General features: G+C 58.6%; 46 protein-coding genes and 1 long non-coding RNA gene across 80 annotated transcripts; 25 read left to right on the top strand and 22 right to left on the bottom strand.

Moving 5' to 3' along the window:
- Positions 1–3,540: 3,540 nt before the first annotated feature.
- On the top strand, positions 3,541–13,450 carry LOC113424341 (sodium/potassium-transporting ATPase subunit alpha-2). The gene is made up of 23 exons (XM_026686002.2): positions 3,541–3,741; positions 5,478–5,582; positions 5,765–5,824; positions 6,308–6,511; positions 7,514–7,627; positions 7,779–7,913; positions 8,099–8,216; positions 8,329–8,597; positions 8,892–9,090; positions 9,204–9,313; positions 9,611–9,745; positions 9,944–10,133; positions 10,271–10,446; positions 10,591–10,727; positions 10,815–10,965; positions 11,230–11,398; positions 11,482–11,636; positions 11,794–11,917; positions 12,006–12,151; positions 12,323–12,453; positions 12,710–12,811; positions 12,905–12,996; positions 13,319–13,450. The coding sequence occupies exons 1-23, from the start codon at positions 3,730–3,732 to the stop codon at positions 13,345–13,347; spliced, it is 3,063 nt and encodes a 1,020-aa protein (XP_026541787.1). The 5' UTR covers positions 3,541–3,729; the 3' UTR covers positions 13,348–13,450.
- Positions 13,451–16,468: 3,018 nt separating this feature from the next.
- CASQ1 (calsequestrin 1) lies at positions 16,469–25,479 on the top strand. The gene is made up of 11 exons (XM_026686004.2): positions 16,469–17,221; positions 18,748–18,832; positions 19,301–19,401; positions 19,990–20,101; positions 20,308–20,381; positions 20,631–20,761; positions 21,660–21,705; positions 23,029–23,083; positions 23,390–23,490; positions 23,849–23,923; positions 24,175–25,479. The coding sequence occupies exons 1-11, from the start codon at positions 16,481–16,483 to the stop codon at positions 24,325–24,327; spliced, it is 1,674 nt and encodes a 557-aa protein (XP_026541789.2). The 5' UTR covers positions 16,469–16,480; the 3' UTR covers positions 24,328–25,479.
- Positions 25,480–27,610: 2,131 nt separating this feature from the next.
- On the top strand, positions 27,611–46,075 carry PEA15 (proliferation and apoptosis adaptor protein 15). 2 transcript variants are annotated; one of them, XM_026685928.2, is made up of 4 exons: positions 27,611–28,270; positions 41,027–41,200; positions 41,953–42,108; positions 42,193–46,075. In XM_026685928.2, exons 2-4 carry the CDS (start codon positions 41,029–41,031, stop codon positions 42,255–42,257), a joined length of 393 nt encoding a protein of 130 aa, XP_026541713.1. In that variant the 5' UTR covers positions 27,611–28,270; positions 41,027–41,028; the 3' UTR covers positions 42,258–46,075. The 2 variants fall into 2 exon arrangements, with proteins under 2 accessions (XP_026541713.1, XP_087799721.1); XM_087943595.1 differs by having other exon boundaries at positions 27,725–28,274.
- On the bottom strand, positions 45,703–52,724 carry DCAF8 (DDB1 and CUL4 associated factor 8). Its single transcript, XM_026685923.2, is given in 15 exon segments — positions 45,703–46,685; positions 46,893–47,009; positions 47,103–47,222; positions 47,410–47,540; positions 47,910–48,017; positions 48,149–48,193; positions 48,196–48,205; positions 48,487–48,559; positions 48,800–48,910; positions 48,991–49,085; positions 49,449–49,589; positions 49,735–50,435; positions 50,721–50,793; positions 52,241–52,314; positions 52,566–52,724. Coding segments are annotated over 13 exon segments (1,821 nt in total). The 5' UTR covers positions 50,770–50,793; positions 52,241–52,314; positions 52,566–52,724; the 3' UTR covers positions 45,703–46,565.
- An 850-nt stretch (positions 52,725–53,574) lies between these two features.
- On the bottom strand, positions 53,575–56,161 carry PEX19 (peroxisomal biogenesis factor 19). The gene is given in 9 exon segments (XM_026685927.2): positions 53,575–54,382; positions 54,632–54,676; positions 54,749–54,925; positions 55,122–55,220; positions 55,223–55,285; positions 55,395–55,480; positions 55,577–55,742; positions 55,829–55,935; positions 56,030–56,161. Coding segments are annotated over 9 exon segments (879 nt in total). The 5' UTR covers positions 56,082–56,161; the 3' UTR covers positions 53,575–54,298.
- Positions 56,162–56,255: 94 nt separating this feature from the next.
- On the top strand, positions 56,256–59,369 carry LRRC71 (leucine rich repeat containing 71). Of its 4 annotated transcripts, none has more exons than XM_087943593.1 (12): positions 56,256–56,368; positions 56,443–56,715; positions 56,791–56,866; positions 56,956–57,030; positions 57,120–57,188; positions 57,335–57,494; positions 57,674–57,757; positions 57,840–57,929; positions 58,044–58,359; positions 58,653–58,763; positions 58,851–58,966; positions 59,069–59,369. In XM_087943593.1, exons 1-12 carry the CDS (start codon positions 56,275–56,277, stop codon positions 59,186–59,188), a joined length of 1,584 nt encoding a protein of 527 aa, XP_087799719.1. In that variant the 5' UTR covers positions 56,256–56,274; the 3' UTR covers positions 59,189–59,369. The 4 variants fall into 4 exon arrangements, 3 of the variants coding, with proteins under 3 accessions (XP_087799719.1, XP_087799720.1, XP_087799718.1); XM_087943594.1 differs by having other exon boundaries at positions 58,038–58,359; positions 58,851–58,906; XM_087943592.1 differs by having other exon boundaries at positions 58,038–58,359.
- Positions 59,370–59,701: 332 nt separating this feature from the next.
- ARHGEF11 (Rho guanine nucleotide exchange factor 11) lies at positions 59,702–76,543 on the bottom strand. The gene is made up of 41 exons (XM_087943591.1): positions 76,387–76,543; positions 72,323–72,413; positions 71,977–72,075; positions 71,676–71,725; positions 71,479–71,536; positions 71,154–71,385; positions 70,991–71,062; positions 70,680–70,799; positions 70,502–70,556; positions 70,248–70,324; positions 70,022–70,159; positions 69,684–69,758; positions 69,360–69,461; positions 69,124–69,222; positions 68,911–68,953; positions 68,706–68,802; positions 68,415–68,537; positions 68,028–68,048; positions 67,479–67,614; positions 67,277–67,376; positions 67,064–67,093; positions 66,448–66,574; positions 66,129–66,308; positions 65,893–65,940; positions 65,497–65,684; positions 65,235–65,381; positions 64,836–64,915; positions 64,599–64,724; positions 64,288–64,405; positions 64,014–64,192; positions 63,862–63,937; positions 63,572–63,739; positions 63,359–63,446; positions 63,095–63,202; positions 62,876–62,991; positions 62,565–62,734; positions 62,132–62,430; positions 61,703–61,792; positions 60,869–61,122; positions 60,583–60,754; positions 59,702–60,506 (listed from the first exon to the last, which is right to left on the bottom strand). The coding sequence occupies exons 1-37, from the start codon at positions 76,412–76,414 to the stop codon at positions 62,359–62,361; spliced, it is 3,837 nt and encodes a 1,278-aa protein (XP_087799717.1). The 5' UTR covers positions 76,415–76,543; the 3' UTR covers positions 59,702–60,506; positions 60,583–60,754; positions 60,869–61,122; positions 61,703–61,792; positions 62,132–62,358.
- Positions 76,544–86,330: 9,787 nt separating this feature from the next.
- LOC113424288 (ETS variant transcription factor 3) lies at positions 86,331–90,803 on the bottom strand. Its single transcript, XM_087943395.1, is given in 8 exon segments — positions 86,331–86,431; positions 86,434–86,538; positions 86,541–86,897; positions 86,900–87,517; positions 89,035–89,150; positions 89,957–90,194; positions 90,457–90,515; positions 90,641–90,803. Coding segments are annotated over 7 exon segments (1,560 nt in total). The 5' UTR covers positions 90,503–90,515; positions 90,641–90,803; the 3' UTR covers positions 86,331–86,351.
- Positions 90,804–92,480: 1,677 nt separating this feature from the next.
- On the top strand, positions 92,481–94,153 carry LOC113424337 (uncharacterized). Of its 2 annotated transcripts, none has more exons than XM_087943397.1 (6): positions 92,481–92,605; positions 92,855–92,878; positions 93,066–93,130; positions 93,281–93,328; positions 93,413–93,583; positions 93,703–94,153. In XM_087943397.1, the coding sequence occupies exons 1-6, from the start codon at positions 92,568–92,570 to the stop codon at positions 93,933–93,935; spliced, it is 579 nt and encodes a 192-aa protein (XP_087799523.1). In that variant the 5' UTR covers positions 92,481–92,567; the 3' UTR covers positions 93,936–94,153. The 2 variants fall into 2 exon arrangements, with proteins under 2 accessions (XP_087799523.1, XP_087799522.1); XM_087943396.1 differs by having other exon boundaries at positions 93,410–93,583.
- Positions 94,154–94,605: 452 nt separating this feature from the next.
- Positions 94,606–96,299, top strand: MRPL24 (mitochondrial ribosomal protein L24). The gene is made up of 6 exons (XM_026685935.2): positions 94,606–94,680; positions 94,793–94,947; positions 95,039–95,134; positions 95,261–95,358; positions 95,756–95,886; positions 96,044–96,299. Exons 2-6 carry the CDS (start codon positions 94,798–94,800, stop codon positions 96,178–96,180), a joined length of 612 nt encoding a protein of 203 aa, XP_026541720.1. The 5' UTR covers positions 94,606–94,680; positions 94,793–94,797; the 3' UTR covers positions 96,181–96,299.
- On the bottom strand, positions 96,240–98,726 carry METTL25B (methyltransferase like 25B). Its single transcript, XM_087943394.1, is given in 8 exon segments — positions 96,240–96,557; positions 96,772–96,944; positions 97,065–97,458; positions 97,461–97,698; positions 97,790–97,930; positions 98,021–98,083; positions 98,166–98,444; positions 98,521–98,726. Coding segments are annotated over 8 exon segments (1,503 nt in total). The 5' UTR covers positions 98,617–98,726; the 3' UTR covers positions 96,240–96,438.
- A 70-nt stretch (positions 98,727–98,796) lies between these two features.
- Positions 98,797–101,463, top strand: ISG20L2 (interferon stimulated exonuclease gene 20 like 2). 4 transcript variants are annotated; one of them, XM_026685932.2, is made up of 4 exons: positions 98,797–98,885; positions 99,239–99,988; positions 100,129–100,329; positions 100,499–101,463. In XM_026685932.2, exons 2-4 carry the CDS (start codon positions 99,278–99,280, stop codon positions 100,631–100,633), a joined length of 1,047 nt encoding a protein of 348 aa, XP_026541717.2. In that variant the 5' UTR covers positions 98,797–98,885; positions 99,239–99,277; the 3' UTR covers positions 100,634–101,463. The 4 variants fall into 4 exon arrangements, with proteins under 4 accessions (XP_026541717.2, XP_026541714.2, XP_026541718.2 ...); XM_026685929.2 differs by having other exon boundaries at positions 98,825–98,885; positions 99,204–99,988; XM_026685933.2 differs by having other exon boundaries at positions 98,872–99,060.
- A 7,977-nt stretch (positions 101,464–109,440) lies between these two features.
- On the top strand, positions 109,441–114,223 carry CRABP2 (cellular retinoic acid binding protein 2). The gene is made up of 4 exons (XM_026685960.2): positions 109,441–109,608; positions 112,438–112,616; positions 113,178–113,294; positions 113,699–114,223. The coding sequence occupies exons 1-4, from the start codon at positions 109,539–109,541 to the stop codon at positions 113,747–113,749; spliced, it is 417 nt and encodes a 138-aa protein (XP_026541745.1). The 5' UTR covers positions 109,441–109,538; the 3' UTR covers positions 113,750–114,223.
- A 2,372-nt stretch (positions 114,224–116,595) lies between these two features.
- Positions 116,596–121,400, bottom strand: LOC113424320 (dnaJ homolog subfamily A member 1-like). Its single transcript, XM_026685980.2, is given in 11 exon segments — positions 116,596–117,712; positions 117,715–117,746; positions 117,748–117,776; positions 118,068–118,168; positions 118,316–118,546; positions 118,804–119,031; positions 119,598–119,702; positions 120,045–120,116; positions 120,119–120,236; positions 120,316–120,457; positions 121,331–121,400. Coding segments are annotated over 10 exon segments (1,209 nt in total). The 5' UTR covers positions 120,448–120,457; positions 121,331–121,400; the 3' UTR covers positions 116,596–117,551.
- A 7,832-nt stretch (positions 121,401–129,232) lies between these two features.
- On the bottom strand, positions 129,233–137,215 carry NES (nestin). Of its 2 annotated transcripts, XM_087943392.1 has the most exons (5): positions 136,329–137,215; positions 135,098–135,222; positions 134,479–134,552; positions 131,479–134,030; positions 129,233–131,445 (listed from the first exon to the last, which is right to left on the bottom strand). In XM_087943392.1, exons 1-5 carry the CDS (start codon positions 137,133–137,135, stop codon positions 130,429–130,431), a joined length of 4,575 nt encoding a protein of 1,524 aa, XP_087799518.1. In that variant the 5' UTR covers positions 137,136–137,215; the 3' UTR covers positions 129,233–130,428. The 2 variants fall into 2 exon arrangements, with proteins under 2 accessions (XP_087799518.1, XP_026541750.2); XM_026685965.2 differs by having other exon boundaries at positions 129,233–134,030; positions 136,329–137,212.
- A 1,025-nt stretch (positions 137,216–138,240) lies between these two features.
- Positions 138,241–139,514, bottom strand: LOC148129563 (uncharacterized; the record flags this gene model as incomplete). The annotated part of the gene is given in 4 exon segments (XM_087943393.1): positions 138,241–138,567; positions 138,754–139,161; positions 139,164–139,184; positions 139,271–139,514. Coding segments are annotated over 4 exon segments (987 nt in total), but the record flags the coding sequence as incomplete, so codon positions are not given.
- Positions 139,515–140,995: 1,481 nt separating this feature from the next.
- On the bottom strand, positions 140,996–145,130 carry HDGF (heparin binding growth factor). The gene is made up of 6 exons (XM_026685984.2): positions 144,950–145,130; positions 142,535–142,611; positions 142,223–142,361; positions 141,779–141,966; positions 141,414–141,684; positions 140,996–141,259 (listed from the first exon to the last, which is right to left on the bottom strand). Exons 1-5 carry the CDS (start codon positions 144,977–144,979, stop codon positions 141,663–141,665), a joined length of 456 nt encoding a protein of 151 aa, XP_026541769.2. The 5' UTR covers positions 144,980–145,130; the 3' UTR covers positions 140,996–141,259; positions 141,414–141,662.
- A 600-nt stretch (positions 145,131–145,730) lies between these two features.
- Positions 145,731–148,416, top strand: PRCC (proline rich mitotic checkpoint control factor). Its single transcript, XM_026685983.2, is given in 11 exon segments — positions 145,731–146,017; positions 146,019–146,111; positions 146,190–146,238; positions 146,241–146,431; positions 146,434–146,587; positions 146,590–146,621; positions 146,696–146,750; positions 146,753–146,799; positions 146,969–147,112; positions 147,191–147,256; positions 147,346–148,416. Coding segments are annotated over 11 exon segments (1,017 nt in total). The 5' UTR covers positions 145,731–145,918; the 3' UTR covers positions 147,433–148,416.
- Positions 148,417–148,944: 528 nt separating this feature from the next.
- Positions 148,945–155,395, top strand: LOC113424319 (death-associated protein kinase 2-like). Of its 12 annotated transcripts, none has more exons than XM_026685976.2 (13): positions 148,945–149,253; positions 151,472–151,531; positions 151,942–152,072; positions 152,321–152,542; positions 152,651–152,789; positions 152,876–153,005; positions 153,270–153,318; positions 153,601–153,627; positions 153,937–154,089; positions 154,332–154,377; positions 154,457–154,546; positions 154,666–154,758; positions 154,861–155,395. In XM_026685976.2, the coding sequence occupies exons 2-13, from the start codon at positions 151,475–151,477 to the stop codon at positions 154,939–154,941; spliced, it is 1,218 nt and encodes a 405-aa protein (XP_026541761.1). In that variant the 5' UTR covers positions 148,945–149,253; positions 151,472–151,474; the 3' UTR covers positions 154,942–155,395. The 12 variants fall into 12 exon arrangements, with proteins under 12 accessions (XP_026541761.1, XP_087799514.1, XP_087799517.1 ...); XM_087943388.1 differs by having other exon boundaries at positions 149,143–149,253; positions 154,302–154,377; XM_087943391.1 differs by having other exon boundaries at positions 149,200–149,257.
- A 911-nt stretch (positions 155,396–156,306) lies between these two features.
- On the top strand, positions 156,307–170,859 carry INSRR (insulin receptor related receptor). The gene is given in 23 exon segments (XM_026685998.2): positions 156,307–156,654; positions 159,755–160,315; positions 161,905–162,220; positions 162,756–162,898; positions 163,053–163,197; positions 163,397–163,611; positions 163,948–164,074; positions 164,199–164,437; positions 164,980–165,147; positions 165,232–165,415; positions 165,512–165,556; positions 165,668–165,969; positions 166,206–166,342; positions 166,458–166,623; positions 167,610–167,721; positions 168,039–168,109; positions 168,208–168,437; positions 168,897–168,909; positions 168,912–169,006; positions 169,331–169,490; positions 169,666–169,795; positions 169,986–170,120; positions 170,286–170,859. Coding segments are annotated over 23 exon segments (4,059 nt in total). The 5' UTR covers positions 156,307–156,542; the 3' UTR covers positions 170,539–170,859.
- On the bottom strand, positions 170,854–182,983 carry PEAR1 (platelet endothelial aggregation receptor 1). Of its 3 annotated transcripts, none has more exons than XM_087943383.1 (22): positions 182,846–182,983; positions 180,884–180,985; positions 180,552–180,659; positions 180,363–180,463; positions 179,994–180,086; positions 179,468–179,714; positions 178,934–179,057; positions 178,526–178,662; positions 176,902–177,114; positions 176,585–176,759; positions 176,386–176,506; positions 175,848–176,011; positions 175,477–175,579; positions 175,169–175,315; positions 174,775–174,903; positions 174,454–174,582; positions 173,599–173,814; positions 173,360–173,451; positions 172,927–173,020; positions 172,501–172,563; positions 172,037–172,246; positions 170,854–171,586 (listed from the first exon to the last, which is right to left on the bottom strand). In XM_087943383.1, the coding sequence occupies exons 2-22, from the start codon at positions 180,982–180,984 to the stop codon at positions 171,438–171,440; spliced, it is 2,916 nt and encodes a 971-aa protein (XP_087799509.1). In that variant the 5' UTR covers position 180,985; positions 182,846–182,983; the 3' UTR covers positions 170,854–171,437. The 3 variants fall into 3 exon arrangements, with proteins under 3 accessions (XP_087799509.1, XP_087799508.1, XP_087799507.1); XM_087943382.1 differs by lacking the exon at positions 182,846–182,983 and adding an exon at positions 182,155–182,316; XM_087943381.1 differs by lacking the exon at positions 182,846–182,983 and having other exon boundaries at positions 171,438–171,577; positions 180,884–181,094.
- A 7,814-nt stretch (positions 182,984–190,797) lies between these two features.
- On the bottom strand, positions 190,798–203,992 carry NTRK1 (neurotrophic receptor tyrosine kinase 1). Its single transcript, XM_087943364.1, is given in 18 exon segments — positions 190,798–191,278; positions 191,708–191,862; positions 192,752–192,995; positions 193,844–194,016; positions 194,176–194,306; positions 194,471–194,555; positions 194,558–194,619; positions 196,193–196,295; positions 196,422–196,486; positions 196,746–196,763; positions 197,060–197,395; positions 197,849–197,975; positions 198,067–198,215; positions 198,415–198,575; positions 199,280–199,348; positions 200,193–200,264; positions 200,408–200,482; positions 203,676–203,992. Coding segments are annotated over 18 exon segments (2,322 nt in total). The 5' UTR covers positions 203,855–203,992; the 3' UTR covers positions 190,798–191,160.
- Positions 203,993–206,543: 2,551 nt separating this feature from the next.
- RPRD2 (regulation of nuclear pre-mRNA domain containing 2) lies at positions 206,544–217,892 on the top strand. Its single transcript, XM_087943733.1, has 10 exons — positions 206,544–206,637; positions 211,440–211,569; positions 212,965–213,065; positions 214,114–214,166; positions 214,363–214,490; positions 214,589–214,787; positions 215,188–215,506; positions 215,904–216,203; positions 216,552–216,755; positions 216,913–217,892. Exons 1-10 carry the CDS (start codon positions 206,544–206,546, stop codon positions 217,890–217,892), a joined length of 2,508 nt encoding a protein of 835 aa, XP_087799859.1.
- Positions 217,893–226,558: 8,666 nt separating this feature from the next.
- Positions 226,559–236,325, top strand: LOC113424306 (threonine--tRNA ligase 1, cytoplasmic-like). Its single transcript, XM_087943366.1, is given in 21 exon segments — positions 226,559–226,738; positions 227,128–227,318; positions 227,485–227,608; positions 227,926–228,050; positions 228,690–228,807; positions 230,281–230,345; positions 230,747–230,825; positions 231,422–231,568; positions 231,940–232,038; positions 232,196–232,362; positions 232,484–232,648; positions 232,770–232,873; positions 232,876–232,904; positions 233,200–233,277; positions 234,224–234,324; positions 235,068–235,078; positions 235,081–235,171; positions 235,408–235,480; positions 235,747–235,861; positions 236,157–236,223; positions 236,225–236,325. Coding segments are annotated over 21 exon segments (2,094 nt in total). The 5' UTR covers positions 226,559–226,672; the 3' UTR covers positions 236,304–236,325.
- A 4,830-nt stretch (positions 236,326–241,155) lies between these two features.
- ECM1 (extracellular matrix protein 1) lies at positions 241,156–246,133 on the top strand. Of its 2 annotated transcripts, none has more exons than XM_026685954.2 (6): positions 241,156–241,516; positions 243,094–243,216; positions 243,622–243,953; positions 244,634–244,854; positions 245,481–245,568; positions 245,806–246,133. In XM_026685954.2, the coding sequence occupies exons 1-6, from the start codon at positions 241,426–241,428 to the stop codon at positions 246,022–246,024; spliced, it is 1,074 nt and encodes a 357-aa protein (XP_026541739.2). In that variant the 5' UTR covers positions 241,156–241,425; the 3' UTR covers positions 246,025–246,133. The 2 variants fall into 2 exon arrangements, with proteins under 2 accessions (XP_026541739.2, XP_087799491.1); XM_087943365.1 differs by having other exon boundaries at positions 241,185–241,516; positions 245,406–245,568.
- Positions 246,134–253,556: 7,423 nt separating this feature from the next.
- On the top strand, positions 253,557–273,170 carry ADAMTSL4 (ADAMTS like 4). Its single transcript, XM_087943331.1, is given in 24 exon segments — positions 253,557–253,696; positions 262,428–262,587; positions 263,664–263,727; positions 265,639–265,896; positions 265,898–266,319; positions 266,543–267,300; positions 267,303–267,368; positions 267,371–267,435; positions 267,613–267,637; positions 267,640–267,714; positions 268,316–268,452; positions 268,669–268,873; positions 269,048–269,208; positions 269,311–269,326; positions 269,329–269,409; positions 269,686–269,988; positions 270,109–270,238; positions 270,720–270,924; positions 271,192–271,365; positions 271,552–271,725; positions 271,904–272,083; positions 272,303–272,315; positions 272,318–272,446; positions 272,679–273,170. Coding segments are annotated over 23 exon segments (3,825 nt in total). The 5' UTR covers positions 253,557–253,696; positions 262,428–262,531; the 3' UTR covers positions 272,807–273,170.
- Positions 273,171–276,778: 3,608 nt separating this feature from the next.
- PI4KB (phosphatidylinositol 4-kinase beta) lies at positions 276,779–289,297 on the top strand. The gene is given in 13 exon segments (XM_087943330.1): positions 276,779–276,890; positions 277,747–278,657; positions 281,889–281,933; positions 283,739–283,966; positions 284,338–284,565; positions 284,704–284,813; positions 285,313–285,374; positions 285,377–285,416; positions 285,758–285,881; positions 286,123–286,388; positions 286,522–286,654; positions 287,151–287,271; positions 287,825–289,297. Coding segments are annotated over 12 exon segments (2,418 nt in total). The 5' UTR covers positions 276,779–276,890; positions 277,747–277,778; the 3' UTR covers positions 288,007–289,297.
- A 1,303-nt stretch (positions 289,298–290,600) lies between these two features.
- LOC113429679 (unconventional myosin-Ie-like) lies at positions 290,601–305,498 on the top strand. 2 transcript variants are annotated; one of them, XM_087943356.1, is made up of 28 exons: positions 290,601–290,838; positions 294,711–294,848; positions 295,030–295,119; positions 295,307–295,401; positions 295,497–295,584; positions 295,930–296,019; positions 296,423–296,554; positions 296,783–296,917; positions 297,135–297,267; positions 297,487–297,683; positions 297,983–298,063; positions 298,548–298,634; positions 298,914–299,000; positions 299,406–299,573; positions 299,657–299,742; positions 299,988–300,069; positions 300,478–300,584; positions 300,782–300,880; positions 301,070–301,214; positions 301,348–301,462; positions 301,935–302,104; positions 302,278–302,423; positions 302,660–302,806; positions 303,195–303,352; positions 303,672–303,752; positions 304,043–304,226; positions 304,526–304,707; positions 304,866–305,498. In XM_087943356.1, the coding sequence occupies exons 1-28, from the start codon at positions 290,836–290,838 to the stop codon at positions 304,940–304,942; spliced, it is 3,303 nt and encodes a 1,100-aa protein (XP_087799482.1). In that variant the 5' UTR covers positions 290,601–290,835; the 3' UTR covers positions 304,943–305,498. The 2 variants fall into 2 exon arrangements, with proteins under 2 accessions (XP_087799482.1, XP_087799481.1); XM_087943355.1 differs by lacking the exon at positions 290,601–290,838 and adding an exon at positions 292,930–293,205.
- Positions 305,499–305,500: 2 nt separating this feature from the next.
- On the bottom strand, positions 305,501–312,708 carry ZNF687 (zinc finger protein 687). The gene is given in 21 exon segments (XM_087943357.1): positions 305,501–308,047; positions 308,229–308,359; positions 308,362–308,369; positions 308,462–308,574; positions 308,745–308,788; positions 308,791–308,829; positions 308,832–308,896; positions 308,898–309,005; positions 309,007–309,071; positions 309,161–309,323; positions 309,722–309,865; positions 309,867–309,896; positions 310,026–310,201; positions 310,458–311,712; positions 311,714–311,784; positions 311,787–312,065; positions 312,067–312,130; positions 312,132–312,204; positions 312,207–312,236; positions 312,239–312,361; positions 312,364–312,708. Coding segments are annotated over 21 exon segments (3,774 nt in total). The 5' UTR covers positions 312,692–312,708; the 3' UTR covers positions 305,501–307,582.
- Positions 312,709–318,208: 5,500 nt separating this feature from the next.
- Positions 318,209–322,485, top strand: LOC148129562 (uncharacterized). 3 transcript variants are annotated; one of them, XM_087943362.1, is made up of 7 exons: positions 318,209–318,398; positions 319,940–320,526; positions 320,624–320,773; positions 321,284–321,403; positions 321,650–321,760; positions 321,997–322,114; positions 322,279–322,485. In XM_087943362.1, the coding sequence occupies exons 2-7, from the start codon at positions 320,461–320,463 to the stop codon at positions 322,308–322,310; spliced, it is 597 nt and encodes a 198-aa protein (XP_087799488.1). In that variant the 5' UTR covers positions 318,209–318,398; positions 319,940–320,460; the 3' UTR covers positions 322,311–322,485. The 3 variants fall into 3 exon arrangements, with proteins under 3 accessions (XP_087799488.1, XP_087799486.1, XP_087799487.1); XM_087943361.1 differs by lacking the exon at positions 318,209–318,398 and adding an exon at positions 320,955–321,089 and having other exon boundaries at positions 320,331–320,526; XM_087943360.1 differs by lacking the exon at positions 318,209–318,398 and having other exon boundaries at positions 320,329–320,526; positions 321,997–322,118; positions 322,242–322,485.
- Positions 322,486–322,791: 306 nt separating this feature from the next.
- On the bottom strand, positions 322,792–326,951 carry PSMD4 (proteasome 26S subunit ubiquitin receptor, non-ATPase 4). Of its 2 annotated transcripts, none has more exons than XM_087943359.1 (11): positions 326,827–326,951; positions 326,450–326,590; positions 325,833–325,947; positions 325,510–325,596; positions 325,213–325,281; positions 324,899–325,114; positions 324,583–324,691; positions 323,974–324,105; positions 323,785–323,852; positions 323,271–323,440; positions 322,792–323,056 (listed from the first exon to the last, which is right to left on the bottom strand). In XM_087943359.1, the coding sequence occupies exons 1-10, from the start codon at positions 326,850–326,852 to the stop codon at positions 323,273–323,275; spliced, it is 1,131 nt and encodes a 376-aa protein (XP_087799485.1). In that variant the 5' UTR covers positions 326,853–326,951; the 3' UTR covers positions 322,792–323,056; positions 323,271–323,272. The 2 variants fall into 2 exon arrangements, with proteins under 2 accessions (XP_087799485.1, XP_087799484.1); XM_087943358.1 differs by having other exon boundaries at positions 322,792–323,053.
- Positions 326,952–328,629: 1,678 nt separating this feature from the next.
- Positions 328,630–341,574, bottom strand: PIP5K1A (phosphatidylinositol-4-phosphate 5-kinase type 1 alpha). Its single transcript, XM_087943353.1, is given in 19 exon segments — positions 328,630–329,824; positions 329,993–330,077; positions 330,700–330,765; positions 330,967–331,096; positions 331,479–331,610; positions 331,738–331,825; positions 331,959–332,007; positions 332,280–332,363; positions 332,497–332,539; positions 332,542–332,701; positions 333,135–333,202; positions 333,205–333,433; positions 333,620–333,772; positions 333,880–334,000; positions 334,107–334,234; positions 336,106–336,189; positions 336,539–336,576; positions 341,363–341,396; positions 341,399–341,574. Coding segments are annotated over 19 exon segments (1,719 nt in total). The 5' UTR covers positions 341,423–341,574; the 3' UTR covers positions 328,630–329,821.
- Positions 341,575–342,568: 994 nt separating this feature from the next.
- Positions 342,569–346,107, top strand: VPS72 (vacuolar protein sorting 72 homolog). The gene is given in 9 exon segments (XM_087943352.1): positions 342,569–342,767; positions 343,116–343,268; positions 343,823–343,931; positions 344,056–344,167; positions 344,169–344,236; positions 344,613–344,757; positions 345,020–345,043; positions 345,045–345,142; positions 345,145–346,107. Coding segments are annotated over 9 exon segments (1,131 nt in total). The 5' UTR covers positions 342,569–342,599; the 3' UTR covers positions 345,399–346,107.
- Positions 346,108–346,903: 796 nt separating this feature from the next.
- Positions 346,904–354,436, top strand: TMOD4 (tropomodulin 4). Its single transcript, XM_026685943.2, has 10 exons — positions 346,904–347,247; positions 349,043–349,207; positions 349,761–349,917; positions 351,206–351,328; positions 351,840–351,929; positions 352,430–352,560; positions 353,035–353,142; positions 353,259–353,402; positions 353,628–353,772; positions 354,227–354,436. Exons 2-10 carry the CDS (start codon positions 349,082–349,084, stop codon positions 354,247–354,249), a joined length of 1,047 nt encoding a protein of 348 aa, XP_026541728.1. The 5' UTR covers positions 346,904–347,247; positions 349,043–349,081; the 3' UTR covers positions 354,250–354,436.
- A 1,322-nt stretch (positions 354,437–355,758) lies between these two features.
- SCNM1 (sodium channel modifier 1) lies at positions 355,759–358,866 on the bottom strand. 2 transcript variants are annotated; one of them, XM_026685944.2, is made up of 8 exons: positions 358,244–358,866; positions 357,830–357,900; positions 357,620–357,708; positions 357,272–357,369; positions 356,837–356,937; positions 356,572–356,738; positions 356,070–356,238; positions 355,759–355,978 (listed from the first exon to the last, which is right to left on the bottom strand). In XM_026685944.2, the coding sequence occupies exons 1-8, from the start codon at positions 358,292–358,294 to the stop codon at positions 355,879–355,881; spliced, it is 846 nt and encodes a 281-aa protein (XP_026541729.2). In that variant the 5' UTR covers positions 358,295–358,866; the 3' UTR covers positions 355,759–355,878. The 2 variants fall into 2 exon arrangements, with proteins under 2 accessions (XP_026541729.2, XP_087799476.1); XM_087943350.1 differs by having other exon boundaries at positions 356,070–356,184.
- A 116-nt stretch (positions 358,867–358,982) lies between these two features.
- Positions 358,983–361,298, top strand: LYSMD1 (LysM domain containing 1). Its single transcript, XM_026685994.2, is given in 4 exon segments — positions 358,983–359,337; positions 359,777–359,992; positions 359,994–360,100; positions 360,984–361,298. Coding segments are annotated over 4 exon segments (669 nt in total). The 5' UTR covers positions 358,983–359,163; the 3' UTR covers positions 361,156–361,298.
- A 1,001-nt stretch (positions 361,299–362,299) lies between these two features.
- TIPE2 (TNF alpha induced protein 8 like 2) lies at positions 362,300–365,767 on the bottom strand. The gene is given in 3 exon segments (XM_087943351.1): positions 362,300–362,904; positions 362,906–363,006; positions 365,639–365,767. Coding segments are annotated over 2 exon segments (561 nt in total). The 5' UTR covers positions 363,002–363,006; positions 365,639–365,767; the 3' UTR covers positions 362,300–362,439.
- Positions 365,768–395,870: 30,103 nt separating this feature from the next.
- Positions 395,871–412,032, top strand: SEMA6C (semaphorin 6C). Its single transcript, XM_087943346.1, is given in 19 exon segments — positions 395,871–396,041; positions 396,347–396,464; positions 397,030–397,087; positions 397,808–397,864; positions 397,958–398,059; positions 398,241–398,331; positions 398,746–398,868; positions 399,020–399,108; positions 399,491–399,708; positions 399,837–399,968; positions 400,527–400,682; positions 400,774–400,947; positions 401,773–401,910; positions 402,266–402,343; positions 402,930–402,985; positions 403,300–403,350; positions 404,812–404,958; positions 408,908–409,827; positions 409,829–412,032. Coding segments are annotated over 19 exon segments (3,096 nt in total). The 5' UTR covers positions 395,871–395,938; the 3' UTR covers positions 410,114–412,032.
- Positions 412,033–418,044: 6,012 nt separating this feature from the next.
- On the bottom strand, positions 418,045–422,466 carry GABPB2 (GA binding protein transcription factor subunit beta 2). The gene is made up of 9 exons (XM_087943347.1): positions 422,248–422,466; positions 422,000–422,139; positions 421,617–421,784; positions 421,304–421,498; positions 420,928–421,078; positions 420,668–420,781; positions 420,023–420,193; positions 419,440–419,601; positions 418,045–418,996 (listed from the first exon to the last, which is right to left on the bottom strand). Exons 2-9 carry the CDS (start codon positions 422,105–422,107, stop codon positions 418,725–418,727), a joined length of 1,341 nt encoding a protein of 446 aa, XP_087799473.1. The 5' UTR covers positions 422,108–422,139; positions 422,248–422,466; the 3' UTR covers positions 418,045–418,724.
- Positions 422,467–424,528: 2,062 nt separating this feature from the next.
- MLLT11 (MLLT11 transcription factor 7 cofactor) lies at positions 424,529–428,243 on the bottom strand. Of its 3 annotated transcripts, XM_087943342.1 has the most exons (3): positions 426,974–427,123; positions 426,715–426,778; positions 424,539–425,129 (listed from the first exon to the last, which is right to left on the bottom strand). In XM_087943342.1, the coding sequence occupies exon 3, from the start codon at positions 425,121–425,123 to the stop codon at positions 424,845–424,847; it is 279 nt and encodes a 92-aa protein (XP_087799468.1). In that variant the 5' UTR covers positions 425,124–425,129; positions 426,715–426,778; positions 426,974–427,123; the 3' UTR covers positions 424,539–424,844. The 3 variants fall into 3 exon arrangements, with proteins under 3 accessions (XP_026548288.2, XP_087799468.1, XP_087799469.1); XM_026692503.2 differs by lacking the exon at positions 426,715–426,778 and having other exon boundaries at positions 424,529–425,129; positions 426,974–428,243; XM_087943343.1 differs by lacking the exon at positions 426,715–426,778 and having other exon boundaries at positions 426,837–426,974.
- Positions 428,244–428,252: 9 nt separating this feature from the next.
- Positions 428,253–442,014, top strand: CDC42SE1 (CDC42 small effector 1). Of its 3 annotated transcripts, none has more exons than XM_026685917.2 (5): positions 428,253–428,418; positions 437,791–438,040; positions 438,182–438,292; positions 438,989–439,087; positions 439,603–442,014. In XM_026685917.2, exons 2-4 carry the CDS (start codon positions 437,987–437,989, stop codon positions 439,058–439,060), a joined length of 237 nt encoding a protein of 78 aa, XP_026541702.1. In that variant the 5' UTR covers positions 428,253–428,418; positions 437,791–437,986; the 3' UTR covers positions 439,061–439,087; positions 439,603–442,014. The 3 variants fall into 3 exon arrangements, with proteins under 3 accessions (XP_026541702.1, XP_087799471.1, XP_087799470.1); XM_087943345.1 differs by having other exon boundaries at positions 428,261–428,410; positions 438,989–439,085; XM_087943344.1 differs by having other exon boundaries at positions 428,264–428,418; positions 438,179–438,292; positions 438,989–439,085.
- Positions 442,015–442,026: 12 nt separating this feature from the next.
- C14H1orf56 (chromosome 14 C1orf56 homolog) lies at positions 442,027–445,090 on the bottom strand. Its single transcript, XM_026685916.2, has 2 exons — positions 444,276–445,090; positions 442,027–442,809 (listed from the first exon to the last, which is right to left on the bottom strand). The coding sequence occupies exons 1-2, from the start codon at positions 444,930–444,932 to the stop codon at positions 442,777–442,779; spliced, it is 690 nt and encodes a 229-aa protein (XP_026541701.1). The 5' UTR covers positions 444,933–445,090; the 3' UTR covers positions 442,027–442,776.
- Positions 445,091–445,439: 349 nt separating this feature from the next.
- On the bottom strand, positions 445,440–452,245 carry BNIPL (BCL2 interacting protein like). Its single transcript, XM_026685949.2, has 10 exons — positions 452,091–452,245; positions 450,060–450,152; positions 449,347–449,408; positions 449,009–449,218; positions 448,682–448,861; positions 448,259–448,361; positions 447,053–447,184; positions 446,231–446,317; positions 445,991–446,089; positions 445,440–445,583 (listed from the first exon to the last, which is right to left on the bottom strand). The coding sequence occupies exons 1-10, from the start codon at positions 452,132–452,134 to the stop codon at positions 445,556–445,558; spliced, it is 1,038 nt and encodes a 345-aa protein (XP_026541734.2). The 5' UTR covers positions 452,135–452,245; the 3' UTR covers positions 445,440–445,555.
- A 1,329-nt stretch (positions 452,246–453,574) lies between these two features.
- Positions 453,575–462,682, bottom strand: PRUNE1 (prune exopolyphosphatase 1). 2 transcript variants are annotated; one of them, XM_026685948.2, is made up of 8 exons: positions 462,444–462,682; positions 460,546–460,650; positions 459,538–459,743; positions 458,910–459,094; positions 458,630–458,788; positions 458,135–458,229; positions 457,696–457,854; positions 453,575–454,772 (listed from the first exon to the last, which is right to left on the bottom strand). In XM_026685948.2, the coding sequence occupies exons 1-8, from the start codon at positions 462,480–462,482 to the stop codon at positions 454,305–454,307; spliced, it is 1,416 nt and encodes a 471-aa protein (XP_026541733.2). In that variant the 5' UTR covers positions 462,483–462,682; the 3' UTR covers positions 453,575–454,304. The 2 variants fall into 2 exon arrangements, with proteins under 2 accessions (XP_026541733.2, XP_087799449.1); XM_087943323.1 differs by having other exon boundaries at positions 460,546–460,693; positions 462,444–462,583.
- Positions 462,683–463,057: 375 nt separating this feature from the next.
- On the top strand, positions 463,058–465,572 carry LOC148129560 (uncharacterized). The gene is made up of 2 exons (XR_015745321.1): positions 463,058–463,183; positions 465,366–465,572. It is a non-coding gene; the product is annotated as an uncharacterized LOC148129560 (long non-coding RNA).
- Positions 465,573–465,979: 407 nt separating this feature from the next.
- Positions 465,980–472,164, top strand: MINDY1 (MINDY lysine 48 deubiquitinase 1). The gene is given in 12 exon segments (XM_087943324.1): positions 465,980–466,711; positions 466,714–466,907; positions 466,909–466,965; positions 467,055–467,112; positions 467,488–467,552; positions 467,684–467,842; positions 468,557–468,659; positions 468,979–469,121; positions 470,032–470,208; positions 470,865–470,901; positions 470,904–471,001; positions 471,096–472,164. Coding segments are annotated over 12 exon segments (1,398 nt in total). The 5' UTR covers positions 465,980–466,482; the 3' UTR covers positions 471,174–472,164.
- Positions 472,165–472,825: 661 nt separating this feature from the next.
- ANXA9 (annexin A9) lies at positions 472,826–478,944 on the bottom strand. Its single transcript, XM_026685990.2, has 12 exons — positions 478,728–478,944; positions 477,953–478,049; positions 477,484–477,686; positions 476,914–477,027; positions 476,339–476,423; positions 475,686–475,765; positions 475,215–475,274; positions 474,983–475,082; positions 474,656–474,751; positions 474,016–474,074; positions 473,378–473,500; positions 472,826–472,941 (listed from the first exon to the last, which is right to left on the bottom strand). The coding sequence occupies exons 1-12, from the start codon at positions 478,767–478,769 to the stop codon at positions 472,879–472,881; spliced, it is 1,122 nt and encodes a 373-aa protein (XP_026541775.1). The 5' UTR covers positions 478,770–478,944; the 3' UTR covers positions 472,826–472,878.
- Between the last annotated feature and the right edge of the window lie 650 nt (positions 478,945–479,594).

The following is a 479,594-nucleotide window of genomic DNA, read 5'->3' as shown; positions in this document are numbered from 1 at the left end:
TTGGGGGGCCCCCGGGGCAGCCCCAGCCTGGTGCCAGTCTGCAGCCGAGAGCTGGCCAGAGGCGGCTGCCCACCCACCCACCCACCCCCAAATCCCCTGCAGGAAGAGTCCTGGATCCTTCATGAAGAGGGGACAAAAGGGGCCCCCAAGGAGGTTCGGGGGCAATTTCTGGGTTTGGGGGCAACAGTCGCAGTGTGAAACCGAGTCTTCCTTGTCCTCATGCTTGCTTCTAACTCCCAGCCCTCTGCACATGCTCTCTCGCCACAAGCTGCCCTTGCCAAGGGAGGGCTGGAGCTGCCCCCATGCCTGGCAGGTGCAGCCGGGAGCCTTTGTGCTCCTTGCATTCTCGTTTGGCTCCTCGTTCGCTCAGCTGACCTCTTTTCATCCCGGCCGCTTGGGAACATTGGCAGGAGACGGACGGGCTCATTGCTTTCCTGGGCCTGCCAGGAACCAGGTCTGCCCCATTCCCCGCCTGGGTTTTTTCCACTTGGATTCCACAGCTTCCTACTCGGAATTACAATGGAGGCCCAGATCGGCTCCGGGTGAGCCCTTCCTCCCACCCCACACTGGACCCCTCATTGCTGGGAGGGTCAAGCGGGGGGGGGGGTGGGGGCAAAGTCCCTCTTCCCACAGAAGGAAGCCTCAAGAGAAATGCACGGAGCAAATACTTTGTCTTCCTTGACATAACATGGGAAGGTCTTTTGGGGGGGAACATCTCCTCTCTTTCCACATTTACAGGCGTGCAAAGGAGCCCCAATCTTCCAGTTGGGAATGTCCTTCAGGCCCAAGAGGGGCTCTGGACCCCTCCCTTTAGTCTCCCCAAGGGGATTTCTGCCCCACTCTGAGCCCCCCTTCCCGGGAGTCCTGCCTGGCGGGAGCCTCTTGGAGGGAAACGGATGCAGGACAGCTGATCCATCAAAGGGAAAAGCGCTTTCCCCTCTTTCGGTGCTGGATTGCTATGGACTTGAGGCAGGGAGACAGAAAGTCTGTGGCCCAACTACGGGGGGGGGCTTTCAAAACAGGCTCCCCTTTTCTGACCCCTTCAAAAAGGATTAGCTAAATGCAGAGAGGAATGAATCAGCGGCAGCTCCTGGGGCCTCCTGCTCTACCCCCACCCCCAACAGAGTTTTGCCTGAGGCTCCGATGGCTGTGGAAGTTCGTCGTCCAGGTTGTCCCAAAGGCACCTGGGCTTCCTTTGCCTTCCCTCCTCGGCCGAGAAGCTGCTTCAGTTCGGACCTGCTCTGGGTAGGCAAGTCCTGGCCAAAGGAAGGAGCGTCTCTGGCGGGTTTTTCCGCTGACTCCGCAGGCCTTTGCTGGTCCTGGTTGCACAAACAATGGCAAGGAAGAGAGCCAGGAGCCTGCAGGGCAAGGGAGCCGCTGGTGTCCATCCAGCATGACTGTCCGGAACAAAACAGCAGGTGCTTCCGTGGCCGGGATGCCCGGCCAAGTTTTGTGGGTCTCAGTGGGGAAGGATGAAGCAGCAAAACGAGCCACGGCGAGCTCCCCCCACCCCCACCAACAACTTTCCAGCCTCAGCTCTTGATTCTCCTGCCTGACCAGGACGTGAGCTGCTCCTTCCCTCCCCTAGTCCCCCCGACACCATGTTTTATAATGCAGGAAACCCAGTCCCGATTCAGGAGGGGGCTGCCTTCGGTGCCCTCCTAGGCAGGGGCCTGGTGCACAAAACCATCCCTACCACCACCCCCCACTGGATTTCAGGAAGCTTCCCCCCCACTTTGCATGTGATCATCCTGCTGGGGCCACTCTGCTTGGCACAGAGACACACAAAAGACAACAAAAACACTGGACACACAAATGATCCTCCACGCAGGAGCACAAGTTGCGTTTGTAAGAGAAGGAGGCTGTTTTTCTGCCCTTCAAACACCTGCTCACAGCTTCCTGGCTGAGACCCTCCCATGGTGCACAGCGAGGGAGCATCGCCTGACTGGGAAACTGGTCCCAAGGGGGCCCCACCAGCACATCTCCAGTTTCACAAGGGCCCCAAAGCCTTGTGCAGCGGGGGAGGGCTCTCAAAATGCAACCCAGGGGACTCCGGTTCCCCAACAGCTGTGTGGCCAAGGGGAGCCTGGGTGGGTGAGGCTAGAAGGGCTCCACCCTCCCACTGCATCTCTGCAGACCCTCCCTGCCAGGGAGAGCCCCTTTCCAAAGAGGTAAGGAAGAACGGAGGCTGGAAGGAAAGCGGGGGAAGCAGGGGGAGAAGTTGTCAAATTGCTTGCAAACTCTTTGGGTTCCTTTGTATCCAGTGGGATATTTGTTTGCTTGAGGTTTTATTTAAAAAAGAAATGGAGTTTCTCTTCGGCAATTAGTTACACAAAAACCTTAACTCTGTTCTGAAAGCAGCTACGCATCTGACTCCTCCCAAGTGCAGCTTAAAATCAAGGGGCTTTTGCAGAGGCCCCCACCCGTGACTGAGACCCACAAACACACCCGCAGCCCTCTCTGGGACGCCCAGGGCATCGGAGTAAGGCCCCAAAATGGAATGTCAAGGCTTTTCTTTTCTGCCCTCCAAAAGGCATATTAAAAAGAGATTTGGAAATAAATAACCTGGCCCCGCAGTCCCTGGAGCTAAATCCCTCTGGAGCAGCAGGAAAGGTCAGATTTTATTAAAGTCAGGAAAATGTTATTCCCCAAGAGCTGCCTGGAAGCCTCCCACCCTCTTCCTTCGGCCACGGCATTCTCCCACGGCTATTTGGCTTGCAGGGCAGCCCTTCCGGAAGAGCTCCCCGCTTTTAGGCCAAGGGGGGGGCCACCCACACTCCACGCAGAAGCAGCCTTGAGGCCTCAGAGGTGGCCGGCTCATGATCTCTCTAGGGGCTCTCTGCAGGTGCAGCCCCCTTCCAAGCTTTGCCAGGGTATCCTTTCCCTCCGGCAACCCCCGTTGTTGGGGCGAACGTTGCCCTTTCCTGGGCACTCAAGTTCTACTCCGGTTTTCCTGCCAGATTGCACCAATTGAGCATGTGGCTTATCAGCGCCCCCGACACTTGCAAACTGTGGTTTGAGGCTCAGCATCCTGTAGACCCTTCTCAGAGCTGTTGGCTCATGGAAGGGCCAGCCTTTGTGGGGGTTTGACCGAAGGAGGGGTGCCGAACACGTCACTCACAAAGGGGAGGACGCCCCCTGCAGAAGTCAGGGTTGGGCCTCTCACAGGCCAGTTCAGAAGTTCTCCCTCGACCAGGATCAGGTCCTGCAGAATCCCTGGACTGGGTTCCGCCAGCGTGGGGCTTCCGTGGAAGGTCAGCTTAGAAAGAGTCAGCCCAGAGTTGGCACACAGGGCAGTCAGTTTGTGATTTGTGACAGTGGGCAGTTCCCCCCTCTCTTTCCCTCCCTCCCTCCCCAGCCCCCTCTAATACAGCAAGGGGGGGGGCTTTTCTTTAGCCGGTAACAGGGTCCTGTGCCCAGGGAGGCCTCTGTGCCAGGAGAAGGGGAGGGAGCCAAGGGCCAGCCCCTCTTCCCTGCCCAGAGAGTGGGCAGAACCAACTCCCTGTTCTTGAAAACAGCCTGTGTGTGTGTGGGGGGGAGAGGTTGGGAAAGCCTGAGAAAAGGGGGAGGGTCCGTGGGGGGAGGAGCCTTCCTCCCTTCAAGATCCCCTTTCAGCCAGAGCCTCTGTCCAGAGAGGGAGAGCGGAGCAGAGGGGAACCGGAGCTATTTCAGGAAAGGGGGACTCCACCGACATCCAGCTGCCCGCTTGGCCCTCTTGCTCTGGGCACAATGGGCAAAGGGGTGAGTATCCTGGGGCAGGAAGGACAGGCAGCGGTGGAGTGGTTGGGCAGGCCAGGGGCACAGAGCTGGCACCCGCCTAAGAGGAAGAGCAGGGCTCCAGGCTGGGCCGGGGTGCAGCGGGGGCCCGGACCGAGTGGCCCCAAAGCTCCCTCCCCTTCTTTGAGAGCCTCCTGGGAATCATGCCGGCTGCTTCCAAACCTGCCTGCTGGGGCTCTCAGAGGTCACCAACGCCACTGGCAGGAAAGTCCGGCTGACCCTCTCCGACAGGGCCAGGCTGGCAGAGATGCCAGCTGGAAGCATGAGTGACACCGGCTGTTGGACTCCCCTGCCAGAGCCGGCCTTGGCCTCACGTGCCCACCGGGGTCTCTGCCGGGCTCAGCTGCTGAAGGTCTCCTGCCCCCTGAGCCAGAGCTTCAGCCGGTGGGACCGGGAGCATCTCCGAAAGCCCCCTCCCCTCTGCCTGCGGGGCAGCTCCCGGGGCAGAAAGTGCAAAGGGCCACCGGGGGAGGGGTGACTGTGGCATGAATGGGGTTGGATCGGAATCTCTCTCTGGATCGGGATCAGTGGGGGGCAGCCTTGCCTTTGTGGGAGGGGACCACAGGCCCTGCGCAACATTAAGGCGGAGAGGACTGGGTCAGGATCCTGGGGAGGCTCTGCATTTGAAGCTCTGTGATGGGAAGATTTTGGAAGTTTTGATCTTTTGAAAACTGGATGCAGATTTTTTTTCCCTCAAGCATTTTCCCTGGGGGCCCCTTAACTGGCAGTGCGCAAAGCCCCCCAAGATCCCCGCAGGTGAAGCTGGTCTTGGCCTAAGGTAGAGAAAGGATCTTGGATTCTAAAAGATCTCAAGGCCCACCGAGCAGAAGAGCCCCGAATCCCACATTCGGACTCATCTGGAAAAGAGGCCGGATGTGAAAGTTGCACGTAGTCCAAGATCTAGGGAGGACCCGCCACCCCCGATTGGTGCACAGTCCTGGCCCCCACCTGGGTAGCGGTGGAGCTGCAGCAGAGAAGGAGCAAAGCAGCTCCGGAGAAAGTTTGGGAGGTTTTTCCACCTAGGGGAGGGGGATGCGGGGGGGGAGGGCTCTGCTGGGACAGGAATGTCAAACTGGCTTTGCTCTGCCCCCACCCCGTGATGCTGGAATGCCCCCCCCAAGGGTGGACGGTTTGATCAGAGCGGGGTACAAGTTCACGGCACGTCCCACCGCCTAGAAGGCCCTCCGTGCGCAGAGGCAGCCGCTCCTCCCTGCCGGTGGGGCTGAGAGCAGGCTTGGCGGGTGGACCCTGGTACCACCGCATCAGGGCAGGGGAGGGAAGGGCGCATGCAGCTCCCGGGTCGTTTTCAGAAGTTTGGCAACTCTGCGGGGGGCATCGGGTTTCAGCCTCCGGATGCAGCTCCCTCCCTTCCGGTGGGTCCTTCGGGGGCAGAAATGCCAGGACGATAAGAGTCCCATCAGGAGTGGCCAAGCAGGGCAACTGGTTCTGTGGCAAACAGGGCGGAGAGGAGGAGCGCCCAAGTGGGCAGGGTGGGCAAAGGGGCATCCAGGCCTGACCCCTGGCACAGAGCCCGCTAGAGACCAGGGTACCAAAGTGGGGCTTCTGAGCCCCATGGATTCAACGCCCCAGAGGTGAGCTGCGTTGCCACTCCAAGGGAGACAGGCAGGAGCCCCCCCCCCCAAGGTTGTTGTCCCTTCCTGCTCCTGGCCCACCTTGTCAACGGCATCTCCCCCACCCAGACTGGGCGAGACTCGGTGCCCCCGGGCCCCACGGCCGAGAATGGCGGCGGGAAGAAGAAGCAGAAGGAGAAAGAGCTGGACGAGCTGAAGAAGGAAGTGAACCTGGTAAGGCCGGCCCTGGGCAGGGGGCAGCTGGCGGGGAGGGGGCCCCCTGGCTGCCTCCATCGCTCAGACCTCAGATGAGACTTCTGCGGGAGGCGGAGGGTTGGGGGCGCCCTCTGTTTGCAGGGAGAACCTGGGGGTGCCCTTCCTCTCTCAGATTCTCTGGGGCGCCTCTCTTCCACCAGGATGACCACAGGCTCTCTCTGGACGAGATCAGCCGGAAGTACCAGGTCGATCTCTCCAAGGTGGGTCCCACCAAGCTGCCTCTCGCCTCCCCACCCATTTTCATGCTCCAGGGGCTCCTTGGCAAGCCCCCCGGACATTTGCCGTGTGCGCCAGAGCACCCTGAAGCTCGGAGGGCCTGGGTCCCCCCATTAAATCCCAAGGAGGAGAACCGGAAACGCCGTTTGGCTGAATCTGGGCTGCAGCCCTGTGGAGGCCTTGCCCACCGAGCGGGGGGGTCATCCTTCCCCTGCAGCTGACTGGTTTATTAGAAACGTATCGGAATTAAATTGCACGAGTCCAATAGTTAGAGATTTTATTATTTCACTGGGAGGTTTTTCATTGTGCTTCACGCGAACTCTGTAAGTTTTGTCTTGTCCCCAATGAACTGACCTCCAACCCCCTCCCCGGGTGGGCTTTGCCTTTACCCCAACCTTTCTCTCTCTGTCCCCCCCCACCTCCCCGCTCCTTCCTCCGCTGCTCCTTCCTCCTCCTGGCCACGGCAGGGCTTGACCAACACCCGGGCAGCCGAGATCCTGGCCCAGGACGGCCCCAATGCCCTGACCCCCCCGCCCACCATCCCAGAGTGGGTCAAGTTCTGCCGGCAGCTCTTCGGGGGCTTCTCCATCCTCCTGTGGATCGGGGCCATCCTCTGCTTCCTCGCCTACAGCATCCAGGCGGCCATGGAGGAGGAGCCGGCCAATGACAACGTGAGTCCCGAGCAGCCAGCCAGCGAGCCGAGGAGGGAGGCTTTCCTGGGCCGGGCCTTAGGGGGCCGTGAGGGGGCTGCTTTAAAGCTATGGGGGGTGTTGGCTGCCCCAGCTGAACAATAGCCGAGCCGATCAAACAGGCTGAATTTCCACCCAGGACTGGGAAGGGCGAAGCAGTCCTTCTGCAGGCCCAGGGCCCTTTTTCACTGGACACACTGGGCGGGGGGCAAGCAGGGAATGGGGGGGCAGCAATGGACTCCAGGCTCTACTGACTGCATGGCCCCCAAAGGCTTCCGTACGTGGAAACCATTCAGCCTCTCTGCAAACAACACAGCAAGAGGGGGCGGTGAGACCTGGCTGTTCCTTCCCTCCCCTGCCTGGAAAGCATCTGCCAAAAGAGCCGGGAGCCCTTTTGGGGGCAGGTGGGGCTGTGGGAACAGGAGACCGTCCGGACCGAGAGGAAACCCAGGAGCAGCCGGAAACGCAGCAGCGGACCCCAGTTCATGGGGAGCAAAGCCCCCACCAGGACCCAGCTCAGGAGGGGGGGGGCAGACACTGCAGGCGCAGGACAGGCATTTGCCAGGGCCTCCCCCACCGCAGGGAAGGCTCCCTTTGGCCACCAGGCGGCCCTGTGCTTTTCATCTTCTTTTCCCTCTAAAAATGGCTTTTAACCGCGGCACTTTTGGGGGCAGGCGGCTAGGGTGGCAGCTCAACGAACAACACTCAGGCCGCCCCAGCAGGCCGGCCAATCCCTCCGCAGAGGCTGAGAAAGGGCAGCAGGGACCGGTTCTTCCTTGTGGGAGGGGATTTTTCTGACTGTCTCCTGGAGCCTGTGGTTGTGCTTAGACTACAACTCCCAGCAGCCTCAGCACCTGGGCTCAGCTGAGAGGCATGCTGGGACTTGTAGTTCAGGATGGTCTCGGGAGCACCAAGCATCAGGGAAGGAGGTTTGTCCAGGGGGTTGACCGATCCCCCTGCTGTTCCCCCAAATGTTTCTTCCAGCTGTACCTGGGCGTGGTGCTGGCGGCCGTGGTCATCGTGACTGGATGCTTCTCCTACTACCAGGAGGCCAAGAGCTCCAAAATTATGGACTCCTTCAAAAACATGGTGCCTCAGGTGAGCCGCCCTTCCTCCCAGCGCCCCGGTTTCAAGGAAGGTGTGTGCGAGAGCCAGCGCTGGAGGCTCGGGGACCCCCAAGTGCCCAGCAGCAGGTGGGCAGAGGAGCCACGGCCCCCCAGGATGCTCTCTCTCTCCCCCCCCCCCACAGCAAGCCCTGGTGATCCGGGAAGGTGAGAAGATCCAGATCAACGCGGAAAACGTGGTGGTGGGGGATCTGGTGGAGGTGCGCGGCGGGGACCGGATTCCTGCTGACCTGAGGGTGATTTCCTCTCATGGGTGCAAGGTGAGGCTGGCCAGGAGGGACCTCCTCTCTTCCGGGTGGAGAGGCCTCGCTTGGAGAGGGACCCCAGGCCTTAGCTGGGCACAGGGCCGCAGCTGGTGTGCTGCCACTCATGCGGGCGCCCGTGGCAGGAGGATGCTGGCCCTCGAGGCTTGGGCGGCCATTCTCTGCGCTTCTCTCCTCGGCAGGTGGACAACTCCTCCCTGACGGGCGAGTCGGAGCCTCAGACGCGCTCCCCAGAGTTCACGCACGAGAACCCCCTGGAGACACGCAACATCTGCTTCTTCTCCACCAACTGCGTGGAAGGTGAAAGGCCAGAGGAGGCGCCCGCCCTGCCCGCCCTCGGTCCAGGCGGGTTGGGGGGGGCAGATAGGCAGGGGCCAGTGGCAGCCCTCACCCTCCCCTCTCCCCCTGCCAGGCACCGCACATGGCATCGTCATCTCCACTGGGGACCGGACTGTGATGGGGCGCATCGCCTCCCTGGCATCCGGGCTGGAGGTGGGCCGCACCCCCATTGCCATGGAGATTGAGCACTTCATCCAGATCATCACCGGGGTGGCCGTCTTCCTGGGCATGTCCTTCTTCATCCTGTCCCTCATCCTGGGCTACACCTGGCTGGAGGCGGTCATCTTCCTGATTGGCATCATAGTGGCCAACGTGCCCGAGGGCCTCTTGGCCACCGTCACGGTAAGCGGCAGCAGCTGCCTGAGCCTGGGGCCTCAGGAGGAGGAGGGGCCATTCTCCAGAAAAGCCGTCAGGTAACGCAAAGAGGCCGGTCTGGCGGAAGCGGGGAGCCAGGCTGGAGGGACCGCCAGAGGGCCAGAGCCCTTCTGCCTCCCGTGCATCTCTGGCTCCCTCCTTGCAGCCTCGGCCTTGATATCCTTCTGAGGGCAGCGCTGGGCTCCTGGGGGATCCGAGACGCCAAGCACGGCGGCCCTGGACCCTCCCCAACTGACCCCCCTCCCCCTTCTCGGATGGCAGGTCTGCCTGACGCTGACCGCCAAGCGCATGGCGCGGAAGAACTGCCTGGTGAAGAACCTGGAGGCCGTGGAGACGCTGGGCTCCACCTCCACCATCTGCTCCGACAAGACCGGCACCCTCACCCAGAACCGCATGACGGTGGCCCACATGTGGTTCGACAACCAGATTCATGAGGCAGACACCACCGAGGACCAAAGTGGTGAGGGGGAGGCTCCATTCAGGATTGGACTGAGCGCAAGGATGGCAAAGAGTGTCTCTGAGCATCTGCAGAGGGTGTGCTTATTGTGACCAGGTTCAACCTCTTTTCCCCAGGGGCAACTTTTGACAAGCGCTCCCCCACCTGGACGGCTCTGGCCCGCATCGCAGGGCTGTGCAACAGGGCTGTGTTCAAGGCGGGACAGGACAAGATCCCCATTTCCAAGGTATGCCCGTCTTTTGCCACTAGAGGGCAGGCTAGTCAAAATCTCCCAATCTTGAGGAAGATCCTCTGGCCCAGACTTGGACGGAAGGCCACTGGGAGATCCCGAGAGGCCGGCAAAGTCCCAGAACAGGGCAGGGCAAAAGGCACCTCTTTCCTCACCAAGAAAGACCCCCTGAGTCTTCCCGGAGTCAGCAGCAGCCAAGCTTGAGTCGAGGGAGACTCCCCCCCCCCTTTGAAGGGGGCAGGGCTGGGTTGGGGGTGAGCTGGCCTGGGCAACTCTTCTTCCCTCTTTCGCCAGAAAGACACGGCCGGGGATGCCTCCGAGTCCGCCCTCCTCAAGTGCATCGAGCTCTCTTGCGGCTCCGTCCAGAAGATGCGGGACAGGAACCCCAAAGTGACCGAGATCCCCTTCAACTCCACCAACAAATACCAGGTGAGGAAATGAGCTGGGGGGGCAGCTGGGGGGTCTCAGCTGTCCCAAGGAGCCCCCAACAGCAGGGAGAACGTGAGGTGCTGCGTCCTTAAACTTCAGACCAAAGCCCAGGTCTCCCCCCCACCCTTGTGAGGCCACCGTTGGGGAGGGGGCCGGGTGCTCCAGGCCCGCCAGGCTCTCAGCAGCTTCTCCCCCCAGCTCTCCATCCACGAGCCAGAAGACAAGCCGAGCGGCTACGTGCTGGTGATGAAGGGTGCCCCCGAGCGCATCCTCGACCGCTGCTCTACCATCCTCCTGCAAGGACAGGAGGTGCCCCTGGATGACGAGATGCGCGACGCCTTCCAAAATGCCTACCTGGAGCTGGGCGGGCTGGGCGAGAGGGTGCTGGGTGAGGACTCTTCTCCCAGGGGAGGGGAGGGGGCCGCGCTCAGGAGGGGCCCCCGGGGGGGGCTTGAGCGCGGAGGGGTGGGGAAGCTGGGCCACATGTGTCCGGCCTCTCACGTGGCCTCGTCTCCCCCTCGCAAGGTTTCTGCCTGTTCTACCTGCCGGAAGACCAGTTTCCCCGCGGCTTCAAGTTTGACGCGGATGAGGTCAACTTCCCGGTCACCAACCTCTGCTTCGTGGGGCTCATGTCCATGATTGACCCCCCTCGAGCGGCCGTGCCGGATGCCGTGGGGAAGTGCCGAAGCGCTGGGATCAAGGTGAGCCGGCACAGCACGCTCCCTCGGTTGCACGCAGCCTCCACTTTCCCCATTGGGGGGGTGCTGGTGGGGCAGCCCCACGGCAGGGGAGGCGACCCTGGACCGGAGGCTCCCCTTGGAGATGCTTCAACTCTCTCCTGGCAGGTGATCATGGTGACGGGCGACCACCCCATCACAGCCAAGGCCATCGCCAAGGGCGTGGGCATCATCTCCGAGGGCAACGAGACTGTAGAAGACATTGCCATCCGGCTGAACATCCCCATCAACCAGGTCAACCCTCGGTAGGTCAGCCCCTCCGCCTACAGGCTGCCCCGTCCTTCGGGGTTCCTGCGCTGCCACCGCTCACACCGCCGGGCATCTCCACCTAGGGAGGCCAAGGCCTGCGTGGTCCATGGCTCCGATCTGAAGGACATGCCGCCTGAACACCTGGACGAGATCCTGAAGAACCACACGGAGATCGTCTTTGCCCGCACGTCTCCCCAGCAGAAGCTGATCATCGTGGAGGGGTGCCAGAGGCAGGTGGGGCCGCTCGGCTCTTTGGCGGGCAGGAGGGATCTGTCAGCCCAGGCAATGCCCGGTGGCTGTGCCCACATAGGGCACCGCTTCCTCAGGTCAATAAGGACCGAGAGGTGGCCGTAGTGCTGGATTTTGTTATCATTGGCCTGGTCTTCTTGCCTGAAGCCAGAAATAGGGGGTTCAATGCCTCTACGTTCAGCAAACGGGCAGGAGGGCGTGGGGCATCCTCCCCCTCCATCATTAACCCCCCCCTCCACGGCCCTGCAGGGGGCCATAGTGGCAGTGACGGGGGATGGGGTGAACGACTCCCCCGCCCTCAAGAAAGCAGACATTGGGATCGCTATGGGCATCTCTGGCTCGGACGTCTCCAAGCAGGCAGCGGATATGATCCTCCTGGACGACAACTTTGCCTCCATCGTGACGGGGGTGGAGGAAGGTGTGTGCCCCACAGGAGCCCAAGGGGGGGGGGCTGCCTGGGAATTTCCTGCGTGGGTCCTACTCCGTTGCGTCCCCCAACAGGCCGGCTGATCTTTGACAACCTGAAGAAATCCATCGCCTACACGCTCACCAGCAACATTCCCGAGATCACCCCATTCCTCCTGTTCATCATCGCCAACATCCCGCTGCCCTTGGGCACCGTCACCATCCTGTGCATTGACCTGGGCACCGACATGGTGAGTCTGGCCTGCTTCCTTCCAGGGTTCTCAAGCTGAACTTCCAGCCTGAAGGAGTCACCATCTCCTCCTCCTCCTCCTCCTCCTCCTCCTCCTCCTCCTCCTCCTCCTCCTCCTCCTCCTCCTCCTCCTCCTCCTCCTCCTCCTCCTCCTCCAGGTGCCCGCCATCTCCCTCGCCTACGAGGCAGCTGAAAGCGACATCATGAAAAGGCAACCGAGGAACCCGAAGACGGACAAGCTGGTGAACCAGCGCCTCATCAGCATGGCCTACGGGCAGATTGGTGAGCCAGGCCACTTGGGCCGGGGCACCCGTGGCCTCAAGGGGTGCTTCGCCAAGGAGCTAAGGGAACCCCCCGTGTGTCTTCCCAGGCATGATCCAGGCCCTGGGCGGCTTCTTCACCTACTTCGTCATCCTGGCTGAGAATGGCTTCCTGCCCACCACTTTGCTGGGCATCCGCCTGGAATGGGACGACCGTTCCAAAAACGACCTGGAGGACAGCTACGGCCAGGAGTGGGTGAGTCGGAAGGGCTCCGCGCTTGGCTGCTGCCTTGCTGTAGTGTAAGGGACCTCTGCCTGCCGGAACACTTTGGTGGGCCTCAGCTGGAGGCAGACAAGGGGACCTTTGTGGGGAGGGGTCTGCCTCTCCAGGCGTCCCCACTGGGAGGTGTGTATTCCCTCCCGGCAGACATACGAGCAGCGGAAGGTGGTGGAGTTCACCTGCCACACGGCCTTCTTCGCCAGCATCGTGGTGGTGCAGTGGGCCGACCTGATCATCTGCAAGACGCGCCGGAACTCCGTCTTCCAGCAGGGCATGAAGTGAGCTGGGCGCCTTCCACAGATGAGGCAGGCCAGATGGCCTTTGGGGAGCCCTCCTTCCTCCTTGGTTGGTGGGAGCCCCCGTCCGGGCCTCAAGGCCATCAGAACAGCCCTTTCCCAGAACCCGTGTCCAAAGGTAGACTGCCTCTGCCCACGGAGGCTCCGCCATCGTGCCCCATGAATGAGCGCCCAGAGAGGCCGCCTGCTGCCCGCAGCTCCTGCCACCTCTGAGCCTCCGTCTCTCGCTCTCTCCCAGGAACAAGATCCTGATCTTCGGCCTCCTGGAGGAAACCGCTCTGGCTGCCTTCCTGTCGTACTGCCCGGGGATGGGGGTGGCCCTCCGGATGTACCCCCTCAAGTGAGTGGGGCCGCTCCTCCTCCCCTCCTGTCTCCAGCCCCCTGCGCCCCACTGGCGGCCCCTCTGAGCCAGCTCTCTCTCTCTGTCTTGCAGGGTCACCTGGTGGTTCTGCGCCTTCCCCTACAGCCTCCTCATCTTCATCTACGACGAGGTCCGGAAGCTGCTCCTGCGGCGCTACCCCGGGGGTGAGTGTGCCCCCCACCTTCTCTATGCAGTGGGAGGACCGGATTGGCCCCTTTTGTGCTGGCTCACCTGTCCAGCCCCCTCCCCTCTCCCACGGCACCTGGCCTTCCAGGTGATGCTTCCACCCTCCTTGCTGAACCATGGGCTTTGGAGTCCTGCCTTGAGAGCAGCCTGCGGGGGGTGGGGGGTGGCAGACTGCCCGCTTGCAGCTCTCTCTCGCCCCACCCAATCTCTCTCCCTTTCCCTCTCTCTCTCTCTCTCACACACACACACACAGACACAACCTCCAGCTGTTGACCTCTGGCTGTTTTCCTTCCTTTCCAGGCTGGGTGGAGAAGGAGAGCTACTACTAAGCCCCAGAGAAGAGCCGGGCAGCCCCTTGGATCCAGCCCCTCACAGCCTGTAGCCCAATTAGTAGCTGAAAGATGCAATAAATGCAATCCCGCCATTCCCCTCCCCCCAAGGCTGCTTCATTCAGAAAGAACACTCGGGGTCTGGAAATGGGGGTCCAAGGAAAGAGGGCGCGGGGGGGGCAACTGAATGTTTGGACCAGGGAAGTGACTGTGGAGCTGGCCGCCCCTTGGACCACCCGTCTTCTTCAGCCCCCTCCTGGCCTGGGCGGGCAGGGGGCATCCGAGCCTTCTCTGCCTCCAGACGGAAGAGGTTTTCCTCGCTTCCTTTCAAGGATGTTGGCCTAAGACGTCAGAAAAGGAGGAGAGGCAGCTCGTCCATTATTTGGGGAGGGGAGGGGTGTTACTGCACCGACCGCCTGGGGCCGGAGGGGCCCAATTCCCTGGATGGGCTGCTGAGGGGCCCAGCTTGACCAAAGCAGAAGAGGCCCCTCCCCTTTGCTGACCCCCGCAGGAGGGGCTTCCCCCCAGAGTGGAGCTTATGGACAGATCCTCACCACCCCAGGTGTCCTGGGGCCCAGGTGCCTCTGGGAAAGAACAGCCAGGCAGCGGATTACAGGGAAGCTGGTGGGTCAGCAGAAAGGGCCAAAATAGCCCCAGCTGACTTCAGCCCCAGCAGCTCCTGGCACCAATTCAGGCACAGATTAAAATAACAGCAGCTGCTGGACGGCCGGACTGGGCTAAAAATAGCTGCCAGGACATAGCTTGCCTTAAAGACAGCCGAAAGCCCAGCCTTGCACCTGGCGGATCCCTCCTCCCCCAATCTTTAGAGGGGCAGTGCCCCAACTTGGGGGAGGGGAGTTGCTTGGGGAGGGTCCCAGACTTCCCGCAGCCTTGGGTGGTGTGATGGGAACTGGGAAGACTGGAAAGCATCGCCTCCCCATTGAAGGTCAACGTGCATTGAGGGATGAGCCCCCACCTTCCCCTTTAGCCAGAGGAAACGGCACGGGAGGGGTCTTGGGGCCTCTGGGGGTCCAGAGAGACGCCTGCCTTGTGCACCCAGGTGAAGGCTCCAAAAGGGAGGCCAGAGGAGGGCTGGCCTTGGGGGGCTTGGAGGGGGGGGCGGGACGGGGTCCAGGGCTGTCCAGCAAAGAGGCAGGGAATTTGGGCAGCCCCTCAACCGCAGGGTTGGACAGGGAGGGAGCAGGGGGTCTCCCAGCCCCCGAGTGCTGCGGAGAGACTGGCCCACTGTTGTTCTGCCTCTCCTGGGACAAAATGCCCCCCCCCCTTCATGGCACAAGGAGAAGGATGTGCCTGCATCCGGCTGGCAATGTGGAGCGGAGACTTTAGGTCACCTCGACGCTCCTGTCATCTTCCCGGGAACAGCGGGCGAAGGAGGCCCTAAATCACAGGGGACAGCCGCCTGTTTGTACACACAGCCAGGCCCAAGCGGAAGGGCTCACCTGCGAGGCAGGACACCTGGGACCAAGGCCAGCTGGGGCTGAGGCTCCACCCCACCTTAGGCCAAGGCGGACCAAGAGCCAGCAACCCCGTCGTCCTCGAAGAGACTCGCCCTTGGCCCAAGAAATGCCAGCTGGGGGGTCACCCCATCTGGGAGCCCAGCTGTGTTCCCCAAACCTCCAGAAGAAGGCCTGCTCCTGCCCCACAGCCCCCTCCCCTGCGGGAAGGGCCTCTCCTGGAAGAGCTGAACGTGTGTGCGTGTGTGTGTGTGTGTGTGTGTGCAGGACCGAAGCAGCAGCCGGATGGAGGGGGTTGGGTTTTCCTCCCTCACCCCGGGGGCGGGGTGTTTCAATGTCCACCCAGGGTTAAAAACAAGGAGGTCCGAACTGCAGGTCACTGGGAAACAGCTGCTCTTGGGGGCACGAAGGAGACATCAATTGGGGGGGCATGGAGGGGGAAAGGATGCTCTATTCCCCCCTCCCTTCCAAAGAAGCTGTTTTTGCTCTTGAACTGGGGAGGCGGCTACTCCACGTGGCCTCCTTTCCTCTCCCTTGAGTTCAGTGGGGCTGGAGAGCCTCAGGTGAGCTGCTGAGGCCTTTGCCACGCTGAGCCTGCCAGGGTACTCTGAGGCCAACCAGGATGCCACCCTCCAGCCTTAGCCAGGATAGCCAGGCTGGGTGGGGCACCCTGGGCCTCTGAGCCACCTGTCTGTGACAACCCCCCCAAAAAATTAAACCCAAGCACCGAATCTGAGATCCCCTCCCCCATCCAATGTGCGTTCTCCCTGCATCCCTCAGACAAGGAGGCGCCCGACGCCCAGCTGCGCTTTTCCCCTGGAAAGGGGCCGTTTCTTTGGCCTCGGCTGCTGCCCGCTTCTCCGACTTAGAGGAGGTGCCCTGGGCAGAGCCGTGGAGGGCGGAGGGAGGGACTTTCCTCCATGCTGGGCATGTCCTGGGGGCTCTGGTGGAGAGGCCCAGCGTTGCCAGAGACAAGCCCCTATGCCTGCACTTCAGGGCCTCGGTTTCTCTCTCCGTCCAGGAGGGAAAGGGGCTGCCCAGGGCCACCCACCCCAGTTCAAGAGGCGGCAGAGCAGGCCACAGGCAACCCCCCAAGCTCCCCACAAGAGGCCGGGGCTTGCCGGGGGAGGCTTTTACCCAGAAGGAGACCCTCCCCTGTGCTTAATGGGGGGAGTCCCACCAGCGGAGCCCTGGCAGGGGATGGGCAGAGGCTCTCCCTCCCTTCCCCACCTGGAGCTCTCCCGGGGTCAGCCTGCCTGTCAGAAGCCAAGTGGCTAGTCCTCTGGAAGGCCTGGCCCTCCCTCTGCCTGAGCTGCTCCCCGCCTCCATTGCCAGCCTCCCAGCACAGCGGCTGCTCCTTCCGGATGCCCTGCTTGGCCGGAGATGCCTGGGAGGGCCGAGGAGCAGAAGGAGCGGCTCCCTGACCCCCACCCCACCCCCCTCGCTCACACACACTTACCTAACTGCCCCCTGTAACTCAAGAGCTCCCAGGCATCTGGAGCCCCCGCCCCTCTCTAATTTCCCTGCCATCCGCACAAGCCGGTCTTGATTTACCTCCGAGTCATCTCCTCTTATTTTTAGCCAGGCCGTCTTGCCCTGCCCCGCATGCCTCCTTCACGGCCCCCTTCCTTAATATGGCGATAAGGAGATGCCCTCCAATGCAGGCCGGGTGGGGGGAGGGGAGAAAACTGGAGGGACCCATTGCAGGGGGGGCTGGGCCCTGGCAGCAAAGGGGCCAGTGGGCAAAGGGGATCTGTGGGGGTCTTTTGGGGGGGCTGGCACTCCCCATCGGGTACCCTGCTCCCTACCTTCTCCCCATTGACATATATAGACAGGAGCAAGAGGTGGCCGGCTGGGGACGGTGCCAAATATCTGTGGATAAGACGGCCCTCCAGCCCCAGAGCCCTCCCCCGCCCGAGGGTCTTTTATGCGCTGCCTGGAGCTTTGCTCCTCCGCCTTTGCAGCTCCTCATCCCTCCGTGTGGTGGTCACCCTCCTCCTCGGCCAGTCCCGGGCACCTGCCTGTGTCAGCAAAGAGCCGCCTGCCCAGCCAGGCCCCTGTACCTGACCGGGAGCCACGAAGGCAGAGAAGCCCAGGGCAGCCGCCTCTCCCTTGCTCGTCTTGGGGAAGGACCCCCGGAGCCCCTTCGCGGCAGGATGAAGTGGCTCGGCCTGAGCTTGGCCGCCCTGCTGCTGGCCTTGGCCGGCCCCGTGGCCCGTGGCGAGGAGGGGCTGGATTTCCCCGAGTACGATGGCATCGACCGGGTCATCGACGTCAACATGAAGAACTACAAGGGTGTCCTGAAGAAGTACGAGGTGCTGGCGCTGCTCTACCACGAGCCGGTGGGGGAGGACAAGGCTTCGCAGAGGCAGTTTGAGCTGGAGGAGCTGATTCTGGAGGTAGGGGCCGGGGGCCAGCAGGGGGTGGGATGGGCTCTGCCATGCTGGGGGCCCACATCAGACCGGCCAAGGAGGCAGAGCACAGGGGCTTTGGGCACTGGGGGCCGGGGGAGGGGCGAGGGATGGACTTGTCACCACTTACTGTAGCAGTCTAGCAGTCGGGACGTGGGACGGGGAAGGGGCCACTTTAGCTCCCTCCCTTAAACAGGGGTGTATAGAAGGAGGGGTCTCTAACTGGCCGGGTAGGAGGCGTCATATTGGCCCTTCTCGCGGCCAGGGCAAGGGGCATCAAGGGAGGCGGGGGTCTGCCCCACTCCTAGAGCTGTCCCCTCGCTCTTCCAAAGAGCGCTGGAGACGTGGGACGTCACCAGGCTAAATTTGCCACCTCCAAAACGGGAGCCCCTGGAGCGGGGAGGCAGCCAGGCCCACTTCCTTGGGAATGTTGCGGGGGGGCAGTGAAGCCAGAGCAGCCTGGGGGAGGGAAGGAGGTGCTGTGACTGCAAGCAGGAGGGAAGATTGAATGGAGCAGGCTGCATTCAGGGACGCAGTGGGGAGGGCCGAAAGAGGAAGGGAGAAAAAGGGGTGGGAGGAAGAAGGGGGCAGGTGCCCCCCACCTGACTGGGTCCTCCGGGCTGGGATTAACTGTGGCCCAAAGTAGGACAATGTGTGTGTCAAGATGAGCAAACAAAAGGCAGGACCCTGCTGGGTCAGCCCGGAGACCCTGGCCCAGGAATCCGTCCCATGGAGACGCTGGCTTTCTCCAGAGGCTCTGATGACCCGAACCCTGACTGGACCGGACCCTCGCTTTGTCTCCAGAAGCCCGGGCTTCTGTACCTGGCCGGAGGGTGGGTGGCACCTGCTTCCCCATCCAAGGCCTGACCCAGAGAGGCCTTAGACCCCCTTGGATGGGTGACGGGGCCGAAGCCATTCGGAGGGAAGGCCCGCCTGAGGCGGCCTCCAAGATGAAAAGTGGCTTCAGGGACCCTCCGAGCCTGGAGGAAGCGGACCTCTTCGCGCTCGGCCTCGCAAGGCAGCCCTGGGTCTCCAGCGCTCCGCGGGGAGTCTCTCGCCCCTCAACGCGGCTCAAGAAGAGCAGCCTGGCGGTTGGGTCGGGTGCCCCACCCCCGGAGCTGAATTCCCCCACTTGTATCCCTGGCCGGGTGGGCGCAGCTGTTCTTCCTTGCCAGGATTCAAGGTTAAAGCTCTCGGAGGGAAAGGAGGAGGGAGCCCACCTTCCTCAGCACTTTTGCAAAGTTTGGGAGGAACCAGGTGACCCGAAGCTGTTACTGAACAGTTGCATTTGGCTAAAAACTTCCAGACGTGCAGCACGCAGGAAGCCGGCAGTTGAGGTTGGGAGCCAGGGGGTGTAAAACGTTGAATAAATCAATACATCTGATCGTTACAATCTGGATCCTCTCCCCAGAAATCCTTCAAGAAGTTCCCGGCCATCTTTTCATTCCCCTTTCTCTCTCTCTCTCTCTCTGCGCCTGCCCCGCCTGCCTGCCGCCTGGGGCTCTTTCTCCTAGTTAGCAGCCCAAGTCCTGGAAGACAAAGGGGTCGGATTTGGCCTGGTGGACGCAGAGAAGGATGCCGCGGTGGCCAAAAAATTAGGTAAGCCTTGACATCCCTTGGCTGAGCAGAAGGCTCTTCTGGAGAGGCGGGAGGCCCGTTTCCCCCTCGCCCAGGCTGCAAGCGAGTTTCGATTCGGGGCTCCGGGGAAGAAGCAGAGTGGCGGTTGGAGGCCACCAGGGGGCCGTGAAAACTGCCAGGCTCTGGGCCCGTTCAACGCCTGCTTCTCTCTAAGGGACTTGGGGGCTCTCTAGACACGGAGATCGGTGCCCCCCCCCCAAAGCTTACAGTCTAACGACTTCTTGGCCTCAGGGCAGAATTTAGCCCTTCCGAGCCCCGCCTGCAACCAGTTGCCTGAGAAGGACCGGATGGAAAGCAAGTGGCCCTACCCTTGGTAGGCCGATCCATCCTGGCACGGGGGGGGCACTTTTACGGAACCAGGCTGCCTTTCTCCATGCTCAGAGGTCCAAACGCAACCTCTGGGTGACCTCCCTTTGGCCTCCCCCGCAGGGCTGGTTGAGGAAGACAGCATCTACGTGTACAAGGAGGACGAAGTCATCGAATATGATGGGGAATTTTCAGCCGACACCTTGGTGGAGTTTCTCCTTGACGTAAGTAGTGACCGTCTTCTCAGCCCCCCGCAGCCCCCTCCCCCCGGGGGAAAAGCCCCCCAATGCGGAGGATCCCAAGGGAAAGCTCTTTCCTTCCTTCCAAGTCCTGCAGCTGAGGCAGCTCAGATCTTTCCCCCTTCGGTTCTGCTTCGTTGCACTCCCCTCCTTCGCATGTTATCCAGGCGGGGGGAGCATGGCCAGGGTCAGGCTGAGGGGCGCCCTCCCATTTTGAGCTGTGTCACCCAAGGAAGGGTTCCTGCGGGGGAGGGGTGGCTGGGATTAACTCCTCCCCTCCCACAGTTTGCTTCTCAACTGCTTGGGGCTCATATAGGGGGCCAGAGTCACCCGCTTCCAGGCCCTGTCCAGGGTGCTGATGGCCACCCACTTCTAAAGCGGGGTTTCTCAGCCTCAACCTCCAAGAGGTGTGGACTTCAAGTCCCAGAATACCCCTGCCAGCCTGCCCTAAAGTCCCCCTCCGCTTAAAAAGGCCAAGGCCTCTGGGCAGAACCACACACCCCTCCCTGTGGGTCAGCCGGGCAGACGTGGCCAGAGAGCAAAGTCAAGGCTAACCTTCACCCTTTCCTGCAGGTCCTGGAAGACCCTGTGGAGTTTATCGATGGAGAAAACGAGCTTGAAGCCTTCGAGAGGATCGAGGATGAACCCAAACTCATCGGCTACTTCAAGAACGAGGACTCTGAGCGTGAGTGGAGGAGGGGAGGAGGGGGTCCCAGGAGAAACGGGGTTCAGGACACCCCGGTAGGTAGGAAAAAACCCAACGTGGAAAGGTGGGTGGGGAAGGGAAATCTCAGGCCACCAGGAAATAGGCTGCCAGGCCCAGCACACTGACCCAGGGAAGGAGCTGGCCTGCTGGGGCGACCAGGGGTGACCCTCTGCCTTCTCTTCCAGATTTCAAGGCCTTTGTAGATGCTGCTGAAGAATTCCACCCTTACATCCCTTTCTTTGCAACTTTTGACAGTAAGGTATGTGAGGGAGGGAGGGAGGGAGGGAGGGAGGGGCTATGGTTTGCTTTCCCCCAAATGGCAAAGAGGACGTCCAGCGAGCCTCAGCTATGGCAGCTGTAAGACTTCAACTCCCAATATTCCCCAGCCAACAGCCAGAATTCTGGAGCCAAAGTCCATGCATTTTCAGGGAGCGCGGGGGCAGCTGTGGACACCCCCCCGCCCCGCCCCAGGGAGGTCCGTCCAACTGGTCCCCCTCTGTCTTGGCAGGTGGCAAAGAAACTGTCCCTGAAGCTGAACGAGATTGACTACTACGAGCCTTTTATGGAGAAGCCGGTCACCATCCCGGACAAGCCGAATAGCGAGGAAGAAATAGTCCAGTTCATGGAAGAGCACAAGAGGTGAAGCCTCGCTGCCCCCCTGCCCTCGGGGGAGGGGCCCTCACTGTGCAGCTCACTGTGCCTGGCGGGTTGGGGAGACCTTCCTCGGTTGCCATGGCAGCCGTCTTCCCAGCATCAACAGCAGCATCCCTGCCTTGTTCTTCTGTTCTTCCTCCTCCGGCTGTCATGGAAACTGCACACATTTGGCCCCAACGGTCGGCCGGCCGTCTCCCCTCCCCATGCCTGGTGGTGTTGGACTGGGGCTGCCGGTGATCATCAGCCCAGAAAGGCCCTTCGCCAGTATGAGCCTGGCAAAGACCAAGGAAGATGGCATTTCTGAGCCTGTTGCTCGGTGCCCTCCCCCAATTGGGGAACACGCCTCAAATGGGTCCCCTCCTCCCCCCGTCCCAGAGCAGGGGGTCTCCCAGCACCCACCCAAGCTATTAAGTGGGCCTCTGCCTGTTGGCCCATACAGAAAGAGGGCACCCAGGATGGCAGGACCGCCTAGCCTGACTGGTCCAGCTGCTCAAAAAATTTGGAAGAAAAGGATTCAGGCAACCCTCCCCCTCCTCCCCCCGGAGAGGCTGCTGCCTTGGAAAGGCCTCCTTGGCGCTGACCCGGATGGCGCCTGCCAAGAAGTTCGGCTGCTAGAAGCCAGGAGTGCCAAGGGCCAACCTGTAATTAAGGGGTTTTGTCACGATCCCCTGGGTGCCCTCTGCGGCTAGTAAATAGGGTTGGGGCTGGTTAATATTCGGGTGGGGGAGCCCTAGGAGTCCTTGGGCTGGGAACTCAAAAAACCTCCCGCTGCCCCGTTGCCAAGGAAACAGCCTCTACCTGGGGGGTGGTCTTTACCTGCCTGGCCCGGCCTGGAAAGACCTTGCTGGCCTCGGTCGCCTCACCCTTTGCCCGTCTCTTGCAGGCCAACGCTGAGGAAGCTGCACCCAGACAGCATGTACGAGACTTGGGTACGTTCACAGATCTGAAAGGGGGGGGAGAGCCCCCTCCCCACTTCTAGGCAGCCCCCCCGGGGAAGCAGGAAGGCGCCAGCAGGCTCTCCCCTGGGACAAGGCCCTTCCGGAAAGGGGGCCAGTTGACGTGAGACCAAAGTAGCCAGAAAAGGGACGAAACAAAACATCCCCCAGGAAAACCTCCTGGGCTGCTCATGGAGCTGGGCCTCTCACCAGCGGCCTCTCACCAGGCCACCCACCTCCACGGGGACGGACGGCGGGTGGCTCGCTTGCTTAAAAGCCGCCTCCTTCCCATCCCAGGTGATCCCAGGCGAAAGGAGGGAGGGCGCAGCTCTCTGGGGATGTAAGGAGGGCCGGAAGCAGGCGCTGCAGCTGCAGCGGCTCTTCCCCGCAGCCGAGCTGAGCCGAGCTGGCAGTTTCTGCCTGCCCTGCTGACTTTTGCACGTGAACAGACAGGGAGAGGCAGGGGACGATGGGCTCCAGGCCCAGAGGCTTGGACCAGGAGTCGGGCACAGCGCAGAAGGGGTGGCCAGGAGGGAGGGGGCTCTTTCCCAACGCAAGCGCTGGAGGCAAAGGAGGAGGAGGTCTGGAGGGGGGGGGGGCAGTTTGCCCAAGCCCCCACCATAGCTTCACTGTACATAGCAGAAAGTGGAACCCCAAACTCAGAGCTCTCCCTCCCCTCCCTCCCCCATATATATCGGCCCCCCACGAATAATCAAGAAAGCACACAAAGCCAGCAACCTGTTGAAAACAGATCCTCTGTGCTGGCCAGGTCATCAATGATAAATACGTTTCCCCCAGTTTACCTTAGTAGGTCCAAAGGCATCACCACGTCCCCTTTGAGCCCCCCAAAGGCACGGCAGGTCTGCCCAGATCTCATGCAAGGGGGCAGCCGGCCGGCTTCTGTGGATGCCCAGCCAAAGCCCGACGCCAACCCCCATGGCGAATTTACAAGCCCTGGGAAGTTTTGGGGGCCCTCAGCCGAGTCCCTTCCTTTTGCCCCAGCCCAGGCCCTGCCCAGGGAAATTGCACTGTGGGGTGGAAGGGCTGCTCCTGGGGAGGGGTCACAGCTACTCCCCCGGACTCTTGGCCCTTCCAGGCTGAGCTTCTCCTGGGGAGGAAACCCTGCCCTGGAAACATGCTGGCTCCTTTGCAGGATTCAGGCTTGTTTTTCTCTTGAATGCTGGGGGTGGAGTGGGGAGGTCCTGGGTGGCCAGAGGCTGCTTGCTTCTCCTTCCTGAGTTGGGGACTCTGCCAGTCATAAATAGCCAAGAGAGCCGTAAAGTCGCCCAGCGTCAATCTTCCTTCCTGCCTGTTTAGGAAGATGACATGGATGGCATCCACATCGTGGCCTTCGCAGAGGAGGATGATCCTGGTAAGTCATTCTAGATTGGGCAGGGTGGGTGGGTGGGGGAAACCCTGCACTGAATCCCCAAGTCCTGCTTGTCCCCCATTTCTCCAGCTATAAACCAGGTTTGTGCAAGAGAAGCACCTCCTGCTTCTCGACACGCAGGTCAGATTTATCTTGCACACACAACCAAGAATCCCTGCGGCCTGCACGAGGAGCATCTGAAGACGTTCCTTGGCTGCTGGTTCTAGCCCCACCCTGGGCTGCCCTTGGCCAGAGAAAGGGGAACTGGGAGGAGGGGCTTAATGCCCCTGCCCCCTTCTCTCTCCTCAGATGGTTACGAGTTCCTGGAGATCCTGAAAGAAGTCGCCCAAGACAACACAGACAACCCAGATCTCAGCATCATCTGGATCGATCCCGAGGAATTCCCATTGGTGAAGAGTCTACTGTGTCCTTTAAAACAGAGGGGAGGGGGCTTTTAGGAGCCACTCTGGGAACCGCCTGGGCACCTCCCCCCCGCTGTCCTTCCCTCCTGAGCTGCAAGATCTCAGGGGGCCTCCTGGGAGCCACACCTGGGCAGGTGTGGAGGCGGGCGTGGGTGGGAGGGCAGGGGCACCGGGGGCCATGAGGGGAGGGGCGTGGGAGAAAAGGGGCCAGCAGGATCCCCGGGGGAGGGGCTCTCTACCCCATGGTCGGTCCAAAGAGTGCTCCACCCCATTCCAGCCCCCAACCCAACCCCAGAGGGCTCTCTCTCCTGGGGTGCTTACTCTCCCCACTTTCCTTCCTTCCCAGCTGATCCCTTACTGGGAGAAAACCTTCGACATCGACCTGTCCCGGCCTCAGATTGGTGTGGTCAACGTAACGGATGTGAGTACCGTCAAACACGTGGCTGCCCCTTGGGTGACAGAGGCTGGCCCCATGGGGCACAGCCTGGAGATGGGGGGCAGTTGTGGGCTTTCCCAACTGGGGAGTGACGGGGGGCCACCAGGCTGAGCCTCGAAAGGGGGCAGAGATGGTGGGCCAAGAGAGGAGAAGGCCTGGATGCTGGAGGCGGGGGGGCTTGGCCTGTCCAAGTGGACTCCCCCAGCAGCTTTCTCCTGCGATGTGCCCCCCCGCAGGCCGACAGTGTCTGGATGGACATGGATGATGAGGAAGACCTGCCCTCCGCAGAGGAGCTGGAAGACTGGATTGAGGATGTGCTGGAAGGAGAGATAAACACCGAAGATGACGATGACGACGACGACGACGACGATGACGATGACGACGACTAAGGGCTGGCCCTTCCCATTTTTCGTGCAAGGCGGGTCCTGTCTGGGGGGCTCCACCCACCTCATCCTCCGGCACCACCGCTGACCCCAAAGCAGCACATTCGGCCTGCACGAAAACGCCCTGGCCCTAGCAGGAAACATTTTTATATTGATCTTATTTACGTCCAAGGCCCTCACCGCAGCCTGACCAGGTTCCCTCCATGCACAGACCCCCCCCCCGCCAGGCGCCCCTGTCTGCCCTTGACGAGGGTGGGGGAGAACTGGCTCCTCCATCTGCCCTCCCCTTCCATTGGCCAGATGCCAGGGGAGAATGCCCCCTTTCCTGGGATGGTGCCACCACCAGCCAAGCCCTTTCCTGGTCCTAGAAAGGCTTGTTCTGTAGGTGGCGGCCATCAGCCGAGGCACTCTCAGCCTTGCTTGAGGGCCAGGGGAATTTCCCATCATGCACCTCAGCCTCCAGACTTGGTCCTTGCCTTCTGCTTCAGAGCTTTGGGGGCTCCTTAATGGTCAAGGCTGCCCTTATCAGTCGAGGCCTCCCTGGCTCTGGGGGCTATGGAAAGGGTGGAATCAAGTAGCCGCCATCTTTACAAATCCCCCCTGCCCTCCTCATCCAGGCCTTGGGACGTGATGGCAACATGTCCACTTCAGTCTCCTCTGGCAACAAGGTGCTCACCTTTTCAGGTAGATCAATCCGAATCACTAGAGGGCAGCACTTTAATTTACAAAGATGTTCAGCCATGCGCAAAGAACAGAAACAGAAAAAGGGATCGGCAAACTAGTTAACGTCCCTTCACAACTGTTCCCCAAGTGTCTCTTCTCCTTTTCCACACACACAGGCCCATGAAGGGGATTTCGCTGTCCTAGTTCTCGGGTATCAGGAACTGATCTTTCGCTGAACTCTTTTCCAGGAAGAGAAACTCTGAGTCATTTTGCTGAATTGGTTGAAGAAGCGAAAGATGTGCAAAATCAGATGCAAATTAGCTTCGGAGCTTGCAGGGGGGTGGGGGGAGATTCAGGCTCCGTTTTCCTGCTCTCTTTAGTGAAGGGGGGGAGCCAGCTCAGCAGGCAGTGAGGGGCGTAATGTACAATTTGTATATTTTTCAACACCTTTGTACAGATCAAACCAAAAGTGATTAAAAAAATGGAACAATAAAAGGGACTGGTGAGGTGTTTCCCTCTCCCTCTTGCCCCTCCTTTGGCAAGCAGGTTTTTGGATCAGAAAGTCTGGAATATTCTGCAATTGGGGGTGGGGGTGGATAGAGAAACAGCTCAGTTGCTCTGCCATGGAAACTGTACACCCCAAAAGGGCCAGTGCTCCATATCTCCCACCCTGCCAGGGAGCCACAAGGAGCGGCCAGAGGGGTGCCAACTCCAGGGGACACGGAAAGGCCACGCAGGCCCCATGGCTGGATGCTGATGGCTTCTGGGGCCACCTATTAAAGGCTACTACCCCCCGCACTGTTTGTGCTTCTTGATGATCTCTATAAATAATATATGCTAATCAAAGAGAATATGCAGCCTTCCGTCCAAGTTTGCATCTCTGGCAATGGGAAAAAATGCTCCGTCCATCCATCATCCCTGCAGCACTTAGGAAACAATTGCTGGCTCTGCCATTGTTCCAGGACTGGCCTCAGTTGCCCCTTGGAGGGATGGGGCTGCACTTGCTCCCATTTCACAGAAGGGAGAAACGAGGGAGAGAGAGAGAGAGAGAGAGAGAGAGAGAGAGAGAGAGAGAGAGAGGAAGGGAGGGATTTGCCCTAGGGAAACGGCAGAAGCTCAGGGAGGAGGACCAGCCCATCTGTGGTGCTTCTCGCGGCCTTTAATTAAACCTCCTTGGCCAGGGGCAGTTTACCTCCACACAGCTGCCAACAGTGGACAGACAATTCTGCTTTATATTGCTTAGTGGGAGCAGGGCTGAAAGGGTCTTCCAACAGGCCCAAGGAAAGGGGCCGCGTCTGTCCCTCTGGAGGAACCCTCCCTTGTCCCATGAAGGGGTCAGGGGGAGTGGCAGGCGGAGCTCCTCAGCAATTCCTTCAGCCAATTTGACATTCATATCAGTGCCACCAGCTTTTTCCTCCCCCTCCCCATCAAAAATGCATGAAGAAATGCATTGCCAGCCTATTAATATCAACTCTCGTAAAAGCTTTTTATGCATGCGCGCGTTGTGGGTGATGGAGAGACATGGGCAGCAGAGGAATCCATACGGGGTGGGGTGGGGGGCAAACAGGAAGGGAAGGTGATCGGAGGGGGGAGCGGTGTGGCAAAATTTGCCCTGTGGTGCCTTGAGGTGGGGAGAACCTTCGGGGTGGGAGGGGGTAGAGGTGTAAAGGCAGGGGGCAGAACTGGCAGTAGTTCCTCTGGACTTTGGGGCACAGTCACGTTGGAGGACACCCCCCCCCCAATTCTTCCCAAGGAAGTCACCAAAAGAGATGGCAGGACCTCCACCTCCATCACTGCATTTTAAGGATGGGCGAAGGCGGCACAGTGGTTAAGATGCAGGGCTGCCAGCTCCTTCTGCTGCCTGCCGGCTGCCTGCAGTTTGGCAGTTCGAGTCCCACCGGATCAAGGTTGACTCAGCCTTCCATCCTTCCAAGATGGGTAAAATGAGGACCCAAAACTGTTGGGGCTTAGAGGGCTGTCAGCCAGCCAAGCAATATCAATAACCACGAATTAATCTCCACAATTAAGTACTGAGTAACCCTCCTATTGTGACCCTGATTTGTCCCCGGTGGCTACCAAACTGAAGGGGCTGAACTCCGAGGCAAAGGGGGGGCTTCCTCGCGGTCTCTCCTTAATTGCCCCCTGGCCCTGCTGGGGGCAGCCGGGAGGGCCGGCACTTCCCGGCTTCTTCTGTCGGTCTCTCTCAGCGGACGCTTCCGGTTCCATTCCTGGCAGAGCAGAAAAGGGGCCGGAAGCGGCCGCAGGAGCTTCGGGAAGGGAGCAGCAGCCCCCTCCGGTGGTTTCCCCACAGAGAAAAGGGACTTGGCCCTCTGGTCACACTTCTGCCCCCCCCTCGCAGGGTCCCACCCGGAGTTTCCGGGACGGCCCATGACTCTCTGCCCCATATCGGCCGGAATTTGTCGCCGCTCGTTGGGCTGCCTTGGCCAGGTGAGAGAGAAGCCCTGGCCCCTCCGCACCGGGGAGGGTCCAGACTCCCTTGGCTGCCTCTTCTGCCAGAGGGGCTTCAGCTCAGGGCCAGCCAGGGGCCCACGGCTTTGGAGCCTCCGTCACGGCCCCGGGGGGGTCCTCCTGGCTACGCTGCTGCTCTGGACGCCCGGGAGCCCCGGGCAGAGCAGAGGGCAGGCAGGGCTTTCATCCAGGCGACTCCAGGGAGGAGGAGCCTCAGAAACGGGCCTTCGGACCCTGGGGCGGCCGAAGGTCTCTTCCCGGCCCGTCCCCGAGGATGAAAAGTCAAGCGGAGCGGCAGGCTGGGAAGCGGAGCATCGCGGGGGCACTCCCGATCTTTCGGGGGCCGCTTTTGGGCACTGCCACTCAAGAGGTACCCCCCTTCCTCAATCCGGACTAGAGAGCCGCCGGCTCTCCTTTCTTTTGCCGTCTCCTCCTCCTCCTCCTCCTCCTCGGGCGTCACGTGTGAACGCGCGCCCTCTTTCCCGCTCGCTCTCGGCTTCCTGCTCTCTCCGAGGCGATCCGGAGCCAGGCACTCGGCACAAAAAGCCACCCAGCCGCCAGCTTCTCCCCCAATAGCTCAGCCTCTCCCGCTGACATCACTCGGCGGGGAGGGGGAGGAGGAGGAGGAGGAGGAAGGGTGGGGTGAGCGGGAGAAGAGCCTGCGAAAGAGCCGAAGCCGCCTGGGCAGCCGCGACGCCCAGCTCGAGGGTCGCCCATCCCGTCCCAGCAGGCGAAGCCAGGACGCCCTTCGCTCGCTAGGCCGGCGGTGCCGGCGGTGCCTGTGTCCTTCTGCCTTTCCAACCTTTCCTTGCCGCGGGTAAGTCCCAGCCCCGGGCAGCGTGCGCCTCTTTCCGGGCTCCGGGAAGGGGGGGAAAGGGTGGGTGGCCTCCGGCTGGCGGCAACGGAACCGACCGCGGGCGCTCTGTACATGGGCAGAGGCGGTTGCGGCGCCACAAGGCAGAGCAGCTGAGCCGGAGACTGGCGCCGAGGCAGGAGCCCCCAGGCGCGGTCCGAGACCCCCGGCCGACCAGCCTCCTCCTCCTCGTGACCGTGACTCAAACGCGGAATCCGCGTGAATCACTGCCGCCGCCGCCGCTTCCTCTTTGGCCCCTCGCCCGCCCGCCCAGCCCTTGCTGGCGAGCTCCGCCGCCGCCGCCGCCCTCCTGGCCCGCGCTGGCTTCTCCCGGCCGGCGGGCCGGCTCGCCTGCTGCCTGTCGGAGTCAGCCGTTCCGGCTAGAGCCCGGCGGAGGAAAGGGGCGCGGCCACCTGCACGCTGCCCGGCGGCGTCCTTTGGCTCCGCGCCCCAGGGGGAGCCGCCGCCGCCGCTCGCCCGGCCGTCCCTCTGCCCGCCGCGCCTTTCCTGGACGGGTCCGCCTTCCGGGCAGCGCTCAGGCTGCGGGAGCGCCCAGGGCGCCTGGACTCCGGGAACCGGGACGGCGGAGAAGGGCCCGGCCCGGGGAAAAGCGAGAGAAGGCGAGCGCGGCCTTCTACCGGCGGGGTGCGGACCGAGAGCCCCACCGGCCACGGCCGAGTTTCTTTCACGCCGCCCCACTTACAGGGAAGCGACCACTCAGGGTGCGGAAGGGGAGGGGTGAGGGCGGCCGCCCGAGAAGCGCCTCCATTCCCGCCGAGAAGCAGCGGAGAGCGGGGAATCTGCGGGGAGGCTCCGAGGCGCCCCAGGGCAGCGCTCTTTCCCCAAGACGGGACAGCCCAGGCTGGACGAAGAGGTCCCGGGACCTTCCTTGGCTTCAGATGAAGCAGCAGGAGGGAAGCCCGCCTGCCCACCCGCACCTGACCCCAGGGAGCAGCACCAGGGCGCCCCAAACGGGCTGGGGGTCCAGGCTCTGGTTGGGGGTGGAGTCTTGGTAGTCCTTGCTCCTCCCTCCCACCCTGCAGGATTCTCTCCCCGCCCCAAGCAAGAGGCCTCCTAGAGTCCCTTCTGGCCCTGCCTGTAAAGGAGGACGCTGGACTGAGTGTCCGAGTGTGCGGATCTGGTCCTTGCCCCCTGGTTTGCCCGGGCTGGGCCAGGGCCAGGTACTCCATGGGTCCCGTCCCCCCCCATGAGGCTCCATCCCCTCCTGGAAACAAGTTGGGGAACAGGGCCCTCGACTTTGCCCCCCTTTTGTCCTTAGACTCTTTTACAGTTTGCTTCCCTCCCTGCGGTTCCCTTCCATGCCTCTCAGTGGGCAAGTGGTGTCCCCTGGCTCTTCCACCTGCTCTGGGGGGCTGGGGGTGTCTTCTGCTGACCCTGCCCTCTTCTCCCCTGCAATTCCCCTCCGTGGAATCTTCCACCGGCCCCTCCAGCCTTCGCAGGGCTGGCATTTCACGGATGGCACTGAACTCCCTAGAGAGTGACCAGGATTTGGTTTCTCCAGCTGGGCCCTCTGGACCGTGCTGCTGACTCTGACCCCCCCCCCCGCCCCGTGGGTCCTTTCTGGCTTCTGGTGGACTTGGGGGCTGCTCTCCTCCCTCCCTCCCCTCCTCTCTGGTCAGTGGGGCATTTCTGCTCAGCTCCAGCAGCTGAAGATGTCCTGGCCGGTCTGGCCTCCAGAGCATCTTCTGAGAAAAGCTAGAGGAGGAGGCAGAAAAAGAAGGAGAGTGGCCGGAGGTCACCCAACAGGCTTCCTGGCCCCTCATCATGGATTCGAACTCTAGTCTTCCTCAGGAGCTCCTCCTGGGCGACCTGTTTGCTAAGTGCTTCGCCAGGTCTCTGGAGGGCAGAGCTGCACCGTGGCAGATGGTGCTGCTTCTGCCCTCTCTCCCAGGACTGCTGAATGCCTGGCACGGACCTGGCACATCCGTCTCTATGCCGGACTTAAAAGGTCAACAGAGATTGTTTCACCCCGCATTCTGCAAGGGATGGAGCAGAGCTGGGGGGTGGTCAGTAGACTTCCCTGATGCTTCAGGCACTTCCTGCTGTCCAGCTGGAACTATTCTGAGAGGCCAGCAGGCAAACATGGCTTCCGCTTGCAACCCGCTTCCGCTCTGTGGTCTCGGCTCCGATGCCGTGCGGCGATTCTCTTCGGAGCTTCATGTCTTCCCACGAAACACCTGACTGGGTCCAATCGCTGAGGCTTGTTAGGAAGGAAGCCTTGGGGCTTTCAGGGTAGAACTGCAGATGGGGGCGCCATGCCCGTCCCCGCTGGCACAGCCGCCCTGGGCCAGGGAACCGAGGGCCGTGCCAAAGGGGAAAGGGAGGGAGCCAGAGGGCTGGAGGGCTGGCAGCTCCGGGGCAAAGGGGGTGAGTTGCATCTTCCATCCCAGGCCCTGCTTCCAAGGTGGGCCCTTCCTGGCCCCTCACAAACGGCTCCTGGGGAAGCAAGCAAGGCTGGGCCCAGGGAAACGGCTTCCCTGAGGCAGCCAGGCACAGTCGCCCTCCCCACCTGACAGGCCGAGGGTGGAAAACCAGTCAGCCGTTCTGCCCGCGCCCTGAATTGCGTCCCTCTCTGGGTGTCAGCCTGGAGCAGCCGGTCCCTTCTCATTGTCTCAGGATTTGGGCGCAGGGGAAGGGAACAAACAGGCCATTGTTCAGGCACGGCGTGGCTCCCTGTGCTTTGCCTCTTTGCCTTTGTTTCCTCCTCGGCCTTCGATATTCCTCCCCACCGGTGCCCCCTCCCCCCCACCGGACATTCCATTCCATTTCCGGGGAGGGGGAGGGGCTGCATCTTTTGGTGGGGCTCTTGTCGAACATGTGAGAAGCAGCTGCACTTTCTTTAAAACCAGGAACATAAAACAAAACAAGAGGAAAGGACCGGTGAGCAGGGGGGTTGGGGAAAGGAAAGGCGAGCCAAACCAGCTCTGAGGCTGGGGTGGGGGGTGGGGGGGCAAGCCTGATGCAATTCCCTCCCTGCAGAGGAAGCTGAACTGGCCAGTTGGGCCAGGAGGCTGGAGCTGCAGACTCTGGCATTCCACATCTGCATTTGCTGGGGGGAGGACGGTCTTTTCTGTTGGGGAAGCAGGGCATCCCTAAGACCCCACCCCCAGCTGGCCTCAGCAAGTGGGGGGTCCTCCTTTTGGTCGGTGGCTGGCTGGCATTTCCAGAACTTGGAGAACTAAAAAGTTGCTCTATTCCAAATGGGGTCAGAGCCCTTCGTGCTCCTAGCGGATGTTTTCTGTCTGTGGAAATGAGGAATCCCATCCAGGAGGGTCCGTCCCAGAGCCTGAGGAGCAGGGGGCCTTGCCCCCCCTATTTTGAAAGGAAGAACAGAAATGGGATGAAGAACATTCTGCCATCGTCTGCTGGAACTTCGCGTTTCCATGAGGCCTTCCAAACTTTCATCCTTCCCAGTTCGCATGTTCTTGCACTGGTCAGTCGGCTCTGGCATTGGACATTCTTGGTCAAGCCATCGGTTAATTTTTGAGGGCGTAGCAAAAGCTTCATTCTTTCCTCGCAACAGGGCTCCTGTCCGCAGCGATCCTTAGGAAACCTGCCCCTCGCTCAGCTGGCCTTTCTAGAAAAACAGTCAATATTTGGAAATATTTGGCCCTCCAACTGCAGACCTTGGCCAAAGTCCCTCCTCTCTGTCAAAGGGAGGCCACACTTTGAAGAAGCAGCCCGAAGGGAGATGGTTGGGGGTTAAAGGGCAGCTTGTTAAACAGCCATATTGTGTCACAAATTAAATTACTGCTTTGCAGGAAAGGACCAAGGGGGTCAGCCTGCCTATAAGCGAGAGAGGAATCTCTGCTCACAGCCCGATGGCCAAGCACGGAGGGCTTCGGGGAGAACATTTATGTTCAGCATGGCGGGTTGGTTCCACTTCTGCCAATACGCCTTTGGAAGTTTCTGTTGCAGTGAAATGTGAGTTCACAGGTGGCATGGCAACAGGGAGAGGGCAAAATGCTTGCCTGTCTGCGTATACCGTTCAATTAGTTTTCTTCCGGAAACTCACAGGCACGGTTCACCTTGGATATTAAAGGGATAACTCAAACTTGAAGGATACAGCAAGATTCTTCCCACCCCAAGTCCCCTCTCTGCCTTTCAAAGGGTTTTAGAAACACCGCATAGCTAGATATTCTTCTGGGAAGCCAACACTGACCCTTGGCCAATCGTCCCCAGAAGAGAGGAGTTGAGGTGGAGGGAAATGGCTCCTCTGCCACCGGGAAGGGGCCTTTTGGCGCTGAAGAGCCTTGGCTGTCTGCCACGGTGCCTCTGAAGGTGTTAACCAGCCCTGCTCATCAGGGAACCCAGTGGCAGAAATCTCTCCTGTGCAACAGGAATCGGGGCCACACCTGGACCAGGCTTGGATTGCACCTTCATCTGGAGAGCAAACCCTGGCTGGGCGAGGGCCTTGCCGCCCGTGGGGGTCTCCAGGGTTTTGCACTTAATGGGAAAGGGAATAGGTTTAAGGGAGAGAAAGGAAGGGAGGGGGTCAGGGAGAGTTGGAAAGGCACATCTTGCTTAGCAGTTGCCATGGCAATTTCTCTTGCTCCTGAAAACTCAAGCTGGATGGCTTTCATTCATGCCCCCCTCCCAACGCTCTGCTCCCCTCCCCGTTTGCTCCACCAAGTTACAGGCACTCCTAACTGCTGGGCACGCTCTGTCCCTTCTGCTCCTGGGGGTGCGGCTGACAGTTTCCATCCTTGGCTCAAAGCCGCTCTTCTGAGCTGCCAGAGAAGGGCCAGGAGGCCAAGAGGTGGGCGCAGTTGCCCCTGTGCCTGGGTGCAAGGCCTTGGCCCCAGAGCAGGGCGCTATCCTCTTCCCACCTTCCCCGTCCCTGGTCTCCACCTTAGAGCCACCCATATCTGACTCTCATTTCATCGCAGCCGCTTCTGTTCCCTTCTGCATTCACAAAGCCTTTGTTGCAGAGCTTGTCATCCTCCCCGCACCCAGCCGAGACTCCTTTTGCCACCGCCTGGCTGCATGGTTCACCACATCCTTGCTTTGCAACACGGGCTTTAATCTTCAGCTCCACAATGGCTCTTAGCTGCAACCCTCAACTTTTCCGAGGATCACACGGCCAGCAGCTGAGGAGCCAGAGGGCCATTTATGGGTGGAAAAATCTCCCTGCTCCACTTTTCCCCACGAACGGTTCAGAGTCCAGTGATGGAGACATCGTCAAGCTAAAAAGGGAGCAACCCATTAAGAGACGGCCTTCCGTTCTCCTAAAATTTGCCCTCCCCGCTTGGCTCTCCTACCCCGCCTGCAGCTTTGGCTCCCTCTGAGCCTGCAGAGATGACAGGCCTCCTGCAAGATGGCTCTGCCAGGTTTCCTGGGTTCCTCAGTCCGGGGTGGTTCGGCAGAGGCTCCCTGCCCCAGGAGAGGCCTGGCACAGAGGGTCCGTTTCTCATAGCAGCATCCCATACCAAATCTTCTGGCTTTGCTCACAGAGCCTTGGTTGGTGGTATCTGTGCCACTGTTAGCCCCATCAATATTGGGGAGCTTCAGTGCTGCACCCTCCCTCTCCTGGGACAGTTTGTCTTCCTGTGGCATCCACAGAAACCGAAATCCATGCTCCAGTTGAAAGTTTCCAAGTCACTGAGAGGCCATTTTCAACTCTCGGCCACTGTAGTGAGTTTGAGGCTGGCAGATTATCAGCGCAGGAGGGAGGACTTTCTATTCTCTCCCAACTGAGAAACAGGCCCCTCTCCCCAGCTCTTCCAGCCCAGCTTTATTTTTCCCTCCAGGTCTGTGAGAAAATATTCTTGGCAAGACCCAGGGAGGAATAATGGCTCTCATCACAGCTCTATTTTCTCCCCACAGTTCCTTCCTTCCTCCCTTTCCCTCCCCCTTTTTCAGGCCGCCACCCAGCTGCCTGCAGAAGGACGGATTTTTATGAATGAACCGCTTATGCATATGGATGAGCCACTTTGCATAAGAGCCATGGATGGAGACAAAGGAGATTGCTCGCAACCCCCTTCCGGTAGCTGGGCTTGTTGATTTTGTTTGGAGGGCTTGCCGTGTCCCTGGTCTGCATAAGGAAAAGTGCCCAGTTTGCTCGGCTCAGAACGGCCTTTCCACCTCTTCAGGACACCCTTTTCTTCCTTCAGTTCCCATAATGCACAGACAGGAAGGCCAGCAGCAGCAGCAGCAGCAGCAGCAGCAGCAGCTGCTGACTTAAATGGTGCTGCAACCATGCACAGCCCCGGGATCGGGGCATCCACCCTAGCACACCAGCCCTTTGCATGATCCCCGCAAGGCATAGGATACTGCAAGACGGGTGTGCCAGTGGCAACAGCCAAAGCCTGTGCACCAGAGAGCCACCACACCCCCTTGCACGGAGAGGCCTTCCCGGAGTCCAGTGCGGTGTGACTCTCTGCTGTGCAAAGGGCTGCCCTGCCCTCCCCTTCATGGCTGCATTGTCACCAAGACAACCCCATCTTTGTGTAAGTCCCAGTTTAGCTTTTATTATTGTTTTTCTAAGGATGTGGCTTAATCAGTTGCTTTATCTTGGCAGAAAGTTCTTCCCCCACCATTTCTGGTACAGCCTGTGCATCCCCCTGGGGGCTCTGCAGCCATCACAGGCTTCTCCCTGGCCACCAGCGAGAGAACAGCAAGGCAAGGAGGATCCTTTAATCCTGTCAGATCTTGCTCTGCTCTGCTCTGCATTACAATGGAGCTGTCTTGGGTCAGCAAGCTAAGAAGCTGGTTCCCACCCATTTTGTAAGGCAATGAGGTCCACTCCAGGGCCTGATGGAGAGGGAAATTAACTCCACATTTTTCGGAGTGCCCTGGAGCAATGCATCTTAATTAATATCTGCTGTGAGTCATCCTGGGAAGCCTTAACCAAGCGTCCCAATTCCAGCTTTCAGATTTGTTCTGAGTGCAAAAAGCATCTCTTCTATCTGAAATATATCTGTATTTCCAGTCGTCCCCCGCCCCGCTGCAAGCTTTCTGGCAAGGATGAAAGCCTTTTTGAACCAATTCCTTCAGGGGATCATTCCTGGAGTGAAGCCAGGACCAGTAAAAAGTCTTCCCTTTCGGTGTTTTCCTAATTTTCCTTAAGAGTCTGCGACTACTGAGAAACCCACCCCATTTTCCGATACAATTGAACAAAGGCTGTTTACGTTAAATTGTGTGGTTATATCATCGGAGCTCCTGTGTTTTCCTCTTCCACCAAGGTCTGGCTATGGGCCCACCCAACTCCACAGCTGTCAGCAGCTGGAAAGGAAGGATTTGCTGCAAATCCAGACCAGCGTTCAGCCTTTTGCAATTAGGAAAGGCTAACATGGCTGGATCCCAGCGCTCGGTTGCTCTTCCGATTTGCACTCCCAAGACGAATTGGAGACGTTGTTGTCTCTAACATGACTTGGTGTCTGGTCATGCTATGCACTGGGCTCTCTATTCCTTCAGATCCTTCCATTAATTCATGACTTCCCAATGACCAGGACTTGCTGTGGATTCAGCCAGGGGAAAAACAAGCTTGGAAGAAAGAAAAGCAGGGAGCAGAAAAATCCCTCCAAATAAAACCTCGTGGAAATGCAGAAGGTCCCTGTTTTTCTCCTTGGAGCCTCCTTAATTCTGGATTTCCTAGGCTGGCTTTGCGTGAAAGAGCAGAATAATGGAGTTGGAAGGGACCCCGGAGGGTCTTCTAGTCCAGTCCCTGCTCGAGAAGGAGACCCCATGCCATGTCACCCCTAGTGATGGCATGTCACGTTCGCAGGGGGCTTAGCCTTTGGGATGACTCAGCTCAAACTGTCTTGTTGCAATAACAGGGCTTAAGCCCACAAAGTGGGGCTCCCCACTGTTGAAAAGGAGTTTGCAGAACCTTTCCATGCCCACAGCATTGGTTTGGTTTTCGCAGCAGGGATTTATTTATTTCACTTATTAAACCAATTTATATCGCCCCCCATCCCACAAACAAGCGACTTTGTGTGGCATTCAAGAGAGTGAATAAAACTGTGAATAAACTTCCCCCTCTGTTTTCTCATAAAAGCCATCTCTCTAGAAATCACAAGTTAGGAAAGAAATGGATTAAGGAAGCATGGCTGGAAGGTTCCCTCTGAGTAAACTTGAGATTGTCTTGCAGATGCAGTTCTCTATTTTATGAGCCAGCAGCTGTCTGGGGCTTTGGCACATCCTGGATAGAGTTTGATTACTATTGGTTTTTTATTGCTTTTAATCATGTGTTGTACTTTTGTAGAGGTTGCAGTGCCGGGAGAAGACAGCCTAAAGTTAGATGTAATGAATTAACAAAGCAAAAGACAAAAGACCTTAGAGGCAGGATTGAAAGGACTATCTCATGCTTGAAGACTAAGAAGGAATAAAGTTGGTTTTTTTCCAGTTCTGTCAGATAAAGTCCCTGGCCTGCCTCTCTTGCCTTTCCAGCTGACTTCTTCCATAAATTAATCCATATTTAATAATTGAGCAAAGCTAAGTTGTTCCTGGCTAATGTAAGAAAGAGCCAAATGCCTGTGTGCCTTTTTCTGTTCTTAAGATATTTTTCCTCTTTCTGAGGCCTCCCGGAATTGAAGGACAGCCATGCTCTCAACAGCTGCTCTCTCTTTCTAGTCTGAGAAATGTCTTCTTTTTAATTTTAATTCCAGTTTTTCTCTGCACTGTGTGCCTGTTTGAGAGAGAAACTGGGGAGCAAAGCCGGATAAAGCTGTTGTGGCTAGAGATTAGCCTTCCCTCAGGATCCATCCATCTTGGAGCCATCTTTGAATAGAAGGCTGCTCTGAAAAAGAGTTTTCTTGCTCAAAGACTTTCCCACATAATTTTTATCCCGAGATGCCATCATCTGAGGGAAATTGCTCCAGAAATGTTTACTTCAATTCAGTGCAATGTGAGGGCACCAGCTGAAGAAAATCCATCAGCCCTGAGGAAAGTCTTGCTTGTCCTTCTCAAAATGGCTTCCCTCCTGGGGAAGTGGCTGGCAAGCGGTTGGTTGGGATAAAGAAGCCACCAAACAAAGCATTTTAATCTGACATCGTCAGCCTTTTGGGTGGTTCCTGAGGACCCTCTAGGTCTAGAATGATGTTTCCCTACAAATGAAGGGAAGGGAAAGACATGTCCTCTGAGGCAAGAGGATTTCGGAGGGAAACGGAAATTGTTACTACAGACGCCCCAGATTCCCAGCTCGGAGGCCTTGTCATCCACAAGCGCCATCTTGGACAAAAGAGTTTCCTGAGAAACTGACCTTTTGTATAAATAAACCCCTTTTTCTAACTAAATGCAGCTCAGCTTTGCAAAGAAACAGAGCACCAAACTTTAAGCTCCAGAACTGCCTTGAAAGAAAACCTTTCCTTTTGTGAAGCAGGAGGACAAATAAATCCTGTTTTTCCCCTGTCTAAGGAGAGTGGCAGGGTTCCTCAGTAAAGAAAGAAATCTGCTCCTGTCCTCTTTCAAAGGCTTTTCCAGCCCCATTCAGCCATATCTAGCCCTTCCTGCTCTTCCATTCAGCCTACATGGGACTAAAGGCCTGGCTGGTTTTGCTTTTCCTTTCTTTAAAGGCCCTCGGTCCACGTCCATGTGCTTTGCATAACTTAAAAGTTCGGGAACAAAGCGCAGAGCTACAAGAGATCAGTCCCAGCACAAAAGGAGAAGGGAGGGAGGAAGAAGGAAACAGAAGGCAAGCCAGGCTTGAGGGGGGAGGGTCTTAAAGGGACAGGCTGGGCTTTGCAAGGAGCAGGGAGGGAGGGCATCTTGAGGGCATCTCCCCTCGCTCCCTTCCCAACTGCAGCTTGCCCCTTGCACCCCTTGGCAGGACATGCCAAGAAGTCACAACTGGCCTAAGGCTGCTCGGTGCCCCTCCTTCAGAGTCGAGGGAGGATTTGCACCCAAGTCTTTCCAGAGGCAATGCATCTTAGTGGCTATAGGGACAATGGGAAGTGTGGCCCTGCACCTCTGGGGTTGCCCTAGACCTCCCTGTGTTGCGGGTGGGGTACAAAAGCAGCGACTGTCCCAGATGCAGCACTTCAAAAGTAGGCCCACCTGGCCCATCCCCTTCCAAGCAGATCGAGGCCACCCACCTCCGGCTGTCGTGCCTTGCAGTGGGTGGCGGGTGCCCACCACACCCAGGGCTCTGCCACTGGCCTCGAGCTGCCAAATGCCTGGCCCCAAGCACCCACCCCTCCCTCCACTGGGCCAGGCCGAGGCTCTCGTGGGCTCCGGGGGCCTGGGAAAGGCGCAGCAGGTCCCGTGCCAGCTCCTTGGCTCCCAGCCTCCTCTGCCAGGCCCTGGGTTTCTGCCACCTGGCAGGCCTGAGGAAGGGGAGGGGGAGGGAAGGCCGTTGTTTGGGGCCCTGAAAGGACAAGAAAAGAGGGCAAGCACCCAACAAGCCTCCCCCCCCCCATTAACAATTCATTCGGGGGGGGGAAGGAAGGCAAGGCGGCCATCTGGAAAGGGGGCTGCCTTTCCCCAGCAGAGCAGGAGTTCCTCTTCCTGGGGAAGTCAGGCTGGACCCCCTTTGTCCCTGCTGGCCGGCCCCACTACGCTTCCCTACTGCTGCCGCAACAGCTGGACTGGCCCAGCGAGAGGAAAGAGGGGAGGGAGATAGCAGAGACCAAGCCCTGGCTTGGCTCGCTTCTGGGAGGGCAGCCTTTGCTGGGGAAACCAGCCCCAATTGAGGCTGGATTTCTGGCCTCTTCCGGGGCCTCTGGGGGCTTCCCCCCTCCCTGGGCGTGACCTGGATGGGAGGGGGTACCTGAAGACATTTGGGTGCATCAGAATTACAGAGAAGGAACACGGCAATTTCACTTGTGTGTGTGTGTGGGGTGGGGGGAATAGCAATTTGCAAACGTGGCACAGATAATGTGAAGCCTTTTTGGGAGGGGGACCTTAGGAAACTTTAGGAGTAAGAGATGTTGCAGGGGCAGAAATGCGTGTTTTTGAGGGGGGGCTGTGAGATAATAAGCAGCTGTGACCAAGGCATGGGAGTAATTGCACAGGAACAGATTAATTAATGGGGGTTCTGGGTGGGTTGGAGATCAGAGTTTGTCGGCTGGCGGGCAGAGAAGTCTGGTTGAGGAGCTTGAAGGGGGTGGCCCTCGCAACCCCTGGCCATTGCACCTCATTTGAGGGGTTTCTGGCACCCTGGGGACCACTGGGTGGTCTGGGCCTGATTGTGGCCACTCCACCTGTCGGGAAGAAGAGCAGGACGATGGGTGCCCGGGTGCTCCTGCTGCAAAAGACACAGGAAAGCCATCCATGGCACGCCTGGCCATACTGCGGTGGCATTGACATTGGGCCCATGTGTCCTTTATTTCCTTCCTGGGCAGGAACAGGAGAGTGGTAAAGGGGAGGGGGTGCTCATGCAATCGCCCCGGTGCCTACAGGGTTTCTGGGCACGATGCCTTTGGGCGTCCCTACAGACCCAGCTTTCCACAACTTCACGGTTCTCTTCCCTCGCTGAGCCTCCCTAAGCAAGGCTTTCTTTCAGCAAGTGCATTTTTCAAATGAAGAGGTGGGCTGGGTGGAAGGAGAGCTCTTAAATGTTGTCTGGAAAGTCAACTTTTTTATTTGCTTTTTATCTCTGCAAAATAAATCCCTGGGTTTTGAGGCAGAATTAGCAGGAGCTGCAATGGCAGCGAACCAGCAGGCACGGAGTTGGACCCTGTTTGTCAGGGAAGTAAGGAGGGGAAGGGATGTGCTTGGCTCGCTTGGTTGTTTTTGAGGAAAACAAGCGCCTTTGTGCCTCCAGGACCTCTGCTCACATCTAAGGAATCTATGTGGGAAAGGAATGTGGGTGCCCCCTCCCCCCCCACAGGGAAAGGCCCCACCAGTCCTGCCTTTGCTGGTGTGGAGGGGAGTCGGTCTCAGGCTGCCTTTCTGCCAAGCCCCCAAAGGAAGAGAGAGGCTGCGCTCGGCAGGGAGGGGTGGAAGCCCCCTCCCACACCCATAAGCAAGCAGCGGGCTGGCCTTTGATCAGGCAGAGCAGTGGTGCAACTTGGGCGCCTCTGCCAAGCAAGTGGGTGAAGGATGTGGCCGCCCCCTTGCAGGATGGTGCCCACTGGCGATAGTGTCCGCTCTTCCTTGGGAGCTGGCAGAACCGAGCAGAGACGGTGCCCGGGGGCAGTTGTGAAAAATAGGCAAGTCCTCGTGACCCGCATCTGACCCAGCCCATCCCTCCCTCCCCATCCCAGCCAGATGGTCTGTGGTCAGGGATTCTGGAGCACCCTGGAAAGCTGGGGGCTGCCCCTGTCTGGACATGATTTCCTGTGGTCTTCCTCTCCAAATGAAAAATGCTCTAATCCCCATCGCTAAGCCGCTGGGCACAGCGCAGAGCGGAAATCAGGCTTCTGCTGGGATGCAGAAATCTGTTCTGGGGAGGGGAGCAGGGAGACCCACCCCAGCTGTCAGTCGGCACACTCTTCCAAAGCGCCACTTGCCACCTGCCTCGAGCGGCTCAGGCAGCCTGCTCAGTGCTCCAGCTGCAGTCAGGTAGGAAAGGAGCTGGAGGAGGAGACGGGGGACAGAAGCTCCCTTGGGCCGGCAAATGGGCTGTTAGTGGCCGTGTTCCGACCCCAAAGAGTCCAGCCAAGGCGTTGGGAGGTTGAAGCGGCTGCAGCCGATGCCCAGCCTGGCAAAGCAGCACCTGCTTCTCACGGAAAGACCTGTGCCCGGCGTGGGTTGTTGCAATCCCCCAGCCTGGTGGGAGTCCTCCCAGGGCCTAACCCGCCCCCATCTCCTCTGCAGAGATGGCGGAGTACAGCAGGCTGCTGGAGGAACTGGCCGAGAACATCACCAACGAAGACCTGGACCAGCTGAAGTCGGCCTGCAAGGAGGACATCCCCAGCGAGAGGCACGAGGAAATCGCCACTGGCAAGGACTGGTTCGGCTTTCTGGAGAAGCACAACAAACTGGACAAAGGTGGGAAGGAGCGGAGGGGGAGCAGGGAAGATTTGGGGGCTCCTGGGGGCCTGGGAGGGATGGAGGCCACCCGGAGGGGCTGCGGGTGGGAACTGAAGTGGAGAAACCGAGGGACACAGCATTCAGATGAGGAAAGCCTGCCACCCCAAAGTCTCTGCTGGTGCCCTAATAATGCCAGGCACCCCTTGGCTGACACCCCCACCACCCCGAGAGTGCCAGTGGGAGATTTAAATGCAGCTGGCTGGGTGAGGCGCTGGGGGAAATTGGGAGGGGAACCAGGATGCCCCGTGAGCCCCCAAAAGGAGTTAGGCTAGGGGCCCCGATGCTCCCGTCTTCCAAGCAAGCCAGCTGGGCGCTCTGCCCTCTCCCCAGCCCCTGCCTGCCTTTCGGGAGGGAAGAGGAAGGGGGCAGATGGTGTTCAGTGATGTCATTCGTTTTGGAAGAGAAGCCAGGGCTGTTTTCTCGGGCTGGCTCCCTCCTCCTGGATGCCTTCACAAGAGTTTGCACATCGCCCACCCGCTCTCTCCCTCTGCCTCTGCACCAGCGGCCTGGCCACCCACGCACCAGCGCCACAAGCAGCCTCGCACCACCACGCACCACCCACTCAACCCACCCAAGTCAGGCGCCCCCTGGAAGCTGCCAAGCCGCAGCAGCCACAGCCACGCAGGCAGCCTGTTGCTCCCTGTTGCCCAGGGCCACCCCCGGCCCTGCCCCCTCCCCCTGCCCTGATTGCGCCCGTCTCCTCCGCGCAGACAACCTCTCCTACATCGAGCACATCTTCGAGATCTCCCGCCGGCCGGACTTGCTGACCCGGGTGGTGGAGTACCGCACGCAAGTGCTGAAGATCTCGGAGGAGGACGAGGTGGACACCAAACTGACCCGCATCCCCAGTGCCAAAAAGTACAAAGGTCAGGAGACCCTGGCCTTGGTGGGGGCGGACTTCCTTCTCCCCAGCCCCCGGCTCTTCTGACTTTGCCTCCCTTTCTCCACAGACATCATTCGGCAGCCCTCGGAGGAAGAAATCATCAAACTGGCCCCCCCACCCAAAAAGGCCTGAAAACCTAGTGTGTGTGTGTGTGTGTGTGTGCGAGTGTGTGCGCGTGCATGGAGGGGCCCAGCTCCAAGGATCACTGCCACCCCCCCCCTCCACTGCCCTGGCTCAGACATTTTGTGGCTCCCCCTTCACTCCCCTCCGCTTACGTCCTTCTCTGCCTTCTCCCGGCTGGATGGGGAAAGGGAGACGGGGGTCCACACCCCCATTTCTCACCCGGGTCACTGGCTGATACATGTTTTAGGAGGCCGCTGAGGCCTGTTTGAGGGTGGGGGGGGGCACCCTACTGCTGCTGCTGTTCCCCCACCCACTGTGCTGGGCAAGAGACGATGGGGACCCGCAGGTGGATCTGGATGGACGGGGGGATTTTGCAAGGAATGAGGAAGTGAGAGAGAGAGAGAGGGAGGGAGGGAGGGAGGGAAGAGCAGATGGAGAGCAGGGGAGCCCCTAAGGAGCTTTGGGGCCACTGCCAGAGGAATGCCAGAGCCTGCAAGAAGAGGTGGGACACGGGGGGCAGTAGAAAGGGGCAGAGGATTTGCCACCCTCTCTTGCCAGGGACCCCGCATCTTCCGCAGCTGCCCTAGAGACTCCCTGCCCGCCCCCCCCCCCAGGAGTCAGGGATGGCTGCAGCTGCTTAGCAGGGTTGGACCTGGAAAGGTTGTGGAGCCCCCTCAGGCACATCCAGGCACAGGGCCCTCCTTTTCTGGGGGAGGGCAGGGGAGGGGTGTGGGCTCAGCCAGCTCTTCCGGGTCCACTGGGGCTGCCGCCGAAGGCTGGCGGGGAAGCGAAGGACCAAGGGATCAGGAGGCAGACTGGGAAGAGAGGTCCGATGGGGGCGCCTGCTCCTTCCCAGCCAGACCAGAGCCCCCCGAAGCAGAACAGAACCAGGGGCCCAGAGCACCTCCTGTCACAGACCCCGCCTTGCCCCCCTGTCCACGCGGTGCCTTCCCTGGGTCTCCCACCCCAGCGGCCTCCAGGCATTTCCACGGGTGCCTCCTTTTCTACTCCCTTCCTGTGCCTCTGGTGGGGGGCAGGAGGTGAGGGTCAGTTGCCCTTTTGGCCACACTTGCACCCTGCCCTCTATGGGACGCTGGGGGAAGGAGCAGCCCCCTCCTAGGCCCATCCTACCCAAGCGCCCCCCTCAAACCAGCCCTCGCCCACTGGGTGCTGGAGCCACCAATCCCACTCCCCACCGGGATGGAGAAGGAACCTGGCCAACTTCCTTCCTGCCCCAGACTGATGGGGGCCAAGACCCCAGGGTCCCACTGCCCTCCCCTCAAAACAGCCACTGTGTGGGGCTTGCAAATGTGGGTGCCCCCCAGTGGCTTTTGCAGCTGCCTCTGCTCAGAAAGGGACCAAGCGGTTCGGCCTCACCGGGGCATCCTGCCCACCTGCTGTCCTGGCACACAAGCAGGGGCAGGGGGGCACCCAGTGAGGAACACCTGGAAGCCATCGAGGGAGAAGCCAGAAGCAGGGTGGAGGCTGCGGGGTGCCGGGGCTCCTGGTTCGTCCGGCACAGAAGAGCTCCCGGCGCCTGGCCTGTGCAGAACGCCCCGGGCCTTCGGGAAACGGCCAAGTCGCTTCTCTGGCGCTGGAAGGCGAAGCGCTTCTGTTGACTATACTTGTGTTTAGCCCCGACATCCTGTGCTCCTCGAGCCCCTTCAAGTGGCGTGACCTTTCCTGACACTCGTGTTGTGCTCGTGGTGTGCATAGAAACAGCTGGGCTAGAACTGTGCTTTTAACGTCCCCTCAAAGCCGCCCCCCCCCCCCGTGTCTCCCGTTCCTGCTTCTGTCTGCCCCGTGCAGTCTGGGTGCTGGCCTTACGGGGACCGTGGCCACAGGGTCGGTGGGGCTGGGCCGTCTGGCTCCGTGGGATGCTTGGAAAGAGCTGGCAGGAAGGACAGGGGCCCTTCCGAGACGGGGGAAAGAGGACTGAATTCTCAGGTGAACGTCTGCAAGAGATGAGGGAGGCAGGAAGCCAGCAGACGGCCCCTGAACCCCCCACGGCTTGAACCCCCCACGGCTCCAGGCCCCTGAACCCCGCACGGCTCCAGGCTAAACCTCCCGCTGAGGCCTCTGCCCCACCCGGGACAGCCATGGTGCCCAGGAGCCCGGCTCTGCCCGCAGGGTCAGCGCTGCTCCCTGCCACCCAGGACCAACATGGAAGACTCCACATTGCCTGAACTGGCCTTAAATTAGTATGTTTCTCTTCCAGTGTTTACAGCTGAACAGATGGCGCTGATCTCACTGCAAATTAGCACCAAGTAAAAATAGTATCCGGTGGGGCGGGCATGAGGGGAGGTGTAGAATTCAGAGCGAGTGAATTTCTCGAAATGAAATGAAGCGCAAAGCAGCTTAAAGCAGCCCTGCTCTTCCTGGGGCGCCTCTGGGTCAGGGTAGCTTCATGATGGGCAGGGGGGAGGGTCTCACAGGACCCCCAAGCTCCGAGGAGCGACCGAAGGCACAAATCCTGTCCTCTGTGGCCAGCGCTCCCCCTTTCCTCCCACCGTCCCTGGCCTCGATGCTCAGACCGTGCTAACTGTGTGTACATATATATTATAAATATATGTATATTAAATATAATATGGAGTGCTCAGTGTTAACTTATTTTCTTTGTCAAGTGGACCAAAAAATAATAATAAAAAAGCAAAGAGGAATTGTAACAGAATAGTTGTTTCTAACTTCAAAAAATCCATCATTCGTCTCAGATGGCAGAATTATTTAAGAAAGAAATCAAATACGCTGCTCTGGTACATCACCGATGGAAAATTGCCTCACTACGATCCAACAAGCTTCGCAGAAGGGAACTGCAAGGGCCTACCTCGCAGGGCTGCGCATTAGAGCCCACGTTCGCCACGGGGCAGGGCGAGCACCCTGGTGGCACTCAGGCCGCCTTAAGCTGCTTTCCCAAATCCCAGCCAGAATTTCTTGCTGCTAAAATTAGCCAGAGACCCCGTTGGGCTACATCTGGCCGTGGTCGGACTGGCAGCCTTTAGGCCCAAGGATGCAGACTGACAAAATGGGCACTAGGACACCCTCCACCCCTTTCATGCGACAGCATCGAGCCCCCTCCCCAGCTGGAGCCCCAGAGGAGGCCCACTTAAAATAGCCCGCCCCCCCTCTCCAAAAAGCAAAGGAAGTCAACACACTAAGAATCAAGGCACTGTGCATAGAGCAACTGACAATTATATGTCTATTTCTTGGCTTGCCACACAAAGGGTGGAGAGTGTCCACCTTTCATGTCCTCGGCCCCATTAACACAGGTTTTCTGAACAGAGTTTTCCCAAAAAGCACCGGAGGGGATTTCACACCCCCATCGACTCGGGGGCAGGGAGGCCAATCCCCAGGGGAGGCGAGGGGCCGGGCAGACGAAACAGCTGAGACAAGACCAAGCCATCCTCAGAACTCGAGGCAGCCACAGAAGAGCAAGGAATAGCAAAGATGCTGGCGGTAGATGGCACCGGGTCTCTCTCTCAATTCGTTTATTGCATTTATATAATATATATTTATATATATATATTTAAACTTTTACAATAATTTTAACTTGATAACATCCAAGTTTAATTTGGTTCTTGTCGTTTAATACATATAAAATTAGACCTCTAAACAGCAATCGTGGGGGAAAAGTTGCTTTGAAAATCAAGAGATTCTCCTGAAGAGGAACGGGAAAAACAAGGCGGCCGTGTCGGCTGTCAAACCTTTCAAACTTTATGCTCCGAGTTGTTGTTCAGCGAGTGGCCGCCCTCCACAGCAGAGGCAGCTCTAGGCAGCCCAGGGAGGGAAGGGGGTCCTTTGTGCCTAGAGCTGCTGGAAAAAAAAAACACACCAAAAGAAAGAAAGAACGAGGGGGGGGGAGAGGAGGGGGGGAACCAAACCCAGAGGGAACAAACTCCCAAATCTTCACTGAAAAAGCAGAATCCAGGTTTTCTCGTCCTGGACTCAACATGCAGCAGCCGGGTGTCTTTGGGGGGTGGTGGTGTTGAGATGAAAGTACATCTCCAAGGTGCTTCTGGAGGAGCCCCCCACCCAGAAAGGAGGAACCAAGCCAACTCTCAGCCCCCACCCCAAAGAAGCTTCGCAGGGAACAGGCGGCAACCACAGCCAGGAAGAGGAATCCGGGGCCCCGGGACTCATCGGGGGCCGAAAGGGAGAGGGAGAGTCCAAGGGCGGGGGCTGAGCCAAGCCGCCCCCCCACCCCCCCCGCTAGCCAGGGCTGGCAGGCAGGGTGAGGCTGGGCCTCTCATCTAAAGCAGGAAGAGGGGGCCTAATTCCAGAGGGCAGGCTCTCCGCAGCCTATTCCGTGGCGCCGGGGACTCAGGAAGGCATGCACTGCACCCGGTCCGGGCCCTCCTCGTCTTCGTCCAGGGTGTCCGAGGAGCTGAGGGAGTCCTCAGAGTCGCTGTCGGCCACTCCGGTGCCCGGATCCCGTTGGCGCTGCAGAAAAGGAGCGGCCTCAGCCCCACAGGCTTTGGGGAGCCCTCCTCCTCCTCCTCCCCCTTCGATGCTGCAACACAAGCTGAGAGGCCGGGCCATGGGGCCCAGGGCGGAGCCTGTCCAGGGCTCCTGGAAACGATCCCCGGGGCGGCCCCACCGGAGCAGGAAGGGTCTCCATGCCCCGCCTCAGCAGGGAGGACTGCTCACCCTGTGGCGCCGCCGAGGCCGGAAGTGGTGCATGAGGAACCAGAGCAGGTGGCTCTCGTACATGTCTGCGTGGTTCAGACTGTCCTCATCCCGCTCCCGCTTGTTCTTCTTGATCACCTGGAGGGGGAGCAGCAGCAGAGGGAGGATGGAGAGCTGCAAGGGGGACCCCGGGGAAGGGGGAGGGGGGAGGACCTGGGATTCTCTCCCCACCTCCTTCAAGCCGGTCAGCTGGGTGGGCATCTCCGCAGTGGGGGCCCAGATCTTCACGTCGTAATCCAAGCCGCTGGTGGCCAGAACCGGGAGGTGGGGGTGAGGCTCCAAGCAGTTGACCTGCAAGGGCAACCAGACAGGAACAGGAAGGGGCTGCAAACGCTCGCAGAGGCCCCCGAGCTCAGGAGGAGCCACGTGAGGGCTAGGGATACGGGGGGGGCTGGGCCCCCCACCCCCACCCTGGCCTTTGGTTCGGCAGCCCCCAGCCAGGCCCCTCCAGGGGGTCAGCCCCCAAGGCCCCACTCACCACGCCCCCTTTGTCACCCTGCATGAACTGCACCACCTGGCAAGAGGCCTTTTCCCACAGGAAGATGTGGCCGCAGTCGCTGCCGCTCACCACAAACTCGCTCTGGGGGCCGTAGAAGTTGACCCCCTTCACTGAAAGCAGACGCAGAGACCCCTCAGGCCAGGCCGGGAGCCCCCTCAAGGGGTGCTGCATCCCCCACCTGGTCCGAGGACAAACCCTCTTGGGGGCTTTGATTCGGACGATTAAAGGGGGGCTCGGAAGGACACCACAGACCAAGCCAGTCTGTCCCTCTCCACCTGCATTCCGGGCCTCCATTCTACAGGGAGGTGCACTGAAGGGGGGGCGTATTTTAACCCTTGTCTCCTCCAGCCAGAAGGGGGCGGCAATGACAATGGCAGCCAGTTTTGCCCAGGAGGCCCCCACCTGCCTCTCTGCTGCCTGGGCCCCCCACCCCACCAAGCCACCCAGGGCCAGCTGGGGAGGGACGGGGGGTGTCTCACCTGTGGCGTTGTTGCGGTGGCCCTTGTATCTCTTGATGTATTCAGCTCCATCACTGTGGGAAGCATTGAAGAGATAGACGTCCTCGTCGTTGTAGCTGGCCAGAAGCTCTGCAAGAGACCCCCAAGTGGGCGCCTGGAGGTGGCCGCCCAGCCGCCATCCCCCCTCCCCCGCCAGAGGGTGCGCCCTGGCCTTCAGCCTCTCAACCCCTGCCGGGCCCAGGCTCCCCACGGCCCCATACCTGAGCCATTGTGGCTGTAGACCAGGCAGGTGATGTTGGCTTTCACTCGCTGTTCACCTGCAGGGGGAGGGAGGGAGGGGCAGAGCTCCTTGAAAAGGCCCTCTGTGCAGGCGCTCACGGCCCCAAACCGTTCGGGGCCCTGGCCCGGTTTCCCCAGCGCAGGGACTTTCCCTAGAGCCGCCTCCTGCCCTGTGGCAGAGGCAGAAAGGCCCCCACCCCAGCTTCCTGCCAAGACCCCAGGGGAGTGTCCGGCTCCAGGGGGCTGTCAACTCCCCCACAGCTTCTGCTTGCCCCCCGAGAGCCCCTGGGAATGGGGGTGGCAGAAGAGGAGGCCTCACCAGGTGGTGGGGGCAGAACTTCTTCAACACCCCATTGTTCTCATTTTCATTAATCTTCCGCTGGTCGTAGATCCTGGCAGAGACAGGCAGAAAGGAAAGCTGAGACCAGCGACCCACAGGGAAGGTTCCAGGGGACCCCAGCCTCATTCTCTCCAAGTCAAAAGCAAGCTTCTAGTCCTCAAGCTAGCAGGATTAAGGTGTGACGAAAGCCCAAGCAAGGGCCAGGCAGACTCCCTCCCCGAGTGTGGCAGCGCAGCTGAGCGTCAAGGGCCCAGCAGGGGGAGTGGGTGGGTGGGTGGGTGGCTCCGCTGACCTGACGTATTCATCTCGGCCTCCCACAGCAAAGTGGTGCGTGTTGCCTGGGTTCACGTAAATGGTGTAGAGGCCGACCTTCTTGTCCTTCTCCTTGGTCACAACCAGTTTCCTAGGGACACAAAGCGAGGCCTTCAGCGCCCTGAGCCGCCACCGCGATGGGAAGCACCAGCCGCTCGGATGGCCACTTACGAAGCCGGTCGGTCTTGTCTCAGGTCGATGGTGAAAACCACAGCGTCTTCTCCTGCCGAGAGGAAAGTGCACGGGGAATCCGGTTCCAGGGCAAGCTAGGGGAGAGGGAGGCTGAGCTGAGGGGCCTTTTAACAACGGTGGGGAGATGTGGTCCCGAATTCGGCAAGCGAAGAACTCCGGGAAGCCCCCGAGTGGCCCAGCTTGGCCCCCCCGGCTCAGCACTTCAGAGAATTGTGCAGGAAAGTCCCATAGTTCAGAACTGGCTCACGGTGGCCCTTCGAGAGAGAGCAACTGGGCCTCTGCAGAGGCGTCCCAGGGAAAGGAGCAGGCAGCCTCTCGCCTTGCCTAGCGCCAGCTCCTCCTCGGGTGCGCTACCATGGCCAGGTGTGGGCAGCCCATCGGGCCCAGGCCCTCCAATCCCGGGGGAGTGGGGGGGGCAGCCGAGGAGACCCTCTCACCTTGTGCGATGCACCCTTGTGCTGGGCCACCCGCTTCGTGGTCTTACAACACTGCGTGGCGGAGAGTTCAGCTACGCGGACCTGGCCATCCCGAGCACACATGGCCAGGGTCGAGTCTCCACTGTTGGGGAGGAACTTGGCCTGCAGGGGCAAAAGCACCGGGGCTGGCGAGGGGAGCCCCACCCGCCAGCAGAGCTCTTCCCAGGGCCAGAGCACCCCTCCCCCAGGGAAGCCAGGGAGGCTGGGCCTTCTGGAAGGCGCCGCTCCAATCTCCTCTGCGACCCACCTGGAAGACGTTGCTCTTGTGGCCGCTCTCAAACTCCAGCACGGGCCGCCTGCGCACCCAGTCCCACACCACCACCTTGAGGTCGTCGCTGCCGCTGGCCAGCCAGGCCCCACGCTGGTTGAAGTGCAGGGTGTTGACGCAGCCGCCGTGGCCCTCCAGGCCGTACTGCAGGCAGAAGCGCTGCACGAACAGCCGGGCCCCGCAGGCGTTGTAGATGAAGCGGGCGCTGGAACCGAGCTCCCTCTGCCGCAGTGCCTGGAGGGCTCGCCAGCGTGGCAGGGGCAGCGCCATCGTCTCCGAGGCCACCCAGTCCTCCAGGGCCCGCTCATCGTCCGAGGAGTCCCTGTCCTGGTTGGGGCGCTTGCGGTGTGTTCGCCAGCGGGAACGCTGGGCCTCCACTTCCGCCTCCTCCTGCTGCTGCTGCTCTTCCTCTTCTTCCTCTGCCTCCTCCTCCTCTTCCTCCTCCTCCGAGGGAGAGCGGTCGTAGGTCCGATTCAGCTCGTTGACAGAGTAGTGGCCTGTCTCCTCCATGCTGTCCGAGTCCTTCTCTTCCGTGGAGCTCTCTGTGTAAGTCTGGCTGGGGCCCATCTCGTCGCCTGTCAAACTGAGGCTCAGGTCAGAAGCCTCCACCTCCACCCCGGAAGACGTCTCGGGCCCCTCCGTGGTGCCGGAGGTCTCTTCCGGGCTGCTGGACAAGCTTCCTGTGTGTGGAGACCATATCCGGGTCAGAAGGCTGAGCTGGCCTCCCCTCTGCCCTTCTCGTTCGCAGGGCTGCTACGCCCAAATGCCCAGAGCTGCAGGGGAGTCGCTTCCCCGCATGGAGGCGGTCAGAGGTGGGCTTGTGTCGCAGGCAGGCAGGATCCAGCCCGTCTGCACTGCCCACTCTACCACCCAGACACAGCTCAGCGAGTTGGCACGGTGCCCTTCACAGCCCTGCAACAGGCAACAAACACCAGAAATGTTTCTGCTTCTCTCTCTGCCCTTACCGTTAGGGATATTCGTTTTCCCCTCTGTGCTGTTCCCTACGTCTGACATCTTGCTCCTTTATTCTAATTCGCCCTAAGAGAAAGAGAAGAGAGCAGCCGGTGAACCGAACCGTTTGTGGCAGGAAAGGAAGGACCGTAAAGCCTGGCCCATCTCCCAGCCCTCCAGTGTGGATTAGGGCCTCCACGAGTCCATTCTGCCCCATTTGCCCAAGAGCTGCCCTCAGACACAGCACCGAAGCACCCAGGCGGAGGAGGGCACAGCCCCCTCCACGCTCACACAGGGCACCAGAGCAGACGAGCCTGGCAAACTCTGGAGCACCAGCAGGGACGGCATCAGGGCCCTTCTGTTTGGAAAGCAGCTGCCCTGACACCTTCACCCAAGGAAGGTCCCAGCCGAGGCAGCAGGGAGGTACATTTTTCAAAGTTCTCATATTCAGAGCCCATTTCGCAAGATAAGAAGGGCCCAAAACGCCTTGAAGTCCGACCAGATCACGATGAGGAAGGTCTAACCATAAGGAAGGTTTCTAGAGCGGGATCAGCAGTATAAAACTCCACCGTTTATTTTTTTTTGTTTAGATCACACAGCTTATTTAAGATACTTCGCCTTCCCTACAGCCAGATGGTTCCCAAGATGGCTGATAATTAACAAAATTAACAACAAACATCCTTTTAAAGACACCCACGCCATTGAGCAACGGTCTCCAAGTAAACAGGGGGTCTCCAAATGCCAGCCCAGATCCGATGCCTCGGTGCTAATAAAAGAGACAACATGCATCTGGGCTGCATCCTTTCACAATAGAAGAAGCCCGGCCCACCCCCAAGCTCCCCTAAAGGTGGGCAGCAAGAACGAGGAGGGGACCACCCTCCTTAACCTCCTGGCCAGCGTATGCAGAGGCTGCCCAGGAAGGCGGCTCTCCCTCCTGGGCCCTTCAAAGGGGAGCCATCTCTTTGGGAAGGCGTGGAGCCTTCACCAGCATCTTCTGGGGTCCCAGCCCGCCTTCTGCTTCTTCCCAGGGAAACTCCTTTGGGCCCCTGACAGGGGTCAGTTCAGGGGATGCCTGCACCCCAAATCGGCACTCCGAAATTAGGACAAAAGGCCGGCGGTTTTCCTGTTTCCACTCCTCTTCCTACCTGAGGTCACAAAAGCCCGAAGGCCCCTCAGGGAATCCTGAACAGGCTCCGAAGTTCCCCCTCCCGCCCCCAGGACCACCGACCTCAGCTGGCCAGGAGAGGAGGGGAGGGGAGGAGGGGAGGGGCTTCTGCCCGGCCGGGCCCCTAAGCAGAAGTGGGGCGAGCAAGAGGGTGACTGAACCGGCCCCTTGCCCAAAGAGGGGAGGGAGGGAGCCTCAGCTGGGATCCCCAAGGAAGGGACGGATGCGGGGGGACGGGACGGATGCGGGGGATGTCCCAGCCCCTCCCCGCCTTCTTTGCTCTGCACCCGCGGGGGGCTCCTCCTCGCCTATCCTTCCCTTGAAGAAGCTCAAGCGGGACCCACCTCCCTTGAGAAGCCCCCGACCCACCTGTCCTGCCGCCTCTTACGTCGGGGGAGGGTCGGCAACACCCGGGAACCGGCGCAGAGAAACCGGCGATCAGACTAAGCGGGGGAGAGAAAAAGGCGCCTCAGAGAACCGGATTTCCCGGACGCCCCGTCCTGTTACGGGTCCCAAAGCTGGCCGCGCTTCGTGGAAGGGAAGGCGGAGAAACCGCCCCCGCCCGCGGGGGCTCCGAAAAGGCGGCCGGCCGAGACTCCGCTGCCCCGCGCGCAGGCCCGGCGCTGCCATCCCGGGGCCCTCGGAAGGGGACGCGGCTGCCAGAGGCTGGGCCTGTCGGGGGCCCCTCCGGTACCTCTGGCGGCGGCGGCGGTTCCTTCTCCTCCTCCCGCCGCCCCGTCGCCGGTGCTGCCCCCGGGACGCCCAGGCGCCGCCGCCATTTTATCGCCCAACCGGCGCCGCGCGTCTCCTTCCGGCTCCTCCGCGGCCGCCGCTCTCCGCGACAGTCGCGCTTTACGCCCGCCCCCCGCCGCCGCCGCGGCTTTACGGCAGAGAAACCCGGAGGTGCCATAGAGACACCTGCCCAGAGCGGCAAAAACCAGAGAGCGAGTCCTGCTTGATGGCCTAAGGGAGTCCGGAAGCCCCTTGTTGCTCAACCTCCCGGGGATCCTCTCCCGGCCGGCCGGGCTTTCCACGGGAGCGCCGGGTCCCTCCGAGACTGCACCAACCGAGAGCCGCCCTGGCACGATTCGGCCGCAAGGCAGCCGATTCCTCCTTCCGGGCACATTCACACCTCGACCTGCGAGTGGTGGGCGAGCCTCCCGCGGGGCATCTCGCCCTCCCCAAGGAAGCCTGTTGCGGGCAAAGCTCTTCCACCCTCGCTGAATAGAGCCAAAGAAGTTTTTGTGCCAGGGCCGGCCGGGCAAGTGGAGCAGTTCCGAGCGAATCGCCTCATTTCCAAGCAACCCTAGAGGATTGGGGGGTGCATCGGAGGCGGAGAGAGACCATAATCGCTCTCAGCCAGTTCACACAAAACGTCACTGCGAGTCTTTCAGGGTTTTCCATCCCCCTTTAGCATCTGCACCCCTTCCCCCAAAAAAGTTTCTCTGCTTCTTGCCGCTGAAGAACAAGCAGCGGCTATCGTGCCATGTACCCCCTCCCCCCTCCTTTGCTGTGTGCCTATTCAATGTGTCTACAACATGGAGACTCCCCGACTAGTCCTAGAAAATAGAAGTTATTACTAGACGGCTGATGGTCTGTTTTGCCCACACCGTACAGGTCTCCCATGTGCTCACGATTTGAAACGGGGGGGGGGCCTCCCTCAACTCACAACTCTTAACAGAAACAACCACAACTTCAAACCATCAACCTCCACCTTTATTTCAAGAATTGCCCTTCTGGTTCAGTTCTGCCAGACTCAAGCCAAGGAGGGTGGCTCTCCTCCTGCAGCATCAGCCGCTAGCAGAAAGGAAGCGGCCAGTGGGCAGAGGTGGCCTGCTTCCCAGCTATCTCCCCATACAGGTGGTTCTCACAAAGCAGTAGCACTAATGAGGGACCAGGGTGTGGGGGTGTTAATACTTGGGGCTACAGCAGAAAAAGAGGCTCACGCTGATGTGGGCAAGTCCAGGGAGCTGGTCAGCTTGCCTGGTATCATCAAAAGGGGACTTTGGCTCCTGATCCAGAGACTGAACCGGGGGGCCACTGCCGGAGAAGAGCAGCAGGGCTGGGCCATCGGAAGTAGGTGCAGGAGGTCTCCCTTCACTCTCATGAGCCACTGCCTCCTCCCTCAGCCTGATCATTTCATTGGCAGCAACCTCATCCGAGAGAGCCTGTCCATCAACTCAGGGCAGGAAGGAAGGGATGTCCTTGGGGCCTTCGTCTCTCCAGAAGCCAAGAGGCAAAGCTGACATCAGGGCATCAGTATTCTGGCTTGCAAAGTCCCTTGTGGGATCCCTGCAAAACCACATGCCGGGCTTAGCAAAGGCAGCCAGCCTCAGGTACCTGGTGATGACAGAAAACAGGCAAGAAAGACACAAACACCTCGACCCACCACAGGGCCCTCCCATCTCTCCCTGGCATGGGAGCAAGTCACATGATCTGGCACTGCTCGCCTCCGGTGCCTCCAGCATCAGGCAGATTCAGTCCTTCCAGGTCAAAGTTCAGGCCAGGAGGCTGGAAAAGGAGGGACGCTCGTTCACAAGAAAGAAATGCTCCTCTGCAGGGAGTGGGGTGTTGTGTCCCATAGGAAGGACTGGCTGTCGGAAACACCGGCGGGTTCAAGCCGCGCTAAACAGCGTCCTCCAGAATCAGGCACTTTGGGACTCGGAAATGTCCCCTTTTGCCCCTTTGATGCCAAAGCTGCTGGCAAGACCGTGGCTCCGAATCCAAGCCTGGGGAAGGGGCAGCCAAACAGACACTCACCGACTCTCCGGCCAGCTCCTTGGGAGGATGTCCCAGGTCCTGCAGCTGGAAGGCAAAGGGCACAGTTAGCCCCAAGCTCCATGCATCACCCTCCACCCGGCCCACCCGGCCCCTCACCTGCTGCATCAGGTCCAAGATCGTTTCAAAGCGGGCCCTGTGCTGTGGGTCGCCGTCTGTGGGCTGCTCAGCCTCGAACTGCTCGCAGATCCTTCCCATGACCCTGTGCTGCTCCTGGTACTTCTCGAACTGCTCCCTGGGCAAGGAGTCTCGGTGTCTCTGGAGCCACTCGGGGTACTGGGGGCGGGGGAGTCCACTGTGAGGTCACAGATGACCCACCTGCCGGACCTCCTGCCTCTCGGGGGTGGAACGATGTGGAGCCCCAAGCAACCCCTTTCCTGCCTTTCTGCAGGAGTTGGGAAGGAAGCTGCAGGGAGGGGTGGGCTTCCTGCAGTTGCTGGGAGGCACTAAGCCCAGCAGAGCCTGGCCTTACCTTCTCGGTGATCTCCTTGAGGGAGGGGTAGAGCACGTCCTTGGAGAGCAGGTTCTGCATGATGCTGTGCATGATGGGCCAGAGGCTGCCTTCCCCGCCATCCCCTCCTCCAGGCCGAGTCCCTCCATCGTCCTGCTCAGCTCCTCCTCCGACACCCCGGAGCTCTAGGGAAAGAGGCAGCTGGCAGGGAGGGCTCTGCCCGCCCGCCCGCAGGGGCGCAGGGAGGGAAGGGCGGTGGGGCCCGGTGTGGAGGGGGTCAACCGGGGAACACACCTGCAGGCCGTCGGCGTTCCTGGCCAGCCCGCTGAGCGTCTCCTTCAGGCAGGAGGTGAACTCCTGGCGCGAGGCGGCGTCGCTCCCTGCAACGAGGCGGAGGCGGCAGCGCTCGCCGGGCTCTCCCCCACAAGAGCCCCGCGACCCCGCCCGAGCCCGGAGGGTCTCCCCACGCCGCTCACCGACTCTGCCCGCGGCGGCCGAGAGTTTCTGGAACTGCTGCACGAGCAGCGGCTCCTCGGCCGCCAGCTCCTCCATGGCCCGCTCGAACTCGGCGCTCGCCTGCGACGCCAGCTCGCCCTCGAAGAGCTCCTGGAAGAAGGTCTCTTGCGCGGCCAGCAGGCGGCCCTGCGGGGGCGAAGCGCGAAGGCTGCAGGCGCTGCCCGGGAGGGGGAGACCCTCGACCGCCCCCGCCCGGCAGAGCCCCGGCCTACCTGCACCTCCCCGCCGGCTCCGCGCCCCCTCGCCGCCGCCGCCGCCGCCTCCTCCTCCTCCTCCGGCGGGCTCCCGGGCGCGGCCCTCTCAAAGTCCTCCAGAGCGCCTGCAGGGAGAGAGCGCAGCGGGGTCGGTCGGACGGGCAGCCGGAAGACCCCGCGGGCCTCGCCGCCCGCCCCCGCCCAGGCCCAGCCGCTCACTGGCCAGCAGCTCCTCCAGCTCGGCGTCGGACTCCTCTCCGGGCGCCGCCATCTCGCAGCGCAGACCGGCCAGGCCGCCCGGGGAACGCGCACGTCGGGGAGGGGCCGGAGGCTCCCGTCTACTCCCGCGCGACGCCCCGGCGGACTACGGCTCCCGTCAGGCCTCGCGCGGGGCGGGGCTGGACCGCTTGACCCCGCCCCTCCGCGGTTGCCCGGCGACCCGGACGCCCTCGGACGCCGCCGCGATGGGCAAGAAGGGCGAGCGGGGAGCGAAGGACAAGAGCGCCGCGCAGGAGGAGGAGGCGCGCATCGCGGCGCGCAGGGCTGAGCACGGAGAAGGTGACGGGCCCCCTCGCGCGACCCCCCCACGACCCCGCCCTCCGGCCCTGACGCCCCCCCTTCTCCCCCCGCAGAGGAGTACGTGTGCAGCGGCGCCCTGGAGGTGGACTTCCCGGAGCTTTGCGCGCGCGCCGGGCTGCAGGAGGCCCCCGCGTGGTCGCCCGCCCCCACCCGCCCGCCGGAGCCTCCCGGAGGAGGCGGAGGGCGCGGCGGGGCCGGCGGGGAGCAGCGGGAGGCGCTGTCGGCGCTGGCCCAGATCCAGGCCAAGTACGCCTACTTCCGGCCCTGCGTGCAGGTGGAGCTGGAGCACGAGGACCCCAAGAGCGCCCGCGAGGTCTTCATCCGCAGTGAGTGCCCCCCCGGCCCCCCGCCCGCCCCCTCCCCTCCCCACCCCGCTCTGCCCGCCTCTCTGCCGCCCGCAGGTTGGAAGATCGAGGAGAAGATGCTGGGGGTCCTGGCCAAGAGCCTGCCGGCCCTCGCCCACCTCCAGGCCCTGCAGTGAGTGAGCGGGCGGGCGGGCGGGGCGGGGCGGGGAGGCGCGGGGGCTCTCTTGCTCCGGACAGCCCGGCTCTCTTCCGCCCCTGCAGCCTCTGGAAGGTCGGCCTGAGCGACCTTGCCTTCGGCTCCCTGCTGCCCGTGCTGGCCGCCTGCGCCAACCTCAAGTAGGTGCCCCCACCCCGGGGCTGGGGAGGGAGGGAGGGAGGGGAGGGCGGCTGGGCATGGGGGCCCTGCTTCTCCTCTTGCCCTGCAGGACCTTCGTCTTGGAAGGGAACCCGCTGCCCGAGCGCTCCTTCTACAAGCTGCTTTCGGAGGAGAGCAGGTGAGGCCGCAGAGCACAAGGACCCCGGTTGCCTGGCGAAACCCCCCCTCCCCTGCCGGGCTTTCCCTGGTGAGCACCCAGGAGGAGCCCAGGCTGGGGGAGAAGGGGCGCCCCCTCCCCTGCCACGGCCCTGCCTCTCTCCCCAGCTTGGCCCACCTCTCCCTGCGCAACAACTGCATTGACGACCAGGCGGTGCTGCTGATCGGCCAGGGGCTCTCCTCGCTCCGCAGCTCCAACAAGAACCTGGTCTCCATCAACCTCAGCTACAACCACATCACAGATGCGGGCGCCACCCACCTCGCCAACGTGAGGCTGCTGGGAAAGGGCCCCTGGGCTCTGCTTGGCAGGCCCGCCGGTTTCCCCATTGAGGACCAGCTGTGGGGGGGGGGCATCCCTCTGCTGCTGGCCTATGGGGAGGCTGACCATCCAGGCCCCGGGGGGGACTGGCGATTGAGCCTGGCCTGAGGTGCCCCTCCTCTGTGCAGGGCCTGCGCCTCAACAGGTCCCTGCTGTCTTTGTCGTTGGCGCATAACCAGATTGGGGACGAGGGTGCCATGAAGCTGGCCGAGGTCAGTCCCTTGGAGGAGCCTGGGCCCAGGGAGACCAGAGGGCAGCCACAAGGGGTCTCTCAGCCAGCTGCTTGCCTTGCAGGTGCTTGGCCCCTTCGCCCTCACCCACACGGAGGTGGTGGAGAGGCGGCGGTTGCTGCTGGAGAAGGAGGCCCAGGAGAGAGGCCGCCTGGTGAGTGGCTGGTTCTGGGGCTCCGGCCTGTGGGGGAGGCTGAACTGGCAGAGGCACCCATGCAAACTGTGAATTGGGACCCCCCCTGCCCCCTTTGCCTTCCGCCAGCCCCAGAGACACTCAGAGCTGAAGAGCGACCGTCCCGCCAGCCACGTCAGCAGCACCACCATCGACAAGCTGCAGGCTGCCAAGGGCGCCAAGGGCGTCAAGAAGAAGGCGAGCCATCCCGAGGACAGGGGGCAGGTCTGGGGGAGGGGGCACCCAGAGAGGGTAGAGCACCTCCCTGGCAGGCAGAGACCAGCGTCTGACCTCTTCCAGGAACCCACCAAAAAGGAGGAGAAGGGCCCAGTGGGCGGAGCAGCTCCCGCACAGCCACCGGCGGCGCCAGCGGCCCAGGCCAAGAAGGAGGACGCCAAGCAGTCCAAGAAAGGTTCTGGCTGGGCTGCCAGGCCCCTCCCCCTCCCCAGGCCTTGGAGGCCTCCCCCAGACCCCTGAGCTCCGTTGTCTCCCGCAGCTGCCCCCCCATTGATCCCAAAGCGAAGTGGGCCAAGGGAGTGAAGCTGGGCTCGAAGGACAAGCGGTCCCAGGTCCTGGAAGTGGAGGTGAGCCCCGAGCCGCCCCTAGCCAGACGCTTAAGTGGTGGTGTGTGTATGTGTGTGTGTGGGGGGGATCCATAGCTCTCCTGTCCCAACTACTGTACCTGCCTGGCTTGCCCCCTCGCAGCAAATCCTGGAGCCCACCGAGATGATGAACCCCTGCTGGAACCAGCCGAGCACCACGAGGGGCAGGTCTTCCTTCAGGGGAACCGCGTTCTGATCTACCTGAACCTCATGCGTAGGTTGGGGGCGCAGGGCTTGGGGGCTCCAAGATGGAGGAAGGCGCTTCACCCAGAGGGTCGCCCTCCCCTCCTTGCCTCCCAAGGAAACCGCATCTCGGAGAACGGCTTGAAGGCCTTCCTGGCCACGGTGGAGTACCAGGTCAGCCGGATCCTTCCTGGGGGCAAGGGGCCAACCGGCCTGCTGCATCTCACCCTGGCGGTGAGTCCCTCCCTGCCAATCAAGGGGGGGGAACAGCCCTCTTCCCTGCCGGCTGGAGCCCTCAGCCTCACGGGGGCCCCCCCTTTCTGTTGACCCCCCCAGAAAAACCTCTTCCCGGCCGAGAGCAAGACCTACGCCAGGATCCAGGAGCTCATGGGGCCCCGAGACCCCCTACCCAGGGCCTCCAGGCCAGAGGAGGAGCTGCTCACCGCTGCCCAGTAAACCAAGCCAGCTTCTCCCCGAGGATCCTGCACCCAGAAGCTCTAGGCCCAACCTCCCGGGTGGAGCCCCCAGGACTGGCACCGGCGGGCAGACCAGCCCCTCACTCAAAGGCTCTTCCCCCCCAAGGCTGCAAGGACGGAGCCCGGCCTTCCGCCCATTAAAAGCCCCACGAGAGACCCTGGAGTTTTTCTTCTGTGTTAAGACCCTGCCAACGCTGGTGGGGCCAGAGGAGCTTCCACCTCAGCCACCGGCACCCCCCTCCTCTCCGGCTGGCTGGCCCAGATCTAGGGGTCTCCACAGCCCACCTCTCTGCTTTTCAACCCAAAGACTTTTGCTGGCCACGCACCAGGCTGGCGTGCCGATGCATGCTCCGAGCCCTGGGAGGAAAGGAAGCCCCTGCTTGCTCAGAGGCCCTGCCCAGGCCCCCCTCCCTTCTTCAGCCTTTAGCGCGGCTCTCTCTGGGCCTTCCACGACCTGCTGCTTTTAAATGGGAAAACAGGCCACTCTCACCTGCAAGAGGTTGAAGAATATTTTATTTTTCTGTTGAAAAATCTTTAGTGCTGAAAGCAATAAAACCTGCTTTCAGTGTGTAACTCTGGTGCGCCCGTGGCACAAACTCTGGGGGAGGGGCCCGTGTGAACCGGTTGGCAGCAGCCTGGGAAGAGCCAGGGGTCGCCTCTGCTTCCGCAAGCAGCCTTCCCAGCCCCAGAAGGGCCAGGCCCTTCACCGGAGCCTCGGAAGAAGGAATGGAGACAAGTTAAAAAGAAAAGAAGAAAAAAAGGGGTGGGTGGGGAACAACCATCTATGGTATTTACACAACCTCAATGCACATACATACATATTTATACCCGATGAGAAGGTGGGGGGGAGAGAAGACGTTAAGGAAAACAAAAGTGCAATTATACACAATATACTCCCACTGTCCTGTGCAGGCTGTGCGTTGGTCTACACATCTCTCACGCACACCATCAATTCATCTAGGGGACAAAACCAAGCTGAAAGTGCTTTTCCTCCCTCGCTCCCGTTGGGGAAGCCTCGGGATGTTTCCACACAAAGCCGGCGCCTGTCCTTCCCCACGAGGAGGCTTCCTCCCGCTCTTCTCCACTTCCTCCTTGGTTTGGCCATTTTTCACCCTGGCAGCTCCTGGTCCCATCCACGGCCTCCTCCTACCTCCAGCACAGGCCAGGAGGAGTGGGAGGGCGAAGGAGGCATCACTGGAGGTGCGTTTTCCTTCCTTCCTTGGCGGAGGCCGTCCCACCCTACAGGGTCACTTCCTGGGAGCTGTCTTCGGGCAGGGCAAGCGAGAGCCCGTTCACATCTGCAAAGACAGTGGCGTCAGTCCCCGGGTGGACAGCTGGCAGGGATGTGGCCCCAGGACCCTCAGGCCCTCCTACCAGGCTTGGCAGCCACTGGGGACTGTGGGGAGGGGTGGCTGACTCTGGACCCCCGGTGGGTGCTGGGTGACATCCGGCTGGGTTCTGGCAATGATGCGCTTCCCTGCCCAGGTGAGGATCCGGGGGTGAAGTGCCCCTGGAGCAGCAGCTGCTGGTATGCCCCTTCCACGTCCTGCAAGGGGAGAAGAGAGCTGCCAGGGGGGTGCAGCTAGAACCCCTCCCTGCCCCCCAACCTCTCTCTGGGCATGCCGCGTCGCCACCCATTTTGCCTCCCTCACAGGCTCACCTTGAGTTTGGTCAACTTGAGGGTGAGTTGCTCTATTGTCCGGAAGATGGCCTCCGTGTCCTGTGTGCCCTGGAACTCTGCCGGGCTGAGCCACCCTGCCGGGGTCTCCCTGGTGCTCTCCTGGCAGCTGGGCAACGGCGCCGCCGGAGGCAAAGGTGGCGCCCGGCTCAAAGCACCCCCAGTCTCCCCGACGCTCTCGGCAGCTGCTTGGGGCTCCCCAGGGTGGGCCAGCAGGCTTAAGTAGAAAGTGTTTCCTGGGAGGAGGAGGAGGAGGGCGACTCAGAGGGGCCTGTTTTGGGGAAGGGGCTCCTGGCCCTGAAAGGCCCCAGCTGGGATTCGGTTCCTTGGGAAAAACCTCTGCCTCCCCCTCCAACCGCCCCAGCTTGGCAAACTCCCCCGTTGTAAGTGCAGGCAATGGCAGCCGTGCCCAGCCTGGACCGCTTGAAAGCCCAGCCAGGCCAACGTTCCACCTGCAGCAGGTGCACAATGAGGTGCCAGGCTGAGAGGCAAGAAGCACCTGGGGAGGAAGGCGCTGCTGCTGCCGCTGAATGGCCTCCCTGCTTAAAACGCAACTCTCGGGGTTTGCAATCTCCGTTGCGGTGCTGGTTTGCCTTTGTGTGCGCCACCCAGAGCTCCGTGTGTGAGGTGGCGGTTGCACAGATTTAATTTAAGTAAAATAGCCCAGTGAGGCTGGAGGGAAACGGCCCCTCCTCCCCCCACCCCCCCACAAAGGCAGCCCCGGCACAGGGCCCTCCCTCCCTCGCCCACCCCCAGCCTCAGGGACCAGAGTGGCCCCGATTGGCATAATCTGGGGTGTCTAGTTTTTCTCTTTACCATCTGCATTAGGGGGGGCTCCGGCGTCAATTCCCGCCTGGCTGCCTTTGGCTATCAAGAGCTGAGCACTTTTATTCCCCTCCACCTCAGCTGAGCAAGAGACACCAGGAAAGAGAAAGTGGGGGGGAAGATAGTTGGTGGGGGAGAAACAAGAGTCGTCACCACGGGGAATCCCAGGAGGCTCCAGCACCCGCCACCCGCAGGAAAGCAGCCGAGAGGCAAGCAGAGGCAGGCGAGGAGGAGGAGGGGGACACAGCCGGGGGGGCCGGACTGGCCGAACCCTTTCCAGAGGCCTCGGGAGGGGGGGGGTGGAAGGGGAGCTGGAACTGCTGCAGATCAAGCCAAAGGGCCCAGCCCCTCCCCAAAGGCCACCAAGGGGAGGGTGCCAGGGCCCACCCCTCCTCCCTGGCGCCCCTCCCCTGCACTTACCTTTCCGCACCACCAGGTACCCGCTGGGAGTCTCCTGGGCCACAGGGGGGCCCACCTGCTCCAGACCCCCGCCAGGCCCCGGATTGCACGGGGGGCCCCAGGATGGGGAGCCAGTCATGGCCCCCTGCGTGTCCAGCTCCGGGGGGCCAGGGAGAGCAGAGGCGCTGGGGCCCTCCGAGGGGGCCACGCCCGGTGCTGGTTGTGGCTGACCCCCGAAGGGGTGGGGGTCAGGTCATCTTCTGGCTCCGAGTCCCAGCCGGGCAGGAAGCTGTGCAGGAGGAACCTCCGCAGGGTCTCCACTGAGGGGAGAGGAGGGGAAGGGCCGCCTTCAGTCTTGCCCGCCCGCCCGCCTCCACCAGCCCCCCAAGCACAGCAGGAGCCCCCCAGGGCCCGGCCTGGCCCTGCTGCGCGTCCTGGGCAAAGGGGCACCTACCATCCCCCAGGGCGGATTCAGCCATGCTCCCCAAGCAGGGGGCCTCTCAGGGGGTTTCTTCCAGAGGGGGCAAGGGAGGTGCCGGGGCGGGTGGCCTTCCTCCTCCTCTTCTTCCTCCTCCTCCTCTGGGTGCCCAACTTCCAGCCGCTCTGCTTCGGTCGGAGTGTCATCTGTGAAAGGGGGGCTTAGAAGCAGTTGTGGGGAGCTGCCCCCCTCCTCCTCCCAGCCAGTGGGGAAGAACCCTAACCAGCAAATGCCCCTCCCTGCCTTTTGCTGGCGCCAAAGCCCTCCCCTCTACAGCAGCTGCCTACCTGACGCCCCTTCCTCCTCCTCCTCCTCCTCCTCCTGCTCTTCCTCTGCTTCACGGCCGGGGGGGCTGCTCCCTTGGCCCAGCCGGGGGCCGATCTCAGCGTCCTGGAAGATGAAACTGTGGAGAAAGACGAGTGGGAAGAGAGGGCAGTGCCTAGGAGGAGGGGGGCCCAAGGCCCGGTCCTCCCCTCTCTGCCCCCTCCTGCGGGACTCTCGCCCACCTGCTTGGGGCCGGCCGGTGGGGACGCAGCTCCTGGGCCTGCTGCTGGGGGGGCCGTGTGGCCTTCTGCGTGGCCCTCTTGACCGCCTCTTCTAGGAGCTCCATCCACCTGCCGGGAAAGAGCAGGGGGCAGCTTTCTCAGGGGCCCCTTGGAATGGGGGGAGGGGCAGCCCCTGTGAACCCTCAGCCAGCCACGGGGGGTTGCACAGGCCAAAAAAGGAACCCCCTCCCCAAGAACGGCCCCGCCCTGCCCCCTTGCCCCTACGTGTTCTTCTCCAGGGAGGTCGAGGCGACCAGCTCGTAGATCTGGGGCCCCAGTTCAGAGGTGCAGATGATGAAGAGGGCGCGCTTGTCTGCGGAGGGAAGCAGAGGCCGGCGGGGGCCACACTCAGCACCTCCACCTTCCGCCCGAGACCCCCCCGGCCTTGGAAGCCCCTCCCAAAGCTCTGGAGCCCCCTGGGGAGGGGGCCGGGCTCACCGGTGGCCACGGAGCGGATGAGGACGGAGCCGAGGCGGAGGACGGGGCTGAAGCTCTGCTTGGGGTCCGAGGAGCCCAGCCCTGCCCGGCCGTGGCACTTCAGCACCAGCCTCTCGTCCTGCCGCTGGAGCAGCACCAGCAGGTCCCCCAGGAGCAGCACCTGCAGGTCTGGGGAGATGGAGGGTGGGGCCTCCTCAGCCAGACTCCCACCCCTGGCCCTCTGGGGGCCCCAGCCAAGGGACAGCTGGCCCCCTCCCCCGAGAGACCCCTCCCCTTCGGCCCCTACAGACCCACGGTCTTGTCCTTGCTGATGCGCCAGGTGAGGGGCCCTTCATGGATCATCCGGCGGCCTCGCAGGTCCAGGTTCTGGGCGGGGCAGGCAGGAAGTCAGCTGGGGCCACGCAGGGACGCCCCTTTCCCCCCCCGGCAGGCGTGGGCTTACTTTGAACTCCGCGGCGATGGGGTTGCTGGTCCGCTCCAGCGAGGAGGCGTCCAGGCGCTTCTGGTAGGACTCCAGGCGTTGCTGGTTCTCCGCCTGCTTGACCGCCTCGTTCACGTAGCGGAGGGCCTCCCGGCACTGGTCCCGGGCCCGGCAGAGCTTCTGGTGCTCCGCAGCCTGTCCTGGGGAGGGGCCGGAGAGGAGGGGTCAGCGAAGGGGAGGGGGCGGCCGTCTTGCGGAGGAGGGGGCGGCCGTCTTGCGGAGGAGGGGTGCCCACCTGAGGAGTGCTTGATGAGGCTGTCCAGCAGCAGCGGGTACTTGGTCAGGCGCTGCATCTCGGAGATGATGAGGTCCTTCAGCTGCAGCCGGCGGCACTGCGGGTGGCTCTCGGCGTCCTAGGGAGCGCAACACAAAGCGGGCTGGGCGGGTACCCCACCAAAGCCGCCCCCCAGGTGAGTCCCAGGCCATACGAGGGGCACCTCACGGCTGTTCTTCCGGCTGCCTCCTTCGGTTCCTCCCTTAAGCACAACCACCGCCCACTCCCGGGCTCTTCCCTGCTCCCCTCCCCCCGAGGGTCCCGCAGCCCACCTGCATGAAGAGCTGGAAGCGGGTCTCCTTCCGCTTCTTGGTTCTGATCAGTTCCAGTGCCATGGACTGGTAGGCGCAGAACTCGGCAGCCACTTGCTGGAATTCCTCAAGCGCAGCCCCATCGAACTAGGGGGGAGGAAGAGGAGGAGGAGGAGGAGGAGGGAGGAGGAGATGGGGTCCCCCTGGGAACCAGGTCCACTGCCACCCAGGCCCCACAGCCTCCCCTCAGTGGCTCACCCGTGAAAGCATCAGGTCTCCGACCTCCTTCACCACCGGCCCCTCTTCCCGCAGCTTCTTCATGGATTCCGACAGGGAATCTGGGCCGGAAGAGAAGGGGGGGCAGACTAAGAGGAGCCAACCCCCCCCCCCAACACAAACACACCTGTCTCCCCAACCTCAGCCTAACCCTAACCCGACTGTGAGCCCATCCTCTAATTTCAGTCCCCCTGAAGAGACCCAAAGTGGCGACTGTCCCCTTCTGGGACAGGGGACAGCAGCCCCCCCGCCAGTCCAGGGGAAACTGCTCCTAGGCCCCCCCGCCTCTTTCTTCCCACTGTTCGTTCCCTGTGTCCCCCGAGAGCTGCGTCCGGTGGGATCCCCAGGGCCCGAGGGAGGAGGACCGGGGGAGGGGCTTACTGTGGATCTCAATCAGCTCCGGAAGGTTGGGGAAGAGCAGAGCCAGCTCCTCCCGGGACAGCTGCCCCTCCCTCCTCAAGCGCTGGTAGAAAACCAGGTCCAGCACGCGCAGCGTCCGCAGGTGGGAAGCCTCGGTCACAAAGAGCTCTGGGGGCGGGCATCAGGATCCGGTCAGATCCAGCTGGGCTCAGGGCTCCTCCCCCAGGGAGAGCCCCCACCCCAGGGTCTCTCCGAGGACCCACCAGGTCCTCCCCCTCCTCACCATTGATGACCTCCTGGCGGTCGATCTCCCGCGGAGGCAGCTGGGTGGAGGCCTCCCGGCCCACCGTCTGCTGCCAGTTTTGGGAGTCCGGCTCTGCCTCCAGGTCCGAGAACTGTCCGAGCTCGTCCTCCAGCAAGTGGGGCAGGAAGGCCTCAGAGCTGGAGCCCAGGCTGGGTGACTCCACACTCCTGCCAGGACAGGAAGGAGTCAGGCTGGGCCCCAGGAGGAGAGGAGAAGGGGAGGAAAGCAAGCAAGGAGCTCCCCCCATGGAAAAAGGAGGGCGGGACTGGGCTGCTGGGGGAGGGGGTTCTATCAGCAGCTGCTGGGTGTAAAATGAGCCCCTGATCCCAGGTGGGGACCCCTCTCCCGCCCTCCCCCGGTCTTCTTTCCACTCACCTGCGCCCCATCTTGGGAGTGTAGGGCGGGGTGGGGTTTTCCAGGGACCTGGAGACCGGGAGACATGGCAGAGTCAGCCCAGGGCAAGGATCTCTCCCCCCCCCCTTGGGCTCAGCAGGACCCCCTTCCCTTCACCTCCACGCTCTGCCCTCCCTTCAGAGGGCAACACCCGGCCGGGCTCGGACGCCAGGGAGATGCCACGGCCGTGCCACTACGCAGCTGCTCCGGCCCCTTACCGGGTGGAGAGGCTGGAGGCAGAGGACGACGCTGACTGGTGGAGCCGAGCCGCTTCCGCAGCAGCATCCATGTCGACATCGCTGCGGGAACGGGGGACGTTCTCGGCCTTGCGCAGCCGCCTCAGCTCCTCCTGCCCCTTCAGGCTCTCCGACCGGCCCAGCCGGACCTCGGCCCTGGAACTGGAGGAAGGGGGAGCGGCTGAGGATTTGGGGTTCCCCAGCGCCTCCCCTCCCCCACAGGATCAGCAGCTGGGGGGCTCAGAGTTGGTGGTCATTAGGAAAAGAGGCCCCCCCAGGAGGAATGGCCGGAGCCCCTCACTTTTCAGAGTCCAGGAGGTCTTCGGGGAAGCTGCCCGTGGAAAGGCGCTGCTGGCCGGACTCCTGGCCGTCGTGGCTCTGGCTGTTCTCAAAATGCTGGATGATGGTCCGCACGTTGCCGGCCTTCACTGTTGAAGAGGAAGCCGCTAAGCACCCCCCCTGCGTGACCGGCGGTTGGCCACTGAGCCCGGCCCTCCAAGAGCCAGGAGGGGGAGGGGACAAGGAGCTCCTGCAGACCCCCAGAAAGGATCCGCGACTCCTGTGCCCTGAGGAAGAGCGGAGGGAGGCCACCGGGCTCTGCCGAGACTTCTTGTGAGGGGGGGTAGAGGGAGAAGCCCCTCCCTGGCCTTCCCCTTCCCCCAGACCCAGCTACCCCAGGGCCCCCAAGTGCCCCAAGGCCCAAAGGGGGAGCCAGGCAGCCCATGGCCCCCCTGGATTCCAGCATCCGCAGCCATTTCAGAAGCCCCAGTGGGGACGGCCGGAAGCCCCGGAACAAACTGCCCCACCCTGGCAGAATACGGGTCCTGGGAGCTACGCTCACCCTCCCCGTTGTGAAAGCACAGGGGGAAGGGGAGGAGGGGCAGCTGGGGGGGAGGGAGGGGAGGGATCGTGTTTACCTTCAACGGGGGACAGGGGGACATGAAATGCTGGAAAGGAAAACAGAAATGGGATGTCAAAACCAAGTTGATGGGGCTGATGAGAGGGGCCGAACAAAGAAGAGGGGGGTGGCGGCAGGACCCGCCCGGCCAGCCTGGGTGGTGGGAGTGGGGGGATCTGGAAAGGAAGGAGGGGAGCCGTTTGCAGGAAGCCCCCTCCCCCAAGGGACTCACTGCTCTGGGAGGAGCTCTTGGGCTTGGCGATGTACTTGAGGATGGGGTTCCGCTTCTTGTCCTCCACCGCGGCCTCCTTGTCCTTCTTGCCGCTGCTGCTCTGTGGCCCCAAAGAAGGAAGAGGCGGGTCAGGGTGCCTCAAGTCGGGCTGGGGAGGGGGGCGAGGACGACAGGGTCCCGCGCTTTCGGCTTCGCCACCCACCTTTTTGGTCTTGGGGAAGAAAGGCAGCCATTTGTCTTTCTCCTGGGACTTCTCCACCACGCTGGCCGGGCGAGCCTCCTGGGGGCAGATCCCCATGTGGATCATGTAGGTCTTCAGGGCAAAGCTCATGGGGGAGCTGCAAGGAGAGGGGAGGGCAGTCTGGCTGGAAAAAAAAAACCCAACGCAGCCCTCGGAAACCCTCCCTGTGTCTCCGGTGGGAGCAACGTCTGTGCCCTCACGGAGCTCTCCGTGGTCCTGAAGAGGCCTTGGCCGAGGTCGGCTCTCCTTCAAGGAATGAACAGTGCATTCTGGGAGAGAGCCCAGGATGCTCGCCAGGAGAAAGACCCGCTCCTTCTTTGAAGAGGTCCCAAACAGTTACTGCAAGTCAGCAAACTAGTAATTTACCAGGGATAATCTTAATCAACTTTTCAGCAATCAATTATTTAGGTTAATATTTTTGAGATGCTTTCCTGAAACTTACACAATATGAAGAACGGAACGCGTAGAAATTTTACATTTACAGGTGCTGAGTTCAGAAGAGACACTCACCTCCGATCTTCGTATTTGGATCTAAAGTAGGAGAGCAAACGTCACGTCAGATCCCTCTTAAGCTGCTCTGGCATCCCGTTTTCTTGCCCATTATGTCTAGGACAACGTTTCTTAAATTTGGCAACTTTAAGACGTGAAAACTTGAATCCCAGAATTCCCCAGCCAGCATGAATTCTGGCAGTTGGAGTTCACCATCTTAAAGCTGCGGAGTTTGCAAAGCATTGCTCTAGATGACCCCGGGTCTTGCCTGAGCCGGCCCCGGGAGAGCCCGTAACCAGGCATCGGAGCGTGGCCCTTTCAGAGGCAGGTCGAGGCAAACGCGCTGCCCGAGAGGCCAACCGCCACCTCGGCCCCAACAGACCCCCCTCGCCCACCAGTGGGACTCACAGGATGTCCCCCAGCTGCGCCAGCTGCTTCTCGGCCACCTGGCGTTCCTTCTGGAGCCCCCCGTCCAGCTCCAGCAGGTCATTCTCCCCATAGAGGCTCCCCAGACCCATCGTCCGCTTCGTCCTGCAAGCACAGAGAGGAGGGGGCCCACACGAAGGTTCGCCCTCCCTCTCGGAAACCAACCGAATCTCACTAGCTGCCCTGGGCAAAGTCCCGCTTGCAGGGCCATCCAAGCTGCTTTCCCCCTCGGCCCCTCTGGGTGGGCCCGCTGCTTCTCTCAGACCCGCTGACCTGTAATCTTGGATCTGCTCCTGGATCTCAGGCATGACGGCCTCCTGAACCTCCAAGAAAGCACTTTGGGCGTCCTCTCCGTTCCGCAGACGAGCGTCTGGAGGGCACCAGGAAGCAGAAGGTGGGTGGGCTGAAGCCCCCTTCCCCTGCTCCGGAATTCCTACAGAGGGGCACCTTGGCTGGCCTGGGCTCCCTGCAGACTCACCAATTTCCGCCAACAGCTGATCGGAGACCTTGACCCTCAGGGGCTGCAGGAGGGGCAGAAGACACAAGGTTGACCACTCACGGGGACCTCTGCGTGCGCCACTGCGCCCTGGGCGGCGTCTCCCTTTCCCCACTGGGGAACCGCACACAAGTCAGGGGTGAGCACCACGGGAGCACCGAGGCAGACGTGGTGAATGTGACCGGTCACACTCACGGCAGTTTTGTCCAAGAAAATGTGCCAAATGTCTTTGCCCAGCGCCCGGGCTTCCTTGGGGCTCAGCTGCTGGTAAACATCCACGCACAAATAGAGAAGCTGCGAGGAGAGAAGGACGGAAGCGTCACAGTAGAACCAGAAGCGGGGAGAAGATGGTGAGGATGGTCAGCGGGTGTGGAGGGGGAAAAAAATGGACAAACTGGGCAAGGAAAGGGAGCCTCCCCCGGGGACCCTACCAGGGGACTCGGATCCGCTTGAGAGAAGATGTAGCGCAGGAAGACCCCCAGGTGAGCCGGCCGCGTCTTCAGCTTCCCCAAATCTTGGAATAGAGAGTCGTTCTGCCATGCGGGGAAAGAGATGCTCAAACCAGCGCAAAGGAACCCCTCTCCACTAGGCCTCCCTGCACACCTCAAGGGCCCTCTGGGGAGCGCCCCACTTTCGGGGGCCTTTCCCAGCAAAAGCTGTAAAGAGCAGCGGATTCCCCCCTCCCCCCTTGGGGGCTGGAGGGTCCTTTGGGAATGGCGTGAAGGGGGCTCTGGGAGCACGAGAAAGCAGCCCACCTCCTTGTCCAGGTATCCTGGTTCGTAATCCTCTTCCGGGCCGATGATGGACGTTCGCAGCATCTGATCCAAACTCTGCAGAACAAAAGGGATTAAAATCTTCTCAGAAAAGAGACGGAGGTGCTGTAAAGGAGGAGGAGGAGGAGGAGGAGGAGGAGGAGGAGGAGGAGGAGGAGGAGGAGGAGGAGGAGGAGGAGGAGGAGGAGGAGGAGGAGGAGGAGGAGGAGGACAAAACAGCTGCGCCCTTGAACACCTCCATGTTCAGGCCCCAAAGAGGGGCAGGAAGTGGAAGGCACCGCCTGAGGCGGCTCCTGTGGACTGGCCCCGCCTGCCCTCACCTGCTCTGTGGAGGGCGAGAAGGGGGTGTCGGAGCCTTGGCGGCGATGGTGCATGAAGAGCCGCGAGGCGGCAACGGGTGAGGTGTGTGGGCTGTCTAGGCCAGGGTCGGAAAGGACGGAGTTCCGGTTGAGGGAGACCTGCGCCAAGAGAAACCGGCACTCTCAGATCAACTGACACGGGCTCGCTCCCTGGCACCGCGGGGAGGAGAAGCCCCTCCGCGCTCACTTCGCTCACGGAAGGGAAGCGCTCCGTGCCCGAGTCCAGGCCGCTGTCGCCATCCTGGGAGTCGACGGAGAGGCCCCCTGCAGGAGACAGAGAGAAGCCCTGGCTCAAGAAGGAACCCTGCGACAGGGGGCCGTGGAGAGGAGGGGAGGCTCCCTGAGAGCCAGCAGGCAGACGCTCTGAGCACCCCCCACCCCCCCGGGGCCCTTCCACTCAGCCAGTCTACGGTTCTCAAAGGGGGCAGCAGCAAAACTCACCCTCCATCACCCGGGAGCTGAAGGAGCCGGAATCGCTGGGCAGCCGGGGGGCGTCCTGGGAGGGAGAGAGCCCTGTGGGTGCTTCCATAGCCAGGAGGCCCAGCCAGGCCCAAGGACCCTCCCTCCCTCTTCCTGGCCCCTGCAGGCCTTCGGGGAGCCAGCCCCCTTCCCCGCTCACCCCCAGCTCTCCCATCTCCTGCCAAATCTTCAGCTGCAACTGGCTGACCCTCCGCCGAGCCCCCTCGATCTGCTCCTCAAGCAAAGCAGCCGGATTCTGGCTGTAGATCTCGTAGCACCGCTGGGGAGAAAGCCAGGGATGGGGGGCTGTCAGGGGCTTCCCTCCCAAAACGCTCCTTTCCTTGGGGAACGGGAAGCATTTCAGCAGCCTGACTACTCCCGCTTGCTGCTACTCGGCCAGGCCAGGAGGACCCAGGCCCGGCCCCTGCGGGGAACCTGACCCAGCCTTCCTCGGAGGAGCCCGGCCCACACCTGCAAGTCGGCCTCTTCCTGCCGCAGCATTTTCCTGAGGATCTGCGCCGCATGTTTCCGGACTTCCGGGTCCTACGGTTGGCAAGGCCAGAGAGAGGTGAGCCTGGGGCTCCAGTGCTGCCCCCCCAGAACCGACTCTGCCCCGCCTGCACCTCCGTGGTACCTGGGGTGGCTTTGGCCCAGCGGTGACCCGGTGGGGAGACGGCGGCAGTGGTGGCGGTGGCGGGGGGCACGTGCAGGTGGTCGGTGGGGGGCCTGCCTGTGGCCGGTCGGGCTGCAGTCCCAGGAGGCCCAGAGACGAAGGCGGGGAGCCCAGCAGGGTGAGAGCCACGTAAGCACCAGCTTGGGGAGCAGCGGGCGGGGCAGGAGGAGCAGAGAGAGCAGCACAGGGAGACCTTCAGCCGCGTCCAACGGGGTCTCCCCCGGGCCACGCAGCCGCTGTGGCTCCAGGCTCCAGCCTTCCCCAGCCCCGAGCCCGGCCCACTCACATCGGATGAGCTTGACCACTTCCAGGTGGGAGGTGTTGGTGACCACGGTCCCGTTCACCTGCGGAGAGAGTGAGGTCAGGCTCAGCAGCCGGCAGGGGAGCCACCCGGGAAGGGGGGGCAGAGTCGGCCCTCCCTGAGGAAGAGACGAAGGCGGCAGAAGCCCAGCAGCTGGGGCAGCCCTGGGAGACGCCGCTCACCTTGACGATCCGATCGCCTTCCTGCACCCCGGCCTTCATGGCGGCTCCGCCTGGAGAGGCGACCAGAGAGAGAAAGCCATGGGGGGGCTGGGGGGCAGGGGGAGTAAGAGGAAGGGGGCAGGGAAGCCATTGTGGACGGGAGGGGGGAGGCTGCCTGGGGGGCCTTCAACAGCCTTGGGAGCAGCCGCCAAAGCAGCCCCCTTGAGGGCTGCGGAGTGGCCAGCTCCCCTCCGAGCCCAGCTCTGCCGGGGCCCTGGGGGTGAGGCAGAGGAGACCCCCACCCCCAGAGGCCTCTGCTCACCTGGCCGGACGGACTGCACCAGCACAACACGGTCCCCGCTGACGGTGAAGCCGAAGCCCTGCTCGTCCTTCTGGATGATGACGCAGCGCTGGACAAGCCCTGCCCAGGCAAGAGAGGCCCCTTGGTCCACACCCCCGCAGGGAAAGGCCTCCCCCGTTCCCCCCACCCACCCACCCAGGAAAGACCAGGGCTGAGCAAGGGGGCCTCCCTGGCAGGATAGGCCTGAACCGGGCCTTGATGGAGCAGGGAACACGGTGCCAGCCTCCCCTCCCCAACGACCCCCCATCCCAGCTCAGCCCCAGGGCAAACTCTGCCTCCCCGCCCCCCAAAGGAGCAAAGGAGGCACCTGTGCTCTCGCCTGAGTCGGAGGTCTGGCGATGGTGGCTGGGCGAGCGCCGCCCAGAGCCGAGTCGCCCAAGGAAGACAGGGAGCCCAACCTGGACGGAGAGAGGAAGGGGCAGCGGGAAGGCAAGGCTGCAGCCCGTCACTCTGGCTGCACCTGGAGGGTCTCCCTGATGCCCCACTTCCTCCCCACAGGGCCCAGTGGAGGCCAAGAGGAAGCTGGAGAAGCACATCTGAAGACCTGGAGGCCCGCACTGACCCACTTCAGCAGGAGCTTCGGGCGGGGGTCCTGGGCCTTGACCTCTCCGCCCCGAGCCTGGGGGCAAAGGTCAAATGGACCTCCTCCTCCTCAGCCAATGGGGGGCAGCTTGGTCTTGTCCAAAATTACGAAGCTCTGGACCTCAAGAAGGCACCTTCTCCTTGGATGGACTTGCAAGGGTGGGGGGTGCAGGCGGGTCCCCCCATCCTTCTGTAGCCTTGCCCCCCCCCTTCTCCCACAGCATCTAATCTGGGGGGGTGGGGGGGATAGCCTGGGAAAGGGGTTCAGCTTGCCACCAGCGGGGCTAAGGAGCCAAGGGCGAGATGCTCGGGGGGGCAAAGCCAGGCCAGGAGGAGGGGCACTTGGAGGGCCAAGGCAGGCAGCGGGAGCAGCAGGTCTGATCTTACCAGGCAGCCGAGGAGGGCACACAAAGCGGCAACGTGCAGAAGGACAGACAAGAAGGGAGAGTTAATGCCCACCACTGAATGGGCAGGAGCTGCGGGAGCCCCCATCTCGGCCTCCTCCACTCCTTCAGAGGAGGGGTGTCCCACCCTGGCAACTGCCAGCTCTCCAGTGCCCTCAGCCAGCCATTCCAACCACGGCTTTCAAGGGTTTTTCAATCCACGCCTTTCAGGCCTCTGATCAGACTTGGCTTCGGCCTGCTGCATTTTTAGTAGACGTTATTAAGCCAAGTTTAGACTTGTTCCTACTCAGGCGTGGAGATGGGGGGGGGCTTCTGGAACCGGCCAGAGGCCTCCACCGTCCATTCTGCAGCTCCCACTGTGCTCCCACCAAAGGGCATTAAAAGAGGCCGCTGCTGGCCCCATCTTTCTAGCAGCAATTGACCCTCCTGGGGCTAGCTGGCTCACACCAACCCAGGGGCCAAGGAGCACCCCCAGGGTCCAGAGGGCCCTTGCAGCAGCCTTGGCACCGGTGGTCTCCACAAGCCCCCCAGAGATCTGTTGGTGGCCGCTTGGGGCCCCCACCTCAGTCCTCTGCAAGGGCTCTGGAATTGTATTATGCAAATGACCTGGTTTGGGGAGGGGGGAGAACCGGCATTTGGGCAAGGGGGCTGGAAACAGGCAGCAGCCAAAGGGGAGGGGCTGACCCATATCCTCGCAGCTGAGCCATCTTTTGGGGGACCCAGCGGGGAGGGGCTACTGTTTGGGGCAGCCCCCCGGTGACAAGAGGGGTCCTTACCTGGGCAAGCGAGGGTGCCTTTTACTGGCGCGTCTGGCGGAAAGAGGAGAGAAAGAGAAACCAAAGGGGACCAAGGCAGCATGGAAGGAGACAGGCGGGCGTGAAAAACAGGCGAAGCGGCCCTGGGCGGCCTTCTCTTGCCCCAGCCGCTCTCCTTCCACCCACCCAGCTGCCTTCCACAAAACCCACAGACCCCCCCCCCCATTTCTCTCCGCCTGCAAACAGGACTGGTGAGGCCAAAGGGTTTCTGCGCTCGTACAGAATGCTTCCTGCTCTTGGCCCCTTCAAAAACAAACCCAGAGCACGCAGACCCTAACCCACGGCCAGCCTTCCCCTCTCCTGCTGGAAATCCAAGCCGAACTAAAAATAACCCTTGGCCGCTGCGCAGCAAAGCATGTCTGGGGACAAAAAACAGGCCCTGCTCAAAGGAAGGGAAGGCCCGGTAGGTCCCTGCGCTGCTCCCCAGGCCCGGCTCAGCGGCAAGCGGGAGAGCAGCGCAAGGGGCACCCCAAAGAATGGCAGCCCAGCTCCCCAGGCCCAGGCCAGGACCCGGTCGTACCGTCCCGCTTCCATTGGCCCACCAAGTCCAAAGGGAGGAAAGAAAGAAAGCTGGAAAGAGAAGCAGGCTGGGAGGTGGCTTTAAACACCTGCAGTTCATGAGGACTAGAAGCATTTCTGCTTCAAGATAAAAAGAAGAACTGGGAGGAGGGGCCATGCTGAGAAAGTTTTTTTAAAAGAAGAGAATCCAACTGGCCCATGCTACAAATGTTCACACACCCAGCAACTAAGACCCCACTTCTGAACGGCAAAGAGGACTCTGGGGTTTCCCCACCTTGCATCGCCATAAAACAAAACACCTCTAAGCCTTCTGCCCCCACCCACCCACCCACCCACCCACCCTCAGAGGGAGAAAACCAGCCAGAGCCAAAGAGGGGACGACTTCAAGAGCATCTTCCAAACTGAACAGCAGAGGGGTTTGTGCAGAAAGGGGAGGGGAGCCTCGAAGCAGCCCCCCCCAATGCACACGGTCCCCTCACAAGAGGGGCAACACTGCCCTGTCCACAGAGGGCTGCGGGGAGGGGGGACACAGGGGCTGGTGCAGCTCAGGCCCAGCGCTCTGCTGCAGCAAGCAGATTCCTGCAAAGACGGAAAGTCGGCCAGCAACCACAATTACAGGCGGAGAGAGGTAATTACGTCTCCCTCCATGGGCTCAGCATCCTTTACCTCCCCCACTGCCCCCCACTCATGTTGGGTCTTGGGGCGGGCTGCATTTTCAAAAATCCTGTTTCTCTCCAGTGGGAAGTTGGACTCAGCAATCTCAAGCAATAGGGGTCTCCAGCAGTCCTGGGACGGACGGACGGACGGACACACACACACATCTGCGGGAGGGTCGAGGGTCGTAGGAGGGACTCAAGGACATTGTTGGGTCATCCCTGGTCTCAACACATCTTGGGATCTCTCTCTCTCTTTCTCTCACACACACACACACACACACACACACAGAGCCCCCATGATGGCTTGCTTAGGCTGGGTCTGTAGGGTCCCTCACCGTGGCTCAGCTCACACAACCTGCCAAGTGAAAGGCACTAACCGCACAATGGCCTCATTTGGGGGGGGAGGGGGCTGGGGGGGAAAGAGAGCCCGTCGGAAACTCGATCCGGGGACGTGTCCTCGATGCCTCCCCACCAACAGCTGCCTGGGAATTGTGGGGGCTGAAGTCCGGCACATCTGGAAGGAGGCTGGCTGGGGGAAGGAGGGCGAGGGCAGGCCTGGACAATCCCAGACACGCCGCCGTTCACATGGAAGGCCGTTCAGGCCCCGTCCAGAGGGGATTTCCTGGGCTGCAAACACCCAGCAGCCTCTCCAAATTCCGAAAGGGCAGAATGAAGCCCAGCCCGGCCTCTTGGGCCACAAAGCCTGTTTCAGCTGACCCTCCAGCAGTTGAAGACATGACAAAAACTCCAGATTGCCAAGACAGAGAGGCCAGAGCTCCAAATTCTGCCCTCCTGGTGACATGCAACATTTAGGGACCCATCCTGGGCCTGCTCCCCCGAGCAGCTTGCTAGCCGTGGTTGGTTTTGCAAAAGTTAAGCAGAGTCAGGAAGCCAAAAAGGTCTCGGATGGGAGACCACCAAGAGATCAAAATTCTGCAGAAGCTTTGCTTGCTGCCACAATTTGCGAGGATGGTGCTTTATAAGAAAAAATGGGACTCCCTTTTCACACAGACCAGAAGGGTGGAGGACCAATATTGAAATAAAAATCATCCATTAGGGCCTCCCTGAGGATCCAGCATGTTGAAGTGCTCACTGACATCAAGTCTGTTTTGTTTTTAAAATTACTCACAACCGACCACACGGCATTTGGCCTTTGCCTGACTGAAAACCTTCCTGCAGAGAAGGGATCCCCACGAAGAAGAGGACCCAGGCTACGGGGCAGCCTTCTGCAAAGGGGGCACCAACGGGTGCCAGGCTTGGCCCTCTTGGAGGAAGGCAAAGCCAAGCACGGGGCCCACCCCTCTGCCCATCCATGGCCGCCAGCCCAGGGAGGAGACAGGAGGAAGCCCACCCGAAGCCCCCCAATCCCCCCCCTCCGCACAGCACCCAGCATACCTGTCCAGGGCAGGGGGCGCATGTTCATGGTTTGCAGTCAAGTCCAGCCCCCGCAGGTGGAGGGAGGGCCCGGGTCCTTCGGCTGCAGGAGGAGTCACTTCCCCATCCTGGGTGGGGGCAGCCAGGCAGCCCCCCGCCGTGCCCAGGCCTCCTTTTCTTCCCGGCGCCCCTTGCAGGAGGGTCCTTGGCAGATCGAGTGGCCTACATTGGGTGGGCTGGAGGGGTCCTTCCCCCCGGCTCAGAAAGGCCGCCGGCGGGGCCAGCGGATCCCCATCGCGACCTTAAAGGCCGAACGGATCACAAGGGCGGAAGATCCACTTTTACCAGCCGGGCATCTGTCGGCCAAGGCAGGCGGGGCTTCCCTTCTTCCGCTCGGCCGCCCAACAGGAGAAAGTCCGGCCGGGGATCCGCCTCTTCTGCCCGGCCCTGCTGGGGGGGCGGGGGCTCCTCCTGCGGGGGAGGGGAGGGGGTCAGCGCGGCTTGCGGGGGGAGCGGGGCTCCTCCTGGGGGGGGAGGGGGTCAGGCGGCTTGCGGGGGAGAGGGAGGGGAGGGTCGGGTCGCCCACCCAGGGAGACCCCTCCCCCTTGCAGGGCCCGCTGCGCCCGCCCGCCCTGGGGGCTGCACGGCTCGCCCGCCCGGCCCCGGCGAGGCCTGCTGCGGCGCAAAGCCCCGGGCTCGCCCGCCCCGCCGCCCCGCCGCCTTGCCTGCCAACCACGCCGCCGCCGGCCCTGCGGAAGGGGCAGCCGGAGGGAGCCGCGCGTCTCTTCTCGCTCGACAACCGCCGCCTCCCTCCGCCCGCCCGGCCGCTCCTTCGCTCGGCGGCGGCGGCGGCGGCTGCTGCTGCGGCCGCCTTCCTCCTCCTCCTCCTCCTCCTCCGGCTAATCCCCGCCCTCCTTCCTGCGGGAGGCTTCCCTCTGCGGCAGGTGGGAGGGGGCTCCCCCGCCGCCCCCTCCCGGCGCTGCTGCAGAGGCGGAAGCCCCCACGCCACCCCCTCCGACGCACCGCCCTGGGCTTTCCTGGTGGTCTCCCATCCCCAGAGGGGCCGGCTGCCCCTCCCTTTCCTGGGCAAAGGGGCTGCTACTGAGCCACTCCGTTGGGAGCGGGGTGGGGGCGTTGCTCCTTCCAGAGGGGCCCCTCCAAGCGAGGGCCTCCCCCTCCCCCTGGCCCAAGCAACCTCATTCTGAACCTGGGGGGAGGCTGGATTACAACACCCAGCAGCCCCAGCCACCTGCCCCCTCTGCTCCCCAACAGGCTGACCTGGGGAATACCTGACTGCAGACCAGGCCAGGGAGGGGCTGGTGCCAGGAGAGGCCACACAGGCAGGAAGCGCTCCTCACGGTGGGCACCTTCGGGGGGGGGGAAAGGGAGTGTTTCCCCCCACCTTTCGAAGTGGAGGTAGGGGGGCGGCTGGGGGGGAAATATCTTCTCCGTTATAATTGCTATAATGAGAGCGGCAAGTCTCTAATAGGAGGCTGGCTGAGGAAGGGGCATTGCGTGTGTGTGTGTGTGTGTGAATGCTGAAGAAAAGGGGATCCAGGCAGCCCCCCCCCAATCTCCCTCCTCCCTGGATTTCATTTATTCATTCATTAATGTGATTTTTCAGTACCCGAACCTCATCACTCCTGCCAATGCTCTTTATTTATTAGCACAACTTTGAACAGGGCAGAAGTAGAATCTGAGCCCATCCAGGTCGTCTCCGCGTTGCTAATTATGTTCTAGATTATCCTGCCGTTTTGCAGAAAAAGGTCCTTAAAGCATTGCAATCCAAAGTATTCAGCAAGGAAAAGAAAGTTAAAAACATCATGAAGAAATGGGATTTTTCTGTCCCTCTGGCTTATATTGCAGGAAGTCCCATCCTTGGCAGGCCGCCTTTGCTGCCCCCCCTCCAATCATGGTTTCTGCTTTGGTGTCCCAGATAAAGAGGCGGATGCCCAACTGAGGAGTGAGATTTCCCGCCCTGCGTGGCCCGGAGGCAGCGGAAGCCTGGACGGAGGCTGCCGGGAGGTGAGGGCAGGGCTGCCCACAGCTGCCCACACGCCCTCTGGAGCAGGAGGTGCCTCCTTGCAATAGAGCCAACCGGGCACCAGGGGCTGCTGGTGCTTTTCCCTGGGCCGGGACTGCCAGGACCTGCGCAGAAAGAGCCACGGGGAGCCCTCTGTGCGCTGCGTCCAGCACTTCCGTTCCCCCAATGGAGGGCGGCTCCTCCACGACTAAGGAGCCCTCCTGCGCTTGGTTAAGGAAAGCCCGTTTTCATCCCGGAGGCTGTGAACTGGTTTTCGGCCAGTCTGGGTCTCCTCAGGGGGACCACCAACCCCTCCTGTAGAGCCTCTTTCTGGGGCAGTCGGGGCAGTCATGGGCCACCGGTGGGAGTCATGCCCAGCAGTTGGGGGTCCGTTTTGGGGGTCTTTGTCTGCCTCTGGAGCGGGGCTCTTCCTACCGGGGCCTCTGCAACCTGGCCTCGGTGGTGGAAGAAAGGGCCGGAAAGGGGATCGGGGCCCTACCCGCCTGAATGAGGGGTGAAGCGGGGAAGGGCCCCTGCAGGCAGAAGCTGGTCCTTGGCGCTCAAACCAAGAGGGGTTACTGAAGAGGCAGGAAGGTGGGGTGGTCCGGGGGCCTGAAGAGAAGAGAAAGGAGGGTGTACGGGGCACAAGGCCAGAGCCGGCCAGAAGCTCCTTTAATTCTTTAAACAACTAGAAAGGGACAGCAAAGCTCCCCCTCCCGCATGCCTGAGCAAGGGGCAGCCCGATCGCGAAGGATTGCTTCCTTGCTATCCCTCCGGAGGGAGCAGACGCAGCCAGAGAAACGGCAAAACTGTCCTTGCCTTAGAGCAATCCTTCTTACCTGGGTACAAAGTTAATTCATTAATAATAAACTGAGCCTGTTTACTCAGAGGTAAGCTTGGCTGGTGCCCACGCTGGAGCAGAGCCAAGGCTGCCCGAGAGGCCGAGATCCTTAAGCTGCTGAGCAGCCTCCGTGATCAACCTTTACGGAGAGCAACCCATTGCGAATAACAGCGACCATAACAGCGACTCCTCTTTACAGAACTGTAGGGAGGGGTGGTCGCTCTTGTGGGGATGCCATAGGTTGACCCCTGGGGCAGGAGATTCAGTCTCAACCTGGGGGGGGCTGGGACCCCCTCCTCCTTTGGCGAGGCCCAGGCAGTAGGGAGACGGCTTCAGAGGGCATTACCATGCTTATTCCCATTAATTGGCCGTGCCGAAATGCACAGAAATTACAATGGCCTCAAATGGCCTTGTTCCACCGCCCTCCTGAGATGCTTCACAATATTTAAATTAGGACTCATTCTGCCTAGAATTAACCAGCTGGCTGAGGATCCTCTCTACCTTTTACGAGCTCCTGGAAGGATGTGCCCACAGACACAGTGCCCACCTTGGCCATAGCTGGAACCGGCCGCTCTCTCCTCCCCCGGCTGGCCCTGGGAGAGATAAGGGCCAACGCAGGGTAGGCTGGCTGGGCTGGATTCGGCCTTGTACGTCCCGCCAGGAAGGGCTGGGCCTGCAAGACAGAGAGGAAGGTGAGGCAGTCCCCAGGTTGCTCTTCCTGAAGCCCCCTCCCTCACCCCCTTACCTGGCACCCAGCAGGAGCCTGGGGGAGATGCAGCTCCCTCCAGGACCTTCCATAATGCACCTTGCAAACCAGGATATATAGCCTGGCATGAGGGCAAATAGAAGGGACCCAAGTGCCACTTTGACCTGGGGAAGATGCAGCCTCAGGGAAGCGGCTTTGGTAAAGTAACCCCTTCCCCAAATTGCCTGGAGCCCTTCCTTCCAAGCTGGGCTTCCTGGGAGGCTGGCTGAGGCTGGCTAGCTGCTCCCAAAGGTTACTGCAGTTGCCTCTCCCCACCAAAGCTTTTAATCCAGCAATTCTTCCCATTTCTGTTTTCCCACTTCAGGTCTGTCCTACTGTTTTCCTTGACCCTCTAGTGCCTAGTCACTTTCCCTTCCCACTTTAAGGCACTTTGGGCCATTGAGAGTTGCAGTGCATACAAGAGAGAACGTGAGATAATTAAACCACATGTAGAAGATGAAAGGCGTGTGATAACAGCCCGAACCAGAATTGGTTGCTGAATTACAGATTGCTTTTCCAAACTAAGATGCAAAGATAAGGTTTAAACCTTTGAAATATAAACCACAAAATAACGAGAACAGAAGCATGGTAGAATGCAACCCTGTGTCAGCCGCCCCTCCATTCAAAATCCAAGAAAGAAGCCCTTAGAGAAGGAGGTGCGAGGAAAGGATTCGTTAAGGAGAAGGAACACGGAGTCCTACTAAAGGCCGGTTCGCAACGGTTTTGGAGGGCAAAGTGTTTGCGGAAGCATCGGTCATATCCCGAAGGTGCCCAACCTTATCAGCCTGGTCTGTATGTAACTCGGTTTGGGATCCGAGTGCAGCTGGTGCTCAAGGAAGACCATTCCCCATCGTGAGAGGGTTCCTGGGCCCAGGACAGCCACTTCTGGAAGGATTCTGTGTGAACTCAGCTGCTGCTGAGTCCTGCCCTCTTACCCGGCTGCTTAAGGGGTCAGGGAGCAAAGGAGGCATGGAGAAGAGCCCCCAGTTTGGGGGGCTCCAGTGCAGCCCATCTCCACATATAAAGGGAAATTAGGGTCAAAGAGGGTTTTAAAATCCAGATTGTGCACAAATTAATCAGAGGGGTAAATTCTATCTCCCTTCAGGAGAAAAAGTTTCCCCAGCCTTGCGTGTTTGTGGCCCGGCCATCTCCATCCAAGGATGCCCCAGCAGCAATGGAAGGTGTGCAGCCTGCGGTGGCCCCCTTTGTGATGGAAGGGATGAGCAAAGGCACCCGTGGGCCCTCCAAGCATTGGAGCAGGCTGGAGGCATGTCGGGCGTCAACCGTGGGCATAGCAAACTCGGAAAGGGCCGCTGGCACAAAGGAACCACATACACATACACCTTCCAGACGGATCCAGCTTCCTTCCTTCCCGCTTCACACTTTCCCTGGCCTCCGATTTGGGGCACCGGCAGGTTCCAACAGGTGGTTTCCGCATGCATAAGTACAGGTTTGCCTTGCCAGCAGAATTCCAGTTGAGCCGGCCTATCTGGCATGCAGGAAGAGCTGGGAATTGGCTGGCAGCCTCTTGCCGGCTCTCTCGCTCTCAGCCAAATCCCCCCCCCGCCCCCAATCTGCTTAGCCCCACTGAGCCGAGCGGGAAGGTCGGGGGCTGCATGTCCAAAACCTCTTACGTTGGTTTCATCAAGCTGACTGCAGGACACACAAGGCTGGCTCTGCAGCCAAGGGGGAGGGGAGGGGGGCTGGCAAAAGCTGGGAGGGACCCTCCCTCCTACCTACACCTTCTGTGTAGCTTATTAGCTTTCCAAGCTGTCCTGAGCTGAGCTGATTAAGAACAGGCTAATTAACTAACAGGGACGGCCAGCCAGGGGCAGAGGGATACCAGAAGGGCAGGTGCTTTGAGGAGGGGGCGTCTTCTCACTAAGGTGCCCATCTGTTGGCCAAGCTCCAAGAGAGGCTGTTGCCTCTGCCAGGGATGGAAGCCACCTTTGGGGAAATCTCCCGACGGAGGAGAGGCAGCTGGATCGGGCCCTTTCAAAGAAGGCCATTGGGACCTTGCTCCCCAATGGCCGAAGATGCTTGCGACCATCTGCCCAGGCCCCCCACTTCAGGCTCCGGTTCCACTGGGAAGCGGCATCTCAGGATCAGCAAACCAGACAAGGGAAATTTGCTCGGAGAAGCCGGCACCCGATCCAGGGAAGGGTGGAACCCCAGCACGCCTCTCTGGACACGGTCACTGCCCCAGACTGGCAGGCGGAGGAAATTGGGCTGATTGAAGATGTGGCAAGGAGTTTCCAGGAATTGCCACATCCTGCTTGGGAGAGAGGCAGCCCCAAACTCTTGCCGAAAGGCGGCTTGGAGGAAAGGGGGAGCTGGCACAAAATCTTGCTGGATTTTTTCCCCTGGGTTGGGTGTTTCCAGAGCGTGATACCTACACAGCTTTCAAGTAATAAGCCCAGCCCAGCACCATGCTTTCCGGAGGCGGAAGGAACAGCCGCTGGGCCAGGATCTGCAGTCCAATCCTATCTGGACGTTGCTCCCGGATCCAGTTGCCTTTCAAGGCCGGCGATGCTTGCTGGAGGGGAAGAAGGGGCCACTTTGCCCAGACCTCGGTGCTCCCGAGAGGCCAGCGAGGCAGCGCAGTAGGGAGACCTGGCCTTTCTTGGTTTCCCACCCACAGCACCCCAGGAAGCCTTTCGGCTGCCTCTTTTGAAAGACCTGCAGCCCGAGGCCGTTGGGAGGGACAGGCGGAACTGGCTGTGTTGGCGCATTTGAGGAGGAGCAGCTGAGCCAGAGGCGCTTTCCATGGCCCAAGACAGGAATCCTGCGAGTTCATGTTCTTGGCCCACTCGGCTGTAGCCTGCAGGGGAAGAGGCCGCTGCGCTCCTGGTGGGAGCCTCCACGGAGGGCATTTAGGAGATGGAGCAATGGAGCCAGGATGACCCTGGGAATTTGTTTATTGCAGGGTTTTTATTTTTTGCAAGTGTACAAAGTTTGTTAGCCTGCAATGGGAACGTGGCTCACGGCATGCGGCTGTGTTTGAAGCGTCCCACAGCACGGCTGCAAAAATGTGGGTATCGGGGTGGGAACCAGGAGACGGCTAGGAAAGGAACCAGGGTGCTGAAAAGAGGTGGGGAGCCCAGGAGAAATCTGAGCACCCAGTTCTTCCAAGCCGAAGTGGCGTTTCCCCAGCTGTCCTCTGTGCAACCCTGAAGCCGCCCTGGGTTTGTGTCCCTCTTCACCCGCCTTGAGGAACCTGCCTGGGAGCCTCCTGTGACTCCCTGGGCGACGGGCTCCCTGTGGGCAATTAGGCTGCAAGCCGTGCTGAAAGGAAGCCGTTCCCTGCCCTCCTCCCGCGAGAGGAAGCGCCAAAGGGCGCTCCAGGGAGGGAGAGTGCGTGAATCACAGCCATCCCAGGTGGAGGTTTCCTCCTCCGGAGGCCCACACACGTCACTTCAAGTGGCAAAGCGGTGGCACCCGTGCCCATCCTGCCACCACCCCACAGGCTCTATCCCACTGGCCCTGCCCCGCTGGCCTTTGCCATGCAGAGCTCTGGATGGAGCAAGGGCCGAAACTGGCCTGGACCGAGGGGCAGTGGGAGGTGTGGAAGGGAAGGTTCCTTGAGCTGCTGGGACGAGACCCAAGGTGATCAGGGCACAAGATTGAGCCATCTCCCAGGTCAACGGGGCCTCCTCACCGGAGCTGGCTTCCTGGCTGTCAAACCCTCACCAAGGAAGCCTCGAACAAGCACCCAGCTGCCTTGCCTTTCCCCTTACAGCGCCTGGAACTGGGCGGAAACATCCCGCAAGCATCAGGCCAGGAAAGACTGCTCGGCCTTGCAAGGACCTCCGGTGGGGTGGAGGGTCCACCTCTGTGGCAGAGCCCCCCGTCCCCCAGGCCTCATCCGTGGGGAGGCCTCCACGTGGCGTTAAGAGCCCCCCTAGCCCCAAGCAGAGGGGCCCGGCCCCCTGCGCTTCCGCCTGCCTCGCTGCCTCCTTGGAACGCAGGCGCCAATTCCAACACAGCCTCAAAAGCAAAAGACGGGAGGGACCCCAGCAAGCTTACTTAAAAGGTTTATTTAACTTTTTTTTTTTAAAATTTGAGGTAAAATATTTCATATCAACTTCCATAACAAAATACAGAGCTATCAGATACCCCTGGAAAAAATATGTATATTATACATATATTTCTATAACATTACATCATATATATAATATATATGCAAAGGTGGTTTTTTTTTTTGAAGACTTTATAGAAAGTGGAACGTCTAAAGGCACTGCACAAAAGCATGAGGACTACTTACATTGTTTTTAGACACATTTTTAATCCTGCTTTACATGGACAAATACCTCAAGCTATGAGCTGCTGCCCCGCTGTGTTTAGTTCTTCAGTCAGGGCCATCTCATGGAAAAATGTTTTCTTTTTTTAAAGGAGTGATCAGTAAATACTTTGCCACTTTTAACACTCTAAAGTTGAAAAAAAGTTTTCTAAGAAAATAACCTAACGGGATGCCCCTCAAACCCAAGACCGGATCTCCCCTCCTTAGCCCACCGCATCCCTAAGGCGCAAAAGGGAGACAGAGCAAAGCAGGGGTAGAAGAGCAGCCCCCTCCCCCCGAGGTAAATTCTTCCCATCCGAGGGGAACCCAGCACACTGCCTCCCCCCCCTCCCAATGGGGAGGCTAGGGGTCTGGATCTAAGGCCCCTGGCCCTCAACCCTGGCTTCCCTGCTACTTGAGACCCCCCAACTGAAAATACCCTTGCCCAGGGCATTTGCTCAGCCTTTAACAGCCAGCATCATCAGCAGCAGCCCCTCCCCTGTTCACCCCAAAGGCCTCCCTACAATGTGCTGGCAAGGGAGGGAGGCCCCCGGGAGGGCCCCCCTGGCAAAAACCCATCTAAGGTTTTCTATGGCTACAACACATCAACACCATTTCCCAAAAGTACAAACGCCTCTTTGATCAGCGGCAGACGGGACTGCCCCCTCGTGCCCCCGTACAGCGGCTTCAGTTTTTGGCACAAGGAGCTGTTTGGGCTGGCAGCCCCCAACCCGCTGGGGAAGGAGGCAATCCCGGGGTGCCAGTCCTCCTGGAGCCCCCAGCCCAGCCCTCGCATCCCTGAACAGGCACCGCAGCTCTCAGCGCAGGGGAGCCCCCCACCCCCAAGGCCCGGAGGCAGTGATCGCAAGGGGGCAAGGGGGCCGGCCTCCAACCCCCAGCCCTCCCTCTCCCCAAAGAACACCAGCCCCCACCCGTGACCCCCACCCCTTCTGGCACTTGGGTTCAATAGAAGGAAAGAGCAACCCCCCAGGCGAAGAAGGCCTTCCACGTTTCAGTTCCTGAGTTTCGGGGCCACGGCCAGCCCCCTCCCTCCGGGGGAAGAGGACCCCCCGAGGCTCTAAGGCTGGGGCATGCAAGGGGAGGAGCTTTCCACCAGACAGCAGACCCCCCCAGTGTCCCCCCCATGCAAAGCCTCCTCCAGCAAGTCCCCAATGGCTTTCTTGGCCCAATGCTACAAGTGAGCCCGACGGAAGCCTCAGCCGCCGGAAAGGCCGGGCTCCCAGCCTCATTGAGAGCCTTCAGCCCCGCCGGCTGAGGCCACCAGCCCCCCGCCTCCTGGCCTACTCCCCCACATGAAGAGCAGGAGGGCCAGGCAGCCTGAGCCCCCAGCCGGTGGAGAAGGCCCTCCCAGGGCCACAGTAAGGCAGGCCCCCAATCTCTCTGTCCCGGCCCCTCCCCAAAGACTGGAACTGAGGGGAGGAGGGAGGGCTGCTTTAAAGGCACCTGGGCCGCCGGTTCCCTTCCCATCAACATCCCTGAAGGTTCAAGAGCAGAACCTGCCATGGCTTCTTCTACAGTCAAAAAGGTTCCTTTAAAGGTGAACCCCCCATTACGCCGCCCCCTCCACCATTTCTGAAGGTCGCTCTGCAGGCCGCCATCCCAGCCCACGGCTTGTCTCCCAAAATGCCCACTTCCAAAACTGAAAGACAGTGCAATGTTCCAGCCCCGAATTCTCCCTCCCAACACATCTTCCTCCCCGGACGGGAGGCACCGTCTGGCTCTGACCAGGAGGAGAAACCCCCTCCACAAAGCAACAAGAGAGATTCAGACAAGCCGCCCCAGCTACCAACCCCCCAAGAGAACCGAGGGGGGCATCGGAGGCGCTGTGGCTGCGTTGGCCGAGCAGAAATGGCCCGGGGGCTTGCAAGCCAAGGAGTGCCCCACCCTCGGGACATGAAAACTGCATTTCACCTGCAATGCGCACGCGGGCACACGCAAATACACACACACACACACACACACAAAAGCAACCCCCCACCCCCGCACGTTTAGTGAAGCCCTCCTCGCCGCCCTCCTGCCCCCAGCCAGGAAAACCTTGCTACATTACACTCGGGTGGCTGCCCCACAACCCCCCGCCCTAAGTATCCACCGCAGCCTTGGGGGCCAGCAGGATGTGGGGCGTGTCCAGGCTGCCGGCCCAGGAGGGCTTCCTGCCGGGGTCTCCTCGGGGTCTCCCGCCAGCCGGTCCCGTTCCCAGCGACGCTCAGGCGCAGCTTGGGGGCATGAGGGCGTCCTCCCTCTTCTCTCCGGGGCCCCCGGCTCCCCCTGGGCTCCTGGGTGGGGGGCTTCTCAGCGGCCCCTTCCTCTTGCTTGAGCTTCTTGGCCAGGCCGGGCACCACGGAAATGCCCGGCCAAGCCGGGGCGGACGGGTGCAGGAAGAGCGTCTTTTCCCGCAGCAGCTCCGGGCATTGGGGTGCAGGGGCCGCGGCCTCGTTCTCCTCCCGCCCGGCCGGGACCCTCTCGGAGGAGTCGGTGTCGCCGGGCTCCTCCGCCAAAGGCCTCTCCAGCTTGATGCGGGGGCCCGGCAGAGACTGCCCGCTGGCCCCCTCGCTCTCGTGGCGCTCCCGGTGTTTGCGCCCGGCGGGCGGGGGCTGCAGCTTGATGGGGAAGGGCGGCTGCTCCTCGGGGGCGGCTGGCAGGGCAGGGGCGGGAGGAGGAGGCCCGGGTAGCGTGGGAAGGTCCGGGGGCTGAGGTGGTAGTTGAAGACGGAGCAGGCCTGGGAGTGCAGGTAGTGCTTCATCTCCTCGGGGCTGAAGGAGAAGCAGCTGCTGCCGCCAGGCGTGAAGGGGCTCATGGCCGAGGAGGGGCTGTAGGAGAAGAGGGTGGGGGTCAGCGACAGGGCAGGGGAGAGGGGCACGTTGAGCACCCTCCCGCGGGGAGGGAGGGGCGACCCGCCAAAGGGGCTGTGGGCGTCTGGGTAGAGGCCGGCCCGGCCGAAGATGGGCAGCACCAGGTCCGACTTGCGCTTCGGGTGGTCGGCGGTGCCCGGGGCGGCCACCGTGTTGCGGGAGGCCAGGATGTCGACCCTGCGGTGCCAATCCGGAGAGCCCCCGTCCAGCTCCAGCGCCGGAGACGCCTTCTCGTCCGCGCTGCCATTGCTGAGCGCCTCCTGGCCTGGGGGCCCCAGGGCTCTGCCCGAGAAGCAGCCCGGCTGGGAGTCCTCGCTGGGCGACTGGCCCTCCAGGGAGAAGTGGAAGCGGGACGAAGCCGTGGGCACCGGAGGGGCGCTCTGTGGCACGGCACCTGGCAGGGAAGAGAGGAGGAGGAGGCGGAGTCAGGGGAGGGTCCCCGGAATACAAACCCACCCAAGAAGTGGGGCTGGTCAGGGAGCCCCGGCAACTCAGCGACTGGGATCCAGGCCTGGGGACGCAGCCCGGAGGCCCAGGAGAGGGTCTGCCCAGCCCCTCCCTCCCTCCCTCTGCTGCTCCCAAGGGGAGGGGTCTTTCTCAAAGGCTCGGGTCTGGCCCCCTCCCCTCCCTTAAGAACGAAGCTGCAGCCAAGGCCTCTCTTTAGCCAGCCCCCCCGCACCCCCAAATGACGGAGCACCTCAGGGGCCAAGGACCCACTCCTGCCTGCCGCCCCCAACGCCGGCCCTCTCTGGCAGAGGAGGGCAGAGAAGATCCTCCTGGCCTTGCAGCTCTCTCCCTGCTGGCGGTGGAGACTCAGCCGTGGCCCCCTCCCCTCCTCCTTCCCGAGCAGGGCGGGGCCTCCACCTCCCCGGGCAAGAGGAAAGACAACAGGCTGTAATCCCAGGGCAGCCTCCAGCCGCTCTGCTCGCCGGGGAGCCTCGGGGAGCGCAGGGCGTGGCCGAGAGACATCAGGGTGAGCAACTGCCCGGACTTGTTCCTGCACTTGTCCAGGCCACGGGAGCGCAGCCCTGCTCTGCTCTCGAGGCCCGGCTTTCGGCTGAGGGCTGCCAGATCACGTGGACGGACCCCCTCCAGCAAGGAGCATTTGCACCCCCCAAAAGGCAGAGCTGCTAATCCAAAGAACCAGCAGGCAGGAAGAGAGGAAGGCAAGGACTCCATCGGGCCCCCTCCCCACAGAAAGGAGCTGCTCTTTGCCCCCCTCCACCGGAAGGCCGAGGGACGGAGGCGGAGGGGAACCCTAACCCGTGGCTGGGGCCCTTTCAGGCTCTGGGGGTCACTTGGGGCAGAGCCGCTGGACTCGCCCTCTTCCCAGCCACACCCAGCACTGCCCAAAGCGTCACTCCAGGAGACCGGAGCTCCTCTGCCCGGCCCAGTTCCCACACCGGGGAGGGCGTCTCTCGTGGCTGCTTTTTCCCCCCAAGCCCAGGAAAAGCGGCACTGTAGGGCTAGCGGCTGCTGGGTCCAACCTTCGCTCCGCCAGTGGCCGAGCCCCTAGTGTGTCCTTACAACCAGAGGGGGGAAGGACCTGCCGTGGAACCCGTTGCCGGAGAAGTGCTTGACAAGGAGAGCAGGCGGGTCTGGCAGCGCCAGGAATCAAGGGGCACTCGGCGAAAGGGGGAAAGCCAAAGGCGGCGAAGAGCCCCTCTTCAGCTGGGGGGAGGAGCCACGTGCCCAGCCAGAAATGTTTGGGGTCACGGAGAACAGCGTCCAGCTGCCCCCCACCCAATTTCCAGAGGCCAGGCATTTGCCCTCCTCAGCCAGCCTCTTCTGCAGGGAGCGCGTGGGACTGTTGCCAGCCAGGGTCACTCACAAACAGAGCAAATGAAGATATTCCTCTCACCAACCCATCAGGCCTCCCCTCCCCCAAACCGGGCCCTGCAGACTGCTCACCGGTGGGGCAGATGTTAAGGAAGGGGTAACTGGGCATCACCAGCTTGTTGAAGTTGAACTTGTAGGTGAACCTCTTGCCTTTCGTCTTGTGCAGGATCCGCTTGTTGTAGTAGTACCTGCCGAGGGAGGAAAGCCGTCCGTTGCTCTCCTTGGGAGGCAGCCAAGTAGCAGACCCAGCCCTTCTGTCCGGCCAATACGGCCTTTACACCCAGGGAAGTATTTGCCCCCCACGCACCCCCACAGAGAGGGAGGGAGATGGAGGGAGGGAAGAACCCTGCAAGGTACATTAGATTTCCCCTCCGTTACGCAAATGCAGGTGGCGCCTCCTTGCAAGGGGCAGAGGGCAGAAGGCTGGCAAGGGTGCTCAGCCAAGCCTCAGCTTCCTGGGAAGAAAAACCAAGGACGTACCACCCAGGCCACCAGCACTCACAGCTTGGCACCGAGTCAAGTCTGTTGCTCTGCCAACATAGAGGGTGGGGCACGGGGAAGATCCCAAGAAGGCAGCCAGGGGACGCCAGGAACTTTCCGGAGTGGAGTTCAGACCCCGGGAGTTTTTTTCACACAGGTGGCTCCTTGGCCACAAAGACCCGCCCAGGAAATCTATCCCCAATCAGGATCCAGAACTATGGGGAGCCTGCAGGGATGTTGGCGCCAGACTCGTGGTGCGCCAGGGAGCGTGCATCAATGAGCTTCAGTTCTGACAAAGGCAGGTGGGCTTTTCCAGCCAGCCTCAAGAACCCAGTGCCCAAAGACACCGGAGGACAAGTCTGCTCTCCCGTTGTCTCCCGCTAAAGATGGCTGGCATTCCCCTGGCCGGTCAGGGTCAGGGATCACGGAAAAACTTAGATCCATCTACGCCCGCAGGGCTGCCTTCCAGGGCCTCGGGTCAACCTCCCTCCTTCTCCACCAGCCCCACGCTCACCTGAGAGCCCGGCTCAGCTTGTCGTAGTTCATCTGGGGCTTGCATTTCCTCCGGCCCCACAGCCGGGCCACCTCGTCCGGGTCCTTGATGACAAACTCCCCATATTCGCCCTGCTGCCAGGCGATCACGTGCCGGAACTCCTCCTTCTGCAGCAGCTCCAGGATGAAGTGCCAGAGCTGGATCTGGCGGGAGCCTGGGCTGGATTCGGTCTTGTACGCCCAGTCAGGGAAATGGTAGCCTGGAGACCACAAAGCAAAGCCAGGGGTCAGAAAGAAGGGACCCAACAATCTCTGCCCCTCGCTGAGCGGTGGAGAGGAGGCCGCCTTGGCTGAAAAACCATGGGAGTAGAAGTCACCCGTGGTTCCAGAGGGCACAGCCGCTGCCACACTCTCCGGGGCCAGAGCAAAGAGGCTCCCATCTCCTGATCCCCCAGCCAAGGCCTTGCCATCTTTGCCGGGGACACCGGAGCCCCCAACCAGCCTGCCCAGAAGCCGCCTCACCTCCTCCTCCTTCTGGTTTCTCCACAATGGGACAGCCTGCCTTCATGTCTCTGCTCCTGCTGCAAAGGGGGCCGGAGGCAGGGGGGAAAAGGGAGGGGAAGCAGGGTTACCTCCCGGCACAGGCAGCGCACCCTCTCCTTTCCCACAAAGCCAACCCGGACTTTCCCTGCTGCTGCTGCTGCACCTTTTATCAGAGCGGCCATCGCACCCCACCCAGTTTGGCTGCCGACTGTAAACACGGCGCTGAAGATCAACACCCGAGCGGCTCCCGGGGCTGCTGACACGCCCGCGGGAGGGAGAGAGGATTTCCTCGCCGGCCGCTCCGAGCGGGGAGGAGGACGGGGAGGAGGGAGAAGCATCCGCTTCGCGGGGAGAAGGACGCCTCTCCTCCTTGCCCGGCCCCAGCCCGATTCCCGGTCCCAGCCTCGCAGGCTCCGCTTCTGCCCAGCGGCCTCGTCTGGGAGCCCGGAGGAGCAACTCCCCGCCGCCCACCAGGATGACAAGCGGGGGAGCCGGGCCGGACCCCGCCGCCGGGGGAGGCCGGGCGAGAGGCGACCTTCCCGCCGGCTTCCTTCCTCCGCCACGCCCGTGTTTGAACAGTGAAGTCAGCGGGGACAGCGCAGCGCCGGCGGCGGCGCCTCCTGCCCTCTGGCCGATCGGGGGCCTCGAAGGAACCGTCTCCCGCTCCGCCCGCGGGCCCCGACGGGGCGGCGGTCTCGGCCGGGGAGCCGCGGATCCGGCGGTCTGGGAGCCCCGGGACCCGCACCCGCCCGGACTGCCCGAAGAGCCCGCGCGGGGCGAAGCTCCCCCGCCCGCCGGCCGGCCGAGCAGAGGCGGCCCTCCCTCTCCCCGCCAACGCCGGCCCCCTCCCTGCCTCCCCGGGGCGCGGAGGACGGGGATGCCCCGAGCGCCCGGGAGGGGAGGATGGGGCCCGCAGCGCCCGCCGCCCCCGGCCGACCAGCGCCTGGCGGGGAAGGCCCGACCCTCCGCGGCGCCCGGCCCAGCCTCACCTGACCGCCGGCCGGCCGGCTGGGGCTCCGTCGGCGGGTCGGTGCGGCCTGCCCGGCTGCGCGGCCGCTTCTGCTTGCTGCCTCCCGTCGCTCCGCCGCCGCCGCCGATCCTCGCCCACCTCCAGCTCCAGCCACCGGAAACGGAAACGCCTCGTCGACGGGCCGCCCGCCCACACTCCCTGACTCACCGCGCGACACTTCCGGGGAGGCGACGGGCGGGCGAAGGCACACGTCACTTCCGATCCGTCAGGGCGGCCCGCTCTAACCCCCCTCCTCTCTATCGTCCTCAGGTTCTTCTACCCGTTTAATTCTTCGGCCGCTGCGTGGCCGGAGGGCAAAAGGCACTTTCAGCCCGGTCCTCGCACTTACGGCCGTTCCCCGCCTCCCCCGCCCCCGCCCCCATTGAGGCAGAAAACGAAAGTTCCTTCCAGCTGGGGAAACACAAGAAATAAAACAAAAGGGGCAGAAGCGCTAAAGTCCCCATCCTAAGCAGGGACCCCCATCCTAAGCATCGCCTGCGGTGCCCGAAATCCCGCCCTCCTGCCGACGCCTCGCTGGCACGGCCCCGGGGCCCCAGGAGGGCATCCCTGGACGGCGGCGGCGGCGGCGGGAGAATCCCTCCTCTTCTGAGGCAGCAGCACCGCACTGCGGAGAAGCGGCCGAACGGCAGCTGGGAAGGCGCTGCGCTTCCCGGAGGGGGCTCTCTGCTCGGGACCCCTGGCCTCCTGCAGCTGGGCATGGCGTCTCCGTGGCGCCTCTCCTGCGCCGGGCTCCGTCCCCGGTTCTCCTCTTCCCAAGACCAGGCAGGAATTCCATTGACCTCTGGTGGGTTCTTGAGGGGAAGCCCCAGAGAGCCAAGTCCATTTGGGAAGGATGATAGAAGTCCCCCCATGCACATGCACACACAGACACTTCCCCTCTTTATAAGAGCGTTTATAACTTCCCACGTGGGGGTTTGTATAAGTAATCACATTATTATCATCGCACCTGTGGTGCTTCTTCCCCGGGCATGACCTCACAACTAAGGTGGAACCCCACAGTCTTGGTTGCCTTGAGACAGGTGAGGATTCCAATGGCTGCGACATCTCAGCTGGCATCAGGATGCAGAACTGGTTCTCTCTTAATCGACATCTCCGCAGGTAAGGCCAAATTGGGCAGTTAAGGCCCAGAGATTGCCAGGGTGAGTTTTCCACAGCCATGGCTCTCTGGCCTTGGGAGCAGGGCAGCCCCAGAGGTCAGCCTGGCCGCCTTTGACCATCTCCTGAGGGGCCCCTTTAACTGGAAGGAGAGCTGGCTCACGTTGACAGTATTTGTGTCTGGGCACCAGAGAGCTCAATTTCCGGGCAGTTGACTTCTTCCTCTTTCCCTCCTCCTCCTCCTTCTCCTAGAGCCGTCTACGAGAAGAACAGACCGTAAGTAACTGGAACTCAAAGAAAACCTTGTCTTAGTAAGGCAGGGCAAATGAGGGGGATCTTGGTGCTGGAAGGAGAAACCTGGTTTGGGATACCCTGGATATTCCCGAGTTATTGGCTACCCATGGATCTATGGGTGTCCTTGTGGGGCACAGCATCACATACACGCTTTGCTGGGTACTTGCAGCCTTTCCGAGGATGATAAAAGGGAAAGCCAGAATGAAGCTGGAAGAGACCCCCTTGTAGGGGAAGGTGAGTGAAGACTCCGAGGAGAGGTTGATTTCTTTGAAGAGCCAGGTGGTCTTGGGCTCTCTGGAGAGATACACCTGTTTTGAACCAGAGGGGGGTGGGATGGACAGCCTCCCCTGACCAGTCCTGTGCCCTTCCTTTCCTGCTCCCCAGGTTGTCTTCTTCAGCTGCAACCCCAACCAAGTCCAGCTGCTGCAAATGGTAAGCCCCACAGTGGTGACCCCCCTGGGGCTCAGGTGCCCAGGCAGGTGCCGTTGCTAGCTCTACCTCCCCTCTCCTCAGCAGGGGATCCAGAAGGCAAGGCTCAGGCTGACCCTTTAGTTCCTGACCCGTCGGCCCCCAAGGATGTTTCCCTAGAGCCGGCCCTCCCGGCTCCTATGCCTCCAGAGGAGATCATGGCCCTGATTCAGGAGCTACAAGCTGCGCATGAGTTCCAGTCTTCTCACTTCCAAGAGCGTACGTTGGAAGGAGGCCTTCTCCTGCTCCTCCCTCGGGGCAAGGGGGTGGTAGTGTCTGAGCTGAAAAGGCCCAGATTTTACCCCCTCTGCAGGCATCAGCTAGCTCTCTCCTTCCAGGCCGGCAGGATCTTCGCAGCTGCCACGATTGTCTGAAGTCCATGAAGATCCTCAGGGAGCACCTCCAGGCTGTGAAGACCCGGCTGTGGCATGTTGAGACCATGCTGGGCATTCAAGTCCCACCTCAAGAGCTGGACCCGGAAGAGGAGCAGGAGGAGCCAAGCACCCGGGGAGGGGCCCCCTGCGACCCCAACCTCCCTCCTGCCCCCCCTTTGTCTAACGGGGGTGCCTGAGAGGCGAGGAAAGCAGGCGGAGGGTTGGTGGGCCTTCTGAAAGCAAGCAGGAGAGCAGCATAAACAGATCTGCAAACTCTAACCACACACGTCCTGGGTGTTTTCTTTTTTTGAGTGCTGCTCCTCAAAATTTCTGCTCTGCTACCCCCCCCTCCAGTGATGAGGGGGGAGGGGGTTGTGTTCCTTTAATAAAAGCCGGGCGAATAATACTGCAGAGACAGCCCCAAGTCTCAGTCAGGCACCTGTAGCTCAAGAGGACTCTTTATCCTGTTATCCTGTGGAGTGCCTTCCCTCCAGTGCTCTGTAATAAAGCAGAAAGGACGCAGAAATCAAAACATTTCAGAATATAAGGGGAGAATTCACAGGGAGGATTTTGACACCCTGCACACCCCAGCCTCAGCCAGCAGTAAAAAAGAGAGAGAGAGAGAGAGCAGGGTTTAGACCACAACGTTAATGCCAACCGGGGAATTCTGGGCATGGAAGTCCACCCACTGGTGCAGCCCAGCCGCTGCCATCCAAGCCCTCCTGCGCCCGCTTGGCAGCCAGGAGGCAGACCGGCTGGGCTCTGCAAATGGGATGCGGGCAGTTGGAGGCGGCGGGATCCTCCCGAGTAGCCCGCTCTGCACTTTCGTAGCTCTGGCCGGTGCCGCCGCCCGCTAGGACTGCAAATCCCAGGATGCAGCGCGGCCCGGCCGACGTGCCCGCCCCGCCCGCCGGGAAGGAGCTGCGAAGCGCGGCGGACCAGGTGAACGCCGGGCGGGCTCCTCGTGCAAAGCCGGGAGCGGCGGGCGCCGGTGGCAGCAGGCGGGGCGGCTCAGGGGCTCTGGGCCGCCTTCTCCAACCTGCACCCCTTGTAGGTACCATGAGGCTGACGCGGCTGCTGGCCATGGCGGAGAAGCTGACGCCCCCTTGGGCCCCCGAGCTCGGCCGGGCGGGGAAGGCGCCCCGGAGGAAGAAGCCCGCGCTGCCACCCATCCCGGAGGAGGACTGGCAGGTCTTCCGGGGAGACACGGTGAGCTGGCAGCCCGACGTCGGAAGGCAGGCGCACCCCGCCCGCCCGGATCCCCTGACCCACCCGCCGCCCTCCTCTCCCCTCCCCACAGGTGCAGATCCTGAGCGGCCGCGAGGCCGGCAAGCAAGGCCAGGTCATCAAGGTGGACAAGGAGGAGCAGTCGGTGCTGCTGGAGCGCCTCAACATGGTAAGGGGGGGCCTCTACGGGAACCCCTTCCTTGCGGGGCAAAAGAGGGGAGACCCCCGCCCTTGATACCCGGTGGGCTTTTCTGGGGCAGGGGGCTGCAGGCTCCACTGTGCTTCTCTGCCCCAGGGCTACTACTATGCGGACACCCAGGCAGGCAGGGCCATGATTGCCCGAGAGAAGCCGCTGTCCTTGAAGCAGGTGGGCCTGGTGGACCCCACCGACAGGTAAGGCTAGATTGGCTCCTCCCACTTCCCTCCTTGGGGACCCAAAGTCATTGGAGCTGCCCGTGGCCTCTGGGGGACCCAGTTGTGGGGCTGTCGCTCTCCAGGGAAGTGGTCCCCCCCCCAAAAAAAAGAACAAAGTCAGATCATTCCTGGTGGAAAATGGGCTGCAGCAAGAGGGCCCTTTGCCAAGATGGCTGCTTTTTAAAAACCCTCAAGATTTCTATTGTTTTTTTCAAACTCTCTTGGTGGGGGACTGAATGGGGGCCCTCTTGAGCGTCCGTAGGCTCTGGTTCGAAAGGCAGACTGGCAACTCCAATGATACTTTCAAAACCTTCTGCCTCCTCTCCACGCAACCGCCTCGGGCCTCCCCCGTTGTGTCCACTTTGTGTGACCTCAGGCTGCCCACCCAAGTGGCTTGGCGCTACACGGAACAGGGGGAACGCGTGCGGGTCTCCCTCCGGACAGGCCGGATCATCCCGAAACCCCTCGAGCAGAGGGAGGACGGCATCATCCCGGAGCTGTGGGTCGGTAAGCTGCTCCTCTGCTGAGCGAGGGAGGAGGAGGAGGAGGAGCAGGAGCCAGTGGCCTTCCTGGACGATCTCTGCTAGGCCCTGCCTCGGGGCCAGCTTGTTCTCAAACAGCATAAGGACTAGAGCCTTGAAACTTTCCTCTCCTGCCAATTCAGACGGCCCAAAGGACACCTCCACCAAGGACGCCCTGGAGAAGACATACACCCCGTCCTTGAAGACCTTCCAGGAGGAAATTATGGAGCGGATGGGAATCGTAGAGAGACGGCGGCACAGGAAGTCTTACTGGTATTGAGGTGCCCCTCCCCTTCCCAGAGAGGGAGACACCGCAGGAACCGGAGGAGCTCTGCATTCACACCAGTGTCTTTTATCAAAGGCTAAGAGACCACTGACAATAAACATCCCTTAACAAGAGAACAAGTGTACAGGTGTTTACAAATGCAGAGGGTGGGTCCATGGGCCTGTTCGGCTGGGGTGCAGCGGGACACGCTCCGGGGGACGAGAAGGCCAGATCCTTCCGCTTCTCCTGCACCAGACACAGGGAAGAGCCTCCTCAGTCTCCTGCAGCCAGGCCCCAGAGGTCAGAGGGCGGCACCTTCTTGGCAGCCACCAGCACCAGGTTCCTGGCGGAGAGCGCTGGGTTGAAGAGAGGGATGAGCTCGCAGGGGAAACCTGTGGGAAGCAAGAGGAAGGGAGGGGGCTTGGGGCAGCCTTGTCAAAGGGGCCAGGAACAAGGAGCCCTGGCACAGCTCCCCCCGACCCTCAATAAAAGCAGGGGGTGGACTCAGAGAAGAAACCCTGGGCTCCAAAGGGCTGCCTGCCCAGAGGCAGTAGGACGCCACTGGATGCCAGCTCCTCTCTGGCCGAGACCCCAGGTGCAGCTTACCTTGCTCCTGCAGGTAAATCATCCGATCAAGGAGGATGAGGGTCTCCACCAAGGGGGCCAGCAGGAGAGCAAGGCTGAAGAAGACCACCACCCGCCGCTGCTGAGCCGGAGAGGCAGGCTCCAGGGGCCCACTGGGGCTCATCCCCACACGCTCCAGTCCCTGGCGAGCATACCTGCCCGGAAAGGAAAGGCTGCGCTTGGCTGTTCCGGACAGAGGCCTTGGGGGCAGGGGGAATCGGGGGAGGGCCGTCCCAACCCCACCAGCTGGGGAGGCACCCCCGCAGCTCACTCACTGCTCAAAAGTCATCTCGTGGCTTTTGGGAATGGCCTGCACCCCGAGGCGTTTCTTGGTGGGGTCGATGGTCCGGATCATGGTCTCCAGCCTGGCCCGGAAGCAGTGCATCTTCAGCGAAGGACTGTCGTGCTCCAGCCGCAGGAGGTAGTCCTCCATGGCGTGGCAGGCCCCTTCCCGGGCCTTGTAGGAGAGCTGGTGGCCAGGCAGGGCCGCCACCCAGTCGCTCAGGGGGTAGCCGGGCTGGGCGCCCTCTCCGGTGCTCAGCTTCATGTAGCAGCAGGCCACCGAAGTGATGCCCACAACGTGGGGACAGGCCACAAAGAGCCGGAGGAGGGTGGCGCTGAGGTCCCCGCAGGCATGCAGGCCAGTGAGCAAAAGCGCCCCGGCGGGAGCTGGGCTTGCAGGCAGGCTGGAGGGTTCTGCTCTAGGGATCCTGGGCCACCGTCTGCACCTCCCTTTCCAGCCTCAGTTTCTCTTGGCTCACAAGGCTCGGTGGGTTGGCGGGCAGAGGCTGCTCCCCGTGATCCCCCATCTCCAGCAGCCTCCGCCGAGTGCAGCAGCCCCAGGAACTCTGGCCACCGAGTGTGGGGACTGACCCAGCCCACCACGTGGCTCGGCCCCTGGACAGGGGGCTGCCTGGCGCCTGCAAGATGGAGGGGCCCAGTCAGGAAAGGGGCAGCCGGAGGGAGCCCAGCCGTCGGCTCCCTCCGCCCCACTCTTCACCTGCCGCCTGGCCTGCTCCTTCTCCAGCTCCTTCTCCAGCGCCCGGTCATGCTTGGCGGCCTGGGCGACCAGCCGGGCGTCTCCCTCCACGGCAGTGACCGACAGCTGCAGCCCGAAGGCCAGGAAGCGGGCAAGGTGGCCCTGCGGAAGGAGAGGCAGATGTCGAGGAGGCGCCCAGGCCCAACCAGGGCAAGGGGACCCAGGGCTGCCCCCTCCGCCGCCGAGGCTCACCTGCCCGGCGCCCACATCCACCACCCGGCGGCAGCCGGTCAGCTCGCTCAGCCGCTTCACCACCTGCCGGGCAGAAGGCGGTCAGGCCGGGGCTGCTTTGGGCCAGCCGCCCCTCGCCCTCCAAGAACCGCCCGCCCGCCCGCACCTGCGCCAGCCGCCGGACCTCGTGCTGCTTCTTGGGCCGCAGGTGCCTGCGGAAGCGGGGCGGCAGCAGGGGCTCCCGGGAGGCGGCGGCGGCGGCGGGGCGGCGCGGGAAGGCCAGGGCGTGGGCGGCGGCGCGGAAGGCCAGCAGCGAGAGCGGCCAGGGCTCGGTCGGGCGGCCCCTCCGCAGCAGCAGCGCCGCCACCTCCGGCGGGGAGAGCTCGCCCAGTGCCGCCTGCCAGCCGCGGGGGAGGCGGCCCCAGAGGTCGTCGCTGAAGAACTCCTGCGGGGGAGAGAGGCGGGGGCGGCTCAGCGGGGGTCACCGGCCCGGGAGGGGGGGGGGCGGGGGTGGGGCTTACGATGACGTAGGCGTCGGTCAGCGGCCGGTACAACGCGAGGACGCGGACCAGGCTGGCGGCCAGGCGCTTCTGCTGCTCCAGGGCGAAGCCGCGCATGGCGGGCAACTTTGGCCTCGGCCGGCACCCGTCGCCTCGCCGCCCACCGCCCGTCGCGCTTCCGGGCTGGGACTGGGGGCCTCCGCCCGCAAAGCCCCCACCTCCCCCCCACCCGGTTTCCCTCCGGGGCGGGCGAGGCTGCAGCCGACCGGCGTCGGTTTCAAGCTTGGGGAAGGCCGGCGGAAGGACTTCCTTGTGGCCGGAAGTTCCCTGCAGGGCGGCGCTTCCGCATCCGGGTCGGCCGCGCGGTGCCGTGGTGGCGGAGCCAGGTGGGCGTGGGTTCCCGTGGCTGGGGGGTCCTGGAGGCGCCCATGACGCCGCCGGCGGGGTCGCTGTGATGCCGCCGGGGCTCCGCCGCGGTCACAAAGCCGGGCCTGCCGGGCGGGGAGGAGGAGGAAGCCTGGCCGGCCAGCCCGGCCTCGCCGCCTGGACGGAGCCGCTCAGGTGCCCGAGGGGGCGGCCGAGAGGATCGCGGGGCTGCGGGGCCCCCTTCCAGGGGGCGGGGGGCGCGGCCTCCGGGGAGGGGCGGCGGGGGCGAAAGGGGCTCCCGGGGTTCACTCCCGCTCCCTCCCCTCCGTCTCTTGCAGGGCAGCCATGCTGACCTGCCCGTCTCCTCCTGCAGCCGGAGCCCTTTAGAGAGCCGCCTCGCTGATCGGGCGCGATGTCGGACATCCTCCTCAACCTGGACACGGTCCTCCCCAGCCGGCCCAGAAGAGCTCCGGGGGCAACAAAGAAGCACCAGCGCTTCGTCAAGCGGCGGCAGTTCCTGGAGCGGAAGGGCTTCCTGAAGCAGAAGCAGCTGCCCGCCCAGCCGCCCCTGCCCAGGCGGGATGCCTCCCTCGGCTGCCGCGTGGGGCCCGGCCGGGCCAAGAAGAAGCAGAGGACGGAGGCGGAAGAGGGCAGCGAGGCCTCGCCAGAGGAAGGGCCCCCTTGCCGGCCCAAAACGCTGGCCAAGGAGAGCTCCGGTGCGGGAGCTGTGGACCCCGGACCCTGGACTTCCAGCTCCTCGGTGGCTGCGTCGGCCTCCAGGAAAACGGGGAGCGGTGCTGGGAAGCCCAACGGGACCCTCTGCAGCCGGGGGGATGTTCCCCGAGTCGGGCGGCTGGACGAAATCAAGAGTGGCCTCCCCGACGCACCGGTGGTAGCCAAGCCTAGCAAAATGGTGGCCATTGACTGTGAGATGGTGGGCACGGGGCCCGGAGGGCGCAATAGTGACCTGGCTCGATGCAGCGTGGTTGGCTACTATGGCGATGTGATGTACGATAAGTACATCCGTCCCCTGAGCCCCATCACCAACTACCGGACCCGGTGGAGTGGCATCAGGCAGCACCACATGAGAGACGCCGTCCCCTTCAAGCTGGCCCAGAAAGAGGTGAGGGGGAGGCACAACCTCCTGGCCTTCCTTTCAGTGCCCACGTAGGGGAGCCTTCTGGTCCAGGGCATTGTGGCCATCATCTTGGAGGCCAGGTGCTCGCAGGGTCCGAACGAGCTCCTTCCTCTGCTTCCTTCCAGATTCTTAAGCTTCTCTCGGGGAAGGTTGTCATTGGCCACGCGATCCACAACGACTTCAAGGCCCTCAAATATTTCCATCCCAAATCCTTGACCAGGGACACTTCAAAAATTCCCCTGCTCAATCGGAAGGCTGGCTTTCCCGAGAACGAGTCAGCTTCCCTGAAGCGACTCACCAAGCAGCTCCTGCACCGAGACATTCAGGTAACAGTGCTGGGCACACCTGCCCCGGTGCTGAGAGGCGGGGTCTCTTAAGGCCAGTGTTTGTCCTGCAGGGAGGGAGGGAGAATGGGCACCTCTGTGGCCGGGGAACAGGTCTATGGCAGGACTTCGAATGACCCTCCCCCTCAACACTCTCCTTCCCTCCCTCCAGATTGGTCACAACGGACACTCGTCGGTCGAAGATGCCCGGGCCACCATGGAGCTGTACAAGGTGATTGAGGTAGAGTGGGAGAGGCACTTGGCCACCTCCCCCCTCCAGGACGGACCGCCAGGCACCACCACGTGACGGCCCTGGGCCAAGAGCCAGCTGGCCTGGACTTGATGGAGCGCGAGCTGCAGATTCTGCAGAAGCTTTTGGAGGGAGGGGCAGAGGAGGGGGGAGAAGGCGTAGCTGATCTGTGGGGTGGGGTGGGTTGAGAAGGGCGAGTCCATTACATCGTCTCCAGCTGAGGCCCACTTTGGTGTGTTCCTTGCAGGCTTCTTGGGAGCCGGTCTTGCCCTGAGGTGGGGAGGAAGGCCTCTGCCTCCCAGAGCTCTAGGGGTGCTGGGGCCTCCCCAGAGGTGGGGTTGGGAGCAGGAGTGGGGCCACAACCACGGAGGGTTTCCTCAACTGGTGGGGTGGTTGGGCACAACCCTCCCAACGCCAACCTCCTCCGTGCTGAAGGCTGGCGCTGTCGTGGAGGCTCGGGACCTCCAGCCGGCTGAGCCTGCCTTACTGAAAGGCATGTGGAAAGCGACCCCGGAAGTTGCTCCCCTCTTCTGGAGGTTGGGGGCACCCCGGCTGCAGGGACCCCCGGGATTGCACCCTTCAGCAGCAGCAGCCTGGGAGCCGCCTCGGGCCCTATGAGGCAAGGAGGCCCTTCTGGTCTGCCACTTCAGCTCCAGCGGCGGCAGGATTGGGCCCTCCAAGACTTTCCATCGTCAGATGGACCTTCCGTCATCAGAGCAGCCTTCCGACCGCGGCGCATTGTATCGGAACAGGAGTGGGGCCTGGTTTTTATGGCTTGGATTGTCGGGGTGGGGCTGGGGGGTGCAGCAGTAGAAGTAGCGTAACTTGTGCGCTTGGTGTGGGGGATGTAAAGGGGTTTTACCCAATTAAAAATGCCTTCCCCCAAACCAAAGGCTTCACCCACCTGTATCCCTCAGGTGGATCCTGGGGAAAGCAGGGCTGTCTGGCCTGAGCTCCTTGGCGGAAACACCCCTGTCAGCTGAGCCGTGGGGGGAGAGGCAGCGTTTGTTCCTGATGATGATATTCAAGGTGACGGAAGCGGCTCTTCCTCTTGGCAACAGCCCCGGTGGTGGGAAGGGGGGGGGGGAGCGGGAGCTGCCTGCACCAGGGGGCCCGAGAGGTCTGTTTCTGGGCTTGGCTGGATGTGAGCCGCCTCTTTTGGGCAACCAAAGAGCCCCCCTTGTGCCTGCAAAAGACAAGAGTAGGGGGCTTCTTGATGAGGGGGGTCCCTTGGCCTGCTGGTACTCCAGAGTTTTCCCTTCTGCTTCATGCAGTTGGAGGCCTGGAGGGAGCCAGCTCTGTCCCAGAGACGCCCTCCGGCACCTGCTCACCATGGGGGGTGGGGGTGGGGGTGGGGGTCTGAAAATGGAGGCCCCAGAGAGTCTGCAGGGGGAGGGGAGGGGAGGAAAAGAGCCCAGCTTTCTTTGAGGCTGCCGAGGGGGGAGCGATATTGGGGGGCTTGCTTTGTAGACAGCTTTGAAGGTTCCCTGCAGAGCGCTGTGTGGGTGGCCTCCTCCTTTGCTAGAGAAGAGCACCATGGGCCTCCCCCTCCCGCCCCCAACAAAAACCTTCGTGTCAGCAGTTAGGGTGTGCTTAGACGCAGGAGGAGGAGGAGGAGGAGGGGGCGTCTCTGTTGGCCGGCGTTTAATGTTTATAACAGTCAGCACTTTATAAGGCTGTGATAATAGGAGGGCAGCCCTTTGTTAGCTTTAGCTCTGAAGGCCGCCTGTTCCCAACCCCCAGGCCCTGCAAGGCAGCCTCATCGGGAGAAGCCGGGCCTCTGGGCCCCGGGGCCAGAGCAGGCAGCCCACGCGCCCTGGCTGGGGTCAGGGGCTGAATTCACAGGCCTCTGCAAAGGGGCCTTCGTCCTGGATCACGGCTCTAATCAAGAGCAATTGAAAGGGGACCTGGGCTGTCTGGGCTCGGGGTCAGGCAGGGTCAAGACGGGCAAAGAGGCCCAGGAGAAGCCTTGGGAGCTCCCCCTTTCGGGCCTCATGGGGGATGATGGAACTGACCCCCCCTTTTTTTGCAGGGCAGCAGCCCCTCCCTCCTGCCAGGGCCAGCATGTCCCAACCCGTTGCACCCCCAGGCGACACCACACCCCCCCACACCCCTTTCCCTCCGGCTCCTGAAAGTAAAACAAAAGGAAAAACTTCCCAGGGATTCAGGGAGTAGTTGAGGAAGAGGGTCTGGGGGGCACAAGTTAGGACTGGCTGGAGGAGCAGACAAAGGCCAGAAGCCCCCCCCTCTCTCCTGGGGCTCATTGGGTTCGCAAGGGAGGGCATCTTTTTAGAGCACAGGTCCTGGGGAGAGGGGTGCAAGCCAATGCCCCAGAAGGGGCCACATCACTCAGCTCCTTTTCTGGATGCCTGGCCCTCTTGGATCAATCCCCTCGGTCTCTGCCTTGGACCCTCCTCCCCAGCCTGGCTCTTCTGGACTGGGCCTCCTCCAGGCGGCTCTGCCGTTCCTGGGATCTGCCGTTCCTGGCGGGCTGAGCCACCCACCCCTCCAACCGGGTCATTTCCCAGGAATTGTCCCCAAAGGCCGGCTTGACTGGCAGGAGCCCAGCTCAGCTTATTCCTTCCCGGGCTGGGCCGGGCCAGGGTCCGCTTATCAGCCAGGCCCAGGAGCCCATCGGAGGCCCCCGCCAGTCCTGCCCCTCTGAAGAGCCCAGCCGGGTGGAAGCCTCACCCCTCCAGGCCTGCTCTTTGGGGCGGAGGCTGGAGAGGGGGAGTCTAAAGCCCCCGCCCTCCTCGGGAGGGCTTCTTTGGAGGCTCTGACCCACCTCCCCTCCAGGGCCCTGCCGCCCCCCCATCCTCTGCTTCTCCAGCAGCTGCTTCTGCCACCGCTTGGGCGGACTCTGCCTGGACCATTAACCCTACGGAGGCCCTTCAGCTCTGGGGAGAGACCGAGGGGCTTCGAGCGGGTCCCAGGGCTGCCTGCCCTCGCCTCGGAGGGGGAAAGACCACCCAGCGACTCCCTGGCTGGGCTGCAGAGACCAACTCTGTAATTACCCAGAGAGGCTGAGTGTTTGTGGAGATAAGCTGAGAGATAGGAGGCTCAAAATTAATGCCAGCTGGAAATCTCACACTCCGGTTCCTTCTCTTCCCCCCTTTGCCCTTCCCCTGCCCCCGCCTTCCCAACCTTCTGTTTTTTAATTATTTATCCAGCCGACTTTTTCTTCAACCTCCCCTCTCGAAGAATGGAGCCAAGGACAAGGGGGGCGGGGGAGAAGAGATGTCAGCCCTGAACTTAGAAAGCTGGCAACCTGGCAAATTCTGGGTCAGCCCTTCCTCTCCCCAGCTGGCAAAGGGGCTCGGGTTTTGTGTTATCCCCCCACTCAAGTGGGGCTCAAGTGGGCTGAAGCAGCTTGAAGTGGCCAGGACTTTAGTGGCACAGCTGGGATGAAGGGGAAGGGCACACAGCATCAGCTTGGGTTCCTGGGCTCTGCCTGCCCTCTGTTTGGCCTGAGGGCTAGTGGGCACCGGTGGCCAAACACCTGGGGCTGGGCCAGGTGGGGGACAGCTGTCCTCCTTGATTCCGGAAAGAGGCAAGGAACAAAATGGAGATGGGAGCCAGCCTCTTTGTGTAACCAAACACTTCCCACACCATCTTAAAAGCTGCCCCTGGAATGCCTTGTGAGTGAGGGGGGGGCTTTGCAGGAGGGGGGCATTGGGGGGGGGGGAGGCAGTGAAAGGACTCACCAAGGGTGCCGCTGTGCACAGATTTTATGCCTGGCCTCAATTTGGAAACAATTAGACCAGAGGTTTCCCCTCCAGGTCATGTAGATGGGCAGTCATTAAAACCTGTTCTGTCTCTGTCAATCAGAGCCAGGAAGCCCCCCTCGGCCCCCCACCCCCCTTGCCTCCAGATGGCAGCCCAGCCCCCTCGCTGAGAGATGGAGACCCAGCGGTTGATGTTGCTCCTTCAGCCTTGGGGGAAGCTATCCGGAATTGTTTAGTCAGTAAACCTTGGTTAAGCCAAGGGTGGCTTAGCCACCTGACTAAGCACTGACTAATTTCCTGGACTTGTAGCTTTGGGGGCGGGGGAGTTTCATTGCCTTGGACTTTCCCTTTCTGCAACCTTTCTGGGACCCCAGGGAGCTCCTCAGGCTGCCTTAGTCCCCACACTGGGCAACCGGATCCCATTCGGGCAGCAAGGAAGACCCCCCCCCCCAAAAAAAACAGGCTGAGCTCAGAGGGCTCTGCAGGGGGGGGCACCAGGAGGGCAGGCAGCCACTGCGGGGAGGGGGAGGCCCTCCAGGGCAAGGAAGGGGCCCACATTCCTTCCCTCTCTCAGCGCTGCAGCCTCCTAATTGGAAGGGTCTGTGGCTGCTCCTCCTCCGAAAAGTTTCTTCCGCCATAATCACATTCAGATGAGAAAACTCACCCAGAGACTGGGAAGCAGGAGAGCTTTGAGCCTACAGCCTTTTCTTCTTCCCCAGGAGGCTTGATCGGGCCAGGGGCTCTCTTGATGGGGGTGGGGGCTGGTAAATTCACACTGGGGTTGCGTGCAGGGCCATCTCCAGGTGACTCGGGCTGGCCAGTCCCCAGATGGGCCCAGAGCCAAGAGGGGAAATTCAGGGGGGGGTTCCATCTGGCCCCAAGCTGAGGAACCTGAGGAATGTCCAGGAGGGATTCACACACACACACACACACACACACGGCTCCCCCCCCTTCCTCGGCTGCCATCCAGCCTTTGCCATGGGCATCCTGTGGGCACTCCACCTGCACCTGGGCTTGGCATGGGAAAAGGGGGGGCTGGGTTGGTTCCCACCTGCACCGCCTCTGCCAAAGGCTCATGAGGGCTTTGTCTCCCAGCATTGGAGCCTCCTGGCTGTGATTTCACTGCAATTAGTCCCCTTCCTGAAGAGCGGCCTGAGCGCCATCCAGACGTCCGCCAAATGGACAGCGGGCTCCCGCAGTGGGACAGGAGCGTGGCCAGTGGTGGGAGCGGGTGGAGACAGGATGTCGTGGCAGGGTCCTGGTGGTGGGAATTCTCCAGGCTCCCCAAGTAAGGGGCTTCTTGGGGGTTTCTCAGCAAACGGGAAGAAGCAAAGAGCGAGTGCCACATCTGGAGAAGCCCAAAAGCTTGAGAAGGGTGGTTTATTGTCAACAAGCCCTCCCTCCATTGGCCGGAATGTTTATTGCTTCTCCGTTTCATCCGCCAGAGGGCTAACAAGCCCAGCCTTGCTCTGGGCGTCCGCTTTCTGATGTGCTTGCAAAAACTCTGAGGCTCAGGGCTGACCACCGTCCTGGCCCAAGGTCTGGGAGGCAGTGGACGCCCTCTGGGGGCCGCCTGGCAGGAGTCCGAGTGCCCAGCGAGGTCCCATGCCAGGCAGGCTCAGTTCAGCCTCTTGCCACGGGTGCTGGAGAGACTGCCCCCCCCTTCGGCCACCCCCTCCCCGCAGCAGCTGTTCCAGGGGCGCAGCCTCCCTTGCCAGCCCACCTGGGGAGGAAGAGAAGGTGACGCCTCCTTCCTGGCCCTCTCGACCTGTGGCTAAGCCCTTGGCTGGCTGCCTCCCTCCCTCCCTCCCTCCCTGTCACACCCTGCAGCAGGATCCCTGCTCCTCCTCTCTGGCTTGGCTGGGCTTCCTGGGGGTTGGAAAGGGCAGGGAGGAGGCTGGGAACAGGAGAGGAAAGGAAGGGGAAAGTGCTGGGCGAAGCAGCTCTGGCTCTGCCCACAGCCTTCCCCCCCCCCCAACACTCAGGCACCAAGAGGCTGTTGGGGGGGCTGTCCCTTTAAAAGCATACCAAAAGGGGAAGGGGGCACAGCCAATCAGTCTTGCAAGAGTCACTCAGTATAGCTAATCAATAACATATAAATAATAATGTATTAACTTTATGTGCCACCTGATTCCCAGCAACCACTTTTAACTTCCCAGGCTGTCTCTAGGGCTGGCATGCCTGATGGTGCTGCCCCTCGGGCCCCCCTTCTTAGACTGGAGTGAATGGGGGGGGGGGTCTGAGTCTGCCTCAGCGGCTTCTAAAGGTCGTCATCCCCCCGTTTTTCAGTGCTCCCACCCTCCTTGCCTGCCCAGCGAAGGGCCAGCCACAATCTCTGCCAAGGTCATCTTCTCCATTCTCAACGGTGGCAGAATCTGGCCGAAAGAATTGTAAGTTGCGAGGGGGGGGGCAGCAATCGGGAGGCTGCTCAGAGTTACAACTGCAATCTGATTTGGCCTCTGTGTCCTTGTCCCCTTTTTGGCCTGTCCCAGGCCTCGTGCCCCATGGAAACCAAGGGCCCCGTGGCCCTCCTTGCCAGCGGGGGCCTCTTCACACCAGCCGGGTGTGACTTTCCCCGACTCAGGCGGTTGCTTGGCCTGGCCCAGATGGGGCTTTTCCATCAGCATGCAGAAGCAAACTGGGGGACCGGCCAGATTTCCCTCTTTGGATGCGTCTGGTGGGGAAGCTGGTTTTGAACCGAAGCCACTGTGCCCCCCCCCTCCCCGGCCCCCCTATCACCACCCAAGCCTCTCTCTGGTGTTTCACAGGCGGCCGGGTTTCTGCCTGGAGCCAATTAGGCCCAGATTCTGCTCTGCTAATCATCCCCACATTTCAGACCCTGGACGTTTTGCTGGGAAAAAGACAGCCTGCCTCCAACCCCCGCCCCCCAAGAGAGCCACAGAGGGGGGAAGCTGACCACTGGGCTGGCACAGGGGGCAAATGTCGTGCAAGCAAGTAGAGGGTCTTTTGAAGAATGGCACAGCCCCCCCAAGGTTCTGACTGAAAAATCACACAACTGGGCTGTGAAGTGGGCAAGAGCAATCGCATAATGCCTCTGTGTGCGTGTGTGTGTGTGTGTGTGTGTGCCAAGTTGCTCAATCATGCATGGCATGTTACTTGGGAGCGGAAGCGCTAAGCAAGCCGAGAGGGGAGATGTCTTCAGGCTCTTCCTTGCTTCCCTTGCCAAAGCGCGCGCGCACACACCCACACCCACACAGGAGGGGGAGAAACCCCACTGCCAGGACTAAGCAGGGGAGTGAGGCCAGGCAGGATTTGGGGCTGGGGTGGCCTCAGGAGGTCTGTGCTGGAAGACAAGGGGAGGGGCCCCATTTTGGCTTCATGCCGACACCTTTGGGGGGGCAGGATAAGCCCTGCAGGGCCCAGCGAGGGGCCCTCAGCAGCACCAGCCGCTCCTTCCTAACTGCACGAATATTAGCCAACCCAAAGAGAAGCGGAGTGCTTGACCGGCCCTGTCCAAGGCTGGCCCTCTACCTCCCCCCCCCCCTTTGCCTCTCTGCCTGCCCGCCCCTGGGAGCCCTGGGGGTTTGGGACTGCAATGCCTCCAGGGCGGAGGTTTATGACCCAGGAGCCTTTCCTGCAAAGCCAGCCAGCCAGCCCAAGGCTCTGCTCAATTGCCTCTGGCTTTCTGGAGTTGAACAGGGGGGCTTTCTGTGCCCTCTCCCTGGATGGTGGCCGGGCTGAGCCTCCCTAGAGGAAGCCTGAGGCGGCAGGGGCTTTCCTGGAACAATTGCACTGGGGGAGGAATCCCCCCCGCCCCAAGGCTGCTCCCTCCTTGGCCTGGTGCCTGCAGATGGTGGGCCTTGCCTGCAGCAGGAATGGGATGTGGGTGGGGGGCTTGAACCCCCATCTGCTCTGGAGCTGCCTTTTCTCTCCGGATCCTGGAAGGAGTCCAGGCACCCACAAGTGGGAGGGGCTGTCTGGAAAGCAGATGTTCTCCCCCTCCCTCCATTCCCAAAGGAATCCCTGACCAGAGGCTGAAGGGCGGCTTTCCCCAGAGCTCTGCCTGAAAGGGTGGGGTGACTTTTCCACCCACCCCCAGGAGCATCTTGGCACCGGGTGCTGCCCCACAAGGCCCATGCAGGAGGGACTGAGTTTCAGTGGGGAGGGGGGGACAGAGCAGGAGGTGACGGGCTCTTTTCCCCCTTTGGAAAATCCCTCCTGTAATCTGCCAACTTTCTGTGAACAAAAGCCAGGTTTCCAGGCTAGGAGTTTTGGACTGCCCTCCCTATGGAGGGGGGGGGGCTTTCCCCTACGCTTCACACACCCCCCCCTTGGCAGGGCAACCCATTGCCCTCCCCAGTGGATGGGCTCTTCCTGTAGTGGGGAACCTGCTAGAGGACCTTCCTCTCCAGCATGGCTCCCTCGGCCCCAGAATCCCACCTCTGGTGCAGGGAGCCAGCCGGCTGCCACAAGGAATAAGCTGAGTTAATGGAAGAAATAGGTAGGTGTGGTTGCCCGTCCTCTCTTTCTCTTCCTTTTTGAAAGGGGGGTGGTGCCAGAATGGAGGGGGGGCACTTTAATTCCCCTTGAAGGGCAGAGCTTGCTTGCTCTGCGGTTCACCCCAGACGGGCTGTTTTCCCAGACAAGGGAGGGGGACTGACTTGGACTCCCGGAATTATTGGTGGCTTCACGCGCGCGCGCGCACACACACACACACACACAGAGGGGGCACCAGGCAACCAGTCTCTCCAGACTAGCTTGTGTCCCCCAAACATTGCAAAACCAGCGAAGGGCCCCTGCAAGGAGCCAATTAAAATTTCCAGGGAACCTAAAACCTGCCCAAGGGGTGAACAAGGCAGGACTCTCCATCGGCCTGGGGTCTCTCTGTCCCAAACCAATCACCCACCCACCCCCGACTCTTGCTGAAGGCCAGATCCAGGAGGGCTCCGAGGCCCGACTCCCACCTTTGCTGCCCCCAATGAAGTGGGGCGCAGTCCAAGCCTTCCGGGGCGTCCCTTCAGCACCCGGGGCTGGAAAGCGGCTTTTCGGGGATGCGGGAAGGGATTCCGGGAGGCGGCGGGGCAAGCAGGTGAGCGGGGCCCCCTCCTCCTCCTCCTCAGGAGAGGAGGGGAGGGGAGGGGAGAGGAGGGGCGGGGCGGGCGGCTCTTAAGGCGAGGCGCGCCGGCGGAGCCACCAGCGGCGGCGAAGAAGCTTTGCTCGCGCTCCTCTCCCGCCGGACCAGGGACCAGCCCGGCCGTCCCCCCGCCGCCCCCGTCATGGCCAACTTCACCGGCAGCTGGAAGATGCGCAGCTCGGAGAACTTCGAGGAGCTGCTGAAGGCGCTGGGTGAGCGGCAGGGCCACCGGGGAGAGCGCGAGGCTGCGCTGCGGGGGCTGGCGGGCCGCTTCCCCAAGGTCCGGGACCACGCAGAGAAGGAAGGGACGGGGAAGCCTCCCCACTCCCGAAACCCCCAGCGCGAGCGAACCAGGAAAAGGCGGTGACCCGTCGGGGGACAGGCGGCTCCTCCGTGCGGGCTTCGGGAGGGAGACCCTCCGAAAAGGCTCCGATCACCCCGGAGATGATGATCCGCGCTCTGGGGGCGTTTCCCGCTCAGGACCGCTTCTCCGGCATCTGTCGCTCCCCGGGGCCCCAGAGGCGGGAACCCGAGAAGCGGGGGCGCTTGGCGTGGGAGGGGGCAGAGTCGAGCCCTTGCTCCCGTCTCAGTCTCTCCCCTTCAGCAGCGCCGTTTCCTCCCTGGGAGAGATCGGGGCGGGGGGACGGGACGACTCCAGGTGAGCCTTCAAGGCCGCGCCTGCCTCTCCCCCTTTTATTCCGAGGATTAGGGGCACAGAAAGCACGCGGGGCAGAACGGCGCCCTCTTTTCAGCAGCAGTTCTGGGGGATTTGCCCCTCTGGGGAGGCCGAAGCGGGAGGGAAGGCTCGCCCCCCCGGGCAACGACTCAGCCACCAGGGAAGCCGCCTCTGCCTTCCCTGACCCGGACATCCGTCGGTGGCCCTTGCGGAGAGCAGCCAGGAGGGAAAATCCACGCCCCCCCAACACCCTTCTCAGCCTCCTCTCCCGTCTCCCCTCCTCCCACCTTCAACCAGGAAAAAACCTGCACCTTTTTCCAGGCAAGCTGGAGCCCACCCACCCATTAACCTAAAGCCAGCAAAGCCAGGGGAGGGGCTGCTTTCAAGCCCGGCTCCTTTCTGGGGGAGGTCTGTGGCTCTCGGCTCCTCTAGCTCAGACCTGCCCTCTCCCCAGGAGGAGATGGGGGAGGGGGGGCTTTGCAAATTCCTTCCAGCTTGGGGAAAGGATAAATATCAAATCCTCGGGTTTCCTCTTCCCCGTAATTCTGCCTCCCAGATGGGGATAATTTGATGCCAGGAGGCTGGAGGAGAGACGGAGGTGGAATTCAGATGTGCATTTGTGAATCGGTGCGGAAGAGAGGGAGGGGAGGGCACACGGGGCTCACACTGGCATGAACCTGCGCCACTTAGGAGCCAGGACTGTGACCCAGTTCTTTGGGGAGGAGGTGGCCTGATCCTCTCCCAAGAGATTCCTGGAGGAAGGGGATAAAGGCATCAAGAGCCATCTTGCTCCTGTGGAGGCGGAAGCACCAAGGCAAGTCTGGGCTGGAGCCGCTTGGGGGAAGAGCGAAGCGAACCCTCCAGCCCTAGAGGCAGTCTATCTCCGTGGCCAATCTAGCATCTAGGCCTTTGGGGCCCTAATCCTGCTCTACCAGTGATACCACCGAGATATGAATGTTGTGAGGGCACCCCGGAATGGCAGGCTTCCCGAGCGGCCCCACCAGCCCTGCCATGCTGTCCTATCCTCCTTTCTTGAAAAAAAGAACAAACCCCACATATCTGGCTGAAGTCTTCCATCTCGTCCCCTTGGGCCCTGGCAAGGCGGCCATTTTTGCTCAGTCTTGGGGTGGCATCTGGTCCTCCCCAAGAGAAACGTGGCAGCTGGCTGCTTCCGGCCAGCCAAGGGCCACGCGACATGTTTTTCCACACGGGCTGAAACAGGGCTGGCCCCATCTCTGCTTGGAAAGGGTGAGGCTCCTTCGCTCCCTGCTGCTCTCCCCTTTCTGCTTCATGGGGGGCGGCTCTCATTCCAGTTATGGGGCGGGACAAGCACAACTGGAAAAAAGCAGATGGGGTGGGAAACGGTCTGTCCAGGACAGGCAGGGAAGCTTCAGGCAGGGTGTTGATTGGATCCAGACCCCGTGGAAAATCTGACCTAATAGCAAACAAAATAAAGTAGTGGGAGCCAATCCAGAGGAGAAAAATCTGCGTAGCTTAGGTGGCTGGGGAATTCTGGGAGTTGAAGTCCACAGGTCTAAAGTTGCCTCTTTTGGATCCCCCTGGTTTACCCCTTCCTGGGATTCAGCCAGGCTGCCTGGAAGTTAGTGCCTCTGTCCTTTTGCCTCTCCTGCCTGTTGCACAATTGTCAGCTCGTACAACCCCATTGGCGCAGCTTCCAGAGTGGGAGGGGGGAGGCTGTCCTGACTGACGGTTGTGCAAGTTCTTGATGACTGTTTTTTTGGAAACATGACAAAAAGCCTCCCCCCTCCCACTCTCCTTAAAGTCTGTCATTGCCTCATATTCCGCCCCTTCAACCTGGCTGGAGTCCCACCTCTGCAAGTGTGTGTGTGTGTGTGTGTGTTTTAAGAAAGATAACAAAAAGTCAAATGAATAATGCCAATGAAGTAAGAAGCGTCAGAAAGATGACCAGGTTCATTGTAGCATCAGCAAATGTTGTCGTGCAAAGACAAGCGGGAATGTCCATAGACTGGGGGGGGGCATTACAAAATGGGGGCCCCCACAGTTGGAGAGCTGGGCGCGTCTCTTGCAAATGGAGCCCAACTGTGAGCGCAGCCTGTTCAGGAGGAGTGAAGGATCCCCATTTGGACGGGTGTGACTGGCAAGCAGTTGAGAAAAGGGTGAATCAGCCACGGAGGGAAAAGCCGCCAGCAGGCAGGGGGTTCCTAACGGTTCCCCTTTGGGAGGAGTCCCCCGTCCCCCTGCCTGGCCAGCTGGACCCCGGGTGGGCAGGATCCATGGCGGAGGAGCAGCTCCAGGCTTCCCTGGGGATCCTCAATCGATCGATCACCAGGGTCCCTCGGGGACTGGCTCACCTCGGCTGCCCTGCGCCGCCCTCTTCTTCCAGGGGTCAACGTGATGCTCCGGAAGATCGCAGTGGCCGCGGCCTCCAAACCAGCGGTGGAGATCAAGCAGCAGGGACCCTCCTTCTACATCAAGACCTCCACCACTGTGCGCACCACGGAGATCCGCTTTGAGGTTGGGGAGGAGTTTGAGGAGCAGACGGTGGATGGGAGGCCTTGCAAGGTGAGGGGCAGGCGGGCGGGAGGGGGGCCCTGGCTGGGGGAGGCGCCCCCTCCCGGACAAAGCAGCCCCCTCTGCTGGGAAGGCGAAGGGCCTCCGGCTGCACAGAGGCTCTGGTGGGGAACAGAGGCTGCCTGGCTGTCTCCCTAGCTGGACCGGCTGCAGCAAAAGGCGGGGAGCTGCTGGCCCTGCCAATGGGGAGGCCAGAAGGTGGCCCACTGGCCCTCCCCACTTCTTCTCAACCCTTTCTGCATCGGGCATCAGAGGCCGCCTTGGGCCCCGGGCAGACCGTGACATCGGTGTGTGTGTCTGGGGGGGGGTGGGGTTCTGCGGCCTTTCAAAGCCTCTGCCCTCGGGCTGCCCCCTCCCTCTCGAGCAGTCCTCCCCTCCCCCGCGATGGAGGAGTTGCCCTGCAAAGTGGAACAAACCCCTGGCCCATCCATGCCACCTCGTCCTGCCAGGCGCCTGCTGGGTGATGGGCGGGAGCTACGTGCCTTCCTTGGCCTCAGCAGGCCCCTTTGCTCAGGGGGGGGGGGGCACTTCTTTTCTTTCCCGACCTTCCAGAGTTTGGCCAAGTGGGAAAACGACAACAAGATCGTGTGTGAGCAGAAGCTGCTGAAAGGAGAAGGGCCCCAAACTGGCTGGTCCCGGGAACTGACCAACGACGGGGAGCTCATCCTGGTGAGCCCCCTCACTTCTGGCGCTGCGGTTCTGCCTCGCCCTCCTGCCTTCTCAGCTGCTCTTTTTTCGTTGGCCTAAAGCACGGACTTACACCAGGATTGGGCTCTGGGGGGTGCAGGGCAACACCCAATCCTGGGGGGGGGGCACCTTCTCAAGCTCCCCCCCCCCAGATGGCACAGGAGCTGCAGCGAAAGACCCCCCCCCGAACCCTTTTCCCTCCTGCGGAAGGCAGGAACAGCAACAAGCCCAAACCATGTCCCAGGGTGCAGATTCGGGGGGGGGGCAGTCTGGGGGGATCCCCTCGCCCCTTCTCCCCCCTTTCCAGCCCCTTTGCTCCCCCGCCTGCCAGAGGACAAGGAGCCGCTCCTGCTTCCCTCTCAACTGCTCCTCCTTTGCTTTCTCAGACCATGAAGGCCGACCACGTCGTGTGCACGAGGATCTACGTCCGCGAGTGAGGGGCCTCCACCCGGCGCCAGGCACAAGTGGGGGAGCTGCACCCCTGCCCTGCAGCACAATGCCAACCTCCCCCACCGCCTGGTGCGCAGAGGCTCTGTCGGCCACGGGACTAAACAGAGCGGCCCTTCCACCCTGGCTGAAGGGAGGGGGGCTGAAGCAACCAGAGACCCTCTCCCTGACCCCCTCCCCCCTTTGGGGGAGGCATACAGAAGCCTGCCTCATTTGGGGGATTAATGGCAGAATCTGGGGTCAGGCTTGGGGGGTCAGGACGGGTCCCCTATGGAGGCTCTGCCCTCCTCTCCCATTTGGGGCGGGGGGCTTCCCTGCTGCCCCTTCCTTTGTTCCTGGCCGGCGTGGGCTGCTTTCCTGCAGGGACCCACCGAAGGGCTGCTCCTCCCGCCCCTCACCTCCTTTCCTTTCCTTCTAGCCCAAAGCCTGTGACCTTCCCCAGCCTCCATTAAAATCTTTCCCAGGTCTCCTGCCTCCTCCATCCTTTCTACGATGCGGGAGGCGTTCCTCGCCTCAGCCCCCCCTCCGTGCCCAGTTGGTGCCCCCGTCGCCTTGCCAGTCTCTCCTCTCCGTCTCACCACCTGGCACTTCGTCTCTCCTGGAACTGGGGAATTCTTGGGGGGTGTTCCACTTCCCGCCTCCTTTCTCTTTGGCTCCAGGGCCCCCAAGGGAGGCCAGATCTGATCCTTTGGGAGGCTCTGGTGGGCAGCAGGCCCTCCTCAAGCTGCCCTCCTGTGGGGCTCTCGGTGGGACGTTCTCTGCCTCCTTTGGGACCCCAGGTTCACCAAGGGAGGGAGGGGGGCAGAAAAGCCCTCCTGGGGAGAAGCATCCGCGGGCTTTGGAAACCACCTCTGAAGCCCTTTCGATTCATTCCCCCCCACCAGACCCCACCCCACCTTTTGAAACTCGGGGGAGGGGGGCGTCCCAAAAGGGTCTGCTCCTCCATTATGGGAGGAGAGGGTGAAATTGGGGCCCCTGGAGTCCAGGCTGGGGCCTTTGCACAGGTTGTGGACCCACATTGCTTCAGGATTGGGGGCGCCAGCCCTTGGAAATGCCTGGCAGCCTTAAATCAAGGTGGCCACCCCCCAACCCACCCACCCGAAGCACAGGGGCTTTGGGCCTAGGGGAGGCTGAGTTGCCCCCTTCCCTGCTCCGCCAGGGCAGCTGCAGCTCCTCCCAGCCAGGTGGGCCCAACTGTGGAGAGGCAAGCGCTCCCTCAAGCCCCCCTCCCCTTCGTTGCCATGGCAAAGCCGAGGACCCCTCTGCGTTCTGTGCCTGGGAGCCTCCAGCGGCGGCAGCGTTATCCCAGGCAACCTCCCTCCCTCGCAGTGACCTCCTCGCGCTCTGCTTTTCCTCTTGGGTTCCCAGGAAGGAGAACAAAGCGGGGGCCCCACCCCTCCCTCGCTCTGAAAGGGGCGACTTTCATCCTCAGACAAAGCCCATCACGGCCCCCTCCCTCTCGGCGCCCGGAAGGTCAGAGGCCACGGTGACTGGCGGCCCCTCCTCCAGCTCTGCACAGATTGGGGGGTGAGAGTTGGGGGCCCTGCCCCCTCCTTTCCAGGAGGCCGAGGGATGACCCGCAAGGCCAGCCCTGAGCTTTGGGCCCCCTGTGGCTCTCGGCACCTGAGATCCAGGTGGGCCAGTGCCTTCAAGCCCCGTCAGAGAGCAAAAGGGGCTCCCGGGCCATGTGGACCCGCTTGGGGGACCCCCACCCTCAGCTGGGAAATGGGCAGAGAACCAGGAGGAGGTCCCAGGACTAGCAGACCCTCCATTTCCAAGCAGGCTCCGTCCCGTCCCAAATGAGAAACAAGCAGCCAGGTTTTTTTCTCTCTCTAAAAAAAGGGGGGGGGTAGATTTGTCCCGTCATTTTTGTTCTGAATCCAGGGGGACGGCGAATTCCAGGGATCACTCCTTTGCAGTTCCATAACGAGTCCACCAGGGGCATCATTCGCTGCCTAGATTCCCCCAGTGGCCACCAGAGGGCAGGCTTCTCTGTCGCTCAGCTTTCCACCAGCTTTTCCAAGCCTTGGGATGAAGTTTTGTCCAAGGTTTGGGGAGGGGTCAAACTTCCCCCCACTTGCTTTGTTCTTGCAAGGAGCAAGGACCAGGAAAGGAGACACCCCCCCAGACCTCAAAAACACTGGGGAATACAGCCCCCTTTTGAGACGGAAAAAGGTGCCGGGGTCTCCCACGCTTTCCCCTCTCCTTGCACCCACCTGCCCAAACAGATCGGGGAGGAGGAACTGGGGACCCCATGCCACCCTCTGCAAGGACCCTAACAGTCCAGGAGGCGAAGCCACCATCGGAGGTCTGAGCATCTCCCCTCCCACTTTCCCCAAGGCCCCCAATCTGACAGCCGTTCCTGCCCTTCCAAAGGGCGAATTAAGTTCCGCTTGGAAATCGGAAACCGTGTGCAGAAAAAAGGCTTTTCCGCAGCAGGTACAAAATGGGCAAATCCACGCTTGGTCGGTGGGACGTCTCTGCCTGCAAATCCACTTCCACCCCAGCAACCGTCCGGCGGCTCCCCTTCCGCAGCCCCAGCCCAGCCGCTTCCCGGACTTCCTGGTCCCCGTTCAGAAGCAGAGCTGAGGTGTGGGGGTGGGGGGCAGCTGGGCCCTGCACCCATCCCGCCTTGTGGGGGATCTGCTTGCTATGACCACCAAGTGGGCCACCCAGCACAGGAGCTGCAACCGGCGTCCATGGCTGCATTCGCACACGGATCCAGAGGGAGCTGCGAGCGAGCGGTTGAGGGGATGCCGGGCCCCTTTGCACGGAGCCCCCGACCGAGCAGGGAGCAGGAGGGACGGGATCAATAACCAGGCAGACAAAGATCTGCAGAATCTCCTTGTTTCCCTTGAAGCAAAATTCAAGTCAAGTTCTGCAGAGCCCGGAGAGTCACGCTGGGGCCTCGTCCGGCTCCCACAGGCCCCCCAGTTCTTTCAGAAGGGGAAAAATAAAATAAAAATAAAAAAGAGGAAAAGCAAAAAGTGGGGAACGAACCCCTAAGTTTCCTCAGAGGAGACCAAGCTTTGCTGGGTTCGGAAGCCAAGGAGGGGGGGCTCTCACATGCCAGGCGGGGACCCAGGCCGCGAGGGCCCCCCACCGCTAACCCCTAACCCTGGCTAGGCTACCTGGAAAAGGCCCGCTGTGATTCTGAAGGCAACCGTCAGGAGGGGGGCAGCACCCAGGATGGGTGGCACAACCGGGAAGGCACTTAAGGGCAAAGGGGAGCCCACCCTCCTGCAGAGCGGCAGCTGAAGGAGGGGCCCCTGCTGGTGTCAGCAAGGGGGGGCTTCCCTTGCCGGGGCCGCCTGCCCGCCACTTGTCTGCTGGACCCCCATCCTGGCTGGACTTTGGGATGGCCTAGAAATCAGCTGGGGCCGGGAGATGGACGCGTCCCCACGGCCCCTGGAACTCCTTGCCCGCAGACGATGGCCAAGCCAAGGCCGGGACTAACCCTGGCTTGCAGCAGATGGGGCCCTGTTTGGCTTCTCTCTGGAGTCGGGGTCTCCTAGGGAGAAGCCGGCATTATCGTCCGAAGCTGGCAGTCGGGCACAAAGGGGAAATGTCCGGCGGAGGCTCTGAAATTGGTTTCTAGGCCAGGATCCTCGGGGGCAGCAGCTAAGACTCCCTAAGCTAAACGGGGGTTTCCAGAGGCAGCCGACCTCCGGACGGGTCGGGGGATTCCCCGGCCCTTGACCGCTCCAGCCGGACAGCCTCCGGCAGTTGTGCTTCTCAAGGCATCCGGGGCTTCACCCCCTGCGAGGCCCACGGGGGGCTCCGTCCGGCGGGCTAGGATGTCTGGCACTGGACGTTGTGGCGCAGAGGGTCTTCAAAGTCGCCTTCGTGGTAGATCTCGCTCTGGAAGCGACGGCCGGAGAAGTCCGGCTGGGGGAAATACTCCCGCAGCTCCACCTCCTCCATGTCCTCCGTGGCCATCACCTCTTCGTGGCGGGGAAGAAGGACTGGAACTGGCGCAGCTGGTGGGGGCAGCCAGCCGGGCTCCGGGAACTTCACCTGGGCAGGCAGAGGGGAGGGGCAGGAGCATGGGCAGCTGGAGCTGGGGAGGGCAGGAAGCCAGGCTCCTTCCCAGCAGGACAGTCAGCAGGAATTGGGGGAAGGGGAGGGGGGCAAAAGAAATGGGGGCTATGGGGGCGGCCAATGACTCTGGCTCTCCTCCTCCTCCCCCCCTTGCTCAGATCGGGGTCTGGAGCCAACCAGGTTTGGGGGTGGGGTCTGCGTAAGACTAGAGACTTAGAAGACCTCACCCCAAAGGAGCCGGCTGGGGGCAGCCGAGGGCCTCCGTACCTCGAAGTGGATGACCAGCCTGCCCTTCTGGCCGGGGCTGCGGTAGACGGGCATTCCCTCGTTCGGGATGCACCGGATGTCCCCGGGCTTGATCACGCAGCCTGTGGGGCAGAGCAGGCAGGGTGAAGGGCGGGCAGCAGCCCCCCCCCCAGGATCTCCCCCAGGAGAGGGGCCGGTGGGACCCACTTCGGCTTCCGAGAGGGCCCGGCCCCTCCCTCCCAAGCCCCAGAGGGCCCCCAGCAGCTCACCAGGCCGCGAAGAGACCAGGAGCCTCCGGTTGTCCAGGGTGCGGATGACCTGCTTGCAGCCACACAGGGCGTCCACCAGCGGCACCTCCCGCCGGACGATGAGGTCGCTGCCGCTGCGCTGGAAGACCGGGTGCGGCTTCTGATCCAGCACGATCACAATGTCCCCGGGCTCAAACCCAGGTGCCTGGTCCCCCTCCTGGTGGAAGGTGATCTTCTGCCGGTCGGCCATGCCTGGGGTGGGGGGGAGAGCTGTGGGCTAGAAGCAGCCAGCCTGGGGGGCAAACCCTCTCCCACCCACTTGCCAACAGGCTATGAACTCAATCATCCGGAAGGGATTAAAACGAACCACGGTTACAACTCAGCCAGGAATCTGAAACTAAACCGACATCCTTGCGGGTGCAAAGGGGCCCCAAGGAGGCGGAAAGGGGCATCAAGGACAGGGCAGCCAGCAAAGTTCAGCCCCCCCTCCTTTCCCCAGCAGGGCTCACCTTTGTCCAGGTGGACGGTAAGAATCTTCTTCTCGCGGATGACCTTCCGGCCGTTGCAGGCGAGGCAGCGGTCAAGGGGCCGCACCCACTCCCCTTGGCCCTGGCACTGCGAGCACATGGCCTGGATGTGGTGCACCATGTTGGGCCCCAGCTGATGGACAATGACCTCCATGCCGGACCCGTGGCACTTGGGACACCGGACGTCAAGGCCCTCCCTGCCCCCACGGCCTGCGGAGACAGAGTGGCCGCTCGGAGGAGGCAAGGACGGCCTCGTTGGGGGCTCCCCCACCTCTTTCAGCCACCCTTGATTCTGCAGCCCAGCAGGGGGAGCCCATCCTCCTGCCCCCTTCTCTGCTGGGGGCCCGTGGCCCCCAAGCCCTCCCCTTGCCTGCCTGAGGATGGCTCTTTCCCACCCGCTGACTGTTGTGCCTTCTGGAGATCCTGCAGACCCCCCACATGCTCCCTGGCCTCACCGTCAGCCAAGGCCGCTCAGAAAAGGGGCGCAGCAGACTGAAAGCCCCCCAATCCACTCTGCGCCCAGCCGCTGGGCCCAGAACCCGCCCAGCCAGTCCTGGCTCAGCCAGAGCTCCGATCGGCTAATTCCAGCTCCGGAGCATTTTTGCGGCTTGCGGAGCTTCTGAACACGCCCAAGTCGAGAGCGCTTGCTTGGCGCGTTGTGGCTCAGCTGGGTATCGGGTGAAGCTTTGGGCTCAGCAACAGGTCCGTCCTGCTCCCCAAGCCTCCCAGCGCAGCAGGCTGGTGGCGCCCCCCTCCCCCAAGAGCCCCCTGCCAACCTCCACAGCTCCTGCAGAGGACGTTCTTCTGCAGGGACAGCTTCCGGGTGGCCCCGTTGTACAGGTCCTCCAGGGTGACAGTCAGCAGGTGGACGGCCGTCTTGCCTGCGCAGGGAGGAGACCATCGGTCGTTTTTAAGGGGGGCAGGCAGTGGCTGCAGTGACGGAGGAGCCCCTGGGATTTGGGCAGGATGGGGCTTGTCTTCGGCAGGCTCCGTTCCCTCGGGCTGAGCGTGCGGGGGGCACAGCAGGCCTCCTCGCAGAGCCTGGGGCCCCAGGGGACACCAACAGGGCACCGGGAAACCAAGCCCCCTCCCTGCACCTTCCGGGCACCACCAGCACCGGGGGGAGAAGGCAGGGAATGGGGGTCCTCCCAGATCAAGCTCACCCCAGGCCCCCTGCCCCCACGCAGTCCCAGAGCAGCCGCTCCTCCGGCCAAGCCCCCTACCTCTCCTCTCCACCCGGGGGCCCTGCGCACGGCCCCCTCCTCCAAAGAACAGGTCAAAGATGTCCATCGGGGCCCAAAGCCGCCCCGCCCGGCTGTGCCGCCCTCCTTCATGGCCCGCTCCCCACCTCGGTCGTAGAGGGACCTCTTGCTGTGGTCCGAGAGGACCTCGTAGGCCTGTGAGATCTGCTTGAACTGGGCAAGAGGGAGAGGGAGGCTCAGGCCCAGCCCGGAGCTGGCAGAAACCCCCCCTTGCCCGGCTCTCCCCACCTACCCGCTCCCCCTCGCTGGGGTTCTTGTCCGGGTGGTATCTGAGTGCCAGGCGCCGGTATGCCCGCTTGATCTCCTCCATGGTGGCACAGGGCTTGACGCCCAGCAGGTCGTAGTAGCCCGTCTCCTTCACCATCTTCCCTCTTCTGCGGGGGAGGGAAGGCAGTTGGTGTGGGGCAGCCCCCCAGCGGATCCAGCCAAGGAGGCCATCCGCCAGAGACCCACAAGGCGCTTTGCCCCATCGCCACAGACCTGACTCCGGCGGCTAGCAGGTTTCGCACACAGGGCTAATCCAAGGGAGGGGAAAGAGGAAGCAGCCTAGGAAGGTCCCAGAAGCCAGGCAGCTCGGCAGGCCTTCCTCCAGCAGCCGGAGCAGCAGCAGCAGCAGCAGCCGCGTCTCTGCCGCTCAGGCCCTCCTCCTCCTCCTCCTCCTCCTCCTCCTCCTCCTCCTCCTCCGCTCTGCCTCCATGGCAGCCAGCTTAATAACCTGGCGAGGGAGCCAGCGCTGGGTGTGGGGCTGTGTCAGCATCTCAAGGTGCTCATTAGCTGGCCTGCCCCACAGGATGAGCGTGTGTGAGTTCCCAGCCTTGCAGGGCGTGGAGGGCAGACGGAGGAGGATGGTGCACACACCGGCCCAGCCGGCTCGGCCTGCCCTACTTTCCTCGGCTCCGTCTCTCGAAGCCCATCGCCCCAAAGGAAAGTTATGGTGGTGGAGCAGCAGGCAGCCTCCTTCCTTCCTCCCCACCAGGCTCAGCCCCCTCTCTCTCCAGCCCCACAGCCAGTTTCCTGGGTCCCTGATGGGCAGGCATGAGTGGGGTCCCCAAAGAGTTCCTGGGAGGGGTCAGAAGCCTCTCTGGACGCAGCAAAGGGGGCCAGAAGGTGGCCGCTCCTCCGTCCCCAGGCAGCCTTGCTGCCCCCTCTGCCCAAGGGCCCACAGCTGCCCCCTCGGCCAACCTCACAGCTCCTCCCTCCCTCCCTCCCTCCCTCCCTCCCTCTGGAGCCCCAGCACCCCAAACTACCTTCTCCAGAGTCCTCTTGCGTCTCCTTCGAGAACCTGGAAAGGGTCCGATTCCCTGGAAATCCACCAGGCTGCTGAGCAAAGAGTTCCTCACTTAGAAATCTCCCCGGTGGCAACTTTGTGGGCTTCGAGAGACACCCAAGCGCAGGGCGGGGTGTGGAGACGCCACCACCCAGGGAACGGCCCTGCCCCGTCAGCGCTTTCGGGAGCCGGGAACTCCTTCGCGTCACCTCACCCAGGCAGCCGGGCCAAAACAAGCACCGCAGCTCCTGCAACTCCTGCCGCGCTCCTCTGGGATGCCCAGCAGTCCAAGAAGTCCGGCCCTGCCCTCCTCAAAGGAACCGCTGGGAGACGTCCACGCCTGGCACACGGCCGGCTGGCACAGGAGCCGGAGCGCAAGTGACGCGGGGCAAGGGAAGCCGTGAGCCAAATCCTCACCCTTAGTCACGCCTCAGCTGCAGAGCGGCCCCGGGGCCCTCGGGTCTCAGGCCAGGCCCCCCAGCAGCCGCCCAGCCCAGCCATCAGGCGAGGAGTCACAGGTCACACGCAGCAGCCACTTCACCCCTCTGCTGAGGGACGGGATGAGGGGCGGAATGAGGGCCCCCCCAGGGAAGAGGAGCGGAGCCGACTCATTTATGCTTGGCCTCCTCTTGCAAATGACGGGTTACAGAGTGAGTAAGAGGGGGGAAGGAAGGGCATCCGTCCAAAGGGACTGAGGGCTAAGTTGTCTGCGTCTTACGGCCATTTGTTTAGCAACTGCTCAAAGTTAAAACAGCAGCGAAAAAGGCCGCTCCTCACACTTATGGCCATTGCAGCATCGCCATGGGCACACGGTCAAAACTCAGGTGCTTTGCAACTGGCATGCATTTAGGAGCCTCTGTGGCGCAGGGATCAGAGGGCAGGACTGCCGGCTGCCTGCACTTTGGCAGTTCAAATCCCACCAGTTCTTCCTTCCGAGGTGGGTAAAACGAGGACCCAGATTGTTGGGGGCAGGAGAAGGACTCTGTGCGAACCGCTTAGAGAGGCCTGTAGAAGCCCTGGGAGGCGGGCTACCGGTGTCAGTGCCAGGGCTCTGGATGACGGGGCATGTCCTGGCTCATGTGACGGCCACTAGTGACCTCAAGGGAGGGTGACAGGCGGGTGACTCAACAACCTGTCAGTGGGAATGTTGGCTCCCCCCCCCCGTCCCCTCCCCCCGTGTCTCCCTCTCTGGGGGCCCCCGAGGAAGCAGGAACCGCCTCCGCTCCGCCCGGCTGGTCTCCCGAGGCCCAGAGAAGGCGGCCGGGAGAGAGAAGCCCGGCTCCGGTCCGGCCGCTGCTCCACCCGCGCGCGCGAGAGCCTCGGGGGACCCGCACAGCTTCCCTTCTGCGCCGCGCTCGGAGCTCCTGGGCGGGCAAAGGGCCGGCGGGTCCCGGGGGGGCGGCTCGGTCCCTGCCTGCCCCGGACGCCCCCGAAGCCCGGGACCCCGAGGGAAGCGCTGGGCGCGCCGGGCGGCCCCGGACACTGGCACGCGCAGCGCCGCCTCCGCCTGTGGGACTACACCGCCCATCCTCCCCAGCTGGGACGGGACGATACTCACCCCTCCCGCTCGGAACTCTCTGGAAGGGCGGCCACGCCCCCAGGTGCCCATTGGGCAGCCTGGCTTTTCCCGGGGAGGCCCCGCCTCCTTTCCCCACCCCTCTCGGGGAGGCTCCGCCCTACGCCGTCGCCATTGGGCGGTTCGGGCGGGACCGCTCGCGGGGCGGCCTTCCTCCCGGTGACGTCCGTCTCTTCGCCTTTGACGGAGCGCATGTCAAGCACTCCGGCTATTCTGATTGGCCAGGGGGAAGTGAGGGCGGAAGTAGCGCAAAGTGTGCCCTTCTGCGCCTCTAGATGCGTTCCACCAGTTGCCAGCCTCGAGTTTCCCATTGAAGCCCCGGGATTTTGGCGCTGGGGAAGGAAGGAAGGAAGGAAGGAATACGGTTGATGGCATTGATATGCTGCGCCACTCCCGGTTACGTCCTGGAACATAATCATGATAGTTATCCATTCATATTCTTCTTAAAAGAGGTTTGATCCGAAGCTGTTGCCGCTGGGAACCGTCGGAGCTCAGGCCGGGTGGGGGTTTTGAGCAAAGGAGCCGACTTCCGAGCTGGCGATCCTGCTTTGTAAGGCAGAGGTCTCAACCTTGGCAACTTTAAGACTTGTGGACTTCAACTCCCAGAATTCTCCAGCCAGCTGGCCGGAGAATTCTGGGAGTTGAAGTCCACAAGTCTTAAAGTTGCCAAGGTTGGAGACCTCTGCTGTCAGGGATCCCACAGCAGCCGCAGATCCTGCGCGGGATTTCTGTGCTGAGGTTTGGGCGCTTGGCTCAGCCCTTCTGGGCGCCGGAGGAGGCCTCGGCTGCGCCGCTAGGGGGCGCCCGGGCTCCTCGCTTGGCTCCCTCCGCAGCTTGGACAGCTGGCTGAGCTCCGCTGCGGCTCAACAGATCCCGGCGGTGGCTGATAAGGGTCTGGCGGGGTGGCGGCTTTGCTGCTGCTGCTGCTGCTGCTGCTCGGGCAGGTCCTCCGGGACTGACGGGTGGCAGTTGCCTGCCCGAGTCCAGGGGCCTCCGACTGCACGGGAAGGGATCCCCCCCACTTCCAGCCCTTTGGGGACCCAGAGACCGGCTAGTTTTCCAGCCAGCAAAGCCCCCCTCCCCTTAAGTTGATCTGTGGTTGTGAAGTGGGTCCGGCTGGAGTGAAGTGCCTGGAATTCGCCTGGAGAAGGAATGTCACTGCGGCTGCAGAGCCCACTTCTTCTAGCCCTCTGAAAATAGGACTTCAGCAAGGAAAGAGAATTGCCTTTCGCACCTCAAAGACTGGGCTGAAAATAGAAACCTCTCAAAAGCCCCTTTTCACTTGGGGGCTGAGTAGCTTCCATCTGGGGGCAGGGGAAGAAAACAGGAAAGGGACTGCCAGCCAATCTCTGTGGCGACCTTTTCTCCTCCAATAATGGCATTTCCAGGCCTTTTCTGAGGGAGGCATTACTCAGGGGCTGCCTGTGGCTGATGTCATCCCATTATCTGCAGAGGCTGCCAGGGAGGAGGGGGAGGGGAGGGGAAGCAGCCACCGAAGAAAGGGGAGAAAAGACTCTTTTCTGGAGTCCACAGACACACAGACCCCCTACCCCTCCCCTCTTTCACCCCCCCGCCTCCCCCGCCTCTTCCATCTTTTGCTGCAAGTCGACACAAAGGGAAAGAGGCATTCAGGGAACTCATTTAAAAAAGTCCCACGGCAGGCAGTGAGTTCCGCCGGGGAACATCTGCTTTAACCCAAATTAACTCCAACCCGGTTATCTCTCTGGTTGAGGGGTGGCAGCCCAAGCAGGACCCCTGGGATGCCTTGAAGGGACCGGAGCCAGGAATGGAGGGGCTGCCAAGCAGCCGTAGCCCACCCAGACTGGTTGCCTTTCCTTCTGTGCATCCCCAGTTTCTTTCCTATGTGTTTTGGGGAGGGGGCTCATCTGGAGGGGCACAAAGTCAGACCCAACCAGCCCCTCTCAAGCCGCTTGAAGCAAGGAAATCACCCCTCCAACCACACACACACCCCACTGGCCTGAGCCCAAACCAGGCCCTGGCAGACAGTTGGCACCAGCTGGTGTGAAAATAAACTCTCCTCCTCCCCTGAGTGGGCTGCCTGCCTTGGATTCCTCTGGGCTGCAAGCATCATTTGGGAATGTTTGCAAAATGCTGACCCCTGGGGAGGCTGTGGGGGGGGCAGGAATGAGGCTGAGGGTGGGACTGGAGAAGGACCAGAGATGGAGGCCCTGAGGGTTTCTGGAGGAGGGGGCCTGCTTGCCCCCCTCCCTGGCTCAGCCTGTGTGCTGATGGGATCTCCTTCTATGGCCTGCCAAGTGTGCTGGAGGGCAAGGGTCCTGGCCCTGGGACCACCAGCTGCTGGTCTTCCCCTCTCTCCCTGATGATAAGAAACCCCCCCTGCAGCGCCAGGAACCCTCCTCTGGGCAGCGCTCCCGGATTTGCCCCCAAGGGCACCAAGAGGGTCTTAGCACCCCCTCCTTGGACCCATTTCCATCCAGTGAAATCAGGGAGGTTCCATCACCACCGTGAAGCCCCCCCAGATGGGCGTTTCTCCCCCAGGGTTCAAGAGGTGCCCGGAGCCCCGTGCCTGCTTCCCCGGAGTCTCCTCTGCCCCAGGGCAGGGTGCCAAATGTGGACTAGGATGTCTCTCATGCCCAGCTGGCAAACACTCCTGCCGCCCTGGGACCAGAGGGGAAAGCCTGGGCTGGCCAACCAATGGACCTGCCCCTTCCAGCCCCACTGCCCACCACCCATGCCAGGCTCCCAAAGGAAGCCCCAAAGCAAGCTGGCTGGAGGCGATTCTGGAGGAGGCTGCGAGGAGCCTGGGTCCCCCCTTGTCCCTCCTTCCTTCTCTCTGGCTGGGCTATAATTACAGCGGGCCAAGCACAATATTTACTGCTTTGGGAACGGCTGGCGCCATCTCCGCTCTTTCCCAGGTTGTCCTGACACCTCCAGAGTGTCCCCCCCCCCACTGCCGCCCCTTTGCCTCCCAGTGGCCAACCCGGCAATTCTGTCATGGGCCCCCTCTCCCCTTCTGAGGGGGATGACAAGAGTCCATTGTTGGGGGGAGGCAGGCAGGAGGAATCCCCCCTTCCGGGGGCTCATTCATGGCTGCCCCCCCATTGCCACCAGCCTGGCCTCCCTCAGAGGCGGAGGGTCCCAGGCAGGGGCTGGAGGGGCAGCAGCATCTGCTCCCCACTCCCCCACCCCCAGTTTCCATGAAACCCGAGTGCTGGCAGCTCAGTTACCCCCTCGCTGTGACCCCTCCTTCTTCTGGGGAGGGGGCTGCATTCTGGAGAGTCCAAATCCCCTGCTGGCCGGGCTTTAATCTGTCAGAGGTGAGGGGTCTCCTGTGATCTTGGCCGCCCCCTCCTCACTGCGTGCTTGTGCTGGGGAGGTGGCTGAGGCAGGCAGCAGCTGCAGATGGGGAGGGTCTGCAGACGGCCACGGCCCTCTGGGCAGATGCTTCTCCGCTTAGGGAGGCTCTCGGAATAGATCCGGGGCCAAAGGGCTCCCTTCTCCTCCTCTATGGTGCCCGGTTGCTGGGCGGGGAGGGGGGGCTCCTGCCTGGACGGCTGAAATGCAAAGGGTGGGCTCACGCCAGCCACAGTCCCCAAAGGCAGGCAGACCCCAGGGGGCGAAGGACCCCAAAGCCCCTCCTGATGCAGGGATCCTGGGAGGGTGGGGGTACCAAGGGCCTGGGGGAGAGAGGGGGAAATCTCCCTCTGAATCCATCGCAGCAAAGCCAGCCCCCAGGGCCCTCTTGCAGTGGGGGCGGGGGCAGAGGCGGAGCAATCAGGCTCCCCTCAAGCTTTCGGGAGCCCCCACTTCCCCCAGCGAGCCCCCCGCCCTCCGTCCTCCTGTTCGGCCTTCAGAGCTGAACTTCTGAGTCAAGTCTTTGCCTAGAGGAGGGAGGGGCCCCTCGGTCCCCCCCAGTGTCTGGCTTCCCATTGACTGCATCAGAGGAATGGGGGGTGGGCAGAACAATGGCCAGGGAGGGGAGGGAGGAAAAACCCACCAGCATGTCCTTCGCAGGCTCCCTTCCCCTTCATTTTCTCCCTCCTCCTCCTCCTCCTCCTCCTCCTTGGCATTCCTGCCCAACAAGGAGACTCGGCTGCCTCGCAACCAGGCAGCAGGTGGGATGGGGGGGTGGGGGCTCCATTGTTCCCTGACTTGGGGGGGTGTAGCAAAATGTGGTTTTCAGGAATTGAGAGAAAGTCAACTAACCGAGGGAGCAGACACAAAAACGGCCTGGCCCAGCAGGGGCGAGTGGGACGCCTCTCCTGAGCGGCCTGGAGAGCTTGTACTGTGCAAAGAGGCCCAGGACTACCCATCCCCCCCCCACCCCGTCTTTCTGTGCCCTGAGGAGGTTCAGCGTTGGGCTGAGTGAGGTCATTGCTTTGAGGCTATCTTGCCCTCCCCCCCTCAGTCCTTCCCAGCCCCCATTGAAACAGGCCACAGAGCTCCTAATTGAATGGACCCTGGCCAATTGGGGCTGCAGACAAAGGAGCTGCACTGGGGCAGCCCAGAGGAGGATCCGGGCTGTGTGTGTGTGTGTGTGGGATGGATGGGGAGCGAGCACCAAGGGAGAGAGGAGCCGGCGTCATTTCCGTGTCCGGCACAGAGCGAGTCTCCTGGCTGCTGGAGGCCACTTTCCAAGGCTCCCTGGGAGCCCTGAGGGTCAGTGGCCCCCTGAAGCACTCAGCCGCAGGGGAGGGGGCTTCCGACAGCCCAGACTGGTCCCTCCTGAGCTGAAGCTTCAGCATTGCTCTTCACCTGGGCCTGTGGCTTCCCCCTTCTCCTCTCCGCCAAGGCCTTGAATTCCACAGGGGCCCATAGCTGCCAAAACCCAGGGCCCCCTGCCCCAATAAGGGCAATGCCAAAGAAAAGGCACCTGGCAAACGTGTCCTTTGTCAGCCAGCAGGGCAAAAACAGCCTTTGTGATGCCAAGGCCTCTGAGTCAGGTCTGGCTCCCCATAGAAGCCGGGGGGCGGGGCGGTGTCTGATTTTCCCATTGTGTGACTTCAGCCCTGCCATTTGCCCTTAAAAGGACCGGCTGGGCCCAGAGGACAGGGGTTTATCTGGCCTTGGAAGGGGCTACTGCAGCCTGAGTGCAAAGCCAGCTCCAAGCCCTTCGGCCTTTGGAAGGACCTGGGATCCATCAAGAAGTTTGGGGCAGAGCCCACCTCTCTCTCCTCTTCTTCCTCGCCCAGTAGGAAACGCCAACCTCTGCGCAGGTTCCTTGCCTGGCCTCCAAAGATGAGGTCTCTGCAACACCCCCACCCCCGTCTTGTCTCTCTGCCACCCAAGAGCTGCCAAAGGCTTTGGCCGCTAGCTGCTTCACCCTGGCATCCTCTTATCAGCCTCAAGCCCTCCTGCGCCTCCCATGAGCCGCCTGGCCGGGGCCCAGGTCTGCTTTCCCCAGAGATGGCGGACCTTTTCCTCCGAGGAATCCGGGGAGGAAATGACTGAAGCCCTGTAGGCCAAGCGTTGCCTCGTTTTGCCACGGGGGTTGGTGCTGCTGGTGGCAGCTTTGCCCCTGGAAAACCAGCCCACCGGACTTGGCAGCTGCGTTTTCTCCCCTGCGGCCTGCTGTCGGTTTCAAAGAGTGCTCAATATTTTCTTTTTTCAAAGATATTGTTATGGTTTCCGCAGCTTGTTTCCCTGTTCAAGTTGTGTGTTTGAAGACTTTGAATCCAAATGGTCTGCCACGCTGGGCCAGATGGAATGGAAGCCCCCCCCCCTCCCAGCCCTCCCGGCTCTGCTTCAGCATTAAAAACAGCCACAAGTGACACAAGGGCAGAAACAGGTGGTGGGCTGTCCATTATTGTGCCCCCCCATGGGGGGAGGGGGAGGCAGCCACATTTAACTTTCTCCCAACTCCCCCAAATATTCCTGCTCGGGAGGGAGCTGGTGGTTCAGCTGCATCAGGGCTCAAATGCATATTTTAAGGTCTCCCATCCCTTCCGCCATCTGGTCTTAGCTATAAAAAGTCCCCTTTTCTCTGCCTGGTCACTGGTCAGAGCACCTGTTTCCTGCAGCCAGGAAGGATCTGCAAAGATTCCACCCATCGACCTTCCACTTCCCTCACCCGCCTTGGCTAAAGTACCGGCTGCTCAACACGTGGCATCCAACCTGCAGAGGGGCGAAGCAAAGCTAATAGAGAGTGGAGGGTTGTTGCTTCTTTTCACAGAAAAATGTATTTTTCTGTGTGCGTATTCAAAATGATTTCATCCCTGTCTCTTTATGCCTCAGCTTTTTTTCAGTATGGTCGGTCACGGCAGCCATTTTCCCCCCGAACGAACACGGGTGAAGCTTTTAAGACGTGAAGCAAAACACGGAGAGTTTGTACGGGATAAGAAACCAATGGCTTTATTAGGGTCTCAGAGGCACCGTCTGGAGCTCGGCGGTGTTTTATCACCCTGCCTTATCACAGAAGGCCCTGAATGACACTGGAACCTATTTCTGGAACATCCTCTGGAGAACTCTGCCCACGCTCTGAGGCTGGGCTGGCCTTGGATGGGTGCTTGAACCCTTCCCGTTAAAAAGAGGGGAGGGGGAATCAAACCCATGTTCAGGAAACATGTTCGGCTGCCACTTTGCTACGCTTCTGTGAGCTGGGCAGGTGCACGGAGGCTGGCAGAGGCTCGGAGGGGTTCTGAGTTTATTCCAAGGGACCGAAACACGGGATGTTTCTTCCAGGGCTGTTAGATCTGCCCCATTCAAAAGCATGGGGGCCCTGAGACCCCCCCTCCCCCACAGAGATAGATGGCGAGTGGATAAGAGGAAAAGAGATTCCTGAGAAATGAAGGAGAGAAGGCGGGGACGAGAAGGGAGCAGCATCAAATCACGTTTATACTGAAAACTCCAGAGTTTGTTCCACGTATTCCTAAAGTAAGGCACATCTTACAGGAGCCATTATCAGAAAAGAAACCCTCCCTCTAGATCCACCTGTCTCAGCCACAGCAACTGCAAGGTGTAAGGACTTCAACTCCCAGAATTCCCCATCCAGCACACTCCATTGGGGGATTCTGGGTGCTCTGCAGCCAAAAACAAGCTCTGCGCTGGGTAATGGTGCCCTTCTGACCCAGGTAATGGTGGGGAGGAGGGACATTGTAAAAGTTTGGCGGGAGAACTCCAGGGCGCCTCCCTTAGAAAAACAAGGTGTGAGACTGGACCTTCCTAAAGGACTTGTTTTCCTGATGGGCAGGACTAGAGCCGGATGAAACATTCCATTTTCTTAAGAAAACAAAAACAGTTTTGCCAAATTGCGGGTTACACTTAAGGGGAAGACAAAGGCTATCAGACACTGGGCTTGAATGCCTTTTTCCTTTTAAAAAGTATTTTATAAAAAGCCTACCATGGAAAACATGAAAGGGCTGAAAACGTGGCCTATCGAAGCTTCTGATTGTCAGTGGGGCTACCTCAAATTTGGAGGGAGGGAAGGAAGGAAAGTCGGGGGGGCTGAGACAGAAGGGGAGCGTCTAGCAGGAACTACGCGGCTTGTCACTGGCTGGAATTAAGGGGTCAACGGGGACCTTTCAGGCGTCTTCCGAGGGCTGGAGATCCAGGTCCCCTTCTGGCCGGAATCCCAGGGGTTGGCACCGAATCTCGTCCCTGAACAGGAAGGGCTCCAGCTTGGTATCCTTGCCTCCTTTCACACAGGCCTTCTGCCGCAGGTCGTCCAGGATGTTCTCATCCAGGGCCTCCTGACCAAGGGGGACCTTCTCAAGAACCTCAGGGCTGCAGTGTCCACTTCTAAACCCTTCTTCGCCGGCTGGGACTGGGGGTGGACTTTGGCTTGTGGTCTCTGCCACGGGGGAGTTGCCCTCGGTGCAGAACTGTGGGGCGACAGTCCCCTCCTGGGTGAAACCCTCGTCTCCAAGGCTGTTGAGAAGCTCGCCTGGGAACTCATCCCAGCTTGGCTCCTCCTGAAGCCCATTAGCCTGGCTCCCCCCCAATGGGTGGGCTTCCCTTGGGGTGGGGGGAGAGCCTTCCAGAGCCTCTGTGGGAGCCAGGGGTGGGGGAGCATCGAGAGGCCTTTCTTCCGGGGAGCCAAGCCCCCCCAGCTCGTCCTCAGCTGCCTTCCTCAACTCCTGGTTGAACTCCAGGGCTTGTTCTACAATCTCCAGAATGTTGGGGTCTCTCTTGCTGTCTAGTGGAAGACCCACCACGTCCTCTGGGAACGTCTCAGGGAAGCCGGTTCCTGGGGGATCTTCCACAGCCACCATTTTCTGCTGGATCAGATCTTCTGGATCCAAGACATGGAAACCTTCGTCCTCACAGGGTTCCAGCAGGTCAGGTTCCACAGCCCCCTTCGGACCACTCAGGAAGCTGTCGCCTTCCAGCACTATTTCTCCCAAATCCGTGACGCTGGTCAGGGGGGAAACCTTTGCAGGGGCCACATCCATAGGCTCTCGGTCGCTAAATTCCAAGGGCCCCTGATCTTCCTCCTCCTCCTCCTCCTCCTCTTCCTCCTGCTGGGTGTAGCTGGGGTCCAACCCGTCCGCTGGGAACCCCAAGCCATCTCCTGGCTCCAAAGGGAGTCCTGCGCCCACCTCTTCCTTGGGGGTGGCTGGGCCCCTGGCCACCTCCCCCTCCTGCCAGGGGTCTTCCTCTGGCTCCAGGCCACGGGCCTCTTCCAGCTCTTCCTGCTCAGCCTCCCCGGGGCCCTCCGCCTCCCTGTCTCCTGTGAGCGGCGACATTTGGATGAGGGCTTCTGCCAAACCCCTGGCTCCTCTGAGCTTGCCCCCCTCTTCCTGTGCCCTGTGGCCGCTTTCTCCCTTTGGAGGGCCCTCCTCCCCTCTGCCTTCCTTGGCCAGCCAAAGGCTTGCAGGCTCTTCTTCTAATATGGGAGCCTCCACCTCTTGCGTCCAAAGGGGCATCTCTTCCCCCTCCGAGGAAGGAAGAAGGGCTGGAGTCTCGGGCATGGTCAGCCCATTGTCTAAAGCCGGCTGGCCTGGCAAGGTCTCCCCTCGCTGGACGTTCTCCTCCCCAGCCCCTCCTCCCTCCCTCTGGGCATCTGGGAGGAAGTCGGAGTGTTCGGGGGTCTCCTGGGACCCTGAATCCTCCCTCTGGGATGCCTTGGCGTCTTGGACGTCTTCTGGGCTGGTGGCCTCTTCCCTGGAGGGGCCTTCAGCCTCGGCCAGCTGCTCTCCTGCCTGGGGACTGTCCAGCCCCCATCCTTTGTCCCCAGAGCCCCCGGGGCCGTTTTCCTTCTCCTGCAGCAGGCTCTCTGTCACCACGGCACCACGTAGCTCTTCCATCTGCAGGGCATCTGTGACGTCCTCACTTTCTGGCCCTCCGGAGATTGTCGCCAAGTCCCTTTCCTCCAAGGGGCTCCCTTCAGCTTGCAACGGGGTCTCTGGGAGCCCCCCTCCCCCCTTCTGCTCCTCCTCTTCAGGCCCCTTCATGCTTTGCTCTCCTTGCAGCGTCTCCTGCCCCTGGACGCCTGCCAGGTCCTCTCTGGGCAAGGCTGCCCCCAGTTCCAAGATCCCTTTGGGTGCCTCCAAATCGAAGTAGCCGTCGGTCTCCCTTCTTCCTTCATCTCCCGTATCTTCTGTGGGGAGAGGTCCGGCAGCACCTTCTCCCTCCTCCTCCTCCTCCTCCTCCTCGACTTCCCTGCTCTCAACCGCCTTTGGCTCTTCCTCTATGGCAGGACCTGAGCTTCTGGACAGGGCATCCTCTCCCATGCCGAAGACCTTCTCCTCCTTCTCTGGCGGAGCAGAATCGGTCTCCGGAAGCAGCTCTTCTCGCCTCTCCCAGTTCTCCTGCTCCGCCTCCAGGACGAGAGCAGCTTTCTGGTCTTCACCTGCAGGCAGCACCGTAGGGGGGTGGGGTGAGCAGCCCCCCTTGGCTGGGCTTCCCTCCCCCTCCAGGTGCTCTGCCTGCAGGTCACACCTGGGGGGACTCTGGGGCTCTTTCCTTTCCTGGGAGAGGAGATCTTTTGGGCTGACCACCTCGACATCTTCAGCCCCTCCACAGTCCTCCTCTGGGTCCACTTCTGGGGCCCCTTGGAGGACATCCGTTGGGGGGCTGCCCAGCTCCTGGCCTTCCTGGCTGCCGTTCACATTGGCGGTTGCCTCCGGGGCAAATTCTGAGTTCTTGGGTGCTTCTCCCAATGCCTTGCCCAGCATCCCCCCCAGCGAAGCAGGCAGCTCTTCCTCCCCCACTCTCTCCTTCCATTCTGGAGACCCTCTTTCTTCACCGGCCTCCTTTTCGCCTCCTCCTTCCCTCGGTTCTGCTCTCGGTAATTCTGCTCCCAGGGCCAAGGGGGCCTCTGCCTCCAGAGCCGGCCAGGCCTCTTCGGTCCCGTGCAGCTCAGCCCAGGCTTCCTGGCCACCATTGACCTCTGCAAAGTCTTCACAGACCCGGAGCTCCTCCAGGGGGTCGGTGGGTTGGCCCCCTCCTCGGTGGTCTTCCTGGGCCTCCTCCAGCCCCTCGGTGCTCCTCAGGGGAAGGGGCTGCTCCTCTTCGGAAGAAATGCCTGCTGGGCTTTTCCCCGCCTTGAGCAAGCTGGATTCAAGGGGGGTTTCTTTGGGGCTCACCTCCTGGACCGCAGTTTCTACGGCTTCAGAAACCATCTGGCTCAGGAAGGGCCCATTTGGGGCTTCTCTCTGTGCTGGGGGCATCTCTTCTCCCTCCTCCTTTTCCCCAGAGGCCCTTCCCTCCTCCTCTCCTCCACCTTCGGCCTCCCTCTCCGCTTCTTCCTTTCCGCTCTCCCCTCCATCGGCCAGTCCCCCAGGGGACCTTCCCAAAGCCTCCTCCGGCTCCACGGAGTTGAAAGCCAGCGGGGGGTGGGTGCAGAAGATGGACTGGGACGGGCTCTCCATGTGGGTGACCGTCACCCTCTGGCTGCGCTGGGAGGCATCCAGGCGGAAAGCAGAGGCCTCCTTTGGTGGCGGCGGCAGCCCATCGGCGCTCTTGGTGGCCTGCGACTGCCGGAGGGAGGCGTTGGCCTTCTGGAACTCCCTGGCCGCTGAGCTCGGGATCTTGGCCCCCCAGGAGGGTGACTCGACTTTGCTCTGGAACCCCCAAAGCATTGGGAAAGCGACAGGGCTGGGGCGGACATCCCGGCTCCCCGAGCGGCCCTGATCCACCGACGGCCCCTGGAACCGGCCGAGCGTTGATTCAGTTGTTGCATCTGCAAGCAACAGAAAGAGCGAGAGTGAGGAAAGGCCGCGGCCTCCAGTGAACCAGGCCGCCCTCTGCTAAGAGGGACCCACCCGAGGAGGGAACTGCCCCACTCTGCCCATCTGTGGGGGGAGGGAGAGCAGAGCCTCCCGGGAAGGGCTGCCAGGCATCCCGGGGGAGGGAGGATGGGTTCCTCTCCCCCCCAACGAGGACGACGCGTTTTTCTGGCCACCCTCCTTTCTGAAAAGTAGTTCAGGGCAATCCCCATTTTCCTGCGGGAAGCAGACATTATGAAGGGGGGGGGGCTGGATATTTATATCAACAGGGAGGGGCGACCCAGTTCCGTCTTCTTTCTGGTTCAGCAGAGCCTGGACTTTGCCTGCTGAAGGGCAGCTCTGTCTGTTGCGGGAGAAGTGGGCTCTTTCGGCCTCCCCTGGAAGCCCCCCACTCATCCCTACCTCTGAGCTCCCTGGCCAGCTGGAGATCACTTGCCGGCAGCTGCAGCCTGGAGCTCTCGGCTTCCAAGAGGGCCCTGCAAGGCAGAAAGGGATTCTTGAGACAGGGGCGGGAGGCGCTGGGGGTTATTCCTGGCGGGTTATTCCTGGCCTCCGGCAGCTGCCTCTCCCTGCCAGGTTTTTCTCCACCTTCCCAGCGCTGGGAGGCTCCCCCCTCCCCCGCGAATGAGGAGGGGAGGGGGCTAGCAGGAGCAGGATAGTGGTGACATCATGCGGAGTCTGCCGGCCGCCCTCCCGCCCCCGCTTACCGGCAGCGGGGCCATTTTCATGCTAATCAACAGGAGCCCCCCCCCCGCCTCCTTTTGTGTGGGAACCGTCTGGGGAAGGAGAAGGGGAGGCAGAGGGGAGGTTCCCATGGCGCGGGAGAGAAGCGGGCCGCCTGCAAGGCAGGAGGCGCGTCTGGCGAGGCAGAGGCGCAGGAGAAGGAAGCGGACCGGCGCTCCTGGGCCCTTCAGTCGGGGGGCGGTCGCTGCGCGTAGCTGCCCCCGGCCTTATTTTAGAGCCCCCCGCCTCGTCCAGCTCTCTGGGTGGCCGGGGGAGCTGCGGAGGGGGCGTCCCTCACCTGTAGGTGGCCACTTCCAGGCTGAGCGACATTTTCAGGTGCACCAGCTGCTGCCGGTCCTCCAGGACCTGGGCGATCTGGCTGCGCAGCGACTGCTTCTCCTCCTCCAGCGCCTCCATGGCCATCTGTCCGGCAGAGAAGGAGACACCGGCGGGTCAGCAGCCGCGGCCCTGGGGAGCCGCTCTCTGGGGGGAGGGGGAAGGGGCACGCTGCAGGAGCCCCCCAGGGCGGTCCAGCTGGGCTCTCGGGCAGCAGGACCCCCGCCCTCCCTCCCTCCCTCCCCGCCGGCAACTGCGGGAAATCCCGCCGATCTGCCGTGCGAGTGGGTGTGGCAGCCCAGCGCTCAGTTTTCAAGCGGGCCAGAAAGAAAATCTTTTGTTCTGCTCGGCTCCAGCCTCGAAGCCCGGTCGAGCCGCCTCCAAAGCTCAGCCTTAAAGTTCTCCCGTTTCATTCCGATTTGGTCCAGCAAAGCGATTCAAGGGCCCCGGCCGGGCAGTTCACTTTCGCCTTCCACCCCCCTCCTCCCCATTCCAAGGGCAGCAGGGCGGGGCTCCCTCTTGCTGAGCTCCGGACGATTGAGGGAGGGGGCATGTCCCCCTCCCCTTCAGGGTTGGAAGGATAAGAAAAGTTGAACACAAACGTTATTTTCCTTGAAAACATTTCTGACTTTTGGGAAGGGCCCCTTCCCAGCTCCCCAGGCCCCTGCAGCCTGCTTGGGGGAGGGGGGGGACTTGCATCTGCCAAAGGAAACGTGAGAGGAGAAGGAAATGCGCCCCCCCCCGAATTCGTCTTCACATCCAAGCAGCAAAGAGGGCGCACCAGTCCCAGGAGAAGCGTCCTGTGGGCTTCAGGAGGCCATGAATGGAGGGGACGGTGGGGGGGGCGTATCCTCTGGAGGAGCACAAGGGACGGCTCTTCCCCAGCCAAGAGGAAATGACACCCAGAGTTGGGCAAAGCTGATGTGATCCCTGCAGCCCTCAAGCTGCCCAGCCCCACCAGGTGCCAGTGGCTGAATCACAGCCTTGGTTCAGAGGAAATGCCAGGCCATCCTTTTGCCAGCAACACTCCACTTCCTGCCTACAAGCCACTTTTCCAAGCTACCAACAGCCCTCCAGGTGCCACTCGCCCACCCTCCAGTCCGCTGCCCACCTGGGACCCCAGCAAGTTGCCGTTAGGGGCAGAGCTGGTCAAAAAGCCGCCCCAGGCAGGTGGGCATCCCTTCCAGACCCACCTGCAGCTTCTCGGCGTCGCCTTGCTGCTGAGCCCACTGCTGGGAGAGGCTCTCCTCCAGAGTCTCCTTCCGGACCTTGAGGCTGGCCAGCTCCTTCTCCAGCTGCTGCAGCTGCAGCTGGTTCTGCCGCTTGTGCTTGGTGGCCTTCCAGAGGTTCTCCTTGGCTTCGCAGAGGGAAGCCTCCAGCTGCGAGACCTCCATCTTGTAGGTCTCCACCGCTCCTTTCCAGATGTTGGTGAGCCTCTTGGCGTAGTCTTCCACTCCCACCGGCTGGAAGCAGACGGGCACCCCGCGGAAGCCATCCAAGCTCTGGGAGAAGCTGGTCGTCTCCTGGTCCAGCCGCAGCAGCTCCTCTTGGTGGGCCGCCACCAGGTCTTCCATCTCTTTCTCCAGCTGGGTGGCCTTCTCCCTCAGCCAGATGTGGGCCCGCTTCTCCTCCTCCATCTCCTTCTTGCTGAGGGACAAGAACATCTTGGCCTCTTCCTGGGCCGCCCTCTCCCTCTGGCACCTGCTCTTCACCTGTTGGACCTCTTCGTAGAGGGAGTCCCTGGCCAGCTCCACCACGCACTTCTCCTGATAGGCCTGGTCCAGGGTGGCCCGGAGCGTGGCTACCTCCACCTCGTACTTGGCCCTCCAGGGGGTCTCCACCAAGCCCCCCTTCAGGCCTTGGATCTCGGCTTTCAGCAGCTCGTTCTCCTCTTCCAGGAACTTCACCCTGGCCAAGTAGGCCTCCAGGCGCTTGTTGAGGTCCCACATCTGCAGAGATTCCTCTCCCAGAGGCCGCGAGGGGCTGAGGAAGCTGTCCATCTTCCAGGCGCCTGTCGGAGGCAGAGTCCAGCCGAGAGAGGAGCCTGGCTGGTGAACAAGGGCTGGGCAGCTCCGCACGGGCGATTCATATGGAGGAGGGGAGGCTCCTGGCCAAGGAGGCTGGGCTTAACACCTCCCCCCATCGCCCAAGAAGAGCAGCATTCCTCGGGAAGCCGGCGGGGCGGGTGGGAGGAAAGGAGGCTTGGAAATGCCTCCTCGGCAGCTGCTCCCCCCTGGCGGTGGTGCCCCCCAGGAAATCAAGAGGCTCCTCAACATCTCCCTGGTAGGGAGGTTCTCCCAGTTGCCTCTCCTCCCCCTCCCCAGCACCATGCACCTCAGGAGGGAGGGAGGGAATGTGGGGCAGAAAACGCCACCAGGCTCTGAGTGGTGCTCAGACAGCTGTGCTGAGATGGGCTCCAGGCAGGCTTGGGGGTGCCATCATTTTTGGGGGGTTCTTTGTTCTGTGCACCCCACATACATTAGTGCTCCACGTCAAAAAGGCCGGTTTTTAGGAGAGAGAGAGGCCGGAGGGGTGTTTGGGGGGAGTGGAGGAGGAGTTGGGGGAAGCAGGATTTCAAAGGGGGGCTGCGTAGGAGCCCATAGGAGGGACAGCGAGCGTGCCTTGGAAGAGGGCGCCCTCTGGTGGACAGAAGGTGGAGCTTAGGTGGAGTTTCGGAGGCCACCCGGGGAACTTGGGGGCAGCTGCCGCTCCAGAATCTCCCCATTCCCTTTGGATCCACTCTGTGCCAATCCAGCCTCTGAGACCTTTCTAGCGACGGGGCTGGAGAGCCGGAACCTTCCCCTTTGCAAAGGAGGGTGCCGAGACCATCCCAGGGAGCCCCTCCTGGGCAGTTCCCTCCTTTTCAAATTCCCCTCGGCGCTTATTTGCCAGCGGAACTTATTTGCCCAGAACTCGGTTCAGTCCCCAGCCCAGGTTAGCCGAGTGGGCACCGCCGTTGGCTGGTGGGGAGAGAGAGAGGTTCCAGACCAGCCGCTAACATTGTCACGACTCGCAGGAAACTCACCCCCAAATCTCTTTCTGGGGGAGTCACCAAAGCCCCTCCCTTTTCTGCCCCACCCGCGCGGTGGCTTCGACAGCAGAAGACTTTCCAAAAGCTTTATTGAGGGCAGGCAGGGATTTCTGGCTGCAGCAGCCGGCCGGAGGTCGCGGGATCCACCAGGGGCGCGTTCCGGGCGCTCGGGCCCTTCGCCTCTTCCCTCCTGGCAGCCGGCAGCGCGGGGGGCAACCAGGGCGGGCCGTCCTCCTCGTCCTCCTCGTCCTCCTGGTCTTCCACGGAGAGCTCGCGCGGGGGCACTTGGATGCCCAGCTCCGCCTCCACCCTCCACAGCCGGCTCCGGACTCGGCGCAATTGGCCGCGCAGCATCTTGATCGAGCGGAGGCACTCCTGGCAGCCCCGGTAGTCTCTCTGCCCTGGAAGCAGAAGGGCAACCTCGGGGCTCCGCCAGCCAGACCCCCGACTGCCCGCAGCGGCAGCTCCTGGAGCCCCGCCCCACCTGTCCCGGACGCGGTCTCCCATCCCGGCCCGCTGCGCTTCCTCGGGCGCGGAGCAGGACCCCGAGACTGGCCCGGGGAAGGCGCCCCCACCGGCGGACTCACGGTCGTGTAGGTGGCGCTCCTGGCGCTCCAGGAAGGTCTCCAGCGCCTCGTGCAGGTCGGGCAGGTGCGGCGGCAGCGGCGGCGGGGCGGGCGGCGGCGGGGGCGCGGGCAGCAGCAGCAGGGAGCAGCCGGAGAGGGAGGCGGCGGCGGCGGCGAGTCCCTGGCGCGAGGAGGCCAAGGCCAGCAGCTCGGACGGAGGCGGCGAGGGCGGATCGGGAAAGCGCCTGCCGGAGCAGAGAGAAGCGTCGGCCGAAGCCCCGGACGGGGAGGGGGCGGGGGCGAGGAGCGGCCGGTAGCCGCGCGCACCTTCGGTTTCCCGGTGCTGCAGGCGGACCTCGGCGCGAATGAGTCTCCGGCGGCTGCGGCAGATCTGCAGGCTGAGGGCGCGCAGGGTGCGCGGAAGTCCCGGCAGGTGCGTCGGATCCTCAGCTCTGGAGCGGAAGGAGAGCGAAGGGCAGGATTCGGCGGCGGGGGCGGGGGCCGGAGGGTCAGTGGCCCCAGGAGCCCGGATACTTACGCCCCCGGAGGTACTGGCCTTGCAGGGCCTTCAGCGCCTCCAGCCGCTCTTGCAGCGCCTCCAGGCTGAGCGCGGTGCCCAGCGCCCGCTCCGCTGCCTGGGTGGCCGAAGGCGGCGGGGCGGCGAAGTCGCGGGAGCCCGAGCCGGAGGCCGGGGGAGGCGAAGGCGGAGGAGAAGGCGAAGGCGGCGTCCTTGCTGCAGGGGCAGGAGAAGCGGGTCTTAGTCTCGGCGGGAGGGAGGGAAGGAAGGATCAGCACCCGAGCGCTGCTGCCCGGCCCATCCCGGGGTTGCCCTCGCCCAGGGGGAGGGCGCCCCCGCAGGAACCGGAGCCAGCACTCACCATCTTCTGTCTCTTCTCTCTTCCTGGGAGGCTCCTGAGAGGACCAAGAAGGGTCAGCAGGAGCAGGCCAGGGTCCCCAGGGCCAAACCCCCCTCCTCCAGCATCCTCTGGCCAGCCCTTGGCCCACCGTGAGGGGATTGGGGGACCCCCAGAGCTGCCCAAAAGGGGCCACAGCGAACTCTGCCAGTGCAGGAACACTAAAGCCACCTGAGGCCTGGGGGGAATCCCTCATAGGAGCCCAGTCCCCCCCAGCCCCTGCCCACACGGGGCCCCTCTGGGCTGATCTCCCGACCCAACCAGTGTTAAGGAGATGAAGGTGCCAACGGCCTCCCTTGGGCCTGATCCGTTGGAGGGAGGTTCGGGCTCCCAGAGGCCACTCACTCGCGGTTGCTGTCAAGGCTGGGCCTGCAGGAAAGGAAGGGGGGTGAGGGCATCATCCCCCAGGCCGGAAGAGGAAGGGCAGCCCAGCCCACTCCCAGAATGGAGTATGGGAGCCCCTTGGGTGGGCAGAGGCCAGCTCCCATCATCCCCGCCTGTCTATGTGTGCTTGGGAAGAGGCTAAGGGGAGGGGGCCCTTCCCCACACCCAGCCTCCCTCCAGCCAAGGGGTCTGCCTGGGGTTGGGGGTCCCTGCCTCCTGTCCCGTCAGTACCTGCCCCCTAAACAGGACAGCCAGCTTCCCATCCCGCGGCCGAGGGGGCCGGTCTGAGTTGTTGCTGCTGCAGCTGCGGCTGCTCGGAAGGTTCCGGCCATCTCCGGGACCCCCGGATTCCGAGGCTTTGTGAGGTCAGAGCTGCCCCCACCCCCGGACCCTCCTACAAGAACTCTGCTGGCCAGATAGGCAGGCAGAGGCCACAGAAGGAGGAGGAGCCCCCTTCCCAAATCTCTCTTCCTGGGAGAAAGCACCCTGCGGGGTAGCAGTGGGCTTGGGGAGGACCAACCCCCAATTCAATTCAAATACAAGCCGGGACCCAGCTCCAAGGGGCCCGGTGGGCAGGGGGCTGCGCTGGGTGGTCCCATGGCCTCTTCCAACTCCAGGATTCCTGTGGTCCCTGGCCCCCAAATGTTTGCAGGAGCCCCTCCTCACTCAGCTGTGCAAGGCAGCTGCCAACACCGGAAGCCGCCCAGGGGGAAACTGCAGACGCCACGAACAAGGCAAGCCGGAGAGGAAGCCCCCTCCCTCCCCGCAGGCAAAGGTCTGTTTTGGGGGTCCTCTTCCTCCACCAACCAGTTGCAATGGCCGATGGGCACCCCCTCCCCAAGGAAGGCCTGAAGATCCCCAAACCCCGTGCAAAAGGCTTTGCAACCCCTCCTCCTCCTCCCCCTCCCCCCTCGCCGGACCCCCTCTGCTGCCCAAAGAGGAAACGACAAGGCACGGCTGCATGGTTTTTTTAAAAAGGCACCCAACTGCGTTTATTCCAAAGCGACCGATCCGTACATTCCCTCTACGAATTAGGACTAGCTCAAAGCGTAGCACCGGCGAAACGGCCGGCCAGGAGAGATGCAGGCGGGCTGGGCAGAGGCCGTTTCCTGTTCCTGGGGTGGAAATGTCGGGTTGCGCTCCCTTCCCGCCCAGCGCCGGACACGGAAAGGAGAGGATGATGCAATCTGGTTGGTAGCACCGAGGAAACCCAGAGCGCCGGCTACGCGCTGCAGGAGGAGGAGAAGAAGAAGGTGGGAACTTTGAGCCCTGCATAGCTGACCAGGGATTCTGGCACCTCCCCCAGCAGGGGATATCCAAGACACACTGTGCTGATCCATGGAGGTTCCACCCAGCTCCCCTTTCCCCACCGTGCCTGCCTACCTCTTCTCACGATCTCTGCTTTCCTGCTCTTCTTCTTCTTCTTCTTCCTCCTCCTCCTCCTCCTCCTCCTCTTGGGCAGCCTTTCCCTTTCTTTCGCCTCCTCCGAGCACATCAGGGGGGGGCTGCCGCCCCCGCCATTCTTCCCCTGGCCTTCCCCTGGCTCCGACTTCTGGTTCCCAGCTTCCTGGGCCGCGTCCTCACAGCCCGGCTTCTCCCCAGCCGCCTCCGACTGGTCTTCCCTGCTGTCCTTCATGCGCTTGAGGGAGGAGTCCTGCAAGGGGGCAGGCCGCTCTCAGTTGGGGCCGGCATGGACCGGGGGGGGGGGGGGAGAGTCCTGGGCCCACCTTCCTGCCAAGGCGACCTACCTCCGGGCCCTCCGGGCCTTCCTCTTGTGGGAAACCTTCTGGTTCTTCTCCCTGACCTGCTCGTCAATCACCAGGTTGCCCTCCTCCTCTTCCTCCTCGGGGCTGTTGCCTTTGGGGCTGCCCTTCCCGCCAGCCTCCGGCTCCTTCTTGGCCCTCCCTTCCTCCAGGGGCCGCTTCTTCTGAGCCGGCTGCCAAAGCAAGCTGCCATCAGTGGGGGCTGCCCAGAGAAGGGCCAGCGGGCCCCGGCCACAGGGTCCAGGGGAAGTGGACTCGGCTTATCCCATAACAATCCCTGTTTATTAGCACCTTTATCAGCCCAGCTAATGCTGAAGGGCCCTTGCCCCCCCCCCCCCACCCCGGGCCCCTTGTGGCTGCATGGAGTTAGAGGTATCGGAGCCACGGAGGCCACGGCTAAGCCAGGTCAGGGCCCCATGTTCCACCCACCTGGTACCCCGAGGCCTTGATGGTGGGGTTGTTCTCGATCTCCCACAGGCCTTCGCTGAAGCCTTTCCGCTTGCTGGCTTTGCCAAACTTTGCTTTGCCCTCTTCGTAGGGAAAGAGATCCTTGGCACCCAGGAAGGCCCTGCGGGGGGGTGGGTGGTCAGACTCGGCTAGCATCAAAAGGGCACCTGAAGAGCGGGGAGGGCCTGCTTCCCACCCGTTGGAAGACAGAGATGCCCCTCAGGGAGAGGAAGGGAGAGTTGGGGGGGTCCCTGTGGGCGCCTCCCGGGGAGCCCGGCTCCTGGCGTTACTCACGTTTCGTGCGTCCCAAAGAAAAAGACCTGGTATCTGTTGGAAGTTGACTTCACAGCCGATTCCGGCATCTCATCGATCTGTGGGGGAGAGAAAGTGGGGTGTCGAAGGCCTCTTGGCCGGGGCTGCTCCCCTGCCTGAGTTTCTGACGAATCCTGGGCCCCTCCAGCTTATTCCCCCCACCCTTCTCTGAAAGTGGTAGAACTTTTATTCGTGGTCACCCGAGATAAGGTGCCTCAGTGATTGGCGGGGCTCCACCCAGCCCAAGGCAAGGGAGGTTCCAGGCTCTTCCTGCACACTCTGTCCCCCAGCCCCCCGCCCGTTGCGGTTCCATCTTTTGCCCAAGTGCTTGTGCAGCTCTGGTGGCTGAACAAAGGCCCCCATTGTGGCCTCAGGAGACGGGGCATAATCCTCCCCCCGCAGCTAACAACCCTCCAGGCACAGCAGCAGACTTTGAACAGGTGCCCCCAAAGGAAATGACACGCCAAGCACGAAAGGAGGGTGAGACAACCCCCCCACAATGCCCAATCAATGCCCGGGCGAACCCAACGGAGTCCCAAGCACCCGGCCCCTCCAACAGCCCCAGCCGCACTCCTGGTCTTTGGGGATCCTGCACTCACCCAGGGGGTGCAGCTGCTGGTCCAGACAAGACCAAGCAAAAGCCTCCCCCGACTTTCCAGGTCTCAGCTGTTCGGGGTTGCAAGCAAGCAGGCCTATCAACCCTAAGCGGCCTGGAAGGGGCATAAGGGGCACCATCCTGCCGACCGTCCCTCTCCTGTGGTCCCCATTTATTCTCACCCATTTCCTGTATTCTTACTCATGTTTATTCTTATACGTATCATCTTGTAAGGGATGTGATAGATAGATAGATAGATAGATAGATAGATAGATAGATAGATAGATAGATAGATAGATAGATAGATAGATAGATAGACAGATAGATAGATAGATAGATAGATAGATAGATAGATAGATAGATAGATAGATAGATAGATAGATAGATGGATAGATGGATAGATGGATAGATAGATGATAGATAGATGGATAGATGGATAGATGGATAGATGGATAGATAGATAGATAGATAGATAGATAGATAGATGCCGCTTCTCCATAACCCAAGCCCCCAATAAGAAGGAGACCTTGCTAGCTGGGAGTGATACCTCCATGCTGGGAATAAAAAGCCCCATCAGGTTGCAGGGATGGGAAAGCTGGAGGGGGGTGGCACAGAAGCCCTGCCCAAGCCCGCCAGGTGGCTGGGAGGAAGGGGCCCTCTAGGCCCCCAAGGGCTGCAGGGCGGGAGGCCAGCAGGGCCCCTCTGGGATAAAGCCCCTTCCCTGTTTTGCCAGGTTAGCTCCTTTGTGATCTGGGGAAGGGCCAGGCCCAGCCAGCAATCCGATCCCTTTTCTGGGCCCTCCCCCTGCAGAGAAGAGCCCCCCGCCCCCTCCTCGGAAGGAAGCCCCTCCCCTTCCTCCCAGTAGGCTGAAGGCTCCTCCAGGGATGCCCCAAAAGACCCCCAGGGCCAATTCACCCACTCTGCCCGCCTCCCCAGTGCGACCCCCCTTGCTGGAGGATGGCCTGAGGGTCCGTCCCCCCAGGTGTCAGTGGAGGAAGCTGGGCCCGATTCAGGAAAAGGCTGCCAGGGATTCATGCCTGCGGTTGCTCGGCCGTTTCACCAGGGTCTGAACCCTGGCAGCCGGGACTTCAACTCCCACAATTCCCCCGTGCAACCCTTCCGGGGCAAAGGCAGGCGGGCTCCCTAGGACCCCCCCTTCCCCCTTTGTTAGGTGGGCAGGCAGCGTGCGCCCCCTGGCAGCCCCTCCCTCACGGAAGGGGAGGCCGGCCCGCCTTGCCTGGCACCCCCGGGTGTCCTTGGATGAACCGAACTTAGGACCCGACTTTCTATCCAAGCGCCCCAGCGACGGGGGCAGAAGGCTCGGCCGCTGCTTCGCCTTGATCGGCAACACAATGCAAGCAGATTGGAAAAGAGCCACGTTTCTAGTCCTCAGCGTTGCAAAAGACGCGGCAAGACCAACCCCAAAACCGCAGAGGCCGCGTGGCTCACCAGGAGCCGCCCCGCTGGGGGCCCCGCCGCTCGCAAGGGCAACGGCGCTGCCCGGGAAGGAGGAGGCGCGGGGCCATTAAGGCCGCCGAGGGAGCGAGCAGCGCGGCTGCAGGCGGCCTTCCCTCGCCCCCCGCCCGGGGTTCAGTGCCCAGGCGAACCTCTCGGGCCCCGAGCTCCCTCCCGGAGCGGGGGGGCTTCCCCGGCACCTGCCCGCCGCGCCCTCGGCAGATTTGGGCCCCGCGCAGCCCGGCGCTCGGCAGGAAGGAGGCCCGGCCGCGGCGGCGAAGGCGGCCCCGCGCGGGGAGAGGGCCGGGCCCGGCCGCGCCACCCACCGTGGAGCGCGCGGCGCTTACCCGGGCGGGCCAGTGCGGGTAGCCCTTCATCTTGGCGAAGACCAGGTCGCCGCACTTGTAGTCGCGCGGCCGGCCGGGCGGGACATGGCGCGGGCGGAGAGGGAGGCCGCCGCCGCTGCTGCAGCGCCCCCGCCGAGGCCGCCCTGGCCGAGCGATCGCCGCGCGCCTCCTCCGCAGCAACAGGCGCGCCCCCGCCGCCTCTTCCTCGGTGCGCCGCGCTCGGAAGGGCCGCCCAACCTGGCTGTCTGCGCGGGCGAAGGCGGCTGGCGGGGCGGGGAGGCGGCGAGGGCGGCGCTGGCGGCCGGTGGGAGGGCCGCGCGCGGGGAAGGAAGGGACCCCCCGCCCAGCGCCCCCTCCCTCCCGGGAGGCTCGGGGCTCTCGGCGGGGCTGCTCCGCGGGGGCAGCCGGAGACCCCCACTCGGGGCCGAGCGGGGGCTGCTTGGCTACTGCGCGCCTCCCCGCCGGACCTCTGCCCGCAGCGCCGCTCCGCGCAGAAAGCGGGCGGGGGTCCCGGGGGTCGCGATTGTGACGGGCTTGAAACGGGCCCCGCCCCGCAGACCCCGCTGGGGCCCCTGGGGGCAGACCCCCCACTCAGCGGGGCCCCTCCAGCCGCGCAAGGGCTGACGGGAACAGAGGCGCGCTCGAGCAGCCAGGCGAGGGAGCCTCCCGCTGCCCGTCCTCGGTTTCCCGGCGGGCCCCGCGCGGCCACAGCGCCCACCAGCCAATCGCGGCTTCCGGCGCGGGGCCTTCTGGGGGCGGTAGTCCATTTCCCCCCGCTGGAGCGCGGAGGAAGGCGGTCGGCGGGTGCCGGGCCGCTTTCTGCTTCCAGGGCTTCTCCGCCGCCCGGGGCCGACCGCAGGGAGGAGGCAGGGCGCTCGGTCGTCTTCCGGCAGGTACCCTTGCCATGGGGGGAGCCGCGGCCTAGCGCCCCGCACGAAGCCTGGGACTCGCGTAGCCGCCGCCGCCGCCATGTCCTTAGTGGCCTACGCCAGCAGCGAGGAGGAGCGGGAGGAAGAGGAGGAGGAAGAGGAGGAAAAGGAGGAGAGCGAAGGGGCGGCCACGGGCCCGCAGGGGGCTTCTCTCCGTCCTGCCGGCGGCCCGGCCCGGCCCGGCCCCGAAGCGGCAGCCGGTGCGAATCCCGGCGCCGCGTCTGCCCGAGGAGGTGAGCGGGGTCCGGGCCCCGAGCCCCCCGCCCCCGCCCGCCCCTCCGCCTGACCCGGCCTCTCTGTCTCTCCCGCAGTCCGACTCGGAGGAGGAGGAGGAACCGGCGCCCAAGAAGCCCGCGCGGCCCGGGGTCTCTCCGCGCTCCTCCCGCAGCCCCGCCGCGGAGCCCCGCCGCCCCGCAGGACCGACCCCGCCGCGCCGCCCTCCCCCTCGGCCATCAAGGCGGCGGCCAAGAGCGCGGCCCGGCAGGTGGCCCGGCAGGTGGCCCAGGAGGGCGAGGCGGAGCCCCCGCAGCCCTTCTTCTCGCTGCCGCCGCCGCCGCCCCTGCCGCCCCCGGCCCGCCCGCCGTCGCCGTCGCCGCCTTCCCCGACGACCTCCCGCCCGGCACCGAGCCCGACGGCCAGGACGGCGCCGACGCCCCGCTGGAGTTCAAGACGCCACCCGGCGCCCGCCCCGCCCCGCCCGGCTGGCCCCCGCGCCCGGCCCGGACTTCGGCTCGCCCTACGCGGTGAGGGGCTTGCGGGGCTGGGGGGGTCTGGCAGGAGGGTCCCGGGCGCCGCTCTGACCGCTCTTTCCCCGCAGGGCTACTACGGCGGGGGCTACTACCCGGAGAACGACCCGGGCTTGGGGCAGCCCCCGAGGGCAGCGCGGACGCCGCCCCCGCCTCCTTCATGGACGACGAAGCGGTGAGCCTCGCCTCTCCTGCCCCGCAGAGCCTCCTGCGGGGCCACTTCCCTGCCCCGGATGCTCAGAGCCTCGCCGGGCCGCTCGCTGGGGGAGGGGGTCGGGGTGCTTTTGGTGCCTGGCAGCAGAGACCCTTCCCCGACCCCCGTGTCCCTTTCCCGCCCCGCTCAGTTCAAGCGTCTGCAAGGCAAGCGCAACCGCGGCCGAGAAGAGATCAGCTTCCTGGAGATCCGGGGCGACGACCAGCTGAGCGGAGTCCAGCAGTGGCTCACCAAGTCCCTGACGGAGGAGCAGAGCATGAAGTCCTTCAGCAAGGTCTGGGCGGGGGGCCCCAAGAAGCGGGGGTGGGGGCCTTCTTGGGCCAAGGCCCCTGAGCTTCTCCTTTCCCTTCAGAAAAAGGGGGAGCAGCCCACCGGGCAGCAGCGAAGGAAGCACCAGATCACCTACCTGATCCACCAGGTGAGGCCCCCTCCCCCGTGCCTGCCTCCCTGCCTCCAAGGTGGGCCTTTTTGCTGACCCCCCCCCAATCTCTGTGCCCCCCTCCCCAGGCGAAAGAGCGTGAGCTGGAGCTGAAGAACAGCTGGGCAGAGAACAAGCTCAGCCGGCGTCAGACCCAGGCCAAGTACGGCTTTTAGTCCCTTCCCAGCCGAGGGGGCCAACTCGGGACCCTGTTCTGCCAGGCAGCGAGGCCCGCTGGCCTGCCAGGGAAGCCGCCGCAGGAGGCCGTGCAGCCACCCCACCCCAAAGGGCCGAGGGTCCGTATCCGCTGTTGCCCCCTGGATTCACGAGGCTCCTGGGTTTCCCTCCAACCGTTTTTCTTTCAAGGAACCGCCAAGGCAGGGGGAGCCTTGCCTGGATTGGCGGGGCCGCCTGCCCCACCCCACCCCCGAGAATGCCCCCCGCTGGAGGGCAGGGGGCTCTTCCGGTTCACTCTGGACGCCTGGCTTGGCTGTGGGGCTGCGTCCCCCTCAGCATCCCTCCTGGGTGCTTGTGCTCCTGGCCGTGTCTGGGTCCTCTTGCTGGCCGCGGCACGGTCTTGTTTTCGTGAATTGGCACCGCTCTGCCCCCTCCCCACCCTTCCTGGTTTTGTTTGCCGGTCGTCCCCAGGGCCTCCCTGGCAGCCGGGGTTTCAATTTCAGAAACTGGAGGTCTCCCCCCCCTCCCCTGTCCAGGAGACCCACCTCTTCAGAACTTCCCCCCCCCATAGCTTATTGGGTTTGTTTTTCTCAGACCGGTCCTTAAAAGGGGGGAGCACTTCATTTCCACTTAACGGACCTTCTCCAATGCGCAGAGCAAGCCCTGGAGGAGGGCAGGGCAGGGTGATGGTGTCTCCTGTGCCGCCACCCCCCATTGAGCCTGGGCAGCCCCCCCAGCCGACTCTTATCACGCCCCCCCTCCTCCTCCTCTGCTCCTGGTAGTCTTTGTCCACACCTGTTCAGAATTGTAGCCGTTTCCTGTTCCGCGGAAGGACGTCCCTTTTTGCTGCAGAGTATCTGTATTTAGGGGTTTGTTTTTTTTTCTAAAAAGATCTTGGTTTATTTCCCTGAACACTTTAGTACTTAGGAAAACTCTCTATCCCTATTTTGAATATTTGAAAATAAAACTCATTCAGTAATTGATTTGTTTTTTCCTTTTCCTTTTGGGATTCGTCTGGGGAAAAGGGTTACGGGAATAAAAATGAAATGAAGAATGGGCACAAGAGATGGCAAGAGAGGCCCAGGGCTGCAGTCCAAGGACACTTTCCGGGAAAGGGGGGAGGGTGGCCCTTGGGTCTGCAGCTGTGGAGGGACACCCCTCCATTTCTGCCAAGCGGGCCCCCCTTAAGCCAGGGGGGTCCTGCTAAGGAAAAGGACTGGCCCCCTTTGGGCTCCAGCTGCCCATGGGGAGGGGCTGTTTTCTCCTCCCTGGTGGGAGTCCAGAGCCCATGATGAGCCCCCCTCCTCTGTGGGCTGCGGGTGCCCCCTGGGACTCGGCTCTTGGGGGGGGGACAGGCCTCATCCTGCTGGGCCTGAGGACCACTTGTGGAAGACAAAAGGGCTTTAAGCCCATAAAGGGCCCAATTCTGCTCCTGCTCCAGCTCTCCAGCATGGCTCTGGTTCTGGAGTCTCTCCCGCAGGCGGAGTTGGGCATTCCCCCAGGGAGGGTCTGGCAGGCAGCTCTCGACCCCGCTCCAGGACCCCCGGGGACTAGTAGTCGGGCCGGGCGCAGAGCCTTGCCGCGTGCCGGGCCCTCCTTGCGACCCCTGCGGAGCACTCGGGTCCCGAAGCGCATGGGGCGCCCCCCGCCGGGCCGCTCCTCCTCCAGGAGGGTCTGGCAGGCAGCGCGAAGGGGCCGAGCCGGTCTGCGGGGGGTGGGGGTGGGCGGCCGCCGTCCCGGCGCGGGGGCGGCTTCCAGCGCACTCCGGCGAGGAAGCGGCGGCGGGCGCTCCGGATCGCGCTCCCTCCCGTGCCTGAGCTGTAGGTACCCCGGGCGGGCGCTTTCCGCGGTGGTCGGGAGGGGAGGTTGGTGCTGAAAGGATGGACGCGTTTAGGCGTGCTGGGCCCCCGGGCGCGGGGTCTGATTCTCGGGGCGGTGGAGCGGGAAGAGCCGGGTCGAGCCAAAGGAGGAACCGAAGACAACTGCCGCTAGAAGGAAGAAGCCCTTCGCGAAACCGTTACAGGTCCCGAGAAACTGGTCCCGTTTCTTTGATGCCAGGACACGGGAGAGAGAGAATGTAAAAGACACCTGTCCAGGTAGCTGATGGCAGGCCGCGCTCAGACCTCCCTGTCCTGGAAAGCGAAGACGCTCCCTCTCTCAATCTGGTGAGACTGTGGGATTTCTGCCTCTCTCACAGCCTCGTTCCAGGGTTGAGATATGACTCAAGCTGCAAAAAATGCTGGCAGATTTGTTTTCCTCTCCTTTCCCCGACGGGCGTTTTGTACCCTGAGAGGGTGGGCTGTGCTGGGAAAGGATCCCATCAGAGAAACACAGTATGCTTGTTTGCGGGAGAGGAGGACGGGAAGGGAGGGGGGCTACGATTTTTCCTGGAGGTGGTTGCTGAGCGCCCCTTCCCCGAGCCTCACCGCGGAACCAGGCCTCGGCCAAAGCGCCTGCGTCGCCCGCCAGCCAAAATCCCCCGTATTTATGACATTCCTGGCCTGCATAAAAGGGCTGGAAGAGGATCAAGAATCCAGGAATTGCAACACATTTGTCCATTTAAGCCCTGCTCTTCCCTCGCCTTTAATGAGGCCTTTGTTCTCCTGGGCCGGAGACCGAAAGTCCAGTTATTCTCGGGCGGAATAAAGGGGCAGATTCCAGGGGACGCGGCAGCCCCCATCCCGCTTGGAAAGGAAAGCAGCCTGGCCGGGGAGGAGGGAGCCTGTCTTTGGGGACCTCCTCCCCCGATGCTCCCTTGAGACCCTCGGCGTCTGCTCAACTTTCCGAAGGGCGTCACCAGGCGCCTCTCCTCTCCTCGGCTGCCCAAGGGACTCCCGAGAGCGGAAAGGTGGGACTCCCCCTCCTTCTTTCGGGCTCTTTCCACACCGCACCAGCCTCCCTAGACGCGGCCGCCCTTGCCCTGCCAGCCCCTCGCCCGCTGCCCTGCCCCTGCCAAGGGATGCGGGCCTGGTGGGCAGGAGGGGAGCTGCCGGATGCCCTCCTTGCCTGGCGGCCCGCCAACCTCCAAAGGCGTTTGAGGTGAATCTCGGTCACTGGGAAGAGGGGATGGGGACCCCCGCAGCCCCCAGGCACCTGGCTTTGCCTTTGCGGAGCGATCTGCAACCCCCGCCCCCAGCCAAGCTGTGCAGCCCTGGAGGCGAGGGGAGGGGGCGAGAAGGGGAAGCTGCTGCCGAGGCGGTGGAGGCGCTCAGACACGCAGGAGGCGGCAGTGTTCGGGGCAGGGCGCGGCCAGCCCGTCCTCCGAGCCGCCTTTCCTGCCTGCGACCTGCCTGGGAAAATCCCGAGGCCGCCGCTTCCGCTTGGCCGGAGCTGGCGGAGCGATTGCGCCAGCGCCAGCTGGGTCGGTGCAAGGGAGCCCGTGGCCGTGGCGACTGGGGATCGAGGTCCCTGGCCAGGGGGCCCCCGCTCCTTCCAGGCCTCTCTCGGAGGCTGCCGGATCAACCCAGCGCCGGCGGACATGTGGTGGGTTCCCTTCGGGGCTCCGGAGACCGTCCGCCGGGAAGCCCGGCTCGGCTGTTTGTGCAGGTGCGCTGCGCAGCTCCGTTGCCCTCCCGCGGGCGGGCGAAGCTTCACGCACCAGGAAGCAGAGGCGACCGACTGCCCGCCCTGGGCGGGAGGAGCGGGGAGCCGCTACAGCCGCGGGCCGGAGGGTCCCTCTCGGGGGTGCTGAGAGAGGAGGGGAGGAGCCTCCCGCGTCCGGTAAGGGGTAGAAAAGCGGGCGCCTCCTGGCTCGGAAGTTCCTCCGCTCGAACCAGACGGGGGAGCCCTTCTCCTCCCCGGGAGTGGCGTCCAGCTGGGCGGGGCCAGGACGGGGGGGGATGCGGAAGACCCCCGTTGCTTCCAGTACAGTCCCTCCTCCTTTAAGGTGTCTTCCTCCGGCTTCTGGGTCCGGCCGGCAGCCTGACATGACGCGGGGTGTCCCCCCCTCCCATTTGGATAGTGCGGAGGGGGGCGCGAGGCAGAAGAGCCCGCCTGCTGCTGGCCAAGAGCGACCCTCTGGCTTTCTTCCCTCTGCAGCTGATGGCGAGAGATGGAACCGAAACCTGCCGTGGCAACCCGGGGGCTGCAGGGATCCAGGTGAGGGGGGCACCAGGCCCAGGCTTCCCCTCCCTCCTTCCCCCTGCTGCCTCTTGCAGATAGCCCGAGGGGTCTGGGACAGGGTGGAAGAAAGAGGAGTCCCACCCCATCAGAAAGGGTCCGCAAGAGAAACCAGTTGGTTTCAAAAGCAGATTTTGTGAACTGCGGCTGCTGCGTAGAATGGCTGGAGGGACTGAAATTGGGGTGAGGTGGAGGGAGGGAAAGCGCTCACAGGTCCTCTCCAGCAACTCCCCCCAGGTCTAGGCCACTCCCCTTGTCTCTTCCAGGGAATCCTCTGCCCACACAGCCGAGTACCCCAGCCTTTTCCCTCTTGCCAGCCAGGCCAAATTGTAGCTCAGGCGTGGGTGCCCCTCTTGGCCACTCAGCCGCCTCCTTTCCTGCTGCCTCAGGTGCCCCCATGCAGCCTGGAAGATGATGAGGTTTTCCTGGGCACCGAGGCGAGGCCCAGTGCCGCCCAAGCGGGTCCCTTCCGCCACTGCAGCGTGGAGGAGCTTTACGAACTGCTGGAGACGCTGGGCAGGTGAGGCCTGCAGGCTATGGAGACCGGAGGGAGCCGCTCTGCCTCTTCCTCCTCCTCCTCCTTGCAGGGCTGTGAAGAAGGCAAGCAGGTAGAGGGGCTCCTGTGACCCACCAAGGCCGTTGGGGTCTCCTGGGCCTCATCACCCGCCTTGGCCGCCTCTGCCAGTCCCCCCACAGGACAGGAGAGGCCCCTCTGTGGAGCGCCTGACTTCTAGCCCCCCTGCCCTTCCTGCCACCTCCCCCCTGCAGCGGACACTTCGGGGTGGTCCGGCGTTGCCAGGAACGGAGCACTGGCGTCTTCTACGCGGCCAAATCCATCAAGGTGCGGAAGCGCAAGGGCAGCCGGCTGGGGCTGGACCGGGAGCAGGTGGAGCGTGAGGTCTGCATCCTGCAGCAGCTGCAGCACCCCAACATTATGCACCTCTACGACGTCTTTGCCAACCAGTCCGAGATGGTGCTGATCCTGGAGCTGTGAGTGCCCCGCGGGGAAGCGCCTCCTCCTCCCAAAGGGCCCTTTTGGGGGGTTTTAGGGGAGCCTTAGGGGGCTCCAGGAGTCGCTCACCCCTCGCCTCTCTGCAGCATCCTGGGAGGTGAACTCTTTGATTTCATTGCGGAGAAAGAGCTGCTCTCCGAGGACGAAGCCATCGAGTTCCTGCAGCAGATCCTGCTGGGCTTGGCCTACATGCACGCCCTCCGGGTCGCTCACTTTGACCTCAAGGTACGGCCAGGGGGCTTCCGGGGTGCCCCATGCCAGAGTCCGGGTGGGAGGCAGAAGCTCCCATCGGTCTCCCTTCTCTCCTGCAGCCGGAGAACATCATGTTGCTGGCGAAGGAGGCCCCGAACCCCAAGATCAAGATCATCGATTTTGGGCTGGCCCAGAAGCTGGAGGAAGGGGTGGTCTACAAAAGTCTCTGTGGGACCCCCCAGTACATCGGTAGGACTCTGGGCCCACAGAAACAGGGAGGCTGAGGAATCGCTTGGGCCTCCCCAAGTCCCACTTCTGTCACAGCCAAGCCCTGGCTGGGAGAAGGAAGGGACGGTTTCGCTCTGGGGAAAGCAGGGGGCTGCCTTATCGGCCTGAAGACGCCTCCCCCCCGGCTGTGGGGGAAACAGAATTTTGGCAGCTGGGGGGCCCTGAGGAGGTCTTGGGAGCCCAATTTGGTCTCCTACTTCCTCCCCTCCATTTTTTTCTCCCCAGCTCCTGAAGTGATCAACTACGAGGCCCTGAGCACAGCCACAGACATGTGGTAAGAGGCAGCCATGGGGGAGCGAGGACGAAGTGGGGGGGCATCCTGCAGACCTTGGATAAGCCCTGTGGGGGAAGGAGGGTCAGGAAGTGGTTGCAGGCAGTTTCTGTCTCGGGCTGCTCAGCTGCAGCTGTGCAGAGGAAAACCCCTTTCCTGTCAGGGAGGGGCCTCTTTGTTCCACCCCTCCCTGTGTGTACCTTGACAAGGTCTCTGGGGACAGAAATGACCTCTAGCCGAGAAGAGCCCCCCCGGGCCTTCAGCGCTCCCTTTCCTTACTCCTAGGAGCATTGGGGTGATCACCTACATCTTGTAAGTACCTGAAGGTTTTTTTTTCCCCCGGGGAGGGAAGTGCTGGGGGCCCCCACTCAGCAGACTCTGAAGGGGATGGAGTTGACTGTGGGGGCAGGCAGAGTTCAGCTCCGAGGGAATTTGGCCAGCTTTGAAAAAGGGAAATGGAAGCAATCGGGAAACTCAGACCCCCAAACAGCCCCCCTTCCCTGCCCCCTTTTGAACTGACCTCTTGAGGGCTCTTGGTGGCTCCTTCTGCCTGGGGCAGGGGAGGATGGATCTCTGGTCCAGCGTGGCGGCTCTGATGCCCCCCCAATCCTCCCCCCCCAGGCTGAGCGGGATGTCCCCATTCCAGGGGGAGACGGATGAGGAGACCCTCTCCAACGTGGTCTCCGGGAATTACGAGTTCGAGGCCAAGTATTTCAGCCAAACCTCGGAGATGGCCAAGGATTTCATCCAGAAACTCCTGCTGAAGGAGCCCAGGTAACGCCCGGCCCAGGGCTGCGGCTCCCTCCCCAGGCCCTGCAAAAGGTGGGCGATGCCCTCCCTGGGCAGGAGCAGCACCCAGAGGGGGGAGAACGTCCTTCCTGGAGCAGAAAGTAAGGACCAGGACAATAAAAGGGAGGAGTAGCACATGTTGGCAGGATGGCTGCTCCCACAACTGGGGTCCCTCCTGGCTCCCTTCCGCCCCCAAGGAGGACAATGGATTTTGGTCTGTGTCTTAGGGACCGAATGACGGCCACTGAGTGTCTCCTTCATCCCTGGATCAAGGTAAGCCTCCCTCCCTCCCTCCCTCCCTCATTCCCTCCCTCCCTCCCCCCTTCCAATTTTTCTCCTCCTGCCCCTCCAGCCCCTCACCCGGAAGCAGGCCATGAACCGGAGCCGTTCCTCCATCAACATGAAAAACTTCCGTAAATTCAACGCTCGCCGGAAGTGGAAGGTGAGCTCCCCCAGCTCAGCAGCAGAGGAGCCACTTGCCCGCTCCCCCCACCCCCCATGCTGGGCAGCCGGCCTCATGGGCCGCCTGTCCCAGCCTCAGCCTCTCTCCTCCCTCCGCAGCTGTCCTTCCACATGGTCTCGGCCTGCAACCGTCTCTGCCGCCTGCGGCTCCTGTGCCAGCAGCAGAAGCCGGACAAGGAGGCCATGGCCCTGGTGGGTGCAGGGGAGGAGCCCTTTCGCTGCCTTGGGGTGGGGTGGGGGCGGGAGGGCTGCCTGCCCCCCTGACCTTCTCACCTTCCTGGCTCTGGGCTGCAGCGGGACTGCGAGAGCGACCAGGAAGACCAGCCCTGCAGCCCGGGAGTCTTGCTCCGCAGGCGTCGAAGCATCTGCTCCTGAGTTCAGCCAGCCTCCGTCCTTCTGCCCATGCTCAGAGGCCAGGGCGACCACGTGGGAGGAAAGACCCCTCCCGGAAGGAGGCAGCGCTTGGCTCTTCTGAGTGGCCAGAAATGGGAGGCTGCTCAGCGCAGAGAGGGTGGGGTCCTTCCCTGTCCCACCAGCTGCTCTGGGGGGGCAGCCTCAGTGGGGTCCTGGAGGGGAATGGAGACGGGGGTCCTGGGGGTCTCTGCTCTCCTTGACTCTGGGGTTGTGGGGAAAGGCCCTTTTCATGCAGTGGGGAGGGCCCCTTGCTGCTCCCCCCACCCCACCAAACCCCCGGGCTCCCCCTGCATTGTTTGGAGAACCGTCCTCAAGCGTCTGACCAAGAGCAGCCGGGAGCGACGGCCTGGCCGACTGTAACTTTTAAAAAAAATATATACATGTATTTGTCAAAAGGGGAAAAGCCCCACAGGAAGAAGGTGTTGCGTGTCGTTCTTTTGTGTTTCACGGGTTTGCATTCCGATGGCAAAGTGGTCACAGCAATGAGGTGGTCGATGCAAGGACAGGCAGAGAGGGGTCAAGAGGCTAAGAAGTCCCCCCCAAAGGTCTCCTCCTCTTCCTCCTCCTCCTCCCACACAATTCCAGCTGGCTGCAGGGGCCAGGGATGGCCACCAGGGGGCAGCTCACTCCCAGTGTTGAGAGCTCTGGCGCCAACTTCCCTCTCTGGGGGAAAGTGCCCACCGCCTTCCCCAGTTCACCCACCGGGCGGTGGGTCTGGGCTTCCACTGGCCGGGCAAAGAAAACAGCCAGGACCCTGGGCCTGCTGGAGGGGGAGAGGAAAACCCCTGAATTAACCCCTCGCCCAATGTCCTCTTAGCTTCCTGTGGGTCATCCAGCGCCCCGCAGGGGGGAGATCCCTCCCAGCCCCTCCTCCCTTGGCTCTGCCCTCCTGGGCCTCTTTGCACCCCAAGGTCCCCCCGCTGAGCTGAAAGGCCTTGGGGGCTTTGCCTCTCTGACGAAGGGGGAGGGGGTCACCTTGCTGCTTCCTTTCCCAGGGCTCCTCAACCATTGCCCCCCCCTCCAAATCCCACCCTGAACGGGGGGGTAGGGGAAGCGCCTGGGCCTGTGGCTCCCCCCTGCTTATTGACCAAACACGAAGGGCAGCGCTTGTGGGTGCCAGCCCATCTCGCTGGAGTTGTCAGGCTAAATATTTTGAAGGGAACAGGTGAAAACAGCCCTTAGAACGCATCCAGCCCCTGGCAGAAGGCCAGGCAGGGCCGGGGGGGGGGGCGTGCGCGAGGGAGGAAGGAGGCCCGGCCCCACCCAGCCACCTGCCACACCTAGGGCTCTCAGCTGGCCATGCCTCCATTTTCCCAGCCCTTTCGCTGCGGTGTGAACATGCCGGAGGATGTTGGTGGTCGGGGACAAGGGCCCCCTGCCTCCCTGCTTCAGACCGGCGGCCCCACGAGCAGCAGGGTGCTCCTCTCTCTTGTGCCCCCTGGCACCAAACGATAGTCCAGGGCTGCTGCCAGCCGAGAAGCCAGCCTGGCCCCCCCTTGCCCGAAGCACTGCGGGCTGCCCTGCCACTCGCTTTCCTGCCAGCGCCGGGCCGTTTATGGACCATGGAGAAGAAGGGGAGACGGCGAGACTCTGGTGCGCACCTGTGGCCCATCCGGGGGGCCCTGCTCTTCCTCTGCCTGCTGGGGCTCGGCCCTGCACCAGCCTCTCCAGAAAGTAAGTCCCTCCTGGGTTGAGTGAGGTCAGCCTCCGGCCAGGCACAAAGGCACAGGACTTTGCTGTCCACCCCCTTCCCACCTGGGGTGCCCAGGGCACAGGCGGAGCCGGGCTGGGTCAGCCTAGGGGGCATCAACTGGTGGCCCCATCCACTGGATGCCGGGATTTGAGGTGGCATATCTCAAGCCAAAACTAGCCAGGGTGGCTATGAAACCGGCATTCAAAGTTTAGCCTCTTGTGTGAGCTTGGCTCGTGGCTCCAGTCAGCGGGAAGCCCTTAAAATGTGCTTGTTTGTGCGTCTGTGTGAGAGAAACTGGACGAAAAGGGCTGGTTGGAGAAATTGGCCTCAGGACAGAAATGGGGATTGTAATAAAGGCAGAAAAAGCAGCCAGGGTCCCTCTCACCACCCCCGCCCAGGTTTGGCTCTGGCAAGCAGCGGGAGGAACCCACCTTGCAAACCTAGGTTTGAAGTGGCTCTTTCTAGAAAATTATTCCCTGAGACGGCTGAGGGGTCAGCGCTTGGCTCCTCTGCTGATAAGGCCAGAAGAGAGAGCTGGATTAACCCATTGTCTTCTGTTGGCATCGGGGGGGGCAGAGGGTCAAACTGCAAAGGAAGAGCGGTTCTGTTTTCCTCTCAAGTTGGCACGGGGCTCAGGGCAAAGCGTTTCTGCTGGATGGTCAGCGGCCTCTCCGCTCAGAGGCGGCAGTCGAAGGTTGTTTCTGCAGAGAAGAATCCACCAAGGGAGAAGACATTTGTCCTGGGGGAGGGGCCACAAAGGGCGTTTGGAGCAGCAGCCAGAAATCTCATTTCTGCTACAGGGGTCTGCAGCGTGAAAGAAGGCAGAGCCCCCAACCCAGGAGCCCTGGCCCACCGGCAGCCTCGCCTCTCTTGCAAGGGGCTCAGGGGTGCAGAGGGGGTTGTGGGGGAGCAACACTCTGGTCTTTGCTGGTTCCAAGCCACCTTCTGCTACAGAACTGGGATGGGGGAGGAAACGGTGGCTGCCCTTTCGCCCCTTAGCCCACCCCCCTGGAGATGCAGGAGAGGAACTTCCAAGTGCTGACCAGAGCTGGAGATCCATCCCACCCGTCAGGGTCCCAAGTCCATCCCAGACACACACACACACACACACACACACACACACACACATCCTGTTCTTCATCCTCTTGCGGGATTTATAGGCACAAAGACACTTTGGGGTGTTGTCAAACAAGCAGAACCAAACAGCAGCTCTCAGGACGCCACTTTAGCCAGACTGGCTGGGGAAGGTCCTTCCCTGCCCCCCGCCCCCAAGGGAGGAGAGAAAGCAGGAGCATCTCTAGGGACCCACTCACACCTCCCTCCCCATTAAACTGTATGGAGGCTCCTAGCTGGAACCAGGATGGCAGCGGGGGGCACCGGGTTCTAAAACTGGCAGGGGTGCCTTTCAGCAAAGTCGATGGGCATCTAACGAGGCATTTCATCAATTAACAAGCCATTAATTAGCAGCATCTGCTAATTCAGAGGCTTTCTGCCAATTTCTGCAGTTTTTAAAAGGAAAGGCTGCTGTTGTTTTTTAAAGCAGGGAATGGAGCGAAGCATTGGAGGGGTGTCCCTCCTCCCTGCCCCAAAGAGAAAGCGGGGGGGCGGGGGGGCAGAAGCAAAGGACCATAGAAGAGGACGCCCCTCCGCCAAGACCAGCCACAGGACCGAAAGGGCCAAGGGGAAAGTTGGGCCAAACTGAGCCCTGGTTCTCCTCCACCTCTCAGTTTCCACCCTATGGCAGATATTTATCGATTCTTCTGGATAGTTTCCATCAATGAAGCAAAGCTATGGATGCTCCCTCCAGGTTTTTCCACCTCAGGCCCAGAAGAGAGAGGCCCTGGGGGTCAAAGACCAGGCCCAGCCCCGTCCATCCAAGACTTCACACGAGTTTGGGTCGCTGAGACTTTGGTTGGGGTTGTTTTACAGGCGGTGAGGATCCGCCGGCTGGGTCCCTGGATGGGGTCATGCAGTGGCTCCACCTCCTTCCAGGGCTGAGGACAGGCTGGTCCCCTGTGCCGGCCTTCCGCTCTCAGCCCCACGGAGGAAGGTCGGAGGGCAACTTCACCAAGGCTGGCTGTGACTTCCTGCCTGCCATTTCTTCTCTTTGACAAGAGGAGGGATGTGTTTGGGGCACGGCTGCCCAAGGCGATGGGATGAGGGCTGGGCAATGCCAGGAATTGGGCTGCTGTGATGCCAACCCCACCACCTGTGGGGTCCCCCCCTCCTCTTCAGAGCCTCCTCAGCAAACACAAGGCTGGGAACAGAGAAACGGCACCTGTTTAAACAGCAGCCGAACCCAGCCCTCCCCTCTCTGCAGGAGGCGCTTCCCAGGGAGGGGAGGGGCCACGGAGCCCGCAGGCAGAAGTGGGGGCGGGTGGGGGGCTCCTTTCTGGTTGAGCTGGTATCCCTCTCTTGTGCCCGGAGTCCTCTGGGCCTGCACTTGGCCAGCAATGGTGAGGGCTACTTGATAAAGCAGAAATGGAAGGGGTCTGGAGGAGGGGCTCTTAATACAGTGGGCCCTCTAAGATGTCTAAAGCCCCCCTCACCCCCCCAGGCTGGAATCCAGCTGCTGTGCCAGTTGTGCCTCCAGATGGTGCCAAGCTTGGAGGATGCTACCTTGGCACTGCAGCAGCAGGCATGGGCAGGGGAGCCTTGGGGCTCCTGTGCAAATGCCAGATTCGGGGGAGGGGCTCAGCTCCAAGGAAGGTCCAGATGGCAGCCCTGCTCACCGGGCACTTTGCCAGCCGTTGCTGGGACAGGTCAAGGACAAGAGGCCCCTCGTGAGCAGTGAGGCAGTTGGCACAGGCCAGGGTGGGCTGCAAGGGAGCACCTGCAGGGACACACCAGCCACTCTCCCTGGAGGGACGGAGCCCCTTTTGGGCCATTTCATTGCGCCTCTCATCCTAAGCCACACCGGGCCGTCCCTGAGCCAATCTCTGGCCTGCACTTTTGCCCAAGGAAGGCTGTGCACACAGAGCAACTGACGAGAGGGAGAGGGGAGAAAGGAGGAAAGGCTTCGCAGGGCGGCTGCAGAGCTCCCGGACGGCAGGTCCCCTAACTTTCCGCTTGGCCCCGCAGTCTGTGAGAGCATGGACATCCGCGTGGATCCCGCGCAGCTGCGCCGCCTGGAGAACTGCTCGGTCATCGAGGGCAGCCTGCAGATCTTGCTGATGTTCACGGCCAGCGGCGAGGACTTCCGCTCGCTGGCCTTCCCGCGCCTGGTGCTCATCACCGAATACCTGCTGCTCTTCCGCGTCTACGGGCTGGAGAGCCTGCGCGACCTCTTCCCCAGCCTGGCCGTCATCCGCGGGGGCAGCCTCTTTTTCAGCTACGCCCTGGTCATCTTCGAGATGCCTCACCTGCGTGACATCGGGCTGCGCAGCCTGACCAACGTGCTCAACGGCTCGGTCAGGATCGAGCGCAACCAGGAGCTCTGCCACATCTCCACCATCGACTGGGCGCTGCTGCAGCCGCCGCTCGCGCTCGAGCAGAACATCATCTTGCACAACAAGCCGGCCGAGGAGTGCGCCGACGTCTGCCCGGGCATCCTGGGCGGGGAGGAGCCCTGCGTGCAGACCCCCGCCGGCCTGGCCGGGCCCTTGGAGTACCGCTGCTGGACATCCAGCAACTGCCAGAAAGGTGCGTCCCCCCATCGGGGGCTGCCAGGTGGAAGGACCAGGGCAGCCACAGAGCGTGGGAAGGTGCCACGCGCTTATACACGTGCACAGTGGGCGGGCAAAGGGGCCACTGAGTTGCTTCAATGTCTCCTCCAAAAGGCGCACTCCTCACTCCCCAGACCCGCCAGGTGCGAGCCCGCCGCGCAAAAGAGAAGGGCGAGGCGCGCAGCCCCATCCTGCTCATCGAAAGCGGCTGCACCTCTCGGATTCACCTCCTCCCGCTCACTGCGGGTCCCCCCCCCCGCCGCCTTTCCATCTCTCTCTCTCTCTCTCTCTCTCTGTGTGTGTGTGTGTGTGTTGTGAAACCCTCGTAAAGGGCTGCGAGTCTCCCCGGAGCCCGTTTGCTGTAAACAGCAGGGCTGCTAATGCAAACAGACTGCCGCGTCTCCTGCTGGGGGGGGGGGAGTTGGCCGCTTGCCTGCCTGGGTGCATGGGGGGGTGAGGAGGCCACGAGTTTGTCTTTGGAAGGCTGGCCAATTCCTTGCGGCTGAGAGGGCAAAATTGCCAGACAAAATGCATGTAACATTTGGCACAAGCAGCCAACGGTGTCCTCCTCGCTGGTGGCATCAGCCCCGGTGGGCACTGCAGGACATTCCAGCTGTAGGGCAGACCCCAAGAAGAGGCCCCCGAAGAAGCAGAAAACCAACAACCCCCCCCCCAAAAGGACTGGGACACCCAGTTGCCAAGGTTGAAGGAGCCTTTTTACAGAGGTCAGTTCTGGCTTTCGACCTTTCTTGGCTGCTGGAATGTTTTGCTACAGACTCACAAATCTTGGGGTCTCCCATCTCTCCTTGTTTCTGGTTTGGGGTTCAGTCAATCTCCGTTATAGGTCCATTGGATTAATGGCCACTTCCTTCTGCCAAGAGCCGAGTGTCGAGGGGGCCACATAAGAGGGGCCCAGTATCTCAAGGCCCCGATGCCTCCTTCCTCCAGCTGGGACCCCAAACCCTCCAGATTGGCTACCGAATCTCTGGATTCTTAGCCTCCAGACCTGAGCAATGTAGGAATAAGGTTAGTTGTTTGGCAACCAGGGAACATTGGCTGCCTTCTTGTTGCCTAAACAGCCCTAAACAGCCGGTCTTAAAACCTGAAAGTTACCAAATGAATGAGGGAGACGGGCGGGAAGAGCAGAGCTCAGTTACACCAAATAAAAAAAAATGGTGTTTTGTAAACAGAAAAGGATATACATTTTGACACAAATCTTTGCAGGCAAGAGACCAACAACAGACGCCGATTTCAAGGTTTGGATGGGGCTGAACGTTGTTACTCAGTTCATGGATGACCCCCAGTCCTAAAGGTGGGGTGTAAATCTGTGGGTTTGGGATGGGAAGGAGCGTTCCAGATCCAAAATCTTGAAAGGGGCCCTGAGGTCCAAAGTATTTTTCCCTTTCTCTGGAGACATTTTGTGAAGAACCTTTCAGAGGCAATTGGAAATCAGCAGAGCAGCAGCAGCAGCAGCCCGGGGTTTTCTTGGGGGGTGGGGTTGGAAACATGAGTCCCCGCCAAATCCTTGCCAAAGCCCCTCACCCCCTCTCTCTCCCACCCCCCCAGTGTGTCCGTGCAAAATTGGAGGCGCTGCTTGTACAAGCAAGGATGAATGCTGCCACCCGGAGTGCCTGGGAGGCTGCAGCCGTCCCGGGGACCCCCAGGCCTGCGTGGCCTGCCGCCACTTCTACTTCAATGGCCGCTGCCTCAGCTCCTGCCCAGACCTCACCTACGAGTACGAACAGTGGCGCTGCGTGACGGCGGAGCACTGCGGCAGCCTGCGCAAGGTCTCTGAAAACCTCCGGGACTCCTCCCGGTTTGTCATCCACCAGAGGCAGTGCCTGGCCGAGTGTCCCCCAGGCTACCGGAAGAATGAGAGCAGGTGAGGAGCGGTCCTGGTGCCAGCCCCCCCCACACACTTGGCTCTTCTGCCAGCGGTGGCTGCTTAAATGTGTGTAGAGGCCGAATTTGACGTTCAATGCGGGAAGCCTCTTCCTTCATTAGCACAAGTGTGAGCACTTAATAACTGCTGGCAGAGCGGCTGCAATCCTTAAAAACCCATTAAGCTAATTCCTCCCTCATCACCATCATCTTGAAAGTGGCTTCACTTCCGCACACAGCAGCAACCGTGGTCCCTTTTGCTTCAAAGGGCTCCTCAAGTCTCAGACGTTCCCCATTCATCCGATGGATATGGGGAGATTAGCAGAGAGTTGTGTTGCTCACCCACCCTGGCTACCATTTGGGGGCTGCCAGTTAGGGGTGGAGGGGGTGGGAAGGCCTGTGGTTCCCTGCGGTGCATCCTGAAAGAGGTCACGCCAAGCCGCGCATCGCTTGGAAAGAGGGCGGACTTTGCACCATGGGAGCATAAGGGAGGGTGTTCCTCAGCCCCTCTTCCTCCCCTCCCCTCCCTCTTTCAGCCTCGTCTGCCATGAGTGCCAGGGGCTGTGCCCCAAGGAGTGCAAAGTGGGCACCAAAACCATTGACTCCATCCAGGCAGCCCGGGACCTGGCTGGCTGCACCCTCATCGAAGGGAACCTGATTGTCAACATCCGCCGGGGCGGTGAGTGGCTTCCCTTCGCTTCCCCCTGCGCCCCGTGGGGAGGCCTCAATCCCCACCAGGGAATTCCCTCCCACCCCCACCCGCGTGTGGCTCTGCCCTGCTCAGCCGTGCAGCGGCTGATGGCTGCCCGTCTCCTCCTCTTCCACCTGGGCAGAAAACCTGGCCTCCACGTTGCAAAGCAGCCTTGGCCTGATCGAGACCATCACAGGGTTCCTGAAGGTCCGGCACTCCTTCGCTCTCGTCTCCCTGGGTTTCTTCAGGAACCTCAAACTGATCCGGGGCGACTCCATGGTGGACGGGTGAGCAAGAGCCAGAACAGGAGCCTTAGGAGCCGTTGCTGCTTGGGTCTTGCCTGGTGGGAGGACAGCTTGCTGGCCTTCTGTGCTCCATGGAGGGCCAGCCAGGAGGGAGCCTGGAGGGGCGGGCAGTGGGCAGAGGCTGGCCTAAGGGCCTGATCCTGCAAGCTGGGCCCTGATCCGCCCTGGGCTCTGCCCTCAGGAACTACACCCTCTACGTGCTGGACAACCAGAACCTGCAGCAGCTGTGGGACTGGAGCCAGCACCGCCTCTCCATCCCGGTGGGGAAGATGTATTTTGCCTTTAACCCCAAGCTGTGCCTCTCGGAGATCTTTCGGACGGAGGAGGTCACGGGGACCAAGGGCAGGCAGAACAAGGCCGAGATCAACCCCAGGACCAACGGGGATCAGGCCTCCTGTGAGTTGGGGGGCAAGGAGAGAAGAAGGGGGGGGATGCACCCCTGGCCTTCCATTTAACCACTCCGTCCGCAAATCAGGCCTGCTTTTCTGCAGCCCATCAACTCACTAATTTCTTGCAGCAAAACCAATATTTTTTAATCCATTTTCTGGCAGGGAGATTCTCCATGGTCCCTTCACTCACTGTGTAGATAAAAGCCTCACTTTGCTCTTTCCAAACTCCCTCTTGCCCCACAGCCCCTTACACACACACACACACACACACACACACACACACACACACACACAGAGTCTTCTTTTCGAGGGCCCCCTTTGAGTGCCTCCTTCCCCCTCTCAGGCAAGACCCAAACTCTCCGCTTTGTGTCCAACGCCACCGAGTCGGACCGTATTGTGCTCAAGTGGGAGCGCTACCAGTCCCCGGAGTCCCCGGACCTCCTCAGCTTCATCGTCTACTACAAGGAGTCGTAGGTGCCGGGGAGGGTTTCCCCCAGGGGTGGGGGATGAGGGTGGGGGTCTCCACCCCCACCCCCACTGAGGGTGCTCTGGGCGGGGCTCCCCGGCCACCCCTGAGCCTGGCGCCTCCCACAGGCCCGTCCAGGACGTGAGCGAGTATGTGGGGCAGGATACCTGCGGGGCCAACAGCTGGAACCTGGTGGACGTGGAGCTGCCCCTCAGCCACGACCAGGAGCCGGGCGTCACTCTGCAGAACCTGAAGCCATGGACTCAGTACGCCATCGCCGTGCGGGCCATCAGCCTCACCACCGCCGAGGAGAGGCGCAACTTTGGGGCCCAGAGCGAGGTGGTCTACATCCGCACCCTGCCTGCAGGTGAGGGGCCAGGATCACCGCCCCCAGGGCCAGCATGATGGGCAGGAGAGTCCCCTCCTCCAACTCTCCACCCAACCAGCAGCCGCCTTCTCTGGCAGTGGGAAAGACGAGCGTGTCTCTCAGTACCGTTCGGTAAAAGCCAGTAGCAGCAATGCAGGTGGCCCTCGACTTATGGCCACAACTGAACTCTGTTGCTAAGGGAGACAAGGTTTGCCCAACCTCACGGCTTTTCTCCACAGTTGTTAAGTGAATCCCTGCCATTCTTAAGTGAGTCACATGGTTGTTAAGTGAATCTGGCTTCCCCGTTGACTTTACTTATCAGAAGGTCACAAAAGGGGACCCTGTGATCCCCCAGGGACACTGTGCCCATCATAAGTATGACCCGATGGCCAAGGGTCCTTAGGCCGAGCAATGGCCAGGGCCCTTGCACCTCTGAACTGTCAGTGGGGAGGACCGCCCGGGCATGCAGAGGAGACTGGGCAGGGCAGAGGGGCCAAGGCCTCTGCCTCCCATGCCACCTTCTCCTGCTCTCCCAACTGCAGTGCCCACCGTGCCCAGGGATGTCATCTCCATGTCCAACTCTTCCTCGCACCTGATCGTCCGGTGGAAGCCGCCCTCCCAGCCCAACGGCAACCTCAGCTACTACCTGGTGCTGTGGCAGCAGTTGGCTGAGGACTCGGAACTCTTTGCCAATGACTATTGCCACAAAGGTGAGGACCTCCCCGCCTCCAGCCCTCCGGAGCCCCTCCCCGGCCTCCCGCTCACGGCCTGCCGATCTCCGCCCATCTGCCCAGGGCTCCGCCTGCCCACGAGCAGTGCAGACACCCGCTTCGACACCAGCGAGGAGCGCGAGGACCCCGAAGACCAGCAGTGCTGCCCGTGCCACAGCCCTGTGGGGCAGAGCCAGCCCAGTGCGGAAACCGTGTCTTTCCAGAAGAAGTTCGAGAATTTCCTCCACAATTCCATCATCCTGCCCAGGTGGGTCACCCTGGAGGGCGGAGGCCCTGCTGGGGGAGGGGGGCTAAGAAGGGGGCCAGGAACCGCCTGGCCCACTCTGCCTCCCTCTTTCTCCAGACCCCCCTGGAAAGTCACCTCCATTGACAAGATTTCTTCTTACCGGTGAGTCCATCTTTGCCTTCAGGGAAGGGAGTTTGCTTCGCTGGGGCTCCCTGAGGTTTACTCTGGGGTGAAGCAGTGGGGCTGCCCCTCACCCTTCCCTGGCCGTGACAGGACCCCCAAGAGGCGCAGAGACACCTTGGCCGTGACCATGGGGAGCCAGGCCTATGCCAACGTCTCCTGGCCTGCCCCCGGGAGCCCTGGCGACGCAACCGTGGCCCACGAGGCTGAGCTGGACTCGAAGATGCAGAAGGACTTCCGCCTCTTTGAGGACAAGGTCGTTCGGGACCGGACAGTCATCGGCAACCTGCGCCACTTCACCGAGTACCGGATCGACATCCATGCCTGCAACCACGCGGCCCAGACGGTGGGGTGCAGCGCCGCAGCCTTCGTCTTTGCTCGGACGATGCCGGAAGGTGAGCCAAAATGGGTTACCCTTTTTCCTTGCTGAAAGCTGCCGATCAGTCCCTTTGCTGAGTAAAATCCTCCCTGAGCTAATCCAGGAAATTAGAATCCACCTCTGGTCAATCCAGATTCTACCTCTTAGTTGCCCCCCCTCTCCTTCCTTTGACGGGGAGGCTCGGTCACCAGTCCAAGGAGGCCCCTCCCTCTTCCTAGTTTTGCCCAACGGCCTTTGCCTCCTCCTGGCCAGCTCAAGCCGACAACATCCCTGGGAACCTGACCTGGGAGCCGGCCAGCAAGAACAGCGTCCTCCTCCGCTGGCAGGAGCCCAAGAACCCCAACGGCCTCATTCTCAAGTACGAGATCAAGTACAGCCGGGAGAGCGAGGTGAGGAGGGGGCTGCCAGGGGGTGGGCAGGCGGGCAGAGGTCCTGGGTGGCTTCTTGGCATCACCCCCCCCACCAGCCGCTCCCCCAGCCACCCTCACCTCGGCTTCCCCGCAGAAAGTCATCTCGGTGCTCTGCGTGTCCCGCCATCGCTACGCCAGCTACGGCGGCTACCACCTCGCCCTCCTCCAGCCCGGCAATTACTCCGCCAGGGTCCGGGCCACCTCCCTGGCAGGAAACGGCTCCTGGACCAGCCTGATGACCTTCTACATCCTCGGGGGAGGTGGGTGTCCGAGCCATCGGGCTTTTCTCTAGGTGCTTTTCCTCCTGGGGGAGGGGGTGCTGATCGAGGGGCAGGGGAGGCCTTGTGCCCCAGGTCTGGTGAGTGCAGCAGCCCCCCCCCCCAGTGTTGGCAGGGGGTCTTAGTTCACCAACCCCTGGAGCCAAAAGATGCTGCGATGTTCATTCCTCCTTGCCTTTGCTTCTCTCGGCCTCTTCACTTGTGAGAACTGGGAAGCCTGCTTGGTGGGCTCCAGCTCCCAGAATTCCCTGGCCAGATGGGCCATTGCTGAGAATGCTGGGAATTGAAGTCCAGACCTCTGGAAACTGGCCCACCAGCAAACAGGACAAACGGGAGCAGTTAAGAAGGAGGCAGGTAGCCAGGTTCTGTCGTTTCAGCCACCGGTGAAATTAACTACACTTGGAAAACATAAATAATAGATGGATAGATGATAGAGATAGATAGAGGGAGGGAGGGAAGGAGGGAGAGATTTTATAAGAATATAAACAAGAGAAAGGTAATTTTAGGATTAAATTCTGTAGTCCTTTTACTTTAGGAAATAATTGCCAGCCATTTATAAATGTAATAGAACTTGGTAAAAATGGTTTAAGCTCAAATAATTGTTCCGCAGCTTTTAAGTATCCCCTCGAAAGAAAATCCCCGGGGAAGGAGGGGAAGTTTCCCCTTAAGTTTATTTCCCCGACTTTTGCAACAGACGAAGAGTTATTACCTCTCCCTTGAAACTCGCCTAGCCAGCAGCTGGGAGTGTGTTGCCAAACAGAGGGAAAAATAACAAGCGTGCAAAAGGTTTATTTGGCCTAGTGAAGGGGAACGGAAGGAAATATTGCCTAAACAACAGGTGATTAGACGGGGGTCTCCAAGCAATCTCCTCTCAGCAGGAAAAAGCAAATGTTCTCCATGGTTTGTGTTCGTTGGTTTGGTCAGTCGGGGTGCGATAATTGCTCTCCTTTGGCAAACCCCTTTCCAAGCAGAGGAAGAGGAATCTGGAAACTTCTACCTGTTCCTGACGCTCACCCCGGTGGTTCTGGTGCTCGGCATCACCTGCCTGGCCGTCTTTGTTTTCTTGTACAATCGGAAGAGGTACGGCTTCCCTCCCTTTAGGGGCTCACCGTTAAATGGCCGGGTTGGGTTAAAAACAGGGGCGGTGTTCTTTGTGGCCGAGCCCGAGAGCCACGTTGCCATCCCGAAAGGGGGGGGGAGGGTGCCAAGTGCAAAAGCAGGGTTGGACCCCCTTGTGCCGTCTGGGGGCAGCCGTGCCGGTGGGCGGCTTCTTCCTCTGCTGAGCGAGGTCTGCCTCGTCCAAATGGCTCAAGCGACGCAGGAGCACCTGAAAAAATGCCAGCCGCCTCCCCTCCCTGAGCCCTGAACTTTGCCCCCCCCCGATCTTGGCTGCGCAGGAGGACCGAAGGGTACCCCAGCGGCACGCTCTATGCCTCGGTCAACCCCGAATACTTCAGTGCCTCCAACAGTGAGTGAAGAGGCAGGGAGGGGCGGAGGGCTGGGGGCTCTTGGGGGACACCTCCGGGGGTCTTTGGCAAGTGTCCCTGCCTTCCCCCCCCCCCTCAGTGTACGTCGCCGACGAGTGGGAGGTTCCCCGGGAGCGGATCACCATCCTGCGAGAGCTGGGCCAGGGATCCTTTGGGATGGTCTACGAGGGGATTGCCAAGGATCTGGAGCAGGAGGGCGAGGAGACCCGGGTGGCGCTGAAGACCGTCAACGAGCTGGCCTCCCTGCGGGAGCGCATCGAGTTCCTGAACGAGGCCTCCGTCATGAAGGCCTTCCGCTGCCACCATGTGGTAAGGGGCAGGCGCCCAGAGCAAGCGGGGGCCCCTCTTTCCCGCCAGGAAGAAGAGCGAGGAGGCACCCCCGCAGTGTTGGGGGTGAAAGAAACGCAGCTGAGCTCTCATTCAGCCGCCCATTTTCTGCCCATGCCAGCATGGGGTGGGGGGTGGGGGATGGGGGAAACTCCTTCCAGGGAAGGCAAAGGCCTGTTCAACTCCTGCTGGACTCTGGACCTCTGGAGCGTCGTGGAAAGGGGCCACGTGGTGGTTGCTTTCCTTCCCGGGAAGCGGCTCCAGCTTCCCAGACCAGGCATCTCCTGGTGACTCCTCTACCTTGGCCTCAGCAGGTCTGAGCCCAACAGCTTTTCCAGGGCCCAGATGGGTCTGGCCTGGGACTGGCCAGGGTCAGGCTTGGTAGGGCCCCTGAACCGCTCTCCAATGCCAGATGCTCTCCTTTGTCTTCGGGGCCTCCAGGTCCGCCTCCTCGGGTGGTGTCCCAAGGCCAGCCGGCTGTGGTCATCATGGAGCTGATGACCAGGGGAGATTTGAAAAGCTACCTGCGCTCCCTCCGTCCGGAAGCCGAGGTGGGTCCCCCCTCCCCCAGTAAGGCTCAGGTTGCAGGCAGGGCTGGATCCCCGTGGCTGGATCCCCGTGGAGACTCTCTGGAGCAGAGCAAAAAACTCCCCAGTGCTGGCAAGGACTTCAAAGCGGTTCCAAGCGATGGGGAGGGAGGGAAACCTGGTCGTCACGGCCAGCCCCACTTCCTTGTGGAGCCTGGCTTCCATCAGCGGTGGCTTTCCCACAGCAACAAACTAGCGTTTGTTATCCTCTGGACGCTCCCCGAGGCCCAATCATCCCTGCCCCATTTCAGTTCCCTGTTCTGACCCCCCTGGGGCCTCTCCTTCCAGAATAACCCGGGTTTGCCTCCCCCGTCGCTGAAGGACATGATCCAAATGGCCGGAGAGATTGCCGATGGCATGGCCTACCTCAATGCCAAGAAGTTTGTCCACCGGGACCTTGCGGCTCGCAACTGCATGGTGTCTGAGGACTTCACCGTGAAGATTGGAGGTGGGGCTGAGGCGGGGCAGGTCCGGGGAGGGCGAGGGGCTCCCCACGGCAGCCGGGGGTGGCTTGGACATTGCTTGGAGAAGCTTTGACCCGTGCCAGCCTCTCCTCTCCCACTCTGCCCCTCAAGCTCTGCTGGTGTTTGGCCCTCCTCTCAATGGTGTCTTCCTTCCCAAAGACTTTGGGATGACCAGGGACATCTACGAGACGGACTATTACCGCAAAGGGGGGAAAGGGCTGCTGCCGGTCCGCTGGATGTCCCCCCAAGCCCTGAAGGATGGCATCTTCAACACTCAGTCGGACATCTGGTGAGCCCCTGGGAGCAGAAGCGGCTTTACCCCAGGGGGCACGAGTGCTGCCAGGGCAGTCTGTAGCCCAAAGGGCAGAGGGCACCCTTGGAAGGAGACCCCCAGCAGGGCTGGCAGTGCAAAGCTCCTGCAGCCAGAGCAGAGAAACCGGCTGGGCGAGGGTGCCCCTTCTCAGCCCCCCCTCTTTCAGGTCCTTCGGCGTGGTGCTGTGGGAGATCGCTACCCTGGCGGAGCAGCCCTACCAGGGCATGTCCAACGAGCAGGTGCTCCATTTTGTGATGGACAACGGGGTCCTGGAGAGGCCCGAGGGCTGTCCCGACAAGCTGTGAGTGACTCCCAGAAGGGTGGCTGTGGGTGGGCTTGTGGCCTTCGAGGCTGCGCATCCCTGGCTGGAGAGAGGCGGGAAGGCAGAAGCCCAGCCCTGCAGCCCCCCCAGCCCCCCCCCCCGTTCCTCTCCTGCCTACTCCGGCTTCCTCCTTCTCCCCGCCAGGCACCGCCTGATGACCTGGTGCTGGCAGCAGAACCCTCGACTGCGCCCGTCGTTTGTCCAGATTCTGGAGAGCATCCAAGAGGACATGAGCGCCAGCTTCCGTGCTCTCGCCTTCTTCTGCAGCCTGGAGAACAAGCGCAGCAGCTCTGCGGGGGCTCTGGACCTTGAGACAGACAAGCTGCTGGAGGAGGAGGAGGAGGAGGAGGCCAAGCCGTCGGCCCCAGACCCTCTCCGGCCCAGGCCAGCCCAATGACTGCTGCCCGCCCAGCAGGAAGCCACGCCTCTGAGTCCGTCGGTGGGGGTGGGGGGCTGTGTCCTGTGCTGCTGGCCCAGAAGCACCCTCCAATGCCAGGGGCCCGGGGAGACTGTCAAGACGAACTGCTTTATGGCTCTTTTTTGGAAGGACAAAGCCAGGCCGGGTGGGCAGAGGCTGATTGGCACCTGGGCATGAAACCCATCAGCTTGGATGTGGGCAACAAACCTCAGGGCCAGCAGCCAGGTGGGCTCACCCTCTCCTTCACTCGCCAGGCTGCCAGGTGGCGGGTTGGGGGCTGTTTCCGGAAGCAAGGCAGAGAAGGAAGTTTTTATTAAACTGTTGAAGGGACCCCAAAGAGCAGAAGCCCGCTTGGGGTCTCCCCTCCCCCAGGCGCTCTCTTTGGCCAGCGCAGGGACAGGGACCCCTCCTGGCTGAACTCTGCCCCAAGAGGAGGGGAGCCACGGGAGGAAGCCAGCCAAGCCCGGCGTCTCCTTTACGGCATGCAAATGGTGGGACGTCCGAGAGGCCGGTGGACTCCAACGCAGCCTTTCTCCTTTGCCCGAAGGGAGCTGCGGGTCCCTCGGTCTCTCAATGGGGAGGGTCGTCTTCCTGCGATGCCCCCCACCCTGTTGCTCGTAGCTTTTCCTGGAGGGACCAGTGCTTCCTTGGGCAAGGGGGAGGGAGGGAGAGAGGTCCAGAGTCCAGGCTTGCTCCCCTCTCTTGGCAGCCCCCCAACCCCAAAGTCTGGCCAGGCTTGTCCGCTGGCTCCCTTCATGGAGGATCTCTACCCGCCACCTTTCCGTAGTCAATCTTGGCCCAAATGCACCGGCCATCCTGGCTCTCCGTCCTCCCCAGCTGGAGGGTGCAGGAGAGGCAGCGGTGAGCAGGCGGAAGCCTTATCGGGCTTGTCTTCGGAGTGGGGGCGACGGCGGGTAGTGCCGCACAGGGGGCACATCGTAGTGGCTGGGGATGTGGCTGTTTTTGGGAGAGTCGTAGTGGTTGGGGGGCACGGCTGGAGTCCCCCGCGAGACGCCTTCTGCGGCAGCTAAGAGGGGGAGAAAAGAGGATGGGGAGGAGGGGAGATGGAGCTACCAACCAGCCCCCCTTCCACCCTCAGGCACTCCCCGCCATGAAAAGCCCCTCATTGCCTCTGAAAGGCCCGAGAAAGATTTTCCCCGTCAACCCCCCCGCATCCCTTGTGGGGTTCCCCTTCCGTCTCATCCACCCGGGTTTCTTGAAGACGGGCAGTTTGATTACGATGATCCTGACTACCTTAAGCTGATTGCCACTCGCCTCTCTCGCATTGTAATCTTAGGGTGTTGGGGCCACTGAGCGAGTTTATGTTTTGGAAAGAAAGGCCAGGCCCAGAAAGGCAATAAACGAAACTCAGCCCTCCAGACGGAGGAGGCCTCGCTTCTCGGTGTGAAAAGCCGCTCGGGCAGCCAGGACGGGCAGCAAAGTGAGGGGGGCCACCCAGCCTTTACCCCCCCCTCACCTGAGCCGTCCTCTTCCTTGGTCTCGGCGCTGCAGGAGGGCTCCTCAAAGAGGCTGATCTCCCGCTGGGAGGACGGGGGGCACTTCATCTCCATGTAGCTGCCCTCCGGCACCTTCCCCGCAGGGCCCGGGCAGTCCTTGATGGTGGCGTAGGGGTTCTCGCTGCTGAGGGAGCTGTCGCTGTGGCCCCAGGGACCCTCCTTGGCGTGCACTGGGAAGGAAAGAGGGCAGAGGGCAGCCGTGGCACTTGCTGTGCCCGGCAAGCCCCCAACTTCTCGGGGGAATGGGGGCAATGCTGGAGGACGTCCTGGCTCGTTTCGGAGGGCCAATTGGCGACCTCGCATTCTCCAACAAAGCAGGACCATCATCGCCTGCAGCCAGTGGCCCTACCTGGACCCCCAGCGGCTGTTCTCTGCCCAGGGGTCTCCCGCAAGTCCTGGAAAGCCCCCTTTCTCGACCTGTTACCTTGGCAGCGATATTTTCCGAGGCCATCCGTGTAGCTGCAGCTCCGGTCAAGGTAGCCTCCCCCTGCAGAAGGGGCAGTTGGCCCAATTAAGTGGGGTTTAAGGGGGTGGGGGGTGGGGTGGGGGGGTGAGGTGCGCCAGGAGCAGGAAGAACCCTGTTTTTGCGGGGTTTTGGGGTCTTTCCCCATTTTCTCCAGTCTTCATGAGGCCTCCGGGGCCTCTCTCTGGAGGGAGGTGTTTCCACCTGCCAGGTGCTCAGAGCCCGCAGGAGCTCAGCTGCCACATGGCCAGGGCTCCTGGGCTGCAGAAGGGCAGCGATTCAGGCCAAGGATTACTGGGGGGGAGGTGGGGGGCTTAAGGGGGCAAGCCAGCCTGGCGCTTTCCTCTCCCTGCCCAAACCTGCCCCCCCTTCAAGGCAGGCACTGACCGTGGGCCGGGCTTCCCCGGTGGTGCTTCCAGTCGCTGGGCAGAGTGGCGTTGCAGTCGGCCCCGTGCAGTGCTGACCAGTCTCGCTCCGGACTCTGCCAGTTGGAGAGAACATGGCATGTAAAGGTTGGGGGAGGGGAAGCTTCTGAACCAGGCAGAGCAGCCCGTTTGCGAGGGGGGCAGAAAAGGGGGCCACCAATTCCAAGAAAATAAGGACATCCGGTTAGAAACAGAGGAAGGAGAAAGCTGGAATCCTGGAATCCTTAGGGAGACCGTGCAGATTACAGGGCAAGAGAGCAGCCGCTCTGGATGCCAACCCCTGCCCCCCCCCGCCTCTTTATGTCCAGGGAGGGACCCCCCCTTATCAAGGGGAGAGGGGGTTTTCTCAAGGGGGGAGAAGGGTCACTGGGGGGGCTGAAGGAGGGGAGCCTCACCTTGCCAGGCTGGTCGGAGCTGCTTGGGGAGCAGGGCGAGAGGGTGTGGTAACTGGGGTTTGAATAATAATGGGTGTAATTCGGGGGCACATCTGGAAAGACAAGAGCCGTTGGCTTGAATTGGCATTCTTGGAAAGGCCCCGTGGTTCGCACATGTGTCCACTCGGGCACAGAGGTTGGCACACTGTGGTTGCCTCTCCTCTTTCAACTTGGTCCCCCCGTGCCCAGCCCCAGCTCACCAGGTACGACATACTCCGAACTGTCCGTCCTCCCTGTGGTGTAGGCCACGGAGACGTGTCGCTTCTCCTTCTCCTTCTGACACCGCCGGTAGCAGAAGAAAAGCACCAGCACGGCTGCCAGCAAAGCGGCCAGGATGATGATGCCAATCACGGCCCCCAAGGACGGGTTGGCGGCTGGCAAAGCGGGCACCATGGTGAGGGGGTGATCGGGGTGGCCTGTGAATCATTCCGTTGAGGAACACGGCAATTCAGGAACCCCAGATTCAGGAACCAGGGGGCCAGCCCCGCCTGTCCAGAGACCATCCTGCCACATCTGTGCCCTCTGGACCAGGTGTCTGCAAACTTGGCAACTGTAAGGCTTGTGGCCTAACTCCCAGAATTCCCCAGCCAGCACCAGTTGAAGCCCAGAAGTCCTAAAGTTGCCAGGTTTGGAGAGGCCGACTCTGGATGGTCAAAGCTCCCAGAATGCAATTTCTGCCAGAGAGGGGCCCTGGCACACCCCCTGGCACACCCCCTGGCACACCTTTCCCTTTGAGGATGGAGCGTCCCTGTCAATCTCACCTCCAGGAAAGGACGGGAGAGAAAGCAAGGAAGGAAAGGAAGGAAGGAAGGAAGGAAGGAAGGAAGGAAGGAAGGAAGGAAGGAAGGAAGGAAAGGAAGGAAGGAAGGAAGGAAGGAAGGAAGGAAGGAAGGAAGGAAGGAAGGAAGGAAGGAAGGAAGGAAGGAAGGAAGGAAGGAAGGAAGGAAGGAGGAGGAAAAGCACCCCAGTGCCTGGTTCTTTTCCCTTTGTTCCTTCCTGTGCCTCAGAGCCCTAGAGAGGATTCTGCAGAAGGCGGCACAGGACGTCATACTTACTGGTCTCACAGTGGGCACCGGTGTAGCCTGAGGGGCACGAGCAGGACCCTGTGCCTGGGTCACAGAGGGCCCCATGCTGGCACTGGCACCGGGAGGTGCAGTTGCTGCCGAAGAAGCCGGAAGTGCAGCCTGCAAAACATTGGACGCGTTGCCACCATGGATTGCGCCAACCCAGAAAATGGCATTCAGGGGGTCAGGTGGGGAGGCCTGAATGGCCCAGTCCTGGCCCAGGGGCCCAGTGGGAGGCAGCCCCATTCCAGGACCCCAGAGGAGGGGCATCGTTGGGTTTCTTGATCTTGGCTTGGCGCCCATCGGACTCACGTCTTGCGCAATCGCTGCCCGTCCAGCCAGGCGGACAGTCGCAGGAGCCATCCACAGGGTGGCAGATGGAGTGATTGGCACACTTGCAGGGCATGGAGCACTTCTTGCCATAACGGCCCGATTGGCAGGCTGCATTTGGGGCGGGGGGTGGCGAGGAGGGGAAGGGGATTGAAGTCAGTCTGAGGGCAGGGGAGATGGGACTGATGTCCATTTCTTGCCCTTCACAGCCAAGACTGGCCCTTTAGAGGGGTTTTGGCAGGGGGGCGGGTAGGGCAGTTGGCAAGCAGGCGGATTCTTCCCTCCCTGCCCGTCCCCCCAACCCACCAGCTAAAACGGAGGCCTGGGACCTCCAGAGGGGGAGGGGGATTCTGCTGCCCCAGCGAAGGTCACTTACGCCGTTGGCAGTTGGGCCCCCGGAAGCCTGGGGCGCACTCACAGATGCCATCCTTGGGGGAACAGCTGGCCCCGTTCTTGCAGGAGCACATCTGGCGGCACTGCTCCCCCCACAGGCCCTCCGCACACAGCTGGCTGCAACGGGGTCCTAGGGAGAAGGGGAGGGTCCCAGGCCAGTTGCCTCCATGGCCCACGTCAGGGGCGCTGCAGGGGCTTAGGACCTGAACCCACCTGGGCCAGCTCTGCCTGCCCATCCTGGGATGGAAGCCCCCAGGTCGGCCCCAGCCCAGCCCCTGTCCCCCTCCTGACCTTTCCATCCAGGCAGGCAGTGGCATCGTCCAGAGACGGGGTCACAACCAGCCGCATTTTCACAGGAACACTTCCGACCGCATCCCAGGCCGTAGAACCAGCCCTGGGCAGGAACAAAAGAGCAACGGTTGGCCGGCTGAGCCCCCCGCCCTTACTACTGGGGAACTGCTCGCTATCGGTGGTCTCCTGCTTGAGCAGACGGGGCTTGGAGTAAAAGACCCCCAGGGCCTCTTCTGCTCCAACTTCCCCCTCGAGACCTGGTCACAGCCACCCGCCAGGACTCCTTGCCTGGGAATGCTGCCCTTGGGGGCAACCTGGGTCCTAGGCCCAAGACCCAGACGGGCTGGCATCCAAGGTCTTTGCCCTCTTACCGGGCATGGCTGCGTGCACTGGCTGCCTTGCCACCCAGCCATGCAGGTGCATCCTCCGTCAGTGGGCTCACAGGTGGCTCCGTTGGCACAGAGGCAGGTCTGGTTGCAACCGGCCCCCCAGGTGCCTGCCGAGCAGGGGGCAGAACAGTCCACTCCCTGCCAGCCTGGAGGGGAGGAGAAGAGGCAGAGGGGGAGAGGGTCACAGGAGGGGGACCTCACGGGCAGCAACTGGTGTGAGGGGTCTGGGTTCTTCCTTCTCTCGCACAAGCCGTTGGAACTCACAAAGGAAGGTATCGCCCATCCCTGCCTTTTATCTCCTCCCCAGAATGAGGGCCCACCTTGCCAGGTAGACCACCCGGGGACACAGCTACGGGAGCTATTTCAACCTTCTTGTAAAGCTCCAGTAACAGAATCTTGCAAATATGAAAGTACACTACTCCCAAGAAGCCAGGGCTCAGCCCCCTTTTATCGGTCTGCTTCCTGGGCAGCACCGCTTTGCCCGCCTCCCAAGGTCTCCCCCGTCCCAGAGACGTCCTACCTTCCTTGCAGAAACAGGTCCCATCCGCAGGAGAACAGCCCAAGGCGTTTTGGCAGCTGCACCCCTGAGAGCAGTTCACCCCAAAAGTGTCATCGGGGCAGGGGCTGGAGCAGTGCTTGTCCTGCCCAAGGTAAAAGCAGTCAGGCAACCCCGCTGAGCCCCGGAGAGCGCCCCCCTCCAGCCCCTAACAGGTACTCACTGCGTAGCCAGGTGGGCAGCTGCAGCGCCCCGTCTCGCCATCACAGGTGCCCCCATTCAGGCACAGGCAGGGGTCCTGGCACCTGAGGCCATGGGATCCGTGGGGACACGTCTCGTTGCAGTACAGGCCAGCCCACCCTGCCTTGCAGGCGCATTCTCCAGAGATGGGGTGACAGCTGTGGGGACAAGCCAAGAAACGATGCCGCCCAGGGGGCTTATCCCGAGGAGCCGGATTTCCCTGCTGGGACCACTCCCGTCTATCCCACCCAGCGGGGAAGGGCAGGTGCCTCAAGGAAACCAGGGGGCCCCTGGACTGACCTCTGGGTGTGCTGAGGATCACAGAGACAAGGAAACTGGCAGCTGAGGCCGTACAGCCCAGGAAGACATTTCCGCTCCTCGCAGTGGCTGCCGTAGAACCCGGCTTCACACAAGCAGCCCCCGCTGATGTGAAAACAGTGGCCCCCGTTGGTGCAGTCACAGGTTTCACGGCAGTCCTGGCCGTATTTGCCGATGGGACACTTCTCACGGCATCTGCGGGAGAAGCAGGAGAGTGGAGAACGGAAAACAGCTGCAACATCTGCCCATGTCGGTCAACTGCCCTGTTGGCCTAGAATGCCAGTCCCAGAGCATGGGTTGTGTCCACACCAACGGGGGTGGGTGGGAGGGGACTTCTGCCACAGGCCCACCACCAACCCCCCTCTTGACTTGGATCAGGCCAAACCCAAGCAACCAAGAGGGACCCCTTGGAGTAGTTCTTTAGAGTTGTTCGCTTACAGACAGAAACTGGCCAGACTAAAGCAATTATCCGCGTGGCTATAGAGATGCTCTGAAGTGCTAGGGAGGGTCCACCTTCGCCCTCTTCCTGCCTACCAGAGATTCCAAGCTCTGCCCTCTCTTTGCCCTCTGGGAAGCCGCTCCTGCCTCCTCGACTCTGGTCTACATTCCACCCCAGAACTGCAGGGAATTCTCTCCAAGGCAGGCTTGGTTGGGTGTGGCTTCCAACAGCGTTGCACCACCTTTAAGAGAGCCACCAGGGCTCCCCCTCAGCTCCTCCACATCCTCCTCCGACTCGGCCGCTTCCATCTTCCCCAGGAGCGCCTGCCTCCCTCCGCCTTCCCCATTCTTTGCAATTCCTGGACAGCAGCTGCAGTCTTTCCTTCCTCTTACCCTTTAGGGGGAAACACGGACTGGCCTGCTAACCACAGCCACCCTAATTGGCCAGGGGCTTCCGGCACGAAGGCTGGCCAGGTTTACAAAGGGCCGCTGCTACTTTGAGCAGAGACGGGATGACTGGCCTTGGCAGACGGGCGTGACCCTCCCGGGGAAGAGAGCCCAGTCAATGACAACTGCAGCTGGGCAGAAACCGCCACGGGTGGCCACAGGGGGTCATGCCAGGCATTGGGTGGCGGGTGCAGCTGAAGACAGTGGGTCATTTTGGGGGGAGGAGAATCCTCCCCTTGGGCGAGCCTTGCAGGCTGCGGAGTTGATCTCCGAAACAGATGCGCAACACACATCCAGTAAAGGGACGTCCTTCGTCCCTGTGGAAAACGGTTTCCTTCGCAAGCTGCGGCTATTAGTTAGTTAGGAAGTTTTTGGTTGAATGTGCCTTTTTTGTGCTGAAATTGTGCGTCCTGCACAAAGGAGCACAAGTATTCTGATTTTAGAAGACTATCTTAGCTCTGTTGCTAGTGTGAAATGTCCCAGGTTCTCCCACATCTTAAGGTCTACTTCCTGATGCTCTTCGTGGACGTTCTTTGAACTTGTTCCAGCTGGTATGGATCCAAGGCAGCCCAGATGCAGCCCTTGAGAAGTGGGTCACTTCCTTACCGAGAATCGGAAATGCGACGCCTGCCATCCTCAGCAGGCTGGGCGGCCTGTGAAGACCACCACGAGGACTGACGAGGCCCCGCAAAGACCCCCGCACTGTGGAGGGGTTACTCACTCCTCTCCCAGGTAGCCTGGCGCACAGCGGCACTGGCCCGAATCCGGATCGCACCGGCCTCCATTGTGGCAGCGGCACTCTTCCTGGCAGCTGGAACCAAAATGCCCAATGGGGCACCGGGTGGAGCAGATGTCACCCTGTGGGGGGGGAGCAGTCAGAACCTGCCTGGTGGGAGATTCAACCAGCGATATGTGCCCAAATGGCAAGGAGGTTTTGTCACACGGAACTGTGGGGTCAAGACAGCCCTTCCTCCATTCCGTGTCTCTGTTCCCATAAATAGGAAGGTAGAATCTATCCCAAAGAATTGGGGGGGGGGGGTTCCCAGCCCCTCTGCAAGAGGAAGGCTTCTGGTTCAGAGGTTAGAGGTTAGGGATCCACCGCCCTGTCCCTGCTCACCCAACCACCTACCGTCCATCCAGGAGGGCAGGCACATTTGCTGGAGGGGGGGGGATGGCAGACACCCCCATTCTGGCAGGGGCAGAAGGCTGGGCACTGGAATCCATGGGTGCTGTTGGGGCAGAGGATCTCGCAGCTGGAAGAGAGAGGGAGCGGATGGGCTCAAGGCCACCGTTGGCACCCAGCTCGTTGTGATCCACTTCAGGAGGAAATGAACTCCTAGAGATCCACCCTGTGCCCATTAGGGACAGTCAGGGCAGCCCCTCCTAGGCCTCCCTCCCCCCCCCCCAAGGTTCCACACACCCAGCTGGGCAAGACTTCAGTTTGTCTCAATGGGATCCCGAAAGGATGCTACAGCCTCTCTAGTCCTCTCCAGGGGAGGCTACTTCAGGGAGGGCCGTCGGTCGCTTTCCTGCAATTTCTGGTGCTGAAACCCTCAGCAGCGGTGTTGCTCCGATGCCCCCACGTCTCTGGCGCCACCATCCCTCGCTTGCCCCCCCGAGTGCCCCAGCTCAGCCTTTCTGCCCCGTCTTCCCCGCCACTCACTGTGGCCCCGCATAGCCCGGAGAGCAGAGACAGGCGCCATTCACGAGGCTGCAGCTCGCTCCGTTCTGGCAATGGCAATCCAGCTGGCACCCTTGGCCATAGGTCCCCGTGGCACAGGGCTCTTGGCACTCCTGCCCGTGGTAGCCAGGGGGGCAAGTGCAGGCCCCGGTCAGGGGGTCACAGCTGCCTCCGTTCAAGCACGTGCAGGGGCTTTGGCAGTTGGGCCCCCAGGATCGGTCGCTGCACTCTGGAGAGGGGAAAAAGAGGCCATGCAATCCAGCAGGTTTCCCGGGGCCTCAATCCAACCTGCTTCCAGGACCACTGGCTGCCATCCCGGGAAGGACAGGTGGTTCGTGTCCCCTCGCCCTGAGTCTGTCTCAGTCAGGTGCCTGGATGAGCAAGTCTGGACAAGGGCCTGGCCAGTGTCTGCCCAACGGCTGCTCTTATGGGCCAGCCCCCCCTAGCCCCCAGGCCTTTCTTTCTGAGCTCTGGGCCCTGAGGCCTGGCTCGAAGGGGGGGCACTCACCACTGGAGCAGTCTGAGCCCCTCCAGCCTTGCTCGCACTGGCATCGCTCTGGAGCCACACACCGGCCGTGCACGCACTCCTGGGCACACCGAGCTGCAGCCAAGGGGAGAAAGAGAGCCTTATCTGCAGAACTGCTTCCCCCAGGACTGCAGGGGCCACATCCCCCCTGAGCTCAACCCCAGGGACGAGAAATCCAGGCCGTTTGCACAACAGAAATTCAGGAGCAGCTTTCCGGGTCTTTTGGCATTTCCCAGTGGCCTCCCATCCCATCCCTTTCCAGCCTGGCCCTGCGTGGCTTCCTGGGTGTGCAGACCCTCCCGTTCCACAGTGGCTCCATGGAGGGGAATCGCCGTGGGGAGATGGGCTTACGGACACAGGTGTCGCTGCTCTCGTAGAACCCCTCACAACAGTGATGGCGCCTCCGGTAGTCCACTCTGACGCCTTGCCGGTAGGCCGTCTTATACAGGACTCTGGAAGTGCCAAGAGAAAAGGCTGCTGGAGAGGCCGGGACTCCGGCCATGGGGGGGGGACTTCAGGTGGGAGGGGGTCCGTGCTCACCTGTATTGAGGGCAGGTCTTTGCCCGTAGCCACGCTGGGCTTTTGCAGGGCTCCTTGGACTCCTGGACGAAGGGCTGCACGAAGGACTCCTTGGAGATGGTGGTGAAACTGGGGGGGGACAACAGCAGCTTGAATTGGGGTTTGGGGTTCGGCCATTGCTCACCCACCACTCCAATGCAGGGGGTCGACATGCCCAGGACGAGGGGAGAAATGGGGAAAGGGGCACATTCCCCAAAAACATTTTTGGAGAAATGGCCTCTTCCTAAAAAGGGGGAGGGGACACGCTGCCCCCCCATTTTGCATTCTGGCCCCTGCCTTGCGAGGGGTCTCACCTTTCCCAGTAGCTGCAGACGTTGGGGTCGTTGGAGCTGAGCAACAGGGCCCGATCCAGCTGCAGCCACAGCACCAGCAGGGAGTAACGGTAAGCCATCATCCTAAGTGACCAGAAGGGGTTTATGGCGACTGTAGAGGCCTTTGAAGTGACTTCACGCCACCTGCCTCCCTCCTCGCCTCTCTCCTGCGTGACGTCCACACACACAGGAATGGCTGTGCAGAAAGAGGAAAGGCGCAGAGCCAGGGCTTTCTCGGGGGCTGGCATCCCAGCTGGACCAACATGGGGACCCCCAAACGGTCCTGTCCTTGGAACCGTCTCCCCACGGAACAGGACAGCTGCCTCCAAGGACAGAGGGAGAAAGCCCCACAGCCCACAAGAGGCCTGGTGTTGGCAAGGAGCTATCCAAGGAGCCTGGAGGAGCAGAGAAGGGGGGATTAGGGGGAGGGGAGGGGGGGTGTGGTTCCCTGTGAGGACTGGATGAAACCTTCAGGCAGGCACCGTGGAAGACAATCCGGTTTCGCTTCTCCTTTGTTTTCGCCCTGCCTTCAGGTCCTTCGGTCCCAGCTTAGAGCGAAGGAGAAGGTCTCAGTTTGAAACAAAAGCTGGAAGCCCCCTCCCCTCCTTCCACAAACCTAATCCTGCAACTGTGGAATCTTTTTCCTAAGCCCAGGCCTGACCGCTGACCCCAGCCACTTTCTCACGGCTGCAGACGGCCGGCGGTTTTCCACAAAGGAAAACTTTACTCGCTTGGATGGCGCCAAACACACTCCTGTTACCAAACATCAGTTCCCACCGCTGGCAGTGAAGGAGTTAAGCCTCCTCCCCTCTCTGGACATGATCCCCCCCCCTTTGTTCTCCCCCCCCTTTGGCAAAAGGGCAGAGCAGCCTCCATCCACTCGGTCCAATTCCCTTCATCCCCTTTGCTGAGGCAGCAAAGTTTTGCAACCCCTTCCTGGCTGTTCCTGGGCCCCTCCTCCTGCCGTGGGCTGGGTCTCCCAGGAGCCCCGGGAGGAGAGGGGAAAACATGGGGAGGGGAGGGGAGGGGAAGGTGGGCCTGGGCCTCCTTCGTCTGCACCCCTCCCACAATTTGCACCAGAATGTCTGGAGACCCATCCCTGTCCAATGACCTGGCCGGGGTGTGTGTGTGTGTGTGTGTGTGTGTCATGGAAATGCACCCGGACGCAGGGCAGAACCAGAGGCGAGGGCGGAAGGACCCCCTGGCACCCGAAACCCAGCAAAAGCCAAGTCCTGCCACCCGTGGAGACTCACCAGCTGCCCAATCGTGTCCCTCCTTTGCCAAGAAAAGCCAAGGGGCCCCAGTTTGCCCGGCCTTCCCGCGTGTTCTGTCCAGAGACCACCCGTGTCTCCAGGAACATGCAGAGGAGGAGGAGGAGGAGGAGAGCTTCCCCCCCCCATTACTTGCAAAGCTGGAAGCAGGCGAGTTCCCTGGGGAGGGGCGAGCTGCTTGGATAGCAACCCAAGACAGGCCGGGCCGTTTGGAGGCTTCTCCAAGTCTTGGGGAGCCGGTGGGGGCTGTGCACGCAGCCCACGCACCTCTTTGCAAGCAGGGCCTGCTGGGGCCGCCCCCCCTCCCCCCTCTCCAGATCCAGCCCATCTGAAGTCTCTCAACCGGGAAGGAGTCCCGTCCTTCCAACTTTTCCAGCAAGGGTGTCAGAACTGGAGCTACGCGGAGCAAAGGCTCACCACCGCTCGCTCCCTTCTGCGTTTCCAGGGCCCAAGCAGGTGGGGCTCCCCTGGCCCCCCCTGCCAGTCCCTGGATGGGGCTCCCCTGGCCAGAGAGGGAGGCGCTGCTCCTCTGCCTGGCTGCAAACAGGAAGTGACCCTGTGGCTCTGCAGGCGGAGGAGCGTGTGGGAAACGGAGCTGCTCTCAGGACGTCCCGCCAGGGCCCCTGCAGCCTGTGTGGGGCAGGCGGAAAGGAGGACAGCCATGCCGCCTCACCTCAAGAAGGAGGCAGCCCCGGGCGGTGCTGGCTGACTGCAACAGGCAGAGCAGGATGGGACTTGGCTTGCGCCGGATGGGGGACCACCAGGTGATCTTAGGGCTGCAGGCTAGAGCAGGAGGCTGAAAAACAGGAAGACCCAGCTGCTGCCGAGGGAAGTAAAGGTTTCCGATGACCAGAACCACAACAGTGTGTGTGTGTAGAGTTGCTTTGCCTGCCACCTGTGTGTAACTTCACGGAGACGTTTGTGCAAATGTCCCAGATCACCCTGGCTCTGCGTCTCCATTTCTGCAGGCAGGAAGAATAAGCGGGTCCCGTAACACACCCCACAGACCAAGGAAGACCTGGGTGGGCGGAACGTTAATGGCCGGGATTTCGGAAGAGAGACACGGGAGCATCAATCTGCAGCTGGAAGACTTGGCTGCGAGGCCTGTGCTGAGCCCCTGCAGGGCTGGTGGGGAGGGGGCTGCGGGGTGGGAGGGAACAAGGAGAGGCCGGAGCAAAGCTGGTTTGAGTTAAAGCTGCTGCCCGGAGCATCCCTGCGTGGGAAGCGGGGGAGCCAGAACGGGCTGGATTGCAGATTTCTCGGCAGACGAGGGGAGGTCTTGGGGCTGCAAGAGCCCCCTGGGCTCCCCTTGCCGCAGCATGGAGGGGAGGGGCTGCTGTTTGGCCAGAGGGGGTGAGCCTGTAAGCCCTGATTTCTCCGGAGGCTCAAGTGCTTCGGAAACAAGGCCCAAGGGGACCCAAAACAGCAGGGAGGGCAGGCAGGCCAGCAGAAGGGGGGCAGCCGGCTCACAAGGGCCCCTCTGCCAACCCCGCCCTGGCAGAGGGGCAGTTGGGTCCCCTGGGAGCCATTGGCTGAAAGGAGGCAGGCAGAGGGGGCGCCAGTCCTGGGTTGCAGGCCCAGGGAAGAGGAGGGGGCTCCCCAAGGCCTCCTAACCCCCCCCTTGCAGCTGCCTTGATGCAGGAAAAGGCCAGAGCAGGAGAGGAAACAGGCAAGAGACGGGCAGGAAAAGGGGGTTTGCCAAGCACACGCAGGCCAGGCGTGGTGGCAGGCATGACATCTCAGGTGCCTCGGTGCACAGCCTGGAAGGGGCCCCCCAGAGGGTCGCCAGACGAGCCCCCATCCCCAGACGGTAACAGGAAATGGCTGTGCCCCAGATGTAAAAATCCCCCCCTTCTCCCCAAACGTCACAGCGGTGCCAGACCCTGTTCTGAAGGCAGGAGGTGGGGGGGGAAGTGCCCTGCTTGCTCCTCCCTCCCGGCCTCCCCTCTTTCCTGCCCCACAGATAGAAAGCTCCTGTTTACACCCCCAAAGCATCACCGGACCCCTGTCCTGCTTCCTGTTTATCAGAAAGGAGCAAGCAGGGATGTCAGCCAAAGGTGGCCGGGCGAGGCTTGGGAGGCACGCCGGACCTCTGCTCTCCAGGGGCCACGCTGGGCTCCGCTGGCCCCGTCACGCTTGCAAGGGGGAGGGGCCCAGGAACGGGCTGGGAAAGGGAGCAGATCGAGAAGGGGCCAGGCTGGTTTCCTGGGTCCCTCTTTATAATAGTTAATGATGATAATGATGTTGTTGTTGTTGTTGTTGTTATTATTATTATTATTATTATTATTATTATTATTATTAATTAATTAATTAATTAATTATTATTATTATTCTGCTACTTCACAATCTAGTCAAGTTCCCCTAACCCAGTTTAACTTTCCTTCTCGGCCAAGATAACCTGCCCCCCGCTCCTTCCCTCCCACTCTTTGCAGCCCCCAAGCGATCCACGGAGGAAGCAGGTCCCCTTGCAAGGCTGATTTCTGCTTGATCTCCAGAGGGACCCGGGGGAGCTTCCCCCGCCCCCGGGCGAGCTAGAGCTGCGGTTTCCTAAGAGTCCTGCTGGCCAGAGATAAGCCTTCCCGGTGACCTCGCTGGGCATTTTTAGATGGCCCGTCAAACTAACCCTTCTCCGCCGCCGCCGCCGCCACCACCACGAAGCTTCATCTAGGAAGTGGCCGCGTTTTCAAGGGATGAGTCATGGATGCTGGAGGGAGTTGAACCCAGGGCTTCCTCCACCCCACCCAGCCCAGCTGGGGACGAAGCTATTCGCTAGGACTGGAGGCAAAGCCTTAGAGGATTCCGGGGTGGGGGTGGGGGCTGAGAAAGAGGGGGGTGGCTTGAGGGCGCAGCTCCAGAGGGGCCAAAGCGTCTCCGTCTGTCCCCTTTGGGCACATGGAGGCCTCTTCACACGTACAACAAACATCGCCACCCACTCTGGCTTCGAACAAGCAGCCCTGAGCAGAGACCCCCAAGGGGGCCGGGGATCAAGGGAGGCTTTGAGTGGGACACCTCAGATTAAAAGAGCACCGAGCTCTTGGGGGACAAGCACAACGTCACTGAAGGGAAGGGACATCGTTCTACCTAACACGCCCAAAGTTCCAGCTCTGTCAGCTTTGGGGAGGACAGTCTCCTGGGGGTGGGGGGGTGGCCAAGGCAAGGGCAGTCTAGCTAGATGCCCCCCTTCCAAGCCAGCCAAGGGGAAGCCCTGCACTCTGCTCTGGTTGACACCTGAGCTCTGTGCCCGGACACCATCGTCTCCAGGTTCATCCCCCCCCCAAAGCTTACCTCCTTGAGCTTCCCAAAGGCAGTGGGGGGGGGCAGGGCTGCCTGGGTGGGCTGCTCGTCCTCACTGCTCCTCCCCCAGGAGCCGCTCTTGTCCAGCAAGAGGCCGAACCCGGTCCCAGCCTCAGAGGAGGGCCGAGAGGGACATCCCAGCCCTCCAGGGCCTGCCTCCCTCCTTCAGGATCTTCCCAGGCTGAGTTGGGTGTCCGAGAGCGCAGGAGAAGTGTGAACATGGGACTGGAGGGGAGGGGGGACAGCGAGGCAGGAAGGGGCCGGGTTCAGCTGGCGCCTTCAGGAAGCTTTGACGAGGAAGCTGAATGGAAAGAAACAGCAACAACAAAAAAATAGTAATTTTTTTGGCAAGAAAGCCAAAATGTTTGGAACATGCGGACTCTCTCGTGAGAAGCAGAGCTCCCCCCCCGCCCCCCGTCTCTGCTCAGCCCTCGGAGGGCGAGGTCGGGGTGGCCCAGGGACCATCGGGGGTGGGGTGGGGGAGTGGGGTACGGTGCCCCTCCCCCTCTCCTGCAGAGACGCTGGACGTTGGGGCCGCCCATCCTGTCTCAAAACTTGCCCTCTGCAGAAGCTGCGACCCAAAAGGTCGCTTTGATCCATGGAATGAAAGGATGAATAGCGCAGCAAAACTTCCTTGCAGCTGTAGCTGAACATGGGGGGGGGGAACCAGTAGCGTCAGGAGCCCCCTCCCCAAAGACGAAGCAGAGACCCCCACCCACCCCGTTCGCTCCCCAAGACGAAAAGCACGTGATTTGTCCCCACTGGAGCTCCTGCATCTCTTCTGGTTGGCACTGGGGTTGCGGGGGGAGATCACTCGGGGAGGGGGCTTTCCCAGGGCCCTGCAGAAGGAAAGAGACCCACAGAGAGGGATTCCCTTGAAGGGTTGCTGGAACTCAGCACCCGGAACAGCTCCCAACTCCGTCCTAAAGGAGGCAGCGGAGCCAGTCAGCTATTTCCCCAGGTCTCTCCCCTTCCTGGGGTCCTCTAGAGGCGGCTGCTGCTGTGAAGGGAGGGGCCCGGATTGGGTGGGGAGGAGCTGAGGGCTATAACCAGTTGCCTCGGCCTCCACCAGGGGGCAGCAGAGACCCTTGGCCACTCCAGGCTATGCCAACTGGCCTGGCATCCCATAGACTCGGTGCCAGTTGAGCTGAGCCCTGGAGATGACGCCCACAGCTGCATTTATAGGGGGTCCAGTTCCTTCCTTAGCCTTGCCAGGGCCGTCCTGGCTGGCCTCACCCAGGACCCCAGAGTCCACTGGGCCCATGTCCACCTCAGGCCCATCCTTGGGGGCCACATTCACCCACTCAAAACCTTTTGCAGGGGGTCTGGATGAATGTGCCCCCCATGGAAAGATTCCCATGCAAAGATGGCAGGCGTGAAGTCCCACCAAGATCAGCCGTGTGGGGGGGTGGGGGGGTGGAATGCCGCCAGAAGTCCTGGACAGCTGGTCAGTGGCGGAGGCTCTTGCTGGAGCCGGCCATGGCCTGAGGGGAGGGGGCTCCATTCCTGGAGGAAACGTCCTGCACCAAGGGCCCTCCTCCTCCTCCCTGAATGGTCATCCCCAGATCGGCCACTCCGGCCGCTCTCCCGCTTCCCCAGCTGCAGAGGACAGATGTCAGCCCACCCCCCCCACGAGCCGAAGGACTACGCGGTAACGATTTCCACATTCCAGAGGTGCTGCCTCTCTGCCAGGCGACCTCCCATCACCGGGGCAGCCATTAGTTACAATTAGCCCGGCCGACGGGGAGGGGGCTTGATGGATGGGCTTCTGGGGGTTTCAGGGTGGAGGGAGAAGAGGAAGGAGGCCATCAAAGGGCCATCACGCCCCGGGGAGCATTCCAGGACCTCAGCCAGCTGCTCCACACCTCTGATGCTTCCCCATCTCCCCCCATCTCCCCCCACCCCCAGGAACCCTCAGCTTCAGCACTTCCTGGCTGCCCCCCCCCCCAGCAAAGGAGACTTCCCTTCTATGGTCCTTCGTCCCCCCAGCACAGGCCGAAAGGGGCAGCAGGACCCCTAGAGGCCAGCCAGGTGAGATTACCTGTTAGCAGAGTCCGCCTCTTTTCCTCTCTCTCCTCTGCCGGCTGGCCTTCTGGTGCTGCTAGCGCCTGAGATGGGGACAGTGGGGGCGGGCTAGGCTGTGGGCCAGAGACCCCCCCAAAGGGCCAGCTGGCTGTTCCCTCCCAGCCTCTCTTCTGCGGAAGGCAACCGAAGCCCCTTCCTCAGCACTTCCAAGCCGCCCCGGGAACTCCTCTGAAATGGAAAACCGTCTGGAGCCGGCCCAGTCTCTCGCCCAGGAGCCCTGCAGGTCTCCCCGCTTCCCTCTCCCTGCCCCTTCCTGGGGAGACCTCCATGCCTCCCTCTCTCCTGCCCGGTGCCCCATAGCGCTGCCTGCCCCAGACCCCTTTCCCAGGGGGCCCCGTCTCAGCTTCAGCTACTGAAGAGAGTGAAAATGCCCCTGGAACAGCAATGGCAGAATTCCGGTCAATATTCAGAAGGAACCCCCCACTTCCTTTCCCCACCTGCTTCAGATTCCTCTTCCTGTTGGGGAGGCCCCTCCTGGCTATCCTGGGGGTCTTACGCCCCCTTGACAGGGACTAGGTCCCTGCAACTCATGGCCCCTAATTCTTGGCCAAGGAAAGCTGTTTCCCCCCACTAACCCCCCATCTCCTGGCTACCCAGAGCAAAATGGGGGGCATCGAGCCTGGCAAGGATGCCCCTCCTTTCCTTCCTGTGCCCCCTCCATATCAGGGCTCAAGGGAAGCCCCCTCGCCTTCTCTTCTCTCCAGCCCCCCCCCCCAAGAGTGGCCGGGTGTCATTTGTCAATGCTGCAAACCCAGCCGGGAGACGCACTCTGAAACTTGATGCCACCCCCTGCTCATCTGGGTGGGGGGTCTTTTCCCAGCTCAGCCCAGGGATGGGGAAGGAAGGTATGGCGTGCTGGCTGGCGTGGCTGGCGTGGCAGTGAGGGCGGGGAGCCTTCCCAGGGGCTGAATCGAGTTTCCCCCACGTCTGCCTGGGCAGAGGGGACCCCTAGGGGCTCATCCGGAGCTCGGCCGGTGGCCCTGCTGCCCTTGCCCACTTTCAGGGGCTTTGGGGGATGCGGTGGCTGGTGATGGCCCCCCAACGCGCAGCTGGTCTCCTGGGATGGCCGGGGCTGCCGATCCTTGCTCCCTTCTGACCCACAACTCCCAATAGTCCTAGAGCCTCCGTGGGCCCCCAACGCCCTGCTCCTGCCCTGGATGCCAACTGGTGGCTTGCCACGTTTGGCCCAAGGACGTAAGGCCCACCCCCACAGGCTGAGGGAGCCGTTGCGTGCCACGCTGTGGAGTTTGCTCTTGGGGCTGGCAGGAATCTCCCCGTGGGTCCGGGTTTGGGGCACCCCCTTCTGCAGTGGGCCCTTGGTGCCCGTTCTGCCCCTGAGTGGGAAGGGCGGTCCGCTGGCCCTGAACCAAACACCGCTGCCTCCCCGCCCGTCTCGCCTTTGGCGACAAGCAAACGGGCCTGTTCATCACTCCGATGTAATCAATTCGGCCCCATTAGAGACCCAGCTGGCCAGGAGTTGCTGCCCCCATTTCTCCACAGATGTGATTACCGAGGATTCAATAAGGCTTTTGATTAGATGAAGGTGTGCATTTTCTTTCTCTCGGGGGGCCAATCGCTCTTCTTGTCACCCCCAATCAGCCGAGGGAGGCAGAGACGTGGCTGGCAGCTGAATCGGAATGATCTCCTGCCCAGATCGGGTGGGCCGAAGGACCAGGGGACGCCCTCCGCAGCTTCGCACAGGGGGTTCGCTAAGGGGGGCAGGGAAGAGAAGGGACCCCTTTCCTTTGGCGGAGGCCTGGCAGACCCCAAGGAAAGCCCATCTTCTCGGGGATGAATAATCAGAGAAAGGAGTGAAGGTGGACTGGATCCCTCCTGCCTCGAGACCAGACAGATCCCTGGAAGAGATCACTCAGAAAGAGCCTCCAGGCCTGGCCTCTCATTCCAGAAATGGGAAAACAGATTTTGGCTACAGGAAGATTCGGATTACAGAATAGACCCCAGCAGAATTCGTGTATTCCTGCAAAGAGGCAGAAACGGAAGGGAAGAAATGGTTCCCGTGCCCAAAGGGCCTGGCTTTGACTGGGACCCCCAAATTTGGAGCAAGCAAAGGAAGGCCCAACTGCACCCCACAAACGAGGGCAGATGAGGATTTGCGGGGTTCCCTCCCCAGTCCTGCACGGTGGTCTCTGAGCGGAAAGAAAAAGGCAGATGCGTCTCCTCTAAAGATATGAATGAATCTGAGAGATTTTATTTCATTATTCAGCCCAGGTTCTCTCCAGCATGTTCTTCCAATTCATACACACATCTTGAACACCAAGAGCTCAGCCTGGGCATGGCACGCCCACCCCCCAAACCTCCATTGGGGAGACAAGTAGGGTCTGGCCAGTCCACAACCCCCCAGCCAATATAGTCAGTGCTTAGAAAGGTGGGGGCAGAAGGATGGAGGAGCCCCTCCGGCAGAGCCTAATCCCTCTATCGGGGCGGGGTCTGCAATCCAATTAAATGTCACTCCTTAATCCCCTCTGCCTTGAAAACGGCATTTCTGCCCCCCCTTAAGAGTGGGGCACAGGGAAGAGCCCATGTTTGGGGAGGGGGGTGTTCTGAGGAAGGGGAAGGTGACCGATTGTCCTGCACGCTAATCTTTTGAAAGGCACTTTCCCAAAGAGCCTCTACTAGATCCCGCTTGTCCTCTGAGAAAGTGTGAAAAGCTTCACAATCAAGTGTGAAAAGCCGGCAGGGCAGGGGAGCAAAGGCAGGCTGGGTGGCCAGAGGGCTCTCGCCTTGGCAGGGGGGCTCCTTGCCCAACAAGCCGCCCGCTGATTATGGCTTCAGCCCACCTGGCGGGGGAAGCAGGTTATTTTGAATGCCATATTCAAAGCAGCAGCGTAGCTTCGGTTTAGACTGAGACTCACTGGGGATGACGGGGCTTCTGGGGTCTTAATCAACGGGGGGAGGTCCGTCGCCCTTTGCCAGACCGTTCTAAATCTCAGGTTGCTTTTTGCACCAGGGTTTGTCTGATTCCTCCAGATCCACCACCCCACCCCCCCATTGCCAGGAAAAATGTAATTATGACAAGGAAGGATCTCCAGCTCAGGACAATAAATAAGAAGATGGAAGGAGGAGCAGCTTTTCTCCTGCTGCCCCCCTGCCCCCGCCCCCCGCACCACCGGAGGCGTCTGGAGAGAGTCACTCAGGGAGGACAGAGACACCGGTTGACGTCACCCTGGAGAGGCTGAGTGGCATCCCCCTCCCTCCCCCTCCCCTCCAGGCTCTGCCGGGCAGGACCAGCTCCAGCGAATTCAGGCCATCGGGTGGGGCTTCCATCGGGGGGTCGGGGTCTCTTTCCCTACCCTAGCCTTGACACACACGCAGGAGGTGGGGAAGCCTTCCCAGTCCTGCCCACAGCAGGCAGAGAAACGGGCTGGCTTTCCCGAGAGGGAAGAAGCGTTTTCCATGGCAGGCGGAGTTCAGGCAACGGGTCCTGCCTGGGTTGAGTTTCTCGGTTGGATGGATGGATGGATGGATGAGCAGATGGAGAAGGTTGAGGGGGGGGGGCTCCCCGCCTGCCCCCGCCTGCCCCTTAGCTGAGAATAGCCAGGTACACTGGGGGGGCCTTGGCCATCGCCTGCAAGCGGCTGTGGAGGCGCTTCATGCTCTGCCGCTGCTGCGGCTCCCGTTGCCAGCAGCTCTGCATGATGTCGTAGACCTCGGAGGGGCAAGTGCGCGGCCTCTCCAGCTCCCGGCCCTGCGTGATGCACTCGATGGCCTGCAAAGCGGGAGAGGGGCGAGGAGCATGGCCGGCTTGTGGGCTAGAAGCCCCGCAGGGCCACGGCCACCCTGCCTGCAGGCTGCCCTTTCGGTTCGGAAAGCCGGCCGGAATTCCCCTGGCGGGGAAGTTCTCGTCCCAGGAAACCAAAGGGCCCCCCCTGAAAAGTGGCTGCCCACGCAGGAAAGTCTGGGATTGGCTAACCTGGGGAAGAGAGACAGCCCCCCCCCATTCACTGGGGACTCACCCCGCCCTTCCCCTTTCCCTCCTGGGGTGTCCCGCCCTCCCCAAAGCTGGCCATGGGCTGAGCCTCCCGCAGTCCCATCCGCACGGCCATCGTCCAGGCCCAGCCGTCCACAAGCAATGGGAGCAAGTGAGGGGCAACGTCCGCCCTCCCCTCCTCTGTTACCTCCCCTCCCTCCCCTTTACCTCGGTGTTGGAGAGCTGGTACCAGGGCTGCTTCCCATAGGTGAAGATCTCCCACAGGACCACGCCAAAACTCCAGATGTCGCTCTCGGTGGTGAACTTGCGGTAGAGAATGCTCTCGGGGGCATCCAGCGGATGGGGAGCATGGTACGGCCCCCACCTGGAGAGGGGGAGGCACGGGGTGAGTGGCCGGGGGCCCAAGCGAGCGGGGCCAGGTGGGCGGAGCCCGGGGGACGTTGCAGCGAGACGCCACATGGGCCACGGCAGGGGTTGGAGTTGGGCATGTTCCTTGCCAGGCAGGATGGAGGGCCCAGGCAGGGCGTGGAAGGCATGCCAGTCAGGGGGGCACAGCACCCTCAGAATTTGTGGGGGAACGGCAGCCTTGGGGTCGGGCATGACCTCCGCCCCAGGATGGCCTCCCTTCCGCTCCAGGAGGTGCACCTAAGCAGGATGCTTCCTAGGGAGGCCCCCAAAAGTCTCCCCCTCCCCCTCCTCCCCTCCCTTTCCCGGCCTCCATCTGCTTTCTTGCTCCTTGCCTCCCCCCCCCTTTTAATTAACCGTTAAATAGCAGCTCCCCCCCCCATCTTTCCACTGGCTAAGTGCTGATCGGTTTTTCCACCCCAGGCCCCATTAAATATGAATAGAGGCTGGGGGAGAAACTAAAAGGGAAAAAGAGGGGGAGGGAGGGAGGACTGGCCCAGCCTGGTTCCCCTGCCGGGGAGGGAGAAGGGCAGCTGAAGCCTGAATGCCAGCCTGGCAGAGAAGCCCCCAAATGCCCAGCTGTCCCCCCGAGCATGTTACAACCCCAGAGGCACCGGCGCTGTTGGTGAGGATCCCTCTTGCACCTCGGGGGCAGAAGCAGAGGGTCTCCCGGGGGTGGGCAAAGAGGAGCCCCGGTGCCAGCCAGGAGAGAGCGGGGCCTCCCGGCGGGACTGGCACAGGCGACAGGAAGGCAGCAGGCTCCGAATCGCCTGCGGAGAGGGGCAGTGAGGCCAAGGTCGGGGGCCTAGCCCCCACCCCCAGAAGGCCGCAGGTCACCCCCGCCCTCACCCGGTAATAGTCGGTGCTGTAAACGTCCCGTGACATGCCAAAGTCCCCGATTTTCACCACCAGGCCGTGTCCCACCAGGCAGTTGCGGGTAGCCAGGTCCCGGTGGACGAAGTGCTGGGAGGCCAGGTAGACCATGCCGGAGGCGATCTGCGTGGCAATCTGCAGCATTTCGCTCAGGGTCAGCTGGCCAAAGGACGGGCCGTTCCCGCTGTCCAGCATCTTGGCATCAGGCCCGTGTGACCTGCAAGGTGCGGGGGGGGAAGGTGAGACCCTCCCCTGCTTGGATGCTGGACCTCTCAAATCGCTCCTTCCGAGCCGTGTGTGGCTGGGATTGGCGTCCACCAGGCCGGATGTCCAGTCTTCTGCTTTGGTCACCTTCTCCCCGGAACCTGACAACCTCCAGAAGGGTTTGGGGATGGCAGGATTGCAGCTGAGGGGGGGTGAGGGAACCTCCCCACCACGTGCCCACAAGAGATGGCCAGTCATGCAGGCGCAGAAACCCCCCACTATCTCAGGGTTCATCCCAAGGAGCCACTCCTGGTCTCCTGCGGCTGAAGGCGGCTGGGCACCCTTTGGCTCTGCCCCAGGGCCTGCGGGATGGCCGCCCCCCTCCAGCAGGGCGGGCCGGGGCCTTTCCTCCCAAAGCAGGTCCCCCTTTTCTTCCTTGACACAAAACCCGACCGAGGGAGCCGGCTGAGGCCCTGGGCGCCCCCACCCCCCCGCTCCATTAATGCCAACTCTTATCACCGTAAGGCTGCGAGCGGCAGGGCGGCTGGCAGCTCTCGCCTACGGGCAATACCTGGGGGCCGATCGAAAGAGCTTCTGATTATTCCCGCTGATGGCCAATCCCCTTCAATTTGAGCCTTTCAGACAACTAATCTAATCAATATTGCAAAGGGAAGATTGCATTAGCCGCGGAGGAGGGAGAGAAGGCTGGGGAGGCTGCTCCAGTAATGGAGAAGGGGGGGGGGGGAACAAGGTGGGACGGTGGTGGGCCACACGGATCCAACCTCTGGAAAAGGAGAGAGACGGAGAGAGAGAGGCTCTGAGCCACGCAGCCCCTCCCTGCCTGCCGGGCACCCCACTCACCGGAGGAAGCGGTTGAGGTCCCCGTGCTTCATGTACTCGAAGAGCATGATGAGGGGCTCCCCGTCGGTGCAGACCCCGTAGAACTTGACGATGTGCTCGTGCTGCAGGACGGTCAGCAGCTCGGCCTCCCGCTGGAAGTCCAGCCGGGCACTCTCTGTGGCTTCTTTCAGGGTCTCCGGAGAGAGGGAGGAGGGAGGGAGGGGGTGCTCAGCGAGGAGAGTTGGGGTCCCAAACCAAAACGGCTGTGGGACCAGCTCAGTAGTCCTTCCAGGTGGCCCCTTCCCCAGACCCAGAGGGGCGAGAAAGGGGGGCAGGAGGGGAGGGGTCCTCACCTTCACGGCCACCAGCATCTTCTCCTGGGTGAGGCTGAGGTTGTGGCACTCGGCCAGGAAGACCTTCCCGAAAGCCCCCTCGCCCAGCTCCCACTTCAGCACAATCTCCCTGCGCTTGAGGTGCCGGACAGCTGGGCGGGGGAAGGCAAGCATCAATGAGGGGGTGGTCAGAGGGAGATCCCTTGGGGCATGTGATCCTGGGTGGGAGCAGGGTGAGAGAGCCCAGCTGGGGACCAGGAGGGGCTGAGAAAGTACCCCCAGCAGTGCAGCCCGCCCCCCAGCCCCAAGGACCTACTGGTGTTGCAGAAGTACTGGGGGTTCTCCACAAAGCTGCTCTTCAGCCCCTCCAGCTTGGCCTCGACGGAGGAGCGGGGGCTGCTGCTCCCCCGTCCATGAACTGCAGGGCCAGGGCCAGGTTGTCCTCTTGAGCCAACACCACGGACCCTGTGGAGGAGGCCAGGGGGTTGCCGAAGCGGCCCAGCGGCTGCGTGCCAGGCCTGAGGCTCTGGAGGGGCGTGCGGGTCAGCTGGCCGGGTGTCGGACGGTCACAGAGACTCCCAGGTGGGAGAGCAGCCAAAGAGCCTGGCTGGGTCAATTGGGGGTGAATGGCTGGAAGAGTTTGGTGTGACCAGCACTGGGGGGGTTTACCTTGTGGTGGGAAGCCCAGCCTGCCTGGGGAGGGTTTAAATTTCCCTGGGGAAGTGCCCTCCCAGGAGACAGCCCACAACAGCCTTGACGAGGAGGAGGAGGAGGAGGAGGAGGAGGGAAAGCAGCATAATTTTCAAGGAGTTGGCAAACTCTGGAAGAGCCTCCATGCAAATTTTGCAGAGCTGGTTCATCCAGCCTTGTCCTGGGATGTTCTTTGACTTTCCTCTCTGACAGTTTTGGATTTCCTGGTGGTCTCCCACCCACCCTTTCAGGCCCAGGCCAGGCGGTTCAGGGGCCGAGACTCCCTTTTCCAGGGGGTCCTCCAGGGAATCCCCCAGACCTGGCAGGCCGGAGGAGGCCGGAGGAGGCAGTGCCGCTAGGAAGGCGCATCTGTGGCCTGAGCAGCCTGCGGTGCGCGAGGAGGGGCTTGTGTGCTGCGCCAATCTGGTGCCCCCTCCTGAAAGGCCGGCCGTGCCGAGGGAGCCGTCAGCCGAGCATTTAAGCCTCCAGTAATTACTGTGAGAGGGTCCGAGCCCCCCAGCGCCTCCCCATACTTCCTCATCAACGTCTGGATGGAGCCTGGGGGCGGGGGAGAGGACGGCTCCGGAGCCGCTCTGGGGGAGAAGCGGGCGGTGGGCTTCCAGAAGGCTCTCGTGCTTCTCCTGGCGGGACCAGGAGGGGCTGACCTGGGTAGAGGGTCAATCCTGCCACCCTGCTTCTTCTGCAAGAGCAGCCAAAGGCCGCTGGAGACTACCTGGCAATGGGTGGGGGGAGCAGGGAGGCCCGGCAACCGGCAGGCCTGGGCAGGCAGCGTCTTATGCCCCCCACCCCCGTTGGAGGCTTGGCAGCCCCAGAATCAGAGCCAGCTTGGTCTCTGCCAGCTGAGCAGGAGGCAAGAGGGTGGTGTGTGTGTGTGTGTGTGTGTGTGTGTGTGTGTGTGTGTGTGTGTTGGGGGTGGTCTGGAGGACTCTAACAACAAGTGGCTGCTGCTTCCCTCCCCTGCCACTCCCCCCAGCATTTTGCTGCCTTTCCAGGCCCCTGGGGGTGATTCAGGCCGATCAAGCCCATTTACAGCCTGAATCAATTCCAGCAGTGAATTAGCAGCTGATGCCTGCCTGGAGGGGGAGGGGGAGGAGGAGGAGGAAGACTAATGAAGTGGGGGGAGGCTGGGGGGGCAGCTCCTCCTCCCCCCTGACGCCTCTCCTTCTCCAGCCCTCCGGACCACCTTCTCCGGTCAGGGCAAGGAAGGCCACGGCTGCCCTGGGAAGCCACCGGAGGGGCCCCACAGATGTCCACCCCTAGAGAAGTCCATTTCCAGCCCAGTGCACGGGGGGCGGTAGGGAAGGCTGAAGCCCCCCCCCCAACTTACGCTTGATGCTGAATTTGGAGCGCTGTCCACACTTGTTTAGGATGACCAGCATGATGGACAGGAAGACGCAGGCACAAACAGCCAGGACCACGGCCACGGAGATCTGCAGAGTGTGGAGGGAGGAAGAGTGTGGCACCCTCGGCTGCGCCTGCCCCCCGAGAAGAAGGCTCCCCCTCCCTCCCTCCCTCCCTCTCTCCCTCCCCAAGGGGGCTCCTTCTTGGCCGTTTACCCCAATCGGCTGCTCCTCTGAGGTCTCCACGGCTGTCCCCTGGGTGCCATTTGCATCCTCCGCTCCTGGGCACAAAAGGGAGAACAGAATCAGGCCATTTCTGGGCAGGCAGCCCCCCTCCCAGTAGCGTCCCCCTCCCCACCATCCCTGCCCTTTGGATCACGGGGCGCAAAGGCTCTCTGTGGGGTGCCTTCACCCACCAAGAGAGAGGGAGGGGGCCTCTCCATTGGAAAGCACCCCAGTTTCCGCGTGGCCCTCCTCTGTCCCAGGTGGGGTGGGGCCCTCCTCCCTTCCCCTCCCCAGGGCAAAGGGAACCTCACTTACTGCCGGGCGTGAGGGAGCCTGAGCAGCCAGGAAAGAGAAGGAGAAGAAGGGGAGGTTGGTGAACCTTCGGAGCTCAGGTGCCTCCCCCACACAAACGGGGCAGCCCCCCAGTTGCACCCTCTCTCCTCCTCCTCCTGCCCCCCCGCACCCCCAGGCACCCAGGGCAAGGGCTGCCTCGACAGGCCCCTTCGGGGGGGCTCTCCACCCCGGGGCGTCCTTCAGAGAAAGACACCGCCTGGCTCCCCCCTCATTTTCTGCACCGCCGCCTTTGGCGCATCTCCGCGCCTGACCCAGAAGCCCGCAGAGGCTGGCACCGTGAAAGGGTTCCTCCTCGTTGAAGCCTTCGTCCGGGAGCGCCATGAAGTGCTGGTAGGTGGTGCAGGAGGCCGAGCCCAGGGCGTTGGCCACCAGCAGGGTGTAGTTGCCATTGAAGAAGTGCGAGGGCTTGTCCAGGATCAGGCAGCCGTGGACGATGGTGGAAGTCGGGGCGTCTTCCGGGAAGAGCTTGGTGTGGATGATTTGCGTCTCCAGGAGGTCCCTGTGGTCCAGCTGCCACCGGATGCTGGGCGTGGGGTTGCCGTCCACGGAGAAGGGGATGCACCAGCGGTAGTACATGACGGCCTGGCCCATCGCGCGGATCATGGCTGGGACTGCAGAAAGGGGGAAAGGGGGGTTGTGGGGCGCCCCAGACTGGACGTCCCTTTCAAGTCCTTCCCCTGCACGTCTCAACTGCAGCGAGACTCCAGGCGCTCCCCCCCGGTCAGATCAAGACTGGACCTCCAAGAGGGACGAGGGATTGAAAAAGTGACCCAGCTGGACAAGCTCTCTGCTGGGCTTGGATCAGCCCCAAGCTGGGCGGTAGAGTCGTGAACACCAAGGCTGGACTGTACCACCTCAGCGAGGGGGCAGCCCACCCTATCTCTTTGCTGGTTTGCTCAATCTGCCACCTGGGCACTTTCCCCTTTCTTGCAAGGAAAAAAAATCTCCTAGCTGCCAAAGACACACACAAAGTAGCTCATTCCTTGTTCTCAGGCCCCTTTGCCGAATTCCAGCTAAAAGGGACGGGCACCCACACCCAGCCCCCGCGCCCCCTTTCCTCTTACAGGTCACATTCAGCCGGGCGACAGCCTGCCCCATGCCCGCCTCGTTCTCTGCTTGGCAGGTGATGTTTTGCAGGTTGTAGCTGGCAGAGACGTTGGTGATCTGCAGCACGATTTCCGACTCCGACTTCTGGGGGAGCAGAAACAGGGGTCACTGACCAGCCAGACCCCCTGCTTTAAGGGCTCCAGAGAGCATTTGGTCGGCCGCACCCACAACTTGCCTTGGTTTGGAGGGGGTGTTCACCCCCCACCTTGGGCAAATCCCAATCCGCCACCGGCTGCGGCTCTCCTGCGATGTGACACGTCAGGTTGACACTCCCGCCTTCCCCCATCGGGGTGGGGTCATAGTCGATCCTGACCTTGGGGAAATCTGCACAGGGATGGAGGGGGAGAGGGGGGGCTTCAGGTAGCCACCAACACCCCCCCACCAAGCTGGAGAGGGACTCTCTTGCGGCAGTAAAAGGAGCCGGGAAAATTCTGGACAGGGCTGGAATTGCATCCATGCAGGAAGGAGCTCCCGTCCACTGAATTTCGGCCGGGGTCTCCCACTGAGGGGGGCTCTGCCTTACCACAGCCGGAGAGGGTGAGGTTGAAGACGGGAACCAGGGTCCTGTCCTCCTGCAGGCACTGGAGGGACTGGTTGCCCGCCCAGTCCAGCTGCCTCTTCTGCTGCCACGATTGCAGCCACAGCAGCCCACAAACACACCGGAGGGGGTTTCCCACAAGGACCCTGCCCAGAGGAAGCCAGAGTGGGGGGAACGACGCAGTCAGCCCGATAAAGCTGCAAACTCTTCCCCCCGCCCTCCCCCCAGCTTCCATCCAGAATAGAGGGCCCGGAGAACATCCATCTCCTTATTTTAATTTTTTGGTCAATGCCTCCGGCTCTCCAGAATAGCATTAAACGGGAACAGTGATATTTGCCAAGCCTGGCTAGAAACCCAATTTATCCACGCTGATCTTTTAATACTTGCTTAAAGCGGAGTGGATCTCCAAATTGCGTTATGGAGTAGAAGCCGGCATGGCAGGCCCCTTTTATCCTGAGTGAATCAATCCAGCCCAGAAAGGCGGAACCTCGCAGGGCCATCTGAGGCCAAACAGCGCCATGAGGAAGGGACCGTCCACCCTCCACCACCCCACCCGGGTCAGGCCTGTCCCTCAGCAGGAAAGCCAGAATATTTTGCAGGAGAGGCTCACTGGGAGTTGGAAGGAATAAACCAGTTTCCATCAGAACAAATTAAACAGCTTGAATGTTCAAAGAACTCAGAAATCTCCTGGTTGGTTCAGGAAAGCGCAACTCCAGCGGAGTCAAATTTAAACATTGGAAGATAGCATGGGGGGGGGGGGGGGGGAGCAGGGGCTTTGCTCTGCCAGAAATCAAGGACAAGACCCAACTTTGTGAGTTGGAAGGGTCTCTCTGTGTGTGTGTGGACTCACAGCTCCTGAAGGCGGAGGTGGTGGAAGGTCCTCCAGGAGAGGAACTCCAGCTGGTTGAAGGCCAGATTCCTACGGAGAGACAGAAGGAAACGACATCCTTGCCCCTTCTCCCTGCAGGGGCAGCCTCGTCCGGCTGGGACTGACCCAGAAGCTCCGCCAGGAAGCGCTCCGTAGCTGTTTATTGCACTGCTAAGTTCACCGGATCCAGGTTTGTTTGGGTGAGCCGCCCAACGGAGGCAGCCCCGCCCCGTGGCTCGTGCCCAGGCTGAGCTTTTGACCGCATCGTCCCCTCCACCCTCATGGGGAGGTGACCCAGCGCCTGGTCTGAGGGAGGCCAGGGCCGCCCGGACTTCCCAGGAATGGAAGCCATGGCTTTTGCCCTTTGGAACTGACCCTCCCACGGGCTTCTGGCCTTGGTGCTGCCTGTTGCTCCCCCCCGGGCTGGCCCCACACCAGCCCATCCGGTGGCTTCGGCTTGGCTTTCCCGCCTGCCAAGAGGGCAGCCAGAGCTGTGCTGAGCAGGGATCCATCGATCGTTGTGGGTTGCAGAGGGACATTAACCCTAACAATGATTAATCGCGGTTCCAGGCAAGCTGTTAATGAACAAAGGGGAAGGGGCGAGGGGGAGCAGAATCGACCTGTGAGGGGGGGGGCAGAGAGGGACCCCTGGGGTTTCTCGGATGGAGCAGAGCCCAGTTCCTCTTCCTGAGGAAGATCGGTCATTGTTTCAGCCAGGATTGCTCCACGCCAGCAAGTCTAAGGCGGGTGGACTTCAACTCCCAGAATCCCCCAGCCCAGCTTTGAGCCTCAGCTGAGGATCATCCCTCCTGCCCGTGCCTGAAAGACCCTCTCTGCAGGAAGCCCCCTGCACCACCCCCCCCCCAGGCAGAAAGGCCCCATGCCTAACACTCACACGTGGGTCAGATTTGGGCTGGCCTTGAAGGCATCTGGAGCGATGAACTTCAGGCTGGTCCTCGCAATCGTCCTGCAAGACAAGCATAAGGTCTTCAGAGGGCAGGAAGGGGTGAAGAACTGCCTCCTCCACCCAGGCAGAGCCCCTCTGCCAACAACCCCCCCCCATCCTCCCCCTTGAGCTGGCCAAGCGCCTCCCCACCCTCCAAAACTCACAGATTCTTCAGCTCCCGGGGATTTTTCAGGTCGTCCCCAGTCAGGTTGATCAGCCCAGCCTGGTTTTCGACAACTCTGAAAAAGAGCAGATCCCCTTCCGGCTCTGGCTCTGTGGCAGAGGAGACCCTGCCAGAGCCGGCCACTTTCCGGCCCAGTTCCAACCCCTTTCTCACCCTTAGGTATTATGTCTTTCTTTCTTTTTTTTTTTTGTATGGCACATTCACATGGTATTTCAATAAACAGGAACACAGGAGCAAAAATACAAAGCACAGAATATTAAACCTGAAATCTTAACGGGAAGATCACAAAGAGAATCTAAGTTGCAAATATATATTTTTTAAATTTCATTTATCACAGCCAGAAAATCAGCAAAAACTCCTTTAGGGGCTGTTTTTGACCCTCCGTCCCTGGGTGTCTTCAGACCCAGACATGAACCCACAAGGCATTTCTGGGGTTGCCGAGTGGAAGCGCGAACTGCTGTTCAAAATCCAGGAGCCACGAGTGGGCCGGTGCCCTTCAGTGGGGCTTAGGATGCCCAGCCGTAGGGCTGGCTCGCTGTGGGGCTCAGCCCAGGCAGGACCGAGTGGCATCTCCCTCCCCACCTCGCCACAGCTTTTCCGGGAACTCCTCTCTTCCTGCCACCGGGCATAATTGATGGGTCCCTCCGATGTTGGGGAAAACAGCCTTGGCATAATGGACCATCCGTTCTCGCCACTTAAGCGGTTCAGAAGATAGAGAGGAGCTATTAGTGGGAACCTGGAGGAGAAGTGGAGCTTCAGCCCCGGGCAGGATGGTGCCCCTTCATCCACAGAGCAAACCAAAACAGAGATCACACACACACACACCTGCATTCCCACAAAAAGCTCCTTCTGCCTCTAGAAAGCAACCAAGGTTAGCTCGAGTGGAAGAAAACTCCCGACCCAAAAAGGCTTCTTCAGCGCTTTTTACAAATAACCAAGTTAAACTGGCCCACCGGATTGAATCTCAGGCCAGACAAAGCAGCCCTCAAAACTGATGAGGTCCTTTTAGGTGGCTGACCCCCAATAACACATTGTTTTCCAAGAATTAACACAATTAATGTGTTGACAGCTTTGGCTCCCCCCACCCCCCACTGCCTTTAATTTGTTCTCTGCGTCAGATGAATGGAAAAATGTAATGAATGTGGCTGACTGGCCTATTCTGAAATATTTACGGGCTGTCTAATGCGTTTGGATCCCAGCGTTCAAAGTATTGATTTTCCTCCCCTCGCAATGTCTCCGTTCAAACCTCTTTGCCTCTCACCCATGAAAGTGATGCTAGCTACGATTTGGGTTTGTGCGGCTTACAAACTATCCGTCCCGGCTGCTAAATGAGGATTACACACACACACACACACACACACACACACACCGTGTGGAACAGAGGAAAGGTTGTCTGCCCTCTCCAGCCTGCAAGTTATGAACAGCCAAAGTGCCAAAAGTGATCCTGAGAGGAAGAGGGGAAAGGTTTGTGAAATAATAAAGAAACGCCCAAGTCATCCAAGAAAGGGGATGCCAGAGAGCAGGAGGAAGGAGGGAGGGGTGTGTGTGTGTGTTGTGAGAGGACCAGAAGAGATGAGGGGCGAAAGTAGCACCAAGTGATGAACTCCACTGCATTGCGGGCATAAGAGGGTGGGCTGCCACCTGCGGCAGGCGCAGGGTATGAATCGGGGCCTCTTGACTGCAACAGGGATGCCACCAAACACCCCTCAAAGGCCGATGGGAGAAAGAAACTGCCATTTTGGGGCTGCAGGGCATATAAAGAGAAGTTGTTAAGTCAAACCTGTTCCCACCCTTCCCTAAGAAAGGGGTGGAGGGGGGGGTAGGGCTTCTGCCAGGTGGTGAGACTTCCATGTGCCCCCCCCCTTACTCAATGGAAGTCTCATCAGCAGGACCCAAATCTTCTGTCCTTGGGGGGGGAGGGGCGAGAGCGTCCCAGTGAGACCAGCATTTCAGTGGCATGTTTCCCAGGGTACACGCTGTGTCCATTTTTATGCCTAGTTAGCTTCGGGGCCGGCCTGAATCCCCACCTCTGTCCTTGGGGGTCTCACCGCCAGCCTGGCCTCCCCCCCCCCGCCATGCAGGGGCTGGGCTGCCAAAGGGAGCCAGCATGTGGCAACCCTTTCTCATGGCGGTGGCACAAGGGGCCCACCTGGGCTGGGTCTTCTAGGAAGCTGCTAATGCAGCCTTGGGAAGCATTATGCCCCGGGGGGCCAGCCAGGCAGGGCCATGCTGAGTGCGTCCCCCTTCCTGGAGATGAGGTGGCCTCCTCTGCAGGGAAGATGGCTGGTGGCCAGGAGACCAAGGCCGGGTGGAGGAGGGGCTGCCTCACTCCATGCTCAAGGCCCCCATGGAAAAATCAAGAATGGTCCCGGGGACGAGGTGGAGGTAATTCCACGGCTCATTGCCAGGTCTCCTCTCTGGCTAGGATGGGGTGAGGGGACCCACTGGGCCAACACCCCATCCAGAAGCTTTGCTGCCCCCCACAACATCCATGCAAGGAGAAGGTGGCTGCAGCCCCTTTGAACCCCGAATCCTGGCCACTTGCTGAGCCACAGAATCAAAGTGCCGCTTCTCAATTATGTGATGTGCTCCGTTCTTGACTGCTCCAGAATATTAAAGACCAGTTTTCAGTTTTAGGAGCTCTTGACGGGACTTGGTCACTATTTGGCAGCCCAGAAAGCGCATCCATGTGGATATTTGCATCTCTTTCTCTGTTTTTGACTCTCTCTCTCTCTCTCTCTTCTCTCTCTCTCTCTCTCTCTCTCTCTCTCTCTCTCTCTCTCTCGTTTCTTTCTCTTTTCCTTCTCTCTTTCTCCCCCTCCCCCACTCTAGGTTTTGTGGCAAAACAAAAGCCGTTCCGACCTTGCAACCCTTCTCAAAGTTTGCTCAGCGCTGTTATCGCAGTTGGCACCAAGGGGAGCTCAGGGAAACGCTGCCAACGCTTCGGACGGGGCTTCCCTGCAAACCCCGCTTGGAAAGCCACCTGCCTTTGTTTGGGGCTCGACCGCCCCGGTGTTTTCAGGGCGACGACCCCAAGCGGGGAGAAAAGAGGGAGGGTCCGCGTCTCTTTAGCAGGAGCGGGAGGGGCAGTAGAACCGGAGCGAGACCTGACTCTGGCGCTGAGGCTCCGCCGGCTGTCAAACTTTCCTTCCGCTGCGCCCCTCTTCTGGGGAGACCCGCCGCTCCGGCTCGCTTAGCTCCCCGCCCTCCGCTCCACCTTCCGCATCCCCCCCCTCCCCGACACTCACATTTCGGTGAAGTTCTCCAGGCTGCGCAGCTGCGCCAGCGAGTGGATGTCGCGCGGCTCCTGGCAGAGCAGCGCGCTCAGGTAGCAGCGGCACTCTTCCAGGCAGGGCGAGGGGGCGCCGGGCGACAGGCACAGCCAACCCAGGCACAGCAGAAGTCCGGCCGAGGTGCGGAGCTGCATGTCGGACCCGGAGAAGCGGCCGCTCTCATCTGCGCCTCCCCCGGAGAGTCCCGGGTCGCGGGGCACGCTCAGGGCATCTGCCTCTGCCCGGCTCCTCTTCCCTACTGCGGAGCACGTGGGGATGCAACAGCAGCTCCATTCCTGGAGGGGTTTTCAACCTTCGAGGGGCGGGGCTGCCTCCAGGCTCCTCCTTCCCAAACAGCCCCTCCCGCCCTGTCCCCGCGGCCCCCTCGGGGATGCGGACGGAGCAGGACAGCTGGATGCGCCCAGGAAGGCGGAGAGGCCGCCTCCGCCTCCGACGGGCACCAGGGCTGCGGGCAGACGGCGCGGCCGCCTTGGCCCAGGTCTTTGGCTGAGAAGGGCAGGCGCGGCTGGAGAATCTGGGGCTGGACGCGGCAGTCCAGGGGAAGGACAAGCCCGACTGAAGGCCCCGACCCACCGCGGGCGCAAAGGGGACCTGGCCCGCTCCCAAATGCGAGGCTGTGCCCAGAGGCAGGAGACCGCCTGTTTCCCCTCTCGGGTTGGCAGCCCTCTCTGAGTGGCATCCTCTGCCCTTTGCCCCCCGGACAGCCAACTGACCAATGGAGTCAACACCTTTCAACAACCGATCGATTAAAACCATTGCGTGCCGCGGAGGCCTAGCCACCCCTGGGAAGGGGCCACGGAACACCCTCCCTCCTTGCTCCCCCTCCTAGAGGGACCCTCCACACTCCTGGGTCCCGTGCCCTGGTGGTCCTCCACCCACAGATATGGGGGACTGTCGGGCTGCTGCCATGCCCAGGTTTTTGACTTGCCAAACCAGGGAGCGACGCTGCTCTCGGAGGAGGAGAAAGCGTTAGCCTTCGCTTCCCTGGCTTGCGTTCAACCCAGGGCTAAATCTGTCTTTTGGGAAACAGGGCCCCTGAGCGCGTGCAGAGGGCACCGCAAAGTAAAGCAGCTGCCCACAGAGTGAGAGTAAGTGGGGCGTTGTGAGTCTTGGAGGAGGAGGATGGAGATGAGGAAGGCCCCCAGGAGAGAATCAGCCTTAGCTGCCTCTCCCACGATTTGAATTCCCTTTCGCCCCCCCCCCTACCCGCTGCTCTGCACGGACCGAGCCCCCTTCCCGGGCAGGAGGGGGAGGTCCTGGTGCCAGCGGATGGAGCTGCAAACAAGGCGTGAGGGTCTGCGGGGGGGGGATAATGACGACGGCCTCTTTGGCAGCAGATGGCGAAAGCTTTTTCAGCAAACGCTTCGCTTTTATTACGATAAAAGGGAGCCAAATTTAAACCGGAGGCGAGGAAGTCCATTTGCAGCCCTTTTGCGGAATAGGAACTCGGTTCCAGCAAGGACTACTTGGGGGCTTTGCGCGGAGGTGACACGAAGGGGAACAAAATGTGGGGCGGCGGCGTTGATTTAAGAGGCGCCCCAAGTGGGCAGCCTTGGCAAGACCCCCGAGAAGTTTTAGAGCAGCGTTTCTTAACCTTGGCAACTTTTAAGGTGGGTGGACTTCAACTCCCAGGATTCCCCAGCCAGCATGGAATTCTGGGAGGTAGTGTCCACACGTCTTAAAACTGTCAAAAGGTTGAGAAATACTGATTTAAGGAGGATCCCAGTCTCAAAAGGCCCTGGGAATGCGCAGTCTCTCTTAGCATGCAGGATAAACTTCGTTTTTCCCGGATCAAGATGCAGATTTTCGGAGAAGAGGGACCCCACTCCCCTTGTCTAAATATTTTGGGTTGAGGGCAAGGGGTGCAGCCCACGGGATCCATCCACGAGTGCAGGAAATGGACACCGCGTTGCCAGTGGTGAGGACGAGTCTTGCGACTTCGCCATTCAAGCTCGGATAAGCCTTTGGCGTCACGATAAATCTTGATTCTCCGGCTGCTAATTTGTTTTGACAGAGATATTTTGACAGACTTCAAGCGCGTCCCTCTCTTCCTCCCGTTCCATTTGGGTGCGATGTAGAAAAATCAAGCTGGCGACAGCACTTGGGACGCATCAATTGCTTGGATGGCAAGCGCTTCTGGGGTGGAGAGCGCCAGCCAACGCCATTCCTCGCCCAACGAAGCCCCGGGGAAGGAGAGCGCCCGCGAGGCAAGGAGCTGTCCAGCGGAATAGGAGCCGGGCGACTTTCTTTGCAGGAACCCCGAGTCACGGGAAAGAGGGAAAACGTTTTGCTGGAAAACCGGGGATCTTATTGCACGACTCGGGGACCAATTCGGGCTCCGCTCGCCTTCCTCGGGTGCAAAAGTCGGTCGCCGAAACGTGGGTCCCGCACGGGCGGCCCGTGGCTTTCCGCGTGGTCACCCATCCAGCTCGGCAGCCTCCACCCTCCACCTCCTCTGCCCCCCCCCCACCTCCGGCCCCACGCGCGCGAGAGGGGGCAGAAAACAGGCTCCGCGCCTGCGCCTGCGCCTGCGCGTGGAGCGCGCGGGAGGCGGGGCGCGTGCGCGTGCGCAGTGGCGCCCGCCCTGAGCGGCGTTGCTGGTGCGACCGAAGGGGAGGGAAGATGGCGGCCGGCGGCAAGGCCTCCTCCGCCTCCTCCTCCTCCTCGTCCTCGTCCTCCTCTTCCTCGGCCGCGGCCCCGTCGTCGTCCGGCACGGCGGCCTTCTCGGCGGCCTCCCCGCCGCCGCCCTCCTCCTCCTCCTCCTCCTCCTGGTCGGGGCTGGAGGCGTCGCTGGACAGGAAGCTGCAGGCGCTGAGCAACACCATGGAGTCCATCCAGGGCCTCTCGTCCTGGTGCCTGGAGAACAAGCGCCACCACGCCGCCATCGCCCGCCGCTGGATCCACTGGATGCGCCGCTGTGAGTGTGCGGGGGGCACCGGGGGAGGTCCCGCCGGCGGTTCTCCCCGCAGTCCGCTCCTCTGCCGTGGGGGGGAGGGAGGCTGCCGAGCTCCGGTCCGCTCGGGGGAGGAGGAGGGGGCTGCTCTCCCGGGAGGGGAGCCCGGGCCGGGGACCCCGGGGTGTGCGTCCCGCAGGTGGTTCTCCCCGCGGTCCGCCCCCCTGTGAGGTCGGGGGGGGGCCTCCGTTCCTGCTCTCCGGGGGAGCCGCCCCTTCCTGGAGGGCCGGGCGGGGGGTCACCTTTGGGCGGGTAGGAAGCGGCGCCCCCGCTTGGCGCTCGCCCGGCCGAATCGATGGGCGACCGAGGGGGGCTGCCACGGGGAGGGGGAGCCCTCCTGGCTGATGCCCACCCCGGCCTTCCCCGGGGAGGAGGAGGAGGACGAGGAGCAGCAGTAGCCATGGAAGCGGGCAGCCCGGCAGCTGGAGCAGAGGGGGAGCCCCTCGGCCTGGACCACGGAGCCCCCCTCGCCTCCCCCGGTCACCCCGTGGACGTTGCCCCTGTAATGAGGTCGCTTGTGTGCCTCCCTTGCCCACCTGCCTTTGGGGCTTGCTTGGGTCCAGGAGGTGCTAAGAGACGCTGGGTGGGCCGGTGTGTGGTGGGGGCAGGTGGCCGAAGGTCGGGCGCCTGTGTGGCTTCTCTTCAGGGCTGGTTTTCCTGAAGGAAAACACCGAGGAGGAAATCAACTCCTAAGTGGGGCTGGATTGCTAAAATCGTGGGGGGCTGTTTTGCTCCCTCCCTCCCCCCAGGTGGCTGGACAGCTTGCCACTTGACAGGAAATGTTGAGCTGATGGAGAGTCCTATTTCCGGACTCATGGGGCGCATTCCTTGTCTTTTAAAAAGCCTTGTCACGCGTGAGATTTTTTTATGGCGGGGGGAACCGACCTGTTTTTGTAAAGATTGTGTTGTTGTAAGCACGCAGGTGGGCCGAGCCCTAAAGTCTGCCTGCGGAGTGGTATTCCTGAACGATCCGCTCCAACGTGCTGCCCTTAATCCTAGTTGGAGATGTGACTCTCCAGAGGCCAGAAACACACCTGGAGGGCGGCAGGTGGGGAAGGCAGACCGAGATGGGCAGTATCCGTGTTTCGGTCTTTGGACAGAGAACGAAAAACAGGCGTTTTATGGAGGAGCATTAAAAACATGCCAATCTGGGTGGTGAATGAAATAGCAGTGCTGCTGTCAACAGTTCTTGGCCATTGCCTGGATGAGCTTCTGAATGGGTGCCTGACCTCACGGCTGTCCGTCCTTTCCTCTCGTCCTCCCCACTCTTCTGAATTCACTTGATTTCTCTCAGGAGTTGGAGGTGAAAAAAGATGCTTTTTCTACTCGTGTTTTCTGAATTATCTTGTGAATCCAAAAGTTGGCTTTATACGTGTATGCTTTCTCTGAATTTCTGAATGTTGGCAATGGCCCTGGTTCTAAGATTTTCTAAGAAGTTGTGGGATCCGGTGACCGGCACAAAATTATGTCTGTGAATTGGATATTTGCTTGAAATCTCACATAACGGTTAAAATATTGAAGGGCTGTGAAATGTTTGCCTTAGCTGCCACATCCCTGAGGGAACATCACCATCTGCAGCACAATTAGTAATCTCATTAATTTCACTTGGATTTCCATCCAAGGCTTAGAATCGAGGTTATAAAAATTATTGTGTCTCCATTTTCTGAAAATGGCAAATTATTACCACAGGCTACAGGTTTCCGTTTGATGTTTATGTTACTGACCACCATAAGGAGAGCATGGCAAAGCTGGTTTAAAAACTTGGTGGTGCACTTGAAAAAACCCGTATTGATGGTCTTAGATACTGGGGTGTCTGTGGCATGGAGGCTGCCCATAGAAACAGGTGATTTACCGTTGCAGTAAACTCCACAGAATGATATTTTTATGGAGTTGAAAGAACAGAGTGAAGGCCCCCTTCCATAAGGTGGAAGGAAGGACCACTGGCCAGTCTGGCCGTTCAGCATTGGTGCGAAAGCTTGCCTCTGGCCTTGTTTCCTGCGGCTGCAGAATGGGGCCATTCCGGCCGTGGCATTTCAGTGGGGAAGAACATCCTTCCCCTACACTGGCTGTGGGGTGCACCAAAGTTTTGGGCCCACCTGAACCAGCTCCTCAAGAGCAGAGCTGGCTAGAAGCACAGACCTCGCTGGGGGTGCTGAGTTCGGCCCCTTTGGGAAACATGGGTCAGCTCTGACTTTTGACGGGTGCTCAGTTGCTGACTCTTGAAGGGACACAACTGCTGTGGTTGGTGTGGTGTGGTCCCACCTTCGTTGTACCTGTTTATATTGGCTGGCCGGGGAATTCTGGGAGTTGAACTCCACGTGCCTTGAGGCTGCCAATGTGGAGATATATGCTGCCTCGCAGGGCTGTTTTTCAGAACGTCCATGCAAGATGGAGAGAGAACATGAGGCCGGAGCAGCCTGGGGAGCTGACTTGCCTTGGGCTGAACGAGGGTCGGAGCATCACCGGGTGGCTGGCTGGAAAGGGTCTCCCCTCAGGAGTCTCTGCAGCTTGAACCTTTGGAGATTTGGGGGGGGGGGTCTTGCGCCCAAACCCTCCCTGTGTCCCTTTTGAAGAGATTTGTCCTTGCGTGATGATGGGAGGAATTCCTAAGGGAATCTGTGCAAATTGCACTTTGAAATGGTAGGAGGATGGCTACAAACATCCCTCTGAAGACCACATCAGCGATTTACTATTTCTCCTATGCTGTTGATACATGGATTGTGTCATTGTTTATTTAAAGGTTTTCTTCATCCAAAAAATGACCCCTGAGTAGTTTGTGACAGACTGATTAGATAGTTCCTACCTTCAAAGACACAACACCTTTTTAAAAATGGTTGGGTTTTTTTTTTTTTTTAATAAGTGGTTTGTTTCACACCAACTCCAAGCCAAACCCTTTGGGGCCACTGGCCATCCCTTGGCTCGTCTTATGCCTATACACAACTTCCGTTTGTTGCAGGGACGCACAGTTGGGAATCCTGACAGCCAGCTGAATAACTGACTGTCAATGCTGGCTGAGCAAGCCTGACATTGATTCCTGCATTCTCCCCCTATGAGGGTGGAATTGGTCCCCCTGTGCCTGGAGGGCACCACTCTGGGACTCAGCCGGCCGGGCCGTGAAAACGTTTTCTTTGAGGTGCCACAGAACATTTGCTGTTGGTCCCTCTTTGAGGCGGTGGGACTGAGGACCCTAGTTAAAACTTCAGGCAGTAGAAGTCGCCCAAGCGGGATAGCTTGTCCAGATGCCTTTGAACCCAACGGGGACTGAATTAATTTATCCTACGGTGACCCAGGAAGGAAGGTGGGGAGGGTCGACCAGCAGGGCAGCAGCTCCTGGGGCGCTTCAGCAGTCTGCTTGGTCCTCGCTTTGCCCAGGACTTCCGGCCCCTGCAGCCTGGCATAGAGGATGTTTTCCTTGCCTGGGGAAGGGGGCAGCTGAGGAAGGAGGGAGGGGAGGTCCCTATGGCCCAGAGAGGGTCAGCTCCTGGGAGGGGAAGCTTGGGCAGAGACCGGTGGGGGTGGCGGCAGCCAGTCCCTTTCCTTTCCTGGCCCAGTGAGACAGCTGGTGAGAGCAGAGCTTTTGCAAATGTTCAGCACCCCTTCCCCAATTCTGAGGGAGGCAGGACTTGGCGGGGCCGCTCCACAGGTCTGAGTCTCCCTAGCTGGTAATCCAGATTTTTGGAAAGGAGGAAAATAGTGAGGCAGCTCATCCCTTCACTTGGGAAGACTTTAGAAATAATTGTGTGCTCCGTGTGTTGGAGAGCGGCTGTGACTCCACCAATGTGGTCTTGAAGCTGTGAGAAGCATCCAGGCTCGCCCCAAAGGAGACCCCTTTTCCTTGGGGTTCAGGTGGGATTTGTTCTCGCTCCCGGCTCCTCTGCCCACGGAGCAGATTAAGCAGGCGGAGGGAACCCTTTTTTTGGGGTCCTGTTTGTCGCTGTTTGTCAAACGGCCTTTGGACTTGTGCAGGCGGAATTGTGCCTCCGCTTTGCTTTTGAAGGCCTGATGCTGGTGCCAGATAAGAGGGAGCGCAGCGTTTCTTGGGGGGTGGGGTGGGGGGCACAAGCCCCGCTCAGCCACCGCCCAAAGCCTCTGGTTTTGCTCGACTGCTTCCCCTGCCAGCTGGAAGAGAGCTAGTAGACGTAGGCCAGTAGGAGAGGCTGGCCTGAGAGACCTTGCGGCAGTTGTGTCAACCGGCTTCTATAATTGGTCCTCATAATTGTGTCCTCACTAATCGGAGGATAGGATGGATTGTTGGGTCAGGTTTGTCAGTAGCCTTGGAGCTTCCCTTCTGAGGGGTCACCCAGTGCAAATGGCAACCACTCAGGCCGGGGTGGTTTGGAAAGGAAGGGGGGGGCTCGGGGCCCCTTGTTGGGTTGGGGTCATGGATGATCTAAAGGTTCACCCTCACCCCTGGCAGCCTACCCACTGACCCAAGAAAAGCAGAGGGTCTTGGGGTGCCGGGGGCGGCCTTTCCTGATGCCCCCCTGAGCTCAAGAGAGCCCCCAAGCAGAGAAAAGCCGCCCTCTGCTCTCCCCCACCCGGGAAATCTGCAGGTGGGGTGTGTGTGTGTGTGTGTGTCTTTTGAAGGGGAAACAAGCAAATTGGTTTTTAAGAGGGGCCCAGTTTTAAAGTGACCCCCCCAATTTGCAGCTGGGCAGTGTAGTTGTGGGAGGCGTAAGGGGCAGGGTTGAAGAGGGGGGGTTGGCCCGTCCAAGGCCAGCCGGCCAGGGTGTCATGGCCGGCCTCTGCTTCTCTTCTCCCCTCAGCCGCCTTTGCTCACCGGCTGAACCTCTTCTACTTGGCCAACGACGTCATACAGAACTGCAAGAGGAAAAACGCCATCGTCTTTCGCGACACGTTTGCCGAAGTGCTGCCAGAAGCTGCTGCTTTGGTGAAGTAAGTGGAGCCTTTTCTCTCCTTCCCATCCGGATCTGGCTGCTGCCTTGGCAGGTTTGCGTGTGAAGGTCCCTGAAAAGGCCGAAGGGTGCCGGACGGGGGGCGGCTTGACCAGGTACCAGAGGGACGGGACTGGCTGCTCGAGAGGCATCCGTGGACTCGGCCAGAGCAACCTGCTTCTCAGGAAGCGGTTGCCCTTCTTGGAAAGCTGCGAAGCTTTGGTCTACGTGGGGCTTATTTGTCCACAGTGCAAGGGGCTCTTGTTTCTTTAGTGTTTTATTGCCAGTGGCTACAATTCTCTCTGGCCACTCTTGGCCTGTGTGGCCTTCTCCAAACTCCCGTGGGAAGGGGAGCCTCGGAGGCTTCCAGCTAAGCCAGCGATAAAAGTTTTAAAACTTATATCGGAAACAGCTCAGAGGCTGAGGTCCTGCGAAGGGGGTTCCTTTTTCCTGGTGGGAGGAACTCAGTTGCAGGTAGGGTGGGTGGGCTGGCCCCTCCTGCCTGGAGACCCTGCTTTCCTGGGGGGGGGGGGTAGCGAGACGACCCCCTGCTTGAAGTCTGGGGCTGCTCAGCCCTTCCTGGCTCTTGAGTGGGACCTGGGTCGTTCTTCGCTTAGGGAAGGCTCCCCAGAAAAGCTCGTGTTTCTACCCTTTCAAATTCTCTTTTCCTTGATTACTTCGGGGCTGCAGTGATGGGGGCCAGCAGCCTAATTAGAGCTCCTTGGAAGCTGGCTTTCTTTGCATCCTGCTGCCTTTACCTTCTGCCTCTTTGGAGACCTATTCGTATGGAATGTTCTTAGGGCAACATTTGGCTTTTCTCGTGGAAGATGCCTATACTTGGATTGCATAGTTTTAACCCACATGTCATTTCTTAAGGCCCAGTGCTTTCACTGACTCCCAAAATCTCCGTGGTTTTATTTCTTTTGGAGGGGCAGCTGTGCTGACCAACATCTGGGGCCGCCTGCTTTGGTGGATGCTCTGTAAAGCAGGGGTCTCCAACCATGGCAACTTTAAGACTTGTGGACTTCAACTCCCAGAATTCCTCAGCCAGCTCCTCAGTTTGCCTGTGTTTTGCAGAGGCATCCAAAATCTCTGCAGTCAGGTGACACTACTGTAAAATTCAAATATTTTTTGGAAAATAGTGTTTTGGTAGCCCATTTTCCCTTGCTCCGAGATATAAAGCCAGCCTCAGATCAGAGCCACTGTGTTGGGTGTGTCCTTCTTTATCTTTTTAACTAATTTGAACCCTTGCCAGAATCTGAGGGCGCGTGGATTTCAGTCCTAAGGTAGAATTGCTCTTTTTTTAAAAAAAGAAAGAAAGAAAACTGTCTCTTTGGTTCTTGCTTGAGGAAGAGAGGCATGCAACCCCCACCGTCCTTCTCTCTCTTGTTCGTAGAGACCCGTCCGTCTCCAAGTCTATAGAGAGGATATTTAAAATATGGGAAGACAGAAACGTGTATCCAGAGGAAACAATTGTCGTCCTAAAAGAAGCTTTAAGTAAGTTCCCCTACATTTTTTCTTCTTTGTCTGGGCCTGTTGTGGGTTTGTCCATGTGTACGACAGACAGACAGACAGACAAAGTCAGGGGTGTTGGGCTTTAAGGAAACTGGGGGGACAGGAGGAAGCAAGCTCCCAATTCTTATCTCTCTGCAGTGTTGGCTGAAACTCTGCTTTGTCCCTAAAATTTATCCTCTTGAGTAGCTCATCGTCCTGAAATAGTTGAATTTATTCTGGACCTCCTCCTGGCCCTTTCTCAGTTTGTGCTTTGGAGGGAAAACACTGGGAATTTTCCGTGTCTCCATATTTCCTTCCCTTTTCACTGCTGTACTCAATCTATATCCATTTGGGGAGCAGCTCTCGAAGTTACAGCCGAAGGGCCTTTCTGGTCCTTCAAGGTGGTTCCCATCGGCCCCATTTCCTCCGAGGCACCCCAGAGTACAGCACGCAAAACCATGTTTTCCAGGTTCCACTTTCAAATCCCAGAAGCAGCAGAAAGAAACTCAGAACAAACAGCCAACTAAGTCTTGGAAGAAATCTCAAAGTAAGGAACTCTCACGTCTGAAGCGTCTGAATGTGGTAGCCAGAAGGGGGCCTAGAAGGGCCCCTCTAGAAGCTTCCAGGGGGGTGACACACACACCCCCTTCCCAATTTGGCATCCTTGGGAGAACAGCCTTTGCCGGCTGAGAGTCACTCACAGGGCAGCAGCGATGTTTCATGTGCAGCCCCGGCGGGCTAAGAGGAGAGGAAGGCAAATGGCAGGCAGGGAAGACAGTCTGTCCCTCACCCTAGGGCTGCAGTCAGGAGGGGAGCCACTTAGCGCCGGTCAGAAGCTCCGATTCCCCCGAGGGGGAAGCCGTGAACCTCCCCACCTCCCCTCTGCAGCCTCCAGCCTGAGTTGGCTCTGAGGGGCCTCCCCAAAAGGACCGCCGGGTGGCCTGTAACGCCTGGCCCAGCCCTGCAGGCAGGAGGAGGAAGAAGAGGAGGGGGCCCAGGCGGAAGTGCTGGGGACGGGGTCCCTTGTCTAAACCAGATTCCTTCCTTCCAGCCTCCACCAATCCGAAGGCAGCATTAAAATCCAAGATTGTGGCCGAGTTTCGGGTAAGTCCAGTAACGATTTGCTCACGCTGGTGGGAGGTTGGGAGGCCCTTGGGTGGCAGGGCAGCCACCTTCCTTCCCCAGGGGAGGCCACTCAACCCTTGGAGGGAGGGGCTGGCCCCTCCTCGTCAGTGGGCTTGGTGGGGTGGGAGGGGCCGGCCAGGCCGGGCTCAACCGGCTCTCCCTTCCCCTGGTGCAGCCGCAGCCGCTGGTGGACGAGCTCCTCTCCCACAAGCTCTTGGAAGACCAGATCGAGCTGAAGGAGAAGCAGCTGTCCACCATGAGGGTGGACGTTTGCAGCACCGAGACCCTGAAAATGCCTAAAAGGTAAAGGCGGCAGGATATTGCCCCAGGCCCTCCGGGGGCTCCATTCCGCCCTTGGGACGTAGGGGCCGCCCTCCTGCCTGGGTCCGCTTTCGCCCCAGACGCCCCTTTCTTGGCCTTTCAGACAAAACCGGAGGGAAGAAGTTCTCCAAGGAGTTCGAGGAGGCCAGCGCCAAGCTGGAGGAGTTTGTCCACAGCCTGGACAAGCAGGTGAAGAACGGCCCTTCGCTGACGGAAGTGCTGGAGAACGCCGGCATCTTCTACGAAGCCCAGTACAAGGAGGTCAAGGTGGTGGCCAACGTGAGTCTGCAGGAACACCCACACGCGCACGCACACACACACACACCCCGTGTCAAGGTGCCTCTCCCGGTGTGGCCCAGCCCTTGGGGGGGGTTTGGGGGGCGGTCCATCGAGCTTCCTCCCCTTCTGTCAGGCTGGCAACGAAAGGCGAGCCGCACGGCCACCGTCCTCCGCGGCCGGAGCAGGTGTGGTGGGGGTGTGCCTGCCTTGGGCCACTGCAGGTGGGCTTTCCGGGGGCGCCAGAGACGGGCCTCCTCCCCGTTGCCAGCTCAGGGGGTTTCCTCCCCCGCATGGCCCTGAACTGGCTTCCACCAGGGACGCCGCGCCTCCCTTTGGCCGGCTGTGGCGAGGAGGCACCCCTGCCCCTGACTGGTGGGCTCTGCTTCCCTCCCTCCCTCAGGCTTACAAGACTTTCGCCAACCGGGTGAACAACCTGAAGAAGAAACTGGACCAGCTCAAGGCCACCCTCCCTGACCCAGAGGAGTCCCCGGTCCCCTGCGCCCAGCATGGGACGCCCCTCCCCACGGGCTCCGAGTCCCCCTTCCCGGGATGGGGAGGAAGAGGCTGCCCCTCACCCAAGGCGGAAGCGGCCAAGTCTCCCTCGCCAGAGCTCGCCACCGACAATCGGGACGTGGAGGACATGGAGCTCTCCGACGTGGAAGACGAGCCCCCAAAATTATTGGTAGGGTCCCCGGAGCGGGAGGGGAACCGGCTGGGAGGTGGTGCTGCTGCTGCTTCCCTGGGCACCTGGGGGCCGGTTGAGGGGGAGGGTCGCGACACGAGGGGCAGGTTGACAGCCGGGTGTAAGCGGAGGTTGGTCTTTCCAGCTGCAGAACATCTGCCTGGGTGTCCCAGAGGCCACGCATGTGTTGCGGGGGGAGCATTTTGTCTCTGGCGAGGAAAGGCTTCCTAGATCGGCTGCGGCTTCCTCCCACCTCGGACTCCGGGGCGCCCTCTCCGTTTTGGTCCACAGTCTAAACCGGCTCAAAGCCCCACTGCTTTTGGGGGGGACGGGGGGCAGTTTGTGTGTGTGTGTGTGTGTGTGTGTGTTGGGGTTTGATTTGCAGGCTGTCCAGCAAGGCTTCAAGGACGTGCCTCTTTTGTCTCCCGGATTAGTGGAAGAGAGAAAAGAAAAACCGGCGCCTTCTACCCCGGCCCCCACCAAGATGCCCGAGACCACCCCCAAGGCTTCTCCGCTGATGGTGGCCACCCCGGCAGCTGCTGCAGCCTCTGGAGCGCCCCCAGCGGCTGCATCCGTGCTGGCGCCCAGTCCCGTCACTCCTCCGGCCCCCAAGCCAGTGAGCCAAACCCCTCTTCCTTCCTCGCCTGCTCTTCCTTTGCCGAACCTGGCCAACGTGGACCTGGCCAAGATCAGCTCCATCCTCAGCAGCCTGACTTCCGTCATGAAGAACACAGGTGAGGGGGGGGGGAGGGAGGCCAGGGGGCCCCAGATGGGCTGCGAGGGGGCTGCCTTCCTCCCACCAGACAGACTCAGCCGGGCTGGGTTTCCAGGGAGTTTGCAGGTGGGCTTGTTTTGCCAGGAAAGAAGGATCACCTGTGAACAGGTGGGAGGGTGGAGCAGTCTGGGAGGGGAGGGAAGAGCCACGAAGGCACCCTCGGTCCGGGCTCAGATCCGCCGCCTTCCTGCCAACCTTGATCTTCCCTGTGTTTGTGGGGGTCCCTGGATGCTGGGCAGAGGGTCTCCAGCCAAGACTGGCTTCTGCCTCCGAAATGGCTCATCTCTGCCCCGGTCTCTCCCTCCAGGGGTCAGTCCTGCCTCGAGGCCTTCCCCCAGCACCCCAACGAGCCCCTCCTCTCTCATGGGCGGCCTGAAGACCCCGGGGACGGGGCCCCTGGCGGCGTCCCCCAACCCCTTGGCCAGCATCCTCTCCAAAGTGGAGATCACCCCGGAGAGCATCCTGTCCGCCCTCTCCAAGAGCCAGGCCCAGGCCGCCCCAGGCCTGCAAGGTAAAGCATATGGGCTTGCCCCTCCCCCTGGGTCACATGACCGCACTCGGTTCTGGGTTTCAGGAAAGCCGGCCCGCCAGGACCCTCTGGCTCCTCCTACGGCCGTGGTGGAAGACTCCCTGGAAGGTCCGATTAACGAGCTTCTCTTTTGCCCCAGGTTTGTCCTCATTTCTCCAGAGCGTTGCTGGGAATCCGGGCCAGCCCAACGAGACGGCCTCCCAGAGCACGTCTCCGGCCCCCGCAACCCCCCCGGCGGCTCCTGGGAAGGGGAGGAGCGTCCTGTCCACCACGCAGCCCTTCCTGCCGCAAAGCCTCGGCTACTCTCCGAATTCCTCCTCTTCGGGCGAGGTTTCTTCCACCTCGGTCAACAAGATGCCCTCCGGACAGGGCCCGGGGCTCTCCGGGTCCGGCTTCAAGCCCGCCATCAACTCCCTGGGCTTTGGCAGCTGCCAGGCCCCCAGCCCATCCCTCCGGCCCGTTGAGGCTCCAGCCCCTCAGTCTTCGGAGATCTCGGAGGCCAAGATGGAGCCGGAGCCCACTTCGCCCAGCCTGGAGATGAAGATCCACAACTTCCTGAAGGGGAACCCGGGCTTCAGCGGCCTGAACCTGAACATCCCCATCCTGAGCAGCCTGGGCTCCTCCAGCCTGCCGCCCGAGAGCCACTCCGCCTCCTCTCCGGATTTCAGCCGAGGCCCCACCAGCACTTCGATGGACAGCATAGACGGCACCCCGGTGCGCGACGAAAGGAGCGGGACGCCCACGCAGGACGAGATGATGGACAAGCCGTCCTCCAGCAACGTGGACACCATGTCGCTGCTCTCGAAGATCATCAGCCCCGGCTCTTCCACCCCGAGCAGCACCCGGTCGCCCCTCCAGGGCCGGGAGGACAGCTACCCGCAGGAGTTGCCCAACGCCGCCTACCGGCCTTTCGGTCTGAGCCGGGATTCCCCTGCCGGGATGTACAAGCCGCCCCCGGATGGGATCGAGCTGCCCTCCTCGCTGATGGACTCCCCCCAGGAGAAGTTCTACCCCGACACCTCCTTCCAGGAGGACGAAGATTACCGCGACTTTGACTACTCCGGCCCCCACCCTCCGCCCTGGTCAACCTGGAGAAGCAGCCGTCCAAATCCATCCTGAAACGGGTAAGCTCCCCGACCCCTCGGAATACCCGGCGGCTATGCCGAGCTACCGGCCGAGGCCCTCAGGGTTCGGCCTGAAGGCCCCTTTCCCCCAGCCCGGCCGGCCTCTGCACGACCAGAGCGACGGCTGCGACCCTCTGCCCTCCACGGGGATCTACGGGAGCTACACCCGGCGGGGAAACGACTCGGGCTCGGACGCCTCCCCGACGCCCAGCAAGAACGACGCCTTCTTCCCGCCGGATTCCAACCACAGCGGCTTGCCTAAGTCCGCGCAGCAGCAGCAGCAGCAGCACTCAGGGCTGTTGCAGAAGCAGTACCCCGACTCCCCCCTGGGGGCTCCCCGGGGGTCCCTTTTCTCACCTCAAAACGCCCTCCTGAGCCCCACCAGCCGGCTCCCCACCTCCAACGTGGAGAAGTCCCTCCTCTCCTCCATCTCGGCCACCTCCACCATGGAGTTCAAGAATATGCTGAAAAACGCCTCCCGGAAGCCCTCGGAGGAGGGCAAGCACTTCGGCCAGGGGCCCAAGGGGGGCGCCAGTGAGGTGCCCGGCCTTTCCCCGGGAGGGGAGCCCTTGAAGCAGGCGGAGGAGCACTTCCGCATCGAGACCAGGGTCTCCTCTTCCTGCCTAGACCTGCCCGACAGCACGGAGGAGAAGGGAGCGCCCATCGAGACGCTGGGCTACCACAACATGGCCAGCCGGGGGATGTCCGGGGAGCCCATCCAGACGGTGGAGTCCATCCGAGTCCTGGGGAAGGGCAGCCGGGGCCACGGGCGAGAGGCCCCCCGAACAGGCTGGTTCGAGATGAGCAGTGCGGGCGCGACAGAGATGCCCCCCCTGGGATCCGGAGGCGGCGGTGGGGCCGTGCCGAGCTTCCCCAGCCAGTACAAGGAGCGGCTGGGCTCGTTCCAGGAGAGCGTTAGCAACTTCCGGGCCGGGGGCTTCGCTGCCCCCTTTGACCGCCACGTCCCACCGCCTCCCCTGGAGCACGGGGCTTCCTTCCCTAGAGACCAGCTGGGGCCGCCCCCCTCGGGCCCTCAGGGCCTCCCGCCCAAGGACCTCAGCCCCCTCTTCTCCAGAGATCACTCGGGGCCCCGCCACGGATGCCGGCAGTGGGCCGCACCAGCCCCTTCTCCAAGGAGGCCTCCTCCCCGCTGACGATGCCTCACGGGGTGCCCCCTCCCCTCCCCCCCCCTCGAGCGGGGTGGGGTGCCCTTCCCCCAGCCGCCCCCTCCTCTCCCGGGAACACGGCGGGGTCCCTCCGTTCTCCAGCCCTCCCCCTCCCGGAGACCTGGGCCTCCCCTTCCCGGGGCCCCCTGGCTGCCGAGCACGGGGCCTCCACCAAGGAACGATGAAGGAGCATTTTAGCCTGCCGCCAGGAGCCCCGGGATCCAGGGCCCCAACCTCCGTGCGACCACAGCGGTCAGCCCCTGGGCCGGGCTCGAGAGGGCCTGGGCTCTGGCCTCTCCGTGGGCTCCTCCTGGCCGCTCAGCGGAACGGCACAAACCGAGGTGGGCTGGGGCTCAGGAACCAGCGGCCGGATTTTAGACCCCGGGAATTCTTCTTAAACCGAGACCCCTTCAACAGCCTGAAGAGGCCCCGCCCCCTTCACCCGCCCACCCCCTTCTTTGTACCCAAACGCCCTTCTTCCCCCAGGTACTGAGCGGAGAAGCGGTGGCCGAACTCTCCCGAGCAGGGCAAGGGGCGCCTCCCGGTCACTCTGCCCCCCAACGCCCCCAGACCGAAAGGGCCCCGCGGCTGGAGGGAGTTCCTCTGCCGCGACATACGTACATTATATATATATATATATACATACACACACACACATATATATATATATATATATATTGTTCTGTTTGTTTCTTGACTTTCTTTTCCTCCGTGATTGGCCTCCGTAGCGGGGAAGGGAAGCTTACATTTTTTTGTTTTTTCTTCCTGCAAAAATAATTTTAAAAGTTAATCCTAAACGTGGTTGTTGACAATAAAAGCTTTCCGAAGTGACTAAATTAAATTAAAATGGGATTTATTTTTAAGATTGGAGCTCCTAGAGAAGGAAAGCGGGATTTAAGCAACCGCTCCCCCTCCCCCGTAACTGCTCAAGTAAGCAGTCCACAAGAAGGTGACCCCCCATCCCATTCCCCCCCTTCTCCTCCTGCCTCCGTTTCCCTCTTGTTGGTTCTGCTTCTCTTCTGGCCCCTCCTCTTCACTGGGTCCATCGCGGGAGGCTCTGCCCGCCTCCCCCTCCCTCCGTCTAATCTGTCTTTCTTTTTTTAACAGTCTTTTAGGTTTTTGACCGTTCTCAGGCATGTCTCCATCGCTGAGGGCCAGAATTCTCTGATGGACTCAATGGCTTTTGCCTGGTCTGGAGACAGGAGACCGGAAGATGGCCGTAGCCAGGCCCTCCTCCTCTGCCTTTCCTTGGGGTGAGGGGGCTTGTCGCTTGTGGGAGCAGAACGGGGGGGGAGAGAGAGAGCAGGACAGGGCAAACCCACCTTCTCCCCTCCCCAGACCAGGTTTTGCTTGGTTGGAGGCCTCTGTTCCTCCTTCCCCTCCAGAAATGTTAGGAATGGGCTGGCTTCAGTCAAGAGGTCGAAGCTGCTGATTGAGAAGGAAACTCATCTCTCCCTCCCTCTTTACACCGCCCTGGGACCAAGAGGGCCTCCTCTGAAAGGGTTGGGTGCAGGTAGCAAGTCTTGTCTTCTTCGAAAGGAAGGATGCGCGGGTGCACACCTGCGTGTTTGTGTGGAAAGCCCACCCAACCCGTCCCCCTCAAAGGCATATGCAGATAAGGGTCCCCCCACCAAAGCATTCTGGAGTTGGCGCTCTCTGTTTTAAAAGAGCTTTTCTCCTCTCCCTTCTGTTTTCTCCTTCCTTTCTTTATGAACATGCCCCCAAATCTCAAACTCCCTTAATATTGTAGCTTTCCCCCTCCCCTTTAATCAACAGGAAATCCAGTATATTAATACAGATATACTTCAGTTGTGCCAGATTGCACCTGTATTTCAGCACTGGTGTTTACAAGAAGATGTACAGTTTTGTTACACTGAGGGGATTTCAGAATTCCTGGATTTATTTAGATCCCCCCTTTTTCCTGTTGTAAGCCTGGGGAATTCTTAACACTGACTTTTCTTTTTTTTAAAAGCAATTTTCTCTTTGTTTCTCCTCGTATGAAGTCAGCTTCCCGTAGCCAATATTTTGCAGTTGGTTTTTTTCTAAGTCAAGCATCTTGGAAAAATTGAACCCATTAAGAGTCTTGTTTCTCATAGCAATAGGGGACTGTTATTTATATGTCAATGTTTTGAGGTTTGTAGTAGGAAACAGGTTGATTTTTCAGTTCTGTCCTAAGCTAATTTTACCTGTCTGTTGAATGGGTGCATCATATCCACCCCTTCCCCACCTACGCGGTCTGGAGGTTCTGGGAGTGGGGGGCTCCTATAACTGGCTTTAGTTTGTGTTTTCCCCTGCCCCCTAGTTTGGGCCTGGTACTTTCCTGGAAACAACACCCCCTCCCCCCAGTTTTCTCATGCAGCTCAAGAAAACCAGCAATGTGGCTGGTCTGTACAGCTCTGCTTTACTGCATGACTGCGGCACTCCTGATGCGGGCTTCAGCTTTTGGGGGACGGGGAGAGGAGCCCATTTATGCGCTACACCAACCCATCCAGGCCAAGAGGTTCCCAGCCCGACACAGGTTCACGGTTGGCATCTCTGGCTTCCGGATTGAAACGGCTGGATGCCAGATGAGCAAAAGCAACTTGCTGTCCCTCACTGCGAAAACACCCCCCTTTCTCCTGGCAGTTTTGGAGATCTTTGGAGCATGGTGGGCTCTTGTGACTCGGATGGGTTAGTCCAAAGGGCTCCTGGTCCTTAAAATTGCCACCCCAAAATAGAGGACCTTTGGGGGCAATTGGCAGGAATAGAATGGAAAAAGTTGGCAGCTGGTGAAAAAGACAAAATGCTTTAATGGTAAAACTGTGTCTTCTACCCCTCCCCCTCCCCCCCGGGGTCACTTTTCCTTTGTCCCCTGGTTCTGTGCTTTCACTTTAAATCGTTCAGAGTTAACGGACGGGCAGCAAACGTTCCTACGCGGGGAGAGTAGCAAAACAAACCAAGTTTCTTTGGAAGGAGGGGACGCTTCCTGGTCTGGCACGTTTTGCTTTTGCTTCGCTGTTTCTTTTGTATTTCACTTGGGGGGTTTTCACAGAGAACCACCAGCGTCTGTGGGAAGGAGCTGAGAGGCAGGAGCCTTCAAGGGAGGTTTTATGAAGGTGGGGAGAGCAGGTCTCTTTGGAGATCACATGAGGGGGGGCTGGATATCAGGAGAGCAGAGAGGCAATGCCTGCAATCTTTAAAGCTGGGGGGGGGTCGGGGGGGGGGGAGTTCAGAGAACGAGCATACCCAGACTTTGCTGCCCTTTGGAAAACACTGTAAATAACCATTGCTTTTTATTTCCATGCCTGTTTAAAGAGCTGGGTATTGTGTTGGCTTGACTTTCTTTCCAGTGTGTTCTTCTGTGTGGGGGAGGGGCGGGGGGTGAGGTGACGGGGGGTAGAAACAGGGAGGGAGACTTTGTGGGAAACAGCAGTCTCTGCATTGTACATGAATACATTTAATAAAACGACTAGTTTGAAGGTTTTGATATTCTTATTGTAAATAAGCCCTCCCACAGGTGTCTGGCAGGTGTGCAAGGCTGCCTTCCCTCCCTCGCTTTGCAGAGTAGAATTCGAGCCAGAGGCTCCCTCACTGCCCACCGGCCGGCTGGAGAAGACCTGCAGAGGCAAGAAGTGGCTGCGATGCAAAGGGGGGGGGCAGGGGGAGGGGGAGCAGAGACCCAGCCCAGGAGGAAGACGCCTGGCCAGCCCACCACCACCACAAGATCCACAGACACGTTTCTCCCAAGGGAAGTTTAGACTGTTCTGATTTGTGCATATTGTCTATAGTTTGGAAGGGGGCTTAGAAAGGGCGCCATTTACAGAGCGAAGCGAGGCACCTTCGAGCAGAACTTCCATCGCCTGCCTTCCGTTATTTTTGTACTGTATACTAATAAAGTGTTCTTGACCTGGTGTGGCCTCCGTTCCTAGAGCCCGGGGGATGGCAGTCCTTTCGCCCTGGACTGCTGAGGTTGGTCATCAGGATGTCCAGGGATTGATCCTATGTGTGCAGGTCAATTGCGGCTGTGCTTTGTGGTCGGATGTTGCAATAACTTGAATCATTTTCTTCCCCAGCCTCTAAGGACTCTGGATTTAGGTCCAAAATGCAGGCCAGCTCGCTGGACTCTCGGTCTCCTCTTCCTTAGCCTTTTTCTGTTTCAACTATGTTGCTGTTATTTATTTTTATATATTTATTAAAAGCTGTCACTTTTATCCTTAAAAACAAATACATGATGGGCTAGAAGGGACCTGCTGCTCGGTTCTTGGGTGGAGGGCAAGCAAAGCCTGCCAAAACAAACAAACAAACCCGTAAGACGGTTATAACACATTGAATGAGTGAGAAAAATGTGGGTTGCAAGCCGCTACCACGTCCATCTGCTTCCAAGTGCCAGGAATGAGGTGGGGTGTGTGGGAGGTATTGGGCACACAGTTGGGTTGCAGTTGTGTGTCTGGCTTGTTACGGTGTGTATATTTGGGCCTTTATGGAGGAGTCGGTCTGGGGCCAATGGGGCTTCAGACGGGAAAGAGGCACTTGATTTACTGTAATTGGGGCTGTGGCAGGAAGGCAAATCACTTACCTAAACCTAGATCTCCAACACAATGGACCCATATTCCCAGTCCAAGGCCGAGAAATCGCCTCAAGAGAGGTGGAGTGCGTTGTGACTTTTCGCCAGTCCTTTTGGGTGTTGAGAGCTGCTTGCGGAGATTCTGCTCTGGAGCTGCAGATTCCACCCAGGCGTGTTATGCAGATACGTCACATGCAAACATGTAGCCCTGCACTCTTGGTGGCCGTCCTTGGATGGCTTTGGGGGATCCAGGGATTCCTCTTAGGAGGGTGGGAGCGCTGGGTCCCTTTCCCGTGCTCCCCCAATAGCAACATCCAGTTGTACTTGCTGAGCAAGAGACGGTACCTGGAATATGGAAGCCGCCCATAGAATTTTCCCGCTCCTCGTAGTCAAGGTGTAGCTCAAGTTGCTTGTAGAAAACACTCAAAAAAGTGCAACCCCTTTGAGGACAGGTGAGGAAGCAGCAGGGTCTCCACTGCATTTCCTCGAGTCGGTGCTTTTTCTTCAACCGAGGTGTTCCCAGGGCCCCGGTTCATTTGGGATCGGCCACCGCTGCGCTTGGGCTGCTTTTGCTAATACGGGAAGACTGCGGGACTTGGCCAATTTTGCCCAGGAGAGTCAGGCACTGGCCAAATACTGTATGAGAAAATCTCGTTCCTAGCAGCCTCGGACGGCAGAACCAAGTGACAAAAGAGCCTTCAATTTTGGGCATGGAATTGACTTAAGAATGGGAAACGGGTCCTAGGACTGGTGATCGGGCTAGGATGCAACCAGGATCCAGCATGTCTGGAGATTATCAGTCCTCCAGGTCATGATTGTCCCAAAGGTGCTTTTCCAAAGGCGACTGGACTTTCTTGGTTTCTTTCCCTGAAAAGCTTATCCAAGAAGCTTCTTCAGTTCTTCGTTGAAGAACTGAACTTCACTGAAGAAGCTTCTTGGATGGGAAGTAGAATATTTTCAGGGAAAGAAACCAAGAAAGTCCAGTTGCCTTTGGAAAAGCACCTTTGAGACAGGATCCAGGATCTTAGGGGAGGCCTGCTTTGTTGCTTGGCCTTTATTTTCCACCTTAGAGTGAGCAAAGCCAGGAGGCTGGTGGCTGTTAATGCTTTTGGCCATGCCCTCCTCAGCTTCCTTGAAGACGGGCTCTAGAAAGCTGGCCAAGACTTAAAAGTGCCACCTAACTTGTAAACTGGCTGAGCACATTTAACTTCGAACCCTCTGTGTTCAAGCTTTGTTAAGCTGTATTTCTGTGGCTGCTTCCATTTGGATTGGCCAAAGACAGGTTCCCTGGGGGAGGTCAAAATAATTCTGCTGCTTCCAGAGAGTTGCTATAAGGTGCAAAAGTCCAGTGAGCAAAGCAAATGGGTCTTCTGTTGATGCCATTAGCTGACCTGGGTTAGTTTTAAGAGGGTGAGTGTTTTTCTTAATGTGTTGTGGGAATGCAGCCTGGGTTCACATTAGCTGAAGGGGGAACCTATACCAAAGTGTGCGAATTGAAAACCTTGGAATTGGAAGAGAACCAAGGAAAAAGCCTTCTGGAAGTTGGGAGAAATCCCAGGGCAATGTTAGGCTTGCTTGGTGGGACCAGGCCGTGCGGCATGTAGACTGGAGTTGGGCGTGAATGCATGCCCAAAGCCCTTGACTGCCCTCTGCAGATTTGGGGGCTTGTGGGTGAGAAGAAGCAAAGGGCTCCTTTTTAGAGGTTGACAAATGGGGTTCAAGGCAAGGATTGTTAATGGGGCATGGGGGAAAGTCGCTGAGGGCTTCCTTTTGTCTATGTTGCCGGGGGTGGATGAGAAGTGAGGCCTTGTGGCTGTGCCTTGAGATGCTGAGTTGGGATCTGTGATGGAGGCGCTTTGGGAATTGCTTGGTTGTGACTTGGCTCGCCGAGTTTTCGTGATTGCTACCAATCCAGGGCTGCAATGTAATTAGCTTGATTTTGTGTAATCCCTGGTTCAAATATGTGATGTGTGAGTGGGAAGACCTAGCAGACTCCATCCACATCTACCTTGGCTTGCCTTTTTTCTCTTGCACCATCTCCTTGGATTGTGTGAATGGATTCGTAATGCCAACAGGATCTCTGCTTCATGTCAAGGCTATCATTCTTGGGTCTGCTGGTGCAAGTTAGCTCTGCGTTCTCCCCCCCTAGTTTTATTGTTTCCCTCATATTAAAGGCATCTGATTATTACTTTGTTTTATGTCCATTTGCGATTACCAGTTTACAGTGAATAAGGGAAGGAAGGTGCTGTTTTGATGGTTTCTAGTGTCACTTTGCAAAGGTCCATTGAAGGAACTCTGCTGGTCAACTCTGTGACCAGGAGTAAACTGGTGACTCAGTGGAGGGACTGATTCACCTCACTGATTTTGTTTTCTTCTCTTATTTATCCATTTATTTAGAAAATCGTTTGGGCATCTAAGGCCTGGGCCCCAAGAATGCCATTGTAATGCCCCCAGCAGGCATGAGATCAGGTGGACAGTGGCTTTGTCAGGCGTAAAGGAGAAAGCAAGACAATAAGAAGCCAGCATTGATAGGGCTGAAAGCTGACGGTTGCATCTGGTGGAGGTCAAGAGAGGGAGGGGCATTGTTCCTTGACTTTTAATGCCCCCTCCTCAAAAGGGGGGGGCGAGTCAAAGGGGCACACGGCCTTCCCTTTGCCTTTTGCAGCAGTTGGCAAGATCCCAATGGAAGGCACTTTATGGTAAATAAGTTAAAAGCACATTCGGGGCTGCGTTGAGGGAGTCACAAATTGCCTAAAGATACATTTGTGGGGGTTTTTTTTGAGGGTGGGGGCGGAGAGCGGTCGCTATCGCTCCAAATGAAGCCGGAACGTTCGTTTCCTCCGGTTTTTGTTTCAGGAGGGGAAAGAAAACAACGGCGTCCCTCCTTCCGGGGCTGGCGTGCGCGAGAGCCTATTGGCCGGCCGCGCAAACCAATCCGCGCTCTCTTCCTCTTCGCGCCGCTTGGGCCACGCCCACCCGCTCCCTGGCTTCGCGTGTCCGGGTCGCCCCGGGTGTTTGTTTTTTTTGCACGTGGGAACGCGGGTTGGGACGCGGGTTCCCCAAAAGATGCGGCTCCTTCGCGTCTGGAAGAAGATCTGGGCGAGGAGGGGCGGCCCACGCCGACAATACACGGTCTGCTGCCTTCTTGTATTTCGGGGCGTCTCGGCTCTTTTGCCTGTTAGAGATTCAAGGGCGTCTCTCGGGTCGCTGCTTAGGGCCCCCCCCCCGCCCTCACCTGCTTCTTTTAGGAGGTGGCAGGCGGGCATTCAACCGGGAAGGCCATGGCCCTGCAGGCTGCCCGGATGTTTAAGTGCCGCTCCTTGCTTGTGCGTGCAGGCAGGCAGGCAGGCTCAGGGCTGCCCAGGAAGGCAGGTTTTCGGAGGGAGGGTTGGCGGTTGGCAGCTTCCCGTCTTATCCCGATTTTGTGCCCGGTTCGCCTCTCCGTCTTCTGAGCCCCGCTGTATCTCTCTGTCTTTCCCGCCCCGGAGTCTAACGGTGCTGCTCTCTGCTTCCCTCCTCAGACAGCGGCTCTTCCGTCCCAAGTTGCCGAGCGCCTGGCGTTATACCAGCGGCTGAAGGCTGCGGCAGACGAGCGCCAAGCTGAGCAAAGCCTCCGGGGGAAGCGCCCAATCTTGGTTTCCTTGCCAGGCGGCCGAAGCGTCGAGTGCGAATCCTGGACGACCACCCCTTATCGGCTGGCCTTGCAGATTAGGTGACTCTTAAGCCCCCCAAGCAGCTCTTTGCAAAACGTTTCCTAAAAATAGATCCCCCGGGATACTTTTTTCTCACGGAGAGGCATTTATTGATTGCAGGAAAATGGTTTTTTTTTTTAATGGTTCATTGATCAAAATGAATCTAAACTCTCTTTTGTCCCCCAGCCAGAGTCTGGCGGAGACCGTGGTAACGGCACGGGTGAACGGAGGCCTTTATGACTTGGATCGTCCTCTGGAGGGTGACGCCACTGTGGAATTTTTGGGGTTTGATTCTCAGGCCGGACAAGAGGTGAGGAGCAAGGAAGGGGCACATTTCTTTGGGAAAGAGGAAAGTGGGTGGGAGTTGCAGGCTCGGCCTTCAGTTGGCAGCGCTTCAGTCCATCAAGGGCACCTCCCCCCCCTCCCAAGAAAAGTGGGGTCCTTTACTAGCTGAGCTCAGAGGGACAAGAAAGGGGTCAGGGGCCTCCGTTAGATGGAGGTGGCCCATCTTTTGCCCCAGTCTCCTTCCATGCCTCTCTCTTGGCAAGGAATGACTCAGCAGGCCCGACTCTGCTCAGGGCCCCCAGGAAGGCCGGTACCCAACCCTCTCCCTGAATGTCTCCCCAGCTGTTCTGGCATTCCAGCGCCCACCTCCTGGGCGAGGCTGCTGAGCGCTTCTATGGTGCCCTGTTGTGCCACGGGCCCAGCACCGAGCAGGGCTTCTTCTATGACCTGTATCTGGACGAGGATCGGTAGGTGGTAACCCAGGCGGGGTTTTTGGCGGGACATTAATGGCCCGGGGGAGGTGGGGTCGCTCTGCTTCCCTGCGTTCGAGGAGATGTTTTTGCTGTGTTTTCTGCACTGAGCAGGGGCTGGTCTGGATGGCCTCAGGGGTCCCTTCCGGTTGCAGGGTCCTGTAAATAAAAAGAATGGACATTGCATAATCCCTGCTCCTTTGCCGTAGCTGCGGGGTGAACTTGACATGACAAAGTGGGCCAGGGTTTTCCGTCATGTCAGTGCCCCCATTGAGCTGATTCTGGCTCGGGGACCCCTCCTCTGCCCCTCTGCCCCTCCGGCAGCTCCATCGGGGCCGCTCACATCAGTGAGGAAGCCTGTCGTGCTTCTAACGCCCACTAGGTGTCCTCGCAGGCTGTGCTGTGAGGTGGTTGTGATCTCTCACTTGATTGGGTGGAAGGGCCCGGCAGGTGGCAGCATTGGTGGAGCTAACTTGGAAGGGAGACCACCAGGACATCCCCAAGTGGTAGGCCAGCTCAAGAAGCCACACAAAGACCTTGGAAAAGAGTGGGAGGAACTCTGCCCTTGGTGGCTCCATTTCCCTCAACGCCCCCAATTTTATTACAACCCCTCATCCCCGAATCTTCCCATCCCAGGAAGGTGTCCAGCAAAGACCTCCCTGACTTGGAAGAGCTCTGCAAAGCGACCGTCGCAGCCCAGATCCCTTTTGAACGGCTGGAGGTTTCCCGAGAGGATCTGCTGGAGCTCTTTAAGGTAGGACGACACCGGGATCCCTTCAATGCGGGGTCCCTCCGAGGCTCCAGGGGTGGAAAAGAAAGGCAGCCCCCGGCCCCCTTTCGATGGGTGTCAGCAGAAGTCAAGCTCTGCATTCGGCCCTTTTTCTTTTTGGATCCAAGATGGAGGTTCCGGGTCCAACCGCCCAGCGAGGCAGCTCTGCCCATGGGGGGGGGGGGGCTTCAGAATGCGGCATTTCTGCCCTCCCCGTGGGAGCCCTTTTCTGCTTTAACGGAGGGGCTTCCAAGTGCTTGACGGTGCCAACGGCCGCTGCTTCCCAGCCCAAATTTTGATCCCGCAAATCAACCCGTCTGGGGAGAGGAACAGGTTGCTCAAGAGGCTCTTGACGGCTGACACATTTTTCTTTGAAACGGGAACAAAGCCGCTCGGGTTGCCACAGGATGTGAGGAGGCCTTGAGGTCTAGAAGAGCAGCTTCCTCAAGCAATTCTTAGTCACGGTGCCCATGTTGAGCCTCTGTGGTCAGGAGCAGTATACCTCAAGGGCCAGTCGCCGCAGAGCTGGCTGGCTGTTTGGGGAAACAGGAAGCCAGGCGAAAAAGGCCGATGACCTGAACAAGCAGGATTGTTTACCACCAAAACAGCTTGGCTGCCAACGGTTACGCACAGATGAGCCAGCGTTTTTCACGGGCTTCGCAATTTTATTTACTTGTTCTTTTTTTTTTTTTTACTAATCATCCAAAACTTGTGCTTGGGATGACCGGCAGTAATAAAAATAAATACCAAATTATCCCAGAGGGAAGGTAAACCTGTAATTAAAGCACAATCAAAAACAACACAGCCGTTAACTTTAACCTACTTTGGCAGCCGAAATGACCTAATTTTAAAAGTTTGTGTGAATCCCGCACGAGAGCAACCAAGAAAGATCGGGCCTCACCTCTCGTGGCAGGGAGTTCCAAAGCCCCTGGAAACCTATTGCGAGACTTTGAAGTGGAGCGAGGGGGCTAACTCTGATTTATTTCAGTGTCTCTGGTTTTTCCAAAGTGGGGCTTCCCTTAAGAAGCAGCAGGGCCCGGAGCATTTTTAGGCTGTTTTGATCGCTTTTAGACAATTTAGAAGCCAGATTTTCCCCAGAACGAGGCATTCTTCCTTAAACTTGGGGAAGGGTTGATATTTACTCCAGCCACGTTTGCCCTGGACTTTGGCCTCCAGCCGCTTGCCCATCTTGGGAGCTGCGGCTTGGTTTTCAGCCCCGGAGAGAGACGAGGTACAAGGAGAAAGGGTGCCGGAGGAAGGGTGTGGGCAGCGTGGCCTGGGATGGGAAAGGGAGGAGAGGAAACGGGGGCAGAGGAGCTGGACTCTGAGGGGGTGGAGAGGATTTCTGTTCAACCCTTCATAAGATGAATTAATGGGGAGGGGGTGTAGGGGGTCTCCCCAAATTTCTGGGTCCTTCAGCCGCCCAGGTGGAGATTGGTTCCTCTTCCTGCCTTTCAGCACAACCGATTCAAACTGGATATCATCAGACGGCGGGTGAAGTCTCGGACTGCCACCGTGTACAGGTGACCCTGCGGCAGGTGGGGAGGGATGGGGGTGGCTGCCCAGTGGCCCCCTGCCCAGATCTACAGCCCCAGAGGGTTTCCCCGGGCCTCTTCGGTCTACGTTTGGCTTCTTTTCTGGATTGGCTCGCTTGCTGGAGTTACCTACAGACCAGACCACGCTGCAACCTCGCTCGGGATATCTGGAGACACCACCCCGGCATACACTTTAGCAAACGCTGCCAGGGCGTCACGTACTCACGAGGGCTAGAAACCTGAGCAGGGTTCAGGTGGCTTAAGTTACAAAGACAGCTGTAATTCTCATGAGGTTTGCGGCGGTGGCGTTTATTGCAAGAAACCCTCCAGGAGCCCAGCCAGCCTGCCTTCCGCGTGCCCTGATCCTGCTTCCCCTTTTCTGCATGTAGATGTGGGACGCTAGTCGACCTCTGCCAGGGCCCCCACCTCCGGCACAGCGGGGAGATCCGAGCCCTGAAACTCCTCAAGGTTTGTGCCCCCCCCCCGACGAAAGGATCCGAGTGGTTCTCCATCACGTGCCGGGCAGGCGGTTCCAGGCCTTTCCGGCCGCAAAGAGCATTTAGTGTACAAGTGTAAAACAAAGTCACCAGGTGGCCAACGCTTTGTGGAAAACCGCCCGGAGAGCTTAAGGCCACTTCAAATGCTTAATAAACGGGAATGCATTTAGTCCAGGAGTCTCCAAACTGGGCCAGTTTAAGGTTGTGGACTTCAACTCCCAGAATTCCTCGACTGGTTATGCACGGCCGGCTGGGGGATTCTGGGAGTTGAAGTCTGCCAGTCTTACAAGGGCCGAGTTTGGAGCCCCCTGGTTTACTCGAGAGCAGCCCCTGGCGGTTGCCAAGAGGCGGGATTTGCCCTCTGCAATCTGTGTAGCCTCTTGTCTCCAGTGAGTTTCCCTGTCCTGGAGCAGAACGATGGGAATTGTAGTCTCTCGGATTTGAGGCTGGGCCTTTCCCCATCCTCCCTGGAGAATGGGGGACTCGGGGGTCCGTGCCATGGGGGTGGGGGGCGGGCAGGCCCCTAGCCGAACTGGCACAGCCCCCAGGAGTGCCCTTCCTTTGCAGAACTCTGCCACCTCCTGGCAAGGAGGCCCCTCCGGAGAGTCCCTGCAGCGCATTTATGGCATCTCCTTCCCCAGCGCCCAGCAGCTGGCCGCCTGGGAGGAGGCCCAGGAAGAGGCTGCCCGGCGGGACCACCGGCGTATCGGAATGGTGGGTGTGCGTGCCGCAGTCCTCGTGCCACAGGCGGCTGCTTTGCAACCTCAGCGCCTCTGGGACCACCCGGGGTGGTTTTGCCCAGCATCACCATTCCCGCGCAGCTGAAATCTTGGGAGAATGGCTCTTCTGACCTCCTGGACTAGAAACTTGGAGTGGCGCCTTCAGACGGAAAGGGAGATGCTTCCCAAAGCAAGGGGCTCTCCCCGTCTGGGTGCTTGTGGGGGTTGGATTTAGGGTGAAATGGAGAGGAGGGGGCGCAACCTGCTTAGCGGGGGGTCTGTCCTTGCCCGCTGCCTGGGGGGGGGGTGAATTGGGGAATCGGACCCTCCCGGGCCAACTGCTCCGTCTTTCGGATTCCTCGCCAGGACCAGGAACTGTTCTTTTTCCATCCGCTGAGTCCCGGGAGCTGCTTCTTCCTCCCCAAAGGGACCCACATCTACACAACCCTCATGGACTTCATCAAGGTCTGTGTCTGTCGTGTTGTGTGTGTGTGTGTGGGCACTGCGGTTGGGATCCGGGCAGGTTCTTCCCTCCGTCCGTCTGGCAGGCGTGGCTGGAAGCGGGGTGTGCTATTCACGCCCACGCAGGGGCCGTCGCTCAAACCGGCGCGTCTGTTTGCAGAGCGAGTACCTCAAGCGCGGCTTCTCCGAAGTCGTCACCCCCAACATTTTCAACGCGAAGCTCTGGGAAACCTCCGGCCACTGGGAGCATTACGGCGAGAACATGTTCTCCTTCCCGGTGGAAGGCCAGACGTTCGCCCTCAAGCCCATGAATTGTCCCGGCCACTGGTGAGGGGGAGCCTTTGGGGGGGGCGGGATTTAAGATCCACTTGCAAATCCAGATCCCTGGATTTGGGGATGGCGAAGAGGGCCCCTTCTGGGAGCTGAGTTCTCGCCCTGTGTCTCCCAGCCTCATGTTCGGCCACCGGCCCCGGTCCTGGCGGGAGCTGCCCCTGCGGCTGGCTGACTTCGGGGTGCTCCACCGCAACGAGTCCTCGGGGTCTCTGACGGGGCTGACGCGGGTCCGGCGCTTCCAGCAGGATGACGCCCACATCTTCTGCTCCATAGATCAGGTGGGGAGGCTGGCCGGGGGGTGCCAGCATGGCTGAACCGAGAGCTTTACGCTGCCGTGCCGAGCAGCGCAGGGCTGGGGCCTGCTTGGGAGGGGCCTGACCCCCTCCTCTTTCCAATTCAGCTGCAGGGGAGATCGGAGGCTGCCTGGACTTCCTGCAGGCCATTTACTCCGTCTTCGGGTTCACCTTCCGCTTCTTCCTCTCCACCCGCCCTGAACACTTTCTCGGGGACCCCCGCTCTGGGATCAGGCCGAGCAGGTGAGAATGGAGCCCCCAGCCGGGGCAGAGAGCCAGGGTGCGGGGGGCTTGGAGCGCCTCTGCCTCCCCGTCCTGCTGCCAGGAGGTGAAGGTGCCCCCGGGAGGCTGGCACAGCCGCTCTGCAGGCCTCTCGCCTCTCAAGGGGGGACCTCTTGCTCAGCCAGGACTGGGGAGCCTCTCCGCTTCCCTACTGACCCCCCCCGGCACCCCTGGCGGGACCAAGGCAGCCTCCCTGCTGGGGGTGGGGTGGGGGTCCTGCGCAGAGGCTCCTGACGGCTCCCCTTTTCCCTCCCAGCTGCTGGAAAAAAGCCTGCAGGAGTTTGGCCAGCCGTGGGAACTCAACCCCGGGGACGGCGCCTTCTACGGGCCCAAGGTCAGTCAGGGCTGGGTTCCTCGAGGTCATTTAGCCCAGCCCCCAGGGTATGTGAGAGATGTTTTGACGGGGGGCTTTCAGGGCTGGGGAAAGGGCAGCCAAAATGCTCCCCCCACCCGGCTTTTGGGGGGGTGTTACGAATGGGAAGTTGCCCTTCTCAGCCGGCCGGCCCTCCTTCCGCCATCCGAGGCCCTTTGGGACGGGCTCCGGAGGAAGCTGCTTCAGGCATGAGTCACCGTCCTGGGGATGCCTGAACGGCTGAACTGTTCGTGTTTGGGGTGTGGTGCCCCCAGGCCTGCTCTGCCTCCCCCTCCCCCCCTGCGGGTTTATGGGGTGACTCTGAGTGACCTCAGCCTTGTAAACCCTCCAGACGGCGGCTTGGCCACCTGGGCCGGCCACCTTCCTCTGCATCCTACGGAATGGCCAGGAACCCCGTGACCCCCCTCAGGGCTGCTGGCCCCTTGGATGCCCACCACGCAGCCCCCCACAATTGCAAGGGCTCTGGTGCCAAGCCAGTCCCCTGCCCGGGGGAGGGGGGTGCGGTTCAGGAGCCACGCCCTTTGAAGGAAGTCGGGGGTCTGAGAAAGAGCCTCTTGGGGGAAGGGCCAGCTGGACTTCCCAGCCGGCAGGTCCTTAGACCCCCCCGGGCCGAGCGGCCCTGATTCTGCACCCAGGCCAACTTTCATGATTATCTCAGCCGCCGTGAGAGAAAACGGTCCTTCTGGGCTGAGCTGCCCGTCCGATGCCCCAAGGCCGCCTCCCGTCTCGGCCGGCTTAGCAGCCGCAGGGTTTGGGAACCAAAGGGCCCGATCCCCTGGGGGAGAAACCTTTCGGTGGGCTTTCTCCACCTGGAGCTTCCCGGCTCCCCGTCGCTTTGGGGCCGCTTGCAGTGGGTGTCCGCGGTGGGCTGAGTCTCTCCCCGCTGGGCCTTTGCCCGTCTCTGCAGGTGGACATTCAGATCCAGGACGCTCTGGGGCGATACCACCAGTGTGCCACCATTCAGCTGGACTTCCAGATGCCGCTTCGCTTCGACCTCTCCTACAAGGGGTGAGGGACCCCCTCCCTTGCAAGGCCCGGACTGGCACAACCTGGGAGCCCCTTCCTCCCCCCCGCCCCCCGGCCGGAAAGCGGCTCTTGGTTGCTCGGCAGAAGATTTGGGGAGCCCTCCTGGCGCTGAGGCTCTCCTCTCTGCAGCAGCCCCCTACTCAAACCGCCCCTTCCTCTTTTTTCTGACTCCCATACCTTTGGCTACCCGCCCCTCCCCCCCAAAAGCCAAGTTGCGTAGGGCTGGTATTCCAGGCATGGCTCGTCTCCAGGCAGGCAGGCAGACTTGGGTAGAAAATGGCCCTTTTGGGGTGAAAGCTGTGGGGCCTTCCTCCTTTTGGTTGAAACCCCCCAGTGATCTAAATGTCAGCCTCCAGCAGGCAATCCGGCCGTGACCGCAGAGGCCCTTCGTGTGACGCAGGCAGGCGGCAGAGGCGCTTCCGTCATTTCCCCTTTTCCCTTCCTCGGCTGAGGCCCCCTCACCGTCCCGTCCCCCGGGGAAGATGAACCGCCAAGCAGGAATGCTGGGGAGGGGAGGGCAGGGCAGGAGCCGGAGTGAAGGGGGGGTCCAGTGCCACAGCCAGAACCCCAAAATGGGCCCAGAGTTGCTCTTCCAGTCGGCCATTTTGGGCCAGACCCTTCCTCAGCCCTCCAAGGCAAGGTTCCTGTCTGTCCCCCTTTTCAGCCTCTCTAGGGCCGGCCGTGCCCCCAAAAGTCCCAGCCCTGCCCTCGTCTCTCCCCTGCAGAAGGGACGGCGGGGCCCCGAGAGGCCGGTCATGATCCACCGGGCAGTGCTGGGCTCCGTGGAGAGGATGATGGCTATCCTGGCAGAGAACTACGGGGGCAAATGGTGAGTTGGGGGCTTCCCGCTTGCCCCCCCACCCCAATTTCTGCTGAGTGGGGGGGGTCTCAAAAGGGGGGTCTCCCCCAAGGGGGCAGGGATTAAACTCTGCTCCCAGTTAGGAGGAAGGGGGCCCACCAGGCTTCTGGCTGGCTGCAGGGGCCTGCAGGGGCAGTGGGTTTGGGGGTTGCCAGGGCTGGAGGGGGTGTCTGGGCCAAGCCGTGCGCTCTCCTCCCCTCCCCCAGGCCCTTCTGGCTGTCCCCCTCCCAAATCATGGTGATTCCAGTGGGCCCCGACGCAGAGGAGTACGCTGGCGAGGTGAGAGCCGAGCCCCCCCAATGGCTGAGCCGGGAATTGGGGGTGGGGGATGGAAATCCCGGGGAGAAAGGCTGAAATGGGGCTGGGGGAACCTTCAGTCCTCAGGATCAACTCCGGGGTGTGGGGGAAATTGCCCCCATTTGGTAGGCAAGCTGAGAAACCCCCTAGATCTGGGCAGTTGCCCCCTGACTCCCAGCACAAGAGCAGCTGGGAGGGGGGCAGTGGGGCGCAGCTGAACCGGCCTTGCCGGCCTCTCCTCCACGCAGGTCCACCGGATCTTCCGCCAGGCGGGGTTCCAGGCAGACCTGGATGCCGATTCGGGAGAGACCCTCAACCGGAAGATCCGAAAAGCCCAGTTGGCCCAGTACAACTTCCAGTTTGGTATGTTGGCATCGCCCGGGACGGGATGCGAGGGGAGGGGGGGAGAGGAAACCGGGCTGAGCTACACGGAGCCAGGAGAAGGGGGGCCGCCAGAACTCTGGAGGGGACCAGATCTCCCATGTTGCTGGCCCAAAGGACCCGCCAGGCGATCCCAGGCAGGGATCCCTCCTCTCAGTCGCTTCGGCTCGGCTGGGCAGGGAGGGAGGGAGGCCGAGTTGGGCGATTGGGGCAACGGGCCGGGGGGGCTGTTTGGGGGCCAGGCTGCTTCAAGGCTCCTCCCCGCCCCCTCCCACAGTGGTTGGCCGGAAGGAGGTGACCCATCGCACCGTGAACGTCCGCAGCCGCGACAACCACCGTCACGGCGAGAGATTTGCACCAGGTGCAGCTCCGGCTGCGGGAACTCCAGGAGACGCGGGTCAGAAACGCGGAGGAGGTCTTCTGAGCCAAGGGCTGGCGGGGCTCACGCGGCCTTTGTTCCAAGGGCCTAGTCCTCACTGAGGAGCGCCAAGGCTGAGAAGGGCTCAGGATCTCCTTCCTTGCTGACCGCTTCCTTGTAAACGCCTCCCTCCTCGGTGGGCAGCACAGCTCCCTGGAGCGCCTGGCATGACCTGGGCAGAGTCACCTGGGCCTGGGCCTTCTCCCTCCGGAGGTCCTGGGAAGCTCTGGGACTCTGGGCCCTCCCCCCACTTCCCTGGAGGTCGGCCTGGCTGTATTTGGGGGAGGGGGTGCAAAGGCCTCTCCTGGCCAAGGAAGGCAGCCCCTCCCCCTCCCTCCCTCCCTCCCGGGGATCCTTGGATGCCCCCGCTGATAAGGCTGACCCCCCAGAGGCCCCAGGACCGAGGCAGAGGAAGCTCTGGGGGTGGGTCCTGACTCAGGAGCTGCCCCCCAGCCCCACTTGAGAGCTGGAAATGCTCCCCCGATGCAGAGGAGGGAGGCTGGGGGTGTGTGTGTGCAATTGAAGCTTCCTTGTGACCCTTCCGGTCTCAGAAAAATGCGTGGCACGCCTGTGAATGCTCTGGGGAACTGAACCTCCACCTTCCGAGGCAGTCTACCTCTGTGTACCGGGAAGGCTCTGCTTTCTGGAACAGGATGTGCCAGCCAGGCCGGAGCCGGCCTTGGTGACGTGGCGGCTTCTCCAGGTTCCCAAAAACAGTTTGGCCCCCAGACTCAGGTGTGCCGGGACCCAGGCGAGGTCCAAAACAGGCCTGAGCGAGACCGGCCGCCGCTGCTGCACTGGGGGTTGCAGCCCCTCCTCCCTCGGGGCTCCCTAACCCTCCGTGGGGGGCACAGCACTTTGATTCTCCCCAAAGCAGCAGAATGAAATAAACCTCCTTCAACCTGCACTGGGCTCATCCGCTTCTTTAATTGCGATGTGTGTGTGTGTGCGTGTGAGACCTGCCCTTCGTAATTTGTACAGGGAGCACCTGGGTAAGGCCAGCGCTCTGCCCATGCTCAGGGGCCTGCTCCTGTTGCTGTGGACTCCGGCGCTCTCCTGCCTGCCAAGTGGTGGCACCAAATGCAGAAAGCTCGTCCTTCGCCCCCTGAGCCGGGCAGGGACCCTCACCTGGCATCGCCTGGTTCTCCTTTGGGGACCTCGTGCCGGGAAGCCTCCCCACCAGAACCGCCCCCCCCCCCGGCCTTCACCCTTCCTTTGGGGGAGGGGCTGCCCCGGATGTCCAAATCGGAGGGGGGAGGCGGTGGGCACGGGGCCAAAGCCACCACCTACCGGCCCGTTTCCATTGCCCCTTTTTCCCCCTCGGGGTCCTGGCAGGAACGGAGCTGCCGCCTTCGCCCGTCTTGTGGCTTTGCAGAGGGGAGGGGGCCGTTCTGGATGGGGGGGGTGTCATTTCCCTAACTGGCTGCTTGTTTCTCAAGGAGTGACGTGTCCCTGCAATGTTTGCCTTTCATAACTGCTCCCCCCCACAGCTGCTTTCCAGGAGTCCGCCGACTCATGTGAGCAAAGAGTGAGTGGGAGGCCCTGTTGCAACGCAGCCCTCCCCTCACTGGCGGTGGGCATCGGGCTGGGCTCCCTTGCGCAATCGGCCCCTGACACCCACGCACCCACCTGCTCTCCTCCCCGTGGCTTTCTGCTAAAAAACAATGAGGACCGGAGCCTTGAAAATTCCACTCCTCTGAGAAAGCCTTCCTTCCTTCTTCCCTTTTGACTTTCTCTCTCTCTCTCTCTTTCTTCTCCCCCCCTTTCAAAGCAGGCCTTCCCCATTAAGGCCAGCCCTCCCCCCCCACCCAGGGACTTTCCCGGCTGAATTCTAGAGGAGGGGGAGGCAAGGGCTTGGCCTCTGCTGCACGTCCCAAACCCACCCAGGGACAATGACGGCTTTGTTCCTTCCTGGCTTTGTTACTCATCCTGGCACGGAGGTGCTGAGCTCTCTTGAGCCTCGGTGGCTCTTGCGACACACACGGCCTCGGGCTGCACGTTCCCTCCGAGGATGAGGAGGAGCAGGTGCCCTTCATTTCCCCGATAAACTTTGGCTGAGATCTGCGCTGGCAGAAGCCCTTGGTGCCCCGGGGACATTCCTGGCAGGCTGTTCTCCAGCCAGGGCCAGGTGAGGCCACCTTGACCCGGAAAGATGCAGGGACACCCAGCTGCCTCTCTGGGGCCACGGAGGGCAGCCGTTCTGCTGCCCCACAGCCTCGGTGGCCCCACCTGGGGAAGGGAAGAGATTCTCTGTCTCGCTATATAGCAAAATGGGGAGGGTCTTCCTGAATCCCATGGCTTCACCCAGGGAGCCAGCAGGGAGATTCAGGATGTTTGCAGCCAATTCCTTGGCTTGAGCTCCTGCATCACCCCAGGCCAGACGAAGCCAAACAAATACGACCAGCGACCAGCGGTGCCTTGTGGCTCGTGTGGTTTAACACTCAGCTGCGCCGGCTCTCCTCCAGCCACAGGTCAGCTGCCCCCAGAGAGGATGCCTGGCCATCCCCTCTTGCTCGGGGGCTTCCTAGCCCGGGACCTTCCCCACAACCCCTGAAGGGCTCTTGGGCTCCGCAAGAGAGGGGAAAACCAGGAAATTTGACTTAACAGCGGCTGGCAGGACAATTCAGTGGGCCAGACAGGAACATTGCAAATGAAACTCAACAAGAAGGAAGAAGGGACTGTTTAAAAACTTAAGGTCCCCCCCCCCCAAAAAAAGCATTTGTGACGGGGGCAGCAAAGTAAAATGAAGGAAGGATGGGGGAAAATAAAAAGTTACAGGTGTGCTTTTTAATATTTTAAGGGTTGCCAATTCACATTTGCGCTTGAAATTCCCAGGGTGGCCTCCTTTCAGTCTGTCTTTTTTGGGGGGAGGATCTCCCTTGAGGCTCGCTGACTGACACCCCAGCTGCAGAACCATCGAAGAGGGAGGGGGTGGGAGTTGCCGGCTGAAGGGGTGCTGCGTTGGGCCAGGCATTCCTGGCGATGAAGGCGAATTCTGCAGAATGGGGCTCCTGAGTCTGCGTGGAGGAAGAAGGCTTTAAAAGTTTAATCTCTGAGCACGTGTAGAATTCATTTTTCTACCCCAGAGTGACCACTGGCCTACATGCATTGGATACTGAGGTTTTACCCTAACCCAAAAAGATTGCTTCCCTAATGAGCTGCAGCTTTGGCTGGACTTGAGCTAAACAATTCACAAAGAAGTGAGGAATTTTTTTCCTGAAGTTAATTCCTGATTTTAATCTCCCTTTTGTAGTCAACAGCAGCAGAAGGGGGGGGGAGAGAAAGGGGGGGTTGCTGATTGCTTCAGGCCACTTTCCCACCAAGATCCCCCCCCCCCATTTTTGATTCATTTTTGGACATCCCAGAGATGGATGTCTGCCTCCTGCTGGGGCCTTCAGTTCACCTCCAAACCATAAAACCGAATCATAAGGCCAAAGGCAGAGAAAGGAGAAATCCAGTTTTAAGACTCTAAATTAAATATAGTGGGACACATTGCAACACTCTGAAGTGGAAGAGTCAAACCACCTCTTTGTTTCCTGAGTTAGGGCTCACCCTGACTTCCAGGTACTTCTTCAGCCCTTCCAAAATTAGCCCCCTCTTAAGTTTCGAGAAAAAGCCAAGAGCTGGATACTTCCCCACAGTTAACTGTTGCTGTTTGTTTGCTTTTAAGTCACTCCACTATTACAAATCACAAAAATGCGTGATTAACAAGTGGCAGAAATATGTCGCCGTGTTTTGCTGTCAGTCTTCACCTTAATCCCTCTGAAACCACTTTGGTCTGGGGAGTTTCGGGGGCTGGTTGTGCTCCCTGTGGAGAAGCCTTCGGCCCTGGGAGCCCAGAGGTGGCTTTGGATCTGCTGACTCTGCGGTCACACGTCTCCCTTCGCCCACGCCGGCCACGCATGCTCTCAGGCAAAGGACCACCGGATGGGGGTCAGGGTTCGAGGGGGGGGAACGAAACCCACCCGGTTGAGCAAGTGACTGTGGTTTCAGCTGACAGCATTTCAAAAGTACAACATCTGGAGGGGCCATGACCCCACTTCCCCCCCCCCTAGAATTCTTCAGCCTGGCACGCCAATTTTAAAAATGTTGCCAAGGAAACATCACGATTTGGTCCAGGTCCCCCCCCCAGGAGCGAAACACTGACCGAAGCCCCAAAATGTTGATTAGAAGGGCTGGCACTCAAAAGGAGTCACTGGTCACTCAGCATCTACATCAGCCGCCTAAAAGTGTCCCGTCTGAAGAGATTTCTACTGATCTATTATTATAGAAAACGTGTACTACGTAGCCCATAAGATTCTGCACCCAATTCCCTGCACCCTTATCCTGGGAGAGTGTGCCTATTCCCACAATTTAGGGAACATTGCAGCCCAGCGAACTCTGGGTTACCAGAGTTAACCATCTGGTTGAAAACAGGCCTCAGTTGGTGATCTAATAGACCTCGAGAGGCGCGGCCCTGGGACAAACAGATCCCTTCCAAACAGGGCAATGTTGGGGTTGTCCCCTCAAAGGAGACACGGGGCCAGGGGAAGCTCTTCCAGCCTGCTCTGCTCTGGCCAAAGAGGCCCCCTCCCCACCCGCCCCCTTTTCTGGACTGCGGAGTTTATCTGGCTCCGCTTCTACCGGGTGCAATGACTGCCCCAGCCGGCAGCCCAGATCGAGGAAATCTACCCCGGGATGGCTCCTTCCGATGGCCAGGATGCCTTTTCAGAGCCCCCGCGCTGCGTGCTAGGAGCTGTGGGGCTGGGGAGGGGCTTCTAGGGGCGCCATCCCCAGGCAAAGGGGCAGAGATAAACGGGGGGGTCCCTATCCATCAGCTGGAGCCCGGCCTTGCCTCCCCCGCCCGTCCCGGATTAGGCAATGCCCCGCTGCGGTGTCACAACCAACTCCGGGTGTGGTTTTCTGCCGCCGCCGCTTCTTCTTTTTCTTGCCCTGTAAGCGGATTCGGGGGTGCAGAGAAGGGAGGGGCGCGGTCCCCCCTCCAACGACGCTGCTCCGGGCCCGGCCCGCCTCCGGGGCGGGTCCCGCCCTCCGTGGAGGCGGCGTCTCAGCCGAGCGCTCGGGGATAAAAGGGCTGGAGCCGCGGCGGCAGCCATCCAGCCCCGAGCGAGCAAGAAGCACCGGAGCGATGACCGCGATGAGCCCCCTCTGGCTCTGCCTCTGCTACCTGGCCGCTTGGCCCGCCTGGACACGCTCGGAGAGCCAGACGACGCCGCCAGGTAGGAGCCGCTCCGGGGAGCGGCCAGAGGGAAGACCGGGAGGGCGGGAGGAGGGGGGTCCTGGCCGGGGACTCGCCTCCTGAGGAGCGCCCCGGGGCCGGAGGGACAGAGAGGGGAGGGGATGCCCGGGGAGGGGCGCTTCTGGGCGGGCAGCCCACACCGCCCCGCTCCTCCACCCTCCCCAAGGACAGCCCGCTTTCTGTCGGCCGGAGGGAGGGGGTCCGGGCGAAAGGGCCCAGGGCGCAGCGCCGCCTCCCCGGCCCTCTCCTCCCGGCCCGCTTGGGTGGCCTGAAACCAGCTGGTTCCGCTCGGGGCGGGTTCCAGGCCCCGGGGCTGCCGTTGGGGGGCCGAGCGCGATTCCTCCCAACCCGGAGCCGCCCCGCTCGGTCCCTGCTTGCTGGCTCTTGCGTGGTGCCCCGAGGGGAAAAGCGAAGGGAAAACCTCCTTTTGTGTGGTCGGTTATCGGAGCCAAACGGCTTGGCCGGGGGACTTCGGAGCGCCTGGAAATTTTCCACCCTCCTCGAAAGGGGGCGAGGTTTCTGCTGGCCCAGGACCGGCTCAGCGGTGGGGGAGGGCAGCTGCAGCGGTGCCTTCCTGGGGCTCAAGGGAAGGAGGGTCCCGGCGTCGCCCCAGAGTTTGCCAGTGGGGGCGGGAGTCCAGGGACCGGGCACCCTTCGGTGTGGGGAGGCTGGGGGTCTGTCCTCGTGCTGAAGAGGGGAGGCTACCCGGGGCGACTTGGATGGATGGAGGAGAGCAAGACTGTGTTCACTCAAGGGACCCCCAATGGCAACTGCCAGAGCTGCCATTTGAGGAGCCCCTGCAGGGGGAGGGAAGGAGCACAGTGGGCACCGCCTGCCCTTCCTCCTCCCGGTGCCCGATGGCCTCCAGCTGAGTGATGGAGAAAGGAAGCCAAAAAGGCCCATCCAGGGAAGGGGAGCCAGGAAAACGGTTCCCCCTTGGGCTGCTGGCCCCTTCCCCCAACCCCCCAGGGTCAGCTCTGCCAAGAGGCCGGGCCAAGAACCGCGGAGTAGTTGCAAGTGTGATGATTTGGGCCGAGGTGCTGTGTCATTCCTGGGAAGCCTCATCCTGACTAATCCCTTCAGGTGCCAATTAAGTTGGCCTAGCTAGTTTGCTTCCGCCTGAATCTGCCTTTTGGGGTGGGAATTTGGGGCTGAACCGGCCGAGGGGGGGGCAGTGGGTGTGGCTCAGCCCAAGGCAGCAGTAGCGCTTCCCCTGTCTCCATGGCTGCTGCTCGCCACACGTCCCATCATCCATAACTCAGCGCTGGGGAGGGGGCTGCTTCTGTTCTCCTGGGGGGGCTCTCTTCCAGCCTGAAAGCCCCGCTTCCACTAAAAGTGCATGAAACAAACCACAACCAAGCCCTGGTTTAGTGCAGGTTATGTGTTTGATTGGACCACCATGTGCTTGACCAAGGGCTGGCTCAGCATGCTGTTCAGCCAGGTGGGAGTTCACTGGGAAAGCACAGCTAAACAAACCATGGCTTATCAGCAGCAGAGGTGTGTTTCTGGGCCCAATCCACGGTTAACCTCCTCTTCCTCCTCCTCCTCCTCTCCCAGCCAATGGAGACGATCAGCCTCCACCAGCGCAGTTCCCGGCCGACATCTCCCAACACGCTGTCCTTCCCGATGCGATTTCCCGGGAGTTCCTGTTGCAGAAGATCCAGGAAAACCTAGAAGACGGTGAGGGGGCTGCTGAGGAGCGGCAGGGAGGCCCTTGGGGGCTTAGGGGACAGCCGGACCCAAAGTCCCCCTGCGGGAAAGAGCTTCAGCGCCACTGCTTGGAGCCAGCTAAGCCCAACATCCTCAAGGCTCACCAAGGGCCTCATTCTGCAGGGAGCTTGGTGTCTCCCCCCCAACAACAGGAGGGGCTGAAAGATCTGTGGGGGTGTGGGGGACAGGGAAGCAAAGGAACCAACGAAAGAGCAAAATAAATAAATAAATAAAAGCAAAGGAAAATGAGATCCAGAGGAGAGAGATCTTCCTGGGTGCAGCCAGCCAGCCAGCAGCCTGTTCGGTGCTTGTCTGTCACTTGTCTGAACCCAGCCAGCATAGTAACCCCCTGCCCCCTCTTTCCTCCCCATTTAGGGCAACAGCTGCCCATTCTGGTCCACGGGGAGCCCCAGGCGGTGCCCCTGCAGCCCAGAGGGAGCGGCCGCCACTGCAAGGAGGTGGGCTGCACCCGTAAACCCCCCTTCTACAAGCTGGAAGAGTTCCCACCAGGCCGCCCCTCCCTCAGCAACCTGGGGGCCCTCTGCTCTGCGGGGCGGACGAAGCCCAGCTACGGGCCCTGGAACCTGCCCCAGACCAGCTTCAGCCACCTCTCGCGCCAGGGGGAGGCCCTGAACCAGCTGGAGCGCCAGTTCACCCGCTGCTGCCAGCTGGCCGAGGACCAGAAGCTGCCCTGTGCCTCCAACGAGGTGAGTCTTCCCTGCGCCTCTGGGTGCCTTTGTGCGTTTGGGTCACTTCAGCAACGCCCTGCAAGGTCTCCTTTCAGCCAGGCTCAACCCAAACTCTCCTGGCCCCTCCTGGCCAGGTGCGGGAAGCGACTGGAAACTGTGCTCTTAAAAAAGACGGTCGCTGGGTGACTCCGGAGTCCTGCAGCGCATCCCTTCTCCACCAAATAAATTTTAAATAATGGCCGGTTCAGTTGGATTGCACTTCCTCCTGTTCCCCCCACCCCCCAAATCTCGGAGGGAGGGCCACATCCATCCAGAAGTCTCACATGGAAGGCAGAACCGAGTGGGCCGCTGTGCATATTGCGAGGTCAAGTTTTGCAAGCCAGCTAGGCTGGGCCTGTGGTGCTGAGTTTACACACACCCTTATCATTCTGCAGAAGGTCTAATTAAAAAACCTACAAAGTGTTTACCTGTTTACCTGGGCTGTGAAACCGGCTGGATTTGGTTCTGGGTGGCTCAGCAATTCTGGGAGTTGAAGTCCACAGGTCGGAAAGGAGACCTAGTTGCCCACCTTTGGTTTAGCTTCTTGCTTAGCCTTTTGTCCTCCGAGTCTTCCCACCTTTTAAGGCAGATCCTTCCTGGTCCTTCGCACAGGGGGAGCTAATCCATTTTCCTTGTTTCTCTCCCCTCCCCTTTTCCAGTGGGAAAAGTGCCTGGCCCGGTATTGCAAGCAGGAGTTTTCGACCAAGACTCTGCCCTTCCACTGCTGCCGTGCGGGCGGCCGCAAGGACCGTCTCAACTGCTTCGCCAGACAAGCGCCCTTCCCCAAGTACGAGGGCGAGGGGGAATGGCTGGACCTGGCCAACCTCACCACCCCCATCCTGGACTCCATTTGCAGCCAAGCAACAAGCCAGGACGAGCAGTGAGTCTCTCTCACCCACATCCTAGAGTCTGCTTGGATGGGGGGGGGGTTGGGCTAGATGACCTACAAGGTCCCTTCCAACTCTGTTAATCTGTAAAATGTTTGGCCGGTTGGGTTGGAGCTGCCGGGAAGAGGTTCTATCTCCCCTTCTCTGAAGCTCTCCCTCTTCATGTGGGCTGGGCTCTTCTGGCAGGGAGTGATGGAGGTGGTAGTCCAAGCCATCTGGCAGGCAGCCTGTGGAGTAAGAGTGCTGTGCTCTGGTGCCATTTACGCCAACCGGTTAGGATACCAGTAGAAGTTTGTACAGCTGGCAGATTTTCAGGAGCCCCCCAAAGAGCCCTTCAAACACCCGTGTGTGTGTGTGTGTGTGTGTGTGTGTGTGTGTTTGTAATTGATGGGTTGTGGTGCGTTTGATGGGTTCCTATAAATTACAGCAATTAAATGCAAGAGGTCGGATTTGCCCTCTTGTGGCTGCCATGTGAAACGCACCGATGCACTAAGCCAGCATGTTTAGTCTCCAAAATCGGTTTGGGAGATTTGAGGGGCTGCAGATCTCCGCCCCCACCGCCTCTCCCGGCTTCCCCGAGCCCTGAGTGTGGCATTCCTCCTTTTGTGCTGCTCTCCAGGAAGCCCAGGCCAGCTTTGGTCCAGAACATCACAGAGTCCTGCTGCAAACTGCCAGAGAGCGAACGGACCCTCTGCGCCCAAGGAGTGGTGAGTGTCCCATCTGGAGCGGGGGGGGCTCTCTTCTCATATCTTCTCCCCCGGGGAGGGCTGGGCTCCCAAGAGCCTCTTTCCACCCCAAGTGAGTTGATCCGGAACCCTTGAGTGCGATCGGAAGCGATGAAGGGAAGCAGCTGCTTTCAAAGGGCCGGATGTGAAGGAGTTCGGTTTGGCCCCTCAATAATTCTCCTCCTCCTCCTCCTCCTCCTCCTCCTCCTCCTCCCCCAGAAATCGCAGTTCATCACCGCTTTCTGCAGCTCCCAAAGGCGCAGCTGGAAGGACCCCCAGAAGTGCTGCGCCCAGACAGAGGAAGCCGCCCGCAACGACTGCTTCGACCGCAGCTACCTGGGACACGTCTCCCTCCTCCAAAGGCAGCAGGAGGAGGAAGAGGAAGAGGCGGAGGAGGTGGTGGAAGAAATCGTGCTTCCCACCCAGGCGGCCCCTTGAACCCTCCCGGGGCCTGATCCTGTCCCCCCACCAGCCCATCTCTGCCTCTCCTTCCCTCTGGCTGGCTCCCTCCCTGAATCTGGGGGTGGGACCAGAAACCTTCTCCCCCCCACTGACTTTATAGATCCAAGAGGGCCTCCCTGGAGACCCTCCTTCCATGCACTTTACCGCCTTGACAGAAGCCGCAGGCTGGTCACAGCTCCTTCTTGGCTTGGCTGAGAGCACTTGGGGGTGATTCTAGGCATCTGGGGGGATAGAAAAGGGGGCTCCGCCTGTGCCCCACAGACCTCCCCTGGCTTGGCCAGCTGGCCCAGGGGAGGTGGCTGCCCCTCAACTGTGGGCTGCTCCAGATCCTGGATGCCTCTCTGGCCCGTATGGGCCCCTGCAGAAGGATTGGCCGTGGCTTGTCTGCTCCATCTGAAGGGATCCACTGGTCTTTAGGATCCAGCTTTGGGGGCCAGGAATGGAAGCCCCGTGGATTGGAGAAAGGAGTCGATTTGGGCTGAGCTTACAAACTGCAGCCCCCTCCCCACCGGGCCTGCGGGCCTCCCTAACACAGAAGGGCCTAGCCGCCACCTGAATGGTGCTTGCCAGCTCCGAAGGTGGCGGCCGGTTGGCATCGTGCTCTTCCCAGCTGCATTTCTGCCTGGTGACCAATCCTAAACTCTCTGCTTGTCACAAATGCCTTGGGAGGGAGGGATGACTTGGCCTCGTGCCAGAGGCAAAGGGTCCGACAAATAAACCACTTTTTGGAAAAATAATGCAACTTTGTCCTGTTGTGGTTCTTTCCCCCGCCCCGCCCGGCCCTCCCATGCAAGCTCCTTCTGGAACAGCCTTCCAGCCTCTTTGGATTAAGAGGCGAGCTCGGTGCTCCACGTTGAGAGCCAGGGGGTGGGGGTGGGGGGGTTTGGAGGGGGGGAGGCTGCTGTCTTTTGGCTTCACCCTTCCTGCTGCTGGCGCTACAAATGTCTGCCCACAGATTGGAGAGTTTCATGCCCCCCCCCTCTGCCAAGAAGGGGCTCCCTTGAATTTGTGCTGGGAAGGCTCTGCCCCAAACGGTGGTCATGCACAGCCTCTCATGGGGACGCCCCCCCCACCTCAAAATCTGGCTCTTCCACATGTGTGCTCAGCAAGCAGTCTTGGCTGCCTGTTGCTTGGCCTCCCTTTTCCAGGCTTGGACGCTGCTCAAATGGGGCTCTGGTTTTTATGTGTTTTTCCAGGAAGGATCTTCTGAATTTGGGAGGGGGGCAGCAGAGCCCCTCAGGGCAGCCCTGGCTGGCCACTGCCTCCCTCTGGGCGCCCTTGAGACGGAGGGTCATCGGCCATCGACCGCTAGAGGCAGGGAGGCTCCCGGTTGGACCCCAGGACCCTCAAAGCGGGAGGGGGGGGCTTTTAAACGCCTGGATTTGTGGGTGGGGAACAATGTTCTGGCCCCACAGCATGGAAAATGCAAGTGATCTTGGGGGCCCAGCCAACACTGTGTGGACTGAAGATACTGGCAGAAGGACATATGATCCCATATTGTTCTCGGTTTCCTGTGTGTTCCAATCGAGTCACTAAATGGAAGAAATGCCTCTGGCCATTAAAGTCATCCTATAGATGCTGTGATCTTGCTTGTTCAGGCTTTCTGGGTGCCTCGTATTTACTGATAGTTGCTTTAAGAACAATTATGCAGCAGCAACATTTCAAAAATTCACACAGAAATATCCCTGCTCAGGGACAGCTACTTGTTGGCTACAAAATAGAAGCGTTTTGCGGCAAGCAATTGATAACCTTTGAAGCAATAATCCCAGGAAGATTTAAATGTTCATCCAGCGGTATTATAAATCAAGCAGCGTTGGGTAACAAGATGAGACGTTATGAAATAGATTAATTGATGTTGTGATAGTCTATTTTAAGGAGCCAAACTCAGGCGGTTAAAAATAGTAGGATTAATTCCCCCCACCACCCCCATTTGTTCTGATAGATGGCAAACTGACAATGGATTTTTTTTTTTAAGGGCTTTTGAGCAGACACAGTGAGGGACAAGCCGAGTTCAGTTTGTCATTTTGATTTAGCTGGGAAACTTAATGTTCGCATCATAGATAAAAGCCATGAAACAGAGTTTTGAAATGAGGCGGGTGGGGTTTCACAGGGCGAAGAGGGACTTTAAAAATACAGTGGAGGAGGGGCAAACCTTCCTCGGTTTAAAATAACGCTGCAGGGGCATGCATGAAAGTGAAAATTAGGCCTCTGCATTGTTGGCAGTGGGTGGGAAACCCTGGTTTATTTAACGGGCTCTTTTTCATCTTATTGTAAGTTGAAAAGTTCTTAGAAGATGAAACTGTTAGGAAGACCACAGTTGTTTTAAGCTTGTCTGTGTGAACCTGCAGACTGAACGTGGTTTCCATTCAGGGATTTAAAATGTGATTTTTAGAAATATTTTCTGGGCTATTTAGTTGTTTGGGTTCCTTAGCTGCACCATGTGGTACAGTCAGGGCACCAGTGATGAAGTGAAGGGTGGTGGAATAGGAGAAAAAAGCTGGTTTTGCCTTCTGCCCGTTCCTTGCACCGAGATTTGGAGAGTAAGCCCCCCCCCCACCCGCTTGTTTACACGGGCCATCCACACACACCCTCTGTCGTCCCCCACCCCACAAAACGGCCTCTCTGCTGGGCTTGGCTTGAGAGGTGTAGCATTCACTTGCACAAAGTTTTTCCATTTTAGGCTGGCCACACCACTGTGTCTGCCAGGTCACGATGGATGGAAAGGTGGAGGGGGAGGGTTTTTTCCCCCAAGCGAGCTGCTAATCTCCCCACCCCAGTTCTGGCTGCCAAAGGAACAGAGGCCGTGCAATGTTTGCTTTGTGTGTCCCTGTTTGTGTGTTGGTGACTTTCAAAGTGGTCCTTTGGAGTTCTTCTCTGAACCACAAGGCGCCCCCGGGGTTCTGTCGTTGCCAAGCCGGGCCAAAGAGATCTCGTCCAGGGAATGGAACGGCTGTCCTCATGGCCCTTGGAGAAACTCAGCTGCGTGGGTTGCTCCGGTCCTGGAGAAGCCATGGCTTGTTTAAACCCAGGGAAGAGAAAATGGCCTTTTTGGCAGCTGGGATTTGGCTGACCAACAAGGAAAAACCTCAGCAACACGAGAAAGTGTTTGAATCCATACGCCCGGGAAATATTTACAGTTGCAAACATTTACAGAATAAAAAAACGCCACATACACTTATAAAATCCGAAACTATAAAGCTAGGAACCCTGCTGGTTTTATTTGGGCTGTTAAGATGTATTTGATTTACTTTCCTGTTCAGGTTACTGGACCTGAAGGTCTCGGGTTGACCGCTTGAAAGGACGCAGGGCAAAGAGAGAAGTGCCTTTGTGAATTCAGTTGTGCTTGTGGTCAGGTTGTGGGCTGTTGTTTTTCTGAGGTTGCTTTTAACAACCAGAGAGTTTGAGAGGATAAAAAATACCCCAAAAGAAGCTAAACCAGCAACTGACATAATTTAAACCAGCCTGAAAGAGGCAATTTGCAATTTAACAAACATTCTAGAATAACAGAACCTCAACCTCACAATTGCTCTGTTAAATCAAAGGTTGCATTTCTACTAAATGTAAATATTAGATCTAATAAATCTGTAGCTGTCTGCAGAAAGAAGCAGGAAAAAAACAGATGTTTAATTTCATCTGGCAATCAGGAATGCACTTCTCGTTTATTTTTATTTTTTATTTTCTGGAATTGCTAACCAAAGTGATTTAGCCACCATAAAAAATTGAAATAAAACTCTTAAGAAGGCGTCTGTTCTTTTTTGATCTTACTCTCTTTAATTTCCTCTTATTGCAGAAAGGGCGCCCCAGCATTTAAAATGTGGGGGAAAGGGCTGTTTGTTGTTATTAGGACAAAAAAAAACAGCAACCAGTCTAGCAATGTGGAAAATTACATGTTTTATTCTTGTTCCTTTTTAAGGGGATGTTTTCAATAAACTGTTTATGCCTTGAAAGAATTTCCTTTCCTAGAAAGGGAAGAGAGAGAAATTAGACCAAAAACCAGGGAACTGGCCTGAAAAATTCAAAGAAATCCAAGGAAAAGGAAAGGAATTCAAAGAAAAGTGGGGGAAAGAGAAAAAGAAAAAAAAAACATTTGAGATTGAGGGCCCAATGTTTCCCCCTACAAGCTTCTGGCTTGGTGCCAAAGGGATTCTGCACATGCTCAGGGGGCAGATTGTCTAAATATTCCCAAGAGAACATTTTCCTCTCAATTCAAGGATTGAGTTTGCCTTTTAAAAAACAACAAATGGAATTGCTTATTTCTTCGGAAGCCTTTAGGAGTGCAAAAACCTTCTAGGCACATCCACAGGCACCTCCTTAAAACGTTGGTGCCTACACATGGGTGGCTGCCTTCAATGCTTCAGAGAGGCTTCAAGTTACTAGTCCCTGGCGTTCAGACCGGGAAATCCTGAGGGTCCAATCCTGCGGTTTGTGCCTGGCAGGAGGAAGCCTGGCGGGGATCAAGCCGCCCCTTTGAGGGTGCTGACAGCAGCCGGAAAAATCCGGTCGCCTGAATGGCTGAGAGGCCCAAAGTGGGCGAAGAGTTTCTGTTTCTGATCCTTCTCATGGCTGGAAGACAAAGTGGATTTCCTGCTAGTGGGAAAAGGCCCCGTTTTCATCTCCTGCTTGTTGCCTTTCCAGGTTCCCCCAAGTTTTCTCTCTGGATAAAGCAGCTTTGATGTTTATCTCCCCTTCGAGTTCCTTCAGAAGTGCTGCTGGACAGGAAAAGCAAAGCATAAAGACGTTTCTGGGGGAATTTGCTGCTAAAGTTGCTAGTGAAAAAAACACCCAGATTGTTATCTTGCACCAAGGAGGACGCCTCCACCCCCCTTGAAAACAAGACCTACTTTTAGAAGAGGCGAGTTGAACTTTTCCCCTAGAAACCGGATCTCTTTTCTGTGCCTGAATTCAGGATCTTTTGGGATCCAGCAAGCAAGCAAATCAGAAGCTGGACACTTCCTGAATTTGGGGATCCTGAGCCCCCCCCCTTGGCCCCCCCAATGCCCCACCACTGACTGCAATAAATGCACCCAAAATAGAACCTCTTACGAGAAACGTTACGGCTTCCCTTTCTTTCTTTTTTTAGCCAAGAAACAAAGCAGACAAAAATAAACCCAACTAAGCAACCAGCTCAAATAAGTTGCAAAAACATTTCACAAGTCAGCTCTGGGGCTGGTCTCAAAATAAGGGGGTGGCAGGAAGCCAGGCCGATGGAGCCCAGGAGGGCATCTGCTCTGGCAGCCGGAGGGATGGGGGCCCAGCACCTGTTTGGCAGGCAGGTGGGTGTGGATCGGTCCCTGGCACCCCCACGCAGCGCAGGCCGCAAAGGCTTGGAGGTGGGTCAGCCTCGCAAGGTGGTTGGCATCCCAAATTCTGAACCAGAGCATGTGCAAAGTGCTTTTCCTTTTCCCCAGATGGCAGAGCCGGTTCAGAAGCTGCTCCAGGCTGCCAAAGGGGCAAGCCAGCTGTCACATAAAGGGGTGCCTTTAACTGGCGTGAAGGCCACCCACCGATACTCTTTGTCCCCGGAGCCAAATCTTAGCCCCTTGGTGACTTCTCATCCAAGAAGGAAATAGATGGCGTGAGTCACCAAGCCCGAGGGAAGGGAATGTTCTGGCCGTCGCTGGTGCTGGACTCCTTTCGTGCCAGGTCTTGAAGTGGGAGGAAGGGCTTGTTGTGGGTGCCTGCGGATGACCTCCGCATCCCCACTCTGCCCTGAGGCCAAAGCGCCTGGACCCGGACTCCTTCCGCTTAGACCAGGCCCTGGGAGAGAGAACAAAGCACCAGTCAGGAATTTCTTGGGGTTTTTGGCAGGCTTCGTGCCTTGAGGAAGCTAGGATGGCGACCAAAGGCTGGCAAGATTGGCGAAACCCCTTCAGGGCACGCAGTCAGTTAAGATGGAGGCCATGCCAACTTTGGGTAAAACGAGAGGCCGCCTCCACGCCCTCTGCTCTCATCCAGGTGCTCCTGTCCTTTTGAATTGGATCTCCAGGTACTCCTCAATCTTCTTCCACTTCCAGGAGAGGGAAGGTGGGTTTCGATCGGCCCACCTCCCTCCCTCCCTTCTCAGCCACCTGTTCCTTTGGGCCCCGACTTCTCCCACAGGCCACGGAGGTTCTGGGGTTTTTTTAAACCCTGCAATTATGCGGCCGTGTGTGGGTCACCAGCCACCCCAAAGCTGATCTACTCCTTGTCCCTCCCTGCCCACAAGTACGGGTCTGCGCTGCCAAAACTCAGCCGGGCTCCCGAAACATGGAATTGTGGTGCAGAAGAGCGAAGGAGAGCGACTGCGGGCGTAAGACCGAGGAAGGTTCAACCCCCCCTGGGTGCCCCCTTCAAATATGTATCCTTCTGGTCATCGGATGCCCCCCCCCAAGAGGAGGCTTCAGGTGTCCACGGGGGTGTCGGCTCTTCCTGGCCCTCAGAGGGGAAACAGGCCTGGGAAGTGTTGGCCTTTGGAGAAGGGAGGACAGGTTGCCCAGTTTTTCTGGAGCTCTGTGAATGCTGCCTTTGAGCGCTGGGCTCCAGAGCGGCCCAGCCCCGACTTCCCTCCCCCGAAAAAGTGTCTGGAAGGAGGGGGCTGCTTCTACCTGGCTTCCCTTGCAGCTCCGGCTTCCTTGGCCAATGAGGGACCCCCGCCCTCCCCTGCCCCCTTTTTTCCTCCTGGGGAGGCTGGGGGAACAGGCCAAGCTCTGTGGTTGTGGGAGGGGGCAGCGAAGAAACCGCAGCCCCTTCCCACCCTCTGGTTTCCCAGTGGTGGACAGAGACAAGGACCCCCGTGATCCAGAGGTCACCTGAGGGAGAAGGCCAGGGAAGCTGGGAGAAGATCGGAGCCTGGTCTTATGAATGGCTGGTTGTTGCTTTTGAGGGCAAGGGGACACACACACACACACACAGAGCCTCACAAAGACCATCATTTAGGGGGAGGGAGGGGGGTCATGGCCTCGGGAAGCGTCCTTTCCATAGCTTTCTACCATCTTCTCAGGTAGACTGCTCCTGCACCAGGCGGCTCCCTGACTAGGAGGCTGAGCAGCCCAGCGCTTTCCCCAAAAGGCCAATTGTGGGCAAGCCTCAGCCGGGGGAACAGCCGCTGCCCTCAGTCCGGCAGACCCCTGAGCCGCCGTGAAGGCGACCCTCGGAGGCGGCTCGGCTTCTCCCTCTGCCGGCCCCGCAGTGTTGGCTGCCACTGGTCCTCTCGCGAGCGCGCCTCCGCCATCCGCGTTCCCGGGACTGCTCCGGGACTCGCAGGCGGCTTCCTGGGGGCTCCCATATGCCTGCTCTGGATGCGAACCCACAGCCGACCAAGAACTCTGCGGATCGCGCAGGCAGCCCCCCGCGCGCCTCCTCCTTGGCTTCTCTCGGAGAATGCGCGCGGGGGGGAGACAGGGCCACGTGGAGGGGGAGGAGGGGGGAAGGGTCTCCTTTCTCTCTCTGCTCCCCCCGCACCTGATGGGCGGGGGCGCGCGGTGAGGGGCGGGACAGGAGCAGCCAGAGGAGGAGGAGCCTCGGGGAGGGGGCGTCGAAAGGCCAGAAAGGAGGCGGGGGCGAGCCAGGCCGAGGCCGCCGGGAGGGAAGCGCTGCAGCGCGCCCAGCCCGGGACAACTTCGGCTCCGGCGGGAAGGACTTTCTCCCCTGCGGGCACCTGAGATGGCAGGTAAGGGGCTCGGGCGGGGAGGGGGCGCCTTCCTCCCCGCTTCTCTCTCTACGCTGCTTGGACTACAAAACCCACCTGAGGGTCCCTCGCCCTGCGCTGCCCCCGGCCCCGCTCGCCTTCCGTCCCGGCTTTGCCCCGTGGGAGACCCGCTTCAGATCCGGCCTCTTCAGCTGCGCACCCCCCAGCCTCCCCCCAGCTGGGCGCGAGACTGAGCTCATCCCGAGGGAGGCTTGGAGTCCGCCGGAGGGCAAACCCCGAGACCAGCCGCAATGAGTCGTGTGAGCCTCGGCAGACCCGCGTTTCCCGGAATTCTTTCTATAAGCCGCCTTCTCCTCTCTCCAGGCGGATGATCGCCTGTCTCCGCTGGTCGCCCTCCGCAACGAGGCCGAGGAAGCGCAAGGGGATCCTAAGAACAGGTGAGAGAGATCCGAGCAGCTCCTTCCAGGCGCTTAAACCCTCCCCGCCCGCCTTTCTCCTCAGCCCAAAGAGGACAGGACCAGGGGAGCACTCTGTACATGCTCAGAAGCCCCCTTACGCAGCCTCTGTCCTGCTTCTCTTCATTGTCCCGAAAGTGGTTTCAACAAAAATCTCTTGGAAGTTTTTTGAGCAGAATATGATGCCCATCCTGTGGTTTTAGCCCCCCACCGCCCCCATTCTGAGGCCCCCATCCCGCCAGCCCCCTGCGCTCCGACGGAAATTTCCACCGGTCCCGGCTTTCACCTGGCGCCCCCCCCCCCCCCTCCCCCTCCCTCCTTTTCACCGGGTCTGGTAAGAAGCAGCAAAGAAACCTCCATTGGCTCAAAGGAAGGGGGCTTGGCGGGGCGGGGTGGAAGGAGCGGGGCCCCATCCTGACATTCCGCGAGGGAGGGGAGGGGAGGGGAGGGAGGAGGGGGCGCTTGGTGGAGCCTCAATGGGGCATTCTTTCGCCCTCGCTTTGAAGGCGCCTGGCCGCGGACCACCCGGGAGAGGAAGGGCTCGGGTGATGTCGGAGGGTTTTTTTGCTGGGCCGGGGAGCACGAGACAGGGACACACACACACACACACACACACACTCGTTTCCAAGCCCGGGCTGCCTCCTCGAAGGCCCCTCTCCGCGGTGTGTGTGTGTGTGTGGTTAAGGTGTGGGTTGGTCCTTTCAGGACCTGTAATGTGATAGGAAGGGATGCTCTCAAGGTTGGAAAATGTCAGCCCTGCTGGTTTAATGGGGGGAGGATCCTCTCTGCAGCCTTCGAAAGGGGTTTATTATTATTCTCCCCCCCCTCAAAAAAACAGCCGCATAGGCGGTCCAGGTGCTTTGCCCGGTGCTGTTCAGGTAGACTGCCTCTGACAAGGGAGTTTTGCGGTTCTTCCCTTTCCCTGGGAGGGGTGGGTTGTGCAGAATTGGGGGGAGGCGAGAAGGCCTTAAAACGAAAGCCAACTCTTTTCTAGCCTCTAAAGCGCTTGGAAAGGGGCCAGAGGTCCTGGATGGAAGAACTGGGTGAAAAGCGAAAGGTTTCTGGCTTCGGAAAGTTTAACTTTGGAAAGAGGCAGCTGAAAAACGGGGTGGCTTGAGAAGGACTTTTTACCTGGGAGTGAGGCCCTTTCTCTCTGCAGCCCCAAATTTTGGGGAGGGGGGGGTTGTCTTTTCCTCCTGGCCTTCTCAGTGGCATCCCCTTGGTGACCTTCCTTGAGAAGGGGGCTGGGCTAGAAGACCTCCAAGGTCCCTTCCAACTCTCCCCCCAAAAATTTCCCCACTTAAAGTCCTTATTAGAGGAGGGAAGGGCTGTCCTGCCTCCCGAGGCTGTTTCAGAAGAGTTGTGAGTTGTGCGGCTTTCGAGTTCCCCTTTTTTGGTTCAGTTTTGTTGTGCAGATGGGACTTCGCCTGCGAGCGCAGCCATGGTGAAGGCACAAATAGCCAAAAATAACAGGAGTTGTGTGAAAAAAAAAAGTTTTTCCATTAAACTAAGGAAATTCCTCCTGCTGCCCTGAATAACTCTGACCACAGTTATTCTTTGTTTCACAAAAGGTGTGAATCCCTCCCTCTCTTATGTGTACATAGATTAAGAGTTGTGTAGCTCTCTGATTCCACAACCTGCACCAGAGTGGCTAATCGGGCCTCCTAAAAATGACTTCAGCTCCCATCGGGCCCGGCCAGCGTAATTTTTATTTGCTGTGATTTTCTCTTTGGTGGAGGGGAAATTTTTAGGCTCCTCTGACGGGGAGAGGAATTCAGGAACTCAAGTTAATCAATGCCGCTGCTTGGGGCTTTGCTTGCATGGGGGGGGGGAGCTTAATTTGCAAACGTTTAAATGCGCCTGTGGGGGGGGATTAATACATGGATTTGGCACAATCCCACAGTTCCTGCGCCGGGGAGTTCATTTCTTCAACAGGATCATGAAAGCTGCGGGGAAGAAGAATGGATGCCTGCTGGAACCGAGAGTTTTCTCAGCCGCCTCTTCCCTTCCCTAAATGCGCCACAGGTGCTTGGGACGCATCCTTTGCTGGGGGGTTTGATTTAGAAGTGGGAGCCCAGACTGGAAGGAGCCAGTTTGAAAGGAGGGGGCCCCTTGTTTGTCTTCACCTGCGTCCCCTCCTCCCAAAAGAGACCAGGAGGAAGTTCCTGTGCGGCTGGGCCACCTCAAGGTCTCAGTCCGAATCTCCCCAGGCAGCCGGGCCAAGAGCCTCTCCCATTCCCACGCTTGTCTCTGGGCTGAAGCCTTGCAGCTGTTGGACGGCCCACCACACAGGGGCGATTCTGACCCAAATTTTGTGGCTGTGTGTAGGCCAATTACTCATCTTTTGGCGACCTGGCTGTGTTGTTTTGGTCTCCATGTGCGCCAGCAAAGAATGTTCTCCCTTCCTTTCCCTTCCCTCCTGCAGCCGTTAAGAGCAGGCTGTACCTCTGGGTTGCTCCCCCCCCCCCCACAGCATTTCGCAGGAGGCTGTCGGAGCAGCAGAGGGGATCACCCTTGCTGGGGGGCTGCAGGGTGTTTTCGCTGGGCCCTCCCCATTCCACTTGGCTCTGGGGAGACAGGCGCCGGATTGCTTCACCACAAAGCTATGTGTGTGAGGGGGGCTCCTTCCATCAGTCCCAGGAAGGGAAACGTGGAAGCCCCACCCAGAGGACTTTGGGGGGTGAACGTGCTTGGCTGAGTGTCTCCTGGGTGGGGGAAATGGGGGGGCAGGTGGAGTCCGGGTGGGGGGCAGGTGGATGGGATGTCTCAGGTCAGGTTTTCTCTAGGGCAAATGGGGGCGATGAAGATATATCTCTTTCCTGTGGGAGCGAGAGAAAAGGCACTCTGCGCATGTTCAGAGGTGGGGGAGTCCGGTGTAGAAGCAGGCGAGGGTCTTCCTTAGGCCAGGCTGGTCCTTGCAAGAGGTTTTCTTCTGCAAACCCTCCAGGGGTTAAAGCCCCCCCCCCACTGTCTCTCTGGAGAGATTTCCAGAAGCCCAACTGGTGCAAGGGGGGAGGCCTCAGGGTGCCCCCCCCAGTGGGGATCGCTGCTTTTCGGGCACCATCTCAGAAGCTGGGGCGTCCCCGGGGGCGGTGGTAGAGCTGAGCTTCTCCTTGGCCCCCTTTTGTGGCGTTGGGATGCCACCGTGGTGGGGATGATGGGAGGTGTCATCCCAGGGAGCAGGAAGGCGGCAGAGGATGGGAGGAAGCCGAGGGGTGCCAAGCTTGGCCCGGCCTTCCCTCTCTCCAAAGCAGAGGAGCAGTGAGGTTCCCCCTCCTTCGAAGGTGGAGGGGTGGAGGGGTGAGGGCCCACGGTTCTCCCCTCCTCCTCCTCCTCCAGAGGGGAGGGTCCCATTCCTGGAGGTGACGCTGCTGCTGCCTTTGCTTCTTCCTCTCCCCGGGTGACGGGCGGGCGGTGGGCTTTCCTGGGGAGGTCAGCTGAGCCGGCCCCCCTTCCAGGGGAGCGTGGATGTCCTGCCAGCTCTTGGCCGGCCTCGGAGGGCTCCGAGGAGCACGGACAGTCCGGCAGCCGCCCAGAGCCGGTGCAGCCAGGGATCCAGAGTCCAGCCGCCCAGATCCCTTGGATCGCAGCTGCAGAGGCCGGGCCAGGTTAAGAAGGTGGGGCTGGGGCTCTTGTTCAGTCCTGGGAGGGGCTGCCTCGAGGGTCACCAAGACGCCCCCTCCCCAATTCCCAAGCAGGAGAGGTTGCAAACAGCCTGGCAGGAAAATAGCCGGGGAAACCTCCAAAAATCTATCCTTTCAAAATGAGTTGGAAAGTTTGGCGTGGGGGAGACTTTTAATGCTGGACCCCAGGTTCTTACATGCAGCCTGCACCCCCCACGCTTAGCCACATCCAAGGCATTCTTGTCAGGTCTTCCAAAACTTCAGAGTTTTGCTGAAACCTCTGCTGTGTGTGTGTGTGTGTGTTTGTTTCTCTTCCTTGTGCAAAGAAGCTGTAAAAGTGGGGAGGGGTGCAGTTTTAAAAGGGGTGGGTGGGTGAGAGTGCAGAGCAGAGTGCGGGGTGGGGGGGACAAGGGATCCCTGCTGTAACGCAGCCCCCAAATCTGCAAATGGTCTGTTTTCTGTTGCCATGTCAGCCTCTCTTTTCCAAGCTAAATGGGGAAGGGGCTGTATGGGGGGGAGGAGCCACAGCTGGAATCTGTTGGGGTTTTTCTCACCGGGGGAGCATTGCTGGGATTCCGTTTGATCCTCCTCGGCTTCAAGGAAGCTCCCACCCCAAATCCTGGAAAGCCACAGCTGGTCAGGATAGAGGATCCCGTTCTGCATCCAGCAACCGCTGAACTTGGCCAGGGGTCACCAAAGGACTTCCAGAAACTTTCCAGGATGCCGGACTTGGCCGCGTGGCCAGCGAAAGTCCTGCAGGCCTCGGCCCCCGTCTTCCACCGGAGCTGTGGCAGAGTAGTACAACCAGGCTGCCTTCGAAGGGATTATCCAGGCCAGCACATTCCGGTGTGGCCAAAGCCGGATTCCTCGGGGATCCGTTCAGATCTCTGCCCCCGTCCCGCCTCTTGCCAGGAGTACATGGCCGACTGTGTGGCCTAGACGTTGGTTTTTCTTTCCACAAAGTGCCCTAAAGCCGTGTTTGTCTTTCTTTTCCTTTTCCATTGTTCTGCAGTGTCACCCTGCCCACCTCTCCTCACCCCTCCTTCCCAAGGCAAATCCAGCCAGCCACCCATCCTCTGTCTGGAAAACCAACCTTGTTGTAACTTGATTTCACACAGCCACATTCTTCTCCCATCTTGTTTCTGGAAAAAGGCTTTTGCATTAATTATTTCCGTTTATTTTAGTTGTTTGCTCCTGTGTTCTGGTAGAGCATTTAGAGCCTTAAACGAGGATCTTTGCAGGTGGCTCGGTTGTTATGTTTTATCTATTGAGTTTATGGCATCCATAGGTCATCCAACCACCGATGTACACGTGCAAATTTAAATGGAGCCTCAGCTGTCTGTGTGTATGTATGTGTGTGGGGGGGATAGGTATGTGGACAATACAATTTAGGAGATAAAATATTTACAGAATAACAGAGTTGGAAGGGACTTTTGAGGCGCTCTAGTCCAACCCCTTGCTCAAGCAGGAAACCAAACCATTCCAGACTAATGGCTGTCCAGTCCCTTCTTGAAAACCTCCAGTGTTGGAGCATTCACACCTTCTGGAAGGAAGTCATTCCAGTGGTTAATGGTTCTGTCAGGAAAATTAAGATAAAACCACCGTTATAAGGCGGAGTCGCAGTGGGATAGAGGTTTAGTTGTTCCACAGGGGCTGCTGGGGAGGGATGGAGAAGTTTTAAACCAGAGTATTCCCAATCTTTAAGATGGGTTAAGACTTCAACTCCCAGAATTCCCCAGCCAGCAACGCCTCCTCTTACTTCATTGCATTATTCTCACGCTGGCTGGGGAATTCTGGGAGTTGAAGTCTACCCACCTTAACGCTGCCAAGGTTGGAAACTAACAAGGAGAGAAGCAGCTGAAATTAAGGAGACATTTCCTGACAGGACGATTGACGGGTAGAAGGCGCGTTTCCTTCAGACGCTGCTCCATCACGGGAGGTTCCCAGGAAAAGACTGGCCAGTCGCTTGTCTGAAATGGATCTCCTGCTTGAGCAGGAGCGGGCAGGGGGTTGGACTAGAAGACCTCCGGGGTCCCTTCCATCTCTCTTCTGATTCTGATGGAGAAACGCTGTTTTGGAGGCCGATGCGAATCCTTCGGGGCTTTGAGGAGCGCCCAGTGGCTGGAGAAACGGCTGGCACCTCCTTCTCCAGGACGTGCTTCGCTTCCCCTCCTCCGTCCAAGGCTTTGCGTGACTTCGGCACATTTCCTTCCCAAGGCCCCGGCAGGCCCGGCCCGGTTCTGCTTCTCAAGGTTGGCCAAAGCCGGCCGGCCGGAGGCTGCGACGGGCGGGAAGGCTTCGCAGGTCAGGCATCCTCCTGGGCCGGCCGGTGCGTGCGAGGAAGAGCGCTGGCACTTCGGCCTGGAGACTCGCCCCAGAGCGGAGGGAGGGTGGCGCTGGTTCAGGCGAGGTAGCTTGGCTCGCTGGCCCGGCCGGAGGGGGAATTGCGCCGGCCGAGAGCGCAACCTTGGCGGTTGCCGCTTCCTTTGGTCTCCGGCCGCTTTCCCAGCGAGCGCGTCCTTTTCTTTCGGACTTTCCAAACCGCCAGCCAAGCGGAGGGAGGGAGGGAGGGAGGCTAAATCATTTTTATCAGCATTCTCGCCCCCCCCCCGCCTCCCCCTCTGGCTAATAATGAAGTAAGAGGAGGGGAATGTTACTGTAATTGTGGGAGCCAAGAAGGGAGGGAGCTGCTCACTCGACCGAAAACCCTCCTGGGCAGGAGTTGGGTTTGCAACCCGCTGGTTGTTTGTTTTGACTTTTAGCAGCAAGAGAAGCGCCCCCCCCCACGGGCCCCTCCCTTCCCCTCCGCTCCTTCCCGGCGTCTCTCCCCTACGGCTGCCCTGGAGAGGCGCCCGGGCGCTCTGCGCGTTCTCAGAAGCCGCCCTCCTCCCGCTTTGCGGTCGCTACCGCTTCGCCAGCAATTCCAACCGCAGCGCACGGAATTGTGTAAGAGGAAACACGTATGGAAGCAAAAAGCGGGGCAAACCGTTGGCGCGTGTGGGTCGAGGGGTTGGAGAGGCAGAGAGCGGGACCTTTGCTTGCTGGTCCCCCCCTGCCCTGAATCGTGGGCTTCCCCTGCCTGGACTCCCTGCCCAGCTGTTCCCAGATGTTCAGGAGCATCCCTGACCTTTGGGGTCCCCTTCCTGGGTGGCCCATCAGCTGCCTTGCAAGAGCCACGCTGGATTATGAAAACCCCCATCTCCTCATTTCTTTAGCTGGCCAACTTGGTCCTGGGAATGCAAGCTGCCTCTTGACGATGGCCCTGCATCCATCCATTGCAATGTGTTTCTGGATCAGGGTGTGTTTGTGGGTCAAAATATTGGCCTTGTTGTGCTGCGTTCCCTGGAATTGACTACAGAGACCAGTAATAATACCAGGGTGGGGGGGTGGGGGGTTTCCTCTCAGTCCATCTGCACCCCTAATTCTCTTGTAGTCAGGATCTGGGCGGGGGCAGGGGAGGGGTTCCTGTGTGGGGTGAGCAGTGGGGCACCAGGGAGATTGCAGAACAGGGTCTGGGTCTGGGGGGTCACCTCAGGACCCCCTCACAGCTCCCTTTCCCACACCCCTCCAAGCAAGGGCGCAACCTCCCACTCCGGCCTGGGCCATGGCTGGAAAGATAAACAAGGAATGTGGCTGGTATATTTGGCCTGGACATCCAACCCTGGTCAACGTAAGAAAACCCTGCCTGGTTCCCAGCGGGATAAAAATACCGCCGGACAGATTAGAAAGCGGGCTGGACAAACAAAGGCCTGGGAGACCAAACTGTGCAGTGAGGCGGTCATGGCAACACTGGCGAGGTCACCAGACGGCTCCCTTCGGCTCCAGCCACTGTAGACCCTCCAAATATATTTATTTATAAAATATTAAATATATTATATTTTATGACTCTGGTGGGGAACAAAAGGAAGAGAGTGGAGAATGGAAAGAAAAACTAGAAACTGGTTGGGGTGTGTGTGTGTGTGTGTGTGTGTGTGGCACTGATTTTTTTTTTTTTTTTAAAGAAAGGGCGGATTTGATGCTGCATTTGAAGGATCGCTCAGTGCCTGTTTATACCAGGCCATCCATGAATCTGGCTTGCACCAACAAATTATGGGAGGTTTAATTCCCCAGCCCGAGCAGAGGCGCAGTCTCGAAGTTAGCACAAAGGGCAGCCAGGTGGGAACTGGGCAAAAGCCGCCAGTGATGGGCCAGGGGATTATGGGTCCATTTCAAGGGAAGGAGACCGAGAGGGGAACAGCCACTTTCTGCAGGAGGACACTCTGTGTGTGTGTGTGTGTGTGTGTGTGTGTGTGAGAGAGAGAGAGAGAGAGAGAGAGAGAGAGAGAGACTTGATGGAGGGCCCCAGATTGGGGTCTGGGGTTTTCCTTGCAGAGTGGAGCCCCCCAGGCCGTGCTGGGTTCCTCTCCTGAGTCTTTGAGAAATTTCTTAATTTCCTCTCTTTCCTTCCTCCCATCTTCCTTTCGGAAGGTCAGCGCAAGGTTGAAAGTTGAACAAAAGTTCAAAAGCTTTAAGAGAAAGACCCCCCTTCCAGTCCATTGGCCAAATCGCCCCCGGTCCCTCCTTCCCTTTTGCAGAATCTGTAAGTCAATATTTCAAGCATTTTACAGGTTCCGGATATTGACTTTTAGCCCTGCAATCTCTTTTTTTATGCCTTCAACTTCATTGCTCTTTCAGGGGACTGAAAGGGGGTTCCTGAAAGGGGGGGTCCCCTCCCCAACCCCGGAAGAGATGGGTGGGCTGGCCAGACCTTAACGCAACCAGGCAGCCTCTCCCTTTCCATGCCAAGACCAGCCAGAGAGGCAATGGGAGCAGCGGGCCAACGCCGGAGCGGCAGGTAAGGCTGGGGAGAATATTTGGGGTTGCGAAGGTGGGTTTGGGGGAGTCCGGGTGGCTCTCAAAACATATTTTTCACATGTAAACTTATTGCCCTCACAAGGACTAGAAGCTTGCTTTTGTAGCCTTTTGTTTTCCCTGGTTGAGAGATTTTGCATCTCCAGGGGAAATTAAGAGGGCTGATAAAAAAAATAAATTGGCTTTGAGGGATGCATTATAAAACAAAACATTTTCCATTGCTAAAAACCGAAAGACGGATTGGATTTTCTGTACTTCTTCTGTCTGGAAAGTTCAGGTGGTGGAGATTCCACAGAGGCAGCTTGGAGGCGTGTTTGTGAAAAGCACAACCTTTCTGTCTGGCTTACTTAACCTGGCCAGTGGCAGAGGTCCCGTCCCATCCCCCTTGGAAAGGAAGGGAGGGGTCTGCAGAAATATTCTGCTGCCCTGGGTTTCATTCCAAGGTTGGGGTGGGTGGGTCTTGGGATGACAAGTACCTGCCATATTTGGTGGCAATTTTGACACCCCAGTGGCACAGACTCTGCTGGCGGTTGTTATCCACCCCACCCACCCACCCAGGTTGAGGCTGTGTCTTTGTGTGCAAGTGTACACACCTGTGTGTGTGTGTGCTTCCTGGGCTTTGAAGAGACACCTACTTATCTCCCTCAAAATGAAGGGTCTCCACACTTGGCAACTTTAAGTCTGGTGGGCTTCAACTCCAGAATTCCCCAGCCAGCCCTGCTGGGAGTCGAAGTCCCCCCGCCTTAAAAGTGGCCACTTAGAGACCCCTCCTCAAGACGGACTGAAACCCAGAGGGATGCCAGAGAGAATCTGTTTCAGCAAAGCGGTTGCTGGGGGAAAGGTAGAGATATTCCCATCATGCTTTATAGAGATATTCGATAGATAGATAGATAGATAGATAGATAGATAGATAGATAGATAGATAGATAGATAGATAGATAGATAGATAGATATTCCCACCAAGTCCTTTGCTGGGCACAGCTGCCTTTTCTCCCCAAGAAACGTGGTGGATTCCAGCAGCCTTGAAGAATCCAATCCTGGCTCTGTTTTCCTTTCTAGCTTTTGCTTGGCCGGCTTCTTGCTGACACTCTCCCTGGTGGCGCTGGGCCTGGCCTCCGAGAAGGTGAGTCATGGCCGGCCAAGAGGCTTACTCATCCACTGGCAGAGAAGCCCGGAGGGACCAGGGTGTGCGTGCGTGCGTGCGTTTTCCCAGGGAGGAAGCGCTGCCTGCCCCCTTTGGGCTCCATCAAAAGCGGGTCCCTGTAGCCCCACTCAACCTCATCCACCAGCCCTGAAACTCCTTTGCCAAGGAACGAAATCTGTTTCTCGCCTAAAAGTGCTGAAGCCTCTGGCGGTTACCACGTCTCATATCTGGGCCTGAGGACTGGAAACTTGAAGAAATCAATTTGCCCTCCATAGCTTAAAAATTTGGCCCACTCCAAAGTTTCCCTTCCACAATCAAATTCTCGTGAGTAAGAACTGTTCGGGGTCATGGTGCAAAACACAGGACAGGCCATCCTCATTTAGCGACAACAATAGGGACGAGCAACTCCGCCGTTCAGCAGAATGGTCCCTAAGTTAAGGTGCATCTTTGATCTTACTCTGGCTTGGCTTGGCTTTGCAGACCTGGGAAAGTTTAAAAGTGAGGATGCAAAGTTGTCATTTTTCAGCACCATCGTAACTGCGAACAGATGCAAAATGAAGCAGTGACTAGACAGGGACTGTTTGCGTTAGCCCCGTAATGTATGTGGTGAAAATAAATATTGGCGTTTTGATTGGCGATGGTTTAGGGAATGAAAGGGAGGGCTTAGCGTATGGAAAAGGTCTTGAGGTTTATTTAAAAGTTTTCCCCTTCCATTTTACTTCTCTGCATACCTTTTTTATGCCTCGGAGTTTATCTGACTGAGAAGATGACAAATTTTGACAGCCACCAGGGAGTTTACAATTCGGGCTTTATCCTGTGGATTAACTGTGTCTTTTTAAAGGCCAAGACATATTTTTTTCTCTCTCTCGGTGCACCCAATTTTCTAAATATCCTAGGATTCTGGCTCTCACCCTTCCTCTTTTGAAGAGGCGTTTCTTTTTAAAACACATCACTCATGTCACTCACATCATCCAACTAAACTGTAAATCTCTCTTGCGTGTGTACGAGCAAGCCAGTACGCAGTTGAAACCCAACGACAATTCATAAGAGGAAGGTGGAACTTCCTGCATTGGAGGCAAGCGGAATGGAAAGATTTACAGCCTTTTTATACACTTAAAATCCTAAAGTCTCTGTAGCCCTTAAAAATCTGATTTTTGAGCAGGGCAAATTTAAGACCTGTGGACTTCAACTCCTAGAATTCTCCAGCCAGCATGGAAAGAAAGAGAAGGAAGGAAGGGAGGAAGAAACAGAAAAAGAGAGATATATCCATATATAGAGAGAGAAAGGGAGGGAGATGTGAATGGGAAGGAAAGGAAGGAATAAGAAGAAATAAAAAGAAAAATCCCCTGGCACCTCATGAACCAGTGGCACTTTTCGTATTTGCTGCCCACCCACCCAAAACTCTGCCTGGCTGGGCCGCTTAGCAAAATCACCTCCGTTTTGTTAATTGTTTCCTTTTATGGCTGAAAACTCTGCCCTTTTTGTTCCCCTCCCTTCTTGGTGCGCCTCTGACATCACAGCCCGCCAGGAACCTGCCCCAAAGGCCACCAGCTGGGAAGCCTCCTGGACACCTCGGAGGAGGGAAAAGATACCCAGGCCCCCTTGGGAGGACTCTGGCGTGGAAGGGAGAGAGGGGAAACTGCAGGGAAGACAGAGAGAATATGGCTGTCAACTTTACACCATCCTTTCAACCCCTGGGTTTAAAAAGCCCTAAGTTTCTAGTCCTCAAGGCTCAATGGGGGAGGGGATGTGTTGCTGCAAATTCATATTCTGTCCACGGGTCAAAAGAGGGCGGAGGAGCAAAGCCGGGAGGTGACTGACTTTTGCACTGTTTTTCCCACGGAGGAGCGAGGCTGAGCCGGGGTTGCCAATCTGCTCTCTCTCCCGCAGGCTGCCCCAAGGACCCCTCGGCAGACCCCTGGGGAAGAGGCGGTGGGAAGCAGGGTGCCCGGCGTTTGGGGCAGCTGGGGATCGTGGTCCGCTTGCTCGCAGCCCTGCGGCCTGGGGGTCTTGGAACGGACCCGGAGCTGCCAGTCCCCTTATCAGCAGGACCCCTGGACTGGCAGGACAGACGGGGCCCCCCACCAGCAGGCGCTCAGCAGCAGAGACCCCCTTCAGGGACCGGCCACCTCGCCTGTCCGGACAGTGGCCGGCTTTCCCTCTGCGCTCGGACAGGAACTCTTGGTCAGCCTCGTCCGTCTACGGGGGAAACCCTCATGGCTCCACCAACCGCCATGTCCGTCAGGAGGCCGGGACAGCTGTGGACAGAGCCCTGCCCGCCTCCCACGCCGAACCTCCGAGGGACCTCAACCCCTTCTTCGAGGCCACGCAATCTTGGGGACCCCCCCGTGGCCGTGAAGGGTTCCTTAGCCAGCCCTGGCCCCAAAGACCACCTGCCGGTGGGGGCTCCAGGACCCCTGCCCAGAAAGTAATCCCGTTGTACAAACCGGCGAGTCAGGGGGGCCGTGATGGGGGCTCCAGCCAGGAAGAGGAGCCCCCAGGAAGCTGGCCTGATGGCCGTCCACTCAGCTGGGCAGCGTCTCCGATTCCGGACTCCCAGGCAGCCTGGAGGTGAGGGTCAGGACCAATTCTGGGGTGGGGGAGGTGAATGTGGGACCCACTGAAGTTTCCCTGACCTCTGGGCACTCGAGAAGGGGGCACTCCCTCCCCCAATCATCCCACAGTTCTGGGACTTCTGTGGCTTTTTGGAGGAATCTCCAGGGAAAATAGGGTGTGTGTGCCCCCCGGCCTTCTGTTCCAGCATTGTCATCTTGGCCAACATTGTGCCTTCCAGGTCCCGAGTTCGAGAGACCATCAAGCCTGGCAAATACGGCTATGGCCGGGTGCCCTTCGCCTTGCCCCTCCACAAGGAGCCGGCCGAAGAGAGCAGCCCCCGTTTTAAGCGGCACCACGGAGAGGAGACCGGGAGCCCCAGCCCCCTCCGCCCCTCCCCGTCTCTCCTCCCTGCAGCCGAAAAGGAGCCGCCCAACTCAGCCTCCCCTCGGGCGGAAAGCCTTGGACCCTGGCCAGACTCTGCCTGCAGCCGAAGGAGCCGCCTTCCCCGAGGACCCTGGAACGGCCACGGGGCGGAGCGGCAGGCCCTCTGGGGGAGGGGACTCCGCCGCCCCAGCAGCCCTCCAGGCAGCATCCCGGGAGGCCCCCAGCACCCCAGGAAGACCCTCCCTCCGTGCCTCATGCCAGCGGGAGCAGCCTGGCCGAGGAAGGGGCTTTGGCTCCTGCTGGGGGCTCCTCCTCCTGGCCCCCCCCCCTGGCAGCCCCCGCCACACGCTCCAAACGACCTGCGCCAGGCCCCCCAGTCCCCCAGGACCGAGACAAAGGGCCCGGGAGGGGCTGAGCCCACGGGCCACACAGGGCCGCCCTCCCGACAGCCCCCAGGCTCAGCCTCGACCCCACCTGCCCCCCAGCCGGGACGTTCTCGGAGCCAGAGGCAGCACCAGCCTCGGGGAGTGGCCGTGGCCCCCGACCCTCCCCACCTCTTTGTGGACCAGCCTGCGCCCCGTGGCCCCGCTGAGCCTGACCTCTGGCTGCTCCATGGGGGCAGCCCGTCCCCTTGCACGCTGGGGGCGGAGAGCCCAGGCAGAGCCCCCAGTGGAACCTCTACGCCCCGGCACCGAGACCTTCCACTGCCCAGGGCAGAGCAGGCAGTTCAGGGCCTGCAGGCAACAGGTGAGCTCTGGGGGCCCATGGTGCACAGCCTTTTCCCTTCCTGGCCGGGACCTCCTGACCCCTGACAGGACTGTTGGGGTGACCGGGGGAGGGGATTGGCAGGCTAAGGGTGGCCGGAGAAGCAGCAGGTGGGAAGGTCAACCTGCTCTCGCCTTCCTTCCTCTTCCTCCTCCGCAGCCGTGTCCTCCGGATCGGCCGGACCCCGAGCTGTCCAGTGCTCTGCCTACAACGACCAGGAGTTAATGGGACGCTTTTACCAGTGGGAGCCCTTCACGGACGGTGAGTCCTTTCCCCAAGGCCTCCCCACTGCTCTCTCTGACCCCCCCCGGGGTGGGAAAGGAGGCTCAGCTGGAGGAGGTGGCCTTCCCCTTCCCTCCATTGCTGCTTCTGGTGGCGGTGAGTTCCACAAGACACCTCTCTCTCTCTCTCTGAACTGCTTCGGGGCTTTAGTTCAGGTGTTGCATCCCAGGAGGGGCCAGGTATGGCCCAAGGGGGCGGCGGGGTGTTCTCCTGGGTGGAGGGGGTTAGAGACAGAATCTTACAAGGAGCTTATGCTGGTTTATGACAACCCCCCGCAATCCCTTATAGCAGGGGTGGGGAACCGGGGTCCTTTGATGACTTGCGGGCTTCGGCTTCCAGAATGCCTCAGGAATTCTGGGAGTTGAAGTCCATGAGTCCTCAGGGGGCCCTGGTGCCCCCCCCCTTATAGCCCCCCTTGTCCAGATCTCAGAGAATGTGGCTGTGTGGTGCTGCCGCCCTCTGCTGGCGAGTGCTGGGAAGGCCCCTGGTTGCAATTCCATCCTTCCCAACCAAGGGATTGAGACAGGATCGGTGCAATTGTGGCACCTTCCTGACTGGCGCCTTCCTGGGCATTTCCTAGTGTGGGGCTCCCAGCGCTGCGAGCTGAACTGCCGCCCCCTTGGCTACCGTTTTTACGTCCGTCACACGGAGAAAGTGCAGGACGGCACTCCCTGTGAGGCCTCGTCCCAGGACATCTGCGTGGCCGGGCAATGCCTCGTGAGTAGCTCGGCCTCTGGGCAATGGGGCGATGCCAGCCGGGCACCAGGTGGGACTAGATGACCTGCCAGGCCCCTTCCAACTCTGTTAACCCCCAGGGCGCTGGTTGGAAGAAGGGCATTTGGGGGAGGGAGGCGAGGGAATCCCCTGGACCAGAGATCCCCAGAGGATCTATTTCCGGCCCCGCCCCATTCCTCCGTCCCCGTTCGTTTGCAGACCCCTGGCTGTGACGGGATCCTGGGTTCGAATCGCACCCTGGACAAGTGTGGGGTCTGCGGAGGAGACCACACCACCTGCAAACTGGTGTCGGGCAACTACAGCGAGACCAACGTCCCCATCGGCTACCACCGCATCCTGCAGATCCCGGCGGGGGCCGCCCAGATCCAGGTCCGGGAAATGGCCCGCAGCCCCAACTACCTGGGTAGGTCCAAGATGGAGGAGGCTCTCTGCTCGCACCGAATCGTTCCCGGACGTTTGCTCAGGCCACTCTGGGACGGGGCATCTCCTGGCACTGCCCGGCTGGCTTGGCCAGAGGAGGGTCCGGGGTCAGCGGGGCTGGGTGTGGAATGACACCAGCCCCTCCCCCCCTCCCCAGCCCTCCGGACCCAGAACGGCCAATCCGTCATCAATGGGAACTGGGCCGTGAACCCCCCTGGGCGCTACGAGGCAGCGGGCACCGTCTTCGTCTACAGTGACCGGGAGGAGGGGGAGCTCCTGACGGCCGAGGGACCCACCACCAAGGCCCTAGATCTGTATGTGAGTAGGGGGCGCTCCGGATGGGGTTCGCGGGGCACAAGGACTTTCGGGGGCTGAGCAGCAGGTGCCACTTTCCTTGTTGCCCCCAATCCCCCCCTTCAGATGATCTTCCAGCAAGACAACCCGGAGTGTCCTACCAGTTCTTGCTGGCTCAGCCGGGAGGTGCCCACCGCAATGCCCCGAGGCCTCGGGAGGAGTTTGGTGAGCAGTTTTTCCCTTACAATGGTTTGTTTAGTGACGGTTTGAAGTTACCACAGCACTGAAAAAGTGACTTTTCACACTTAACAACCGTTGTAAGCCTGCCTGTGGACATGCGATCGAAATTCAGACCTGTGACAACTGACTCATATTTATGACGATTTCAGGGTCACCTGATCCCCTTTGGTGACCTTCTGGGAAGCCAGATTCACTTAACAACCATGTTACTAAGAGGATCGCCTGCAGGCCATTCTGATGGTACCTCCTTTCTCTTCCCAGGCGCTTCGGCCGCGGTGGAGCCTCCTGCCGGCCGGGCACGTCAGCTGCCTTCGGCCCCCAGGCGGCCCCCGGATTCAGCCCAGCTGCCCCCTTCTTCCGGCTCATGGGGCAGCCCCCGCAAGGCCCCTCCCCCTCCCGCCCCAGCTAGCCAATCGCGGAGGAGCCTGGAGACTCTGCAGCGCAGCGCCCGGGTGCCCCCCCTGCCGCCTCCCCCACCCCCCGCCCGGCCCCCCTCGGAGCCCGGCCAGGAGTTTGCCTGGAGGCGGTTCGGCAACACGGAGTGCTCGGCCTCCTGCGGGAAGGGTGAGTGGGGGGGCTGCAGAGACCCCAAAAGTTTTGCTTGGAGCATTTTTTGAGCCCCCCCGCCAACCTCCCCCCGTGTGACGGTTGGCAGCCCTGGATGGTTTCCCTTTTTCCTTTCAGGTTCCTGGCAGGCCGTCTACCGCTGCGTGTCTCGTGCCTCCCAGGAGGAAGTCGGGGAAGAAAAATGCCACCCGGTCCCCAAACCGCCTGGGCAGGAAGAGATCTGCAACACGGATCCCTGCCCGGCCTTGTAAGACACCGCCCCTCCTTCCCTCGCCCCCCGCCCAGTGGGAGAGGTTGGGGGTGCCCGGGGCCTCTTCCTCGCCCTCCAGACGGGCAGGGGATCTCGGCCCAGAGACCTGCAAGGCGCTTTGGATTGGGGACACTCTGAGTCGGGGTCTTTGGGGCACAACGGCCGGGTCTTACTTGGCAGCCACCCGGTCAGCGGATCAGCCTCTGGGGACCGGAAACGGTTTCACGTCCCTGCGGACACTTTTCCCTTTTGCACCAGGCGGGTTACAGCCCGGCTGGGATTGGGGAGCCGCGGAATCTGCTCCCGGCGGGCGGGAAGCGCTGTGTCCGGAATCCTTTTCCCTGCTGCTTTACGTGCCGGGGGCCAGAGGGCCCGAGGGAGCCACGGGATTAAATAGAAGCCACTTTCAGGATGGGGGCATCTTGCAAGCCCCCCCGTTTTGCTCCTCTCTCCCTCTCCCTCTCCTCCTCCTCCTCAGCTGGGACGCGGGCGGGTGGTCGGCCTGCAGCAGATCCTGCGGGCCAGGAACGCAGCACCGCCAGGTCCTTTGCCGGCAGATCTACGCCAACCGCACCACCATGGTGCACCCCCAGCGCTGCAGCCACCTGCAGAAGCCAGCCGCCACCCAGGACTGCCAAGTGCTCTTCTGCAGCCACTGGCAGGTCCAGTCCAACTGGAGCTCGGTGAGGAGCGGGGAGGGGGACGGGGGGGGCCTCGGCCAGCCCTGGGCACCTGAGTGGGGGCCCCACCCCACTTCTACCTGGGGGAAACTCCTCCAGGGCAAGGAGAAGGTCCTGCCCCGGTGGAAACAGGCCATTAAAAGGAGTGGCGGGCTCTGCTTTTGGCTGCTAAAAAGGCGCGAACTTTTTTCAGAATTTGGGGGTTGCACCTTCTAATGCCGTGGCTTTTGGCCTCCCTGCTCCTTTCCTCCCCTCCCCTCCCGGTTCCAGTGCTCGGTCCTTTGTGGCACAGGCCACCGTACCCGCCACGTGCGTTGTGTCAGTAACCATGGAGAGCTCTTGAGGGACACCGACTGCCCGGACATCCACCGGCCGCAGAGCACCGAGCCTTGCAACATGGGCCCTTGTGTGCGGAGCTGGTTTTACAGTGACTGGAGCAACACAGTAAGGCAGACCCCTCTTTTGTCCCGATCCTCAGAACCCCCCACCGCCCGAAGCTGCTGAGAGCATCCACGTCCTTCCTCCGCTTCTTCCTCTTTCCCTCTACTCGGTTCCTGCGGCTGCCGGAAAATTTGGGAAATCGCCAACGGGAAGCGAGGCCTGAAATCCCTGCGGTTGGTTCTCTTTCAGTGCTCGGCGGACTGCGGCACCGGCATTCAGCGCCGTTCGGTTGTCTGCCTCTCCGGCAACGCGGACGGACAGGCGGATGAAGACTGCGCCACTCCCAAGCCAGCCGAGATGAGGGCTTGTGACGGAGGGCCGTGCCAGCGGGTGACTCGGTGGTACAAGGGTCCCTGGAGCTCGGTAAGGGCTGGCTGAGCTTTCTGGGCCTTGTCTGAAATGGGATAGGGTCTCCTGCTTGAGCCAGGGGGCTGGACTAGAAGACCTCCAAGGCCCCTCCCAGCTCTATTGTGAATGGTGGAACTTTTGAAGGCTTTTTGCCGCCCCAGGGACCCCCGTGACCCCTGCCCTCTTCCCCCAGTGCTCAGCTGAGTGTGGCCCAGGGACGCAGAGGCGCGACATCGTCTGTGTCGGCAAGCAGGGGACGCGGTTCAGTGTGACGGAGGCCTCCGAGTGCGCCCACCTGGAGAAGCCCCCTTCTCTCCAGCCCTGCACCGGGACGGACTGCGAGGCCCGCTGGTTTTCCACCGCCTGGAGCACAGTGAGGGGGAGGGGGCAGGCTCTTTTTGGGGAGGGGAACGAAGCCTCTTGCATGCCAAGCTCCTTAACCCCCTCTGCCCAGACAGGTTTCCCCAGCTCTGGAAAAGCCCCACAGCACCCCAAGCGCCGATTCGTGTTAGTACCACCCCAATAATCAACGCAGGGTGCAGAACTGGGGAGAGGGGCACTTTAACCCCCAATGTTTCCTTTTGCCCCGCAGTGCTCCAGGTCCTGCATGGGGGCGTCCAGGCGAGAGAAGTCCAGTGTCTGACGCAGAATAAGACCTTGAGCACGCTCTGCCTCCCCCACCTCAAGCCGGCCCCAAAGCGCCCTTGCAACAGCCAGCCCTGCCTTCCCTCGCTCGGTAAGCCCCCGCAGCCCCCATTCCCCCTCCCCAAGGAAAGTGGGGTCAGAAGGAGGCAGAGCAAGCGGGCCCCGTCTCTGCTCTTTATAGCCAGTTGGACACTGGGGAAAGCGGCCTTCCCCATTTATTTTCCTCCCAAGGATCCGTGTTTGGATTGCTCTCCTGTCCCCTCTGGGGAGGGGCAACCCCGAGACTCTCCCCCACCTCTTTTTCTGCCTTTTCCCTCCGGCAGATGGGAGCTGCCGGGACAAGTACCCCAACTGTGCGGTGATCGTGCAAGCCCGGCTGTGTGTGTATTCCTACTACAAAGCCGCCTGTTGCGTTTCCTGCTCACACGCGCTGGAGGCCACACGTGGATGAGGCCGAGGGGCCTGCCTCCTGCCCCCTTGCTCGCCCGGACGGGGGAGAGGACGGAGGGGCTGGGAAGGAAGCCCAAGCCTGGGAAAGTGTTGCTTCGCCCCAGGACTCGAACCCCGCACCACGCCTGGCCCACTAGCACCTGTCTCCCATAAGGGAGTCTTTGGGGGGGGCATAACCACAGCCCCACAGAAGGAGCCAAGCTTTGCACTGGTTTCTCTCCAGCGGCAGGGAAGAGTGCAGGGCAACGATTGGCTCATGGACCTCGGAACTCCCCCGGCTGTGGCACATGGAGGTTCAGAGGATCTGGAGGGCTTGCAACCCTTCTCCAACCCTTCCGCCTGCGGCATGGGCCCTCACCTCCGGTGAGGCCAACACGGGCGTCTATTATATTCTTGCTGCTGGTTTTACCTCCTGGACACACCAAAGTTCTTTTTAACAAAGATTCAGGAAAAATAAGAACAAGAAAACACACCGAGAAGGGATCCAATCGAGGGTCCGTCCTGGGAACCGTTTCCTGAATTTGCAAACTTTAACCTCTGGGATGAAACATCTGCAGCTCCAGATGCAGAAACTCTCAGCCGGAGATTCGCCGCAGCCTCCCCTTCCCACAATAGCGTAAAAGGGCGAAAAAGACGGGGGGGAAGAGGGTGGGGGTTTGAAATGATTCAGATGTGCCTTTTTCATGCTGCCTTGGAGGGGGGGGAAGTGCTGTGCCTTGTTTGGTTTTCTAAACCAGGGGTCTCCAACCTTGGCCGCTTTAAGGCTTGTGGACTTCAGCTGGCTGGGGAATTCTGGGAGTTGAAGTCCACAAGTCCAAGGTTGGAGACACCCCCCCACACACACAAACCAAAAAGGACATAGACAAATGACAGTATTTATCAAAGGAAAAGTTACAAAGCGGATGCGTTGTGTTACGTTTGCGTCATCACTTTTCTGTGTCTTTTTAGAACGGAAACCGCCCTTTTCCTGCAGCGCTGCTAAATCCGGCAAGTCCTTAAATTTAGAATTAGAATAGAATGACAAGAGTTGGAAGGGACCCTGGAGGTCTTCTAGTCCAACCCCTGCTCAGGCAGGAAGCTCCGCACCATTTTAGGCCAACGGTTGCCCGATCTCTTCTTAAAAACTTCCAGCATTGGAGCATTCACAACTTTCTGGAGGCCAGTTGCTCCACTGGTTAATATTGTTCTATATTAATACATTGTTCTAAATTGGAATCCAACAGTTAAAAACCTCCTTTTAAGTCTGATGCGCTGCAACATAAAAGATGCAGCAGCTGGACGGAAAATCTGGTTATCCCCACCCAGAAAATGAGAAGCTAAAGAGGGAGGGGATTTTGTGTACCTTCTTGGACCTATAAACTATAAAGTGGTCCCCCCTCCCCTTTGTGGCTTTTAAAACCCAAATCGGGGGTCTTCCAACTTGGCAACTTTAAGACTTTGTGGACTTCAACTCCCAGAATTCCTCCTCCTCCTCCTCCAGTCATGTTAGCTCAGGAATTCTGGGAGTTGAAGTCCACAAGTCTTAAACTTGCCAAGTTGGAAGACCTTTGACCTAAGTAGTAAGATCATAGCAACGGTCCCTACAGAGTGTTCAGATTTTATATATAAAATATATTTTATATGGAGAGAAATATCTATGATAAAGCTGAATGTATGCCGGCTAGTTTTGTCCACCTGTTTGTCCCCTTCCTTTTTTTCCCCCTGTCCAAATCTAATTTATTTTTTATTAAAGATTATTTGATTTTAACCCAAGGGGCTTCTTGCCTTCATTTCGCCTGCGGGGAGGAAAAGCGCGGCTGGGTTTATTCTGCCTTCGCAGGGAGAATGGAGCTGCCCCAGCCAGGCGCGCTCTATCCCAGCCCTCTGGAGCAAGCAGCCCCCCCGCCCCGGCGCCCCCCAGGCCCAAGGCGGAGGATGCTCCAGATGCGGGCGGCCCCTTTCCACTCTGTTTCGGGGGGGAGTTAATTCCCGGGAGCGACGGGCGCCCTTCCACGCGAGCGGAGAGACAGGCACGCGCGCGGCTCCCCAGCCCAGAGCATGCGCACAAGCGCCGCTCCTCCGCTCCCGGGAGGGGGTGAGGCGCCTCCACGCATGCGCACCGCTAGCCCTTCCGCTAAGGCACCGCCGCGGACACCCCTCCGCCACCTCGTCGCGCGGGGCCTCGCAGGACTCCGCGGGGGGAGCGACGGGACCCCCGAAGGAAGCGGCGACCCTCCTCTCTCTCGGCCCCCACCGCCCCCTTGGCCCCGCCCTTTCCCCGCGAAGGACCCTCAGGCGCCGCGCGGGCAGCCCCGGCTGGGCCCGGCAGAGGAGGCGGCGGCGGCGGCGGCCGGTGAGTGCGGCGGGGGCGATGGGCTCTGGAGTCCGCCCGCCGGGGCGCCTGGGCCTCCGGGGCAGAGGGGCGGGGGAGGGTGGCGTCGCCCCCCCTCTGGAGCCTTGGTGGGGGCGGAGGCGCGGAAACAGCGCGGGGCGTGTGCTTGGGGCAGGGGATGATGGGGCGTGTAGTCCGGCCCGCTGGAGAGCGCCTGCCTTTCCCTGCTGGGGTCTTTGGGCCCCTCCTGGCCTTCTCTGCGGCCCCTCCGGTCCCTGCAAAGTGGGTGGGGGGCAGCTGGGGCGGAGACCCCTCCCTGGACGCCCCCCCCACTTTCTACAAACCTGCCCCCTTCCCTCCCCCCTGCAGACCCTCCGATGGCCCCCAGGCCTCCCCCTCCCCTCCCTTTGGGTGCTCCCCCACGGGACCCTCCCCCGGGACCCCAGGGTTGCAGGCGGGGGCGGCGGGGGGAGGTTGCACAGGCCGCCGCTTTTGCGGGGTCCGCGGTTGCACAAGCGCTGCCGGCCGGAAGAGGCGCCGCTTCCTCCCCTTGCAAGAGGCGGAGGCTGCCCTGCCCGGCCACCCGCAAGCCCATCAGCCACTTCCTGGGTTCCCCGGAGCGATGCGCAGGATCCTTGCCCAGAGCCGCCTGGACGCAGGGAGTCTCCAGCCCAGAAGTCTGGGAGTTGAAGTCGGCCAGGCTTAAAGTGGCCCCGGTTGGAGACCCCGGGCCTGGAGCCCTTCAGACCGGTGGACTTCAACTCCCAGAATCCCCCAGCCTGCAAAGCGATGGGCTCTGGAGTCCCCCCGCTGGGGAGCCTGGTCCTCCAGTTCGGGAGGTGGGGGTGGAGGCTCCTCCTGGGGTCTTGGAGGGCCGGTCCCTGCAGGGTGGGTGGGTGGGGGAGATTGGGGCAAAGCTGGGGAATTCTGGGAGTTGAAGTCCGGTTGGCAAGGTTGAGCAACTCTGGGGCCTGGATGCCAGCCCCCTATTTTGAGGGCTGCTTTGCACTCCCCCTCCCCCTCCTCGATTCTGCCAACGTTCTGCATTAGCGCCGGGACGTCCTCTGAGGTTCGGCATCTGAGTTTTGCTGTAAAGCAAGTTTGGGGCGGGTGTTTCAAGCGGCCTTAATTAGGATCCTGGCTTTTATGAAGACGCAAATTGGCTTCTCGGGGGTGGTGACAGCCTCCCTGATGCGGCCCAGCCAGACAGGTGCGGGGAGCCAGTTGGCCAGGTGAGCGAGCGAGCGAGTGGGCGGCTGGATCCGAAAGGGATCCCCCACGCAGAGAGCTTGCGTCACCTCCACGGCGTCTGCTGCCTGCCCCTGCGAACCTCCCGCCGGGTTTAGCGTGGAATCAGGTTGTGCGAATGCGCGCCAGCTTGGATTTGACTCGGAAAGCCGGACGGGCTGCTTTGCCAAAGAGAAGCGAACCGCTCTCTCCTTCCGCTCTTTGGCAGAGAGGCGGGGGGGTGTCCTTTGCAAGCTGTGTGCGCCACATGTCCTTCCAGGGTTTTTGCTTTTCAAGAGGGATCTCCGGTTACAGGGCTCTGCCAGAAGTGGGGGGTAGGGGAGGGAGGGGGCGGTGGCTGGGTCGAGGCTGAGTTCCAAGCAGCTGAGAGACCCCCGTTTTTCTCCCGGTGAGCCTCTCCCTTTCTCTCCCCCAGCAGCTGTGAAGAGGCATCGTGCCGAATCCCTTGGAGGGGGAGTCCTCCTCTGAAGATGGCCGACTGGACCGGGGCCCTGGAGGCGCGTCCCAGAAGATAGAAATGAAACAGGCAAGTGGCGGCTTTACCGCCTCCCTCGGATGTGGCCAGTTCCTAAGGCTTCTGCCCCCCCCTCCCCACCCACCTTTCAGAAAAGGGTCCTCCTTAAAAATAGGGAATTGAGTTTAAAGTTGGGGGGAGATCCACAGGGGGCGGGATGTGAGAGGGCAGAAGGAGGAGGCAGCCTGAGGAGGAGGAGGAGGCGGTTGTAGGGCTGAGCAAGTTTCTGGTCCCTCTTGAGCACCCCAGAGTGAACGCAAAGAGAGGCCCCTGGTTTGTTCTTCAAAGAGAAAGTGTGTTTTGTTGTGTGCCCCCAGCTGCACTGTCGATCTGGGCTACAGCCCTGGTCCTCGTCATCCCCCCCCCCATTCCCCAAACCAGGTTTGACACGGAGCAGGGAATGCGTTGCGCCCGATGGGCGCGACTTGATGATGGCTGCTGCACGTTTGGTCTTTTTTGGGGGGGCGAAGGGCGTGGGCGAACTCTGCCAAGTGCTGAGCACGGGGAAAAGGCAGGCCCCGTAATGGGAGCCAGATGTCTGGGGGGGGTGGGGGGGCGGTGAAGGCCTTCCCTGCATCGAGAGGAGCTCCCGGACAGCCCAGCCACAAGGCTTGCGAGTTTAAAAACAACACAAACAAAAAAAGACTGGAGGTACACAAAACGTTTACTTAGGGTGGAGTGGAACCTCTCTCTCGGGGGCACTCTATCTGTAAGCAGTTACAAGGCCAGTCCCTGAAGGCAGCGGCTGCTGACCTTGTCCGGAGGAACCGGGAAACCCAGCGGTCCCTCCGGAGTCCGGCTGGCGAAGGGGGCCTTTGGCCTTTGCCTGGAGCCCTTCAGAAATGAGCCCCCCCCCTCTCTTTTCCAGCGGTGAAAGCGGCCAGGCCCAGCGTGGACACCATGAGTCACTCGGCCGCCGAGCCCCCTCCGCCAGAGGAGACGCCAGCGGAGACCCGGCCGGCCCTGGGGGTCATCACGGAGGGGCTGGGCGAGCTGGCCGTCATCGACCCGGAGGTGGCCAAGAAGGCCTGCGAGGAAGTGCTGGAGAAGGTCAAGCTGATGCACTGCGTCTCGCCGGACGGCTCCATCCGGGCCAAGGACAGGAGCCGCTGGCCGGGGCTGAACGGCGGCGAGTGCTGCGAGATCAAGTGCCTGGACGACCCCCCCGGGAAGATCTGGGAGGAGGACGAGCACCCGCCCAACTCCGTGAAGGGCGTCCGGCGGCGCCAGAAGAACAACTCGGCCAAGCAGTCGTGGCTGCTGCGGCTCTTCGAGTCCAAGCTCTTCGACATCTCCATGGCCATCTCGTACCTGTACAACTCCAAGGAGCCCGGCGTGCAGGCCTACATCGGGAACCGGCTCTTCTGCTTCCGCCACGAGGAGGTGGGCTTCTACCTGCCGCAGCTGCTCAACATGTACATCCACATGGACGAGGACGTGGGCGACGCCATCAAGCCCTACATCGTGCACCGCTGCCGGCAGAGCATCAACTTCTCCCTGCAGTGCGCCCTGCTGCTGGGCGCCTACTCCTCCGACATGCACATCTCCACCCAGCGCCACTCGCGCGGCACCAAGCTCCGGAAGCTCATCCTCTCCGACGAGCTCAAGCCGGCCGCCCGGAAGAGGGAGCTGCCCCCGCTGGTGCCGGCCGCAGAGGCCGGGCTCTCCCCCACCAAGCGGACGCACCAGCGCTCCAAGTCGGACGCCACCGTCAGCATCAGCCTGGGCAGCAACCTGAAGCGCACCGCCAGCAACCCCAAGGTGGAGAACGAGGACGAGGTAGGCGCCCTGGGCGGGCAGGCGGGCGGGGGGGGGGCAGCAGGGACCCTCCCCTGCCCTTCAGGTGCTGGTGTGGCGGAAATCGGGCACGGGGCTTGTGTGTCGCTGGCGGAGCCTGCCCAGGCGTGGCGTGAACCCCCTTTCCTCGTCCTCCCGCTTCGATAGCGGACTGGTTCACCCTGAGGACGGAGAGCTCTTGGGGGCCCTGAGGCTTCGTGGGGAGGGAGGTTGCGGCTCCGTCTTTGCTTGGCTTGCTGGAGCCTCCCCCAGCCGTGGGGCCCTCCGTGGAACTGGGGAGCTGGCCCGTTTTCTGCCCCTCACCCCCCCCAGTGAGAGCCGGAGAATCGGCCCTGGGACCATTTCATGACCATTTCTCCACAGGGGAGGACTTGGGGGGTGGGTGGGGGGGATGAGAGAGCCTTGCTGGGGGAGAGGAAGGAGGGGAGGCTGGGCAGCCATTTGTCTGAGACGGTCTAGGAACCGCTGCTTGAGCAGTGGGGGTGGACTAGACGACCTCCAGGGTCCCTTCCAACTCTGTTAAGGGGCAACCTCTGAACCAGTCGACTTCTAGCTGGTTTCTGGCGGCCCCCCTTCCTCTCCCTCCCTCCCTCCTGATGCCCAGCCCTTTGGTCCTGCCTGTTCCTCACAACAGCCCTGCAAGGCAGGCTAGGCTGAGCCGCCAGCGGTCAGGGCAGGCCAAGCGGGGATACCCTTGAAGCCCCCTGCAAGGTCACTCTGGGGCCGCGTCTCCTGGCCTCAGCCGGCTCTCTCCACCCCCCACCCCCCCAGTGCCCCCCCTTTCGAAGTCCCGGCCAGTTCATGGTTGGGCCGAGCACAATGGGCCCATAGAGGCTGCTGGGTGCCAACTGGGAACCGGCCTGCCTGTGCAGCATGGACACCGAGCTCCATTCAGCCCAGGCGGTCTTGGCACACACACACACACACACACACACACACACACACCGCTTCTCGGGGCCTGGCCGCCATGCCCGCCTGCTGCTGCTGCTCTCCGGCCACTTCAGAGCCCGGCCCAGAACCGCCATCCAGGGGACCCCAAAGGTCGTCTGCAGCCTCTCCCCACCCTTCAGCCCACCCTGCCCCTGACTCTGCAGCCGAGGAAGGAAAGGATGGGGCCTCTCTCTCCCCTGCAAGGTGGGCTGGGCTGAGAGGCTTCATTTGAACCCTCTCTCCAAGTCTGATCCAAGGTGGCTTCGGCCCTTCGTGCCCTCCTTTTTTGGGGGGGGGCTACCCCAGCCCCCCTTAAAAGCCAAGCCCCGGGAGGGCGCCCCGCCCGAAGGCAGCTCCTCTTCCACGCCCGGGACAACCTGTGCCCAGGCTCTCCCCCCTCCCCCGTCCACACCCACAGGTGACCTTTGGCAGCCGAAAAGGTGTTGCTGGCATCAAAGGCCGAGGGGCTGAGTCAGAGGGAGCCGTGGGGGGAGGGTGTCTGCCCCACTGCAGCCACTTCCTTTTTGCTTGGAGGGCAGCGTTGGCATCTGTCCTCGAGGGCAGCCTTGGCATGAGTCAGCTGGGGAGGATGGGGTTTGGAATCCTGCCGCCCATCTACCGCTTGGCAGAGCCAGGAAGCCTGGAGGGTCTGGTGGTTTTCCTGAGAGTCACAGGAGAATAAGGTGGAAATAGTAGGAGGAGTCAAAGAGAAAATAAGATTGTAGAAACACAGATTGGTTGGATTTTCTTTCCTTCTTTGTTCCCTTCCTTCTCATTCATATCTCCCTCCCTCCCTCCCTTCTTTGCTCCCTCTCCTTCCTTCCTTCCTTCCTTCCTTCCTTCCTTCCTTCCTTCTTTCTTCCTCTCTCTCCCTTCCTTCCTTCCTTCCTTCCTTCCTTCCTTCCTTTCTTCCTTCCTCTCTCCTTCTTTCCTTTCCTTCCTCTCCTTCCTTCCTTCCTTCCTTCCTTCCTTCCTTCCTTCCTTCCTTCCTTCCTTCCCTCCTCCTCTCTCCTTCCTTCTTCCTTCCTTCCTTCTTCCTTCCTTCCTTCCTTCCTCCCTCTCTCCTTCCTTCCTTCCTTCCTTCCTTCCTTCCTTCCTTCCTTCCTTCCTTCCTTCCTTCCTTCCTTCCTTCCTTCCTTCCTTCCTTCCTTCCTCCCTCCTTCTCCTTCCTTCCTTCCTTCCTCTCCCTTCCTTCCTTCCTTCCTTCCTTCCTTCCTTCCTTCCTTCCTTCCTTCCTTCCTTCCTTCCTTCCTTCCTTCCTTCCTTCCTTCCTTCCTTCCTTCCTTCCTTCCTTCCTTCCTTCCTTCCTTCCTTTCTCTCTCCTTCCTTCCTTCCTTCCTTGTGCGCTGGAGTCCAATCCCTCCGGGTTAGGGTCCGGCCTGCGTCAGGAGCAGGGAAGCCCCCACCTCCTCTGGGGGGCCTGGTGAGCCCCCATCCCCTCGGAGGAGCCTCAGGCGGGGCAGAGTCCAGAGGGCTGTTTTTAGTTCCCTCACCTGTCAGTTTCTGGCTCAACGAAAACGTGGCACTTGGGAGGAAGTGTGGCAAGTCCTTTCCTCAGGGCCCCACAGCTCCGGGGGAGGGGGAGGCAGGGGGGGGAGCAGGGCCAGACAGTTTGCGTCCTTCCTTCCTGGGACTTTATCGGCCAAGGTTGCGGGGGGGTTGGCTTGGATGCTCTGGGGGCCCCTCTCTTATTTCCACTCTTCCCTGCCCCCCCGTGGATCTCCTGGTGGTCTCCCATTCAAAGCTGACTTTGTTTAAGGCCATCCAAGACACACACACACATACACCCCCCGCAGGTGCTCCTCCTTCCCCCTCCTGGCGTTTTGCAGTCAGTTTCCCCTCCCTCTCCCCTTGCAACAACAGGGACCCCCACCCCCGTTGGGACCCCAGATCTGCCCCACGGCTCCCAAGCCCCCTTGCTTCTCCCCCCGCGCTCCCGAACGGAGGAGGACCCCGAAGGTTGCAGAAGGGGCCCCAACCTGACCTGAGATCTTGAATTGGCCTCCATCCGAGCTGGAGGAGCTTCCCTGTCCAGGGGCAGTCTAGCTTTTTAAGGCCCCGAGAGGCTGCCCTTCCCGGCAGGCCCCCAATTCCAAAGGGACGAGGCCCCCGTTTCTTCGGTCGGATGCAACCGGGGGGGGAGCAGAACCGGGGGGGGGGCAGTTGGCGCATACGAAGAGCTGGTTTTAAACTCTCGCCTTTTCTCTCCTCAACTTTCCCCCTCCCTCCCCTCCACCCCCCCGAAATCCATCCGCCCCCGCCCCCCTCTCGTTCATTTCCCAGGAAGTCTCATCGAGCACCGAAAGTCTCGATAGATCATTTTGTTCCGTAAGTGCCCCCTCCCCACTTCTGCCCCTTCCTCACCCAACCCGGCTGCCTGCCTCTTTCCTGTCCTCCCCCCTCTTCCCCTCCCCATGTGACCCCCCTCAGCCCCCCCAGCAGCATTTCCTCTCTCGTGACCCTCCTGATCAGCCTTGGCCTCCCCCCCCACCCCAGCAAGGCAGGTCCCCCCACTCCTCCTCCTCCCCCCTTTTGCAAGTGAGATCCTGCACTGCCTGGGGGCGTTGGGGGCTGTGCCTCTCTCATCTTCCAGCTGCCCCCCTCCCTGAAAAAAAAACACGCCGCCGACAGGTGCATGCCAGGATCTGAGGAGCAGTAAATTCTGCATGGCCAAAGCACAGCGCCCGCTTTCTCAGAACCTCTCAGCTGCTTCTCCCACAGCCCACCCACCACCTTAAGGTTTTTAGGGGTGGGGGACACCCCCAGCACTTCACCCTTGAAGTGACAATGAAGAGAGGGACTCGATGTCTGGTCCCAGCCCAGCAAGATCTCCAGCATCTTGCAAAGTTCTAAAAGTTTGCAAAGTTTTGGCCGTTCCCGTGACCCGCCTGCCTGCCTGGGGGCTGCAGGGACACCACCACCCGTAATTTCACCCGAAAAAAAGAGGAAATGCTGTTTCTGGGGACCCGAGATTCGTTTTGATGTGCCTGTCCCGGGCCTGGTGCGAATGTTCGACTCTTCCTTTGCTGCCTCAAATTAAGACCTGGGTCGTTTTCGTTTTTCTTTCCTTTCTGCTGAAATTTTGCTCGCGCCAAATCAAATTTTTGGTTTTCCTTCTGCAAACCTCTACCTTTCCCCCTCGGTCATGAAACGGGTCGCAAGGCGGGACTGGCAAAGGGGAGAAAAATCAAGGGGAGCTTGGCAAGGGGTCCCAGCCGCCACCCGGAGCCCCCAAATCGGCAGCGTCTCTTTCCTGCGTCAAATTGATTCTCCTTCCTGGGTTCCTCCCCTTTCCGGGGGCGGGGAGGGGGCGGGTGGGAGCTCCTATAAGGAAATGTTCATAAACTCCTTGGATAGGAGGGGGTTGGGAGGACAGGGAGGTTTTTGCAGAGCTGCCCCTGATTTTGAGTGGGGGAATGAATAGCTCCCCTTGGCTCCCTCATTTTCATCGCTCCCCCAGGTGGCCTCGTCCAGCCGTGTCCTCTCCCGAGATTCTTGGGGTCATCAGGGGGATGACCGGGGCCTTGCCCACCTGGCCTCAGCTCTGCCAGCAGCCGAGGGCCCCCATTGGAAAGGCCCCAGGAGGGACCTGGGCAGGGGCTCGTGGCAGGGATTCAGCCGGTGGTCCCGGAGGGGCTCCCCCTCCCCTGTCTGGGTCAGCGAGGGCTTCTGCTCTTGGAGGCCCCCGGTTGGCTTAGGGACCCAAGAGGGGGCCTCCCTTTGGGGCAGGGGGGCTGCAGCCAGGGGGGACTTCGATGGGTGCCGTGGTGGGCTGGTCCGCCGAGGGAGGCGGATATGGTGCACCGAGGACTAAGGGGGTCCTCAGCCCAAGGACGTCCGCAGCGCCAGGGTTAGGCGAGGCGAAGAGAGGACCCCGGGGCCCCTTGCCTTCTTTCTCCTCCTCCCCCAGCCTGGGCTTCCGGCAGGGGGCTCGGTTCAGAGTTCATTCCTGGGGGGGGGGGGTTCCCACTCGGCTTCTCCCCACAGCCAGAGGTGGCGCCTGTCCCTTCGGCCCAGCTGGTCAGCTCCCACAGCGCATCCGGAGTGATGAGAGAGGGAGGGGGTTCGCCCTGGGCCTCCAGGCGGGGTCTCTTCGCGGGGGCTGGGCCTCACCTTCTCCCCCCCCCCCACAGCCCGTCCGCCTGGCCCCGGAGCGGGAGTTCATCAAGTCGCTGATGGCCATCGGGAAGCGCCTGACCACGCTGCCCACCAAGGAGCAGAAGACGCAGAGGCTCATCTCCGAGCTGTCCCTGCTCAACCACAAGCTGCCCGCCCGCGTCTGGCTGCCCACCGCCGGCTTCGACCACCACGTGGTGCGGGTGCCCCACACCCAGGCGGTGGTCCTGAACTCCAAGGACAAGGTGAGGGGGGGCCGGGGGGTCCTCCGAGGCTCCGGAGACTGTGCGGGGCTCGACTTAGGGCCACGGGGGGCCTGGAGGTTTTGCGGCTAAGCGGGGCCGTTGTTCAAGGGACTCCTTCCCAATTCGGGGATCTGTTTTTCCACAGTAGATAAATCCCTGCAGCCGTTAAGTGGATCATGCAGTCATTAAACGGCTCTGGCCCCACTCAGGGGCTTTGGGGCCGATTGTGGGACTCCCTGCAAAGGGGGAGGGGCCTCTTGCCAAAGGCCCCAGTGTGGCTCCCCCGTCCGTGGGGATGCCCCCCCTTTCCCGCGCAGTGGGGCGCCCTGGACGAGCAGAGCCTTCATCCCCCCCTCTGCCCCCCGCGCCAGGCTCCCTACCTGATCTACGTGGAGGCGCTTGAGTGCGAGAACTTCGACACCACCAGCGTCCCGGCCCGCATCCCCGAGAACCGCATCCGCAGCACCCGCTCGGTGGAGAACCTGCCGGAGTGCGGCATCACCTACGAGCAGCGCGCCAGCAGCTTCACCACCGTGCCCAACTACGACAACGACGACGAGGCCTGGTCCGTGGACGACATCGGGGAGCTGCAGGTGGAGGTGAGCGGGGGGGAGGGGCCGGGCGTGAGAGGGAGGGGGGCAGGAGGGGGGGGGATCGGGCGCCCTCGGCTCCTATCCCGGACCGTCCCCCCGTCCCCCCCTCGGCTCTCACACCCGGCTTCCTCCTCCGCCCTGCAGCTGCCCGAGCTGCACACCAGCAGCTGCGACAACATCTCGCAATTCTCGGTGGACAGCATCACCAGCCAGGAGAGCAAGGAGCCCGTCTTCATCGCGGCGGGGGACATCAGGTGAAGAGAGCCGGCCGGGGTGGGGGGGGCTGCCGAGGTCCCTCCATTGCCCCGAGGCAGGGACGCCCCCTTGGCTGACCCTGGCTCAGTTCCAGGCCTAGGGAGAAAGAGGAAACCCCCCGCCAGGTCGGCCGGTCAGCGGGGCCAGAGGCTTCCCCTTCCGAGCGGCCGGACTCAGGCAAGGCCAGGAGTTGGGAGAGGAAATCTCCGGTCCTCACGGCCCGTCCAGACTCCCTGGGGAGACCTTCTCCCCCCCCCCCGACCCTCCTGGGACGCAGATAATGTCGCCTTTCGTCCGGCGTCCTTAGACGGGGCCGTTGGTTTATGCCGGGAGCTGAACAGACAACTGGACTCTGAGGAGGGGCTGAAGGCGCAGCAGATGCCCCCCCGATTCTTCCGAGAACTCGGAAGCCACGTCCGTCTGTCCGTCTGGCCTTAATCCTTAGCCAGGGGCCGGGGGGCTGGCAGGAGCCGAGCTGACCTGGGTTCCCTTCCGCAGGAGGCGCCTCTCCGAGCAGCTGGCCCACACGCCCACCTCCTTCAAGAGGGACCCCGAAGACCCTCGGCCGTCGCCCTGAAGGAGCCCTGGCAGGAGAAAGTGAGGTGAGGGGGGGCGTGTGTGGGGGTCCCTCTGAGGTGGTCAGGAAAGGCCTCCTTCAGGTGACTGGACTTCGACTCCCAGAGATCCCCGGGCAGCAGAGGATCCTGGGAGTTGAAGTCCACCCGCCGGAGAGCTACCCCAGTTGCTCCTTTAAGCGAGACTTTTGGGGGCAGACGGGGCCAAAACCGGGATGGGGGGAGGAGGGAGAGGCAGGGCAGGAGGGGCAGCTGCCGTGTCTGTTGGCCTCCAGGGCTGGTCAGGCAGGGTCCCTGGAGGAGGGGCAGCCCCCCAAAAAAAACAGGCCAGCGGGGGCTCATCCTTTCCCTCTGCCCCCCCTCCCCAGGCGGATCCGAGAGGGCTCCCCTTACGGCCACCTGCCCAACTGGCGGCTCCTCTCCATGATTGTGAAGTGCGGGGACGACCTCCGGCAGGAGCTGCTGGCCTTCCAGGTGCTGAAGCAGCTGCAGGTAAGGAAGGAGGGGAAGGAAAGGAAAGGAAGAGGAAGGGAAGGAAGAGGAGGGAAGGAGCGTGGAAGGGAGGAGAGGGAGGGAGGGAGGAGGGAGGGAAAGGGGGGGCTGGAGGGGGGGCCTTGTCTGGGTGGGTCAGGGGGCTTCCAATCTCCCCCCCCACCTGCCTTTGGAATTGAGGCTAGGTGGGGGGAGGCGGGCATCCCGGCCCCTCCCACAGCCCTCCGGTCTTCCCTTGCAGGCCATCTGGGAGCAGGAGCGCGTCCCGCTCTGGATCAAGCCTTACAAAATCCTGGTCATCTCGGCCGACAGCGGCATGATTGAGCCGGTGGTCAACGCCGTGTCCATCCACCAGGTGAAGAAGCAGTCCCAGCTCTCCCTGCTGGACTTCTTCCTGCAGGAGCACGGCCAGTTCACCTCCGAGGGCTTCCTCACCGCCCAGCGCAACTTCGTGCAGAGCTGCGCCGGCTACTGCCTGGTCTGCTACCTGCTGCAGGTGAAGGACAGGTGAGGCTGGAGGGGCCTGGCTCCTGGGCGCGTGCTCCTTGAGAGTCTCCTGCCTGAGGTGGCACCTGGGAGGGGAGGTGGGACTCCTTTTGCAAAACGCTCTTCCCTGCCCCCCCCCATGTCCCCCCCCCAGGCACAACGGCAACATCCTGCTGGACGCGCACGGCCACATCATCCACATCGACTTTGGCTTCATCCTGTCCAGCTCCCCCCGCAATCTGGGCTTCGAAACCTCGGCCTTCAAACTGACCACAGAGTTTGTGGACGTAAGTGGGTGCCGCTCGAAGGGAAAGGGGGGGTGCTGGGAATCAACCCGATGGGGACATGATTCCCTGCTCTGCGACCGTAAGGGGCAGGCTGCGTGACAGCCGTAAATCGAGGACTCCCTACACAGGTAGTTCTCAACTTCCGTTTAGTGACCGAAGTTACAATGGCACTGAAAAAAGGTGAATTGTGAGCGTTGGTTCCACACAACGCCCTTGTGGCGTTCTCAGATCGACAGGGAAGCCCGATTCGCTTAATAACCGTGTTCCTCTCTTAGCAACTGCAGCAAGAAAGGTCGTAAGACGAGGCAAAATTCACTTCAATGTCTCCGTTAAGAACGGAAATGTGGGGCTCGGTTGAAGTGGGCCCTAAGCGGCGACCCAGGGGGCCTTTCTCTGGCAGCCTTGAGGATTCTTGGGGAGGGGAGTGGGCGGTCCTTCCGGGCCCTCCCCTTCCTGCCTTGCAACGCGCCCCTCCCTCCCTCCCTCCCCCCCGCAGGTGATGGGCGGCATCGGGGGAGACATGTTCAACTACTTCAAGATGCTGATGCTGCAGGGCCTGATTGCTGCTCGCAAACACATGGACAAGGTGGTGCAGATCGTGGAGATCATGCAGCAAGGTGGGGGCCTCGGGGGCCTCGGGGACGGTGGGGGTCCTGGGCTTCTTTGCCAGAGGCCGGCCTGTCGTGAACTAGGGGAGGGGCAGGGAAGCGATCTCCGTGCCCTCCGGAGTGACCCCGACACCTGGGAAGGCGCTCCGTCCACCCAATCGTCTCCGGGAGGGTTCCTACAGCGCCTCCTTCGGAGAGGACCGGCCAGTGGGGAGAGAACGGGGGCCGGAGGGAGGGGCAGGAGCAGCCAAGGGATATTAGGGCACAGAATCTTAGTTCTGGCTCTGCTCTCCGTCCGAGGGATCTTCCCGCTGCTGGCGGAGTCAGGAGGAGGAGCTGGGCCAGGTGGGTCTGGGGTCCCCGGGGGTCCCTGCGCCCTCCTGGCCATCAGAACAGGGCAGCATGGCCGAGTCCCAGCAGGACAACTTTAATGATTTTAAAAGTCGTTTAACGTTGGCCGTCCTGTCCCTCCGTCCTCTTGGACACGGGAGGGTGCCGCTCTCGTCCGGGCGAGTTGTCCGAGGCCCCTGACCTCTCCTTGTCCCTCTCCTCCCCCCGCCAGGCTCCCAGCTGCCCTGCTTCCACGGCTCCAGCACCATCCGGAACCTGAAGGAGCGCTTCCACATGAACATGACGGAGGAGCAGCTGCAGGTGCTGGTGGAGCAGCTGGTGGACGGCAGCATGCGCTCGCTCACCACCAAGCTCTACGACGGCTTCCAGTACTTCACCAACGGCATCATGTGACGGCCTGGACCGGAACTCCCCTCCCGTCCTCCCTCCCCCCTCCTCCCGGCCCAGGGTCCAGGACAGACGGACGGACGGGGCTGCTGGGCTGGGCCTCTGCAAGGGGGGGGCAGCCGCCGGAGGAGGAGACTTTGGACTGTAAATGGGGATGGGGGGCTTGTATCTCCCCCCACGTGAAGGATCATGCACAAGGACCTTGTGGAGATTCGCCTCCGGAGGAGGGACAGAAGGGAGGGTGGGTCTGCCCTGGCGCCCCCGGATCTTTTTTATTATTTCAGTATTACACTCTCCCCTCCCCGTGCCCCCCCGCTTCCCAGCCCCTCGCCTGTGTTTCGGGGGTCCCGGAGGGGGAAGGGGACGGACTGGGGATGGGAGGGGGAGCCCCCTCGGGGTTTAGGGCTCTGTTTCCCCGGACTCACACAGGGCGCTCGAGAGAGGTTGTGTGTATGTGTGTGTGTACCTTGTGTCACTAATGAAGCCCCTTCCCTCCCCCCATGCCCATTTCCCTCCCCGGACAGTTGAATGCGGGGGGGTGCAGAGCCTGAAGGGTCCCGATTCTCCACTGCTTGAAGCACAACTCCAGCCTCCCTTGAATTGGGGGTGGGGGCATTGGCAGGGTCTCTCCCACTCCCCCCACCCCAGGGGGCTTGGCCTGGCAGGGGAGCGGGTGGATGGGGGATAGCTTCAAGCCCCTCCCCCACGGCTGCTGCAGGAATGTGGGGGGGTCCACAGATACTCCCTGGGGAGCATTGCCCCTTTAAGAGGGGCCTGTTCCAAGTCCTTCCCCTTGGGGGGAGGCTTAGTACCCCAAGACTCCCAGGCCTGCCCTTGGCCAAACTACAGTCTTCCCCCAATGAAGCAGACCCCCTTCTTTCAGGAGCCCTGTGTCCTTACAGGCAGAGAACTCCCCCATGGCAGTTGTGGGACAGGGTCTCCCTCCCCCCAGCCTCTGGGCAGGACGCGCCCCTCCCTTCCTGGGAGAATGCAAAAGCCCTTTGCAGGATGAATTTCAGGCCTTTTTCGTGGGGGGGAGGGGTCCCCTTGGGAGTGTGAGTGGAGGGGGCGACTCCCTTTTGTTGGTCCTTTTGATTCCCCGAAACTGTGACTGTTTATTTGGTCCTCCGTGGCCCAAAGGGAGCCGAGTGCGAATTTGGGATTCCCGCTCACGCGGCTCTGGAGGGTGACGGGTTGCGAAAACCGAGGGGCATCCGGTGTCTGTTTTCCTGTCTCCCCCCCCCCCGCCCCCCCGCCTCCCTCCCCTTTCTCAACATGAACTTTTTTTCACACTGTACCAGGGTGTGTTTGTGTGTGTTTGTGTGTGTGCATCGCTGCCCTCCTCACTCCTGAGGCCTAAAAATACCCCCCCCCCCTTTTTAAAAAGAAAATCTGTTGGTTGTTGAGTGATAATTAAGGTGGGAGACCGCTGGGAGGAGGAGGAGGACAGGGCCCCCTTTATCTGGGCCTTTGGGGTTTATTTCCTCTGGGGTCCCCGCCCCCACAAACACAAACACAACCTCACACTTGCACACACACAAGGGGGAAGAAGCAGCGATTCTCAGCAGGGGGCTGCCCGGAATCCTTTAAAGAAAGGGTGGGGTTGTGTTGGTTTTTTGCAAGAGTAAGAGGCATATAAAAGTTTGGGTAAAACACTTAGAAAAAACCCCATTTCCTCCTTTAGGAAGGAAACAGCCCCACGCAGTCAGTCAGTGCCCTCTCAGGCTTTATGATTATTTCTTTATTCCACTGGTCGGATTGCAACTCCCCTCACCCCAAGAGGAGGCGGTGCAGACGTTTGCAAGACCCTGGGTGGGAGATCAGGCAGAGAAATATTTGGGGGGGGGGAGGAAAGGTGTCCAAATCCAGCTGGGGGGGGTGTCTCTTCCTCCCACACATCTCGGAGAAGGTGGGACTTCTGTCTTCTGTGGTATCGGCAGAAAATCCTGTGGCTGCCTCCCCCCCCTTGTGTGGACCCCCCCCCCCGCTGGCAAAAGCCCCCCAGCCCCCCTTTGCCCTCTCCTTGGGGTGCCCCCTGCCCAGCCGAGGTCTCGGCGGGTCCTGGGGGAGAAGCAGCTGCTGGAGACCCCCAAGGCCTCTGGACAGGCCCCTGGCTCCTTCCTGAGTGAGACCCCCTCAAAGGCCCTTTTGGGGAGCGGCAAAGCAACGGGGCACCCCCCGTTAAGGCCCTGCGGAAGAGGGGAAGGGGCTGCGGGGCGGGGCTCCTCTTGGGCCCATCGAAGCCTCCAATTTCCAAAGCAAAGCAAGGCGGGGTTGGGGGGTGAAGCCCCTGCCGGGATGGGCGGGGCTGCTCAGGCTGGACCCCCGTTAGAAGCCAGGTCTCCCCCTCCCCCGCCTCCCTTTCTCCCGATCGGCCAGGTGTCGCCCTTCCAGTCGCGTGCAGAGGGTTCGTCTGAAGGGCCGTCCACGTGTCCTCTGCCGGTAAACCGGCACCGCCGCCGGGAAGGAAACTCGGTTTGCGGGGGAAGCAGCTTCCACTCTGCTCCGGCAGGGGGCGGGCTTCCCGCGCGTGGCGTCCCTCTCCGCCAGGGGGCGCCCGGCCGCCCCTCCCTCCCCCCGCCCCAGCCCGCCCCAGCCGCTCCGAGCGCCTACCTGTCGGAGCCTGTCCGGCCGCGTCGGGGGAGCCGAGCCCGGCCGCGCTTTGTCTGCTGCTGCTGCTGCTGCGGGAAGCCCCTCGGCCCCCTCCCAAGCGCCGAGGGTCCCGGCGGGGGCGATGCGGGCCCCTTGAACGGCCCCGGCCTCCACCTGCGAAGCCGCGCCGAGGAAGCCGGGCTGCGGCGGGCGGGCGGGCGAGGAGCGCAGCCACTTGGCACCATGGTGAGTCTTTGCCCGCCGGACGGGCCGGGGTGGAAGCCGGGGGGCTTCGGGGACCCCCCCCTCCTCCTCCTCTTCCTGGGGGGGTCGACCCCTTCAGACCCCCCCCACACTCTTTCCCGCCCGGGGGGAGGAGAGATCCGCGGTCGCTCGATCCGGGCTGCCCCGCCGAGTTGCGCGGCTGGCTGGGGGTCTCTGGCAGCGCATCGCCGGATCAGCCCCGGCCGGTTTTTCGCTTCGCTTCGCTTCGCTTCGCTTCCTGCTTGGCCGGAGCAGAAAAAGTCTCTTTATTCTGATCCAATTCTTATCAAAGGATTAGACGAAGATCGCTCCGCTGCCCCCCACCCCACCCGCTGTCTTTGGGCCGGCGCCTTCTAGTGCTCAAAGGGACCCCTGAGGCCATCCAGCCCACCCACCCCCGCTCAGGACCAGAATCCCGTCCGAAGGCTCGCTCGGCCTCTCTGTCCCGGGAAAACCTTCCTGCTTGTCAGCCGTTTGTCCGGTTTGTCCAGGGACGGAGTGGGGTTGGCGTGGGAGCTGCTCCTTTCAGTGGCCCCGTTTTGTCGGAGACTAAAGAGCCCCGCGGACTTTGGGTTTTAAGGGCGCAGAGATGGGATGGGGGCTGACGGGGGTCGCCAGGCAGAGGGGGGCTTTGCAAAGAGCCTCCCTCCGGCAAGCCAAGCAGAGCCAGGGAGGAGGGGGACCCACATGGCTGCACAAACCCAGCCAGGAGGGGCGGTTTTCAGGGTAGCCCCCAAGTTGAAATTGGCGGTGCTGCATCACACAGACACACAAACACACACACACAGAGGACTGGTTGCAGGGAAGAAAGTTATATCTCCACAACTGTAGAGCAGATCAACCGGCTCTTTCAAACGTCAAATATTTGGGACCACGTTCCCCTGGTCCTTGGCCACCGATTGTGCTGGCCGAGGCTGATGGGATTGGCAGTCCCAAACTTCTGGATCGGCCGCTCAGCTTCCATCTTGGATCCGAGGCCTCCTTTCCGCCCTGCAGGCCTGAATCTCTGCTTGGATATTCCGGTTTTATCATTCAAGAGAAAGAGAGCAAAGGTTGTAGGGAAGGGAATTGGCCCTGGGGGTGGGGGGCGGGGGGGAGGACAGGAGAGAAGCCCTTCCTTTCAGTCAATTCTGGAATCGGGGCAAGTAAACAACAGTGACCGCAAGCATGTGCAGAGTGCTTTCCTGTATTATTAGTCCCTGTGCAGCGAGAGGGGGCTTTCAAGTTCATCCGCAAATCTTTGGGGCCTCCCCAATCAAGAGAGAATCTGATTCTCTTTCAGATCATCTCCACCTGCCTTGTCACTCTTTTTTTAAAATACATCATTTCCAGAAGATTTGAATTTTTCTGCTTGGCGGAAGTGGGTGATGGGAGCTGTAGTCCAAAAGGGGGCAGGCTCTCCAGGGAAGGGAAAACTTGGCCTGTCAGAACCCCGGGGTGGGTGGTGGTTCTGTCCTCGGAAGCCAAACTTCTTCCCACTGGCTGCCTGGCTAATGTTTAACCGCTGGCCAGAAGGGAGGTTGACACCGCTGGGCGCCTGCGCGGAAGGAAGGTGACACCACGCCCCCAGTCCAGCCAGGTGGGGCCAAATTATACAGGGCCAGGCATGAGAGGGAGATGGCCTGGAATGCCTGCCTGCCCACGGCTGACTCACAGCCTCCCTTCCTGGGCTCCGCAGGGCCTCCAGTTGGGACACTGGCAGAAGCTGCCTGGGCTGATTCAGAAGGGCGAGGCTGTCAGGAGAAGGTTCCCACCTGGTGGGAAGGGGCAGGCAGTATCATTAGTAGCACACCCCACCTGGGTGCTCCTCCTCCTCCTTCCCTCCTTCCTTCCTTCCTTTCCTTCTTTTATCGCTTCCTTCCTTCCTTCCCTTCCTTTCTCCTCCATCAGCACCTGCAGTCTACCTGGCCAGAGAGTTGTTGGGGGGGCAAAGGGGCAGCCTCCCCTTCCCGTGTGGGGCACGGAAGTCGGGCAGGGCTGTTGGCCACTCCGTGATAGCTGCACACTGGCGCAGGGTGGAGTCTTGTTAGCACTGCAAATGCGCTTCACATTCCTTTCCCTGGGCTGGAATTTGGAGGAGGCGCCCGACTCTTTCCTGCAACCAGGGTTGGAAAGCGAGTTAACCTGGCAAACTCCCCAGGGGGCTGCTGATGCTACTGGTTTGGCAGGAGTTTTTTGGGGGTGGGGTGGGGAGGGAGATAAGGTGCCTGGGGTCTCCTACATCTCAGTCCCACCCCTCCCCAAAGCGGATGGGATCTCAGAGGCACCCAACCCAAATACACGAAGGAGGAGCCGCTTTCCCAACCGATGATAGGAGGGTTTCTCCGCCCAGGTGACGCAAAGGCCCAGGTAAGTCATCCCCAGCCTGGAGCCAAGAAACTCGGGGGTTTTTAAGGAAAGGCGGAAACCTCACCACGTCTGCTTATCTCTAACTGGCGATCAGGGCTCTGGCAGACCCCAGGCTGCCTTCACACAACCAGTTGACCCCCTTCAACTCCTTGGCTCGGCTGGTCGTATCCATCCTGGGTTCCTGCAGTGACACAAAGCGGGGCTGACCAGGAAGTGCCCCCAATGAGTAGGTCGTGTGCCTGGACACACAGCCCAATTCCTTGCTAGGTGCGCTGTGTGAACGAAACCTCAGAGCGTGCCCCAGGTGGGGTGCGTCTTCAAGGCGATCGAGAAGGGAAACGATGCCATTAAATTTGTATTTCACTGTGATTCAATCTGTGCTCGATTCAAGCGTTTTCTCCAAGCGTTTGGCGGCTCCCGAGGGGGCTTTCCAGAGGCTGCACACATCCCCTCTCCTCGGTTCCAGAGTGGGGGCATTTGAACTCGTGTCCCGAGTTCATTGTGAAGCAGCAGGGGTGGTGCCCCCTCACTCTCCATCTCTCTCTCTGCCAGAGGCTGCTCTCCACTCCGGGCACCCAAGAGTCAATTGGCCGGTCGAACCACCCGTCCATCCAGCTTCTCCTCGGCTGGTCGCTTGGCAACTCCTCGCTGGCATTGTCTTCCCGGCTTGGCTGGGAAGAAACCTTAGCAACCAGCTTTGGGGAAAGTTTGCAAGACCAAGACGGGCGGTGATGGGGGGCAATCTGCCCCCAAAGGCCACCCAGGTTTTATGGTGCAGGAGAGAAGGAGGTGGGGGTGTAATGGGGCAAACACACCTCGCCCCCCAGGCAAAAACCCCACCACCAAACGGCGGAGAGGGCCAGCTTTGCAAAGTTTGACTGTGCTGCCCACCCAGCCACCCCCTCCCTGCCTCCCCCCCCCCTCCCCCCCCCTCTCTCTCTCCTGTCCAGCCGGCTCAGCCAAACCCTCTTGATCCGGCCTGGCGGTGCTAATGAAGGGCTAGTATTTTTAGCCAGTTTCTCAGTTCAAACCCAACAATTTCCTGGAAGGCTTTTCTTTCTCACACAGTTGGCAAAGAAGGTGCTTTTCTGGGCCTTTTAAAGTCCTTGTTGTTGGTGGGGTGTTTTTTGTTTGGTGGGCTGCGGCTGTAATTTATTCTCAAACGTGGCTTAAGGTTTGCGAAGCGTTGCTTGGACGTTTGGAAGCCTTTCCACGGCTGGTGGCCACCCACAGCCCCACCTGGAGCTAAAAGAATTAGCCGTGGGCGTGGAGTCCGTGGCCCCTTAGTGCCCCCACCACATTCTGAAAGCAGTCGTGACGGGCTGGGCTGTGCAGCATGGGCCCTTCTGGCCTCGTGGACTGTCGCTTTTTAAAAGGATTTGTTTTTTTGCACGGGGCCTTCGTTCCTTTCCTGGGCTCTCAAAGTGATGTCCAGCCCTGTTCCAAACGGGGGAGGGGAGAAGCCCACCTCAACCCCTCCTCCTCCTCCTCCTCCTCGCCCCCAGGGCAGCAAAGGGCGCTACCACTGGCAGATGCAGAATGTCAAGCAGAGTGGGGTGGACGACATGGTTCTGCTGCCCAAGATCCAGGAAGACGCCATCGTGGAGAACCTGCGGAAGAGGTTCATGGATGACTACATTTTCGTATCCAGAGGACGTGCTGGCGGGCGCCTGTTGGGAGTGGGAGGGGATAGAGCCTCCCTGCATAAGGGCAGTCTGCCTCTGGCGGGAAGCCCGAGGGGGAGGGGGCGGTGGGGGCAGAGCGAGGCAGGCATTCAACCGGGAGCCCCCTTTTCTGTGCCGCCCTTAACTTGGAAACGGAAAGACGTACATTGGGCCAGTCCTGATTTCGGTCAACCCCTTCAAGCAGCTGCCCTACTTCACCGACCGAGAGGTCGACATGTACCAGGGGGCGGTGAGTGCGTGTGCGCGGGGGTGGGGGGAGAAGCCCCGCTTTGCACCCATGTGGTCCCTGGGATGATGCCCCCCCGAGCCCCAAAGGTTCCACTTTGATCCAGCTGGACTAGATGGCCTCTAGTCACCCCCGGGAAGTGCCGAGATGCTCAGGGCCCCCCTGTACGTGTTGTGTCCCTCCCGCACAGGCCCAGTACGAAAACCCTCCGCACATCTACGCCCTGGCGGACCAGATGTACCGCAACATGTTGATCGATGGGGAGAACCAGTGTGTCATCATCAGGTGAGGCTGGGGGCTTCCCTGGGGGGGGGCGGTTGGGGGGGGTCTGTGGAAAGCTCATTCCAGGCCTGATTCCCCCCCCCTTCTTTCCCTCCCAGTGGGGAGAGTGGAGCTGGCAAGACGGTGGCGGCCAAATACATCATGGGCTACATCTCCAAGGTGTCTGGCGGGGGCCCCAGTGTTCAGGTGAGCGGCTTGTCCTGACATGAAATCACGCCCCCCCCCACATTGCCCCCCCCAGTCCAGGTTGTGGTGGGCTGGCAATGGGCCGAAGGTCCCATAGGAAGGTGCCCGTTTTGGTCACCTGGAGGCTCAGGCTAGAAACTGGGAGGCTGGGAGTTCTAGTGCCACCTTGGGCGTGAAAGCCAGCCGGGTGTCCTTGGGCAGGTCCACCTCACAGGGCTGTTGTTGTGAGGAAAAGAGGCGGAGGAAAGAGTTTGAGGCATACGTTGCTGCCTGCGGTTATTTATAAAAAAAGCAATAAAGGCGGGATGAAAATAAGCATGAAAAACAGAACCTCTTTCATTTCAGCACGTAAAAGACATTATCCTAAAATCTAACCCTCTCCTGGAGGCCTTTGGGAACGCAAAGACGGTGCGGAACAACAATTCCAGTCGATTTGTGAGTGCTGGGGGGGGCCTGGGGGGGGGGGGGGCTGGGAGGTCCCGAATCTCTATCCAGAGGGGGTGCAACTTGCGTCCCGTTTCTACGTCCCGTTTCTTGGAAGCCCCATCCAAGTTGAAGCTTCGTCTTCGTCTTAAGGCGTTTTTCTGTCTTTCCAATCTGAAATGCTTCCCTGGGATCTCCTGGTGGTGTGTCATCCAGGCCTGACCCTGAGCTGCTTGGATGAGTGAGTGTACTCTGGTGACCATTTCAGGGTCGTTGATTCTAAGCCCATCACCACAGTATTTAGGCAGGTGCATGAGAATGACGGAGGTGGCCCAGAAAAGGGGCAGGGAGGAACTGAGGGGAGGGGGCAGAAGGGACAATTTATGACACCCCCACCCCGTTTTGCCCCCCCCAGGGGAAATATTGTGAGATCCAGTTCAGCCGCGGGGGGGAGCCGGACGGGGGCAAAATCTACAACTTCCTGCTGGAGAAATCCCGCGTGGTCAGCCAGAATTCCGGAGAGAGAAACTTCCACATCTATTACCAGGTGGGTGAGCGGCCGAGGAAAGTCCTTGCGCCCAGCAGACCCCCCCCCACCCGGACCCTCTGCATGGGTCTGACTCCCAACCCCATCATCCCCCACCCTTGCCCACGGCTGTCATGTCCTGGGCTGCCTGCTGCAGACCAAGAGAGCAACGTTTTTTTTGTCTTTCCTTGCACGATCCCAATGTGGCCTTTTGACCCGGCCTCTTCGGCCCCCGTTGGGTGAACGCAGCTGCTGGAGGGAGCCAGTCCGGAGCAGCGGGAGAATTTGGGGATCACCAGCCCGGATTACTACTACTACCTCAACCAGTCGGCGGCCTATAAGGTGGACGACATGAACGACCGGCAGGAATTTCAGGAGACTTTGGTAGGGATGCGGGCCCCAAAGGAGCCCCTTCCCTCTTTCACCCCCAACTTTTGAGTAAATGCACCCAGGGTGAGAGGGGGTGGGGGGAGCATGCCTCAACCCCTGGACTACGTCCCCCATGATCCCTGGCCATGGATCAGTGGAATTGTTTACCCATAGCTGATACCTTCTCCTCCTCCTCCTCTTCTTCCTCCTCTTCCTCCTCCTCCTCCTCCAGACAGCCATGGAGGTGATTGGCCTCTCAGAGGAGGAGCAGGCGCTGGTGCTCCAGATCGTGGCTGGCATCCTGCACCTTGGCAACATCACCTTCCAGGAGTCGGGCAACTACGCCGTGGTGGAGAGCGAGGATTGTGAGTCTGGGCTGCTTCAGCTGAGACCGGTGGGGTGGGGGGCGTTTGGGGAGGGTCCCACTCACTCAGGGGCTGCTGTCAGGGCAGGGGGCCACGGTCCCCGCACGATGGCCGAGGGACCAAGGGGGCTTGTCTTCTGGGCTGGTGGAGGAAACCAGGGAATCTCCAAAGGGAAGAAGCGGCCAGTTGAGCCGCTGCCCCCTCCGTCCTTCTCCGCAGTCCTGGCCTTCCCCTCCTACCTCCTGGCCATCGACCAGCAGCGCCTCCGGGAGAAACTGACCAGCCGCAAGATGGACAGCAAGTGGGGCGGCCGGCAGGAGGTCATCGACGTCACCCTCAACGTGGAACAGGCCAACTTCAGCCGCGATGCTCTGTCCAAAGTGCTCTACGCTCGCCTCTTCGACTTCCTGGTGGACGTGAGTGGCCGGCCGGACTCGCCCTGAGTGGGGCTTCCACAGCCAGATGGAGGGTTTGGATGGGGGGCGGTGTTGCAATGGGGCAGATCTCAAGAGCCAGCCAGGAAGGGCTCAGGCGCCACAGAAAGAGTCCACGGAGGGAAATGGGAAGTATAAATAAAAATAAACACAAACTGCTTTGGTGGCGCAGCCAGAGAAACTCCTCATGACTCACCCTTCCTTCTTTCTTCCTTCTCTCTCTCCTCTTTCTTCCTTCTGTCTTCCCCTCTGCCCGCTTTCTCTCCTTCTCCGCTCCCCAGGCTGTCAACAAAGCAATGGAAAAGCAGCACCAGGAATACAATGTTGGTGTCCTGGACATTTACGGCTTCGAAATTTTCCAGGTAAACCTGCAGCCCAAAATGCTCCCCCGCCAGGTGAACAAGAGGCCTCCTTCCATGCCAGCCTCTTCCCTGGCACAAACCGTCGGTTGGAGTTGAGGGTGAATTAACCTCATTGATCCCACGACTGCCACCAGTTGCAAAGCAGCCCGGCTGGGCCCAAAAAGGGAGAAAAAGATCCGTGGTGCGTGGGAAAAGGACGGGAGAGGCGTTCCCTCCCCTTCTGTTTTAGCCGTGGGAACAAAAGCCTCTTTGGGAGGAAATCTCCCCACCGTAGCTTGATAAGTTCATGATTTCACCACTGTTGGTGCCCAGTGCCAAACTGCCTCGAAGGAATTGCCCAAGGCTGCGATGCCAGCGTTTTGCACCCTTGCACATATTCGGGGGCTGGATTTTGGGGAGCCCCAGACCGGGCTGCGAAGCTGAGCGATTCGCCTGCATTGCACCTGGCATGGCCGGCCTGAGCTTTCCGCTTCTCTCCTGCCAGAAAAACGGCTTTGAGCAATTCTGCATCAATTTTGTGAACGAAAAACTCCAGCAGATTTTCATTGAGCTGACCCTGAAGGCTGAGCAGGTGAGCCTCTCGGGTTTGGTGTTTTTTGTTTTTGTTTTTGCAAATGGAGAACCTTTTTGCATTTTTAAAAATCACCCCTTTGGGGCAAAAATCCGAAGCTTGGACAGGGCCGGAATGTGGGAGTTGGGCGGCCACATAGACCTGTTCCATAATACACAGTGAGAATTTTTCAGTGGGAAAGAATGACCGGCGGCTGAGTCCGATTGGGCTCAAGCGAGTGTTTCATTCGTCCGTTTCTCCCTGTTTTAACTTGTTCTCCCGGCCTCTTTCTCTCCGCAGGAAGAATACGTCCAAGAAGGCATCCGATGGAGCCCCATTGATTATTTCAACAACAAAGTCGTGTGTGACCTGATTGAGAATAAAGTGGTAAGCAAAAACCCTCCTTGTAAGGTAGACCTTATTTATTTCGAGAAAGGGCCCCAAACTTTGCTACTCTGAGCTTTGCTAAATTCCTTGCCAGGCGCCTGGAGGAAGAACCGTTCTCTTTTATTTTTATTTATTTTTAATTTTTGGAGTAAAGGAAAAATATTACCTTGCTTTAACGCTGCAATGCAAACAGGGAAGTTCTGGATTTGCAGAAAAACCTGGTTTTGCAGGAAGAAGAAAGGACATGCAACGGGTGGCACAGAAACGTGATCGATAAATATAACAAGTTGAAAGGAGGGTTCGGCTGTGCTGCGGTTGGGCCAAGTGACGGAATGACTTGGGGGAGGGGAGGCAGAATTCTTGACTGCTTTCTCGGTTTGGTCCGGCTTTTCTCTCCCTTCCCAGAACCCCCCGGGGCTCATGAGCATCCTGGACGACGTCTGCGCCACCATGCACGCCAAAGGCGAGGGGGCCGACCACACCTTGCTGCAGAAGCTCCAGTCGGCGCTGGGCACGCACCCCCATTTCAACAGCTGGAACAAGGGCTTCATCATCCACCACTACGCTGGCAAGGTGGGGGCCCCAGGGACCCCCGAGGACCCCTCCCCCTCCCCAAGGGCCAGCTGGAACCCAAAGCCCCCTTTCTGGTTCTGCAGGTGTCCTACGAGGTGGAAGGCTTCTGCGAACGCAACCGGGACGTGCTGTTCCCGGACCTGGTGGAGCTGATGCAGAGCAGTGAGATGTGAGGGCCTCTGGGGGTGTGGGTGGGGAGTGGGCTACACCAGCCCGAAGACCCTGGAATGCCTCCCCTCCTCCCTCCCCCCCCAGCCCGTTTCCCTAAACCTCCCTCTGAGGAGCTGCTTTCCTCAACGTGTGTGTGTGTGTGTGTGTGTGTGTGTGGAAAAAGGAGCCAGGGGGACCCTTGGAGGAGAGAGCCCAAAGGGGGGGCTCCTTCCTGGGGAACTGAACCTCTCCGCTTCTCCCCAGCCCCTTCATCCGGGATCTCTTCCCCGAGAGCCTCAGCACGGAGAAGAAGGGCCGCCCCACCACCGCAGGCAGCAAGATCAAGGTGAGTCCAGGTGGGAGACTCGCCCAGGTGGGGCAGGGAAGGGGGGGGGCTTTGGGGACTGCAGGACAATCCGATGGGAGGAAAGGCACACACACACACACACCCCTCGGCTGTGGGGGAATCTGTAAATATGATGATGATGATGGTGATGGTAACAGCATCCAGTATTTTTTATTTTTTTCTTTTTTCTTTCTTTCCTTTCCTTCTCCTCCTCCTTCCTTTCCTCCCACCCTCCTCCCTCCTTCTCTTCCTTCCTTCCTTCCTTCCTTCCTTCCTTCCTTCCTTCCTTCCTTCCTTCCTTCCTTCCTTCCTTCCTTCCTTCCTTCCTTCCTTCCTTCCTTCCTTCCCTCCCTCCTTCTCTCCCTTCCTTCCTCCCTCCTTCTCTCCCTCCCTCCCTTCTCTCCAAAGAAACAAGCCAACAGCCTGGTCAGCACTCTGATGAAGTGTAGCCCTCATTACATCCGATGCATCAAGCCAAACGAAACCAAGAAGTCCCGAGATTGGGAGGAGAGCCGGTAAGGCAGCGGCCACGTTGGCCGGGAATTCTGGGAGCTGAAATCCGTACAACAGGATAAGTTGAGGAATCACCCATTTAGACCGAGCGGCCTCCCCCCCGCCCTCCGTCAGGGACCCCCAATTTGTGCCGGGGGGTCATAGCAGCAAAGGGACAGACGGGGGCCTCCAAGACCCTCCATTTCTGCCCCCTTCGCAGGGTGAAGCACCAGGTGGAATATTTGGGGCTGCAAGAGAATATCCGGGTGCGCCGGGCCGGCTACGCTTATCGGCGAGTCTTCCAGAAGTTCCTCCAGAGGTGAGAGCCGCTTTCTGGCCTTCCTAATCCCCCCAGCCCCCCCCCCCGCTTTTTCAGCCCACCTGCTGGAGGTGGGGCTGCTCTGAGGAAGGCTCGGTCGGTGGTGCCCAGCTTGGCGATCCCTCCAGCCTTCAGGCCAGCACCTGAGGGGCTCCATCCTCCCCTCCCTCCCTCCCTCCTCCTGCCCAGGTACGCCATCCTGACGCCCGAGACGTGGCCATGCTGGCAGGGCGACGAGAGGCAGGGCGTGGTGCACCTGATGAAGTCGGTCAACATGGACCCCGACCAGTTCCAGCTGGGAAGGACCAAGGTCTTCATCAAAGCCCCCGAATCGGTGAGCGCCAGGAGCCTTTGCGGCCAAAGGCAGAGACCTCCCCTGGGGGAGGAAAATGGGGACCCTCCGCCCCCTCCGTGCCCACACGCCTGGCACTCAATGCCCCCTCCCCTCCCTCGGGCTCCCCCTGCAGCTTTTCCTCCTGGAGGAGATGCGGGAACGGCGCTACGACGGCTTCGCCCGGGTGATCCAGAAGGCCTGGCGCAAACACGTGGCTGTCCGCAGGAACATGCAGATGAGAGACGAAGGTGAGGGAGGGCAGGGGAGGGGCAGGCAGACAAGGGGGTGCTTTGGCCCAGGAGCCCTCCGGGCCAGCACACCCCCCGCTCTCCTTTGGTGGAGAATTCAAAACTGGGTGTTTTATTTGTTCAGTGGAACAACTTGCCTCCAGAAGTTGTAAATGCTGGACATTTCTAAGAAGAGATTGGAAATGGTCTGGGGTTTCCTGCCTAAGCAGAGGGTTGGACTAGAAGACCTCCAAGGTCCCTTTCAACTCTTCTTATTCCATTCCATTCCATTCCATTCTATTTTTTTCTGCCCGCGTGCAGTGACCAAAACGAGCCACCAGAGGGCGGCCTTTACCTGCCCTTCGGAGAAGCCCATCCATTCCTCCCGCAGAGGGCCAGGCGGCCTCTGAGCATGTGCAGAGGGACTCCTGCCTTCTACCCCATGCCAACCGCAGCCGGTTCTGACTCCGATTTCCCCTTCTTCCCCCCAAAGCCTCCAACCTCGTCCTCAACAAGAAGGAGCGCCGTCGCAACAGCCTGAACCGCAACTTCATGGGTGATTACATCGGCCTGGACAACCACCCCGAACTCCGCCGGTTCCTGGGCCGCAGGGAGCGGGTGGACTTTGCCGACACCGTCACTAAGTACGACCGGCGCTTCAAGGTGAGGCGTGGCACTGCTGGATCCGGCTGCTTCCCTTCTTGACGGGCCATAAGATAGGCCATGCCTGTGGCTGGAGGTTCTCCACCTTGGCTTCTCTTGCCTTTGATGAGAATTTGGCCTTGGGGAGCTGCCTCCCTGGGGGGCTGAACCCTCTTTTTGTGGTCCTGGCGCAGACGGTCAAGCGGGACCTGATCCTCACCCCCAAATTCCTCTACCTGATCGGGCGGGAGAAAGTGAAGCAGGGTCCGGAAAAGGGGTCCATCAAGGAAGTGCTGAAGAGGCAGCTGGAGGTGGAGAGGATCCAGTCGGTCTCCCTTAGGTGAGCAGGGAGAATTGGGGAGGGAGTGGGGGGCTCCCCTGGGCAGAGAGAGGCGCTTGGGAGCCTGTGGGACTCCCTGCCACTTGAAATTCCCAGATTCTCCACCCTGGAGCCCGTTTCCTCCCCTTCTGCCCCACCCGCCGTGATGCCGGGTGCTTATGGGGAGGGGGCAGCCGTGCCAAGAGGACCCCCACCCCCTCCTGACTACGCTTTCCACCCGCTGCCCCTTCCCCCAGCACACTGCAGGACGATTTCCTCATCCTCCACGAGTCCCAGTACGACACGGTGCTGGAGTCCGTCTTCAAGACGGAGCTGCTGAGCCTGCTTTTCAAGCGCTATGGAGAAAGGACCCAGAAGCAGCTGCCCATCAAGTTCGGCAACCAGTAGGCCTCGGACCCCCCCCCCCCCACCTTTCCTGCGCTTAGGGACTCTGGGTAGACTTCTCCTGGGCAGGGAGGGTTTCCAGGCCTCGTTTCTAGCCCTGGTTAAGGAGATGAGGATCGTCACTGCAAATTTCTCCTTTGCACGACTTCCCCCTTCAAGGAGACGGGAGGGCAGCGCTCGTCTTCGGCCAACCTCCCCAAAATTAGGGATGGGGCACCACCAGGAGATCCCGTCAATACACGCCAGGAGGCAGGGGCTGCAAACTGCTTAGTATTCCTGAGGATTTGAACCCAGCGCTAATGGGGCAGCACCCCTGTTCCTGCCCCTTGCCTGCATATCCCCCTCCCCCCAATTCCCTTTCTCTCTGCACATTTCCCCCCCCCCCAGGCTGGAGTTCAAGGTGAAGAAGGACGGCTGGGGGCCCTGGGCAGCGGCTGGATCCCGACAGATCCAATTCCAGATCTGCCAGGGGGACCTGGCTCTGCTCCGCACCAACGGCAAAGTGCTGGTGGTCAGCATCGGGCCGGGCCTCCCCCGCAATGCCCGTAAGTCAGGGACACGAGATTTGATGGGCGGGGGGGAGGGGAGACACACTTGAGCCTGCATGTGTGGGGGAAGCCCAGCGAGACAGCAACGGAGCACGCAAGGAGTGCAAAGACGCACATTTTGCAAAAAAAGTTGGGACCTATTTGCCGGATTTTTCAGGAATTATTTGCCGGATTTTTCAGGAATTATTTGCAGGATTTTTCAGGAATTATTTGCAGGATTTTTCAGGAATCATTTGCAGGATTTTTCAAGAATTATTGGCAGGATTTTTCAAGAATTATTTGCAAAAGTTTCAGGATCCATTTGCAAAATTTTCAGGCCCAAACCGGAAGGACACCAGGAAAAGCCGGTACTCAGCGGGAGGCCCTGCCCTTGGCTGGAATGCCCAGACCAGCTCAGGTGAGAGGGAGCTGTCATTTCCAGAGTGCCCTCATTCCTTGGCCTCTCTTAAGCCAGCATTTCCCAATCCGTATCTCTTGGAGATAGAACGGACCCCCAAACGGCGCTCCTGGCACCCAGAAAGAGCCGGGCGGCAGGAGCCAAAAGCTGCCCCCAGACCAGCGGACGGGTGGGGGTCCAAGGCGCCTCCAGAACGACCGTCTAAGACTCTCTTTACGCCCAATTGGGCTGGGCGGAATTGCTGGGCGTTTGAAGCCGAGGCCGGCGGCTGACTTTCCCCTTCTCTGCAGGGTCGGCGTGGGGCAGCCACGGCCGGGGGGCCAGGCTCTCCTTCCAGCAGCGTCACTCCATGACCCGCCAGGGCAGCATGGAGCAGCCCAGCCTGCCACGCCAGGGCGCCAGCCCACGGGCGAGAGCCTTCCCTGCACCGCTTGACCTGGGCTTCATGGATGTCCCTGACCGAGGGGTGGCTGGGTGAGGGTCTCCCCCCCTCCCCAAGAATTATCTTTATTCTTCTTTCTCAACCTGGCCAACTCTAAAGTGGGTGGGCTTCAACTCCCAGAATTCCCCCAGCCACCTTAGAGCTGGAAATCCACGTACTTTGTTTACTGCCTTAAAACAACCTCTCTTTGCTCATGTTTTTTGGCGTGACTCAAGTGGGCAGGGACAGCCCTTGGCCACGCCACTCGGGGCTCTGCACGGCTGTGGGGCAACCTGGAGGTGTCCATGCCCAGCAAAATGCCAGGGAGCTGAGAACTCCCTTTTTTTCCCAGCCTTCGGCGCCATCTTAGCAAAGAGGCCAAACCCATCCCAGGAGGCGGCCGTGCCAAGCCCAAACCCAAGCCCAAGCCGCAGCCGTGCCTTCCCCGGTGCCGGGCTCTGTATGCCTACGACGCCCAGGACACGGACGAGCTGAGCTTCAACGCGAACGACGTCATTGAAATCATCAAGGAAGGTGAGGGCTTTCCGGGGGGAACCCTGAGGGCATCCATACAGCCGGTTGGTCTGGGAGACCGGAGCCCCGAGGGGAGGGGCTTCGGGGGATGGCCAGGGGTCTCCATGGAGGAGGAGGCCGGTCCGTCCTAAGCAAGGTTGTCCTTGTCCTCTTTCCAGATCCGTCGGGATGGTGGGAGGGCCGCATTCGTGGCAAGGAAGGCCTGTTCCCAGGGAACTACGTGGAGAAGAACTGAGGAGGGGGTGGCACTGCCCCGCTGGGAAAGACCTGGAGACCGGGACGTTACTGGAGGGCAGCCGACACTCACCAGAGAACACGGAAAGGGGCCTCGCTGACCTGCAGAAATTTGGTGCCACTTGGTGCCCTCTGAACGCGGCCAAGATAACCAGGCAGGAGTCTGTTTAACTGCAGATGCGAACGCCCCTCTCGCTGCCCTAAAAGCCACACCAGGAGGTGCCAGCCTGGTGGACCTTTAAGGCCGGGGGTGGGGGGTGGGGGAATAGGGAAAGAGGGAACTCCAAATGTTTTAAAGGCAGGGGGAAAAAAATGGACTTTTTAAAAGGAATTTTTAAAAGCTTTCCAGCCCACGTGGAAAGCCTCAGACATCTGCCTTGGGCTGTCGAACGGGCCCCACCCGGAGGGCCTGCGGGCTGTGCCCGTTTGATGCCAACCTGTGTGAATCCAGTCTCCCGAAAGAAAAGCCCCTCTGGGGAAGGAATCCTAAAATTGACGGGCGGCACAGGAGAAACGAGAGGAAAAAAAACCGAGTGAAATAAATTATGTACATTGAGGCCCTTTCTGAAAATGGATTTTATTTGCTGCCGCATGATTTTTTTTTCCTTTTCTTTTTCTAAAAAATAAAAAAAACCCACCACCCCATGTTCCCCAGGAGGGGATTCCAGGGTAAACCGGGGTTTCTCTGACAGACCAGGATCAAGGAAGTGGGCTGAGCCCGAGGGGTTTACTGGCCCAAACCTGGACCTCTGACACGCCAAAGGATCCCCGAGCGGCTCAGACGGTGCGCCACGAAGGCGCCGTGTTTGGCCCTGGGGAAAAGGGGAGCCACGGTGCCAAGGAAAGTCCACGAGGGAGTGAAAGCTGCGGTGGGGTGGGGGCTTCCCCAGACTCTGGGCAAAGCCCACCCCAAAGGGGCCTGAAGACCACCAACCTCTGGCCTGCCAGAGCTGCTGAGCGCCCCCAAAACCAAGGAAACCGATTTTGCACGATTCCCTCACCCAGGAGGAGCCCTGGTTTAACACGGACCTCCTGAGCAAATGATCCTAAAAACCTTAATTTTACACGCCCCCACCCCCGTCTCTCTTTTTAAACCAAGCAGCCGAGGCCCCTTCTGCTCTTTCGGGAAATAATCAGTTAGCACCAGTCACTCAACCTCTTTTTGCTTTCATTCGTTTTGTTTTTTTCAGTATATGTTACACGGTTGGTTCAAAGGACACGCACTTCGTTAGTCTGCATTAGTGACAACTCAAAAATAATCATAATAATAGACCAAACCAAACCCGGGAACTAAAATAAAACACCAATCGAGAGAGAGAGCACCCTGCCCCAAGAGGAAACAAGCGCCTGAAGACCCCAAAACAAAGAGAGTCGTTTTCTAGATGCCAGGCCTGAAGCACGGAAATGCGCCTCTCTTGAACCCGTGGCCACAGTCTCAAGGGTTCGGAGCAGAACGCCGTGCTGGACTTCAAGCATTTCCCAAAGGGCGGATCTGGCAGCTCCTGGATGGGAACGTGGCTTCGGACTCTGGTTAAATCGGGAGAGGAATGCTGGGGGCTGGGAATTTGGGGGTCTTGGGGGTGGGAGGAAGTGAAGGGGTGGAGGGAACCGGTGCTAGAAACCTCGGTAGCAGACAAACAACATGATTATCATCCTGATCCCAACTGGGACCCCCCAACGGGGACCCATCAAGAGGCCCATTTGGAAAGACCGACTTCGGTCTCCTGCCCCCATCTGACCAGGCGGGAAGCCCTCGCCCAGGACCCCCAAAACTGGGTTTTACAAGCAACGCATTTGTTGCTTGTAAAATCAGGGGCTCCTCTGGGTTTTTTTTACCTCCCCTCCCCCCAAAGCACCAGCTGCTCTTGAGGTATTTTGGACTCGGGAGAAGGAAGAGAGGCGAAGACCCCTCCTCTCCAATGCTGGGGGGGCCACCATGCCAAGGGGGAGAAACGGGGTGGGAGGGGTGCAAATTCCAAATCCCGAGGCCTGGAATGGTTTGGAAAAAGAGATTTTAAAAAAGACAAAAGAGATTTTTCTTGGTTTTAAGCCATCCATCCGTATAGTCAGCAAAGGAGACGCCAAGCCACCTAGGAGGGAACCAAGCCATCATCTGGACTATGGGGGCGCCTTTCTACCCCAGGCCAGAGGGGGAAGCATCAAAACCGGGGGAAGCCCCTAATTCCTGGGAACTTCGGACAGGAAGACCTGGAGTGGTGACGGACGAAAAACCAGCGCGACCGGCCTTCCACGGGGGTGGCGGTGAGGGGGCAGTCACCCACCAACACACATGTCCTCTTCGTGCATCCTCCTTCGGCACCCGTGTTGTTCAGGCAGAAGAGGAGGGAGGAGGGGGCTGAAGTCCAGCCCTCCCTCCCTCCCTCCCGACGTGGAGACAGGGGACCGACTGGAGGGGTCACTTCTGGGGCGCGAGTGGATCGAACGCTTCCGGCCTCCCTGTGACCACGAGGGCGAGAAGGCCCCGCCCAACTGAGGCCCCCACACCCCCAGCCGCCAGCCAAGGGTGGCTGCGATTGCCCGTGCTGGGCTGGGACGACAAACGAGGCGTCTCCGTCTCTCGAGCCACGGAAGGAGCCACGGGGGCACGTTCCCCCTCATCTGACGTGGCTCCGGGGCCCGGCTAGTTCTCGGCCCCCCCGGTCTGTCGGGCCTTGATGAAGGCCATGCCGTGGGTGCGGAAGTGGGTCTTGAGGTTGAGCTGGGTGTCGAAGCCTTTGCCGCAGACGGTGCAGGAGAGGCTGCCCTCGTGGGCCAGGGGGGAGCCTTCCTCGGGGCCGCCCCGGGGCCCCTGGCCTCCCCTCGCCCGCTTCTTCTTGTGGGTGATGAAGCGGTGGCGGCTGAGGGACACCTGGGAGGTGAAGCAGAGTCCACACTCGTGGCACTGGTGGGCGTTCTCGCCTGTCCGGTGGCGGGGGATGTGCTCCTGGAAGTCGGCCGCCGTGGGGGCCACGTAGCCGCACTTCCGGCAGTGGTAGGGGGACCGCCGGCTGCCCTTGGAGGTCTTGGAGGGCGGGGTGGTGCTGTCCGGCTCTTCGCTGCACGAGTCGCCCTCGTCCGAGGAGAGCTTGCGCTTCCGGCTGGAGGCCTGCAGGGCGGAGGGAGGGAGGAGGGGTGGCCGAGGCTGTCCCGGGGGTCTGGAGGAATATTCTGAGGGACTGACCTCCCCCTGGCCTCCCCTGTCCCTCCCCCCGCTAAGGCCTGGGAATCCCCGCAGAGGATCCGGTCAGGGGAGGGGGAGCCCCTCCCCCCACGCAGCCCCCGCCTACCTGGGAGTTCCTGGAGCCCAGGCGGGTGGCCAGCACCTCCTCGCTCCGGTTGGCGTCGGTCACCTTGATCCCGTGCCGCACCTGGATGTGCTTCTCCAGGATGAGTCGGCTGCTGAAGGTGCGTTTCCCTCCGTGCAATACCTGGGCGGGGCAGGAGGGAGGAGGACACTGAGCGGAAGGAAGCTGGGGGCAGCCCAGGAGACCCCCTCACGTGGGCAGGGGCGGGCACCTACCTGCAGGGGTAGACCCTCTTGATGCCCTCGTGGTTCACCCGGATGTGCCTGCGCAGGCTGGGGGCGGAGCAGAAGGAGCGCTCACACAGGTGGCAGGGGAACTTCTTCACACACTGGGAGGGGGGGGGAAGTGCTGGCGTGAGGAAGGAAGATGACGACACCCCCACCCCCAAAAAGCCCCGGCTCTCCCAGGCTCGCTTGGCACGACTCCCTGACCGGCCCCGGGTGGGAGGGCCCTTTGCTCCGGCCAGAGGCGGAGGTTGACATGCGGCCCCCTCCATACCTTCCCGTGGACCTTCTTCATGTGCACCACGTACTCGTCCCTCTCGGGAACCAGGAGTGGCAGATGCCGCAGGTCCACCCGTTGCTCGCGACCGCCGGCCCATCTCCGCCTTGCGCTGGAACCGGCCCCGTTTGCTCTTGCGCAGCTCGGGGAGCTGGGGGGTCGTCCTCCGAGGAGGAGGAGGAGGAGGAGGAAGAGGAGGAGGAGGCCACCTTGGGGACGGGTGGCGGGGGCTCCTCCTCGGCTGGGGCCGGCTTGGGGGGCGGAGGGGGCCGGCTTCTTGACCGCTTCCTCCTTGGGCTGCTGCTGCTGCTGCTGGTGGTTGTTCTGAGGGCCGGAGGGAGACGGAGGTCGTGGTCAGGCCCCATCCGGCCGCCCTTGCCCCCCCGCCCCCCTTTCCCAGCTGGCCCCCCGACCTTGAGGTGCTCCAGCATGGTCCTCTTCTGGGCGAAGAGCAGAGGGCAGTCGGGGCACTTGAAGACGCTGACCCTCTGGTTGACCAGGTGCTGGTCGAAGTGGGAGGAGAGCAGCGGCTTGTGGGTGAAGACCGTGTCACACATGGCACACTTGTAGATCATTCTGGGCACAGGCAGGCGGAGGGGGGTGTTGTAAGAGAGGGGGTCTCTCCTTCCTGCCCTCCAGTGCCCTCCCCCCACCGGCAGGGACCTCCCCTCCCGCCCTGCCAGGGCAGGCAGAGAGACGCCGGGGGGCCCTGAGGAGAAGGGAAGGGGAGCAACGAGAGCGGAGTAAAACAAAACGCAGAAGAAGAAGAAACAATAGAATCACAGAAATAAGAGGAGGAAGAGAAGCAGAGAACAGAACAAAAGAGAGAATAGAAGAATAGAAAAACAAAAGAGCAGAATGACAGGGCAGGGGCCCTGGAGGCCATCTAGTCCAGCCCCCTGCTGAGGGCGGGAGACCCCGTCCCACCCTTCCTGGGCTCCTCCCCCTCCCCCAGTCCCGCTGGCTGGCCTTACTTGGACTGCTGGCTGCTGCATCCCGGGTGCTGGGTGTAGATGTGCCCGTGGGCGCTGGGGGCCGACTTGAAGGCCATGGGGCAGACGGGGCACTTGTGGAAGACCTCGCAGTGCGACGCCTGGATGTGGGACTTGATGGAGTTCACCCCCAAAGACGACGGAGCAGCTGGGACACCTGGGCGGGGTGGGGGGAGCAGAGAGGCTCAGGCCAGGCCCACAGCCTCCCCCGTCCCGGCTGGGGCTGGCCGGGCGGGGAGGGGCAGAGACCCCACCCACCCACCCCTCGAGGGCCGCCCCCTCCTACCTGTAGCCGATCCTCCGGGAGAAGTGGAGGCAGGCGTCCTTCAGGTGGGCATCGAAGTTGGCCAGGAGGAAGTTCCCGCCGCACTCGGGGCAGACGTGGGCGCGGCTCTTGTGCATGCGCTGGTGGGCGCTGAAGCTGCAGCGGTTGGCCATGATCATCGGGCAGCTGGGGCACACCTGGAATGGCCGCGGGGGGAGTGGAGAGGGAGCTTTGTCTATCAAGGGGGAAGTCCAGCCCTTGCTCGTCTTTCCCGGGGGGCACACCTCAACAGAGAGGGCAGTCCTCCCTTAGCGACGGTTGGGTGATTGAGCGAAAGGGCTGCAAAGTGAGGCTGCGGCTGGGTTCCCTTCGCTTGGCAGACCCGGAAAGGCTCCCGGGGCCCAAATGCCCAGGGACACCCCCTCCCTCCCCCGGTCCCCTTCCCTCATTTACCGTGGAGGGGGTGCTCCCGGCCTGCTGGAAGTGGGCGGCCAGGCCGGCCTTGTCCTTGCACTGCTCCTTGCATTCCAGGCACTGGCAGGAGTTGGGCGCCGACGGCTGGTCGGTGCTGCCGCCGCCACTGTTGCCGCCGCTGTTGCTGCCGCCGCTGCCCAGGGGCAGGACGGGCAGGTCCTGGCCGGCGCCCCCGTTGGCCAGGCCGACGTCCGGGGCGAGTCCGGCCGGGGTGGCGGTGGTGGGGGCCTTCCCGGCCTGGCTGAGGGCGGCCAGCGGGAGGAGCGGGGCCACATCCGGCTGGCCCACCATCTGGTCGAGGGCGATGGGCCGCATGACCAGGTGGGAGCACTGCATGACCAGCCCCTTGTCCTTGTGCTCGCGGGCGTGGAGCAGCAGGCTGCACTTGTTGAAGAAGACCAGCCGCCGGGCGCAGTGGTTGCAGGTCACCTCCACCCGCAGGCTGCGCCGGTCGTAGTGCCGGGCCAGGCTCCGCTCCAGGGCAAAGGCGTCGCCGCACTCCAGGCAGCGGTAGCCCAGCGGCGGCAGGGCCAGGCTGGACTCGGCCGGGGGCAGCAGGTTGGGCTTGTAGGGGGGCAGCAGGTTCTTGCTGTTCAGGATGCGGTTGAAGGCCTCCACCAGGCTGGACTGGCTGCGGGAGATGACCGTGCCGGCCGCGGGCGGAGGGGCCTTCTGCGGCTGCATCACCACCACCGTGGTGCCGTTCAGCTTCTGGCTGGCGGGGGCGGGCAGGGCGGGGCCCCTGGCCTCGGGGGCCGCCTTGGGGAGGGCCTGGGGCACCAGGCTGAGGATGCTCTTGGCCAGGGCCTTGCTGGGCAGCACCACCGCCTTCTGCTGGGCCACACTGGCCGCCATCAGCATGGCGCTGCTGGCGCTCTGGATGGGGGAGGCCGGCAGCACCGTCCCCTTCAGCTTGGTGCCGTCGCCCAGCTGGACGCTGACCACCTGGGGGGCTTCAGCCGCCTTCGCCGGGGCCTTCGGGCCGGGGGTCTCTGGAGCGGCCTCTTCCTTCTGGGTGGCAACGGCCGCCGGGCTCTCCGGGGCTCCCGGACTGCAGGGCAGCTTGGCGGCGGCTGGGTCGGCGTCGGACGAGACTCTGGTCACCGTCCGGGTGATGCTTCCCGAGGACGTCTTGATGGTCTTGATGCGGACCTTGAGGGGCCGCGAGGAGCCGGACGAGGGGGACCCGGGGCTCTGCTCCTCCCCCTCCTCTTCCTCCTCCTCCTCCTCCTCCCCCCCCACTGGGCGGGCCTGGCAGGCCCTGCAGGGGTTTCTCCACCGGCTCTTCTTTCAGGGACCCATCGCCGCCGGGGGCCTTGGGGAGGCCCGGGGCCCAGGACTGGCTCCCTTGGGTGGGGAGCCCTGGAAGAGCTGCTCCCGAGGGCTGGAGAGGCGTTGCTTGATGTCGGGCAGGCCGCCCAGCTCTCCCTGCAGGTCGGCCTCAGAGCCCGGCCAGGGGACGCAGGGGGAGGTCTCTGCGGAGTAGCAGGAGGAGGCGGACTTGGGCTGCCCCAACGGGCTGGACCCCTGGCAGGGCCCCTTGCAGTCCGCCTCCTGCTTGATCACGGGAGGAGCAGCCGGGGGAGGGGGTCAGCAAGAGGCCCATCCCGCCGGGAGGGCAGGGTTCAAAGGCCGGGGGAAGGCCGGAGGGGCGAGGGTCCCAGGCTCTCCTCGAGGGGTCCAGGACCCTCCAGGGAGGGGGCAGCGGACAAGAGGGGCGCCGGGGGATGGCCGGCCCTGCCAGACCCGGCTCCTCGCCTGGCATCCCCGCGGCTGGTCGATCAGGTCTGCCTCCCCGTCCTTGGGAGGCTCGGGGCTGAAGGGGGAGAAGAGGTCCAGGCTCTTGGGGGCCTTCTCCTTCAGGGCCCAACACTCCCCGTTGGCGGGGCCACGGCTTCTGCCGAGGCGGCCGGGGAGCCCCGGGGCGCCTCGGGGGCCGCAAAGCCGTTCTGCAGCAAGCGGGAGCCGTCCTTCAGCCGCCCGTCCGCCGGCTCCAGCTGCTCGGGGCAGACGGTGTTCTTCACGATGACACTGACGGTGGTGATGTCGGCGTGCGGCAGGGCGTGCTCGGGGCCGGGCACCTCCACGGGGCCGGGGCGGACGGGGGGCTCGGCCTCCTCGTGGCCCGAATGGATGGCCTCGCTGGTGTCGATGTCGGGGATGTCGAAGGCCGCCAAGAGGTCGTCGAAATCCGGGGTCTTCATGTCCCCCATGGCGAGGGGCTGGGAAGGCTCTGGAAGACAAGGGCCAGCGGTCAAGCCAAGAGGGGCACAAGGGGGTCAGAGCTCCCCCCCTGGCCGGTCTGAGCGGCTCTCCAAAGAGGTGGGGGCTGGGCTGGCCGGGCGGCCGTCTCTGCAGAGGTGCCAAGGCAGCCAGGTGGGCAGCCCTGCAAGGAAGGACCCGGGTCAAAGGAGGTCTGCATTCTTACATTCAGGTCTCCCGCGAGGGACAGCGGCTGTGGCTCACCCAGCCAGGCCTGGTTCCAGCATCCAGAGATCCTGGGCCGTTCCCCAGGCTCCGCTCCAAGCTTCCTAGGAGGAAAAGGTGACAGAGCCCCATTTTATGGCTGTCAGCCATTAAAAGGAACAAGTTTCCCCAGATCGGTTGGCCGACGTTTTGGAAGGAGACACAAAAACGGAAGGCAAACAAGGAGGAAAAAAGCTACACACAGCAGCACGAATAACGAACAAACAGGCCACAGAGTGAAGGCGGCTGACCTCTCTTGGCCACACCACTGCCCCCTTCTCCCCCCTCGGGCCCAATCCCTTGACCGGCACCCGGCCAGAGGTAACCAGGCTGCGGGGTGGAGCTTCTCCCCCAACAAACCCATGCAGTCCTCCCTTGTGGGCCTGGGGGCCGCTGGATAGCAGGGGGGCCGAGACGAGGGGCTCGAGTCTTCCCAGAGGAAGGAAAGTACGAGGAGGATGGGCTTCTGGAGGGAGGCGGTCCCTGTACCAGGGTGTGCCACAAAACTGTGGCCAGAGGGGCAGCCGGGCGCTTGACCTACAGCCCCTTTGGGGCGAGCCGTAGCTCTGTGGCCTGGATCTGGGATGGATCCTCCTCCACCCATTTACAGACGCACAGGATGGCCGCCCCTTCACCCCTTTGGCCAGCGTCCAGGTTCGTATTATTTCCTGGCGGATCCCTGGGGAATGGGGGGCACCGGCACACGCCCACCTGCCCGAGACTCTCGGCAGCCAGAGGGCAAGACCTGCCTCCTCCTTTCCTACCAGGCGGGAGGACCAAGGAGGGGGCCATTCCTCTCCACCCGCCCTGGGCACCTGCAGGACCAACGCCACTAACCTGAGGAGGAGGCTCCCTAGAGGCCAGGAACCGGGCTGGGAGGAGGAGGAGGAGGGTGGTGGGGGCCCAGGGCCTCCGCCTCTTGCCAGGCCAGCAGGCCAGGTGACGCCTGGGAGGGAGGCTGGCGCAGTCGCTCTGCCCAGCCTCCCCAGCCAGCGCCAGCTGCAGAGGGAAGAGCGGGGAGGAAGCCAGGCGGAGGAAAACAAGCACCCGGCTCCCCGGGGGCCGAGCCAGGGAGGGGAAGGCAGGGCTACCTTTCCCGCAGCCCTGCTCCTCTCCAGCCCAGGCGTGCCAGTCACGTTGGGCAGTTAGGATGCCCCCCTCCCCAAAGGAGCCCTGCTCTGCCATCTGCCGAGGGTGGGAAACCCGGGTTAGGAGCAGCAGCCCCCCCCCCAGGGGTGGAGGGCAGGAAGGGCCGACTGGGCGCCTGGCGAGAGAGAAAACCAGGGCTGGCCAGATAAGAGGAGGAAGGGAGGCCCGTCGCCAGGCGGAAGAAAAGGTTCCGCCAACGGAGCAGAGGGGAGGACAAGGGAGGCCTCTGCCCTTCGCTCAGCCTCTTCTCTGCGTCTGGAAGGGGGACGAGAGGGGCGCAGGGACCCCTCGGAGGGAGAGGAAGGCCTGACCCAGGCCTGGGGTGTGTGTGTGTGTGTGTGTGTGTGTGTGTGTGGCTTCTGCTCCAGGGAAGGTTTGGATAAACACATGGCAACCCAGCGCCACCGCGGCACAGCTCCTCGGGAGCAGCCCCAGCGCACACCTCAGGCAATGCAGCCTCCAGCAGGGGAGATTCCGCTGATCCAGCGGATTCAAGCCAAGTTTCAGGCCACAAAACCTAAAGGAGGCAGGCGGCCAGGGTGGCTCTGTCTGCAAGGAAAGGCCCGGGGAGCGTTGGTGTGCAGCCGTGTGGCTGGGTGGCCTGCTAAGGGGGACTGGGACCCCTCCGATGATTCTGGGGCAATGGGGTCTTCCTGGACCCCCATGACGGGCCTCCACGGCTCCTGTTTCAGGAAGACTTCCAAACAGCAGAGCCACCGTCTCGGAATGAGACACCAATTTGTCCACACCAAGTTATTCCACAGCTCTGCTTCCTCCTCCTAACTCTGCTAAAGTTTAGTAGACCTGACCGTCTCTGCCCACGATGGACAAAATCCGCCACGGAGGATCACGCGTCACCCCTGCACGCCCATCCCGAACAGACCAGTTCCCTAGGCCTCCCCAGGAGCCAAAACCCAAACGTCTCCCTCTTCCCGGACCAAGGACACCCCTGGCTCGCAGCTGTTTGGGGAGAGCCAGGCCGAACCCCCAAGGCAGATTTCCCCATCTCTTCAATCCTAAAGGCTGCCAGGCTGGGTGTCCGAGGAGGGCACAGGGATTTCTGAGAGCTGCCAGGGCATCGCACGGGGCACCCAACGGCCTGCGCTTGGCGGCAGCCGCACCGGACGGGAATCAGCACTTGCCCAGAGCAAACGTGCAACACAGCTGGGGTCCCCTCTGGTTGGATCCCAAAAATAAAATAGATGGACCCGTGTGATGGAAAATTAAATGCTTATGTCTTCGGGGTTGGGTGTCTGCCACATTAGGACACTGAAGTCACCGGGGGAGGGGGGAGCCCCAATATTTATGGCCAGCGATTTGGCCCTGGGGTGCCCGATAATACTGGGTCCTATTCGCCTGCACCCCAGCCCAGGAGAACAGCCACGTCTCCTTCTGAAGAAATTTTGGGTTGGGGCTTGAAAATGAATCCACGGGATGAACGAGGAGGGCAGGAGCTGGGAAAGGGGGCCGCCCCACAGAAGCCCACCTGCTGACCGGAGGTTTGTTTCATGGCCAGCAGGATCTTGCCAAGCCTGCTCAGCTCCACGGACTGGACCGGACGTGTTCATCCTCCGTTCTCCCTGCTTTTTATACCTCTTCACACCCTGCCCTGTGGCACACTCAGGGCAGAGGCCAAAACGAACACGAAGCGTGGATTTTCCAGCTGGAGACGTTATCCAAACGCTCACCCCCTTCCCCCCTCCAAAGCAGGGGCCGGTCACCCACTTTTCAAGCTCCCCACATCTGACCTCCTGTCCTCCCCACCCCCACCCCAGCGCAGGGTTCGAAAACCACCCTGGGAACAGGTTGGGCAAGAAGCAGTGGTGTGTTTTTTTTTTCCCCTATGGAGAGAGTTTATTATTCCAGAGGAATCAACGCCCATGGCAGCTGCCTACCCCCGACCCAACCCAGCCATGTCTGGCAAGAGATTAAATTCCAGTCCATTTAAGAGAATTAAGACAAGACCATCTGCTAACTTAAAAATACTAAGCAGGGAGGAGAAAGAAGAGAGAGAGAGAGAGAGAGAGAGGAAAAAGAAGACTCCAAGCTTCCACTCAAGGGGGGGAAGGGAGGTTAATTTTAATGAAAATACGATATTGATTGGCTTGAGATGGCAGGAGTCATAAGCATAACAAACCCAGGTCAGGAGGAGGAAGAGGTTGTCAGCCCACAATGCACAAGATCGCCCAGGGCATAAAAGGCAGACGCTGGCGCTTTTGAATAGCAACAAGTGATTTAAGTCATTCCTAGATGGCACCAATTCAAATGCAAACAGTAAGAAAGGCGGCATTAAGTGGCTGGCCTGGAATCCAGAAGTAACATATCAGCACAAACACCAAACACATCCAGCGAAGGAAGCCACAGGAAGTGGACACCACATACTTCAAACTCCAGTCATGCCCCAATATGTGGCCCTCTTTGAAAAAGCGTAATCCAAAAGTTTGGAGTCCTTTCCTGCCACCCACCAATTTCTCAAAGATTACAAGGACCCAGGGTGAAAAGGAAAGAAAAAAGAGAGAAAAATCAATGAAGATCTTTAAAAACCTTCCTCTTCTAGCCATTCAGCCTTTCCTGCTTTAACCAAATTCATACAAGGTGGGCATTTATTTACTTATGGCCAAGATCCCCCAGGGCATCCCGCAACGGATTGGTGGTCGGAGAGCCCAAGTTTTGTCTGCTGGACAGAAAAGAGTTGCTTGCACGGGATTTAGGAAGAAAGCAGGAAACCAAGAACAAAAGCGAATTAAAGATGAATGATCTCCATTGCCAGTTTGGGGAGAGGAGCTTTGCACTCTTAACCACTTTCCCCTGCCCTGAGTTTCACCAATAACACAGGGATAGGAGGACATCCCCCCAAAGAGAAAATTCCAGACTTCAAAAGTGCGTAAAATATAAAAAAAATGCATAAAATCCCTCCTCCCCATCTAGATCCTGCACACCGTGACCCTGCATTGCCCAAAATCCAACATTTCCAAACACACCTGTGATACTTCCAACTCTCCCCAACCCAGGTAGACGATGCCCGGAATTAGGCGGCTTTCGATTCATTTTGTTAAAAGGAAGAGGGGGAAAAAGGCCAAACTGGTCCAGGGAAGGTAAAGACTTGCCTGGTGGGTGGACAGGAAATTTGGAGGCTGTTAAAAGTGACCACACACACAACAAACTCCTTTAAAACTGTGAAATATTAGAACGCCGGCATTGTGGGCCACAAAAAGAGCAGAAATAAGTCACCAGAGAAAATGCTGCATGGTAATATTGGGGGGGGGAGATTTGCAGGACCCCCCAAAACTCCTCATCTCCATTTATTCTCCTCTCTTAATGGGGGGGGGACCCAGGAAGCCCCCCCATTGAGCTCCTTCAAAGGTTTTCCCCTTTTGGGGGGCTGGGGTCCCCCTAGATCTGCCCCCCATGGAAAAATATCCACCCCTTTTTTTTCATTCATATTTTAGCCCAGTGTCCTAATGGGGGGTCAGTCGTTCTGGTTTGGGGGGCAACCAAGGAGACCCCCTTTGCAATTTCAGCAGCCCCCTTCCTCCAGGCAGGCTTTTTTTTGAGGGGGGGCTGTATTTATTTTGGAAGTTCCTTTTTAAAAAAGGCAGAGGGATTTTTTGGGGGGGTGTTTGGCCTTTACTGCTCCAGGCAGAGCGGGCGAGGATGATGGGATCTGGAGTCCTGGGGAAATGGGGTTTGTAGTCCCACCCCTTAGCTGGGCCGGGGGTGGAGGACCCCGGGCGGGGGTGCCGTGGGGAGGGAGGAGACCCCCACCCGGGCCCACGAGGCTGCCCTGCCCCTCCCCTCGCTTGGAGGCCTCGGGGGAGGGGAGCAGACCCCCCCACGCCTTGAGGCGGCCACGCGGCCTCCTACCTGCGCGGCCCCGGCCCCCTCGGCTTCCCGGCGTGGGGGCTTCGCGGTCGGCGCGGCGCTTCCCTCGGCTGCTCTGAGGGCCTCCGCCTCCTCGGCTGCTTCCTGCTTCCCCCCCAACAGCACTCGTGAATCGACATTGGACCGCTTGCCCGCCACTCCAGGGGCACCGCGCTTCGCCGTTGGCCGAAAGGGACGTCATTTATAGGCGGGAGCAGGCGCTCCGGATGGCTATAGGGTCAAGGGCCTTCGCTACAGAGGGATGCACCGCCCACTTCGACCTCAGTTTTCATTGGAGGCGAGGGAGCAGAGGGGGCTGCTCTGTTCCTGTTGCCTTTTTGACCTATTGGTTGGACGGCCTGCCTATCAACGCTCGGCACGCCTCATCCGCTGGCCGGTGGAGATCGTTTTGTGCGACCCAGCCGGGGAAAATTCACTCGGCAGGTGAGCTCCCCCCCATCGGTTCTATTGGCTAAGAATGCCATAGTTGCACAGCGGCTTCTCATCGCGATTGGCTTTTCCGAACGTCACTCAGGCTGACGTCGAATGTCGCTTTCCAATTGGTGAAAATCCGCCTCAGGCGGGACTTTCATTATATTGACTCATTGCTTTGAGAACACAGTAACTGCAGCAGGTGTAACGAACCGCCTATTGGTGTTCAACCATGGAGAGGAGGGGCTTTGCCCGTGTTCTACTCATCTTATTGCGTATTATTCCCGTCGTTCAAATGAATTGCCCGCCTTCTCGCCCGCCCTCAAAGTGCTTGAAAACATGAAAAACACCAACTCGTAAGGCATGATGGGAGGCCTCTCGCCACGGGAGCCGCGCAAGGGCGCCTGGGAGAAAATGACTCGGGCACCTGAGGGAGAGCGCAAAGGATTGTGGGCGATATTGGCCAACCTGCACTTCCGGCCAGGGAAAAATGTGCTTTTTAAAAAATAAAAAAACATGAAACTGATTTTTAATTAAAAAGTTTAAAAATTGCCCAGGCTCTCCAAACTTGGCAACTTTAAGACTTGTGGACTTCAACGCCCACAATTCCTCAGCCAGCTATTTGTGGGGGGATTCTGGGAGTTGAAGTCCACAAGTCTTAAAATTTCCCAAGTTGGGAGAGCCTCGGCCTGAAGGAAGGAGACCTGGTCAAAAAGTGGCCTTTCCTCTCCAAGCCAAGGCTTATTGCACAAGCCAGCATGGAAAGCCCTACCCAAGCCAGTATTTCTCAGCCTGGCCTACCTCGCAGGGGTGTTGCTCAGAGAAGACGGGGAGATGTCTGGGAAAACCTGGGAGAAGCCAACAGATACAATTTTGCAACAGATGGCCCTTGCGCCTGCAACCCTAAGCGCTTGTTCAGCTCTGCACACCAACCCTGCAAGGCAGATTCACCCATGAGGACTAGAGCCCTGAGCAGGCCAGAGTGTCGGGCCCAGCAAAAGAGTGAGACCGTTGGCCTCCTGCCTCTCTCCTTGAGGCGGGCTTTGTGTTCTGTTTCCCCACCTGCCTCGGTTCCAAGCCAGATCTTGATCTCCCTGGCCCGGCTCGCCATGGCAGTCCAGCCTGGAACAATCTTCCCTTTGTGCTCGGCTGAGGCCAGGGTCTCCGTCTCCCCCTCCTCCCTGAGGCCAGGCTTTGGACGCCTTCCAAGGCCGCCGTGACGAGGCTCTTTTCCTTGAAGGGAGAGCGGTGGCCGTGCTTGGGCCCAGTTGGGGCAAGCGGCCAGCCCTGGAGCCTCCTTTTCAAAAGCGCCTTGTTCACACAATATCAGGTGGTGGAACCTGACCTGAACAAAATGACAGGGAACGGAGATGGGGCTCTTCTGCCCAGCCGTCTTCCTGGACCCTGAAACAAAGGCTGCCTTCTTGTTTTCTCTCTCTCCTTGCTTTTCTTGCAACTGGAGGGATGAAATGGGTGGCTTTGTTTTTGGCTTGGGCTTCTCTCCTGCGCTGTTCTCAACCTCTCTTCTTTTTTTTTTTGCTTTCACCTTTTAGAAATAAACACCTTATTCAATGGACATCTGATTGCAAAGGATGATGCAGCAATACACTGACCCGAATCTTCCCTTTCTGCACCTCGGCATGGATCTTGGCCAACTGTCAGCTAAATAATACTTTTTGGAGTGTCAGAAGAGATTCAGCAATACTGCCAAAAAATTAGCAAAACTCTGAATTGCCTCAACTCAATTTTAGTAACTTTCTTCCAAAAAAAAAAAAAAAGGAAGAGAATATCCCACACTGTAGGCTAGGTATCTCTGCATTTTCTCTTACCTGAGAGCAAAATACCTGTTTTCTAATCCTGCCTCATGACCTTCAAAGTTACTGGGTATCAGGGAGGCGCAGATGGATTTCTAGCTCAGAGGATGCCGAGCTGGGAAATTTACAGAGGTGCATTGTTTGCCTCGGCTCCCAGCCGGGTGGGTGAGGCTTTTACGAGTCAAATGCTATAAAAGAGGCAACGTGACTCCCTTTTCCTTACCATCCTGTGTTTCCACCCGGAGCCCATCCTACAGGACATGGCCAATGAAGAGAAGCACCCCAATTCCTGGCCAGGAGGGCTGCACCCGAAGAGCCCTCCTTACGTAAGTGGGGTCCACGGCATACAGACTGCCATTTTGTGATAATTGACGTTGAGTTGTATCGTCTGTCTCTTTCTGAACTCCTCCATTGGTTTGACAGTCTCCCCACTCCGGTCTGGAGCTCACCAAGACCCCCACGGTCTCCAACCACAAGCTGCTCATCCTGACAGTGGGTGCCATTGCTGCTTTTTCCATCAGCATCGTTGGGATCCTCGTGGCGACGTTCCTGGGACGAACATCTTGTCTCCAGGTACTGAAAGGGGAGCTGTCTCTAACTGGCACAAAATTAGGACCCTCGTTAAGAAGGGGCTGCAATGCAGAGCAGAGATGGCTCGGCTTCCGTTTCTGAGCTGGTCAGATTAAAAGAGGGAGGTCACACCCAGCATCCTGCCCAGGAGCCAATGCAGTCTTAACCATGATTGAAAACACAGCACCAACATAGGCAGGGATGGGAAAATGCCAAGACTGCATGGACCAATGTCGTGAAGGAGCTCCAGAATAGAGGTGGGGATACTGCACCCCACACCACTGATATTGGACCCATAAAATTGAATCAACCCAAACAGGTAATAATTTTGGCGCCCCTGGAGCCAAAAGAAACCCACTGTCGGACATTGCTGGGGGTGAGATTATGTAGGATTGTGCCCTGTGCCACAGCTGGCATTTCAGTGGCTCTGCTGGAGAAGTCTGGATGGAAGGCAGCCTTGAACTCAAATCTGATTTGTCTCCCCACTTTCTTGTTCCCTCCCCCTGCTCCAAGAGGGGCACCCTTGGCTACCCCACACAAGTCAACGTCCAAAACGAAGCATCTCTGCTGCTGGCTCTCAGCGAACTTGATGAGCAGGGCCTCCCACCCGGCATTACCTGCGATTTGAGAAACGTGAGTCGTGGCATCAAGCTGGAGCTTCGAGGGGTGAAGCGGGGTGATCTCTGCTTCCCCCCTCTTTTCCGGCATAGCCTCGTTCACTTAGCCAAAGGGCCCTGGAATTACTGGAGGGTTTTCCTTCACCACCATTTGCAGAGCAGGGAATTTAAAGTACTTGCCAATATCCGTTTAGTTGGGATCTACCGGGAGCAGAGACAACCTGCAGGGAATGCCAACCTCTTTGGGCTGTTTTCTCTCCAGCGCTTGATGGTGTATCACGGCCAGCCGGAGGGGTGTGTGACCCGCAAAATGGACCCCGCTGAACTGCTGCCAACCTGCCAGGACCTGGAAAGCTTCTTCCAAGCTGTCCTAGTAACTCTCTTGCTGTTCCGGGGGGGCAAGGGGAAGGGGGGGCGGGGATGCAAAACGCAGGTGCTCCCAGGTGCTCTGCCTAAAATGGCCCAGCCACCCAAGCTCCACTCCTTGCTCTTTCTCCAGCTGTTTCCCTCTTGCCTTGGGAAGCAGGGAAATGGGGGCAAAGGGAAGGAGGAAAGGGGTGATCCAAAGCCAAATTTGCTCGACTCAAAGAGATCCCAATTCTCTTGCAGAAAAACGTCACTCTGGGGATCACCGCAGAGGTACAGATGATGGGAACGGGGGCCCTGGGAGGCCTGGTCACTTTACTCTGCAGCAACAAGCCAACATACCTGGTTGGAAGCTCGGCATGTAAGTGGCATGGGTAGGTCAGGATGGGCAAAACAGGCCTCCCTCTGCATGGGTGGGGGATATGCAAGGCTATTTCCTAACCATAACCCACCTTCCTTCCTTCCTTCCCTCCTTCCAACAAAGCCAGATCCTTTCTTCTTCTTCTTTTTAACTTCTTTCCCCAGTGGCTTCTCCGAGAACCAGAGCTGCTACTTAGGAAAGAGATCTCCTTATTTCTTCCTGCTAAAATCTTCCCCTGCCACGGAAGAGGCCACAAGGCGGTTGCACGGCTGGGGAAGACAAACCACAAGACGGAGACTGTCTTCCACCACCGCGCCTTTAAAAATAGCTGAATTTGTAGCACTTAATAAAGAGGAGAAAATGTGGAAGGATTTGGTCTGGATAATGTGAGTCAGTTTAAAAAACAACCCTCTGCATTTCCAGAGTTCCCAACTCTTTTAAGAACACGGGGAAGAGCGGAGGCGGCCAAAGAGTCTGTTCACAGCCACTGACCTTTAAATGTTCAACTAAAAATACGAGTCAGTCGTGGCTGTAGCAGACTGAACAAAGGCACGAGGGTTTGGGAACTGCGGTTCACCTCGTTGGATGCAACTTCAGGCGTCTTCCGATGTTTGGCTTCCACAGCCTAACATGGCTCTCTTCCTGCAACCCACCATAAACAGAGATACACTCGCTGGTGTAAGTGATGCAGTGTTTTATAATCAGCAGCAATCGGGGTTTATAGGAGAGGGCCGTTTCAATGGGTTGCTAGAATTCTCTCTGGGGGCATCTTAACAGACGAGGATCCAGAAGTAAAAATGAGAAATAGATCTGGATGGAGGTGGAGAGGCTGGGCATTCTCCAGTTACACAGGGGTGGAATCTGACTTTTTCACCTCTGTCCGTCACCGAGATGGAGGTTTACACGCTGTGTCCACCCCTCTGGTGACGCTTTAGGAGCCTGCTTCAAAGAAACACACCAAGTATGGAGAAAATTTAAGGGTTTTATTTACTGTTGGACCAGAAGCAAAATGCGAAAAGGACCCCACTCCCCTGTGACCCCAACCCCCTGCAGACAGACAAGCCCAGAAAGGTTATGGAAAACGAACGCTACCAGGCCACACAACCTGGGAGGTGTGTGGACAGAAGGACAAGGAGGGGCTCAGCCGCCCCCGCACCCTCATTTCTTGTCTTCCTCCTTTTTCTCCTTGCTCTCCTTGGAGGCCTGGGAGGCCAGGGACCCCATAGCGTTGCGGATGGCCTCGTTGTTGGGATCCACCCCCGGCAGGTTTTCCAAAACGCTCTGGAGGAATTCAGGATCCTGCATGACATCGTAGTCGTCTTCTTCCTGAGGGAGGAAGGGGTCGGATGTCACTAGTGGAAGCCACTAGTGGGTTAATCTGGGAATAGGGAACAGACCACAACGGGAGTCCCTCCACCCGCTAAGTCAGGAGTTCTGAGAAAGCTGGATTGGGGGGGCAGCAGAGGCGACCAGGCCCAGGTACAAGCCAACCCCGTGCCAGAATTTCCCTTTTCTGCATCGCTGCCGTCTTTTAAAAATAGCAGCAAGGGAACCTGGGCCAGGGGGCACATCCTGTCTCACGAGGCCCCCAAGCAGTCTAGAGAGGGACTCTTCTCATGGCTTCAGCGCTGCCCCCTTCAAGCCCAGCTCGGTCTCCCCAAAACTCAAACCTTGGCGGGTTCTGACGTGTCCATATCAGCTGAACTCTCCCCCTCCACCGACTCGCCTTGCCCAAATTCTGGAGAGAGAGAGAGAGAGAAGAGAGGTTGGTGGCAGTGCCGGTTTAACTGGTCTTGCTTCTCTCCAGCCCGCTTGCTGGGGTTGGCCCGGCCCACCCCCCTCTCCTCCCCCCCCCTCACCAGCTCCCTGAAGAGACATCTGCATAGCGTAGGCGATCTGCTCCTCCTCAGTCATGGTGCTGAGGTCAGGCAGGCCGGCTCGGCCAAAGTCCTGCTGCCCGATGGTCATTTTGAGCAGAGCGTCGTCTGAATCTGAAACACAGAAAAGGGCAGAGGGGTTCCCATTGGAGGGTGGTGGGCTTCAAAGCTGCCCCCGAGCGAGGCTTGAGGATTTGCAGGCAGGCAACGCCTGGCCTTTTTTTTTTCAAAGTGGCTTTTTAAAAAGTCTTAATTCCATGCGCCATTCAGCTAAAGGGAGCCAGGTTTCTTAAAAATTATTCAATTCAGAAAGTTAAAATACAAATTCCCACAAAATAATTACAAGCAAAAAAAAAAAATCAAGGACAAAACCTTAAAAAAAAACATGCATTAAAAAGGACAAAAGACAAACACACACACAACACACATTACCGCTGGGTTGATTAGGGATAAATATGATACCACAAAGTTAGTTTCTCCCGTTTTGAACAGCTGCAAGAGTCCCAGTTCTTGCTTGCTCAGAAAACGAGGAAAGCCAAGCCGCCCCCTCAAGGAGAGGGCCCTGGAGCCCCCCACCAGCTCTTCTCTTACCATCCCCGCCCGAGGTAGGAATGCCAGCCTCGGCGGCAGAGGCAGCAGCTGCCCTGCGGGCCTCTTCCTCCTGACGCTGACGCTGCTCTTCCATGGACACTCGCAGAGCCTGGAGGGGCAGAGGAAACATCAGCAGCCGCTTCCTCAGTGGGGTTACGCTGGCTGAGGAATTCTGGGAGTTGAAGTCCACAGGCCTCCAAGTGGCCAAGGTTGGGCCCCCCTGCCTCACAGCTAACTCAGGCATTCGGGGAATGGCAACCCAACTGCCCGAGGTTGGAGAAAGGAACCTCCAGAAGAGCCCCATGGCCTGCCTTACCAGTGCCAGCTCTGGGTCAGCGCTGGGATCCACGCCAAACTCAAAGTCGCTTGCCCCCAGGCCCAGCATGGCTCCCCCTTCTCCGGCCAAGATGGGGGAGCTGATGAGGGCATCGGCCAAGCTGGGCCCGGGAGGCACCGTCACCAGGTGGGAACCGGTGCCGTCTTTGCCATTCAGGGTGTTGATGAAAGCGGTCAGCTTGTCCGTGTTGGCCTCCTACAGAGGAGGAAGGGAAGGAGAAGTTGGGGAGATGAGGCCTCCCCCAAAAACTTGATTCACAAAGCCAACCTTGGGGGGGGGGGATGTCCCCTCACCTCTTCTCCAAAGTTGATGATATCCACGTTCACTTTCTCCTTCTTCAGCCGCTTGGCCAGTTTCACCAGCTGTAAATAAAGGGAGTGCCAGGGGCATCAGTGCCCTTCAATGGGTCAACCGGAACCAAGGACAGGCGCTCCGTTTGGGAATGCCAAGGCTGGACGTGGGTCTCTCCAGAGGAACCCCAGCTATGGGGTGAGGAGTGCTCGGCAGCATTTCTGAAGTTTCGTTCTATTTAAACTCCCCCTCTACGTTTTTAAATTAGGTTGACGTATTTTGTCTTTCGTGTTACTCACGTCCTTCTCGTTGTCTTCCACGGGGCTCCCAACGAAGGCAATGATGCGCATTTTGTGGTTCTTCCCCTGGCGGTGCTTCAGAGCCAGCTTTGGAAAGGAAGAAGAGTTTTAGGGGAAGGGCTGTGGCCTCAAATTACGAAGCGGAGAGAACACCTGAACTTTTGCTCGAAGCTTTTACACCTGAGCAGGCAGAGCTCCAGTCTCATAGATCCCAGCAGCCGAGGAAAGAGTTGGTGTGGGTGGGGGAATGACTGCGATCCGGTCAGAGTCACACAGAGAGAGAGAGAGAGACCTGGGGGTGGGGTGGGGTAGAGGCGGCTTACGTGAGCCACTCGGATGCCGGTACAGAAGGTGATCCTTCCTCTGGGTTGCACCGAATGCAGCTTGGACAGGATGCGGCCAGTGTCCGGCGTCAGGGTGGTCAGCACTTCGCAGTTGCTGCAACACAAACCGGCCAGGATCAGAAAGCCCCCCCCCCCTCCAAAGGAGACCCCAGAGAGAAGATCTGGGAGAAGCACGCCAGGGACCTCGTGGGTCATCTAGTCCAACCCACTTCCCAGGTGCCGCCACACAAGATAGGCCAAGCTCAAAAGCCGCCTCTCCAAAGCAGACTTGACAGGGGTGTGTGTGTGTGTGTGAAGATGATAAAAAAACACACATTGCTCAAGTCCTCAGCCAACTGACTCAGAGGCCTATAGCCCTTCCTCCATTTCCAAGACAAGCAGTATCATGCAGACATTAAAGAAAATGTGCGTCTGGGAAAGGCATCGCAGAGACAAGGGCCCTGGGAGGTCACCTGGCAGGCCAGGTCCAAAAAAAAGGCAGACCCGGGAGAGGCGGAGGGGAGACAAGGCGGGGCGTGACAGAATCCCAGGGGGCTCGGAGGGGCCCCCACCCCCAGAGGGCATCCAGTCCACCCCTTCGGGGCGAAGGGACCCACTTGGCCAGCGTGATGAGCCCCACGTTGTTCTCGGGGTTGGAGCGGGTCTTGGAGTGGCAGACGATGTTGACGGCGTCCTGCTGCGCCTGCAGGCGGGTGGGCAGGAAGTCCCCGTTCCGCATGTACTCGCTGTTGTCCACGCTGCGAATTGGGGGCAGAGGGGGCACTCAGGGGTTGTGTTCCTCCCCCCCAGCCTCGGGGAACCGAGGAGGGCGGCTGTCCTCCCGAGGCAGCCCCCTCCCCTCCCCTCCCCCCCCCCTCCTCCCCCTCCTGGGGCCCCCAGACCCCGACCGTGACTCAGGGAAACCCGCTCCCGCCCCCTCCGGCCGCTCCCGGCCCTGCCCACCCGGCCCCCGGCCGCCCCTCCCGCCGCTCACCAGACCATCGTGCTCTCCAGCACCATCGCGGCCCCTTTGCTCGCCCCACAGGCGCCCCCCCCGACTCCGCTTCCTGCCTCTGTCCCTCCGGCCGACCGGCCGCTCCCGCGCCACCAATCAGCGTCGCTCTTCTTAGCAGGTCGGGGCGCGGGGCATCCCGGGAGGGGTAGTTCTAGCGCCTGCGCGGGGAGTTTCGTGGGCGGAACGCGCAGGCGCAGACCTTACTATGTGGTGTGTGGTTTTTTTTTAAAGGCGTGCGTGTTACATACGCGTGCGTGTTAAGGCTACCCATGTACGTATAAATTGTACGTAATTCGTATGTAGATGTATAAATGAAATATAATTTATAAATTTTATATGTATATATGCGTGTGTATAAATATAAACCTGTATCATTGGATACAGATTTATATAAAAATTGGATAGATTTATATAGATATATATATTTACGTACGCTTTACATATATATGCATATATTATGGAGATCGTTTATTGGACGTAGGGGGGATATTTGTCATTCATGCCCTTCTTCCTGCAGGCTGGGGCTGATGGGACCTGGAGTTTGGCTAGTCTGGAGGCGCGCCAGCATGGGAAAAGCCTGCCAAGGCATGGAGAGAAAGAAAGCCGCTCGCCTCGAAGTGGTTGTGAAGGAAAGGGAAGCCGAGACGCTTCCGAGCGCCAATGAGACACGATTGCCCCTGAACAGGCAGGAGACGCAGGAGCGGGCCTGCTATTTATAGGCAGCGAGGGGGCTTCGGAAGGGCCGCGTCCCATTGGTACACCCGGGAATGGGCGGAGTCACCGAAAAACACTTTCGATTGGTCGCTTGGTAGGGACCAATGGAAGCGACCTTCAGTGAGGCAGCCAAGCGCTATTGGCTAGGAGCCGAACAGCGCGAAGTATAAATTGAGGCCCCACAGGTAAGCAAAGCAGAGTTCGGTTCGGAGGAGTCGTGAGGCAGTGAGCCGGGCAGGGAGCTTGCGCAATATCCGTCCCGTGCAGCCCTTCTTGGGTGGACCCAGGGGAAGACTTGGGGCCTCAGGTTCTCTTGCCTGTAGAAGGGGGTCTCGTGATTCCTGTAGTGTCACCAATAAAAATTTGCACACCTGCTCCAGCTGTCTCCGGGTTGATGGGAATTGTATAATGGGGTGACCCCTTCCCCATTTGGAGACGAGGCAGGTGTTGCACCAAGGAGGGTTTGCTGCTGGGTATGTCCGGGCATGAGGGGGGCCTTAAATCCGGGGCCTCCAATCTTGACTATATTAAAGTGTGCACTTCCAACTCCCAGAGTTCCTTAGCCATCCTCGCTAGCTGGGGAATTCTGGGAGTTGAAGTTCATAGGTCTTAAAAGTTAGCAAAGTTGGAGAGCCACACAGCAACACCCCAGATACTCCCACTGTGATTGCCACAACTGTTATTGCTCCCTATCTGCCATCTCCCCACTCCCTCTTTGTCCCCCCAAAGTTAAAAAATTATGCAGTCTAAAAATCGATTCCCCTGGGAAAGAGACCACCAAAGACAGACTTGAAATATAAGTTTATAAATTACAAATGTTTGTGGCAGGAAACTTCCAAACCGGTCTAATGTAGACATTTCCTTAACATGTATGGAACAATTTGGGGAGAGACTCAAAGGCTCAAGTTTAACAAGTGCCCCCCCCCCCAAAGGGGGCTCTCAAGGCAGATCCCATATTCACAACCAGCCATGTGATTATACATATTTTTTGGAGGTGTAACAGACGCACTGCTCCCTTTCAAATTCTTTTCTCAAAAATAGAGCTGGCCTTTTATTTACCCTGATCTCAGGGACCTACCTTCATCCATCTTCTCTGCAGCCAACATTCAATGTTGGCCCATTTCTCGTTAAATGCTTCACAAAAATATCTATAAAACTCACTGGGAACACAACTGTCCTTTTTCACTTTCTTGCTCTCCCTTCAAATACGGAAGGAACAAAAACAGGTGTTCTCCCTCCCAGATAGAGGTACGTCCCCCTCAACAACACCCTAAAACCTTTTCGGAACAATCGCTGCTTCTGAGAGGCTTTGCTCGGGCCAGAAAGATGTGCCACCTCCAAGTGCAACCCAAGAGGATGCTTCGTACGTGCAAATGAATTCGGATTCTTACAGATTGCTAAAAAATATGAGCCAGAAGGGAGGTTGAAGGCAGAGCTAGAAACCCTGACTGGCGTTTTACAAGCTTCTCAAAAGGGGTTTAATACTGAAATCTCAACGGCAGGAGGTGAAGTTTGGTCCGTCGGTAGAATACTAAAAACCACTGGAAAACGGTACTCTGGACTCCGGCTCCCAATGGCTCGGAGGTCAAGGCCGGGCTGGCTGGTGGGGCCGACTAACCCAGGCCCACAAGTGTCCTGGAGCAGGGAGATGGGTGCAGAGAGGCTTCCGAGACGCCTTCCGTGATACAGTGCTGAAAATGGGGCTCCCCCCCCCCACCCGACCCCCAGATACAGGCTGGCTGAGAGGATCCCGGCCTCGGCCAGCTGCCTTTCCCAAAAGCCCCCGAGGTGGGCAGTGCACGAGAGAGGAAGCGTCGCGACTCTTCAGGAATCCGGCATGACGAAAGAGCGTCCGTCTTTGCAACCTTCTCCAAGTGGGCAGCCTCCGTTTCCGCAGCGCCCCGGAGGAAGCGACTACGGTGGTTGTGGGGCTTGGGGAGAGCGGACCTCCTCTGCACGCCCTTCTCCTCCGAAGCCCCCAGGCTGGGCCCGCTCTGTCCTCCGCCCAGGCTGGAGGGGCTGGACGCCTTCCGTGAGCCCCTGCGCCCGGAGCTGGGCCGCCTGGGGGCTCCGAGGGGCCCCAGGCTTCAGTCTCCTCCGTTCAAAAGAGTTTGTGGTGTCAGCAGTTCCAAGGGGGGGGGGTCCTGCTCCACCCCCCATCCTCCCCTCGCAAAGAGACCGGCCATGCAGAGAGTGGGGAAGATCTTCGGCTCACGTTTCTCCCCCGGGGTGGGGGCAAAGGAACCCGCCCAGGGCACTTTCACTGAAAGAACAAAAGAGGAGGAAGGAGGGTCAGATCGGGGACCCCGAGCCTGGGTGCTTGAGACGGGGGGCTGCCAGTTCCGGTGAGGGCAGGGACCCTTTCCCTGCGTATCCCCCAAACAGTCACCCCAATGGGGGAGGTGGGCTGAGGAGGAGGAAAGAGACTCACACAATTGATTTCTGTTTCGGCCAAATCTCCCAGTTGCTGCACCAGCTCAGAAGGCTGCCCTGTGACCGAAGGGCTGGGGGAAGCACTGGGGGGTTGAGGGGGGAGGAAAGCAGAGGATGAGTTGGGGGGGCACCTCCACCAGCCCCAACCCCATCATTGGACCCACCGTCACTCACTCTCACTCTCTGACACACACACACAATGTCCTGGTCCTGCGGCATGAAACCTGCTGTGCCATCGAGAGCCACAATCCGTGTGTGCCGGAAAGCTCTTTCCAAGCTGCCGAGAAGGACGTGGCGCCTCCCACGGCCCTGGGTGAGAGCAACCCTCTTTGGCCAGAAGGGAGGGGAGGACTGGGGCCCCCCAGGAGCTACTCCCCTGGCCCTGGGGGGGGCAAGGGGACTTCCACGGCCCGGCTGCCTAGACTCTGCCTCACCTACTTGAAAGCATCCTGCACTATCTAGCTCCGTAGGCAACTTGTCTGATCTGACAAACTTTCGCCTCTCTGACCTACGTGGAGATGAAGAGACGGACCTTTGGTCAACTGGGGAGGGGGAAGAAAGGTCCCCCTCCCCGCCAGGCCCGTTCCAAGGGCTTCGAAGTTTTCAGAGAACTAGGCTGTTCTTGTGAAAAGTCTCCTTCGGTCTGGAAATATGGAGGAGAGCACAGGGGCCCTTTGGGGGTCTCCAATCTCTGCCCCCACTCACCTTTCCAGAAGGAAGACAGCCGGGTCCTTGGGGGTGTCTGGTGGGGGCGCCTCTGCCCCCATTGAGCTGAAGGGAGCAAGAGGGGAAGAGAGTGGACGCCAGGCCCGTCTCCACATGGGAGAGCCCACGAATGAGCCCTCCGAAATCTCACCCCAGGGTGGGCGGGGCCATTCTCTCCACGGCCAGGATGGCCAAGCCCCCCCAATGGCTCCAGGGACCCTCCAGCCCCTGGGAAACCTCCCCACCCTGCAGGGGACAGCAACTGACCGGTTGGCTGGCGAGCTGTGCCCGGGGCTGCCCAGCGAAGAGGTGGACAAGGTGGTCGCTGCCGAGTCGCTGTTGGCCTCTTCAACGGGGGGCGTCTGGGGAAGCAGGTCAGGGCGCCCCAGCTGGGACCCTGAGGAGGGAGAGGGGGAGGCTGAGTGACCCTTGCTGTGCAGCATGGGTGTGTTCACAGCAGGCCCTGCTACCCCGTCGAGATTGACAGAGGCTGATAGAGAGGGTGGGTCACCCCCAGAAGACCTTTTGGAACAGGCTGTCCAACCTTGGCCGCTTTTAAGAGCCGGGGACTTCAACTCCCAGAATTCTGTGCATGGCTGGCTGGGGAATTCTGGGAGCTGAAGTCCCCAGCTCTTAAAGTGGCCAAGGTTGGAGACCCCTGCTTTAGAAGGGCTCCTGGCTGGGGTTAGAAACCACCCCCTCCCTGGCACAAGCTTACTGTTTGGACCCTCTCCCCAATTCGGATGACAAGAGCAGGGTTGCAGGCAAGGGGCACCCACCTGTCTCCATGTCCGCCTCCATTGTGACCTGGACTTTCGTCTCGCTCAGCGCCTGGGCGGGGGTCCCGCTCTGGCCCGGCCGACGAGGAGGTCCCATCCCGGAGCGGCTCTTTTTCGAAGGGGAGGATTTTACTTTGAGGAGAAAGAGACCAAAATCAGCTGAAGAGTCTTAGGAGCCCCTCTAAGGCTCATAATTTGGGGGCATGGGAAGGAGACCCCCGCTCCTGCCAGGCCGGCCGGCCGGCGACCCACAAGGGACTCACGAGGATCTTCTTAAAGACTGCCTGGCACATGAAGCGCTGGAACCTCTCGGCGTAAAAGCTCGGCCGGTGAACCGAGACCGTGTCCTGCAGGGAAGCGGGCAAAAGTCACCCCCAAAAGAAATGCGGGGGGCAGCCGGGGGGGCAGAGGATCTTCCTGCCCCCCACTCCAGACCCCTGTTTCCTCCCGCTTGCTCCGTCCACCTTGGCCGCCGCTTACCCCGTCGTGAACCAGGGCTTTCCACGAGTGCTCCAGCTTCTTCATGAACCTGCAGCAGGGACCGGAAGGGAGGAGGAGGAGGAGGGAGGAGACGACGCTGAAAACCAGGCTGGGCGGCGGCAGGTCTGCCCCAAAGGCCCAGCCCGGCTGCCCTCCTCCCTTCCAGCTTCCCTGCTGCCCTTATTCCCCTCCGGCCTCTCTCTCTGCCCCCCGTGGCCACAGAGCCGCTGCTGGCTCTGCCTGGGCTGGCAGGGGGAGAGGAACGCCCAGGCGGCCCCACCCGAGCGGAGGAGGAGGAGGAGGCCGGGCGGCTGCTCTCACCTGTAGGACTGGAGCACGTCGATGATCCCCACGTAGAGGAGCAGCCTCTCCCCCTTGGCGTTTCGGGCCGGGATGCCTCCCATCCTGCCAGGGGGAGGAAACGGAGGCATGGGACGGGTGGAAGGGGAGCCCCCGCCAGGACCCCCGCCTCCCCTCCGAGACGCCCTGGCTCTGCTCCCAAACTGGTGCAGGGCCTGGCTTGGGTGCCCCCACTTACTGGTCGTCCGTCTCGATGGTGCCCCCGCCGCCGGCCTCCCCTGGATGGCCTCCATGGCGGTGGAGTAGAGGGCCCTCTGGCCGGCCGGCCGGCGTGTGTCTGCCAGGGAGGCCCCGTCGGCTACCGCCCGTTCCCGCTGGGCCAGGTCCAGGTTGTGAACGGCCACCAGCAAACTGTAGTCCATGATCTTGAAGCTCTGCAGGACCTGGTCGGGGGTGGGGGGAGGCAGAGGAAAAGGAAGCCCCCCCAAGTAAGCCATGAGGGCTGGGCGGCCTTCGCCCCTTCTGCCTCTTACCGGAGCGGCCAAGTCGCAGCTCAGGTGGGAGGAGGCGGCCAGGTAGACTTTGGCCCCAGGAGCCATAAAGGCCCTTTACGCAACCCGACCCTGAGGAACCCCTGGGGCCTCTTCCTCAAGGAGTGCCAGGCCCCCTCCCAAAACAGCCCCCAGCCTCCAGAGCCCCCTGGTCCCAGCCCCCTCCTCACTCTTTCTGGCTCTTCAAGGCGCCTGCTCCCTTCTCTGGGTTGCTTTGAGAAGCCCCCAGCCTCCAAACGAAGAGGAAACGGACCCCTCCCTGCTTCGAAGGGCAGAGCAGCCCCCGCATCCCTGGGGGAGGGGCAGCGGGGGCACCCCCACCTACCAGGCAGTCCCGCTGCAGGGTCTTGCACAGGGCGCTGTGCATGTCGGCGTCCAGGAAGAGCCCCTCGGGGCCTCCTGCAGGAAGTCCAGGTCCTTGTAGGTGGGGAAGACCTTCTCGCGCTCCTTCGGCGACGCCCGGCGCTTGTAGGTGGAGCCCTTCAGGTCGAACTTCTGGTGCATCCGCACCGAGCGAGGGAGCAGGTTGTTCATCACCACCATGCGGATGTTCTTGCCCCCCGCCTGGACGCAGTAGAGGCCGTAGAACTTGGGCAGCAGCGTCCGGGGGTTCTGGTTCAGGTTCTGGGAAGGGAAGGGGGGGGGGGTCCTTTCAGGTGAAGCCCCCAAGGAGGGCGGGGGAACTCCTAGCGCCCAGGTGGGTGGGTGGGTGGGGAATCCGGGGCTCCCATTAGGGGCTTTGTGCCAGGGGGCCCCGGGGTCCCAGCTGAAGGAGAGAGGGAGGGTCTCCTGGGGCCTCCCCCCGCTCACCATGTAGTATCCCGGCAGCAGCTTCTGCAGGAACTCGGCCTCCTTGTGCTGGACGGTCTTGATGATGAATTCGTCATCGCTGGAGACGTAGAAGATGGAGCCGCTGGCGCCGGAGTTGGAGAGCTCAATGAGGGGCTCGCTGCAGAGGGAGCACTGCGGGGGGACATGGGGGACACACACACACAAGAGGATCAGCGCTTCCAACCTCTCCCCCTCCTAGCGAGGAGAGCTTCCAAGGGCCGCCCCCCAGGGCCCCTCACCAAGTAGTCGTCCGGCCGGATGCCGAAGAGCTCCCGGAAGTAGCGGAAGGCCACGGGGGCGTAGGTCTTGAAGCGGAAGTCGTTGTAGTGGTGGGCCGGGGTCAGGTTGCTGCCTTCGCTGCAGGGGGAGAGGGGGAGGCTCAGTCGGGAGGGGAGGGAGGGGCAGGCGGAGGAAGCCCCCGATTGGCTGCGGCTGACCCGGGGGGGGGGTCGGGGGCAGCTCACCCGGGAAGAAGATGCTCTCCACCACATAGAAATCCTGCATCAGGACGTCCCGCTCCGGCTTGGTGCTGAGGCTGCCCACCGTGTGGGTGATGCCCAGCTGGATGGCGCCTTTGAGAGCCGAGGAAGTTGTCTGAAGTGGGAGGAGAAGTGGGGGGAGAGAGCTGATTTTCTGGCCCCCAAAACAGAAAAGAAAAAAGGGGGGGAAATCGTCCTTTTGCAAGCACCCCAAACGCATCCCGGCTGGCTTGGGCTTTGCTGAGCCGAGTGGAGTTCAGGCCGTTCCTGCTGACCCAACCAGCCTTTGAACGTAACTGTGAGTCGCTTCCTCCTTGGAAAGCCACCTGGGGTTGCGCAGCCTGGCGTCCCTTGGAGCGATGGGGCGGGGGCTGCACCCTCCAATCCCACCCAGCCCAGACTCCCCATAGCCAGAGAAACACCTTTGGGGAGAGCTCGCAGGCAGGGCAGGGCTGCCACCGAAGACTGCACCTGCCCAGGGAGGCTCCACCGACCTTTCCGTGAAAGGCAGCAAACCTGCCCTCCGCCTGGGACCCCCCTGAGCCTGAACACAACCACCTGCCGCTTCGCTCCTTTGGCCCAAGTGGGCAGGAGGGTCCTTTTCACTGCCAAGCCAGGTGTTTGGGGCTGAGCGGAGGAGGAGGGAGAGCAACTGGTCTGCCTGGGGTGTCTCCAGTCTTAAGCCTGGAGAACCGCCGGGGCTTCCCCTGCCAGAGCCTTTCCGTCAATCTCAGGGCTGCTGACGTCAAAGGCCTTCTCTGCTGCCTGGAAATCCCCCGGCTGCTTTCGCTTCCTGTTTCCCCGCCTGGCAACCCCAAACTGGGATCTCCCACTGGATCTGGGAGGGGGGGGGCAGCCCACCTCCCAAGCCCAGAGCAGCTTCTCTGGGCAGCTCTCCGTCTGGCTTCTTCTACTTGGGTTGGGCTCCCTCACCATCCACACCCCCGATCTCAGGGATTCAGGGGCCCAACAGCCACCACCCCCGAAGGGACGAGGAAGCCCAGGAGAAAGAGGGCCCTTCCCCTGTGTCAGGGACACCCTTCAGGTGCGTGGGCAGAAGGGATGGAGGCACTAGAGGCCAACCCCACTCTGGGCAAGGGAGGAGGAGGAGGAGGCCACAAAAGGCTGAAAACACAACAGGAGGCAAGCACAATTGGTGGGGAAGGAAGGAAGGAAGGGAAGGGAAGGGAAGGGAAGGAAGGGAAGGGAAGGGAGGAAGGAAGGAGGGAAGAGGGAAGGGAGGGGAAGGATTCTAGTGTAAACTTTCGGAGTTCCACCAAGTGTTGCTTGGTTCTGCTGAACGCAGGAACAAAACAGGGGAGAAAAGGGCTCCTTCAAACTCCTCTGGGCATCCCCCCACCCCCCCAAATTGTCCTTGGGATCCCCAAGCAGCCATTGCCTCCCCAATCCCAGGCATATCTCTGGGCAGAGATAAGGGGGCCACTTACGGAGAGAGGCGGCTTCCGAAAGGACCCATCCCGGCTAGTATCCATCTCAGAGTCCACTGGAACATGCCGGCCCGGATCCAAGCCCCCTGGGACCCAGGAAGTGCCGGAGATTCCCCCACACGGAGGATAAGGAGAGGAAGGGGGAGGAGGAAGCTACGGATGCGCCAGAGAGCATGCCTGCATTTTGGGGGTGGGCGGGAAAGAGCCCCTTTGCGGGAATCCCAGATCGCTCGGCTGTCGGTGGTCCAAAGCACCAGAACGAAACTCTCCAAGAGGCCGAAAGAAGAAGCCGTGAGATCCTGAGCGGCGGCAGCGACCGACCGAGGGGCCTTCCAATCCCTGGGATCTACTCCGCCCGAATGTGCCAGTAGGGACCTGCCTCCGCAGCCACACCTGGGCCTTTTATGCCGCAAGCCAAGCGCGTGGGGTGACTCAGAGGCTGGGGAATGCGAGGAGGAGGAGGCGGGACGGGGAGGAAGGGGAGGAGAGAGGCCCATGGAGGCCGCAGCCTGGCCCCCACGCCTGCCTGCCTGCCTACCTTCTTGTAGGTGGTTTCTCCGCTGGAATCCACGCTCCGGTGGCCCTTCTTGACTGTGGAGCCGTGCCCGGAGGAGCCTGGCACCTGGGAGCAGGAGAGGAGGAAGGTTCCAATCCTCCCACAGGCAGCGGGAAGCGAGGCCCCCCGAAATCCCCACTCAGGGGCAGCACCAGCCCCCCAGCTTCAGTGTGCCTGGGACAAGGCCACAGCCCACCCACCCCCCACCCCCGTGCTTGGAAGCGACCTCCAAGGGGGTCTTCTTCTGCAACCTCTCCGGATGTTTTCCTCCACTTTTTCCACAGGGGGCAAAGTCGGGCGCTTGCAGTGGCTCCCTTGCCATCCCAGGCCGGGGAGGAGGGTCAGGCCACGAGAGCCCTGGGGGGGTTGCTTTTTAAAAAAAGGGGAAAGAAAACCGGAATGGCAACTCACTCACCTCCCAGGACTTTTTGAAGGTCGCTGAAGAGGGCGCCCCTGGAAGGGAAAACGGGAGGGGGTGAGACCCTGGCAGGGGAGGGAGGGCAGAGATCAAACGGAGCCCGGCCAATGTCCTTGCAGGGATGACTGGCGAGGGGGGAGAAACCTCCCCTCAGAGCTGCCCCTCCACCTCTGCCCCCTGCACCGAGCAGCTCTTCCTGGCTCATGGCCTGACACATACAGGCACCACCGCAGAGCGACTCTGCAAACCCCACACACTTTCCTGCCGAGGGAGCCACAGGCGTCATTTGGGGGCTGAGTCACCCAGAGGCCAAGGGCTCAGCGCCTGGGTCAAGGGTGGGGTGGGGGCAGCCTCGAAACTCCTGCTTCCCGCCATCTCCCCGAACGGCTCTCCCCTTTGCCCCCCAGGAAGGCCTGCAGGCAGCGGCCGGCTCTCCACTGCTAGCCACCCCGGTTGCCTTTGGCCAGAGAAACGCCAGCCCCCAAGCTTTGCCCTTGGCCCAGGATTGGCCCCCTTCTGCTCTGGGTCTGGGGACACCCCCCACCCGGGTGGGCCCAGGCCCTGAAAGCAGCCACTCCAAGGGTCTCCAACCTTGGACACTTTGTGGACTTCAACTCCCACAATTCCCCAGCCAGGAAACTTGGCCGCTTTAAGACTTGTGGAATTCTGGGAGACCGTTCCTCTGGGGCGGCGGCTTTGGCAGAGGAGGGCAGGGGAATAGCGCCCTCTAGTGGGCCAGGGCTGCTTTGGCAGCGCTGTGAGGAGACAAGGATGCCAGAAAGGTGCAGGCAGCGTCATCGCATCAGCCCTCCAAACCACAGGCTCTCTGAGGCTGCGGGCCAAATCTTGGCTCAACGAGGCGATCAAGACGGGCCCCTTGGAGAGGACGGGCGGGGGAGGGGGGAGAGTTGAGGGGGAAGGGAGAGCCAGCCTTCCCTGGGCCCACTGAGAAGGTGCAGGATCTGGCAAAGCTGCCGGTGTAGCTGTTTGGAACAAACACTTATGGTTGGGTGTGCAATTCTCCTGTGGTTGCCGCCTGCTTGCAAGACAGGGAGCGCCCCGAGACTGGGGTCCTGCCCTGGGCAGGTAGGCTTGAGGACCTCAAGGGCCCTCGGCCGTGAACCCCAGACTGAGAGTCAGGGTCCCACACGAAAGGACGGAGCTGCGGGGCATCCTCACGAGACCTGGCTGTGCTCTGATACCCTCCAATCTCCAAACGCCCTGCAGAGACGAGTTCTTCTCTGCCAGTTCAGTTTGACCCGTAGAAGAACCAGGAGAAACCCTGGCCAGGCCCAGAGGAAGATGCGCTGCAAAGCAGGCAAAGCTCGGCCAAACCATGCGCTGAACTTGCCAAAGCTCTCATGGAGAGGACGGCGGCGTTGCCAGCACCGCCTCTGTGGCAAGAGGCGGCTCAACCGCCGCTGGATTAGCCCATTTGCACACAAGGGGGGGGGAGAACCCAGGTTAGTTGCACGTGTTTCTATCGCGGTTGATTCCACAGCTCTAGCAAGCTTGTGCCGGGAAGAGGCCAGCGAGGCTAAACCCTGGGGAAGAGAGAGTCCACTGTCTCAATGCTCTGAAGAAGACTTGGCCTTGAAGCCTCTCTAAAATGGAGAGGGGGTGTCCCCCCCAGGGAGCATTTCTGAGATCAGCCCCCAGGCCCTGCCAGGGAGTTAGCCCGGAAGGGGCCCGAGTGCGAGGCCAGGGGCTCTTTAAGACCGGGAGGGAGGAGGAAGCGAGCCAAGCAGCTGCTTCAGGTCAAAAATGCCAGGGCATCACCCGCTCACTTCCACACCACCACGGCAGGCAATGACGGGCCAGGCGGATTAGCAGGAGGTCATGCTCAGGCCACGGTTTTACCCATACATCTACGTCTTCGAGAGGGCACCACGGAGCAGCAGAGGAAGCTAAAGGCTGGCAGAGAGGAGAGAGAGAGAGAGAGAGAGAAAAGGGGAAGCAATAGAAATTTTCCGGAAGGAAGGAGCCTTTGTTTGCTCAGCTGACAGTCCGGATCGCGAAGAAGCTCAGCTAGAGAGGAAGGGAAGGAAGTCGGTTCATGAAAGCCACCGCGGGGGTGGGTGGGTGGTGGGGGTGTCACTTGTGGCTTCCCCCGCAAGTAGGAAACCCCAGCCCCTCCCACACACCTCTGCCCCGCTTCCTTCTGCATCTCCCCAGGGCAACACTCCACAAGGAGGAAGAGCCCAGGACTCCCGGAGCTCTCCCAGCTTGGCGGCTTTCTTGCAGACGCCTCACGACCCAACTAGGTAACAGCCTCAGTGCCAGGAGCATTTGCAGCCAATCCCACTAGCCCTGATGACGTTACCTAGCTGGGTCACGAAACGTCTGCAAGAACAAAGCCCAGCAGGCACCAAGGACCCCACAGTCTTCATTACGGGCCGCAGGCCGGCATAATGCAAAGACCACCTTCGCCAGTTTGGAAAGCCACCTCTTAACGGCTGCTCCTACTTAAAACGCATCCCTGGGGGTCGAGGATCCTGAACAGCCACTTCGATTTCCAGGAAGGGAAACTCTGGTCGGAACTGGCCTCCTCCTCCTCCTCCCCCCACGTTCGAGCGGCTTCCCCTGAAATCTGAAAAGGGAAGGCTGGACGCTTCTGAAGAACACGCACCCAGAGGAGCAGCTTTCCCACGCTGGGAGAGAAAGATAGATACATATATTTGCAAAGTCAGCTTTGCCACTTTTGACCTCTGCTTCGCTCAGCTTCCCTGTTTGGGAGGAGACCTGTTCCAACACTTCAACAGGACACCTCCTCCCCCTGAATGGCAGGGTCTCAATGCCCCCCCTCCCTCCCCCCACTTGGTACAAGGCCTGGAAAGGAACATGGGTCTTGCTTCAGACACACTGCCGCCTTGGGCCCAAGAATGGGGGAAACGAGTCGCCTTTAAAAGAGAAAGGAGAACTGCTAACTGCCCCCGAGTGAGCCCTTTGCTCAGCCAAATCTCCCTCGGATGAGGAGCAGCCTCCTTCCTTCCTTCCTCCCCTAAACCGAGGCTGAATTTCCTCACGGAGATTGTGAAAGGAATATTCGGAGGGACCAGCTCCACGGATGCTGGAGCTACATCCAAGCCACTCGAGACTCCAAAAACGAAAGAAAAGAAAGAAACGGTGCCTTGTTTGTCCCGCTGGTTAAAGAAGGAACAGGCAGCTTGCAAGGAAGGGAGAAGTCACGTTAACCGGAAAAGGCAAGGAAAGCATCCAAGGGCTTCAGAGCAGAGGCAACCAGGAAAGGTTGCAAGGGGGGGTGTAGCGCATATCCTGGTGAGTTTCGGACCGCACAGTTCAGAATCGAAACGCTTCCAGGCAAAGGTTTCCAGGAAAGGTCCTTTTTAAGCCACAAGGACGGCGGCTCTGGGTCCATCCAAAGCCACCAACAGGAGTTTTATAGACATTTGGATCCCACAAGGTTGCAACGCTCGGCGGCCAAAAATTAAAATGGCACCTCGGATGGGGAGGAAAAAAAAGGTGTGGCTGGATTCAGAGCTAAGCTTAAGCCACCCTTCCAAAGAGCAGAACTGCTGCGGGAAGAATCAATGCCTATTTTTAAAAGGCAATGCCTAAAATAGCTTATTTCCCAAGTGAAGATTTTGGCTTCCCTCAAGGAGAGCAACGATAAAGGGAGGAGGGGGCCGGCTAGCAGGGTATCTGCCGAAAAAGAAAGGGGGTCTTTCAATGGCCATGATCTTCAGAAACGAATTGCTTTTCTATTCATGTTCAGTCCCCTGGAAAGGAAGCCACCTGGCGTTACAGGTGACAGTGTAAATAGCAACCTATACCCACCATGCAGGAAAAAAAAATCAATAAAGATATTTGTCCGGCAAAGGCATCACAGCATTTCTGATTTTTCATGGCACGCTCAGGATTTTATTGTTTGAGACATGTGAGAATCCGGGCACCCGTTCCACCAACAAAAACGCCTCTCCAACTAATGCATTTATTCTTTTTATAAAAAGGCTCGCCTGCTGAGTCAGGAAAAGCCAGCCTAACATCTGCTTTCTTATCAGGTCTCTAGCTGGGGATGAATTCTGAGGAATTTTGGCTTTATTTCAGCAGTCGAATTTAGCTGGAAAAAAAGCTCAAAGATGCATTACTGGTATCGATCAAGACGGGCCCAACTTTTAAGGCTCAAAATGAGCCAGCAGATTTTTGCAAGAAGAGAGAAATGCAGCTTGAGCCACAAAGACACTGGGGACAATATTGGGGGGAGGCCAGCTAGAGCCCCCCAAACCTTCCCCTCCACACACACACACACACCCCTCGTGACTCAGGACAAGCTTGTGGGGGCACCCCGGCCCCCTCGCCTCGGGGGGGGGGTCTTAGGTGGGGAGTCCATGAGTGCCCAGGGCTGGGTGGGGTCCTGCCAACCCATCCGGAAGGTGGGCGAGGAGAGGCAGGGAGGGCAGCCCCCCCACATCGCCATGGCAACAGCTGCCCTGCAGAAAGAGGATCCGCCCCTCCCTTCAACTGGCACTCTCGGGAAGCCCTCCCTAATGGGGCAACCTGACCCTCCGGCTCCCATTGAGGGTCTCGACGGCCAAAGCTCCCTCTTGTCTCTGCTTCCCTGCCCCCCCCGATGCCCCTGCCCCAATTGGTCCCCAAAGAGGGAGGAGGCTCCCCAGCCCCCCCCCGGTCACGTCAGCAACTGCCCTCCCTCCCACTCCCCAACGCCCCCTCCCATTTCAGGGCTGCCCTCCCCTTCTTCCGGTCCTCCCGCAGACTCAATGAGGGCTCTCCCTCCACCCCACCCCCCATTTAAGGAAGGGTCTGGCTGTCTCCCCCGGGGTCTATCCCAGGGACCCTTACCCGTGGCGGCTCCGCTGCTGCTGCTGCTGCTTCCCCGGACTCGGGCCCGGCCGACGCCATCTTAGCGCTTCTCCCGTCGCTGCTGTCCCCGGCTTTTCCGCTCGCCTCCCCCCCGCGGCGCCCCCTTGGTCTCGCCCTATCGGCTCCGGCCGCCGCTGTGGGCCGTGCCACGCTCGCCTCCGGAGGGGTGGCTACACCTCCTCCCGGTCGCTCCCTGGAGGCGCCTCACCCCCGCCCCGGCTTCCTGGAATCGGCCCACCCGCAGGAATCGGGAGAAACCACTTGGCGGCGGCTGAGGGGGTTAGAAAAAGAGGCAGCGCCTCCTTGTTTATCCTAACGGAAAACGGACCGTCAGAAAGGGGTGGGGAAAATAGGTGCCGCGCAGGCGCAGAGGAGAATAACCGAAGGTCGTGGCTGGCCGCGTCAACGTTGCAGTGGGCGTGCCCTCCTCTGCATCACAGAGCGCGCTCCTTCCGTGCGGGAGGGGCAGCCCTGTGGCCCTGACGTCGAAGCACGCCCGTCGCCTTGGCAACGCCACCAACGTTCTACGCCCGCCTCTACAACGTCACGAGCCGGGCGAGAGTGACGTCAGACTCGGAACGATTTCTTGGCAGATTCCGCAGTCAATTCGTTTCGTTCCATCTTTGGGGGGGTCACTCACCGCCCCCCCGCCCCCTCCCCATAGAAATGGCCCCCTAAAAATACAACCGCATCCGAAGTCTCCTAACCAGCCATTTTAGAAAAAGTCCAGGGTCTGATTTTCTTTTCTTTTTTTTAAAAAAACCCTTTTAATCCTTGCAAATTCCGAGCAGGGCTTGCGAGGCCCCCCAGGACCCCCTCAACCAAAGGGAGCCACAGCCCCGGCCGTGGGCTCCTCCATCAGCCCCGGACGCCAATGGAGGCTCCAGGTCCAGCAGCAGTCTACCTCGCAAAGCCCTCCCCCTACTTATCCGGGGCGGGGGCGCCGAGCCAAGCCCGGAAGCTGCCCCGTCTGCCTCCCCGCTCCATAAAAGAGAGCCGGGGGGCCCGGTTGCTGCTGCTGCTGCTGCTACTGCTGCGAGGGCGGCCCTGCTTCCTCCATGGGCGCTCGCTTGGCTCATTCCCCGCTCGCCGCCTCGGCGCTCGACTTCTCCGCCTGGCCGCCCGGCTGAGCGCTTCCGCCTCCGCAGGCGCCGCAGTGGCGAGCCGAGCGCATGGATCGCGGGCGGGAGGAGGAGGAGGAGGAGGAGGCGGCGGCATGATGGCGGCGGCGGGAGCGGCGAGCTCGTCGGCCTCCGCCTCTTCTTCCTCGGGCCTGGCCGGCGGGCGAGCGCCGCGGCGGACGGCGGGGAACCGGCTCTCGGGGCTGCTGAACGCCGAGGAGGAGGACGAGTTCTACCAGACCACCTACGGGGGCTTCACCGAGGTCCGCGGCCAGGGAGGACCGCGGGGGGCGGGGCCAGGAGGAAAGGGGCGGGGCTCGCGCGGGATTGGCTGGAATAAAGGAAGAGGGGCGGGGTTAACACTTCTTCCAGGACGCGCGTCCCCAACCGGTCGCCCCCGGGCCGGCCTTGATTCGCGGACCCATCCTCCCCATTTCGGTTCCAGGGCGGGAAGGATGGGCTTTTTTTGTGAGAGATCTGCAGCCTTTCCCATCTCGGGAGATGCGGGGCTGCCACATCCACCCTCCTGGCAGATGGGGAGGGGATGGGCTTTGTAGTCCAACGGCATCGCCTGGAAGGATGGGACGCGGGAGTCTGAAATCTTTCGGCAGGAATCGGGCGACGATGAGTACAAAGGGGACCAGTCGGACAGCGAGGACGAAGTGGACTCCGACTTCGACATCGACGAAGGGGACGAGCCCAGCAGCGACCAGGACGACTCGGTGCCCAAGAGGAAGAGGAGGGTGGTCACCAAGGCCTACAAGGTGAGACCCTCATAGGGCGGCAGCAGTGTCTGGCCAGCCCCGGCCCCAAAGCAGCCCCTTTTCAGTCAGAGTACAGCTGGAAGGGACCCTGGAGGTCTTCTAGCCCAACCTGCTGCGTGAACAGGACAGCCTATGCCATTGCAGACAAGTGGCTGTTCAGCCTCTTCTTAAAAACCTCCAGCGATGTTGAATTGTACTCACTCGGGAAATTCCTCCTCATTTCTAGGTTGGTTCCTTCCTTGATTGGTTTGCACCCGTTGCTTCTTGCCCTGCCTTCTGGTGCTTTGGAGAACAGCTTGACTCCCTCTTCTTTGGGGCAGCCCTGAGATATCAGAACAAGGCTATCACCCCCCCATTCCTTCTTTCCTCCAGACTGGCCAAGCCCACTTCCTGCAACCGTCCTTCGTATGTTTTTGTCCCTGGGCCCTTCCTCGTCTTAGTTGCTCTTCTTTCTGATGCTGCCCAGGAAGAGAGAAGGCTGTTCTCTCCAGGCCCCCAAAGGCTTTCTCACCCGCTTAGTGACGTGCCACTGAGTGAGCCTGAACCTTTTGCAGGAACCCATCAAAAGCCTGAGGCTGAAGAAGCCCGATGTCCCGGCCAGCAGCTCGCAGAAGACCAGAGAGGACAGATCGGCACCTGCAGAACTGGAAGACACAGTGGACAGTGAGTATCCCCCTGGAGGGGGCAGCTGGGCGGGGGGGGGAGGGGCTGTCAGGCGCTTCCTTCTCTCCCGAGCCTGGCCTGAAGCTCCCTTGCTCGCCCTCCTCCTCCTCCCTCCACCCTGCAGGCCGGAAATACATGCGCCAGTCGACCACCGAGCACACCCGCCAGACGTTTCTGCGCCTCCAGGAGCGCCAGGTGCAGTCTAGGCGCAAGAAGGGGGAGGACCCAGCTACGACCGCCCCTGACCCAGGAAGAGCTCCTGAGGGAGGCCAAGATCACCGAGGAGCTCAACCTGCGCTCTCTGGGTAAGCCGGGAGGGGGGCAGTTCGCTTGCAAAAAGCAGCTAGTCCCCATCGAGAAAGGCAGAAGCTGTCTTCAAATACCTCTCAACTATTGGCCTGTTCCGAGGGGTTTTAGTCTGCATCCCCGTTATATTTTATGGAATGTGTTGGTCGGCGTGATGAACGCTGTTGGTCTCTGGGACAAATGGAGCAGAAATAATCCATTTTGGAAAGAGAGAAATGCCTCTATTCTCGCCTGCGTTCCCGGCTTAATCCGGGTTTAAAAAGCGGGAAGGATTCCAGGATTTTGGGCCAGAGGTTTGCTGCATGGGGGGGAGGGAGGTCAAAGGTGGGAGGCCCTCCTCGCCGCTGCCGCTGAGCCCCTCCCTGACTCTTGCAGAGACGTACGAACGCTTGGAAGCGGATAAGAAGAGGCAGGTGCAAAAGAAGCGGAAATGCACAGGGCCCACCATCCGCTACTATTCGGGCACGATGCCCCTCATCTCTGACCTGGGATACAAGGAGGAGAACGTGGACGTGGAGGGGTAAGTGCCCCCTCCCCTTGGCCTGCTGGGCAGGGGGCAGAGAGCAGCAGCTTGGCCCGGGACCTAAACACTCGCTTAGCCACAGAAATTTGGGGCTGAGTGGCAGCCGTCAGTCAAGGATTATCTCCACCACGATGGCATTTAGGACTCTTTGGCTGCCTTGGCGGGTCCTGCCCCAAAGGCCATTTCACAGCCCAAGGAAAGCCGCTTCTGAGACGCCAGCCAGGAACCGATCTCCGCTCTCCTCCTCCGTCCCTTTTAGGTTAGAGCAGGAGGGTCTCCTGGAGACCCTCGGCCGCTGCGCCTGCCGCAAAATGCTCCCGCACCTTCATCACCTTCAGCGACGACGAGACCTTCAGGCGCGTCTTCCCCAGAGCCCCGCCCCCAAGCTCCCCGTCAAGGAGATCTGCCCCGTCAGCCACAAGACCGCCGTCTACCGCGACCCCGTCACCGACATCCCCTACTCCAACATCCGCTCCTTCAAGATCATCCGCGAGGCTTACAAGAAGTACATCACCGCCCACGGACTGCCCAGCGCGGGCGCCTCGGCGGCCCTGGCTGCTGGCTCCCCCATGCCCGACCCCGGCATCCGGCCCACCAGGCAGAAAATCATCATCAAGCAGAGCGTGCCAGCCCCCTGAAGCCCCTCCGTCTCTGCCACGGGTCGTTGGTGCTGGAGGAACCAAAATCGTGGAAGAGCAGCACGGACACCGTTTCTTGGCCTGTTTGGGGTCGTGCTTTCTAGGCAGTTTCTGGACCAGTTCAAGAGGGGACCACAGCTAAAAATAAAACACCCACACCCACCCACTGCATTTGCAATCTGTGGTGGAAACAGGAGCCAAAATGTTTCTTTTTTATTTCTGGTTTCTTCTTCTCTAATTTGCCATCCCAGAGTGAAAACAGGGCCCAAAATGTTTCTTTCTTCCTGTCTGTTTCTCTGGTTATCCAGATGGTGGAACGGCTCCTGAGCACAGGCAGAGCTTCTGGTCTGTCACCAACAAACCGGACATGAGCCACGATAGCTTTGTGCCAGCTAATTCGCAATTCCACAACAGGGCACTGATTCTTTCCTCGAACATCTCGTCAGGTTTTTGTTTCTGTTGTGACTTTCGGTTATTATTTATTTTCTGTCCTTTTTGTGTCCCGCCTGGGACGGTTGTTGAGAGCGGTTCCTTCACTCTGCTGGGAAATTCTGCCTCCCTCCAGTCTTGCAGGCCGCACAGAAAAGGGATTGCGTTGGAGGGAGGCCGGATCAGGGCAGGGGAAGCTGTAATCCCAGCCGTGGCTTGATCTTCATTTGCTAGTATCTCTTTTCTTAAAAAAATAAAATAAAATAAATACACAGCTTCATAGCAAGTCCTCATTTTTAATTAAACTGACACCGTCAAAGGTGGAACAGAATGGCTGGGCCGGTGTTCCTGGGCTGCCTTGGCCAGTTTTAGGAATATTTTCCTGAAGTTCAGACAGACAAAGTTCACATTTAGGTGCAAGCACAGAGATTTCGGGTCAGATCCTGAACAGGGAGGAGTTTCAAACTCTTTGAGATTTCCTCATTTGCTGCTCAAATCAGGTCAACGGAGGTTGATCTCCCAGTAATCCCATTGGCGAATGGAAGGACATAAACGTTTTATCCAAAATATTAATGGTAGAACTCGATTAGCTGGAATGGCAGCCTTGTTTCAACACTTCTTCGCTCACACGCCTGTGGGAAACAGCCCGGCCAGACAGTGTAGCCCTGTCCGTGACTGCAGGATGCCTCGCAGAACCTCCAAGGTCAGGGGCACTGTATCTGTGAAAAGTAAAGGCAGACTGCGAGCGAGGGCCGTTGTGTCCCAGTCCTGCCTGCAGTTTTCCTGGGAGCCTCTCCGGGCCCATGGAGGAGGAAAGGTACTGATTTAGACGGGAGCTGTTTCAATCCCTGGGATGGGATTTGCTGAGGCTTTGCGATCAGTGGAGACTCCAGGTTCAGGGGCAATTTACCCCTATCATCCCTTGGGAGCAGGATGATGGTTGGTTAAATTTGCCTTTTTTCTTCGTTTGATTGACCTCCATGGGAATAGGGGTGCAAATGAAAGCAAGCAAAGATTCTTAACCCCTTTACAACCATGGATAGAAGAGAGGGAGGGAGGAGAAAGAGGGAAAGAAGGGGGGGAAGGAAGGAAGGAAGGAAGAAGGAAAGAAAGAGGAGGAAGGAGAGAAGGGAGGAAAAAGGGAGAGGAGGGAAGGCAGCCTCTCCACGCCCCCACTCCACGGCCCGGCCATTCCCCCCCGTGGCCACTGGAGGCCGGCGGGGCTCCGCGGGGCGGCTGCGGAGTGATTGATAAGCGAGCCTGCCGGGCGAGTCCTGCTCGGGCGGCCCCCCCCCCCCTCCGCCCTTCTGCCAGGCTAAAATAAAAAAGCGCTGAGCTCACCCTTCCCTCGGCCGCCTCGCCATTGGCCGCCCGCGGGGTGCACAGCGGCGGGGCCAGGCAGAGGCTGCCGCTGACCAAGGTAAGCATCCGGCGCCCTCCCGCCGCTTCTGGCTCCCCGGCGCACCTGGGCGCACCTGGGCAGGGCGGGCGGGGCTCCTCCGGCTGCGGCAGGCTCGCTCCCGCGGGGCGAAGGTCCCAGGCCGGCGGGGCTCCGGCTGAGACGGGGAGACCCGGGGCGCCACCCTCTCCCCGCGGCTTCCCCGGGGCCCAATTCAGCACCAAGGCTGCCTTGCGAGTCGGAAGGGAGGGACGTAAACAAGCTTCCCTTTGATCCCGGCTTGGCGTCGCCGCTACCTGGCCACACCCGTGATGGAGGGCGGGGGGGGGGGGGGGCTATCCAGGCCAGGAGGGTCCTCTGGTGCCAAAGATTTGGGGAAGGGCGGGGGGCGGCGGGGGACAGAGGGAATGACTTCTGAGAGTTTTGCTTTGAGCTGGTTTAGCCTCGGAGAGAAAAGGTCCAGAAGGGAGTTTATTTGGGGACGAGACCCCCGGAGGAGGGGGCGAAACAGGGGTCTGCAATTCAGGAACAAGGCTGCCTCTGAGCTGCACAGAAGAAGCCCCCTCCCTCCCCCATTAAGAAAAGAGTCTGTCTTGAGGCTAAAAGCATCCAAAGGGATTGATAAGGTGAATTTCCTCCAAAATGGCACCAATAAAACCAACCCCTCCAAATCTTCCAGAAGTCCTTGAAATGTCAAACGGGACAAATGCAGGTTTTCCTCCCTAAAAGTTGGTGTGTGTGTGTGTGTGTGCAGAAACTAGGAACCTTCAGCGAACCAGGTGTCATCCTGGTTGGGGATTTCCTCCCCTCCATGGCCAGAGAAAAAGGGGGATCCAGTCCCACCGGCTTCTCGTAGGTCATCAGCGGCCAAGGCAGAAGTTCAACCCTTCAGCTCGGATTTCTACCTGCTGGCCGCAATGAAGTGTGAAGAAAAGGGGAGGGGTGGAAGGCCTGAGCGGGACATTTGCTAAACTCATTTCTCTAATGGCAAATCCACTCGCTGGGTGGGTGGGTGGGTTCTCCCCCCGCTCCTAGCCTATCCCCAAAAGTTGTGTAGATTCCACTCTTTAGGATCAACTGAACAACTGATCCCTTAGTTGCAGTAGGAATTGACTGATTAACAACTAGCCCACACGCAAAGAAATGGTTTCTGACTTCACCACTCAGAATAAAGTATAAAGAGTTGGAAAAGTCGTGAAGGTGCCTAGAAAAACGGGGGAGGGGGCTGTCCAGCTGTGGTTCATCCTCTCCTGCCTGTGGTGGCCACCACCTCAAATCTGGCCACAGCACGGGGGTGGGGGAGAGACTTCATTCGGACAGCTTAGATTTCCATGCGCAGGAGTTCTGGCTAACATGACAGCCATCGCGGCTCTCATCTTACATTTCTCAAGACATAAAAGGAGGCCTGGGGGGGGGGCGTAAAGCGGGTGGGAGCAGAGTCAGCTGGTCCCATAGCTCATTCAACACTCTCTTCTCCTTCCTCCCCACCATCGGCAGCTGGCCAACCCAAAGGGCCAAGACCCTTTCCAGCCAGTTCAGCGCTGCTAAGGGCGTCTTCCATTGATCCTCGAAAGAACGAGCGGATCTGCAAAGGGAGGCGTCCAACGCCAGGCTCCTCCAGCTGTCCCCCAAATAGCAGGAGGCACAGTTGGCGAGGTTAGGACGATAGAGCATTCCCACCGTCATGAGGCAGGGAGTCCTGCTGACCCCTCCACTAATAGTGCCCCCTGTGGCTCCGTAAGTAGGTTTGTGGCGCGTTCTTTGGGCTTCCCGTAAGCTGTAGCTCTTCCCCCGGCCTGGCTGGCTTTCCTCGCAGGGGAGACCCTCCGCCAACTGCTTCTTGGCCACGCTCACCATGACAACTTCCTACCGACAAGAGCTGGAGAAATACCGAGATATCGATGAAGACAAGCTCCTGAAGGAACTCTCCCCGGAGGAGCTGGACCAGCTGGACCTGGAGCTGCAGGAAATGGATCCAGAAGTGAGATGAGGGGGGGCTGCAGGGGGAGGGGGGGGACAGGGAAGAGGGGAGGGATTCTGGCAAACTCTGGATTCCCTTCTCAAACTCTCCGAATCGAAGGGCTCACAGACGGCCTAGGAGCCTCTTCTGTTGAGGGATCGGGAAGCCGGGAGTCCTGCCCAAAATAGCAAAAATGTGCCATCTTTTGGGAACAACAAGAAAATTGCGACTTACTTAGTTGTGGCAAGATGGGGGAGCAATCAATGGTATCCATAAAATAAATTCATTTGTTCACTCGGCCCATTTTGATGGTTGCCCAAGTCAGACACACACAGGGGACTCCAGGCAGCTTAAAAGATTAACGACCCCCAAACCCATCATCCTTTTCCTCCCCCCCAGGTGGTCCTGCCCCCCTTTTACGCACTGTGCAGGCTCCTGTGCCAGGGGGACACCAGGGTGCCCCCCCCTCCCCGCAGAGGGGCCCAATGCTCCTGGTGGGGTTTTCACAGGGCGTGGAAGGAGGAGGTTTCGCTATGGCCATCCCTGGCACCCCGGTTTCTGCTCTGCTTCCCAGAACATGATGCTCCCGGCTGGGCTCCGGCAACGGGACCAGACAAAGAAAGACCCCACAGGCCCCCTGGACCGAGGCGCCCTGATGCAGCACCTGGAGAAGCAGGCGATAGAGGCGAAGGAGCGGGAAGACCTGGTGCCCTTTACGGGGGAGAAGAAAGGTAAGCTGCCCACCTGGGCTCCACTGTCCATGCCAGCAAGGCTTTGATGGAGTCTGGGGTCCCTCCTTTCCTCCCCAGGGGGTTTCAGGACCCTGAGGGAGCAGTGGGGAGCCAGCCCCGACCAAAGCAGAAAAACCAAGGAGGAGATTTTACTGCATCCAAAACTAAGATTTCCCTGAAAATTCCCCGTCCTTTTCACTTCTTCTGTTTCCCGGATTCACTGTTTACCAGTAAAGGAGAATGTTTATAGCTCAAGGTTGAAATGAGGGGTCCCTGCTGGATTGCTTTCTTGCAGACGTTTCATGTCCCAACTGGGTAACAACATCAGGGCTAGGTGGGGTTTGCTGCCAATGCTCCTTCTAGCACTGATGCCGTTACCTGGTTGGGTCATGAAACGTCTGCAAGAAAACAACCAAGAGCCCCAAGGACCCCTCATTAGCTGCTTAAAAAGAAAATTAGTTCCCCACCCAATCTGAGCCTCTCCGCAAACTTTCTCACCTCTTTCTCAAACTGTCACCCGGATGCAAGTCACGGAAACGTTCAATATTCGTCTTCCCTGCTCCTGGGGGCTCAGAAAGGACGTTGGTTTCAAGGAGGCTGGGTGGGCTCCATGCTGGTTGTCCCCGCATTTAGGCCAAAGACCCCTCGTCTTCTTTCTCCCTCCCATAACTGAATCGCCCAACATCTGACGGCTATTAATAAATCTGGAACTTCCCCCTCTGCGTCCCAATTGCCGGCGTGAATGAAGGCCGTTTCAGGGACTCGTTCCAGGCAGCAGGACACGGATTGTCATTGAACTCTGGGAATCCCTGAAATGTTAATGTTCAGTGGAGAGGAAAAGCGAGGGGAGGGGATAATTTTGCAGAGCTGATGGATGGGAAGGGAGGGGGAGGGAGGGAGAGGGGAGAGGGGAATAGGGAAGGAAGGGAAGGAAGGGAAGGAAGGGAAGGAAGGAAGGAAGGAAGGAAGGAAGGAAGGAAGGAAGGAAGGAAGGAAGGAAGGAAGGAAGGAAGGAAGGAAGGAAGGAAGGAAGGAAGGAAGGAAAAGGGAGGGAGGGAGGGAAGAATAAGGAGGGAGGGAGGAAGGAAGGAAATAAAGAAAAGATAGGGAAGGAGGGAGGAAGGAAAAGGGAAGGGAGGAAGGGAATTTTGAGAGCTCTAGCTGCTTATAAAGGAGGCTGCCTGTTGGAGCCCTGCAGGAGTCCCCCACCGCGCTACATCGGACTTCGGTGTCTTGGCATCCTCCTTCCTCCTCCGTTCCTCACCCTTTTCTGCCTCTCCCTCCGCAGGGAAGCCCTTCGTCCCCAAAGTCCCCAAGAAAGAAGTCATCAAAGAAGAGGACGTCATCCTGGAGCCGGAACTGGAGGAAGCCTTGGCCAACGCCACCGACGCCGAAATGTGCGACATCGCAGGTAAGAAGCAGCTGACGGGGGCCAAAGAGTGAGCCGCATCCAAGGCCCCCCCCCCGTGGAGCCTCCCTATCCAGGAGCAGTTGGCTGCAAACCCCCTTGGCTGCTGCTGTTGTGGGCAGGCCCCCAATCCCACTTAGGATCAATGCACGAAAAAAGCGGCACGGTTTGTTTTGGGGGTGGGTGCAGCTCCTTCGAAGCCCCGCAAACCCCGCAGGAGACCGATCCCTCCACCTCACGCAGAGGAGAGACCTCGCCTGGCCCCGCCAGTGGCAGGAGGGAGGCGGGTCAGCGGCCTGCCCCACATCGACACTCAGCGAGGCGTAAGCCGATAGGGCCGCAGCCTTTCTCCTTTTAGTCCCTGCCTGGAGCTCCGCCAGCCGTCTCTCGCCTGCTCCAATTGAGAAACTGAGCGAGGCCAGGTTTGGACTAAGCCAACGATTTGTGCAGCAAACCGGGTTATTTTTTCTAACCCGGATCCAGCTGGGGTTCTCGGCCTTCTGCTTCCTTGCAGCCATCCTGGGCATGTACACCCTGATGAGCAACAAGCAATATTACGACGCCATCTGCAGCGGCAACATCAGCAACACGGAAGGCATCAACAGTGAGTGGGCAGGGTTGGGCTTCAGGGAAGAGGAACCGCTGAGGTGGGGAGCCCCTGCCCCGCCAGGTTTCTAGTCCTCATGACAAGCCACACCTTCCCCTGCCTCGGCTGCAGGGGTGAAAGACACCGAGAAGTGGGGAATTAAGGTGTTGTTACAGGGCATATTTAAAAACAGTTTGGGCAGGTAGAGAGGATTTGATTCCCTGCCGGCGGAGGGGCTCCCAGGAGGCTCAAAGATGCCCCTGCCCAATTTGACTGAATCCCCCCCACCACACACGTTCAGCCCGGGGACAACAAACTGTCTCGCTTGGCTGAACACTGTCTCGTCCACTACACAGCTCATCGTCCCCTGCCAAGGGAAAGAACCACCCTGGGGGGGGGGGGGTCTTCAGGCCAGGGGCTTCCATTTTGCCTGTTGGCCAAAGATCAAGACTTGAGGGTGACGTCAAGAGGTGAGAAGAGGTTCAGGTAGTCCTCCCCCCCCATCCTCTTCTGCGCAGGTGTGGTCCAGCCGGACAAGTACAAGCCGGTCCCGGATGAGCCCCCCAACCCCACCAATGCCGAAGAAACCCTGGCGAAAGTCCGAAGCAACGACAGAGACCTGGAAGAGGTGAACCTGAATAACATCCAGGTGAGTGCCAAACCCCCCCAAGAGGACCCCGCGGTGAACTGACCAGGGAGACGTGGACCGGTCCTATCCTGGGGTTATCCTCTTCTTAGTCCTCGGGTTACGGCCCTTTGTCGAACAATTCCAAGTTAGGACAGCCTTGCGAACAGTGACTTCATGGCCTGTGCTCACGCTTAATAGCCGCTGCTCCTCGGCGGTTATTGGAGCACAATTCGAGGCGCTTGGCACCGTCTCGCCTTTACGACCGGTTGCAGCGTCTTGCGATCACGGGAGCACGATTTGTGACCTTTGGGGGAGCTGGACTCCCTTAATGACTGCTTTAAAAATGGCTGTGAGTCTGAGGCGGCCATGTGGGGGAACACAGAGGTTGTCGCCCCCCCCCATCCCACCTGCAGAGGCGGCCAGAGGGGGGGGGGAAAGGACCCTCCAAGGGGTCCCCTCTACACAGACGGCCGTCCCCCCTCTTTTCCCGCCCAGGACATCCCCATCCAGACCCTGAAGGAAATCTGCGAAGCGATGAAAGCAAACACCCACGTCAAGCAGCTCAGCTTAGTGGCCACCAGAAGCAACGATCCAGTGGCCCACGTAAGCCCCCAAGATCCTCCCCAGGGGACCGGCACCCAGAGGCCGTGGAGGGTGGCTGCCCTTGGGGTTCCCCTCCCCCAGGTGATGCTCTCCCCTGACCCCTTTTTTCTATCTAGGCGGTGGCCGAGATGCTGAAGGAGAACAAGAGCCTCCAGTCGCTCAACATCGAGTCCAACTTCATCACCAGCGCAGGGATGATGGAGGTCATCAAAGCCATGAAGGAAAACAGCACCTTGGCCGAACTGAAGGTGGACAACCAGGTGAGGGGCCCCCAACTTTAAGCTGGATGGACTACAACTCCCAGAATTCCCCAGCCAGCTTCCTGGCTGGGGAATTCTGGGAGTTGAAGTCCACCCAGCTTAAAGTTGACAAGGTTAAGAAGTTTGACACCATCAAGACAGACTTTGCGATCCTGCATTTCCCCAACTGGGGAACAATTAAACTTTAGACACGCCACCTGACGCTACTTCCCCTCCCTCCCGCAGCGCCAGCGGCTGGGTGACTCGGTGGAGATGGAGATGGCTGCCATGCTGGAGAAGTGCACCTCCATCACGCGGTTCGGGTACCACTTCACGCAGCAGGGCCCCAGGGCCCGAGCCTCCATTGCCATCACCAGGAACAACGAGCTGCGTAGGTTGGCCGAGAGTGCGGAGGGAGAGAGAAAGAGAGAGAAGGAGCAATGGGGTGCAAGGAAGGAAGGAAAGAGACGGGGAAGTGGGGGAGAGGAAAGGATGAGAAAGGGAAGGGAAGGATGAGAAAGGGAAGGAAGGATGAAAAAGGGAAGGGAAGAAGGAAGAGGGGGAGGGAAGGATGAAAAAGGGAAGGGAAGAAGGAAGAGTGAAGGGAAGGATGAGAAATGGAAGGGAAGGATGAAAAAGGGAAGGAAAGGATGAGAAAGGGAAGGAAGGATGAAAAAGGGAAGGGAAGAAGGAAGAGGGGGAGGGAAGAGAAGGATGAAAAAGGGAAGGATAAGAAAGGGAAGGAAAGGGAGAGAGGGAGGAAGAGCGAGATGGATGGGCTGGATAAGCTGGGGAGAGGTCTTGCCAGCTATCTTCTCGCTTTTCATCTCTTTTTCCTTTTGCAGGACGCAAACAGAAGAAGACATAAATTGGCGGCTCCATCATCCCGGAAGCGGCTTCCATGGCTCAGGCACCTCCTTCCCTCCCTCCCCATGGCTACAACTCCAAAGCAGCCCAAGAGTGATTCTGGGGCTCACGAGCCCAACTTAGGTTTTTTTCTCCTCCGAGCCCCCCCGCCTTTTAAATACCTCTGTAAATAAAGAGATCTGAACGATGCTGCCCGCCTCCTTCCCTCCCGAGGGATGTAGGGCCTTCCTTCCCAACGGGCTTCGTTTGCCGCTGCGGCGCTTGAGATCTTCCCGAGACGGAAGCCATTTTTTAAAAAAAGATTAAGGCTCTTGATTACAGCTGGTCCTCCAGCCCAAAATATAACTTCACATGGTCACTAGATGAATTGCTTTAAGTCAAGGACTACCTGTACTTGGTACGCAGGCTCGGGGACCCTGGTGGTGTCTTTGCCTTAAATAAAGGGGCCTGGGGTCTTGGGAATTGGGGGGGGGAGAGGGAGGGAGGAGGGGGCTTGGTTCTCCTGCCTACAGTAAAGGCAGCTGAGACAAAAAAGGATTATTGAACATCTGAGCACTCGGGACATGGATCCCTTCCCTGGGGTCAAGAGAACGCTCAAAGATTTGGGGAAGGTAAGACCTACCTAGGCAACCTGGGATGGGGGGAAGGGAAATAAGAAACAAGGGGAGGGGGAGGGATGAACAGGACCCAAGCAGCACTTTGGGCAAATCACCTTGGTTTTCCTCTCGGCTGGCTTGGCTTTTCGTGGCCCGGGACCGCCGTCCCGGCCTGAAACCAGAGACGACCAAAGCCGGCCGCTGTCCGAAGAAGCTGCCATGGGGGAGAATTATCCCAAGCAGGTGTTGCTGGCTGCCACCACCACCACCCCCCAGCCTGTCCTTGAGACACGGCAGGCGAAATGGGAGAACCAGAGGGTCAGGTTGCAAGGACCCTGAAATGGCTTCCTTGGGGGGAGGAGGAGGAGGAGGAGGAGTCCCGGGTCTCCAAAATTCCCAAGGAGGGTGCATAATCCTTGCCTGCAGGGAGCATGCAAGAAACAGCATCTACCAGGTAAAGAAAGGAAGGAAGAAAATATAATCATTTAAAACGGCTCCTGATTATAAGCGCTGAGCAGAAAAACAAAGGGGAATTTGAACTGTCTCCAGATTCTCAGACCTAAACCTCTCGGATGACGAATTGAAGAGAGTTTGGTCTTTTTTAGTTCCCCAGATAGAAAACCAGGTTCCCGTCTTCGCTGTTCTGAAGGCAGCGCGACGTAAATAAGAGCCAGCAGCCAAGTCCCTGAGGAAGAAGCTCTTGATTCGTCCAGCTGAACAGCAGCAGCTCCCTTAAATTCTGTTTTTATTCAGATGTCCTCGTGGCTTTTTCTCTCCAGCCGCCGCCTTGTCCAGAAACTGCCCAACGAACTTAAGGAAGGCGTTGTTGGAAACTAAATGCAAACGGCAGCCGAAGAGGAATTAACCCTGAACAATCGTACCACCAAAAGACAACACACAAAGGTGGCAAAAGGTTGCTTCCAACGCCCAGGGTCTGGGCCAAAAGTGCATTTAATTTAATTCCAGGTTTCCGGGTCTTCCTGGCACTCTTCCAAGGCATGGCCAGGGGAGGGTGGGGGGCTTTCTGTCCGCCATCAGGATGGGGGCAGCATTGGGGGCTCCTCCTCATCCGTATCGAACTCCGCATTCTCGTCTTTGACCCATTTGCCAGACCCGTCCTGGATCCACCCCGAACTGTGAGAAAAGGAAGGAAATTTGGCTGAAGGAAGGAGACTCCAGACTAGTATAAGCAGCCCCTCACCCAGGGTCTCTTCTCTGGAGTTACCTTTTCAGCTTCAGGTAATGCTCCAAAGTGCGTCGCTTCTCCGGATCGTTGGGCTCAGGTGATTTCCGTGTCTTGCGCCCCTTTCCTTGACGGGCAAACTTCTTCTCTCGAGGCTTTGTGAGGAAGAAGGACTGTGAAAATGACTTAGCTTTGCTCGTGGGCGACATCCCTGTGGACAGCAAAGGCAGTTGGTTGTGCAGGTGGAGCCAACGGGGGCTTTGTTTATTGACTGATCATGAAGTTTATTTGCCCCCATCTGGTATCCAGAGACTCTGGGTGGCTATAGGGCAATAAGCCACGTTTAAGCCACCTTTCATGCACAATGCTGCTTCTTGGACCTAAACAAGATTCACGTCTTACATTCCCCCTTCCTGTCCTCGACACTTCCCTGGCTAACCCTCCTTTCCCAGGGTTAGGGTTTACGCTCCCTGCGAGGTGGGCCGCCATTCTCTGCGCATTCGGTGTCTGGGCTTACTGACAAGATCTCAAAACGGCTTCTGACCTCCTGCTCCACGTCTGCAGCTGGACAAACAGGCAGAGGGGCTCCCTTCCTCTTCGACCTGCCGCTCTTTGTCCACCGAGTCAGAACCGGAGGGCTTGGGCATCGCGGGGGTCTCGGCTGCTCTGAAGCTGGCACTCGGCCCGGAAGTGCTGGCACTGGCCTCGTTCCTGCACCAAATCAGAGACCCAGGCTTTCATATTAACTGACCTTCCTGGCAGAGAGAGCAGAGAACCAGCGGCTGGCCTTTTCCAGACGTGGGTCTCACCTTTTGGAGCGGCAGCAGCTGTTGTAAGGCACCGTTTTCAGCAAGGCATTCTGGGTAATCTTCCTCGTTTGGGCAAGCAAGGGGGCTGGGCCCTGAGCCGCCTAGGAAACAAAGCCAGAATCTGGAGGGGTTTTAATTTAACCTACTAAGTCAGGGGTCCCTAAACATGGCCCCTTTAAGACTGGTGGACTTCAACTCCCAGAATTCTCCAGCCAGCATAGCATAGCATAGCATAGCATAGCTGGCTGGAGAATTCTGGGAGTTGAAGTCCACCAGTCTTAAAGGGGCCATGTTTAGGGACCTCTGTGCTAAGTTCTCAGTGGCGATTCTAAGGCTCCCTCCACGCCAAGCATTTATTTCGGAATAAAGGACTTATTTTTTAAAGAAGTGCACCCTGTGGGAAAGAGCAGCGGATCAGAGCCCAGCAGGATCTACCTGGGTGCCATTTTCTTCCGCCTCCAGGTACGCCTGGTGATGACGCTTCTGAATTTCGTTCTCGAGAGAGACCTTCTTCCCGTAAAACCTCTGCAAACCTGCGATGGAGAGAGTGCCCCCCAAAAAGCCCCCATGCTCAGCAGCCGGACTTTTAAGCCATCTGGAGGAGGCAAAATCTCAGGGCCTCCGTCTTCCCCGTCTGTAAAATGGGATGAAGCTCTCCGACTCCGCGGCTTGTAAACACATGCAAGCCGATTTGGCGGAGAGCCTCACTGGGCTAGGTCTTTACGCTGGTTGCAGAGTGGAGGGGGGATGCTGAAATTAGCTGGAGGCCGGGGGGATCCTTACCGGCTAAGTGTTTCTTCCCAGAACGGTGAATGGTGAGCATGTCCAGAGTGTCGAAAACCGGCCTGTGGAAGCAGACGGTGCAGGAATACCTAGAAAAGGGAGGGAGGGAAGTGGGGACGGAGAGGAAGCCTTTGCAACCCCCCTCCAACCTCGAGCGCAGAGCAGGCTCAGGATCCGCACTTGGGGCCGAGCCCCCAAGCAAGACCTCACCTGCCATCGCGCAGCAGCAAAGCTTCGTCCTCGGGGATATAATTGGCCAGAAGCTCTGCCACCCTCCGTTTCTGGATAGGGAGCAAAGCAGGTGGAAGTCCAACAGGTCAGGTTGTTTGCAGAAGCATGGGGGAGGGGGGAGGAGAGGGAGGGGAGGAAGGGGGGATGAATGGAAGAGGGCGAGGCCCCCTTCTCTTAGCCCAGGCCCCCTCCCCCGGTAATGGTGGCTTTCCTGGATGCTGGACTACAACCCTCATCTTCTGGCTGCAATCCTCAGGAGCAATCTGCGCTGGCCTGCACTCTGCACATGCTCCGGCACCGCCTGGACATGGAGCAGCAAAGAGCTGCCAGCAAAGGACGGGGGACCCCGGGCAGAATGACCCCCAGCCATGCCCCCAGACGCCCCCTCCTCACCTTGAGCACCTGCAGCTGGCTGGGGTCGTCGCCCTCCCGCTTGAAGGACATGCTCCCCCAAAAAAAAAACCCCACCGCTGCCCCCGCCTGGCAGAGGCGAAGGCTTTTCTTCCCGGAGAGACGACCGGACTACATTTCCCAGCAGGCAGCGGGCTGGACGAGCCCTTCCCCGCTCCGCCAATCAGGACGCGCCTCCCGGCCGACGGCAGGGGGCGCGCCGGCCTTCTCTTTCTCTGCGGCCTGCAGGCGAAGGACTCCGTTTCCCGGCAGGCCCCGCGGGAAGTTTATGTTTATTTTATTTTATTTGGTTTGTCAATTGCTTCCAAGATAATAGGTAGAAGTAAAAACATAATTATGAATACATGGATAAAATATAAGAAAAATAAAAATAAAAAAAAGTTTGGTTGGCTTCGGCCGTTGCAGAAAAAAAGAGGTCGGAAATCCTGCAAAATCACCCATAATAATAATAATAATAAAAGATGGTGAAATTCTCTTTCAACGCTGCAAGGGGAAAAAGCTCCTCAATTGGGATGGATGAGGCCTTAACTGAAAAGAAAGGAGGACTACAGCCCCCATCCTCCTTTGCCAGGGGGGCAGCATGGGCCATGTAGTTTGTCCCGGGGGGGTGGCGGCTAAAAACTGGATCTTATTGGAGGGGAGGAGCCAGGACCACAAGGCCCAGCAGCCTTTGCGGCCGATCAGCTGGCCGAGAGGGCGGGGCCGAGAGGGTGTCGGGGGTCTCCGGTTCAACTGTCCGCCGGAGCAGCCTCGGGGGTCGCCATGGGGTCGCCCGCCCGCTCTTCGCCGGCCCTGGCCGGGGCGCCTGCTGAGATGCCCCGGAGGAGGGCGAGGGCGGCGGCGGCGGGCAGCGGGGCAGCAGCGTCCTTCCCTCCCTCCCTCCTCGGAGCCGGCCTGGCGGGATGGCCTCCTCCCCCTCCGGGCGGGGGTCTCCGGGGGCCGCCGGGCTGCTGCGGGGGAGCCGGGCGCGGTCCTACGGCAGCCTGGTCAGCTCGCCCGTGCGCGAACGGCGGCTGGAGCACCAGCTGCGCCCCGGGGACACTTTGCAGGGCCTGGCCGTCATGTACGGGGTGACGGTGAGCAAAGGGGGTGGGGCGGACACGGGCTGGGCGGGGGGGGGAAGGCGGCAGCCTCTGAGCATGCACAGAGTGCCTTTCCAGAAGGGGAGCCCGCCGGATCTGCAAGGGGCAGGCAGAGCCCCCTCTCCTCCCCCTTCTAAGATAGGCTGCCTCCTTATTGCAGCCGCCCGATCCTTCAAGGCCTCCCCAGCTGGGGGCTTCCACTTAGATCCCCAAATCTGCAAGCGTTTAGCCACAACTCCCATAAGCCACAGCACTAAAGCCTGTGCAGAACCTCTCCCAAAAACGTTGTCCCTCAGATCAGCCAACGGACACCCGGGAAATGCTCTTTGAACCCAACATTTGGCACAGGGAAGGCCAGTGGGCGTTGGGCCTGCCCTCTTGAGCAATGAGGACTAGCGCCTTGTTTTGCTCTCCTTCCCCGTTCCTTTTCCAGACGGAGCAGATCAAGAGGGCCAACCGGATGTACACCAACGACTCCATCTTCCTCAAAAAGACTCTATTGATCCCAGTGCCGACCAAGCCCAAGGCTTTGTCCAATGGACTGGACTTGGAGAAGGAGGAGGAGGAGGAGGAGGGAGGGGAGGCCCTCCGGCCCGAGTCGACCAAAAAGCAGAAGCAGCCCCGGAAGAACGGCTCTTCGGGGGGCTCCTGTCCCCAAACATGACCTCTCGGCTGCCGATTTCCTCTTCAAATTGGATTCCGAGATCCGACGATCCAAGCAAGCGGCCGCCAAGAAGCTGCGGGAAGGGGAGAGCGGGTGAGTGAGGGGTTGGAGGGATGGGGTATTGCAGGAGCAGAGATTAATGGGGGAGGGTCTACATGGAGGCAGTGCAGGCCCAGGCGGTTTGCATGGAGTGCTGCATTAGGTAGCTTGGTGCAAGTGAGCCAAGCTGCATTGGGGAATGAATCATTTGAGTCCTTTTCTTCTCTGGATGGAGGCAGAAGTGTGGAAGTGTCTGCTCGGGGGAAGAAAATCGTAGCTTTTTATTATGTTCGCTACCTAAAAAAGCAGTTAAGACCCAAGTCCGGCGTGGATGAGGCACCACCAGGTAATGCCAGGCCAGCAGAATATTATTAACGTTCCAGGCAGGAGATGTTTGTGAGACTCAACTTCCATTAAACATTGTCCAGGCCTCTGTGTGGGCCACCAGGGGGCGCCCTTGCTCTGAACGGCCTCCAGATTCTCTCAGAAAGTGGTGTGTGTGTGTGTCTGTGTGTTTGTGCTTTTTCAATTCTTACAAAAGACAGGTAACAAGGGTGGCAGAGGCTTAAAACCGCTGGTGCGGAAATGTCAACAGCTTCCTCTCTTTCCCTCCCAGCCCCACTTTGAATTTTCATTTTTATCTGATATATTTGGTCTAATTTCTAATTCCCGTCTCAAGAAGTGACTCTGGCCTTAGAAACAATGGAAAGAATCCAGACGTCGAATAAGGCTGCTAATGGATGCGGCTTGGCCTGGGGGTAGACTGCCCCTCGTTCTGGAGGCTCAGCGTCTGTTTCGCTCGAGTTCCTCCATTGCAGCGAAAGGAAGTTTTCTTGGAATGGCAGGCAAAGAAACGAGGCCAGGTGCTTGTCTCCCCTGGCACCCCCCGCGTCATCCCCCTCTCTCTCTCTCTCTCTCTCTCCCTTCCCCCCTGCAGGATTTTTGGGGAGGCAGCCGGGATGAGCCCCACGCCTTCCTCCTCCAGCTCCTACCAGGGTGAGCCTTCGCCCCGGGCCCAACAGCGGGCAGTCCTGGGGCCCGTACCCCTCACCCGGATCGCCCGTGCTGATGCTCTGCTCGACCAGGAGGACGAGATCTTCAAGCTCTGAGACCCCCAAAAAGGCCTCCGTTGGCATCACCCTGAAACCCCCCCGCTGTGGGGAAGAACAGATGCCACCTAAAATGGCCCCTGGAGCTGAGGGGCCCCACCTCCTCGCCTGCTCCGGTTTCAGTTCTGCTTCCCTTGGACACCCTGCCCTCCCCGGTGCCCCCCGCCAGCCAGCCAGGATGATGGGCACCCAAGTGGGTCCCTAGCTTTGTTGCCCCCCAATATTTATTGCCCCAACTGCTTCTTGGGGGAAGGAACGGTCCCACCCCTGTGCCTCCTCCCTCTGCCCCCCAGCTGTTTGGGTCCATCCTGAGCGTGCCGGAGGGCAGATTCCTGGGAAGGGCTGTGGAGTATGGGCCAGAGGGGAGGATACTGAATAGAGGCCCCCATCCCATCCCATCCCACCCCCCAAAAACCCTCCGTCTTTTGATTTTTCTCGGCTGGAATTGGTGGCCCCTGTCCTCTGATTAAAGAAATGCAGGTTTTGCCAATTGGGCGGTGTGGCTGTGTTGTCTGTGCTCGCCCGTCTGGACAGACAGTGACCCCCGAGAATGCCCTGGGGGTCTCCAGCAGCCCCAGGAATCCCTCCCCCCCCCCCCACCCCCAGAAAACACTTGAAAAACACTTGAAAAACCAAAATAAGTGTATTTTCAGATTTTGGGCTCCCTGAGACAAAAATTCCACGCTGGAGAAAAGTCCAAACACAGAGATAGGAAGGAGTGGGGGGGACGTGGTGGTGGGGGGAGGACATTCCTGAATTTCCCCCCACCCTGAAAACCAAGCTAGGAATCCATTTTGATAATTTCCAGCAGCTCAGAAAAGCCCCTCCCTCTTATTCCAGACAATTCCAGCCAAAGGGAAAGGAGGGGGGTCCCCTTGAGGGCACAAAGCAGGTCCAATTCTGAGATTCAATTCACCGCAGACGCTGTAACGGGCACCTTCCAAGCATTGCTTGCCGGGGGAAGCAAAAAGGAAGGAAAGCAATTTGACCACAATCCCCCTCCCCAATCCAAGATGTGAAACACCCCGGGCCCCCCCACATCCTCCGGCCAGAAGGAATTGTCCATCGAGTGGACCCCTTTCACATTCAGGGACCCTTCCAGTTGAAGAAGCCAAGCGCTTTCATCCCAAGCTTCTAGTCCTCACTGATCCATTGCAAACACAGCCTGCTGAGTCTTTAGGCCCAGGTCCGAAATCCCAGGCGTGGAACCAGTGGCCATGAGTTCCGTTGGCTGACCCAGAGACCCCCCTCCCCTCCCCCCATGGCTTGGGTGGGGAGGGCCGGTCACAGCTTCCCTTGGTCCATGAGCTGGTTGAGCCCCTGGCAGACCCTCTCCAGGTGGGGCTCGAAGGGACTCCCGGGGCTGTAGAGCCGGCCCAGCAGTTCGGCGTTGGCGAAGTGGTCGAAGACGTGGCGGATGCGCCCGTGGGACTTGGGGGTCAGGTGCTTCTCCACCAGCCGGATCAGCAGGTCCCGGCACTCCTCCAGCAGGCGGCCCAGCACGGCCTGCTCAAAGGTGAAGGCCACCTGGTGGAAGCTGACGGCCGTCATGGCTCCCTGGCGCAGCTTCTGCTTGAAGTCCTCGGCCACCGCCAGCTCGGCCTCGCTGAAGCGGCTGTTGCGGAAGAGGACGGAGACCTTGACCGCCACCTTCACCAGGTCCTTGATGACCTTCTGGGAGGCCGCCCGGTCCTGCGTGTGCTCCTTGGAGATGCGGTAGAGCTCGTCCAGCACGGCCCCGCTGGTCTCAATCGATGAACATGGTGATGGTGGACTTGCTGGCCATGCGGCTCAGCAGCTTCTTCTCCGCTTGCAGCGCCAGGTTGCGCGAGCTGAAGGCCTCCATCTCGCCTGGGGGGGGGGGAGAGAAGGAGCACCGGGGTGAGGATGGAGGGACGCAACTCCAGGCTCAGAATGGGGGGAGGGGGCTCCCCAGGAGACCCTCTGGAGCCAAGGAGACATTTCCAACCCAGTCAAACAAAGACGAGGAAACCTCACGACCTCATTATATTACTATTATTACTATTACTATTACTATTATTACTATTACTACTATTACTATTATTATTATTATTATTATTATTATTATTATTATTATTATTATTATTATTATTATTATTATTATTATTATTATTGGCAGCAGGAAACCAGCTTATTTTATTTTTTAGAAAAAATAAATCAGGTTTCTTTGCTGCCTCAGATCTGGTTTTTGACCTCGAGGGAGAGCCCGAAATGGATGCCAGGCTAAGTCAAATGTGGCTTTTTAAAACACACATTATTTTTTATATATGTATTTGCCAATTCCGCTGGTTTGCTTCGACTTCCTCTGTACACCAGGCAGTTCCCCTTCCGGCTTCCCCTCGGCTCTTTGTTCCTTTTCGCCCAGGGAACAGACCTGTGTGTCTCCAAAGCTTGCCCCCCGTCCTGCGTTGGCCCCAGAAAATGTTGCCCTGGTGGAAATATTGGGGAATAGGGGGGACCCTTTCCTCTCTCCGTATCCAAGGCTGGGTTTACCCCATGCAAGGAGTGGCTTTGATGAGCCTGCCTGCTTTTTTTTTTAAAGCAAAAAATATTTCCTGGCTCTTCCCCCCGCCCCCCAGGTGCCAAGTGGGCTTCCTGCTTTCAGCTGCATCCGGCAGCCTCTTCGGGTCTCCAAGCAGGGAGGCCCTTGGCCCTTAAATGCTGAAAAGGGCCAGGAAATGGAGACCCAGCCAGAGGTGGGGGGAGTAAAGCTTATGGGGGGAACAGCGATGCCACCCAGCCTGGTCTTCTCTGTTGCTCTTCCAGAGACTCCGGGAATCTCCTTTCTCTGCCTGGAAGGCTTGGAGGGGAAGGGTGCCTCTGGGCAGGTGCAGAGGACGGGTCCCCAAAGACCCTGGTCAGCGGCCAGCAGGCAGCCCTCTCCGAGAACCGAAGAAGAAGAAGCCAGAACGGAGGCGGAGGGGGCGCCTCCTCGCCTTCAAAGCGGCTGCACCCCCGCCGCCGCCACCACCGAGCGCCCCAAGTTGCGGTCCCTGGATGCTGGGGGCGGAGGGAGCTCGGCACGTGCCGCCCCGGGCCAGAAACCGAAGCCAACGTCGCACGCGCGCCCGGCATGCTGCTGGTCCCCTTGGAGGCGCGTCCCGGGAGGGAAGCGGGCGCAGGAATCCCTGAAGGGGAGGAAGGGGGTGCGGAAGGGGGGAGGCCCGCCCTGGGACGTCTGGAGGGGGGGCGGGAGGAAGGAGCGCGCTTTGCATATGCCCAGAGGCTCACCGAAGCCTCTCCCCGCCGCCTTCGGGCTTAGGGGAAGGAAGCGCATTTTCTGGCGCAAATCTTTCTAACCAAGACAAACGTCCCCAAGTGCCTTTCGCCATCCCGGGGTGACTCAGCGCTGGAGCCGGTTGCGACCCAGGGGGAGCCGAATGAAGCCCCCCCCGTCTTCCCCCAAGGAAAGGAAGAGGCTCCATCCCCTCCAGAAGCCCGCCCGGCCCCCACCCCCCAGCGCTCACTCACCGGAGCCCGCGGTTCTGCTGGCGCCTCCGAGCCGCCCCTGCCGGCTTTGCACCCCGAGGGCGGTGGAAGAGCCGCGGGAGGAAGGTCCCCGCTCGGGTCCCACCAAGACTTCCTCCCGCGGCGAGCCCGCCCCGTCAGCTGACCCGCCCGAGTGAAACTCGGCGCCCCCCCCGAGCGAGGAAGCCGACAGAAGCCGGCCAAGCTCCCGCCAGGCGCAAGACGGGCAAACTGGACGGTCCGCATATTTGGCGCGCGGCGTCACCACCCGGGTCCCCGCACCTCTGCCGCCGCTCTCTTCCCAGGAAGGTCTGGTTTCAGGCCTCCGTTAGCACATCTGGGCATCAGACCCGTGTCCGCGCCTTTCTCCTCCTGGCTGGAGGCGGTCGAGCCAGGTGGCGTTTCCCTCCAGGCCCGGAGCATCCACCCGCCTCCCTGGAAAGTGGGAGAGCTTTTCAAAGCCGTCCCGGGAAGGTCCAAAGTTGACCCCGGAGGGATGCCAGGGCTCAGGGATGCCAGGCACTTTCTGACTGCCAGTTGTGCCTGTGAAGGTCGTCTGGACGGGGTCTCTGCTTGTGGGGGGTGGGGTATAGGTGGGATTGACGTCACTAGAGGCAGGAAGGACAGAAGAAACAAAGTTTTTGAGCAGGGCTAGCGGTCCCTCCTTGCTAGTTTATAGTCCCCAAAACGCCACCAAGGAACATAGTTGTGCCCTCTTCACTTTGAAACCCTGATTGTGCAGCTTGGCTCGCTCACGGGAGCCACCCAAGGCTGTTTGAGTCTGAGGATGCCTATCCCTTCAGGTGGGGTTTTCAGGGTTTGCTTTACAACTGCGCCCAAGGAAGAGAAACCCCAGGACAGAGGGGTCTTTGAGTTGAATTTCCAGGACGGCATCATTTCCTCCCCTCCTGATTTTAACCCTCAGGCCTGATTGTGTGTGTGTCTGTGTGTGTGTGTCTGTGTGTGTGTGTCCCCCAAAGCAATCAGATCTGACCTGCTTCCAAAGAGGCTGAAACGGATCAGATGCTCGAGCGCTTCAGGACTCCTTGTCAGCAATGCGGTTTTTCGAAAAGCAACACAGCAGCAGAAAATCTGGCCCCTTCCCGGCCTGTTTCTCCTCTTCTCCTCTCGAACGTTCTTGATGGGGCAAGGAAAGGGAGGCAGGCAGAGGTTTCTCAAGGTGGGGCGGGAAAGCAGGCAAGGGCAAAATTAGGGGGGCCGTACACCCCCGTTGCACCCCCGTTCTCCCATCCCATTTACTTGGGGAGGGGGGGGCCTTCTGCCTGCCCAGGCTGGGGCTTTGGAGGGCTCCGCTTGCCAACTCAGCCTGAAACTTTGAAGCCGGAAGTTGAAAAGAGGAAGAGTGGAAGGAAACCACAACAGACAAAGGAAGTGAGTGCGGGGGCTTTGAGGAGAAAAGAGGGGGGGTGGGATTTTGCAAGAGGCAGCCTGCGCCATCATGATTACGATTCAGGCCTGTTTTTCAGTCCGACTGTTGGAACACAGAAACACACACACACACACACACACACCCGGGGAGAAAAATCTGCTTTTTTTTTTTTTTAAAACCAGCAACTGTTAAAAGCAAATGTTCAATATCGACACCCAGGTGCCCACGGTTGGGTTGGTTTCCTGCTTCCTGTTGGGGGGCAATTTAAGGGCTGCCCCAAAGGCAGAACCCTTCAACTGTAGAACGATACAAAAAACGAGAGAGAGAGAAGGGATCTGAGCAGCTTCCTAAGGTCTAGAAACTTGCCTTGCTTCTGTTAGATGAACATTCACAAATACACACACAAACACACACACACCCCCTCTGATTAAGCAACCTCCACTTCCTACTTGAACAGGAGGCTGTTCCTTATTTTGCCCAACCCCCTCAAAGTGAGAAATGCACCCAAATGCTTTGGGGGGGGGGGGGCAATTTCCCCTGAGAATCTTGCAGGGGAAATAAAATGCATCCCCTCCCTTTGAACGAGGCTGCCCAAATAATTCAGAGGAATTGAAAAGCAGAATCTTAAAGGCCAAGGCTGAAACCTGAACGTTCTGTTTTTCTAAGAAGAGGCCCTGGGTGTGGCAGCAGAATCTTGAGGACTAGAGACACCCATTTCTTTGTTTCAAAGGAGGTGGCAAGGAGTGAGAAAAGGGGTGTGAGCCTCTACAAGGAGACCTCCCCAGCTGCTCCTTTTGAAGATGGAGGATGGGGGGGCACTGCTAGCTGGGATGCCCCCCCCCCCTCAAGGGCAGAGAAGCCCCCAGGCCCACTTTTAATGCTTCAGCCTTCCTGAGCCTTGGAATCGGACCTGCTTGCCAGCCTGGGGTGGCCAGGAGGGGCTTGTTCCTTAACTCCCCACCCCACCCCGCCTTGCAAGGTTGTTGTGAGTGTTCAAAAACAGCTCCAAATTTGCAGAACCAACCTGGATCCATAACTAGATTGTGGAGCCAAAGGGACAACGGGGCCATCCCAACGCTGACCGCCAGAGGGGAGCGTTCGCCACACTTTGAGGGGGGGAAAATCTGTTTTTTTCTTCCACCAAGAATCCTTAGCTAAAAAGGTGAATTTGATGAAAGGGATGAAAAGCCCCACCAATTAAGAACAATGCGCCTCCACCCACCCACCCACCAGCCCTGCCTTCCTTGTTTATTCCCTTCCTGATTCTGTTTTGGCAGACTCAAGTTTCTAGTCCTCTTGATTGCATCGCCACAAGAGTCTCCTGCTTGCCCAGGTGAACACGGGGCTCAGGATGGATCAGCCCCTGAACGATGGGGTTTGGTTCGTAACTCCCCCTCCTCCAATTCCCTGTTCCTTGCCAACGTGTGCCGCTGCGGTGCCCATGCTTCAAGGCATCCTTCCAGAGGGGGCACATCCTGCCTGCCTCCCATGGTTCAGTTTTGCCAGGTGGTTGGCAGGGGCGTATTATGAAGTTCTCCAGGTGGGCACATCTTCTACCCCTCCACCTGTTTTGGCATCTCCAGTTGCTATTCTTAACCTGCCACCCTGGCACAGCTATGCTTCCGTCCCGAAACGTGTGGATGTTTTTCCTCTGGGTGGGAAGAGGGAGAGAGCCAAAAAGCCAAACTTTTTAAGCACCCCACCAATTTGCATTTTAATAAATCCCTTTCCCTTCACATTATTTTTCCCTCCCAGCGCCCGCCGGGAGAACCATGTTCTGAAAATTAGAAATTGAGATTGGGGGCGCTGAAGGGAGGGGAAGAAACAGGCCAAGGACATGAAATGATCAGGCAAAAAATCTTATGAGAAATTATTGCTTTTGGGGACTTTAATAAAAACAGAGAGTGACGTTCTGCGCCAGCTCGCGGGGAAGAGGCAGAATAAATTGTGGAAAGTTTCAAAATTGGAAAGGCGAGGCTTTCAAGCTATGGAGCGGCAGGCTGGGGAGGGGATGCCCAGCTATTAGGCTCCAGCTGAGACCAATTATTACTTTCCAGAACTTTTCTTAATTTCTTCCTTCTCCTTCCTTCCTTCCTTCCTTCCTTCCTTCCTTCCTTCCTTCCTTCCTTCCTTCCTTCCTTCCTTCCTTCCTTCCTTCCTTCCTTCCTAACCCTTCCTTCCTTCTTTCCCAAGGAATCCATCCAGCTCCTCCTTCCTTCCTTCCTTCCTTCCTTCCTTCCTTAGAATTAGGAATTAGAATTCTTTACCTGGAGCAGTCTACCAGTGTAGTTGGACACACAAGTAATTTGTCTTGGTGCAAATGCTCTCAGTGTACATAAAAGAAAAGACACATTCATCAAGAATCATGAGGTACAACACTTAATGATAGTCACAGGGTACAATAAGCAATCAAATCATACTAGGAAAGAGTCCATATAAATCATAAAGATACAAGCAACAAAGTTATAGGCCATAAGTAGAAAAAGAGATAGGTAATAGGAAGGATGAGAAGAAGAATAGTAGTGCAGACTTTGTAAATAGTCGGACAGTATTGAGGGAATTATTTGTTTAGCAGAGGGATGGCATTTGGGGGAAAAACTCCCCTTGTGTCTGGTTGTTCTGGTGGGCAGGGCTCTGTATAGCGTCGTTTTGAGGGAAGGAGTTGAAACAGTTTATGTCCAGGATGTGAGGGGTTTGTAAACACACCTCCTTCTGCTCGGCCTCTGTGGTGTTCACTTGCTGGGGTCTCCCTGCGGCATCTATTCAGGGTCAGGGTGAAAGGTCAACCTTCTCTCGGCCCACCAGCCCCTTGGAGTGATGCCCGATGTTCCCAGGAAGCGTCCCAGGGCTTTGGGGTCCTTTGTGCCCTGCAGGAACTGATCCATCCCATCCTGGCTCCTGCGGGGACCTCTGCAGCCGAGCTCTTCAGACAATTTGGGGAAAGAGCCTTTCGGGAGGAAGGAGACAAGGACGCCGTGAGAATGGAGCCAATGTGGTGCTTCCTTTCCAGAAGGAGGGGTTTTCCCCCTCCCCCCTTCCTCCTGGTTTTAATCCCTTGCCCTTCCAGGGGGATCTTCTCCAAGAGGAGATGCTGTCCAACTCTGCAGGGCTGTTGGGCGTCCAAATAGCCCCAGGCAGGGTGGGAAATTTTCCATCTGGGGCTTTGACAGGCTGGCCGTCAACCAGAGGCCCTTCCGGTCAAACCTGCTGTCCACTTTTCTTGACCTCTGGGTCTTTGGTCTTGCTGCTTCTATTGTTCAAGAGATTTTCCCCAGGGACAGGTGCAACTGGAAGCGCTCCACCCCGGTTTGGCTGGAGGGGTGGCCCAGCTCGACCAGACCCCCAGCGCCCCCTCCTTCCATCGGCCCTGCTTCCCCACCTGGAAGGAAAGTGGCATTGTTTCCCCCTTGGCAAACACGTTTCCTTCCTCGCACCCAGAGCAAAAATAAATAAATAAGAAGCAGCCGTTGAGAACATAACAATGAACTGCAAGGCCTGGAAAGCAGCTCAGCGGCTCCGTTCCCAGTTTTACAGCAGCCTTTTTCCGGCACAAGCACCGCTTATTGTGCGTTCCCTCGGCTGGGGATCGTTGTGGCCAGAATCTGCTTTTAGGGGAGGGGGCTCCACCGGCTGCCTCTGCAGTCATCTGCGTCTTTTCCACCCCAGTAGCTGGAAGAGGAAATTCTGCAGGGGACTGGATGTTTTTCCAGCTGGTTGCCTGGATGACTTGTCTGTGTGTGTGTGTGTGGGGGGGGTGCACACTGTGTGCTTCTGGAACCACAGCAAGAAAGGTAAAATTAACCCACCGCCCAGATTCTGGGGTTTGTCTGCGGTGAAAAAAAAAACCTGGTGTTTCTTTACTAAACAGAGCAAAAGTTGAGTTAACTTGTTTAGTGGGATCCAAGCAAGATTTACCATCTTAGTTCAGGGGTGTCTAACCGTGGCCACTTTAAGACCTCTGGACTTCAACTCCCAGAATTCCATGCATGGCTGGCTGGAGAATTCTGGGAGTTGAAGTCCACAAGTCTTAAAAGTAAGCAAGGTTGGGCCCCCCTGATTTTGTTCATTTTGGTTTTTGGTCAGGTTGGAAGATGTCCAAGGCCTTCTTCAATATTTGATCAGAATAGCACTGGAAGGGACCTTGGAGGTCTTCTAGCCCAACCCCCTCCTCCAGCAGGCTGAAGACAGGCTGGCCCACGGGCAGATTGCTAATTTCGTATCCGATCCCAAACATTTCTGTGCCTTATTTTAGCAAAGCCAACTTGGCTTCGGGCCTCCAGCTGTGGTTTACAACCAGCGTGGTGGGACTGTTGTCCTTATTTCAAAATGTAATCAGATCCTATAAAAACTGTCTGCCCAAATCGTTGGTTCTCCCCGAATTTGTCGCATAGAGATTGGATCCCACTTGATGTCGCTAAGATTATGGATTGGCGGGGCTGGATTTTGAGGTGCAGCCCCCATGAAGAAAGCAGAGCAACCCCCCCCCCTCTGGTGAGTGGTTGCACTCTGCACATCCTCCATTACTATTTAGGTCTCCCGGTGATGGCCTGTTGTGTCCCCCCTTCCCAATTAGAGAGCCTGGAGCATGAAACGGTCCGAAGGGGGCGGTTCGTGCCGTGATTCCAAGGCGATAAAGAGGATTCCTTTCGCTCCACCCTCGTCCTTGTTTAGAAGAGAGGAGGGTGTCACGGGTGGGAAGGAAGCCACGGGACCTCCCAGGTGCCCCCTCTGCAGACCCTGGCAGCCTCTAATTGTGTGGCCGTGATGGATGGGGAGAAGGACAAAAGGTTGCAGCATTGCTGGGTGTGCAGGAAGAGCCGCTATTGTTCTTGACACACAGACACACAAGGGGGAAGGAAAGTGCCTCCTTCGGCAGCGAAAGGAACTCTGAACAATTGTCTGGAGGGGCGGGGTGGGGATTGTGCAGCCACACCGTAAGTAAGGTGTGTCTGCGGACATTGTTTTCTTCCTTAAGCCCTTTCCCCGCAATTCTTCCAAGGCTTCCCGCACTGCTGAATGCGGCAGACTTCCGATTTGCGGGGTTAAGTTGCTAGTCCTCAAGATTCCGAGGAAACAAGTCCATGCATTTGGCTCTTAACTGGGTATTAATCAGCTTGGAGCAGCAGCAGCAGCAGCAGCAAGAGCTCAGATCTGATCTGAGCCCCACCATATAACACTAACAGAGGATATCGGCTGTGAGGAAGTAGCTACGTTCATGAGACGTCAGACGCCAACGTGGCTCCCCTTTGGATCGCTTGCAGGCGGCCTTGGGTCACAGAAGCCAGCAAAAACAAACAAAAAACCCCGACCTCTAACCATGGTTTACAGCTAAGCCAGATTGCAAACCTGACCCATCAGGGAGGGGGAAGTGGGGGGCGGGGTCTGTATGTATCGTGGTCAAAGCAAGCCAGAGATTCAGGAAGGGTACAAACCAGATTGGCACCCGCAGAGCAAGCAAGTTTTCAAGCCATCATGGTTTGGAGATTGTGGTTCTGAACACCAGAAGGTGGGTGGGCAACTCTTCTGCCTGCAGGCGGTCAAGGGACCCTCCCCCCGTGCCCCCTCTGCCCCTTTGCTTCTGAGTTATTAAGGGGCTATTAGCCTGCTGACCTCCCAACACCCAACCTTCCCAAAATGAAAGGAGATTATCCGTGAACTCCACCAACCCTCCTCCCCCCTCGCCCCCTTTCACTGATGACTCTATTTCTGGTTCCCCGCAAAAGAGTCCCTGTCACTTTGGAGAGGGTTAATTCCTGGAAGGAGATGGCCAACTTTTTAATTATCTCCATCCAAGGGACCCCGTGATAAATAAACCAGGGCTTTTATCACCAGCTCCTGCCCGGATTTGGTTCCTCCCCCCTTTTTTCCCCTCCTGCTTTTCCTTTTTCTTGAAACAGCCAAATATTTAGAGTTGAAAGAGGTTTGTTTTTAAATAGTAGAACATCTCTCTGGCATCTGGCTTCAAAAGCTGTTTTCCTCGCTCAGTTGCTTGTCCAAAAGGCGAAGAAACTGTGGATGGGATGATAATGATATCACCCAGAATGAGTTGCAACGGGGGGTGGGTGGGTGGGGTGGGTTTGTCCAGGGTGGGGTCGGGTGTCCAACTGCCCCTCCTGGACCAATCCAGAGGCAACACTGAACCAAGTTACAGGAACCCATTTGGAGCAAAGTTGAAGATTCACTTGGATTCCTGGTCAAAGTTTATGTTGAATTCCAAGCTTGGGGTCCAAGTATATTCCCCTAAAGCAGAGGTCCCCAAACTTGGCCACTTTAAGACTTGTGGACTTCAACTCCCAGAATTCGGAGAGTTGAAGTCCACAAGTCTTAAAGTGGCCAAGTTTGGGGAGCCCTGCCCAAAAGAAAGAAAAGAAAAGAAACAAAAAAGAAAAGGAAGAAAAAAGAAAAGAAATAAAAAAGAAAAGAAAAGAAAGAAAAAAGAAAAGAGGAACTGCCCCAAAGCAGCCCAGGTGGGTTAGTTGACCCCCTGCATTTCTCCAGAAGGGGGGGGGCTGACCCCCTGCTCCTTGGCAGGGCTGTCCTGCCAGCCTTGGTCAACGCAGCAAAACCTCCCTGGCTGGCATCGGTTTGCACCCAGTGTGAAGGTGCGCCAGAGAGGCTCACCTGTCCGGGCTGGGTCTTGGGGAAATGGAGCCAGAAGTGGCAACAGGTGTTTGTGTGACTTCTTTCTGTGTGGGCTGGAGCCAAGCGATGGGGCACCATGCCTGGGCATGTCATGCGCGGAGGTTGGGAGAGAACTATGGGGCAGGTTTTGGAGGCCCAGATTAGGGAGACAAGGGGAGGGGAGGAGGATCAGATACCTGCTGGGGGAACCTGTTTGGTCGCCAGGGCTGTCTGTCCCCCCCACCCCCGCTCCCTTGCTGGAATTAAACCACAATCACAAACCAACATCTGCCTCTCTCTCTGTCCTGCTTGCATTCACAGAAAGCCTTCGCTCTTCCCCACTATTTGGGGGGGGGCTTTCCAGGAAGAACTCTTCCCCACCCAATGACACCCCCATTCCTCTTGCCTCACCCTGCCCAGGGCCTGTTAAAAATGCGACAAAGCAGCACCTTTCATGAGCCCTAGAAACCTGGCTTGTGGGCAGGAACCGGTTCGCCCAACGGGAGAAAATTTGCATAAAAATTATCGCGGAAGAAGGGAGTGACAATGGATGGTGTCGAGCAACAGCGCTGTTGTCGGTTGCATAATTGTGACTAATCTGAAGGGGGGGAGGGCAGGAGAGCTGCTGTGCCCCTGTTTTGCGGAGGCCCACCCTGCCGTTTGCTCCTTGGGCTTCCTTTCGGCCCTGTTTCGTCCCAGAAAGGATGCCTGAAGTAGGTGAAGCCGCCCAGCCTCCGATCAGCCCGGCGATGCACCACAGATGGGTGCCAAAACAAACGTGTGTGTGGTTGTGAAGAGGCCACAACCCTCCTCCCCCCACTCTTATGCTGTGACAGCAAGATGGGAGGGATTGTTTCCCTGTTTGGAAAATACAAGAGAGAGAGAGAGGGAGGGAGGGAGAGAAAGAAGGAACAAGAGGAGTCCTGCCCTGGGGCTGCTCCTTCCCCTAACCCTTAAGCTGATCTTTCCCAAATTCCAAGCAAGAGAAAGAAAATCTGCTTTTAAAGCTGAATTCAGAAGTCACCTTGGGGTCTGCAGGCCTTTCAGCCTCTCCTGCCCTGGGTGGGGGGAGGGGGTCCTTTGCAGTGCCAGATTTTGTGGCATTTCCTCCCACGCTCCCCCTTGGTTCCAGGGGGGGGCTGGAGAAGGGGGGGACTGAAAGACACACATCTGGCCTTGTGCAAAAAAAACCTTCCCTGCAAACGACGGTCTTGAATGGAGTTGGGGGGCTATGGGATTGACCTGGGGAGCTGGGGGGGCCTCTTGCTCCCCTGCTCCGGGTCTGGATAGCCAGGGGTTGCCCTTCTAAATTTGGGGGGGGGAAGCACCCACAATCATCCCTGGGCCCCAGAAGGCTGCGTGGAGGCCCCCAGCCGAGAAGCCCTTTTCTGGTGCGGATGGGATTGTGCGGTGCAAGGATCCCGTTGGGGGAGAAAAGACGTTTCACATCCATCCCTTCGTCCAAGCTTTTCCTTCCCTGGGGGAGGATAGCCAGCTGCCCACCCTCCTTTCCGGCCCATCCTTTGCGTGGAAGGCAGACGAAGCATTTCTCCGAAAATACAAAACGCCCGAGACTTTTTTGTTTGGGTCCCCCAAGCCCCGGCCTCCTTGCGGATCCTTTTCTGGGGAGGGGGCGTCTTCCAACCAGGGGCCTCTTTTTCCCACAAGTCACACAAGAGGGAGGGAGGGAGGAACCAGAAGAAAATCGGGGGGGTGGGGGGGGATATTACTTTTACAGGAAAGAGAGAGAGTCCAAATTCTGTTTGTTGCACCCCAATCCAGGGACCGGAATCCTCCCTTTCAGGGCTGAAAGATGCCCTCTTGACATGCTCAGAGATGCCCACCCGGATCACTGAGCACGCACGAGGTTTGCCACCCGCTGTGTTCAGCTCCAAGGATCCACTTCCGATCCCCTTCTAACCGGAAGCCCAGAAGAGGCTCCCCAAATCTTACAACCTCCTCTTCGTTGTTCCTCCCCTCCATCTACACACACACACACACACACACACACACACACACACACACACACAGCGGCCCTGCTCCCTGGGGAGGAGCAGCGACTTTTGCGCAGCCCGAGACAGATCGATAAATAAATGGCAAACCTTAATCCACTTTGCCACGGTTCAATTGGCATTCGTGGCACAGTGTGGATTCCTATTTCCTGGAGTGGGGACGGGGGTGGGGTGAAGAAAGGAGGAGGGGATGGAGAGGGCGAGGGAGAAGGAGACCAAAGCGGGGGGAGGGGGAGAAAGTGGACGTTGTGAAGTGTCAATTGGGGCTTTGTGAATGCAGCTGCCACCTCTGAAAGTGAAGGCACAGTGCCTCTCAACCTTGGCATCTTAAAGGTGGGTGGACTTCAACTCCCAGAATTCCACGGGTAGCATGCCTGGATTTCATGCTGGCTGGGGTGTTCTGGGAGTTGCAGTCCAGAGTTGTGCTGCCTGCCTGCAGAATTCTGGGAGTTGGAGTCCCCCCACCTTCAAAATGCCAAGGGTGACCAAAAACTGGTTTTCTGTGTTGTGTGAAGCAGCTGCACTTTGGGGGACATGCATCCTGGAAAGGAGGGCCCCTTGGGGAGGTGTCCGAATCTGAGCCAGGTTTTGGGGTTTTTTTGGGGTGGGAGTTCCACCATGGGCAGAACCAGTTCCTCCTCTTGTACTCGAAACTCTCTTCGCCTGCCTCACACCTCTGTCATCACCGGCCGGGAAGTCCCTGAAACTGCGAGTGGAGGAGAAGAACTCGGGGTGGGCTGAGACACCCCACAAATGGCGACGAGTCTGGGCTTGCGTGTTGATAAGCATTTCCTCCGAGGATTAGTCTGCAAGTCCCAACTTGGGGGTTTGGCAGCTGTCGGAGGGACTGAAAAAGATGTCTAGGAAACTAGGTGTCTTCACCGCTGGGGTACAGAGAGGCAGGCCAGGCTGGGAACCGGGGGGCTGGGGGGGCGACCCCAGCACCTCACCAGCTTGGACTCTTGGGAGCTGAAGTCCGACCCATCTGCAAAGGGGGGGAAGCAGAGTTTGAAGGAGCCCAAGGTAGCCTGTGGGTTTTGGGCCTTCAGTGGCTATTCAGTGGCTATTCTTGAAGACCACCCACCCATGTGCCTGGGCCTGCAGGTGCAACATGGGACCGATTGCAGAATCTGGAACCTGCCCAGCATTTTTTGAATGCGTGTCCCCTCCCTTTATAAATCTCTTTAAAAAAAAAAAAAATACCATCCTAGGTGGAGGGGAGGGGGGGCTCCAATGGTCCCTGGGCCCCTCCAGCCTCTGTTTTCAACTCCTTGGAAAATTACCAGCAGTTCTAATATTCGCTTCCTTGCAAAATTGCCCCACAGAACTTCTGGGGTGGGGGTGGGGGTGGGAAGGGAGGGGGCTGGTGTTTATCACTCAATTCCCCAGGAAGGTGGGAGAAGGATCCTTTGGGGAGAGGAAGGGAGCCTAACAGTGCCCCCCCTCCCACACACACAGAGACATCCAAACATCCACCCCACAAGGAAAAATATTTGCAGAGCGGAGTAAACAAAAGTTTGCACAAACCAGGATGCAAAAGTGGTCCTTCTGCCCTCCCCCCACCCTCCAATAATTGTGGTCCTTGCTAGGGGAGAGGGGGGGTTTCCCCCACCCTCCCCTTCTCTGCAGGCAGAGAGATGTTGGATGGTGCAAATGCCCCCCACCCCGGCGAGGCGCCCCTCCCTGCAGGAAGCAGCTGTTCCGAGGCCTTTCCCCTTGCACGCTTTTAATTACCCCGCTCGCTAATGGATCCGCTGGCAGCGGCTAATGAGCTCAGGGAAGGGAAGGAGGGGGGGACAGGGGGGCCCCCGCCCCGCAGGGAGTTTGGTCTCCCCCTCCGTCCTGTTCGCAATCTTTTCCGCTTAGGGACGGGCGGGCGGCGTTTCTGGGCCATTCGCTTTTCATTTACGGAAAAGGGAAATAAATGGATGAGAAGGGACACACACACACACACACACACACACACACATTTTGGCACCGTCCTTCCACAGCCCAAAGTTTTCCTGGAAAATCTCTCTGCTTTTCCCGACTTTCCCCCCTCCTTTTTAGGGGGGGGGGGCTTCTGATAGTTTTTAAATATTGTTTTCCCAGGCTTTTCTCTCTTCCTGCCCCCCTCCAGGGATGACACCCTTGGGGCGGCTCCTCGGCCCGCGGTGGGTCTCCCCGCGGGGCTGGTTGGTCAGGGACCCGGGTGGCGGCGATTTCCAGGCCGAAGGGTCTGTCCGGTGGTCGCTTTGGTGGTTCCTTTGCGGGGCGTTTTCCGAAGCGGCGCCACAAACACGCGTTGCACACAGACACACCCGCACACAGCCCGGCTGGATCGGGGAAGGCAGATCCCGTGGACGGTTTTCCTGCCGACTGGATCGGGGGAAACCGGGGGGACGTTTGGTCAAATCATCTCCAGGCGTCGTGATCCAAAATTTCCGCTGGAGATTTGAAGCTTCGGTTTTTCTCCCTCCTCCTTTGGCATCTGAAAAACCGCTTTTTTTGGTCGCTGTCCGTCCTTTGGCTGGGCTGCGGAGCCCGGGGGGAGGAGGACCCCATTAAGACACACACACACACACCCACACACCCGCTCCAGGCTTCAGACGCTCCTGGGGAGGGGTCTTCGGGACCCGGGAGAAAAGGCAAGCGGGGGTCCGGAGCCGCCAGGGCTCCTTTCCCCGAAGCGCTTCCTCGGCCGGCCTTAGGAACAGCGATCCGTCTAGCTCCGGGAGCCCAAGGCCTGAGGGCGGGGATGATGGGGGCGGTGGTGCAAAGCCGTCGGCAGGTGACAGCTTGGGAAGGGACGCTCCGTTGAGCCCTCGGGCGTCTCTGCCGGTGTCAGCTGCTTCCAGCCCCCCCTTCCCCGCCAACGCTGCCGCCGCCGTTTCTAGCCAGATGTTGAAGCCCGGAGCCAGCCTCCCCCCGCGGCGGTCCAGCTGACAGGCTGACACCCCCCAGCCTTCCCATCGCCTCCTTGGACCCGGCAGGCCGAGGATGATGGGCAGGAGACCCCAACATCGCAAACAGACCAGATTGGCAACAGGTCAGGCTCAGCCCTGCCACAGGCCCGCCTCCCCCTCCCCGGCTTTCGTCGGGACGCCCCCCGCCGACTGGCCAACCCTGCAGGGCCGTCGGGGCCTCAGCAGACGCCCCCGAAGGGCTCCCGAGAAGGCTGCGGGGCCAACTTCCTTCCGCGCCCCCGTCCCTGCCTTCCTGGGCTGGGGAGGGGCAACAGCGCCCCCTCCGCGCGCTCCGCCTGCCCCCCTCGCGGGGCGTCCGGGGTGGGAGCCCTCCAGAGGGGCGGGGGGTCCCGGGGTGGGGGAGGGGCCGTGGGGGAGGGGCGGAGCCGCGCGCCCCGATTGGAGCAGGGCTGCCAGGGCTCGGCGCTGAGTTGCGAGGCTCGGCTCGGCTCGGCTCGGCCGCCGCGGCTTTGTTCCGGAGCCTTTCCCCGCCGCGGGCGGGCTGGCTGGCTGGCCCCCTGCCCGCCCCTCCCTCCCGCCCGCCCTGCCCGGAGCCCGCCGGAGCCTCGGCCGCCACTTGCCCGGAGCGCTCCGGGAAGGTCGGCAGCTCCGACGCCAGGAGGGAGGCTTTCCCCGCACAGGGGGCTGGCGGCCCGCTGCCCCCTGCAGCCCCGTCCGGACCGGACAGCCCCGCGGGGACGGGCGGGGTCTTCCTCCCCAGAGACCAGCGGAGCCCCCGGTAAGAGACCGCGCCGGGCGTCGCGGCTGCGCTTGGTGCCTGGCGGGGGCGGCCAGTGCTGGAGGGAGGGGGTCTTCGCCGTCCCCCCTCCTCCTCTCCGTCCCCAGCCCGGCTCCCCTCGCATCTCTCGCCTGCGCCCCCTCCGGAGCTCCCGCAAGCGCCGCCGGCTCTTCTTCCGTGCCAGGCGCCCCCCCGAAGCCCCTCTTGGCCCCCGGCGGGGAGAGTCCGTTGGCGTCCCGACCCCCTTGGAAGTGGCGCCGTGGCCCCGGGGAAGCGAGCCTCATTGCGGGGAGCGAAAGGAGCATCGCTTCGGCGCCTCCTTCTCCAACCGGGCGCCCCTCGCAGGCGCGGAGTTGCAACGCCCAGCATCCTCGGGGCGGGGGGAGTGCAGAACTGGGCTAACTGAGCTGCGATGGGAATTGTAGTCCGTCCCCTCCCGCCGTTTGAAGGGAGCTGAGTTCGCTCTTTCGCTCCTTGGCATTCTGCAACGCTGGGGGGGCGGGTGTCGCCTCGGGAGGGGCTCGCTCTCTGCAAAGAGGGGCCTTTGGAAAAGCATTTCCCCCTTTCCTTCCAGCCCCCTCCCCATTCGATCAAATGATCACCCCACCCCCACAAAGTCAACCCTCTGCGGTTTGAAATTAAATCCTTCCCAAAAAAAGGGGGGATAAAAGTCCAAACTTTAAAAGCCCGCAAGGACAGGAGAGGAAAAACAAACTCTCGCCCACCGATAAACAAAGCAGGGTTGATGCTTTGAATCCGGGCCAAGCCTTTTCCCTTTTTTTTAAGTGGGGAGGGGGATTCAGTGTGGAAACTGAAGCAGGAGGCACAAGGGGCTGGTGTGTGTTTGAGGGGGGCAGGGAGACCCCTCTGTTGCTTAGGGGGCTCTGCTGGGTGGGAAAGGCCCCCCTGGGAGTGTTGACGTGCCTTTTGCAAAACCACTGAAAAGAAAAAAAAGAAAGAAAGAAAGATCCTCCAACTGTCTTTGGCTTTGCCAATAATGGAGCCCAGCCCTGCGCCAACAGCTGGAATATAGTAACCCAGCTTGGACTGGAAAGGAACAGCGGGGAAGAGGGAGGCTCAGCTGGCTGCTTAGATTAGCCAAATCCTGTTAATATTCCTCTTTTGACTCCTGATCCACGTTGCAAGGAGAAAGCTGCCTTAAGTGGGTTTTGTTATCCCCCCAGAGAAGGCCTCTGCCCTGTCTGGATAACCTCTGGGTCCCTGTTTTCCCCCACCCCCTTTAACTTTTCCCCTCTGGTGGAAATAAATTAAGGAATCTTGAGAAAGTTAGCAAGGCCCAACCTGGAACTAGGTTAATGCAGAGATTTGGAGGAGGATCAAGAAAGCAGATTCCAAGGAGCAGTGAAAGGTTTGCAGAATAATAAGCCAAATTTAAACAAAACAGCTCAAGGTTTGTGCAGCCTTTGTGTTTGGAGGGCAGTTGTTTGTTTGCTTCACACCAAAGCTTCCACCGACCATTTTTTTTCTCCTACCATAGCTGGGTCTTTGGCCTGGCCAGAGGAATTATTTTTGGCTGTGTTGCTGTACTTCTTGGAAAGTTTGCAGGGTTTTTTTTTTTTTTTTGAACCGGTTAAGGCCAGGAGATTATGGAACTGCTCGGGGGGTCCGTTTCCAAGTGGCACAGTGTTCTAAAAGCGCTACCTCTGAGCATGGACAGAGTGCGCTTCGTCCCTGTTATTTGTGGCTAAACATTCTGCTTAATTTTGCCTCCGGAAGGTTGGTTTATTGTTCTTCCTTGCTTGGGGATAATCTGTGATTTTTCAGCTTCTTTTCCGTATCTCCCGTGATTCGTAATGAAGGCCTATTTTGCAAAGTTGTCGTAAGCGGGGTAGGGGGGTGGGGTGGGGGCTTGTTGTGGACCAAACTTGAGATGGTCCAAAAATAATTGCACGTGGGTATCTCTCATCATAAGTCAAGGACCTTCGCTTGGTCTTCTTATCACATAGCTGTGGCCATGGTTTTCCCTGGGTGGGTGGGGGGCCAAGCACACCTCCATCCCGGCTCCCTCCCCTGCCAGGGTGGCCGGGCGAAGTGCTAACTGGAGCTGCAACACCACAAAAATTCTCTGCCTCTCCCCCCCCCCCCAAAAAAGCTGAAAACAAAACAGAGGAAAGTTTTGCAAAAACAAAACTTTGTGTCCTGCGTATAGAAAAATTGGCAGAGGAAATGGTCTGGAAAGATTCCCCCCCCCCCTTGCTGGAGGTTGTGCCCCTCCACAATTGCACACTCAGCAAACGTGGGGTGGGTTGAACTCTTTCAAAGGTTATGTGAGGAAGCCGCTTGGGGAAAAAACCGGGGGGGGGGTCATAGGGGGGGAGGGGGGTCTTTCCATCAGCAGGTTTCAAACCAACCCTGTTGTTGAGCCATGCTGCACACTGACGCTACGGTGAATTGGCCAAATCCTGATTCCGACAGTTCAAACGTGGGTGGCCTTCCAGGTTGGGTCCCAAGAAGGCGTCTTGCTTTGCTGGCATGGAAAAGCACTCTGCGCATGCTCAGGGACCCTCCATTCTTAAGTGTGGCGGGAGAGCAGCTGCAGCTGGCCTTTGCTCGCCGAGGCCTCAGACTCTCTCTCGTCCTTTTGCTGTCTGGTTGTTGTCGCCTTGAAAGAAAAAAAAAGAGAGAGTGGGTGGCTATTGCTGATAAGCCATCATTTCCAGAGTAACGATCCTGGCTTAATATTAGCTGAGCCGCTTGCTAGAATTTGGAGGTGGGGAAACCGGCCAGTGTTTCTGGGAAGAGGCCAAGTTGGGCCCCTTGCGAAGCCACGAGTAAACAAACCACACCAGGAATTCACTCCCAGGCGGGGAGAATCGGCCTGGCACTAACCCAGATACGGCTTCCTTGCTGGGGGCTGAGTGTGCAACACGGAGCAGATTGTGGCAATGTTGCCGTCACTGGTCCTACGGCCTTTCGCAACATGTGTACTCCACAAAGTTTCTTTAAGCCTAGGGCAGACATGACAGACCATACTACGGATCATCGTGGTTTGTCCAGTGCTGAGAACAAGCCATGGTTTAGCCTGATGTGCAGAAGCCTGTTGTTAGGCAAGGGTTGTATTGTGCAATTCCTGTATTTTCCAGGTTGATTCTCTGAGTTGGCACCACTCCACTCACTTAAGGGGGGCTTGGACATTGGCATCCCGTGCAGGGCAGGTCCAATCTCTGGCTGAGGATGGCACTGGAGAGTCCTTCAGCCCTCCAGGGGCGCTCTGCAATTGGGCAGGGGTCTCACCCGGTAGCCAAGGAGAGGTAACCCATGCGGGTCTCACCAAGCAGCCAAGGAAAGGGAAATGGGGGTCTCACCCGGCAGCCGTGAAAACCGGCAGAAGGTGCCTAGCTGAGCCTTGCCAGCCTCCCTTCCAGCTGCCCCATTTGCAAATGAAGGATGATTTCTGCACCGTTAATTGCTAATCAAGCCAGACGCTTCTCCCACCAGGAAGCGGGCAGGGGGCCGAGAGGGGGCTCAGCTTTCTGCCGGCTTGAGGGAGGGGTCTCCCTCTTCTTCAGACCCCCCTCCCGAACCGGAATCCACCGGATGCCTTCCAGAATAAAGGACGGGGGGACCAGTCCAGCTTTGCTTTCGGTCTCCCATTCTATTTGGGGAGGGGGCTTTATTCTGGCTGGGAGGATTGAAACAGGATGAGCAGGAATTGGGCCCCAGAGGAAAGGGGGCGGGGCAAAGTGCCTGGCGGGGCGGGGGGGGGGGGCGGGGCAGAGAGGACTGGCTCCTTCCTGGCCAGCAGCATCCTGTTTCTTGGAAATCATTTCTGGATTATTTCCTTAATTCTTCTTTTAACCGCCAATTTTCTCCAGCCATCCAGGGCTCTCCAAGGACCCACAAAAATAGCAAACATCTCATTAGGGAAAAGAGGCTTTAAGAGATTTCTCTGCCCCCCCCCCCCCACTTCGGCCCTCAGGAAGCTTCCTAGCTTCGGGGGGGGGTGTAATTTCCAGTTTGTCTTGTGTCGAGTCCGCTGTGGACAAAAAAAAAAACCAGCACAAAACCTCAAATTTTTCTTTGCCCAGAAATCCGAATTGGGGAGGGGTGTCAGTCCCTCGACTTGTCACTTTTGGCTCTCATTGGGCCTGGCTGGGGGGCAGTGGGGGGGGGCGTCCCAAGCATCTGGAGGAGAAAAGGCTAGGGAAAGGAGGCCACACGGTGATCACCAGGTGTGAGGGAATTCATCGTTGAGAGATTCAGGGCCCTTTTAATGTTGCTTTTCCCCAAAGAAAAGCACACAATCCTTCCTACCTCTTGATCTTCACAAGAGCCGTGCGAGGTAGACCAGGCTGGCTAAGATCAAGGGTGTGGCACTCTGATTCCCTTGAAGGTCGGATGTTTGAGGACCCTCAAGGAGTCGCCCCCCCCCCCCGCGCCCCACCAAATCCGACATTCTGGCTCCGGTGATCATCCAGAAGAGACTGGGGGTCTTTCAGATGCCCTCAAAGCAGCCCCTCCCTCTCTGGGCTGTAATCCCCCCCCTCCACAGCTGAGAATCGGGGGTCCATTGGGAAAGGGGCGTCTCCAGTCCAACAAGCGGCCTTGCGTGTGAGTCCTCCAGCTACGCCGTTCCCACACTCTGCTGGCACGTCGGATGTCAAGCCTCGGGTGCGAAGCTTCCCAGAGAGACCGTCACAGGGATGGCGGTTCCCAGAATGGGCCTTCTGCAGCTGGGCCAAGGGAGGCCTGGGGTCATTGCAGCTGTGGGTGGAAGGGCGGCCGGGCGGTCACTGCCACCAAAACGCTGCTCTTCCCACGGCTCCAGGGGGCAGCTTGACCCCCTGGGATTTGCAGAGCTCTGGCAGTTTCCCCGAACGGCTGTGGCTGACGCTGGCCGGCCCTTCGCTCAAGCCCAGCGTCCATATGCAAATGGGCTGCGTGGCTAGCAGACATAACCGTGTTGTGTCAACATAAAAAGCCAAGGTCGTATATGATTCCTGGTTTGAAGTCGGGCTATCGAAAAGCGGTTCCGATGCAGGAAGCTGGCTTGTCTGCAAAGAGGGTCAGGCACCTAAATGGGGGTTATGAACTCCTTGGGGGAATGCTTGTCCCTTTGGGGAGGCAAACCTCCTCCTCCTCCGCCCCCCCCAAAAATCCAGTTCCTTCTTTTGGCTAGTCTTGCAAAAGCGCAGCCTGGGCCATCCAGCTAATCGGCTTGCCCTTGAAAGAAGAAACCAAGGTTCTAGTCCTCACGGTTCTTCCTCCTGAAGCCGCAGTACGGGAAACACCGCCTCGTTTTTCCCACAGGGGCACGTAAACTGGAGCACTGCAGACGCGGAGAGGAATGAAGCCTTTTTAGAGGCTCTTCTCCTCCGGCGTCCTTGATTTCCACTTTTAATATTGTTTTTGTTTGCGTTGCCCTGGCTGGCCTTCCTTTCCCCCCAAGGGCTCCTTTGTCTCCCTCTTATCGGTTGTTTTGGCAAAGGAAAGAAGGGAGTTGGTTGCAGCCCAGGCTGCCTCTTCCCTTCTTCTGGGCCCGGGCGAGAGGGATGAAAAGACGGGTCCAGCCGTGGCTGGAAAGGGCATTAAGAGGGATTAGCCGAGGTGCTAAAAATGGACGCTGGCTGGACACCTGAGGCAGCTTCTCCGCAGAGGTCAGCTCTGGCGAAGACCTGGCCCGATTCCTCCCGCCTTGGGCTGGTGTTCACGCCACGTGCTCAGCGTGCTGGTTCCCGTGAGGCAGGAATGAGAGTTTATTCGACAAACCGAGATCGAGGAGGTTGATGGCACCAAGTCAGCTATCGGTGCTGCCAAAAGTTCCCCCCTGAAAATGTCGGGATCCGTCGTGCAAAGGGCTTGCTGGGTTTCTGCCCCTTAAGCCTTCCTCAAAAATGGTTGCTTTTCCATCCGCTTTTTTCAGTCCCTCCAATTTAACAGAATAAAACAGAGCTGGGAGGGACCTTGGAGGTCTTCTAGTCCAACCCCTGCTCTGTTTAATTTCCATCTCTGTTTAAAATAAATAAATAAAATGAATACGCCTCCATCAGGCCTTTGTTGATAATAGAGGCTGCTGTTGTTTTAAGGAAGGTGCGAATTTCGAGGACACCTTTCATAGAATCATAGAAGGGACCTCAGGGGCCTTTCTGGCAGGTCCTTGGTTTGGACTCCGGTGCCCATAATCCTTGCAGGAACGTTGCTGCAGGCCGCTTCCTTCCAACTTCAATGCAATTGCTAGAATCTCTGCTCTGCTTGGTATTCCCTCCCCCCCCTCTCTCCCTGCCCCATTTTCTGCCGTGAGTTGCTGAGCTGTCTTTGTTTTCCCTTGGCCCTGACTGTAGGACCGAGATCTCCTTGTGGCCTCCTTTCCGAGGGCTTAACGGCTGTACATCGAGACAATTCATGCCGGGATGTGAGCGGCTGCGTTTTGGAAGGTAGATCTTTTCCTTCCGGTTGGCTCCTCTAAAAAGAGACCTCGAGTTGAGCCACGTGGACCCTTGATGCTTGGCAGGAGGGAGGAAGCAAACACACACACACACACACACACGTACACACACACACACACAGAGGCAGACCAAGCATCGCCAAAGGAGGCGACTGAACCGCAGCCCATATTCAGAGAGAATCGAATTAGAGTCTGGCGGCACATAAATCACCGTGCCCGGCTCGTCCAGGGGCTGCAGGTAAGACGCCATTTGTCAAGCGAACAGATGAATCGATGGCGCCGGGGTTGGGCCGGCCGCTGTGCAGATTAAGTGGTCTGGGGGCTCTGACGTTGGGCCTCTCTGTGGCCCCCTTTCCTGCCCTGGGACATCCAGACTCCGCTCCTTCCTCGAACACCCGCGGGGTCTGCAATTCCCAGGATGTGGGCACCACGGCGCTGGGAATTGTAGCCTGTTCGTCTCGGCACACCTGGGAAAAGCGGCGGTTTGGGGAGTTTGCAGTATGAAGCCAGGCGTGGGGAGGGTGGAGGGAGAGGGGAACGCGAGCAACGAACGCTGGGCCTGCTCTTCGCCTGCTTTTTAATCAAACAAGGAGGACTAGCCACTTGAGTCTGGTTTCTAAGGAAAGGCCCGTCCCTGGGCATTGCAGAGGTTCCTGGTTCTCTGGACGGATTCCCAGGGAAGTCAAGCTTCTCTTCCAGGGCAGGGAGATGGGCATTGTAGTCCAACCCAATTGGCACCAAAGTAGGGGAGGCGTTGAAACAAGGAAAACCAAAAGCACCTTCATTTCGTCTCCTGGGATGGTTTTCAAGATTGGGTAACAAAATTGATTTCAGCTCCGAGAAAGGATCTGGAGCAGGTCTGTTAGGGGGAAATTTGAAAGTGGGTCTTGCTCCCTGTTATCGCCACTCGAGACCCCGGTCTCCGAACCGCGTCCAGGGGAGGCCCGGATGGAGCGGTTTTTGGGTGCTGGAACAAAGCGGCTCTTGTTCTGAAAACGTCTTTCCCCTCCTGAGTCTGATTATCATCATAAGACCTGCAGGCGGAGAAAGAAATTGGCTGCCCCTGGGAGGAATTAGGAGCCGGCGAGGGGGGCTCCTGGTGCGTGGAAATGGACGGCAGTGGGCGGGCGTTTGATCTCGTGATAGGCGGTTTTATCCTGTGATATCAGCGAGAGAGACGGAGGGTTTCTCAGCGGAGGTTAGGAGGAGAGGGGTTGGATGCTGTTGGGGGTCTGTCCCATGGGGCCCTCAGAGGCAGGAAGATAGGAAGGAAGGAAGGAAGGGAAGGGAGGGAGGGAGGGAGGGAGGGAGGGAAGGAGGGAGGAAGGAGGAGAGACAGGAAGGAGGGAGGGAGGGAGGGAGGAAGGGGTGGAGAGAAAGGAGCAAGGAGTAGGTAGGTAGGAAAGGAAGGAAGGAAGGAAGGAAGGAAGGAAGGAAGGAAGGAAGGAAGGAAGGAAGGAAGGAAGGAAGAAGGAAGGGAGAGGGGAAAGAAGGGAAGGAACTAGATTGTTGCTTCTGTGTATATATATTCTGTTGCTTCTGTGTCTATATATATATTCATATAATATATGTGGATATATGCATAATTTTGTATTTATTTATTTGTTATTTTGTTATGTTTATGTAGTGTGTATTGGAGGTGGTGACCCTTTGAGAGCTGCATGCCACAAAATTTCGCTTTAATGGATGCCGATTAGTGTACATTTAATGTGACAATAAAGTTATTCTGTCTATCTCTCTAGGGAGGAAAGGAAAGAAGGAAGGAGGGAGAGAGGGAGGGAGGAAGAAATAGAGAAGAAAGGAAGGAGGGAGGGAGGGAAGGAAGAGATAGAGAAGGAAGAAGACAGGGAGGAAGGGAGAGATAGAGGAGGAAAGAAAGGAGGAAGGAAGGATGGGAGGCAGGGAGGGAGGAAGAGATAGAGAAGAAAGGAAGGAGGGAGGGAAGGAAGGAAGAGGGAAAGAAGGAGGAAGAGAAGAAAAAAACCCCAAAAAAGTCTTGGAAATGTATACACCCCCAACCAAAGATCCCCTGGCCTTTTTGTGATCTGGCAGCTGCCTGCTCCTTCCTCCTTCTAAGCCTGTTTGTCTTCACCAGGGCTGCTTTTCTGTCTGTGTTTTCTTAACCGCTGCCTTTTCCCACCCGGCTGGCTCCCATTTGGACAGTCTAGCTCTTACTGGGCACGGGGAGCAGCCGAGTTTTTTTTCCCTGGAGGTGTGGAGTGGAGAGCACAATCTGGGGGAGCCCCAGGCAGCGCCCCCCAGTCACCTGCGATGATGACGTTTGCAAGGCTCATTCCGGCCGGCCGTATTTTGCCTTCCAGCAGTTGGATAAATGGCAAAGGATCTGCTGCTGCCTCCCCTCCAGGAATTTAGGGCTGGGGTTTGTCATCCGATGCAAGAGCAAATACCGCCAGCACACAGCGTGGCGACTTTAAGACTTAAGACGTGTGGATTTGAACTCCCAGAATTCCCCAGCCAGCAAAAAATTCTGGGAGTTAAAGTCCAACACGTCTTAAAAGTTGCCAAGTTTGGGGACTCCTCCTGTAGCCTTTCCCCCTTCTTCTTTTTCTGGACCCGTTTTGAAGTCTCTTTCGGCTTCTGGAGTCCACTTTTGTTCTTCCAATCATGGGAAATCCAGTTTTTCTCGCCCAGGCCAAATGTTTTGACCGACGGAGCTATTTTGCTTCTCCTGCGCCTCTTCCTGGCTTCCCTCAAAGCCAGCAGGACTGGGGGGGTCGGGGGGGGCTTAATTCCCTATTGGAGCCTGGCCTGTTTGTCTCAGCATTGTGGCTGGTTTGTCCATCTCATTTGTCCTCTTCATCTTCCGCCTGGGGGGCCGCCTGGAGGGCGCTGCTGGGGTGCTGCTGCTGTTTGCACAGGGCGAAACCTCTTCCAGTCCAATCGCTTCTAGATGGCTGAGGAGAGGCACAGAAAGTCCCCGGGAGGAAGCTAGAGGGAAAACAAAACAACAGGCACACACACAAACACACACACACACTCTCCCCCAAAGGCATGGCTGAAGAGGAAGGAGGAGCATGGAGGGCAGAGGAAACAATAAAGCACCCAGGGCTAAAAACCAGCCAGCCAGCCACTCTGGGATCTGGCAAGAAAAGTGGCGAGAGATCATTGCAAATTTCCTCGGAGTAAGTGCCCTTCGCCTCCCCTTCTGGGGGTGCTCTCAGGCCAAAAGTGCCGCTTTCTCTCCCTGGTTTTTCACCCAGACAGGCCTCTGGCACCGAAAGTGGTTTAACTTGTAGGGCGGCGAGACGAACTGCTGGGTTAACGTTATTTTATTTCTGCCTTCATGGCTTCAGCTGCTAAGCGGCTGGGTTTGATAGAGGCCAAGCGGCCGAGGGGATGGATATCAGCGAAGGGGAACCCCGAATCTTGCGATACGGTTATCACCGGATGATTCGGGGCTACGTCACCACGTCCCGAATTGCCAAACTGGAATTTTGCAGCGCTCCAGAAACGGGGATGAGCTTCTTCCCAAGGAGAGACCCAGAATTGTGGTTTATTTATTTGGATCACTCCTCGTTTCTCATCTTTGGATTTCTTCTGCCTTGTTCTTTCGGGGAGAAAGATACCTATGCAGTCGGTTTACGGGGTGCAGCCGAGGCCGGAGGGTCACCCTTCTTTAGCCAGAAATCGCTTCCCAGCTCCCAAAACGCAGCTTCCCCTTTGCATCTGGGAGAAAAAGGGAATCGCTTCCATGTGCTCAGCCTGCTAAGACAAGAGTGCCTCTGAGCATGCCTTGAGTGCAGAGGCTCCTTCCCTGTCATTTCATAACTTCATCCATCCTCCAGCATGGCGGATTCTTTTTTTTTGTTTTTAATTTTAAGGCTCACCTTTCCTTCCCATTTGTTCCCATTTGCTCCAGTAAGAGGAAACATAAAAGCTGTGGGCTCCCTTTCCTTCTGCCCCCCCCCCAAAAAGCCCACACACGCTTCTGCGCCTCCCTCCCGTCTCCGCTTGCTGCATGGATGGCTCCTGCGGGACACTGAATTTATAACGGCAACGGACCCTGAATTATTAATAGTTTAATTTCCGACGTTGGTGCCAAAGCCCCGGAGAGCTCAGGGGAGGGGAGGGGGCTCGGCAGCCACTTTTACACCCCCTGCTCTAAGTCCTGCTCTTTGCCCTTGGAGGCCCCCCCCACTTCCACACTCAGAAATTGTGTGTGTCGGGTGTGTGTGTGTGTTTCCCAGGGTGCTTCTCCCCAGGTGATATTCATTAAATAGACTTTCTGGATGTTTCGATATCGTGCATCGCATGTGGGAAGAAGACCTGGGTGTTTCTATCATTCAAGGAGGTTTCCCCAGTCCAGTTCATGAGGACTAGCGCCCGAACGAAGATTCTAAACGCTCTCCACACACACCCCGGAGCCAAGTTCATGAGGACTAGCGCCTTAACGAAGACTCCAAATGCTTTCCAAGCCTTGGCAGAGACTCCAGTGCTGGTTGTTTTGTATTTTTTAATCGCTCAGATGCTGCCTTGCAATTCAATTTCTGAAATTCCCCCTCCCCGTTTTCTTCTTCTTCTTCTTCTTCTTCTTCTTCTTCTTCTTCTTCTTCTTCTTCTTCTTCTTCTTCTTCTTCTTCTTCTTCTTCTTCTTCTTCTTCTTCTTCTTCTTCTTCTTCTTCTTCTTCTTCTTCTTCTTCTTCTTCTTCTTCTTCTTCTTCTTCTTCTTCTTCTTCTTCTCCTCCTCCTCCTCTTTCTGGAAAAGCAGAAGGCAGCTGGAGCAGCTGCTAAAATTAGCCCCGCCGTGTGGATTGAACGGAGCGCCTGGAATATAATGTGCCAGTTGATGAGAAGTAATATATTAAATTTATATCGAGGTGGCCCCGGGTAAGAAGAAGAGGATGAGGGAGAGGCCGGCTTTGGGTTTTTAATTGGCATAATATTTCATTTAATTACATCGTCTATTTTTGGAGGAGGCGACCACGTGGCTGGCTCGGTGCTTCATAGGAAGGGTGGGTGGGTGGGAAATGCCTTGCCCATCAGTCCTTTGTGATCTTTGGGAAAGGGAGACCAACTTTGGGGTTCACTCCTTCGGTCAGACGCACCAGGTTGACACCTGGCATGGCTGAAGGGCAAAGTGCCAGCTTTGCCTCTGTATTTTGAAATGAGAATTGCCAGCTTCTCTACTTCTCTCCGGCAATTTGCAGTGCCAGGGATTATCTGCCCACCCAATAGAGATTTCTGCAGATGAAGCCCCTTCGGCGCAGAGGAGCCAGCCAAGCAGGCGGTTTTCTGGCCGCTTGGCGTGTCCAGAGAGCTGGCATTTGACACCCAACTGATCCAGATATTTTTGGCTGCGAGAGGCAGCAGGTAAAGGAGGACCTTAGATAACCTCTGGCTACGTCTGATCCTGTTTTCTGACCGTTGGAGTCCAGCTCTTATGCCAACGCTGATGCCCGAGCTTTAAAGAGATGCCCTGGCCAAAGGACCCAGCGTTTCCCTCGCTGGCCTCCCTTTCAGGGCTGTTGTTGCAGAGACCAGAGAAGGATAAAATAAATATGACACACACGAACAATGCACTTTACTGGGGGGGGGGCAGATAGAAAGCCTGCCAAGTGCTGGGTTCGAATCTAAGATGACCAGCAAGCCCTCCAATCGTTTTAGGGTTTTAATTTCTCCCAAGTATCAACCTCTGTGTTGCTTTGAGTCTTTGTTGCATTTATTTCATTTATTTATAGACTATTTTTATTGATAAAAAATAAATTTATTTTTATTTTTGTGAAAGACAGAAAAACACATCCCGTGCCTGGTTGCTTGTTCAGCCTCCCAAGAGCATCTTTTAAATTTCATGACCCAACTAGGTAACAACGTCAATGCTAGAAGGAGCATTTGCAGGAAACCCCACTAGCACTGATGATGCCACCTACCTGGGTCATGAAACGTCTGCAAGAAAGCAACCAAGCTCAGAGACCACCAAGGAGCCCTAATCCTCCTCCTCCTCCTCCTCTTCCTCCTCCTCCTTCTCTCCTCCTCCTCCTCCCTTCTAGCACTGATGATGCCACCTAGTTGGGTCGTGAAACGTCTGCAAAACATCCACCAAACTCAGAGACCACCAAAGACCCTTTCAAGGCCAAGCTACAAATATTCTCCTTTTTTGGCATCTTTTAAAGTGACAGCAGGTGCAGCTTCCCAGAAACCAGGCCAAAGGCCCCCCTCAACCATCAATTTGCTCCTTCTTAGCTTGGTTAGCCTGTGCCAAGGCACCCCAAAACCCACCTCCAGTGGGCTGGCACGTAGACCGGAGCTGGAGGGTGAGTGGAGGTGGCTGTGGCTGGTGGGACAAAGACCCTCCCCCACCCAGGAAGCAATAAAGCATTTCTGCTGGGCCCGGCAGAGCTGCATCTGTATTCCAGCCCCCTCCTCTCCTGCCAGTTGTCGCTTCCGGTAGCAGCAGTTCGTTCCTGAGGATGGGAAGGACGCCAAAGAAGAGGGAGGGATGCCGTGCTTTGCAGAATGGCATATATTTAAAATAAAAAGGAAGGCTCCCCTCTTTCTGCCTCCCCCTCGCCCCTCCCCAACCCCCCCAAGCCCTGGCAGAAGGCCTGATACGTTTCCACAGACCGTCGTCGCATCTTCTTACCGGGCAGCCATTCTGCTGCCTGTCAAGAGTTGGGAAGCTGTTTCGCCTGCCTTTCCAGAGAAAAAATGATCTCCGTTTCTGTTGTCCTGGTCGGCTGGGAGCCCCATGCGAAGGTGGGAGATGACGCCGGAGGTCCTTGATTTAATAACCGAGAAATGAGGGAGCTGCCCAGATCTGGCCAAACCCTGAGGACTAGAAACTTGCAGGGGTGTATTTTTTCTTTGGCTAAGCTGTTCGCTGCAAAAATCAGCAGTGCGTTATCCTGGGGTGCTTTGCCCCAAACAGAACATCTGAGCCCAAAAGGCAGATTTATCTATTTATTATTTATTCCATTAGCTGATTTTGAAGCAAACAAGCCCCCCCGCCCTCTAATTCAAGCTGACCTCTGTTTATTTAGGCCTTTCTAAACAGGGAGCGGGGAGAAAGAAAGAAAGAAAAAACCCCAATTATTTTGCAAGGTGTCCATCCGGGGTAGCTTCCCTTCTCCTTCATGAGGGCTAGAAGGCTGCTCAGGTCCCAAGCACCCAGCATCAGGCACCGGAAATATGTGGGTTACCCCCACCCCACCCCGCTGCAACATCTCCATTTGTGGGGCAGGCAGGGGCCGTTTTCTGTGGGGACCCTTCCTCTGGCAATGGAAGAAAAGGGGGGGGCAGGGAAGGGGGGGCGGCTTTAGCAGCCGGGAGTCCATAAGTCTTCGGTAATGAGATTTTGATACCTGGATTTGGCTAGGCGGAGGGGGGGGGCTGCCTGTGGGCACACAGGGGTGTGTGTGTGTGTGTGTGCTGGCCTTTTCTGTGCTTGTCCTTTGGGGAGAACATCCAGAAATCCCCCCCAAGCCCCCCAATTTTCTCCTCTCCCCCCACCCCACCCTGGAATCATTTCAATGGGTCTGGGCTAAACATTGTTCATCTTTTTTTTTAAAAAAAAAGTGCAATGCAATGGAAATGGCTGCAGGACTCCTAAGCCAATGGCTTTGGTGCTCAGAATGGAACCTCCATGTCCAGGCAAAGTCTGTCTGAAGGCCAAAAATAAATAAATGGAGCCTCCCTTCTTTCTCCCCTCCCCCGCCCCTCTATAAGTGCTGAGTTTGGGGGGGCTTTGAATCTTCGGCCACCCTTTCCTCTTCAGCCAAGGTTGGCTCACTTTGGGGCACCCCGGATTGGCAACTTGGGAGACGTTTAAAAAAAGAAAAGAAAAAAGGCATTTCTGGGACGGACCGAGATGTCCTTGGAGTGTTTTTAGTCTGTTCTTCTACCGAATTGTTTTCCTCTTGGAGGTTTCCTCACGCGACGCAAAGAGGGGTGGGTCACCCCCCTGAAAAAAATGTCACCCCCGTGGTGCAATTATTCTCCTGCCAAACTTCTCGTAGGACCCGGGGTGCCACCCTGAGGCTGCCACTCAGGCGTGGATGGGTTTCTTGGAAGGGATCTTCCTCAACCTGGAAAGTTTCAGATGGGCGGACTACAACTCCCAGAATCCCCCAGGCACTTTACGATGGGTAAAAACTACAGCTCCCAGAATTCCACAGCCAGCAGCCATCACCAAACTGATTTTATTTTATTTTTTTTGCAAACTCCCACTGCATTAGAAGATCATTTCACTGCAACATCTGCCGGTGCACAAAGGCCACTGCAAATAGCCAACAAAAGCTTCAATTTTCTCTCCCGTTGGAAATACATATATATATATATTTCTCTCATAATTCCAAAGCCTGGGGACTCTCATTAAGTGAAGGAAACCTGGCTCAGCCGCTCAAAATGATGACAAAGGAAGAGATATTTTTCTGGTAGCCAGAAGGCAAGGTTTTTTAAAAAAGGGAAAGAAAGAAAGGAAGGAAGGAAGGAAGGAAGGAAGGAAGAAAGAAAGAAGAAAGAAAGAAAGAAAGAAAGAAAAAGAAAGAAAGAAAAGGAAGGAAAAAGAAAGAGAAAGAAAGAAAGAAGAAAGAGAAAGAAAGAAAGAAAGAAAGAAAGAGAAAGAAAGAAAGAAAGAAAGAAAGAAAGAAAGAAAGAAAGAAAGAAAGAAAGAAAGAAAGAAAGAAAGAAAGAAAGAAAGAAAAAGAAAAAGACTTCCCTGCTCTGTGTCTGTGAGTGTTTTCACATGATTCAGCTATTTCCATCTCGGGAGAAAAAGAGGCCAGATTTGAACCTCGCACAAACTGGTTGCCATGAGGACTAGCATCTTGGAGGGGGGCGTCCTGCCTGCTGCAGGCCTGGCAGCTCAGGGTGGGCAGACCTGGGGCTCCGATGCCAGGGGTGTGTGCGCGATCGGACAGATCTCTCTCGAAATCTCTTCCCCCGCCCCCCGGCACTGTCTGGTGAGGCACAGCAGCCGCTCGGCTGTGGGTTGGCGCTGAGATGCCAGGCTGAGAACCTTCGGTGGCGGCAACGGCGGCGTTTGAGTTGTATTTATAGTGACAGAGTTGTGCCTGACAGATGGCTCAGGGAAGTGCTGACACGGTGGCAGCTTCTCACTGTAACAGGGGTCCCTCCTCCCTCCCTTTCGCACGCTTTCCGGATCTTACACAGAATCCCTCCCCCCCCGCCCCCCCGAATGAGAAAAAGTCCGACTGGAGTTTTTAAAAGAACAGAATATTTTAAACAGAATAATTTAATAACAGAAAATAGCAGAAAATTTTAAAAGAAAGAACTGCTAACCAGCAGCCATGGAATTCTGGGAGTTGAAGTCCCTTGCCAGCTAGGGGATTCTGGGAGTTGAAGTCCACCCCCCTTAAAGGTGCCAAGGTTGAAAGACACACCTGTAGAGGGACCCCCCCTGAGCCCCGCCCCCCTTGCAAACTGATCCCCAAGATCCCAATCCTGCATCTTCCTGCCTCTTGGGCCCATTTCTCGCAACTGGGGGGAGGGGGGGGACACACTCCAGGCGGATGGAGCCGACCCGTTTCCACACACACCCCCCAGCCTTTTCCCGCGGCTCCTGCAGATGAGATAAAAATATCAATATGGAATTATTATGAAAGCAATTCCCCCGCCGAGTTCTTGCTTCTAATTATACACCCGCTGGAAAGTTCAGCTTCAGAAGTGTAAACAAATCCAGGCCTGGATTTTTTTCTCACCTTGTGGCTCACTTGGGGAAGGGGAGTCTGGAGAGAAAGGGGGGCAAAAAGAGAGCATGCAAATCTACCCACGCAGAGGTGCGGGTGACATGCGGAAAAGCCAAAGCCGATGGCAGGGAAGGCAGCCCGGCACTTGGGACTGGCTAAACCGCTTCTTTGCACACAAAACCTGCAACTCTGCACTTTCTCTCTGTCTGCGTGCGAATGTGGCTAGAAGAGATGACTTGCTAGCTTGAAAGGCGCTCCGTCCTGAGGACTAGAAACCTGTCTGGGTTTTGTTTGCGCTTGAAAAACCAAGCCTTATCTCTTCTCTGGGGTTGGGAATCGGTTTGCCCTTTTCTTTTGGGAAACCTCTTGGCAGCGCGACCTGCCCTTTCCTGCACAGCATGAGTGTTGCCTCCATAAATATCACACACACACACACACACACACCCTCCCATGGTGGCCACCAGTGGCCAAAGCGGGTGTCTCCTTTCCCACTATTTATAGCGCCTGGCATCGTCCAGGATGCTACAAATCCTGTTTCACTTCCTTCCCGGCATCGGATGCTGCCCCTGCCCACCCCGTTAGCCAACGGGCCTCCTTGGCTTCACAACAGCCCTGCGAGGTAGGCACGTCTTTGTCTTTCACGCCTCTCTTCTGGCCTGGATCTCAGCCATCTTGTGGAGGAGGGGGTAGGTTGGGGGTCGTTAAGTGAATCTCTGCAGTTGGTAAGTTAGTGGCACGGTTGTTCATCCCTTCCCAAGACCAGGGACAGGTCGAGCTCTGCCCAAATCCAGCCACTTCCATCCAGTTGGGGGAGGGGCAGAGATTTTGCTGTGGAAGGGGCTGCTCTGCCCCCTCCCCCGGAATTCCCTGGCACCCCACCTGGGGTTTCTCTTGCCCGCCAGTGCCCAAGGGAGACCGCACACACGTCAAGAGTGCCCTGCGCTTCCTCCTTTATGACGTTGCCCAGGTGCCTCTGCCCTCCCCTGCTCACCCCCTCCCCAGAAGGGAGGCTGGTAATGACCTGGGGAGGGCGGAGAGAAATCCTTGTGGGGAGGAAATTCCCTTGGGAAAGCTGAGAGGTTTTCCTGGGAAAGCTGTTTATTGTAGCTGGAAGGCTGGAACCGGAGGGCGCCTTAAACTGGCCTTCCGTTAATCTCTGCTTTGTCCAGAGAGCCGGTGGAAACAGCTCCTTTTCTGCAAAGCCATCCGGCCAGGCTGATTGTGGATGATGGGAGCTGTAGTCCAAGGGTTCTGGAGTATCTGGGTTGGGGGGAGGCTGGCTGCTGCTGCTGCTGCTTCAGGTGGGAGTTGCAGCCCTCGGAGATCCCGCTGAGCCGTTCTGGGGGGGATCAAGTGCCCTTTTGGGGAGCCACCACCGAGAAGGCCCCGTGTCTTTCCTTTTTGTGCCCCCCCCCCCGGACGTTGAGACGCCAATCCTCCTCTTGCAGGGTGGGAGCATGCTGGACTCGTAGGCTCCCTCCGGCCGCCCCGGATCCCCTCGGCCCCCCTGGAAAGGATGGTCCTGACCTCTCCCCTGCCTGCTCTGTTTCTCTTCCTGGCGTCGGCGGCGTCTTCCTTCCCCAAAGACCTGGCTCCCTTCCACGTGGTCAGCGAGGCAGGTGAGGCCCTCCCTCCCTTGCCAACCCCAGGCCGGCCCTTGGGGGCCTCTTGCCCCACCCCGCTCTCTTGATCCCACCCCTGGAGAAAGGATTCGCATGAGAAAAATCACAGGTTTGGCTTCCCTCCTTCACACACCCCCCACTGTAAACCCAAAACCTGCTTATGCACAACCCTTTCCTCCTTTTGGATAGAATCTCGGGCTGGAGGGGGCCTTAGAGATCTTCTAGTCCATTCCCTCCCCCCCCTCCCCGCCCAAGGCAGGAGGCCGTATCAGACGCTCTTCATCGTGTTTTCTCCCCACCAGGAACCCACCTGTATCCCTCCTTCCGTGGCTTGGCGGGAGAGAATGACTCCCACGCTGCTTTGGGCCTGGACTTCCAAAGCATGTTGCAAATTAACCAGACGCTCTTCGTGGCTGCCCGGTAAGCGAGGGAGGAGGGGGGGGTCTCTTCCTTCCCCACAGCTCCCATTAAAGTGAGACCTTGGGAGCAGTTTTGAGGGGAGGGGAGCCGCCTGCAACCTCCAGAGTTCAGTGCTATATTTTCCCTCCCGATGCCAGAGATGTGGAGAAGGAGAAAAGGGGGTGGAGGGAGGGGTGGCTGTGGCACCCTCTTTCTGGGGTAGGAAGCCGGGCCAAAAGGTGAGTTTGTGGGCAGCGGGTCCATAAATTCAGGCACGATTGAAAATTTCAGGAGACGCACCAATTCCCTGCCCGAGAGGGGCAGAACCCACCGCGAAAAGCGAACGGTTCGGGCAGAGCTTGAGAAAATGGAAATTAGCATCCAGAATGAGGGGGTTTCTCTACTTTTCTTCTCCTTTCCCACCAAATTTGGATGCGGAGATTTAAAAATCAGGGGCTCTTCCCAGCTCCAAAACACATAACAAAACTGTTTTCCAACTCTGGACCTTTTTAAAATGCTAATCTAAGGCTTGTTTCTCTCTTTCTCTCCCTTCCCTCTTTCTCTCCTGTCCCTTTCTGGATTTTAGGGACCACGTCTTCGCTTTTGACCTCGGACAGACCGCAAGCAGTTTCTCTCCCAAGAGGGTGAGCTGGATGTCCTTGCTGGTGCCCAGCCTTTGGAGGGGAGGGTCACCCCCTTTTCACTTTCTCCCAGCCTGTGAAAGTTTTCCAGGAAGTTTTATATTGTTCTTTTTTGTTGTTATTGTTTGACTTCCAGCGAGAAAGTTTGTTTCAAAGTCCACAGGAAAAAATTGGCTTGTCAGAGGGGCTGTTTTTCTTTTCTGGGTTCCATTTTCCTTCGTTCGTGCCCCAATATCAAGTTTTTGGATATTTTTTTCCCACGTTCCTCCCTCCCTTTGTCCTTTTTTCCTCTTTCCCTTTACATTTTGTGCGCACAATTTCCAGGCCTACAAATACAGAAACCTGGGCATTGATGGTCAATCTCTGCCTCTTGCTGGACTACAAGCACCATCATCCTCCCCGCATGTCAGGTAGAAGCCAGCTGATTTAAACCTAGTTTGGCTTGTCTTAGAAGGCAGCAGAGGGTGGATTCCAGGTCATTTCCAAAATTAGCCGAATGGAGGCTTTTGGTTAGGCTGACAGACTGCAAGATGCCATTACCAACCGTCCTTGATTTATGACCATGATACAGCCCAATATTTCTGTTACTAAGCGAGACAGGTGTTCAGTGAGTTTTGCCCATGTTACGACCATTCTTGCCCCAGTCTTTAAGTGAATCACTGCAGTTGTTTCCTGACCCGGGTTTCCCTGCCTCCTTCTGACGTTCCCGCCTTTCCTTCCCAGCATCTCACCTGGAAGACGCAGGACGTAGAGAACTGTGCCGTCCGCGGGAAGCTTCGGGTAAGAACGGCCCATTCAGTGGGCACCCCCTCCCCGCACCCTTGCCCTCCCCCGCTGGGCATCGGGGCTGACCTTCCCCTCCCAACCCCCCAGGACGAATGTTACAACTACATCAAAGTTTTGGTGCCCAAGAACGACCGGAGCCTCCTGGCCTGCGGCACCAACGCTTTCCACCCAGTGTGCCGGACGTACAAGGTAGGAGCAAGCGAGGCTTTTTTTGGGGGGGACTCTCCATCCGGCCCACTGCCTAGGAAGGAGCTCTGGGTCTCCATCAAGGCTCTGGGGAGAGGGAGGCTTTGAGGGGGGCTTTAGAGGCGGGGCTTCTTCCCCTGGAGGAGGGGCTTTGATTGACCCCGCCCTTCCCCTTGGCCGCTAGATCAGCGACTTTCAACAGGAAGGCGAGGAGCTGAACGGCCAGGCGCGATGCCCCTTCGATACCAAGCAGACCAACGTGGCCATCTTTGCCGGTAGGTTTGCCCCTAAAAGACCCCCCTCTCTGTAACCCCCCACCCCCACCCCCAGGGCTGTTTCACAGACTAAATCCACTTCTCTGCCTTCTTCAAGTCCTGCTAAACGCCGACTCCACCCCAACTCTTTCCCCCCGCGTGGGAGACGGCGTCCCTGGGGTGAGCTGGGCAACCACCGAAATAATTTGGATATAGAGTTAACGAGGGGGGGGGGCGATCCATGAACAAGGAGATTTAAGGGGGTGGGGCTTGGGAAAGAGGCTGGAAAAATGGGGAACCGGAACCACGAAGGATTTGACAGCAACGGACGCCGGCTTCTCTTCCCCTGCTGATAAGGAAGTGGCTCCTGGAAGCCTGGACACCCCTTGATTGGCCAGCCCCCCCAATTTCCTCCCCTTCTCGCCTCCTTTCCAGACGGGAACCTTTATTCTGCCACCGTAGCCGACTTCCAAGCCAGCGATGCGGTGATCTATCGGAGCCTGGGGGAGCGCAACCCCGTGCTGCGGACGGTCAAATACGACTCCAAGTGGTTACGAGGTGAGGAAGCCTCGGAGCCCCCCAAGCTGTCTTCACCCTCTCTGGCTCTCTGCTCATGCTCAGAGACTGTCGGGTCCTCCCCCCACCCCATCCCTTCGAAAATGCTCATCCTTGCCCCCGCCAGTTTCTCAGCACCGCTTTCTCCCCACAGAGCCTCATTTCATCCACGCTCTGGAATACCGGGAGTATGTCTATTTCTTCTTCCGTGAGATCTCCGTGGAATATACCACGCTGGGACGGGTGAGTGGCCACGTCGCCCCGTGTCAGGAAGGGCCTGGAGAAGAACCGTGGGGTGGGAATCCCCTCCCTCCGCTTCTTCTTCTTCTTCCGGATTGTGAAAAGACCGCTGGCGAACTGGATTCGAGTCACTTCGTCCAATTCGCTCTGCAAAACGTTCCCTCTGCATCTGTCCTTAAGAGAGACTGCCTCTGTCTGTGGAGGCTCCACCTGGGCTTGCCCTTCTCTTCTTCCTGCCTTGAGGAAGCCTCTTTTCGCGCTGGACAGGGACTCAAAGCACGCTGCTCCTGTACACGGAGGCTCTGCTCTGCACGCTTCGTTCTCTGCTAGGCCTGCACAGGGAAGGGGTTTCAGGGGGTCTCACCTCCGCCTCTCTTCCTCCCAGGTGATCTTTTCCCGCGTGGGGAGGGTCTGCAAGAACGACATGGGGGGCTCCCCTCGGGTGCTGGAGAAGTACTGGACCTCCTTCCTGAAGGCCCGGCTCAACTGCTCGGTCCCCGGAGACGCCTTCTTCTACTTCGACGTCCTCCAGGCCGTCACCGACGTCATCCTGGTCAACGGCCGCCCGTCCGTCTTCGCCGTCTTCACCACCCAGTCCAACAGGTGAGCTCAGCCGGCCGCAATCCCTGCCTGGGTCTGGACGCTTGGCCGGGTGAGAGCCGAGTGCAGGTCCTGCGGAGGGGGAGACTGGCGGGATTCTGAGGCTGTTTTGGGGCTCCCTTTTGACCCAGCATCACCGGCTCAGCCGTCTGCACCTTCGACATGGACGAAGTGGGGAGGGTCTTCGATGGGCGGTTCAAAGAGCAAAAAAACGCGGATGCCGGCTGGACCCCCATCTCCGAGGACAAAGTCCCGACCCCCAGGTATTTTTTCCTTCCTTCCATCCTTCCCTCCGTCCCTCCCTCCCTCCCTCCTTCCTTCCCTCCCTCCCTCCTTCCTTCCCTCCCTCCCTCCCTCCCCTCCCTCCCCTCCCTCCCTCCCTTCCTTCTGCCCCTCTCCACTTCCCCTCCAACCTCTTTTGACCCAACTGTGTGCTTCCTCCCTCCCCTCTCATCTCTCCGAACTAAATTATACAATCAAGTTTCTAGCCCCTAAGAGACACGGAGACCCCTGAGTTACCGCCTCTCATGAAAAGAAGCTTTTTAGAAAGCCTGGAGGCCAAGTTTGAAAAAATGCAGAGGACCGATGGGGAAGGAGGGGGGCAGTCCTGGCCACAGGGAGTTGGGGAAACGGAGCCCCCGATGCTGCAGGGCAAACCGAGGATCCTCATCAGCCGCTTCTCCCTAACCAGAGCAAAACTTCTAGTCCTCAGCGTCTCAAGGCTGCGTTCCAAAGCCAGCAGGACATCTCCTTGCTGGGCTCCACCGTCTCTCTCTCCTGCCTCCTGTCATTTATTGGAGGGGTGGTCTCTCCCTCTGTAGACCTGGCAGCTGCGCTGGGGTGGGCCAAGCCTCAGGGTACCGGACCTCCAACGACTTTCCGGATGCCACGTTGAGCTTCATCAAGTCCCACCCTCTCCTGGACGACGCCGTGGCCTCCGTGGCCGAGCAGCCCTGGTTCACCAAGACCTCCAGCCGGTAGGAGCGGGTCCCTTCGGCCGCCTTGCTTCCCAAGCACCTCGGTGACTGCGGCCCCGCTTACCTCTCCGCGTCCTCCCTTCCCTCGCAGGTACCGGCTGACCCGCCTGGCCGTGGACCCCTCCGCCGGCCCTTTCCGGAACAACACCGTCCTGTTCCTAGGCTCAGAAGATGGAGCCGTGCTGAAGGTGCTCTCCTGGATCGCCGGCAACCACACGGTGCAGACGCTCCTCCTGGAAGAGGTCTCCGTCTACCAGCCCTCCCGGTAGGAGCCCCCGGAGGGCCCACCGCTGGCCTCCCGATTCAGTGGCCCCTCCTGCCCGGCCGTTGAGAAAGGACAACTAGAAATCAGTGCAGAACCTCGGGCTTCAGACACACACACACACACACCCCTACCTGTGACTTTTGCAGGCCTCTGGTGGAATTCTGCTCATTTTCAACCCCATTCTGCTTTTTTAAAAATTCACTTCTTGTCAAAGGCTGCTTCCTTCCAGCCGCCATCTTGCCCTGGCATTTCTCTCCCTGTTTCCTAAGACAACACAGAACATATGGGTGGATGGATGGATGGATGGATGGATAGATGGATGGATGGATGGATGGATAGATGATAGATAGATAGATAGATAGATAGATAGATAGATAGATAGATAGATAGATAGATAGAGAAGAGAATGATAGGGATAGAGAGAAAGAATAGAGAGGGAGATGTGTGAAAGGGAATGGATGGATGGATGGACAGATTAGATAGATAGATAGATAGATAGATAGATAGATAGATAGATAGATAGATAGATAGATAGATAGATAGAAAAACATTAGAAAGAGAAATGATAGTAAATATAAAGACAAAGTTTACAGAGAGAACTGATAGATTGGCTAAAAAGAGATGTAGGTAGATAGATACTATAAGATGCTAGATAGATGAGATGATAATTAGAAAAATAAGTAGGTAGGGAGGCAGGTAGGTAGGCAGGTAGGTAGGCAGGTAGGTAGGTAGATACACATACACACATACACACATACACACACAGAGAGAGTTTGCCAAGAACGAGATAATTCACCCCTGCCCTTCTCTCCCTTACCTGCCCAGGTGTAGCGTGAAGCGTGAGGACCGACAGGTCCTGGGGCTCCAGCTGGACAAAGTAAACCACGCACTCTACGTGGCCTTCTCCGGCTGCGTGGTCCAGATGCCCCTCAGCCGCTGTGGGTCCCACAGCACCTGCCGCAGGTAGGCGAGTCGAGGAGCCCGGCGTCTCACCTTATCCTGCGAGTGGGAACCTGAGAAGGGTGCCTGAGGAGAGGGTGGAACTGTAGTCCAGGGGAGGGACCCATGGGCTTTGGAGTTTGAAGAAAGAACCAGGATAGACTGCCCCTCTCTCTGGGGGCTCTATTGTGCTCCATAGCAGGGAGCCCAGCCTTCCTCTCCCTCCTTCCAGTTGTGCTTCTCCTTCGAGAAACACGGAGGGGTCAGTGCGCACAACAACCCTGTGGAGCAGATTTCTCCCACCCACCCCCAGTTCTAAGCGGGGGGCATGAGTGCAAACATTCCCCCTCCTCCTCTCTCTCTTTCTCTCTCCTCGCAGGAGCTGCCTGGCTTCCCGAGATCCCTACTGCGTTTGGCTGCCCTCCGGGACTTGTGCAAACTTCGGCCACGAAATCAGGTCATCCAAAAGGCCTCATTGTATTACTTTGAAGCGTTGCCTATCCCGCTCATCTTTTATTTATTCCCTTTGAATCCATGCTGGAAAAAGAACTCGTTTTTATTTTTATTTTTATTTTGTTTTAAAAATTGAAATGAAACAACTGCTCCCGTTCCTTATTCTGCCTGGAATTTAGAAAGCAAAAACTTTGAATTTGGGTTGGGGGGGTTTCTTGCATTTTTCCTCCTTTCCAGCCGTGAGGACTAGAAACATGCTTTTCGAGCAGCTTAGATTAAAAAACAAAATTCGATTTTTTAAAAAAAGCAAACAGAATTTTAGCATACACGAAGAGACCCCTTCTCTCTCTCTCTCTCTCTCTCTCTCTCTCTCTCTCTTAGCATCATCCTTCCCACAACCTCCATCACCCCATCTTGGTCCAATCTTCTCCCCGTTTGCCAGTCCTGAACCCAAGCGAGCCAAGAAAGGGAGTCAGTCCTGGGCCCTTGGTGTGAATGCTGCTTTCCTCCCCTTCTGGATGTTGCCCAATTGACTAATTAGCAGCCGCTAATTAATTTAACGAGGCATCTCTTCTCTCGCTTCCCTGCAGAAGCGGATTTGAACAAGAGCTGGAAAACTCCGCCAAGCCCTCGGCCGATTGTCAAGGTGGGTGATTTTCGGAGAAGTAGAAACTGGCTCAAGACCCCCCCCCTAAAATCCACCTGTGTCATGCCCACCCGTGGGCCAAACCCTACAGCCACCTTATGATTCCCTTTGAATGTGAATTTGAATTCCCTACAATCAACCCATTGGAACAGAAGTTGCCCTGGGAAGTTGTGGGAGCTTCATCACTTGAGACTTTCAACAAGAGATTGGACTGCCATTGGTCAGAAATGGTGTAGGGTCTCCCGCTTGGGCGGTGGGTTGGACTAGATGACCCACAAGGTCCCTTCCCCTGACTTGCCCCCTTTCCATTCCAGACGGTGTGACCTCCACGGGGGAACACGACAGTCTCAGCGACTCTGCCTATGGTCAGTAACCCCCTGTTGTCTTTCCCAGACCTGCTTTCCCATCATTCATCTTCCTTCCTTCCTTCCATCATGTCTTCCTGCTTTTCGGCCGCATCTCCCCGTTCCTAAACCCGTGTCAATCAAACTTGGGCACTTTAAAGAGGGGTGGACTTCAACTCCCAGAATTCCCCAGCCAGAAGTCCACCCCTCTGTAAAGTGCCCAAGTTTGACAGTCATTGTCCTAAACGGTGCATTTTAGGGTGTGATGGACGGACAGGCATTGACTGGCATTTATGGCTATTTCAGACATGCAGGTTAAGTTTCTCCCAGCCTGCAAGCTTGGTTCCACTTCCCCAAATTGCCAAGGTGGGGGAGATTCCCCTCTGGGAAAGAGTGGGACCCCCCCCCCCCCACCTCTCACAGAGTCAAGATGGTCTTGCGAAACGTGTCCCTCGTCTGTTTGGGTAGGACGGGCGCCTCCAGGGAGCCCAGGGCAAAAGAGGATGGGCGGCCTGTAAATATTTGGGGTGGGGGTGGGGGGGTCTGTGGAGGTTCTTGGGGAGGGGGGGCAGCCTCTGCAAAGAAGACGGGGGGGCCATTGCTGGCGTGGTGAGGATGCCAAGGGACCACAAACCAGGCACACCATTTCTTGCTTTCTGTCTTTGGTGAATGATCAGTGCCCCCACCCCGTTGCTTTGCTGGGGAGAAAAGGGGGGCAGCCCACCCCCCCATACTCCTCCAGCCAGGATCACTGGAGGGGTCTCTTCCCCTCCCTCCCCTCCCCTCCCGCTTCCTCCCAACTGGGCAACTGTGAAGTTAATCCCTTGGAAGGAAGGCAATTAAATCCCTAAGCAAGTCCATTAATTGCACAGCAGGGGAGCAAATTCCCTTGATTGAATTGGGGGGGGAGGAGAGAGAGAGAGAGAGAGAGAGACTGAGAAGGGTGGGGGGGGGTATCATTAGAGTGCTAAAGGAAGCGGCTGAGGCGGGGAATCTTAGGGGGAAGGAAGGCAGAGGAGGGTATTTCTTAGCACCCCAAAATGCTCTTTCCATTTTCCTCCTGCATGAGGCGGTTGGGATCTTTGGGCCCACCCTAAGTCCCCCTCCCCAATGCTTGCAAACCTCCCTTGCTTGTGGGGCTTCATTGAGCCCTTTATCCTTCTCACAAGTATGCTGGGATGGAGCAGGGTTCAAATCCCTCAGGTCAGGGGTCTCCAACCTTGGCCACTTTAAGACTTGGGGACTTCAAGTCCTCAAGTCTTAAAATGGCCAAGGTTGGCTGAGGAATTCTGGGAGTTGAAGTCCACAAGTCTTAAAGTGGCCAAGGTTGGAGACCCCTGCTTTTGGTCTATAAAATGTCTGAGCCTACCCTGCAGGGTTGTGGTTGAGGTTGCAGGCAGCTCTCTGTGCAACCGGCTCTTGGCGTGGCGTGGGGGCGTGACAGGCTCAATCCTGACGGTGTGTTTGTCACTGCTGATGCAGGAGATGCTCAGACCACCCCGGCGTCTTCCGGGCTCTTCTCCCAGGCGCCCCCGGGCTCTCCCTCCGCTAGCTTGGCTCCCGGCGCCCACCCAGCCCCTGGTGTGGGGGACCCCCGTTTCACCCTCCACGTGGCTGTGAGCACGCAGGGTAAGGAGGTGCTCCTCTTCCCCCCACCCCAAATAATGCTTGCCCGCACGAGTACACTAACTTAAAGCAGGCAGGAATATCTAACCCACGACCTGGAACGTCGGGGCATGCGAGCGAGCGAAGGCTGTGCACCGTTGGACCTGCGCACTGCATGTGCCATGGGGAGCATGGGGGGTCTCCCAAAGGTGCCCTCTGACCTCTCTGAAAGCACAGGGGACAGCGGGGGGGGGGATTGTGAGATGCCCCTGCCTGCAAAGGAAGGACCCAGCCTGGCGCTATTTCACACCCGCTGAGCGGAGAAAACCTGCACAGCCAAACACCACCCAGGTCTTTTTCTCTCTTGTTGGGACTACAGACCCCACCCTCCACTGCTAGTAGGCTAAGAATCATGGGGGCTGTAATCCAAAGCCATTGTTAGGTGGAATGGTTTTTTTTGCTGTCCTCACCAGAAAGCCTGGATATTCAGATTTTAGGGGCTGAATTTTTCTCCTGCAAACCAGCCAACATTGTGGGTTCCTGTTGTGATTGCTTATCGTCTGCATTCGCTTCCCATTGTGGTGACTTCAGCGTGGTCCGTATTTTGCTCCAGCCAGAGTCTTCCTGTGTTGCTTTGCAAAATTTCCCTTGCCAGCCACGAAGCTAGGAGGTTTTGGGTTGGCGGTGGCCAGGTGGCCAACTTTCCCTACCTCTTTGGGGTTATCGTTTCCACCCTCCTCCGCTGTTCAGGATGGGCATGTTCTCGGAATAGGACCCGACACATCTCGAGGGTGGTTGGGGGTTGTAGCGTGTTGTGGTGAAACCGTCTGCAGGTGTTTTGCATTGACCGAAAAACTTGCAACCTCATTCTCCACAAACTGAGCCATTGTGCACAGTTTGTGCAGTGGAAATTTGCTGCTTTAGACGCGCTTGGGGGGGAAGAAATAAAATTCCCCAGACGTTGCTTTGTCTAGAAACCAGGGGAAGCTGTGGCAAGCAAGATAAAACTGGTGGATTTCTTTTTTTTTTTTTTCCCTTCCTGATCTCCAGCTCTCTCACCTCCCCCCAAAACTCTGATTTTTTTTTTTAAAAAAAGCCCTTTTATTACCTCGCAAAGGAGGCGATAAAACATTCCGCGATTGATAAAACGTCTGCAGAGTTGGCACCAAACTTTGCAAGCTACTAATTTTTTTTCTGGTCTGGAGCGCAAGAGAAAAGCCACTGCCAAACAAAATTGAGAATGGAAAATTATCTCTTCCTCACCACCACCAAAAAAAATCCCCCAAAACACACACACACACACACACACACACACACACACACACACACACACAGAGTCTTGAAAAAGCTTTGTGAAAAAATTCTGGCTGATTGAAAATGCATTTAACAGCTGAAACCTTTAAAAAGCGAAATTGCTTCTCTTTGCGTTTTGACGGCGTCCAGATTTATGGGGCTACAGTTCTAATTTCCAAGGATCCGATTTCCAGGGCTAAAACATTTTCCTGAACTTTTTTATATACATAAATTTTTAAAAAGTCAAACTTAACCCATCGGGTCCGTGGAGAACGGAGGCACAGGGCCGATTCCTATCCATATCGGAAGTGTCCCGAAAGTTCAACTGGAAAAAGAAAACATTTCTAAAAATCTTGAAAAACAAAAACACCTCCAGAAATCAAGTTTCCAGACAGATTGTGGAAATGTTTGCAGTTTGCTGGAAATCTGAGTGGGTTCCAAGTCTTGGTTGCAAATGGGGGAAGAAAAACAAAACCAAACAAAACCGCAGGGCCCTTGTTAGCCTAGGAAACGTGTGAGTTGAAAAAGGCACAAATGACCCACAAAGAAAGAGCTTTTTTTCCAACTGTGTTTCATAGTTCATAGTTCCTCTTTCCACCCCCCCCCCCCCCAGATCTTAAGGCATTTTTCTGGATGCCAACCAGCCACTCAGGGGCCTGCAGGGCTGTGGGGCTGGTGGTGTCTGGCTTCACGAATCTGGTGTCACATTTGCACACTTACACACAAAGAGGTCCAGCCATTCTTCCTCCCTCCCAACATTTTTCCCTTTCCTGGTGCTTTGGCTCGCTCCTTCGGCCGTCTCCTTGGCCCCTTCCTCTGTTTTCCTACTTGTCTCCCACTCACCGTCTCGGGCCCCCTCCCCAAATACTACCCTTCCCTCCGTTTTTAATTCCTTTTCCACATTGGCAAACCAGCTACACGCCACCTTGGAGGCAAAGCAGCTCAACCTCTTTTAATTGAAAACACGTGCACACACAAAAAACCCACTCTCGCCAACGCTTTTATGCAGCGTTTCTGGCACACTCCCTCTTGCACATGAGCTGTCTGTGCAAGCTTTGTACACACTGGCTGCGTTCACATGATGCATTTAACCTCCTTGCTGAACTCACCCATTTTCTGGGTGAGTCCTGCAAGCAGGTTAAATATGCCGTTTTCTGGGTTCATCCGTTTAGCCATCCAAATGGGTTGGAATTTTGCCAGCACACCAAGTCACAAATAAAACAAACCAGGTTAACTTTAGCCAGGTTTCGTGTGCTGTATGAATGCGATCACTACGTCTTTCTGTTTTGCTGATCGTCCTGCGAATAAAAGCAGTGGGTTTTTGTATCTACTGTACCGTTACTCTTGTTTTAATCTGGGGGGGGGGGGATTCAGAAAGCAGAGAGAAAGAAATGTAAGTGATAAAAATGATTTTTAAGTTGCTGGGTTTGGTCCTTAAAGGTACAGGTGGCAATTCATAGACTGCTGTGAGAGGTTCAGGTGAAAGAAACAAGGAAGCAAAAATATTCTACTTTTCCTCCCTCTAAAAATCGATATAACCAAATTAGCGATGCAGGAATGACATTTGCGTTCCGTCTCTAGATCCCAGGGCGGAGAGGGAAGGGTGACGTCAGCCAGTTTAATTTTCCACCCGGGGAACAGCGAAAATCAAGATATTCTCCCCACCCCACCCCCCGTGAAACAGGATTACATTATTCTGGGTCATTACAAGGGTGGCATAAATGAGGGCTCTGTTGCCCTGTTTGGCTGCCTTTAATTGAATCTCCATATTATGTAATTGTACCATTTGCACAATTTAAAAGAAGCGAGCTCATTAAACTCGGTTGTGCTTTTAAAGGGGGGGGGGAGAACTGCCTCTGTAAGGTATTTTTAATCAGCAGCAGAGTTTTTTTCACCGTTCCACCTTCCCTGAAAAGGTGCAGCCCGTTTTTATCCTTCTGGGGGTGAATTTCTCCCTGGTTTTGGGAACAGGGAGCTCTTGATAAGCCAGGGGTTTCCATTCCCCTTTGGTTTTAGCCACCCAGGTTTTAGGCTGGATCAACCCTCTACCTTGCACTGGGTGTGTAAACACGCCTGTGCGCACACCCCCACACACCCCCGTTGCAAGGTTCTGCCTTCCTGTCCTGGTGCTGGTCCTTGGCACCTCCGGATGGATCCAGAAGTGGTTCTTGGTGTGCTCAGGGCAACCCAGGAGGTTGAACCTTTGCAAGGACTGTGCAAGCCAACATTGGCTTGCTTTCTTGGGGGTGAAGCCCGATGGCTGCCTTCCCGAGCATCCTGGCCCCTCGAGAAAGTTTGGAGGCGCAGCAATGGCCGGTGTGTGTGTGTGTGTGTGTGTGTGTAAGAGAGAATTAGTGGGTCGTCTTCCTGCACCATCTCAGTTTCCTGTTTCTCCTGCTGCATCTCGGGAGCCTTTACGCCCAGCCTGCTCCGTCCTACTAACACCTCCACCTCATTGCCATCCCTGGTCCTCCGTTTGATCCTCCCCTGGGGTCCCTGCGGGCACGGAAAAGCAGCTGCGCCCCAGGAATGTCGGGGTGGGGGTGGGGACACCCCTGCATGGCTTGGGAAGGCCTGGAGATCTTGGCTCAGCTGGGACGGAGACCCGGCGGGGCGTTTGGTCTTCGTGGGGAGAGCGCCTGACCCCCGTTTCTTCTCTCCCCGCTGGCTGCGGGTTCAGGCGTGAGGCAGGAGTCGGAGGCGAAGGACAGCGCCAAGTCGGTCCACTTCACCTTCCTGATCGGCTGCGTCTTCGTGGCTTTCCTCCTGGGGGCCTTCCTCTCCGGCCTGCTCGTCTCCTGCTATTGCAGCCACAGCCTGCAGCGCGCCAAGCACCCCGGCAAGGACCCCGAGAATGGCCTCCAGCGCCCGCTCTCCCTGCGCAGCCTGGCCAAGATGAACGCCCTGCTGGAAGGCGGCCAGGCCAAGGACGGGCTGATGGAGACGGCCGCCCCTCAGCTCTACACCACCCTGCTGCCCAGCGAGAAGGAGCTGCCCAGCGCCCCGGCCAAGCCCGGCGTCCGAGAGCACCCCGAGCTGTCCGCCTTGCCCACCCCGGAGTCCACGCCCGAGCTGCCGGTCAAGAACATGAAGGCCATCCGGAACCAGTGGGAGAAAAACCAGAACTTCAATAACGCCAAGGATGCCCCGGGGATGCCCTTCCATGCCCCTGTGCCCAACACCTTCTCCTTTCCCGGCCCGGGAGGGGTCCCCGGGCCCCTGCATGGCTACGACACCCCGCTGGGGGGCTACCTGGACGAGAAGAAGATCTCCAACTCGGAGCGGGTGCTGGTGCGTCCCTCCCCGCCGCCCAAAGGCATGGAGGTCACCACCCTGGAAGAGCTGCTGAAGCACCTCCACGGGGCTGGGGCCTCCGTGCCAGCCGCCTTCCCGCCTTCGGCCGTGGCTTTTGCCAACCGGGTGCAGCCGAAGGTGCCCAACCTGGAGGGCGCCCCCTATTACAACACCTCCACGCTGCCTCGGCGGCTGGACATCCCTCCGGACGCTCCGCTGCCCTTGGGCCTGGACAAAGGAGGCGGGCGCTCCATCGCCCACAGACATTCCCTCTGTGGCGCCCCGAAGCTGGTGAACGTGGGTGGGGGGCGGCGGGGGGCTGCTGATGCGCCAACACATGGGCCAGGCGGGGAGGCTGCCCCCAGCCCTCCTGACCCGCATGCACTCCACGGGGAGCTCCGTGCCCCAAGAGGGCCACCACCATGCCATCTTCCTGGCCAGGCAGCACAGCTACGGCGACCAGGGGCCGCTGCCCAGCCACGGGGGTGGCATCCGGCGGTCCGTCTCGCTGATCAAGCCGGGCATGACCCCAGAGGCTCTCTTCCAGCCTTCCTCTCCGCCCGCCCAGCCCTCCGGCCCTTTCCACTATTGAGCCCCACGGAAGGAGAAGCGTGCGTGCGTGTCTCTCTCTCTCTCTCGAACCCAGAGCCGGCCGCTCTGAGAAGGTCCCCTTCGGCCACGTCCACCCGCAGGGATTAACAACCCGAGTGTGCCTTGTGTAAGGGAAGGTCCCGCGCAGGTGGCACCGGTGGGGCTCGGCTGGACGGACACCTGCTTCCTTCTCTCTTCCTGCGAGATGCTTCCAGAAGCTTCCTCGGCCTCCGGGGGGCCCCAAAGGGCCCCCAAAGTAGCAAAGCTGGCCGTTCCTGCCTACCTCACGGGTGAGGCCTCGAAGGCGGACGCCTCGGCAGGGCCCACCCTCACCCATTCCTTATGCAAGAAATCTCCACCCAGGATGCCCGTCCTGGCTCGCTCGCGCCCTGCCAGCGGGCACCCAAGGCTGCTTCCAAAGGCTGGCAAAGTGCTTGGGCCCAGATCCTCCGGGGGAGCAGAGACCCATTCGAGCAACCAGCCAGGAATGGGGGGTCCCTGGGGGGCCCCTTCCTCCTCCTCCCCTCCGCCACGGTCAACCTGCAAACGGTCATGTTTCGATTCCGCCACGGGGCCGAAGGACTCCAAACTCAAGGTTCACATTTTGCAAAAACTTGAAATGTTCAACGGGTGGATTTCACCCTGTGGAGCGAAAGGGGAGGGAGGGAACGGGAGGGGTCCCAGGGCAGGTTTCGGGGGGGGGGGCTCATCCTTTTCAAATGGGGGTGGCTGGGTGTGTCCCTGTGTGCAGCCGGCTGGAGAGTGGTGGGCATTTCCAGAGAACAAACGGGCTGTCCCAATCGGGAGTGATGATGCTCAAAGGACTCCGGATGATCTGAACTCGGGTCAGGCTGGACCTCCTGCCCCTTTTATGGGGTTAAAGAACCGTGTTTGCTTCGTGGGGAGGGGGTGGGTGCAAAGGTGGCTCCCCCCCAGCCCGTTTTTGTAGCACTTTTGGTATTTGTGTGTGTGTTTTTCTCCCAAAAGGGCAGATTACAGCAGCTCCTGTTGCTTGGATGGCCTTTTGACAAATGAGCCTTGGCCGGACTTGAACTCGCAGCCCTTCCCTCCGGGGAGGGAACAACTTCAGGGTCCTCTCTGGGCCCCCAAGCAGCCCCTCCTGGCCGGCGTTCTTCCTTGTAACCAATGTTGACCTCTCTTCTTTTTCTAAAGTCTCCCCGCTTCCATTTGGGGGCGGAGAGACTCCGATGAAGATCTAATTATATGTACCTGGGGGGGCAGGGGGGGTGTCCCCAAATTTTCTTCTCAAGTTACCCCACCCCACCCCTCAATCGGGCAGAATTTTTGCCTGTGGGCCGGCCTGGTTCATCCTGCTCACCTACGCCTCGATTTCTTGGCTGGCTTGAGTTTGGAAGCCCCAGCTTGTCAAACTCAGCCTGCCCAAGGAGCTAGTCCACAAAGAGGCTTGTAAACTCATCTCCAAGACGGTGTCCCCACGAACAATGAAAATAATGTACAGGTGTTTTCCCACAGGCTCCAAAATCAGAGAGGAGCTTTTCCACAGCGGTGGCTTGCAAAAACAAAAGGGGGAAAAAAATATGCCTCCTTAAAATAAAAAAAAAAAAAAGATTTGTAAAACCAGAGGGGGGTTTAAATTCTTTTGATGTTGTACTTGCAAATCTGCCCCTCTCCAATATAGGGAGGGGTGGGTGACCCAAGGGGAGGAAGGGAGAATCTGTCAACCCATTTTTTTAAAAAAATATTTTGCAAAGTGCCATCCGGAGAAACGCACCGAGGGCTGGAAAGCCGTTTTCTGGTTTGTTTGTTTTTTTTAATCCACGTGGGCAGGATATTTGGGGGGAGGGCGGGGGGGGGGGAGTTTGGAGCGTGTGTGTGGAAAGTTCTTCCTTGCAGCACTTTTATTTTCTAAAAAAAATGTACATAAAGTATTAATATATGTGTATATTTCATTGTTTTAACTTCGTATAAGTGAAGTAAAAAATAATAATAATGGAAAACCAGCACCGAATTCGGTCCCAACGAAGGCTGAATAATTAAAACGGGGTTTGAATTCGCCCCGTTCAGAACGGAGACCCAGCGGGGACGTTTGCAGCCTGCACAGGCCAACACTGGTGTGTTTGTGTGTGTGTGTGTGTTTGTGTAGAGCCTGATGGGTGTGCTTGAAGACGAGTGTGTCTACACAATGGGCGTTCCCAGCGCCCTGTTTAGCGTCCATGCACCATTACGACAAGGATGGAGAAGCTCCTGGGCTCCTGATCCTGGCTCTGGTGCTACTTCTCAACTCGGTCAAGCGAAGGAAAGTTGGAAGTTTCGCTAAGTGACCGCTTCGCTTCATGACCGAATTATCGGTCTCAATTGTGGTCGCTAAAAGAGGACAGCCTGTCCTCTGGACAACATGGAGGCTCCAAACTTTCTTTTCAGATGCATCTGGTCACTCAGGACTGACTTCTAAGGTAGACTGTCCCTGCATGTGGAGCTCTTCCTGACTTCTTCAGTGCAGCGGTCCGTCTAGATGACCACAGGAGTGTTCCTAAAAAGCAATAATATTTCCCCTCCCCCCAGGTTGCGTTTCCTACCATCAAGAACTGATTCTTCTGGGGGGGGGGCTGGGGGCGGGTAGGGATATCTGTCTCCCTCCATCATCTTCCACAGAGAGGTGGGGCCTTGGGCCATTATCCCCCATCCAGTGTAAAATCCTCGAGCTCTAAGGGACCTTGGAGGTCGTCTAGCCCAACCCCCTGCTAAGCCAGCATCATGGTGACGCTCTTGTTGGCCTTTTCGATTCCTGATCGAATTTGCTCCCCACCACAATCTGGAGGAAGACCAGTCCAGTCCGAGGGATTGATCTGGACTACAATTCCCATCCCACATGATTGGGCCAGAACGTCTGGAGGTTAATTTGCTTACCCTGAACCGATTCTCTCCAACTAAGTTGGGTTACAACTCCAGGAAGGAAGTTTCCAGGTTGAGGGGGGGGGTCTCCCTAGGCAAAGGTTTCTCCCTCCCTTCCAGCTTCCCTGAACATCTGGCAGCCTTCCGGGCCTCTGCTCGCCATCCTTCCTGCCTCTGCAGCACATCTGGCCACTTCTGCCCCCCCCCCATCACTCTTGGCTCACTGGGAGAATAAAATGGTTGATTGCTAAAGCAGACAGTCCCTCCTCCCCCCCTCCTGTCTCTTACTCCTTGCTTCCTCTTAACGGACACCCCCCTCCCCAAATTGGGCAGGTGGCTGAGGAGAGGAAACAGCCCCCACCCCAAAAGAAACACCTGAGCTGTGCCAGAAATGACCTCATGGTTTCAATTTGGACTTTCCAAACTGCGGTTAGAGCAACCCCAGAGCTCGGTTGGCTTTGCCGTCTTCCAAAGGTGAGGAAATTGAGGTGTCCTTCGGTGGGTTGGCTGCAACGGCCCTGCCACATCACGTTCCCCGGCTTTTGGGAGTTGTAGTCCGGCAGTGCACGATGGGGACTGTCTTCCCAAGGGAGACGGACAGTCTAAGAGAAGCTAAGAGAAGCAAGAGCCGATCCTTAGCCAAGGCAGCTGTTTAAACCATTTCTATTCAGACAACGCCAGAGGTGCCGCACAGCTGGCGAAGCCATTGAGGGCTCCTGCGATAGATTCAGAGATGGTTGCGTAGAAAAGGCAAGGATAGCCGCCTGCAACTCTTGCGCCCATCATCCACACCCCAACTTTCCCAACATTGCCACACGCTCACCAGATCCCCAACGTCGCTTTTTCTCCTACGAAGCCTGGACAACTTCCCTTCGCAGACCCCTCAAAAACAGCAGCCGGGACACACAACGCTGAATCCACATCTGGAGAGGAGAAAAAAGGGTTTTTTTGCCCAAGCTGGTGGGTTTTGCAGAAAATTCCCTAATAGAATTTTCCCTTGCTGGGCGATTAGTCTCCTGTTCTCTTCTTCAATGGGTTGCAGAGCAAAAGGAAGTTTAGATTCAATTTCCAAAGCCTGGATATGAAATCCAAAGGCTGGAGGGGGGAGGGGAACAACAAACACACACACACACACACACACACACACACACACACACCAGCTTCTTTGCTGGCTGGTGTTAAACATCAGCATTCAGTTTTCGCTGCTCTTCGGAATTAATACGGTCAAAACTTCCTGCAAAACTGGGGAGACAGTACCAAGTTAGACCTCTGTGTGTGTGCGTGCGCGAAGTTGCCAGATGTTTCTTCCTCCTCTCTCTTTATGCCAAGAGGCCTACAGATGTGGTTGATGACTTGGGAGCTTGCCCATCGGGGCTGGGCAGAGGGAGGCGAAGGGAGCAAGGAGGCCATTTTTAAGAATTTTCCTGCCTTCCTGCACTTGTATTGGTGGAAAGCAGCAAAGGAGGAGAAGAGTTACGGAGTGGTTCTTGCTACACAACATCTGGCCAGCTCTTGTAAGCAGGATGCTGGATTGCGAGGGGGGCCCCTGCCCTATGCAAAAGTCGGAGAGCCTCTGACCTCAGGGGCAGTCTACCTTTGTGGGTGCAACAAAGGAAGAGCCAGGAATTTGGGGTGGAGGTTCCTTAATCCTCCAGCCAACGCCCCTCTCCTTCCTTCCATTTCATGGATTCTGGGGCCACCCCCCAAAAAAAGTTTGGGGGTGCCATGTATTTGGAGATGATAAATTTCATAGCTTCACCGGTTTCTTAGAAGGGAAGGGAAGCCAGCCACCAAACAACTCTCTTTAAAAGTCCCTTGAAAAGGGTCTTTAATTGTGCATCCAATTTTTTTTAAAAAAAACAAGGATTTGAGCGAGAAGCACTTTTTGCCGAATTAAAAAACAACAACCACCAGGAAATCGGGGGTCCCTTTCCTTCTCCCTCAATGGCTGAGAAATTTGGGCATCCTCCAAAGCGGCAAACCTGGCCTGGCAGTGCCACCTGGCGGCCCCTTGTGTGTCACACACTTCCCTGGCACCCGCAGGCTCCCTTGGAGTGTCTAGCCGGGTCTGGGGTCTTCCAGCTGCTTGGCTCCGCTCTCAGGAAGAGCCCCCAAGGATGCAAATTCGGAAGAGGGGCTGGCCTTGGCCACACAGGGTCCCATTTTCTTGGCGACCGGCCTTGGCTCAAAGATGCACCAACCCGGGTCGGTCATAAAAAAAACAAAACAACCAAACCAGGATGACTAAACCAGGTTTGTTTTCTGCTAAATGGCTTGGATTTTTTGAGACCTGCAAACACAGTCTCTCTCTCTCTCTCTCTCTCTCGCTGCAAAAGGAAAACATCACACTAGGAATCTTTGAGAAGTTTCTGGATGTTTTTGTGACGTGCAATCAATGGATTGGAGGCCAAAATCCCACCAAACTTTATCCTCTTTTTTTGGGGGCGGAGTGGGGGGCAGATTGCCAACCACCTTTCTTGATCTGCTCTGAATTCACCCTCCTGTGCCCAAGAAGGCCACACCAAGGTTTGAAAATTGTGTTGTGCGTATGGTTGGGCGAGGCGTGTCCCTTGAACGCTGCAATCGTGGTTTGTTAATCCAGGGTTAGGGTTTGGCCATCATTGGCTTCCTGGGGGGCAGCTCAGAGCAAGGCCGGCCGCTGTTCTTCACTCGCCCCAAAAGTTTAGCCTCGGATGGGGAGCTGCAACATTTCCGGCATCTTCCCTCCTGTCTGGTCCAGAGTTTGCTCGTCATCTCCATAGCAACTGGTTGCCCCTGGCAACAGCTTTGAAGCATCTTGGGCGCTTTGGCCAGGGACGCGTGGGCACCGGAGGAAGCAGCCCCCACCCCCGGAAAAGAGGGAGACCCTTGCCCTCCCCAGCCCCAGCCCCACCTGGGACAAATTCCGCTGCTCCCTGCCTTCGTATACTGCTGTCCATCAGTGAGGAAGATGCAGGAAGCCGCCGGCAACGGCTTGTGTGCTAATCCCACCCAGCCTTGATTCCCCGGAACGGCTGGGCGAAGAAGGGGGCCGTCTACCTGGCTGGCGGCAATGCATTGCTAAAGGTTGGCTCAGCTTTCCTCCAGGTGAGACCTTTTCATTTCAGGGGGACTGAATTGGAGTTGCCGGCACTCGAACGGCGCAGGTCATGGGGTGGGATGGTTTGACGGGAAGGGTCCCGTGTCAGTGACAGCTGTGGGGCTGCCCCCATGCCCCACCTGCCACCTCTTCTCTCCCAGCCTTAAAAATGCCCTCCTGCTTGCAGCTGAGGGTTGCATTCTTAACATGCTCCTTGTTCAAGGGGATATTTTTAAATTTTAGAGTAGCGTTGAACAAGCTTTAAAATAAAGTGTTTTCCCCTGGAGAGAGGAGAGGTCAAGAAAGCAACCTAAGACCCCTCCCCAAACTCTCACCCTCCTCGCTGGGCTGGGGGTCAAAGCACCCAAAACGGGTTCAAATGCTCTTCCGTCAGTATTGCAATGAAAGGGCATTTTTTAAAAAATAAATGTTTATTGTGTTTTCCACCAATACAGTTCAAATCATATTATTATTATCTTGTAAGTCCTAATACATTTAATATACATCCACCAATAATTCTTTATATTTAGTTCTATCTTATATACTTATATATTTTATATATCTACGTATCATTTTCTTGAGGTCTCTTATAATTAATCTCCTTTTCTTATATCTTCTATCTATTCTCTACTCATTCATACCATTTGTGCCAGATTGAATAGTATTCGGAGTCTTCTTTCTCTGTCATTTTTAATGTAAGCATGTCCATTTCCGCACACTCCATCATTTTTTGTAGGACCAAATCCCCTGTGGGAGTGTCGGGTCCTTTCCATATTTGTGCGAAAGCTATTCTGGCTGCTGTTAGAATATGTAAGATAATATATTTTTTTTCTTTTGGATATTGATCTTTAAGAGTTCTGGTTTAGGTTCAACCTGATGTCCTGTAATTTCCTGCATCCAATTTTTAATTTTAGTCCAATAGGTCCCAGTCTCGGGGCATAACCACCACATATGATAGAAGGTACCATCAGCTTGTTGGTATTCCCAACATTTTGGGCTTGTATTAAGGTACATCTTAGCCAGATGCCACAGGTGAAGGGCATGAAAGGCTCCCAGGTGAGGGGAAAGACCCCACCTTGCACCCATTTGTTAAAATTTCTTTCTTACATTTGCCGCCTGTCTGGCTGTGGACTCCTCATTGGCTCTTCACCTGCGGCAGAGACACCACCACCCCACTGCTAATGGGGTCTTTGTCCCCTTTCCAGGCGGTGCTGCGGACTCAGCCGGCCACTCGCTTGGGCGCCAGTCCTCATGGCCACCAGCCTGGGCAGCTCCCTGCCCGCCCTGGCCAGCGCCCTCCGGCCTGACCCCACCCTCTCCCTGGAGCAGAAGGCAACCTTCCTCTTCCTCTTCTTCCTCTTCGTCTTCCTGGCGGTGCTGATCGTCCGTTGCTTCCGGATCCTCCTGGACCCCTACCGGAGCATGCCTCCCTCCACCTGGACCGATTACGTGGAGAAAGACACCCTGGACTACCGCCTGGCCTGAAAGGGGGTTGGGGAAGGCAGTGGTGGAGATGGCCAGCCCAAGCCGGGTTTGTGTGGCTGCCTCGGTGGAACCTCCACGCACGGGGGCAGTCTACCTGCTCCGGCCTGGCGGAGACACGAGGTTCTGCCCATCCTGGTTTGAGCTCGGGGCAAAGTTTCCACAGCTTACGTTCTGTGGCTTTGGAAGAAAAGGGCAGGTAATGCTTGGCCCCTGATTAACCAGGTAGGGCGAGAGGGAAGGGAGGCTGCACTTGGCAGGAACGGATGTTTCAAGGTCTAAAAGGGCCTTTGCGTTTCCTAAACAAAACAGGGCTGGTTTTCCACAGCGGCTGCCTTGCGACTTCAGACGCCCTCCCTCCCTGCTGGCACACTCACAATCCTAACTGGGCGGCCTTGGACGTGTGCAAAGATCCTGGTCTGGACTTCAACTCCCAGAATCCCCCACGATTCAACCCACAGGTCTTAAAAGCTGCCAAACCCTGAGTCAGATGTGCCCCTCTACACTGGGGTTGGGTTCTTCAGATGTGGCTGCACCACGATGGCCCAGCCCTTCTTAACTCAGTCAACGGAGCAGTGGGAAGGCCACAAACGCCACGTTCCTATAAGCCAGCAAACAGGGTTTGTTGAGAAGAGTGGTCTGTCTAACACAGCAGCATGACGGCTTAAGCTGAGGGCCATTTGCAAGCAGGGGGGCCGTCCTGAGATCCCCTCCTTTTGCAATTTTGCAAGCTTTTTTTAGGATTTGGGGTAGATGTGTCATTTAGGGTGGGGGCTAGTGGAGCCCTTCTCCCTTTGAGCACTGTAAGAATGTGGCCTCTGGACAACATTTCTGGCTCTGTCTGGACTGGCCAGATCCCTGTGGCTGCTCTTGGCTCTCAACTGATTTAGGGGGTCTTTCCTGGGCTTTTCTCCCTCTTCCTGCACTCCGGGACGGCCCCAAGACACAGGGCCTTTCCCAAGACAGGGCCTGCAAGAGGATCTTACTAAGGGGACTCTGGGGTCCTTGAACAGAATAGAGACGCCTGGGGGCTTCAAACCCCCAGAATGAGCCCATTATGGGGTTGGGGAGGGGGCAGCCTCCAGAACCTGCTGGCATATCCCCCCATGTCCAGTTTTCCTAGGGCAAAACTTTGGTTGCCTTTTCTCTCAAGCGTGGCAAAACAATGCCCTGGGGGTTAAGAAGTGACCGTCTCGGTGGCTGTGTTGGCCAGGAGCTGCCTGGAGCCCCCCATTTCTCCCGAAGACACCTCGAGGGTGTCCGCCCCCCTGAGCTCCTCCTGGGCAGGCCCTTCTCCCGTGCTGGCCTCCTGCTGGCTCATGGTTACCGGCTTCTGCTGGTGGAGGTCAGCTTCTTGCTCCTTCTTCAGCAGCCGGCTTCGGTATTCTGCCGCTTGGTGATCGGCCTCCCGGAGCTGCTCTTGCAAAGCTTCTTTGGCGTGGCCATCCTAGGGGGAAAAGTCAGGGCTTTCATCACTGTGGGGAGGGGAGAAGTGGGGAAAAACGTTCTGCAAAGAGAGAGGAGGTGGGCCCTGCAGGGAGCACGTTGCACAAACATCTGAATTTACGAAGGAAGGCGGCTTGCCTTGGTTTTTTCTAAACAACAGATTCACTGTTGGGATTCCTTAAGCTATGAATCCTGGTTAACAAACCTGAAAGGGCTGGATTTGCACTAAGGGGAAAACCAGACACAAGCCGATTACATGGGGTAGTTGAGGGCGTCATCTCAACCCACAACCAAGTCTCCTGAATCTCAAATTGGCCCCTTTGGCTTCTCCAGCTTTGCGTATCTGGCGGTCTGGATTATCTGACGCACCAGCTGGGGAAGACGGGAGCAGAGGTCCAGCACTTTTGGGAGGGCACCAATTCGGAACTTAGGTGTGCAAAGGGGAGTGGTAGTTCTTATCTCTCTCCCTTCCTCCTCCTTTCCATCCCCCGCTGGTTTCATTTTGACTTTCTTGGCGGGCGGCTTCTCTGCTTCGCCCAGGTGGTTATTCTCGCTCGGGGTCTTGAGGAGGGGTCCTCCCGCCTCCTGACCAGCAGGCACAATCAGAACTGAAAATTAAGGCGGGGCAGAGGAGAAAAAGGGAGACAATAAAATACAGAGAGTCAGTAGAGAAATTTAGTAGAACAGGGAGGGATTGGATGCAATGCAGGCAGGTAAAAGAGGTGGGAGAATTACAACCAGGATAAATTTTTTTTTTTAATAAATTCCAGTCCTCCCACTCAGATTTTGAGAAGGGCAGAATCAGAAGGCTGGCTGGCACCAAAATAAAAATAAAGCCAGTGACAAAAATAATTGTTCAGCATTAAAAATAATGCTTAATGATATTCTTCTTCTGGCCATCTTCCCAGCATTCAGCCTCAAACACCGCAACTCCCATCGGCCCCAGGCTTATGGGTATGGCAGTCCAGACACCTGGGTAACCTTAATCAAGGAAGGCTGTTTGGCAGGACCTCCCCAGAGGCCCCTTACCTTCCTGCTCCTTCTGCATCATTACAATGAACTGTTGCCCCAGGTGAGCGGCCGGCAGATGACCCAGAGGGACGCCCTTGGTCACAAGTGTGAGGACGTGCTGGCCGCTACCGACCGCCTGCCGGAGGGAAGCGTCGGCTGGTAGAGTTTCCACAATTTCTCCCGAGACAGCTGCAACGATGGAGGAGGAAGTCTTTAAACCAGTGTAAAATCGAGACTCTAAAGATTCACCAAAAATTAAGGCTCTGCTGGACATTTCTAGAAAATGGCAGTTTTTGCTTTTTTAAAAAATAAAATAAAATAAAAATGTCTTGCTCTCCTGGTGGAAATAAAGCACAAGCGATTTGAAGGAAATTTAAGGTTTCTTCCCTTAATTACGAATGGAAAATTGCGTTATTCTAAAGCTTGTTTCTCAGCCCTGACAACTCTAAGACATGTGGACTTCAGGCTGGCTGGGGAATTCTGGGAGTTCATGTCTTAAATTTGCTGAGGTTGGGAAACACTGCCCTAAAAACTTGACGCTCTTCTTGTTTCAGACGTGACTTGCAAAATTTCTAAAAAGAAAAAAAAAAGCTTTTTGTGTCCAACTGCAACCCACCCATGTCAACACTCCCTCTGCCAGCCTGATGGCCCCTTTGAACCCACCAGGAATTTGGTTGGCACTGGAAATGGGGCCAGAGGCCTCTGCAATGGCCGCCAGGGTAGCAAGGACAGAGGTGGCAGAGTCTAGAAACCGCCCCCTGGAAACAATGGAATCTCCTACGCAGGGAAGAGAGAGAGAGAGAGAGAGAGAGTCAAAACATGAAAATGCTCCAGAAGGAGGTGGCCCTCTTAACACCTCTTAACAAGGTGGGCCCCTATTCCTGCCCCTTAGCAAGGGTTGGAGGGAGGGATTATGCTCCAGCCTGAGGTTGCTTTGGTATCCACTGAAGAAACGAGGCTGGCCAGGTTCAGCAATTCTCCGGAAACCAGAATGAAGGGCTGGGTCACCGTCACAGAGCCTGGGACATCATGCAGCCTCTCGGGGTTGGCGGTGACTAGATTCTGCATCGCTTCCTGGAAAAGAGAAAGCCTTGGGGGCTTCATGGAGCCAGGCCAAAAACACCTCTTGGCTGCCAGAGCAGAGAGCCACGGTGCAAACAACTCAAATAAGTACCCAAGTCCAGTGTCCTCGTGTGTCCTGCGCAATTAAAGCCAGAATCCCAAAGATTCAGCCCCAGATGACAACTAAACCACTTTTGAGGGACACTCAAAAGACCCAAAGCTGGGATTTCGGCCCACCTGCAGCAGCAACAGAGTTTCAGGATTTTTCTTGTCCAAAGCGATGTCGAAAGCGGACTTGCCAAATTTGCTGAAGGCGTGGACGTCCGCCCCGTGTTTGAGAAGCAGCTCGATGACATCTCGGTGGTTGTGTTCGGTGGCCCAGTGCAGGACGGTCATCTTCAGCATGTCCTTGGCGTTCACATTGGCGCCGTTCTGGACAGGGAGACACCGCCAAGCGGATGAAAACCGTTTGGGCAGGGCGTGGAGAAGCCTCGGCCTGTTTATGAGGCCTACAAGGAAACCCGGAAGGCCACCAAAGGCGCCTGCTTACCCTGACCAGCAGCTCGACAACGTGGCAGTGACCATCCGCAGCCGCCATATGGAGGGGCGTCCGGTTCACCTTGGTCCGAGCATCTCGACTCACTCCGGCCCGGAGTAGGACTTCAGCCGTCGAATAATGGCCGTGCTGAGTGGCGAGATGAAGGGCCGATATTCCCAGCTGTTGGACAATTAAGCAGAAAGATTATTATCCTTGGCTGCCCTCCGTTCCTTCGCGAAGCCACGACGAGTTTCTCTGTCTTCATCTCCTTCTTCCGTAGAGGGAGGACTCCGCTTGAGATAAACTTTTTCCATCTTATCTCTTGAAATGGACAGTCCTGCTGTCCCCGCCTGACCTTCCTCCCCACCTCGGTGGCTTTTCCACCCTGGACTTACCCAGTCAGTGGTGAAGGGGGCTCCGTTGGCCATCAGCAGCCTGACTTCGTCATCCTGGCCTTGGCGGGCCGCTTCCAGGAGCTTCTTCCCCAGGTCCACCAGTGACATCTTTATACAGGGGAACAGATGATTTCAAACATCTGGGGGGAGAGAAATCTCACTGGTTTGGACTGGGGGCGGCGGGGGAGGAGGTCAGCGGTGGGTCTGAATGCCCCCCTGCCTCCCTTTTAGGGCCCGGCTCTACTCACAGCTGGAAAGAGGCGCCTGGGCCATTGCGTTCCTCGCCTGGCGTCCTTCTCTCTGCAAAATCTTAGCAAGAAAGACAAGTTTGGCTTTAACCTTCGGACATTGCGGTTGCTCCATCGCTGGAGGTTTTAATAAGAGATCGGACAGCCATTTGTCCAGAATGGGAGAGGGCATAGGGCAGGGGTGTCCAGTTGGACCAGAAGATCTCCAAGGCCCCTTCCAACTCTGTTCCTCTGTTAACCTCAACCCAGGAGGGGAATTAAGGGAACGTAGCAAGGATGAGCCCAGCCAAGGAGCAGGAAGGGGAGGTGGGTGGGAGTTGTAGTCCTCATGGCTGTGCCACTCTAAAGGGAGGGCCACCCGGTCCTGCCACTGGGGGTGATGGGAGCCGCAGCCTTTGCGGCTCTGCTGGTTGGTGGATGATGGGAAGTGCAGTAGAAAAGCTCTGGAACCCAAAAGAAGAGGAGCAGGAGCAGGCACCTAGGGTGGGACAGAACAATGGGCGTTGTAGTCCAGCCCTCGGGATGAGGGGGGGTCCTTTTTCTCCAGGCCCCGTTAATCCCACCCCCAGACCAGGACTCACCCTGGGGGTGTGGGGCTCCCCGTGTCCTGATCAGCCTCTTTTGGAAAGTTCTTCGCGCTCCGGAGGAAACGGCGATAGGAGGGGGGGCTGTTTTCAAACGGACGAGCCGCTCCCCCCCAACGGGAGAAAAAAAGTGGCACACCCGGAAGTATCTCTGATGGGGGAACCTTTAGGGTGTGACACACACAGCCTCGCTTTTCCGGCAACGGAAAGGAAATAGGTTGGGCGCGGGTGAGGATGCTCTGCCCTTCCACCTCTCTATGGTAGGGGCGAGGCCGACCGCGTTCTAACGCTCCCTGAATGGAGGCGCTCTCTCCCTCCGCATCTCTATGGTCAGGCGCCTCCTGCGGAATCACCAGTAATGCCCAGAATGGCATAAAAAACGTCCGTCTTGTTGTGTGTGTTGATTTTATTGGGGGGGGGGGCAAAAGCAGGGGTGGAAACCCAAAAACGATCATCCTGGATCCCCACTCCAATGAAGCCCCCCCCCCAGCGTTGGACTGTGAGTCCCATCTTCCCCAGCCGTGTGCACTGCAGCATTAGATCAGGGACGCCCACTGGAAATGACCCTTTTCGAAATTGAACCCTTGGCAAAGGGTTTGGACTACTGCACCCATGTTCCCTAGCCGCCCCCCTGCTCAGGACTGCCTGACATGCCCCCATCCTGGATGGCAGCCCTTCTGGTCGTTCCCCCCTCCCTCCCTCCCAAAGCCCAAGTGGGCACAATCCCAGATGCAACACGCTGACGATGTCACATGTGGAGAATATGAATGCATGGATGAGCTGTGGTGACACGCGTGTGTCAGAGACCCAAAGGACCCACGGAAAATCCATGCTTAGGGCTGGATCGGAGGCCGGGGGCTTCACAGTTGCCTTTTTCTGGTGGTCCTTTGGATTTGGACCTGACCCTGGTTTTAAAACAGAGCTGGGTTTTGAGCAATTGCTCAGAGAGGAATTGTGTGAGTCCTGTCCATTGACTTCCCCATCTCTGGAGAAGGAAATAAACAAAGCAACGTTGGTCTCCAACTCATCCCTGCACCCCAAGCTGGGACCGTTTCCAGAGCCTCTGTATACCCTCGAGCAATTGGACCTGAATAGAATGATTCCGTTTCGCATCCATCGGCCCTTTTTTCATTTCCCTGTTTTACAGAAGATATAAACGGTTCTCCCTTCCAGGATCCATCTTAAAAAAAAAAAACTTTTCCCCCCACTCCTGATGTTTTAAGCTCCCGCCAGCATTCAGTCCACCAGCTGTGAAAGTGAGGGAGCCCGTAGATGCCCACATGTGCCGACTTGTGGGAGGGGGGGGGATGATACTTTGCTATCCTTCAGATCCCTGTGAAAAGAATGCCAGACCCTCCACTGCCATATTTTAATCGGATCTCTTTCTTTGCCCCACAACAGGAACAGCCCAATTTTCTTCTATGCATCATCCCTCCAATTTTTAATTCCCTGCCATTTCCTTCCTTTCCCAGGAAAAATAAGGGGAGGTTGTACAAAACTTACCCCCACTCAAATAAGCCTCTCAATCTGGGATTCTTTTAAAGCGAAACTTGTGCTTCTCCTGCTGGCAGGAGATTTTCGGTCAAAGGAAAATAATAATAATAACCGAACGAGCCAAATCATTGCAGGATGGATTTGGGCGCAACGTCGCCAGTTGCTAACCCCGGTGGCTGATCAGTCCCACATGCACAAAAAGGGAGATTTTTTTTTTATTCATTTATTTTTAAATTCCTTCTCCTAGTCCTCCTGGACCCTGGCAGATCTGGGGGGCTCTGGGGGAGGGGGTGGAGAGATACAGTATTTTAGCAAATACACTCATACCAACGTGGACAGTCCACTTTAGATTTATGGCAAGTGATTCAGACACATGAGCTCGTGGAAGCGCGAACACGGCACAGAGGAACCACAGAGAAGTTTGGGAAGGGAGAAAACACCACCAGGAAAGATGCAGTTGGGGGTATAATTTAAAAAAGAAAAAAGAAAGATTCGTGGCTTCCGCCAGGCTGCCGGCCTTCAGAGGAGGTCGAAATCTACAGGGCTGATGCTTGCGATGGGGGCTCTCCAGAAGTTGAAGCTGCTGAAGGGGAGCAGGGCCTTCTCCGCGTCTTCCGGCTCCCCCAGGCTTGGCTTCTGGCTCTTCTGCTCGGACACGAGGCTGCCGAGGCCCCGTTTGGGCTTGAAGAGGGCGAGGTCGGCCAGTCCCAGGCACTCCAGTTCAGAAAGGTCCAGTTCAGGTATGGGCATTCTCCAGTAAAGGAAGGAATCGTACTGGGAGGTGATGGTGTCCCTCATTTCTTCCTGGGGGTGAAGAACAGGAAAGAGGCAACACAGGTGGCCTTAACGCGTTTTTGAGATTTTCATGGTATAATACAGGCAAGTCCTCGACTTGCAATGACAGCTGAACCCTAAATTTATGAGGCAGTTGGTAAGCGAGCTTTGCCCCATTTTACAACCTTCCTTGCCATGTGAATCACTGCAGTTCTTAAGTGAGTCACATGATTTTGAAATGAATCTGGCTTCCCTCCCCCTGTCAGAAGGTTGACCCTCCCTCCCCGGGACTCTGCGCCTGCCATAAATACGAGTCAGTGGCCAAGCCTCTGAATTTTGATCATGAGATCGTGAGGATGCTGCAACAATCGTTAAGTATGAAAAATGGCCATAAAATGGTTGTAATGTTGGTCACTAAATGAACTCTTGTTAAGTCAAGGTTTGCTTGTATCTGTTTCTGAATTGGGAGCCGCCCACCCACCTTCCTTCCTTGTCTCTTTTCGGTGGTCCCTGCCATGGGCTCAGTGACAGATTTTTCTGCAATAATTATTCCCCTCTTCCCTTGCACATGTGTGCATCCCCCCCCGCCCTCCCCATACAGGCCTGTTTCTTTGGAGTGGCTGCTTTGCCAGCCTGGTTGCCTTCTGCCCCTTCTTTTTTTTGCCAATTCCCCAGGGGACCCTCTCCACTGCCATATCTTCCCCCTCCCTCTTCCTTTCCTCCATCAGACCCTTTTAAAATGCCCAGCCATCCTCTGGTTCTTAAGGAAGGCTTTGCCAATCCAATCCAGGCTGGGTTTATTTTACTCGGTGGCGCGTATGAAATTACTTAGACATCTGTCCTCTTTAAATATAGCATCTTTAGCAGCCTGTTCGGAAGGAGAGATATTTGCCTCGCTCTATTTGTGTGCTGGAAACATTTTTAGAGACTTATTTTATCCCTCCTGGAGGTAGAGAGATGGCTGAATGACTTGGCAATATTCAAAAGGGAGGCATGCGTCCAATAAACAGAAAAGAGACTGGGAATGGTTGAAATTCTGAATCCCCTCTCCTTTGGGGGTAGGTGGGACTGAATTCCCCCAACTGATTTTAGGGAGGGAAAAACCAAGACGAGGAGCCCGTGAAAAGGACTGAGGTTTGGGGTTTTAAAAGATGAATTAAAGGGGCTCATGTCACCATCAGATTTGTTTATCTTCCAGCCTCTGAAATTGACAAGATGGAAGAAAATGGCATTTTCTTTTTTCTTTTTTTAAAAGAATGTTTATTTTGAATCCTTGAAACATTATAGTATATAGAATTGTGTGACATAAAACAGTTTTACAAGGGCTTCAGCTATAAGGTTGCAAAGAAATAGGAAAATGACATGAAATTATGTATTACATTGTGTCAGGGTTTTCTGGATCTCTAGTAATTTAGAAAGGAGATAGATAGATAGATAGATAGATAGATAGATAGATAGATAGATAGATAGATAGATAGATAGATAGATCGAGATAGATGAGAGAAAGAGAGAAACAGTGCACCATGTACTGGTGTAATATAATACAATATAATATTCAATATTATATAATATAAAATCACATTAGGCCACGGTTTGCTAGCTGGGAATAACCTACAAAAAATTATTTCATATAGCATCGTCTGTTCATGTACAGTAATTCCACAGTACGCCAAGATTTCCTGGCAATAGAAATGAATATGACCCAGCATTATGTATCTACGTGGTACAATAAAACACCTTATCACATCCTCAGATGCCCCAGGGCTTTTGAGCAGCTCAACCCTTGTAAGGTGGAATATATAAAAAATAATGATGCAACGGCTCGCCCTGCCCTCCCGGCATGGAGTCTAACCTTTGGGGTGTCTTCTCCTTACCTCCTTCTCAGCAGGATCTGTAAAGAGCCCCGGTGGATGGTCTGTGTAGCCGTGGGTCTCTTCACGGAAGATGCTGTGTCCGTCTGGCTGCCTTGGGCTGGGCGGGCGGGGAGGGGCTGCCAGGCGTGTCCGTCTCCCCTCCTCTCTTGCTGCAATGCAGCCCCTCCTGGAAAGAGATTTCACTGGCGGGTGGGTCCTCCCCCACATCAGCCGCCCAGCCAATGAATCGGCTGGAAGGGCTATTTCCAGGGAAGGAAGAAAAGCAGGGAGGGGGACCTGGAGGGGAGGGGGCATGTGGGGAGGGGTGGGGGAGGCTTGGAAGGGGGCACATCTGAGATGTGTGGTTTGCACGGGAGGGGCCTGGGGGGGGTGAGGTCTCTGGGGAAGGAGGCAGTGATTGCATTGGCTCCCAGAGAAACAGGGTGGGGGCAGATGGGGGAAAGGGGGGTGGGCAGCTGGGTCTGCCCTCTCCCACAAAGGGAGGGGGCTCACCTGCGAATCGGAGTGCCAGAGAAGCTCCAATGGAAAAATGAGCCCATGGAACTCCCCGCTATCCAGTTTGCGAGTTCAATAAGCTTCCATACGCTAACTCACTTAACAACCATCGCGGAACAGAAACATGAGGCTCAATTGTGGTCATAAGTCGAGGACTAACCGTGCCCCCCCCCCCTCACCAAAGATGCCTCCGGTGGGGGGGCTGATTCGGTTCCTAAAAATGGGTCATGACACACACACACACACACCACAAACCCTTCGGGCCATTGGTGTCGTCCCTGCTTTGAGGCCGGGGCGGCTCAAGAAGGGATGGAAGAACAGAAAAACATAATTGGAGGGGGTCCCTGGAGGTCATGTAGTCCAAACCGCAGGAGACTCTGCTACACCCTTTCAGACAAAGGGCTGCCCAGGCTCTTCTTAAAGGCCTCCATCTGGGGATCCCACAGCCCCATGAACCCAGCCTCTCTCTCTCCCCACATCTAGCCAAGGGGGTCCTGTCTGCAGACTGGGCACTGCACCAAGCCAGGATATGCGCCCCCTCCCGCACCCTCGGGTCTTGGCACAGCAGCAAGACCCCCCCCCCTCCAGCCCCACTGAACCCTCCAGCATCTGGAAGTCCCCCGGCCGAGGGGCTGCAATGCCCAGAGCCTGCCAGAGTTGGCAGCAGCCGCTCCGGCGAGCCCAAGGACGGCTGGGGGTTGAATCATCGCGGGGGGCGGGGGGGTGGGGTGGGGGGCGGTGTTCCTCGGTCTGCCTGTTGAAATCCTTCCGAGCGTTTCCTCCGCCTTCGACCAGCGGCAGCAGGAGGGTGGAGGAGCCTCAGCCGAGCCTCGTTTTCCCACGCAGAGGAAACTTTCCATGTTGGTTTGCTTGGCGCGCTCGGAGGAGGAGGAGGAGGAGGCACCGCCGAGGGAGGAGAAGGAACCGTCCCGGGACCCCCAGGTGGGCAGGTAAGGGGAGAGGGGCGCTCTGGGTCTCGGGACCAGCCCTGGGGGTGGGGGTGGGGCAGCCCGGTGGGGAGGGAGACCCCCGCCTGCTTTTCTAGTCTTTTTCTCGTGGCTTCAAAGTTCTTCCAAACTTTTGCGCAAAACTCTTTCGGACTTTCCTGAAGTTTTCTTTCTGTTGGGAAAGTTCCGCTGAGTTGCTCTTTCTTCTTCCGCACCTGAGATTTCTCACGACCCCTCCTGTCTCTTTTGGTCAAACACGTTTTGCGAGACAAGGCAAAAGAAAGGGGGGGGGAGCTATTTTAATTCCCTTTTAGAAAACAGGGTCTTTTCTGCCTTCGGAATGGCGTCTGTGCCCCTACTGGCACTTTTTAAAGGAAAAAAGAAAAACAACCCACGTCCCATTGATTCGGGGCAAGAGGTTTGGGTGTTAACCATGCGTTTAATTTCTTCTTTTCTTCCTCCGGGGTGGAAGGAGAAAGCCTTTATTCATTTGAGAGACTGTTTCCATGCAAAGATCTAAAATGATTTTTTAAAAGACTCTCTGACACTTTGGGGAGGAGAAGAACACGATTCTAATCTCTCAGCCGAAGAAATGGGGAGAAAGGAAAAGGCAGGAAATGCGGCTGTTTCTCTCCCCCAAGACTCACCCCCCCCCCCCGAAACCATGCGTTTAATTTCTCTCCCCATGTTGCCAACCAGCCTGGGGCCAGCGGGCACTTTGGCGAAATGAAACCCGGCTGGCTTTGAGAAATGCTTGTATGGCCAAAAAAAAACCCTTGTTTCAGTTTCTGGGAACACTTTTTCATGCTTCCCAGCAACCCTTGAAAATCCAATTCATAGGCTTAGTGGCTGCCCCACCAAAGTTAGCCTCATTTTGTGGCACAGGGATTTCCAAGAGGCGGGCTGAATTGAAAAACCTCATTTTCCCCCTCCCTAACGGATGGTTCTTAACGGCTGGGAAGCACACAGAGGCCTCCTTGGGCCCGATGGGTGTGGAGGATGGGTCCTGTGGTCCCTTGTCGAGTGACCTTCTTGGAACCACCCTTTCTTTCTGGTTTGAAAAGTTTGGGGCATGGCGGTGGCGTGAATGCAATTTTATTTCCTTCTTGATTACAGTTATGATTTGTGCTTTGTTTGGTTACTTTAGCTTGCGTTAGTACCCAGAGCCCTAACTCCAGAGCCCCCCTCTCTTTCCTCCAAACATCTGCCTTTCTTGCCCCCTCTCTTAGAAAAAGTCTTGCAAAATTCTTCTTGGGAAGTTGAGTTTTCTGCTTCACCCTTGTACGTTCTTCCCTTCCCCCACTCTGCATTTCCTTTTACGGGCTTGGCTGAGAAGCCTGCCTCATTGTTCAGGCCGCTGCTTCAAGAGAGGGAACCACTGGGTTGGAGGTCTTGGGGGGGGGGCGGCATATGCCTCCTTCTGCAGCCCACCTACCCATCACCCCCGTCAGCCCCTCAAACCGCCTCCCCTCCATCCGCAGTTTCGAGGAAGGCTGGACACACCTGTGGTGCTCCTGAGTTGTGCACAAATCAAAAATTTATTTTTTTTTAAAAAAAGAAAGCATGTGGCTTTCCTGTGTTGTTGAGGGTGGGGAGCGGAAGGGACATTGTCCCAAGAAATTGTGATAGTTAAAAGAATAGATTAAAAAAAAAAGAAGAAATCATAATGTTTTGGCACTTCCTAGTGGCAGGTTTACAGTCTAAAAGAGAGGGGTGTAGATTTCCCGCACACACCCACAAACGCCATCCTTGGTGTTGTGTGTTTGTGTGTAACTGTGTGTTGAGATCTTAATGGATATTTTGCAAGGAAATCTTCCCAAATTGTCCAGCCGCTTTGCTTTTCTCTGCATCCCCACCTCTGTACAATCAAGTGTGAAAGTGTCCTCTTTTACACGTGTTTACATGTATGTAACATGTGTGTGCAAGGGGCTCTGGGGTCTTCACTGCAAACATCCTCATGTGCTGTGTTGCAAGCCCTGGCTGGGTGTTTCTATCTCAGAGACCATCTTTCGAGATGGGAAGTTTGTTTATTGTTAGGCCTGGCATGGCTACTGATTTCTTATTTATTTGAAATCCACTTCCAGCTGCAATTTGAAACAGAATTTTTACAACGTATCCTTGGCATTTCCCAAATCCTGATTATATTTGTAAATAACTCACGGTGACCAACATGTCTAATCCTCCTTCCTCCTCCAATTTGCCTCCCAACAACAACCCTGCGAGGTGAGCCAGGCTGGGAGATTCCACGATTCATTCATGGGGCAAATTCAGCCAAATTATGGGGGGAGGAGGAAATTGGGGTGTCAGAGGCAACGGAGCTAAGAGACCTTTAAATGTGTCCCCGATAAAGCTTTGGTCGCTATGGAAGGACTGGCTGCTTCTGCTATGAATTGAAATGTTTCTGCTCTTTGGGGCTTTCTCAGCCTCTCCCCCAATTCCTGGACCCTCCCAATCCCTCAGCCTCATCTTCCTCTCCAAGTGGACGGGATGTCCCAGACCTGCTTTGGGGTTCATTTGGGGGTTTCGGACCACTCATTGCCACACACTCCCTGGTGGACATCAGTAACTATAATAAAGCAAATTGCAAGCCCCCCCCAAAAAACAACTGGGATAATTTGCTGTATTCAGTTCAAGGCAAGCTTCTAGTGCATTTGAAGGAGCCTTTTCTGCCTTTGCAAAAAAAAAAAAAAACACACCCAATAGGCATTCTGCCCCACGGGGGAAAAAATATGCATGCGGCTAAGTTAAGAGGCGGCCGGTTAGCTTTGATCTCAGCCTTTGTGGCTGAGACAAACCAGGAATTGTAGCTTAGCGCGTTGGACAGTTCTAGCCAGCCCTCCTTAGCACACAAACCAAAGTCAGTCCTGGTTTGTGCTGGGATGGGGGCTCGCAGGAAGCCCAAGATTGAGCGAGAAAACCCGGAGCTGCTGAGCAAACATGGCTGCGCCTGTGACATCACCAGGGGGCAAAGATGACTTGGCTGGACGGCGGCTGGGAGGCCCAGACAGCCGACAATCCTTTCTTCTATGCAAGGAGGAAATTCTCCCCCCCCCTCCCCCTCTCCAGATGGGATTCAAGGCCCTTTTCCTTCTGCGCCTCTGGATCTTCCTCTCCGCCAGCTCCTTGTTAACAAAGGGTCCTTTTGTTCTGTGCGCAGGAGGGAGGCTGGGCGCTTCCTGGCTGGAAGGGCGAATGGGAGCCCAACCTCTCCATGCTGGATGCAGAAAAACCAGCCTTGATTAAATCATTGGGTGGGGGGGTGAAACAGGGACGCTGGCATGGGATGGCGGCACAGCTTGGTTCTCTACCAGGCGGGAAAGCCTTGGAGATGCCCGGGTTGTGTGGCTGCACCTGGGAGTTGTTTTTTTCCAGCTGGGACAGAAAATTCATTTTGGGGTCTTTGTTCTGTGCTACGAAGAGGCAAAGGCCCATGTTTGCAGGTGAACTGCCTCCTGACATGGAGGTTCTATGGTTGCACCTCTGTGTGGCGGGACGCTTCCTGCAGCCGGCATCAGAGTTGGCGTCCGGCCCGTGGGGAAAAAAAAACTGGCCCTCGGAAGGGAGCTCACAATGGGGCTGGGAAAACAGTCCATAAATCTGGGGGAAACAATAAACTTGGAGGGCCAGGAGGGAAAAAATAACTCCAGGCTGAGCCACCGGGGAAGGAAGCCACTTCAGGAGGACCACAAAAATATCTGCGGCCCTTGATATTCCTTTTTTTCCGGAGCAAATCCCGATAAATATTGCCCGTCTCAAAGCTTGCGAGCATCTCTTGCACGTTTGTGAGAGGAATGTCCCTCATGCGTCCCATGCCAGGTTTTGGCATCTGGCTGCAGCTGGGTGGCACAGCAGGTTGAGAGTGGCAACCCACCGAAGCCACGGCGGATCCGTGGCCTGGAGAAGACGCAAAGGGACACTTCTCGTCATCAGCCTCCTCTGCTCGTCCCGTTTTCCTGGGGCCGTGGCTGAGAAGTTGCTCTCCACCGCCGTTCCTAGCGCACTCCGGTTCCCATCATCCCTGTCGGTGGTTCAAGAGCACCGGCTTGGAGAAGCTGGCGGAGAGAAGTTCGTTTTGCAACTCGCCTCTGAGTAAGAGCCGGGTTTTGAAAAAGACAACAGATTTACCAACAGGGCAACAGTTTTCAAGGAAAGTTACGCACAAATACGCAGAACGGGGAGAACTATGGGGAAGAGGAAGTGTGGGGCTGGGTGCTCTGAGTCACCTGGGCTGTAGGGGGTAAGAGCACCTCGATGCCAAAAAGGGGCCTTCCTGATGGAGAATATTTAATATTTCACTTAGCTGGGGCAGGATTTCCCTTCGGCCTTTTTACACAAATGCAGGAGAAACGGATTGACACGGGCCTTGTTGACTCTCATGATGGCTCCAAGAGGAGAATGTGGAACCTCAACATGGAAGGGAGACCACCAGGAGATTCCCAAGTTGTGGCTTAGACCTGGAAGCTGTAAAAACATCCCCAAAGGCAGCTGTGGCCAACAACTTCTCGGCTCTTGTCAAGAAAACCCTCAGAACTGGCTCTGGTGAATCACAGCAGTTGGCAAACACCGGAATTTTCTGTGGCAGAAATTTTCACATTTTCTGGAGGTTTTGCTTGGTAAATCATTAACTCTGATTCTTCAATGGCTTGGGCACCGAAGTAGTTGCGAGTTGAAAACAGTGGATCAAACACGGAGCGTGGATTGTAGCATAACGTCCCCCCTTTTAAAACGATTTGCAGGTGGCAGGGGCGCTCTCTTTCCCCTAAAAATAATTTAATTTGCCCAGTACTTCGCGTTCCTGGCCCTCATGAGGTGAAGAGGCCACAGGCCTGACCAAAAACCGCAGCCTTCTCTAGCTGCACAGTGAGGAGTGTCGCTTCCTTTCCTTTCGAAACAAGTGTGCAAATTTGTTTGCAAGGTTGGCTGGTCACGCTGGTCTCTTCCCAAGCTGTTGGTAGGTGTGCGCTGCGCCCAGAGACACCCGCGTGAGTTTGCCCACATCCCGTGTTTGCACCTGATGTCGGCCACCGTGTGCAAAACCAGGAAGGTTTCTCCTTGACGGCCATTTGTGCTATTCTGGGGCGTGCAAAGTCCAGGAATTAAATTCAGGGGAAGATGTTTTAAGGGGGGAGTTGATGGAAGAAAATAAAAACAAGACCTCTGTGGAGCTGCACCTGGAAATTTCACAAGACTTTGGCAGTTGGAGCAATGCTATCCTGGTTACTAGGTGGAAAGGATACCACCAGGAGAAGCCGGGGCAGGAAAATAGACTTAAGAAGCTGAAAAAGTGTGCCAGAAAATGAGGGAGAGTCGCTTTTCTCACAGGCATGGCCATCCCAGGTACTCTCTGGCCCGCATGGGGAGGATGGGACCTGTAGTCCAACCTCCCCCCAGCTGCAGGAAGCCACCACCTGGAGCAATGAGCTCATTCACTGATCGAAGGAAGCGATCTTCGCCCCCAAGTGGCATCAGCAGCACACGGCGAGCCCCCTTCTACTTGTGAGCCCCTGGTCCTCTTCCCTCTCCGGCTGGAGGCTGGGAAAGCACTGGGAGGTTTCTCTGCCCTTTTTCTTGCTTTCTCAGCGGTTCCATCTGGCCCATATGCGGGTGGTGAGCCAGGAATGAGTCAAGCCACGTCGTTCCTGCACCGATGACGGCTGGGGCAGGCTGGGTCTTGCCCCGTTGCCTCTGCCCCGAACGCCCAGGAGGGTGATTTCGCTCCTGCTGCAAGGCGGCAGAGGACGGGCGGGGAAAGGCCTCCGCAAAGCCACACCCATTGGCACAGGTGCGTGCAAGCAGCATCGCCTTCCCCACCCATCCCATCGTGCAAAGGCAGAGTCCCTTATTTGGCCACCTCGTTCCGGGCTCTGTGGCGCTCATTTAATGGCTGTTCGACGTTACAACAGCACTAAAGGACCGTTTTTCACACTTGCGACCATTGTAGGATCCCCCCACGGGCACGTGACCAAAATCCAGAGGCTCGGCAATTGGCATGTACTCACGACTGTTGCAGGGGTCACGTGATCCCAGGGAAGTCGAATTCGCTTAACAACCGAGTGACTAACTTAACCACAGCGGCAAGAAGACTCATCAAACAGAACAAAACTCGCTTCAGTAATGTCTTGCTCAGCAACAGGTACTATGGGGGCTCCATTGAGGTCATAATTCAAGGACTGCCTGTATTTCTTCCAGAATTATGGGTAGTCCTCAACGTACGACCAAAACTGGGACCGGAAGCCTCCGTCGTTAAGTGAAGCAAGGGTTAAACCATCCATGCCCAATTTTCTCGGTTGCAATTATTTTGCTTATGGCCAAAAACGTTTAAAAAGCACATCAGAATTTTGTTCTCAATATGTCATCAGATACCAAGCTCATTTTACCATATGTGGTGGACACGTGTAGAGGCGAAAAGATACTGGACTAGAATCCACACATGGTTGGAAAAATGACAAAAAGACATATTGATTTTAAACCAGAGATATTTTTATTGGGTATTTTGCCAGAAATATACAGTAGAGAATTGAAATGTTTGATTGCAAATGTATTAACAGCAGCTAGAATTGTATTTGCTAAAAACTGGAAAAATGAGAAAATACCAATGCAGGAAGAAGTTATTAAGAAAATAATGGAATGTGCTGAAATGAGTAAAATGACATTTGAAATGAGAGAACTAGAAGATAAACAATGTTATAAGATATGGGATTTATTTGATCAATGGTTAGACAAAAAATATGGAAATGATATATTTTTGAGAATTTTACAATATAAGGATAATAGAAATATACAGATTATAACAGAGATATCTAATGGTTTTATGATGATGTAATGAAAGTTATAACATAATTTAACTTAAAATGTTGAATATCTTGCTTAAAATGACGGAATAATAGTTATAGTCAAATAAATGATTAACAATGATAATAACATATATGTTTTGGTAGATTTTCACGGGTAGTAGTATGTAGGTCTAGGTGGTGTTCTTTTCCCATGTAAGATTAAGAGTATCTTGTCGACATTAAGATACTCTTAATCTTACACGGAAAAGACCCGAACACACCTAGACCTACATACATACATACATACATACATACATACATACATATATATATATATATATATATATATATACACACACACACACACACACATACATACATACACACACACACACACACACACACACACACACCTTTGTTGGTATTTTCCACGTCATTATAGTTGTGCTTTTTAAAGTTGTAGCAACGTTTCAGCAACTTTAAAAGCACAACTATAATGACGTGGAAAATACCCGAACCAACCGACACACTGTATGTAACTGGAAGACGGTTTTTTGTTTTGTCTGTGTATGTTTGTTTAAAAAATAAAAAATTCTTTACAAAAAAAAAAAAGAATTTCGTTTTCAATGAGGTTTCAGTCACGAGGTCCTGAACCCATCAGCTGGGAAGGCCGGGATGACGTGGGAGTCTTTGCAAAAAAAAAACCTCCTCCCATCCCCAGCAGCCCAGCCGCGTCCGTTGCTGAGTCACTTTTTCTGGCAGGGCGTCTGGCCGCAAACTTTCACCCCCCCCCCCGTCCTGCCTCTCGCCTCAGCCGGGGGTCTCCTTGGCTGGCGGGGTGGGAGCTGCCCACAGACCCTCCCCCATGATGGAAAAATCAGATTTTAGTCCCTGCAGGAAGATCCTTCAGGAAAAACCTCTCCTCTCCTGCTGAATACAGACTAGGCGAGTTGGAAGGGACCCGGGAGGTCTTCTAGTCCACCCCCCTGCTTAAAAGCCTCTAGGGATGGAGCCCCCACAGCTTCTGGTGGCAAGCAGTTCCGCTGGCTAATTGTTCTCCCTGTTAGGAAGTTTATCCTGAATGCTTCTCTCCTGGTTAGTTTCCCTCCGTTGCTTCTCGCCCTGCCTCCGGGTGCCTAGGAGAAGAGCTTGACCCCCTCCTCTTCTTTGGGGCGGCCCCTCAAATATTATAAGACTGCTATCCTGTCCCCCCCCCCAATTCCTCTTTTTCTGTAGATTGGCCATATCTAATTCCAGCAACCGAACTTGTTAGGTTTTAGCCTCCATCTTTCAGCAAAGTTTCTTTTTGAAGTGTTTCTTTTTTAAAGAAAAATAAAAAAAAAACCAAAGGTAGCAAAATCCCAGCATTTTCGCTCCCCTTTAACTCCGCCCCTCTTGGAGGGTCTTCCCTTCGGCCCAGGGAGCAAGGCAGGAGGCCAAACCGGCTTGGATCCCAGGAAGGATCGATCAACTACTCTTGGGAACCCCAAGCTGGGTTGGGTGGGAGACCACCAGGAACCTCAGGGCTGGAGGCTAAGCTGGAAGGGTTGCAAAAGCATTTGGGAGAAAGTGGCCAGTCGTGTCGAGGTTGCTGTTGCTGACAACGTGGCCGTATCTTACGTGATCCCCAGAAGTCACTGGAGTTCGTTTCCCGAGCAGGGAGGGTCCTTCTTCATGCCCTCAAGGGGCCCCTCCAATCTTAGCAGCCTAAGCCAGGCGGCGCCTGCCTTTCCAGATCTCTCGCAACCGAAATTCCCAAGGGGTTGTCGTCACTTTCACACACACACAAACACAAAAAGAAGAAAGGTGTGAACAGGTGACCTCCGAAGGTTATTCACAAGGAGGAAGTGGCGTCTTTTTGTGCGTTTGTGTTGGTGTGGCTTTTCTTTTCTCTTAAAGGCCTCTAGTCAGCTTCTCTGGAAACTCTTTGTGGTTTCCTGTTATCTGAAATTATTTCTTTAAAAAGAAGCCTGCTCCCCCTCTGGCCCTCCCCCTCCCCCCCTCCGTCTGGCCTCCGGAGAGGAAACCGAGGCAGGGCCGCCGCATTTCGAAAGAGAGCAGCTGGGGGATCCGTGGGGCATCTCCTTCCCCGAAGTTGCTCGCAGACGTACGTAGGCAGCCTCTGGCCTTTCCCGCCTGTGGAGGCGGCCAGTTTTTCAGCTCCTCTTCCTGACCCTCCCCCCAGGTTGTGGGGCAACGGCAGAGCAGCCCCCGCTGAGGTCAGCAGGCTGGCCTTCCCCAGGGCTCGTGGCGGGGGGAGGGGGAGAAGAATCTGCCAATTGTTGAAGTTGTGGCTGTCTTCTTCCTCTTCCTCTTCTCTCCTCCGATTTTTATTCAACGCTATTTCCTCCAATTCCTCCTCTTCCTTCTTGATTTCCCCTAATTTTTATTCAGTGTTGTCATCGTTTTCTCCTCTCTTCTCCTTTTTCTCTTTCTTCTCCTCCTCTTCCTCCTCTCCCCTAATTTTTATTTAACGCTTCCTTCCAGTTCCTCCTCTCTTTCTTTCCCCTAAATTTTACTCAGTGTTGTCCCCATTCTCTTTTCCCCTCTCCTCCTCCTCCTCCTCCTCTGACATCATTCTTATCCTCTCCTTCTTCCAAAGGTGTTTTTCAACCATCCGAATTGGTCTCCTCGCCATCTGAAGGTCTCTCCAGGCTCCGAACCCCCCAGGACGCCACACGCCCGGCTCCCTTCCACCCTCCGAGCGAGAGGCATCTCTGCCTGGACGAGAGGCCCTAAGCGCCCCCCCTGCAAGTCCTTGGCACCCACCAGGCAGAAAGCTGGAAGCGACTCTCACCATGAGTGACTTTTGGCACAAGCTGGGCTGCTGCGTGGTGGAGAAAGCGCAGCCGGTGAGTCCTAAGGGGCCGTAGGTCTCCCATCCCAGGGACGGGGCGTGGCCGGGCACGGAGGTGCCAGCTGGGGTTGGGGAGGTCTTCCCTCCCTCCTTCCTCCCCTCACCGAATCTCCCCGGGTTCCATCTCCCACAACAGCAGAGGAAAAGACGGCGGATCGACCGCAGCATGATTGGCGAGCCCATGAACTTCGTCCACCTCACGCACATCGGCTCCGGCGACATGGTGAACGAGGGACTCCCCGCCGTGGTACGCCTTCGCTCACCTTTGCTCCTGGGGACGGGGCTGAGCCTTCCAGATCAAAACAGGGAAGGGGGGGGTTCCCTATTAACTCCTGGGAGCCCCCACCCGGAGAGGGCGTTAAAATGCTGCTCCCAAGGAAAGAAACTCCACGGCCCACAGAAAGCGAGCCTTTATTGAGAATTTTGTACATAGTAAGCATTCACATTGTGGATTACAATAATTAGATATAGTACATAGAATTGTTTATACTTGTCTGAGCTGCTTAATTGTTTCTGGTGTTTGCTTTTAATTTCCTTGCTTTATCTCGGTGGCCTTTAGGCAGACATGTATGTATAAGGTCTTAGACTAATCATTACCCAATACTCAAGTCACAGTTTATTCCCACATAGGGGACCCCAGTGCTTTGTGGGGAAGGGCCTGAGGCTGAAGTGGCGGGTTGGGACCCCAGGTTTGGTGATGTAAGCCCAAGCAGAGGAGGAGGAGGAGGGAGATCGGGGTGCTGGTTCTCCCTCCAAAGCAGGAGCAACCGACCTTGGCCGCTTTAAGACTGGCGGACTTCAACTCCCAGAATCCCCCCCCCGGCTGCCTGGGGAATTCTGGGAGTTGAAGTCCACAGGTCTACAAGTCCTCTTTCGGAAAGGATGGCGTCCACTCCGAAGATCCAGACACAGTCCCTAAAAATCTTCCCCTCTTCCCCTGCAGTCCGGAGCCGTCCAGGAAATGCGATCCAAATGCGGGCGAGAACGACCTTGGAGCAATTCCCACATTTTATAACATTGAGGAGATCCCCCCCCCCTCCGTGTAAGTATGGGACGGGTTGCAAAAGCCACCGCCAGAGCCGGTAACGGCTCCAAGAGGACTAGCTGCTTGATTTGCAGTGGGATCTTATTCCCAGCCAAAGGGGCCACCGAGGCTTGCGTCAACTTGAAGAAATGGGAGATTTCTTTTTAAATAACATTTTAGTTTTCGTGTTTGAACTATTTTTTTTTAACCTGTTTCATAACTTGTAAGATGCCAGAGTCGCCTCGTAGAGGACGGCGTATGGATTTAATAAAATGGAATAATAAGCAATCATTGATAAGAGGGAAGATTTTCTTCCTGGCAGCGGGGGCAGAAAGTTAGTTTTTTTTGGGGGTGGGGATCCATTCTGATCCCATCCAGCAGATCTTTCGGATCCTCAGGGCTTCGGGGCAGCTCCTTGCAAAGCTCTTCCAAATGTTGTTGTGTTTTCCCTTTCGTAATTGTGCCTTATTGCCAACATACAGGGAGAAAGTCTTTCACGTTTATTATCCTCCTCTCTTTTTCTTTTCTCACAGGCTAATGAATTACAAAAATAACCTTTAAAGAAAAAAAAATGCATCTGTGCCTCACTTGAATTTCCTGTTTGGTCTTGTCGAAACGGGTTGCCAAACTCTAAACCGTTGAGTGAATTAGTCACTGCATAACTTATCCTTTTTAAAAAAAAAAAAAAATTGTAAGAGCAACAGCCCCGACGTCTGTCACTCTGCACATGCCCAGTTGACTGTTTTTTTTCTTCCTGGCATTGTTCATTTGGCAGCCCCCCCCCCCCCCGCCTTGGCGAGCAAAGCACGGACAATTTTTGCCTGGGCAGCCTTGCAAAGAATCGTAGGTTTTTTTTAAACCCAGAATTGACCCACAACGTTTCCATGACAACAAATAATCGACATGTTGATAAACTGAAGAAGCCATCAGACAGAATAAATTATTCTTGGTGTTTTCGCCCAAGTTTCTCCACTGGACGTGGCCTGGCCACAATGCAAGACACTGTAGGTGCCATTAATGGATGCAGCTGCCATCTTGCAGAACGATCCCTCCAGAGGTTCTGGGTTCCTTGCAGACCCCCAGGCCGAGGCAGTGGGTGCTGAAACAGGGTGGGCAGCCTTCCTGGTGCCAGCGAAGACTTTCCAGGACGCGGAGTTCAAAAACCAACAGCAATGTGGTGCCTATGATTTGTTGTTTTTATTATTATTATTATTATTATTCTGGTTGGTTGCATAGTCAGCCAGATGTTCAGACTGGATTTGGTGGGCGTTTTTTTTGGTCTACCTATCTGCTGCCTATCTCGTGGTTCGAAGTGACTCTGAGTGTCTTTTTTCCTCGCAAATCTTTCTGCCCTAAATCAATCATCCCTCCGCTCTGGGCACAAAAATGGGGATCCAGAGAAATCCATCCCACAGGGTGGCCAAGACGTCAGGATCCAGAGACAAGTGGCTCAACACTCCCGCAAGCCAGGAGGAATTCGCTCTCAGCCCCCTTCATGGATTGAAGACCCCCTACCCGTAAATGGAGCAGCTGGGGCGGGGGCAAAATTACAACCAGGATCAACTGGATCCCTGCAAGCTTGTAAAATGGGACTGGTGCTGGCCTTTGTCCGAAAGCCCCCCCTCCGTTGGATCCTGGATTATGTGGCTCTTTTTTCCAGCCAGACTTGGGTTAAGCATGTGGAGGCCGCAGTGTGGAAATCCTGCTTCCGATGCTTGTTTCCCAGGTTCGATTCTCCCGCGCTTTCCGTCTCGCTCAACGATGGACCTGCTGATTTTTAAAAACAGAGGAAAGAGGCACCCCCAGAGCCGAAACAAGACTTTCAGACGGCCCAGCGTGGAGGAGGAGGGAAAAATATACACATTTCAGATTCCAGCCTCAGCTTTTTCAGCATCCTGATATGTGAGGTTGTGGAAGGTTTCTCCACCCACTGTGGGATTTCTTCATTCTCTGTCTGAAACTGGAGTTGCAGTCCGCATGACGCCATCGGGCTGAGCCTGGGAATCCTAAATGGATTCCCACTGCAACAAAACCCACACAATTATCTCTTCCTTTGTGTCTTTAGCTCCATCCAGTCGCCCCGGACCCCAAATTAAGGGGATTACAGGGTTGGGAAAAGGGAGTTTCTTGGTGTCTCTTGTGTTCCTTGTAAGTAGGTCAGCTCTGAAAAGAAAACCTTCAGAAGCCAATAAACTTCTCACTTTCCACCCCCCCTTTCCACCCACCCCGGCACGAGAACAACTAGGTGTAAAATTAAAGGTGTCCGTTTTTTTCTCCTCTTTGTTTCCTGTGTCTGCTGACCAAGCAAAAGTTAGATTTCCAAGCAGAGCAGCTGTTTGGCTACCAACATTTTTAATCTTCGGGGTTTTAGGGTTGCAATGTCCGTTATTGCTACGACATGTTGGCAGTGGATGAGGGGATCTATAGTTTAAGTTACCTGAAAAGCATCTCTTTTTTTCCCCCCCTCTCCAAAAATTTAGCTGATGGGTCGATGTTTCAAACACAACACACACAAATAGAACTTTCGCCATGTTTATTATTATTATTATTCCACCCCCCACCCCAGCTGGTCTGGGGTTAAAAATGATGGCTTTGGGGGGAAAGAATAGCTGGGCTGTTCGATTTGTCTTTTTATTAGCCAGAAAATTGTCTTTCTTCTTTTTGCAAATAAGAAAATGATCATGTGTGTGTGTGTGTCTGTGTGTGCGCATGAAGGGAGGGAGAAAATATATATTATTTGAATATAATGTTGCAATTGAGACACTGAAATCTGGGAGAAAGGGAGAGCTGTATTGTGCTGGTTTGGTCTTTTTTTAAAAAACAACACCCTGTTTTCTAGGCTAAGTGCAACAAAAGAATTATGCAATCTATTTTGTATGTTTCTCCCTCATTTGCACAAAGTGTAATGTATGCTTGGAAAGAGAAAATTAAATGGCAAAGGATAATCTTTTGATTTGTTTTTGGGTTTTTTTTTTGAGAGGGCATTTTAACAGGAATTCAGGCAGCCTGTCCCTTCTAAACTTGCTTCTTGCTCCAGGGATGGGCCCAGGAGAATGTGCGAACACGCTACCATGACTTTCCTTCTTAGGTATATTTAGAATTCATTCAGGGACGGGAGTTGAAAAGAACCAGCAAATTTAGGACTGAACAGGCACTGCTGTTCACCGGCTGTAATGTAATAAATCAAATTTGCAACTGAAGGAGATGAACACCAGACAAAGAGAAAGGCTACAGGGTGAATACATAGAATATATATATATAAATAAAGAGTCACATTTCTGATGCTGGAGTGAAAGATAACATGCAGGATAACAGATTATTTCTTTGAACAGGAGGAGACCCTACGATCCTCCGCCGCGTGCGTCCTTCGATCCAATAGAAGCAAACTGGCTGTAGGAACCAGCATTTTATTAAGTCTTTATAGCACAAAGTGGGGGGCTCTTTGGAAAATTCTTGCCTGATAAGCTAAAAATCCTTTTTTTTTTTTTTTGGGGGGGTCTTTTGAGAAGGAAGAGGAAAACGCTACCAGCAAAAAAAGCAGCTTCTTTACCCAAACCAAGGGTCCTTCCAATTCCTTGAAAATAAACTCATTCGCTTTGTTAACAGGGGAAAAAAATTTGGGCAGGGTCTTGTGAATTGTATCGGCTGGTCAATCTCGGTGTTGCCTCGGTCAGGCTGCTCCGCTCCGGCGTCTTTTGAACCCGTGGTCAGTGGCTGCTCTTTACTTGAATTGTTTTCGACTGAAAACATAAGAAAAGAGGTTAAGAAGCAATCCAATCCCACCAGTTTGGATTATGTGATCGATTAATTGATGTTGGAAGGGACCTTAGAGATCTTTTAGTCCAACCTTGGCCAACTCAGGCAGGAAATGGAGGTTGGCCAAGGGAGAAGGTTCAAATATTCTCATTTCTCTTTTTGTCTGTCTTTTTTCTCCAATTTAGGCCTTGGTTGAACAAGTATTTTGACCCAGGAAAAATGCACATCAAATACTGATGAAATATTTTTCAAGTATCAGGAGAACAGGGGGGAGGAACCACTATTGTGAAGATTAGTAGGGAAGGAGCATCTCTTCTGCCTCAAATGTCAACAAGGTTGTTTAAAATATATATATTCAGGCCTTTTGGTCAGCTCAAAACCCTTGTGGTTAAGGCAAATTCGACAAGCGAACCGAAAAACATGTTGACCATGAAATGATGGGAGTTGACTCAACATGTTTTCTGTAATCCGGGGGTTTTAAGGTCTACTATTATCCTTTACAGACAGAAAAACCAATTTTATTTTTCTTGGAAAGGCAGGAGGTAAGGATATTACGCTCGCTTGGGTTGAAGCGGGTGCGTGAACTTGGCCGATGCAATTTTGCCATCCGGGATTTATAACTTGGGTATAAACCGGGGCTCAGCTGGTTCACCCAGAAACCAAGACAGAATAAAAGGGAATTTGGGGAAACAGGGCCAGATTTGAGCTAAAAAGGAGAAAAAGCTTTCCCCCCCCCCTTCTCTCTCATTCAGGAGGGTGTCAGAATTGGAGAAGGAAATGAAATATTCCGAAATTAATTGTCAGAGGTAAAGGAGACCACAGGACGTTCCCTAAAATATAGGAAAAATGTGTTTCAATTGTAGAGCACTACTCTAAATGCCGAAAAAGCCCGTTGCCAGCAGACCCACAAAAATGCCACATTAAAGACTGTACATCAGTGATGTCCAAGCTTGGCAACTAAGACCTGTGGACTTCAATTCCCAGAATTCCCCAGCCAGCTGGAAATTTTGGGAGTTGAAGTCCACAAGTTTTAAAAGCTGCCAAGATTGGACATTGCTGTTGTGCACTGTTTTTAAGTGTAAAAAGGGAATTTCAGGATGGCAAAGATTGTTGCAAAATCGCACTTCTGGGACTTATTTGAGACCTCTGCACTTGGCACTTGGTTAGCTTAAACTATGGTTTGTTTCTTTTAGCCCACTTGGCTCAGTTACGATTCTGGGGATCAGATGAGGTCAAGGATGGGGTTAATTCAAGGACCAAGCTGCTCTGGATTGAGCAAACACCATTTCTGGGTTACAAATCCCTAGGAGAAAAATCACCTTTCCCCAGATTTTAACTCTCCTCGTGACTGGCTCCCCAGTCAAAAGAGGGGGGGGGGTCCCTAGTGAAAGGGGACCCTGCTCCTGAGCATGTGCAAAGTGCAACCGAGACCGCCGGCCTCCCTCCGCACCTTCTTCCCGCTGGGGAAGGCCTCCTTCAGGCTGCGCCAGAGCGCCTTCAGCCCGCCGTTGACCTGCGCCCAGAAGCGCCGCCGTTTGTCATCCTGGTCGCTCTGGATGTCGCGCAAGGCGCACAGGTGCATCTGGCCCAGCTCGCACCGGGGCGCCAGCAGGTCGCACTGGTGCTTGTGGCGGTTGCAGGCGCAGACGGCGTAGCTGCAGACCACCCGCTCGAAGCGGAGCAGGTCGTACTGCGCGGGATCCAGGCGCACGTCCGGCAGGGCGTAGGTGATGTCGCGCACGCGGGCCATGCTGCCGGCCGCGCAGTTGCAATGCCAGGCGCTCCACTCCTGCCAGGCGTAGCGCGTGTCGCCCACGATCAGCACCGCCTCGTGGGCCGTGGAGCCGGCCGGCCGGGTCCCCGGAGGGGTGGCGGGCACCAGCGGCAGCTCCTTGGTGGCCTCCGCCTCCGCCTCGGACGGGTTGACGTAGCCGGCGGCCACCGTGGCCTTGGCGGCGGCGGGCAGCTTCTCCAGCAGCTCGGGGGGCGCCGAGACCAGCGCCCCGTCCTCCGCCTCCTCCTCCTCGCCGAGCGGCCCCTGCGCCAGCCCGCCGGCCGCCCACAGCCAGCAGCCCAGCAGCGCCAGCGCCAGCCGCCGGGGGGCCATGGGGCTCCGGGGACCCTCCGTCCTGGCCGGGTCGGGCTCTGGGCCGGGGGCGGCAGGGGCTTCGCTAGGCAACCGGCCCGCCGAACAAAGGAGCGGCTGGAACGCGGGGAGGGACGCCCCCTCCTCCGCCTGCTGGCCGGGCTCCGGGGCGCATCCTGGAGGGCAGCGCCAAGAGGGGCCAGGCGGGCCGGGGCCTCCTTCCCTGCCCCTCTCTCCCTTGCCTTGAACTCGGGGACGGCTCCCCACCTGCCTGCCCCATCCGTCCCCCGGGGCTGCGCTCGACCCCCAGCCCGCCCGCCAGGTGATTGTCCCGGCCTCGCCCCCTCCCCAATCTCTCCGGACACGTCAAAGGGTCTCCCTCGCCCCCCGCCCCCATATGAGCCCGGCAGTCACGGGGGGGGGGCTTTGCTCTGTCTCTTGGGGTCCGAATTCCGACGGTGGGGTGGGCGGTGCCCCATGGGCAGGATAGGGAGGCGGCCCATAACTCTGGGGAGGCGAGGGCAGCGATGGCGTTGAGACTGCTTTTTGTATCCATTGAAAAAGAATAGCAAGACAGAGGGGAAGCGTTGAGAGTGGGAGGGTCCCCAGAGGCCATCCAGCCGGTCTGGGCTATTGGAAGGGCTTCAGGAGTTGCTGCTGGACTGATGTAGCCTGAAAAGAGAAACAGAAGGAGAAGGTGGAAACTTCAGACCCAGAATAAGCTGCTTATTTCTCTCCTGCTAAAAAGCCTTTTTGGAGGGAAGATGAAGAGGCCAGAAGCTGCTGGACTCCAGCCTCCATCATTCCCAACCTGGGCGGCTGGACCCGATTGACAGGCCTTGTGGTTTCCCCTGTCCACCGGCGGTTGAGCGACCCCATGAATTTAGGATTTTCTCCCCTAAATGACTTTCCTGCCCCTAAGGAGGGTGTTCATTTTTTGCAAAGCTTGACCGTATCCCCAGAGCATGTGAAGAGGGCACACTCTGCAAGGCAGGGAGTTTTGTGCTCCAGCCAGAGGCCGGAAGCTCCTTTGAGAAGGGGAACAAACTGGACAGGCCAAAAACTCAGGCCGTACTCACTGCTGGACACAGGCTGGGATGTGCATCTGTTGAAGGGGGACGATTTGGCCCAGATCCTCCAAGCTGTCTACGAACTTCACTTTCTGGCTGAATTTGGAACTGCGGAAAGGAAGAGGGTGAAGGGTGGGTTGGTGTTGGCACTGCCATCCTTGTGCCTGCAGGGCAACTCTCTCTTTTTTTCCCCATCCTTCTAGTGGCGAATGGATGCCCGTCTAGCCCGTCTTGGCATCTTACACCCACCTGATAAAAGGCTTAAACACGGTCATCAGGGCTTTGATGTACCACGTGGGATGGACGATGACCAAAGATTTCAAATTCTTCCGAAGCCTGAAAATAAAATGGAAAGGGACGGTGGAACTCCATGCCACAGGATTTTGATATCCTGGGTTGGTTTGTCTTCCATCTCTCAGGAGGAAAAAAAAAACTGAGTAAAACTGGAGATAGCATGCTTTCTAAGGCGTTTCTGAATTGTTCAGCCTGTGTCCCTCCCCTTGTCTGGGGCTCTGAATCTGTTGCAGAAAAGGCAGGGTGTGTGTGTGTGTGTGTAAATGCCATTTGAAAAGCAGGAATAGTTTCTGCCAGTATACAGAATGGTTTTCTCCCCATATTTCTATTCCTTTGGTCACTTGAGACGGGGCGCTTGAGTGCCACTCAATGTCCTGGATGTCAAGACGGCTGAACAATCCCCCCCCCCCCGCCTTTCTAAAGGCCTCACCTTGAAGAATTCAGAATTAAAAGGGGGGGGGGGAAAGTGCTGCCGTTTAATGTCCCTGAGAGACATTTGGGGTGTCTTTCAGGCACACAGCCCTGCTTTGAAAATGCTATTCCCCCGTTTCATGCCACGCGAAAACTCTGCCAATGCCCGTCAAAAGGCTCAAAGCGAATCTCGGCTTTGCAAAGGAGCCTTTAAAACAAAAAACTAAAAAAAGCCAACAACCCATCTCATCAGATTGAAGCCAGATTCACAGGCCATTCTGGGGGGGAAAAAAACTGAAAATATCAGGGTGCGGGGAGGAGCTCCTTCAAATGGCTTTGCTTTCATTTGGAAACTGCTGCTCTTACCGTCGGTCGATGGCCTGATAGCACTGCTTGATCCAGGTAAAGGATGGGAAGCGGCTCCGGGAAGTGGCGCCATTCAGACACACCAGCATGTAATTCTCGGCGACCATCAGCTCCAGGGTTCCTATTATGTACCTGCAGGGAATGATAAAAGAGGCTGGAGTCCATTTCCTGCCTTTTAGCTTAGAAAAAAAAATCTGATTTAATCTTCTCCTGCAGCACCAGAACAACCTGAATGGAAATATAATAGCTGGGGAATATACAATTTTTCTTTCTTTCTTTCTTTCTTTCTTTCTTTCTTTCTTTCTTTCTTTCTTTCTTTCTTTCTTTCTTTCTTTCTTTCTTTCTTCCTTCCTTCCTTCCTTCCTTCCTTCCTTCCTTCCTTCCTTCCTTCCTTCCCTTCCCTTCCCTTCCCTTCCCATTTCTTTTGTTTTGTTTTTCCTTTCCTCTTTCCCTTTCCTTTCCTTCCTGTCCCATCCTGTCCCCTTCTGTTCTTTTCCTTCCTTCCTTCCTTCCTTCCTTCCTTCCTTCCTTCCTTCCTTCCCTTCCTTTCCTTCCCTTCCCTTCCCTTCCCTTCCCCTTCCCTTCCCTTCCCTTCCCTTCCCTTCCCATTTCTTTTTTGTTTTGTTTTTTTCCTTTCCTCTTTCCCCTTTCCTTTCCTTCCTGTCCCATCCTGTCCCCTTCTGTTCTTTTCCTTCCTTCCTTCCTTCCTTCCTTCCTTCCTTCCTTCCTTCCTTCCTTCCTTCCTTCCTTCCTTCCTTCCTTCCTTCCTTCTTTCGACACTCAGGATATTTTACCTTTCCTCCTTTCCGTTCCTTTCCTTCTTTGTGTATAAAACAACAGACAGCTCTGCCTCAATTTCCTTTTCCAGGTTCAGTTCGTGGGGAGGAGGCAATCATACGGCAAACTTGTAGTAGCAGGCAGCTGACACACAAACACACACACCCCAAATGTGAAGTGTTGACACACTCTTGGGCACTACCCCAGGGCAGAATCTCGGCTTGCTGCAACTTGCATTTTCAGCTGGAAAACCAGCCCTGCCTCCAGATAATCAGCCCGAAAGATTATTTTTATTTTACTTCACTTTTCACTCATCCGAGTGCTGGCTAACTACATTTAAAAACAATAGCCGTGGTTTCTTTTCCAGAAAGAAAAGTGCTTCTCCAACTTCTTCTCTCCAGCTCAGGTAGAGGGACAGGTGGAAGTTACCTGAACAGATTCTCCATTATGTAGGGGTAATTGGGGACGCTGCTTTCGGGTAAGTAACAAGAAGCAAAGACGAGAACGGCGTTCAGACCTTCCCCGCAGTAACCTGGGGAAAAGAAAGGAGGGCAGGGATGAGGCCACCATGCAGGCTTGTTCCGTAGGGTCAGAGCCTCCTTTCCTCTTGAACAAACCAGGAATCCTCCTCTTTTAACAACCCCGTAAGGCCTTGCTGGGGGGAGTCTCAGCAACTGGATGGAGCTGAGTGTTTACTGGCTGGATGCCCTTCCTGTCACCGGTACGGAGTTTTTTCCCAGTGTACCCAGAGGGAGGAATATATGCTTCCACTCAATTTAACAAACCAGGAATGAGGGTTCCAAGTTTAGGTCACCCTTTTCCTCTTGCCCGGGGTGTGTGTGTGAGATTTACCTCCATGGGAGATCACCCTCGTGTAAGGCTCGATGGTGCTTAGATCCACTTTGTGCTCGTGGTCGTCTCCCAGGAAGATCCGCCAGAGCCGTCCATCGGGACCCTTCGTGTCCACCACGCGGCCGCTGCAGAATTTCTCGGGCAGGTTGGCCTCTACCCGCCTGGCCTGCGGGAGGTCATCTGGGAGGAGGCAGGGAGAGCGGGCATCAAATCCCAGCGGCATAAAACCAGGAAGGGACCGGATCTTTGCCAGCTCTGGGATCTTAAAAACGGCAGGCCAGCCGCCCCCTCGTGCTGCTTCCTGGAGACTTGAACGCGGGGCCTCACCTTCCCATTCGAATTCGTGCCCGCTCTCCGGGCCCTCTTGGAATTCGCTTTCCGAGGGCGTCTCCAGCTCATCCAGGTTGATGTCCAGGCTGTCGTCCGGGGTGCTTTCGGGGACCTCCCCTGATTTCACCGAGCCCTCGCTGAGATCCGGGGCCTGGAGACGCTTCCTCATGTGTCTCCGGCCAGAGAGTTCCAGGGTATTGGAGGCGACTGCAGAAGAAGGGAAGGGTTGTAAGGCAATCTCTTGCCCTGGGTGGTCAGGGGTAGAGTGCCTTGAGCAGTGGAGGGTCCACGAAGAACCCCCCCCCCCAAAAGGCCGTGTTTTTCCTGAATCTTACTTGGACTCAGTTCCGAACTGGAAGGTTCTAGATCTTCCTCAGAGGTTTCCTCCGGCAAAGGCCTGCAAGAAAGAATCTGGATGTTTTCGGAACTAAACCCAGATCTCCAAAACCTTGGCTTGGGGGAGGGGGAAAAAAAATCAAGAAATCTAAAGAAAGCCTTCGGATGATGACTTGATTGCTATATGAAGCTATCTATAGCCCTATAAATTCTCTAGATAAATAAATATGTCAATTCAATCTACCCAAGGGATGATAAGGACTCTAACCTTGGGCGCGGGGTTGGACTAGAAGACCTTTAAGGCCCCTTCCAGCCCTAGAACTCTATGCAGCATCGAGCAGGGCTCTCGCACAAGGAAACCTCTAATACAGGGGTTCCCAAACTTGGCCACTTTTAAGACTTGTGGACTTCAACTCCCAGAATTCTCCAGCCAGCGTAGAGAATTCTGGGAGTTGAAGTCCGCAAAGTTGCTAACTCCATGGTTTGAGGAGCGCTGCTCTAATATTTTTCATTGTAGACACTTTGCAAGTTTGCAATTGGCTTCAGTTTAAGCCGCCTCAGATAATCCGGTTTAATATTTATCAAAGATGTGGGGGGAAGAAACCAGCAGGAATTGGAAAGACAAGTGAGATGCCTGCCTGAATCCCAGCCAAGGGAACTTTTTTTTGGTATTAAAAGGGTAGACTGCTCTTGACCATGGAGTCCCCCTTACCGTGGGAATTCGTCATCCTGCCATTCTTCTCTCAGTTCCATGTCTTGGATGTTCCCCACAGGGTCCGTGGCCTCCGTGGCTTCCTTCTTAAGCCTGCGCAGGCAATAAGAGTGAGCAAATTTCTCACCTGCCCTCTCAGCCTCATCGCAGGCTGCGATCTCACCGGTACGGATGCGGTCAACCCAGTGCCCTGGTGTTCCGCTCAGTTTGAAGGCTGTCCTCTTGGGTTAAGTCCTGGCTCATGTCAGGGGTGAACCCCGAGAAGGGATTCAGGCCATCAGAAAGTGCTTTTGTGAAGGCAATTGCAGGTCAGAGGGATTCCTGAAGGTCATTTAGTCCGTCCCATGCTCAGTGCAGGGAAAACATGCCCCCTTCCCCAACCAACCATCTCATTCCTGCCTGAGCAGGGGGTTCGACTAGAAGACCTCCAAGGTCCCAACTCTGGTATTCTTGTGGGGCTGATTCCACTCTCCAAAACTTTGGCGGTTTCTTTGAGCTTGGAAGGCTGCCCCTGTAATGTCCCTCCCAAACCTGTGCCTCCGTTTTCACTTCTACTCCCCACTCCTCTCTGGGGCTGGATGGGAGAGTAAATGTGTTTTTTCCCACCCCTCTCTCTAATTGTTTGAAGGAAGTGAAAAGAAATCGAAGGAGAGAATTGTTTTTTTTTCAAGAGGTGTAGAACCTCCAGCTTCAGCAGCAGTTGATCTTAAAGGGCAAGAAGGAAAGGCTCTTCCTTTCCAGACCTGGGGGCATTGAACAGCTGGAAGTTGGTGCCTTGCCCAGCTGCAAAAGAACCATTGGGGGCGGGGGAATAACGTGTGAAGGTGAATTGGAGCCCTGCGGTGGAGACAAAATCCAGATCTTTCATCCTGTACGTGAAGGATTGTACGTTCTGTACGTTCACACGATACTAGTCCATTTGATGGAGGCAGTCCCACTTCCCTAGAGGCCTCAGGCAGTTTCCGTGACTCAGGAACAACAGGATGGTCAGAAGGCCGGAAGGGTTGAAATTAAAACCCAGCATCACTTAAAAGGTGCTTTGCCAGCAGGCAAACATGACGTCCAAACCGTGGTTAATGAACTGGTTCAGAGTGTTTGCGATAGCAGCTACACCTGCAGAAGGCGAGCAAACTTCCTCCAGCTCAAAACTCGGTCTCTGCCTCCAACATTGGGCTGGTTTCAGGGCACCAGATCCAGCCCCTGAAGGCCTTTCCAAGTTTTCTCGTCCCTGAACTGGGCGCACGAATCTACAGCACAGCGAGACGGGTGTTGCCTCTTTTAACGTCAGCGCCAAGTTCTCTCGGCACTTGTTTCCGACACCAAAAAGCTTTGCAAAAGGGTAGCAACGCCTCAGGGGGGATTGGGAAAGCGAAGCAGGCCTGGGTTGGAGGGAGACCCCCCCCCCCCCCCCGGGAGATTTCAACTTCAAGGAAACTTCCCAAAAATAAAAATAAAAATAAAAAAACCGAAGGAAGGAAGATCAAAACAACAACGAGAAATTGCTTTCCCGTTAAAAAAAAAAAACAAACCTAGACAAGTTCCTGGCTTGGCTCGAAGGAGATGTTTAACTCGCAATGATAAAAATAAGATTAAAAAAAAAAAAGTTTTTAAATTAATGTTTGCAGAGGGCCTGGGTAACTACCTGGGCACAGTAGATTTTTGCCTTCTTTAGCGAGGCAGTTTTAGTTTATTTATGTTTCGGAAGGTTTAGCCTGGATAGTGATTTTTTTTTCCCCCCTCATGAAAAGGTGAGAGAAAGATCGAATCCCACTGGGTTGTCAATCAGAAGACAGAGAAAACCTGGTTACATCCTAGTTGCGGCTGAACTACAATTCCCACCAACATCCGAAGGATCAGGGGCTTGTCTCCTCCTGGCCAGGTGCCAGCTTAGAGAGGAATTACAACCCTGCAGGGGGGTTGTGAAGACATTTGGCCAGGGCAAAAGGAAGCTTTCCTTGGTTTGAGTGAGAACGGGCACTCTTCCACAGTCCTCCCCCCACCCCACCCCCCACCCCCGTGGTAAGGACTCACCTTTCCGAGGGAAGGGTCCTGCCGTCCCCCACGAAGGAACCCATTGGGAGGGAGGGGAGGTTTGCCCGGCCAGGTGCAGATCCAGCCTCCCCTGCTTGTGTGATGGACGCCCGAACTCGCACCACAGCCCTGGAGGTGTGGATATGCCGGGCGGAAGCTGGGAGATGCATCCCAAACTGGTTTTTCTGCTTGTAAACTCGGCAGAGGAAGGCTGGGTCCTAATGCCCGAGACAGAGCAGTCACCGGTCAGCTGGGGATGATGGGGCTTTTAGAAGAGTGGAACTTTTGAGGACTGGGATGCCACGCAGGGAGAAGGTGCCAACGTTGGTAGCCAACTTAGCTGAGGGGTGTTAAGCAGGAGGTTTCAACTAGGGCCACTTTGAAGAATTGTGGGCTTCAACTCCCAGAACCTGGGACTTGGAAGTCCGTAAGTCTTAAAAGTAGCCACAGTTGCACACCCCTGGTGCAGTTTGCTAGTTGTGCAAGCACTGTTTCAATGTTCCCTGGGGATTATTATGGGGTATATGATCTTTGTGCCATTGTCACATTTTTATTTGCTAAGGACGATTGAGGCCAAGCTGGCCCTTACGGGCAGGAACCCTGATATATATATATATTTGCAAACATATAAATAAAAATATATCCAAGGGAAGAACAACATACCATTTCTGCCCAAAACAGGAAATCAAAATCTGGCCGGAGGGATCTGATTTCCACTGGGTCAGTTTTGTTTGTGGCAACCTTCGCCTGGGTTCACACATCGCACTCAACCACAAAGGTATGTCGACAGGCTATAACCCCAAATGGGCTGAACTCGCACACAGGTTGGAGAAAAGAAACGTGGATAAATACAGGAGCAGGATCGATGCCAGGGAAGGGCTGATGCATGTGCGAACACAAGAGTTTGTGCTTTACCGGTTGAATTAGCAGGAGGTAATTTCGTCCTTTCAAACAGGACAAAACCCAACAGGGAAGGAAAGAGGACCACGCAGCTTCAGTGGCAGTCGACCTTTGGCGAACAGGAGCAAGGGACAGCGGTCCGATTCAGGCCTGAGACTTTCACTTTTGAGGTGGCACAAAGAGGGCAAAACACAGCTGATTGTGGCTCCGGTCACAATTTACACCGACGTGACACCGTTTCTAGGAATGACCCAGTGTTTCTACACAACGTCAAGTCTGCTCCCAGCAACCAGAAATCCGCTCCTCCAGTGGTTTGCATGTCTAAAAATCGCTTTATTTTTTCTCCTTCGTTGAGAGCCAAATGAACCTCTCCATCTGCCTGTCCCAGGTAGGCCCAAATGGAGGGCCAGGTGTGCAAGTGGGGTGCATGGCTTTGGGGCTCCAAAAGCGCCCCCCCCCCCTTAGGAGCTACCTTAATAGAACATCGCTATTTGTGCAAAGCCCTCCTGACTTGGATTGTAAAATGCTGTGAAACCTGCACAAGTGTTAAAAAACAGGACTGTTCACACATTCATAGGAAAACATTTTAAGGAACAAGAGATGAGTGATTTTATTCATTATTGAGGAATTTAGCCCATGTCTTGTGGTACAGCAGGGGGGTCTCCAAATTTGGCAACTTTTAAGATTTGGTGACTTCACCCCCCAGAATTCCCCAAGTCTTAAAAGTTTGCCAAATTTGGACCCCCGTTTTACAGGATTCAGCCGTGCCAAAAACTCACAGGCCTTCGCTCAGCTGCGAAAGAACACAACGTTTTACATTTCATGCATGCACACGGGGGTTCAGTGAGATGCTTCGCACTTTTCTTTTTTTGCAAAAAATAAAAATAAAAATGCAGCTCTGGAACTCTAGCCTCAACCGTGCCTGAGCTAAGTTTCCCCCTCCCCTTCCCACAAGCACCAAGGAAAGCATTTCTGAGGAAATCTTAAAATCTCCTGTTGCCGCCAATCCATTTTGGGACAATTTGGAAGGAGGCACCAGGAAAAAAAGAAGAAAAAAAAAAGGATTTGGGGTTTCCCAAACACGTTTCTCCCCCTCCCTCGAGAATCAGAATTCTGCAATTTTGCAGTTGGTCAGTTTAATCTCAACCCCCACCCCCACCCCAATTAATGGCCGCAAATGCCGAGTTCAGCACCCCCCACTATCCATTGCAGTGGGGATTAATTGCAGATTATGTCCAGTTAATTCAAAAACTGGCGTTTTAAGCCCCACCCAGCGACGACCCTCCCCTTCCCTCGCTGCCCTGGTTTTGGCGCTCACTTCTTCTTTTCTGGGCTGCGGCCGTCCAACAACCGGTCAGTGGCTATGCGGTTGACTCTCTCAAAGATGGCCTCGGGCGAGACTCCGGGGAGGCCCTGATGCAGCGGGCACTCGTCCACCAGGCTGTTCATGGGGGTGGGGGGCATCAGGGTGTCTTCCTCGGCTGCCTCCTCGCTCAGGCGGGGAGCCTTAGGGGCGTCCTTGGCCCCACTGGGATCCCGCCTCCCGGCGCCTTGCGGATCCATCCTGGCCGGAGGGACGCATCTGGAGATCTCCGGCTGCATGCCGGGGCTGGTCTGAGTGGATCGGCCCCACTGGTGCAGGAATTCTTGGACGATGGGAAGGAGTTTCTTGCGGGAGGCGCCGATGTTGCCCTGCTGGTAGGCGCGGACGGCGGGGCAGGGGGTCTCCAGCCGGGAGAGGCCGAGGGACGGGTTGGTAGAGCCCTCCAAGGCTTGGCAGACCTGGGGAAAAAAGCCAGAAGCCCAGAAAAGGATTCAGAAGATCTTGCGACGTGGGGGAGACATATGCCCCCCCCTCCCCAAGACCCTGTGGGAATCTGGAAAGCTTTCGGCACCGTTTGGAAACCAGTGTACTGATGATGTTACCTAGCTGGGTCATGAGACGTCCGCAAGAAAACCACCCAGTTCAGAGAGCACCAAGGACTTCTCATTTCAACCCCGAGCAACAAATATCCTCTTCTTTTGAAACCAAAGAAGTTGCTAGTTATTCTCAACAGCCAGCTACACAAAAGGTAGAGTAACCCTGAACATGGAAGCTCCACTCTGGAAGAGAACCATTCCGGAGGACCCAGATTCTCAACTAACCAAACAGGGGCCATTTAAAAGAATCCACAAGCTAATCATGGGAAAAAAAAACACCGCCTTCTCTTGCACCCAGGAAATGGGGCTTAAAGGTAGACTGTTCCTAAATGTGGAGGTTCCCTCGTGCTTGATAGGCCATATTTTCCCAGGGAAGCCTTTTACTCCAGATGAAATAAATAGTCTCCTTTGCAGAGGATTAAAACATTACAGATTGATAAGAGTTGGAAGGGACCTTCCAGGTCATCTAGTCTAACCCCCCCACCCGCCCAAGCATCAGAGCGAATTCTGCCCAAACTCTCACCCCCCTGCTCCGTTTTTAACCAAACCCTTCGCAGCCCAGATTTTAACAAGCCAGAGGCAGGAGGCCCTCCCCTGCACCTCGGCCCCACCCAAGCCCAGCACCCACCTGGGCCAGAGAGCTGCCCGATACGACGGCCACAAAGCAAGGCAGGCAGAGGCTGTATTCCTCCACACCGTCCTGATCTCTACAGGGCGTTTTCGGCTTTGGCATAAAGAGGGAAGTTGGAGATCGGCTCTTTGCCGCCACCCAAGGATGACTCAGGGCAGCATCGGGGAGATGCCCCGAGTCCTGCAGGACTGGGGGAGGCTGGGGGTGGGGAAAGGAGGCCGTTGGGGGCAGAGATGCCAAAAAGGAAGAAAAAAACGGGCTACCCAGCCGACTTCCATGCCAGCGGGCGCTCCCCCACTTCTTCGCAAGGCCGGGCCAGTCCTGCTCCGGAAAGGAAAACTTTCGGAATGGGGAACACTGAAATCTTTTATACCAGGCCTGGTTTTGCCTCCCCTGCCCCCCCCCGCCCCCCTCTTTTCTCTCTACTGGGCATTCTGCCATTTCAACCATTCTACAAAGACCTCTATTTTTCATTAAATGCCTTTCTAAAGGCCCTGGGGCCCTTCCAAGCCCTTTCCAAGGAGCATTAGGAAGCTTGCAGTTTGAACCCGAAGCTACGGAACCAGAGGCCTTGGGCTGTGTGTGTGGGGGGGATTGATCCACTTGATTCCCTTTTTTTGATCAAACCAAAAGCTGCCCCTCTGCTTTTGTCTGGCAAAGCTGAGCAAAGCCAACAGGTCCTAAAATCCCAGGGTGAATTTATTTGGGGACACTTGAATTAAACTTCTCGGCCTCAAGATTCCCGCATCCCATCTATTGGAAAACCGTCGGGGTGTGTGTGTGTGTGCAAAGTGCAACCTCTACACCATAAATTCATCCGTTGGTGTTGAGGGAGTCCCATTGTTTCTGCAAGAGAACACCAGCGGGGCTTAAAATAAATTTTCTTTTTTAAGCATCGTTTCCTTTTGAGTCAACCTCATCCCGGAGAAACTTAGCATTAGCTAATATTTTCTCAGGCAGGGTGGCGGCCGATCTTCCATTATTTACGGTACTTCAATTATTTATCTCCTTGGCAAGATAGGTTAAAATGTAAATAAGTGAAGGGGGGGGGGGGGGGAAACAAGAGCTGGTTTAGAACAGGAGGGAAAACAAAACTGAACGGGAAAGTGGCTAGTTTCAAATCTTGGAAAAATAACCGCAAATCCAAGATCGGGTGTTAGCGAGGACGGCAGGAAAATAATTCCAAAATAAACCGGAGGTTGAGGACAGAGAAGTGGTTCTGCATGCCAGCTGAGCAAATAATTCCTCCTGAAGGCACTTTGCGAGAAAGTGTTGCAAATTTTGCCTTAAAATAGCCTTTTTTTTTAAAAAAAAAAAGGACGGAAGCAGCAGCAAGAAGCTCGCTTGAAAAGAAAACCAAATAAAACAAGGGATTTGGAAATGGGACGTTGATCCTCTAACCAAACCCAGATTGGGAGCTTCACCGCTGACAATATAAGGACGGTGATTCCAGCCAGAACATTTTCCTGATCGTTCCCCCTTCAAACTCCCGGCACCAACGCCTGAGGCTCTCGCAGAGGGCGGTTAGAAAGCGACAATTAAAAAAGCGACAAAGGCTGCATGGCACCTTTGTGCCAACGCCCCCCACCCCCACCCCCCCCAGTTCTACGACAAGGGTGGATTATTCGAAGAAAGAGAAGGATTAAAATGGACTCCCATCCGCCTCTGAAATCCTTTGCAAAACCCGGCACTCTTATTTACAGGGGTCCGTGAAAGACGGGGAGGTGGGGAGGCAGGAGGGGGAGGGAGGGGGTGTGGGTGGGTGTGGCAAAGGGGGATACAAAAGACCCCCAAAATCCTTCGCTTACCACCCGGCTGGAGCTGCTGCCGCTGCCGCTGCTGTCCGGGAAGGATGATCATGCCTGGCGGCCCCCTCCCACCGTTGCCCCGGCTCTTCCGCCTCCCCACCTGCCTGCTCAGCTAACCGGCAACTGCAGGGACCTTTGGCTGTGGTTAATGAGTGACAGAGGCACCACGGGGCGCCTGCATGAGTGTCTCTCTGGGCTTCAGCAACCCGACAAGAACCGGCTCCTTTCCAAGGGGGGGATGCTGCTTGGTTATCTCGCGCCAGCTGCTGCACACACACACACACACACACACACACGAGAAGGCCAGATCCGGGCCGGGGGAGAGTCTCGAAGGAAAGGAACTCACCGCCTCTTGAAATGCGGCTTGCGGGCTATAGACGGCCAGCTCCCGAAAGGGCTTCTTGTGGTCCCCGAAGGAGATGGCCATGGCGATCAGGAGGCCGAAGCCTTTTTGGTGACAGAAGGTGGCCAGATCCTGTTCGAGGCCAGGCCGGTGCAAGAAATCCTGAGAAAAGGAGATGTAAAACAGGTTGGCCCAACCAGGCCAAGTTTTAAGAGGCGTGGACTTCAACTCCCGGAATTCTGGGAATGGAAGAGACCACACGTCTTAAAAAGTGGCCGAGGTTGGACAACCCTGGTTTGGTTTGGTAAACAAGGGTCCTCGGATACAAATGGGATTCGCTTAACAATATCGGCAAGAAAGGACATTAAACAAACGTCCTGGGCTCAACTACCGTCGTATGGTGAGGATGACCTGTACCTCTGCAGGCTTCACACAGACTCACCTGGAGACTCATGTACAGGGCGCTGAGGGCCACGGTGGCTGCTTTGCTGACCAGGCTTTTGAGGTCCTTCCGTAGCATCTGCTCGGTGGTGAGGCCTGTGGGAGGGGAAGAGTCAGTGGTTGGATTCAAGCCGGTTCACACCGGTTCACGAGAACCGGTTGTTAACTTTCTGAGCCGTTTGGTGAACTGGTTTTGGGGGGGAATCATTAGGGCGGAGAACCGGGGTTAAATTATTTGAATCCCTCCAGTGGGGTCTCCCAATTTTGGGGGGTGGGAGGAGCCACCAGGCATCCCTTCCAAGGGAGGTTGGCATCGCTTGGCATCACCCTTACCCATTCATTATTGGGAGATCGACAGCGTTCCCCTCCCTCGTCCTGCCTCCCAGTGAATTCCCAAACAGGCCAGGATGCGAAGCCCACATCCTGCCATCTTAGCTTGCCGATGACCCTGGCTGTGGGTCTTGAAAGGGAACGCCTCCCCCCCCCCAAGACCCACCGGAGACATCGAACTTGGCTCTCTGCAGAGCGTCGAAGACACGGTTCCTCGGCTGCAGCTCAGAGAACATGGACTCCAGTCGAGAGATGCAACAGGCGTCTCTGGGGGTCACCTTGCCGGCTTCGACGGCCAGGTTCACACAATCCAGCAAGATGGTTCCTGGCGGGGCAAAAACAGTAGGTTCAAGGAGCCCCCCCCTTTCACACGATCTTCCCTGGATGCCCTTTTCCCGATGGCCAAAGCGCCAAGGTTTGGGGTGAAGACCAGATTTCGCCCTCACCGTAGAGCAGGGCGGCAATTTGGCCGTCCAAAGTTGGCACCCGTGCCTGGAGGAGCCTCTCGGTCACCAGGGTGGTGCAGGAGCCCACCAGCTCGACCGTCACTTTGCAGGGAGGGGGCCTCTCCCACTCCAGGGGCCGGTGGTCCACCACCTCCACCACGACCGCCTCCAGCGCAGAGTCCTTGCTGGGAAGAGAGAGGAAGTGAAATCTGGCTTCCCGCTGGCTTTGCTCGCTGGATGGTCGCAAAAGGGGACCCCGTGATCCCGGGAGCGTCATAAATACGAATCGGTTGCCAAGTGCCTGAATTTTCGTCACGCGACCAATGGTCGTTACGTGTGGAAAAACGGTCCTCAGTCCCTTTTTCCAGAGCTGTTGTAAGTTCAAACAGCCGCTAAAGCAACATCGTAAGTCGAGGAATGCCTGTGTGTTGTTTCTGCTGGTCCCAATGGCCTCCGAACCAGCTGACGAGAGATCTCGCTGGGATCTTGATTTGCAGGGATCTTGAGGGATCCACCCCCCACTCCCCCGCCCCAGCTCTCTCCATCACGGCTCACTGGATCTCCAAACCGGAGGCCGAGGTGCAACGGATGGGCCAAGCAGCCCCGCTCTGCGTGGGGAGGAGCCCACCTGGGCAGGATGTGGTGGTCCACCAGCGTCAAGGTCAGCAGCCCGGCCTTGTGCAGCCCCGCCAGGTCGATCTCATCCCGGAAAACGAGGACTTTCTCGGGGATACGCTGCTGCAGGAGGAGGAAGGTGGTCTCGGTGCGCAGCGGGAAGTCGGCCCGGGGGATATTGAGGACAGGGACGAAGGCTGCCCTGGAGTCCGGAGAGGTCTGTGGGGGCCACAAGAGCATCGTGGGAACCCCTGACCAGGAAAGGTTCCCCTCACAACTCCCTGCTAGTTGTTCCCGGCTCTAGGGGGCGCTGCTCCTCTCCGTCACAAAGCCGAAGAAGAGCCTGCGCTGTCCAAAGACGTCTCCGTGGTCCTGTGGCCGGCAGGACTAAACGCCTTAGAAGGCGCACGGAGGAGCCCTGTTCCCTTCCCACCCAAGGTGGTGCCTATTTTTCTACTTGCATTTTTACATGTGTTCGAACTACCAGGTTGGCAGAAGCTGGGACAAGGAACGGGAGCTCCCTCCGTGATGCAGCGCTAGGGATTCGAACCTTTCTGATCGACAAGCTCAGCCTCGTAGCCAGTGAGCCACTGCGGCCCCTTTAAACAAGGATGAGCCACCCCAAACCAGACATTCCTGGTCCTTAATAAGACCAAACGGGACTTCCTTGAGGGAAGGGGCACAACCATGAGGTGGCAGCCAAATAAATTGCTTTAAAAAGAGCCCAAATGCCCACTTTGTCCCTGGAAGGGGGGGGAGGGGGGCAGAAGTCTCCCTATCCCCCCGGGATCCCCACTCACCCCCCCCCCAGTCTGAATCCTGCAGACAGACGCCAATCTCCGCCCGGCCTTCCATTCCGCGAACTGGCATTCAGAGGAGATGCCATGTTGGGCTGGCAGGGGGGGCCTCGGAGAGGCATCAAAAGCAAACGAGGTGGGGGAGGGGCAGCCAGGGGGTCCAGGATCAGGCCCAAGGCACCCTAGCAAGAGGGGAAGCCAGGGCGGCACATCCAAAGGCTGACCTTTGCCAAAAAGTAGGCGAGGACCAAGGCGGACACCGTGGAGTCGAGATCGCACGCTTCATTGCCCATCACCGCGTGGACAGCCTGTCCGCTCTGAGAGTGATCCTGCCAGGGGACAAAGGAGGAGGTGAAACGAACCCAGCCACAGCTGAATTCGAGGGGAAAATCAGCCCTCGACTCCCGATCTCCCTGGGGCAGCGTCCGCAAAGAGGGGGCCATGCCAACTTTCAGAGGGCGCCCATTTCTAGGCGTCGCTCTCCTACTTGCCAACCGAGTCGAAGAGAACAGGATGATAAAGGAAGAAAAACTCGGGTGAAAAACATCCGCCTTCGGCTCTCAAGAGGTCCACTTTTTCTGAATTAACTCGCTTTGAGATTAGAAGCGGAGGTGGTTTATTTTTATTTTTAATTAACCAAGGGGGGCTTGTAAGAGGGCTGCCCCCTTTAAATCCCATTTTGCCAGCCATTTGGGAGCCCTAAAAAGCTCCCCCCCCACTCCTTCCTGGCAAACAAACCCTGGTTTCCCAGCGCCAGCAGAATGTAGGGAAACGTCAGCCGATAAGCCACCTTCAGATCACCTGTGGCTTCAAAGGTGGGATGTGGCCAGGTTTAGCGGCAGTGGCAGATGGACGTGGGGCAGACCGGAAATTAAAATGGGAGGGGGGTTAAAGAGCTACAGAGGGAGGGCAGGAAGGGCCCAACAGGAAGGGCTGCCCAGGTAGAAGCCACCTGGGCAAGCAAAGTTAATGACCGTGCTGCTTAACAACGGGTTTTCCGGTGTGGCCGTAACCGGAGGAATATCTGTATGAAACGTTCTGGACCTTAGGGCAAAATGTACGTCTTAAGACTTAGAGCGGGGGGGTGTTGAAACCTCCCAGACTTCACCTTTTAAGATGGGTGAACTTCAACTCCCAGAATCCCCCACCAGGCAGCAGAAGGAATTCTGGGAGTTGAAGTCCCTCCGTCTTAAAAGTGGCCCACTTGGATCATTCTGGTGCAGAGGGGCAGCCGGAAGCGCTGTTCAAGTTGGAAGCGCTGTCCAAGTCGGGTCCGGAGAGCCACAAGATCAGGCCCCTCCGGCCAGGCGTGGCTCTGCCCCCCCCGTGGCCTCTGTGCCAGGGAGGATGCCAAGCCGACGACGGGCACAAGCAGCTGAGTCACCCAGCTCCAGGGAACACAAGACGGTGAATCACCCGCAGACGGGGGTCAAAGAAGGCTGGGGAAGCGGGTCAATTCCCCCGGGCTGGGCTGGGAAAAGCTCGACCCGCCCCAGGCAGGGTTCGAATCCTGCCCATGGCCCCAGCCTTCTTCTCCTCCCCCAAAGCCTGGCAGGAGGGGACATTCATATTGCTGGCAGTCTCCACCTCCTTAGCAGTGGGCGGGGATGATGGGAGCCAGGTCCTGCCCATGGAAGGGTGGTGGGCGGGGATGATGGGAGTTAGGTAACGTTGGATCAGGAAATAAACTAAAGCGAAATAAATGATGGGAGTCAGGAGTCGCAGGAGAGGAGGGTGTGGGGATGATGGGAGTCGGATCCTGCCCATGCTGCAGGGGAGGGCAAGATGATGGGACTCAGAATCATTTTGTAAACCAAGTGGAGCTGCCAGGAGCGGCTGGGGAGGATGGGAGCTAGAGTCCAGCACTCCCAAGAAGGGATAGATGGGAGTCAAAGCGGTCCAGAGCAGGTGGGGGTGCCAGGAGTGGCTGGGGAGGATGGGAGCGGTGGGTGGGGATGATGGGAATCGGATCCTGCCCATGTCCAAGCAGTGAGTGGGGGTTGATGGGGAGTCAGGCTGGCAGAGGAGCCCAGCAGCGGCTGGGGATGATGGGAGCGAGCAGAGTCCCCGGGGAGCGGACGATGGGGCTGGTAGTCCTCCCGGAGGGAGGCGGGGGGGGTACCTGAAGAGCGGCCCTGCAGCCTGTCAGGAAGCGCTCCATGGCTCCGGACAGCCTCGGACCCCTCCCCACAGCCCGGCCGCACGTGTGAACGGAGGGCTTGCCGGACACGTGTCGCCCCGACCTCCTTTCGGGCGAGCGGCGGGAGGGGCCAGAACAGCCGTGCCTGATTGGCCGGCGGGAAGGCGGAGGGCGCGGCTTCACCCGCCGCTCTGCGCAGGCGCCGGGAGGTCGCCCCGCCTCCTCCCAGCTGGCGTGAAAAAGGGGGCGTGGCCGAAGCACGCGCTTTCCCGGCTACGTCACCGCGGCCGAAGGCGGCTTTGCCTACCTTGCAGGGCGGGCGGTAAGCGGTGGGGGGGGGAGCTGTTCCCGCGTGGAAACGGGTTTAATGCAGCGTGCACGGTCGTCTGAACGTGCATGTTTAACACGGGGTTTCTCAGCGGCTGCGATTCGCTGGGCTTGGGCAAGTTTTCGTGCAGCCCTGCAAGCCGGAGAGCCCGGGGCATAAAGTTGGGGGCGACCGGGCGGGAGGGGCCTCTGAGCCCCGGGACCCCAAGCCCCCCACTCCAATCTCGGCTTCCGCGCGATCCCGGACTTCTCAAGAGTTCTGGAGGCTTCGTGGCCGCTTCCTCACCCCTTCATCCTGCGCCCGTTTGGCCCCGGGGGGCGGCGGAGCAGGCGGGAGGGAAGCTCCCGAGACCCCAAAGGCCCCTCCGGAGGGGCCGCCGCCCGAAGCTCAACAGGTAAAGCCTTGCACGCACACCCCCCGGAGGAACCGCGTGGCAGGTTGCAAGGCGGCTCCCCAGCCTTTGCAAGGCGGCGGGGGCTTCTTCCCCCAGTTCCCGTGCAAGTGGGGCAAACCCCCCTTTTTTTCCATTTGGGAACTCCCCCAAAAAGCCCCTCCCTCCCTCCAGAAAGATTTCCGCCTTTCCTGACCCCCTCCGATGGAAGGCTCCCCTCCTCCTCCTCCTTCCCTGGCTGTAACTTTGTTTAAATTGGCTTTTTCCTTCTTTTTCTCTCGGGTGGCTACAGAGTTTCCTTCCTTCCTTTGTTTTCTTTCCTTCCGATCCCTCTTTTCTCCCCCAACCCCCACCCCAACCCTCTTCCCGGCTTCCCTACAACGCCCCGGCGCTGCGGTGCATCCTCCTCTCCCATAGATGTCCCTGCAGAAGGGCGAGAGGCTGGGCAGAATAAACCCCAGCTGGGTGGTGGTGAGGTGAGGGGGGGTTTTTCCCCTCTGCCAGGCTGGGATCCTCCCAGCCTTGGCCTAACGCGGGGGCGGGGGGCGGGAGGGGGTGGCAAGAGGAGAGGAAAGAGAAGAACAGGCTGGACGGTGCAAAAAAAAAACCAAACAGGATTTATGCCCAGAAGGATCTAAGCAGGAAAATCCAGGTATGGCGTATTTGAGTCCTTCTTCAGTCTTCAAAGCTGTCCTTCTGGAGTAGAACAGGGGGGATTCGAATCCAGACCCGAAGCTTTGAGGGGCGGGGGCTCCTTTGTGCGTAGGTTATGCACCCGCCACCCCACTTTCCGGATTCTCCTCCCTGGCACCAGTTGTGTCTGTGTTAAAGACCCCAGCCGGGAGGGGTTCATCCAGCTGAGCCTCTGCCCCCAGGGTTGGGGAGGGGGGGGCGATTGAGGCGCTCTTTCCCACCCACCCCCAAAACCAGAAAGGGGAAACGGTGGGTTTGACCCAACAAACTGCCTTGTTTTGCAAGCGCACAAAGCTGTCGACACCTCTGGTGTGCAACAGTTTTCCTCCGAAAACAAAGTTTGCGGCAGAACCGAAGGGGCTGCAAACCTCCCAACGGGGTGTGTGTGAATTTACTGGAAGGGACGGGGTGTGTGTGTGTGTGCCATTTTGGGTGGGTGGGTGTGCGGGAAGAGGTGGAGAGGGATAAAATCCTGTGGCATGGATGACAAGAGAACGGATTGAATTCTTGAGGCGGGTGGTTAGGATTTCTGGCTGTGTAGAGCAGGGATCTCAACACCCCCTTCCCCCTTTCCCTTATTTTGCAAGGCTGGGGAACATAGGTGCTGAAGTCCCCGCTCGGGCAGGCTCCCCACTCTTAGTGTCTTGCAGGCGGGCCGTGTTTTCAAAGCGAGTAGGTGGGAGCGGAGGAGGCCCAGTGATGAGGAGACGGCTACATACATCTTTGGGGTGGGCGCCCCTCCCTTCCTCTCCCCTGGCCCCCTCTGGAAGTTTCCAGCTGTTGTTTAAAAGCAGAGAGGTGTTTTTGTCAAAATACTGGTTGGGCGGCTTCTTTCTTGCAAAACAAGCTGCTGCTTTGTCAGCAGGTAAATCCTTGCATGTACGCAGACACACAAACACACACACACACACACACAGAGTGCCATCAGGGCTGCCGTTGCCTCATTTGCTTCCTGGGTGCAGCCTGATCTCTCTTCCAAATGTTGAAGTGCAGCATTTCCTGCCGTGGACCTTGCTGGACAACAGTTGGCCCAGGAACAGCTGGATGACCTCTGGTCGACCCAGGCCTGTCTCTGGGTGCATTCCTTTGGGCGACAGGAGGAAACATCCAGGGGCGGTGGCGGCGGCACTACACCCAAATCTCCAGGGCGGGGTCCAGATGTCCAGGCCAGGGCTGCAGGGGTCCCACACAGCTTCCAAACCCAGAAGTGTGAGAGTTTCGTGGACGTTGAATTGTGGACCCGTTTTGTGCACAGGTAGTTCTCAACTTACAGCCATCCGTTTAGCGACTGAAGCGACATCAGGACTGAAAAGGGGGCTTAGCACTATTCCTCACCCTTCTTCTGTCTGTCACCGCATTCCCACAGCCACGGGGTCAACATTTGGGCACTCTTCCAGGCGAAGAGAGAAAGGCAAGGCAGGTGAGGGGTTGGAAAAAACAAAACACACCCTGATTTTCTAACCTTCTTTGTTTCGTTGACTCTTTTGCTCAGGGCCGGCTGGATGTTAAAATTCCTGCATTTTCCACAAATACAAGCCACTGTCTCAACTTTGGGCCATGAAGCTGGAGAAAAGTAGATTTCTCGGACGTGCCTTTGCAGAAGAGAAGGCCAAAGCTGACCAAAACAAAACAAGAATCCCCTCCACAGCTTGAAGGACAAAATAAACCACACAGACACACACACACACACACACACACACACACACAAAGGTCAATAAAACACAGAATTTCCATTTCTACTAATCCGTTAAAAATTAATGCCTGAAAAAGACACTGGGATTTTGGTGTGTGCGCACGTTTTCTTTTCTCTCCCTATATATATATATATATATATACGCACACACTTTTTTTTTAAAGAAAAGCTTTAAAATATCACCCATAGAGAAAACTCATCACCTTTTTAATGCTATTTTTTAAAATTTCACGAGCATAAATTTATTTTATTGTAAGGATAGCTTTGATTTTTTTTTTTTTTTTCATAAAAAGAAAAGCATTTTGTATTCCTTTTTCTGGGATAAGAAAGACATTTCCTTTTTTTTTTTTTTAAGTTTTTGTCTGTTGATCTTTATCCAGACCTGGTACAGATGAAAACTTGAAAGCGAAGGCCACGAGAGAGGCAAACACACCCGCCCCAGGTTTCAAATAATTGAGTGTAAAATCGGGGAGAAAAATGGCAGTATTGAATGTTCAGTGACCCTCCTAGGAACTGGTGAGTGAAGGGGGAAAAAAACCAAATACATTTAAGGAACCTTTTGAGGAATTTGCATCAAATGTTCATCAGTGCCTAACCAAAGGAGAAAAGACTCAGCCGATAAAACCTCGTGCCATGCACAATTTTTATGAAACGGGCGTCTGCTTATAGCAAAGATCAGAAAGGAATCTGTCGAAGGCGAACACAGGATCCAACTGAAGTTTTTGGTGAAGTTTGCGCATTTTCAGCTGCTGCAAAAGAAAAATTCAAAATATCGCTCTTGATTAAAAGAAACTTGCTTCTGAAGTCGGCGAAGAGGCTCTTTTTTTTGGGGAGGTGGGGCGTCCCAAAAAGACAACCCCTTTTGGGAAAACCTCAAATTTACTTGAGAAAAAACTGAGAATTAAGAAGCCAAAGGATGGAGACCAATGTGCCGGCCGCAGAGGAAGCTCGGGGGGAGACGGAGCCCACTGAATCTGCCCCCCCTGAGCCCATGGAGGCCGGCCTGGGTGGCCAGGAGGTGGTTGCTTCTGCTCTCCCTGCAGGGGCTGCCAAAGAGACCCCAGCCCACCTCGTCCAGGATGGTGCCCAAAGCGTCCCACAGAAAGACGATGGCCGGGTTTCCCCTGTAGAAGCAGCTGAAGGGGGCGAAAGGAGGGACCCCCGTCCCCGAGTGAGGAGGCCTCCCCTCTGCCAGCCCCTCCGGTGCCCACCAGCTGCAGCCCAGCTGAGGATGCCCCCAAGCCATGTCCGTCTCCAGCCAGCCAGCCCAAGGCGCCGGACTTCTACTGCGTGAAATGGATCACCTGGAAGGGCGAGAGGACACCGGTCATCATGCAGAGCCGAAAACGGCCCCTGCCCGCTGCTGGCCATCATGAACATCCTTTTTCTGCAGTGGAAGGTAGAAGGGGGCCACGGGGAGGGGTCCCCAGCCAGGCTGCCCTGGAGCAGGCCTGAGAAGCAGGGGGCCTCAATTTTTCACTCCCCCAGGTGAAGCTGCCTGCCCAGAAGGAAGTGGTCACCTCGGACGAGCTGATGGCTTATCTCGGTAAGGAGCCCCATGGCGGTTGGCACCACCTCTCCGCTCCCAGGCAGAGTGGTGGGCGCTACCCACCTCCTTCCGTCCCTCCTCCCCCTTTCTTCCCCCCTCCTCGGCACCACAATCCTGCGAGGTAGGGCCAGCGTAGAGCGCGCCCAAGGTCATCGCCTTCTGACGGCAGAATAATCCCGAGGGCTCAAAAGCTAAACCCGACAGGCGTTTGAACAGGACGGGATAAGGTCTCCTGCTGGAGGAGGGGGGGTCAGACTAGAAGACCTCTGGGGTCCCTTCCAGCCCTGGGATATTCTGTGTGCTCTCCTCCCCGCCACCAGTGGGAGGTCCTGCCTGACTGAGAGGGTCTCTGCCCCACTTCTGCCCCTGCAGGGGACTGCCTCCTGTCCATCAAGCCCCAGGACCAAGCGGAGGCCGTCCAGCTCAACTTCCAGCAGGTGAGTGGGGGTCTGCCTCGGAGGCCTTCCCTTCTGCAGCTGGCATCCAAAATGGCGCCGGGGCCCTTTGGGGGCCTCTTGGCTTCTGGGGCCCCTTCGGGAAAATGTCCATTTTTTTTCTTCCCGGGCAGAACGTCAATGACGCCATGACGGTCCTTTCCAAGCTGTCCACGGGGCTGGACGTCAACGTGAGGTTCACGGGGGTCTCGGACTTCGAATACACCCCCGAGTGCATCGTTTTCGACCTCCTGAACGTCCCCCTTTATCACGGCTGGCTGGTGGATCCCCAGGTGGGTGGCTCTGCTCCCCTGGTGTTGGGTTTGGGGGCCAGAGCGGTGGGGAGGGGGCGAGATGAAATTACACACCACACAGCCAGAGACCTTGGCATAAATTAGAATTTCTCGACCTTGGCCCCTTGAAGAGGTCTGGACTTCAACTCCCAGAATCCCTCAGCCAGCAGTTCTGGGAGTTGAAGTCCAGACCTGGCTGGGGAATTCTGGGAGTTGAAGTCCAGACCTCTTACAGATGACCAAAGTTGAGAAAACTGGCTTAGTTAGCCCTTAATCCGCTGTTTCAACAGTGGCCTAGCTAGTCTGCTGTGAAGACCTGCTACTCTCCTCCGATGGGCAGACTGCAGGCTTCACTTAACAGATAATCAGAGTTGGAAAGGACCTTGTAGGTCATCTAGTCCAACCCCCCACCGTTCACGGGAGAAAAATCAAGCTACTAGTCCTCCTGGAGAAATTTGGACATCTGTGCAAGGTTGAGCCTTTTGCAAGGCTCAAAACCACAAGAGGGAAGTGTAAACATCCTGTTTTTAAATCCGTTCTTGCGGCCTCTCTCAAAACTGTCCTGTAGGCAGTTCCGTTTCCCCCACTCCCTGACACCAACAACACCCCTGCAGAGTAGCACTGCAGCACAGAAATGTCAACCCAGTTCTTGCTGTGCCCTCTCCTGCCTGCACCCCGGTTTTAGGGTGGGCGTTTCTCTCCTCTCCTCCCCAGATTCCCGAGGTGGCCGGAGCCGTCAGCAAACTGAGCTACAACCAGCTGGTGGAAAAAATTATCACTTGTAAACACTCTAGTGACCCAAACTTGGTGACGGAAGGTAACGTTGGAGGGGGTGCTATGCACAAACCATCCTTTTCAAATTGGGGGGCTTTTGGGGGCATTGCTAATAGCTGGCAGGCCTGGGAAGGTGGCTTAGAAGCCACTAAAGCAGTGTCCATCCGTGGCAATTTTAAGCCTTGTGGATTTCAATTCCCGGAATTCTGGGAGTTGAAGTCCACTAGTCTTAAACTTGGCTGGGGAATTCTGGGAGTTGAAGTGCACAAGGCTTAAATGTTGTCCAGATTGGCCACCCCTGATGTAAAAGGATGCATGGGCTTGTTTGTCCTCCCTCCCTCCCTCTTTTCCCCTCCCCCCAGGCCTAATTGCAGAACAATTTTTGGAGTCCACAGCATCGCAGCTCACCTACCACGGTCTCTGCGAACTGACCTCCACCGTCAAGGAAGGCGAACTGAGCGCTTTCTTCCGAAACAACCACTTCAGTGCCATGATCAAGCACAAGGTATTTCTTTCGCTGGGGAAATTGGGGAGTTGGCATGACTGACGGGGCTCCAAAGCTTATTTGCCACGTAATTGTTCCTGACAGATAAACATGATTATGACAACACCCCACTGAGTTTGTTCCTCTTTGCGGTTTGTTCTTGTAAAAAGCATCACTTTCTTGCCCTTTCTTGTGAACAAGGGCTTCACCTCTCCTAGGGTTTCATGCCAACGTTTATCCTTTTTATCCTTTAATTGTTTTATATTGTCATTTTTGTCTTATAAAGCCTCCTCCGGTTGCTTGAAGACGGGATGGACGGCATGTAGATTTAACCAAAACAAATACTTTAAATCTTTTAGCTAGAAGTTGTCGGTTTTTGTAATCTTAATGTGATTTTTCAACATATTGATGGTTTTATTTTAATGTGGTGAGCTGGCCAGAGTCGCCTTGTGGCGAAATGAGCAGCAAGTAGATTTGGAAAGGAAAGAAGGAAGGAAAGAAAAGGAAGGAAGGGAAAGGAGAGGGATAGAGGGAGGGGAGAAGGAAAAAAGGCAGGAAGGAAAAGAGAAAGGGAAGGAAGGAATGAAGCAAGAGAGAAAGAAGAAGGAAAGAAAGGAAAGAAAGAAAGAAAGAAAGAAAGAAAGAAAGAAAGAAAGAAAGAAAGAAAGATAGATAGATAGATAGATAGATAGATAGATAGATAGATAGATAGATAGATAGATAAGAAAACCAAAGCAATGTGAGGCTTGGCTTCACTGGGGTAAAAATGCAGGATAAATAAATGGAATAACTGGTTGGCACAACCATTTCTACACTGCATGCCCCAACGGGTCCTTTTGGCCTCTCTTCCTGCAAAGGACATTCTGGGGTCTCCGGTCCATCCACCCCCTCCCCTCACTTCCCCCCTCCTTTCTTTCCCGCTGGGCTCCAGAGCCACCTCTACCTGCTGGTGACCGACCAGGGCTTCCTGAACGAAGACCAGGTCACCTGGGAGAGCCTCCACAACGTGGATGGGGACAGCTGCTTCTGCGACGCCCATTTCCGCCTGAGCCACACGCGGCAAGGAGGCAGCCGGGGGCTCCCGGTGGACCAGAGGCAGGTGGACCAGGTATGCCAGGGGCAGGGAAGGGCACCTGCGTATCGTCTTCCCGGTGGGATGGCTGCAAGGACAGGGCCCTTGGGAAGAGGGGGGGCTCTGGCAAAAGCGAAACCAAAAAAGGCAAGCATTTTTTCGCCACCTGGCTGACATATGCAGGGATTGGCAAGTTGGGGGAAATGCCCCTCCGTTCCTGGGAACTGGAGTTCTGCTGGGTGGATTTGCCTCAAGGACACAACGCCAGGGAGAGGGATGATAGCTGCTGGGGTCTCCAGCCTCTGGAGAGGCTCCGAAAGGAGAAGGTGGCTTTAAGGCACAGTTTTTTTGGGGGGGGTCTCGGCCCTCCTGGCCCCCAGCCTCTTGAAGCCTTAAGGCAGCGGCTGGGTTGCCCCAGGGGAATGAAGAATGTTTGGGGAGCAGGAGAAGCCCCCGCTGAGGATGCTGGGTGGGATTCGGGCTTCGGGGGTCTCCAACCTGAGCCTGGTGGACTTCCACTCCCAGAATCCCCAGCCAAAGTCTTCAAGCTGGCTGGGGTATGGGGGATTCTGGGAGTGGAAGTCCACAAGAGTCTTCAAGCTGCCACCTTTGGAGAGCCCTGGCCTGGGGTGTGGATAGGAAACAGGTAGCCTTTCTGACCCCCTCCCGTCTTCCTCTCCTCCCCCCCCAAGGACTACATGATTGCCTTGTCCCTGCAACGCCAGCAAGGGCCCCCGGCATGAGCGACCTGGAGCTGGCACAGCAGCTGCAGCAGGAGGAGTACCAGCAGACCCCGCCGGCACCCAGCCCCTTGCCCTCCCCGGCACAGGTACGGAGGGACCCCCCATCTGGGCCCCCCTTGGAAGGTAATCCTACCCCCTCCCCAATTAACCCCTCCCTCCTCTTTGCTCTCCTACCCTTAGGGGAGAAGCCCCCGGCCCCCGCCCGCCGTGGAGCGCAGGCCGCGCCAGAAGGTGGACACGGACTGCACCGTCCTCTGAGGCCAGCCTGCCGGGAGTCCCACGAGGCCCCCTTTCCTTCCAGGGCCTGCAGCTGAGAAGGACACGCCCCCACCCTCAATTTGATTCAGGGGCACGTCGGATAAGGGTCTCCTGCAACACCCCAAAGGCTTCGGGGGGGGAATGGCTCTCTTCGAAAAAAACCGCACACGGGAGGGGGCTGGATTTGCTTCTCCCACCGGCGGGGGTGTCTACGAGGGAAGGGGACAGGGAAGCTAAGAGGGAGTTAGCTTGGCTCCCCACGAAGGTTGGGCCCATTTATATGGGGAGGGTCTCCCATGGGATTCCTGTTTCTTGTTTTGGGGTGGGACACAAAAGGCCGCTCCGCTTGGAGAAACTGAGTCCCTGCCTGGAAAGGCCGAGCCTTCGGGATGTGGGGGGGGTCGCACTTCGCTGGCACCCCAGACTGGGGCATCCCCAAAGCCCCCGAGGGCCCCACGTGTGCCCAGGCGAGGGCCCGCTTGCAAAGTAACCCCCGGAGCAATCCAAGAGGTGCAGTTTTTCACCCGATGGGAAAATGGATTCCTTTGCCAAAAGCACCTTTTGACGGGGGTGTTTAAACACTGGTTTTTCCACCTTCTCAAAGCCCCCGAAGCGATGCAGAAACTCCTCGGGTGACGCAGTCCAAACGAAGTCTCTCTCTCTCTCTCTCTTTCTCTTTCTCTCTTTCTCTTTCTTTTCTCTCTCTCTCTCTTTATTTCTCTTTCTCTCTTTCTATTTCTCTTTCTCTTTTTCTCTTTCTTTTCTCTCTCTTTCTCTCTTTCTCTTTATTTCTCTTTCTCTCTTTTTTGTCTTTTTCTCTCTCTCTCTCTTTCTTTTTTTCTGTCTTTCTCTCTCTCTCTCTCTCCCTTTTTCCTGGTTTTTGAGGGCTAAGACCGGACTACCTTCTAAAATCGCTTAAGCCTCCGTTTTGAGTCGATTAATCGATGAAACCTGCCTCTGTTTACATTGGAATAAAGCTAGTCCTTCTGAAGGCGAGGGAAGTGTTTTTTTGAACCCTGGATAATCGGAGCCAAAGAGACGGTTCTGGTTGTTTGTTTTATTTTTACGAGCAACATTTCAGTTCCGGAGGAGGGGAGGACCGGATTTTGGACAGGGGGAGGAGAGGAAGGATGTGCGGGGTTGCACAGGCATATGGGGTGGGGCTGTGGCTGATGGGTTGCGGTCCCTTGATGGGAGAAAATGGGGCTGAAGGAAGAGGTAGCGGAACCTGCTGAGGTGGGGGTGTCAAATTAAACCTTTTTCTAGAAATCTAACCCCCCAAATGCCATCAGACTGAAGCTGCATCTGCTCCAGAGTCCGATTTCCCAAACTGGCCAATGAGAGGCCCATCAGCGTTTCCCGGCAGCTACTCAGAGGTAGATTGCTCCTGATGCTGGAGGGTTTTTTGCTACTTATTTATTATCCCCCACTTTTTAAACTTTGACCCAAGTTTTGTTGCAAATACCTGACAAATCTTGCAGGTCTCTAAATGCCCCCCCACCTCCCAGCCCCCTGGAAAGCATCAGAAGAATTTGGGCTGGGGGAGAGACGGCAACCCGTCTAACCGGTCAGGCTGAATTCCGGAGCTGCCTTCCTTTGCGACTTCGGCAGGCAGCTGCGCTGGAAGGGAAAAGCGGGAGGGTTTTTTTCCCCCCAAGGTAGACTGCCTCTGGGTGGGGAGGGTCCTCGCAGCCGGCAGCGTGTCTCACAGATCTTCCGCCTTGCACAAGCCAAGCAAAGCCGCCTGGTGTTCGTCGGGGGTTTCCGCCTGGGGAAGGAAGTGGGGGGGAGCAAGGAGGAGAGTTTGGGGTAAACCCGTCTGGAAATAAAGGGGTCGGTCCAGGAAAGGGGTGCTTAATTCCCACTAGGAGTGGGGGGCGATTTTCTGCCTGCCTGTATCTTCCGGATACTTTTGCAGTGAAGATACTTCTGCTGGCCCCCAAATTCTAACTTGCAGATAGACTGCTCCAAAAGATGGAGGCTCAGTTCCTATATAGGGAATGGACAAGGCCGCATAAAATTGGGCTGCTCGACCGAGAAGCTTTGAGGCCAGCCTACCTCGTAAGAACGTCCTGAGGATAAATTGGAGGGTATCCTGGCTGGCTGGGTGGGGTGGGGGTCCTTCCCACAGTCCTTGGGAGCCACTTGGGGTCTGTAACGTGCCCTTGAACACCCCCCCCCCACAATGCTACCTGGGGTTTTACCTTAATGAAGGAGTAGAGGGAGATCCCGTAGCGCCTCTTGAACTCAATGCGGATGCTCAGGAGGTCCGTCTCGCTGCGGGAGACCATGATTCGAACGGCCGTCCGGGGGTCGCGTCCTGCTTCCTGGGAGGAGATGACAAAATCGCCTTTGGAAAGTTGTAAGCCACCCAGCGTGGCTTTGAAACGAGACCAGGTGGCAAATAAATGTCATTGAAAAAAATCATTGAAAAAGCTGGAAAGCTGTGCAAAGCAGGACTTGAACTCGCTTCTTTGCCCCACACCCTGATGGACGGTGCACGTTTAACACTCTCCTTCCATTGTTCCCAAGCCAGATTGCAAAAAAGGACTACAGAGTCCATCTCTGCTCTTCTCGTTCACTTGAGAAGGCGGCTTATGGGCTTTTATTTGGGGAAGGGTCCTTGCGGTGGGAGGGTGGATGGCCGGTCAGCGGGGGCTCAATTCACCCAGAGGAGACCCTCATGCACCCTCTGGAACAGCTCAGCTGGTCCCTTGTGCGAATCACGACCCGGAAGCAGAACACCAAGGATGGGCACACCTGGGGGCTTCGGGGTAGCCCTGATGGGGCTAATGGGGGTGGGATTTGGGAAGGGGTGGGCACCCAAAGGGGAGACCCTCACCTTAATGGCCGAGTGGAGCTTGGTGGCAAAATACAGCGGTGTGTTTCTCAGGAGGGAAACTGCAAGAGAGATTTTACAAAAATAATAATAATAATAATTACAATTATTTTCCCCCTGTTGTTCTGCTCCCTTCTTATTTCTGGTCTGAAACGCTGCAAGGAAGGGAGCTGCACGAGTTGGATTTCTGCCTGACTCGCCGATAGAGAGGGGAAGGCAGGCTGGCGAACGAAGCCAAACAGATCCGGTTTGAAACTGGCTTATCAGCTTGCAAACTTCCCAAGCCCAATTTATGCTAATTGTTCCCTGCTTAGCTAGTTTGAGAGGAGGAGGAGGAGGAGGAGGAGGAGGAAGAAACGGATTTAACTGTCAAGAGATCAAGTCCCATAAAAGCCGTGCTGAAATAGCATCAAGAGGGCTAGCAACTTGGATTTTTAGAAGCAATGGAAACGAAAGCTCTTGGATCTTATTCCGGGTATTCTCAGCCCAGGCTGTGCGAAACAAGACACAACTGAGGTTGAGAGGGCTCTTGGGCATGTACAGAAAGCACCGCTGGAACTATCCTCATCTTCCCCCCCCTCCCCAATTTAACCCAGACTAAAAAGGGGGCCTCCCAAACACCCTGCATTTGGGCTGCACCTACCCAGCGTTAAACCTGCTTCCCGGAAGTTTCCCCGGAAATGTTTCTCCATGGTTTCCTCAACTGAGATTCCGGTCGTCTCTTGGTACCAGCTGAACACTGGAAGAACGTCAAGGGGGAAAAAAGGGGGTGTTAAAATGAAATTATTGGGGGAAGGCTGCCCCCTTTGTGCCCTGGAATTGCCAGGTTTTCTTTTGGCTTTGGAACAGGGACTCTGCCAGGGTTGCAGTGGGAAGCCTCCCCGGCCCGGTCTGGCCCGAAAAATTAGCACGTTTGGGGATGCCAGCGTGGTGAAACACGACCGACCGCCTGGCACGGGGTTGTCCTTGCCTCTCCTCAAATGTTCGGGGCTGCGTTGAGCCAGGATCCGGACCCACTCGCTCCCCTCCAGGTGTCCAGCGTCCCCACCGGTGGCTGCATCAGCCAGGGCCTGTGGGAGGGAAGCCCAGGTGTTTGGGGGAGGCTGGAAATGGGGCACCCAGAGGGACCCCAGTTGCTGGCCCTCCCCACCCCGGCGTGGAGGGGTCCCCCAAAGGGAGGCACCCCGAAGTCCCCATCTCACCTTTGAATCTTGCCGTATCAAGACGTAATCGATCATCCCCGAATAGCGTTCCCGCTGGCCCTGCGGAGAAGGACGGCGTGAAAAAGTTCAGAGACTTCGCCGCGAAACAGACATTCTTTTCCTAAACAGTGCCAGGTGCTGATCTGGGCCAAACAATTTGGACTTTAAAAGGAGAAGATGTAGAGAGCGTTGAATTTTAGGAAAGCGCCCCACCTCTCTGGGGTTCTTGCATTGCATTGCATTGATTTCATAGTTTTGTAAGTGTTACTTATGTTAGAGTTAGGGTTGGTATGTTATGTTAATTTTATGTTACACTTTTATAAATGATATGACGTGATATATATTTATTATGTGATATTTATTATATTACTTTCATTTATTTCATTTTATACTGTTATAAGTTATATGACATTGCAGTATGTTATATTTTATATTTTATTCATTTTATTTTAGTTTAATTTTATTTATTACCTTGATGAGGGCGAGAAGAAGGTCTCTAAAACCACCGGTGGTGCCACAAGCGATGTCCTTTTCCAAGTCTGATTTGAAATCTGTACAGGGGAAAGAAGGGAGAAGGATGGAGTTTTAGCCCTCCACACCTGAGCAAGGTGTGCTTCCCTTCCTGAGAAAATGCTCCGAGATAGACTGCTCTTGCCCAAGGGAGCTCCGCAGTAACCTCAGGAAAGAGACGTTCTTGAGTGTCTCAAAGAATTTAGGTGTTGTGTATGATTGACAGAGTGGTCCTTTCTGAAAGTCTAGGGCAGGCATTAATTACGTTAGTCTACATCAGGGATGTCCAACTTTGGCCACTTTAAGACGTGTGGACTTCAACTCCCAGAATTCCCCAGGCAGCCCAGCTGGCTGTGCTGGGAGTTGAAGTCCACACGTCTTAAAATAGCCAAAGTTGGACACCCCTGGTCTATGTGAATGCTCAACAAAATAAAAAAAAACTGTAAAAGTCAAAGCTCACAGTTGTATCATGTTGCGGGGAGTTCCGCAGGCATGAAAAGGATCTTTCCTTGGTTTTTCAAGTTCATCAGGCAACTTCCTTTCCCAGCAACTCCCCTCTCTCATTTCTCTACCTTTTAAAGAACAAACAGGTATGTTTCATTTATTTTTTTTACCCTGTTTATAATAAGCCAGGATGTCTTGAAGCTGTTTTGCTGTTCGAGTGGAGATGATTTCAATCAAGGTTTCCACCTCCAGACCCTGGAAAGGAAATGTGACCCAGGTTAGGAAAGGACAATTGACGACTTTGCAAGGTGTGGGCCTGTGTTTGTCCCTGTCCATTTTGCAGGCTTTTTAGTTGGGTTGGATTAATCCTCCGCTAATCTTCCTTGGTCTGATTACAACGCTCCTCTCAAGTGTGGTTGTGTCTTCACACATTCCTGTATTTATTAATTAAATCATTACATTAAATTATGAAATGAAATTACTATGCATGGGAAGCGCCCTTAAAAATAGCTGGGAATTCCTCCCCAACCCTTTTTAAAATGGAGAAAACACTTTTTAAAATTGGTTGTTCATGAAAGTTTGTTGGGGGGGTGGGGGAGAGGATAGACGTCCAAGACCTGGATCCCCAATCAATTCACCCCACGCACATTTTAAAACCAGGTGTATAATCTGATCCACATTGTGTTAAGAATGGGGGGGGTTGTTCCTTGGCAGAAATGGGGTGCTTGTCTTTGGAAGGGGCTACCTGCAATCCCGCCTGGATCTCCAGGGCATCGTACTGAGCCGCTGGACAGAGCAAAGCCCTGATAATGATCTGAAACTGGCTGGGGAAGACGGCCTCCAGAGTTTTCAGCAGCCCCTAAAAAGAGAGAGAAGACAAAGAGACCCCATTCCCAATGGAGCATATATATATAAATATAAATATATATATGTTTTCTTAAGTTTTTGTGGGTACTTACATGTATGGTATTCAGCTTTGTTCGGGTATTTTCCCGTCATTATATATATATATATATATATATATATATATATATATATATATATATATATATATATATATATATATGTGTGTGTGTGTGTGTGTGTGTGTGTGTGTGTGTGTGTGAGTTTCTCTCTATATATTTATTTGCTTTAGTGTGGAACCCATAGCTTGCTGGGCCTGCCCTAAAAGCAGTCTTCAAGGGCTGGCCCCTGCAGTAGCACATTGCAGGAGTCAGAGTGAGCTCTTTGCCCCTTTTTCCTTTCCAGGAAGGGCCACGAATTCTACCCCCCCGCCTCAACCCCCCCCCAAAAAAAAATCCCCTCCTGGCCTAACCTGTTGGGTGAATTCGAGGAAGGCTTCCGCAATTTGCTGCCGGTGCTCGCTGCTCCGGCTGGTCAGCAGGTCAAGGAGGACTCCGCAGTCAACCCCTTTGGGGAGACCCGGCCCCCCCAGTTTCAGCCGAGGCCTCCAAAGCAAGAGTTTGCAGACTCTGCTCCTGCCCCTCGAGTTAGCTGGGCTCCCGGAAGCGTCAAAATCTGCACGTGCAATGGGTCTCATTATCATAACGATTTTCTCACTGCTTCGGCTGGGGTTAAATTTTATGCCTCCCGTCACCCTCATTTCTCTGGACAGGTGGCCTCCAACCGCCCACGTTCTTTTTTAGGATGTCCTTATCTAGGTGTTTTTGTTGCATCGGGTGGGGTGGTTGAATTGTGCCCTGGGTTCAAAAGCCTGTGGTGACTCCAACTCCCGCCCTGCCAGGCGATCGTGAGAGGGAAGGGAAAAGGGGCAGCAGGTTTACCTTCGCCAGTGATGGCCTCAAAGAAAGTCTGGGCATCTTTAGCGGCATCAAAATTCAGGTGAGGTCGAATCGTTCCCAGGGTGCCCCACGTGGCCGTCTAGGGCAGAAAGGAGACGGCAGTTAGGACCCCCCCACGAGGTTGAAATTCTGCAAACCTCCCGACAGCCAACGTTGGAGTTTGTTTACTAGTTAGTTTATTGCCATTACGCCTCGTACAATGAAATTAAATGCCATTTTCAGGGTACATTATAACTGTAGAAATAAAACACAATCACACCTCCTTCGCATTCTGTACAATTGCATTGAAAAGCCCTGATGCTGCATGAATATTGCACTATATTGCACTTGGCAACCCGTGGACTTCAACTCCCAGAATTCTCCAGCTGGAGAATTCTGGGAGTTGAAGTCCACCAGTCTTAAAAGTGGCCAAATTTGGAGACCTCCGCACTGTACAGTAGAATTCAACAGAGTTTACCACAATCTCTCCACTGTTTTCATTTGGCTGGTGGGGAGGAAGATTCCTTCGGCTGCAAAGAGCAAAATCTGGATGACCAGCTGAGCCAAGCCTCCACTAGCCAAGGCAGTCTACCTGAGGGACCTTTCCATTCCCTCCTCCTTAGGGCAGGGGTCTCCAACCTTGGCAACTTTAAGACTTGTGGACTTCAACTCCCAGAGTTCCTCAGCCAGACCCCTGCCTTAGGGGACAGCACCTTGCGAAGGCCAGCGGCCTCAAAATACTCTGCGGTTGCTTTCTAGAAAAGAAGTTAAGACTCACCTTTTCTGCCAGCGGCAACTGCTCCAAAATTTCATCCGCCATGGGTTGCTGCTCCAGCCAGTTCCTTGCACACTTGCCAAGGAAAAGCCTTGGAGGGTGGGTGGGTGGGTGGAGCCCCACTTAGGCAGCCCCCTCCCCCCAGCAAGTAATCTCTGGCTGCTGCAGAGAAGCGAATTTCCAAGGGCAGAAACCCCCTGCAAGGAGCTTCCGGTTCAAGCTAAAATAATGGGGGGTGGGGGGGGAATACAGGTGAGGAGTTACCCTCTAGGAAATGCTCCCAGGGCAGCAGCCGAGGGGTTCTGAATTTGAGGAAGGGGAGTGGGGAGAGGGGTGTTCAAGAGGAACTGGAAAGGAGGGAAAAGAAATCCCGGTTTTAGGCAGAAACACACCGGCTGAATTTCTCGAAAGGAGAAGCTGGACAAGGATTTCGAGAAACGCACCTGGAGCTCCTCCGAGTCTCAGGGTTGCTTGAAATCGCCCCCCCCACCCCAAGAAGCCTCTTCTGACCCCCGGCCTGACCTCCCACCCCCCACACACACACTTCCCCTCCTCCCCAAGAGCAAAAGAGCCCGCCTGGCTCCAAAGCCCCCCTCCCCAAAAGGGATCGCTGTAGCCGGGCGCTCCGCGGAAGGAGCCGCGCGCAAAAGTGGCTTCTTCTTCTTCTTCTTCTTCTTCTTCTTCTTCTTCTTCTTCTTCTTCTTCTTCTTCTTCTTCTTCTTCTTCTTCTTCTTCTTCTTCTTCTTCTTCTTCTTCTTCTTCTTCTCCTTCTCCTTCTCCTTCTCCTCCTTCTTCTCCTCCTCCTTCTTCCTCCTCCTCCTCCTCCTCAGCGGGTCCCGCGCGGTCCCCAAAGGCGGAGGAGCAGGGGGT

The sequence above is a fragment of the Notechis scutatus genome, chromosome 14, assembly GCF_049901735.1.
Source record: "Notechis scutatus isolate UNSWTSFEM ecotype Mainland chromosome 14, rNotScu1.2, whole genome shotgun sequence".
NCBI lineage: Eukaryota > Metazoa > Chordata > Lepidosauria > Squamata > Elapidae > Notechis > Notechis scutatus.
This window is presented reverse-complemented; position numbering and strand designations above follow the sequence as displayed.

Excerpts from the sequence above, each read along its gene's own strand:
- LOC113424341 (XM_026686002.2), top strand. Across the intron at positions 8,217-8,328 it reads CTCCACCAACTGCGTGGAAG|GCACCGCACATGGCATCGTC; the intron begins GTGAAAGGCCAG and ends TCCCCCTGCCAG. Across the intron at positions 10,966-11,229 it reads TGGAGGGGTGCCAGAGGCAG|GGGGCCATAGTGGCAGTGAC; the intron begins GTGGGGCCGCTC and ends ACGGCCCTGCAG.
- CASQ1 (XM_026686004.2), top strand. The coding sequence starts at position 16,481 with ATGCAGGCCGGGTGGGGGGAGGGGAGAAAACTGGAGGGACCCATTGCA. Across the intron at positions 20,382-20,630 it reads TTGCAACTTTTGACAGTAAG|GTGGCAAAGAAACTGTCCCT; the intron begins GTATGTGAGGGA and ends CTGTCTTGGCAG. Across the intron at positions 23,084-23,389 it reads CGCAGAGGAGGATGATCCTG|ATGGTTACGAGTTCCTGGAG; the intron begins GTAAGTCATTCT and ends CTCTCTCCTCAG.
- PEA15 (XM_026685928.2), top strand. The coding sequence starts at position 41,029 with ATGGCGGAGTACAGCAGGCTGCTGGAGGAACTGGCCGAGAACATCACC. Across the intron at positions 41,201-41,952 it reads GCACAACAAACTGGACAAAG|ACAACCTCTCCTACATCGAG; the intron begins GTGGGAAGGAGC and ends TCCTCCGCGCAG. Across the intron at positions 42,109-42,192 it reads CAGTGCCAAAAAGTACAAAG|ACATCATTCGGCAGCCCTCG; the intron begins GTCAGGAGACCC and ends CTTTCTCCACAG.
- LRRC71 (XM_087943592.1), top strand. The coding sequence starts at position 56,275 with ATGGGCAAGAAGGGCGAGCGGGGAGCGAAGGACAAGAGCGCCGCGCAG. Across the intron at positions 57,930-58,037 it reads CCCAGGAGAGAGGCCGCCTG|CCCCAGAGACACTCAGAGCT; the intron begins GTGAGTGGCTGG and ends GCCTTCCGCCAG. Across the intron at positions 58,764-58,850 it reads GATCTACCTGAACCTCATGC|GAAACCGCATCTCGGAGAAC; the intron begins GTAGGTTGGGGG and ends TTGCCTCCCAAG.
- ARHGEF11 (XM_087943591.1), bottom strand. The coding sequence starts at position 76,414 with ATGAACATGCGCCCCCTGCCCTGGACAG. Across the intron at positions 69,759-70,021 it reads TCTCGCCCTCCACAGAGCAG|AGTTTGGATCAGATGCTGCG; the intron begins GTGAGGGCAGGC and ends TTTGTTCTGCAG. Across the intron at positions 66,575-67,063 it reads CCCCCTGTCCCCCGTTGAAG|TGAAGGCCGGCAACGTGCGG; the intron begins GTAAACACGATC and ends CCTCTTCAACAG.
- LOC113424337 (XM_087943396.1), top strand. The coding sequence starts at position 92,568 with ATGCAGAACTGGTTCTCTCTTAATCGACATCTCCGCAG. Across the intron at positions 92,879-93,065 it reads GTCTACGAGAAGAACAGACC|CCTTTCCGAGGATGATAAAA; the intron begins GTAAGTAACTGG and ends GGGTACTTGCAG. Across the intron at positions 93,131-93,280 it reads AGACCCCCTTGTAGGGGAAG|GTTGTCTTCTTCAGCTGCAA; the intron begins GTGAGTGAAGAC and ends CCTGCTCCCCAG.
- MRPL24 (XM_026685935.2), top strand. The coding sequence starts at position 94,798 with ATGAGGCTGACGCGGCTGCTGGCCATGGCGGAGAAGCTGACGCCCCCT. Across the intron at positions 94,948-95,038 it reads AGGTCTTCCGGGGAGACACG|GTGCAGATCCTGAGCGGCCG; the intron begins GTGAGCTGGCAG and ends CCCTCCCCACAG. Across the intron at positions 95,359-95,755 it reads CTGGTGGACCCCACCGACAG|GCTGCCCACCCAAGTGGCTT; the intron begins GTAAGGCTAGAT and ends GTGTGACCTCAG.
- ISG20L2 (XM_026685932.2), top strand. The coding sequence starts at position 99,278 with ATGTCGGACATCCTCCTCAACCTGGACACGGTCCTCCCCAGCCGGCCC. Across the intron at positions 99,989-100,128 it reads TCAAGCTGGCCCAGAAAGAG|ATTCTTAAGCTTCTCTCGGG; the intron begins GTGAGGGGGAGG and ends GCTTCCTTCCAG. Across the intron at positions 100,330-100,498 it reads TCCTGCACCGAGACATTCAG|ATTGGTCACAACGGACACTC; the intron begins GTAACAGTGCTG and ends CCCTCCCTCCAG.
- CRABP2 (XM_026685960.2), top strand. The coding sequence starts at position 109,539 with ATGGCCAACTTCACCGGCAGCTGGAAGATGCGCAGCTCGGAGAACTTC. Across the intron at positions 112,617-113,177 it reads TGGATGGGAGGCCTTGCAAG|AGTTTGGCCAAGTGGGAAAA; the intron begins GTGAGGGGCAGG and ends CCGACCTTCCAG. Across the intron at positions 113,295-113,698 it reads ACGACGGGGAGCTCATCCTG|ACCATGAAGGCCGACCACGT; the intron begins GTGAGCCCCCTC and ends TTGCTTTCTCAG.
- NES (XM_026685965.2), bottom strand. The coding sequence starts at position 137,135 with ATGGACAGCTTCCTCAGCCCCTCGCGGCCTCTGGGAGAGGAATCTCTG. Across the intron at positions 135,223-136,328 it reads GCGACGCCGAGAAGCTGCAG|ATGGCCATGGAGGCGCTGGA; the intron begins GTGGGTCTGGAA and ends TCTGCCGGACAG. Across the intron at positions 134,553-135,097 it reads CTGGAAGTGGCCACCTACAG|GGCCCTCTTGGAAGCCGAGA; the intron begins GTGAGGGACGCC and ends TCTGCCTTGCAG.
- HDGF (XM_026685984.2), bottom strand. The coding sequence starts at position 144,979 with ATGAAGGGCTACCCGCACTGGCCCGCCCGG. Across the intron at positions 142,612-144,949 it reads ACCCGCACTGGCCCGCCCGG|ATCGATGAGATGCCGGAATC; the intron begins GTAAGCGCCGCG and ends TCTCCCCCACAG. Across the intron at positions 142,362-142,534 it reads TTCTTTGGGACGCACGAAAC|GGCCTTCCTGGGTGCCAAGG; the intron begins GTGAGTAACGCC and ends ACCCCCCCGCAG.
- LOC113424319 (XM_087943384.1), top strand. The coding sequence starts at position 150,500 with ATGGGGACCCCCGCAGCCCCCAGGCACCTGGCTTTGCCTTTGCGGAGC. Across the intron at positions 154,090-154,301 it reads CTCCTGCTGAAGGAGCCCAG|GAGGACAATGGATTTTGGTC; the intron begins GTAACGCCCGGC and ends TCCGCCCCCAAG. Across the intron at positions 154,547-154,665 it reads ACGCTCGCCGGAAGTGGAAG|CTGTCCTTCCACATGGTCTC; the intron begins GTGAGCTCCCCC and ends CTCCCTCCGCAG.
- PEAR1 (XM_087943382.1), bottom strand. The coding sequence starts at position 182,261 with ATGTTCCTGGAGACACGGGTGGTCTCTGGACAGAACACGCGGGAAGGC. Across the intron at positions 180,986-182,154 it reads GGGACACGATTGGGCAGCTG|GATGATGGCTTACCGTTACT; the intron begins GTGAGTCTCCAC and ends CTGGTCACTTAG. Across the intron at positions 180,464-180,551 it reads AAGACCTGCCCTCAATACAG|AGTCCTGTATAAGACGGCCT; the intron begins GTGAGCACGGAC and ends TGGCACTTCCAG.
- RPRD2 (XM_087943733.1), top strand. The coding sequence starts at position 206,544 with ATGGAGTCCATCCAGGGCCTCTCGTCCTGGTGCCTGGAGAACAAGCGC. Across the intron at positions 213,066-214,113 it reads CGTCCTAAAAGAAGCTTTAA|CCTCCACCAATCCGAAGGCA; the intron begins GTAAGTTCCCCT and ends CCTTCCTTCCAG. Across the intron at positions 216,756-216,912 it reads GGCCGCCCCAGGCCTGCAAG|GTTTGTCCTCATTTCTCCAG; the intron begins GTAAAGCATATG and ends CTTTTGCCCCAG.
- ECM1 (XM_087943365.1), top strand. The coding sequence starts at position 241,426 with ATGACCGCGATGAGCCCCCTCTGGCTCTGCCTCTGCTACCTGGCCGCT. Across the intron at positions 243,954-244,633 it reads TGCCCTGTGCCTCCAACGAG|TGGGAAAAGTGCCTGGCCCG; the intron begins GTGAGTCTTCCC and ends CCCCTTTTCCAG. Across the intron at positions 244,855-245,405 it reads GCAACAAGCCAGGACGAGCA|ATCTCCGCCCCCACCGCCTC; the intron begins GTGAGTCTCTCT and ends GAGGGGCTGCAG.
- LOC113429679 (XM_087943355.1), top strand. The coding sequence starts at position 293,164 with ATGATAGGAGGGTTTCTCCGCCCAGGTGACGCAAAGGCCCAG. Across the intron at positions 300,881-301,069 it reads TTCCAGAAGTTCCTCCAGAG|GTACGCCATCCTGACGCCCG; the intron begins GTGAGAGCCGCT and ends CCTCCTGCCCAG. Across the intron at positions 302,807-303,194 it reads CCCATCAAGTTCGGCAACCA|GCTGGAGTTCAAGGTGAAGA; the intron begins GTAGGCCTCGGA and ends CCCCCCCCCCAG.
- LOC148129562 (XM_087943360.1), top strand. The coding sequence starts at position 320,461 with ATGGCCAATGAAGAGAAGCACCCCAATTCCTGGCCAGGAGGGCTGCAC. Across the intron at positions 320,527-320,623 it reads ACCCGAAGAGCCCTCCTTAC|TCTCCCCACTCCGGTCTGGA; the intron begins GTAAGTGGGGTC and ends TTGGTTTGACAG. Across the intron at positions 322,119-322,241 it reads GTTGGAAGCTCGGCATGTAA|ATCCTTTCTTCTTCTTCTTT; the intron begins GTGGCATGGGTA and ends CAACAAAGCCAG.
- PSMD4 (XM_087943359.1), bottom strand. The coding sequence starts at position 326,852 with ATGGTGCTGGAGAGCACGATGGTCTG. Across the intron at positions 325,948-326,449 it reads GGGCTCATCACGCTGGCCAA|CAACTGCGAAGTGCTGACCA; the intron begins GTGGGTCCCTTC and ends TTTGTGTTGCAG. Across the intron at positions 324,106-324,582 it reads TCCTACCTCGGGCGGGGATG|ATTCAGACGACGCTCTGCTC; the intron begins GTAAGAGAAGAG and ends TCTGTGTTTCAG.
- TMOD4 (XM_026685943.2), top strand. The coding sequence starts at position 349,082 with ATGACAACTTCCTACCGACAAGAGCTGGAGAAATACCGAGATATCGAT. Across the intron at positions 351,329-351,839 it reads CGAAATGTGCGACATCGCAG|CCATCCTGGGCATGTACACC; the intron begins GTAAGAAGCAGC and ends GCTTCCTTGCAG. Across the intron at positions 353,143-353,258 it reads GCAACGATCCAGTGGCCCAC|GCGGTGGCCGAGATGCTGAA; the intron begins GTAAGCCCCCAA and ends TTTTCTATCTAG.
- SCNM1 (XM_026685944.2), bottom strand. The coding sequence starts at position 358,294 with ATGTCCTTCAAGCGGGAGGGCGACGACCCCAGCCAGCTGCAGGTGCTC. Across the intron at positions 356,938-357,271 it reads CGGAAGAAAATGGCACCCAG|GCGGCTCAGGGCCCAGCCCC; the intron begins GTAGATCCTGCT and ends TTTGTTTCCTAG. Across the intron at positions 356,239-356,571 it reads CTGCAGACGTGGAGCAGGAG|GGATGTCGCCCACGAGCAAA; the intron begins GTCAGAAGCCGT and ends TGCTGTCCACAG.
- GABPB2 (XM_087943347.1), bottom strand. The coding sequence starts at position 422,107 with ATGTCACTGGTGGACCTGGGGAAGAAGCTCCTGGAAGCGGCCCGCCAA. Across the intron at positions 421,499-421,616 it reads TTGTCGAGCTGCTGGTCAGG|AACGGCGCCAATGTGAACGC; the intron begins GTAAGCAGGCGC and ends CTCCCTGTCCAG. Across the intron at positions 421,079-421,303 it reads AAACTCTGTTGCTGCTGCAG|GAAGCGATGCAGAATCTAGT; the intron begins GTGGGCCGAAAT and ends TCTCTTTTCCAG.
- MLLT11 (XM_026692503.2), bottom strand. The coding sequence starts at position 427,267 with ATGCCCCCTCCCCTCCAGGTCCCCCTCCCTGCTTTTCTTCCTTCCCTG. Across the intron at positions 425,130-426,973 it reads CAGATCCTGCTGAGAAGGAG|GAAGAAATGAGGGACACCAT; the intron begins GTAAGGAGAAGA and ends CTTCACCCCCAG.
- CDC42SE1 (XM_087943344.1), top strand. The coding sequence starts at position 437,987 with ATGAGTGACTTTTGGCACAAGCTGGGCTGCTGCGTGGTGGAGAAAGCG. Across the intron at positions 438,041-438,178 it reads TGGTGGAGAAAGCGCAGCCG|CAGCAGAGGAAAAGACGGCG; the intron begins GTGAGTCCTAAG and ends CATCTCCCACAA. Across the intron at positions 438,293-438,988 it reads ACGAGGGACTCCCCGCCGTG|TCCGGAGCCGTCCAGGAAAT; the intron begins GTACGCCTTCGC and ends CTTCCCCTGCAG.
- C14H1orf56 (XM_026685916.2), bottom strand. The coding sequence starts at position 444,932 with ATGGCCCCCCGGCGGCTGGCGCTGGCGCTGCTGGGCTGCTGGCTGTGG. Across the intron at positions 442,810-444,275 it reads CCTTCCCCAGCGGGAAGAAG|TCGAAAACAATTCAAGTAAA; the intron begins GTGCGGAGGGAG and ends TTATGTTTTCAG.
- BNIPL (XM_026685949.2), bottom strand. The coding sequence starts at position 452,134 with ATGGGTTCCTTCGTGGGGGACGGCAGGACCCTTCCCTCGGAAAG. Across the intron at positions 450,153-452,090 it reads AGGACCCTTCCCTCGGAAAG|GCTTAAGAAGGAAGCCACGG; the intron begins GTGAGTCCTTAC and ends TTGCCTGCGCAG. Across the intron at positions 448,862-449,008 it reads GCACGAATTCGAATGGGAAG|ATGACCTCCCGCAGGCCAGG; the intron begins GTGAGGCCCCGC and ends GCCTCCTCCCAG.
- PRUNE1 (XM_026685948.2), bottom strand. The coding sequence starts at position 462,482 with ATGGAGCGCTTCCTGACAGGCTGCAGGGCCGCTCTTCAG. Across the intron at positions 459,744-460,545 it reads TCGCCTACTTTTTGGCAAAG|ACCTCTCCGGACTCCAGGGC; the intron begins GTCAGCCTTTGG and ends TGGCCCCCACAG. Across the intron at positions 458,230-458,629 it reads AGCCAAGTTCGATGTCTCCG|GCCTCACCACCGAGCAGATG; the intron begins GTGGGTCTTGGG and ends CCCCTCCCACAG.
- ANXA9 (XM_026685990.2), bottom strand. The coding sequence starts at position 478,769 with ATGGCGGATGAAATTTTGGAGCAGTTGCCGCTGGCAGAAAAG. Across the intron at positions 477,687-477,952 it reads TGAGGCCATCACTGGCGAAG|ATTTTGACGCTTCCGGGAGC; the intron begins GTAAACCTGCTG and ends TTGCACGTGCAG. Across the intron at positions 477,028-477,483 it reads TCCTCGAATTCACCCAACAG|GGGCTGCTGAAAACTCTGGA; the intron begins GTTAGGCCAGGA and ends CTCTCTTTTTAG.